General features: G+C 43.4%; 11 protein-coding genes, 3 long non-coding RNA genes and 2 pseudogenes across 46 annotated transcripts; 7 read left to right on the top strand and 9 right to left on the bottom strand.

Annotated features, from left to right (window-relative positions):
• Positions 1–28,244: 28,244 nt before the first annotated feature.
• Positions 28,245–84,854, bottom strand: BLM (BLM RecQ like helicase). Of its 3 annotated transcripts, none has more exons than XM_036231915.1 (22): positions 84,749–84,854; positions 75,740–75,841; positions 74,120–74,811; positions 72,803–72,965; positions 70,446–70,570; positions 67,072–67,204; positions 66,086–66,780; positions 64,112–64,303; positions 61,991–62,109; positions 61,090–61,203; positions 60,081–60,179; positions 59,719–59,867; positions 51,037–51,143; positions 49,558–49,718; positions 47,106–47,301; positions 44,727–44,917; positions 40,841–40,988; positions 37,110–37,309; positions 36,508–36,700; positions 33,835–33,957; positions 31,639–31,840; positions 28,245–28,602 (listed from the first exon to the last, which is right to left on the bottom strand). In XM_036231915.1, the coding sequence occupies exons 2-22, from the start codon at positions 75,835–75,837 to the stop codon at positions 28,425–28,427; spliced, it is 4,278 nt and encodes a 1,425-aa protein (XP_036087808.1). In that variant the 5' UTR covers positions 75,838–75,841; positions 84,749–84,854; the 3' UTR covers positions 28,245–28,424. The 3 variants fall into 3 exon arrangements, 2 of the variants coding, with proteins under 2 accessions (XP_036087808.1, XP_036087807.1); XM_036231914.1 differs by lacking the exon at positions 84,749–84,854 and adding an exon at positions 80,962–81,119; XR_004954331.1 differs by lacking the exons at positions 28,245–28,602; positions 84,749–84,854 and having other exon boundaries at positions 31,726–31,840; positions 31,947–33,957.
• A 153-nt stretch (positions 84,855–85,007) lies between these two features.
• Positions 85,008–107,939, top strand: LOC118611401. 2 transcript variants are annotated; one of them, XR_004954334.1, is made up of 4 exons: positions 85,008–85,269; positions 101,403–101,476; positions 106,023–106,198; positions 106,998–107,939. It is a non-coding gene; the product is annotated as an uncharacterized LOC118611401 (long non-coding RNA). The 2 variants fall into 2 exon arrangements; XR_004954333.1 differs by lacking the exon at positions 101,403–101,476.
• Positions 107,940–115,836: 7,897 nt separating this feature from the next.
• LOC118611400 lies at positions 115,837–124,260 on the top strand. The gene is made up of 3 exons (XR_004954332.1): positions 115,837–116,340; positions 116,847–121,996; positions 124,052–124,260. It is a non-coding gene; the product is annotated as an uncharacterized LOC118611400 (long non-coding RNA).
• An 11-nt stretch (positions 124,261–124,271) lies between these two features.
• Positions 124,272–204,330, bottom strand: CRTC3 (CREB regulated transcription coactivator 3). 3 transcript variants are annotated; one of them, XM_036231929.1, is made up of 16 exons: positions 204,014–204,141; positions 196,775–196,881; positions 195,952–196,050; positions 159,282–159,401; positions 153,166–153,227; positions 151,712–151,774; positions 149,249–149,349; positions 143,169–143,204; positions 140,165–140,250; positions 138,569–138,618; positions 135,544–135,761; positions 132,846–133,144; positions 129,817–130,017; positions 129,648–129,728; positions 128,255–128,357; positions 124,272–127,803 (listed from the first exon to the last, which is right to left on the bottom strand). In XM_036231929.1, the coding sequence occupies exons 2-16, from the start codon at positions 196,802–196,804 to the stop codon at positions 127,595–127,597; spliced, it is 1,758 nt and encodes a 585-aa protein (XP_036087822.1). In that variant the 5' UTR covers positions 196,805–196,881; positions 204,014–204,141; the 3' UTR covers positions 124,272–127,594. The 3 variants fall into 3 exon arrangements, with proteins under 3 accessions (XP_036087822.1, XP_016007024.1, XP_016007026.1); XM_016151538.2 differs by lacking the exon at positions 196,775–196,881 and having other exon boundaries at positions 204,014–204,330; XM_016151540.2 differs by lacking the exon at positions 196,775–196,881 and having other exon boundaries at positions 124,272–127,800; positions 204,014–204,330.
• Positions 204,331–215,333: 11,003 nt separating this feature from the next.
• On the bottom strand, positions 215,334–291,467 carry IQGAP1 (IQ motif containing GTPase activating protein 1). Its single transcript, XM_016151523.2, has 38 exons — positions 291,299–291,467; positions 289,441–289,540; positions 263,788–263,944; positions 262,276–262,353; positions 258,349–258,425; positions 253,911–253,978; positions 252,744–252,857; positions 252,024–252,202; positions 251,247–251,331; positions 248,919–249,082; positions 247,989–248,073; positions 247,071–247,234; positions 246,709–246,869; positions 245,389–245,513; positions 243,945–244,108; positions 239,899–239,989; positions 239,531–239,698; positions 238,656–238,798; positions 237,739–237,909; positions 236,980–237,063; positions 236,813–236,884; positions 236,650–236,719; positions 236,086–236,294; positions 235,230–235,385; positions 234,791–234,954; positions 234,087–234,311; positions 230,620–230,760; positions 230,444–230,528; positions 229,126–229,358; positions 228,416–228,548; positions 227,352–227,454; positions 226,739–226,874; positions 226,267–226,354; positions 223,547–223,759; positions 222,749–222,915; positions 220,660–220,782; positions 218,531–218,639; positions 215,334–216,585 (listed from the first exon to the last, which is right to left on the bottom strand). Exons 1-38 carry the CDS (start codon positions 291,351–291,353, stop codon positions 216,472–216,474), a joined length of 4,974 nt encoding a protein of 1,657 aa, XP_016007009.1. The 5' UTR covers positions 291,354–291,467; the 3' UTR covers positions 215,334–216,471.
• LOC118611600 lies at positions 267,498–267,616 on the top strand (annotated as a pseudogene).
• A 7,139-nt stretch (positions 291,468–298,606) lies between the features above and the next one.
• ZNF774 (zinc finger protein 774) lies at positions 298,607–311,733 on the bottom strand. 2 transcript variants are annotated; one of them, XM_016151514.2, is made up of 4 exons: positions 311,602–311,733; positions 309,945–310,067; positions 308,085–308,191; positions 298,607–307,646 (listed from the first exon to the last, which is right to left on the bottom strand). In XM_016151514.2, exons 2-4 carry the CDS (start codon positions 310,049–310,051, stop codon positions 306,406–306,408), a joined length of 1,455 nt encoding a protein of 484 aa, XP_016007000.2. In that variant the 5' UTR covers positions 310,052–310,067; positions 311,602–311,733; the 3' UTR covers positions 298,607–306,405. The 2 variants fall into 2 exon arrangements, with proteins under 2 accessions (XP_016007000.2, XP_036087796.1); XM_036231903.1 differs by lacking the exons at positions 309,945–310,067; positions 311,602–311,733 and having other exon boundaries at positions 308,078–308,158.
• Positions 311,734–319,593: 7,860 nt separating this feature from the next.
• On the top strand, positions 319,594–332,859 carry ZSCAN2 (zinc finger and SCAN domain containing 2). The gene is made up of 3 exons (XM_016151510.2): positions 319,594–319,962; positions 321,650–322,164; positions 330,063–332,859. The coding sequence occupies exons 2-3, from the start codon at positions 321,762–321,764 to the stop codon at positions 331,502–331,504; spliced, it is 1,845 nt and encodes a 614-aa protein (XP_016006996.1). The 5' UTR covers positions 319,594–319,962; positions 321,650–321,761; the 3' UTR covers positions 331,505–332,859.
• An 8,208-nt stretch (positions 332,860–341,067) lies between these two features.
• On the bottom strand, positions 341,068–358,164 carry WDR73 (WD repeat domain 73). 6 transcript variants are annotated; one of them, XM_036231908.1, is made up of 9 exons: positions 357,322–358,164; positions 356,709–356,776; positions 356,310–356,398; positions 354,861–354,949; positions 354,213–354,274; positions 350,217–350,381; positions 349,492–349,857; positions 341,762–348,480; positions 341,068–341,621 (listed from the first exon to the last, which is right to left on the bottom strand). In XM_036231908.1, exons 1-8 carry the CDS (start codon positions 357,360–357,362, stop codon positions 348,245–348,247), a joined length of 1,116 nt encoding a protein of 371 aa, XP_036087801.1. In that variant the 5' UTR covers positions 357,363–358,164; the 3' UTR covers positions 341,068–341,621; positions 341,762–348,244. The 6 variants fall into 6 exon arrangements, with proteins under 6 accessions (XP_036087801.1, XP_036087800.1, XP_036087798.1 ...); XM_036231907.1 differs by having other exon boundaries at positions 341,068–341,945; positions 342,058–348,480; XM_036231905.1 differs by having other exon boundaries at positions 341,068–342,214; positions 343,764–348,480.
• Positions 358,165–358,288: 124 nt separating this feature from the next.
• Positions 358,289–369,581, bottom strand: NMB (neuromedin B). Of its 3 annotated transcripts, none has more exons than XM_016151520.2 (3): positions 361,111–369,581; positions 360,307–360,479; positions 358,289–358,596 (listed from the first exon to the last, which is right to left on the bottom strand). In XM_016151520.2, exons 1-3 carry the CDS (start codon positions 361,265–361,267, stop codon positions 358,399–358,401), a joined length of 528 nt encoding a protein of 175 aa, XP_016007006.2. In that variant the 5' UTR covers positions 361,268–369,581; the 3' UTR covers positions 358,289–358,398. The 3 variants fall into 3 exon arrangements, with proteins under 3 accessions (XP_016007006.2, XP_016007007.2, XP_016007008.2); XM_016151521.2 differs by having other exon boundaries at positions 358,289–358,563; XM_016151522.2 differs by having other exon boundaries at positions 358,386–358,568.
• A 122-nt stretch (positions 369,582–369,703) lies between these two features.
• SEC11A (SEC11 homolog A, signal peptidase complex subunit) lies at positions 369,704–391,047 on the bottom strand. Of its 6 annotated transcripts, XM_036231913.1 has the most exons (8): positions 390,914–391,039; positions 388,833–388,883; positions 385,103–385,212; positions 380,547–380,696; positions 376,276–376,395; positions 375,725–375,762; positions 370,427–370,484; positions 369,704–370,228 (listed from the first exon to the last, which is right to left on the bottom strand). In XM_036231913.1, exons 1-7 carry the CDS (start codon positions 390,962–390,964, stop codon positions 370,459–370,461), a joined length of 546 nt encoding a protein of 181 aa, XP_036087806.1. In that variant the 5' UTR covers positions 390,965–391,039; the 3' UTR covers positions 369,704–370,228; positions 370,427–370,458. The 6 variants fall into 6 exon arrangements, with proteins under 6 accessions (XP_036087806.1, XP_016007005.1, XP_016007002.1 ...); XM_016151519.2 differs by lacking the exon at positions 388,833–388,883 and having other exon boundaries at positions 390,914–391,047; XM_016151516.2 differs by lacking the exon at positions 375,725–375,762.
• LOC118611512 lies at positions 374,165–374,283 on the bottom strand (annotated as a pseudogene).
• A 1,076-nt stretch (positions 391,048–392,123) lies between the features above and the next one.
• Positions 392,124–406,943, bottom strand: LOC118611399. Of its 5 annotated transcripts, none has more exons than XR_004954326.1 (6): positions 406,216–406,943; positions 405,052–406,112; positions 403,906–404,076; positions 401,697–401,822; positions 394,579–394,699; positions 392,124–394,037 (listed from the first exon to the last, which is right to left on the bottom strand). It is a non-coding gene; the product is annotated as an uncharacterized LOC118611399 (long non-coding RNA). The 5 variants fall into 5 exon arrangements; XR_004954327.1 differs by having other exon boundaries at positions 392,124–394,015; XR_004954328.1 differs by lacking the exon at positions 394,579–394,699 and having other exon boundaries at positions 406,216–406,942.
• A 224-nt stretch (positions 406,944–407,167) lies between these two features.
• Positions 407,168–449,609, top strand: ZNF592 (zinc finger protein 592). Of its 5 annotated transcripts, none has more exons than XM_036231899.1 (11): positions 407,168–407,256; positions 418,689–418,826; positions 422,834–422,917; positions 429,136–431,377; positions 436,788–436,966; positions 442,128–442,304; positions 442,575–442,734; positions 442,847–443,134; positions 443,360–443,472; positions 444,137–444,272; positions 445,628–449,609. In XM_036231899.1, the coding sequence occupies exons 4-11, from the start codon at positions 429,155–429,157 to the stop codon at positions 446,141–446,143; spliced, it is 3,792 nt and encodes a 1,263-aa protein (XP_036087792.1). In that variant the 5' UTR covers positions 407,168–407,256; positions 418,689–418,826; positions 422,834–422,917; positions 429,136–429,154; the 3' UTR covers positions 446,144–449,609. The 5 variants fall into 5 exon arrangements, with proteins under 5 accessions (XP_036087792.1, XP_036087793.1, XP_036087790.1 ...); XM_036231900.1 differs by having other exon boundaries at positions 418,689–418,830; XM_036231897.1 differs by having other exon boundaries at positions 418,689–422,917.
• A 3,145-nt stretch (positions 449,610–452,754) lies between these two features.
• ALPK3 (alpha kinase 3) lies at positions 452,755–494,792 on the top strand. 2 transcript variants are annotated; one of them, XM_016151679.2, is made up of 14 exons: positions 452,755–452,912; positions 457,932–457,970; positions 461,361–461,482; positions 471,620–471,737; positions 472,335–473,571; positions 482,433–484,554; positions 485,186–485,333; positions 485,727–485,854; positions 485,985–486,020; positions 488,282–488,562; positions 489,124–489,212; positions 489,991–490,214; positions 492,518–492,566; positions 493,152–494,792. In XM_016151679.2, exons 1-14 carry the CDS (start codon positions 452,770–452,772, stop codon positions 493,495–493,497), a joined length of 5,082 nt encoding a protein of 1,693 aa, XP_016007165.2. In that variant the 5' UTR covers positions 452,755–452,769; the 3' UTR covers positions 493,498–494,792. The 2 variants fall into 2 exon arrangements, with proteins under 2 accessions (XP_016007165.2, XP_036087789.1); XM_036231896.1 differs by lacking the exon at positions 452,755–452,912 and having other exon boundaries at positions 452,945–457,970; positions 493,132–493,376.
• Positions 494,793–494,906: 114 nt separating this feature from the next.
• Positions 494,907–540,513, top strand: SLC28A1 (solute carrier family 28 member 1). Of its 6 annotated transcripts, none has more exons than XR_001597688.2 (19): positions 494,907–506,554; positions 507,469–507,580; positions 508,450–508,538; positions 509,825–509,916; positions 511,269–511,452; positions 513,096–513,237; positions 513,852–513,965; positions 514,279–514,356; positions 519,667–519,747; positions 520,183–520,263; positions 521,270–521,395; positions 525,748–525,878; positions 526,873–527,041; positions 527,168–527,365; positions 530,329–530,410; positions 531,157–531,255; positions 531,357–531,468; positions 538,495–538,667; positions 540,402–540,513. XR_001597688.2 is itself a non-coding variant. In XM_036231901.1 (18 exons), exons 2-18 carry the CDS (start codon positions 507,485–507,487, stop codon positions 538,580–538,582), a joined length of 2,022 nt encoding a protein of 673 aa, XP_036087794.1. In that variant the 5' UTR covers positions 494,907–506,554; positions 507,469–507,484; the 3' UTR covers positions 538,583–539,665. The 6 variants fall into 6 exon arrangements, 3 of the variants coding, with proteins under 3 accessions (XP_036087794.1, XP_036087795.1, XP_016006995.2); XR_001597685.2 differs by having other exon boundaries at positions 538,435–538,667; XR_001597692.2 differs by lacking the exon at positions 508,450–508,538 and having other exon boundaries at positions 538,435–538,667.
• Positions 540,514–542,695: the final 2,182 nt, after the last annotated feature.

The following is a 542,695-nucleotide window of genomic DNA, read 5'->3' as shown; positions in this document are numbered from 1 at the left end:
ATACCTGTAAAAGGCTCAGCACAGAGCTTGGCCTGCGACGATGGCCTCTGTGATCAAGTTACTTCCTCTTTCCTTCGGAGATAGGAATGCTCTTCTGGCCAGCTGGCCGTGGAGCCTTTTCTAACTCTTCCACATTGGCCTAAATCCAGGCTTTCATGGATAAAAATCTCTACCCTCACTGCAGCAATTCCTTTGGTCCTTTTAGATTATTTTTTTTTCCTAGGGAGGATAGCTGCCGGCCTTCCCGCATTGCTGTCTGTGCTCAGAGCAGCCTTTGGTGTGGCCTGGTCCCTGGGTGGCCCACGAGGGGCCTCGTGCCCATTTCATAAGCTGTCTGTTCCTTTGACCTCTTGCCTCTGAAGTCAGAGGTCAGCCGACAGTCCTCTGCAGCAGTGTTTCCCAACTTGTTCACTTCATGACTTGCAGAATGTGTGGGTAGCTGGCTGGGGTGAATGGACCAGGCTGGTGGAGGCTAGCGGGTCACTGCTGGCAGCGGCCGCCCCACGCCCTGATGCCTGAGTGGGGGCTGGAGGCTCTAGAACCCATTTCAGGCATACTAGTGGGCAGTGCTTTCTAAGGGGCGCCTGGCGGTCTGGTCACAGGGAAACTCTGTTTCCCAATGCTAGCCAAATCATTGTGCTTACTAAGTTCTTTTCTCATAGAGTCCTGGCAGGGCTGATCTTCCTGACCTTCTTGTTTTTAGAAGGAAGAAATACTTTCCAGATAGTATTCTAGGAAGATGTTCTCCTGGGAGGCAACAGGGCTCTTTATCCCTGACAGTGGGTCTCTAACCTGAGCTTTGTTCATTTCCTTTGCATGAAAGAGACTCTCACAGCCTCCCCAATGCTGAGTGAAGTAAATTATTTCTGTTGTATTAGGTATACATTCTTCCTTATAGCTCTCATGCAAGCATCCATCCAAAATGATCCAGAGGTCAAAACTATACAGAAAAATACACATAAAGCAATCTGGCTCCTACCTCGGTCCCTTCTATGCAGTCCCTCTCCACACCTGAGTACCAATTTTTATTAGATCTGTGTTATCTTCTCAGTGTTTCTTTCTGCAAAAAAAAGTAAAAAAAAATAATAATAATAACACACACATATTTCTCTGTCCTTATAATACTTTCCTTTTTTTTATCAAAAAGTAGCATATTATAATTTTTTTTTTTTTACTTAGCAATACATTCTGGAGAAATTTACATAATAAATATAAACAAAACTACAAACCCAACACAATTCATTAAATAGCTCAATGGGAAGGATGATGTTGCTTGGCTGAAACCAAATTGCCGCTTGTGGTGACATGGGACTTACCAACGAGAGTAGGTCTCCCTTTGAGACTGACGTGCCCGTGAATGTCGCCATGTGCTGGAGGGTGACTCAGTTCTCCCACTACTTTTCTCTATTTCAATTACTGCAGTACTTCTGTTTGCACAGTGGGCTGTTACATCATTTGGCCGTCTCTTGGCTTCAACGCATCATTTAGGCATTAAATCCGCCTCTGTTCTTTTCTTGTTAGCCAGCAGCAATTAAAAAGGACTGTTTGGTGCCAACGGAATCATAAACACAAACGTACACTCGGGCAGTGAAATCCTGTGTCAACAGTAGATTGTAAGGTGGTCATGCTGACAGTAATGAAGACAAAAATAATCATAACGGCCAACATTTACTGAGAACTTGCCATGTGCCAGCAACATGCTAAGTGCTATACATGCAGGGTCTTCCGTAATACTCCAAAGTAAGTAACCCTATAAAGTAAGTATGCCCCATTTTACAGATGAGAACATTTAGTCTTAGTGGGATTAAATAACTTGCTCGAGATCACATGTCTAGGAAGTGGTACAATCAGAATTTGAACCTGTGTCAGGCCGACCCCAGTGACCACTCTAAGGGCTGGTGGCTGGGACAGGGACCTTAGTGTTCTCTGGCCATAATTGCTCACCGTGGTTGTGCCCTGCTGGGCCGGGCTGGGCAGGATATTTGGAGTCTGGGGCAGAAGGTGGAAGGAGACTATGGGGGTCACAGTCACTTGTTAGGGCCTGGACTCCCCCAGAGCCCTCTCCCCAAGTGCTGGGTGAAAGCACGCCAAGCCTGGCCATGTGATCCTGCCTCCTCTCTCCCAATATCGAAGTGAAGAAACACGCACGCGCCAAAAATACCATTTAGAAGATAATGATCTATGTCCGTGACTGTAACAATGGCACTCTGTCAGCTTCTAACGAAGGACCGAAAGTTCCAAATGTTCTTGGAAGGTCCCTGGCCAGCTGTCCTGGGCAGTGCTTACGATGAAAGCTCAGACTCTGTGGCCATCCACCTCCCTCTCCCCCTGCCCTGCCTCGTATCTTCTCCCACCTTTTCTCCTACCTATCAGTCCCTTGTTCCCTGTCGCAGCCTCAGCCTATAGGCCCAAATCCAGGAGAGACAGGGTAGTCAGGTGGGCCTGAAGCTGGAGCCCTCAGCCCAAGCTTAGCTACCAGGATATAGAGCACATCTGAGCACTTGGCTTCCTAGGCAGTGGCCATATTGATAATTCAGGAAAGAAGATGACGACATGTGGAGTCCTCTGGGAGCCAGCTGTCAGCCTCCTAAATGGCCCCCCAGGGTGGATGCTTCCTTCCCAGGCCAGGCTGCTGGGGCTGACTCACATGAAGGTCTTAACATAACAAATGCCTGGGCCCCTCAATGTCCAGGACGACTCCTGCTGCCAACAGCTCTCCTACCTCCTGGGAGGTCACCAGAGGCCCAAGGAAGCAGGGGAGGATAAAGGCCTAGCCCACTTACGTACCCTTCCTCAGATCTAGGCCTGAGAACACTAACACTCTCCCCTCACCCCTGATTAGGCCCCAGGAAGCCCGGCCCTTTCCTTCAAGCTTCTTACCCCACATAGTGATATGGCTTCCGTTTTTCTAGGTCAATATGATTGATTGTAAAAACAAGGTTACCCTGTCCCTTTGGCTCCAGGTGATGCTGTTAAAGCTCCACAAATGCTGGTCCCATCATGCAGCGTGACCTTCACCATGACCGGATTTGAGTATTCTTTTTGCCTGAGTTTGAGCTTGCACTAGACTCTAAGCCTTTCCGAGTTAAAAAACTTGGCTTCTTGCATTACAAAAGCCATACTTAGGTAAGCACCATCCTCTCATCTCCCGCAATCCCCACCTGGCTGATGTGGCTCCAGCGCACTGGCTTCCATGTTGTTTCTCTCTCTCCAACCACACTCCTACCTCAGGGCCTTTGCTCTGGCCATCAGCAGGACCTCTCTTCTATAGCACCCACAGGCCTTAGCCTGCTCTCCTCTTCCAAGATTTTGCTAGAATGTTGCTTTCACTGCCAATAGCAGGTTAAAATGCAAACGGCACTCCCCATCCCCCTTCCTTGCTTCATTTTTCCTCTTAACACTTTTCACCATGGATACTATATTCTTGTTGGTTGGTTTGTTGCCTTTCTTTCCCTACTAGCATGTTAGCTTTATGTGGGCAGGGGTTTTTGTCTGCTTCGCTCACTGTGGTATCCCTAGTGACTACAATAGTGCCTGGCACATAGTATATACTTGTAAATATTTGTTGAATAAATGATTCAACTATAGAAAACTTGAATCTACATAAAAACACAAAGAAGAAATAAGAGATGCCTAGAATTTCCAGCCCTTCCAAGCGAGCTCCCTGTCTCTGGAGGAACTTAAGTGGAAGCTGAGCATCCATTTGGTGAGGGGTGTGGAAAGGATGCAGGCACTAGGTAGAGGTGAGGTTTCTTTCTTCTCTCAGGAAAATTCTGGGATCCTGCAAAACACTCCCCACCACCCCAAGTCATTCTCTACGATTTAGAGACAATGACCAGCACAGGGCTTTTCCCTTGGGCCTCAGTACTAGTGGGAAGCACTGTGACCCAGAAGGCTTGGGAAGCAAGGTGGAGTGGAATCGCCTATCAGGTCCAAACAAGCCTGTCCCAGAAGGAAAGAGAGCAGACCTGCTCACAGCTCAGCAAATGGTGACAGGCAGGGTCAAGACGACCTGGACACTCACTGGCCTGGCTGATCTGAAGAAAGTCAAGGCCACCCCTGCATCCTCAGACGTGTCATCGACCTGCCACGATGTCTGGAATTCCATCATTAGAGAAACTTCACTTTATGCTTTTAGAATACACTCCTGGGAGGGCCAAGCAGCTGCTACCTCAGCTACATAAACCAGGTCTAAATTTGCATGTCGGCTGAGAATGGGTCATCAGGGGTATAAGGGGGTAATGGGGGTATTTAGAAGCAGGGGCCCTGCCAGGAAAGTAGGCAGCCTGACAGTGCTGCTCTCCATGGCAGGAATCCTCAGAACTGAAGGCCTCAAGGCAGCAGATGTGGCCTCACAGATAAACCCCAGAGTAGGCACTGGAGCCGGTTATCTGGGACAGGAAGTGGCTCTACAAAGCATGAACCAATGCAAAATCCCCTCTCAACAGCTGAGTAATGTCTCCATGGACTCAGTCGTCACAGAAATGGGGTTACTAGGGCACCTCACCTCTGGGGAACATTTGGGGAACTCCTTGAGGGTTCACTTGGAACAGCACGCTTGGGAGATCACAGTTACAGTAAATGTACAGCACACATACCCCACTTTCTGGTCCTGGCTCATGGCAGACATTGCTAATCCATCACCACACAGCTATGGAATCCTCCCTACTGTGTTCCCGACAGTCACTGCTAATGTATCAGAATTCACACAGGGGTGGAACATAATGGCTATTGCAGGTAGAAGAGCCAGTGCTGAGGGTGGGGCAAAAAAATGTGTCTCCACCATCCTTGCCCTTCTGGAATCGCAGGGTTAGGACTCCTCAGATGAGGAGACCAAGGCTCAGGGAGAGTGAGACCTGGTCAAGGTCACATGAGGCAGTAGTGGAAGGTGGGTCTGGAGCTCTGGTCTTTCTACTCCTGGCCTAGAAGCTGTAGCCTGTGACTGAATAGTTGGTCCAGGAGACAGAACGCACGTGTCCCCACGTTCACATGCCCAGCAGAAGAAGCTGTTCTAGCCCCACATGTCAACAAGTACAGAGTGTAAAGTCCCAGGGCTGACCTTAATAAAGTTTTGACTTTTTGGTCTCCGTGAGTCAGCAGGGCAGCAGTGGGCAGATGCTGGGGAGGCCCAGTGCCCAGAACACGGCTGCCGGCCCGACATGTCCATGTGAGCCTTAGTCCCTGGCCTGCGTCCAAAACAAACTCCCAGTACCCCCCGGCAAAGCAGCCAGGCCCAGCCCAGGGGGACAAGCCTTGCTTTGCGATAGTCTCCACTCTGGGCCAGTCCTCTCCTCTCTCTTGACCTCAGATGCCTGATCCATCAATGAGGAAGCTGACTTGTGGCTTAACTTTGCTGAGCCTCAGTTTCCTCCTCTATTAAATGTGGATAATGATACCTCCCCTGCTGAGATGCCATAAGCATGGGATGGACTAATCCTATAAAAACGCTTGGCACACAGCAGGTGCTCAGGGAGGGCAGCTAGAATCACCTGAGGACTTTTCCAGCTCTAAGAGCCCGGCCTGTAACCCACACCTTCCAGTGGGAAACTGTCCATCCCCCACTGGCTCCATAGTCATCAGAACTGAAATAGCTTGGCCAGGTTGGGAGGGTGAGAAAATTGATTTCTCGTGAATTTGGGGAAGGGCAAAAGGGATGTGGGTGTGCCCCCAATGAGGAGCAGCCCAGAAGTACCCTTGGGCCAGGAATCAGGTCCAGACCTCTCCCGTCCCCAAGTCCTGAAGGTGGCAGCGGCCCTGCCAGCCGCCTTGCTGGCCCACTGATGGTACTGTGGCTTTGGTCCACACCCACCAGGGGGCCGACTCCCTGCCTGCCGGGAACTGGGCCAGGCGGACGGACGTGGTGACAAGCAACAGTGACGTTTCTCCCACTTCCTTTCACCTACCCTGCTGCACCTGCTACTGAATCAGGGTCCCCTTGGGGACTGACGGAAGAGGCGGGGATGTGGCATAACACAGTGGGATGTGGCATGACACACAGGAATGTGTGTGCCAGGCAGGCTTCAAAGAGAGGAAAGAAGTTTCGAGGAAAATCAGAGCACAGACATTCTGTGCCCCACACACGTCCACCTCCTGGGCCTGTGGTCAGTTCTTTGCAGAGTCTCTTCTCAGGCCTTGGCCAAGGCCTGGCTGAGCCCCTGGGTGCTCTGATTACAGAGCACCTCATCTGTGGTCTCTTGACCTTTAGGGGACTCCAGAATTGGCTTGTGCACTGACCTGAGTACTGACCTAGTCTCCTCACAGCAGCCCGAGAGGTGGACATGGTAGCAGATGCCATGGGCTGGCTGACTTGACCCTTGTTCCCAGCCCTTCCTTCTTCATTGCCTCAGCTACAGAGAAAGGAAGGGCTTCACAGGATTTCAATGGGGGATGCTCTTGGCATTTCTGGGGGGACAGTTCTTCATGTAAGACTGCCCCATGCATGGTCACAGCCCCTTCCCACTAAATGCCCAATCACTGTGACGACCTGAACCATCCCCACACATCTGCAAACATGCCACAGAGCTGCAGTGCAGGCCTGGTTGAGAACCACTCAGCCAAGGCTCCATTCCTCATGCTCTGTCATGGGGGGCTGGTCACATGTCTCTACTCTGAACAATAAGATTAAGGAGGGAAGAGTCTTCAGGGCAAAGAAATTTTCAAAAAGAAGAGACAAAGATCCTCTGTCCAACCTCCCAAACCAACACCACATGTGGGCTTTTCCAGATGAGAGAAACAGCTACCATTTTGCTGTAGTCACTGAATGCTGGGGTCCTCTGATACCTGCAGCCAAGTGCATTCCTAATTGCTACAGGTGGGAAAACAGAGGCACAGAGAGGTCAATTCGATTGCCCAAGGTCTCTTCCCTGATAAGGAGTGGAGGCAGAATTCATGCCCAGACATTCGAGGTCCAGAAGCCCCATCCTTTCCCATGGAGCTTGACTGAGTCAGAGCGCTCTGAAGTTTTCAGCTCTGTTTCCCACGAACATGTCTCAGTGCATCTTTCCTCCCATGAGGAGAGAGGGTTCATTCCTTTCATCAGATTTTCGAAGGCTCCACAGTATGAATAAGAAACCTCCTCCATTCGATTTTTATCTCACTCCTTTTACAGGTGATAAAGGTAAGCTCCAAGAAGGAAAATGATTTACCACGCTGGTGACCACGCTGAGATAAGTAGGCATCGCCTGCAGTTCTGGGCCCTTTCTATTGCCCCTTCCCCCATCCCGTCCCCTCCTTCCTGCCCTATGGCCCCTCCTCACAAAGGCCTGGACTGGTGCAGTAGCCCTGTCGTTGGCCTTCCTGCCTCATGTTCTCTACTCTGCACATGCCCCGAGAGGCTCCTAGTCAAAGCCTGCTGTGATCCTGTCCTGACTCATTCCAGCTCCAAATATGACTATTTTCCCATATGTACTGTTGAAAAATAGCCACAGAAATATTTCTGGTCCCACATGGTCTTCTACAACCTTGCTGATCTCCCACAGGAGGTGGAGTTCATTTCCCCTCTCTGTGAAACTGAGCAGGCCTTTGTGGCTGCCCTGATAAACAAAATGTGTGGCCTCTACTGCTAGGTCATAAAAAGTGATAGGGCTTCCCTCTCTCTTTTTTTCTTTCTCTCTTTCCCTGTCCCTAGCCCTGCTCTGAACCCACCCCACCATGTTATGAGGAAGCCCAGGACACATGGCAGGGCTACATGTAGGAGTTCCAGCCAATACCCAACTAAGATCTCTACTGATCAATCATTCTCTGTGAGGGAAGAAGCCTTCAGGATTCCAGCCCGAGCTTTCAAGTCTTCCCGCTAAGGCCCCGGATGTCATGAGTAGACATAAATTGTTCTTTCTGGGGCCTGTCCAAATCCTTGGCCCACAGAACCTGTGAACCTAATAACATTTACTCCGTTGGATAGCAGACCATGATGAGTTTCAACTTAGTCAGGAGCTGCTGGATGTTTTTAAACAGGGGGGAGGTGTGACCATGGTACTAGGCTAAGAAAGTTCTCGGGCCATGTGCAAAGTGGAGAACAACAGGCAGAGTGGCTACTGCACCAGTTCAGACCTCAGCAAGGAGGGGCCATTGGGCAAGGAGGAGGGCAGTGGACAATGGAAAGGAAACAGAATTATACATAAGGCTCAGTTATCATCTCAGCTTGGGTGCCAACATGGCAAGTCATTTTCCTTCTTGGAGCTTACCATTATTACCTATAAAATGAGTGAGACAAAAACAAACAAACGAAAAAAACCAGACAAATGGTGATTGTTTCTCCCACTTCTTTGTGCACAAATTCTCTCTAGTGCCCAGCCTGTGTCTGTCTTCCCCAAAGTCAGCCCTTGAGGGAAAGGGTGGTCTCTATCTTCTCAAAGGCTCTAGTCTTGCTCTGCCTTTCATGTTCTGCCTTGTATACACGTCTTCTATATCTTATTGATAAGTCACTTATTGTGTTTAATATTCAGGAGATCGCCATGGCATGACTGTGATTGTATCATAATTTGATGATGTTTCCAGTTTCCCTCCAGGTACACTCATATAAAAACTTCTGTAGAGTGTGTACCTGGGGGAGGAAGAGATGGGTCATGGATATGTTCGCCTTCAACCTAGCAAGATGCTACCTCGTGCCCCTGCCAAGTGGCCTTACCAATCTACTCTTCCACCTGCCATGTTTAAGGCTAGGGTCTGCATATATTCATGTGGTAGCATCAACTTTTTTTTTTTTTTTTTTGGTCAGTCTGGAAGGTAAGACATAATATCTCGTTTTAATTTGCATTTCTCAGATATCAACAAAGTAGAGCCTCCTTTGTCATATAATTATTGGACTTCTGGGTTTCTTTTTCTACGATGTGTTTGTTCACAAATTATGCTGAGTTTTCTGTTGGGTTGGCTGTCTTTCTTCTTGATTTTGCAGAAGTTCTTTATATATTCTGGAAACTAATCTCCTGCTGGTTGTATGTTTTACAAATATCTCCTTCCAGGTTGTGGCACATTTTTTAATCATATTGACGGTATTTTTTGTCTGAGGATTTGAGTGTTAAAGTCAGTTTCAATCTTTTCAGTGAAAGTTTATGCTTTCTGCACCTAAGATACCCTTTCCCATCAAGAGGTATGAAGGGCTTTCCCAGATCCTGGTTGCACCCTACCTCTTGACATAGGTGCAGGGTACAGAGCCGGGTTCACTTTGTGAAATTTTATTGAGCTGTGCACTTACGACACGCACTTTTCGTTACGCATATTGTAATTAACAGAAAGTTGATTTAAAAAAGAAATCATTCCTTACCCTGAGGCCATAAAAAATATTCTCCTAGATTTTCTTCTAAATGTGTTAAAATTTTGTTATTCACACGTAAGCCTTGAATCCACCTGGAGTTGTGTGTGTGGAGGTAGGTGGAGATCTAATTTTACTTTTACCATATGGATTACCACTTGTTTCAATACCATTTATATGAGTCTGTCTTTTCCTCACTGGTTGGTGACGCCTCTTTGTCAATATAGCAAGTTCTCATTACGCATAGTTCTGCTTCTGTACCCTTCTTCTGTTCATCTCATCTCTTTATAGTTTGATGCTAAACCCAGTCTGCTTAATTTCTTTAAAAAGTTTTACTATTTGGTAGAACTCAATGGAGGATTTGAAGACAGGAAATGTATAGTCAGAATGGTGCTGTGACAAGGTCACGCTGATGAGTTGGAGATGGATTTAGATCCAGTTGATGTCTGCTGCAGTGTCCAGGCCAGAGGGGAGCAGCTTGGCCTTGGTGGTGGCTGAGAAGTAGGCTGACATTGGATGTGTAGTGATGATAAAACAGACCGGATCTGCTGATGCATTGGAAAAACTGGGATCAAAGATGACTCCTTGGTTTTGGGTCTAAGCAGCTAAGAAAATGGTGTTGCCATTTGCTGAGATGGGAAAGCCTGGGGCGAAGCTGACAGATGGGCCCTTAGAAAGTGCCGGATGACTGACTGAATGAAGAACAAGGAGCAGGTGGGGGTGAGTGGGTGATGCCGCCCTCCCTTCACCTCCTGCAGCTCTTACTTCTGAGTCCCTAGGGAAGATTAAGCACCACCCTCGTTTCACGCTATTAGCTGTTTCAGGGCATCTGTGTCATGGCCCCCAAGCATGACTGCCATTGCTGGAGGAGTGGGACATCTTCCTTACTTGTGTGGTGGTTCCTCCCCAGCCCCATTCCCCTAGCTCAGCACTGGGCTCCCAAAGTATGAGTGCCAGGATACTGTCTCATGGAAGGCCTGTAGTCCCACAGCAGGCCAGAGGCATCTGGGGAGGACAGAATCAGGTCCCTGGGGGACAGGTCTGGCTCTGTCATTTGCCTCCCTCCTCAGTAAAGGAAGTGGCCTGAGTGAGTCTCTGTGTCGCTCTGGAGGAGGTCTGTGCTATTTGCTGGGCTAAAGCAAGAAGCTGGCTTCACCGGGGTGTGAAGGAGGCCCCCTGCCTTGGGGAAGCTTCTAGCCTCAATGGCCCTGCCTCAGGCCCAGCATTTCGACTAGATCACTGCTCTGTTTACAGCCTGCTGCTGGATCATCATCCCCAGCTGTTATGAAAACACCTTTATTTACTTCATAAAACATGAAAAATGCATCTGAGCACTGGAGCTGAGTCATTTCTTTGAGCAGCATTTTTGGTTAGGGCTGGGTGGGGCTCTGTGTGGTTCTGTGTTTATCCTGTGGACATCCTCAGGTGGCCTGGCAGGCCCACTCAAGCCCCAGGGCACCAGCTTCCTTCATTTATTCACTGAATCAAGAACAATTTTCAGCTCCTTCTGTGTTTTGAGAGTGGAACCCTGTCACCAGGATGGCTGAAAAGGGAGAGACTGCTGGGTTCTCAAATCCCCAAATAACTGAGGGAGTATGCAGAGGGGCGAGGTGTGAGGAAGGTGAAGTAGAGAAGGGAAAGGAGGATCTTAGCTGAGGTGGAGAGTGAAGCCAGGCTCGGCCTGGGTCCTGCCCTGCCCGTGCACTTGGGAGCCCTTGGCCCGAAGCACTGTCCATCCCACCTTAACCGTGGTCAGAGGTGACCTTCAGACCAGGGCCCAGCATGACTCCTGGCTGGAAGGGAAGGAGGGAGGAGGGTGGAATAGAAGAAACCAGCTTTTATGAAGAATCTACTTCATGCCAAGCCCTCAGCTAGCTTGTTCTTGGGGCCTAGTGCTTGGTCCAAGAGCCTGGGCCTCCTGTTGGCTGCAAGGCCTTGGCCCAGTGACTTGACCTATGTGTCCCACCTTCCTCTTCCTCTTCTGGCCTCACGGATGTGCTGAAGGTCAAGCAAGATGATGCAAAGACAAGCAGTCCATAAACGGTATCTTGTGTTTTCATAAATAATAATGACACGGTTAACATTTATTTAGTACACACTGTACCAGGCTCTACACTAAGTGTTCTCCTCTCAGTCACTTTGAGGAGAATTCTCTTTCCAGTTCCATTTTATAGACGAAGAAATTGAGTTGCGGAGACATTAAGGAACTTGTCCAAGGCCACAGGAAGATTGATGCTGGAGCCAGAATTCTGACCCAGGCAATAATAATATATGTATTATTAAGTAAATCTGGCAGGTTGGATTATGTTAATATTTCTCAATGTGAATTCTCTAAAACCTTCATCTTTGCTCCATTTAAAAAAAATATGCGTCACCATCAGATAAGCATGGAAAACACTGAAACATTGCATTCTTCTTCTGAGAGATTCATAGGACACTTTGATGTACTAAAGGCTCTCATAATTGCTGTGGTTAAAAGGAAAAAAGCAAACAAGCTGTTTGTGTTTAACCAGCATTTCCAAGCTGGCTGGAGCCTTCTTTCTGAGGAGCCCTTATTAAGTTCAAGCTTGAAACCTACACATATTCATGAGGCACTACTGACCTTCGACCGCTGCCTCGCACATCTTTGATTGTCTCTGGGGTACCCCAGGGACCACCCTGTCTTGTTCGTTTGTTCTCTCATTCATCCATTCAACAAATATCTCTTGAGCTCAAACAGGCGAAATGAGAAGTAGAAAAGACACAACTGTTTTAAGTGATCAGAAGATGAAGGGACTGGGGGAGTCCAGTGCGTGGCACTACCCTAGTATAGAGCCAGGCAGGATTCCTGGAAGAGATGTGGGCTCAGGTAGCTAGAGGAAGGACTCTGGCGTTCAGGATTCTAGGAAAATATCTGTACATCTACAGAAAAGCTACGCATTACCTCGACTCTGAGGGGCACTCCTTACATTATCTGAGTACGTTCTATGAAGGTCATTTTACAAACTCTACAGATCGTGGGTAACTGATAGTGATTCAAAATCTTCTTGTCTATTGACTGCAGATTCTGAACTGTCCTGTAGAATACCAACTGACATCCCTCTCCCTGGTTTTGCCTCCATTTTCACATTCATTTCAATATTCTTGATCAATAAATGTGTCTGTTCTTCCTGTTGTCTTTGGAACTGGTAATAGTGCTTGCATGGTTCCCTCACTGATTTAGGAATATCATAAACTCTTTAATGTATTCATTTTTATATATGTGTGACAGTCATGATTTACCACTTTTTAAAGGATGACGGTGAGAGGCTCCCCAGGCAGAGGGACACGTGTGCAAAGGCCGGGAGGCCAGCTCTCAGCGTTGCCATTGAGCAGCGGGTGGCCTGACATGGATGCTTATCAGAACAGACAACCTGGAGCCATGGGAACAGGCTGGTTTTCAGCCCCCACTCTGAAGGGTGGGGACAGCGTAAGTAAAATGAAAGCATACTGGTCAAGTGCCAGGGATTGACGTGCATGTACAACCAGGGCTCACGTAACTTGGTGTTACCTTGGTTGCTGTTTGCAGGGGAGCTAAATACACTTCTGCGGTGGAATCCATTGAATCTCTGACACTGCCAGTGAAGTGGCCGTTCCTCGCTGCGTTTACTGAGCTCACTCTGTGTACAAATGCAGGCAAAACTCACCAAGAGCAGAGGTGACCGGGGCACGTGAAGCTTTGTGTCTGAAAGCAGAGATTCCACAAATGCTTGTTAGAGTAGTCAGTCCTAGGTATGAGGACCCTTAAATGAATTAGCTAAAAATTCCTGAAAAGGAGGCAAAAACCCCAGCCTCTCCATCTAGGAACGCTGTGTGACACACGCAGTATTCAAGGGAAACTGGCTGGTGTGCCTTCAGCCTTGTCCAGGGGTAGCCTCAAGCTCTGGAAAGGGGGGGGAGGGGCGGGAATCCCTTCATTCCTCTTTTTCCTCCCTGGCAGCTCCAGCTGGAGTACTAATGGTATAGCCCCCTTTCTAGTCAACCTCCGGGCCGAGCCTTGCTTGGGGGGCCCCTCAGCCAGGCAGGCACTGCTGAGTCCCCAGCTCACCACCAGTGCGGCGCTGCTGGGCATTCGGTGCACAGCACTGGGCATCTATGACATGCCAGACTGTGCTGGGTGCCAGGGAGGCAACAGTGACCTGGATTCACTCTGCTGTCATGGAGCTCACGGTTAAGGAAACACTACCATGTGGAAGTGTTGGGAAGGGTTGGGAAGGGCGCCCAAGGTGCTGTGGGCACAGAGGAGCTCCGCATCACTGGAGGGCACCGTGTAGGCAGCTAAGAGGCTGGTGAAGAAGTAAACCGCCATCCCATCTCAGTCCCTGTTCAGACTGGATTCTAAGCTCACACAGACTCTGGAGGACCTTCCCAGGATAACAGGGAGGGTGCAGAGGGGCTAGAGCAAAAGCTGGACACATTTCCCTGAGACTAGGTGGTCAGTGAGCCCTTCCTTCATGACCCCTCATGCAGGAAGTGGGGGGCCTTGTTGGTCAGCCTCTTCCCTGGCAGGAAGCCCAGTAGGAACCTTTCTGCTCCCCAAGCTCTGCTTCCTCTTTTGATTTGCATAACAATCTACAGATCTGGTGCACACCTTCCGTACCCAGGGCTGGAGCCCAGCACCGCCCTCTGGCCAAAGAAACCAAACCAACCACAGTTCTGGAAAGAAGAAAGCCTTTGAGTGGTTCCTCGAGGTCTTTCTGGGAATCCCCTCTTGGGGACCAGGTGAGAGGCCCTCCTGGTGTGAGGCCCACCACCCTGTCCTGTTTGTAGGGCCTGTTGGAGCCCAGGCCCAGGAGAATTTATCCTACACACACTCACAAGCAAAGGGATGTAGGACAAGGGTAGTCATCAGGCTGATTGTCTTAGCAAAAGACTAGAACTAATTTGCATGTCTGACAGTGGGTACAGGGTGGGGAAGAGGGGTGGTTCTGGGCTTTGAGTGTTCATGGGAAAGGGGGCAACTCCTGCACCTCCATGTGGGCACTTTGCCCATCCCATGCCCCCAGAGGCTGCTACGAACACCTTGGTAGGAGACTCTTGTCCCTCATACCCCTCACTCAGTGTCCCCTGCTTTGCATTGCTTCATTCTTTGCCTGGCACTGGCACTGGGGTTGGGGCAGAAGAGGGCCGAGTGGGTCTGCCGGTCTCAGCTGTATGGCCCTGAGTGACCGGTTCACTGCTCCTGGTCTGTTTCCTCATCTGTAAAATGAGGACAATTGACCTCCCTCATAGGTGAGATGAGAATCTGGTACACGGTATCCAATAAAAGTGACTGTGACTTAAGTTTTGCCCGGTGAGAAGGGCACGGGGTGCAGACCAGAGGCAGAGCCAGGCTGGGGAGGTGCCCCGGCAGGAGCAGTGGCTCAGTCACCTGCTCCACGTGTGTGCTGGGGGGCACTGCGCCGCAGCTCCCCAGGCCGCCCCCACAGCAGACGACGCACCTCTAAGGGGAAGAGTTCATGCCACCATTTTCTGGGGGAGGAGGAGGTACATTAGGAGAAAGCGCAGTGACAACCCCGGCCCCACCCCCGCCTGCCCTGAGGTTCACCCAGCTCTACTGGAGGTGGGGGTGACCTCAGGTCACCCACTTGTGCTGGGGACTTGCCCTAAGCTGTGTTTGCTCAGTGAGCTTGTTACGTAAATAGAGTATGATTTGGGGGTAACTTCTGGTGGACACTGTGTGGGACAATGTTTCCTGAGGCTCTATAGGGAGTGGGGGGCTGAGCTGAAGGAGATGAAACCAAGGGTCCTTGTGACTTTAATAAAGTTTAGCTTTAAATCCTAGCTCTAGAAATCCTCTTTCTCCCTCTCTTTTCCCCCGCCCCCAGAGACCCAGACTTTCTCCTGTTTGCAGAAGACAGTAGCCCAGACCTGGCGAATCGGTCTGGACCTCTGGCAGGCTAAAGATAACAAATGGACCTAAGTTTTGTTTCAGTTCCTGAGACCTAAGGTAGAATGACAGAGAGATGCTGGAAAAGGCCTCAGAACTGTCCTCAAGATCTGAAGAAATGATTCATTACCCTGACCTCACTTCTGACCAATCAGCTCCCAGCACGACCCTGATTCCCCTACCCCATGGTGTCCTGTGATTTTTGTCCTATACAATCTGTAACCTACATGCCACTGGGGAGTTCGGGCTTCTGAGCATTAGCTTCTTGTTCTCCTGGGTGTTGCCAGTCATAAAAAAAAAAAAACAACAAAAAAAACCCAGCCAGTCTTTCTCTACTGCAATTCTTGGTGTTTAGTGTTTGGCCCTGCCGGCACCAGGTGGACGAACTCTTTCTGTCTGAAAACAGAGTTGGAGGCTGAGAAGAGAGTTCCTGCTGGGGTCAGAGGCTGGGGCCCCAGCCCACACAGAATCCTCAATGGTGTCTGACACCGCCTGATTCCAGGGTAAGCCTCTATCCTCCCGGGAAAGTTAGACTTTTTTTCCAATTAAACTTTTTATCACTTTTCTTCACTGACTTGATGAGTTTCCCGTTCACCCCCCCATCCTTTAAGCTCATATCTCATTGTAATTCTTTTAACAAACCTTAAAATAAAAATACAGTTATCTTCTTTATTCCTTTTAAGGACCCATGAGGAAGACTTTACCATGTTCGTATTTTACAGAGGAAGAAAGTCAGCGAGGATAAGGAACCGGGGCTGAGGCTGCCCTGCTGGTAAGAGGCCAAGGCCCAGTCTCACCCACGTGCCTTCCTGCCTCCCAGATGATGGCCCATGGGGAGCTCTGTGGCAGGGGCCTGACCCATAGGGTTGGGAGGTATGTTAGGGAGGGCTTCCAGAGGAGGAGCCTGGGGACCTGAGGTCGTGGAAGGAGGGTAGGAAAGACATTCTGATGGAGGAAAAAGCATGTGCAAAGACCCAGTGGTGAGCGAAAGGGGAGTTCAAGCAGTGTGGCTACGGCGAAGGTACGAATGGAAACGGGGAGGAGTCGGGGCTCTGCTCAAAAGGTGGGAGTGAGAGATGAGGATAATGAACTAAGATGGGACTCAGGAATCTCTAAGGCTGCAGGGAGCAGAGCCTTGGCCAGGCATATCCCAGATACTCATCAAAGCGGGCTTGGGCCACCAGGTGCCTGGGTCCAGTGCCAGCTAGAATGGGCATCTATCTCACAGAACAGGAACCCCTGGCAAGAGGGGCTCAGGAGATAAGGTCAATGGATCTTTCAGCTGAGAGGGACTGAATTCCCCCTTCGGCTCTTCCCAAGATTCAGGTGCCCAGATGGGACCTGCAGAACCTTTGGATACTCACACTGTCTTCCAGAAAACTTTACTGAAGCTAAAATATCAATGACTCACACAGCTTAAAATGCAGTGGTTCTCAACTCTGACTGTTCAGAAGCTCAGAAGGATCACCTGAGGGGTGTGTCTATATGAAGATAATAACCACGGTTTTTATATCAATGATACATGCTCATTCTCAAACAACAAAATGAGCAATACAGAAAAGTACAGAGGAAAGAAAAAATCCCTCCTACCCCTACCATTAGAATGCCGCTTCCTGAGGGCAGGGTTTTTATTTGTCCTGTTCTCTACTCTCTTCCCCGTGCATAGACCTTCCTGGCAGGGTGGATACATAATACAGCCCACCATCCAGCATTAATTAGCATCTGGTGAATGTCATCTACACACAGAGAACTATGGAGAGAGAGATAGGGAGAGAAAATGGTAAGTAGGTCCAAAGAGTTTTAAAAGATGGGATTGTACCACATCTGCTATATTTTAAACTGAAAGTATTAAATTTTTCTTGAGTATAATGGAAAAAAAACCTGAAAAATTGCTGAATTTTAGATAAGTTTTTACTTTCCACAAGAGAGATTACTTCATAATGAATTCCTCTAATGTTAAGAAAAAAGATTATGAAACTCATTGAGATTGAAGTCTTGGGGAAGAAGAATTGCTTCATTTGGGGCAAGCTTGATCATTTCTTGGGATGAAAAAGGTGACCACTTCCTAACATATCTTCCTTCCCTAGCCGCCCCCCAGCTCCTGATTTTGATTCTATTATGTTCACTTCATCGAGGTTTATAACACTTCCATTCTGTTCTGCAACCATAATTCTCCTAGTAGTTTATCTTTGTCCTGTATTTAAATAGATTCCATTGCATTTTTAAAGCACATTTTGTCCCTGAGTTTTGTATTTAAAGTCATCTCTTGTTCACATCAGAAAAAATTAGAAAGACTTAAAAATGGACCCCTCCACCAAGACCATGGGGTGTCCTGTATTTAGGCACCCATGCTTTCCATGGTGGTTTTCAGTCTTTGAGCAAATCTAAGTTGTAGAAAAACTTAGAGCAAAGCAAATTATTCTCATTCATAGAAATGTGAGTGAATTTGTCCAGTGGCAACTGATGGTTGCTCTGCAGCTATTGATCAGCTTTGCATGTATGTGCTCATGCTAGCATTCCTCACCTGCCTATGTATGTGTGTGTTGCTCCAATCTGCCTTTGAACACTACTTGTTCTCTAATTATTTAACTAGTTAAATAAAAATTTTGACATGTATTCACTTTATAGCATATGAGTCATGACTATACCTCTAAAAAAACTTGAGTCTTTTTTAAAGGTTAGCTAATTTCACTGCTGAGTAATTCTTCTTCGTCTTCTTTTTTTTTTCCAAAAAGACTCATGGGTGTTATTTTCCCTGACCCTTTCCATGTTGTTTATACATTGGAACAACATCTCTGAGTGTAATAGTCTTGGTTTCCCCTTTTCTACACAACTTTGAACACTCAGCTCCCTTGTCTTCTCGTATTGACCGTTGCTGTGGAAAAGCCTGAGACCAAATTGGCTTTTCTCCTCTTGTTGGTGACTGGGTGTCTCCTCCCAGTGCGTGGAGAGTTGTTTTCTTTATCTTCAAGATGAGTAACTCAGCCTGATTCAGTCTGTTTCTGATGCTGATCATTCTTTTGTGCCCTCTCAACCCATACACTTGGTTCTTCCTTCGTTTCAGGGAGAATTTCTCTAAACATTCTTTTGCTTTAGCTGTTGGATAATCTACTTCAGGGACTCCAATCCCTCACATGTTGGAAGGTCTGGGTTCCATGATGATTGTATTCTAATTGTTTGAATGTATTTGTCTTTTCTGTCTGAATTTATTGTGATTATTTCAAGTTTCTATTAATTTGCTTTTCAGGTATGTGCACTACATTGTAACTCAGTTTTTAGATGTGTAATGGTCTTGTTTTGTCCTTAATGTGTGCCTTTCCTTCAGTAAGCTCTCTTTGCATTTCCTGTAGTTATTTTTTAATTGTCTCTTCCTTGTGCTCTTTTTTATATCCGATTCATATCCTCCTTAACTATTCTCTATCCTGAAGCCATTAGTTTCAAGGAAGCTGCCTTTGCTCCCTTTCAAGTTGTGCCCTCATGTGATTTCCTTCCCCTTCTGGGTGGCCTTGCACATTCTTTCCATCTTGCTCAGTTAATTTAGCAACTCCTGCAGACATCCTACTCATTCTAATACGGGAACCAGGCTGCCTTCCCCTCGCATACATGGGGAGGAGGGGATAAGAGAGTCACCCTATCAAGGCCACCCTTGCTGAGGGCTACAGGTCTTCTCTTTCCTGCTTTCTGTGAAATGCCCTGAACCCTAGGCCTCACTGCCCAGCCCAGAGTGTGTCCTAGTCCCACATCCAGTGCAGCCATGATCATGAGAACAGAGGGCCCTGGAGGCCACTGCTGTGGAAATCCTCTCTTGGTTTGTTGGCACACTCTCTTTATAAGCAATTTGTCATTGTGATTCATCATGTCAGGTATTGGGGTAGGGAGAATCTGTGTTCTCCTCTCACTCTGCCTTCTAAAGTCTAAGCTCCTCTCCTAGGTGATCTCCAGGTGCTGCCTGCCCAGAGGCCCACAGAGACTGATTGTATGGGTCTGGGTAGGACCTGTCCCTCCACGCCCGAAGTCGTGTAGGTGAACAGGCTTGGAATTGATGACTGCTGAGTCATCTAGCAGGGCCATTTATAGTTTTGTCAAATTAAAGGAATGCAATTCTGATTAGGTTTGACATGGCTTTGAACATTTCATAATTTTGGAATGTCTGAGTGGGTGGGCAAATGACCATTCATTCTATTGGTAAGGCCCAGAGAGGGGAAGTTACTTGCCCAAGATCACACAGCAAATTAGCAACAGACAGGCTGGAAGATTTAGAAATGCCTGCCTGAGAGCTGGGGCCTGGGGATCAGGGTAGCCTACCTCTGAGGGCAGGAAAGCCTCTGTCCATGGCATGAGGAGCCCCTCCCATCTCTAGGCTTTGCAGAGAAGAAATGGTTGTGGCCCTGAGGAACTTCGAGCTTCACTGAAGAGGGTGACCAAACAGAAGGCAACCAACAGTCTCAGCCGTCCCAGAAGGAGTGAGCCCACTTCCCCTCATGCTGTCCTACCCCATTCACCCACTGCTGGGTAGTAGCCCTGCTCTCAGAACGAGGGCCTGGCAATGACCTCAGACCAGGTGGCAGGTGTTGTCCTGGTAAAAAAAGTGGAATCATAAAATTGAGGGATCTGGGTTTAGCACTGAAGAGGGGGTGTGCCAGGTCTTTCTGAGAGGGTCCCCATTTCCCCAGGGAAGGGTCTGCCAGAGCACTTTGGGCCATGACTGGGCATTGCAGCCTGACCCTTTGGCAAGACAACTGGGCCAGATCCCTTAGGGCAGTTGGGTCAAGCTGCTGGGGTTGTCCAGGTATTGTCAGCTGTGTTCTCCTCCTGCCCCATCAGCCTGGTAGCAGACCTCAGGCAGCCTCTTATAGCTTCTTACTGAGTCCATCCCTTACTTATTTCAAAGCCTTCCACAACTCAGCTGCCTCAAGAAAATAACAAGATCCTCTTCACAGGTGTGGTGAGGACTATGGTATGCAGGAAGCACCAGCGCTGAGTAAGAGAGTCACTGAGCCCAAAATAGATCCATTCCATGAGGTAACAAGAAATAGTTCATTGGACATTTTTTTGTAAGGACATGGGAAAAAGAGCCTCACCACTGCCATAGAGCTGCAGTTTAATTTCTCTCTGCGACATTTCTTTCCCTGCTGAATTCCCTGTCTTCCTCTTCTCCCACCCTACCTATCCCCGGAGTCCCTTCTATTCAGGCCCAGCTCTCCCAAAAGAAGGGCTGACAGTGGCACCCAAGTGTGTCCTGGGAGCGTATAAATCATGGAGATGGCTACAGCTTGTCACGCTCTGGGAAATACTTAAAGTGTCCCATTAGACACAGGTGCACCCAGGGAGGAAATGCCAGCTTCAGATTCACACTCAGGCTGCCCGGGCCCAGCTGCTCTGAGGCAGACACTAAACATATCACCCACATTTACGGGCTTCTTGTTTTTCACAGCAGCCCTGGGAAGAAGATACCGTCCCACTACCGTCCCACAGAATCTCATTTCTCAGGTGAGGAAGCCAGGCTAAGAAAAGCTAAGGGCTCATGTGGTTGATAAGCCAAGGGTCTGGACTCACCCATTCTGTGGCTCCTTTGGCCATTTTTGCAGAAGCTGCACCATGGACTCCACCCGCCATTTGCTTGGTCTGTGATGAGACAGGTCTGCTCACTGTTCCGTGAGGCTTATCTCCCTGATGAGATTGCAGGCAGTTTGCTATTATGACTAATTATTATACTTTTGCCTGAGGCTTTACATTTCCTAATTCGCGCTCACCTTTTCATTGTGTTGAGTCCTCTCCTCACTCTGGAGAAGACCTGGCTCTCTTGGAAGGAGATGCAGAGTTGAGTCACTCCCATCTTTGTCCTGACATCTCATTTCAGAGTGACTTGGTGTGTCTGGGAGCAGTCACACTGCCTGGGGAGTCGCTGAGGCCATCTTTAGCCTCTCTGATGAAAGTCATGGCCACTGTCTCAGAAATCTGTAGACAAACATCAGATTTAGGACTTTAGACATACTCTCATGTCTACCCTTAGATCCTCCATCGGTTCCTAGAATCTGCATTCAGACCTGCTATGTTATGGGGTGCTGTCTGCCAGTCTCCAGAACCCCAGAATCTAGATGCTTATGATGGCTGGATAGCTGGGTGTGGCCATGCCTAAAAGAGGCTCTTTTTTTTTTTTTTTGAGAAATTTTATAAAAAGGATTGAGAATGGCTGAACCCACGGAGTGGGAACTATGTCCAGTCCAGTTTATTCATCAGTCACAAACAGAAGCAACAAACAACAAATATAGAGAGAGTGGGTCTATATTATAACAACAGGTCACATACAACTAGTGCCAGACACCGTGCTACATGCTGATCATGCACTATCTTGTTAAATCCTCATAACAATCAATTCCATAGGGTGATGCTATTATGATCTTTCTGAGGGGCAAAAAAGTTAAGTAACTTACTCAAGGTCATGTAGTAAATTGACCCAACTTGGCCTCTGACCTCAAGGACTCTGACTCCTAGCCATGGTCTTCCTGCCTATGAACTGGTAAAATTCATAGCTGGGGGAGGCTGGCCGCATTCTGTTCTGAGACTTTGTTCCCAACTCAGCAGCTGGGTCTGTTGAGTCCAGGTAGAGAGCAGGCTCTAAGTAAACATGGAAACAGCATTTTTCTGGAAAGCCACTGTAACACACGGGCGCTTCAGGCCCCCTGTCTAGGAGTCCCCAACAGACCGCATTATGAAGTGGCATTTGTCTGGTCTGGCAGGGAGATAGAACTCTGCTCTCAGGCAAATTGGGGGAGGGGGGGTAATGTGACCCCCATTTGACACTGCAGGCTGGCAAGGCCTGGGAAATGTCAGCTTACACTTGCTTCCACTGTTTTTAAGGAGGTTTCTTTGCCTGTAGTTCTCTCGGCTAAGTGCCTGCTGGGAATGATGGTTCTGCTCCTGTTTTGCTGTGGCCAAGATGTATTTTGGTGCTGGAAGCAGCTTTAGAGCCCTGGCTTCCTTGTGACACAAGACCCTTTTCTGCAAACGACTCCCGCTAAGCAAGGCTGTTCCACTCCCACATTCTTAAACACCCTTCGGACGGTTCCAACTCACCCGACTGCAGATTGAGGTAGCTTAGCCATCATGGAAAACCAAAGCTGAAAGAGAAAGGAGGGCACCTTACCTGAGGCCCAAAGCTAAAATTCCTAGATGAGGTGCACATTTACCCAGAAGGCTGAGACCTGGTGCCTCTCCTCCGCCAAGGCCAGTCGTTCTCAAAATGTGAGGCCAGGTAGTGGGCAGCAGCAGCATGACCAGAGAGCTTGTTAGAAATGCAGACCCTTGGGCTCCTCGCCCCAGACCTGTTGACTCCCAAGCTGTGTTTTACAAGCCCCTCTGTCAGCTGAAGCTGTTGAAAACCACTGTCTGGGGCCTCAGCCCTCTCAGCTGGGATCTGAACCTCTGTAGAGGCAGGAATGACTGAAGTTTGAATTCCAATCCCCCACATGCATCTTGGTCCTCCCCCAAAGCCTTCCTACACGGGAGTAGACTCCAAATGCACAAGGGACCAGGGAGCTAGAAACAGACACTGGTGATTGCACAAGTCTTAGCTCCTGGTAAACAGTGCAGCTGCAGATCAATAAATGGAAAAATCGACTAGTTTTCTGAGAATAAGACATTGATAACCAAAAACATCAACACACAGACACACACACACACACACGAAAGTCTAAGTAAATACTGAGGCAAGCGGAAGGCTGCTCACTTATCTTGGTGATGCCAGCAGAAGTCTTGAAAGGGCGAAGCCTTCAGTAACCGGCCTACCACCGTGCTCCACAGGCCTGGCACTGCCAAGTGTTGTGACAGTCTGAGGTGCAGAAGGCACCAGGCTCCATTCTCCCATGCGGATGGCAGTCTAGGCAGATGCCTTCACAGTGGTTCCCTTCATTCACCCATCCGCCCACCCACCAATCCAACAAATGTTGCCAGGCACCTGCTGTGTGCCAGGTCCTCTGGGCCAGAACCCAGGTCTGGGGCAAAGTGCAGACCTAAGCTAAAGATTGAAGGGCGTGGCAGGACTTGTGGAGTAGCGGTCCTCGTAGGCCAGCTGGGTCCCAATTCCCCTGTAAGATACCCTCTTCTTGAGCTGAAGTTCCTGCTATGCTCCCCATGGCCACTAGGCAGATGAGCAGTCCAGGGCCCTTGTCCCCTCAGAGTGAGGAGGGTGGCCAAGTGGGGAAGCATTGCTTTCTGTTCAGGAATGGGGTCCCCAAGGTGGTCAGTGGCTGTCCCTCTGCTTTATTCTCATTCTAAAAATGACACTCTCCCCACCCCGGAAAAAAAAAAAAAAAAAAAAAAAAAAAAAAGAAATAGAGCTTATAAAAAGCCAGGCCATTCAGAAGAGTAAACATCACCAATGTTAATATTTGGGTGAGCAACCTTTCTCTCTACACCACACACACCCCCATACGCTATAGATCCTGAGCCCAGGGGGCTGAAATGGGACCAGGAGCCCCCAAATTTACCCTTCAGGCAACAGTGTCCTCCTGCCTGGGAGGGGCAGGGACTGTTGGGATCACTGATGCAGGAATACGGTCTCTCTGGGACATCTTCAAAGCATGTTGACAGCCCTATCCCTACCCCATATACCCACGTGGGCCAGTGGGATCTGTCCACTCCTGTCATCTGCTACCCTGAAAGTTCTTACATCTCTCACTGGATCATCAAGAACCAGCTGCCTGTCTGCAGGCGTTCAGCCTCACCCCCTCCTATCCCTTTCCAGCCCTATGGTCACAGCAATTTCCTAACACTCAAATCAGATTATATCTCTCTCCTGCTTCAGTGCCTTCCCTGGGGACAAGTCCATGCTCCTCAGCCAGGACCACCTCAGCTAACTATTCTACCTCTGTCAGCCTGTCCTGAGCCCCGGGTGGTCCCCTCAGAGAGGCCGTGCTGTCCCACCTCCAGCCCTTTACCTTTGCGCTTCCCTTACACCTGGAGTCTCTTCTTGTTCTCATCTCTTCCTCATTCTTCAAGGCTCCGACTTCACTTCTTGTGACCCCCAGACTGGACTAGGTCCCACTGGGGGGTTTCACTTGGGGGGCTTGTCCTACACCCCAATGTGCTTCTGTTCTCCTCCCAGGTTGTCAGTGTCAGTTGCTTCCCTGACTGTGACCTCGCCGAGGGCCAGAGCCGTGCCTGGATCTCCATGTTCCGGTCACCAAATGTTTGTGGAGTATCTGTCCAAAAGGGTGTCCACAACCACCTCCAGAGGCAGGGACCTGGCATTACAATTCTTTGTGCTTTACATCCGGGCTCGGGGAAGCCCTGGAGTAGGCAAATGTCACTCAGCTGGTTCAGAAGGAGCAGGGTCACTGGGCTGGGTGCTGGGGACCGATGGGAACGAATGCAGCTTGGTCCGTTCCTGGTGCACGTGCAGTCGTGCAGGCAGTGAGTCGTCGTGGCGCGTGTGTGGGCGGCCTTCTCTCTGGCACTGTTAAACCACAGCTGCCGCAGACACTCACGCTTCTGTTTTGAGGTTAGCAGAGTTACTGCCTCCCAGGTCACAAGAGGTTCAGGGCCCCTGGCTAGGGAAGAGGCCCAAGGGTGCTGGGTGCGAGCAGGACTCCAGCCATAGGTCTCAGTTTTAGATGCGCTGCCTTCCAGGCTGGGACTTCAGAGTCTGAAAAAGGAGGCTCTTCGGATCCTTCCTGACTGCAGTGAAGGTCACCGCCAAGGTTCATGGCTCCGGTCTCTGTCCCACAAATGGTCTTCACGTTGGCGGGCAGGGACCTGAGAGCTGTACTCCAACCAAGAGCTAGACCTAAGGCCAGGGCCTGACCTTTGTGGGCCCTTGAGGCTCTTGGCAGATGTCACTGGGGCCAGGACAGGCTGAAGCCAGTGGCCTGCAAGACCCACAGGGGCAGGCAGAGTCCCTCTGGGGTGAACTGTATCCTGAGTAGACCTGAGCCTAGGAGCCATCTAAGTCACTGAACCCTCTGTGGGATGGTGGAATCATGCTGTGAGAACACCAAAATTCTACCTTCCACAGCTTCAGGCACAGGAACCCAGCCTTAGGCTCTTACCCCAGCCTGGGGTGGGGAGGTTGGGGACATTTCCCCTCCTCAGGTTCTAACTCCCCTCTTATTCTATCCTCTCTACAGTGAACAGAACAGGGCCCCAGCTGCCCACTACAACCACTGTGGGATTTTGTTCCCTCCCTCTTCCCTCTCCTGCCAACAGAGAATAGGGGTCTGGCTGAGGAAAGCCATTCTGGGGCTGGGAAGAACAGGAGAATGAACACTTGAGAAAACAGGGGCTTGTCCTAGCTTTGGTGGTACCCTACAAAGCTGTAGAAATTGAGTCCTTGCCTCACAGCAACCGAGGACTGAACCCATGGACTATAGCCCCCAGCAGGGCCTGTAGCTGCTGCACTGAGGGATGAGTGGCTGCAAGAGCCTCTTGGGGACTCCCTCCTGGCCTCCATAAAGGGCCTACAGGCCAGTCCTCCCTACCCAGAGGCCTCTGCCAGGGTGGGAGCCTAGGGCTCGGTGAACCCCATGTCTGCCACTCTGAGCTGGAGAGCCCGGCTGGGACTCTGGGAGCCTCCCACAGATAGAATGGGCTGGGGAGCTTAGAGTAGGTCCAAGCTGTAGGAGGAGAAGCAGCAGTTTCTTAAGAGCAAGGGGGCCTGGACCACAGCCTCAGCTTCCTCTTCTGGAGAAAAACCACAGCTCAGCTGTGCTAGCTAATTCTACAGCTTCTGTCCATGGAGCCGGCCCCAGGGCCTGAAGTTTTGAGCAGGAGGGCTCTGGAGCTCTGGATGGAAAAACTGGATCGGAAGAGGTTGAATTGTCCAGGGAAAGAGCACAGACCTGGATTCCTTGTAATTTATTGCCCAAACTGGAGCATTTTCGAGATTGAAAGGACACTGTTAACTATTATACCAGGGCAGCACACGTACTGGGACTCTTCAGGGCAAAACAAGATATATGTTGCCCTTACTACTGCTTCCTCGCTGTGTGGATCTGGGCAATTACATAACCTCTCTGAATTCTGGTTTCTGTATAAAAAAAGGCTAGTATCACAGGCCTGCCTTCCAGGGCTGGTAGAGGGGATTAAAGGAGTAAATTAAATTATATGAAAGTTCCTGGCCACAGAGTAGGCTCTCCGAGTTTCTTCTCTGTCCCTGTAGGTTAAGACCAAGGACCTGTCAGCTCTCTGGAGTGGGTTCTCATGGTGGGAGAGGGTGTGTACAGCTGAAGAGTCAAAGTCCAATCCTTCCAGTGCCCTCCAGAGGTGATGGCGAGGGTGGGCCAGTGAAGCATCCTAGGCTGGAATACCCTGGTGGACTTGTCCTCTCCCCTCTTCCCAGGTGATTTCTGTGCCCACAGACCCCCACCAGGGCCTAGCCTGGAGCAGTTTTGCTTTCACCTTCTCTCTGTGGCTGCCAGAGGCCCCAGTTTTGTTTCAGGGAAAATCTGTGTGCTTTTGTCGTCCTGAGACTGTCCTGTGTGGGGGGCATTCACCAGGGTTCTGCAAAGACTGGCAGCTGAACCAAAGGAGGCCGCTTGCATTTTCTGTGCCTGCTCCTGGAGCCTGAGGAATTGAGTGGTTCCAACCCAGAACTTTAAAAAGGAGCTGGGTGTGGGGCTTGGCTCTGCCACTTGACTCGGGGCTAGTCAAAGGTCTCCAGACCTCAGGTTCCTGCTGAGGAGGCTCTGAGTCAGCTGTCCTCATGGCTGCGGTGAAAGGCGCAGGTGACAGGGCTGTGGGTTGTGCTGGCTGCTCACAGTCTCTGCACTCCATCCTTGGGGCTCCCACTACACTGCTTTATCTGTCTTCTCCATTGCCCAGGGAGTCTCCGGAGGCACAGTGGGCGCTTCTAAGGGGACAGCTTTCTCCAGCGTCCAGGCAAATGAGGTCCTCAGTAACGGAATTAAGGAGGCTAGAGCCAGGGAGTGACCCGACATCCGTGGCATCAGCTAGCTCCATGTGTGGCCTGCCTCCTATGTCTCAAAGCCAGAGCTGCCGTGGGTGGAAGGGTATGACCTCCTGCCAGATACCCTTGTGCATCACCAACTCTGCAAGGTGACCTCACGCTGGGGACGTTATCCCAGCAGCCTCAACTACTGGCTACTTCGTCCTTCCTTTCCTCTCCTAGCTCTGAGAAGGTTCTCCTGGCCACTCGAGTCAGGACTCACTTGAAAGATAGTTTCATGAAAATGTCAGCTCTGGGAGGCATCTGCAGACTCCTGTCCAGCCAGCCTCCTCCATTAATGCAGAGCCCAAAGCCCCAAGTGGACGTGGACAGCAGGTGTGCAGTTGCAAGGGTGGCCCCTTGGGGTGGGTGCAAGGTCCACCTCAGTACTGAGTTTCCAGGCAGAAACCACAGGCTTCCAGCCAACTCTGTCCTCAACGTATCTGGCCTAGGCAGGGCCTCCTCAGGTCTATCCTTTTGAGTGAGGTAGAGAGAAGTGGGTCCCAAATAGGTCACCAAGATTACCTACAGCTAAGAGACAAGATGTCTCCAAAAATGAGGTACTGGAGCTCTGAAAACAGGTGCCAAAATTCTACTTTAAGACTTTCTGGCCAATGAGCCTATTAATAGAGGGTGTTGAAAAGACTACACTAACATCTAATATAGTCTCACCAACAGAGTAGCTGACCATGTTCTCGCTGATTGATCCCAGAGTTTGGGATGTTATTCAGTGTTGACAATTCGATGGGCAAAAAAATGGCATCTCATTGCTTTAGTTTATAACTAGGCAGACTGAGCATTTTCCCACGTTTGTGTGCCATCTTCATTTCTTCTGAGAAGAGCCTATTCACATCCTTTTTTCTACTGGGCTGTCCTTTTTTTTCCTAATGATTTATAGGTACTCTTTGTATATTATTGATATTAATCCTTTGTCATATTTTTCCTATTTTCTCTGTCATCTGTCTTCTAATTTTGTCTTCTGCAGAAAGTTTTACAGTTTCACAACATCCCATGCATGTCTTTTCTTTCGGCTTCTGTGTTTCATGCTGTGCTGAGAATTTCTCTCACTGAGATGATTCAGCTGCTGCTTCAGACATTTTCAGAAACAACAGCCACAAAGCTTGCAGTGGCAGCAAATCATGCTTATTGAAAAGAAAATGTTTATTTTAAAAATAAGAACTGTCACCCCAAGCATTTATTTAAATATTAATAGAGATGGGTAAAAATTACAAACAGTATAATGAAACTAACAGCTTTATATTCACAGATGGTCAGATGCTGACAAATAAGAAATAAAATTTCTGTACATTGAGGTTCAGTTGTTATGAAAATGCATATGAAGGTCTGAGGAATGGTCTATTTACAGGCTTTGGTGGGGCCATGAGCCCCAATTTTCTACTGGCTCCTGATGCTGCCTGAGAACCACGCACAGCTGAACTTGGTCCGAATACGCCAGAGGATTTAGTTTTAGGAGATGTCTTTCTGCATGTACTGGACCCCCTAAAATGTGACAAAGAAAATTGAAATGTTAAATATAAAGCAAAGTGAACAGTCTTCCCGTAACCTGATGGAGCTATATAACCCATGATTTTCCTTGGTCTTACACATCTGTCAATTTTCTGCCTCTAAACACCCCTGAGGGTAAGGTCAGTTTCCTTTACAATTCGAGGAGTAAAGGACTACTGCTCTTCAGACAAATGTGTCTCCCTAAATTGTTAAAAACTGTTTCTGAATTCTGTGGCTTGAGACCAAACCCCCTGTGCCTTCTCTCCGCCCACCCCTTTCACAGCCTCTCATCAGACCCCTCCCTCTGGACAACACAGCCCAGATCCACATTCCCAGATCTGTTCTGACCAAATAAAGAAAGTGAGAGTACCTTGTTTGAAGGCCCCCAGTGACCTGACAATCGATACTCTGGAATTACTGTGCTCGCCCAGTCCAGAGAAAGGGTGGGGTGAATGGAGGTGGGGCAGGGCAGAGCTGAGCCTCTTCCTGTCCATGCCCAGCCCCAGCTGGGGGAAGGCTGCAGACGTGGTTCCCTGGGGAGGCTGCCGAGTGGCTCAGGTCTGGCAAGTCTCTGTCACAGCCATGTTGCCAGCACCTCGCTGGCTTGCCTACACTCCCAGTTCTGAACGCTTGCACCTCCCACTCGGTGCCTTCAAAAACGGGAAGAAGCTCCGCCCAGGGCCTATTACAAAGTCCTTCCAGCACCTCACTTCCCTCACTGACCTGGAGATAACAGCTATGTTTTTCCGCCCCCCAAAATAAAATGGAAAAAAAAATTCATAGGGCTGGCATGTTCACAGAATACAGCAAGCTGTATTCTCTATAGAAGCCTTTTTCCTACACAACTATTTCCTGCCGCTTTGTAACTAGGCTGAATTCATGCCCAACACTAATTCCATAGCATCCGGGTAAGCAAGTGGCCTACCATCTCTGAATTCAGGGGCCACCACTCTGTGTTAATGACATTCTGGTGGGGCTAGGTGAAAAGCGGTTTCTCAACATTGTTAAACTCTTGCTTCAGGGCAGTGTTACTGCAGAACTGGCAGAGATCTGCTAAATCCACAGAGAAGCAGCCCTAAACTTTCCTACCCTGATTTCCTGCAGAGAAATTAAGCCCCGAGCAAAAACCTGCTGTTTATGTTGATTTACAGAATGAATCTGCCAACAGCAGCCTCCATCTCACCACGCCATCCATTTTACTCCCACTTAGAGAACAGGAACACAACTGGTTCATTGTGTGTTATTCTGAAGATGTAAAGCTCTGATGGCAGGGTGGAGAGTTAAGGACCCTGGCAAAAAGCCACAATTATTCTGTCCTTGTGCAGAGACTCTCAACCAGGTAAGCAGAGTGGAAACTGTGGGAAGCTTCAGTGGAAATAAGGAGAGTGAAGCACTGATACAAAGAGGCTGTTACAAGGGTAAAAAAAAGTTACAAAATTTACTGGTTTTAGTCAGTAGGGATTAGAGAAGAATTCCATCGCAGATACACAGGCTAATTAAAAACTAGTCCCACTTATTGGAACAGGTTCTAGGCCATAGGGCAAAGTGCTTCACTCTTAAAAACAAAAGTTGTGAAAACTGAATAAGGGAGCCAAAGGCAACGAATAGAACACTAAAATATGGTTTGCTTTGCTCTAACAAGTAAAAACGAGACAATCATCATCACTTTTAAGGAATCTCCATGGACAATGTGCAGAAATGTGCTCTGGGCAGGTGTGGGCGAGTCAGTGTCCAAGACTCCTTGTGAAATTGAGACCAGGTTGGGCACAGCCTGGCACAAGCCTTCCCCAGGCCAGACCTCAGCTTCCTCATCATCAACCCCAGGGGGCTGGACTCCTAACTCTGTGTGGGCTCCTAAGGAAATGAGTATTTCCCAAAACAGAGAACCAAATGAAGAAAATAACATGTCTCCACTAAAGAACATCTGCTGGTCACTTGCGTATTAAAAACCACAAAATTAAACTAACATTTACTAATGCCTGTAATTTCTGTACCCTGCAGAAGGATTAGCACATACAAGATGTTTGTTTATGGAATTAACAAGAAAATGACAATCTGGTAACATTTGCCTTCCCCTCTCTTCCTTCAATTTTTTCTTTTTATTACTCAGAAGGAAAAAGAGGTAGAAAAACTGCAAAAGAAAAACACAAGGGCTTGCAGGAGCTCATTGCGGACTTGTTTCTCTTTTTCTGTATGCATTTCTGTGACAACCTGCAGTTATTTGAGGGCCACATTCCCAGACTGATGGGATGGTCACGATCCTGCCAGACCTTACGTGTAAGGTAAGGACAGAGGATGTCCTTGCAGAATACAGCAAAAGGGGCTGTCAGAAACAGTGTGATATGAAGAACGCTGCCCAGATCGTCACTCAGGACCTGACAAAGCTATCTTTGTTCCTCCTTGGTGTGCAGACAGCACCCCACAGCAGATGTATCCCAGCCCAGGGGCCAGGCACGTGTAGAAAAGGGAAGATGAAAACCATTCACGCAGCCCCAGAGAGGCCTAGCTGACTCATCTTTTGGTTTTACTGCTTTGGCCTCCCCTGTGCTGCCCTGCGAAGGATGGGAGGTGGGCTCTCCCTAGTATTCGTGAAGGGCAGGGATTGGAGGCCCATAGATTCTGCAGCGATAAAAGTAGTGTAGCAAGTACTGATGAAATCATAAAAGCAGGGAGGAAACAAACCTCTTTGCTTATTCAGCTATAGTATATAGTATATAGTATTTTAGGTGGAAAAGTCTCTTAAGAAGAGCAATTATCAAAAAAAGTCTTTTTTCTAAGATAAGGTCAAATTTGGAGAAGTTTTTACAAACTAGAACACTTTAGTGATAATCAACTCAGGAATAAGTATTTTAAAAATCTGAAACAAATGTTTTTGCTTGAGATCAAACCTTAACAATCACTCTACTAATTGCAGAGGCAACAGTTAGTGATGGTGTGTTTTAATAAATGCTTCAAGGCAAACCGGAGCAGTTATATTTCTGTACTTTTCTCCCTTCTACACTACATTGCAGAATGGGTCTCAAAACTTACGCTTTTGTCTTGAAATCACCGAAACCAGTTTTTCTCCTTTTAGACCTGTGGGAGGCTGGCATCCTTTTCCTCTTTCTTTCTTTTTTGGCTTTATTTGCAAAGTAGTGAGAAGATATGGGTGTTTCCTCATAGAACTCCTCAGAGCCAATTCTTCCAGTTCCTCTGCTGCTAGATGGGCTCATTTGTGGGGAACTGCCCTCAGCTACAAATGGAAAATTCAGACATTTACTGGTAATACCCTGCTGGTCCCAGTGTTGTCAGTCTACATGGAGAGGCACAACAGAGGAGGCAGTTCGGCTGACACCTACCTGCTTTCCTGGCGTCTTCTTGCCACACAGCCTTGACAATTCTGCAAGAACTGATCATTTCCGTTTTTTATTTTGCAAAGCCCCAAAGTGCTCAGTGAATATTTATTTTTTAAAGCAAGAGGATCAGAATTTTTTAAAAAATCTGTGATACTCTTTAAGTTAACTAGAGATGTCAGGTTTAGCTCATACTGGTGGGTATGGCCTGCATCCCTGCTACTGCCTGGGCAGTTAATCCTGTTAAGTATTACGCCTTAAATAAAAGACAAGCTGAAAAAATAACTCAGTATAAGAGAAACATAACAAACTGTTCTGCACCTCACCTCTGAACAACAGTTACTTTGTAAATGAGTATCAGAAAATCCTAGACATTTTACTCTTCAAAGACAAAACATCTCTGCATAATAGTTGTGAACATTTCACGTACAAAGCAGGAAAGAGGTGTGTATGACAGCACACATTTCCACAAAAGATGGTCATTTTCACAAGCATTTGGATCCCAAGGCACACAAAGAACATGAAATCTCCCTATAGGTCAACAGTGGTCCCTCTTCATTTTCTGAAGGAAGGTATTTCCTGACTGGTCTGGTTCACCTGCAGGATATGATGCTTGGTAGGAAGAGCTCGAAGGACCCTGTCCCCCCAACACTGGTTCACAACACTGGTTCATGCAGGGAGGCACGAAAGCTGGGGCGGAGGGCACTGTCATACCAGCTGTGTGACTTTGGGGACGTGAAAAGGCCTCATTCATTTCCATCTGTGAAATGGGTGCTGCGAGGATTGAGTGATACAAAAGAGGCAAAGCTCTTGCACGGTGCCTGTCAGTAGTGGCAGCGATCATTACCACACCGGCTGTTTCCACAGAGCAGCCCTGTCTCATGTGGGAAAATCCCTTCCGAACAAGTTACTGTACTAGACAAGCAGGATGTTCCCACCGAGAGAGTGTCAGTGTAGCCAAAGCAAGGCTTTCAACAGAATAATAAACACACACAGGAATTTATAAAAATCCTACTTTTCAGCATTTTGTTAATGGATAAAAAATGGTTATGAACAAACAGGACTTGAAACGCATGCTCACTCATTTCTCAGCCTGTTTACCATTACCATTAGTCTTGAGAAAAAAAACCACGGTGGGGTTTTTTTGCCTTCCAAAAACAGGCAAAACACTGATCTTAGCCTGTTGAGTCTTATTGTGCAGCAGTGTGTTAAAGGAGGCGATGAGACTTTTGCACTTGTCCTATCTCCTACATCTTTCTTTGTTCTTGATTTTCCCTTAGTCAGTGCTTTCTGTAGCTCAGTGATGAGGTTTGTAATTAGAGGTCTTCGTGACAGGCCTAATGTAACCTCTGGGAACATAGGCTAATGATGCACTCACTCGGGCGGAGTCTTTCAATGGCTGATAAGATCATCTAGTGTTCCATATTCATTTTTCCAAAATATCTAAATTCCACACTTGAATTTTATCTTTAGACACGCTTGTCAGATAACATGTTCCTTCCTCAGATAAGGACACAGAAACACGAAGAGGGTGATTATTTATGGCCTGCTAAGGACCACAGAACAAGATGGTGGCAGACCTGGGATCTGCACCCAGCGCTCCTGACTTGTCGGGCATTTGCCTTAACAGAACCACCAACTCCTGGGCTAAAGGGGCCTCCTTTGGGTTCTATTAGGTTCAGTAGCTGGCATCACCCAGGGTCCTAAGCACCAGTGTCCTCTAAGAGGTGCCCGGTACACCAGTGAGGGCTGGCCAGAGCACTTGAGTGTCAGTGTGAGAAGGTGTAGGAAGCATGAATACAACCCGGTACCCATAGAATTCTAATCTGGTGAGATGCATCACTTAACATTAAAACAGGCTATTAAAAAATACTTATTTGGCTATATACTGAACCTGGCAATGTCCACTCAGAGTATTTCTGTAATACCGGAATCACTTCTGCACCATATTTTTCCAGTTTGTCCTCAGTAACACCATCAATTTCAAGCAAAACCTCAGGATCAGAAGATAAAGATTCTGTGCATGGACATAAAATTAGGAATTTAAATTACCACCCATAGAAAACCCACTGAATTCATGCTCATTCACCAATTCAGCACATGTCTGTTAAGTGCCACCTAACTGCAGAGCACTGGGCACATGGGCTAATTTTCTATAAGGCTGTTGGTGCCAACAGAGGCAGCAGACAGGCCCAGAGGGCAGGAGCCCATCAACCAATTCCAGCAGCAAAAGTGTATTAAGTCAGGGCAGAGAAGGGCGAGAGCACAGGACATGGAGGACACCAGAGAGGGGACCTGTGCACTGCATCAGAGTTTAACCAGACCTTACTCTGTCCTCACCACAAAGACAGTGGCAAACACGTTTGTATTTCCAGCTCCTCTTCCTCCCGTACACTCTAGATTCGTATATCCTCCTCGGAAAGGCTATAACAGAATATTTACATTCCCCTAACCCAATCCCGTTCTTTCCCCATCTTTCTGCTTATGGGGTAAAGTGGGTATTCTGACTTTAATGAGTAGGCCGTTGAGTCTTCTGCATACAGATTGCATTGGTCTTACAGCTGGAGAAGACTGACATTTTAAAGATCACTCTGGCTGCTGTATGGAAAATAGACTGTAAGGGAAAGAGTAGAAACTGGGAGGCCAGAGAAGCAAGCGAGGATGCAGTGAACTAGGATGTAGAAGTGGAGATGGAGAAAAGATGGATTCGGATGTGTTTTGGAGGCGAGTCTGTAGGAGTCACTGATGTGCTGGCTATGGAGAGTGAGGGAGTAGTAATTCCTATGTATTTGACTTGGGCAAAGGGTGGATTTCGAATCTGTGACTTTCACATCATTTCTATGTTTAGAGGAAAAGGAACAGACCTGTGGGATAGACCAGAAGGTTTAAGCAGAGGGCTAGTGGAAGATAAGTGAGAAAAGCAAGTAGAAATGCAGATCCTTGATAGACTTTGCACTTTATCTGGAGAGCTGCTGACGTTTTAGCAGAGTTTTTGAAAGATTAAAATGCATATCATGTTCATATCTGGAGTTAAGAAGAACAGTTAAGAAATCACACTAATAGCTGAGGAACAAAAGCCTACATTTCATCAATTCTAAGACACTTTTTCATGGTTTGGCTTTCCTGTGGTCAAGATATATCTTACAAGTGCTGATGGCTTAATGGTAGCTGTACTGCGGTTATTGCTGCCTGTGCATGTAAGAACTTAGTCACAACTACTAGTACTGTCAGCATGTCTACAGAGTGACTGCAGTGATGGTTCCTTATGTGCTGAGTTTAATTGCCACGTGAAATATCTACAAAGAGACTAGACTGTGATTAGCATTGAAAAAGTAACTATAAATGCAGAAAACCTCAAAAACAGAGTAATGGAGAATAAATTTGGCATTAATAAAACAAGTATTTGTTTTTGAGGAAATGACCACAATTCCATAGTTTCTTGCAAGCAACAACCAGTGCTCTACATGACCTAAAAAAAAAGATGTCTAAAGTGGATGAAGCAGTGTTACATCTGATGTGTGAACTTTCGTTGACACTTTGTGTCAAAAACACATCACCACCAAAACAGAATGGGCGACAGGGTTTTGATTAAAATATTTGGGAAAAGGGTGGAACACACTAAAAAGGTTGAATCACTAACATTCTCAACAATATGAGGAAACACAAAGACATGAACAACTGAATCAAAAAATTATTTGGAAGAGTCAGGCTTCGAACGTGAATTTTTACAAGTACCTAAATTAACTCACTTTGATTTTATGCGTTCTTCATGTGTGTGCAGCTATATATGATAAATATCTATATCTAAATAAGTCAAAACAATTGTTTCAATACAAGTACTGTTAAAGTTTAATCAGTAGAATTTTTTCTTTCTTAATAGTTCATAAAATAGATGGCATCTTAGAGTTGATGAAGTACCATAATGACCTGTGGTGGTAGGAGAATGGAAAAGACAGAAGGTAATGATTAGAGGATTTTACAAGGAAGAACATGGAAGGTAATGTACACTAGTCAGTCAACTATGGGACAGCTTCTTTTCCAGAGACTTTACTATTAGAATTCTGGTTGAGCTATCTGAAGTTATGGAAATAACTCAGGTCAGCAAGTATTTATTAACTAAACATAGAAGCGTGCCAGATCCAAATTCGAAGAAACATAAAACATAATCTCTTTTCATAAAGAGATTATGTTTTAGCTTTTCATTGTAAAGACATTTGTACATAGCATGGCTAAACATCATAAAGGCAGGCAAAACATAGACACAAAATCGTTAAGTGACATCTGGTGCTCAAGACTGCAATTATCCATATTCTAACATCTAGCATTAGAGGAAAATATAAAATTAAAAGTATAAAATTTGTCTGAATAACGAACTACTGTATATATCTTACAGAGTATGTTTTATGTCAAGAATAAGTTTAAATTGTTTCTGAGCTTTCAATTTAGAGGTTAAATGAAAATAATACAAAAAACCAATATATATTTATACACTTAAGAAGTTCTTCAGCAAGATTAATTTTTGGCCTATTAATTTATGCCACGTAACAGATGACTCACACACACCTACCTGCAAGCTTCTTGAGAGTAGCAGTGTTAAAGATATTAAAGTAATGAACACCAAAAACTTTTCCCAGAGTTTTGCAGACTTGTGTAAGTTCTTCAAGACATTTCTTAACCACCTCTTCCCTCTGAGACACCTTAGTCACTGAGGCTTTTTGTTTTCTTATACTGCTGGAATTTTCCGTTTCCATAAAGTCTACCTTTGTGAGAGAGAAAGAGATCATCAGAGTGGGTGTATGCATACTTGCATCCAAAGAGAGGCTTTACTTAATGCTTAACTGTGTATTTTTCTTTTGTTTTTATATTTCTGTTATGGCACTGTCCATCTTTATACCTTAAGGGTCTAGCAAAGACTAGTTTCTTGATAAATGTTTATTAAGCAAACAATTTCGTGATCTGATAACCCATTAAATACATTTTGACAGTTATTATATTACTTGAGTTCAATTTTAAGATCTGTTCCCAAATTAAGAGGAACAGATATGTTCATATAGGACAGTATAAATAAATTCAGTATCCAGCAGCTTTGGAAAAGACAGTTTAATATGCAGTAATATGTTTTTGTCCACTCATTATGAAATAATAAAATAAACATTTTAAATACCATACCTTTAAATGCCCATTTAGTACAGTTTGGGCTTTACTTCCAGTCATCATGTAGGCAATTGGTTGGTCGTTGGCATTGATATATAAGTCTTCATCCAAGATTTTGTCAAGTACCAGCTTTTTAAAAAGTCTTTCGGCATTGTGTCGTGAATATGTAGACCCCTTTCCAAATAACCCTGACTGAATTTTTGCACTCTTACTCCCTGAGGAGAAGGGACAAGAAGTTAGATTAGTAAATGTAGGTATATCATAACACTCTAATAGAAGAAGCTTAAAAAGTAATTTATGGGCAGGTCTGGATAAATGGAACAGAAAAATCTACTCCACAGGAAAACCCATGGCACAGACACTCATTTCCATAAAACAAGGATATCTATGAGTAAAATTCTAAAATTTCTATGGTTGTATGTACTTTTCCTCACCTTTTTATAACATGCATTGATCAAAAACAGCAGCAAATTGAAGTTTATCATTTCGGATGTTGCATTTATAGCTTATGAAATAATATCACAGCAAAGAAACCAAAGAAAGAGTTTATGTAAATTTTTAATAGCTTCATATCACTGTGCTCCATTAGGATAACCGTGTATTACTAATATAGTTACAAAAAAAATTTGACAATCAATTTTGTAAATACTACCTCTGGTTCTATACTGAAATCACCACTCGTTTATAATCAAAGTATTTAAGTCCAAACTCTTTGTCACCCTCACAAATGAAGCCTCCACAAATTTCAGACCAAAAGACACCACTCAAGACACCACACTGGGCTGGATCTTCGGTTTCACATGCAGCTCCTCTAATTACTAATGTCTGCACTGTAAGCACTATTTTATTACAATAATCTAGTCAGAAAGCCTTGTGACACTGACGATCAGAATTAAGTTACTTTGTAAAGCTTTAACTCTATTTTAAGAGGTCCAAATAACTACTTTATTATAAATTTCAGATGACTTCTGGTCATATATGTTGAATGATTTAAGTTGTTCTCTCAAGTGATTTCTACCCCTGAATGTCACATTACAGGATCAGGACTACTGCTCTGGTAATAGTGAGCTGGGCGATGTGGACCAAACCTGGAATAAGGATAAGTAAGAAAGCTGGATGAAACAGTTTTCTTAAAAACATAAAGAGCTAATGAGAAATGAAAAAAGTGTCATAAAAATGTTTGATTTAGTAATCTTTTTAGGAACCTAAATGAAAAGTAGAATCGGAGATATAGTTAAATGTATATTTAAAAGACTATTTAACACACCATTATTTACAATAGAAAAATATGCCCTAAAATAAGACCATTTAGATACGTTTCACCACTATGCTAAAATATAAATCATTAAAAACTACTTGAAAATAAAAAATTAAGAAAATGCTTATATCTTGTTATGTAAAAATGATATATGTACAATATGATAAATACATGATTGTGAGCAAACACCCATTAAAACATTAGCAGTTATTTCTGGAGTTATTTGGATTTTTTAGTTTTCTACATATTGCAATGTAGACTGATTGTGTATCACTCTCATGCAACCTTCCTCTGTCCCACTCTGCCCTCCCCAGCCTCACTTCACTTTCCCAAGGCAGCTTTTAATTTCACCTCTTGTGGTTACCTCCACACTGAGCCCTAACCCTTGCAGTCATTCCACTAGCCAGGCACCACCTGACATTTATCTATTGACCACGCCCCAGCTATGAAAAATGAGGCTTTATCTCATTCACACCACCCTTGTCATTTTACCCTGCCCTCAGTTTTGCTAGTTATATAATACTGGTTCATCTATTCAGTAATTTTGTAACTTTAGATGGAATCTCTGACCACTCTCCCTCTCCTCTATGTAGGTTATCAGCACTCCAGGCTTTCTGTGTACTCCTTTCCTTTACTTTTATTTATTGTATTTTAATTTTTATAGCATCAAGATTAGCACCTATATCCTCTCCTGTTCTCTAAGCATGTTTAAATGTATTTGTTGACTCCAGCTGTTGTAGCTAATCAACAGTGTTTACGACAAGTTTCCTTTCTCACTTGGAATGTCATCTTGTACAACCCTAAGAAGGATGTTTACTGTATCCAGACAAATGGATTATTTTTTTGGTAGATCTGATCAATTACTCAAAATTGTGATAATTTCCTTTGTTTTACATTGGACCTTGGCTCTCTTGTCTATTCTTTCCCCTGGAGTTTCTAAGTACCTTTCTCCTTTTTTTTTTCTTAAGAAGTAATATTTGCGTTCACAGTCATCAATAAAAAATTTCATTTCTTTCTTCTTATTCTTTAGCTCTATTTTGCTTGGGACCCATTTTTCTTGACTTTCTGTTACAATCTACACAGAATGTTTACTAAATCTGCCACATAGCCGTGTTTCTGGGACTTCTTCTCACTGGACCCATCGGTCACTTCCTTTGTTTATTTATGATGTACACTCACTTTCTTTGCCTTCTAGTCTCCAGGGTTGCTGATATTAATCTGATGCCAGTTTGGTTTTGGTTTCTGTTTCTGCATTCCAAAGCTTTTGAGATTAGTGATGAAGGGGTCTAGAATGCGCCATAGTGACATAAAAATGATCAAGAATTGCGTTCCTGAAATCTCTTACCTGCCAGATAGCACAGATCCCCTAAAAAACTCAATTGTCCTAAATCCCCTCCCTGGGAGCCACCAGGAAGACTGAATCTTATCATTGGAGATGAGAAGTCTTCACATCACATCTAAATAGACATTGCCACAAAAGCTATCATATCTCCCTGCCATCTATTCTCTTAAGGGCCCATTTATCTTTCCAAAAAATCATTTATTTTCTAAGTGTCCTTTCCCCTCTCTCCTTCTCCTATTAAGATGTTACACAAGCCCCAAAGTCTAACTGTCCCTCTGAGTTACATTTTTCTGTGAACTCCCTTACACATGTGATTAAATCTGTCTTTTGCCAGTTTAATTTGCAGGCCCCCAAATACTAAATATAACAGGGTAGAGGAAGTTTTTCAGCCCCAACGTCTCTTTAGTCTTGGTATTCTTAAATCTCATCTTATAAAGCATCTGATTTGACATTCAGTGGGCATTTTAATCTGAGAGCTTTTTTTCCTTTCACGCTGGGAAATTTTCTTATATCTTTGGTTTGATAATTCCATTTCAAAAATTTTATTCGTCAAATTTCGTATCTCTTAAGAACTGATCTATGTTTTTTTCTCTATTTTCCATATATTTTTTTTTGTTCAGGTCTTAGATTTCCTAGACTTTATCTTCCAATCTTTCCACTAAATTTACTGTCAACTATTTAAAACTTTTAATAGTTATTTCTCATTCGTTTTTCCTTTCCATAACGTTCTATTATTGTCTTTATGGAGAGACTAATTAGAAATTTCCTCTCCCTTCTTCCCAAAGCTATTGCCTATTTTCTAAGTTATCTCTATCCCCAGTGTCAAGCACTCTACTTATTCGGTCTTTCTCTTGATTGTCCATTTCTATATAACTGTTAGGGTCCAGGTTAAACTTTTTTTTTTGGTATGTGAGAACTCCTTATCCTAGTGATTTATAAATTCTATAACAATAATTGGCATAATTTGTAAAAACTGATTTTTTTTTGTTACTCAAAAAGGTTTTACTCTGAAATCCTTAAGTTCCATAAGAAAATACACAAGAGATTTTTTTTCTATGTACATATAATGAATTCTTTAGATGTTCAATTTCAACTGATACGTGAACAGACATTTTATATATATATATAACAAAACAGTTGACTTACCCAAGAAAATGTCGACAAGCATATTCATAGTAAATCTCCCACAAGGACCAATATGTTTTATATTTCTTGTTCCTTGTGATGAACTATGTTCTTGAACAAATCTTATAATGCTTTTAGTAATATCAGTCACATCTTGTGTCTTATAATCCTATAAATAAAAAGAGATTACCTTCCGCTATAATTAAGATAATAATACCAAGATAGCTAAGATTTAATACTAATTATAATATTAAACCATAATAAACTATTTTCAGACCAAAAACCAAGGAAGTTCCAGATATTTATTATTCTTTCCTAAGTTCTTATATTAACCTTGTGTCTAGAACAATTAGCACTCTATTATATCTATTTTACTGTTTTACAAACAAACATCTTGTCTTTCAATTATCTGATAGTAGTCTAAAGAATATTCTTTAAAAAAACAAAACAAGAACCTTCATACTTCCTTGAACCGTGCTCTGTCACTGAATAGTGACTTCCAGGATGAAAAGCAAGCAAATTTATGAGTTCTAATCTCTTTTGGGCATTTGGTGCTAGTCAATCCTTTTTATTATTTTCTGTCTGTTCCCTTTCTCATTCCCCTCAAGTGTCTCTGAACTCTGCCTATTTTCTAAAGCCCTCCCATTACTATATGATCTCCCTGCTTTAATCTTTTGTAGTTCTCTATGAACTAATATTAACCACCTACAGTTCTCAAAAGCTGTATCACGCTTTTGTCCTTCTAAATATGCAGCTAGTTCCCCCATCTTCTAATCCTTTTTTCATCTGCTATATCCCAATAACTTGAAGACTAATAGGTTTCTTGTCTTATACAAATAATTGGTACTAATTCTGAGGCTTTATCTATAATCATCACGAAAGAGTGCTCTGTCACTCTCTCCATCATTCCTGCTTTTCTTCTTGGTGACTTAGCACACAGAAATGATCCTTCTATATCTTGGCCTTCAGCATCTTGATCTCCTCTGCTGCAATGATCTTGTCTTCCACATACCTCGGCCACTCACTCCCATTGTCACACCCACTACCTTTGCCTAATTAATAATGGCAACCCTTCATTCTCTGACCACCACCTTCTACCTTTCCAATTCACATCATCTAGTAGTTTGACTCCAACAATCCACTGGGATTGCCAATCCACTGAACTTCATCCTTAGATGTTTTTAACTCAGTTTGAATTCCACAGCCAATCATTACACTACTGCCTTTTATATGCCTTCAGCTGCCATGTCCTTAGGTCACTTCATTACATTGCCCGACAAAACGCATTAGATGCAGTTCTCCACCATCCACGCCTGTACCTTTGTAGCTGAACATGGCTTGAGAAACACACACAACCACGTTGATGGTTTGCACTTTTAATACATGGCCATAAACCTCAAGCAGATCCTTAATGCTACCAGGTAACCATCATACATCCTTACTTTATCACTCCCCATGAGCTGTACATGTTTCATAAATCAAACTTTATTGGAACACAGCCATGGAAAATGTATGCACTTATGTTATGTCTGCTTTGGGGCTAAAAACAGCAGAGCTGAGTAGTAGTTATGACAGGGATTATGACTCTAAGGCCCAAAAACTTAAAATATTTACTCTTTGGCCCTTTAAGATAAAATCTGCTGATCCCTGTCCTAGAGACTGTGTCATACTTTCTTCTTTCTGTTTAATCCCTTCTCTTATCCTGACTATCAGCTGATGACCTTGCTTCCTACTTCACTTAGAAAACTGAAGCAATCAGAATGAGAGATTTCACAAACTTCCTTCACTACACCTACCACCAGCATCTGCCCCACATTTTCTCATCTTTCCTGTTATTAGAGATGAACTACCCAAGCAAGCCAATCTCTCTACTTACATAGTAGACCCCAAGCTCTTTGTCTACTCAAGGACATTGCTTCGGCAATTCTCCCCTCTCCATCCATACACATCAATTTTTCATCCCCTGAAGGAACATTCCTATCTGCATACAAATGTTTATGTCTTTTCTTGACCCCACTTTTCTGCCAGCTACTGTTTCATTTCTCTGTTCATCCTTGAAGCATTCACTGTCTCCAATTTTTCTCTACTCTACTGAAACTGGTCAAGTCAAAGTCACCACAATTTCTGCAATGCTAACTCCAGTGGTGAATTCTCAGTCCTTACTGTACTTGACTTAGCACTCCCTCTTTCCTGAAACTTAGTTTTCTTGGGTTTCCTTTGATCTCCTTTCTTAGTTCTTTCTCTTTTCCTCGATCTCTTAATGTCCTTGGGCTCAGTCTTTGGTTTTCTTTTCTTCTGTCTAAACTTACACCCCTGGAGATTTCATCTACTCTCAGGGGTTTTAATTACCATCTATAAGCTAACCACTCCCAAATGTATAACCACAAGCCTCTTTTCAGAACTCCTGGATCCAAGAGACACAGTAACTCAATATGAGCATCCCTGCCAGACAGCCTTCCCTAAACATTTCGGCTGAGGGTCACTCCGTTCTTCCAGTTACTTAGCCCTCCAGTTACTGCTCTGGACTGCCATTACCTTTTCAGTTATAGTCTCCTTTACTAGACCTCAAATACATAGGTACCCCCCCCCACCCATCCCTACCCCAGGGCCTTTGTTCTTGGCTTTAGCCAAGAATGCCCATATCCAGGGAGCTGCTCAGCTAACTCCTTTCTTCAAGATTTTGCTCAGGCATCGCCTTCACAATAAGACTTCCTTGGACTACCTTATCTAATACTGCATCTCACATTCCATCCATTAGTCCTGACTCCTTACACCGCTGTGCTTTTCATCACAGTTCTTACCTCTTAACATGTGCCTATTATGTATATTGTTTGTACTTACCCTCCCTCTGCTAGATGTAAGCTCTTTAAGGGCAGAGATCTTTATGTTTTGTTCAGTGATGTATCCCAAGCTCCTAGAAAAGTGCCTGTCATAAAGCAGTCACTCCACAAATACTAAATGAAAGACCTGATTAGCAATGCCTGCAGAGTGGGGTACAGTGAGTGGAGATGGCCATGAATCTGCAGATTCCATCCCAAGAGAGAGTAAGTGACCGTCACCTTTGCTCTAGCTAGTGCTATGTATCTTTGTAACTACACTGACCACATGGTATGATGATATTAATACATATATGTAACTCCCCTCCGGTCTATGAATTTGCCCACACCTTGTTCATTTGTGAATCCCCAGCACCCTACACAGACATTTCAAGTAATACATCAAGTGTGAAAATGCTTTGTAAACTGGAAAGTACAGCAGACATTTAAACATAGAATTATTGTAATAGGTACAATAAAGTGCCCAATATTAAATTTAACTACCTCTCAAGGTTTTTTTTAGAACATCTGATAGCAAACTCATCCAGAAGCTATTGCCATTATTCTTCAGTTTTTTAAAAACCAATTTATAGAGTAATCTAATTGATCTGAATCCAAACACACTGTACATCAGTTAGTTACTTTAATTCTTTTGAGAATGAGGTCTTTCAGTACAGATTGGAGTTGAACTAAAAATAGTCTATCTGCCCATGTTGGATTTTTTGAATATTTACAGATTAACGATATTTCTAAAATCCTATAACCATCAGTGCATATATACAACTTAAGTATTTTGGATAGATTCAGTACATTTTTTATGGACTTCTAATTCTAATGATATTCTGTGGAATTGATCTCAGAAGCTAAGCAGAGTCAGGCCTGGTTAGTACTTGGATGGGAGACCACCTAAGAAGACCATGTGCTGCAGGTGTTCAAAAAAAAAATTGAGCAATAAACTATTATAGGGAGGAAGCCTTCTTTCCCTTGTTTAATCCCTTGAGGGCTACTATGGTCATTTAACTTTTGTAAATTAAGAGAATAAAAAATCTTGGCAATTTCCTTATGAAGAAGTTAAAACTTTCTTATTTTACCTTTGTTTTGCAGCAATTATCACAAGAAACATCTGGGTATTTCTTACAAAAATCAGGATTAAATCCAATTTCCCCAAAGTAAGCCAAAAGCTGTATTCTCCTGCATTCTGTTATATTTTCACAGTAATGTACCATACTATACAAATTATTGAAGTGAGTCTCTCTCGTATGATGGTTTCCATCTTTTTCCACTAAAAGAGATGAAGAACATAGCAAAATATACTTATGAGGGCAGAAAAATAGAAGAGACTATCACAGAAAGATTTAGAATAGATTTATATAGCTTTAAATATCAAATGAAATAAATTTAATAGCATATGTATCAACATGACTTCATTCTGTATTATAATTAACTGAATATTTATGTTCATCCTTCAAGATTTTAGTTTTATAGGTATAAATGTACATTGTCAGGAGTACCTGAAAATTTTTTTTGTAAATCTTCATTATTCCCAATGATGATCTGCATTCTGTTTACTGTATTTATCAGACAAGCATGTGCTCAACAGCCAAAGAAACCAGAGCATGGAACTAATCAGTGAGCCATGCACCTCCCTGAGTATTTGGGGTCACAGTGATTAAGGCAGTGTGGTTCTCAAACTTGTGCCAAGGAGCCCAGGGTGCTACAGTGAACTCACAGGGTACTAGCAGGGTATTTCACATTTTCAAGAGACACAGCAATAGCTGACATCTGTTGAATGCCACACAATCTACTAATTTGAGCTAGTTCTTGGTGTGCTACATTCCTTCCAATGACGTCTTTGTGAAGCTGAATTTTTGACAATTCTACGAAAAAAACCAGTACCCCAGAAAATCAATGAGAAGCAGAGAATAAATGAGGATGGTGGTATCCAATCTGATTTCAAGTTTTGAGAATGACATGTACATACTTTCCATTTGTAAACAATTTTGGTTAGTTAAGAATAAAATTTAAAAAAATTTTCCCCTAGTTATATTTTCCAAATGGCTGTTAAGTGTTTAGGACTTTAATACTTATTAAAATGTTTGGACCTAACTCAATATAGGTTCTGTTTACAAACACAAATAGACACACTAGGTTTAAGTTTCGTTTTTTCACTGAGAATCATCTTGGTACAGTGCAGGGGACATGGAATCTGAAGAACCTGGGTTCCATCAGGCTCTGCCACTTACCAGCTCTGTATCTCATTTTCCTTCTCTGTAAAAGGAGTAATAGTAGCATCTTTTAGGGTTGTTGTGAAGATTAAACTATATGATATATGTAAAGTACTTAAGACAGTAGCACATGGTAAGTGCTAAAGAAACGCTATCTCTAAATAGCACTGCCATTCCACCAACCACTGCTGCTGTTGCCACCACACTGGTGCTCCCGGGGGCAAGTTATAAAAGCTTCCTGAAGCTCACTTTCTCATGGCACTACCTCTATCTCAAAAGCCAGTGGTTACGAGCAGATAAGGTGATACATTATTTGGCACAGGGCTTGGTAAATGCCATTTCCCAGGCTCAGTATCTCTACCAGAGTTCATTCAAAAGTGGTCTCAAAATAGGCACATATATTTAGGAAATGTACTTATTTAACTATCATGACCGAGTAGAAAAATGGAAAAGTACATAATAAAATTCTAAAATTTGTATTCACTTTGACCCAGCAAGTCTAACTTTAGAAATTTATGCTATATAATTGCACAAATGCCCCAAAAATATCTGTACAAGCATATTTAATACTGCGCTGTTTGTTGATAACAATGAAAAATAATAAACAATCTAAGTATCTATTAAAAGGGGTTTGATTAAATAAACATGAATAACCATACAGTGGAATTCTATGTAGTCAAGCTATGCTTATTAATTGGAATCATAATTATACTGGTGTTGACTGAAAAAAATCAGGTCACTATGTATATTAAAAAGCACATATAACATAATCCTATTTACATTGTCAAATACATACATTTGGGAAAGATAAACACCAAATACAAGATATTGTTTATCTCTAATCGGCAGGTAGGGAGATGAGATAGCAGAGGGAAATGTAGAAGCTTTTATTTCTTAACCTGGATGGTGGCCTGTGAGAGTTCATTATTTTTCCCATTTCACCTTTCTGCATGTTTGAAAAACTGTTATATGCAAGGATGTAGAAACTAGGTCTGGAAAGACAGAAAGGCAACAAATAACTGGAGTTATTTCTTAGGGCAGGCGTGTATTCAAGACATGCTTTGGAAATCTTGTCTGATACATGTCTATCATTTGAGTTTTATATAACAAGCATACAATACTTTTATCGTAAAAATGACTAAAATAAAACCTCTATTTTTCTATGACTATTTAAGGAAAAGTGGACCAAAAGCACCGCAACAGCAGGAATAGATTACTATTATCATGAGACTGAAGAGGGCTTACTCAGTATAAGTCTCTTCAGTCTGGTCACATCATAATAGGTATAGAAAAGCAGACAGTGAGATATTTCCCCATCTCGTCCAGCTCTGCCAGATTCTTGGTAGTAGCCCTCCACAGATTTAGGGAGAGATGCATGGATCACAAAACGCACATCGGGTTTGTCGATCCCCATTCCAAATGCAATTGTTGCACAGATAACCTGGTGTAAGAGCGAAAGCTTATTAGACTCATAATGCACTTAAAGAAACATTTTAATAACAGATGCTTCTAAAAGCTTTATCTTCTATTTTACTTTAAAATGTACTCTATACAACAATCTAGTAACTTAGCTTGATCTCATTATTTATCATGACTAATATGAGATTTTCATATTGACAATTTGTAGTTCTATTAAGACCCAAGAAGGTAAAGAGAAGCTTGGTATGGCAGGCAGGCACTTTCTTGTGTGACTTGGTATTATCACATAAGGGAGCTACAATCAATAGCAGTCACCTCTCCAGGTGTTGTCACTATTTGTTCTCTTATGGTTTTGACATAGAGGTGCAAGGGGCATCGATCACACAGCCAGGATATCCTGGCCAGTGATCAGGAACGTGCTGCTCGGGAGCTCAGGGCCTGAGCTTTCAGAGGTCACTGCTGCTAGCTTTTCCAGTGATTCAGGAACAATGGCATCCTCACATGTTCCAGTGTTTACCATCCGTTTTCCCAGTGGCAACAGCTGATCATATACCAGTTCCTTTTATTCATTAGCTTATTTCAAAGTCCAAATGTAAAATTTTTATTGGAACTCATGTAGGCGAGTCTGAGGGTTGCTTACTCTAAGAAAAAAAAGGCTGGAGATCATCGATCTTGGCCTATGCAAATTACTAAGTGCAAGCAAGGTGATAGCTAAATTTCAAGAGCTTGATAAATCAGTATTTAGCAAAAAAATAATTTTCAAGAATATCTATTTCAGTTGCAAATTCAGGACCTATTTAACACAGACAAAAACATTATATCTCTAGGCAAAATTACATTATATAAATAAAGCTGTAAGCCTTTTTTTAGTACTTAAATAAATGAATCGCTACTGCAAGAACAGTATTTCAAAAACAACTGAACTATCTGGCAGCCAGACTGAGGCTAATGACATGATTTCAGTGACTGTGAGTACCAGAGAAAGGAACTGCAAGCTATGAAGCATGTGGATGGCAAATGGGTACATTTATCAACACTGGAATGGCAGCAGCCTACATGCACTCTAGGTTAGTCATCCATCTAAATTTATGGCACTTTGATCAAAGACAATGCTCCCTGGAAAGAGGAAGTCTACAGAAGCCTCTAACAGTGGAGAGCAGGTGGGGAGGCTGTGAGGACAGATGTCCCGCCATGCCTGCACGGTGGGCACACAGGGTTCCAAGAAGCCCGGGTGCATCTCTCCAGGCTGGGTGAGCACATGGCTCAAGGCCACTGATGATGTCAACTCCCTTTGAAGCCCTGATTTCTTGTAAGGGGGAAAACTGGCTTTGTTCAGTTGTTACTTCCTTCTTTACTTCTGTGTTGCTTTCAAAACTTCAGGCTACAATCATTTCTTTGTGAAGAAAAACAACCAAGTTTCATTCTATTTCACAAATCTATCTAGGCTGTCCAGTTAGATTAGCTGGTCTAAGAGCAGAAACAATTAGTTGGAAAAAAAAAAAAAAACCTCATCAATTTTTAAAACCATATTTTTGATCACAATTTTTTATATAAAAAATGTATATATATACACATATATTGTAGACAATTTACACTATGTACAAAGACTTTAAAAACTTGAAAAAATTGGCTTTTTTACTTTCTTATTTTTCTATTCAATTCTTTTTTATGATTGGAATTACACACATTTAAATTCTATTTTTCATTACCTTTCTCCATCAGTAACAGTGAACATTTTCATATTAAAAAATTCTTCATAAACCATTCTTAATGCTACAACATTGATAAATCTTGAAAACATTATGATAACTAAAAGAAATCAGTCACAAAAGAACAGACGGTATGATTCCATTTATATGAAATGTTCGGAATAGGAAAACCTAGAGAGACAGATTAGTAGTGGCTAGTACCTTAGTGGTTGCCAGGAAATGGGGGATTAGAAACTGACTGCTAATGAGTATGGGGTTTCTTTTAAAGATGATGAAATATCCTAGAATTAGTGGTGATGGTTGCATAAATTTGTGACTATATGAAAAACCACTGACTTGCAAAGCTTGAAAAGGTGAATTTATGATATGTAAATTACATCTCAATAAAAGCTTTTTTTTTTTTAAATTTAAGAAAGAGTAACTTTAGAAGTCTTAAAAATCATGTTTTTCAATTTGTCTTATTTTGAGGTTTACTACAAAAAGTAAAAAAACAATTTTCATTTTACATGTGCAAGTTTGCTTATATACTATAAAATAATTATTTCTTTGTTCATCTTAAAAAATGTTACCTGGCAGCCATCCTGATTGATCCACTTGTGCTGCACTTCATCTCTGGCAGAATCACTGAGGCCAGCATGATAAGCAAGAGCAGCAAGACCATTCTTCTGTAAGGTGTCAGCCATTGTGTCACATTCTCGCCTGGAGAGGCAGTAAATTATCCCTGAATCATCTGCCAAGAAATGAGGACTTGTAACATAAATAGCAACACATTTACATTATGTTCTTAGAAATACATGAACCATAAACAGACCTCCACAGTTTTCTTGTAGTAGAGGAAAATCACATAGGTAGAGTAATTCAAGCAAGAAACTCATGTGCACTGGAAATGACAAGATTTGACCTTTAATCTTGTCCCTCTGAATGACTCCTGAGGTGGACTGGGACAAACCCTGACTAGGAAACAGGAAGGCACCTTTACATAAACTTTGTGGAAAGCATGTGGTAATATATGTCAGGAACCCTAGAAATGCTTCTGCCTTGATTCAGTTTCCTTCTACAAAAACCAGTGTAGAAAATAAAGTGGTATAAAGACTTGTGCAATAAAGTTTTTTGTAATTTTAAAAATTAGAAAAAATTTAATGGTCAACATTAGAGGAATAATTAAGATATGAAATTATGAAATGAAATACTGTATAACTATCAAGTGTTTTCTAAGTTTTAATAAGACATGGGAAAATGCTCAAGATATAAAAGAGGTTAAGGACAGAAACACAGTAGGTATAGTATGCTAATGGAGAAAGAAAACTTATTACAAGGAAGCAAGCCAAAATAACAACAGGGACTTGAGCTAAGATTTATCTTTTGCTCCTTTTTGATGCTTTCTAAATTTTCTTCAAAGAGTATTTATTATGTTCATTGTTTTTATGTATGTTATTTTTTAAATCAGAAAATAAAAGGTATTAAAGAAAAAGTCATCACTCTGTAGCAGTCAAAGGTATATATACACACACTAAGCTATTTTTATCGGCTGCCTGGAAGGGGTCCTGGAGAGGGGTATGACTGCCTTTCCCCTGGTCTACCTCTGCATTATCTGATTTATTCAAGCAAATGTGTATACTGATTTTTAAAAAATGAAATAAAGATGTTTAACAAAAAAAATTCTCCATGGAAAAGTGGAAAAAGAATTTTGCAATCTCATTTTAGCTAATATAACTTGAAGACAGATGTGCCTGGGAGAAGGCACTAAAACAAAGACCTGTATAATTTGTACACTGATAGAAGCCAGAACAAAGACACTGAAAACACAAATTATAATATAGGGATGTAAAAGAGAGTATGCTAATATGTTTTTTGTTAGGATTTATTATCAAACCAAATGAGATTTTACAATTTCCAGAATTAAGAGAGTTGTAATATTCTGCTCTATAAATAGTCAGTGCTATCATAATAAGGAATGTTTAATATACAATATTATATATTCTATTGTGGTACTAAAAAGACATTTATTTATTACTTCTAGACATAATTCATCACATGGCTATACTCACGTGGGTGATGCTTTCTGATCCATTCTAAACAATCAAATGCCACCTTTTTAGGCTTTTTAGGTAACACATAGTATTTCAGATTATGTCTGTTAAAGCTCATGGTAAACCTAAAAAGAAAGTCCCAAACATAAAATTTTATTAGGGAAAATGCAGTTTTAGCCACCTTCGAAAATTAAATACTGATTTTTTTTGCAGTGCAAACATATCAAATTGTGTTAAATTTAATATTGTCACTGGCAGTTTACATAATAGAACAATGAAATGGAAGTTAGGTTATGGGTTAATGAAAAGAATGGTGACAAGCAGAGAATGTCTACAGGACTAGATGACAAAGAACTAGAAGGCCTATAGAAGAGAACAACATGCAGAAAAGACAGGTAAGTCAGGAGTCCAGTTTCCAAGATAAGGTCAATTAAAACCAGAGATGGCTAAAACATTATTTAAAAGATTAAGAAAATCACAAGAAAAAAGTATACATTTTTAAGTCACCAATGTTCCCAAATTTTGACTATGTACATGAACAGCCATTTGCGGGGCAGCTGTATGAGCTAAAGCCCTACAGAGCATGGAGCTCTGTACCCCGAAGAGAACGTGGGTGATGCTGAGACAGGTATTCCTCTCCCTCTGGTCTTTGGCCCTTGGTATCCCACCTCCTCTCCCACTTCCTCAGGGAGCTTTTCCTCTCCATTATCTCCCCTCCTGTAAATTCTTCCCTTTCATCTCTGAATATGTGCTAAGACCACCAATCCTAACAACACAGGCTTCTCTTGACCCTATGCTCCACTGTAGCTGGCGTCCCACCTTTCTTTCCCTGCAATGGCAAGTTTCTCAGAAGACATTTATGCCCCCAACTGACTAACTATACATCCATTTCCATTCTCATCACTCCCATTCTGGATTTTCCCATCATCATTCGACCAATATTGTTTTGTGAAAGCTTTTAAAACTAAAGAAAGGTGAGGGAATTGTCCTTGGCCCTGCAGGGTAGAACAAGGCAGGGTTAGAGCATAAAGATCACTCAGTACCTGGGTGGACAGAAAGAAGCAGAGACCACAAACTACAACAGCCTGTGGTGAGGCAGCTAATGTTACAGGGGATGGGGCTCAGGAGGAAAGACAGGGAATAAAAACCACTGGCTTTCTGTCTTTGTGTCTAAATCCAAACTAGATGGGTTTGACTTTTGTTGTCTTAGTAGGAAAAACTTTAGTTTTAGAACTAAAGAATACCTCTGGAGGGCAGCACGGAAGCGCCTCTGTACAGGTGAGAGGGCCACGCAGGAGGCAGTGGTAACCTTCCACCCGTGCCTGGCCTTCACATTGGTCGTTTTTCAGACATCATCCTCGCTGACCTTTCGGTCACTCCACCCTGTTGGCTACCCTTACCGAAAACCTCTATTAGCTCTCACTATTTTACACCCCTTTACCTCTGATTTCTTCATCTTCTCTTCTTTCTTTGCTTACTCCGTAAGTGACAATGAGCCCCCAAATGGTAGGCCCTCCTCTTCTTCCCCTACATTATCTTCTTCAGGGACAACATTCTCTCTGCTTTAAATGGCACCCCAATACCATTCCCATGAGTCTCAACTTTTGTCTCCAGCTTAGACCCCTTTTTCTTAGACCTCAGATTTCAAAACCACAATCTAACTTCTTTTTCTATTAGTGGTCTAAAATTGAGGTATGCACACCCATAAGGGTTCACAAAGACTTTCTGAAGGCACGTGAGCAAGCATAATTTTAAAGGAATCGATTTCCAGATCCTGCATCTTCACATGTGCTTTTTCCGAAAAGACTGATCTGAGGATGCCCCTGCAGTCAAGACATCCTGCTGGTTACTCCTGCCCCTCTGTGGTCCTTTCACAACTGTCCTCTCACTTTCTAAAAATGAATAAACAAACTCTGCTTTTGACCCATTCTGAACTTTACTACTGTGCACTGTTCCGGATGTAAAAACATCCAGAACACCAAACAAAACAAACTGAATATAGTACGGTTGTAGGTGAAACTTTCTTTAATTAAAAGAACCAGAAACCCTTGGTGGAGCTTCATGTCTTTAAAATTTCTATTAAGAGTAAAGTGCAGTAACATCAGGAATGAAGTATTTCAGCCTTTATTGGGATGTTCTGATTTCAGATATACTCAGGTGCGGTCCTGATAAAATTATGGCATTAAAAAATTGTTCAAGAATACAAATGATGTAGATCAGCTGTCCCCAACCTTTTTGACACCAGGGACTGGTGCTCCTTTGAGAATCTAATGCCTGAAGATTTGAGGTGGAGCTGAGGCAGTGATGCTAGCTCTGGAGAGTGACTGCAAATACAGATGAAGCTTGACTCCCTTGCCCATCGCTCACCTCCTGTTGTGCGGTCCAGTTCCTAACAGTCCATGGCTCAGGGTTTGGGGACCCTTGATGTGGATAATCTCAAAAGTTACTTGAGTTGATTTGGACTTAAGTTGGGATGGGTGTATAAGTCTCCCTACCGACAGAAATGCTGAAATGAATGCACAAAAATGGCCTTATTGATTTTTCCTGCATTTTACACTTTAATTTCAGAATGTTTCATGCAGTTAAAAAAAATAAAATAAAAGCTCTGGGTCAAAAAAGAGAGACAATAGCAAGTGCTTGTGGAATGAGAACCCAACACACTGCTGGTGGAAATGTAAAATGGTGCAGTCACTTTGGAAAACAGCTTAGGAGTTCTTCAAAGGGTTAAGTATAGTTACCATATGACATAACAATTCTACCCCTGGGTATATGCCCAAGAGAACTGAAAACACAGGTCCACACAATAACTTGTATGTGAATGTTCATAGTAACATTACTCATAATAGCAAAAAAATGGAAATAACTCCAACATTCACCAATGGATAAATAAAATGTGGTATACCCATACAATGAAATATTATTCAGCAAAAAACTGAAAACATAATGCTAAAAGAAGCCAGCCACAAAAGACAGCATGGCAGATGATTCTATTTATATTAGATATCCAGAATAGGCAAATCTATAGACAGAAAGCAGATGAGCAGTTACCTAGGGCTGGTGGGTGGAGTGATGGGGAAAGGGGATTGACTGCTAATAGATGTTTTTTTGCAGGGTGATGAAAGCATTCTAAAATTGATTGTGGTGATGGCTGCACAATTCTGATTATACTAAAAACCACCGAAGTATGTACTTTAAATAGATGAATTGTACGGGATGTGAATTATATATCCATAAAGCTGATACATTAAAAACATCTGGCATATAATCTAAATATTTAAAATTTGTGACACAATTAAAAACTTAGAAGTGTTTACTAATCAATTTGAGTCAAATCGCTTTTACCAAAAATAATAAAATGACACAAGACTGGACATAAAAGTTGTAGATCTCAAATCCAATTATAACCAAAACGAATACCTCTTTTGCAAAAGGACTGCTAAGCTCCTAACTAAAAGCAGTATTCCCACAATTTATCATAATAAAAAAGGTAAGTCTCTCAGAGTTCATTACATAGAACAAATCTTCCTTGGCCTGTTGGAAAGTGGGATATTTGGAATTACCAAATATTCTAGTGGAATACCCTTACAGTGGAAGATTACTCAGCCATAAAAATGAATAAAGTACTGACACATGCTACAACATGGATGACCCTCAAAAACATTATTCTAAGTGAAAGAAGATGGGCACAAAGAAGAGGTGGAGGTTGAGGAGAGACTGCTAATGAGCACCAGGTTTCTTCTGGGGTGATGAAAATGTTCTAAACTTAGATTTAGGGGATGATTGTACAATTCTGAAAACATAAAATTCCTCACTAAATTCTAACTTTTAAATGGATAAATTTTATGGTGGGTCAATTATATCTCAATAATGATTTTATTTTTTTAAAAAAGTTTTGGATTCCATTATATCTTCACTAAGGGCATACTCATGTTGCCCTTAAAATGGAAAATATTATTAGGTCCAGGGTGTCAAACACATGTCATTTTAAGTGATGTGTCAGGAAATTGAATCAATTTGTGCTCTGCTCTTATTGCTTTTGGAACTCAAAAACTTTTGTCACAAGGATATATACTAGTTTATGTAAAGTAAAAAACAATCAATTTTATTTTATATATATAAGAAAATACGTCTAATTTGGCCAATTGGTTTGGCAATAAAAAATGGATTTGCCAATAGGTTACACGGCAATCATATCCAATTATTTGAAAGAGGTAATCAGCAGCTATGGCATTTTGAGAAAATTATTATTTAAAAGCATATTATATAATAATAATGTCAAAAATATATCAGGAATGGTGTACCGAAACTTATAGTATTTTGATTTCTCCAACACTTCCAAATATAATGGATACAAGGTTCATTTAAGTGAAAGAGTAACAAGAAAATTTAATGGTCATTGGATAGGTCTTGGTAAAACACATTTTAGGGTGTATTTCCCAGAAAAAGTAAAGTGAGTAACTAATGATCTGACTTATTTTGCCAGTCAGATGGTTTACTATTCTTTGCTGTCCACAGAATTTAGAGTTGTCAGCTGAAATATTAAAAATAATTTTTGATGACAGATCATTATGTAATTCTGGCATATACGTCATAAGGAATTCAAATAATTGAGTGTTATTACTACAAAAAAAAAATGTTTTCCATTCCCATCTGCCTGTTTATGTGAGTAATGTTTCTCAATGCTTACATCTATAAAAGTAAGAAATGTGAACTGATTGGATTCATCAGAGATATATGATCTAATTGAAAAAAAAAAGTCCTCTCTCATTACCAATCGAAACTTGTATCTGTTAAAGAGTTAAAAAATGTTAATATGTTTTTCAAGTGGGTGATAAGTACAGAATTGCTATTATATACTAATATTCTACTGAATACATTTTAAAAAGACTAGGTAACAATTTTGTTTGAAAATGTTACAACAGACCATGTTCTCTTTATTTAAACTCGTGTTGAAAATTTTTAGGTGTCAGACTTACCTGTACAATGGTACAGTTTTCCAAAATTCTTTGGCACATGTGACCAAAAAAAGTATGAAGGTTACGGTCTTGGCCATCTGCACTCAGCCCTTAAACATCTCAGACACCAAGACCTGCAATCAGATTCATTATCATCCCCTCCCCCACCCTTCTCCCATCCTGCATTTACACTTAATGCTACACTGGAAACCTGCACTAGAAACCAGTATAAACTTCGGCTATGTCCATCTTTCTCATCCCATCATTTGCCAGTCTTGTTGATTCAGCTCTGCTTTCTCTCCTGGCTGTCCCCTCCTTCCTCTTCTACTGTTGCCACCATCATCATCTCTCTCCTAAAGGGCTGCAATAGGTTTCCTAAAGAGCTGTCCTGCCTCTTATCTCTTGTTTTTCTACTTCATCTTCCACTGTCAGGGTTATCATTCTATCATACAGGTTAGATCAAGTCATTTCCCAGGTCAAAATACCTACAGAATAAATCTAAACACTTTACCATCAGATATGCCCTCTAGACCTGGCCTCAAGCCACCTTTCTACAGTCATCTCTTCTCGTTGTTTTTCCACTTAACTTACGGGTTATTCACCATTCCTTGGCCCTGACCTGCATTTTCATGCTAGAAGCTTCAGCCCTTAATTCACTCCTCACCTGCTAAGATGGCATTTATTTACCACTTCACATCCACTAGGATGAGTATAATCAAAAAGACATACAGTAACAAGTGTCAGTAGGGATTCAGAGGAATTGCAACCCTCCTACATTGCTGAAGAAAACGTGAAATGGCACAGCTGCTTTGGAAAATGATCTGGCAGTTCTTCCAAAGGTTAAGTGTAGTTATCTCATGACCCAACAATTCTACCCCTAGCTATATGTCCAAGAGAAATGAAAACGTGTGTCCAACATGATAACTTGTACACAAATGCTCATAGCAGCATAAATCATAATAGCCAAAAATGGAAACAACTCAAATATCCATCACATGATAAATAAAATGTAGAATATCTATACAATTGAATATTATTTGTCAATAAAAAAAGAATGAAGTACTGATATATACTACTACATGAATGAAGCTTGAAAACATGCTAAGTAAGTGAAAGAGGCGAGTCATGAAAGCCACATATTACATGATTCTATTTATATAAAATGTCCAGGGTGAGCAAAAATATAGAGACAGAAAGTAGATTAGAGGTTCCCTAGAGCTGGGAGGATGGAGGATAGTGGGAACTGACTGATAATGGATTTGAAGTTTCTTTTAAGAGAGATAAAAATGTTCTAAAATTAGATAGTGGTGGGATTACACAACCTTGTGAATAAACAAACAAAAAAATCATAGGATGGTATATTTTTTAGGTACAAATTGTATCTCAATACAGATGTTTAAAATTTAGAAAACACCACTCATCCTACAAAGCCCACTTCCTTTATAAAACCCTGTCTGACTCCTCCTCATTAACAGTTAGTTGTTACTTTGGGTTATAGCTACTCTTGCCTTGCTGAGTTCCTGCAGTCATAATTTATATCTCTAATCACCGACTTCATTCTGCAATTTGTTGTAGATTTTAAAGGGTTCTAAAATCAGACTGATTAGGTTTAAGCCCTCATTCCAACACCTGCTAGGTATATGACCTTATGGAAGTTATTTAACTTCTCCGTGCCTCAGTTTCCTCATCCATAAAATGAGAAAACAGAAGTATCTACCTTTGTAAGACTTTTGTGTGGATAAGTTAATACACACAAAATGTCAAGAATCATGTCCAGCATGTTGTAGAGGCTAAATATTTAAATGTTAGCTGTTATTATTTTTGTATTAAAGTATTATTATTAACTGTCTACATGTCTATGCCTTTTCTCTTTCTCAGTTCATATCTTAAGGCCCTAAGGAAAAGGAATAAAGTCTATTTTATTATCCATCCTTGTATTTCCCAAAGAGGAATAACAGCAGTAGCAAAGGAGCATGGGGACCACGGCTCCAACCATATGGATACCTGCCTTCACCAGGGCCATGACACAGTAGCAGTTGGGCAAATTTAATCCAAAAAGGGTTTACCGGCAGAAAAGATCAGGGAAAAATGTACCAGAAAGTGTTCATTAAAATCTTTTACTTCCACTCAGGGCTTTAAATCTTCCCAAATACAGAAGTACCAAATATATTAACGAATCAACAGACTTGCCTAAATTTTCATATTTTACTCACATTTACCAAAATTCCTCCATATGTTTCATTTATTCATTCTTACTGAAAGCCAATTATGCACAGGGCACCACATGCTAGACTCAGGAAATGTATAAGCTATTGCTTTTCCAGGCAGATCTCCTCACCCTACTAGGAAAAGATATTAAAGGTGTCTGCCTCTAAATATGTATGTGTAATGTTTACTCAAACATCAATGACAAATTCTATACCTACGAAAAGTTACTAAACAGGTGAATTGAATTTACATCAACTCCTTTAACTAAGGGCATTGGTAAATTAATATTACTGATCTAAAAGAACAGTAGATTGCCTCTGGCCTAAATTGATGGAAAAAAACCTAAAAATGTTGCCTATGAAAAAAGAAAGGCTTTCAGAGATCAATGTAGTATTTGTAGAAGTAAATTTCTAGCATGCAGGTTATTCACTGAAACCTAAACTATGACACCTTAAATATAATGTTTATCAATTACGAAGCAAAATATATTTTCCCCCTAAATTTTATACAAATATCACTCTGTAAGTGAGATTAAATTAAAATACTTTTTTTAATTTTGTGATCACATACACAAAATTTTGAGGGCTCTAAAATTCTTGCATTCGAGAACACCAGTTGTGTTGGAAAAGGTCTTTGTAGCTACTTTAATTTCATGACCCCCTCATATCCTTCATATGGCATTTCCAGTTCTCATAATCCTCAGAGAGATGCTGTTACTGTCTTTACTTATTACAATATTTATAGAGCCAGCTTACGATCTTTAATTGTAAATGAATTAAAGGGGTGCTTTAAAAATTCACCCCAATATTTTAGTCATTATTCCTTCAGACATTCCTCAAACTCAAAGCACCCACTAACAAATAAGAAGGAAAAAAATATTTTAACCTTGGTATAAAACAGCCGTTAAGTAAATATTCCCTGAGTGAATGAACCTATCAGAGAATGCACTTGCGTCTAACAAACTCATGTACAGGTACAAAATAATCTAGTACAACCTATATATATGTGGATATTTCTTCTATTTTAGTTTTTGTTATTGAATAATTGTTGCTTTGGTGGCAAGAACAAGCCCTTTGCTGTTACACATAATTTCTGGACTGTTTTCAACATCCTGGATGTAACTGGAATTTCAGGGGAAAATGACCAAAGAGGGCCATTGGTTCATTTTGTGATGTATATTCTAGGATATACAGGGGTCAAAATTAGATAAATAAAAGCTAATTTATTATTGGGACTATGCCAAATCTAACAGGGACAGCATGCATTTTTTTCCTCCTTACAAAGTAGGTACTGGGAGTGAGTTTTAATTCCAGTAAGTGAAAAAAGCCCCAGGGCCCCAGTTCCCAAATTTTGCTGCACACTGAAATCACGGGGATTTTTAAAAACATACTGGCTACCAGCCCCCAAATTCTGACCTAACTGACAACAGGTACAACCTGGGCATTGGAATTTTTAAAGCTCCATAAGTGATTATAATGTGTAGCAATCTGAGAACTGGTACCCCAAGGTTTTAAATTTATGACTTTCAACAACTTACACCTGAGGTCTGAGAATCTTCAACTGAGTGAGGATGTCCTTCTGCACCCTGAGATTAGCTGTGGCAGTAAGAGCCATCACTGGAACAGAGGGAAACTTCTGGCGAAGCATATTCATTCTTTTGTAATCTTGACGAAAATCATGTCCCCACTAGGTGGGGGGGAAAAAAAACATCACTTTTCAGACGATTTGAATCTTTCTTATATACAAAGTGAACACTGCTCACTGTATTAACAACCACCTTATTCTTCAGTGAAATAGCAGAATAATTCACCCAATGTTTTTTTCTTCAGTCCTGAAAATGTATATACAGTTGGTAGTATATATTTATTGACATTTCAAGATATATAAAACAGTATTTACCTGACTGACACAATGTGCTTCATCAATAACAAACCGTGCCAGGAGATTCCTCTCATACAGATTCTCCAGAGTAGAAATCAGTCTGTTACTTGCACAGACCTAGACCAGAAATGGATTAATTAGACATTTAAAAACATTTAAATACCACATAACTTTAAGGATTTAATTGTTTTTAAATTCCACTACAACTTAAGTTGCATTAAGACCTTCACAGAAAATTGGTTCTTATACCAATCTACAAAGAGAATTAGCAGAAGTAATAGAAAATAGCAGAGATATTTTAGAATGTTCACTCCCATTTAGCGAATGGTGGTTCTAAAATTTTTTTCCTAGCCCTCAATATATCTGAGGCCCACCACACGTTTACTTTGAAAATAGGATTATGGATATGTTACTTGTGTGCATGTTACTTGGGGAGGGGGGATACACACATATATATATACATATGTGTATATATACTTATATACATATATATGTCTATGTATATGTTTCATAGTTCTGTCCATGAACGAGCCTAGAAGCAATAACATCTCAGTATCAACAACCATATCTGGTACCCACATCTTGACAGAGACATGTCAAAATGACACAGAAGCCAGTTTGATGGACATCTCCCATTAGCCAAATCCAAGACAATTAGAACAACACAATACATAATGATAACTGATTATAGCCCACTGCATAAATTAAAAATCCACAATTTCATATTGCTATAAATATGTAGGTAAAGGGAAAAGCTCTTCCTTACAGTAGAATGCCTACTAAATTAAAAAATCATTTGGCATCCATTATAGTAATAACTGATAGGGAATCACCAATAGAACTGCTTGGTGTAAGGAAAAAACCTCCACACACTTGTTGACAAGAATGAAGTATTCTATGTGAATAGCAAAAGAGAGGAACACAGCAGGGAAAGACTGGGGTTTCCCCTATGTGACAGGGGGCAAATTGGATTTTTTTTCTAACATAGCTTTACTATCATATTTTAAAATAATGATAAAATACAAACCTTCTCTGGAGTAACATACAGAAGTTTTATAATTGGGTCTTTTTTTGATAATTGGAGGTAAATACTTGTAGCTTCGGAGTCAGTCTTATCACCTGTCAGATATGTAGCTGGAATCTAAGTATAAAAGTAGTAAACTATTTAAACTTTACATATTAATCTGACTTCAGCTTATATTTATTCCTAGCTTTTGTAAATATTTCACAAGTCATATATCAAACCTGTCAAAGATAATCTCAGTATAACTAACGAATAATCAGTACATATTTAAAAACCCTTAAAAACTATAACTCAAAATATTCTCCTCATTGTTTACATTTCTTTTTCTCTTTTCCTCACTTCCTTTGCTTATTTGTAAATAAGATAAATATGAATTCAGCATCCAAGAGATTCTAGTCCTAATGCACGACTATATTCTCCTCTAGGTAAACATATTTTCAGGGTTTTAATGTGTAATGATGATAAAAGGGCTGTAACATTATGAATGGTTGAACAACGGCTATCATCACTCCATGAAGATATTCTTTGGAAGAAAAATCAAACCAGTGGTTTTGTTAAGGGGTGGTGGTTCACAACCCTGAATATAGTTTTGTTTGATCACAGTATGCAGGATTTAGTAGAATGCATTCATATACTTTCTTAACCTAACCAGAAGGAAAAAGGACATACGTGTATAGGCACAAGCATTATTTTTTAATTAATTAGTTAGAACATCAGCAAGATGCAAGTTAAAAGTTCTTAGTAAAATACAGTCTTCTAGAATAAAATCAGATTGAATTATAGGTTATCTGTACCAGAATTTTCAATGACTTGTGCTTAAATGTACAAATTAATGTGATTATTGAGCTTTATTCTTATAATTCACAAACTGTTATATAATAGGTAGCGTTTGGTTTTAACTTACATCCAGTGAAGTCAGTTTTTGGACTTGATCTACTATAAGTGATCTCAAGGGAGAAATGACAATAGTGACCCCAGGAGAAACACAGGCAGGGAGCTGGTAACACAAACTTTTACCACCTCCTGAAAAAGAAATGACAAAAAATGTCAGTTCTTTCTTGAGAGCTTGAAAGCAAAAGTTACAAAGTAAACTACATATAATATTTAAAGTAATTAACTAATAGAATACCAAGGGATATTTCCCATGACCAACAATTTGCATATTCAATGAGCCAAAATACTTAGGCAATTTAAATGTGTAAACATTTATCTTTTAAGACATCTCATGTAGGTATATATGACAGCAAAAGCAAGAATCAGGACAGAAAACTTAAATGCAACAGAAGTGCTTTAAAAGTCTACTTGGGAAATCCAAACGCAGTACAGGGGCTACTCTGATTATATGATACCAATATTAAAATAATTATTTTATATAATATTTAATTTTTAAAGACTTAAAATGTGATAAAATATACAACACAAAACCCTATGATTTAATATTTCTTTAATGAACCAGAGGGCACTTTTAGGATGTTTTTTTAAACCACTAGTATGAATAGCGGAACTTTTATTCCTCATACTCTCATCAGTAAAGTAATAGACCCAATCTTCCTTTAACAAACAAAGCAAAACAAAACAGAACTACATTTGTGTGTACGAACAGAAGATGAAGAGAAGGAAATTTCAAAACCAAAGCGGTGGGAGTCTCTCTCCATGTAACTCTAATTCAAAAGGGAGAGACAACTGGGACACATTTAATGGTAACTAAAATGATTAATCCCTATTTTCAACTTCACCAACCCATTAATGGTAGAAACTTGTAACAGGCAGTATCTAGGACTTCAATTTTTTAAAAACTAAGCAGTACAGTCCATCTTTTCTGCATGTGTAGTAAGTAAATTTCACTTTGGTATATATGTGTAAATGTCAAAGCAAGAACAGGAAGCTGAGTTCTATTTTCTGCTCTACCACTTAATGGTTATATGACTTAGACATGCCATTTAACCTTCCCATGCCTCAATTTTATCACCTGCAAAATGTACTAGATCAGTGGCTCACAAAATTTGGTCTAAAAGAACCTTATTTGGAATCTTTATATACATAAATCAAGAGATTGAAATTAGGATGGAAGGACCCTTAAAAATGCCCCCTTGCAACTCCAAAAGACCGTGAAAAGCCTTGAAAACCACTAATATAGCAAGGGCACTTTCCTGCTTTAGTTCTGGGGTACCAACCTGGAGTTGAAACAGAAGACACAGAATGAACAAGTCAGTGAAATATGAAATGTTATTAAACCAACATTGTCTGATTTTTTAAAATTGGTTTGAAAAAATTCAGATGCCTAGCCAACACTATTTAACAATGACGGTAGTAATTAAGGTCACAATAAGGCAGGGGGAAGACTTCATGTGTATGTATTGAAACTCCAAATTTCCCATGCTCTTATTCTAACTGCTTATTTAATATTCTGACTTGGATGGCTATAAATCAGTGAACAGCTGTTATAAATGTTAATAGCACAATGAAAAGTCCTGGATCTCTTCAAAACAGGCCAAGAAAGAACTACAGAAAATGAACTTCATTTAATTCTCATGACACTCTGTGAAGCACATGAGGTTCAGGGAATGGGATGCCTTGCTCAAGGTCACATGGCTAATAAGTGGTAGAGCCTTTAAGGGCAGCTTAAAGGCCATCACTCCAGAGCTGATGATTTTAACTACCACACTAGACTGTACCAAGTAAACTGCCAGAAATGGTCATGTATCTATTCCAGTCCTATGTTTTTTGTTCACGCTGCAGATTAATTTAGACCATGAAAAATAAAAATTCCCAAATAGAAATTCTAGATCAGTTCAACACAATGAGCTTTGAGTAGAAAATCTTAAAAGGCTATAAATGTTATTATGTCAACAACTAGAACAGAGAGTGTGATGTAGTAAGTACACTTTCTTACTATAGCACGAGAGATTTAGAGGCCCCTAAATGATAAAAATACTGTATAGGTGGTTTTTTAAATTTCTATTATAGGGCTTTCATTTCACATCTGCCAATGGATTCCTGCCAATTTATATCTAAAAATACATACCAGTGGGCATTAAGATAAAACAGTCTTCACCAAGCAGTGCAGCATTGATCGCCTCTAGCTGATTAGTTCTAAAATTATGCAGGCCAAATTTTTTATGAAAAATCTTCATCATTTCTTTTGTATGAGGAAAACTAAGACTTTGGAAACGCTCATGTTTCAGATGTCTAGATGGTAAATTTTGTGCCGACTCACCTAAAAAACAGTCAATGTTAAGTAACATCAGTGCTTTAATGTCACAAGTCAGTTTTAGCATTTACCCTTTGCCCTGACAATCATTGGCATACATTTTCCAACAGCAAATTCTTTCTTTAACCCATTTACCAGATTTCCTCCTGCACAAGTGTCAAAGCCACCAGAGACTTCCTAAGGGCCAAATTCAGGTCTTTCCTTGATTTCTCTATAGCACCACTCTACTCTGTATTCTCTCCTTCCTCTTCTTTCTTGACCTTCAAGATAATTGTGGATCTTCTGCTTGCTTTAAATCCCTGTTCTTGGCTCCACTTACTCCACCAGTCCATTAAATGTAGGAGTCTTTCAGACAGGGCTAGGCTCTTTAGATGTTCTTTTTTGGAATTTTCCTAATCTTATGATCTTAAGCATCACCTACGTACACGGAACACCTAGATCTTTCTTAAGACCAGACTGATCCCCTCCTAAGTTCCAAGTCTTATATGAGTCTCCAGTTGTCTGAAAGACATTTCTGCCTGAATAATAATCAACGAGCACTGTAAGCTCAGCAAGTCGTAAAATAATCCTCCTCAGCTTTTCTCCAAATCTGCTTGTCTCCTGACTCCCCTATATGTTAATGGTGTCACAGTTTCCCAGTCACCAGGTCAGAAACCTCAGAGTCATCTCAGCTTCCTGATTCTCCTTCCATAATGTCTCTCACATCCGCCCCCTGTTCTCCATCCTTGCTGTCGCAACTCTGGTTCAGCACAGAGAACGAGAGGAGCTCACGCCAGCTTTAGCAGGTACTCCAACCCCAATGCTCAACTGCCTCAAAGATAATTGTGAACTTCAGGTATGACATATTCTAACGTGATACAAAAATAAATCCATTAACAGTTATTTTAAAGTTCAACAGTGTAACTGTAAGAATAACCTCTGTGGTATTAAGTCATCAATAGCAAAAATAGGGAGGGCTAACTTTATAGAACTTTGCATACGTGTTAAAAAAACACTTGTAATAACTTTATAACATTGATCACAATGGTTTTAAATTAATTTTGGTTTTTCTCTGCAGCCTCTAAAAACTTCTCACTAAACTGTGAACTCTAGGAGGGCAGGAAATATTCATTATTCATCTATTACCAGAACCTAGCACAGAACAGAGCACATAATAGGCACTCAATAAATATTTTGTTGACTGAATTAAAAGGATTCTAAGTCAAAAGAAAATTTGATTGATTTAAGAAATCTGACTGCATGTCTTTCTTAGATTGTCTGAAATTTTAATATTTTGCCAAAAGAAAATTTGATTGATTTAAAAATTTTGACTTCATATCTTTCTTAGATTGCCTGAAATTTTAATATTTTAAGACATAAAACACACTTCTCTGCTTTATAAACTGATCAGTTCTCATTAATCAGAATTCTAAATATACACACATTTTAACATAAATTCAGTTCTGCTTTTGCCCATCCCCCGAATCATTATAAACTTGGCCTTCATGAGCTTTATTGTTTTAGGGACTGAAAATGTTAATTTAAAGGCGAAGCACATTTGTAATGACTTTAGAGCTTTACTACAATAGGTTATAATTACACATTTTATAAAACTACAGCTGCTACAGAGACAAAAGAGCAACTTGCTTTTAAAATTGATTTGTAATTCATATTATCAGCAAAAATTTGCATAGAAACAATGTAGTTTTGAGGCAGTGATGACTCGCTATAGTTTTTCTTACACAATTACAATTTTAGACAGTTTTGTTTTTATGTCAAGTATAAGCATTCGATTTATTTTAAACTTACCAGTGTAATTCTGAATTGATTCTGAGAAGTTTTTATTTTGAGGCGTAGATGCCACTGGAAGACACTTTGTCTTGGATGGAGAAACTCTTTCTGATACTGACTTAACTGGTCGACCTTCCTTAATAGGTTGATAGACAGCTGTGGAAGATTTGCTAGCTGCTAAGTTATGCATTATATCTTCCCACTCATCATCATCATCAAAGCCATCTATGTCAAAATTATCAGTATCACAGGAAGCCTGGATTTCTCTTTCTAAGTCTATTGAAGAAATGTGTTCATTCTGATCTGTCATGGCAGTGCTTGTGAGAACATTTCCCCAGAAATGAGAGCTTTCATTTCTTTTTTCTGTCCTTGGTGTGTCAGCCCGGTTGCTACTCACAAAGCATTGCTGTACATGGGAACTGAATGATGGTCCTTCAGTGAGATTCTTCCTGGTGGCTGAGAATCCTGCCCTTCCTGGAGTAGTAGTCACTAAACATTCCCCAGTAGAAATGGAATTTGAGGGAACAAGTGAAAAATTTAACTCATCAGAATTCCCGGTAGGGCAGAAATCACCCTTTGGAAATACGTAAGGTGAGGAAACAGATGCCACATCCTCCATGGGGCTACCAAGCGCATCAGGCCTACACCTCCTCACTGCGCCAAGAACACCGATATCGCCTGGGTTAAAATCTGCTTCGGCTAGGAGCTTCCTTCTGAAGAGAGAACACAGAACACCATATTAAGTACAGTAGTCTATCATGGTAGACCACACAAGTATATCTTTAGTTTCATCCCAAATTATGGCAAAATATATATCCTCTTTTTTTCAATCTCAAATACTTGAATACAAATGCTAAAGGAACAGTTTGAACAAGTAAATAAATTTAAAACACAGTGACAATTTATGCTATTCAGAATGTCTGGAAATTTTGCCCTATAAATTTCTAACTTTGAGTGGTGGAAATGCAGTTCGATATGTTTCAGAAGGAGAAAAATCAAGATACCTTATGTTCCGCTGCTGAAGCAGGTTGTTCCCACAATCCAAAGATTTCAGCTCATCATCAGGAATAGTATCAACTAAATTACAGATGTGGTCCATCACACGAATAAGCTGCTGCTGTAAATTTATCTGTTTAGCTATAAAGTAATCATATTGTTAATATTTTTCCTTGAAAACAAAAAGACAAGATTTTTGAAGTCATGTGTGTAAAATCTGAAGTAGTTTAAAAATAAGATTATACACAACCATGTATTGTCCTAATTATTTGCCTGTGAACCAATTTGATATCAGATCGTCTCTATATCATGAGGGCTCATAACTATGCTATCATTTAACTTCATGTTAATTAATATTTCTCTTAGGGTAACCAGGGTTGTTGGAAGATAGAAAGTTTTATCAATTTATTATGATTTTTTACTAACTCAGGTGTAAATCTCACCACACCCACACAAAGTACATCATAAGGGCTGCACAGGCAAGACCCCGCCCCGCCACGCCACTGCTGTTGTCTGCCTGGCATCTAGGCTTTCTTTCGATGGTAACAGCGGACAACCCAGACTCTTGTTGGAGACCACCCTACCCCACTGGCTCAGTGGGCATCTGATGTAAGGCAGCTCGATGAGAGTCAAGTCTAGAAGTATTCTGGCTGGCCGGGACAGAAGGCTTATCTTTTCAACAAGCTGGAGAGGCTGCTGGTGGTCCTCTCTGCCACAGGGAAACACAGCTGGAAATAAGACTAGTACAAGGGAAAGCAGGAAACAGAGAGAAAATAATGAAAGGCTGAGATAAAGAGATGAGATGAAAGAGAGGAGAGAGAAGGCAGGTATGTAAGAGAGAAATCTCTGGTAACAATATTTGGGTATCTGAATCCGGTCAGCCTACTGCACATATTTTTGTTTAAGCCATATAACAACTAAAAAACAGAATGTCAAAGGAGGCAAGTTTTAGATGAAGGGAAGAAAAAAATGTATTGGAAGCAAGGAAAAAAAGATGCCTACTCTACTCCTAGGACCTAAGGTACAAACGAGAAATAAGAGATTTAAGTGGGCTGCGGAGAAAACAGCATTCACAAGAGACAATCACAGAAATAAGGGGAAGAAATATTTAGAGAAGAAGATGAGGCTGCTGGGAAACTGCTGACCGAGAAGTCAGTTAAGGCTCTAAAGGGCAGGAAGGAGAGAAAGAAAGAACAAATCAGAGGTGTACAAAGCAATGTGGGAACAAGCATCCATGTGAGAATGAACTGTTAAATGCGGACTTTTTCTAGTGACTGATGCAAATAGGAACGTGAGGTATAAGATGGTAAAAGTGGAATTGCTGAATTCCTCTTTTAATTCTGTTTTCTTTGCAAGGAGAATCGGCATAAAAAGAGGAGAATAAACAATGATCTGAAGGAAATGAAAGCCAAGACAGGCTCAGAAAGAGATACAGCCATTGGAAAGGAACTCAGGTTTCCTTGTCAGACAGATTACACCTCAGAACACAAAAGAAACCTGCAAATGAGATCTCAATGATACTTGAGGCATCTAGTGAATAGCAGAGTTGAGCACATGTGAGAGTGAAGACAAGCAAACACTGTTCTAATTTTCAAAAAAAATGTAATGTGATTGCCAAAGCTACAGGCTGGTGATCTTGATTTAATTCAAGGCAAAATTCTAGAACATGTTATCAAATGGCTGCTTTGTGAGCTCAAAGAAGGATTAGAAACAATTATAGAGTTAGCAAGAGTTCACAGAAATAAATCAGCCATTTTAATATCCTTCCTTCTTTGAAAGGATTACTAGACTGGCAGTTAACAATAGCTATCATTTGTTGAAGGCCAAAGTACACTAGGTACTTTACCTTGAATCTAGATGACTAACCAGCAAGGTAGATATTATTCAGAAGAAACTGAAGTCCAGAGAAGCTTAACTAATTTGCCATAGCCACACAGTCCAGTGAAGGAGAAGGAGGAGGAGGAGACATATTTGTATTTCAGGACTGCATCTCTCTAGAGCAAATGTCCCATCCAAACATTCCCTCTTGCTGTCTCAGACCTTGAACTTCTGGGAGTTATATGACCAAGACTTTTGCATCCCCAAGTACAAGGGTCAGAAACATGGGCTGAAAGTAGATTTGTAACTAACTGAACAAGAAGTGATGATGAATGGTCAGCTGAGAGGGAAGCCTATAGTGATATTCTTTATGACTCTGCCAGTCGTTTTATCAGTGAACCTTAATGATGCAGAAACATTATAGTGCAGAGGCAAACAGTGCAAACTTAAGATCCTCAAAGTTGCTGGGTTCGAATCCTAGCTCTGCTGTTGTCTAGTTCTATGACCATGTGTCATTACTTAACTCTCCTGTACCTCAGTTTCCTTGTTTGTAAAATGCAGATAACAGAAACTACCTTAAAGGGCCACTGTGTAGGATTAAATTAATTTACTTTGTAAGGCACTTAACAAAAAGAAATCTGAAGCAAGCAGAAACACAGAGACCACTACACATGCATGTGTGCACGTGTACACACACAGTAAGTACGGCATACGGCAAACATGAATAGAATGTGTTACAGAAATGTTTAAAGACAAAAAAGAGCACCTGGAAATTGATTTTAAAAACTCCATAGAAGAGTCAAAGATAAATTTGAGGAAATCTCCCAGAAAGCAGAGAGGCAAGACATGGAAAATAGAAAGATAATGGAAGTTTAATATCCAAATAACAGAGGTTCCAGGAAAAGTAAGAGAAAACAAAAAGAAGAAAATAAAAGGAGATACCAGAAAAATTTCCAAAACAGGACATAAATTTTTAGACTGAAAGAGGCTCTGGAAAATAGAAATTAGTAGTGGGAAAAAAGACTGCTGTTTTTCAGCCTTATAACACTACCAGATTATTTATACAGATAATTAATAGAAATTTTAAAATGAATTAAGAAACATCCAAAAGCAAAAACATATTAATCTTTAAGACCCAAACCCAGAGTCTATATGAGGAGTACTAGGAGGATGAAAGGTCTAGAAACCTATATCTACACAAGAGTTAAAAGACCTAATAATATGTAGCCTTAAAATAAAAAGAAACAAAAAACTTCTAAAATATTTAGACTTCTCTCACAAAGACTAAGTTATAGGAAGGTAAATTTTGGTTAAATATAAGATATAACTTTCTAACAAGTAGTGTTTTCAAAATAGAGAATGAATTACCTTTTGAAAACATGATTTTACAAGTTGTTCAAGCAAATGCTGGCTAACCAATGAACACGGATGACTATATTACAGCAAGAGGAATTATAAATTTGCCATTTTATATTATACAGTCACAGGTAAAAATATAACCTTAACTTTGTTTTCAAAAGTAAGTAGTTAAAATATGTGAAATGTATAAAACACTTTTTTGTACCATCACAATCTGTGCTGCTTTCTTCGTTAGACTGCTGAGTAGGCATTTTCTCAGGTTTTGTCAAGTCCTCTGATGTGCCAAAACTTTCCTTCTTTTGGTCACAGGTGTCAAGGTCCTTTAACATACTACAAATTAAAAAATATAAAACCAGTCCAACTGGTCAGATGATAATTAATAGAAAAGAGAAAAATGTTTTCATACCTTCTCTATTCTAAAGCCTCTTTAGCTGGCCCTCCAAGTCTTTCACCTTGTGGCCCAAGAGACCTTTTCAACTTTATCTCTATTTATGCCCTTTCAGTAATTCTAGGCTCCAATCACATCGCATCACTTACAGTCTTCACATGAGCCCTGCATTGTCTACTTCAGAATTTCTGCCTCTGTTCTCTCAGCTTGAAAAACCCACTATTCCAATCTCTTCTCACCCATATCATCTCTGTTCTTCTAGGCCCAATCCAAGTGTTATTTTTCTGATTTCTTCAGGAGACGGTTATTAACCTCTCTGTCTTTTGAGATTCCAAAGCATTTTATCCAGCCTTCTCTGATACAAACACATATATGTGTGTAGATCTGTACATATAATTAACTGATACAGATCATACAAAAATATATTAACACATGTAAACATGGTCAGTTTGACTGTATATAAAAATATTTTAACAGTAACAAAATAAATTAGTACTAATCATTAAAGAAAAGGTACTGTGGAAATCCAAAGAAAGATAACACTTTCTGGAACTTGAGAAAGCTTTGCCAAGACGGTAGGATTGGAAGAAACCTTGAAAGATGGTATGAGAAATGAGAGACTATGAAGATGAGCTAAAAAAGATAATTCTATCCATCTGATATCTAGGAATCAAACTTTACTTTTCTAAAGCAGGACAGATAACCATGTTTTATATAGTTTTATAAAATGATAATATAATTAAAGGAAGGGTTTTACTTTTTTAGCAATATTTTCCAACTGGTGATAAAGGTGAAAAGTAATTTGGGGCCTGAAGATGAAGGATTTTGAGTATCAGCTAAAGAGGTTTAAGAATACAAGGAGATACAAAAACATATTTCTCTTTTTTATATATTATCTGACCATTACACTTCTGAAATTAATTCAGAAGTCACAACCAGCATTTTAAAATGAAATGAAAACAACATTTAAGTGTGCTCTGCACATAAAGTATCATTTGTGAAAATTCTTTTTATAATATATACAAATATGTATACAAGGTTGCAATGGAAAATAGAATCTACCTTGGAAATAACTTTCCAAGTGCTGAAGATCTACGTGAAATTAATTATGGTATGGCAACTCAAATTATGTAGCCATTAAAAGAAATAAAAATATGAAAAATGTTTTAAAAATAATATTAAGAAAAAAATCAGAATAAAAAATGGCTAAAGAAAATGGTTGGTTTGTAGGAATATTGGAACTACAAGTAAGTGGTCACAGTGCTGTCTGTGCAATACACTTTTTCAAGAAATAAAAAAAAAAAAAGCCAGGAAACAGTACTGCACTGGATCTTAATCCATTTGCCATTAATTTTATTATCCTGAGCCATCACCTACTCCTCCTTGGGCCTAAGCTGTTTCCCCTCCCTAAATGAGGATGCTGACTTAGAATCTACTCTATATGAACTTCTGCTCAGTTCTTTACTTTATACAATTCTGTCTGAACTTCTATCGGAAGAAAGGAAGAGGAGGAGGGGGAGCAGTTATAGTATTTTAATTTTGTCATCAAATTGTAATAACACTTCAACCTTTCTTGCCTCTTCAAACATCCCAACACATCTGTTAAAAGACAAACTCGAAGAAACTCAATTATGCACACAAACTACTTCCTGCCTTCCTTTCCTAATTAAGGTGATATAACATAGGGATCTAGTTCTCATCAAAATATTGGTTAATATCATAGTATATACTCCACCACTCGACTGGACTGTGATTTAGATTGGGGTGAAGATGGAGGTAACAAGTTATTGATGAGCTGAATTTTTCCCATAACACTACCAATTAAACACAATTAAACACAAGCATGTCATTAATTTACTAAAACTCAGTGAATGACAAATACAATGGCAATTCTAATGTGTAGGGTTTAAAAAAAGGTTGGGGGGGGTGCATATCACTTACTAAATAATTTCCCAAATAAGAAGTTAGCTTTATGTCATTTCAGATCCAGGAATGTGGAAATATAATATTTTTAAGAATACATTCCTCGTGTCAAAATCAACTATACAATTGCTTAGAGGTAATAAAGTGTGAAGCATGAAATTAATTTATATAGAAACCATATAACTAAATTAAATTAGTTCAGATATCCGAGAAACAAATAATAATGTTTATTAATTAATTAGTTACTTTACCTAAAGCATTTTAAAGAGGAAGAAGAGGCAGAAGTCATTTCTTCTTCTGGAGAAGGTGGAACAAAATCTATATCATAATCATCTTCATCAAGCTCAACACATGGTGATTTCTCAATGGAATATAATTCAGTTTCTTCCAAGTTTTTCTTCTTTTCACTGTTATCTAAAGTAAATAGTTGGTAAACATAGGTTATTTTAATAATTGATGAAACAGAAAGAACGAGGTATGAGCACTGAAAAGTGAGTGCTTCAGGAGAGTCATAAACAATAACACCATTCTGTGACCACTCTCCTTTAATACATTAATCTTCATTTGTTTCTTCATAAATTATTATTGAGTTAACTGGACTAAGTCCAATGAATGCTGGATTGAGGCTGAAGATACTTAAGGGTTTTTACAGTTGTCTCCAGTTATACTATGAAACCATAGTTAGTATAATCACTCTTGTCTATTTTTTACTTATATTTAAATAAGGGTAAAGTGCAAAAAATATGTCTGATAATTGTATAAACACTGTTGTTTGTGCAGATAGACTACTTCTACTTTACCACGAAGGCTTCCGAGTGATTTAAATCTACCAGATTCAGTGTCTTTCTCCTGACTATGAGGAAAAACACAATGCCAAATTGTTGCTCTCTAATTTACCTTTTACCAAATTTTCTCTTCATAAACAGTAACACATTTGATTAAACTATCATTTTGCTTAATTGTCATCACTTTTTAGTCCTCTTTCACCCTAAAGTAACCTTAATGAGGTTCAGGTGTTTAGAAATTTTAGTCTCATGTTTACAACTATTTCATAAAGTAAATAGTTCCACAAATGGCTAATCTCAGTTATCAAGTTCTGGACATCCAATAACTACGAGACCTAAACAGAAAATAATTTGAATGCTATTTATAATACTTTAATAGCATGATTAGATCATATTATATATATCAATATTAGGTGGCAGCAAGCCATAAAGGAATTGTAATAGAGAGGCTTAGTTTAGTTTCACTTCCCAATTCTACCACTAACCAGCCAGTAGACCATTAATAAGTCATTTTAACTTCTATGGACCTTATTTTCTTCATATGTAAAATCACGGAGCTATCCTTGGTGTTAATATAAAAATTGTATTAGCAGAATAAAATCTTTCATTTCATTAGTATGTTCTGCCTCGAGAACGTAGCCAACAGATTGTTCAATAAGTACCTCTATAGATCCTAAGGATAAAAAGCTGTTATCATATTTGCTACTGTTCCCAAAGCTTAGCTCTGAATGAACAAATACAATCAACATATTGAAATGAAGATAAAATAAACATAATTTTTACCTCCTTCTTCTCTTAAATGAGTTTTTAAAGAGTGACTATCCTGAGAATCTTCATTTATAAGCTCTTTGGAATTGGGGCCATCATCAATGCAAATCACATCACTATTTAACCATTCAGAGTCAGCCTTCTGTTCCTTAGTGGAATATACTTGCTTGCTTTCAGAGGAGGAAGAAGTCAAATCAATCTTTACTGTATTTGCTTTATGAAGGTGTGCTTTTAAAAAGTTTCTCTTAGACTTTTTTGATTTCTGAGCAGTGCTTACTCTTACAAAGTGATTTCTTAGTGGTGTAACAAATGCTTTCGAATTTCCAGAAGTATCAAAGTCATCCATATCATCCCAACTGTTGATGGTAATTAAAGAATCTGATGAAGAACTAAATTCCAATTTCTTGAAAGTAGGATCACGGGATTCCCTTATAATTGGTGTGCTCTGGGTAGTATGTAAAACTTCCTGCACCAAATCGGGCCGTAATGGTTTTGAACCAGCTCTCTTGGTTTGCTGTCCTGCTGGAGCATTTTGAAAGTCATCGATCTTTGTCTGCTGACTTGCGGTGTAGGCTAAAGGTTCACTGAAGAAAGAGGCCTCAGTAACATTAATATCTTTATCACTTAACACAGGTGTTTTGGCTACTGACACACTAGTCACAGATACATCACTGGCTGAAGATATTTTCTTTTTAAAAGTGAAACCTCTGAAAAATAATTGAAAATTAGAATTAGATCAATTTTAACAAACCTAAAACGATTCAAAGCTCTGCATTGTTTACTAATTTATATAACTTACCTTCATTGTATCACAAATGAGCAAAGACTACCTCCCTCTTTGACTTTAACATGTATAAGGGAACTTACATTATACTTTGTGTGCTCTGATTCTTTATACTCAGGGGCTACTATTCAGTCTTGAGAGTGCCCAGGCCATTCCGACTACTTTATTTCTCAGGCTGGTAGTTCTTAACAGCAACTCCAGAGGGAGGGGATAGCATTAAATTAAAAAAAAAAAAATGTGGCTACTCATTGCTACTCTAATAGTCCTCTGGGAAAAAGGATTAAAAACTGCTACCTATGTTGAGATCTGGAGGACAAGTAAGAGAGTCCTGGACATCTCTGGATTTAGTGACATGAAGGTCAATGGTGACTTTAAGTTAAACATCCAGAAGAGTGTCTAGAACCTGGTAAGGGCACATAAAGAATGCAAACTACTATCAGGTATCATTAAAAGGAGTTTGGAGTATAGCCTGGAGGAAATAACAGAACTGGGGAACTATATAGTTTCCTTATAAACTCTTTTTGGAAAGGATATAAAATTATATTAAAATATTAAAAATACCTATTGGCCTCAATTTATAAGAAGATTCATTATTCATTCATTTATTCATTCAAAAACATTTACTGAGTAAGTATTATGTGCCAGGAACTGTGCAAAAGCACCGTGCAATTACCTGGTGCTGCTAACATATGGTCTACCATTAATTTGCAAACTGGGAAAATCATTGAACTCTCAAAGTCATCCTTCACTTCCTCGTCTATATAACGAAAGGGCTGAAAGGGCAGATATCTCATTTGTATGATACTGTGTGTTAAATGCATGTATGACAACAAACCAACCAAAATACTTACGAAGATTTTGGTTTTGAAAAACCTAATTTATTATTAAGTTTTCTGGCTGAATGACGCTCTAGTTGCTCCTGTAGATTATTTTGAGGAACAGCAGCCATGATCCTACAAAGTGAGGAAAAAAACTATTAGTGGAGCTATGTATTTTGCATTAATCACAATATTTTTTTTTTTTGCAGGGGGAGCACTGTCCTAACTGTGCCCAAAGTAAATGAAGCTTTTTTTTGGTCAATAAATTGTGTTGACATTTACAACTGGTGACATTTGAAATATATAATGTTTAACTAACTGAAGGCTCACTTGAATAGCAAAATGACCTGCTTTCCACCACTGCTAAAATAAGCACAAAAGACTTTAGGGAAGGGATTATTAGGAAAAGGCTTGCAGAAAAATGGGACCTGCCCTGGGCTTGAAGAATAGAAACTGGACAGGGAGTGAGGAGGGAGAAAATGATCAAAGCATACTGTAAACCCAAAGAGCAAATGAACAACTGAATTCTCTGCCCAAGGGAAAAATCTGGAAAAGAAGGAAGAGCACCACCAATGAGAGCAATGGTTCACCAGCCAGGATACCATGCTTCATAATCTAGTTTCAACCTGAAAGAATACTTTTGTCAGGCATACTTACCCCTTGTGCAACAATCTGTGATATTGCTGAACTATCGTCTGGGATAATTTACAGTTTAGGATAGCCAAAATCAATGGATAGTAAAAAATTCTCATTTTGGCTGATAGTTATAACCCCTTTCCCATTCTATATTTAACAGAGATGTACTTTTATTTTACAACATATATCTTAGGAGGAAGGGTTAACAACATTAGATGTTTGTGGAAATATGAAGTTTTACATAAATCACATTCCACTCACTAATTAAAATTACCTATGCTTATTAACTTCACTTTGGAAGAAAAACTTGGTAGAAACTTATATTCAGTTGAGAAATCTCCATGTGTTGAGCATAAGGACAATGATTATGATATAGATTTTATTTTGTTCCAACTTCTCCAGAAGAAGAAAAGATTTCTGCCTCTTTTTCCTCTTTAAAATGTCTAAGTAAAACAGCTAATTTATTAATAAACACTGAATAATTCACACTGACATTGAATTATATCTTAATCAAGTTCCTACCAAAATAAAACATTAAAAAGTAGACAGAAGGGTATAATGAACTCCTACATACCTACCACCCAGAGTCAATTATCAACCCATTCAATACTGTTTCATCTATAGACATCTTAAGGTCCTTACTTCATTATTTTGGAAGTTGACCTCTCAAAATGGTGATATTTTAATTTTTTCACTCCTTCTTCACTGATTAGCTGAAATATACCCAGTAGTCCAGTTCACATAGGAAGGACAGGAGAAATGTTGAATTCTTTCCCTTCATTTATGACTTCTCAAAATAATGAGTTCATTCTCTAACAACTTCCAATGGTGGTCAACTTTTTTTGGTATAGTTATAAACTCAGATTAAACATATGTTTCAATACAGTTATTGATTCTCAAATCGTTTCATGTTTGGCCAGTGGAAGCCTTTTCAGGTAGGTTCTTCAGTCCTTCTGACATTACCTTAGTAGTCTTTGAGAGTTTCCTTACTATCTGGAATGACAAAATAGTCCAGGTTTATCGTGTGTGTGTGTGTGTGTGTGTGTGTGTGTGTGTGTGTGTGTGTTTTTGGGGTTTTTTTGTTTGTTTGTTTGTTTGTTTTTTGTTTTGCCCATACTTAGAATCAGCCACTTCCCCCAAGGAGCCCTGATATTTTTTAATGGAGAATATTTTAAGACCACAATTCCTGCATGTCCAAAGACACCTCCCATTTCTGAGGTCTTAGGGGGTGGTTACTGAAACACACAGCCAAGCTCTGTGAACCCTACTAGGTTAGTGTTCGAAGCAGAGGAGCTACCCTCTCCAGGGCAAATGGTGAGCCTGAGATAAGATCCAATTATAACCTTAGGAACCTCAACTTGACCTCGGGAGGGCACTAAGGACAAGCAACTCCCTCTTCTCTAGTCAAATTAAACAATTTCTAGACAGACTTTTAACAGGGATTTCATAAACATTACATGTTCTATTCTTTTATCATATATTGTTTATCTTCTGGGAAGAGGCATATAGATCTCTGTGTGGCTTACCTAAGAAAAACAGAGTTGTCAAAATTTATAATCCTATTACTTCCTATAAGAAAAGGACATTTATTAATTACTAGGTATCGGATGGTCTCCAGGTCCATTCTTCCAAGGATCTTTTATATTACAGTTTTAATACCTAGGTTTTAATTATCTTTTTTTAAAAAAATGTATTTAAAGTAATTCTCTTTCGTTTAGACTTTTATTTATCTTTCAATTATATTTAATAGGTAAAATTAAACAAAACAAAGGATAAGAGATATAAAAAGGATCTACACATTATATCAAGAGTTCAAACCAATGGGAATAAATGTAGATGATAAAAAGCTCAAACTATATTTAATTTGCATGACTCAAACAACACAGCAAGAAAATGGAGAAAGCTAAAACTGTTAAAAATACAAGGAGAAATAATAGAAAGAGGCAGAATTTGTAAGGAGATCAGTATCACTTTACTACTAAAGAAAAGACCAGTAGAAATAAGAAATGTACTAAAAACCCAGATTCTTTGATCAATTTCTACCACAAATTTACCATTTGGCTTTGAAGAATTCAATGATTCTCTCTAGTGTTCTCATTTCTAAAATAAGAAAGTTGGGCTAGAGAATTTCTGTTTCCTTCTAAAATTAGTTTTCTATGATTCCAGAACTAATAGGTATTTGGGAGGGATAAAATGAGAAGATTAGAGAATATAATCTCTTTAAAAAATGTTGATGAGCAATCAAAAAACTGTCATAAAGAAAAATATAATACATAAAAAAGTAAAGATTTTATACCATTTCAAACTAGAGGCACAAGTTAATAAAAACAATAAGAAAAATATAAGCAAATTTTAGAAATGTCAAAATATGGTCTTAAAACAACTGGAACATAGAAAAAAATTCCAAATTATAAAATACTATTTTTAAAGAGTGATAATTAAAATACTACACATTGAACTGTTAGTGGCAGCAGTGGTTCTTAACATTTTGGGTTAGATTCTGGTAACAATCTGATTAAAGAGATAGACCCTCTGTCCAGGAAAATGAACAAATTTTGTAATCTGTTTCAGGGGGTTCTGAGTCCCACCAGGAGTCTATATCTTTGGTAAGAATATGCTTTATCTGGATATAGCCATAGGAAAGAAAAACAATGAATTAATTCTTTCTCTCTCTCTCTCTCCTTGGCACTCTCTCTTTATGTATGTCGAGGTCTTAGAAAAAGCACAGAATAACAATTCAAATAAAAACATTTTTTAATGGCAGGAAAGCCAATAAAGAAAAATTAGAAGAACTGATAATATCGAGAGGTCATTTTTGGAAAGAATAGTAAACGGACAAACAGTAAAACAAAATATTAAAGTAAAAAGTAAAATATAAAGAAAAGAAATAGAAGAGAAAAATACATAAAAACATTAAGTATAATAGTGGATTTGAAAATCTAAATTAAATAGATTTTTTGATGTAAATGTAAGTCATCAATATTAAGACAAGAAGAAGGAAATCAAAATGAACGGTCAAAACAGAAAGAATGTCAAACATGTTCTAAAAAGCACCAAAATTCATTCTACAAAACAAGCATGGTACTGATCTTAAAACATCATGAGAACAAAATAAGAAACAGAAGTTTATGCTCAACCTCAAATGGTCCCTGCAACACTGCCCTGAAAACTACATTTCTCTGGTCAACTTACTCTCTCACCTTATCTAATCACCTTCTCAAAACTTTTACTCCTCTCTCAGCCAATGACTTCCTTTCTATTTGTTTAGTTTTTAAACATGTGAGAATTTCTCCCTTTGGGGGAAAAAAAGACCCCAAACTCAACACTTATTTGACTCCTTATCCCCCCTATATATACTGTTCTCTCCAAGTCAGGGCAGGACCAAACTTGAAAGATTAATCTTCACACTCCAGTTTGCCTGCCACTCCTCACACAAATCTGGCTTCTAGCCTGATTACATGCAAAAATCGTTAAGTTACTAACGATCTCCAAGTTACTTAATCCAACAGCCTTTTTCAATCCTTCACTTTCCTGACCTCTTTAGCATATGACACAGTTGACTACATGCTCCTGATTGAAACCAAGCCTTCTTTTAGACCCTCTTGACACAGTTCGTTCCTACTCATCCTTCATGTCAATTTAACCATTAATTCCTTAAGGAAAACTCTATACTTAGGTAGTCACATAAGAATGATTAAGAGCATGGGGCTCCGCGCCAAAGTACATGGGTTTGCATCCTGACTGCAACTTATTTGCTAAGTGCTCTTGGACATAATGATACCTCAGATTCCTCATCTATATAATGCCTACTCACCTCATATGGTTGGTATTTGAATGAATTAATATTTGTGGAGTGCTCAGAATGGTATCTGTCAGATAGTAGGCAATATATATTTGATAAAGAAAAATACCTCTCAATCCCAGTTCCTACCATAGTTGCAATTCTACATCCACTTTTGTAATTATTTAATTGGTCTTTCTTCTACTAGGTTGTAAATACAATGCAAATATGGGCCATTAATGGTTTTATAACCCACAGCATCTCTAAGAACCTAGCACTTAATCAATATTTATTAAATGAAAGAAAAAACAATATTAAAGAATATAGAAAGCATGTCACAAAACAATTATGACTGTGATCAACTATGACTTATCTTAGAAATGTAAAGCTGGTTTAAAATCAAGTGAAACCACTAATATATCACCTTAACAGTTTAATAAAAATTAACATAAGATCAAAAAATTTAAAAAATGTATTTCTATTGGGGTAAAATATACAAGAAGTACACTAATCTTAAGTGTACGGCTCAATATAGTTTTTCTTATATATATTAACTGTGTAAACAACATCCAAATCAAGGTACAGAACATTTCTAGCACCTCAATATGCTTTTCTGTGTCTTTCGTAGTTAATACACCCCAGATACAACCAGTATCTGACTTTATTACTGTGAGTTTTGCCTATTCTTGAACTTCTTCATTTGTATATAGGGAATCATACAACATGTATCATCAATGCATTTTTTAAAAGGTATCTGATAAAATTCAAGCCATGTCTAATAGATACATTAAAACAGAATCAGAAGTATTTAAAGTCAAGACCTAATATAACATCTTACATTTTACGAAAGGCTGAATCCATTAAAAATACAGGTAAAACCAAGACTGTTCTCTCATTTTCACTCTCCTATTGGACATTCTTGCCAGTGCAAAATTATTCAAAAAGGAAAATACTAGAAAACAAGGAACATGAATATCATTATATGTAGATAATTTAATTATATAGGAACACAATCCAAAGAAAAAGTCCCAACAATAGAAAACTAAACTTTAGTAAAGTGGTTAAATCAAATGTAAATTTGCAAAAGTCAAATGCATCTTCATGTGGTAGTAATAACTAGAAAATACAATTTTTAAAAGGCATTCAATTAATGGCAGCAATGAAAATATTAAACTACCAATTTACCTAACAAAGACATACATCTTCATGATATGAAGAAAATGACCAAGTATTACTGGAAGAAATAAAAAAAGATATGAATAAGTAAAGAGATATTTCATATTCCTAAGTGAAAGGCTCAAATATCACAAAGACAACAGTTCTTCATAAATTAAATGAGTTTAACAAAATTCCAATTGGAACACCACAGAATATTTCACAAAACTCAACAAAAATACTTCTAAAATTCATGACCAAAGCACACGAATACTAAACAATACTGCAGTGGCAACTAGCATTAGAAATATTATAATCATATTAAAAGTAACAATAATTTAAACTGGCATGATACTCATCTTTAAAAATGAAAAACCTTAGTCTCTAAAATATGTTTAATGTGTAATGACAAAAACAACAAAATAGGGAAAAAAAATATTTCACAAATGTCATTGGGATAATCAATAAGCTATATATTCTACATCTAGATACTCTAGCGGCAAATTAACTGACTCATGGGCCAAATCTGGCCTGAGCCTGTTTTTGTAAATAAAGTTTTACTGAAGCACAGCCATGCCATTTGTTCACATCCTGCTTATGGCTGCTTTAGCACCATAGTTGGATAACTTAGCACCATAGTCAGGTAGTTATGACAGAGAATGCCTAGTCTTCAAAGCCTAAAATATTTACTATCTGGTCCTTTACAGAAAAGGTTTGTTGATGGTTGCTGGATAAATTACCTAGATTACTGCTGGATAAAATAAAAAAATATTAAGTATATTAAATCTTTGACAAGAAGCTTAAAAAATTATCAGGTCAAAATCCAAATCAAAGTAGAAACCCAGAAAGGTAAGGAGAGCACTGAAGTTGCTTTTCTTCTGAGGGCGCTCTCTAATTCTGAGAATCTGAACATCAGTTTTGATAAATTTGGAAGAAAAGATATTCTGAATCAAAGTGAGGGTCCACCCAAGATTGGAAGTATTCCCCTATAAACCAGCACTCCAAAGGACTATATCATTTGGGAAAAGGTAAAGCAAAATTAAACTTCACTTCCATCCCAGGATATCTATCTATAAGTAAAATTACCAGTAGCTGAGGGATTGAGTGGGATGACCCTGAAACCACAAGCCCAAGAATCTTTTCAGAAACAATTATCAACCTGCATAATTAAAAAAAAAATCTCAAGTCACAAATTTAGATTAAAGTGATCCTAACTCCAAGGCACCTGGCAGAAGCAAATGCAAAAACATCTCTGGAGAAATATACTTTTATCTTAAGCCTTAAATAATTCCCACAGATAAATTTCCAAAACAGTGGGAGAAAAAAAGAAGTAAATAGTACCAGGCATAAGTGTGATAAATTTCCAAACAGACAAAAATAGCAAAACACACAAAGAAACAAGAATGAGAACTAGTTGTAACAGAAGTAAACAGTACCAATATATACAATGGAATATTACTCAGCCATAAGAAGAGATGAAATACAGCCATTTGCGACAACATGGATGGATTTCGAGATAATCATGCTAAGTGAAATAAGCCAGAAAGAAAAAGTTGAAAATCACGTTGTATCACTTATATGTGGGATATAAACCTCAAAGGAGCAAATAAAAAGGACAAACAGAGACTCATGGACATGGACTATAGACTAGTGGTTACCAGAGGGAACAGGGTGGGGAAGGAGCAGGGAGGTAGATGGGGTAAAGAAAGTCAAATATAGGGGGTTGGGGGAGAGTGAAGTGGGTAAAGGGGATTGAATATGGTAGCTGAAGGAAACTTGGCTTTGGTTAGTAAACACACAATAGAATATACAGATGTTAAATTATAATGTATATCTAAAAATTATATAATTGTATTAACTAATGTTACCCCAATAAACTTAAACTCTTGGGGGAAAAAAGAAGTAAATAGTACCAGGCATAAAAAAATAAAGCAATTAAACTTATTATGTTTAGGTGCCAAATTATTTTGTAATTACTTTGTTCTACCCCTTTTTCCCTTTTAAGGGAAATATATTAAAAAATACATAGGTACTAAAATAAATACAAATCTAATTAATAGTAACATATTTAATATACACATTTATATTTACATTTCTTTTAATTTTAGATATTTCAAACAGAAAAGGACAATAACAGAATGATACCCATGTACCCACCAACCACATTTAAGAAGTTAACATGTCTTATTTCTCTTTTAAAGCATAAAACATTGCAAGTATAGTTAAATTCCCACTCACTCCCCTTATCTCCCTTTTATTCCTTCCCTTCTCATAGATCATATTGACTATACTAAAGTGGATGTTTAACCTCCCTGCATACTGTTCTTTTATGATACATCAATACTGGGGCCTTTGCCCAATTTTTTGACTCTGGGTTTCCTCATCAGTAAAATGAAAACAACAGCTACCTCTCTAGGAATTTCTCCTCCCTGTAGGCTGACTACAAGCTACTTTCTGACAGCAGCCCAGCTAACAAAATGTTGGTTCAATTTACCTCTACTTACTACTCCCCACATCTCCTCCTTTTCAGTGTCTGATTTCTCAGTCTCTCCCATGACTAGTCCTTACCCTTGAGGGACACAGGAGTGCCACCTACACTGGAGGGAAGCACCAGGGGCTGTCAGGCACCCGCAGATTCTCAGGACAATAGGTGGCCAAAGTTTTGAGTGACTTAAGGGCAGGTGAGGGGTATGGGAGAAAGAAAGCCTGATATTGCGGAAGATGCTTTGGAGTCAGCTCTAGCTCAAATCCTTTTTGTGCTTTGGACTTTCCCTGTCTAAAATAAGGACGATTTGAGCTACTTGAGTAACAATAGAGCCCTTACTATGAACCAAGTACTCTTTGACATTTATTGCATATACTAAGGCATTTAATCCTGAGGAAAAAAACCCCGAGATGCAGAAGCAATCATTTTTCCCACATGACGCAAGCAAGTAGAAGTGCTCAGTTGAAGTAACCACGGAATCACACAGCTGCTACGTGAAAGAGCGGGGCTTCTAACCCTGGCATGTGACGCAGTCTGGGTCCCTAACCACTTCCCTTTGCTGGCGGATTGTGAAGCTACAATTTTAAGACAGCGGGTGCCAAGCACGTGACACACAGCAGACACTCAAAACACACTAGCCCGCTTCACAACTGTGGAAGGCCGTAGAACAGTGCGGAGTTTTCAGGAAAACAGGGGCAGGGGCAGCGGCCTGGGTTGAGCCCAGCCGGTGACTGACTACACACTGGGCGCTAGGCCGGCTCGGCCCCAAAGTCCTGGGCGACCATGCCACAGCTCGCCACCGCCCCGGGCCCTTTTGCCTCAGGGAACCGTCTCTGCTCTCTCCCAGGCTGCCCGTCGGGCAACAGGGCTCGGCCAGCCGAACCGGGGAGCAAAGGAGGAGCCGGCGAGGCATTCCCGTATGGCTGGGCCGGAGAGACGAGCTGGGCCGGGGCGGGCCGGTCCTAAGTCCGCGAGCCGCACTCACCTCTCCCTGAGGCTCCGAGCCGGCAGAACCGGGGCCCAAACTCCCCGCGACACTTCCTCAGCCCGCGCGCAGCGCGCCCACTTCGCGCCAGAAGTCGGCAAATTCCGATTGGCTGCGCTCTGAGGAAGCTGACCAATACCGTCTGCCCGTGGCACCTGTCCCCGCCCCCGTGAGCGAGGTCACGAGTGCCTAAAGTCCAATCATAGCCCAGAATGGAGATCAGGTGACTACGGTTAACTCCCCGGGTTTCCGGTGCTACTTGGCGTCCCATTTCTGATGTATTTCCCAGTGGCCGTAAGGACTCTTTGTTAAAATCGCGCACGGGATCCCGGTCTGTGGTGGGAATGAAAACCTCATGGTTTGAGGGGAGCCTGAGATTTGCCAGTCCCCACAGTGCAGGGCTCTGCGCTCGCGGCTCTTTGGCTCTGACCTTCTGTCTGCGGGGCTTCGGTGATCTTTGCTCTCCGTCGCCTTTGTAACGCCGGCCTCTGCCCCACCGGCAATCCTGCACTCGAACAACTGTAAGTGCTCACTGACTGGAGAAGGGGTCGCAAACTCAGATGCCTTCAGGGACACGTGCAATACCTGAGTGAGAAGCCAGGCTGCGGTTCCAGCCGATTGTGGCCACGCGGGAATGTGGCCCTGTGATGCCAGATCTTACTTTTTTCTTTTTCTTTTTTCTCCTTTCATTCCTCCCTTCATTTCCCTTTTAAGAAAAGCTAAAAATCTATCTCTTTTTATGTGTGAAGTCTGACAATTATTAAATGTTGCAAAAAACTCATCGTTAAGTTACTCTGTAAAAAAAAAATGAGTAATTTAAGCAGATTTTTCATGGCAAAATAGTCAAATAGGAAGTAGGGTAGAGACAAAGTACGAGTTATAAGTAAATTATCAAAAGATTAAAGCCGCTAACTCAACATTAAGTAGGATCCGTTTCACAACCAAATGAGGGGTGACAACTGAAATTGCCTGCTCCACACACTGCCTAAATTCTTTTTTTCTTCACTATCCTTCAACTTTGTGCCCACCTCTAGTACCAGGCATTGTACTAGGCCCTGGAGAACTTCCTCATATAACGCAGTGTTAAACATCTGTGAAGGAGGCTGACACCTGTACACTGATAATGACAAACGTAAGACGCAAGAAAGTGGACATGTTATGGGCGCACTCAGGAGGGACACACAGGCAGATCTGCAGGGTTAGGTAAGGCTTTCAGAAGGTGTCCTCACACCTGAGAGATGAGTAAGAGATGTCAGGGAAGATTATGTTGCCACCAGACCCAAAAAAACTAAAAGATGTTTTATGTCCATAATGAATGTTAAGTGAATCTCCTTGGAGGAGGATGTCATCAGTGTGATGTCATACCTATGTTCCTGGAGAAAGGTGGATGCAGTGAAGCTCTCGTCTACAAAAATTGTTACATGATGGCAAAACTATTGCAGTACCCCATGCTTTTAGAAAAGTGATCTTGAGTCCCTTGAGAGGTGAAGGCAAATTGCAGCTGAAAGGCTATTGAGATAGGCACTCCATAGAACATCGCCAAATTTGTCAGAGCAAAATACTTACTGGTTGTTGCTCAGATAGAGTCAGTAATTTTAATACTAATGATTATTGGGTACGGGGCACCATTTGGTGGGACCAGAGCATTAATGTTCCAGTAATCCACCATGGGGCTCCTGTTATGGACTGAATGTTTGCGTCCTCCCAAAATTTATATGTTGAAGTCCCAACACCCAAGGTTACATGAGGTTATAAGGGTGGGGCCCTAATTCTATAGGACTTGTGGCATTTTGAGGGAAGGCCATGTGAGGACCTAGTGTTCAGAAGGCTGCTGTCCACAGTCCAGGAAGAGAGGCCTGACCAGAAACTGAATCAGCCAGCACCTGGATCTTGGACTTTCTAGGCTCCACAACTGTGAAAAAGTGTCTGTTGTTTAAGTCACACCCAATCTGTGGTATTTTGTTATGATAACCCAGGCTAACGAATAAAACACCCTTTGTTTTTTTTCCAGGTTTAAAAACAGGCAAAATTGGGCTGTCAGGTGGAGAAGCAGTGGGGCTTATCACCCCTTTATTAATTAGGTGTTATAAGTTTTGATCCTTGAAGGCCCTATTTTAACTTGCATTGGGCCTTCATTAACTATTTTAACTAAGGAGAGGGGTCCTTGGGGTCCCATTGTATCAAGCCAATTTGTAAGTGCCAAAGATTTTATTTTAATTTTTTTTCATTGTGTTAGAGTTTGTATGCCCAATAGGGGATATTTTTAGGGCTATGGGTATTATAACTGGGAAATTAGGCAAGGCTATAATATGAGGCATTCCTATTTTTTTTTCCTCTATATTAGTTACTTAACTAATATTATAGAGGCACAATGTTTACATTTAGTGGGACCCCCAGGTATAAATATAATTTGAGCCCCGGTACTGATTAAATCAATAAAGCTTTGTCAACTGGTGCACTTTAGCAAATGCTGGAATTAATTTAGAGCCTAAGTTGTAGACACACAAAAGCTAATGAGCACCCTTTTATCTTTTTGTTACATAAACTTTTACTATATCAATTTTTGTATATAAATTTCCAATTGGGTCAAACTAAGGGTCACATTTTATGTTAAATTATATACACATAATTTATTTAATTACCTTTTATTTTTACCCTTGTATTAGGGTTTTGTTTTTTTCTTTCCTTCCCTGTTTGTCTCCTGTTTTAGGCTTTTAGCCACATGAAGCTGTGGTTTCTACTTTCTTTCTCTGGCTGATAAGAGGAAAGAGATGGGGAAAGGCCCTGTGCTTCTTGGCAGCAGCCTCTCCCTGTCCTCAGCCCAATCTGTCCCCTTTTCACTCCCCCTGCCCCATCTCCCTTTTTCTCCCTATTAAAATCTTTTAGAACAACCAAGCAGGTGTATCGCCAGGTGGGTAAAGTTTTTCCCCTTTTTTATATGTCTCCTGTCTGTCCCTGACCTTTTTTTTTTTTTTTCTTTTCAGTGTTTACCCGATAAACTCCTAGTCTGAATAATTCTAGCAAGACTTGGGACATAGGCCCTGTCCCTAGATGTTTGTTACCTGGCCCTCGGTTAATTTAGGGCAGGGGAAATATTGGTGTGTTGTGTGGGGTTAGATAAAGGAGGTGGCTGTGGTTATGAACCTAGGATTTGTTGGAGGATTTGTAATATGACTTTCCATGTTTGCAAAAACAGCACCACAGGGTCGAGTAGACAACTCTGGTTATTAGTTTGACTGTAGTTAATACAGGCTAAATAGAAAAATACAGAACCAAAGAAAACACTATCACAGCAGCCCCTCTCCACCCTGGAGTATTTTGCAAACAGCCAACGCTAGGGACCCTAATGTGGCTTCAACCACACATGCAGCTTCCAGGCATGAAAGAGCCAAAAAAAAAAAAAAAAAAAAAAACCAAAGACAACAAAATAGCACCTTTTGCACTGGACATCTGTTTTCACCTGTGGAGGGTCATCTGCTCCCAGCACCTTGGTAACCCTTTAGAGAGCCACTCCTTCCCACCTCTGTCTATATGGAACTGACGGCTCTAGTCTAGGGCTTCCGAGGTAGTCATGTGACTTAGGCCTGGCCAATCAGCATGTCTTACCAAGCTTGGCCTCAGTGATTGGTTCAAGAATGGGCCTGTGGCTCCAGCTTGTCTAATGAGCACTCTCCTCAAGACTTTTGCTACAATTTACTGGGAACATGGGAGGCATGTCCTTTCCCGTGGGATTGCCAAACTATTAGGATATCATCCTGGAGCTGGGACTGGAAGGGGAGGACCTCACAGAAGGGGGCTGGGAACTAACCTGAGAATAAAGCCATCAACGAGGAAAGTACAGGCAAGAGAGGAAAGAAATGGCTCTGATATGATTGTCTGATGCCCAGGATCCTGTGGTGGTGTCAGCCATGCCATGGAGTTTTCAGTTACAGGAGCTGATAAAGTCTCTTTCATACTTAAAAAAAAAAAAAAAAATGCAAGGTAAAAATAGTAGATATCGTATACTACTGTTTGTGTAGAAAGCAATGTTTATATGTATCTGCTTGTATTTGTATATGCATTTACATTTTTCTGATAAGAAACTAAAAACCATGGATACGCATTGGGGGAGTGGGAACTGGGTAGATGGAGGAGTCATAGAAAGAATTCCTTGTATATCCTTTTATATCTTTTGACATTTGCACACTTGAGAATGTTACCTATTCATGGTATGACAGAATTTTAAAATTACTAAAAACCAGAGGTTACAATGGTTTTTTGTAAGCCTCAGGAAAAACAAATCCTATTCTATCAAATACATTTAATTTTCAAAGTACCATATGTGCTAGTAAGATAAGTATATTACACTCCTAACCACTCTGGAGCAAAGGAAACAAAGAACACAGTTAGGAGACTAGGTAGATCGGAAAGATCTTAATTAAATTTAAAATTATGCACACTCTGTCTTTTGTTATGTTTGCTAAGAAGATGCAGGAAGCTTTCTGAGATATCCAGTGGTAACTTTTTAGTTACCAGAATATTCAATGTTATACATAAGGAACTTCTGCTTCTGAGTAGGATGTATTAGGTATCAGTGGGTCATCATTCCTGCTGCAATAACTGAGGGGAAAAAAAGGATAAGTTACAAAAATATTTTAAAGACAGAGATCATTGGAAGCAGAGAAGAAAGAAACTAATAACCATGGATATGTGTTGGGGAGTGGGAACTGGGTAGATGGAGAAGGAGTCATAGAAAGGCTTCCCGGTGTATATATTTTGACATTTGCACATTTGAAAATGTTACCTATTAATGAAATGATAAAATTTTTAAAATGTTAAAAACTAGAGATTGCAATGGATTTTATAAGCCTTAGGATAAACAAATCCTATTCTATCAGATACATTCCAGGTAACCTGAGGTTGTTGGTCATTTTTTCTCCCTGGGTCATTTGTGAAGTCTAGGCATAGGCTAAAGATTGGGCTTGGTTTACCACCGAATTGTTGAGGTCACTCAGGGTATCATTACAGACTAAAATCTAGATATGAGGCTCTTTTTTTTCCCATGGGATATTTGCTGAGTGCTGGGGTGGACTTGGGGAGAGGAGAGGTGGGAAAGGGAGGGCCTGGCCTGGTGCCTGGGCTGGAAAGGCTGAGTGAGATCAGCAGTCTCTTGGTGTTTGGAAGATGGTGTCCCACTGGAGGGAAGGTCCTGCAACAAATGCAAGACAGGGCTCATTCTTAAGATAATTCAAAACAGAGGTGGACTGAGTCTAACTTAAGCTGCAGCTCACCACAAATCAGCTCAATTCCTGATTGGATTTAGGCATCATCCCTTTAAGCTACATTGTCCAACAGAGGATAGGTAAACCCTGGGGGAAAAATATGTTTAACTTATTCTTTTATGCACAATATTTGGTATAATAATAAAAAAAAATACAAATCATAGAAAAAACAAGTGTAGTAGACTGAATAATAGCCTCCCAGTGAGGTCTCTGTCCTATTCCTGGAACCTGTGAATGTACGGACGTTGCAGATGTGACTAAGGATTTTGAGATGGAGAGAGTATCCTGGCTTATGCAGGTGGGTCCTTATGAGAGGGAGGCAGTAGGGTCAGAGTCAGTAGCAGGCAATGTGAGGATGGAAGCGAGAGGTTGGGCCAGTATCCAAGAATGCAGGCATCTCTAGAAGCTGAAAAAGAGGAGGAAACGGATTCTCCCCTACGGCCTCCAAAGGGAACCAGCTCTGTGAATACCTTGGCTCTAGTTCACTGATTTTGGACTTCTGATCTCTGGAACCATAATTAATCAGTATTGTCTTAGACCACTAAATTTGTAGTAATTTATTATAGTAGCAATAGGAAACTAATACAGTAGGGCAATGTGCCTGCTTAGAGAAAAAACAGAATACCAGAAGCAGACTCACACCTGATCAAGATGTCGAGGACTTTAACTATTTAAATATGTTAAAGAGAACGGTAGGAACAATGTTCAAAGTGGTGACAAGGTGGGAAATTTCAACAGAGAAGTGGAATATATAAAAACCAATGGACATTCTAGAATTGAGTGATATAGTATTTGGAATAAAGAATTCAGATGGGCTGAACAACAGACAGGATACAACAGAGGCAAGAGATTAGTGAACTTTAAGACAGGACAATAGAAAATATCCAAACTAAAGTACAGAAAGATAAAAGAATAGAAAGAACAATGTTAACTAAAAAGTTCTTGTTTAATGTCTTCTTAGAATACAATATTTAGCCAAGAAGGTTATTCATTTAATCTTAGAATGTTCGTTTTAAAAAATAAAAAGAGTATTTTTGTATTTAAACTGTAAACAAACTCACTTTGTAAATCATATTGTATATGCTTCCACTAGACCCCTTAATCTAGTTTTCTCCTCACAGATTGCAAGTAACCAAGTAAAGCTTTTAGCAGGTTTGAATATAAAAACCACACTCATTTTACAACCCTCATTTCAGTTTCCACATTTGTAAAATGTACATGGTGGTAGTACATGTCTCATAAATTTAGCATGAGGATTATGTGACATAAGGCTGTTAGCATAATGCCTGGCACAGAGTAAATGTACATTTTTATTATTAATTTTTCCTCAGGCAGGTACATCTGCTGTGTCAGAAGACTCATCAGAGGGAGTATGAGATAATGGACTTCCATTAAATGAGATGGGCTTACATGAGACAGTGGATATAAAGCTTTCCATAAAGTCCTTATAAATGGTGGCCTTTACTATTATAAAATGAATCTCAGTTTACCAACTCATCTGTGCAATAAATAGTATTTTCTTTATTTTTATATAATAATTTATATTTTGAGCTCCCAATCTACTAGAGTGACAGCAAATTCATCTCAAGAATTGGGGATCTTCTTTCCTTTCTGCTGGATGGTGTCTAAGTTCTAGGGGCTTACCTTGTACCAAAGTGTGGGTGGGAAGGTGGTTGGTCCTTATTGTCTCGCTCATCAGTCACAAAGAAGTATCTTGTTTCTGTGCATATACCTTCCTCAGTGAACTCTCTCCTCAATTTCTGTTCCCATTTTGGGGACCTTTGGGATCGTTGTGCTACTTCGGTGCCAAATAAGGGCATGGAAACCCGGAGAGGCTGCCTGTGCCACTGCTTACCTAGACACCCTGGACAGTAGAGCCATCTCTGCTGTCATGTTCCTGGGGATGCTGCCTCGGAAGCAGGGCCCCAAGCCTCTCTTTCTTGAACCTACCTCATCACTGCTCTCACAAATCAATTCCTCATTTCTTTTTCTTCTTGCTTATGGGGCTTTTATCTGGTCTCCTTACAGAACTCTACCTTCTTAATAAGCTTAGGTTTTTGGACTCTTTATTTTCTGCTTTCATTACTACTTCTTCTCTTATCTGAGCCAATCAATAAACACAATTGGCTTCAATGGATGAAGAGGAGAGAAGGGTGGACACCAGAAGGAAATAAAAATATATCAGGTAAAGGTTCCAGCTGTGATGTAATCCCTGGTATCAGATTAGCCTTCCTACCACAAACCACCATAAAACTGGACAAAGGATATGAGTGCCCATTCTTAGGCACTGGACAACAGGCAGGGCTTGACAGTGATCGCTGGGAGAAGGGGAACTAATGAGATGTGTTCTCAGATCGCTTTGGCCCTCTGCTGGGGAACGGTTTTCCAAACACAGCACAACAAGCTGGAGTCCTAGCAGAGTAAGGATGCTCTACTTTGTTGAAGAGGCAGAGATCATGGTTCAGGGCTGCTGAAGTAGGTGCAATCTACAGGTCAGGGCCGGGATGCACATTTTAGGGAAAGACTACCTGAGGCTTCAGAGTTGAGTGTAAAACAGATACTAGAGGTCAAGCAGGTAACAGAATCTAGAACCTCTACAATGTATCATCCACAGTGTCTATTAAACAATCTACAATTCCTGCACATGCAAGAAAACAGGAAAATGTGACGCATAGTAAAAACAACAAAGAGTCAATAGAAACTGGCCTAAAAATGGTGCAGATAATTAAGGAAATTATTATAAACATGGTCTAAAATCTACAAGAAAGTATGCTCAAAGAATTGAAATATTGTCACAATGAAAGCACTAATGGGAAACCAAATCCGAAGGTATGCAGTGGGTAAGGGGATCTAGGGGTCTACTTGCTCGCAAATTACTTTTATCCAGTCTTCAGTATTTTAGACCCTCCTTCACTCCCAATTCCAGAGGTACCTGGAAGGTCTAAGAAGGCTTTGCTTTATTAGGATTCTGTGGTATAAACCAGCTTGGTTTTCACTTTTGCCCACTACTAGCCCAGGAATTGTCCCTTCTTGAGTCTGTGAGGAAAGTCACTATTTCTCTTCTTCTGTCTAAAATTCCAGATTTTTGTTACTGTTGTTTTCTCTGTTCTCATCCTTGTAGACTTACTATAGTTTAAAAAATAATAATTTACTATGGTTTCAGTAGGGTTTTTCAAGGGAATGAATCTAGATATACATGTTGAATCTGTAATTTCAGCCTGGAACTCCTGTACTAATTCTTAAAAACAATTTTAAAAGCATAACATTTCCTGGAAACTGTTCTGATCCAATATGTTAGCCTTCTGTTGGCATCCCCCTCACTAAAGGCCTCAAGTAAGATTTCTTAATTTCCTTTTCTTCTTGTGCCCTCAAGGGCCAAAAAGCCTCTAAAATAAATTAGTTGTGCCTGTCCCCAAGCCCATTACTTGGATATGACAAATCAGTGAAAAAGACACTCATTTTCTGTGAGAGAAGTAGCCATCCTCAAGGGACTTGCGCTCACCAAGTTTCACAAATGCATACTCTCTTGGGCATGTCTGTTTTTTGCTGACAGTAAATATTAAATTATAAACATAAACTTCAAATATAAACTTCAAATATAAAACCTCTATTGCATCTAACACATTAAGCTAACAACATTAAATTACTTAGGTATTACTTAAATCTAAAAAGGTTTTTTCTTCCCTTAAACAAGTCCTGTGAGACCCAGCATTAGGTATCCATGATTCTAGTACTTCCCTCTTTTTCTCCATTAAAAAAAAAATTACCTTTGTTGTACAAAGGCTAACAGAGACAACTCCCTATTGACTGTTATAATTCTGCTTGCAATTGGTAGCACCAGATGTGCCTCCAGCCTGTGTTCTATGGCTAGGACATCTATCTTTTTGGAGACTTCTAATTTTGTCTTGGCTGCTCTCTAAATGGGAATGGCGGGGGCGGGCGGGGGCTGTTTCACTTCCCTCTGTCATTAATTCCATCTCTTGTTGGTTCCCTAAACCCTGCTTTTGTAAATAATCCCTTCTTTAGACTCTCTTAAATGTCCCCTTTCAAGTGTGCAACCTCTTTTTTGTTAGGACCCCTGACTAATGCATTGTGTTTTGCAATTGATGCAGTTACTGTCCACATGACTGAACCTATATTGGCCTCAAAGATATCTAACTGTCATCTTTTACAGAGATGGATCTGTTCATTGGTTTCAGAGCATGAGGTAGGGTGGTGTTCCCCTTTGATGTATAACATCTGCACAGCTGATGAAATAACTGCTTTCATCAAAACACATACCTCTGCAATAAATCTGCCAATATTTTCATTGATTCCAGCTGATTTTTGAGTTCTTCATATTTATGGCCAACTGAGAAAAAAAGGAAGAGAAACTAGTCTCTAAATGTCTTTAATGACTTTTCACGCCTTACAACTACCTTCTAAAGAAGCCTTACGAGATGCTCCAGCAGAAATTGCTTTGGCTACTGCAACCATTTTCTCTCTTCTCAGGCCATGCTTTATTTTCCAGCGAGGTTCCTCAGACAACTTTCTTGGATGTTCTCTGCTCCCAGATCAGGCCCCAAATTCAGGAGAAATCTGTAGACCAATGGTCTCCACCCACATCATCTTAGGTATTCCCTAGGTGGCCACTTGATGGCGCTCAAGAATCTTCACCTTCATTTCACTCACATGAGCCATGGAATGTCTCACGTGAATAAAGGGGGCATGACAGAGGAAGTCTAATAAAAATTGTTGTTGTGTTCCAACATGTTCAACTGTGGATCATAGATAGTACTGTCACACCTACCTTTTTTTAAGCTATCAAGGAAAGAGCGTCCAGCCTAAGAAAAAGTCTTATGAGAGTTTATTTGAGCCACACTAATGACAATTACCAGGAAACAAAATCGAAATGGATTGAGAAAATGCTCCAGAGAATGGCAGTTTTGAAACTTATTTTATATATTAGAATCAGAGGAGGAGATGTTAGGAGGGTTACATGAAATTCATTGGTGGTAGATTAGGGAAGCAGGAGAAAGCAAAGCGGGGAAATCTCTGAGATTGACCAAAAGTAAAACAGACATACTTCTTTTACATTGGTGGGTACAGGATGGTTAACATTACAGCAAGGTAGAGCTGTTATGTGGGCAACAAGGTAACAATATGGTCAATGTGGCCTCATGCTCTGGTGCTGGCAGTTGTGTCTCCAAGGGGTCTAGAAAGGAAGATTACTCTGACATTTCACAGTATGTTATCTTAGATGCACGAAGATGATAGGCAGTTTCAAAGTTAAAGACTGACCTTTGTCAAAGAAGCTACAGGCCTAGGACGTGACTACCTACCATGATCTACTTTTGTTAGGAATTTAGTAACCCTGTGTGGTTACTTTAGTCTCTGGGTTGTGAGCCTCCCCTGAGCTTGTCGGGTTTAGTATGTGGCCCCTTTTTCGTCCACAAAGCATGTAGTGGAAAGGCCCAATCCACAACAGGATTATTCTGTTGACTTGCATCCAGATGAAGAAGTATAGATCACATAAAAAGAAATGTGTGTTCACAGAACACATAGAATACATACTGCCATATGCAAAATATAATGTACTGCTGTCATCAAAGAGCTATGAAAAGGTTTCACACTCAAATTTGAAATACCTCTGTCCTTAATAAAGTGGGACACACCTTATAAGTCTAATTAGAAAGGAAGTCAGTGAAGCCTCTCAGAAACAGCAAGAATTTCACTACTTACTTTCATGGTAGATTCAGCCAGGAGGATAAAAATGACAAAAAAGGATTTTGAAAACAAAATTGGCCACAATAGGTGCAGAAACCTGAATCAAACAGGCTAGCTCTTACTCTTAGTTCTTGCAAGTATAAGATGCAGAGCTTTCAAAGAGATAAGACTTTATTGCCTTAAAATATTAATGGGTTGGACCATGGAACTTCCCACTCTACTCCCAGGGAACCCTCTTAAAAGAAAACATATATTAAGTGACATTTTACTACAGTAGTGCAAAGCGTTTTAAAAAAAAAAAATGTCAAGACCTTCCATTCTTAAGTATCCCACCATAGCAAATACTGTTGGTGCTTCGCCTATAACTCCTTGGGTCCCTCCACCTCTGATTCCAATTCTAACATGGTTTTTTCCCCCTCACACCAAGCAATTCTCCCACACCAGCCAGGAGTCCTACAATTCAACTCAATTCTGATATCAACCTAGAGATAGCATCAGATCCCATATGTTAAGGCCTCAGTCCTATAAGACTGCCTTCCTACCTTCATACACCTATCACAAGTCCACGTTGTCACCTGTGCTTCTGACCTACTGGCTTTAGACCAGAGTTTTTCCATGACCCCCTGCATGGGTTCGACTAATCTGCTAGAGCAGCTCACTCAGAAATATTTTCCTTACTAGATTAGCATTTTATTATTAAAGGATATAACTCAGGAAGACCCAGATGGAAGAAATGCAGAGGGCGACGTATGGGAAGGGGTGTGGAGCGTCTGTGCTGAGTGTGCCACTCTCCCCACATCTCCGGGTGTTCAACCCAGAGGAAGGTCTCTGAACCCCATCCTTTTGTTTTTTTTTTTTTTTTTTTTTTAATGGAGGCCTCATTACATAGGCAGCATTGATTAACTCATTGGACATTGGTGATTGAACTCAATCTCCAGTCCCCTCTACTCCCTGGAGGTGGAAGGGTGGGACTCAAAGTCCTAAACCTCTAATCACAAGGTTGGTTCTTCTGGCAACTAGCCCATCCTTTGGTGACTTAGGGGCTTCCCAAGTTACCACGTTAACATAAGCTTTAAAGACACCTTTATCACTCTCATCACTTAGGAAATTCCAAGGATTTTAGGAGCGCTGTGCCAGGAACAGGAACAAAGACCAAATAATATTTCTTACTATAAATCACTATATCACCATCTTTTTCACCATTTCAGTTCTGTTACCCTCTAGCTTCTGTGCCCTTTGTTTTCGATGGCTTTTACCTATGACTTTGTTAGGAAAATCACCCTTGGGCTACGAGGGTGGCTTTGCACACCAGCAATAAAGGAACTGAATTGCCTGGGAATGTATATGCCTCTGTGTGGGTGGCTACTGACTGGTGCAGGAGCACAAAACAAAACAAAACAAAACTCCTTTGTTTGTGGAGGGACAAACTCCTAGGTATAACTCACCCCTCAGGACTCTCCACTGCATGAGGCTGAGGTCGAGGCATGGCCGACACCATCTCCCCTCTGTGTCTGTGTCTAGAACACGATGCCCAACATCTGCAGAATATACTTTTTTTTTTTCAAGGACACATGGAACATTCCCCAAGAAAGACCATATGCTGGACCATAAAGTAAATCGATAAATATTAAACGATTGATATCTTGCAGAGTATGTTCTCAGATAACAATGGAATTATTGGAAACAATAACAAAAAGAAATCTAGAAACGACCCAAATGTTTGGAAATCAATTAATTCAAGTCAAAGAAGAAATCACAAGGAAAAAATTTAAGTATCTTGAACTGAAAGATCATGATAACAACATATCAAAAGATGTAGGATGCAGGTAAAGCTATGTTTAGAGAGCAAATATGCAGCTTTAAATGTTTATATTACAGAAGTTTTGAATCAATGATCTAACTTTCCACCTTAAGTAGCTAGAAAAAGAACAAAAGAAAACCATTGTGGTTCTTTGAAAAAATAATACAATTGATAAACTCTGGCAAGACTTAACGAGGAAAAAAAAAAGAAAAGAAAATTGGGGCCAGGGTAAAGGATATATGGAGGATCTTTATACTGTTCTTACAGGTTTTCTGTATGTTTGAAATTATACCAAAATATCAAAAAAAAAAAACATATCAAAAAATTTTAAAATGGGTGAATATGTATACTGATAATACTGAATACTTCAAATATTGGTCAAGAGAAATTATCTTTTTCTGCTGAAATGAAGATAGGAATCGGAGAAGTGTGAGGAGGAATAAAAGCTCTGGTTGAAGAAATAGGAGGGCTGAGTCCTTAGTTACACGACAGTGATGCCGGTCACCGCTCAGGTCCCAGTGCACTGCCTTTCAAAGCTGGGTGCCCGCACATGCCGCACAGTGTCTTTGTCATATGGAGTTTTCTGAGCTGCATCAGGGTTCCATGCCAGTTTGCCATCTTTCCTTGATGTTTCTTGTACTCAACACTTAAAACTCCTCTTGCAGCTCTAATCTAAACACTTGTGAAGCCAAGTTTTTTTTCCTACAATGTTATGGGGGAAGAGGATTAAGTTTCACAGGAGAAGGCAGGCATTTAAATATAGACGAGGTGGATGAAAGTCTCATATTGCATCTGAATCAGAAACTAGGCAGAGTCACTTCTTTATTCTAAAAGCCAACAGCTGCTCAGAGACAAGCAGATTGAACCACTTCCTCCCTGCTCAGAAATTCTCAGAGTGCGCAAGCACACACACACATTTATATACACATATGGTTAGAAGAACAAAGAAAAGGAGCACAAAGAAAAATAACTCATTGATGATGTCATTTGCAATTTCAGAGCATAGTTATATGTTTCATGTCACATGATTTCCTGCAAAAATCACATTCATGAGCCCAGGCAATTCTCTCAAACCAGGAGGTAAAGGATTATATTGCACATAAGTACTAATTAACCAGTTAAGACAGACTTTTTTTAAAAAAATGAGAGATGTTATTTCCTTTTTAGAGTTTTATTATAAAAGATTTAAAACATACACAGAAGAATAGTGTGATAATCCCCTTATATACCCATCATCCAGCCTGAACAGTCCAACTACGTTGAGTTGGAAGAAATCATAAAAGAGGAAGCCTGCGGTTTGGGATATGAACCAGGGCATTAAATTTAGCTTCACTGGGAGCTTTCTCCAACTTCATTAATCAGCTAATCAAAGCTCTTTGTTAAATTTCAGTTTTCTCATCAGCATAAAGGGAGGCTATTCACCACTGACCATTTGCACCAAGTTTCTGTAAGTTCAGGTTGAATGAATGCTCATGCTCTGTTCAAGATTCTTTGTTTTAGTTGATCCCTTTTAAAGCAAAGTTGGGGAGAAAATCAAATAAAAACTTTATATAATTTTCTACATTCTTTTTTTCAACAAAAGTGAGACATTTTATAACTGTGGTCCACTGTGTTAGATTCTGACAGGATATTCGGTGGAGATGGTCATTGGGCAAATAGAGCTATAAATCTGGATGTCAGGAGAGAGCTCTGGGAATGGAAATCTGTTAGAAGTGACAGCCCGTGAAGCTGAGACACAACATCAAGAAAAAAAGAGTGCAGAGGAGAATACGGCCTAGGTAGAACTCTGTGGAGTTACTCAAGTTAGAGAAGGGACATGCAAGAGCTAGGTCATGAAGCACACAGCCCCGGGAGAAAATGGGAAATAAAGGGGTTAACCAGGGTTAACTGCATATAGGGAACCAAGGGTGCTAAAATCCTTCAGTGAGGCACGGACACAGCAGGGCACCAAGACTGTGGGGCAGAGGAAAAAAATCTAATTTCTCTCCATGCATCTCACCCCTTCCCAACTGCCCCCTGCTGGTCCCTGCCACTTGTGGAGCCCCTGGGCTAGGGGAAGGTGAGGGGATTGCCCTTCACTCCTCTCCCCCTATCTCTTTTCACTTTCTTCCTGCCCATTCCTCCTGGACGAGCTACTCATCAGTCAGATCTCAGCCTAAAAATCTCTTTTCTGACTTTCCAGTGAGGTCGGATCTCATTATACACTCTCTACTTTTCCTCTATGAAACGTCTCAGTTGACATTCTGAATTTTCACAACTCTTTGACTAATACCCACCTCTCCAAGGAGATGGTTAGCTCCATGAGAGTGCAGATCATGTCTGTATCATTCACAACGTGTATACCAAGCGTTGACCTGAGTGCCTGGCCCAAGCGATGCTCAGTAAAGATTAAATAAATGTATGAATGAATGAAGAATGAAGGCAAGTATGTGTGTTGGTGTTACCTAACCCTGGGTAATGCCAACTGTCACTGTCCCCTGCTGCTGCTCCCGTGGCTTGTGTCCTACTCTCTGGCCTCAGCTCAGCTCTACAGAAATCACTGTCCATCTTAGAGCTGTTTCTGGGGACTGATGAGGGTGGAAGGCAGACTGAAATGAGTGGGAGGTGAGGAAAGGGAGACAGTGGATGTAGAATGCTATATCACAAGTTTGGTTTTGAAGGAGGAGAGAATTAGGGTTGTACCTGCAAGAAGCCTTAGGGTCAAGTCAAAGCAGTTTGTGTGCATGCGCGTGTGGTGTGTGTGTGTGTGTTTTGAGAGAGATCTAACATGTTTATGCGCCAGAGGGAGGGTTCAGTTAGGAAAGGTTGAATAAATAGGAGCAAGAAGGAATCCTGAGAGGAGTGAAGATGCCTGTAATGGGCACTCGGATGTTAATACGAGCTCTTTCTGCCTCAGATTGGCTGCACCCCCCCATGAGAGGGGCAGCCACTCCCCCATTCCAGTGTCAGATGCTAGACCACCCAAGCAGGACCAAGAAGGAAGGTGTCCAAGAACTAGTTCTGAGTCATTGTATTGACCACCCCCTCCAGTGAATAAAAACGTTGGACAGATTGAGGGAGGAGCCAGAGATTACAAGGTAGATTCTGTAGGAGAGGTTTACACTGTGAAGCCCATGGGGAGGGGAGGCATGCTTTCTACTTTTCTCAAATCACCAGAGAAGGGCCACCTGGAGAATTTGAAAGGTGGTCCCTGGACCCAGGGAGACACAGGGATGTCACTTACACCTACAAACCTGCAGGGGGAGTTGTGGCTGTGGCTGCACATCAGTTGCTGGGCTTTTATGAAGGGCTCCAGTGGAGAGGTAAGTGAAGGCTGGTCAGATGTGTGTACTTCCTATGACTCGAACATGAGTCACAAATGCGAGAGTGGCCAGTGGTTGGTCTAGATCAATGGTTCTTACCTGGCAGTGTCTAGAGACAGTTCTGATCGTCTTGACTGGGGGTGCTCCTAGTGGGGGTCGTCCAGTGGCCAGAGCCCAGGGATGCTGCTAAATATCCTACAATGCATGACAGGGCAGCATAGAGCGGAGGAGGTGTAGGTTGTGTGTTGGGAAGTAGAAGGAATTCCCGTACAATTGTCTAAACTTTTCTGTGGAATAAGATATGAATCTCCTGCCCAGAGTGAGGGGGATGGAAGGATCATGGAGAGTTCAAAGAATGAAGAATTGAGATCGTCATTTAAGAAGTGGGAGAACTAGGTGACCCATAGTAGGGTTGCCAGACAACGTATCAGAGAATGGAGAGGTCCAGAAGTGGAGGTAGGACAGGTCCCTAGAGGCCGCCCAGGGGGAGGGGCCTTCATGGGACCCCCTCAGCAGAGCACTGTTGAAACCTGAGTTGCACTGAGGGTGTCTGTTAACAGTCCGACTTTCTCGTGTTGCCGTAGGTCTTAGCACTCCACTAGTCCACCTTTGGTGTCCCTCATCGATGAGACGCTGTGTCCTTATCAGTGATAACACAGTAAGTGGAGGGAGCTCTCAGCCCACTTGTTCCCATTTTGCCTTTACAAAGAAGAGACCTTCTAACTCGCACCTCATAAATCTCATCCAGCATGGCCGTAGCTCCTGCATGAGTCCATGAGACACAGATGTGGGAGGCGCGGCTCTCAGTGCCTTTACAGAAATGACTTGGTGCTGTGGTGGTGAGTGACAAAAACTGACCCTGACTACAGATGAAATTCACCGGAAGGATATGAGTCCCTCACAAAAGAAAGGAGAAAGCTGAAGCACTTAGTCTGAGAAGGACAGGAACCAGGGAGGCCTGGGAGACTCAGAAGCAGGAACCGACTGATAGTGTCATCCGGCCGCAGTGCAGGAACACGTCAGCCCCACCTCTCCTCTGCTTTTGCTTCCTCCATTCAAGGGTCAGAAGCCAGGAGAAGGGGCCGAGGAGGGCGCAGTGCCTCCGCCCTAGGGAGGGCAGGTCAGTTTCTGACTCCCAGGGGTAATCAGAGTGTTGCTCCCAAAATCTAGGAAGTACATGCAAGACTGAGAAAACCGGGCTCGTGGATCTCCTGGGCTCCATCGGGAAGAGATCTGGATGCCCTTTCCTGGAAGAGTGTCCACGGTTCCCTGGAGACCCTTCCCCCACCTCAGAGAGTCCAAGCTCTCGTCTCTCAAACATAGCTCGGATGGAAACGGGATTGCAGAGCAGTTTCCCGAGGTTGCCGCACCCCCACTGAGAGTCCCCAGTACAGAAGTCTCTGTCCCCTCTAGCTAGCATATGCCTGGCTCAGAGATAGGCCTCATACACTGTCTCTCTGGGGACCCACATTTTAATCATTTCACGCCCACTGACACATGGGTTACACAAGCAGGGCCCTAAGCCTTGTCTTAATCTCGTAAATTTTTTTTCTAAAAGGGTAAGACACTATTTTAGTCACTGTTTTCCAGGGAGAAAAAGTCCTGTTTGTCCTTATGATTCATATTGGTGGTTTTTGGACGGCGTTGTATTGATTCATGACGACTCACTCGGCAGCTGGTATGAATTAAGTGGGACTTTCTCTTGGTGACAGTAAAATCTTAAACAAGGCTAACATTAAAAACCGCCTGGTGGGAACACCGGAGTTTGAGCAATCTTCAAAACTTGAGTCAGTTCAGTCAGATGCTGCACCATCTCAGCAGTTAGCAAAACCCGACATGTGGCTTCAACGAGGTGCTGCCATGACGTAGCGTCTGCTCCTCACTTTCGTGTCAGTGACTCCTTGGAGGTCAAACTGCTCCCATGATGAGTTTTATCCTGTAGCCGTCAGCCCAGTTAGACACATGAGGAAACAGAGGCAGGAGACTGTCGTGGATGTTGCATCAGGGGCCAGGTTTTCTCTGGTTTGTTCCAAGAAGTTTTCCACAGAATCCCAGAAGGCCACCCTGTGGTTCTTAATGGGGGGATATTTTGCCACCCCAAGGGACATTTGGCTGTGTCTGGAGACATTTTTGGTTATCATGGCTGGAGGGGTGCTACTGGCATCTGGCATGCAGAGGCCAGGGATGCTGCTAAACATCTACCATGCTCCACAACAAAGAATTTTCTAGCCCGAAATTTTAATGGAGCCAAGGTTGAGAAACTCTGCTCTAATATAAACTGATCCCAAATCCCAAGTGACTTGGTGGTTTCAGGTCATTAACTGACTTAATGAAAAGGATGCAAGATACGGTAAAAACAGATCTTTTGAAAAATCATGTAATTGCTGTGTTTTAACAGTACATATGTCTTGCCTAGTCTCTAAATACCATTCTCCACTAAAAGGAATCAAGGCTCTTGAGAAACGGCCGATCCAAGGCTGAGACAGATTAGCAAAGAAGGCATCAGAAGCTGTGGGGTCAGAATTAAAGGATACAGAAGCTGACCTGAAGGGACTCTCTTCTGGCCAAATATGGGACAGTTTAGAGCATTACAAAGAAAAATGCAAATATATCAAAATCCACATCTGCAAGTTGAAAGAGATCCTTGAGGTCAAAAGATGAAAAGCTACCTCAGAATCATGTGGCTTCTAGAGGTTTCCTTTATTTAAAAAAAAATACTTCCATTGCCTCTTGAACCCAGGTGTTCTCATTTCCCTTTAGCGTTATCAACAATGGAGGAAAGGAAGCTGCTCCGGAAAAGGAGCCAGAATGAGGGTGCACAGTGATCACACCGTCATTGTCAAATGAACCACAACCGTAAATGTACTCTGTGACGGTTGCAGCTCATGGGGGAGTGGGGAGGGGGGTAGTGGGAGGAAGGGAGGCGGGGGCCGGGGTGGAGAGAGAGACGTGTGAACAGGTGATTACAGAATAGACAGATATATCCATGGCATGCTTCAGGCGGAATTGTTCTCTTAGAACCGAAAACCCAGCTTAGAAGAGTGTTGAATTAAATTTCTAGGCCCAAGATGGAGCTGCTCCTGCCCAGAATTCCACATCAACAAACCAAACTTGTTTTCCTGTACATGCTCCGTGTGACCAGAAACGCAGTATATCCATCCAGTCAGCCAATACCCAAATGCCAAGCCAACTCTGGGCTCTATACGTATCTCTTTGTTCCTCGATCTTTCTAAATAAGGTCAGATATGCAACCCCAGGCACCCAGGCCCCATTTCTCCATTGCTGCTTCTTCTGCCCTATAAAACTCGCTCTTGACACAATTCCCTGGAGAAGTGTGCTCCACCGCTTGTGAAGCACTGTACTTCCCCAGTCCGTGGACTGTTTTCTCTCACGTAAAGGACATCAAACTTGTTACTAAATTGTTTTAGTTTTGTCATTCAATGTGAGTTTAAACAATAAAAGGAAGTTATTGAAACATATAATCAAGAATGTCTAGACAGCACTATTACTAGCGTGGTCACGGACCAGTGTCCACAAGTTTGCTATTGGTCCACAATGAGACATAATGACTACATTGTTGAAACAATCATGTGCCCAACCATCTTTCTACAAACTTCCTTTCCTCCATTGTTGATAATGCTAAAGAATAATGAGAATACCTGGGTTTAAGAGGCAACGGGAAGTACCACTTTTTAAAGGGAGGCCATTAGAAGCCATATGGTTCAGTTGTATTGCATGTTACAAAAGTATCAGGCAGGAAGATAACAGCAACATTAAACCAGAAACAAAAAACAAAACTGCCTTTATCACAGACAGTTTGAGAAGCACTGGCCTAGGGTGGTAATTTACAATTCTGGCTGCTCATTAGAATACCTGATGGGTTTTGACACGAGTAATACTATGCCCAGAGATTTTCATTCAGTTGGCCTAGTGTGGGGCCCAGGTATGGGTAGTTTTAGAAGGTTAGCAGGTAGTTCTAATGTATAGCCAGAGTTGACAATTACACTGGCCTAGATGAGATTTGGTCAGGAACATTATCAAGGACTTGAGTTCCCATAGCACTAAACACTCATTTTAGAAAAGAAGAAAGATCTCACATCGATGACCTCAGCTTATACCTTAAGAAACTAGAGAAAGATGAGCAAATTAAATCCAAAATAAGCAAATGAAAAAAATAAGATCAAAGATTAAATCAATGAAAGAAAAATCAGAACAAGAGAGAAAAATCAATAAAACCAAAAGCTGGTTCTTTGAGAAAATCAATAAAATTGATAAATCTATAGCCAGACTGATTAGGAAAATAATTTACAAAAAACGCAAACTACCAAGATCAAGAATGAGATGGGGGTCGGGGGGGCGCGCCTGGATGAAAAAGGTGAAGGAATTAAAAAGTACAAATTGTTAGTTACAAAATAGTCACAGGGATGTAAAGTATAGCACAGGGAATGTAGTCGATAATACTGTGATAACTATGTATAGTGCCAGGTGGATACTAGAGTAATCGGAGAGATCACTTTGTAAATTATATAAATGTCTAACTGCTATGCTGTACACCTGAACTAATATAAAATAATACTGAATGTCAACTCTGGTTGAAAAATGAAAATTAAAAAAAGAGAAAAAAGAATAAGAGAAGGGACATCACTATAAATTACATAGAAATTAAAAAGATAATAAGGGAATATTATGAACATCTTTATGCAAATAAATTTAATAACTTAGATGAATTGACAAATTCCTTGAGAGACTCAAACTACCAAAGCTCACTTGAGAAGAAATAAATAATTTGGATTGCATTATATTTATTAAATAAATTAAATTGGTAGCTAAAAGCCTTCTCACAAAGAAAACTCCAGGCCCACATGGCTTTAGTGGTGAATTCCACTCAACATTTAAAGATGAAATAATGCCACTGCTACACAAACTCTTCCAGAAAATTAAAGAGAAGAAAATACTTCCCAATTCATTTTTTTAAAACCAGCATTACTCTAAATCCAAAACCAAAGATATTACAGGAAAATACATAGAAATCCTTAAAATCCCAACACCTACCAAAGTGGCACCTGTTCCTGAGATACTCATCACTGTTGTCTGGCCCTCTATGGCAATTTTAAAAAGAAGTTATCCTAACCCAGAACCTGGACCTTACATGGCCTTGAACTGTAGCACATGACCTTCTTCTTCCTGGTTCCATATATTTGCAGCCATTAAACGTATGTCTGGAAACTGTGCTGGAACCTAATCAGATGCCCTGCTCAGGAGGTGGAACTCAGAGACACAAAGGGAAGGAAGAACTGATGCTGGGAGCTGAGGATGGAGGTTCACAGTGACTACGCAGCTGTGTCCGCTGTTTTGGAAGCACGAGGAGAAAAGAGAGAAAGTGAGTCCAAAGTGGGGATTGGGGCAGATGCACAGGCAGAAATTATGTGAGACATAAAGAGAGACAGAGTGCTAAAAATGAGGGAGCACCCCAATTTTCTGTCTCTTGTGAAGCCTAGCTCTTCAGATGCATCTGGATTGATGGAAGACAGTGAATGAATTTATGTTTCTTATAGCCCAAACTGACCTGACTAACCACAGTGTTCAAAAAAAGTTCGGTTCCTGCCCTTCCTGCAGGTTAGGTCCTTGGTGTCACCTATTAGCCTAAGGACACCATGGGCCACATCTTCATTCCCAAAGACCTAAGAGATTTAATTGGATTCTCTTTTCTTGTGTGTGTGTGTGTGTGTGTGTGTGTGTGTGTGTATGTTTTTTAATTGTTTAAGGTATAACATACATATAGTAAAGTAAATCTTAAGTGTATGCCTAAATGAATTTTTACACACATACACATAAACATACACACACACACACACACGCCCGATGTAACTACCACCTAGATACAGAACATTTGCAATACTTACAGGTTTACTCTTCCTACTCTATGGAGTCTCAGTTCAGATTACGAGCAGTTGGTTTGGCTGTCCATGTGCTATGGATTGAAATGTATCACCTTATAATTCACATGTTGAAACCCTAACCCTCAGTGTGACTATATTTGCAGCTAGGGTCTTTAGGAGGTAATTAAGGTTAAAGAAGACATAAAGGTAGGGCCCTAGTCTGATAGAATTGGTATCTGTGTAAGAAGAAAAAGCAAAACCAGAGTTCTCTCCTTCTTTCTCTCCCCTACGCGCACAAAGAAGAGGTCATGTGAGCTCACGGCGAGATGGTGGCTATCTATAAGCCAGGAGAAGAGGCCTCAGAATGGAACCTACCTAGCCATCGCCTTGATAATGGACCTCCTAGCCTCCCAGAACTGTGAGAAATGAATTTCTGTTAAGGCACCTAATCTATGGAATTTATGACAGCAGCTCGAGCAGACTAATATACCATGTGATCCATATCGAGAACAAAAAATGGAGAGAGAAGTTTTGAACAAAAAACTACCCTTTAAGGGAGCGTGGGCAGCTGGCCCACAGTACAAGCAGGTGGCCTACGCCCAGCATGGGTGGGAGGAGGGTGCCAGCAGCACAGCCTGGAAAACAAGCAGCCTCTCCGGCCACGAAGTCCAGTCTACTTCCAGGCTGACTTGGACATTATTGCAAGGAGATGTTCGATAAATTTGGAACCACAGTTAAATGTCAACCAACAGCCTCTCACTCATCTGTCCCTTAGGATGTGCTCCAAGACGTCCCAGCAATCTAACAGAGATTTCATTTTATGTTCCTGATCTGAACGGGAGCCTGTGGGTACACCCCTCTGAGCACTGACTTGTTAGAAAAAACTAACCCCTTGCCACAGAATGGACTCGGTGCAATTTACCAGTTAGAATGTACTATACTACCTCTAAAAACAATGCACTGTACCGCCACAACTTTACTCTGGTATAAAATGGTAACCCCTCCTCACCTGGATAGTGGTGAAACCTTGGTCAGGAGTAGCTGCGAGGGGTCAGTCCTGGTCCAGGCCCCCTCACTTTGTCATTGTCCTATGGGCTGGTCTATTCACGGGATTATTCCTTATGCCTTTTTTGTGTATCATGTTTCACAAAAGCTTTGTAAAAAAAGTCATACAAAGAAAAGTCGGTATACACGGTATTACAGACACTGCAGAGCACAGTTTGCGCCGTGCTGTGCTGCAGAGATCACCATCTCCCCAGTGGGGTCCTGAGGCCAACGGAAGCACCTCCCAGACTGGGCCCATCGAGGGTGCTGGAACCTCTGTGGGTCCAGAGTCTTGGGAGAAGCCACCCTTGCTACAGAGAGCAAAGACTGGTATTTTGTGTGCACTGCTCAGGCTGCAGACACCATTGTCAGGGTGTTTTAGGGCTTCTCACTGATTTAAAAGGAGGTGCACGATAGATGTGGCCAGACAGCAAACCAACAGACCCCAAAACCCCAACCTTGTTTCTGGTCCTTGAGGGACTGATTGTTAAATACTGCCACACTACGGAAGAAAGGGAGAGTGGATGCTGAGGCCCACCGCCCTGCTCTCTCTCTTCCGGGTCAGTTCTTTAACCAGCTTCTCCAAAGTTTCTCTCAGTTCCCTACCCCATCTCCCTGCTGCTGCCCCGAGCACACTCCCTCTCTTCCTATTGCACAGAGCGAAGAACCCATTGGTTCTGTAACTTCAAATCAGTAAGCCTCTCTCACTGTCGTCAGCCTCTTTCCTCCCAATCCTGCGCTTTTTATCAGCATTTAAACAAGCCCAGGTCTTTCCCATTAAAAGTGGTCCCCTTGATTTCTTCTCCCCTCCTACTCCTTTCAATTGCTCTGCTCCCCTAAGTTCCCTTCTCTATGCTCACCCTGAATTTTAGTTGTTAAAATAAGAAATGAGGCAGAAATGCCTAGACACCGAGAAACCTGGACACTAGTCCAGTGGGTATATTCTATGTTCCCTTTCTTTCTGCAACAGCATCACACAGATCTGGTTATTGCCACACTGGTGTCAGTCTCCTGGGTTCTTTAAAAAAATATCCAAGGAGACTTGGATCCCCAAGCTTTTGGGGAGCTGACAGAGTGTTCATAACCAAACACCCTGTTTCAAATGGAGAGCATCTCCCGAATCTCTTTCTAGCCTGTTCTGGGAGCAGAGATAATTAGCAAACACCTTCCAATCCAAGCTCTATTTCCTCATCAAGGCAGGCCCCTCTCTGTTCAGTAACTGGCACAATTTTGGGACAAGCCTTTTCTTGGGAAGTTTTGAAAACATTCCATATTCAGTTTGTACCAAAAATGTAAACTGTGTCTTTGTGAGAAAGAGAAACACAGATTTCGATGGGACTTTGAATCGTAAACAGTCATAATTTGTTTTGTTTATCTTTGTTCCAGAAAGAGAAGAAAACAATATAGCTGCATGATGGTATTACACAGTTTTCAGGCCTTTGAATTTAACCACAGGGTCCCTGGACTATATATTCAGAGCCAAGTTTCTAGAAAGCACTCTCTATACTGTGTTTTACTTTCTCATCTCCTATTCATTCTTTTCCTTTCTGGAGTCCAACATCTGTGGTTTCCATCCACCCACCACAGCAGCTCTCCCCTCGGACCTCACCAACTTCCAGTTGCTCTGTCCAGTGGGCTCTATCAGTCCTCATCATTCTCGGCCTCCTACTGTCACTTGACATTTGCGGCCTCTTCCTGCGTGAAAGCCCCCCTTTCCCCAGCGTCTGCAGCACCGCATCCTGGGGCAGCTCTGACATGGGGTGTGGGTGTGCGAGTTTGTAGAGGAGAGGTGCCACATAAGACAGCTTCATCTCCATCTCTCATGGGAGGAGGTTGGAAATTAGGAGATGACAATTCAACCTTAAAAATCAATCAATAATCAGATGAACATATTATTGAGAATTATACGAATTAAAAGAACTTAAAAAGTTTAAACTCTGCAGGGCTAGATTATGAGACTGTTACTATTTAACCAATGCTTATTGTATAACTCACCAAATAAAGATTAAACTGGAAAAATTAATAACACAGATCAAATCAGAGCCACTCTGCTTGGGCTAAGAGGATGACCCCGGCTCCCACCCATCCCTAGGACTCTCACATCATAACTGGAAACTAGACAAACCATGGCTTCCAGAAATTCCCAGGAAACAGATAACTGCCAAACGCCTTCCTTGAGAAATAGCCTCTTAGACTACAATTAGCATCTCTGTGATTCATGATCAAAGAATTTTGCTGCATTTAGTTTCTGCAAAGCTAATGCAGACATCTCCCTTTTGTGGTTTCCTCAGTCAGCTTTCAGATCCTAGAGTCTCTCCCCCGGACTGTAGTGCCTGTAGTGCCTGAAACCTACAAATTGTCATGGCGCCCATGTTAGAGAAGCTATGTCTTTTTGAGGTGTTTTCTCCTGGCTGAAGACATGTCTTCCTGGTCCTGCTTCTTGGTCCTGCACTCTCACAGGAAGGCAAGGAGGAGGCCTTGACAAAGCTCACAGGAGAAAGCTCCGTTCCCAGAGCTGTCTCTGACAACATGTAGACTTTTTCACACACAATCTTGGCCAGTTTAAATCAAGGAAATTGCATATCTCAGTTAGATGCTTCCTGGGCCAATTTTTACATAGATTCCCAGCAATGTCAATGCATGGTATGTAATTATAGTATCTTTAAATGAGGAAGACGCTGCATGAAGGTGCTAATGCAACATGCTGCATTTAGAAAACTTTTCAGCTTGAATCATGTAGAACAGGGACATATTTTTGCTATCTTATTTCAGTCATATGTGAAATATGTCCTTTTTAAGCCTTGGGAATTCATATATTTATAAAAAGTGCAAAAGGGAGCGTTACATCAGGGGTCTGCCCTGAGGGTTTCCAGGAGCACCTCTTTTTGTGGGGTAATACAAAAGAATTTTTCGAGGCACACCCCCACGGTGTGTCCTTTATCTGAGAACTCTCACACTCACTGCCATTCCCAAGAGCAAGCCCTGCACCTTCTTCTGACACACAGGAGCACTCACAGAGAGCTATGGGACAAAAGGGGTGGCTGGCTTGGAGGAAGTGCTCCAGAGGCTGAGCCACTTGCTCTCTCCACCTGGGTCCCCGGCCGGGAGGGGGCTGGAATTGAGACTCCTAGAGACAGGGTCAGTTAGTACCGGCACCAGACTTGTTAGGGTCATCAGACGGCCAGCCATGTTTCAGCTGGAGTGGGAAGAGAGGGAGAGAGGAAAAAGTAGATATGCTGGGGAAGCAGAGATGAGAGATCTTGTCTTGAGAGAGACAGGTCATCAGGCCGAGACCAAGAGATGCCAGGAGACAGAGACCAAGTGACAGGAGGATGGAAGGACAAAGATAAAATAAGAAAAAAAAAAAGATGACAGACAGAAGTATAGACTGAAAGGAAGACAAAAGGACCAGGAGACCCGCCTTGGCTCCCCACACATCCCCTTAACCCCAGGCCAGGCTGCCCCTCTAACCAGATCCGGGAGCTGGCCCTGCCATTGCCGTCAGGTAAATCATCTTTTCTTAACCTGGTGGAAGACACTCTGTCTCTTTCAGCAAAATCCCTGGATGAGTCAGTGACCAGACAGTGCTTGGCATTGAAGGGAACTAGGGCGGCTGCATTGTGTCTGTTCTGGTAATTTATTTTTATCCTTTTTGGGGGACGGGGCATTCAGTGTGTTTTTTTTTCCCCAAAGGGATGGTTAGAATTAAGCATGTGAGTCAGTATAATAAAACTTGCTAAGTATGTCTCTTTGTTCAGACAATATATTTTTTTCCCTAATGCCAGTCATCAAGTCACTGCTACTGTAGGAGTGACACTTAAGTGATTGGGTTTTTATTTTTGTCCCCAAGGTACAAAAAGTACTGCTCACTTTCTTACTGTGCACAAGTTGGGCGCTGTGTCCAAGGGGATTATTCTGGAGCTTCAAGGAGCTGGGAATGAATGGTTGATCCATGGAGAGATAGGCCTCGGTCATCTCTGCACAGTCAAAACCTCACAACAGCAGGTGTTCTGACTGTTCTGCTAACCAGCCCCAGTAGCAGGAAGAGGAAGGAAAGCAGAGGGCCAAAGACCTGGGCTTCAGGGGTCTCCCCATTTCCAGGCCCCTGGGTGGCCCCTGTCCCACCATGTGGCTGTCTATTACACCCACCTGGATAGGGCTGGAGTGTGTCCTCAGCTCTGCCTTCCCTGGGACTTTGAGGCTCAGGAGGAAGGGGAGAAAGCAGGCTCCCTGCTGTTTTGGCTTTCATCAAAGGACACAAGGTGGCTCCAGGTTCAGAGGGTCAAACTCACAAGAGTGGGAGCCATGGGGGAGTCTGAGAGAGGGATCTGGGCTGCCCTTGTCACAATGAACACACTGAGCTGTGCTCCAATGATGTTGTCATCACTTTCAAGCCTCTTCACTGCTTCCAGCGTCCCTGCCCCACTTCTTTGGGGTGGGGTGGCATGGTAATGTGTGCCCAGCCTGAACTCATTCCAGCTGCACAGTGCTCACAGAACTGGAAGACTGTCCTGCAGGGCACCATCCACAGGCCAAGAAGCCTGCAACGTCACAGAGCTGCAGCTGCCATTGGCAAGCTGGCGGCAAACTCCCCAGCTGTCCTATGGGGAGGGTTGAGTTGACCCTGCAAGCCCCACCTCAGTGGGAGTGACCAGAGCTCTTCCTTTTCAGGTGTCCTTTAGTCTTCGCCTTTCACCAAAGGCCCTCGAGGCTATTTTCCTGAGGTCCAGGTCCAGGATTTCCTTCAGCTGTCTCCTGGGCATCAGGAGTCCAGGAAGGCACTCTTTCCTTAAGGATTCTGTAGTTTACAGTCTACCGTCTCAGGCAGCAACTGTTGCCTGAGAAGTTCGAAGCTGTCCTGATTATCAAAATTGTGAAAGTCATCTTTGTTTTTTTCTGCTTGAAATTTAAGAGAAGTATTTATTTTCCTATCACGTTTAGGAATTTTACTAGGATCTATCATAGGGTCAGGTTGGCTTCTCATTTTAATTGGTGTAAGATGAGCTATTTGGTCCATCATAGTCATTCGTTCTTTTATTTAGCAAATATTAAGCGCTTACTATGTGCTAGGCACTATTTTAAGTTCTGGGGAGACAGCAATAAAGAAAACAAAACTCTCTGCCTGTGTGTGTGTGTGTGTGTGTGTGTGTGTGTGTGTGTGTGTGAGAGAGAGAGAGAGAGAGAGAGAGAGAGAGAGGGAGGAATTTCTGATTATTGATTCTGTTCCACTTGATTCGTTCAGAAATGTCAGGGATTTCCCCCCCCCACATTGTTATCTTCCCACTCACTCCTAAAATCGGACATTTTCTCAGCTTTCCTTTCATCTTCCCATTAATCTCCCCCATTTGCCACCTAGGTTTCTCTTGTCTGTCTCCTGTTCAATAATCCAATCTCATGTAATCCTATTAATCACAGCGTCCAGTGATGAGCTAATAAGACAGGGCACCCGGTTTCCCTGCACTGTCCTTGTCTAATCGCCCTGAGAATATGTAATAGCTATTTCCTAAAATCTTTCATTTCATGTGAGGCCTTTTCAGAGAATAGGATTATCAGCACAATTTCACTGCTTTCTGCTTTTACTTCTGAGCTCAGGGCTTTCTTGCTGGGATCAGATTCATTTTCTTCCTCTTATATTCAGACTTCCCTGCAATTCATGTGTTGGTACAATAAGCACAACTGGATTTCCTTTTAAATCACTAAACCTTGTAGTATATATGTGTTCAAAACGAAGGAGAGGGAGGAAAACGGGAAGGAGAGGAGGGGACAATATAAATAGTGCCACAGAGGCTGTCTCCCTTTCTACTTAGTGCATGCCCCACAGTGAGCACAGGTGGAAGGTCCGTTGGGGACCTGTGGTTCTGTGTGGGTCTAGGGTCCCACGTGCCTCTTACACTGTGAGCATCTCATCACGAGGAGTGGGGCTTTAATGTCGAAAGATGTGTGTTTTTCATACAAGATCCATAAGGCAAACCAACTACTTCATCTGGGTGCTCAAGCAAAAAAGAAACAGCCATCTGTTCCCACTTGGAAAGAAAAATTGCCTGAACTGGAATTTTGATAGGTGTTACTGTACAGTAGAGAAATTTACGGGTAACTTAAGGGTTTTCATAAGCCTTACATGGAGATTTTAGAATCCAGTCCTCAGGTGAGATGTGCCCTCATTGCACAAGACATGTCAACTGCATGTCTGAGATGCCATAGTCCCTCTGTCTGACTAACTTGGGCAGACATCACTTCCTAGAGCCTCCAATTTATGGGCCCCTTGACAAGTTATGACAGGACGAGCCAATGAGATTCCTCCTCTCTGGTATCTGAAATTGGGAACAGCCAAAAAATGAGGCAGTTGGCAATGGGAGCTGAGGCTTCAGAATCACACACTGTCATTTTTGCAGCGTCCTACTGGTTACACAGGTCAACCCCATTCAGTGTTAGGGGGCCTTCATAGACACAATTCATTAACTTAACATTTACAGGCAAAGATGATGCACCAGGCGATGTGTTCTAAGTAATGAAGCTATAGAGATGAACAAGATTCCTGTCTTAGCACTTACCCAGAGGGATGCTCGTGCAAGCAATGAATAAAAACATGAGCAAGCTGGTCAGAGAATGGCAGAAAGCCCTTTGGAGTGAAGCCATAAACTCTTTTCACAAGTAACTATTTTCTCTTTGAGAAACAGCTCTCGGTTTGCTTTTGGGTTCCGTTGTTGTTCGTAAGTTAAAGTAGGGAGGAAGTGGGGTTGATGAGGTTTATGTAACTAAAGGAGTAGACTGTGGAGGATATATGTTATCAATTCAAACTTTGGCTTCCCCAAACCATGGAACAGTTGTCCTATGTTTGGAGAATCCCCACCTAATGAACTTGCATTTCCCCATCGTGGAAGACAGATAGTGTCCCAGTCTTGCTTGTAGACTGAACACAGCAAGTGACATAAGACACCACCAATCAGATGCACATGTATGAGGCTAAGTGGCACTGAGAAGCGAGTGCCAAGGAATCTTCACTGATAAAAATTAAAAGATCCTGCAGCAGCAGCAGCAGCAGCAGCAGCAGCAGCAGCAGCAGCAGGCATCCCAATGGTGGTGTCCATCTTCAAGTGACCACTGGGGGACAGCAATGTGTGTGCAGTGGGGCTCATATAAGGACTGATCGATGCAAATGGCCTCCGACCCTAGTTCTCTGCTTTCCTGGAGATTTTTTGAGGCACCTAATATCCTTTGATCTATTCTTCTTCAGCCAGAGACAGGAGCCCTTGTAAGCAAGGGCTCTTACTGGTACTTGAAGGGAGAAGGGCGCTCATCCAATAAGCAAGCTAATTTCAGATAGAGGTCAGTGCTGAGAAGCAGCTAACACACGGTGACGTGAACAGCATCCCTGAGGGAAGTGCAGCATGACATTGGTGCCGACAGCAGGTGGCAAACCATAAAATGTAATTACGTATCATCATTGATGTGGTGTCTACACATTTGTAACTGGGAGAAAAACCTACCAGGTGATGTGAGAACGACAGGAAGAGGTAGGGGACTATTTTTTGATGAGGTGGTCAGGAAAGGCTGTGTGATGACATCTGAGCTGAGACCTGAAAGATAAGAAGGAATCAGCCACGCAAAGATCTGGGTAAGGAGACGTCTAGGCAAAGGGAAGAAAAACTATAAAGGATGAGCGTGGATGTTGAGGGACAGGTGAAAAGTTGGTGTGTTTAGAGTTGAATGCAAGTGAGAAAGAGGGACATGATGAGAATGGAGAGTGGGTAGGGGCCAGGTCATGCCAGGCCTGCAGGCCCAGGCCAGGCATTTGTATTCCATTCTAAGGGTGGTGGGATGCCATTAGGAGGATGATATGGCACCTGTGGTAGCTGATGCCCCCACTGGTATTTACATCCTTGAGTAGTCCTTCCCACACACAATGTGGCTGATCTGTGTAACCACTATGATATTGTAGAAATAACAGAGTGTGACTTTCGAGGCTAGGTCATAAAAGACATCGTGACTCTGCCTTGCTCTCTTAGATTGCTCCCTCTGAGGAAGGCAGACGGCATGTCTTGAGGACACTCAAGCAGCCCTATGGAGAGCTGCCTGCCGGTGAGGCACGGTGGCCTCCTGCCAATGGCCTCGGCCTCATGGTGAGACATCTTGCAAGATCTTCCAACCCCGGCCAAGCCTTTAAATGATCCCAATTCTAACTGACATCTTGACTACAACTTCATGAGAGACCCTGAGCCAGAACCACCCAGCTAAGCAGCTCTAGATTCCTGTCCCATAAGTGTGTGAGATAGTGTTTGTTGTTATAGGCACTGAGTTTTGGGGTAATCTGCTACCTCTATCCATTGTTCACAGCCGGTGTCTGTTTTGCTTGGCAGGTGCCCATGCTTTAGTATTTTGACTGTCAGTGGGAGTAATGGCACGGAGTCATGAATGAGACCAAATGGTGGAGGCAGAGAGAGAAGCTGCACGCTGGGAGGGCTGAGTCACTCGAGCTATTTGGAGGAGGACAGAGCACAGATCTGCAGCCCAACTTGACTATGGTCATGGCTCTTCCTGAATCCGGGCTGTTCTCAGGTTTATGTGTTCTCATCGTAAACACCCACTTGGAGTGATATGGGTGAGTGGTTGACCTCATTCTGAACCTGATGTTGGAGGACTGGGCTGTTGCCTGGTTCTCTCCCCTGGACTGTGCAGAGTGCTCAGCCTGTATATGGCATAGGGCACGGGCTGGCTGTGGGAGCTGCCTCCACACTGCCCCTCCGTGCGGTTATGGCCAGATCCCCAACCCATATCAGCCTCTTCAGCCATGTGGGATGGGGCTGTGTGAAGGGAATCTACTTCTTCATCTCCTCCCAGCAGGAGGGGCTGGAGCACATGGATCCATCCACCTCCTTGTTCCTTCTTGTTATGCCTCAGAATTCATCTGGGTTGATTTCAGGGACATTTTAATGGGATTTAGCGATAGGAGGTGCTGGACTTTCCACTCACTCTACTAATTTCCTGAAAATCAGACATGTAGCCTTTTCCCCCTTCTTGGCATTAGATTCAAAAATATTAAAAAGTTCCAACAATTCAAAAATATCAAAAGTGAACTCCCCTTTCTCTTCTAACTCTCTTATTTAGATTACCACCAGTGTTTCTCCGAAACGAACAGTTCTATGATAATCGTACTGGTTCACATAACCAAGCGCAGCTGACCAGGTGTTTCCCAAGAACAGAGTCCCAGAAGTTCACCTGCACATTATCCACGTATGTGCTTCCAATGGCCTGTTAAGACTCTACCAGCATCCAGGAGCGTTCCTTTCCTCTCACCAATACTAGGTACGGACTTTTAAATTTGCATTTCTCTGATCACTAGTGAGCACAGGTGTCATTTCTCAACTAGGGACCATTTGAATTTCTTCTCCTGTGAATTCTCTATCTTTATCCTTTGACTATTTATATATTGGCATACAAAGCTTAATCCTTGAAAGGAAGGGGCTCTTCTTATTTTAGGGTTATTATGCATGTTGCACCTATTGTCTGTCATTGGTCTTTTATCTTTGATATGGTCTCTAAACCTACAGAAGTTTAAAATTTTCATGAGGTCAAATCTGCCTAGTTTTTCGATTTATGGTTTCTAGATTTTGTGTTTTGCTTGGTTAGGTTTTCCTGCTCCAAGAATATAAAAAATATTACATCACATTTTCTTCCAGTACTTAATAATTGTTTGATAGCAAATGTCAAATTGAAAGTTGTACAAACTTACATCCCATCAGCATGAGCCCTATTTCCCACGCATCCTCACGAGCCATGAGCATGGCAGCTCTTCCAAATCTTTACTTAAAGTGAACCATATGTATCTCATTTTGATGAGCATTTCTTTAATTATGAGTGAGATCCAGAATCTTCATATGGGTATCAGTTTTTTGTGTTTTTTCCCCTGTGAACCGCCTGATCCTATTTTGGCTCCAGCTTTTCTGTTGGCTGTTGGTCTTTATCTTATTGATAAAGGGCTCATTGTTTATGAAGGAAATGAGCCCTGTGTCCCACCCCTGTGTGGTAAATGGGTCCTCCCGGTTTGTCCTTATCTCTCCGCTGTCTGCTAGTCCATCTGCTGCCTGCTGCTGAGTGCAGTGGGATGGGGGAGGAGCAAGCCCTTGCCACACCTCACCAGTGGCCTTGTCAGCTATCCTGGACTCTCCTGCCCCCTGCGTCTGCCTCCCCTGCACTGGCCACACCCTGAGGGCCAGCCCCTCCCTTTACAGGGGTCCTCTTTGAGCATTTATGTTAGATTTTTATCTTCATTTCATTCCCCTCGATCTGCCTTTCACTTTCCTTTATTCCTTTGTAGTTGCTAGCCCTATGATAGATTTTTTTTTAAAACACGTTTTTTCAGCCATGTTTAGGGGGCTGGGTAGAACGGCTGGTTGGAGCCAGTGCTCAAGCTGCCATCTTGACTGATCCTCTTCACCATTAATTCTTACATAATCATATAACTGATTTATCTTATTGTTTCTTGTGGTTTAAAATTTGATTTTTTCCAAGCTTTGAGGCCTAGAATTATGTCATCTGCAAATAATGATCGTTTTGCCAAAGACATTTTAACGAGCTCACATTCGTGAGCCACACTCTCTTTTACACAAACTAGATGACCAGGCAGACATTTTTGAAATGGAAAAAAAAAAAAATCAACTTCTAGACCAGAGGCTGCTTGGTCAACATGGTTTGGGCTGGCATCTTGACTACATAATGGTTTCTAAAGGTGGTGGGAGACCACTAGGGGGAGCTTTTTACAAGCAACAGCCCCGTCTCCAGTTGGTATTAAAGTCTCGGGTGGCTTTTTCCACAGACACTTATTTATATCAATACTGGTACTCAACAGATGTCATAATAATATTCATGGCTCAGTCAGAGGCATCTCTCATTCTTCCCTGAGACTGGGCATACTGGGTCCTCCATGTTGGAAGTTCTGGGTGCCCTCTCATCCTGGGCTTGTGCTTTTTCTCGATTTTTGCTTCATCCTTTCCACTCTCTTTATTTGGGCCTTTCGAAGTTTCTAATTCTCTCCCACTTCTGGCCCTCATCCATCCCTACCTGTTTCCATGCCTTTCCCAGTGTGTTTCACAGAACATCAGCCTCACGAGATGGTCCCAACAAACAGAATTCAGGGTCAAACAAGCCTGAGAAACACTGCCTACCATGTCAACCTCTTGGAAGTGGGTTAGCACTTTAAAACCTCTGGGAAGTCCTTCGGTGTTTAAGCAGCCAGTACCCAGGCCTGCAGAAGCACGATCTGTGCATATCCCACATTAACATTCCACAGAGCTAGTATTTGCCAGGGCCCTGCCATAGGGCGTGCTGACTTTCAGGATGGGTGGGAAATGGTTAAAAAGTGCTGTTTACAGCAGCAAGAGGTATGTGATGGTGTAACACTGGAAGTTCCCCAGAGCTTAGCCAGGGAGATCTATTTTCAGAAAGAAATTAAAACAAGAAGTGACACGTTTCACCAGCTCCCACTGCCACCACCTGATCAGAAAGAGATAGAGAAGGCAGGCTGGAGCCCAGATGGCAGGCCAGCCCCCTAGACGGGGTCAGAGACAGAGCTGCTGGAGTTGCCAGGCTGCTCCCCGGGTAGTTCAGACTTTGCAAGCTACTTAGGCAACTCCTGGCTTCAGAGGACTTAAGAGGAAGTGAGTGGGCCACACTTGTACTTGGAGGAGTTGCTGAACAGCCAGGCTCCTGACGGCTGAAAAGTAGCCACTCAGGGGCCTTGGAGGGAGTCTTCTCTCCAGGGCACTACCACTAATGTGGCTCAATTTCAATGACCCCCCGACTCTGTGTCTCTCCCATTCGATCTTTGAATTTCTGGGAGAGAACATATGATTGGCCAAGTGGATCGAGCCAGCATCACATGGGATGGGGTCTGTGCCAGCCTGGCTTCTGGGAAGGGAGTGGCCAAGTAGCCTCCAGGTTACATGGTTTTGCCGTAACCAGTAAAACCAACCCCTGGCAGTGTACAGGCCTTGATGGAGGAAAAGGAAGCCCCTGCAGAAATCAGTTAAGGAAGATTCAGTACTTACAAGGCCAGGCTTTGAGCAGGTGAAGAATAAGCATCATTTGAGGTTCGCCTGAGGCTCCTGAACCAAGAACCTGGTGCGTGGAGAAACCCCGAGGATGGCTACTGATGCCTGGCCAGACTGGTGGGCCACTCCAGCTCCTTAGAGAGGAGGGTGAGGGTTCAGACTGGAGCCCTCTGTGTGTTGAGAAAACTATGTTCAGTGTTCTTTTCAGAGTACGGGCTTAGTCTTCTCAACAAATCTTTTTGTTGTGTTTCCAAGGTCTAGCAATATTAAATATTCATGCAATAAGGAGAGGAACATTGAGAATGCTAGCAGGAAGTGCTTATTAGGGGCAGGAAAAACCTAATGGGGTGGGTCTCATCACTCCATTTTATAGATAAAGAAACTGAGACATGAAGAGGTCATGGACTTGCCCTGGCTTCACAATCAGAAAGGGCAGAGGCCAGATTTGAACCTAGGTCTATGTAACTCCACAATCCACACACTTGGCCCCTAAGCAACACTGCCTCTAGGCCTTGTTGCTATTCACAGGCTGACCATACATCCTTATTTATGCCTGTTGTCCTGGAATGATTATTAAAAGGGCCTCCTTTTACTCTAAAAAGTATCCTGGTTGAATGATAAATTTTAAAGAAACTAGACCAGGCAGAACCTAGATTATCACAGCAAGAGGCTGTGGGGCAGAGATGAGAAAACCCACTCTGCAGCTTCCCCTCACTGTCCCAGAATTCTGGCTTCTGCTGCTCATTCTCCTAGGTGAGTCTCTCTTACGTGTGTGAGATAAGCCTCATCATCCCTGGACGTTTGGGCAATTTGCAAGGGAGCCCTATGAGGTTTCCATACTCCAAGGCTCTTTGTTTATATTTGGACCAAGAGCTCGCTTTTCTCCCTGCTCCCACCCCCACGTACTTACCGGGGTCTTCTCCCTGTTTTCATATATTAGCTTGGCTAGGAAAGCAGCCGCTGGGGTCCCTGGTGCTCCCAGGTAAGGGAACCTGTGTCCTGAGTGTTTTCCCTAGCGGTGGGGACTGAAGCTTAGGGCTTTTGAACCTTCTTGTCCAAACTTGCAGCTGAGTCCTGGAAGCAGAGGCCTTAGGCTCTCTACTCAGACGGGACTGTCCTGGAGAAGGGGCAGATGGAAAGGATGACATTGGGTACCATTTAGCTGGGCACAGGGGAGTCAGCATTGAATGAGACATAGTCTTTGCCTCAAATTGCTCATAGGTCAGGGGAAAGGCAGACTCTTTACAATAAAATTAGGCCTACAGTTAATAAAGCTGTTGGAACAAAATGCAATTCAAACACAAAAAAGGAAATGAACAGAGAAAGTTATCGGTCAATTATTGCCACAACAATGCTGAGTAACAAATCACCCCATAATTCATGGCTTACTGTTATAAGCATTTATCTCTGGTTCAGGTGTCTATAGACCGACTGGGGCAGCCTTGCCAACTGGGGCTTGGCCTGGCTACATTGGCTCCTGGGCGTGGGTTTGGTTGAAGTCTGCCCTGTCATTCCTTCTTCTAGAACCAGTGGGCCACACAGGGGGGAAGCTGTGCTCGTGGCACTGGAAGACGCCCAAGAGTACAAGTTCTCTCATCAAGCCCATGCCAAGGCTAAACTCCAGGTCTCATCTCCAAACATCTCACTGGCCAACACAAGTCACAGAGCAGAATCCAAGGGCAAAGGAGCCTAGAGGGATACTTTTTGTTTTGCCAAACAATAACCCAAACCTCAAAGGCTTCATGAGGAGGTGTCATTGGACCTAGACCTTGGCTTTTTCCAAGTGAAGATGAGATAAGGAACTGCTGTCAAAGGGATGAAATGTGGGGTAGGGGTTTTTAGGGTAGCAGTGGGGCGGGGCTGCTCATAGAGATCCCCTGAGCTAGATACTTGTATGTCCTTTCTTTGAATACAGCACTCTCTGGGCCCCTTACCCCAGTCAGTTTATTTTCAAATTCTAAAACTTCAACTGTGTGTCACTACATACAAGTTCAAGACAGTTTTCAGCAAGGAGTCATATTGGAAAGCGTAGTACTTGTCCCTGCACTAGGGCTTTGTTCGTTTCACTGGGCATAAATCAGCCAGTTTCATAGCCCATCCACCCTCATTTCAGGCTTCTGGTCTCCAAACTTGCAGCCCAGCGCGGCTGTGACCAATGCAGCCCTTCTTAAACAGACTCCTTGATGACAAAGTCAAGGCAGCCAAGAGGTGAGTCAAATAAAGAACTCAGGAATAGAAGACTGGGAAACCCATTCTAAAAGGACTGGCCGTGAGAAGGGCATCCATGCACACACAGAACTGGGGCCAAACAATGCTGGGAAGGATGGTTACAGGACAGGATGCAAACAGTACAAACCTTGACAATGTAAAAATAAGAACTCACAGCACTGGGAGTGGGGCTGGAGGTAGGAAGTGGGTGAGCTCATTTCCTCATCCTAAATCGCAGGCTGTCAAGAGATGCCATCTACAGTTGAAACAGGTTTAAAGAATGAATCCAGCCTCTTGATATTTTTCTTTCCTTTTAGAAAATAATTAAGAAGCACAATTATTTGCAGTTCGGCAATTTCTTAGGTACATTTAAGCTTCTTTGTTGTTCTGATAAACTTAAATACTTTTTCAAAAAAGAGCAGGAGTCCTTTTTTATAAGAATTTCCGTCTACCTGTGCCCTATTTTCTGAATCCACACATAGAGGGTGTCTCCACTGCTCTCTGGACCACTTGAACATTTTTTTTTGTACTCTTTGGTATTACAGTTTCTTATAATAAACATACACTACTGTTATAAAAGCAAAGCCTTTTCTTGAAAAAAAAAATTACATTTCTGGGAAAGAAAAAAATTCCTTGGCTCCTTGGCCCGCCCCTCTGCTTCAGGGAAGGGGATGCTGCATCCCATCGGTGGGCTTCCTGTGGGCAGAGATCTGGCAGGTAGGGAGGCACCGATCCTGAGTCTGGGCCATAAGGGTGCCGAGCCTGTGCCCCACGTTCAGCCTGGGCACTGAGCCTCTCTGGGTCTGCTTCCTCATCTGTAAAACCCAAGAAGGCACCCGCACCCTGCCTCACTCTCCGGCTGCGGTGAGGGATATGTGATGTGCAGTGCCTGGTCGTCCATGGTGGAGTGGTCACTGGAGAGACTTGTTTACATTCTGCCATCATACGACGCAAGCTACCAACACTGGTGCCAGCCCAGTCTAAAGGCAAAATGTGAGAGGGTGGGTGGATCTATCTGGTGCTTTGGAGTCCTAACAGCCACTCTTTTGGTCTCAGCCCCATCTAGTGTCCACATCAAGACACAGTCACATACAACTGCCTTAATGAAAAGCCCTAATTTCCATTCTTGCAAATGGTACGTCACTCATTAGGCAAATTGGACGTAAATAAGATCAATTTTAAACATCCCCATCTAAGGTTTGGTATTTCAAAGCAAGCATTTTATAAATTTAGTAATTCTAAAGATTTGTGCAAAAAAAATAAAGATTTGTGTATCCTGTCTTCGAAAAGACAACATATTCACATAACAGATGACACTTATAATAGTTGACACTGCCTCCTCCTGCCATGTCCTCGAATTTCTAGATGTGAGAGAGAAATGAGAGCCCTGCGGTGAGGTCTGGCGTGCCCCTCGGAGGCAGAAAGAGGACTGGGTTAGTGGACAGTGTGGGACTGATGTCTTTTCCCAGCAGGGCTCCTGATAGGGAAAGGCCAAGAGTCAGAGCAGGAGGGTGGCTGGTGAGGGTGTCATAGAGGCCACTGTCCCAGTGGACTAGGCCTGGGAAGGAGGGAAGCCAGGAAAGGAGAGGACGGGCAGGCGAGGGAAGAGAGAAGAAAGGACAAGGGATAGAATTCTCCGTGTGGTCAAAGAGCGTGTGTTGACCGGGACAGAAAAGACAGCTCAGGAAGTCAGGGTCAGAGATGGAATTTCTGAGTAAGGTTTCAGAGGTAGAGTCACATTTACGACAAGCCCTGGGTGTGCCAAAGAGGTGGGTCTCTGAGAGAAGTGTTAGGCTGTTGGCCTGCAAACCCTGCTGGGACATGGGGCAATGGGGCAGGGCAGGGGCAGAAACCCGAGCCAAAGTCCTTGGCAAGCTCGGGGAGAGGGCTAAGGCCAGTACAAGACAGCAGAGCACTGTGGGGAGGAGCATCTGTGGCCTGAACCTCCGAGGGGGTTTCAGATGGCGGTGGGAGTAGGGGTTTGGAAGGGGTGCTACAGAGGGAGGTGGAACACTGAGGCACCGGCAGGAAGCCCTCTGTCCTTGGTACTCACAGCTTCAAAGGAACCACATGCCCTACTTCTTTCTGAGTTTCTCTCGAATGGATGCAACAGCACGTGTCATAAAGACGCATGACAAGCAGGTCAGTACAGGACCCGCCAAGCCAAGGACCAGAAATCCCTAATTGCAGGCTGAGCTGCACAGGAGGCGGCGAGAGAGAAAGGCTTTCCCCCAATTCATCTCATCCGAGGCTGAAGAAAAACACCAAATACAGGTACAACCTTATTGTGCTTTTAATTACGAAAGATGTAAAATGATGCATTATAAAACTTGGAAGCTACTTTATACAAATTCAATCTTTAAATATTGTTTAACAGGGGACCTGGGAGTTAGGACACTGGCGGGAAGTCTGAGAGTTGCTGTGATGGTTCCATCACGAAGCAATGGAAACACCCTCAGAACCATCTGTGCATAAATCAGAAGGGCCAACGAGAATCAGAATTGGAAATGTCTTCAAATATGCAAATAGACTGGAGTACACAACAGTTCAACTCAGGTAATATACAGCAGACATAAGAGAAATGAAACTGGACAAAGGAGAGTTTACGTTCATCTTGATATGATCAAGAAAATTTTCTCCTAACACCTATCATAAAAACCACAACCGTACAGAAAGAAAAAATGGAAACACAGATAGGTTTTTAATCCTATGCTGTTTAACTGCTAGTAAATGAGAGTTGTACAGCCATCGATTCCTTGTAACAAAACTAAATACTGAAAACAGTTTATTCTAAAGTATGCAGCCACTTCAGAGGCTGAGGACTATGCCTGGTTTGTTGCAAAGGCAGCAGTGAGTGCAGACTTACCCGCCAAAGGTCAGAGCGACACCTGTCCGAGGTTGTCCTTGACACCATCTAAGCAAAGTAGGTTGTATAATGCCCAAAACCTTTTCACAGGAAAAGATCGGACTGATGGACCTAAGGACAAATTTAATTCAGTGCTAAACCTTACTGTCATCATTATATTCCCCCAAACAAGTCACTTTTCCTGGGAGCCTCCATGTCCATGAATGGCATGGACAAAGCCCTCCAGGCAGTGTATATCATCATGTGGTCTCGGGGTCTCCAGTTGTAAGGCGAGGATGCCTTTCAGGAAAAAGAGATGGGACCCAAACACTGATGATCCCCATGGGTAAGGCACTGAATGGATTATGCTGGGACCTCCACTTTTAATTAAGATCTCTTATATCGCCAGCACCACACCTAGACCAGATGTCAGGGGCCTTGGACATAGGAAAGGCAGCAAGGAGCTGGCTTCTTTCAGCACACTGGGTGCTGTGAACCATTATGAGGAAAGGCCCTTTACTTTAAGAGTCGCCCCAGCCCCCAACTGCTGAGATCTCAAGTATAAAGGGACCTGAATGTTCAACTGGGACTAAAGCTGAGAAGGGGAGGCCGACTGTCCCTTCCTGAGCCAATGCTCAGCAAGGACTCTGGTTTGATTTCCTAATTCAACAGTGGGGACTGGGAGCTGATCTGAAGTGGGAAAATTTGGGTTCCACAGAAGAAGATGGAGTGGTATACCATCAGGGCTGCTGAAAGGTCAAAGGGCAGGCAATCCTTCTGAAGATAGAAGAGGAATGGGATAAGGTCTGGAGAGGTTAACAGTGCAGGATCCTGTGACAGATTCCTCTTGCCAGAAGGCACAGACATGTCAGATTCAGACCCGCATAGTACGGCCATGCTTCTTTAGGCTGAGAATAGCCTACTGACCTTCAGGAACACTCCTGGTCTCTCCTGGAAGAGCAATGGCTGTCCAAGCAAAGGTTCCAGCATCTTTCACCTCTCCTCAGTGTTCCTATCCTCCCCGCCTCATCTCCCATGCCCGCATTTTGCCCAGACACCTCCCGAGAGGTACCTGGCAGGCCTTGTCTCGTCCACCCTCTTCAAACCACCTGTCAAGTTTCTGATCAGGGGCTGGCTGAGCCTAGTTAGAGGGGGCAGGCAGTGGTGGAAATACTATTTTATGTTAAGGTATTAATAACTAATGATGGCTTCATGAATTAGATGTTCATTTTATTACAGAAGTTCTTCTACCTCAAAGAATGAATCTCTATTTTAAAGCAATTTAGATCTCAGAGGAAAGATCTTTCTAGATGGGGCCTGCCAGGACCCCTGAGGCCCTAGCATTGGGAAAGCCTCAGCTTGCTCAGCCATTCTGGACACACCAGAAGACAGTCTGCACCTACCTGCACTGGACCATAACTTCGAGGAAAGGTGCCCGGTGTAATGGTGGATTTGGTCACCTAGTGTTAAAAGGCATATTAAAGTGCATGCTCAACCACAGGCACAAGTGTTAGAAAAGCTAATGCTCTGAAAAGATTTGGCAAGGAATGTAGATAGCTAAATATTAGACTGCCTTACAGCAGGCAGATTCATTCATTCATCCATCCATGCATTCATTCATGCATTCGACACGCAGTTACACAGCACCTGCTCAGTGCCAGGCACCTGTTGGTACTAGGGGTTCAATGATGAATAAGGCACAGTCCCTGCCCTCAAGGAGTTCATGGTCCAATGGAGTTATAGTCTCACTCCCATTCCACAGAAGAGCTTCGCTCTGCTGCTGCTCAGCTGCTGGCTGGGTCTGATTCAAGCTGCTCAGCTCTGGCCATTCCTTCCAGCCGATGTGCAGACAGCAGGGCCTGTACATGTCTGGAGTTTGTCCAAAGCTTGTCCAAAGGATGCCGTGTGTCTGAAGAGACCTACAGGCCCTCTTCTTTTTTCCCCGGCCACCAAGAAGAAGCGCTGTTCTTTCCTTTCAGGCTCGTCCATTACCAGGGAACTTTTTTCAGTAACTGAATAAAATAATCTTCTTTTTCCTTCTGTCCATAGGAAAAGTTGAACTGAAGCAGCAGAAGAGAGATTGCGAATGGAAAAGAAAACAAATTAGCATTTAGCTTGCTGAACTCAAGTCTGTTCTTGGACTTGTGGTGACAATTCTTCTTCATGTTAGAATGAAGCCATCTGGGAGAGCTGTGGCTCTCTACTTTGCCCCGAACATCCCTGCCACCAGTCGGCAGGTGCCCAGCTCTAACAACTGGATCAGAGAAGGCAGCTGGTGCTGTGGTACCGTTGTTCAATGCTGAGCCAAATTCCAAAGACCAGTGGCCCCTAACTGCCACCCACTGCGGCCAAGTCCTCTCTTCAGTGTTGATTGAGATCAGTGGTTTTGAGTGCTGCACAGTGCTCCTGGAGCCTCCATTCCAAGATGGTTTCTACTTTTACCCACTGACCAATTCGATGGCCAAGAAAAAGATGTGATGGTCACAGTGATGACCTGTCCACTGGAAGCTCTGAAGCAGCCTGCCCGCAGCAACGTAACCTGCACCACAGGCCCGAGAGGCAGCACACAGCTCTGTGGTGAGCGTAAGCCACAGTGTATGAGACGGGACCTCATCTGGAAGCCAGGAACCGAGGAATTGGTTCCTTCCATGCCCGAATCCCGAGATAACTAACACCCAGGGGTGCAGCTCCTTTCTATTCCATTCTATTTTAGCTGTTTCAGATACAAAGTCTCCTGTTCCATTCCATTCTGTTCACAGTCGGTCGGCTCGAAACGTCTCTTCAACAGAGGGGTCAAGCAGGCCCATACTGGAGTCACTTAACATGTTGAGTCCATCCAGGCTAAGGGGTTCGATTTGGAGCTCTTCTTCCAATGGAAACGGAGTGTCCATGTTCAGGCTGACCTCGGGCATGCCCGCCAGCGCACTGCTGAGGTCTTTAAACAGGCTGGAACTCGAGTCTTCTAGAAGAAGCAGTGAGAGGGAACAACAGGGCAGATTAGGAGGCATAAGGGCCTCAGGCTACAAAAAGGGCACATCTGATGACATCCCGCAAATGCTGTCCCTGTCATCTTCCCAACCAGGACAGTGATCACCATGTCCCAACCACTCCCAGGCCTACAGTTTTGCTGTGGAATTTCTGTTCTTTCCAGTTAGTTCCACAAATCTCAATTATTTGCAGGCTTTCTCCATTTGAAGAGTTGCCAATCACTTAAAACTAAATATTTCAAAAAAGACTCACTGCCTCATGGTCTCTAGAGCTGGACACCTACAACTCAGAAAGGTAAACCTGAGATGGGGGACTTTCATTTTTTCCTTTATCTAATGTTGTTGTTTAAAATATCTTACAATGGAATCTGTAAAAACCCAGCAAAACAAAAATAGTGAAGCAGCTGAGGGTTGGCCCACACTCACCTGTCAAAATGGTGCTTGGGAAATTCCCGCAGTTGGAATACAGGTTTGATCTCAAAGGAAATGAATCCTGTGGTTCTCGGGGCCCTTGCTGCACCAGGGGCACCTGGAAGCATCAGAGGTTACATTGTAAGGAACAATCTCTGCTTCCAAGGAGTGAATAATGCAATAGGCTCCCAGAGCAAAACCAGACATGAAAACTGTCTTCTAGTCCCTTCTCTCTAGAATCCCAGAGTGCTTTGCTGCCGTGATAGTATTCTTCACAGGCAGGCGGATGCAGGAATGGGGCAGGGTTCCTCCATGTTCACAGTGTAGGTGACTGGTCCCATTCACCTACTGCCCAACCCACTAAGCCATCCCGGGAGACAGCAATAGCCATGGCTTCCGTGCCCCTCTGGTTTCGGACCCCCTGCCTCCTCAGCCGCACTGAGGCCTGTGGAAACTGCCATCTGCAAACACCCTGTCAGGGCTCCCCAAGGATGACTAAGGAACTAATGCAGCCAATGGGCTCTTGTCCTCGTCTGTTCCCAAAAACACAAGAAAGTGGAATCCTTTCCTTCTTACACGCAGAGGGAGGAGCCTCGGGCAAGCCCCTCTCTATGAGAAAGCCTCTACAAAGACTGGTTAGAACTGGCGCCTATCTTAGGTGCTTTTCCAGAAATTAATTTTCTGGACTATTTTTAAAAATCTCTCAAAAGTAGAAGTTTCTATTATTTTTCAGGGAGACACTGACTCACTGAGACTAAAATGGCTCCTCTAGACAACAGAGAGGCAAGAACTATTGGTTCTCACCGTGAGGCTTTACCATAGCCTACTCAGGAGACATCTGTCTGTGTTTATTTTACTGTTATTAGTAAGGTATAAAAAGTACTCCTTCTGCCCTTAATCCATTCTAGAGCCCAATCCATACTTACTGAACATTATAAAATCTAGGGATATCAAAATGGTTAGTGTTAGTGAAAAATTAATAAGCAAAAGGAAATGGCTGTATGAAAATACCTTAGGGAATGAGCCCTGCCAACACCGGCTCTCCTGGGAGGCCACACACTGCTGGGCATAGCAACTGGGCCTGTAGGCTAAGCCCCTCCCTGTGTCTATGTTTCCTCGACATGACAGATTAGTGGACTGCCATGGCCCCTTCCGGTATGAATGATTCTACAATTCTATGACTAGAGTGTCATTGTAAATCCTCTATGACTTCTTCCTGTACTGAGGGATGACAGTAAATAAGGCAGCCAACACCAGTATTTTAGGGCTAGGGGAGATTTTAGGTTTACCTAGCTGTCAAGCACATCCGAGTTTAGAAAACTGAAGTATCTAGTCTGTTTGGTGAGGGTTCCATATACTGAACAACAGTTCTTGCTCTGAGAAGGGGCGGGTCCAGGCGATCACTCACCTGTTGAGTAAAGGCTGGCCCTGGCCTCATGGACTGCTGGTCGAAGCTCACTTCCGGGAAGAAGCTGGTTAAAGATGAGCCCTTCAGGGAATAAGAAGGGGACCATTCAGCCTGGAACTCAAGACAAAATAATCATTCCCTCCCAAGCAGCGTTCCTGCTAGGACGCACCTGGGCCGCGAGGAGCTGGAAGTCTGACTGTGGCAGTGATGAGGCTGCCTGCGGCTGCTGAACAGCAGACTCCTGGGTGCGAGGCTGCTGTAGAAGAGGCTGGGGAAGTTCCTGAGGTGTGGGGTAAGGGGGTGGTGGGGACATTTGAGCTTGAGCTTCTGCAGACAGGAAGGAAAGTGGGCTTCCATCTGACGACACCATCTGTAAAACAAACAAAGCCACTAATTAACTTAGCTTCTGAGTTTGTAGTAGTAAGTCCTTCACGATTAGGAAATGTCATGATGAGGAAAGAGCCTGAGATCTCCTTCACCACGGCATTCTAGGCTGCGCTCTGAGAAGCCTATTTCTGTTCCTTCAAAGTATTTCTCAAATCTCACTTCCCCTCAAAGCATTTCCCATTCAATGACAATTTCTATTGTCTTAAAAAACAAAGACAAAAAACCAAAAAAACCCAGCCAATTTCATCAGTTTCCTCTCTGTTTTTTCAGTAAAAACCATGTTTTTTTGTATTTTTTTTAAGCCGATGGAAGACTGAAAAAAAAAAAATTTAGCTGTCTCCCAAAACCCTACTAAAAACACCAAAACAACATTAAACAACAGTAAACATTCATAAACGACATTAAAACAATAACAATGATAAAATGATAATAAACAACACAAGGGCAAAGATAGTGGAAGAGAAGGAAATGGCAACAAAATCTGGAAAATGAAAAGCAAATGGGGAAGTAAGTAGTGACTGGCTTGGCATGGCTGAGAAGGCCAAATGCTAACCAGCAGCAGAGAAACCGAATGGGCAGTAGGGGGCGAAGATGCAGTTGAACCAGGAGGATGTTAAAGTACATAAGAAGCAGTTGGGCTTCAGAGCCCTGGCCTGCCCGCAGACCGGAGTGTTCTACTCTGTAGAGAAGACAACAAAAGGTCTCTGGACAGGGCATACCTGACCCTCGCGAGGCACTCTACTGAAAACACAGTATCGAACTTGAGCCCTCTACCTTTCTTTCCCAACTCAGTCAGCTCTCGGGGAAAGAAATCGCCAAAGAAATAATTAAAGAAAATTTCCCAGGATATGAGGTTCCAGATTGAAGAAATCTACCAAATATCCAGATTCCTGTAAAACCACATTTTCTTGAAGTTTCAGAAAACTGGGGACAATAAGAAACCTCCAGAGGGGAAAAAAAGGAGAGTTCATTCAAAGTATTAAGAGTTGGAATGAAGCTGGATTTCTCAATAGCAGCTCTAGAAACTGAAAGGCAAGGGATTAATAACTTCAATATCTCAAGAGAAAATTATTTCAAATTTAGTATTCTATATCCAACCAATTATTAATGACATGACGGGGAGAATGAAGACATCTTTAAATCATGCCACATACTCTTTCTTATAAAGCTACTGGAGGATTTGTTTTCAGCTCTATTGAGAGGAGATCTCAAGTCTGAGAATTTGGGCCGAATTAGTAAAACATATATAGAAGACCAGACTAAAAAAAATTAAGATATTTATTAACTCCCAGGAAGAAAAAAATGTTTATTTTGTTATTTCATAATCTATTATATTGTTAAATTCTGACATTATTATAACTATGAAAACAATGAACTCTGAGTACCACTCTAATCAAAATTATAACCAACTACACTGTGAAGAATGAGGAGGATGAGAAGGAAACGTGTGTGTGTGTGTGTGTGTGTGTGTGTGTGTGTGTGTGTGTGTGTATGGAAGGACTGGGAGAGCTGGAAGAGAACTAAACCCTAATCTTCCACGGTAGGATGTCATCAGACAATACCTAATGCTAAAAATCTAGAACAAAAAAAGCATGAAATAGCAAGGTTATACCAAAGAGACTAGCTAAAATGGTGGAAAGTAGCTATCTCTAGGGAGTGAGAAAGTTGGCTAGTGAGGGAGGGGAAAGAAACAACTGCAACTTCATAACAAGTCCTTTAGAACTATCTGACTTTTTAAACTCTGTGCATGAATAACATTCATTTTTTTAAATCTAATTATTAAGTAAACAAAAAAAGGAAAACACTTGAAAGAGGATGTGTTCTATCCATATGGTCTCCTTAAAATGTATCCAGGAAGGCAGAGCAATACTTTTTATATCCTATCAAATAATCTTGAAAAATAAAATTAAAGGCAAACCAATAACATAAACAGAACCATTAAAAAAACAATTACGAAATACCTTGCTATCCCCTCCCAAAACGGATTACTCATACAATCAAGATCCCGTAGCCAGTCATTCGTAAAGAATGACTAATAGCTGGATCTGCTAAAGCTTCTGTTGAGTTCTGTCCACTCCTTGCTAAATCATTACTCATTTATGGAGAAGTGGTGAGTAAATGACGTTATAATGTATCTAAGGAGTAACCAACAGGTTAAAAATATATTCATTGATGATTTTGGTCAGGAGAACCACCCTAAGTGCTTAGAATAAAAACAAAGTCTACAAGTCAAAATATGACACTCCAACCTCTAAATTTCTGTAACAGGCTTGAGACTTCAGCCTCTTTCTAAACAGACTTCTTTGGGTTCTTTCATAGTGATACGATCCTTATTACACCTAGTATTTCATGAACAGTAAAAGTCTTGTTTCCCAAATCTGTAGTTGTAGTTAGGGAAGAGGTCTAATATCAAAGCTTCAGGAAGGTATTCAATGTCTTCTGTAGCTATCCCCTGTGGTTTAAAGTACCTAGAGAGCCAACTAATTTTCCACACCAATTTTAAAATCCCAGCCGGGTTTGTGTCTTCTACACCTTACGCATTGCCCCAACCCCAATTTCAAGAGTTACAGTGACAGCAAACTTGAACGTTTGCTTAGTAATAATCAACACAACAAGTCTGCTCTTAGAAAATCATCAATGCATTCTGAATTATTCACATTTCTACTTTCTCTGATTTCACATTAAGAGTGGGAACTGACTGCATTTGAGACCTCATGGACAACACTTGGTGTAAGGGACTCAATCCAAAATCATGAAGAAGGAAAGCAATTCCTGCATTCTTCAGTTTGTTTCATCGTAGTTTGTTTTTACCTGTGAGGCAGGGTAGGGGTTCAGCGGGCTGGTCGAGGAGAGCTGTCTGCTGAAACCCTGGTGCGCTTCGGGACCAGGGGAAAGCGTGAGGGGGCTGACGGGAGGCTGCCTGCGCCGGGAGGGGCCGCTGAGGTGTGTGGTGGGAAGCGAGGGGTTGCTGAGGGAAAAGAGCCGGAGTGAAGGGTGAAGAGCGGAGGCGTTGGAGGCAGATGTCTGCGGGTAGCTGTTAAAGGAAGACGAAAGCGCTGTCTTGTTGAGTGTGGCCTGGATGGAGGGGTTACTCCGGGAACTCTGGAGACCTAGAAGACAACAAATTCACAAGTTACTTGCCATAATTTCAGATGAATCGCTTATTTTCCAAAGATTAAAGAAAACATAAATTCCTATGATCCATATTTGAAGAGGATCCTGTATGTGAAGGGGCTCTTGGGCAGCTCTTCTACTGAAATGTATCAGAGGTACCGACAGCAAGAAGATGCCAGTAAAAGAAGAATGATTTTTTTGAAGAGGTTGCGTAAGCCACTACTGGGAGAGCAGGGCCAGATAAGCCGCGGGTAGCAGAGGAGAACGTGTACGTGTGCTCAGCTCCAACCCAGGGCAAGGACCCAGGGCTGTACTACGAAGTCTGTTAAAAGCCCTGATGCCTCTGTGCCGGGTACACTGCTGACTTTGGAGAGCACCTTTTACTGAGAGGTAGGCTCTCAGGGAGCTGCCTCAGTGGACCCTTCAAATACCCTGAGCACACCAGAGAGTCATGAGAAGGAACACTCTCCAGATCTCCTGCTCCACAGTTCCTTCTGTTTTTCTGGCTCTTAAGAAATTGTTCATCACAGTCTATTCCAATTCAGGGAAAAGGAAGCTTTTACTGGTGCTTAGTTTTATTTTGGCGGGAGGGTAGTGAATTTTAGCATGAGCAAGAGTTTGGGAAAGGCATTTCCATGACACAGGTTGCTAGGGCACAAGTCCGAGGAGGCCAGGGACCCTGTCCTATGCCCTACTGGATCCTTGGCACCTGGCACAGGGCCTGGCACGAAGTGGCTTCACTCCATTGCTGCTGCTGCTGCTGTGTATCTCAGCTGGCAATACCCATGTTTCAAAGCTCAGCCCATCATTCTTGGACCTGCAGTTAGGATGAGCAGAACTATGTATTGTTTCATGTTGATTAAAAAAATCAAGTGTTAGGAGAAAATGAAAGAAATGAAGAAATGACAAAATGAGGTATTTCTAGCTGGCAAATGACTTTTAAAAGGTAGGAAGGACATCTCTGATAAAACCCCAAGTAGTTATTCCACCATTGAACTCTCTGAAAAGGTCAAAGATTTGGCTGGCTCCAATAAGAATTAGAATTAGAATTAGAGCTAAATATATGAATTTCAATAAAACAAACCTGACTTGTTCAGAAAAAAAGCACAAACATCTCTAAAGAACTATGTGCAACTTTGTGCACTCTGCATTTTAAGTTCCATGTCTAGGAACTATAAAAACCTGACACTGGTTCTGACATGTTATGGACAAAATAATGCTTGTTTGAGGAAAATAATAGCCAGTAATTAAAAACAGAATTTTCAGCTGAAGTGAAGTGTCAGAGGCTGTCCTGGAGAATGCCAGCTTCCCCAAGATCCAAGGAAGCCAAGTGCCGATGCAGCTTTACTTACATGACCTTGGATGTCTTTGTTCAGAGAACTGACGGCAGCCACATAAGTAAAGCAGCAGGATAATAAAATGACCAAAAGAACCAAAAACGAATGTGGCACTGAAATAACTTCTTTAAATCTAAAATTACGTTGCACAATGACAGCAATCCTTAGAGAAGCTTCCAAGTGATCACTCGGAAGGGGACCACTCTCATCTGAGTGGTGACTTCCGATTTATGTGGACAAGTCATGCTGAACCCAGAGTGGAAACCCTTTCCCCACTGACAAAAAGACAGACCATAACCCAAGATCCCTTCCAAAGGAAATATAATTCTTAGGACCGTTACTGCCAGGGGCTGTACTGCACCTCTGGGAGTCAGAGGAAGTGACACCTGACCTAGATACTGACAAGAGCATCTGTCAGAATTGAAGCAAATATAGTCATCTGAGGTCTGAGCTGTAGACACTCAAACTTGTACAGTAACACCCAAGTCATATTCTGAGTGGCATTTGAATATAGCTACATGCCACATATTTAGCACTTCTAAAAATCTGACCCAAAATTTTGAACTATGGTAACTTTCTGTTTAATACACATAACTGTTAAGTATAAATATTATCACCAGATCCACTGTAAATTTTCTAAAATTCAAAGTATTTTCTTTTGAAATCCAATGGGAAATTGAAGGGACGTAGAGCAGTATCTGTGTTAAATATCATCACGTGTTGGTAAGAGCCACTAACATTGTTTGGCCAACAGAAAATCGAATGGACACGTATCTCTTGACTCTCAAACTCTCCAAGTCCCTGAGAAACAAGCACTGGTGATGACGATAAAGGAGGAGGGTTAGCAGAGCTGCTCTGGAGCTCAGCACAGCCGAGAAGAAAGAGAGCCGCCCAAGCTAAACGTCACCACGGTCAAGAGCTACAAGAACAGCTGCATCATTGTCTCTAACTCACATGCAGTCACTCTGCCTGCAGGATCCACAAACAGGCCTTCTGGCGGGGACCACCTATGATTAAGCCGGCAGAGGACATAGGCGAGACCCTCACAGAGCACTTACCAGAGGAGCTTCTGATGCCCAGGTGTGTCACCGCAGCAGGAAGGTTGCCCATACTACTCCCCACACTCATACTGCCGAAGACGTGGTCACCAGGGTCCAGGGAGGCTGGCAGGGGTGCTGAGTAGTGGAGGTTGGTCAGATCTGGCAGTGAGCCCCCAGTGTTCAGGGCCCCCAGGAAGGGTGAGAGGCCTATGTTTTGACCGTTGTGCGGAAAAGTGCTGAAAAAGGAAAGGTAAGTATTACTTCCAAAATCATTAGGCTTTGGAGACTAGGACACGCATGGTACTTTTCCTTGTCAGATAAAAGCAGTGGGCATCGAAGAGCCCGTCCTCATGAAGGCTCTGCCTCTTTCACATCTCTGGCTTACCCTCTCTGAAGTGCCATTTCCTGACCTGTTAAGATGGACTGAGGATGTCACCTATCCCCACTTTACAGGAATATTTTCCAAGACCAGATTAACAATTGATACAAAAGTACTTTAAAAATTATAAAGCCTTATGTAACATGTGAGACACTGCTGTGTATTTATACGGTTCTGTTTGGTGAATTTCTAAATTACCTTTCCTGAAAAAAAAACAAAGTATCTCTGTATTAACCAGATATGTTCCGAGATATAGTTTTTCAATTATAGTTGTCTCATACTTTAACATGAGAAAGAGGTGCTACCATCCATTCATCAAAATCTTTTGTTTGGTCACTCTGTGCCAGGCACCAGGCTAAGTGTAGAGGTTTGATGATGAACAGGCAGTGTGTGTATTCGTGGTCAGGCCTACCCTAAACATGAACAGGCCTGCAGCCAGAGCACAAATGGAGACCCGCATACCGTCTGTTTACATTTTTTAAAGTTATAAATCAAAGGAGCAAATCCTTAAATGAACTATGTCCGATGTTTCTGTCTTGACAAATTACACGTTCAGAATAGCCTAGGCTAAAATTTAGAATTCAAATTGAGAATTCTGACTCCTTTAAGTTCTGTGCTAGAGCACACGGAGGCGGCCCCAGTCCTCAGTCCGCCCCAACTTCTTGTCCTACCCCAGCCCTGGTCTACACTGCAGGGCATGCGCATGGCTATCCCCACTTTTGGGCCAAACTCTGGCAATGCTCTGCATCCCCCTTGGCCATCCCTCACACCAGATGGTGTGTTCCCTTGTGGCTCTTGTGCTCCCTACCCCATGGGAGTGGGGCCCTCTGAAGTGTGAGGACAAGGAGGGGCCTCCTAGCCCAGGTCTGAGAAGCACTGCTCTTGAAGTTCACAGGCAGGCAGGAGAGACAGACTGGTAAGGTAAGAGGGTGGGACAGCCATTAGGAACAAGCACACTGGGAACACAAAAGCAGGAGTCATCAATGGCAAGATGGGCTGGGGAAGTACAGGCTTTACAAATGACATGACAGTGCGCTCACAGAACTGCAAGCAGCTTGGCGCAGCCGCGGTGTCCGATGTCTGGCAAAGCAGGGAAGCGGAGGCAGCAGGAGATGAGGTGGGAGACAGGTGAATGAGAAAACAAGGGCGAGGGTCTGGATCAGGGACTACAGGAAATAGGGAGCCCAGGTTTAAGCTGGAGAATGATATTTGAGAAATGCTACTATGCTTACAGCATAGAGGATGGCTTAAGGCAGCAGAAAGAGAGCAGGGAGAAACGGTTAGAAGCTACACTGTGGTCCAGGTCTGATTTAGGAAAAGAGCAGAGAGGTTGAAGAGGAGGAGAATGGCTGGAGGGAGGTGCCATTCACCACAAACAGGGGGAAGGGAATGAATGAATTCAACTGGGGACACTTCACTCAATACAGCATGTAGCAGTAGTGTACTTCCCAAGCGCCAGCCACTGGCATCAGGGCCTCTAAAGACTTGGACAAAGCATGGAGATAGTCAGAAAGAAAATAACTCGGAATGTAATCAAATTCAGTAATACAATGACAGAGCCTGGCAGTGTGAAGTGTGGAGGGAACCACCAGCAGCAGGCTGGAGGGGGCTTCATGGAGGCCATCTGCACTGAGTTTGAAGGCTATGAAGTTCAGATGATTTAGCAGAAATATCATTTCAAGCAGAGTTCACAGCACGGGCAAAGCAGGAAACGTGAGGCCACACAGTGTGTCCTAGGAACTCAGAGGAACATCCCATTTAGGAGGGGTGGGTGGCGATGGGAGTTGGGCCTAGAGAAGCAAGCAGAGAGCATGTGAGGCCTAGACTGCCGCTGACAGCAAGAAGCCAGCGGAAGACTGAAAGCAGAGGAAAGACATCCCCGGCCATTCTTAGGACAGTGTGGCTAATAGACTTGGGGGAGTGGAGACCACGGTGCAAGGAACAGAGCCTGTAGGCGGAAATGTGAGTTATGACTCTGCTGAAAAGTCAAATGAGACATAATGAAAGCATGGCGATGGAGAGACGGGATGGATTCTAGAGATATTTAAGGAAGTACTCAAGAATGACTCCTGCTTTTCTGGCATGAGGCTGGTGGAGCCACCTGTTAAGATAGGGACACTGAGGTATACGAGTGGATTAGGGATAAGGCTGGGTATGAATAATGTAATGAATTCTATTTTAGATACTAAGTTTCTATAGTATAGGAAGACACATCATAGGAATCTCTCTTGAGGACAGTTCCATTGGAACAGTAGGGGTGGAGGCCAGCCACAGAGGGTTGTGGCATGGACAGGCACTAAGGAAGACTCGAGACTAAATACTCCTACACTGCTAGGTGTGCTGGTCTTCTGCGAGAGGTGTGAGGCTGGCAGGCTCCTCTCGACACCTGCATGCGGCTGTTTTGAATTGTGTGTTTATCAAGCGTGAAGTGTGTTATTTTCAAATGTATTTATGGTAGTTTTATTATTACAGTTATATAATTATTTTAAATAAATGAAACATGAGCATCCAAAGAGCTGCTGCTTTTATGAAAAATCAGTTGACTTTCAATTTATATATAACAAGTGAAGTTTCTCAGAGCTCTATAACAAAGCAGCAGGACTTTCCTATCGGGAAAACCTTCACAACAGCCTCTGAGCCGTGAAGAGAAAGAAAACTACTTACTTGCCACCTGCAACATCGCATGATCGAGGGCGCCCCGACAGGGACTGAATCTGGGGAGAGACAGAAAGCTGGCCTTACTCACTGTAAAGTCAAATTCAAGTTTTTAAAAGTATCTTTGTAAGTATCTTGGGGCTCCAGTCAGTGCAAGCGAGAGTCGGCAGATGTAAATAGCACCCTCACAGAGCAGCCATTTAAGTTTTGCCTAGACTTTTCAGCATAAGGGAGGGATAATACTAATAAATTTCCTTAATTTGATGCTTCATTCATTTACGTTCTAGATGAATATTATTTCCTTCAAAAAGGCCAATGAGCTTTTAAATAAACATTCCTTTTCCAACTGGCCTGAAAGGAAAAGATGAAAACCAAAAACAAAACAGGATGAAGAAAGAAGAGATTTAATGTCAGAAGAAAATAAATATTTCAACTAGAAAATAAGCTCTGAGAGGGGTGGGAGGCAGGCATTTTTATCTTGTTTATTGCAGAATCCCTGAATGTAGAACGCCTGGCAAAGGTACTCAACAAATATAATGTATGTTGTAAAACATGAATGAACCTATTGACTCTCTTCTTCTCCCAGAAATGATTTATGGAGGACTGCAAATCCTGAAGAACTAAGGAAGATGAGCACCTACTCCCAGAGACAACAGACTCTGGAAGGGTGGGTGCCACTGCCGCCTTTGCTGGGGAAGATATAATTGTGCCTAAAACCACTTGTGCCTCCCACAGCCAAAAAGGCAAAGTGTAGCTCCTGCTTCTATGTTTAAGGATGTGAATTTGAAATCACATACACCCCTCACCAAAGATGAAGCATTGAATATATCTTGCTTTTACAAAAGATCTTTCAAGGTCACCATAATGCTAACAGTGACCTTGGTGGGCATGGCAGAAAAATGGAACTGGACCATAGGAAGCCGAAACCAGCGGGGTAATCAAGTATGGAGACAATACAAGCTGTTGCAACAGAGCTTCACCAAGGACTGGGACGATGAACTTTTTTTTTTTTTCAAAGGCAACACAACTTCCCTGTGGGAAGAAGGGCAGAGTCAAGCACCACGGGGCATCCCCCTCTTCCACAGTGAGAGTACGGTGGAGGTCAGCTAGCACAACTGTGGGTACAAACACTCAAAGGATCACAGAAATCATAAAACAGATGACTTGCTTATCGACTCCCTGAGGACTCAGGTCAAATGCCCTTGAAAAAAATGAGGATATCTGGTGAATCAGCAATTCTGGATAGAAGCTGGTGACTGGCAGAAGATCCCAGCTACAAAACAGAAGAGTCTGCCTATGACTTGTAACCAGGCTTCAGTGCTTTTAGTAATATGAATGAGATATGGGGGACTAACAGGTTTTCCTGAATGAGTCAATTCAACATGCAAATTAGGAAGCCAAATCACTGTACTAATTCATCAACACGATGTGATATTTTTTATTTGAACCATCATTCCCTGGTATATTCTTCCTATCTCCATCCCCAGACAAATCCTCTCTTCCTTTTTTCCCAATTCCTCATTTTCTCTTCTGAAGGATTTTACAATGACCCATGAAGTACAAATATTCAGTGACAATAAACGCAGCTGAGTTCTGTTCACCCACCTCCTTGGTCTCCCACAGTTGTTTTGGCAGTGGCTTGGGAACAGGTAACAGATTCTCTTCTTTCAATGGGCCAGGAAAAGAAACCACTAAAGGTGAGTAAAAAAGCACATTCATTGCATTAGATGGCAGCCATCTCTCCTTTGGCCAAACACATTTTATTAAAAAAAATAAGATTGATTTCACAAATATTTATTGACTGTTTACTAGGGAAGCCGTTTTGAGTACTACTGTGGCAGTTGCAGAGATGAGTAAGACATGGACTCAGCCTTTAGCGAATTAATAACCTAGTCAGGAGAAAAGGGCAATATGTGAATACCCATGACTGAAAGGAGAAACAAGTGGAGGCCAGTGAGAACTAAGGGTACAGTGCTGCTCAAGTGCAGAGAAGGATGAGGCCATGGCTGGCCTCTGGAGCTGGCCACCAAGGAAACCCTTTAAAGGTACAGGAAAAGGGCATTCCCAGAGGAGGAAAAATAAACTACAGATGAGAGAGGAATTAGTAGACTACTACTGAGTAAAGCTGCTCTTTTTAACTGGAGTGTAGCAGGGTAAGCCGAGGAAAGAGGTATGAAATAAAGTTTGGAAGGTCAAGGACAAATCAGGGAGGGCCTGCAAATGTGGCAAAAAGAGAATGAAAGGAGAGGGATGAAGAGAGACCCCCCATAATCTAGAAAAGGTGGAATGGGGACAGTAGCAAAGACAGAAGCAGAATATTGCACGTGAGAACGATGGCTGTGAAGCTATACGCTAATGCAGCGTGGGGGATAAAGAGGGATCACGAACCCAGAGGATTTGAGGCTGCGCAGCTGAAGTGACCCCTACTGCCTCTTCAATGCTGTAAATTAACTTAGCTCTATGCCAAAAGGACCACTCCAGGGCTTTCTGCTTTAACGTTTCCAGTCACGCTAGGTAAGACAGGAGTGCTGAGCCACAGACAAGGGAAAACTTGTTCTCAGAGAGGGACCAGAAGACAAGGCTCAACCCTCATAAATTAAGGGATCCGATGCCAGGAATGAGATTCAACATCAGAGATTCAACATCTGTTCCACTTCTCACTGGTGACTGCTCAGAACTACAAGCGTAGTTAGGCTTCGGTGACCACTAGGCCCTGGTTTGATGGTCACAACTTCCTGTTTTAGCCTCACACAGGACACCCAAGGCTAACAGACCCCAGAAAGAAGTCACTTAAAACAGGGATCAAAATAACAGTAAATTCTGAGAAAAAGGTTTGCAAATTGAAAGAAAAACTCTGTAATAAGTTTATCTTACATTTGATAAAATTTAGGATTTATGTGCATTGGTGAAATACATGAAGGACGGGTAGGGGTATAATTTCCCTGGCGGCACTGTAACAGAGTACAAGGCGACGTCCTTACAGTTAACCTCCTTGAACCATCACAACAGCTGTCGTCCCTACTCAAGCATTCCAGATCACTGTTCCCAGATCTCTCTCTCAATCATGATATTCAAATAACTCTTTTGAAGAACTTATTTTGCCAACATCCTTCATTTTCTTCAACTGTTATCTGGTATGACTGTTAATATAAACTGGTTCAGAAATGTGAACTCTATAAGGACAAGCAGGGCCTTTATTATATTCACCGCTGGGGAGTGCTGAGAACAGTGCCAGGTAGACACTGGCCCTACAGCCGACTCTCAAACTAGATGGTGGGAATAATAGGTGTGAGAGCCTGTATAAAGCAATATAATAAGACACTCAGGAATTTTAAAATTAATTTTTTTTTTACTGCTCTTTAAGGTACAGTTGGATGATAGAAAAAAAGTAGCTTCATGACTCAAGGACACTTCTTAGAAAACATTTATCACAGGAATATGGTGGGGGTGGATGCCAAGGCCCCAAAGAGGATTGCTTCTTTTCAGAAGTTCATTGTTTTTGGTCTCTTTTCATATCAAAGATTCATTGGGAATTCTTCAAAGAATTGATTGGGGGAATGCAAAGAACACTGAAGCCATTTTAAAATTTCTGTCCTAGTAGATGTTTATTGATGTTTCAACCTCTCATGATTTATTCATGGCCTAAAACAGCTTGCCCAGAAAGAGGATGGTGGAGAATTGTGCCTCTGGTACAAGATGCTCCTCACATATCATACTCCCCATGGGTCTTTATCTGTGTGATATATAAAACTAATGTAGTTGTTCACTTTCAGACTGTGAAAATTAAATTTCAGATTATAAAGATTTAAGGAAAAGAAAACGGTGCCTGGTACTGAATGAATAAATGAACTGTGTCAGACTCTTATTCGTCAATGGCTTCGAGTGTCATTTCAGTATATCTACAATATTAATTGGTTTCATAAAACTCAGTATCTTCTGCAAGATCGGCACTTTCATTTTACAATCAATTTGCATTTTCCTCACATTGCTTATTTACATCTGTCAATTACAACTTTCTAAGTGGGCACAGACAGCTGAAGAGGGAGGGATATTGGAATAACTAATGGTTTAAGTCAGTGTCCCCAACTTTTTTGGCACCAGGGAATAGTGCTCTCATGAGAATCTAGTGCCTGATGATCTGAGGTGGAGCTGAGGCGATGATGCTGGCTCTGGGGAGCAGCTACAGATATAGATGAAGCTCTGTTGGCTCGCCACTCACCTCCTGCTGTGTGGCCCAGTTCCTAAGAGGCCACGGACTGGTACCAGTTCCCCACCCTCCGATGTTGGAGACCCCTGGTTTAAGTGACCAATTTATTAATATTTTTGTGTGATTACAACATTTGCCTCCCTGCACAACCTTGTGACTATGGGACTGTGTGGGGACTTGATGAGGAGCCTTTGTAATCTAACCATACACTTCCTTTCTTGTGGCCTTGCTCATGGCTAGCCCTAATTTTACAGGGTATCTCAGAAAAGTAAACCAATTTGCAGATGTCAGCATTTTGAGAAGTCCTGAAAACATGAGCATTAATTAGTTTAGATGTTGAAACAAGGTTATATAAACTACCATCAGAGTCACACCCTATACAGTGGTGAAATTAACTCATACCTTCCCCATGTCCGTTGTTCTCACCATCACAGAAACCTGGTGGGAAAGAAAAAAAATGTTTTATGTGGTGCTTTCACTTTTATTTATTCATGAATTACTAACTTTTAGATTTGAAATAAAATTTTGAATATTCTAATAATTTTGGTACATTGATATTCATCTAAGGTACATTAGCATTTATGCTAAAATTAAGATAGACATGCTAATTTAAGTCTAAAGTTCAGTATTATCTACTTTTCTTCTCCTTTAAAATTATTTTGCTCTTAAAAATTTTTATTGCCTTTGTCCTGAAAGAAGAACAATTTACAAAGTCTGAGAACTACTATTCAGATCACAAAGTAAAGAAATATAGACCGAAACTCTGTTCCACTTCTCACAGGAGAAGAGCAGATAACTCCAAAAGTCTACTTCACTGCTGCATACGTCCTGTAAGTACCCAGAGGAAGAGAGTGGAAGTTCTGTGCTGTATGTTGTATATGTGTGTGTGTGTAATATATGTGTGTTATATGATGTATATATATAGTATGTATATTATATTTAATACATATAATTTCTTGCAAATAGTCATTATTTTTTAAAAGTAATTTATCTGAAGTCTCAGTCAATTTAAATATTACATGTGATAACTATTGTCAAAATTTTAGAAATTTGACTTTTGAATAAATTCTGGCTGAATAAGGTATTTTTAATCTATAAAATATATTGCAGATGATAAGTACAGTATATCCTACTACTCTATAGGCTAAAACCAAAGGCTCGTGCCAAGAATGCAATGTTACCATTCTCCTTGGAGCAACCAAATACACTAAATGAGTTTTCATTATAAAAGCAGGAAAATATTATTAAATTCTAAGCCTTTAAATATCACTTACTTTAAGTTTAGATAAGTTTCTGGGTAAGCTTAATATGTAAGTTAATCTGATCAGTCTATAAAACTTAAGCTAAGTATCGAATAATCATTCATTCAACATATATTGATTAAGTCCCTGCACAAAGTGCTAGGTGTGGCCAGGTGACAGAGTGTAGATGAGAAGACAGAACATGGAAGCAAATTTTATAACACAGGTGGAAGACACAAAACCATAGTGGAGCCTGGGAGCAGGGCAACATCGAGAGTCCCAGGAACAGGAAGAAGTGGATAAATTAAGCACACTCATCAACATGGAATTTCTCTCAGGCCCATTGAAACAATCTAAGTTGATGACTTAAAACTTTATTTTAGTGCACATAAAAACCAGAGGACTCTACTCAGATGGTTGTGGCCTTCTCTTTGAGGGACTTGGACTAGGCTATAGCTTAATCCTGAGTTTACACAGCTAAAGAAAGGCAATGTGAACAGAAGAACAGTAGAAAATGAGGTGCAGATAAAAGGACTGATTCTATAATCGGCATTGTCGAATGGAAAAGAGAGAAGCTTCTGACTTGCATTCTGGATTCCTTGGGACCCTCGTACTGTGAAAGGGCCAGGCACTTGACCATTCTGATCACTGAGAAGTGATTGCCCTGTTACAAATAAAGAACCCAGTTTTATATACCAATCTGGTATTGCTTCTCTTCCTCATCACAACATCAATCACTCTGGGTTTAATAAGCAAGGCTGACCTCTCCCTGTACCATGAGGACTCAACTGAGGACTACCCTATGAAACTGGGTGAGCAGACACTCCAAGGATAACTCCTTAGTGCCACCCCATCCATTGGACCTGAAAAGAAGGAAGCCTTCATGGAGGAGGTGACACCTGAGTTGAACAGAGTATAATGATGCATATTATAAGAGCCATGCCATCACTACTGTTCGTTCACGATGTGATAGGCACTTTACATAGATGATCTCACATCAACACAACAGAAACTCTATGAGGTAGGTGCTAAGCCCTGAGATCACACAGCTGCTAAGTTCCGGGATGAGAACTTTGGCCTGTGTGCCCTCAGAATGCCCAACTTGCTGTATCTGGAGGAATTTAGACTCTTGGGTGTGGAAATAAGTATTACAGAAAACACCCAGGTTTCGAGTTTAGGTGAACAGAAGATGGTGATGGCGACAACTGAAACGTTAGCACCAAGCTAACATATGACTAAAATATCCAAGGCCTGGATTTTTAATACTGGATAAAAAAGATCATAGGATACAACTATAAATAAAGGGTTAAAAATAAAAAGGAACACGCTGTGACTGGATTTCTGGAGAGGCCACTTACTTGCATCAGTCCCACCAGGGATATGACAGCAGGGACCAAGGCCACATCTGTATTCCAGAAAACCTCACGGCCTCAGAGCCACCAAGCTGACCTCTTCAGTGTAACCAAGACCATGTTCCCTCTCGCCTGTCCCACGCCTGACAAATCTAAAATAACTCCTAGCACAGTCCTGATTCACGGAGCAGAAGGGCAGCAAGAGATGCAGTCCTTAACCAGAGTGGGTCCTTTAAGAGTGGGTGCTTTGGCCCCTCCATTCTGGGCCCCTCTCCCATACGGGTGGCACCCTTTGCCCCTCTCGGTGATTTGGGATGCCTGCGTCCGCCCCTTCTCCCTCTTATCTGTGTCATGAACAGACTCACTTCTTTCAGGGTTATTAGCATTTTAAAACTTTTCCTTAGCTATGCAGCTCAAAGTGGAGAGCTTGTGGAAAGGTCACTGGCATCCTAGCCTACACCTGTTCCAGAGGAGGAACTCAGGGCTGTAGTCCCCACAGCTGGTCATATTCAGCTTCTAGAGCTCCAGGTGAGGAGAAGACAACTATCCCACACTCTCCAGCCCTTAGCCTGCTCCCAGAGGACAGGGACCACCCCAGTCTCCTCCTTCACAGGCTGGCGATGAGCCGAGGAGATTTAGGGACAATCCTAGGCTTTGGGACAGGGCAAGTGTCACAGAGAGCCCTTAAATGTCTGTATGTATCTATGTAAAATAATTAAACTGCATATGCTGTCAGAGAAAGGATCAACATTTTTTTTTAATGGATTCTGGATAATTAAACAAGAAGAGAGAGATTATAAAAATCTTGTTTGGTTGTATAAAAGTTTATTTCTGTCATTTATATCAACTGCTTATCATTCATGCCTAATTGTCATGCAACTCAATAACCACTATGAAAACTGCTAAATATGTAGCAGAATGATGGCTTTATTTTTGGGGGATATAAACCTCTACTCCTGAATGTATCAAAGTTTATTGCTCATGTAGTTAAGCTATAAGCAGATGCTCTTTTATCATCTGCTCACAACAACAACAACAAAAAATGATGGGAACATTCACTGAAACTACATCTTTATGCTCAGGAAAGATTCCCAGGGAAAAAGCAGTATTGTTTCTGCTGGGGAGCCATATTCTGGGCTCCAATTATATTTTTCCATCACTTTTTAATCTTTACTTTATTTGGTTGGTCCTATAATAAGAAATACCTTTTTGCAAAGCTAGTTGATATTTTTAGAATCCAAAAGGAAAAGAAAATGAAAAACTTTAATGAAGTACAGGGGGAAAATACATGAAACTATTTAAAATAGCTCCCACCAGCAAATATAATTCTCCAGAAATAATTCCTATCCTTGGAGACTTGAATAATATTTTAAACACACTGGCTTCCCATATAAACACATCCATATTTGGATGTTTCTGAGTTCTGCTACACTCGCAAGGCAACCATGCAACAGCAGCCACGCGATTCAGACATTCAGGCTGGAGGGCAGCCCACCTTCTATGGCTGTGCGACACTGTGGCCCAACAGCTCCTAACTGCTGATATGAAAAGGAGCACGCACCCGATTCTCACTCAACTCAACCTGGAATGCTACTCGAGAATTTCTTTCTATTCCTGCTTTTCCCATTGCTCTACCAGGATCGGCGTTTTCATTCTTTCGCTTACCTTATTCGTCCTCACTTACACCTTCTGACGTTTCTCACCTCTTCCCTCAGAAGCTAGATCACTCTGAGCATATATACTTCACTCGATTGCTTTCTTTACTTTCTTTTCTCTTTGTATGCAAGCCTCAAAAGCCCCTTAAATTACTTCTGATTTCTTTGTTCTCATTAGGCCTTTGTCTCTTTCTAGAAAATTAAGGAACACCAGTGGCAGAGATGTAGCTCTTTATTGGAGGTTTCAGGGTAAAAATATTTCCATCTGGTTCCCTCCCAGTCAGGGGAGACAAGGGTCTTGCTGTGCTTAGGGGGCCCCCGCTGGCCACAGTCTCTGCTTCTTTCAGGCGTTGCTTATATAGTCCCGTCTCTACCTATCTTGAAGCTAAACTACATCACCTAGGCATCCCACTTCTCAAACCCATATCTAATTCCAGAATAACTGCTACCTTTCTTCTCCTATTCCCATGTGTGGAAACATGGCTAGATGACCCTAACAGATTCTTAAAAACTTCATACTTTATAAGTAAACACTTGTTTAGGCGAATGTGGTCATCTCTGAATTGTATGAAAAGAACAAATAGAGCAACAATTATTATTAAAATCCTATCCCCACTCTATGCAAGGAAAGAAGACCAGGAATGTTCTCTCAGAAGGAACAGATTATTTAGGCTTCAAATTGTCTAAAAGTAAAGAAAACCAGAAAAGCTGGTGTTACATTGGCTAAAGACTTTCGCCTGTTTCAAGACCATACACATAGCCCTATTTGTTGGTGGACAACAGTCCCTCTGAAATATTGACTGGCATATGGAATGGATAATTCAAAACCATTGTCTCTACTCAATTACAAGCCCCAGAAAGTCAGGCTTGGTCTGTGTCTTACTAAACCAGCCTTGTTTCATGTACAGGTTAGATGCCACCATCTAGCGTGTTTTAGTGGGTGCTCTGTACACATAGCCACTGTGTATTTTCTCAGCACTTTCGCATCTCTGAGGGCTCCTCAGGCCAGGCATAGTGCTGGGGATAAGACCATTAAGATGCTGACACTGAGAAATCGACACCGGACTCAAGGAATGAGGAAGGCAGTCCTTCCTCGGCACTGACACAGGTGCCAAGATAGCCATCTGCATGTAGGAGCTCTGGGATGTTGGAAGAACATGGGGAGCTCTGGGGTGGCAAAGAGAGGAAGGTCAGGATGGCTCCACAGAAATGGCAACTGAGGGTGGTGACCAGGTAGGCCAGGAATGAGTTGAGAGAGGAAGAGACAGGTACAGGATGAAACATTAGTAGAACCCAAGGTGGTTCGCACAGCTGGCTTGGGAAGTAAAGCTGGTGAGTGAGCAGAGAAAGGAGGGAAGTAAGGGAGGCCTGAGTGCTGAGGCTCCTGTCATTCCAGAATAAAAAGATTCAGACTCTCTCCTGGAGGTGAGGGGGTGGCGCTGAGGACCTTAAGGAGGAGACTAATGTGATCAGATCTATGTTTACTCTGGAAGCAGGTGGCATGAATACACCCTTCCCCAGCTCCTCCTCACCCCTGGTCTCTCTGCTCCCCTTTACTTACTGTGGCCCAAGGGAGGTGAACAATGGAATGCTCAGCAAAATGGGGAACAACTAAGCAGGTGATGCCCAGCTCCAGTCCAGCCCCCTCCTCGTCAGGCCATACCTTCTCTGCTCGGCCCTGCCCTTCAGACTCTCCTCAGCACTCCTCCCATAGGGGTCAACCGAGACCAGTACTGCCAGCCACTGGGGCGACTGGCCTCAGTCTGGGGTTCAGTCACAACAGGCATGGACCCGCAGAGAGAGGCCACATCCTCTTGACAGTAATAAAGGTGATATTTGGTTCCATCTGTAACTTCTGGTTTCATTTCTCAGTTTGTTTAGATTTTGAATGGGAAGAGGATCTTCAGAGAACCCACATAAAACTGGACTATAGGAATATAAGACTGGAAATAAGGAGGCCAGTTAGAAAATTATGGTGTGTCCATGTGAAAACGAGGACTGTGGTGGGGAGGGAAAAGACCTTGAGGGCCGAGAGGTGCCAAGGAGGGGGACTCTGCCACAGAAGAGGCAGGAACAAAGCACGTGACCTCGTTTCATCATAAATTCACACGTGCTCCCCGCCAGGAGCGTTGCCTCTGAAGACTACCGAGCTGGGGAAGGGCGTGCACCATTTAAATGCCTATGACAGAGCAAGAAAGCACAGCTGCTGTTGGCGGGGGGCCTGTGTGTCTTACCCATGTATGGGGCCGGCCAGGCCGACTGGCCCCCTCCTCCATAGGGGTCCTGGGGCTTGGTGCTCAGAGCACTGGTGTGAAGAGCAGAATCAGAATTGGTCCTAAGGGGGCAAGAGACAGTCTGGTTGAAATCCATTTTTCCTTAGTGAAAATGCAATATTCTTTGTGGAAAATTACCAACAGAAGGTAAGGATAATCGATTTATTATAATCCATAAAATGAGGAGTTTGGATGGACCTGAAGTCGCTGATGTCAATAATAGCCCCTGAGGCTCACCCACACCCAAGTGGTTCTAATTTGTACCTGTATAACCTCATCCCTTGATGCTGATGGCACAATGATCCATTTTAACAAGGTGGGCCCCAGATTCATGGCTTCCTGTAAGACCTGCCCATTCTTCCTTGTGACCCAGAAGAGCACTGTTGACAAGTATATTCTCTGTGGCTGCACTCATTTTCTCCACTGATAACTCTTCCTCCCGTATGAAGGTCTACCTATGGCAGCGGTTCTCAAACCCTCTCAGCGAGAGTGTAAGTCAAGATGAGTTTCAAAATAATACTAAGATGTTCTTTGCCTTTTCACTCTCATTCTCCAGCAAGCACAGTGGAGTTTTCCCGTAGCTATGTAACATGTGATGTCACCACAAACAATGTATAAGCAGAGAACCCAGCTACCTTCAGGATATTTGTAAAAGGTATAACATTATGCTACTTGGTAAGTTTTTTGCTTTGAAAAATATAACTTCCCTTTCTTTTTTCGTATTTTTAAAATGTATTAGAGTGACTGGTAAAGAAAATTATATTAGTTTCAAGTGTACAATTCTATAATACATCACAAATCTTTCTTTAAAAATATCTTATTTAACATGTAATGGGTTTATTATTTTTATTTTGTTATCTAAAATTCACTAATAGGTAGACAGGTGAAAATTTAAATCATTTCTTCAACTAACTAACTAACTAAATAAATAAATAAAATTCACTAATAAATATCTTTTTTTTAAACCTCTCAATTTAATTTCTAATACCAATAGATAAATACCAGTAGACAAACCCATATTAAAAAAACTCTCAGCGCCTCAAGAGTGTTAAGGTTGTAATGGAGCCCTAAGGTAAAAAGCTTTGGAACCTCTGATCTGTGGCCTATTTCCAAAATCCCCTCCTCTCCCCGACCCCAAGAGCTCCAATTTATACACAGCCTCGACTCCAAGAGATGATTATTATTTCATCCAAGGATCAAACTGTCTGCCCTACGAGGAACCTGTGGACTTCAAGTCAGCTTAAAATGTTTCTTTGTGGTCTGTTCCAGGTGACAGCTTCATGTGGCCATTAAGCTGCATGGCCTGACAGTGCACACCATGGCTGTGCTGTGGTCAGATGAGGGGAGAAGCAGGTCAGAACTTGCGTGTTGCAACAGGAAGAGCATGGACTCTGGGATCAGAGAGCCCTGGGTTCAAATTCTGGCTCCTTTAAAGATTAAAGAGACCCAAGAGAGAATATCAAATGCAAGGAGACAACTGGGAATTTTGTTTGTTTGATTTTCTTTTGAAGATCTAAATGGTTTTACTAGGCAACTCGTGAATCAGACAGCATCCCATCTAGCAATAAGAAGGGCACTCCCTAGTGAAATATGAATATAGACTGGATATTAGCTAAAATTAAGGAGTTATTGTGAATTTTGTTAAATGTAATAACAGAATGTGGTCTTTTTTTTTCTTAAGTTCTTATCAAATCATAAGACTGTCAGAGATATCTAGCTGGTGGGGGATGGGGGTGGAAGGAGGGGCTAGAGAAGAAACAAGAGTGGCAGAATGGCAAAAAGGACTGAGGCTAAAAGATGGGCACAGGGACTTCTTATAACTCTTCTCCTTTTTGTGTATGTTTAAGATTTTGCACTATACGAAACATTTTTTTAATTCTAGTTCCATCACATATTAGCTAAATGGCTTTGACAAGTCATTTAACCTCTTAGAACAAAAAAAAAATCCCACTTCATTCTTACAGGATGTTACCAGACTTAAAAAAATGACCTGTGTAGAACATTTAGCCCTGGAGTCTGGCCCAAAGTGATCATAACAATAGCTAATGTGTATTGAATACTGACGCTTCCCGTGCATTATCTTATTGAAACTTCACAACCATCCCTTGACAAAGGTACTATTATCTCCCTTTTCCAAATGAGTAAACTGAGGCACAGAGAAGTCAAATAACTTGTTCAAAGACACATAGTAAGATGCAAACCATGAAGTCTCACCCCAGACCTCATGTTCTTACACTGTGCTATGCTGTCCCCTGTGGACATTCAATAAATGGTGCAAGGTTTGGTTTGTTTATTTTAATACTTCACATAAGCACAACTGACACAAACATATCTGGTTACCGGATCATATAAAAAGAACATCAGGAAAATCATATGGACTGGTCTTCTTTAGAAGTTATTTCTACTAGGAAACAACCCATGTACCTGTTAAGTGCCGATGTCAACCTGAACCCAGGATGCTTTTCTTCTTTCCAAGGAGAATGCTGCCTTTAAAAACCAGAACAACATAAAGAGAAAAGAAGTTCAATCCACAGGAAGCAAAGGAAAAACTCAGACCTGTGTTTGAGAATTGCCTCTTCAACTCACCTAGCTGTACGACCTGAGAAAGTCATTTCAAAATGCTCACTTCACTCATCACTGTTAAAATGAGGTCAGAGAAAATGATATCTCCAGGTTCTTTAATTTATGACTTCTATGATAAAAACAACTACAAATCCATGAGAATGGGATTAGCTAGCTGGGCATATAAGAAGTTGTTGTTTTTGTTTTGTTTTGTTTTGTTTTGTTTTGTTTTTAAAGAGGGCAAACAAGCACCTTTCAATGCCTGTGGAAATAGTTCAAGTCCATGATCGACTCCTCTCTAGGGATATCAGGTATTTCTCCAGATGTGTAACAAATGACCCCTCATCACACACCTTGAGTGTGTGTATAGGTAGTGCCGTGGCAATCCTGGATGTAAAAACTTTGCATTCTCATATAGATGGCCACGAAGAGGAATACAACTGTTACAGTTACCCGGTACATGGAAATATTCATGTAACTAATCCTAGTGCCTGGAAAGCATAAGACATTTTTTTTCTTGGCTACAAAATTTTAAAATATCAGTTAAGAGATATCTTTTTATGATTTAAAAGAAGGTATTATATTTACCCTACAACCTCAAGAGAGTACTTGAAACCTACTTAAGGTAGAGCCAACTATTGCCCACCTTCATGCCTACCTTTCCCAGGTCCTGCCTACATCATCCACAGTAAGTGCTTGGTTAGTATGTGCCCAGAGAATGGACAAAGAGTGGACCTCAACCCAGAGAGCCCAATGTTTTCCATATGCACATTTCAAATGCTTCCTAAATCTGACTTGTGGCCTGAAAATGATACCACACACAAAGTATGTAGCAGTCTTTTCAGTTAATTTTATATTCCATTCCCCTCTATACTAAAAAACGTTTTTTGTTTTTGAATGTATCCTCTATATACCAAAATACTCAGAGACCCTAAGTCAAATCCACTGTGCAAATTACCATTTGGGGAGTTTATTAAGGCTTATGTTCCTTTTAGCAGCTTACTAAACACCCTAAGGACAGGCATTTATTTTTCCATGTATCAGATATAAGAATGCCATATCAGAGTATTATATTGGTAAATGTATTCCAACTGTGTTTCTATTTGGTTTTAAAAATGAAGATCTAGATTTAAATAGCTTTCATTTTAGACTTTCATATAAGCCTATGATTACATGTGAAAAGACAAGTTTTCTAAGAGAAAACAAGATTCTATGCTTTATATTAGAAACGTCTAAAAAAGCATTCAAGGTCAATAAAGTGAAAGTATCCAAAAATAACACATGCCTATCATATCTTTAAAATGTGGCTTGCTTACCTTGGCCAACTCTCATCCAGGGGCTGTGAGGAGTAACTGGGTCCAAAAGCACTACCATCGAAGTAGAATTTTTAATAAAGGAAAAATAAACGTGATGAAAAGGTGAAGCAGAATTAAGACACTGAAATTGTAGAGAGTTAACAAACAAGTGAATTTTTGGCCTTTATCTTCATCTCTACACCCAATAGCTCTTCCTCCATGCTTTTTCTTATCAACTTCCTCTGGAAAGTCCATTCCCCTATCTTCTAACCAGTGCCATCTTTGCATGATTCATGTGGGTGTTTCTTATTTTTTATGCCTGCCTCACATCTTTTGTTTTTAAGAACTCCCTCTGCCTCCACTCCAAACCTGGTAAGGCTGTCATTCAGAGTAGGCCTCCCTGTCCCATGGGGGGTACCCAGGCCCTGTATTTCCAGTCATAGTACCCTATCCTCTAGAAATAGTGCTTGGTTCAAGGATGGGCTCATGATACGAACAGGATCAAAGAGAATGCTTTTGAGGGGAGGAAAAAAGTTCCCCCAATTTAGGAGATGAAAGCCTGTCTATGCATGACTCAACACAGTGGTGGCACCTTGCTGATACAGTCTCGGTGCTTTTGTATAACCCCTGGATCAAGCCCCTGGGTGACATAAGCAAATAAATTTCCTATTCAAAGTTAAAGAGAGTTCTTGTCACTTATAACCAAAAGATGGCTACAATAGATTGTGGAGAAATGCAAAGTTCCTTATGCTATCAAGGGCTCCATTTTATAAGTTCCGTGTTCTTTGGTGGGCCTAGCACGCCTCAAAAGATATTCCGGATGCATGAGCACAAATGCAATGGTGCACTACACATGCTGAGTGCAGAAGCCCAACATTTTGGTTAATTTAGTTAATTACAATCAAAGAATAGTCTTCTAAAACATTTTAAATCATATTATTCTCCTACTAAAAAGTCTTCAGTGATTCTCTATAAAAGAAGCCATCTGCTTGGGCTCAGGAGGAAGTGGACCCTATGCAGAGGCTGGGCTGGGCACCCCCGGTGCGCGCAGGCTCCGGCTATAGAAGTGTGAGCATCGAACGCTCCATGGGTCAGCGTGAAAGGTCTCCTCTGCCAGGAGAAGCACTATGATCACAAGTTTCACCTTCTGTGTATTAGTCTGTCACGTTTAGTTATCTCATTTCTTAATCTGAATCCGAGTCAATACAAAAAAAGATTTTTTGAAAGAGAGACATTTCAATATGAACTATCAGGCCTAATTATATGAAGTACAGATTAGAAGAGACTGCAGCAGGAGACAGAAGAGAAAAAGGTGATGAAGAAGAAGGCCCTCTGAGAGATGACACATATCAGTATTTTAGTCGTCAGCACCATTAGGCAGGAGGTGCTGAATCTCATAACCTGTGGTTATGTTTTCCTCTTTTTTCAGAGTTTGACGAATGTCAGAGAGCTTAATTTCCTAAAGCAGAGGTGAACCACTTGTCTCAGCACACTGTCATCCTTGAAGTCATTCTAATTTAGTAAAGCAAATTAGAATGCTGCAGTATAATAGGAAAATAATGATAAAACATCAATTGTTCCGATGTTGAGGTATAAGTTAGCATTTTAACCTTTCTGATGTCAATGTTACAGTCCGCCATATTTAATGGAGGATGCCACCCACCTGGGTGCTCCAGTTGGGAACCTCAGTCAACCCAGTCTGTTCTCTTTCTCCCCAGCTCTCAACAGTCCCACAGAAGAAAATCCCTCTCGTGTTCCTGCCTCAGTCCATCAACAAGGGGACTCGTACCCCTCTTCCCCACTTGGGGGAGTGTTAGAGGGAAAGTCCTTACTTGCTCTTCCCCAAAGAAAAGGGAATAGCTCTTCTGCTGGTAAGAGGACATCTGTCGCCCAAGGGTGGGGTCACTGAGCCACTGAAGCTCCAAACAAGTCCTGCCAGATCTCGATCTAGAGCCGCCTGCCTCAGTGGGGCTCTCCTTTAGGCTTCCTGTTCCCTTGTGGTGAGTGCGCCTGGGGCAAGGTGTAGCAACTGCCCTCTAGCCTGGGGGCCACCATCTTCTACCAGAGACAGAGTTTGTGTGGGCAGGCCTGTAACTGTCCATGCAGCTAATGGGATAAGAGAACTACAAACCTGTTCATTGAACCCACCCACCAAGATGAGTTCCAGGGTCAGATTTAATATGTAAAACTGGTAACAATTTGACTCCTTCCTAATTTCTTAACCAGGTCTCACCATCATTCTACTTCCTCTTGCCCTTTTTTACGTCCAACTATGTCCTGCTAAAATATATGTGAAAGTCAAATGTTAGGAGAGGTATACAAGTGGCACCTTTTGGGGTCTTTTTCCTTGTTCTCTGAGATGGAAATTTCTAATGGGTGTTAGGTAAATATTGGGTTTTGCGATCAAATAAATTTTGGAAACCCTGGGTTAAAGATAAGAAGTTTCTCAACTGCAGGGCTTCTCAGAGCCCTAATAACTGAGCAGAGCGCAGTGCTTCTCAAATGTAACAGGCCATGCATTTTGAAGAAAGTGTTCTATAGACCAATGTCCAAAATTTGTCTTATCCTATGAAAAAAATCAAACAAGGCCTATCTGGTCCCAAGAGGGAAGCCATTCCTAACTGCAGCAGGTCTCAAGGCCTCTCTTTAGTGTTCAGTCTGCTTTCCCAGGTTTAGTATACCGTCAAGTCTTCTTAGGGATATAAATCAGAAATGTTCTAAACGTGTTTTACTGTCTTTCTAAAAACACATCGCTTGTAGAAGGCGGCATTTACTATCATTTGTCAGTGTTTCCCTTTCTTTTTCAATGTGTTACCCACAGGTCTCTGAGATACTCTTACATTTGCTGTAAATTTATGCTAATAGATCAGAAATTCAACAAGACAGTGTTAGAGATACATGACTGCTGCCCATGAGGAATGAGAAGGGCTGCGAGAGACTGGAGCAGCTGCAGAAAGGCAGAAGAGATCTTTTTGTGAGTTTTCAAGCCCAGATCCCCTCTCCTCTACCCTGAGAGTGGCTCCAGGCCAGAGTCCCACTGAGCAAGCACCCTGGGCTTTGCTTGCAGTGGGCCACCATGCCAATAGCAAAGCCCACTGCACCAGCCTCCTCTGCAGTTAAGACCGCCCACCACAGGAGGAATCTCCCTGAGCCAGAGCGCTGCTTTTCATGGCTGCCTACTCTGGGAGGAAGCTGAAATATTTGTTAAACAATGTTCATTTCATTTGAGATCACTATATCATAGAGCTGACTCCTCATCTAGGCCAGTTTGCCTGTTCTAAAATAAGACCCCAGCCAAGAAACAGCTTAATGAGAGAATTCTAGATACATTTTTTCTTTTTGTTCTAACAAAGATTCAAATCAGTGTTAATACTTTCAAATGATAAAACTTCATTAAGGAGGTAACAGACAAGTGTGAAAGACAACCATTTTAAGCAAATTATTTCAAACTCATACGAATGCCGAGAATGGAGAGAAGGAACCGCAGCCCTCTTCTTCCAGGTTCTCCTGAGTACCTTCAACATCATCCCACGTTTCTATTTTACTGGGAGCTCATGATCCCTTGACTCCTCAAAAGAGACTCGCTGTTCATGCACAGGCAGGCCTATGGTAAAGAGTCTTTTTTTGAGTTAGCAGATGTCCAGGCCAGGACCCCAGTTCGGTGCTTAAGAAGAGAATACAGAGAGATGTCTCACGATCTGTGAATCAGACCTGTGCTATCTGCCGAATGACTTTCATTTCTGTGTACATTAACTGGGGTTTTGCTTCTTTTCCCCAACTGTGTTGGCCAACACAGGTGATCTGCCTGGCTGCTGCTCTCACAAGTTGACCTACACATAGGGTCAGGTTATCCCCTATAATAAAGAGTCCCATTCTGAAACTGCAAAGCTATTCCCTCTGCCTGGATCATTCCCTTCCCAGCTGCTTTCCTCTCTCTTTATCACTTACGACCATCTGAAATTATTTTCCTTAAACACTTTTTTTAACCTGTTTGCTGTCCGTCATTTTCCACAGGACTATAAACTCAAGAAGGCAGGGTCATGTCTGTCTTATTCAACACGGAGTCCCCAGTACTTAGAAAAGTGCCTTTTACATAGAAGAAGGTCTGGAAATATCTGTTGAATAAATGAACACATTATCCTCTTACTTCTTTCTTACCCTTCAAGCCTCAGATTTTCCTCCAGGATGCCTTCTCAGTCCCCCCAAGACTGGTTCGAGCTGCCCCTCCTATGAGCTCAACTACAACAACTACAGCTATGCCTCAACTACAGCTCAGTACACTGTGCTGTGATCACTTCTGTGCCTAGCTGCCTCTCCCACTGAGCTGTAAGCGACTTGAGGGCAGGGATCATATTATGTTTGCCATAATATCTATAGTGTCTACAAAGCTGATACTTAAATTGTTAAGTGAATGAACATTCCTCTGTTGCTTTTCTTCAACCCCACCTCTTCCAAGTTACTCCTTCGGTTCTAAAACTGTATATGTATATATTTACACTATATTTACTGCAAAAAGGATCTGAGATAGCGCCCCCCCCCACATACACACAATATTTACAGAGAATACCTACATAGAAAGAGGGAATTGAGAAATTAGAAAAAGATATATTGTAAAATCAAGCAATGAAGTCTTTGCTTTAAAATTCCAAGCAATTCGGACAATGGTTTGATGCACTATTCCACCCACACACATGTGAATTAGCTGAAGAATAGACTCAATTCTCCTTTCCCTTCTGCGTTCTATGTAAAAATTATTACACATTCCTCAAAATCAGTTGTCATCGTCACTTTCCCTGATAATAGCCACATACTATACAAAACTAAGAGTCAGGGTATCTCGACAGAGCAAATGTGTTGTGTCTCTGGGGACAGAAGAGAGAGGGAGAAATAAATGTTCCCCAGGGTCATCATCCTTGCCTCCAAATAGATGAAAAACTACAAGAAGCTTGAGGGCAAGAAAAGTGGCAGCTTCCTCTGTGTGTACCCATAACTCCTCCCATAGCCCTTTCTTGCAGGTGGTCGTAGGCACGACGGAGTGATTGGGGTGTAGAGAAGGGAGGCGCCCAGGCCGGGAGTCCGCTTGACCTGGCTGGATCTGGGCCCCTCCGACCTCAGCAGGGGAATCTTGGGCAACTAACTTCAACTTCTGTTTCCTCACTGAAAATGGGGGTTAAAAAAACAAACTACTCTGTGAGTTTTAAGTACTAAATGACATATAAACTGCCCAGCACAGTGCCTGGCATGGGTAGGTGCTCGGTAAACATGAATGCCCTTCCCCCCACTTCCTGGTTTCTAGGCTCCTGAAGCCAATTCTACCATCACTGCCAGGAATTTAGCTCAGTAGCTAGACTCGCCCCGCCTTTTTGCGCTTTCCTCCACCCGCGTGTGAGAAGTGAGAGCGCAAGCCCTCCTGGCACACTTATTCTGTGTCCTCTCCCACAAATACAGCTGCACGATATGCCCCCAAAGCCCTTGGCACAAGGCTGGCCGTCCAGAAGTGCACCCTGCTTCAGCCCAGTGAGAAGTACTGGTTAAATAACATTGTCAGATGAATTCATCATCTCCTTTTCTTTATTCCTAGCTAACAGCATGAGAGTGTACATCACTGTCTAAGAATTTTCCTAAATACCAGCTTTATGTTTTAGTTTTCATTTTATTGAGTTTGAAACTCCATAAATAGAAAATCATATAAAATTTCTTCTGTAAGTTTTAACAGCTGGTCAGCAGGTCAACAGAAATAAAAATAAGTCACATATCCGTGTTTGTGTTTAGCTAGATGGACTAAATCTCTCAAAGCTAATTCAAAGCCAGATCTAACTCTGAATTTGTTGATTTCTCAAGCAAAAGCTGAGAAAACCTTGCAATGGGGCTGAACTACATGTTGTTTATGTTCAGTTACTTCTGAACATACAAACTGAACTTTATCAATGTCTCCACAAAGTAAACACCTCCAATGATATTTCCAATTTTTGGCTGCAGAGATGTTTCTAGTTTCCAACTCACTTACTTTGATCACCTCCACTCATCAGATAAAATGAAGATATTGAGGCCAAAGAGGAATTGCACAGAAGATAAATCCTGAAAAACTTCCAAACATTTCAAAACGTATACTCTCCTCAGACAATGAAAAAGGATATTTGCCGTCCAGGCTTGTCCCCAGATCTTCGGTGAAGGGGGTGGAAACGGGTCCTGGATGGCCTCTCCACCAGCCCATGATGGCGGGTTCCCCGCACGCTATCGGCTTGATGAAATGAAGGCTGCAGAGAAAAGAGAAGAGTTGGCCTGTGACCATGAATTTGCCATTCATCCTCAAGAACAACAACTGATACAAAAAAACAAAGGAAAAGATTGATGTTATCATTTTACTACATGACTCTCTCTCTCTCTCTCTCTCTCTCTCTCTCTCTCTCTCTCTCTCTCTCTATATATATATATATATATATATATGACTGTGCCTGAGTCAAGGTAAATAAAATAAGGTAGCACACAGAACCGTTTCTATATAGTTACAGAATAATTAAAAATAGTCTTTAGTGTATTTAGATGAGAGCTGAAAGAATGATATATTAAAAGTTGTCACAGTTAGGAGGTGGAGAGTCAGGTGACTACAGATTCATATATCAAATTCCAGAAACTAGTAAGTACATTTGAAATGTAAAAGAGAAATATTTAAGAGAGAAATAAATTGGATATTTGCAGTATCCAGTGTCCAAAAATACAGACACAGTATCAGAAATAAAATGGGACATCTATAGACTGGGAACTATTTGCTCTACAGTGTCTTTTTAAATTTTTATTGAATTGACAATACTTAAAAATTACAGGAAAAAAAATTCACACTTAGGGGGTTTCTCATGAAAAACCAAAACAAATTGGCCACACTGCTCCCACATGGCAATAATAGGCTGACAGTGGCTGCTCTCTGTAAGTGGGACTCCCACTCTCACACTTGTAACGGTTATAGCAGACCACTTTATTGACTTATTGTGTTAGACATTTGAATTTGTACCCTGAATTAAGAAGAGGAAAAAAAATACGATCTAGATACAATTGGGAAACATGCAACTTGTTGTTCCCAAAATGACACAAAAAAAAAAGTTTAAAGAAATTCAAGATAAATCCATGATCGGTAGATTCAAATTCCTTTGTTAATGGGTGCTTGGGGTATATTCTTAACATTTTCGAGAATGGTATCATAAAGGACATTTTTGGTTGTCAGAGAACAAATCCTCGACTAAACACACAATGGGGCACATTGCATACAAAGAGATGTGTTTGTGAAATACATGAAAACGGATTTTATTTTAACTAAATTTAATCGTAGAAAATAGCTCACTGTGAAAGGAATCCTCTGATAGAACATGTTTTTATAGGTAGCTTCCTTTACCTAAGCATCGATCACTCATTATTCTTTGTTAAACATATGAATTTTTCTCATACTGAATTTGGGAATTACTCTTATTTCTCCCGAGTGGGCTGATAAAATGTCTGGACTAATTTAGCTTAACAGTTTCAATCTTTTTTTTTTTTTTACAATCTAAAGCTATTAACTCCTAAAATAAAGAGATCTGAGTAAGGAACAACTTCTGGGCCTGGAAGAAAAACACCCACTGTGGTAGGAAAGCTGGATGTGGGTCTCAGACAACAGAGCACTCTATTCTAGGGAGGGGCGCACTGAAATATCTCTGTTAATCGAGGGGATGCACAGCACGCGTTATTATCAGAACCTGTTTACAGAACAGAGATGATTTTAAGAGACAGATGACTTTGTTCCAGGAGAAAGAAGAAAAGAGAATTCGCTGGTACTAAAGTCATACATTCACTACAGTAAAGTTAAATGGACTTGAAAACAAAACGTCTTCATCAGGCGTCTTACAACTCCTGCCAGAGAGGCTCCTGGAGGCCGGCCCAGAGGGTGGGGCTGAGGCCTTCAGAAAGCTCTTCAAATGTCTTCTAGACCTCCTATTACACATAGATTTTCTATTTACGCTTGCCTCTTTTGCATTAGGCCCTGCAGACCTAAGTCCTGTACGGCTTGGACTAAGTTTTGCGGGAAGAGTCTTCGTTTACATTTGATATTTTCTTTTCTTCCTCACCGTGGCTCGATTTTAATTCTCGGCCCCTGTAGAAACTAATCATCTTCCAAACTCTATTTGGCTTTAGCCTTCTCAATTCACAGGGACCTGCCTCACTCATCGAATGAGTTAGAGCAATTGTTCAGTCACAGAAGCTGGGGGTTGAAAGAGTTTTCAGAGCAGAAAAGCCTGTCAAACACTATGGAATTTGGTACTTGGCCTAGGTTTCTGGGTCCCAAAAAAATTTGTGGCAAATGGTCATGTAATTCTCCTGTTTCCACTGACTTTCAACTTCTCTTGCTTTGCCAGTGCTAAAATTCTGTTATTTAAAAATGTATTTCTTAAGTCAACTTAGAACAAAAAAAAAAAAAAAGAAAAAAGAAAACCCTGCCACCCTGAAGACCAAGTACTTCATTTTTTCTGTTCCTCTTCAAGTTTTAGGAATGGTTTTTACCAGTAATTTTTACATAGTGGTATCCACAGAGAATATATATTTTTGTGAATTATTTTTGTACTTAACATTATTTTGTAAATAATTTTTCATATATTGCATGATCCTTACAGTTATTAATTCAGTAAGTGTGCAGTATTTCATTTTCTAGTGTTTATAAGGCCAAACTTCTGTGCTGCAGTTCAAAGAACATGCGATTTGGCATCAAAGGAACAGTTCTAGTCCAGGATCCTCCACTTACTAAGAAGGTACATCATCTTTCTTATCTATAAAGTGGAAATGATGATGCTGATAACTTCCTTGCAGTCTTGTTGAGAACACTAAAGTATATACTGTGAAAGCTGCCTTATCCCAGGGATACTGTATGCTACAGACTAATTGCATCCTCCCATATTCATAGGTTGAAGCTCTAACTCTCAAAGTGACTGCTTTTGGAGATGGGACCTTTAAGGAGGTAAATGAGGTTCAGTGAGGTCATAAGGGTACATTTTAATCCAACAGGACTAGTGCCCTTATAAGAAGAGGAAGAGACACTAGGGAAAATGCCATGGAAGGACACAGTAAGAAGACGCCTGTCTATAAGCTGGAAAGAGAGTCCTCACCAGAAACCAGCTCTGCCGACACCTTGATTTTGGACTTCAAACCTCCAGAACTGCCAAGAAAATAAAAGACCGCTGGTCTCAGGAATTCTGTTAGGGCGGTCTGAGCTAACTAACACACTCAGCATCAGAAGGAGGATGGATGTCCAGGTGGATGACACTGCGAGGCACCTGATTAAAGGTGAGGCCACCCCACAGAGTCCTTTTGTGGATAGTAGGAGTGGCATCATTGTTAGGGGCTTGCTCAGCATTCTAGGCCTCTCAAAGTCTCCTCCAAGAGACAGAGAGATCTCAGTTAGGCATCCATCTGCTGCCCACGCCATGTCATCTCTGAAAGCTGCAGTCTGTGATGAACGGCTGAAAAGAATGCCAGCAGGGCCCTGTGACTTTCTTTGGCCAGTGGCTCATAAGCAAACATGATGGACATGTTGTCCAAACAGAAACTCATGCTCTTTTCCTTCTGCCATGAGAATACCTTGTCACTAATGGGGGTGCTCCTTCAACCTTGGTTGTCATTCTCAATTCTTGTTTATATCTGAGTCCACATCTGCTTCTCCCCTCTCCAATAGAGCTTACATAGGATACGAAGCTGGATGGAAGGTTACCAGGTCAGAAAGGTACTAGATTGGATCAGTTAGAGCTTGGCCCTGAGGTCACACTCACACTTACTCTTTTGCCCTACAGAACGCCCGGCTTGCCAGTAATGATGTTTAGTTCTTCTTTAGTTTACTTTTTTAGTTCTTGGTTAATGCGTGAAAGACTAGCCCCGAGTACTGAATACATTTCTCTTGAGGAAGGTATAGGAAGAAAGGCAGGTCCCTAGAGCTTGCAGGGCTTTTTACTTCTATACAGGCTACGGTTACTGGAAGACCTTATAGGCCCCCTCTTTTGAAAAGGGCATGTCTAACAAAGGAAGAGAGCCCTGCGTTTCTTGGGAACCCAGATGGAGATAATTCCAGCAGCCACCACCTCCCGGGTTCTCAAGATGAGGGAGGGAGTCGTGAAGACCTGCCCACAACAAGAGGCTATTCATTCACTGCATTGGGTTAAATGGATCATTTAATTATACCTTATAAATTGAGCAGAATAAAAGGGATTTCATAGCTTAGAGACTCTATTATACTACCATCAAAAAACAAACAAACAAACAAACAAACAAACAAGAGACATTCAAAATACTTCACAAATCTCTGAGGTTAGAACTGCAAGCCTCCCACCAGCCCTCCCTGACTGCAGGTCCCCACTCTCTCTCTCTCTTTGCCCTCTGTGGTGTCAGACTGGGCAGCAGCTGGTGCTAATACATGCCAGAGGGCGTGGTCTTCAGTTCAAGGAACTCCTGTCAGGCTCTCAGCTTCTGGGAACAAGCAAGGCTTTTCTCCCAGCAGCCTGCCAGTATTACACTGTCTTTGGGCTCGTCTTATTCCGGTCCTGCAGGGTAATTTGAACCTCAGAGCCCTTGAACTACCTGGACAGGTAGTTTGTTTTTTGCTTGTTTTTTAAGAATGGAGACTATGCCTTTTTTTACCAATTGAATTTGGGATTCAAATTTCTCCAAAGGACCAAGTGAGTCCTGCTGTAAGGATGAAAAGAGGCTATGAAAAGCAGAGCAGACCAGAGAAGGTGCTGGCACCCAACCTTCAGACTTGAGACCTGGCCTGTCACCATGTCCCCTGTGTTGTCCCTTCCTAGTTTATTTTTAAATGAAAAGTAAAAGGGAAGTCAAGTTAATAAGATAAAAAAAGCTAAAATATTACTCAAACAATGAGACAAAATTTGTTCAAGGCAGTAAAGGTCCAAACAAAAAAATGAAAGCAAGCAAAATGATCTCAGAGGGCTAGGCTAAATAATCTGTTAAAATAAGAAATAACAACAAAGCATGAAACATGCTCAGACTGTGGGGTCTAAGATTCATGCTGGGGGCTCTTGTGCAGAAAGAGGCAGATGAGAAAGAAGTCATTGTCCCAGGTAGGACTCATGCATGCCTCTTACCGGGAGAGGTCAGCATGACATTCTATGGACCCAGCGGCTACAGCAGTGAGATCCAGCATCCTGCCCCAGCACGGTCCCCTCAGAACCTACAGTGTCTGTGACGGCAGGTTCCAATACACATGTGGTGAATTATTGTTATGTTTCTAAATCACTGGGCTACAGAGTGGGTGCCCCCCATGGGGTATACGGGATGTGAAAAGGGTGGAGAGAAAACATTAGATGCTCCGTTTCTACTTAATTTTCAATTTTTTTGTGTACATGATGTAACAGTAGAGTGGTATGTGTATATAATTTATAAACAAACAAACGTACCAGATAAAAAACTCTCCTACTACGACACATAATCAAAATGTTTAAACGACAAAATGCTGATAATTACTGAAACTGGTGATAGAAGCTATTATTCTATTCTTTCCACATCTGCGGATAGATAAAAATTTCCATATAAAATGAAGAATTTCAACTTCATATCTTCAAAGATGAACATGAGCATGGCAGAAGTTAATACAGACCCCAAGCTTCTAAAAGCATATTACTGTCTTTCCAGGAAATGCCACACAAGCCCACACAGAGGTAGAAGTTTTAAATTGCTCATCTCCACCCCCACCTTCCTGCCTGGTGAACATGCTCGGTGGAGAGAGAGGCCTTCTGCTGAGTGCAGTTCCCCTTTTAACTTTGTTAAGAAGATCACTGCTACAGAAACTAGTTGTGCGTAGATTGGGTCTGCCCGTTTATTTCCTCCAGAAGAAGCTAATTTGCTTCTTAGGGTGGTGACAGAATGATGGAAAGGAACTGCAGAAAGGAAGAACTGGTTTTTTTGAGCTAAGACTTCAGCATTGACAGGGCATGGCAGAAGGAGCCTGGCCTAGAGGCAAGTTAAACAGGTGTCCTCAGAGACCAGAAGGGTCAAGTAGGTAGTTTAGGTTAAGTAGGAAAGGAGCCAAATCGCCTGACTCAGCTTCGCCCCATCACCTGCCTCTTCCTGCCATAGGAAATGGAGAGGAGAAACAGCCACTTGCTAGCACTGACCATCCTCCCCCTTCTTTCAATCTTGCTGCACTCAGAGTCACACCAGATAGATACGTCACTGTGACTAAACCTGGTAAGACCCTTCACTGAGTTTAGAAGAGGTCTCTAAATAGGATTAAAAAAAAAAAAAAGTAAGGAGGATAGATGAAACAAAATCACAAAATGTTGAAAATTATTGGGGGAGGAGGAAATGGGTGAAGATGGTCAAAAGGTACAAACTTCTAGTTTTAAGATAAATAAGTTCTGGGAATGTAATGTACGGCGAGGTGACTAGTAACAACACTGTAACACATATTTGAAAGTGGCTAAACAGTAGATCTTAAAAATCTCATCTCTCTCTCTCTCTCTCTCTCACACACACACACACACACACACACACACAGAAACTTAACTATGTGAGGTGATGTTAACTAGACTTATTGTGGTAACCATTTCGCAATACACTTGAACAACAGGGGTTTGAACTGTGTGGCTCCACTTAGAGGCAAATTATTTTCAATAAAATACCTGTACTGTTTTTGATCCATAGCTGGGAGTCTGCGGATGCAGAGGGCCAAATGTATGCGCTGATACATGCCACTTTATATAGGCGACTGGAGCATCTGTGGGTTTTGGTATCTGAGGGGGGTCTTGAAACCATGGATACTGAGGAACTGCCAAAGCTTCTTGAAAGCAAAAGTTATACTCATATTTGACTGCATGCGGTAGGCACTCCATACCCCATGTTGCTCAAGGGTCAATTGTTTATACACACAGCAAATCATTACATTATACATCTTAAACTAATACGATGTTGTATGTCAATTACATCCCAATAAAACTGGAAAAAATAATTGAATCTGGTGATGAATATAAGGGAGTTCATTATTCCATTCTCTACTTTTGGGTATATTTTAAATTTCCAAATAAAAATTTTAATTTTTTAAAAATTAAAATTGTGACATTATAATAAATTGAGGGCGCCTTTTTTTAGCTTTAACTCAATAACTTCTATAGACATGAAAAAAATAGAGGTAAAGTCTAAGATTTCTACCACATAGCCAGCAAAAATTATTACTAAAATATTTTTGTCCGCATGAACTTAAAGAACAAATTAATACATAATTTCACAAAAGAACTAGAAAAGATTCATAAGAGAAAATGTTTCTGGAGGGAATGAAATAACCTGGAATATTTAGTTAGATATAATAGCACATGGCAATTCTAAATAAAGCATATTGAGTAAAAAAACATGCACATCCTGTTTTGGATTTAAAAGAGCCTAGGGTACTTTTTCATCTGGCTACTTGCTTATGAAGAGGCACACACAGTGTCCTGTTCTGTCTGGATTCATACAGTCACAAGAGTTAGGAATGCCCTTACAGGTCAGCCAATCAACTACGCAGCATCCTCGCCCATGGCCATCCAGCCTCCACAAGGCCCCGTAGGAGATGGGAACCACTACTTTCCCAGGCAGGCCACTCCTTTGTCAGACAGCCATGCTTCTGGTATGTTTTCCCTCAGGCTGATCTGCAAATGTCCTTGGGGGAATCTGCCCAGATGAGAGGTTTCTAAAAATTCATCGTTGTAAGATCATTCCTCTCCATGAGGAAGTAAGCTACCAAGGGTGGAAGAATAATAGGTCTGTGGGACCAGGTTCTCCTTTTGAGTTAAAACTGCAAATGACCCTGGTTGCTGGTTTGGAGACCCCAAGTTAAGTTGGTTTGGTGTTCCTTTCATCAACCAAATAGAACTGGCAGGACTCATAAGGAGGAAGCCCTTTCTTTTTATCAGCAAGTGCCCACCTCTGCCTATAGAGAAGGGGAGGGAAAACCAACCATTCAGAGTTGGTGAAAGCTGCTTTCCTGAGCCAGGCCCCTCCTTTGGATGGGTTATGATTTAATCAATTGTGCCTATGTAATGAAGCCTCCATAAAACCCCAAAAAGATGGAGTTCAGCACGCAGAGATTTGGGGAGACTGGCGCTCCTGGAGAGGGCATAGAAGCTTCTCATCCCTTCCCATATACATTGCCCCACACATTGCTTCATCTGGATGTTCATCTGTATCCTTTATCATATCTTTTTATAATGCATTGGGAAACATAAGTGTTTCCCTGAGTCCTGTGAGCTGTTTCTAGCAAATTAACTGAATCTAAGGGGAGGGGTCATGAGAACCTCTGATTTGCAGCCAATGTGGACAGAAGTTGTGGGTAACCTCAGGACTTAGACTTGGGACTGGCATCTAAAGTGTATGTAGGACTGAGCCCTTCACCAGTGGAATCTGATGCTATCTCCTGGTAGATAGTATCAGAACTGAGTTGAATTGTAGAACTGCTTGCTGGTGTGGGGAATCCGCCCCCCTCGCCCAAGGTGAAATAAGGTGCAGAAATCTTAATAGCCCACTTGGTCAAACTGTGGCTCACAGCCTAGGCCATTATCCTCCTCCCTGACCCAAGCTCCATGACTGTCCACTTCCCCAGGGCTGCTGGTCCCCAGTGGGGAAGACTGGTGCAAAGGCAAAGACTCACACCTCACAGGCATAAAGACAGGGTGTGCTTCTTAGTGGTTCTGATTTGGATGAACAGAGAAATCACAGACATTCAGAGCTATCAGTGACTAAGAAAATTCAGAGTCTGCCAGAACCATTAGCTTTAACTGTTAGGTCAAATTATTTGAAAAGGTAATATATTTTCATTCTTAAAAAATACGAAGATGGGCAGTGAAGAGGCAGCTTCCAACTCCTGTTTCCTGTCTATCCATCCAATTCCCACCTTCCAATGGGTAACCATATGATTAGTTTCTTGTGACTCCTTCCAAATACTGATTATGTATGCATAGCAACTATAAGTGTATTACTTCTATTCTACCTTTTTTACATAAACAGTAGCATACTAATACATTGCTCTGTACCTTGTTTTTTTAATTTAATCACCATTAAAGTTTTAAACCTCATTCCAATTTCTTAAGTTGTTCTTTCTCTGAATTCTCAAAATATGAACACAACCAAACAAAAATATTATGAAAGTCAACAAAATTAAAAGTTAGACCTGTCAAAGAACATATACCAGCACTTTAACTGGATTACTCTCTTCTAGGCACTTCATGTTGGCCAATTTCTCTAAGCCCTATATCAACTTCAGTGTTACCTGGTCCTCAAAGACTAGGCTCACAAACCATTTCCTTCCTCCATTTAACCAAAGCCAAACCTCTCACATGAGGAGAGGGGTTTGAAATACAACTTCATGCATCATTCTTCTCTTCCTAGCCCCTGTGTCTCATCTCTTCTCCACAGCCAAGCTTCACGATGGAGGAGCTGCCTCAACCACCTCCTCAACTCCTACTCTCCCCTCTGCCCTCTCACCTTCTGCTCCACTGAAATTTGTCTCCCAAGATAACTGTGGACTTTCTTTTTTTACTGAATCAAATTTGGGCTTTTCAGTTACTTGACCTCTCAGCTGCAACTGAACTTACTGACAAGTCATTCTCTTTTGAAAGTGGTCTTCTCTTGGCTTCTGTGACTGCATGCTCTCCTGGTTTTCCTCTTACCTCTCTGGATGTTTCTTTCCTGTCTTCTTTGCAGACTCCTAAACTTCCTGACCATCTTTTAAATGCTGAAGTTCTTCAGGGTTCATACAACTCTGTACCTCCAGCCCTGATCTCTCTCCAAAACTTCAGACTTGTATGGTCAACTGCCCACTTTGTCAACTCTTCTAGGACTGCCTGCGGGCATTTCAGACTCAACACGTTTAGAAGTGAATTTGTCGTCATATTCTCAAACCAACCCTATCTTATGTGTTTCAAATGTCTGGGAATAACACCATCCAACTGCCTAACCCAGGAAGTTTGGGGTCGTCCTTGAGTGCTTCCTCCCACACCTCTCCCCATTCCAGGTATCACCAAGTCTAGTCCCTGTGACCTTCTAAACACCTCTGAAACCCACTATTATTCTCAATTCCATGTCTATCCACTCTACCCATGATTACTGCAACGACCTTGTAACTGGCCTTTCTATCTCTAATCTTGTTTCCTTCAATCTGGCTTCCACACTGCAGTCAGAATAATCTTCCTAAAACACAAATTTAATCACACCACTCAGCTGCATAAAACTCATTAATGACAGGATTAAAAAAAAAAAAATCCTAAAAAGCTGATTTTAAAGTTCACCCAGAAAAATAAACATGTAGGAATAGCCTGGAAAAATCACTGAAAAGCATGAGAACAAATTAACCATACCAGAATTTTAAAATGTAATATAAAGCTATAATAATCAGTTAAAACAGTGTGATTTTCTTGTAAAATAGACATATAAGTCAATATAAAAGAACAGAAAGTCTCAAAACATAATCAAACATATGTGGGAATTTAGTATATAATAGAAGCAGCATTTTAAATTAGTGGAAAAAAGATGATTATTCAATAAACAGGTTTGATGGATGTGGTTCCACAGTGTAGCGGTTAGCATGCCTGCTTTACATGCAGAAGGTCCTAGGTTCGCTCCCCAGTGGAGCCATGGACCATGGTCTACGGCCATGACACCCTGAACAAGCCCAATGTCTGATCTCGGGAGCTAATAAGCAGGGTTGGACCTGGTTAGTACTTAGATGGGAGACCACCTAGGAATACCGAGTGCTGTAGACATAAATAATAATAATTTTAAAAAATTTAAAAATTAAAAATAAACAGGGTTGGGACAACTGGCTAGAAAACTGGAAGAAAAAAAAAGTTAAATCCACACTGCACATCTTACATTGGCATAAGCTCCTGATGGATGAAAGATGTTAAATCTAAAAATGAAGGCACAAAGTATTACAAGAAACAAAGAGAAGGGTTTTAGCATGACAGAAAATCCAGGAAACCATTGAAAAACAATAAATTTTGATACGTAAAAAAAATTAAAATGTCTGCATGGAAAAAAACTCATCCCAAAGAAAGTCAAAAGACAAATAGAAAATGTGGAAAATATTTACAACTCATATCACAGATAAATCTCCACCTTTTCTAATATATAAAGAACTAAGAAATAAAAAAAGATCAACTATTCGAAAGAATTAAGGACAAAAGATATCAACAAATTGTTTGCAGTGAAGATAATACAAATGATTCATAAACATGGGAAAATGTACCCCGCTCATAATAAGAGAAGAGTAATTTAAAACTACACGGAAACATAATTTTTCATCTATAAGATTGACAAAGATCAGTTTGATTGGAAAAAAAAAAAACTGAGCTGGGAAAGATGCGGGCAAAGAGGAACGTGGCAGGTGGGGATAAATTGGTACAACTTCTATGGAAGGAAAACTGACACTATCTATCAAAACTATAAATGCATATACTCTGGTGCCCTAGCAATTCCGCTTCTTCTTGTAGCTTTAACGTGCATGTATATGAAATTACATATGTATGAGGTTGGTTGCTGCAATGCCATTTGTATATATTCTTTAAGTCTGTAAATACATGTTCGTTAATAGGGAACTAGCTGAATAAATTATAATAAATACGTATAATAGGATACTGTGTACTCAAAATAAAAACAAGAATAAGCATGTTCTTTGTGAATTGATGTGGAAAAATCACCAAGATATACTAGGTGAAAAATGCAAGGTACAGAACTGTGTATGGTTACCTTCTGGATAAAGGGTGGGGTGATATCTACATAAAATATCCCAGAAAGAATAAATAAAAATGACAAACACTGGTTGCCTGTGGGGAGTGAACTGGGTGACTAAGACAGAGATGGAAGATCACTCTTTTGGTGATCTATAATCTTGAATCATATGAACAGATATACATATATATGTACTGAAAAAACAACTAAAATTAAAGTCAAAGAACATATTTTAAAGCTACAGCAAGTACACTGATATGGAAATGGAAAGAGAAATACACAGCCATATCAATGGAACAAAACAAAACAAAAACAGAAAGAACCATATAAAAAATAAATTATTTGACACTTGAGACAACAGGTCGGCCATAGAGGAAAAATGTGAGATCTGACTCAAATCTCATACCAAAATTAATCCCAAAGTAATAACAGTATTAGAATAAAGTACGGGTTAAAAAAGTGAGTGAATAACAGTATTAGAATAAAGTAATAACAGTATTAGAATAAAGTACAGGTTAAAAAAGTGAGTGAGTGTTTGAGAAATCTTGAAGTGATGAAGGCCACTCTAAACATACTATAAATTAAAACGTAGAGGCCATGAAAGGACCAACACATTTACCTAATAAAAATTAGAGCATAAAACTCCCAAACAAGTAAAAATTACTAAATAAAAGAAAATATTAGGCAAACTGTGGTGGACAGACTCTACAGTGTCTCCTACCAATCCCCACCTCCTGGTTTTCACGCCTTCGTGTAATTCCTGGCTGTTGAGTGTGGGCAGGACCTGTCACTTTCTTCTAACCAATAGACAAGGTACAGCGGTGGAGTGATAACGTTTGATACTTTAAGTCTCTGTCTTGTTAGCAGAGGTGCTGGAGAGACTCTTCTTCACTGACCTTGAAGAAAGAGCTGCCATGAAGTCAGTGGCCATGCTGGAGAAACCCACATGGCAAGGAAGTGCAGGTGGCCTGTAGGAGCTGAAAGGAGCCTCTGGCAAGAAACTGAAGCCTCGGTCCTGCAATCACAAGGAAACGAATTCTGCCAACAACATGGGGAGCCTGGAAGTCTTTTCCCGGTTCAGCCTGTAATCTCATCACAGGCTCATCTAATATCTGGATGGCAGCCTGGTAAGACCCTAAAGCAGAGAAGCCAGATAAGCTGTAGCCAGACTTCTGACCTATAGAAACTGTTAGGTAATAAAATGGGAGTTGTTTTAAGCCAAGAAGCTTACAGTAATTTGTTATACAGCAATAGAAAACTAATACACAAAAAGCCAATTTTTTCTAATGTAGTCAGGCACCATTTAAGGACATTTCGGTCAACAAGGGACCACGTACAGGACAGTAGGCCGATAAGATTAAAACGGTGCCAAAAAATTCCTAAGTCCTAGTGAAGTGGTGTTGCCATAAGGTCCCAGGAATGCATTATTCTTTCGTGCTCAATCTATTGATTGGAATGCTTGGGGGTGCTCACCTGGGCCTGGGGAGCTTCCACAGACCTCAGCCCTCTCCAAACCAATGTGACAACTGGGCCAATCCTTGTGGGTTTTTATTACAGTTGCAAGATACCCTTCAGCAATAACTGTTAAGAAATTTTGAAGAAAAAGTTTCTTACTTACAGGCCCAGGAGCATATAAGGCCGGCCAGGAGGTGCAGAGCAAGGTCGCACATAGAGAGCATGGGCACACACAGAAGCACTGGAGGACACAAGCAGGTCCACCCCCAACGCACACACAAGCAGGAGCAAGCACTGGGCCTGGGGCTCTGCATTCAACGGAGTCAAAGGTGGGGGCCTCTTAATTTGTGAACTTAAAACATAAGGGCTGGAATTTAAATCAGGAGAAGAGAAAAACCAAGGAGTTCAGTCAGTCAGTTATCAAATTAACCAAGAACTAAAACAAAGGAGGCCACCTAGCTCTTCATCTAGTCAGGAGGCCAGCAAGGTGTTTGTTTATCTGAGGTAGAAATGACTTTGTAGAAGCAGAGATGCCCAATCAAAGCTTGCCAGGCACTTGTATTTCAAAAGAAAACGCCACCGGCAGGGCTCTCAGGGCAAGCACCCAGGTGTCTGCGGTGCTGCCGGTAGAAACACACCTGCACTGCCAGCATATGAAGTATCGCACGTGCAATGACAGTAGTGGGCTGGACCATCGAGGTGTATGCACCCTGGGATGTTCGCATGACTGGGAAATCGCCTAACGACACAGTACTCAGAAGGTGTCCCCATCACTAAGAGGCACATGATTATGTATAATAATTTTTATAAACCAAAAAAAAAAAGATAAAGTACTCAATAGAAAAATAAGCAAAATACATAAAAAGATTAGTCTACAGATAGGAAATACAAATGACCGAAGAAACATAGAGATGTATATATCCAAAAAGAATTGAAAGCAGGATTTCGAAGAGATAGTTGCACACCCATGTTCATAGCAGCATCATTCATAATAGGCAAGAGGTGGAAGCAAGCCAAATGTTCTTTGATGAATGAATGGGTAAACAAAATGTGATATATACATTCGATGAAGCATTATTCAGCCTTTTGAAAAAAAGGATATCTTGAAACACGCTACAACATGGATGAACTGGAGGACATCATGCTAAGTAAAATAAGCCAGTCACAAAAAGACAAATACTGTGTGATTCCACTTACAGTGTCTGCTTGTATAAAGACAGAAAACTTCTGGGAGGGTATGGAAGAAACTCTTAGCAGTTGGTACCTCTGAAGAGTAGACTGGGAGAGAGTGCAAAGGAGAGAAGGGGAGACCTACATTTCGTTTTACATGTTTCCATGTTTTTTTGAGTTTTTGCAACAAACATTATAACTTTTATATAAAAATTAATTCAGAAGAATAAATAAGCGAGCAAGCAGGCAAGCAAATAAATATTTTTCCAATAGCTTTACATCACCTTCAGGAGAAAAATCTAAGTTCCTTAAAAAGAAAGTAAGGTCCTTCGTAATCTGGTTCCTGCTTCACCCTCCAGCTCATCTGTCACCACCCCCACCTCATACTCAATCTATGTTCCAGTCTCACCAGACTTCCAGTTCCTCAAACAGGACATGCTTTCTCTTGCCTCCCAGCTTTGCCAAACGCTGTTTTGGTTTGTTTGTTTGTTTGTTTGTTTGTTTGTTTTTGCTTGGAATGCTCCCCACTCCAATCTTCAGTTATATAGCTCTTAGGTCCCAGTTCAGACATCTCTTGCTCCAGAAAGCCATCCTGGTGTTTCCCAGGTCCCTAGCCTGGGTTAGGCGGCACTCGGATGTGTTCCAGCTGCTCTCTGAAGCCCTCTACCCTGGGTGCATCACAGTCTCACAATGACTTGTAAAATCGTCTGTCTCTCCCACTGGACTGACGTTCTACCAAGCTGTGACCGTGCCTTCCTGGGTCACTGTCCTACCTCCAGCATCAAGTACAATGTCTGGCACATAGATGCTGTTCAATAAATATTTAACAAATTGGACTTTTGTTACAAAAGAAATATAACCATATTATAGACAATTTTGGAACACAGAAGGGGGAGGTGGAATTATAATCCTATCATCTAAACCCAACCACTGTTTTCATCCAGTGTTTTTGTTCTCTGGGCATGTTTTTTCATAGCTATATTCCCAAGCTAGACTTTTTGACAAGATCCTTCTGACACAGTGATTTTGGTCACAGAACATTTCGCTGCACCCTGTCAAAACATGAGGCTTTTATAAGCCAAAGTAAACACTGCTGTTTTTATAATCAAGTAATGTGCACAACAGACCACAAGCACCACAGACCTTTCTCATCGCTAACCTACCTCTGATAACTGGGGACTTCTGTTTTATACTTTATTAATGACTAGATGGTTAAACTCTTATGAGAATGGATCACTATTATAATTTTTTTTAAAAATAATGATTTAGTTTATAGCCTACTGAGTTAGCTTCTAAAAATTACTATTCCTTCTCCCAAATAATCATTATAAGACATGTTTAAATATTAATATAAAATATGTATAACTAAAGGAATTGTTAGAAATTTCATTGAGGATGTCCCTAACAGTGGTGAGGTAAAGAGTAAGTGATCATGCTGATACCCACATACCATCCCTCCCTGCATCTCTACCAACCGCCTAAGAAGTTCAAGAATTAGAGAAGAAATCCACATAAGATTCAAGTGACTCCTCTGAGCATTTCTGAGCCTGGCCTCATTCCTCATTACCCTCCATTCCTTATCCCCATCCCAAGATTAACGGCTGGCAACAGGGGATGATTCGGGCATGGGATCAGGTTCAATGTTTTGCTCATTACTTGATCATTGTTTTTAGCCATTTTTTAAAAAGTAGTGTCAGAGGGGCAGCATCAAAGAAACTCTGGAAAGAAACCAGCTACGTTCTAGCAGCTGTGTGAAACTTCATATACTATACCTCATCGGTGCATATAATTCTGTACCCCCTTTTAAGTTTTTTGCTTAGCACAGTAATAGAAGTATTTTTCATGAAGTTATAAGTATTTATGTTCGTAATTTTAAAATATACTTAGCAGATGTATTTTACTCAAATCAATTATTTACTATGATAAATAATACTGAAACATTATCAGGCCTAAAGTTTTCTTATCATACCTTGAATTACTTTCTATTTTAGAGTCCCCGAAGTAGAACTGATCAAAGAAGATAAATTCAATATGTAACACTTCACACATATTCCTAAACTGCTTTCAAAAATATGTATACCCATTTACAATGTCTGTAATAATGTACACAAGAACAAATTTCATTACCCCCTCACCAACATGGAGTAGTAACTCAAAATCTTTTCCTAATTTCATGAGCAAAAAGGCTAAATTATTACTTTGATAATAATCAAACCTTGTTGACATTTACAATGTTCCAGATATAGAGCTAGATGCTTCACATACATCATCTCCATTAATCCTCACAACGGCCCTATGAAATAGTTCCATATCTCATTATTATTTTAATCCATGTCACTGCTTATAGTGACAACTAATATACTCCCAAAGATTTCTTTTCTGGGTGAATTTCCTATTTCCTGATTTTCCTATTCAAGGCTAATATAAGTGAGTCCAAAGGGTCAGAGGTGACTTGAAAATGGGTTTCAGAGTCAAGGTTTTGAAAACGAGCAAGACAGGGTTTCTAATAAAAGCAGATCGGAATCAAGAAAAGAATGTCTATAGTAACTGCAGGGACTAGTCTTGGGACCTTTGCTGCCTGCCCATACTCAATGGTTGGGATGGTTGAGTCCACAGGCTTCAAGGGCCAGATGGAGAGCAGAGAGAATCGGGGAGGAGGACTGGGCTTTTGGCCTTCCAAACAGCTTCAGAAGTTCCTAAAGAACTTTGTGTTTGTGTGTGAAGATGAGGGAGCTGCTAGTACCAGCCTTAATGATGTCACAGGGTTAACAAATGAAGAAATCAGGAAGTAGTTTCTTTTTTCTTCAAGAAATACTCTGGTTGAATTTCCTCAACAGATTTCAACTTCTGCATTCAGAAAAAAACAGTTTTGTTTCAGTAATCCAACAAAAGAACAACAACAAAAATCGCCATTAGGACAGCTATAGTTACAAACATGAACTCCAGAATCGAAGAGCCCAGACGTGAAATCTGGGTCTACCATCTACAACTGTGGTCTAGGAGAGTTGCTCAAACAATTAATATTCTTCTCTATGCTGCATTTTGAGTTACATTTTAACTTATCCATCACTCCAAAACTTTAAAGCAGTAGTTCTGAATTCATTCATCCTAGATTAATCCCCCCAAACTACTTAGAGACTGAACAGGCACAGACTCATAGAAAAAGCCTCTTGAGCAATTTCATAAATGACAAGATGGTGGATGAGAGATACTGAGAAAAGATAAAATGCCACCTCTAATCCCACAGGGTCCCTGAGCTCTTTAGGCTACAGGTGTCCTGGCAGACTCAGTTGTCCACAGCAATGAAGAGTTATGACTGCGTGGCCACCCCTGCTCTGGTTGACCCCATCCTCACTGGCTCTCTGATCTTTTGGAATCTGCTTGCCTTCCTGGTCTTCCCTGCTCTTTCCTTTGTTAACTGACCTCCCTCTTTTATCCTGGCTTTGGCTTCCCAGTTCTGGCTAAGTTCCAGTGTGAAACCCTCAGTTCAGGGGAGAGTTAACTCTCCCAAGGACATTTCCTAGATAGTCAAGGGAAGAACTGAAAGTAGGATCAAACTAGCAAAAAGACTTCGTAGGTGGCTGATGGAATGAACAAACAGAAGGTAATCTAAGAGAAAGAACCAAGTAAAAGTCACATTAAACTGGGCCTCAGATGGCCCCAGGGGACTAGAAAAAGGCATCTATTTAGACTGAGAAAAAGAAAGAATAAAACACTTTTTCGAACTGAAAATGAATTGATTTGTGTGTCTATACTTGTTAAATTTGTAAAATAAGAGCAAAAGCCTGGAACATGTAAGTCTGGGTTTGAGTCCTCAGTCTTGTCACTCACTCTTGTCACTTACCACTTGTGTGACCTTGGGCATATTACTGTTTAAGCATTGGTAACATGGGGATAATACTTTCTCTCAGAGCGCTGGGCACATAAAGCAGTCAAGTATTCAGTAACGGTACTTGTCTCCTCACAACTGTTAAACTATCTGATTAGTGTCTGTGGGGAAGTGCTTTCCCTTACAGTCAAGCAAACTAGCATCTAGGAAAGTAGTTACCATGGTGACTGCCTCTGAAGAGGGTACATGAGAAAATGGGGAAGGGAGAGCTATCTGAAGTCACATCCCCAAGAGGTTGGAGGAAAGGCGAAAAAGGGCTAAGACACTAATTAGTTAGTTTGTTAGCTAGCTGTGGCAGAGGCAGCCAATTTTCACACCCAGGGAGTTCCTTGAAGTGCACACCATTGCTTTTGAATGAGGAAACCACCTCAGTGTCTGGCATCAAGGCCTGTGCAGAATCTTCTACAGATGTTATCCTGACTCTTGGAAAACGTCCAAAGTAATCATAAACAACTAAAGCTGCATTTTAAGGTTTAAAGTATAAAAACAGGCTGTTTCATAACATAGGGACTGATTCCTGACTATTGTGAAATTTTGCAAGGAATTAGAACAAAACTTTGGCTGGTTGTATTGCCAAAAAAATGTGAGAACTTAAAAATTTAGTTAAGAGTCTATGCCTGTGCCACCCTGAACTCGCCTGATCCCGTCTCATCTCAGAAGCTAGGCAGGGTTGGGCCCAGTTAGTACCTGGATGGGAGGCCACCTAGGAAGACCAAGTGCTATAGGCACAAAATGAATGAATGAATGAATAAAAATTTTTAAAAATAAAAGTTTAGTTAGAGAAAATCACTGCTTTAAATGTAGTGCTTCTCTCTCTCTGCTATGACTCAGCAGTCAGAGGCTGTATTTAAGGAGAAAGTTAAGGGGATTGATCATTATTAATGAAGATCCTTAATTAATGAGGATCCTGAACTTAATATGGAATCAAAATGTGAGGGAACTGAAGACCTGTCTCTGTCCTGCTGCTGGCTCTTCCACCACCCAGGTCTGCCTGCCTCTCCCGAAAGCTGCACTGGGTCAGGGCATCGACGTACAGTCTGACCCCGGGACAGGCCGATGAAGACTTTCAGCAGCACTGTTTTCATCAGGTCAGCGAAGAATGAGTAGGCTGTCACGAGCCTGTCTGCAATTTTAGAAGCTTTATGTGAACAGCAAAAGCTTAGTTTTCTAACCCTAGATAGGGTATCTGCAGTAAAAGAGGGGACATTAGTACCAACAATTTATTGAAGTTGGATGAGAAGGCTGGTGTGCCCTGCTTCAAGAGAGTCTGTACCAGGAACTCCGCAACATTTACTGAGCCACAACCACCTGTCGGGCATTGTTCTAAGGATACACATGCATTAACTAATGTAATCCTCACAATAACTTTATATTAGGTAGCATTTGGCAGCTACGTCTCATGGAAGAGTGAGCTGAAACACAGAGTGGTTAAGAATCTTGTCTAGGGTTCCAATGCTAGTTAGTGGCGAAACTGGTCATCAGATCCCCAGTCTGACTCCAGGGACCACGCTCTTGGCTTCTGGCTGAGACACGGAGGCAGAGCGTGCAAGCTATTTGTTTCGATGCGCCGGATGGCAGGCTGGCAATGAGACTTATGGACAAGATCCACTGAAGCTGCTTTTTCAAAGGACTTGTGTAGTACTAAAGGTTTGAGAGATCCATTTTCTTGAACCCCAAATGGCTTATGAGACAGTTCTTGTATGAGACATCTCCACAAACTAAATCTGAGTCTGGAGGGTGAAACAGAAGCCCTGGTGACTCATTCAAGGGACTTTTATTATTCAGACTCAAACTGGAGCTGTCGTTCGGGCAAGCTGCAACACCCAGACCTTTGAGGATCTGCAGAGCTGGTGGCGTGATATTATGTCACACAATTTTCAGAAGAGTCTTCCAGGTTTTGACCAGATGAATTATGTGTCTAGTTTCTGAGGCTGCCTTTGGAGTTCACTGCACAGGGATGTCTGAAGTAGTCATCAGCTGCCCCATTCACGCCTTGGAGCTACAGGCGTGAGCTGTAGGAAGCCCACAGAGAAGACGACACAGGCCTGATCATTTGGAGCCATGCCCATAAATTCCAAAACTCTTTTGAAATTTCTGATTATGTGGCCAGAGTCTGGGAAATGTTTGAGTCTACTCAAGTCTGAGAAAACACACCCTCTTTCAAAAATCTGCTAAAACCAAAGCTGAGAGCCGCCATAAGTGACGCAAACTGAGAGTCAGGACTGAGTGCTGTCCTAACCAAATGGCCATCTCAGAGTCCTAGCACTCAGTAAATATCTGTTGAGTGAATAATCTGTATTGTCAATGACTTGATGGATCACTAACACTGGACCTCAACTACATGAATAAATGAATAAAAGAAGATTCCTAAAACATTATAAAAAGATAAATGATAGTGTGAGGAAAACTACTTGTAACACATAGGATAACATGTATCCCTACTATTCAAAGAACTGCAACTTGATAAGGAAAAAAAAAGAAAACTGAGCAAAGGTTATGAACAGGAAATTCCCAGGAGAACTCTGAATGGCCATAAATATATAAAAAAAATAGTCAACCTCATCAACAATCAGGAAAATACATATTAAAATAACCTAACTGTGATATCCCACAATGCTTCTACCTGAGAGAATCATTGTCCACATTTTATAACTGAGGAAACTGATGCTTGAGGAGATTTTAACTCAACCAATAATTGACAGCACTGATTGTTTAATAACAAAATCGATGTTCGTTCTAAGGTATCAGGCACAGGTATCAGTAGCTCAGATCCTCTTGGTCAAGTCGCTTAACCTCACATTGACACAGTAGGAATCACAGAGTCCTATCACATACCGTTACTGTGAGAACTGGATGAGATAACGCATATACAGAATGTTTGGAACAGTGCTGACACATGGCAGTTATTCAATGGTCTAATTCATTCAATTAACAAGTATGCAATTAATTCATATGCTGGCCAGGCGCTGTTCCAGACTTTGGAAATATAGCAATAAACCAAAGTGCCCTTGCCCTCCTGGAGCTTACATTTTAATAGAAGAGGCGGAATAGAAATCATATAAACAGGAATATATGGTATGTGGGGTAGTGAGGAGAAAAATTAAGCAGGGAAGACGGTAGAGAGGGTTGCGATTTTAGAGAGGGCAAGCCTCACTGATGGGAGATATTTGAATAAAGAGCTAAGAGAAGTGAGGAACCATTCGGCTACCTGGGGGAAGAGCACTCCTGGCAAAGAGATCCTAGGGAGGGTCCAAGGGGCAGGAAAAAAGGCAAGTGTCACTGAAGTAGAGTAAGCGAGGAAGGGTGAGGGACAGATGCCGCAGGTAAGAGCGGAGAGGTCGGCGGGGCCTTACAGGGCAGTGCATGTACTCTGTGCTCTGGCTTTACACTGAGTGACATAGGAAGCCATTGGAGAATTCTGAAAAGAGAAGTGATATCGTCCAGCTCTTATTTTAAAAGGTTCGCTCTGATGGCAGTGTTGAGAATAGCTAAAAGGGGAAAAGAACAAAAGCCAGGAGACCAGTCAGGAGGCTAGTGCAAGAATCCAGGGAGAGATGACAGAAGCTCGGCCCAGAGTTCTTAGACTGTAGATATATTTTAATGTAGAACCAAGAACTTGCTGAAGGCTCAGCTGCGGGACATGAGAGAACAGGAGGAGTTAAGGATGACTCCATGATTTTGGCCCGAGTAACTGGAAGAATGGAGTTGCCATTTGTTGAGATAAGTGTCCAGAACAGAGGCTTCCTGACTGCAGGCACTTAAGAACAATGAGGAATCTGGGGCACTCTGGAATCCAAAAGAAAGGCAAAATGGGTGGCTGCCATCAGGAAAGTGCATCGGTCACTGTGTTTCAGGGCAGGACTTCAGTCCCCCGGAGGCAGGCTGATAAAAACAAGGCACCGGGATACGAGGCAGGTTACCATGGGATTCTGGCACCCGGGAACCAGACAAGAGTCCAGTTATCAGAGCTGAGGCACAAGGCCAATGATGGTGATTTGAGGCCAAATTACAGAGTGAGCCGGCCTCGGTTCCTCTGCCTCAGCTTGGGCTGGGTCCTAGAGACAGGCAACAGGCTGGCAAGTCAGGGGCCAAGAGGACCCAGAGCCTGGGAAAGAAGATTACAGGAGAAGCCAGAAACCAGACAGCTCTGACTCCATCTGCACCCACAACCACATCATCGGGGTGCTGTTGGCATATTGTAGACTGACTCTAGGCCTTTAACATTCTGGGCAAGGCCACAGGCCAGATCACCATAGGAAAGGCCCAGGCATACAGAAATCTGAGTTCCTTCAAGGGGAGGCCCCATTTTGCATGTGTCTGAGATCTTTGTAGGGAAGAGGGTAAAGGTAGGTTCTGGGATGGGAAAAGTTGGAGTTGCTAGTTTGCCAGCAGACTGTGAAATAAAAGCAAGAAATGTTCCAGGGGCCAGATGGGAGGTAACTGTAGCCGCCACCTTTGTCACCAAAAGGAGAGAAACCAACCTAAAGGGGAATAATTCACACAAAGAGGGGAGGGTGAGGTGCTCTTAGACTGTGATGTTGGGGACTAGAGGGATGGGGGTTCCATTTAGAAGTACAACATTAAGCAGAGGTTAACTTGTGATTAGTTTAAGCAACGTCTCTTTTGCTAAGTTTGTTCTCAGGCTCCCAGACACTGATTAAATTGTTTTCCACAGTTTCTTTCCTAGCTAGAGTATAAAATATTCCCACCAAAATACAAAGAACTTCTTTTAAAATTAAAGCAAGTAAGTGGAAAATATCTTTAGCAGCTCATGGTCCAATGATTTCATTAATGTATTTTCATATTTTATTATAAAGATATGTATAAACATTTCACGATTCATTATGAAGAGGATAACTTCTTTAGCTGGCACTAAAAACGAAATACATACTAGCAAGCAATTAGAAAGTAGCAAATCTTCACTTTTGTTTATACAAAAATATCTGTACAACATCATGGTTTTTCTTGAGTCACATTTCTCTGACAGTCATAGATTTGCTATGCATATCTGTACACCATAAATTAATGTCCTTTTCAATTGTGACGAAAGTTTTCTATATTAAAAAAATTAAAAATTTAAAGCAAAATATGAGAGGTATTGCAGAGAACCATGAAGCCCCAATGAAACATGTGCTAGGCAGCCTTGGTCACTCACCAGCCTGGGGACTCAACTCTGCACACCACCCTCAAGGCCAACGTGACTAAACTGTGCTTCAGTAAACATGCAAACTACTTTATGTCATGAACTTTGGAGTCATTCTTGAATAGTCAACACTTAGAATGTTAGATCGACAAAGGCTAAGGATCTTCTGTAGTTAAGATAATAGATATTCAGATCAATCAGAGTCAAAAATTGTATTAGGTTAAATATCTTTGCCAAAAAGCAACAAAGCCATGTGTATTATTACCTTACAAATATTTCTACTCTTTGAATAATTCTACCTATGGAAATCTATAATCAGAAACACAGATGAATCATACATGAAGGTGTTGTTAAACATTATTTGGTTCTTAATAAAGAAAAATTAGAATCAACCAAAATATCCAACATATAGGGAATGGTTGAAATCGGATAAAATATTATTTAGCTATTAAAATTATACTGATACTTTAATAACATAAAAAAATAATGATTACATAAAGGCTAAAATGAAAGAGAATACAAGATATAAATATGGAGAATGATATCACCTGTATAAAAGTTGCAATGAAAATAAATTTAAAAACACAGTCTTGGTAATTTCTAGTTAATGAAATATGGATAATTTTGTCTGTTCCTTTTAATTTTTACATATTTTCCAAATTTTATACAATGAACATGTATTACTTTTATAATGAACGACAAAGAATTAAGGACCACGCTATAAACAAATTGAATACATTACTTGTCCTGAAAGTAAAAGTTTAAAAATGGAAGCTAAAAAGGTAAAAGAACACTAGAATCAATGTTTTTCTACTATAGTTCTTACATACAAAACCTGTCCATCAAACTTGATAATAAGTTTCTTAAATGGTCATTCTCTCAATTACCTCCATAAACCTAATAATATCCCACTCATAACAGGCACTCAATAAATATTTATTAATAAATAAAGTCAGGACAAGTTACGGTAGTTGTTCAATGTAACAGAAAAGTGACCTTAACACACAAAACAAGTATCTTCCTGGCATCTCCGCATGCTTGGACAGGATAAGACTGTCTAGCCTTTAGGGGATTGTGGCACTTGGTCTGGAAAGCCATAAGAACAGAGGTTTGCTACACGCAAGACTGTGAAGAGTACCCTCTGTGACTAATTGGGAGCACATGAAAGGCGGACAGAGTGGCAATATTCCAGTTCTCTTGTTCACGTCCTCATGGATGCAAATGTTCCTGATTCAGTGCATGGGGCCCGTGTCTCCTCGCCTCTTCTATCATTTCAAAGGCCTCATTTCCGACTACCAGCAATTCATGGATTTTCTACTCTTTCCCTTTCATTCTCTAAGGCTTCTATTTAACACATATGGCTGGATCCAAGGGAAGGGAAAAGTACTACTCAAATCTGCATTAAAAATACGACAACCACATTCTTGGTCACAGCTCCTCTTTTTGGGACAGATGCACATTCCAAAGCTATTAAGTCAGCCCCCAACTTTCTGTGCTTCTCACTATTTCCTTAGGCAGAAGAGAAGAACATGCTGCTAGAAGTCAAAAATCAAAGGCTAGCCAACGAGCAAATCAAACATAGAGATGGTTAAAAAACAAAACAAAACAAAAAAAACCACAGTTGCAAAGTGCACATGGTTTGGGAGAAATAGGCTCTTAAACAGAATTCAGGGACAAGGTCAGAAAAAATGTCATTCTCTGAAAAAGAAACTAAGACACAATATAAAATAGATATTAGTAATCGGTGAAAATCTTTCCTAGAAATAATGTATGTTAAAATAATTTGTACATATGGACTTCTAAATCTCATGCAGAATCCCAAGGTCACTTCCTTATCTCGTTATATCTAATAGTATGTGGATAAAAGGGTATTGTTTCAGGGCTGGCAGAGAGCACACTGTACCCAAGAGCAGGGCTGGCTAAGGTTTATGACCTTGAGAACAAAATTCCCTCTCACTTTTAAGTTTTGAGCAGATGACTATGCCACAAAAGCCACAAACTATAATGAATGGGCATGCACAAACAGAATTTAGTGGCCTGGGAAGGAATCGGTTATCTTTCCACCCTAGTTCTCTTAGCTTACTCCAGTTCCCAAATGCCTTGGTCAATGCCTCCAGGCCTCATATTATTCAGTTTATCCTATGGATAATTATTATTATCCCTACTTTATATGTGAAAAAATAGGCTTGGAGAGCTTGAAGAAATATCCAGAACCACAGATTGAAAGAGTGGTGGAGCGAGTACTCAAGTCCAGGCGACATTTCTCATACCACGGCCTCATCCCGGGTAGCATCCAGAGGAAGCAGAGGTTTAGGACAAGTTCACCTTGCGAGTTGCTGCCAAAGCTCCGGGAGACAAAAGAGCTAGATGTGGGGTAATTATGAAATATGAGGATCTGGGAGCTGAAGGTAGGGAGAGAATTTCTGAAGACCGATAGATGGCACAAGAGGCTATTTTGAGGTCTCTGTGGACTGTGGAGACTCTTCCATCTGTGACTCGAGACACAACCACTGTGGGATAGTCTCTAAGATTCCACAATCATTCATGGTTTAAGGGAGGAGCAGCGCTTCTTCAGTGAGGGGCAGTGGCCGGACGCAGGCTGCCCAGACCTCGGGGCATGAAGCTGATGGTGTTAAACAAGGACTAAGTGGGCCACCATCTTCTGTGGAGGAGCTGATTTATTCATTTCTATATTTTCCATGTCTCATATAGAAATACATTTCTACCACCACAGTAGGTGCTCAAGAAATATTTACTGAATTTATGTGTTTAATATTTATCTATCAATTGAAAAAAGAAGAGTAGTCGACTCCTCTCAGAGGAAGGAAGGAACGGGAGGACATAAAACCCCCCAGGGTCAGTTTGTTCACTGAGATGCCCAACTAATTCGGGAGGGAGGGAGGAAGGGAGAGAGGAGAAAGAGAAGAGAGAGGGGGAAAGAGAGAGAGAGAGAGAGTTTGTGCTTTAATTAAAGGACGAGCCCTTCTGCACAGTCTTTCAGATTAACTGCCACCTTTGTGTAAAATTATGCCAAATAACTAGAGATTTGATTTTTCAGGCACCCTCTTTTGAAATGCATATGCCTCAGAGTAGTTAAGTAGAGAATAAAATTTTTGATATTAAATCTGATCAGAATACTTTTCTTATAATCCAAACAAGCACACTAGCCAGACATAAAAATTGGATTGGTTGAAGAAAAGGGATGAGGGAGGGAAACATCATCTTAAAGCTTTGGGCTTTTAAGGGATGGTGAGAACTTAATTCAGTGTTAAAATTGGGTACTGAGTATAGCACGAGTAGACGAACCAGCTAGGACTGCACGGTATAGTACGGTATAGCCAATAGCCACATGTGGCTGGCTATTAAGCATTTTAAATGTGGCTTGTATGACTGAGAAATTGAATTTTTACTTTTATTTAATCTTAACATAAGTTTAAATGGTCACATATAGCTACTCACTATCATGTTGGACAGCACAGACCCTGGGGGGCAGGGGAAGTAAAAAGCACACACACAAAAAAAAAAAAAGAGGTAGAAAGTGATAAATACAAACTTCAAAATAATTCCTCAGCACTATTTGTGTTAATAACTGACGACCGCTTGCTACTTAAGTTTCCAAAGCTCTTCTGCATTTATTCTACAATTGTAGATCATTACAACCATCTGGCCAATTAATTGTCATCATCATTTACATATGAGATCCAGAGAATTCTGTGATTTGCCAAAGGAGATTCTGTGGGAGGGTGTCTGCAGCCCCTCAGGTGGGTTAACTCCACGGATGTCCAGATGGCATCAAGGAACCTCAACTATTCCTTTTCGAAAAATGAAGTGCAAGACAGACAGGTGCCTCATTCATCTCACCATCCTGCCCTACACGATGTGCAGATATTCAATGAGAATCCGTCTCTTGCCTCTCTATATGAGCTTCTCACCTACTTGGAATTTAGCTCTTTGAAGCTAGCAAGGTTTCCTGTGCAGTGCAGTGGGGGCACAGATCTCGACCCTTGGTCCAAACCAGTTTTTGCTGTCCTTTCCCCTCCCCAGGCCCTTCTAGGAGGACAAGAGCTTGGAGGAGCTCAGAGAGATGAGCTCTGACTGTAGCAAGTGAAGACGTGTTTTCGATTACTCATGGTGGAACCTATATTCTACCTATGATGTGACTTAGAAATTCAAAGAAGCAGCTTTCTCAACATCTGGCATGCAAATATGTGTCCACAAGTGGATTTTCTGTGAGAGGAGAGAAGAGATTTCAAAGGCTACTAAGAGGCTATTTGAGGGTTAAGGACCAATGGCAAGGCATAGATATGTCAAATAACTTTTTCTGCCTGCCTCACTTTGTACCAAGTTACTGAAACATTTTCCACAATTTCCTGTGGCTACATTCTAGACATTCAGAAAACCAAGCATAAGAAGATAAGGAAATTATGTTTATAATATTTAATTTATAATATTTAATTTTTAATATTTAATGTAAACATAAATAAATGTAAAATCGCTCTAGGCCAAGAGGTCTTGACATGGGATCAAAATACATGAAAAAATGAGTGTGATATGTTTGAAATTTTCCCTCATAAAGTTTTTTATTTCTAAATAAGTGAATGATTCAACAAAGAGATAGGAAACAAAAATGGAGATAGAACACATATAAAAGAACCAGTCAGAAATGAAAATGCAGTAACTGCAAAGGAGAAAACATTAGAGAGAACCAACAGTAGATTAGATGAACCAGAGGCTCAAATCAGCAATTTGGAAGATAAAGTAGCAGAAAAGATCCAATCAGAACAGCAAAAAGAAAAAAGAATCCAAAAGTTATGGTAGTTTAAGGGGCCTCTGGGACAACATCCAGTGTACCATCATCGGTCCCATCTTTGGGATACTAGAAGGTGATGAGAAAGAGCAAGGAATTAAAAACCTATTTGAAGAATTAATGATGGAAAATTTCCCTAACCTGCCGAAGGAAACAGACATACAACCCCAGGAATCTGAGAGAGCCCCACAGAAGATGAACCTAAAGGATCCCACACCTAGACACATCATAGTTAAAATGCCAAAGGTTCAGACAAAGAGAATCATAAAAGCAGCAAGAAGAAAGCAGTTAATTACCTAAAGGGAGCGCTCATAAAACTGTCAGCTGATTTTTCAACAAACTTTGCAGGCCAGAAGGGATTGGCATGAGTATTCAAAGTGATAAAAAGCAAGAACCTACAACCAAGATGTCTCTACCCAGCAAAGCTATCATTTAGAATAGAAGGACAGATAAAGAGCTTCTTAGACAAGAAAAAGCTAAAGAAGTTCATTCCCACCAAACGGGTATTACAAGAATAAGGAGACTCCTTTAAGAAGAAAAAAATAAATCGAAAATATAGATAATAAAACCCCAATAACTACACATCAATCAACAATTACTTTAAATGTAAATGGATTAAGTGCTCTAATCAAAAGACACAGGGTGGCTGAACAAACATGAAAACCCTTACATATGCCGCCTATAAGAGACTCACTTCAGATCAAAAGACAAACACAGACTGAAAATAAAGAGATGCAAAAATATATTTCATGAAACTGGAAATGAAAGAAAAAGCTATGGTAGCTATACTCATACCAGACAAAACAGACTTTAAAAGAAAGGTTATAACAAGACAAAGAAGGAGCCGGTAATGCCACTTCTGGGTATTTATCTGAAGAAACTCAAGACACCACTTCGAAGGGACATGTGTATCCATGTTAATTGCAGCATGATTTACAATAGCCAAGATATGAAAGAAACCTAAGTGTCCATCAAGAGATGAAAGGATAAAGAAAAGGAACCTATATACAATTACTCAGCCATGAAAAAAAATAAAATCTTGCTATCTGTGACAACATGGATGAACCTAAAGGATATTATGCTGAGTGAAATAAATCAGACAAAGACAAATACCATATGATTTCACTTATCTGTGTAATCTAAAAACCAAAATAAACGAGCAAGCAAAACTGAAACAAATTCACATATACAGGGAACATTTTGATGGCAGCCAGATAGGAGGAGGGTTGTGGGGATGGGTGAAGGAGGGGACGGGATTAAGAGGTACACACTGGTAGTTACAAAGCAGTCATGGAGATGTAAAGTACAGCACAAGGAACACTGTCAACAATACTGTAATAACTATGTCAGCTGTCAGATGAGTGATCATTTCATAACTTACATAAGTGTCTAAACACTATATTGTATACCTGAAACTAATATAATATTGTATATCAAATGCAATTGAAAAAAATTTTTAATTATTAAAAAAATATTTTAAAATAAAAATGTTAAAAAAAAAGACATGAAATGAGAGCATGTGTACGTGTGTGTGTGTGTGTGTGTGTGTGTGTATTGCTCAGGAGGGACCCATAGCTTTTATCAGATTTTCAAAATAAAGGCAAATCTTTAGGTTTTTTTTTTCATAGTTCTTACAATTTCTTAAATAAAACAAATATTTTATACATATAAATATATTTTAAGCTATTATAAATGTAATCTTTTTCCCCTTTATGCATTAGTTTAACTTACCACTGACAATATATCTAATTTTTTTAATTAAAAATGTTTTCAAGTCATTGTTTTTTAATTTGAATTTAATTATTAATTACAACTTTATCAATTATGTTCAGATTCATTTTCTCCTTTTTTAATTTACTAAGGATTTCTTTGGTCTAGTACATGATCAATTTATACATACAACATTCATACAGACTTACACCCAGAGATACACACATTCGATGAACAATTAGTGAAAACAACCCAAATGTTCAACGATAAGGAAGCAGTTAAAACTGTGGTACATCCATGTGATAGAATATTGTAAGTCGCTAAAAATAATGTTTTGAAGACCACTTAAATATACAGGAGAACATTCATGACAAAAAAATGATACAAAACTATACATACAGTATGATGCTGATTTTATTAAAAATGTTTATAATCACAGCAAAACTATTGAAAGAAAGAAGCTAAACTACGAACAGGGATGTTACCTGTTTTCTATAAGAAGACAATGTATTTTTATAATAAGAAAAAAATGTTGTTTTTAAAATTTGGGAATATCTAAAAAAGGTATCTTACCTTTTTGGAGAACAAATTATAGACAGTAAATTTTTGTGTATAGTAATTCTGATTTATTAATGATATCATTCTCCTTTATCTTTGTTATGAATATCGGCGCAATCATCGTAGTGAATTAAAAATCTAGAGATGTGATATATTGTCACATGCTCGTTTTACTAGTTTTGCTTTTCACAATTTGTTGCTATGTTACTTCATCACATAAGAATCCAATAATGCTATGAGAATTACTAAATAAATATACCAACCTCAAAGAGTTTTTGTGAAGATTAATAATCTATTAGAGAGCTTAATGCAGTGTCTGGCATACAACATGTACTTAATAAATGCTGGCTACTAGTTCTGGTAATATTTTAAGATTAATGTTGCTACTTAGGTTTTCCATTGGTTTAAATTTAATTGATATATCTTTTGCCAATCATTTAAAAAAAGACCTTAAAAACTTAAAAGGAAATGCAGCAATGAAAAGCCACAGAAACTGAATTAGAAGTCAAAGACTTAACTTTTAAGTTCTGGTTCTCTTACATACTTGCTCTGCAGACTCTAGGCCTCATGTTGATACCGATGGTGGGCCTCAAGAAAACACACTGTTCTGAATCTGACCCTCGAAGCCTGACACAGGGCTTTCTCCCTTTGGCCACCAGATTGTTTCCTAAATTAGTTAGAACTTATAAACCCCCGGATATAAACAACTGACATAATTTTGTTAAAATGTAGCAGTCAGAAATGTACAAGTATGATTCATTTTAGAGATACAATTTGAAAGGACGAGGTAGGTTACATGAAGCCTACAATAGGCTACTACTATACACAACAGGTAACCCTATACAGAGTGAAGTCCTCTGTCCTTCCCTCTACAACTGCATGACCATCAGACTACACAGCCAATATATGCCCTAGCTGTTCTGCAGGCTGGAACATGCTAGAGAACGATTATCCCTCCTCTAACCAGAAGAGACAGCCTTAGTTAGCCCTCAGAGGAGAAGATAATGCCCACTTCCTCCTCTCTGCCTTCAATGTCTATAGGTCAGGTCCTGCCTAGAGATATGAGGGCTATGACCCTAGCCACCCCTGACTGATGACCCACCCCTTGCCAAGGATTATCAGAAGGCAGCCTGAAAAGCTTGCTTTGGTTTACTCAGTCTGATAAGTCTGTGTTCTCTGATAAGGGCCCAGTGGGTCAGAAAAAAGAATGTGTTTTTAGATCCTCCATGAGGATAGGAAATTGGTCTTTAACCAATATCAAAATAGTACTATGCTTACCAACTAACGTTATAGTAAAGATGAAGTAAAATAACAGACATGAAAGCATTTCGTAAACTCCAAAGTGATCTTTAAACATAAAAGAGGATTGTATTTAAATAATTATAAGCAATTTAACTAGAATCAAAACCTGTACTTCTGTACCATGTTCATGGATTGGAAGACTCAGTACTATTAATATATCAGTCCTCCCCAACTTGATCTACAGATTCAATGCAATCTCATTTAAAATCTCAGCTGGCTTTTTCATAGAAATCAAGAAGTTGATTCTAAAATTTCATGGATAAGCACAGAAACTAAAATAAGCAAGACAACTTCAAAAAAGGACAAAGTTGGGAGGACTCCCACTACCTGATTCCCTGCCTTCCTATAAAGGTATAGCAACCAAAGTATTGTGGGTTTAGCAAAATAATAGACACAGAGACTAGCAGATAAGAAGACAGAGTCCAGAAACAGATTCATACCTATATGCTCAAATGCTTTTCTACAAAGGTGCCAAGGCAATTCAACAGCGAAAGGAAACTCTTCTCAATGAATGGTGCTGGAACAATTCAGTATCCATATACAAAAAAAAGTGGTCCTCAACCCATACTTTTTACCACACAAAAATAAATTAACTTGAAATTACCTAAGTATGAAACCTAAAAATGTAAAATTTCTAGAAAAAGACATAGGGAAAAATGTTTGTGACCCTAAGTTAAGCAAAGAATTCTTAGAAAAGACACAAAAGGCACAAAATTATAAAATAACAAAATGATAAACTAGACTTCATCAAAATTAAAAACATCTGCTCTTTAAGATTTTGTTAAGAAAATGAAAAGACAAGCCACAGACTGGTAGAAAATATTTGCAAAATACATATTGAATAAAGAAAAAGTATCCAAAATATATTTTAAAAACTCTCATAACCCAATAATTAGAAAATGAACAACTCAATTTAAAAATTGGGCAAAAGATCTGAATAGACACTTCACCAAAGAAGATACAAGAATGGAAAATAAGCACACAAAAAGATGTTCAACATTATTAATCATTAGGAAAATGCAAATTAAAATTACAATGAGAAGCCACCACACATGCGTTAGGAATGACCGAAATTTTTAAACCTGAAATACTACCACTTCACACCCATCAGGATGACTACTGTCAAAAAAATAAATAAATAAAATAAAATAAAAACTTTTTAAAAACCCAAAAAATAACAGGTGTTGGCAACAGTGTGGAGAAATCAGAACTCTTGCACACTTGATGGGAATGTAAAATGGTACAGTCATTGTGGGAAACAGTTTGAGAGTTGCTCAAAAAATTAAAAATAGAATTACCATATGATCCAGCAATTCAACTTCTGGGTATATAGCCAAATGAATGGAAAGCAGGATCTCAAAGAGATATTTACACACCCGTGTACACAGCAGCATTATTCACAATAGCTAAGAGGTGGAAGAGACCCAAATGTCCATCAAAGGATGAATGGATAAACAAAATGTGGTTTATACATACAATAGAGTATTATTCAGCCTGAAAAAGGAAGGAAATCCTGTCACATGCTACAACATGGATGAGCCTTGAGGACATTATGCCAAGTGAAATAAGCCAGTCACAAAAAGACAAATACTGTATGATCCCATGTATATGAGGTACCTAGAGTAGTCAAATTCACAGAGGCAGAAAGCAGAACGGTAACCGTCAGGGGCTAGTGAATGGGAATGGGGTGTTACTGTTTAATGGGTACACATTTTAAGCTTTATATGGTTTTGAAAAAGTTCAGGAGACTGGTTGTGCAACACTTAAAAATGGTTAAGATGGTTAATTCTCTGTTGTGTTCTTTACCACAATTAAAAAGAAATACTGAAATACCAAGGACTGGAGAGAGAAGGCAGTTGCTGGAGCTCTCATACGTTGCTGGTGGAAACGTGAAATAGTATAGCCACTTTATGAAACAATTTAGCAATTTCTTATAAAGTAAAATACACATCTGCCATATGATCCAGAAGTTCTACTACTAGGTTTATACAAAAACTATATGTCCATAATATCTTCATACTATGTCCATAATATCCTTAATTACAATTGCCAAAAGGTGGAAATAATCCAAATGCCCATCAATTGATGAAATTGTGGTACCTCCATGCAATGGAGCACTAGTCAGCAATAAAAAAAGGAATTAACTACTGACAGATGCAACATAGTGGATTGAATTATGTTCCCTAAAAAAGATATGTTCAATCCCTACCCCCGCATACCTGAGAATGTGGCCTTATTTGGGAAAAGAATCTTTGCAGATGCAACCAAGTTAAGACGAGGTCATAAGAGATTAGGGTGGTCCCTAAATCCAATGACTGATGTCTTCATAAGAGAAGGGAGAGAAAGGTTTGGACACAGAGACACAGACAAACAGAAAACAAGGTCATATGCAATGGAGACAGAAAGTGGACTGATGGAGCTAAAAGTCAAGGGACACCAAGGACTGGCGCCAACCAAAAGAAGCTAGAAGAAGCAAGAAGCAAGAAAGGATTCTCTCCTTAAGCCTTCAGAGAGCACAGCCTGCTGACACTTTGATTTTAGACTTCTAGCCTCAGAACTGTTTTAAGCCACCTAGCTTATGTTATTTTCTTACGGCTGCCTTAGGAAACTAATACATGCAATAACATGGATGAGTCTCAAATGAAGTACGTTGAGTCAAAGAAGAATTCAAAAGACTACATATTTTTTATTCCATTTACAAGACACACTGGAAAAGGCAAAAGGACAGGTCAGTGGTTCCAGAGGCTGGAGGTGGGGGATGGAAACAGATTACAGAGGGATGTAAGGGAACTTTGGGGAATGATGAAACTCTTCTGTTATCTTGGTTATGGTGCTGATTATTCAACGCAGAATCACTTTAATTGTACTGTATGTAAATGACACCTCAAAAATGTTTACTTAAAAAAAATATGTGCTTCTGGGATTCCCTTTTCTCCTCAGCTTGTCAAGAATCCTGGGAAGAGGACTCCTACTGCCCTAATCAGGGATAATGTGAAGAATGAAATAATAATAATAATAGTTATAGATTACGACCCATGGAATAAAATAAAAAACCACAATATCATATAGAAATCAATATATAAATTGAAAGTTTGATAAGGATCAGGATAAAGTATCTCCTCACAAAATATTTACTAATTACAAAGGAGAAACATAACTTTAAATTGGAGAAGTCTGACAGACACCACCTTAATTAAGTGATAAAAGTGAGCATCAGTTGTCCCAGGACAAATGAAAATTACCCATTTATTGGGATACAGTAACAGCATCAATTCTGTGCTATTCCTGCCAAAGATGCATAATCTGAATCTAATCATGAAGAAACATCAGACAAACCCCAGTTGAGGGATACTCTACAAAATAACTAGCCTGTAATCTTCAAAAGTGGCAAGGTCAAAAAAGTCAAAATAATTTTTTTCATGTCAAAAATAAAAGTTTGAAAACTCTACTAGACTGAAGGAGACTAAAGACAATAACTAAATACATGTGATTTTGAACTGGATCCTTTTGCTACAGAGGACAGTAGTGGGACATTTGATGAAACTTAAATGGGGTCTGAAGATCAGATGGCAATAATGTATCACTGCTAACTTTCTCATTTTGATGGCTCTATTTTGGTTATGTAGCATGAGGTCCTTGCTTGTTAGAAATACACAGCAAAATATTTGGGGTGATAATGGCATAAGGTCAGCAACTTATTCCGAAGGGAAAAAATGTTATTTGTATGGTACTTCCAACTTTTCTGTAAGTTTGCAATTGTTTCAAAGTACAAAAAAATATTCAAAGAATCTTGGCAAAGCCAGGAGCTGCCCAATGCAACAGGAGAGGGAAGTCACAGTAAATTCTGTATTCCTCCAAAGCTGACAATAAAATGCCACACTACTGGGCTCTCAAACACAGTAAACCTTGACAGCGCTCTATTTTCTGAAGCATGAAATCCAGCACAAGAGATTTACTTTATTTGTATAATGAATGATCCAAAAGGCCAATATATAGGAAGTTTGATCTACACAAGTAGACCTCTAACATTGAGTGTATTAAAATGAGATTCCAATGTATATTAAAGACGATATTCCAGTGTAATAGGTACAAATATGTTTAAATTGTACTTTTTACAATTACTATTATATTGAAGAGTTCCTATTAGTACTCTCAAATGAAGTCTCCGATTTAAATACTACTTTTGCTTAAGGAACATCTTCAAACAAGTGAACCCAGTTTTCACAAGAAAGAAAGAAGACAGTGATATCCAAATGAATCAAGTTTTGCTTCATCTTAAAGGTGATATCTCAACTTTAACACCAAATCTTAAATTGCGTAATAGAATGACAGGCTAATTTTTCAGAGAATAGGACATCTAAGTAAGTCTAACTCGGATCGTAAAAAAAGTATCATATACCATCATCTGAAACACCAATATCACATTGTTTTGAACAAGGCCCATCACTGATATGAATGATTAAAGCATCTATGACACTGCACTAAACTAAATGCAATATAGACCACTTACCAAGGTCTTAGATCTGTGTTGTCCAATGTGGTAGAAACTAGTCACAGGCAGGTAGTAAAATGTGGCTAGTTCAAATTGAGATGTGTTTTAAGTGTTAAAAAAAAAAAAAAAAAAAAAACAGACTTCAAAGACTTAGTACAAAAATAAAGAATGTGAAATGTTTCATTAATGTTTTTTGATACTGATTATATGTTGAAATGATATATTTTGGATATACTGAGTAAATATTTATTTAAATAACATTAAAATTAATCTCACCTGTTTCTTTTTTCTTTAATGTGGCTACTAAAAAGGCGTAAATTACATATGTGGCTCACATATTTATAATGGACAGCGCTGCCTCAGAAAATTTGTGAAATAACACTATCTTATGCTTCAGAAAGCAGGAAAGAGAATAATGATGGACTTCTAAGGAAAACGCTTAACTGTATCTAGGCCAGGTTTATCCCTCAAGATTAAATCTTTTTAAGGATAATAATCTCTGCCTATCCTTTTACAGTCCACTCAGCTTGAAGAAGTAAATATCTGGAGGTTACCTGGAACTCTGATACACTGCTACGCAGCTGGCTCACATTTGGTAAGGATCCTCCATGGTACTGGGTCAGGCGCAGTTGCTGAAGCTTCTGAAATTGAACCTGCGAACACAGTGATTTTAAGAGTGTTGAGAGATGACAGAAAAGAGCTGGAGAAGCATCGAAGTACGGTGTTTTGCAATTAAATGGTTCAAGAGTGAAAGTCTTGGTTTCGATTTCTTCTCAACTTAAAATCGTCAGGTTTCCGGTGCTTTGTGGTTTTTGATTAGTCTATTTTTGGAAAGAATTTACCCATGTTCCAAATGTCCCATGCACCATGATAGTAAAGCACTCTCTTGCAAGGACTTTGAGTGTGTGTGTGTGTGTGTGTGTAGGTGTATGGGCACAATCAGCAAAAGGGAATTTCTTGAAGAAAAACTAAGCCATTACCTACAACTTTATGACATTAACTGTTTTTCCTTCTCCATGCTCTTTTCCAGTCATTTACCTTTATGTGTAATAACTGCATAGTTGTGATCATAACATAGGTACAATATCGAGCATTTTCTATGAGATTATGTATTCATATTTTATGGCAACATAACATTTCTTCTGAATTATTTCCACAGGACACATTCCAAAAAGTGATTATTAAATCTCTGAGTGTGGTCCTCTTGATGGCTCTCAACGCATAATGCCAAACAATTTTCCAAAGGGTATATCGATGTATACATGAGAAAGCAGTTTCATCAAAATCCTCACTAACACTGGATATGATCATTAACTGGGGTTAAGGAAGGAGTCCAATTCAACAGATATAAAATGGTATCACACTGTTTTAACGTGCCTTTCTTCTGCAAGTTCTTTCTTGCTTCATTTTTCAAAAGGCAGTAAACCAGTTGCAGTTCTTGTAAACTCCAAAGTGGTCCAATTTGGTCTTTAAGAGTTCTCTTCCTAAATAAAAAATTACCTCTGTGGTTATATAGCTTTTAGCACGTATAATTCATGCAAAGAAGAAAGGGTAGATAGGAACCCTCAGGCAGATTTTCATCCTTTCATTACTTTTTGTCTTTGTCTAACAAAAAAAAAAAATTACCAGTCCTGAGTCTCTACTGCCCACTTCATCCTCAACCCTCTCCACAACCACCAAGTGAGCATCCTGCTTTTATAGACCTGGAGACTCAGACAGAGATGTTCAGAGACTTGTGCAAGGTCACAAAGCTATAGGAATCAAAGCTATGGGTCTAACTCAAAATCCACAGTCTTTCTTATTTCTGCTATGTTCTTTTTTTTTTTTTTCCATTTTTTCCTCAATGACTACAGTGTTTATAAACTTAGAAAAGTGAAGTTTGGCTGACAAAAGCATTGCTTGGCCTATGCAGCTGATTTTGTTTTGTTTTTGCATTCATTATGAAAACTTTCAAATATATACAACAGAGAGATAACTCCACCTATCTGTCTTCCAGCTTCAATGATTATCCCAACTTATGTCCAATCTTGATTCATTTTTACCTCCTCCACTAATCATGGCACCCCACTGAAAGAAATCTCAGGCATATTATTCCTTATTTCAACATATGGTTCCAAAAGATAAGAACCTGTATCTGCTTGGAAGTTTTAAAAGCATACAAAAACTTTTGGCAGCCTTAAATTCCTTAGACCCACAGAATGTGATTTCTTAAACATACCGTACTGTGAGAAGGTTATAATCTATTAATCAAAACCCAGATCTGAGAGTCAGATAATGGGAGGAGGACATTGTGAGCTTTCCCATCTATCGGCTGAGTTATAAGAGTAAAGTTTTAGCTTTTGATGTTAACATTCTCAGAGCATTTACCAGGACCATTTGACTCTCTGTCCCTGAAATTCTCTAGACAAAATTCTCATTCTCCACCCCTGCTTCATCTAAAGCCTTTGATTCCTTTTTTCCATCAATCCATTCATTTATTCACTTATATAAAACTTTTAACTGTGTGCCAGGTACTGTGCCAGGCACTGGCTCACTAAGATGAATACATGTCAAAGTTCCTGCCTTCTGAAAGTTTTCACAAAGGCTTCAACTCTTACCCAAAAGCCTTGACACTTCAACCAAGCTAGTAGGTTCTACATCTAGCTAGAAACTTGCCTTCCACTAATCTTAAGGCGCACTCATGGTCTCCCACATCTGTTCTACCTCTCAAAGTGCCTATTTCTATACCCTTCAGAGACTGTAGCACTACAGTAAAAAGAGCAATGGATCTGGAATTGCAAGACCTGACTTTATAACCTGGAGCTGCCACCAGGTTGGGCAAATTACTATGCTGTCTACTTCACAGTGGCAATGTATGGATTAAAAAAGAGAACAGACGCAACACTAGTATGTAAAGGTAGAGCTCTGGATAACTTCTCAAAATATCATCATTATTGTTGATATTCTCAACTACCTCCTAAAGCCATGAGAAATTTTGATATTTTCTTCTTTTGAGATGTAAATCATTGAGCTAGAAAGAACCTCAGAGACTGTCTGCGACATCATCATACTTACTGATGATAAAAATGAGGACCAAAGAATAATTAGCCTGAGGCACAGGTCACAGACTAGCCGCCCATGAGCCACATGTAGCCAAGAGAGTTCTGTTTGACCCACATGATAGTGACCCACTCAATGTTTTACATTTTAATCTTAAAATTGGAAAATTGTATAGAAATTTGGATTTCCAACTTCTCTGCATTGAGCGATCATACAACACTGAACCCATATTCTTGCATGGCAAAAATGCATGAAGCTGAGAAGTGGCTGCCTCCTTAGACAGGGCTTGGGTTCTCCTGTTTGCCCAAGTCTTCATTGAATCCTATTAGTCCTCTATGATAGCCAGCAATCAGCTACCATGTGTCATCATTCCTGATCCCCTCACTCATTTTCCTTATCTGCCTCACTCTGTAACTTGAGTTAGCAACCTTTATACTACAGTCACACACTTCAGTGGAATTTCCTTTAATGTCAGTATGAAATAAGATCCAATCCACACTACTTCATTTTTGAAAAAGTCTCTTAATAGTCAACGCAATCCCAAAATCCCAGCAGGCCTTTTTATAAAAATTGATGAGATAATTCTAGAATTTTTGAATATCCAAATAACCTACAACAGCCAAAACAATTTTCTATAAAGAGCAAGGTTGGAATACTTAACTTACCTCATTTTAAGACTTATAATAAACCTACAGAAATCCATGTGGTATACTACTGTTATAAGAGGGATGTATAGATCAACAGAACAGAAGACAGGGTCCAAAAAGAGACCCACACATATATGCTCAATTGATTTTTAAGGAAGTGTCATAGCAATTCAATGAAAAAAGGAGTGTTTTCAACAAATGCAGTTGAGTATACATTCAGTGTGACAGCCAGATTCAAACACTAGTTCTACCACTTACCAAACATGCAACTTTATCTCTCAAGCCTCAGCTTGCTCATCTGCAAAATGAGAAACATTCTAGAAACACACTCCATAGGGTCTCTGTGAGAACTACATGAGATAATGAATGTAAAGGGATCACTACAGTGCCTGGCAAAAAGACAACGCTCAATCCTTAGCCCAAACCTAATCCTTATGGTCTCTCTTACTCTCTTGGAGAAAGCCTCACTACTCTATAACATAGCTAATGCTTGTTTTAATCTAAAAATAATGCTTTCTCCAAATATTCAAGCGAAATTAACACTCCAGGTTGATGTGCTAAGTTTATCCTGTGGTTTCTCAACATTACAAATTGTCCTTCAAAGCTGAACTTCTTGAACAAGTTCCCAACCCTGTCTCTATTTCCTTCCATTCATTACTCAATGCCTCACAACCTCCCTTCCAGCCAGCACCCTCTCAATGCAGTGGCTCTCAGCAAGGTTACCAATGATCCCCATGTGACTAGACCAAAGGATATGTCCTTATCATGTCAGACCAAGTCAGCAGCACTAGGCTCAGCTGGTCGACTTTCCCTCTTAACAATAATTCTCCTGGCTGTTCTCCTGTCTGGTAGCTTTTCAGTCTCGTTTGCTGGAGCCACCTCTCCCATCCCTTTAAACAGTGGAGCTCTTTGGGCTTCTCCTAGGCCCTCGTTGCATCTCGCGCTATAGCAAGGGTCACAAACTCAAATGCCTATAGGCACCAAGTATGGAAGGTAACTAAATGAAGCAGGCTGGAATCACTGTGAAGAACACAGGGAATTGTGGGAACTGTGGCAAACCAAAGAACACATACATGCCTTACCTAATGATGAGAGCCACTACTCAGCTCCAGGTAATTGCTGCCATGCAGAAATGCAGAGTGAATATTGTTATATAACCTCATTTTTCAAAAGAAGCCAGAGTCCAAGTTTTAATATAAAACTGCAAAATTCATTGTTGGCCCTAATATTTTATAAACACACCTTTGGTCCTCCCAAATTAAAAACATGTCAGAGGGCCAAATTAGAATTTAGGCCACCAATTTGCAAGATATGTTCTAGAAATTCTTCCCAGGCATCTGAATCTACTCCTGCAGCTACACACTAAGGATTCTCACATTTATATCACTAGCCTAGACTCCACTCCTGAGCTAGGGCCACATAAACAAGTGCTTGCCAGACCATCTCTACTCACATGCCTCACAGGCACCTCAAATTCAGCTTCTCCTGACACTGCTCTCACTTTGCTCCTGCTAGTGCTCCCTCGCTTAATGCAGGATAGATACCCTGAAATGGCTCAAGTCTGAAAGTTGGTAATTATTCCCGGTGTCATCTCTCTCACTCACCTTCCTCAACCATTCGTTAAGTCTGGTCCTTTCTAACTCTTAAATATCAATCTGTTTACCTCTCTGCCTCCCTGTTGCTACAACCCTAGTCAATGCCATGTCACCCCTCCTAGAATAGTATTACAACAAAGGTATCTCCGCTCCTCCTCTGTACTATCCACCATCCCAGAGATAGAGGCATTCTTTTAAAATGTAAAGCTCCCCTGGTTCCACCCCTTCAAAGACTCTCCATTGTCCTTAGGATCAAGTCCCAAAGCCTGTCTCTACAATCTGATCCTCTAGAACACATCAACTCAAATCACCCTCCTTGTCCCCTTACTGAACCTGTTCCCTGTGCCTGAAACGCAGAAGCACATACCCTCAAACGTCTTCCCAGCTCCCACTAACCCTTGAGGTTACTAGAAGAGGTCAGGACTCCATACCATACACTCCAAGAGTTCCATCTGCTTCCCCTTTAGCAATATTCACCCACGTGTGTCCTTATTTGCCAAATAAAAGGTCTTCCCCATTAAATTCTAAAATCCATGAAGAGACTGTGTTTTGTTTACTCACTACTATACCCTCAGTGCTCATCCTAACCCCTGGCACACACTAGGGACTCAATAAGTGTTTCTTGAATAAATTAATAAAATCTTTGAAGCGAGACATCTTGTTTTCATCTTCCCCATGCACGCACCCCATTTACCACAGTGGGTACTCCAGTACTCTCGATTTAATGAACAAAAGAACAGCCTCTTTCCAGGCATACCTGCTTCTACTTTCTTCCCTCTCCTTATCATCCCAGGGACCACAACCTAGTGTTCTCCTCTTAAATTTTCCAAGTGCTTCCTAATAAGGCTGAATCCTAAAGCTAGAATGAAAAAAATCTCCATCATCTAGTCCATCCTAGCTACTAGGAAAAACAGTATTTAACTTTAACTCTTGAAGGATTAGCTGTGATTATGTAGAGGAGGACTCAAAGTCTGGCACAGGCTCAGAAAGGAAGGAGTACCTAGATTGATTAACAATGTCTGCCACAGGCTAGATTGAAAGTCAGTATATCTGCCATCCAGTTATCAATAAAGAACTAGATGGACTCTTCTTCATCTGGAATCTTTGGAACATTGGAGGTTCACAGATATAAGTTTGGGGATCTAAGAGTTCTCTAGAAGTGTGCAATTGTGTGATTCACTATAAAAATAACCCTTAAAGGTTTTAAATTAGCTAATCTTACTATGCAAATTCAGTGTTATCACTTGGCTTGTGTTTATGAACACAACTGAGCCTAGCAGTATTATTTTACTTGTAACTGATAGAGGAGAAAACACGAGCAAATTTAATATGTAAATGATGCTCTGTACCAGATAAAGGGCAAAGTAGCATCATAATTTTATAGTAATTAGAACACAGAGAAGTAGTAGTGACCAAACTGAGTTTTCACATGGGACACAGCTAACCAGCCTTGCTAAACTCAAGGAATCCATGGGATTAGCACCACGTTTACATTGAGAGCTTCAATTCAGTTCAGGAAAATACCATTTGTCACAAATTAATGTTAATCTGAATTTACTGCATTTTTAACTTTGAATTTATTTGTATACGCTTTAGTTTACAGTTGTACCACAACTATAAGCAAAGGACATCACATACAAGTTTATGTTTGAACATACTCGAGTAACATACTCAAACTCATTTAAGTGAACACTTGAGGATCTGTGAAAAAAACAAAACTGCATTTAAAGGAGTGTATATTACTCAGGGCTGTATCTTTCAGGGATGTTTTAAGGTGTTTTCATAAACTGGATGAGAGATTGGATCAACTGTAGGTAAACAGACATACAGAGTGCATGTTATCTGTACATACACAATTTATGAACCTAAACAACACATAACAACACAGGGCCCAGCATTAATCCTCAGCTTTCACCCAGTAATTCTCCTCAGTGTGCTCTGAGCTTGTCATACTCATCCCTGACTCTAACCAAGGTCACATCAGTAATGCCTGTGGACATCAGACAGGTAATAAATGAGTGAAACTAGTCAGGGCATGAAAAAACTTTTTATTGAAATCCTCAGGCTTTTTAATCTATATATACATTTTTCTCAGAGAAACAGAAATGTAAATATAAGAGAATCTGTTTCTTTTATACTTTACTTCACTAAAAGAAAACACCATCAAAAATATGATAAATGGCAAGTGACACCTAGCCTCAGCATGGGGGATCATGACAGGGTGTGGTGTGAACTGGGATCAACTAGAGAATTCACGCTCCATGGGCGGGCGGAGGGGGGGGGCGGGGGGCAACCACCACCCAGCTCTAGCCAATGGCTGGCACATGGGAATTCAAAATGAGTATCATTAGGTCTTCCAATTTATATATACATATACATAAAGAGAAATATTTATATAGAGAGAATAAATAAATATTGGTTGTATGTGAAAATCTCCCAATTAAAAAAAAATCTGGAAACAGAGTCAAGTTTTCCCAAACATTATGCTGACCGAAAAATAAATAAGGAGTCTGCAGCTCGGTGCTCGCAACCCTGCCGTCGGCCCTCCTTCAAGCCGCTCCGTTTCCCCTGCCCCGGCCCAGCATCTGCACATCCTCCCCATCCTCCCAATGGTCCTTCAAGGTCAGCATCAGGATCCTCCAGGCCTGCCCGACTCCAGCTGAGCCTCCTCAGCAGCCCCGCGCGGGCACTGCTGGCTCTCCACCCTCCCCGGCCTCACTCAACAGTCACCCCACCTCTCCGGGCGTGTTCCCCGCTCGCGTCTTACTCCTGGACCCTCCTCAGTCACCGGCAACGCTGTGCACCTTGCCAGTTCTCGCGAAATCCCCGGGCTGAACCCAGAAAGCCGGCCGATAAAGCAAGCACCTCGGAGGACTGGAAATAGGAAAGGCTCCCACTCGACTCGGGGCCCCATCACCGTCCCCAGAACCCAGAAGCCCGGCGCCGGCCCACAGCGCTCTCGAGGGGCGGGAGGACCCTCGGGCCCGCGGCCCTGGCGCCCGGCAGTCCCGAAGGGCTACCGGGTGGTGGACGTTCGGCGCAGAGAAGCCGCCCTGGCCGCCGCGGGGCTGTTTGTGACTCCCCCCCGGGCTCTCGGTCCCCCTCCTCCTCCCGGCCGCCCGCCTGGCCCGCTCGGCCGCGCGACCTCCCACCTCCACGGCGCGCGCGTGTCGGAAGGCAGGGAAGTGCGCGCCCAGCCCCCGCCGGCCCCGCTCCCGGACGCCGCCCGGGCCCGTCCCCGCCTCAGGCCCGCGACCTCTCACCCGCCGCCCGGGGCCCGCCCGCCCGCGGCCGTGGCCGTGGCCGCCCCCGCCCGCGCCGGCCCGGGCCCTCACCCGCGACAGGGTGAGGTCGGTCATGAGCTGCTCGAAGGCCCGCGTCTCCTCGGCCTGCCGCTGCGTGTGCAGAGCGATCTTCTCACTGAACTTCCGCGGGTTGGCGCTGCCCGAGCCCGGCGAGGCGGCCATAGCGCGGCCCGGCGCAGACCGAGGGGAGACGGCGGGTGCAGGGCCTGCAGTTCGGCCCACCGTCCGTCCGGCCGTCAGTCCTCAGGCCGTCCAAGCCGCTGCCTGAGGCCCTTCCTCCGCCGCCACCCGGCAGAGGAGCCGCCGCGGCCCCACAGCCAGCGAGCGGCCGGGAGCGCGCGAGACCCGCCCCCCACGCTGGCCCCGCCCTCTCCCCGCCCCCCGACGCCTGGCTCCACCCACCGCGCCGCCCGCGCGACCTCGCCCGCTGCCCCGCCCCCTCCCGGCTCCACTCACCCCACCTACACCGCGGGTGGACGCAGGGTTTACTCTGACTCCCCACACCGCGGAGCGCAGACCCGGAGGAAAACCCCGTCGGCAAAGCCAACGGATCTGATGTGTGGGAAAAGCTGAAACGCTCCAGTCTGGGACAACCTGGCCTTTGGATTTATGTTACAAAACAGTTTTAACACCTTTCTCCCACCAATTATGGCTTACTTAAGGGGGAGAAAACTGGGGGACTTCAGCTCGATGAGTTTTCTCTCTTATTCCCACGCTGCGGGCCTAACGTCGTCCGGCTCTCCGGCCCACAGCCCGCTCCCTCCCTCGGTTCGTTTCGCTGACTGTGCTCTGGCCAACCCGAAACAAAGTTACTATATCTGGATCTTTTTAAAAACATCTCCTCTGATTTGCACCAACTCGACACACCATCCCCGCCTTCTTCGCTCCTCAGCAGCGGCCCCTTTTCCATGTTCTTTCCAAGTCTAACTGTAGCTTCCGCAAACTCCAGTCCCGGCCAGGTGTCACTCTCACCTTTTAGAACCACTCCATCGGCCTGCACGGTCCTCCTTCCTTTGCAGAACAGAAGCCACTTCAGTATAAATGCTGACGTGCATACAGATGTCCTGGGCAGCTCTGGGAGTGCGTTTGTAAATCAGGAAATATTAGAGACATGCAGAAGAGTGTAGAAAATAATAGCAACCGACGCCTTCCACTATCAAGATGAAACATCAAAACATTTTGCTTCACTTACTTGGTGTTTACTAAAGAAATACAAAATTAGACATAACTAAGCCCACTCTGACTCTCTTTCCTCCCTAGTCATGGTGCTCAAGTTAGTGAATATCATTCTTGTTCATGTTTTTATACTTTTATTACATCTGATGTATGGATCTACCCACTGCATGTGAAATAGCAAATGTTTATAAATTTTACAAAAACGACGCCATGCTGAATAATCTTTTGCAACTTTTTTTCCTTTACCATTGTTTTTGAGATTCATTTGTGCTGACTCATTTAACTACTGTGCAGTATTTCATTGTTGTTCACGGGTCTCGTGTACAGCATCTAGTCGAATTTTTTAGAAAATTTAATATGAGAATGTATCTCTATTAGCTGCGTTAGCTTCTTTTATTAATTAAAATTGGATTTATTTCTTGTTTTATTTTGTGCTATCTACTGTGCTTTTTATGTTTTATTTTCTGATTTGCCATTATATTATCTGGGTTCGGTTTCTGAGAACAGAATTCATTCTATATACTTTAAGTACAAAGGATATTACAGGGTATAAAATGGCTTAAGGGCTTATTTGGAAGGCTAAAGAAACAGACTCCAAGTTGAATGTTCAGGAATGACTTTAAGAGTCAGGCCACCAAAGGAGTCACTGCCTCTTCTAAAATCTGAAAGCCATCTATTGAATTGGAAAGCTATCACTACACTTGCCAGGCCCTAAACCATATAGTTATTGTCGTAAGCCACTGAAAAAAACCAGACACCTCCACAATAGTCCTCACTAAATGAAACATCACACACACAAGCTTTGCCTCACTTCCACCTTAGAATCAAGTCAAGGAGAAAATTTGACTGGAAGAACCAAAATTGTAACCAGAATCCGAGCTGCAATAACATCTCATTGTAGTTGTAGCCTTCCAGCTTATCGCAGGATGCTGGAATGGGTACCAAGCTAAACCTACCATGTGCATTCACCAATTCACCAATATAGGTATCTATCCTATCTGCATTCTATTGCATTGAATGACTGTTATTATGGAAAAGGATACTTTGGCTATTTTGCAATCTCATCAAATATATGATTTTCTCTGCTCCTATTCTTTCAATATAGTTATATGATAATTTTGGGCATACTAAGTATTTTTCACAATGTACTATAGTTCCATTTTTGCACGATTTTGGGAGGAGTTAAAAATTGCCTCCGTTTTTTATTTCCTTAGATTTCCCTCAACCCATTATAAATCCTTTCCCAAACTCTCTGATTTATAATATCTGTATTTTCAGCCCTACTGTTCCCCTTGGTGCCTTCTTTCTGAAGTTCTCTGAAAGAACTATGGAAGACATAATCGAATCTGAACGATCAATTTTGGGAGCAACTTCTCTCCTAGAGCACCTTCCTTCTTGTCCCATCCCGGACTGGCTGCTCTGCAGGCCCACTGCATTGCTTGGGGCTGGCTCATCCCTCACCATCATCCTGAGGGATCTCTTTACCTCCTGTCTTCTGACCTCTGCTTCCCACATCTCACTTTGTTCTCTTGCCTCATGTACTCCTTCATTTTAGTGAAGTACAATCTTCGATAGTTTCCTGAGGAAAAAAAAAAGTATATAAAAAATAAAATCATTGAGACTGTGTGTGCAGAGATTTTTACTTTACTCTCAGACTTCACAGTTTGCCTGAGAATAGTCTTCTCCATCCTTTTCACTTAGATCTTTGACTGCACTGCTTCCCTGTGTTCTCTCCACTGTGGCGACTGGGAAGGCCGCTCACATTGTTTTCCTTTCCTTTGGAGGTGACCTGGTTGTTGGAGAGCTCTTGTTTTTTATTTGTTTTGTTTGTTTGTTTTCCCTGCCCTTTCTCTGAAAGTTTAGTGTTCTTGATATGTCATGATGATGTACCTTGGTGTGGAGTTTTTGTTGTTGTTCATGGTGCTGGGCAATGTGTCTGTGTGGAGACTGGACACTCATATCCTTCAGTTCTTATCTTTTTGATAATTTTCTTCTTTTTCGTTGTTAACAAGTCTTTTAGATTGCTCTTCTAATTATCTTTTCTCTCCTATTTCCTATCGCTTTGTCTTTTGTTGTTGTTCTATTTCCTGATAAATTCCAACCTTACCCTCCAACCGTTCTGTTAAACTTTTATTTGTATTATATTTTAAATTTCTAACTGTTCTTTCCTTATTTCTGAGTTTCTTTTTTAATAGCATTTTGTTTATACCCTATTAATTATAGGTTATTTCTGTTTTTACATCTACTCCATGCATTGTCTTTTTTGTCTGAGTTTATTTTTTTTGTTTGCTCATTTTGGTCTCTGTCTAGAAGCTTTCCTCACACCTCAGGTGTTTTTGATTCTCTGTTCATAATTAAGACAGAGACACCAGATATGTATATACTCCTTGTTTCTGGAAATAAAACGTTTTAAAATATATTTTAATATAGTTTGTAGCACAGGTTGCTAGTTGTGTCCCAATATTCATTCTGCCTGCCTTCCCAAAAGAAATGCTGAGCTCTAGCTGAGTGCATCAAGCTTGTTAACTTTGCCAGCACTAGATTTCACCACCTCAGGCTGGGATTTTACCCTATGTACAAGCTAGTAGATTAACCCCTTACTGTTGTATGGATGCTGGAAGGAGGCGTGAGGTTCCTGGGTCAGATGGACGCCTACACATCCAGTGGATTCTGTTTCTGGAGAGAAACAAACCTACTCTTTGTCTCAGAAGTATTATCTTATCCTTCAAAGATGCTCACCGCAAACACAACCCTGAGAAATGGCCCAGCAAAGAATGATCATAGCTTTGCATTTGTGCCATAACTAACCAAAATGTCCAAAAATGTACAGGGCCCATAGAGGATTTCCTCTCCCGACACACCTGAGGGTGAATCCTTTTGAAGGTCCTGGCTTGAGCTCCAGGCTTAACTTCCTGACTCATGTAAGATCTTTTACTAAGTGGGCAAAAACAAACTGTCATAGCCAAGAAGAGCCTGAGGTGACATAACTAAGTGTAATGTGGTATCTTGGAACAGAAAAAAGAATAGGTAAAAACTAGGGAAATCTGAATAAAGTATTAACTTTTGTTCTTAAATTACTGGATCAATGGGATAGATAACCATGTTTACTATTGATTTTTAGTCACATGAGAATTTTCTTTCCTTACAAGCTCAACTAGGCATTATAGTTTTTACATTTTAGACAGCATTTCTAGATGTTTTCCTAAGTTTTCCTTTCACCTTTGTCTACCACTTTGCTGAAAAACAGGTGCTTGTTGAAAATTTGTATTCCTGGAGCCCATCCCCCCAAATTATGATTTATGCAGACTGGGCTAAGGCCCAGGATTCTGCCTTTATAACAAATGATTCTGATACTGGCAGTCTATGGGTCAGACTTAAGAAATGCTGCCATTAAAAATGGAAACATTGAATGGGTCAAAGAATATGGTCTGTAGTTTTCAAATTAAAAATATTCAACTTCTTGGTATGGTAACTGCTCCCTCCAGGCTTATGCTGCAGATCAGAAAGGCTGATGCCACTTTCTTGGCCTCTCTTACAGATGGGGTTGGCAACATGACCAGTTTAGTTATTGACACATAAACGAAAGCCTATGGGAAAGCTTCTAGGAAAACTACCTTTGGTTTTCAGATACAAGGGACACAGCTTCAGCTAGCTTTTTTCTTCTTTGAATACAGATGTGATACCCAGAACTTTGGCACCATCATGCAACCATGAAAAGAGAGAGTGTAAAAACAAATTCGGTATTCAGAAAGACAGAAAACAACCCCGACATTGTTGAGTAGTTAAACCAACACTTTTAACTGTTTTTCCTCTAGACTTATGTGAAATAAATTTGTTTAAACCACTGGAATATAGTAATCACCCAGTATATTCAGTTGTCACACTTCTTTAGCATCCTTTAATTTAGAACAGTTCAAATCTTATGTCTTTCATAACTTAAAATTTGTGAAGTGACAGGCCAGTTATTTCATAGAATGTCCCTTACTAAGGGTTTGTCTTGTATGTTCTCTTGCTTAGTTTCAGATTATGCATTTTTGGCAGGAATGGTACAGGAGCAAGGATGTGTTCTCAGTCTATCAATCACAAGGCACATGACGTCAAGTAGTCCCATTGCTGGCATTAAGCTTGGATCATTTGGGTAAGGTGATGTCACCCTGTAAAGTTTCTACTTAAAGTTTCCCTACTGTGAAGTTTCTACTTTTTTCCCTTTATAATCAATAAGACTCTTGGAGATACTTTGAAACTATATAAATACCTTGTTACCCAAAAAATGTGCCCACTAGTTCCAGCACCCATCAGTGATTCTTCTTGCCCTTTCCCTACTTATTTGTTTATATCAGAACGAGATCATGAATTCTTATTTTATCCAATAGGTTATAATCCATTACTGTTATTTTTGTATTCAAATTATCCCAGATTTGACCTTCAAGCTGGCTTCTGTCCCTTCCATTAACATGTCCCCATCTTTTCTTTTTTCTTTTTTAGTATTTTATTTTCTTTCTGGACACAAGATGAGTTAGGCTCAGGCTCACCTTGTACTTTCCTGTCCAGCCCCAGAAAACAGCCAGCTCTCCTAGCAATCCTCGTTTCTTTGAATGGAAAGGGCTGTTTGAGCACTGGTTCTCTTTAGTTTTGGAAGCCAGTTCTTTCTGAGTTGGCTTTTTATGAGAGGAGTTATCCTTTCATTTCTATCCCATACTCCTTTCTATGTTTCTTTTCAAGCCCTTCCTCCACATTTTTTCTTCACCAGCCTAATCTCTGTGCCTCCGTACCTATAGAAATTGGGAATGTGTTTCCCCAGGGACAAAAGCTGGTGGTTATGAGCAAGTACAATGAGTTTATCAAGTATACATTACTACACAGTGACGTCAAAGGTATTTTCTAGATAAGTAGGAGCAAAATAGAGACCATCAGGATTTTTTTTTGCTTTTTTTTCATTTCCTAAGTAATATGTACTAGTTATTGAAAGCTTCAACTCAGGTTCTGCTCTAGTCTCTTTCGCCAGCATTTTGGAGTGTGTTCCATGGAATGAGTTTTATAGACGACTAACAGGAATTTCCTGTGACAAGTAGGAGGCATGGGCTTGCAATTAAACGTGTTTGCAGAAAGGTAGGTAACAAGGAGGTAAGCAGGTTTCTTGACTATGGGATTTCACAAAGTTTTTTTAAGATGCTCATGTGCATCACAACTTTCAAGTAGAATGATGGAATGAATACGGCACTTCCCAACTTTCTTGATCATAGAACCATTCCGAGGAGCACTGGCTGGCCCAGTGTTCCCCCAACACTCAGTAAATCAACTCTATTTCCTAATAAGTATCTCCAGTATTCACCCCCTCCCTTTCCACTCTCCAATTCGGGCCACCAACTCTCTCATTAATTGAGACCTTAATTGGTCCACTTGTTTATCAGGGTCCCAGCAGGAAACACATAGCACTAACTGGTAATTTGAGGAAAGGTTAATAAAGAGACAGGGCGGAGTTTGGAAATAATGCAGTACCTGTGGGGCTAGTTACAGAAGGGATCCTTAACGCTCTGCGCCTTGAGGGACTGCTTACTGCCATCGGGAAAGGTGGTTGTTGGGGGAGAGCTGGCCTTACATACAGAGGCAGCTAATTCACAGCAACCTGGAGGAATAAATCCTACCTCATCTGCTTCCAGAACTCCAGGCTCCCCGTGGTGCCTGCCTCTGACCGAACCCAACCAGAGGCGGCAGAGAGACGGAGGCAGTCCACATGGCCAGCTTTCTGAGACACAAAGGAAAGTGAAGGAGAGTGGATCTGGAGGGACAAATAAAAGACACCTCGCACAAGCTGTTTTGACTGTCGCCTCCTCATTCCATGCATCCTCCACATTTCTAAAGCCCAAATCTGATTTCTTGCTCTTCTCCTAAAAAGCCATCAATTGCTCCCTATTATTATTCTTGGAATAAAATCAGTAGTTTAGTGCTGGCTCATAAGAGCTGATTGCTAGAATCTCTCCCTCACTTTCCACTCAGTGACAAGTAACATCAAGCTTGAAATCAGCTATGGGGGAGTATTTATTTACACCATGGGATTGGTGAATGCTACTAATCAGGGCGTTTCTCCCCACCCCCCTTTCATAGAGCTGCATATATTAAGGTAAAAGCATTTTATTTAATAACTTGTTTCATTATAAACTCAGGAATTGTTCTCTTTTTTTAAAAAAAACTATTTCCATTGAAAAAGCTTAGAGGCAATGACCAACTAACAGTGATGAGCACCCACGGCACCCAGACCATTCTCTAAACACCATCCCACGAAAAGGAACCAGAGCTCCTTAGAGGAACAGTTGATTCCTGGTCTGGAGTGAGAAAAATAACAAAGTGAGGCTGAAACACATGCCAAAAAGCAAGGAAGCTGCCAAAGACAGCTGGGGTCATGTCAGAGGACGCAAAAGCCACTCTGAAGGTCTTCTACTGGCCAATGAGGGGACAATTTGAGCATAAAAAAAAAAATCTGCAGTGGATTGAAAGACATCAAATATATTAAAAACCCAGGAGTCAGTCATATGATTAAAAACCACCACCACCTCACTGGTCACCTTCAAGATGTTAGGGAACTTCATTCTGAAAAATGGTAAATAAAGGAAGCATGCATCATCTTTCCCTGTATGAATATTCTCCTTTGCTGTATAAATATTCTCAAAAGTAATCAAATAGATGACAGGAATTTAGAAGAATTCTGATAAAGTAATAATACTGCAAATATCATCATTTTGCAACCTATAATGAAATCAATGTAGGCAGTCATTATTAGTAGCTACTGAATTCTTGTGTGACATGTGATGAAAAACTGTCAAGTGGGCAACACTTGAACCCAATGACCAGTCTTTATTTACAGCATAAAAAGATAAGCCCCTGATGTGAAGAATAGGAATTCTGAAATAGTCTTGCTTTTAAAAGGTTGAAACTGAGTCTGATCCACATGGCTGTAGTAAAAACCTTAGTTAGAATGTAGAACGTAGTTATACAGGATCTATATCAAATAAAGTGCAAGATTTAAAAAAAAGAGGGAGAATTTATGGATTAAAGGCTTTAAGACACCTATCCACTAAATGCAACATGTGAACCTTGTTTGGCATCTGACTCAAACGTACAAACTGTTCAGGTAACTGCAAGATGATTGGGGAAATGTAAACACTGACTTCATGTTTGATATTTAAAAATTACTTTTTAGGTGTAATAATAATCGTTTGGGGATTAAAAGTGTGTATCTGTAAAGTGAGATTTCTCACCTGGTGTTATTGATATCTGTGGACTGGATAATTCTTTGCTGTGCCTGGTCAAGGTGCTTAGCAGCGTCCCTTTAGTTAGGACAAAAATATCTCCAAATATTGACAAGTGTCTCCTGGGAGAACAATTGCTCCCTCTATTGAGAAACACTGTGTTGGAGTATTAATGGTTGAAATCTATACCTGGGATCTGTCAAAATAACCCAAGGCAGGTGTGGGTAGAGGTAGAGATAAAAGTTGGACCATGTGTTGATAACTGTGGAGACTGTGTGGTGGACTCATGGGAGTTCATTATACTATTCCCTCTGTTTATGTGTTAGAAGTGTTTCATAATAAAAAAGTTTTAAACTTGTAATACCAAAGGAGTATTAAAATATTTCTATTTTCCCAAAGCATTTTTAGCAGAGTGGATTAAACAAGTTGTCTCTAAGTCAAAAGGTTATGAGCGTAATTCAGTCAAAAATGGGTGACGTTGCTATAACAAAACACTTTCCATTTCCATCTGTTTATTATGACAGCAAAACTTCTCAGCTTACATTTATGAAAGTGAAAAGCAGAAGAGAATTGGTTATTAGCATTATCTCATTCTACCATAAGTTTATCCATAAGTTTCTTAAACCTTCATTTACCTCATTTAGAAATGCATTTCAAATACCCTACTTTTAGAATTCTGTCAAGACAATATATAACATTGCTTTGATAAAATATGCACTAACAATAACGATGCACATGTATCTTTCTGGATTGAGTTAATGGCCTTAAGGTCACAGGAAATAAGACCAAATTACAGGTAATTGTGACAGGATGATCAAAAATAAGACTTATGCTTAAAATATTAAGTTAACATAAAATTCTGAAGGAAGTAGAATAGAAATATGAGTTTAAAGGAAAAAAAGACATAAAATTTCCAACTGACAAAGATCTTTGCTCACTATCTTTTAAAATAGATGAGGAGTTCCACTGGATTCCTTGAAAAATGAAGTCATTTTTTTTATCTTTGAGTTTGTAATATGTTGGCAATTATAAACTTTACAACTTAAACATTAAAATAAAAATTTAGATGTCAAAGTTAAAATGGTGGAGGGAGGCACTTCTCCCCAATTCTCTTCAGGTTTACAGGGGCCTGAAGGCGTGAGCGGCACAGCTGTGGCTGCCCTGCCAGGAGCAGGGGGCCAGCTCTAGGGTTCCAGCTCACCTTCCTCTATTTTCCCTTTGTCCTCGTTTCCTTATTTAACTTGGGGATACCTTAATAAGCACCTTTCTAAGTCTCTTGATTTCTCTGCAGGACAATGTAGAGCACAATTGTTAAAATATAGCTTATTTCAGGTTTCACTAACACATTATCCCCATTTCCAAAGGAGAAAAGTGAGACTCAAGAGGAGCAGCATCCACGAGGGCGCACTGCGGGAAGCCCAGGTGCTCATGTCACTCTCCCTCAGAGGTGTGTGGGGTCACGGCCAACCCTCGCGCGGACCATCACCTCCCAGTTTTCACTTACGTCTTCTTTACAATTATTCAGTTTCTCCCTTATTTTATATCGTCGCTTAATATTAAACATTGCCGCAATTTTAAACTTTCAGTCATTAGCCAACCAGAACTCAGAGATGTTTGCTCTCCCCACCCCCTATTCCTTTTTATGGTGAGGCTACTTTAAACATATTGCATTTAAAAAGGCTACTCACATGTTAAAAATCGCTTTGAGATAATTCAGTGATTTGATAGCTGATTTGTGTTTGCTCCTTCAAGATTAGAAAGGGTTGTTTTCAATTATTATATCTCACTCTAGTCAACACTCTGTTTAGCAGGAACTGCTAACAATGAAACTGAGAAAAAATAAACACAAACATGAACAAATGACCTTTTATTTCATACAGAGATACAAAGGCAATTGTGTGCTACGACAATCTTATGGGCAGTCCAAATTCTCGGGAGGAGGTAAATTCAAGACAAATGCCACGATGGCTGGTGGAAGAGAAGGTCAAAGAAGGAGAGAGACAAGGCAGAGAACGCTACAGCTAATAAATAAAAGTACTAAGAACTACACTGTTTCAATGCACTTGAGTTCATCTGGGCCTTCTCAATGTTATTAAAACTACAATTCAATATATAGTTACCATCAAAACTCTCGAAGTGCGTTTTGTGCTACTTTGCATTAAATGTTGTGTCAAGGGAACTATAATCCTTACAATAATTGAAACATCATGTTTTATTAAAGGAGTTGTAAACTCAGCTCACTGTCGGTCATGGGTGTGGTCTTTGGAATCTGACAAACATGCGTGATGGGTATCCATCCTCCTTCAAGGTAAAAGCTTTGACACTTTGGTTGGTCCCAGTTTCTGAGGTGATGCTACTTGTAATAGCATCTTCTTTTAATATGAGAAAAATGTTTACTAAAAAATTATCTTCCAAAATACAACAAAAAATGAGGTCAGGGTAGCGGAGACTCCTTCTGTCAGCGGCACGCCCCACCTCACCTGCCAGGGGCCTGCCTGCAGTGGGTACATTTGCACCCACGGATCTGACTGAGTAAACGGTGCATCATGAAAAACACTTACATTTGTAATAGAGATACATCACATAATTTGTTATTGACAAAACAGTTTATTGTATTTAAATATACATAGGTAATTTTTAAATGTTAGTTTATTTTGTTGTTTTATGTTTTGTGATAAAAGAATACTGAGCCAAAATATCAGAGAAAATTGAGGCTCAGCAGCATGATTTCACTGTTCTGGATAAAAAGACTTTTTAAAAAAGCATATGACTTTTTATCTAAGAACAAAAACTTCCTAAAAATTCAATGTTTAGAACTGAATTTTTTGACTAAAACCCAGAAAACTGGAGCTCATAAAATAAAAGCAGCGTGGGCAGCAGGAGGAGAGAGAAAAGAATGGGGAAACAGACTTGACATCATGTGCAACGCTGGTTGGCTGGTTCTGTTTATTTTTGTTTCCTTCTACTTAAGGCAGGATTATCTCTGAGACTCTGCAGACAAATCCTAGTGTTTTAGCTATAAGAAAGTTTTAAGAGTTCAGATATACAGATAAGCCCATTTTATAAAACCTTTTCTTACCATATTCTAAAGGCTTTGAAGCATTATATAAATCTTTAAAATTTCTATCACCCACATTTTAAGAAATAAATCTACACTTTAATAAGGCACTCTTAAGATATAAAACAGCTTTGAAAAAAATTATATCCCACGCTAAGCTAACCCATTCCTTTGCCACAGCGACGAAGTGGGCCGTCATCCTGAACCAGTCAATCTCTGCACCAATGCAGACAGACACCTCAAAGAGCAAGGACACCACAGACCATTATAAATCCACCTAAATGGCAGAATTTTATCAGTGGGATTCTCCCTTCCAATGACAAGAGAGTTATCCTAACAGAAGTGTCCAAATTTGATGGTAAGGTTTAAAACCGTTATCATCCCCTTTTCTAGAAATGCTTCCTCTGAACACAGTACAGTGGCTTCTATTAGCTCCTGCCTATAAAAAAAAAAAAAAAAAAAAAAAAAAGCAGAAGAGGAACGATAATACCCCACATACTTCCATTTTACTGACAGGATGAAAATGTGAAGGAACTTCATTTTTAAATGACAACCTAAGAACTACAGGTAATCTGACATTTTGATTGTGTCTTATATCTATGTATGTCATAGGTGCTAACAGCTTCCACTTCTAAATAACAAGAATTCAAATCCCACCATCCCTAATGCAGATTAAAACAAACACCAAAGCTTACAATATAGTAATGCGACCTCTAAGACCATTATAACAACACAGATAGGTTTTAGTCAAGTTCCCACTCCTTCCGAAGTGACAAAGAAAATGAAGGAGTAAGAAGGGTCAGACTAAGACTGAAATACAATCTCGCTATGAAAAAGGGGCTACAAATGTCCAGTCGGAGAGGGAAGAGTTAAAGATGTGCCATTGGGAGTGTATCGAGCACCGTGTGGGTTGGGTCTCTGCTTCCAGTGGGTAATAAAGGGCCCTAGGAAGGTAACCGTGAAGTACTTCTTTCCTTCATCCTTCTGTGCTGGCAACAAATGATCAGTTACTTCCCGTAGAACTTTTTGTTGAGAAGGAAGATCAGAAGGTTGACATTTACTTTAGCTCTATCAAATAATTTCATGACTGCAACTCCTTCATACTGTAGCTGCAGCAGGTCCTGTTCAGAAAAACATTTTGACAGTTAATCAAATCTGTGGAACAAGAATCGAAAGGACACAATGCAGGAAGGGACAGAGGAGGAATGAAGCCTGCCTCCTGTGCCAGGTGTGCAATGGGCTGAGAAAAGGGCTCCTGGCTATGGACCTGCCCACAGCACAGCCACCAGGAGCACTTGAGCAGAGGCACATGCTGGTCACTGAATCTGGAGCTAAGAAGTCATGTGGTTCATATCAAAATATACAAAACAGAGAGAAACAGCAGCATGGTCACTTATCAGACACAGCTATGCCCTTTAGTTCAGAAGTTACAATTATATGTCTCCAGTTTGTACAAGTGATAGGTCAACCTGAAGAAGGTGAAGGTACTTCATTGGATCCCTGATGAAAGACACTAATCACTGAAAACAAGATAAGGATGGTAATTTTGCCTCAACAATGTCTACTGGAGTCTTCATTTCTACTTCACATGAGAAAGCTTTTATGTTCTGAAGGCAAGGGACAAAAGAGAACTAAATGTTTATTAGTTGTCTACCATGTACTCAACATTATGTAAGCACATTATACAGTGTCTTTTTTAAGTCTGACAAAAATCCTATGAGGTGTGATATTATCCAGTTTAAAGATGAGACTAGGAGATGGTAAATGAAGTGCTGAATATGAATCAGACTGCAAAGTCTTTGCTTTTCCCCCTACTCTAACACTCCAGGACAAATTGAGGAAAAATCTGAGTGGCCTCACCCCTTACCTCCAGTGGTGATGAGAAAGCAAGAGTCTTAGAGCTTAAATGGACTCCAAAAGTTCAAGCAATTTATCTTTTGGAAAAATCCTAGCAACTCCAAGAGGACTAGGACCCTGGTGCATCACCTGTGCCTAACTTAATACCTCGCACCTGGCAGTCATTCCATATTTCATGAATTTGTGCACAAACGAACACATTACCTGAGGCAGACTGGTTGACCTATATGCATTTGGTGAAACTGAGGGAATAACAAGATCTTTTTGTGTAAGTACTTGAATTAGCTATGTGCATCACGAAATCATTTCACATCTGTTCAGCCAACATGTTTTGATGGTCTACGAGTCATTGAGAAGAAAGTAAAGCAATACTACCTGTTTGTAAAGAGTCTAGGGGGATGAGAGGAAAATGAGTGGGCACCTACAGTGACAGAGACTACTGCTACAGGCCGCGGAGCAAAGAGAAAACTGGCGGTGCTCAGAGGAGGCTTTCGCTTAGGAGCGGTTCTGCACGTGAAAGGACTCAGTAACGATGAAGGAATAAGGGTGGGAGAGCGACCTGTACAAAAACCCAAATGCATGTTCAGAGGAAGGTGCCTGCCCGGTGTGACAAATACAGCATGTGGAGCAGCACAAGGGATGAGGTGGGAACCGACTCGGAAGCACTACGTACGCAAAGCTAAAGGTGTCTGCATCGTACCTAGGAATCCTCCCAATGCCCTGGCATTTTTTAACGTATAAAAATTAGAGAGAACCATGTGATAAAATGATTCACTGCAGCGTTCTTTTTGAATTTAAAATTTACAAAGATGCAATTTCTGCACGCCTTGTCAGAAATACACTTTAAGCACCTATCGATCAAAATGAGAAAGAAAATGTCAAGCTATGGAGCAGGCTTACAATTTTGTACAGTCAAGATTTGTACTTAACATTTTGTTCTACTCCAAGGTATCAGCTTAACTTAGTGGCAATGCTAAGCGGGGGCTTCGGATAACCTTTTTCTGAAGATTTCCACTTCTACAGAAGCTCTCAGCAGGACCAGAGCAAATCAAACACAGAATCAGACACAGCTCCTTCCCCGCAGCCTGCTCACCGCTGAGCGTACATGGCTTCCCCCAGATGGCCCTCCTTTCTATCTACCCGTTGCCCTGGACAAGAACACGACTACCTCAGACACAGAGCTCTCGGTGACACCTGGTACACACCCACCTGGTAATGTAGCATAAACGTCTCCATCTGAACTCCCATGAATTTGGCTTTCACTTCAAAGTCTCCGACTTCTTCTGTTGGACTGATTTCAAAGATAACATTTTTAAACCTGTTGAAACATAACATCACAAGGGTGTGAAATTTTATGTTCTCATATAGAAATGCCCTGTGAGATACAGAAAGGAGATGAACGATGTCTTCAAAAGTGACAAGGGGCACAAAATAAAGGTCACAAAGGACTTCTGCAGTAGCAGCGTGGGACCTCTACTCTAAGTGCCATCTGCTTTGGGTTAGGAGAGAAGAATGGCGACCTCCCCTCCTGTAACACCTGCATTCTACTGAAAGTGGACCCACTGAGGAATGCCATCAGTGGCCTCTGAGGGGATGTCATCAGGAATTTTCTTGGCTTTCCGTGTGGCCACTGCTGAAACCTGGATAAAAGGAGAATCAAAAGCAAATTGGGCTGGAAAAAGAGGAAAGGGTATGTGTTTGAATGCATTCCTGCTTGAAGACTGGAAAAAGTGAGTAAATAATAAAGGGTCAGAATAAAAAGAATGCAAGAGAAGAAGTTTTTTTCTGGAAAGAGCAGGTGCTATAGCTATAAACACACTGAGGACCACCAAAGACAGATTGCTATTACTGACCATGTTTAAAGCATTACTTATTCTCAACATGTTACATGCCCATAAATTTTATGACACCAGAGGAAGGTGGGAATCAGCTGTTCTCCAAGTGATCAAATGTGACACCCCAAATTTCCAGAACTCAACAAAGGAGCAAACTTATCTATTATGAACAGAGCTGAGAACCATGAAGGATAAATAATTTTATTTTAACTGATTTAGTTCGTTATCTGCTTTCTAAGCCCATAGCAGCAATTAAAAAAGAAGAGAGGCAAATAATGGTAGGCACTTGAAAATGATGACAAAATAAGGGAAGAGATAATAAATATTATGAAACAGATTTGAAAAATGCATAAAGTGCTCAACAAAAAACCTCCAAAAGACCGAGATTCCAAATTGAAAAAAAAGTGACCAGAGAAAATACAAATAATAAACCATGTTTTAAGTACACACAACCAAACCAGAATTCAAAGAAATCCAAATTTTAAAATTAAAAACTTTGTTAATTACTGAAATCAAAACCACCAAAAATTATTATTCAATGACAAAGAAGTAATGAGATAAGTAAGCACTTTCATACACATTTCGGATATTACTGGAAAATACTTTGGCAGTATATACAAGTTAAAAACGTTTTTTCAACTGCTATGAAATTAAAAATAGAACTATCCTATGATCCAGTAACCCCACTTCTAGGTATACTGCACACCCAAAAGAACTGAAAGCAGGGTCATGACAATATATTTACACCTCCCTGTTCACTGTAGCACTATTCATAATAGGAAAAATAGGTGGAAGCAATCTGAATGCTCATCGATGGATGAATGGATGAACAAAATGTGGTTCATACATGCATTGGAATATATTCAGCCTTAAAAAGTTAGGAAATCTGTCACATGTTACAACATGGGTGACCTATGAGGACATCATGCTAAGTGAAATAAGCCAGTTACGATAAGACAGATACGTATGATTCCACTCATCTGAGGCACTTAGAACAGTCAAATTCATAGAGACAGGAAGTAGAATAGTGGCTGCCAGGGGCTGGGGAATGGGAATGAGTTGTTGTTTAATGGGTACAGAATTTCAGTTTTGTAAGATGTCTTGGTTTAGAAACGGAACAAACAGAAGAAAGGCTTCCCTTCCTTAAAAAGGAAAAATTAAGGTGGCGCCTACACCTTAATTCCAATGTATGTATAAACCACATTTTGTTCATCCATTCATCCACTGATGAACATTCAGGTGTGAACATGTTCCAAGACAAATATTCCACAAACAGGGAAAAGAAATACTTCCTTTCAATAATGGACAAATTAACTCTGATTGTTAGGTCTAATTCTATGTATATATAATACATGTTATATATAATACATATATAACATATACATACATATACAATATAACATTGACCATCCAGTTAAGAGAAAGGGAGTAAGATAAAGAAGTGATAAGTGCGGAGATTAAAAAACCAATGTATAAAAACAAAGTAAAAAAGTAAATACTCACTGATTCACTTGTAGGTCCTCAATTTCCAGAAGAACTCCTTTTTCATGTAGTCTTGCTGCTGTATATTTAAGAGAAATCTTTTTGCTTTTCTTTCCTTTCATTTCTCTAGGCTTCTTGGAGACCCTGTAAAATGTCGTCATGTTACTTTCTATAAATAACTATTTCAAATCTGTTGGCAATTCAAGGATATGAGGTCAGAAAACAAACTTCCCATACACAAGCATAAGTAACATACCGATTCTCAAATGGCAAATAAATGTTAAGATTGGCCTAGGTAATATCATTGCAAAACAGAGGAAATATTACTAAATTGTTTTAGCCTTCAATTTAAATTATATTTGAGAATCTACCATGAATTTGATAGTGCCTTAATCCTTCTATGTCCCCCTCAGAACCTAAGCACTTATGAGTAAGTGTGAGGGATCCTAATGCCAGGCAGGGGAACAGAATTCCAGGGGTGCCACCCTAAGCCCCTTAGCTATGCGAAGTGGAGGAACAGAAACACCTCAGATAAGCCATTTTTAAAAGAGTTTAAGCCAGTACAACAATTACAGAGGAATGAGGGTAAGGAAAAAGAAACAGATAGTAGGAGTTATTGGGGATATTTGAATCAAGAAGTGATAAGTAAGCAAAAGAAAAATAGAAACAAATGAGAACTAGGAATTTGGGACTCCCAAGGGGAGGGTCTGGAGAAATGGACAGAAATACTGGTAGGAGTATAAAAAGGAATAATCCCTACGAAGGCAACTGAATTATCTATCAAAATTACAACTACACAAAATTGTTGGCCTAGCAATTCCATCTTTAGAAATTTATCTTAAAAAATATGTGCACCTTTGCGAAATGACATATGTACAAGAGGTTATTTATTGCAGAATTTTTCATAATAAACAACTGGAAACAATGTAAATGCTTATTAGTGGAGAACTGATTAAATCGATAGTTATTTCTATCTGCCCAATGGAATAGTATGAAGCTGTCAAAAAAGAAGAGACATTAGCTCTGTCTGCTTAGAAGCAGTGATGACTCTGTGACAATGAGCATACCTAGTGCCTAGATCCTAGTTTCTAAACACCATTCTTCACTAAAGGAAGCAGGACTGTTTGGAGAAATAGCTAATTCTAGGCCCAGAGAGGGAAAAGTGCAAGTTGAAACCATAAATATCTTGTGCCTTAAAGTTAGGAAGTGCTCAAAGAATGATGGGGACATGTCAAAAGGACACAAGAGTCAGCTCTGCAAGTTGGATCTAATTCTTACCCCTTCCCATTAGCCCTGCCTCACTCCAGGAAGTCTTCTGGGGGGTGGGGGAAGGGAGGGAGGGAGGGAGGGAAGGAAGGAGGGAAGGAGGGAGGAAGGGAAGGAGGGAGGAAGAGCGTGAACGTGGGAGAGCAAGCAGGTAGAAGAGTAAGTGAGTCAGAGAGGTGAAGCTGATGTGACAAAATATGAAAAACAGGTGAATCTAGGTGGAGGGTTATGTGGGCGTTTATTGTTCTATTCATTCAACCTTTCTGAAATTTGAAAATTCTTAAAATGAAGTTATGAGCAAAAACAAACTAACCCACAGGCTGGTGCGGCCTGCAGTGATTGCCTCACTCTCTGGGTTTTCAGTTCCCCTCCCTATAAAATGGGTAGGTCGATGATTTTTGGCCCGCACCAGGAAGGATACATCAGACCTTCCTAAGCAGCCAGGAAAAAGTCAGGGGCTAAGACCCTGTCAGCAGGAGGTATGGAGAGATGCTTGGGAACAGAAATGGTTATAATATTCCTTAAGTGATTTTGAGGCACAGTCAGGTTTTGGGGACCACCAGATAATCTCTTTCCATGATTAATTTCTCAGGCCAGAAAGATATTTTGGAACAAAGAATGCTTAGAAATAAGCACTCGTGAAATCCATCGCATAGTACTTATTTACATCATACAATGACAAATGGAATTAGGAAACGATACAAACTATTAGAAGCAAAATAAAGAACAAAATCAATAAAAAGATCCAATGTGCTTTAAGTAAAAGTTTCCAATGTTACTTCAGTTCCCTCTACTTCTTTTCCCCTGACATGGATTCTTTTTAAAAAATTAAATAAATACTCACTTGCCCTTGCTGGCTAAGTTATCCAAGCAGGTTTTGATGTAGCTTTTATAGTAATCCACTTGCTCGCCATAAAAGGTAGCCTTAGAGTTCAGAGCAGCGTATGTTTGCTGCAGCTTCACCAGCTCAGCCTTTCTCCTCTGTCGGTATCTCCGCTGATTCCGAATATCCTGAGACACAATTATTCAAATGAAGAAAATAATGGTATCATGTGCTTCTTGAATCATTAACACTAGAACCCAGTAGTGCTGAACTCTGCCCTGCATGACCACACATTCTTAATAGGCAGCAATTCATGTTCAATAATTAACAAAGAAATTCAGATCTCATCTATTTTTTGTACCCAATTATATTTTCTAGAGGAAGGGAAATGTGTTACTTTTACAAACTTCCAGTTCTTAGAATCTATTTGCAAAACTTGCTTAAACCCCTTAAATATGTTGTCAGGAGATGGAGAAAAAGATAAGGTTTTGATGATCAATTCAACGTGAATTTATATTTCACAGAAATAATTAAAATCTGGATGAATTCCAAAGAGGCCGAGGACAAATTGAGACATGGGAAGTTCTCATTAGATTCCCAGTCTTCTCCCCATTAATTTAGGCTATGGAATAAGTTATTAAAAGGCAGGTAAGGTCCTCATGTGGGAAGAGTCAGAAATGGTTCTTCAGAGGAAAGGACACTGATTTGCCCGTGAACTGAATGGGTGTCGCCATCTAAACAGCCACTGTCTCCTTACAATCCTCTGTGAGAGAGAGCTTTAAACACAGCCAGGCCATCACTGTCCCCCAAATGCAATACCCTGGCAATGTCGTTGATTAGTTCCTGGTATTTGTTCTTTGGGTTCACGGTCCCAAGCTCCGTTAGCTTCTTCAGGCCCGACTGGATCTTTTCCTTCTTCTCCTGAAGAGTGAGGTTGCTGTCTTCCTTTACAAATTTTGACTTTTTCATCTTGTCAGGAGTTTTGGCGTCACGGATAGCACGCCTCTGCATGGCCCTCTGATGTTCTGCTTCCTATAGGTAAGAAAAAGTAGTTCCTGGTAAGTCCACTACACTAATACAAACCTGAATTTATGCAGATCACATGCGCACCCAAACCTACACGGCTCTCAAACGCCATTCTGGAAATAGAGGGAACAAACTCAGTCCCTGACAACTGACAGAGAAGCTGTATGAAGCAGAGGCCGGTCTTTTTTCATCTATGAAAATGCCTGGCTTCTGGGGGCTTCTCTCTTGGACTCTCAGGTATGGTGAGGAGATTGGGCTCTAATGGCTAAAAAAAAAAAAAACCTTCGTTTTTCCCCTATCACATCTTAGGACATGGAAGCCACTTAATTTTATTTGAAACACAGCTCGATGAATGTTGTAACCACACCAATGCAACACCAGTACTCAGTAAATTCTTGCCAATTCTTTTGCCCCCATGTCCAGGCTGAATCATGTTGAGGCCTTCCCTCTGCTTCCAAAAGCCAAAGAGAAAGATCTTCCTTTGATTCGTCTAACTTTCCTAGTTAGCATCCAACGTTTGCCCGATACGTTCCAGCCTGATATACAGTCCTCAGTCACTGTTGCATTTATCTGGCACTTTCTTCTTTCTTTAACTCCTTGCAAACTGGCTTCTGCATGGACTGTTCTCATTACCAATTACCATTCTGCCCACACAGAATCCAGTGCCTTTTCTTAGTAGTCACCTTGCTCATCTTCCCTGCATTTTCTTCTTGCCCTGAGAATGGATTTGGTAGCTCCAAGTGACCCAGGGTCATTTCACTCTCAATACTTCAATGATCTGCTCTGTGCTGATGCATCCTAAATCTGCCACAAAGGCTCCAGTGCTATATTTTCAGCTGTTTGTATCAGGATGTTCACATTTGGAATGACTGTAATGCCTCCCAAACTAGAGCAATTCCCTTTCCCATAATACCTTTCTTCCCTAATGTCAAGTCTACTCTGTATCATACAATGCAAAGAGCATAAACTTTGGTGTCAACAGAATGGAATCCAAATCTGGTTCTGCTATTACAAGCAGAAGATCTTGGGCAGGTTATTTCACCTCTAAGGGTCTTAGTTACATCACCTGTAAAATGAGGATGAAAAGGGACAGTGCAAAGGGTAAATGAAAGAACAGAGGTGAAGCAGCAAACTTGCAGGAGGGTCTCAGTGAAGATGGGCTTCTCCTCCCTTACTTCTAACTTCCTCCTGAGTTAAATGAGTTGTTGTTATCAGTTATGCCTCTCTGCCTCTCTTCTTGCCTCTCAAGCGCATCTCTTCGGTAATCAATCATAGCATCTAAAAGCTGAAAATTCATTTAAAAGCGTGCTTTGCACGCAGTCCACTGTGTAGCCTGAAGGGTTCCCGGACGGACTGCAGAGTCCTAGAGGGCTGGGTTTCCAGGGCCCCACTGCTGGCGCCAGCAGAGCAGCTCCAACTTCATCTGCTTTCTGTGTTGGTCTTCTTTCCAGGTTAAGTGTCCTTTAATGGAAAGGATTCCTATGCTCCGAATCTGAAAATTAATGACTTCGCCTACTTTTCTTATTTTATGAAGGTGAAACATGAGTCTTAAACATGAAGAGACCCAACTGTCCCTTCCCACTGCCATGCCGCCTCCCCAACCAATCGGGCCTGCCACTTTATCACATACCTAGATGACTCGACTACCATCTGTTCTGACAGCACTGCTAAGTCAATCAGTGTTAAATGGTCCCCAAGGTCACGACGGCTCTCTAGTTGTTACCTCTTCAGTGCCGAATTCCCGTCCAGGTTTTGGGTTCTACATAGTTTGTTCTCATGCTCTATGTCCCACTACTCGCCTTCACCCATGTCTTCATTCTAGAGACGCAGGCCTGGTCACATCATGTAGACTCCCCTGCCTGGCCTGGCCTGGCCTGGCCTGCCCCTCGTCTCACGTACTATCCATTCTAAGTGTGGCTCGAGTCCCACTTCTTCCTCATGTTTTGCTCCTCACTAGCCTCTTCCTGAACTCTAAGCATTTTTATAGCAAATATTAGCTAATTTTTAATGGTTTCCTGTTTCCGGTATACGGCTACCACATTTCCCCAACTAGAGTTCTTTGAGTTTATGAACCACATTTTATACTTTTCTTCTATCTAGCAAGACACTTGACAAAATTCTAACCATATAATATTCAATACATTACTGGGCAGACACACTGATTCTGCTTCACATTAAATTAAAAAATACGCATTTAATTATTTTTTAATAATTAAATTATTAAAAATAATTTAATTATTAAATTAAATTATTTTTAATAATTTAAAAATAATTTAATTTAATACACACACACACTCCATGAAGTGCCAGTGAGCTTTGTGCTCTAGAACATCTGCTTCTAGATTTAGGAACAAACAACTTTCTCAACGAGCCCTAAAGCACCACACGCTCCAGTCCACCCGTAGGTTTTACCACCCTGTCACTTATGTCCTACCTCCGCAATCCTGGCACGCACCTGCTGCAGAAGCACATAGGTACCTTAGTATGATATATGTTGAGCCCCTAAATTTTACCTGTTCACTGGTGGCTGGTGTTTCTAGGATTTCAGTCAAGGTCTCTCCTGGCTGGAACCGGATGACATCCACAATTAAACGTTTTGTGCTGAAAGGAAATGGAAGAAGCACTTATATGACCAGGTGTTCTACTTCCTCTTAAATGGACCAATGCAACGATGGCGCAAGCATCACCTCCCAGAGGTCTCACTGGGCGGCTGCTAACACCAGCCGCTCAAGGCCCCAGACCTCATTATGCAACTATAATTGGGCACCAAAGTTAGGATTTTTGAGATACAAATTTCACTTTAGCATCTTACTAGGAAATAAGGGAGATAAGTCCTGTGCCAACTATAATATATTAGGTGACCAGAATTAGGACAGACTTACAAGGCCAAGGTGATCATTTCAGTATGAACAAGCGGACTTGTTCACTGAGGCCAAGGGATCACTGCATTACATTTACTTCATTTTTCACACTTTCAGTACTTACTTAAGTAAGATGGTCCGAGCATCCATTTCTGCATTCTCATCCCCAGGCACATCAAACTTGTTGGTCAGTGTGAGAGACACTTCTGTCTTAGCCAGAGCCTCCTTATTTGGGTCATTCAAATTGCCAGCGCTTTCTCCTGAAGTTTTGGGAGGATAGAAAGAATCAGTATAATAAAGAAAGGAGATATTAACCCAAGTAAAAGATAATGCAAGTCTAAGGAGATACTTGAAAAATAAGCCAAGATGTACACCCTGGCCAGGACACCTCAACTGAGAAATAAAAGAAAATATATGCCAAGTGATAAAGGTTAAGGATCCATAATAAAATAAATGTTCGGCAAATCATTTCAACACTAATATCGCCATTCTTTCTCAAAATATTCTGTTCATTTCCTTTACAGGACTTATAAATTCAAATTACATGACTATGTGTATATAGACATTTAACATGCTCTCTTCCACTGGACTTCAGTTCCTCAGCCAGGGATCATATCGGTTTTCTTCCTCAAGGTATATTCAGAGCTTGAACAGTGCAGAAACAGAGGAAGTGACAATTACAACACTCCTCTGTCATGCCCCCCTCTCAGCACTGGGCAGCCAAGTCAGCACATTACCTATCAGGGACTCAATGGTGGGCACCTCGCCAAGGTCATCCAACAACTCGTGGATCGGATCATTGTGCTCTGGAGCAATGGCGTCCTGGTGATCTAACAGGAGCTGCGGGGAACACCTGGGGATCAATTCCACTCACACATCCAGCCAGTTAGCCCCAATCCCCACCCACGAAGCCAAACAGCACAAAGGGCATTAGACAACAAAGCCACGTTCAAAGCACTAACAAGCCAATCCTCAGCAAACCCACCCAATAAACAATATCTAAAGCATCACACTTGGCACCTGTTGAGTGACTTGTTATGATGCATAAAGAGAAAACACAGGTACTCGCTCAACTCCATGGATATGAGTGATTTAAACGTACCCTACATGACAAAGAATACTGAAGCCCAGCGGCTTCAGTATCCAAAGCCATCGATGTGCCCTCTGACCAATTCAAATAACTCGCTGCCATAGTTTTACTTACTCAATGTTCTTACAGTACCTTTCCATTTAGAGGAAAGTACACCTGATCAATGTTGTCATTTTCTCAAGGGCACTCCAGCAAAGCTTGAAGATGCCGTTATCCCAGAAATGACAATGCCTGAAATTTCATTTACATTTTATATAATTCCTCATTTCCTGTTCTATATGCCCCCAAAAAGGCAAGGAAAAGAATACAAAATTTGGGGGGGGGGGGAAAGAAGCACCCAAGGGAAAATCACTCACTCTAAGGCAACACAGAAGAAAAAATCAGTATTCTATTCATATTAGGAAAAGGACACAGAGTAAAAAGTAAAAGCCAGGGTAAAAAGGAGGAACAGTAAAAACAGTATTTTATCAAGTCCCTAGATCAATGCTCGCAATGGAGGTTCCGAAGCCCACCATAGAGATTCTGGTTCGGTGGGCCTGTGGGGCACTTTGAGAAACCTAAGAGTAGATGTTGTTAGGAATAATATAAACAAGGCAGATGTGATGTTAGTACGAGCAAAAGAAGATGAGCTATCTGGGAATGGTAAGCAGCAGCCGAAGAGACAATTAAGGACAGAGCAATGAAATTCAGTAAATAAAGAAAACCACATACCGTGTGGGTGTTGATGATTTCACCAATGGAAATGTAGATCACTGGTTTGGTGAGGGTCACTAGGTCAGAGTACTCATCCACATTGAATTTATCCTGAAGCTCTGGGACATCACAAGCAGTTTGGAAAAACCGTCTGGAAACAAATACAAGAGCCAGACCCCAACAAGTGACATACATGTGAGAAGTTAGGGAGAGGACATCTTACAAATCTCTGAGGCAACACGTTCAAATAGAAGCCAGTCCAGACAGTTAATTCCAGAGAGAGTGCTGTGTGTTTGCTGTGTTTGACAGCCTTAGCCCATTAGTTTTAGCAACTTCTCTCCCCATCTCATTTTAGCTCTACCCACAAGAACCACTCAACCAAATACCTGTGTCAATAGGAGACCCCAACTCTATCTCTAAGATAATGCCCTGAACTCACAACTGTATGTTTAAATGACAAAAATGAAAAGCACTCTCCAATTCTTCTCTGGTTACAAATCAACAGGTGCCTAATGGAGAACCACTATTTTTATTATTTCACGGGAATACATTTTAATAGCTCAAAAATCCTCTTCACTGCCTCCTGAGGCTCTATTCACATCAAACATGCATCCTAAAATATGGCAGCCCAGGGAAAGCTAGGTGTGGCTGTTACTCCTGTCTTGAACCTGAGATAGAGACACGCCCATGGAATCTTTCCAGTGCCTTGTGTCTCTCTTTCCCCTTACCTGAATTTCTGGTAGGACTGGGAAAGATACTCATTAATGATGCTTAAGTGAGCATTATCTCCCAGAAACATCTTATTGGAAGCTGCATGTTGGAGCATCTTTGCAATGGAGCCAAGATTTCGACGTTGGTCTGTGGTAAGCTGGCCTCCTGCCGACAGGTCAATGATGTCAAAGGCATCAGGAGCAACAATGGCCGGATTCATGTATCGATAGTAAAGCAAGTTACCGATGATCTGGGAATAAATGAAAAAGAAAGGTGTTAAAACCCACTCCACCAAGTAAGCTGCAAATGACTCTGCTAGCAAAGAAAACCAGAAAATGCAGTCCTGTGAGGAAAAAATAAATACTATATGTACAGACACGCATGCACGCATGCACACAAGCTTTCTCTGAAGGCCTGACTCTAAAATGACCAGACATCTCTTAGTTGGATGCAGAAAATAAAGAAAATGAGAACAGAACTGAAAATCACTACAAAGAACAGATTCAGAAGGTTAAAATGAGTAACTTAAAGTCTGTTACTGAGCATTTTAGGGCATCCTTTGTTCACATATCATGGCAGCAAATAAGGCTGCTGTCATCCATGTGCACTTTTCACTTTCATGTAGGTGGGTTTTCATTCTAAGAAACTAGTGAATGTAGTTAAAATATTTAAACATGACCTAATTAGCATGGTATAATCTGTCCAACCCCCATCGTTCTCATGCTGCAGGCTTCAAAGGTAGACAAGTTCATGCCTCTGAAATTAAAAGTCACTCAACACACATCTCTTCCACAGAAGAATTCAAGGACAGTCACAGCATTTCCCCTAGAGTGTCATTCAGAAAAAAATAAAATTAATTCACCTGAACAGAAAGTCTAGAATCGAAGCCTCACTGTAGGAAAGCAGAGAACTAGGAGAGAGAAGAAAAAAGCGTTCAGATTAAAAAAAAAAAAGAAGGAGGAGCACAGCTGAGTAAGAGAGTTACCAGCAACAAACAGCCTTATAGCAGAAACAATTGTGCTTGCTCCCAGTCACCTGGCCACCAGCAGAGGGAGCAATTCCCCAGCAAAAAGACAGGACTCAGAAATTTATCTCAAGACAGGAAAAATCGGCCTCTGGTTGTTTGATATCCGTATGCCATTCAAACGCTATAAGAACTAAGAGAGGTGTCATTTACTATTTACAATGACTTTCACAAGCTCATAGTCAAAGGTGAGCTACTGCCAGAATCTATGCTTAGGAACTTACTAAAAGTCCATGGTCAGGCCTAGTTTCCTTACTTTTTCTTCAAAGGGCTACTGGAAGGGCAAGAGTGTACCAGCTTCCAATTCTCACCTTCAGCAGCTCATCCTCACCAGCATCAGGGAACTTCTCGTGTAGCGAGTCCTTCAGCACTTTGGCAATGAAGCGCATCCCGTAGCTGTGAGACAGACAGAACTCGTGAGAAGGGTCATGGAGCAGAAGGACTCTAATGCTGGGCTCTTTTTGGGGTCACAACTGATAGCACTCACGGGATTTTGTCCACTGAGCTGATGATGGCTGAGAGGAACTTGTCTGTCACGGCCCGCATGTTCCTGATGGAGTTGTCCAGCCGTGTTTTGACCTCTTCATGAGCCAGAGCCTGCTCAGGAGTCACGTCATAGGGCAGTTTGCTGGAAAAGCAGAAATCACCCCCAACTCTGTTAGGCCAACAGCCAGGGACCGCCTGAGGCAGGACCACATCCTTCATAAACAGACCCAGAGAGATCGGACAACTTGCTCATGTTCAGGACGCTGGTTGAATTTGAAGTGGGATATATTTGAACTCCGGTTTTTAACTAGAAATTGCATGCCCTGAATTATGTGCCAGGCACTATAATAGGCACTTGGGATCAGAGTTATATGAGACATGACAGCTTCTCAAGTCTTCTACTGTCTGATGGGAGAGCCATACATTTAAACAGGTATTTATTTATAAGCATAGTGTGCTATAAATGACAAGTTGACAAGTGCTACAGGGCCACAGAGAAGGGTCTTCTACTTGGACTGGAGGAATCAAGAAAGGCTTCAAGAAGGAAGGGACATCTGAACTCAGGAAAAAGAGAGAAGTAGGGTCTTCTAGGAAGGAAGAGCAAATGCAAAGGAAGGGAAGAAGGAGAAATAAGGGTGAAAAAGTAAACAAGGGCTGGATCATGGAGGGCCTTGTAGGTAAGGCTATGAAGTCTGGACTTCCCTAGACGCCAGGGAAAGCCTTTAAAAGACAGATCTGAATTTTGAGGAAAATTGCTCTGACCCACCATGAGGAACAAATTAAAAATGGACAGTCACAGATGAAATAGAGCAGTGCCACAGCAAGATCAAGAAGTGATGAGGGCATGAACAAGCAGACAGATCTGACAGCTATTAAGAAGACTATCAATGGGACTCAGTGACCCTCTGGGTATTGGGGAGGTGATAGTTACATATAGGAATTAAAGCCAGATGAGCTGATAAAATCACTCAAAGAGAGGGCACTGAATCAGAAGAAAGTGGCAAGAGAATAATAGCAGACTGCTACAACACGGCCTACGTTCCATCAGGAAGCAAGAAGGGTAGGAGGGAGGGGAAAGTCAAAGGTGAAAGGCGGGGTCAGGTCCTGGTACTTTCAGTGAGGTCAAAAGGTAGTAAGGATTATCTTGGATTATCAATGCGGCCCAAATCCAATCACAGGTGTCCTAATAGGAGAGAAGCAGGGAGAGATCTGGTGTTCACAGAATAGGAGGCAGAGACTGGGGTGATAAGGCCACAGGTCACTGAATGTCACAGCCACCAGAAGCAGGAAGAAGCAAGGAACAATTTTCCACTGGAGCCTCTAAGAGGGAGTACTGCCAGGCTGACACTTTGGTTTTAGCCCACTGATTATGGATTTCTGGTCTCTAAAAACTGTAAGAGAATCGATTTCTGCTGTTTTAAGCCACTAAGTTGGTGGTAATTTGTCACAGAAGCAATAGAAAACTAATAAAAGCAGATACGGTACAACTCCATTTGTCACATTGTAGCTGAATTACAAACACAGATATACTACAAACACAAGAATTCAGCCAAAATCAATGAAAGCATTCTATGAGAAATACCTGGCTCTATGACATTTACAATAAAAAGTAATGTTTATTTTATTATTTTTAAGTTATGTGCTATATATTTTTTAGATTAGTCAAATTTGTAACTATGTGTATGTGACATTTTTTTTAAAGTAGCATATGAACAAAGGAAATGAAAGTGCTAACTAAACACAATGGCTGTGGTCAGAGAACGGAATATTACATTTCTAAGATTTAGAGGAAAACACCCCCAAGAAGTGATAAGGTCCAGTTGGCTATGTGTTTGGTGGCTGAAGTGCAGAGATCCGTGAGGCTTACAGGCAAGATGGATTCCCCTCATATTTCACACCTTCTAGTTATTTGGTATCGAAAAAGTGTTAACATTTATTTCCATTCTATGAAAAACATGATACTGGTTTCTGATAGACACCTAGAAGAAAAAAATTCCTGAAATGCCTGGTGGAATTTGATCTAAGGCTGACTGACTCATGGACCATCAGAGGAAATATGTTGGTACCCTGGAGCTAGTGTCCACAGGGCTGTCATCTAGGGACGCCTGGTCTGCAGGCAAAACTTCCCAGTCAGTCAAGTACTGCAGCTGGCCGACCACATTCCAGGATCTGGGTCTTACGTGTGCAGTTCAAGATAAAAATGGGTATTCCATCACAGCAGCAATGATCTGAGTCCTGGTGACAGACTTACATATCACTGAGAACCAAGTCAGAGACCAGAAAATTCCTGACAAGGGATAGGCCCTTTCTAGGAGGACAATGCAGACCAGAACACTCTGTTCTCTACCCGGGGCACACCTTCCCTTTGCCTGATGTCCAGCAGAATGATGCAGGATGGACAGCAGCGCCATCCAAAGTGTGGACCGGTGCCAGTCTACCAACCAGTCAGACACAGTATGAGGAGCTTGAGTGAAAATGTAATCAACACACTGCTTCCTTCACTGAGAAAGTCTTGTGAAAAAATGTCAGTTGAACTAAAAAGTGTGCTCAAGGGCTGTGGACGATTTTCAGTTATTGGTCCACAGACCAGCTGAGTAGTGGGTATGGGCAGCTACTCCGAGCTTCCCACACGATCTGACTCTACTCCAGAACAAAAAGAAGCGAACAACCATGGACTAAGCTGCTCGCACATCCCCCTCACCCACCTGTCCTCATGCAGGCCGGATAAAACCAGAAACATGCTGGCGCTCTGACCTGTATTTTCCCAGCATTACCTATATTGTATTAACACACTTTTGCTTTAGCTGTGTCAGTGCTGGTGGTTAGACGACGGCCTGGCACAGAAGCTCCTGCATAACTTTAATTTAGTGATTCCAACTGTCAGCATCCTCTCTTTCCTTAGCGAGACAATGGTCGCACTCAGATCTGTAAGTCTTCCCAGGCAACTGCATCCTTAGTTATGGCGACGTCCTGTCAGGTCCTAGACTCTCCCAAATTCAGCTCCACCTTCTACTTTAGGTCTGAGCTAAGTGACATTTTGCCTCCTCAGAGAGGCTCTCTGTCACCACTACCTAAGGCAGCTACCTCCTATATTCTCCATTACCATTCCCTACACAGAGCTTCCAAAAACTGTTCTCAATTTGTAACTATATTTTCATTTTTATGTACCTGTTTGTTGTCTCTCCCACCTAACAAACAGAGAGCAGGGAGCAGGTCTGTTTTACTCATCGTTGTATGTTTCATTCATGATTGTGTAACTGTATGTGTATCTAACACAGTGCCTGGCACATACTAAGGACTCAGTAAATATTTGCTAAGTAAGTGAACATATTACCACATTAACAATTTACAAGAGAGGTTTCTAAGGAAAAACTATTAGAACAATTATTAGTTTGTAAATCAAAGGTAAACTGCTTTTAAAAAAGAGAGGAGAACGTGACCAAAAAAAAGGTGTTGTGGTGACCATACCTTGCTTCTCCTGTCTGAGACTCCATCTGATTAACCCATGACTTGTAAATATCCACGGGGTCAGTTTTGATGTTGAGAGACTTGTCGTCCATAATCTCCTTCACGACTGGGGCCAGGATCTGTCTCAGGGCATTCTGGCCCCTGGCACCACGGTTGAAACTCACAACCATCTTAATAACTGTAGGATTTCCTGTCACAATCTCTTGAATTTGGTCTACTTTTGACCTATAAAACATCAGATACAAACTCAATTTAAATTAATCACAGAATCTCTGCACTTAAAGATCCTTCCTCTTTAATGATCCCATCTCCTAGAAACAGAAATAGTTGGAAGGAAAGGGGTCTCTGCTCTTTCTCCAGAAACACATCCCAACTCTCATCTGAACATGGTGCCTTTCTGCTGCCGCAGACTCAATCGTGGGAGCATGATCAGGTCCTTCATTAGATAAAAATGTGGAATCTTAATGCTTGGATCAGCTTCTTAAAAAATATATTTTAATACAGAAATGTTCCTAACATTAATTCTCATTCCATCACCTCCCCAGAAGCAGCAACACTTTAAATTTATTAGTCATTTAACAAGTGGATGCTTCTCTCGAGAATTTGACACAAATCACACTGTTAGCTGAGATCAAGAAAAGGTACAGGCAGCCTGACTTTCCAGCCCTGAGCCTCTGAGGCCTAGCCCTTGGAAGCCTTCGTACTTGATTTCCTCCTGGAGGGCGGTCTTAAAGAGCCGCAGGAGCAGGTACTCCTCTCGCTGGTTGGATGCATAGTTGTAGAGGGTGAAGATCACAGAGTCCATGAACTTGGTGGACTTGTTCTGGGGCATCTGGAAAATCAGCTTGGCCAGATAGGTGGGGTTGGTCTGAAATAAAACCAACGGGTAAGTAATTTCAAGATAATAAATATAAAGGCTGCCAAAAATATTCAAGGTTTAAAAAAAAAAAAAAAACTTGAAAGATTAGAATGTATGTAGTAAAGAAATACAGACAATGTAAAGAAAGAAAGAAAATTAAGACAGCCCCCTTTGCTCACCCCTCAGTGAAAATCAGAAATACTTCTACAGAGATCTATGGATAGGTTTTCTTATGGAAAGTAAATTAGCTAAGTTTTACAACACCAATTCCAGGAGCCACTCACCTGCAATAAATAAAACAAGTGTTGATAAGCTTCCAGTTTCTCTCTCTTCTCCTTGCTCAAAGCTTTGAGACCTCCTTTCTGTTTGTTTAGCATCATCATGTCGGACAACTGTTCCTTATTTTTTTTGGTAAGTTTTTTACTGTGGGAAACTACATCCTGTAAACAAAACCAACACATAAATCAAAAAGCTTTCAAAGATGAAACTCCAGGCACTATGGAAAGGTCTTTAAGCACCGAAAAACGAGCATGAAGGTTTATCGCACTGGCAGCCCCCACTAAATGTTAGAATCACTGCTCTGCATCCTGGTTTCGGTACAGCAAGCAAATGCATCCCTGCTCCCAGCTTCCTATAGAGAACCTGAACTGGATAAATGTCCACTGACTCAGGAAACAAACTCCTAGCAATCTATCTGAAAACCAAGTCTTAAAAACAATAAAAGCTCATATACTTTGACACATTAACTGCAATGTTATTTGTAATAATAAAAACTTGTCAAATAGTTTAGGGAGAAAAAAAGAGGTAAACCAAAGTGTGTCTTCTAATAAATTATAATGCTGCCATTAAAAATAATATTTATGACTGTATACCATATAAAAAGCATCTTAGCCTCTAATATTGAGTAAAAACAGCATGCAATATGATTGTGGGGTGGTGGAATTATGGGATGGTTTTTACCTTCTGTCCATTGAAAATGTTGCTATTATAGTATTTCATTTCTTATATAACTTTTTAAAAATTTACAACATTAACTGAGAAGAAAGCCAACCCGCACCGTCCCCCAGAGTCCACGAGGGCGAGGGAGGGAATGGAAGCAGGACGAAGTGCCCCGAGGCCCCAGCTGGCACTGCACCATACCTGCAGCGTGATTTTATTTTTCACTAGCAGTCCGATTTTGATATCCATGAGATTGAGGTCATTCTCCAGCTGTTGGTTGGAACGAATGAGGGTGATGACCTCTTCCCGCATCTTCATAAGATCCAACTCCTCCTGAAAATCTTGGTCACTTTGGTCGAGCAGGTGGACAAATTTCCGGACCACGACCATCGGCGGATCCTCAGCATTGACTGACAGAAGGAAAGCATGTGTCAGACAAGGAACGGAGCTACCGAGAAAAGTTCTGAGTCTCAGGAAATGTTAGCACTATCGTGAAGAAACAGCTCTATTCGCACAGATGTTTATTTTTGAGATGCACAAAGACAACCACCAGATGCAGTCTTCGTGGTCATGCTATTGCTATGCCGTGACAAAAGCTAACACAGAAGCAACAAGACAAATGGCCACAGGCTAGCAAAGGGGCTTAAACTGCAAGCAGCACTACCCTACCCCACAAGCCTTGCCTGCAGGAAAGAAAAGAGATCCGTGGAGAACACCCAGAACCCGATGGCCTCAACTCCTCTCTGCTGAGCCACAGTTACTCACTGAGAGTCTTGTAGTCATCACGAGCTTTGTTTGCCCGAATAAAAGCCTGGATTTTGATAATGTCATTTATCTAAGAAACAAAAAAGAAATTCCTTTGGTCATCTGTCCACCAAAAATACAGCAAAACCGATTCTCCTGGCCCGTGTCACGCAACGGCACTTACGTGGTCTAGGAAATACTGCAGGCGATCTCTATAGCGCTTTCTGGCTTGATGCATCCTCGCCAGGGACTGAATCTGTGGGAAAAGAACCCTGGAAATTACAAAAGTCCTTCATCTCAACACACGGCGTACTTCCACCCCCCACTGAGACCGTGCCCTGGCCACCATACCTTCACAACCTCGTCTTTATGGGAGCGCAGGTACGCTAAACGATTTTGATACGCCTTCTTCTGCTTGTATCCTCTCCACTGCGACTGAAACCATCAAATATTACAATCGACACATTGTTTCCCAAGGGTCAGAGGAAGTTAAAAAAATCTCCTCTTAGTATATTATCCAAGTGTAATTCAAGACAAAGCTTTAAAAAGGACCACGTCCACCAGGGACAGACGGGAGTATGGGCGGGGGCTGCACCGCCACCAGGAGAGCACAATAACTAACTTCCACCTCCCTGCCGCTGGCACGGCACGTCACACAGACTCTCTTACTGGCTCCTGACAAGTCAGGTGAGGAAGTAAAAATAAATATTAGCATCCCCATTTCCAGATAAAGGAACAAACTTAGACAAGTTCGGCACCAAATGGCATTGGTGGAGCCATAATTGGTAAGTTAGAATTCTTCCTGTGATATTGTGCTACCCTGTCACTGAAGCAAAATCACAGCTGTTTCCCTCAATATTCAAATCCGACACAGAGCATCAGTCATAGAAGTCAGTGAAGTGTCCAAGGGGAACTGCCACTAGGCTGACAACTCACCACTAAACAGTACATGAAGCCACTGATTACAGTGATAGTAAAAGGGAAGTACTGTCAAAAGGAGGACGAGACTACATGGTCAGAAAAAAGAAACACGCTCAGGCATTCGAGCAATCATGTGTTAGTCCTGCTCCAGATGCCCACCTGCAGTCTGTGTAATAGGCTCTGAAATACCTGAATGCAGGTGATGGCAGGGATTTGTTTCTTCAGGAAATTCATTCTGGACCGGAATTCCTGTCGGACTAAGTACCCACGGCAGCAAGCCTGCAACTTGGTGATCAAGCCTTCATTGGCCAGCCAAAGCTGTTCTCGGTTATATGCAGCAGTCACCCCGGAAATGGAACTCTAAAAAAGCACATGGTCACAGTGGAAGACATAGGTGAGAAGCGACACAAATTTTAACATGACATCATCCGCAACGCACAAACTAACTCACTGCTTTCTCAGTCTGTACTAGATCTTTACTGAGCAATGGGAATGACTTCAGTCCATTTTTCTGGGCCACGTTCTCACACCCCAAAAATGTTGTATACAAAAACTTGAGTTTCTTTTCCTGATAAGTACCCACTCAACCTACCCAAGACCGACTGTGCCAAGAACTGTGACCAGGTCATTAAGGCTTCAAAATGTGACAGGTGACAATGCAGGGCTGGGTACCAAAATCCCGAAGTCCCTATAATGCCACAATGGAGGAGACTGCAGGGGAATGGCCAGACTGCATTTGAAAGTGCAGGTTACATTCTAATACAAAACAGTTTGGAGTTTGTGAAACAGAAACACTGAAAAAGTAAACTGGGAGAGGTAAACAGTAGTCACATTTAATGAGGGATTAGAGCAACTTTCTACTTTTCTGGATCATCCAAATTTTCTTTTATAAGCACATAATTTATCTGACAATTCTATAATCTCGATGTGTTCCTAATTTAGGCCTTAATCACACCCCAACCACTAGAGAAAAAATTCCTCCAAAATAGTTCATTACATAGCCTTAATTTTAGTCTAAGGCTTCTGACCACATACCCTGATCTCTCTAACTAATATCAGCTCTAAAACACTTTCAGCCTCTTCTTGCATAAAGAAATGTGACTTACCTGGATTTCCTCCCGAGAAAGCTGCATAGAATTTTGCACAAAGCCTGGGGGTTCATCCCATCCTCCTTCCTGGGTCTCCAGATTGTGGTAATAATAATATCCACCTTTCACCCAGTGCTTTGCCCACTTGCTGTTATTATCTCCTGGAGGAAAATAAAGGAAAGAGAAAAGCGATCCAGAGCCACATCCTCTATATTTGTACGTCTGATGCTATAGGATGATGCCAGTCCGGTTTAACAATCTAGCTAAAGACATTCCCAAAGACTGTTCCTTGGACCTGTGAGAGGAAAGGGAGTCCTAAGTCCCTCCTAAATTATGGCTTTGTGATGTCTCATTTATTTCACACATCTACATTATAAAGAGGAAATATCTTTAAAGTCTGATTATAGCATGAAATTTGACTAGTTTTGTTCCTTCCAAAACCGACACCTAAGACCTTATGTGTCAGTAAACTGTTTTTAAATAAAAGATCTGTAAACCATTCAGCCTCTCCAGGTAATTTTAAAAAGGCCAAGAAAAGGGATGAAAAATCTTATCTTTATTTCCTTCTTTTTGCAGATAAACTACTTTCATCTATAAGTTTAGATACTACAGGAGCTACTGATAACGTACAAAAGATGAACAGTCACATATTTTTATCTTTCCCACATTCTCAAAACATTGACCTTTTTAAACATAGCTGCCAACAAGGCGAGGGGAAAAAAAGAATATTTTCAAAAACAGGGACTACCTCCTTGGTATTTAAAATAAGCTGAAATACTGCACTTCTCCATGAAGGCATCTTCCCCGACAGCCTGTCCCTTTTCCTCTCCGTGGATCCCTCTCATATTCAGGTTCCTAGCTGCAAGGCACATATTTATTTCTCCGTAACCTACCTGCTGCCAGTTTTTTCTTCTTAGCTTCGGCAAGGTCACTCTGGTAAGTTTCACCACACTCAGGGATGACTCCGTACAAGCCGACGTCAGGGGAACGCAAGGCACTCAGTGTTTTACCAACGTCACCACTGTCCACGGACTCATTAATGGCAAAAATTCCTAAGGCAACTATGGAGAAAGAGAATTATTACCGAAATAATTTAGCAAGTATCTAGATTCACGCACTAGCTTACTTAACTATACCTTCTAGTAAACTGTCCCCCCTACATCTCTCCATTTTGGCCAAGCTAAGAAATGAATATTGAGAAACAGAGCACCTCGCTACCCTTACCCTCCACCAAAATATAAATAGAAGAGCTAATACGTACACCTCTGTGCTTCTTGGGTGTCTTTGTTGGACTGCCAGACTGCACCCTGAATTTCATCCAACCATAACACAGCTGACTCATCTTGGGTTTCCTACACACCATGAAAAGAGAACCATGACATCAGGGCACATGTGATGAAGGGGGTTTCTGGGACGCAATGAGATATAAAGGAAGAAATTTCAAACATGAGACACACAGAACAGTCAACTGGAAGAAGCCGGGTATCTAAAAACTGGTGAAAAGTTGCAAGAGAAATGCTTCAGATGAAGTGGCAGATATATGATGATGAATTCAAGTGATTCAGGAGGTCAAGGGCAGCTCGAAGGGACAAAAGGATCAAACTGGGAAGGAGCCCAGGGAAATTTAAGAAACTCTCTATCTAATCATTAGCTGACCACCAGCTAACCAAGCACAGACTTTGTAGACATACATGGCAAAAATTACAGGCTTAACAGAAGTAAAAGTCACTAACAAACAATGAAAATAACAAACAGGGACAACCATCAACACTGAGGCGGAGTAGAATCTGATTTCCAGAGTTGCTCTGTTATTTTATTAAAATGTCCAATTTTCAATAAAAAATTACGACATGCTAAGAAACAAGAAAGCATAGTCCAAAAAGGAGGAAAAGCAGACAGTAGACATTGTCCAAACTGAACTCAGTAGACTCATATCAGTTATTTTAGGTATGTTCAAAGAACTAAAACAAACCACATCCAAAAAACTAAAGGAAAGTATAAGAACAATGTCTCACCAAATAGAAAATAACTGATAAAGAGACAGAAATTAACTTAAATAAAAAAAAGAATCAAATGAAATTTTGGAGTTGGAAAGTACAATAACTGAAAAGAAAAATTCCTAGAAGGACTCAGAAGATTTGAACAAACAGAAGAAAGAATCAGCTAATCTGAAGACAGGTCAACTGAGTTTATTCACTTGGAGAAGCAGTGTCCAGTCAGAGGAAGAGTAAGGAAAAAGAATGAAGAAAAATGAACAAAGCTTCAGAGACCTATGGACACTGTCAAAGATACCAAAAAAATGCATAATGGAATTTCTAGGAGACAAGGAAAAAGGAGAAAGAGGCAGGAAGAATATGTGAATAGACCTATAACAAACACAGAAATGGAATTAGTAATCAAAACACATCCTACAAAAAAATAAACCCCAAAACACAGGACAGTACGGCTTTCTTTACTAGTGAATTCTTTCAAATGTTTAAAGAATTAACATTGATCTTTCACAAATTCTTCTAAAACACAGAAGAGGAAGGCACATTTCTCAATTCTTTCCACGAGGTCAGTACTACCCTGATACCAAAACCAGACACAAAGGTATCACAAGAAAACTAGACAAAATTTAAATTAAGATCTTTGCTTGCTAAATTTAGAATTCTGATGATTATTTTTAAAAACACTGCCAAGAACGCTCAGAGGAACTTAGAAGCTAAGCTGAGGCCTAAAAAAAGACAGTTCCATCTAACACTGCAGCCACCCAGCTGGGCCTGGCAATGTTAAGCAAATTCCCCTCTAAATGCTCCCTTCCTCTGCCTTTGATGAACTCTGAAGTTATTCCACAGCAAAAGGAAATGCTTCAAACTCTAGCCACATCCTCTAAAAGTTTAACTCCCATGACCCAAGCAAAAGGAATAGCCAGGCTCAGAACACAAGTGAGAGCAGGTACAGGCTACAGCCTCAATGCACTTTCCTTTTTTGGACATGAAACCCGGCCTAGTTCATTTTCCCAAAGCCCACTCCTCTGTCTGTCAAATGTAAGGCTCCTCTGGACTTATATGGCAGCAAAAACAAAAACTGCCACCATGGGCCTACAGAGAATCATTGCGGCCAGACCCCCAGTTAGAGATTCTGAATCAGCAGAAACAGAATATAAAGCTTGGAAATCTGTATTTTTTAAGTGATTTTCCAAATGTTCTAATGATCAGCCAAGTTTGGGAAGCTCTGATCCAACAGCTTCAAAACTGATATCACAGACAGAAACAGACCTCCACTGACAGCTTCCCTACACGCAACTGGTTCTCATCTAAAGTGAAATCAGTTTATCCCCTTGTCTCAATTTCCTTGGCTACGAAATAGGAGTTGTGATTCAACCCTCACCACAGGGATCAACTGACATTCTGCAGAGTAATTAATGCGCCTCTTAAATGAAACCTGGTACTTGCTACATTTACATGATCAGGACATGGTAATATCACCTATCCTCATGACAGTGGAATCAAAAGAGATCTATCAACATTATAATATTATCTACAATCCCACCTCCCTTAACCCAAACTTATAGAGTCCACATGGGTGTCGGTATACAAAAGCTCCAACAACACAACAGCCTTGGTCTGCTTTGCTGCCTTTGGCTTCCCTGAAAGAATGTGACCCCCTGAATGAAGAACTTCTTTCAGCTCTTCTGCTGTAAGAACTTCACTGTACGGATCTAAGTCAGAAAAGAAAGCTGTGGTCCTCCCTATCTGTTTGTTGTTAGTTAGGAAGAACTTAAAAGGAGGTTAATCATGGGGTTAAAAAAAAGGTTCATCACAATTAGAAACACAGAGTAATTATATTTGAATCATGCAACTAGCAATGTGAGGGTCTACTATATACAAGGTAACTTCCTACTCAGCAACAGCACAGAAAGAGGTATAAATCTTGTCCATTTCCTCAACAAACTAGCTGAGAGCCAAAATAAACCTTTTAAAACATGGGTTTGTGTTACAATTACTTTGGAAAACTGTTGTGTTCATAGTAGCATTATTCTCAATAGCTATGAAGTAGAAACAACCCATGTGTCTACCAACTCATGAACAGAATAATATTCCACACAATGAAATATTATTAGACTATAAAAAGAAATGTACTAACACCTGCTGCAACTTGGATAAAACAAGCTAAGTGAAAGAAGCCAGTCACAAATGACCACATATTGCATGATTCCATGTACATGAAATGTCTGGAACAGGCAAATCCACACACTGAAAGCAGACTGATGGCTGCCTGGGGCTGCAGGGACTGAGGGGAACTGAGGAGTGACTACTAACAGGTACCGGTTTCTTTTGGGGCTGATGAAAATGTTCTAAAATTCACCATGGTAAAAATTAATTAATTAATTAAATAAAATTCACTGTGGTGATAGTTGCACAATTCTATGAATAGACTAAAAACCATTGAACTGTATACTTTCAAACTGTGAGCTGTACGATATGTGAATTATATCTCAATGAAACTGTTAGAAAAAATAGATTCCCAGCATTATCTACCAAAGCTTAATATATGTATTCCCTATAACCCACAAATTCCACTTCTAAATGCCTACCTACCAGAAATGCATACATACATTTACCAAAAGACATGTACTAGATATTTGCAGAAACACTATCTGCAATAACCAAAAAGTGGGAAATGACCAAAACTTCACCAATAACAGAACATATAACCAACCGCACAAGGGAATAGTACACAACAATGACAGTGAGAAACAGTTGCTGTATGCGGCCATGGACAGATTTCAACAACACTATTTTGGGCAGAAGACCAGACACAGAAGAGCACAACATGATGGACGATCTCATGTCAATACAGCTCAAAACAGGCAAAAGTCAACTGTGGTGTCAGAATCAGGATGGTGGTTACCACCAGATGGAGTGGGAGCAAGTGAGGACAGGAGGGTATCTGAGCGGGGTTCTCTTAGTACTTTTTACAATCTTGAGTACCAATTACACAGGTATGTTCAATTTTGAAAATTTATACAACTGCATACTTATGTAACTTATGCATTTTAAGGGATCTCATATTTCAATACAGAATTTAAAGAGATGTAAGAGATGTGTCAACAACGACAAAAAAACCACATGTGTAAAACAGCAAAGCTCCCAGAAGACGGAGTCTATGTCCTTCACACCTTGAGTTTCTCCAGAAATCTGAATGTAAGGGTGCCCGGGAAATAGTCACTGAGTAAATCAGGGGAGATATCCCTCCCCTGGCCTTGGTTCTAGGAAGAATGAAGTTCTCTAAACAGAAAGGAACCATTTCAATGCCACTTGCCTGGGCTTTTTCTCTCTTTGCCCGGATCAGAGTGTCCTGGTAATGCTGGGCCACTTCTGCTAGGACGCCCTCGAGCTTAGCTGCAGGAATCTGCAGGGCCTGCAGAGTCTTTTGGGCATCGCCTTCATCCAGGGCTTCGTTAATTAAACCGATGGCTAAAATCCCTAGATATGAAAATACCAATGGTTATTTTTTTTAATTAAGAAATCCTGTAAGCAAATCCATTTTTAGACATGCTAAGTAAATCCACCCAAGCACTGCCATGATTCGAACTGTAACTTGTCATCCATAGTATTAAGAAGCATTGTTTTTTTTTTTTTTAGTTTAGTGTTTTTTCACCTAAAAGCCCTTGTATTCACATTCCTACTGAAAGCAAGAGTCCTTCTGTCTTATTTGTAATTGCTCTAACTTAAAAGTATGAGAATTTTGATGAAACTGGCTTTATAGTATACTTTTCAGGTATTTCCAACGTGTAATCAAAATCATTCTTGAGTCACAAAAAGTAAGCGATTAAGGGATCTTAAAAAGTCGCCTCAGTCAATATTTCCAGACAAGAATAGTTGAGGCTTGAAGATCTCTTCTCCAAGATCAAACAGCAAACAAGTGGCAGACGGAGGATCCAAGCCCAGGGCCCCCCTGCTCCAAGGCAAGGCTCTTTCTACTAAATCAGTTGAATATTTCTCACAGAAATACAAATTAAACTAGAAACGTTCACTCTCAGGTATCCTGGCCAGCTGTGCTACTTTGTAAGAACTCTTTGTGTAACAAACATTGGGTGGCCATTGTCCCTGGTTGCTGGGAAGCAGCCTCTAAACATTTAGAACATCCCATGTGATAGGAAGATCTTTGTTATTCATGGTGGGCCCCTAGGTCCACACTGAGTTTATGCTAACCAAGTGACTCCTGGTAGGCCCCAACACTGCTTCAGGATGAAGGCTGGGCCTGCTGGAAAGACTAACCATGTGATAAGATGGGAGCTTTGCGCCCTGTGATACGGTGATCTCAGCCCAGCCTCCCATCTCCTGGAATTGGAAATTCAGTCCAATTATATGGCAATGATTCAATAAATATTTTGTATGCAATGAAGCCCCCACAAAATTCTGGATACCCAAAGCTCAGATGAGCTTCCCTGGTTGTGATACACATCCACGTGCTGGGAGGGACACATGCTGAGGATACCCTACCAGACGTCGCCCTACAGGTCTCTGTTATAATAGCATTTAAAAATAACAGATCATGGTCAACTCCCTGCCTGAAAATCTTAGTTCTTATGACCTACATACCTAATTATAGCAGTTGCCTGGTGTTTTGAAAAAAATATCCAACCTTAGTTTTTTGAGTTACATACATATTTCAGTTTTCAAAACTCCTTCCAGGAGTAGTGTTTCCAACCAGTTCGTGGAACCACACCATTTCTTGGGGGGACAAGAAGCAGATTACTCACTCTCGTGTTCCTCCTGCACCACCAGATTCACGTGGTCCACACAAGCTTGGATGTCATTCCAGGTGATAAATTCATTATTCTCTGCATGTGCTTGAGCTTTCAGCTTCATCAGCTCATCAAGATACCTGCCTCATTCCCCCCCAAAAAAGACAACAAAGTACAACATAAGAAAAGGGACCTTCAGGGCTATTGTGGATGACAGGAATGAGAAGACACAGAGCAAAGTACTGAAGAACAAAAACAGGTAAGACACTCCAAACGTTAGATACCCTCTAGAGGCCAGCTTTGGGATGAAGGAGTTACCTTAAACAAAATGAAAGGATGTCACTTATTCCTACCAGCCTGTTACATACTCTGAATTCCAGGTAAGACCAACCCTAGAATCAGACGTGGCAGCAGCTCAAGTGATTCCTCTAAGGACAAGAAAACGAGGACGAACACCAGCTAGTAAATGTAGGAGTGACAGATCAACAAATCATCGATCAGCAGCTCTTACTGAAAGTACTGATTTAGGCAAGGATTACCAACTGGGGTTAAACATATTAGGTAGATGGTTGAGAACTGGACATTTTGATGGTGTAAAAGGTGCAAAATGAGATTATGGTCTAGGGACAGAAAAACACAAATATCTGTTGCAGGGATAAGCAGTCTTCCTGATCCAAGGATCAATTAGTATCTCCAATGGCGAGACAAGCAGACTTCATAAGCCTCTTGATATGAGAAAATATGAAATACACATCACCAAAAATATTCAACTAAATCTTGACAAGCCTTTAGACCTAATTTCCAATTTACAGGAATAAAACAAGTATTAGGAAGCATCCTAACAAGAAGATAGGATGTTTATAGGACGATTGGTCTCATCTCTTTAACAAGTCAGTGTCATGAAGAAAGGGACAATTCCAGATTGAAAGATAACTAAGGGATACAACAACCAGATGTGACACGTGTCCTGGACTGGATCATGGTTGAACGAACCAGGACAATTTTGGAACAAGTGAGGAAGTATGAAAACAGACTAAGTTTAGAGGATATTAAAGAAGTAGTATTATTTTGTAAGGATATAATAAAGCATTAGTGCAGCTATATAACAATGCCCTTATTGTTCTGATAAGCATATTTACATATTTAAGAGAATATCAGATATCTATAGTTCACTCTAAACAATTAGCATAACAAAGAATAAAATGAATCAAAACAGGGGGAAAGAAAAGGTGATCACATGGAAGTCACAATGTCTGTGAAGAAAACAAGAGAGCTGACACAGCAAAGGCAGGTGACAGGCACCGGTGGCTTCGGTCCGCCATTCGAGGCACCCACCTCTGACAGTTTTCTTCTTCAATATTGGTAAGGCCTGTGGCTGAGCTGCTCAGCTGCTTCCACACGGTGTTCATGTCCCCGACCTCCAGCGCCCTGTTGATGAGGGCCACTGACGACAACATCTCCACTGCAACGGAGAGCTCGGGATGGGTGAGGCTATGCTGGACAGAGAGGGAGAGGGAAAAAGAGTGAGGAGAGGTATTCTGTGATACCCAGGGAGGCTCCAAGTTTAATCGAGCCAGGAGGAGTCTAATTTTCTGGTTAAAAAAAATAAGTTCCATCTAACTATACACCAAAAAGCGGGTGTTAAATTCTCTCCGACTGCTTTTTGCTCCCAGACAGGCCAGGCTCAGCTCGCTTACTTCCGGACTCTGTTGCTGCAGGGTAGCCAGCTCTTTCTGATACAGATCGGCAGCAAACGGATACACCTGGGGCAGCTGGGCTTCGGGGTTCATGAGTTCCAGAACAGTCTTCTCAGCCACACCCTTCTGGATGGCAGCGTTAATCGCTGCCACGGCTGCCAGCCCTGGGTAGGGGACAGGAGGTCAGAAATGAAGTTGGCTCAGAGAGTCCCGAAGGGAAGGCAATGCCAACTGTCATAGAAGGCAGCTGTATTCTGTGGATACACTGTTAGCCGTGCCATCTGAAGTGGCACTTTCATCTTTAAAAAGCTAAACTGTATGGTATGTGAACTACATCGCAACAAAGCTGTTTTAGAAAGCAGCCTCGTCTCCTCAATCATATTTTCTTTCCACTCTAATTATCCCGCGGCCGCCACCATCCTTCCACCTACATCAACAGCTCTTCCTTCCTTGTACCCCAATAAGTAAAGCGCCAGCTTCTTTGGCTGCCATGCAAAGCTTTCCATGATCTTTCTTTGCCTTATAAAACTCAACCCAAAACATCTACACAGACTTTATTCTAACCGCTGTTCCTTCAATACATCTTTCACCTCCTGTCCTCCTGCTCCTCCTTTTGCCCATATTGGGAATATTCTTCTTTTCCCCTTTCAACATCCAGATCTTACCAATGTCTATGCCTGGCCTCCTCCAAAAGTTTCCCTAAGCAACCATGGAGTACTCACTAGGCAAAGGGAGACCATGCTGACTGCAGGTCTACTGTGGACACCAGAGGGACCCTACTGCCGCCTGCTAGTGCACTATGGCTAGTAGGCCTGGGGTGGGCTGGGGAGCAACAAACTCTAACCTGAGATCCCCAGGGACATGAAGCCAGCCCCTCCCCTCCTCAGCATTTCAGGAGGCCCAGCAGGGGACCCTTACTTCTCTGGTACTGCTGGGCGGCGCTGTTGGCGGCTTCCACTCCGGCCTGCAGCTCCTCCCTCTGCAGGGGCTCGGCTTGGCCGCCCTGGGGAAAGCGAAGCACAGTTATGTCAAGGTTATGTCAAGCCGACTGACTCCTGCCTCTGCCTCCAGACCTCTCAGTTCTCCTACCTCAACAGCAGTTGCTAGGGACAGGGAGCCATGGGGACAGGCGACAGCTTTAGGCTACATGCAGCCAACGTGGCAGCCCTAGTGAGTGCCAAAAGCCTCAGCCAAATCTGGGGTATCCAAATGTTCTGGATACCAGTACATTAAAAAAAATATTTTGTGAGAAGCATCAAAATGTTTAAAGGATCATTAGCACATTAATGCTGTTTACTGTGGCCAGTATAGGCTGGGAATTTGCAAAATGTATACTTGCCCTGATTTAGACAAAAAAGAAAGCCCCCCATATATATTCTTAAAAAAAAAAAAAAAAGAACGCCAAGTACAGTCCCACGCAGTCTGTTCTTACTGCACATTAAGTATTTCCCCAGTGTTGGCCAGAGGAAATTAGTGAGGCATGGTTTTTTAAGTAGAAATTCCTGAAGAATGTAAAAAAAACTCAGGTTTTCTCCAACGGCTTTTGGTCTGGGGACTATGAGGAAGGCTCCAAGTGAAGGGGTGGTTAACTGGGAGAGTCGGTGCTGACTATTTAAAAAGAGGATTTATCAGAAAAAGAGGAGAAAAAAAGATGATTTATAACTCTAAAAGCAAAAGAAAGCTGAAGACAACGTGTACTTCACCTCAGGATATTTTAAAAACTTAATTTACACACAGGAGAAAAAGTTATACTAGAAAAAAAAAGGCCTCATAAGTATCTTTTAAACAACAGCAAGAATTCAAGTGCATGTACATAAGCCCTCGCAGGTGTGACCCGGGTCTTTTCACCTGTCTCTTCTGCTGTCTCTCACTCAGCAGCTGCTTGAGGTACCAGTCGCTGTTCTGCTGCTGCAGTCCTCGAAGGCCCAACGCCGGGGACTGCAGAATCCTGAACAAGGCCGGGGCGGCTCCCTGATCCAAAGCCAGGTCTATATTGGCTAATGCGGATAATGCTGAGGAGGAAAAAAGGCAAGTACTTAAGAAAACATTATGTTACGTGACAGTAACAGAAGCCTACTTAAAGGCTTTGGATATAGACAGCCTGACACCAACATGGGCACAATCTAAGAGGCGCCAATCCAGACCAACAACGCATGTGTAAATTCTCTCTAAAATGCCAAGTTATTGTCTAAACTACTAGACAGGAGAAAGTATCTCCCACAGAAATTTACTACGTCTCTGGACAATTTTGTTTCAAAAATACCGTCAGAGAAGATAAAGAGGGTAGAAGGGGTCAAATATATGGAGACAGAAGAATAGACTTTGGGTGGTGAGCAAAGCAAACAATGGGGTGTGCAGATGTTGCATTATAAAGTTGTACACCCTACATAATGTTATTAACCAATCATCATCCCAATAAATTTAATTGAAATATTTTTAAAATTTGTTAAACCTCCCACCGTAGAGTTGACACTTGAATACAACAATCCCCCTTTCCCTGTGACAGTCTACGTGCCCTCGACCATTTCCCACACGCATCCCAAACAACATAGCAGAAAAAAGTCCCTTACTAAAACAAAAAGGGTGTTTTGTGCCCTGAACACAGCAGAGCACATACTAGACTTTCTTCTCACAGACATAGCTAAGTATAAAAGAACATTCCAGTGTATACTGGTGACTTAAGTGTTCATACAGATAGATAGAGCACAAGTCACCCATTCTTGAATGGAACTATTACTCTGTGCAGAAAGCCATTATCCTAAATGAAGCAGAATGAAACAGACTACAAAGACTCTTGGTAGAAATTAGTACTCCTTATCATAGGGAGTAGGTAAAACTTTACATATTCTCTTTAGTTGTTCAGAGTATCAATTCAAGTGAGAAATTAGGACCTTCAAATAAACACAGAGGACACTAATTACTATTACTATTACTGTTGTTATTATTTTGAGCAAAACAAGATCAAGGTTGAAATCAAATAAGCTTGAGTTCCTGTGATGAGTCAAACCCTATGCTAGGAAGTATGAGGGTTTCAAAAGAAGCAGAACTCAAAAGTAACCTCTACTTTAAGGATTTTACAAAGATGTCAGAAACAAAGATCAAGAAATAAGACGACATATAATTATTAAACTGTGTGATTTAGTCTACAAATGCTATAGGATAATTGAAAGTCAATTATATTTTGAGCTGAAATATGTACTAAAGTGAGAATTGAGCTGGATTTTGAATAATGGATACAATTTGGATGAAATAAGAGACGAGCCATGAGGGCATTATAGTAGAGTGATTACATGATTTTTTTAAAAAAGAAATATTGCTAATGTTTATTGAGTGCTTACTAAATAGCAGGCAATTTACATACATTGCCTCATTAGCTGCATAACGGTTCTATGCCACAGGTGCCCAATGTCACACAACAATTAACAAGAGGGCAAGAGATCAAATCTCAGGTCTGTCCCACTCCAGAGCCACTCTTCATGAGTCATGAAATGAGCAGAGTGAACACAGGAGACAATTAGGCAAGTGAGTGTCTACAGAGAGGTGCAGGTATAAACTGCTGCGTAAAGACTTTCACTGGGCCAGGGATCTGCAAGCCATAAGGAACCAATGCAAGCTCTTGAGCGAAAGAGTGACAAAATAGAAATGATACTTTTAAGAAATTAATTTTCCAAAAGTCTGTAACATGTGTAAACAAAAATCAATATGAACAGAACAATCTCATTTTTGTTTAAATATATGTTATGAAAGGGATATGCATAAAAAACATCAATAGTGGTTCTTTTTAGATGATGGAAATCTGATTTTTTATGATTTACCTCTGGATGACCGATTATTCTTTAAAAAAAAAAAAAGCTGTTATATTACTTTAAAAACAGAAAAAACAAATTTCCTATTTAGATTTTTTTTTAAGTGTGTAACACAGGGTGAAAGAATGAAACTGGCCAAAAAGATCAGCCCAGAAGCTACAGGAGATGTGCGGATGGAGGGGTGACGCCCTGAGGACAGCGGTGGCTAAAGCAGACACCTATGAATGCAAAAGACAGTCATAAGCGATAGTTCCTAAATGAATCCACTAATGTCTAAAATAAATACACTACGTCATCGGTCCAAAAACGGACTGACACTCAAATTATTCTCTCATGTCCACTTAGCTGCCTGGTTCAGGGACATACTTACTATTGACTTTGTTTATATTGCCTTGAATTTCAGCTTGAGTGAGCAGCTCCTCATAAACGTCCCTCTCTCTTTCAGAGTTTTCAGTCTGAAAATGGGTAAAAGTATAGTTACATTAGCTCAGGTCTCTAGAAGACCACAGAAATACATTTGAGCTCCTCCCCCACCATTACAGAACCAAGAGCAAGTAAGGGTGTGGCTTAAAGCAAAAAGTAGAATGCTCCAGGTCTGTGACTGAAACATAAGAAGCAGGTCCTCCTGTCAAGGACAAGCCCTGCAAGGGAAGGAGGCATCAGTGAGCACTGCCCTGCTCACTCCCGCTCACTCTCGCTTACTCAGGAGCCTGCAGGCCTGCCTCAGACTAAGCAGAACAGTCATATCCAGGGACCAGATCTCAGAGCCTCTCTTCAGTTTGCACAAAACTCAAGGACAAAGTAGAAGTCAAAATAGAATCTAATACAAAAAGATTACATCTGTGTATAATTCCATTTCAGTTATATGAAATTCCAGAAAAGGTAAACTATAGTGAGAAAAAACAGACTAGTAGTTGACTGGGGTCAGGGGTGGCGGCGGGGAGGGCAGTAGAGATTGACCTGGGAACTTTTGGGGTGATGGTTATACAACTACATACATTGTCAAAACTTGTCAAACTGTACACTTAAAAAGGGTGAATTTTACTGTGTGTAAATTATACCTCAATAAAATGATTTTTTCAATGTAGTCCAATCAATCAATGAAAGAACATAAATCAATTAGAATGAACAGATGTTCCACTTTTACCCTGTTTTTAGCATTTGTCATTTTGTCCTGCTTGGCCTGGTAGAGTATATCCTGGTAGGTGGAAGCCAAGGGTTCTTCAAGATTTACAAGCATGGCATTGGGGTTTTTCAAAGCTGCAAACGTGTCAGCTGGAATTCTACGGTCGACAGCTTCATTAATAGCAATAACGGCAGCATGTACTAAAAAAGAATTATCAAAATACAGAACACTGAGGTTATACAAAATGAAGGATGTACATTACATATACGAAACAACACTGCGACCCACTAAGACAGAGAGAGGTTTGTTTTCATAGTGCAATAACTAACGACTGCTGTTGGAGACGTGGTTCCCTAGGTCCTCGTGAGCCCAGCTCCTTCCTTAGGATGCACAAAGCCACAGCTCTGATCCATATTTGGGATGTTGAATTTGAAATTTCACAGGGATTTGCTATGGAAATGTTCACCCTTAATCAGCATATAAATACCATAAAAAAAATTTAAAAACTCAAAGAAGTACTGAAATGTAGGACTCACTCACTAAGTGCTTGCATTATAATCAAAATCAATCACTTACTTCCAAATAACAATAGCATAAAAGAATGTAGCAGTGTTTAACACTAGATCTACTGACCTAAATTTACGAGCAAAATTCCTAATGTCCAAGAGCATCATTATTGTATTAATTATTGAAAGTGGTAGCTATGATTCCATTTGAACCCCCAAATTTCCCTCTTCTTACATGCAGCTTCATCCACGGAGAGTTCATTAGCCAGGATGCCCCCGATCTTGCTGAAGGCAGGCATCTGGATCCCATACTTCTCCAGTTCAATCTTCATGTTGTTGATTTCTTCCTCTACAGGAAAGAATTAAGACCAAGTCAAGCAAGTTAAATACCTTTTCATAACTCAGAAAAGGAAACAGATTCCTTGGCTACAAAATGGGATAAAATAGCATCTACCCTCAGATAGTATACAGAAAGCACTTAAGGCAGTACCTGGTACATAACATGCACTCAATAGACTTTAACTATTATTATTATTATCAAGAGCATCGAAAATAATCATAGCATGAGAATGGCCCTACAGAAAATAATTTTTCAAAACTGCTACTTACAGTTTTCCTACAACCAATTTATAAATGGAGCAGTTTCTAAAGAAGCTCAACAAGAAGTGAATTACAAGTTAGTCAGTTATCTCAGTCTTTATAATCCAAATCACTAGCTGCCATTAAACAATTTCCTTTCTAAGGCAGGAAGCCAAGTGATAAAGAAAAAAACACATAGGATCTGGCCCTTGCCCCAGGAGTGGTGAACAACTTCCCTGGAAGGAAAAATATTACTGATAAAAGTGTTTTTTACCAGTTTGAAAGTTGTGAATCTATCTCATCCTTAACCAATATTCTCCCCAAGCCTCCATCTCCTCAAGCATCTGACTACAGCAAATACACATAGAGTAAGCTAAATAAAATTTTAAATTACCAAGTAAGCTAAATTTTAAAAATTACTAAATTGCCATCTTTGTATCCTCTCACTCTCCACCACTGTTTTGCCCACAATAGGTGCTTGCTAGAGGGAAAGGCAAAGACTGTTATAAAGTTTATTTTTTCCACAATACATGTTCAGTGTTAGATGTTAATATACTTTTTTATATATTAATATTATTCTCAATTTAGATATAATAAAACCGAGAATCACTAATCATACCTGTGTCATAACAGAGAACAGAGCCTGAACTTCCAGGTTTAGCATTCTTTCCGCCACACCAGAGAAAGCAAGTTATTTATACTTCTTTTGTCTCTGTTGCCAAAGTCTTGTTAAAACCCTGTGTCTTTAAGATTGGTACTGTTGCCTGTGTAGGCTATTTCCACATAAACTGAGAATTTTCTGCCAAGTCTATTAACTCTTTACCTGTGAAGTCAACCTTTCCATACAGATCTTGAATCTGAGGAGCCAGGCCTAGTTTGAACAGGTACAAGCTAGAAGACAACAAATAAGTAAAAGAGTTCATTAGGCCCCCCAGTTATACCTAGCTGCAGCTTTTAGATTAAAATTGAAAATCAGCATAAAAAATAGAAACATTCTAAACACTGAGTAGCAGTATTCCACAATTCTCCTTTGCAGTTATAATACTTTCTACCCCATAGCAGCCTTTTTAAAAAATTTTACATAACAATATTATTCTAAAAAGTCACAAAATGTAATGTAAAAAACACAGGGCTGGGAATCAGTAAACACAAGTTCAAGTTTCAGGTCTAGTACAAAGCCAGTATGTGATTAGATGTTAATAAAATGTAATGTAATTAATGTAAGTGAAGAATCTTCACTTTTGTTTACCTTCCTATGATCAATGTTTAGAGTAACAAGATATTTTAGCAAAGTCTCATGAAAATGAATCGGATGGAAAATCTTATTTAAACTGAATTCATGTTACTGACAAAAAAAGTTTAATTCAGGTAGTTTAGGAGTTTTAAGTAGAGTACACAGTATACACTACTCTTTCTTTAGGTTTGGCAGTATTCGTTTATCTATCTATCTATCTATCTATCTATTTATTTCTTTATTTTACAGTTGGCATTCAATATTATTTTATATTAGTTTCAGGTATACAGCATAGTGGTTAGACATTTATGTAATTTATGAAGTGATCCCCCCAATTAGACTAGTACCCACCAGACACTTCACAGTTATTACAATATTATTGCCTATATTCCATATGCTATACTTTACAAACTGTGACTATTTTGTGTCTACCAATTTGTTCTTAATCCCTTCACTTTTTTCACCCACTTCCCCAAACCCCCCATACTTTACTCTTTCAATAAAGAAAAGACATCTACTAGACTCTAAGCTTCATGAAGGCAGGGACAATAAGTCTTGTTCACCAATGTCTACTCAGAGCCTAGCATATATTAATATTAATCAGTATTTCAAAGATTTGTTAGATAAATAAATAAATGTCTATAAGCCTGAGTTAGGTTAAATGGATTCTAAGGCCCTAGCAAATCAGAATCAATAAATTAGAAGAGATCGGAAGGCCAAGACATTGACAGCCTAGCAATAAGGGAGGAAATAAAAAAATTCTGAGAAATGAAGCACAGAAGCTCAATAAGGTGGTCTATGGTTCTTGCAAATAATCTATAAACCTAAGCATTATCGAAATACAACATGAATCACACATATTACATGCACGGACACGATCAGAACTTAAATTGTATATAATAAACCCAAATGTATAATCTGAAAAAAAAAAAATCAAGTGTTCTGAACACATATTCAAATTTACACACCAACAGTAGTAATCATTTTCTCAGATAAGTGCAAGTATAAATCATGTTACGATTAAGTGCTTTTCTTAAGAATAAAATGCTTAAGATGGAACTACATGAAGTTCCTCTCTCAGCAGATTTTGAATCTATTCAATAAACTACAAGAGTAATTTATCATGACTAAAGTACAGTGAATATCTCTGGAATAACGCCAGTCAAGACTTAAAGGCCGGGAGGTGGGGTGGGAAAGTGGGGGGAGAGCAGAAAGGAAGAAAAGAGAGAGATAATGCTTTTGATACAAAAGGGAAATGGTAACTCATCCACCACAGTGAAATAAGGAACCTGCCTTGAACAACACTATGTTTTATGGTAAAGAAGAGGCTCCAAACAGGTATAAACACTTTCTACATATTATCGAGTGTTGACAACCCTCCCTTCAGGAAAAACACTTATAAATGAGGAAAGAACTCATAAACCACCAATCAGAACACACTGCTCTGTACATACTTTCTAAGCACAGACTGCATATTGAAGAGAAATGGACAATAGCAGACTTCCTCACTTTCTCATTCTGACTCCATCATTAGAAAGGCACGGTTAATTCTTCATCTCCATTTCAGAGAATCTGAGGATCTGGGACCCAGGTTACACTGCAGAGAGCACAGTGGCAAGAGAGCTCACTGAAGGCAATTCTGCCAGCTCAGCATGTGCCTGCCAGTTCAGATGCCCACTGTAGGTACAGCCTTCACAGGGTTACCAATATAGACAGATCTCACATAACATGAATTTAATCAGAATTAATCTGATTTTGGATCAGATACATACATTTGAAATTGCTACTATCTGAAAATTCCCCTACATATCACCCATTCCTTAAGATTTTTAAAGACTTCTCATGTTACCATTGTTTGTCCAACATTATTCTATGTACCCTGGAGGGGGAAAAAATTGTAAGGCATGACCTCTGTCCCTAAAATGCTAATAATGTAACAGGGAGAAAAGATTAAACATATGGAAAAAACAATATGGAAGAAACAAACAAAAACCCACAGGAGTTTAGACAAAGGAATAAGCCAGCATCATTGGAGATCACAAAACTTCATCAAGACAGTGGGAATGATCTAAGACTGGACAAACATGAAGTCATCCAATAAAGAGAAAGTACTCTTTCCCTTTTACATTTATTTATAGGGCAGAAAATATCCCTGTGAGCTGGAGGAAAGGAAGGAAGATTTGTTATAATGTGTGATTTTGACCTGCTATATGCTAAGCATCTAAGTACTAGAGACACAAAGATAAAGAAAAAATAAAGAAAATAGTTCTTGCCCCCAAGGAGTCTACAAAAAGCAAGCTGTAAGAACAAATAACCAGAGTACAATGTAACAAGCACTATACCTGAAGTAAGAGTTGTGTACAAAATGCTAAGAGCACAAAGTCGGGAAGTAGCTTATTCTGCTTGAAAGGGAAAAAGTTAAAAAAAAAAAAAAAAAAAAGGAAAAAGGAAAAAGTATCAATGACACGGGTAGTAGAATTTGGAGGTGGCACTTGGAGAAGAGCACGGGTTAAACTAGAGAGAAAGGGCACCTGGGCAGAGGAAACAGCATGACCAGAGGCCGAAGGCTCCAGCCAGGCATGTGTGGTGAGAATGCTAGAGCACAGGCTCAGAGGAGGGAATGGCTGCAGGTGAGATCAGAAGGAAGCCATCAAAATATTTCATGAAGGGTCTGATATGATCAGGGCTGTTTGGGAAAGATAGCTCTGGTGACAGCACGCATCGGCAGATGGACCAAAAGGGAGAAAGCCTGGGAAGGGAAATTTCTAGAAAGGAAGTTAATGCATTGGTCCACATTAGAGATCCACTAGTCCTCAGCTATATTATTTCTTTTGTGGGTTTCACACTATTGTGTGATATCAAGGATCTGGCACATGTCTGATCAAACTAGAGACAATAGGCTTCTTATGGGTCAATATTATATATTCATATAGATATAAAACTAATATTTATTAAGCACATACACAGGATGCTATATAAAATGAGCAGCCCAAGCAAGAAATCTCATACATCCCACTCATTCCAACCACCTTCTCCTTCAGTCATATGGCCATCAAGTGGACCACTTAGAAATACCACACTATGAGCACTTAGTCCCATCCCAAGCCACCCCTTCCTCCACACATATCACCCCTTTCTTCCTCAAAGCCAGGAATCTGAAATTAAATCATCTCCCAAATTTTTTCACAATATGAAATTGTGAAAAAATTATACTTTGCTTCAGTTCCTATTTATCATATTTGTGTTGACATAAAAATTATTTAATGATAAATAGCTTGATGAAGACCTAGGTAACTAAATCAACCATTTGATAGTTGCTGATAGTATTTGAAGATGTTGACAAAACTTGATTGTACTACTCAAGAGAACAAAGACATAGTCTACTTTGTAATTCAGTTTATCAGCTTGAAACAAAATGGTAAATAATAAAAGTTTTCAAATGTACATACTTTTTATAACTTTTAAGAGATTCTAATTAAAAAGAAAGAGCTGTATCCCAAGTGAAATGCAATTCACAGAAACACTAGATCAATAAGGAAATATTATACTATGTTTTCAGAGCAGAATTATCTGCTATTATGGGAATAAACAAACCCTTTCTCCCTACTCCCTAGAAAAACACAGCTGTTTCTCACCATTTTGTTAGAATAACAGTACCCTATTCTATTTGAAAATTCTGAAGCAAAAACCTTGCCATTATACCACAGACAAAAAGCTACATACTCAGATGTTATTCCTAAACTGCTTTTTTAAATTGAGATATAATTGACATATAACATATTAGTTTCAGGGGTAGAACATGATTCCATATACATACATATATATTACATATATGTATATTACATACACATAATATACATATGAGAACTTACGAGAACTTTTAAGATTTTGTCTCTTAGCAACTTTCAAATATACAATATAGTATGATTAACTAGTCTCCATGCTGTACATTATATCCCCAGGACTTATCGCCCATCTGTTCTCTTATCTGTGTACAATGCTTATTTTACCAACAAAACCTGATTACCTGAGTGCATGGATACAGTAGATACATCTTGGCATGTTCTTTCGATCGTAGATATCTGTAGTTTCTGGATAAAAAATCTAAAGAGAAATAAAAGAAGCAGAGGTAAGGTATCAATCCACTGGGGTTCTTTTGATCATTCACCAATCATCGATAATACAGATAAAACACCGAACAATTAGAACACGTTGTTGGCATTCAGCAAATAACTTCATTAGAGCGAACAGAATTTCGTCCTAAGTAACACAAAGAATAACGTGCCACAATACAGAATGAAAAGCACTACTTGGAAAAGCCTTATTTGGCCAACCCACTAAATGTCACTTGGTACGTGAAAGCGATTCACTTACTGTGGACTCAGAACATGGACACATCAAACCAAAGTTCTAGCCCAGTTTAAAACACTGGCACATGTCTGAGGCTTTGGAGAACTGCACTCTTCCTGGTTACTATCTACCATGCGAAACTGAGTAATAGCTCAACAATGACCATTTACTAAGTGCTTTAGATTGTGCAAACCACTACATTTAGACATTGAAAGAACTAAAAATATTAAATTGTGTTATATTGCTTGTAGGGAGAAGAAAGATACACAGATGAAGTGGCTAGAATAGAGGATGAGCAGGGGTATGGGGAGATGGGCCATTTTCCTTGGTAGCACGTACCACAATTATAAACCACTTGTGATACCATCTGTCTGACTCCTCCAAGAGACAATAAGCCACATGAAGGCAGGAACCAGGTCTATGGTGTTCATTGATGTATCTTCAATGTCAAGCCCAGAACCATGTTCTATATGATGAATTAATGAATGAGGTTGAATAGGAACAGAGTGGATTTAGATTAGGAATAGTCTTGAATTTCAAAACATATTCTCATGGTAATGTGACACCATACAACACAATCTGTAATTTAGGGGGGAAAGAAATAAGAGTGGACTGGAAAAGTGACTGACTGAATTGCCAGGTAATCAGAAGAATTCTGATGAGCAATAAAGGCCTTAGCTAACAGCAGTTAGCACTGTAGCACTTTGTATCTGCTGCAGCACTTAACACACTGCATTCAATCATTTGTTTTTATACTCTTCCCGCAATACCTACTGCTCTTAGCTAGAAAGAACTGGCCCCCTCGAGGTGGAGATGTACCAGAATCGTCTTTTTTGGTAAATTTTCAAACTCTACATGCTCCCTGCCCCCCCACGATTAAGACATCCTCTCCTGAAAGGTGAAAATCAGTCCCAGTGAGCCACCCTTCCTGAAAACAATACAGAAAACATTTAAGAAAGCAAAAGAAAAATAAGGTTGGGTAGGTAGGATGGAATCAGTTACAAGAGGACTTTAAAAGTGTGAACTTGATATGCAGGCCACACAGAAGTCCTAGCTTTGGCGCCAAGGATAAAAACAGTCTTGGGAAGATATGACTGAGATAGGACACAGGACATAATGAGTAGTGGAGAGATGGAAGCTAAGAAGGCAAGCTGGCAGACTGTTTGAACAGGTGAAAGGGACACTTCAAATAAATCAGGAAGCGTGGGGAATAACTGCGTTTAGGAGGCCAAGGTAACTCCAAGGTTTCGAGACTGGTTGACTGGGGAAATGATGACAGGGTTCCATGTATTATGGGACGGGAGGGGGTGTTCACTTAGGGAAGAATGTAGGTTTAGTTTTAGATACGGGAAATTCTAGGAGATAGAAAGCTATCCAAGGAGAAATGTCCAGTGGCTGACTGTGTTTTTCTTGTAGCAAAGAGTCTGCAAAGTAACTGAAACCAGGACAATGAGAGTATGTAGATAAAATAAGAATTGCATCTTAAGGAATGTCCAACACTAGGATACGGAAGGTAGAGTAGCTGAACAGAGGACAGGTTGGGCAGATTAAAATCAATTTTTAAAAACTCAAACTCAAAATAAAATATTTCGCAAAGGAGGTAGGCAACAGTACCAATTATAATAGAGTCAAAAAGGATAAGAAGCAAAAAGTTATCACGATAAGTTTCTATAATTAATCTGTAGGTATTATATAAAAAAATTAGGGAAAACTATATGTGTATCGTCGATTATATATCATACATTACTTTATGGGCAATAATACGTTTTTAGGCTTAGTATCTTTAGTCTATATTACACAAAAGTCTTCTGGACCTAAATTTATGTAGGGTGAACATTTCAAAACTGATAACTACGATAACCCTGTCATCCCTGAAAGCCTTTGGGGAATTGTTTGTTGCAATTGTGGTCCAGGACAATGCACTACTGTTAATAAACGAAAAGGTAATAAAATTGAGTCACTGAAAACGCATTTTACAACAATACTACTAGCTATAGCAAATATTAACAAAGCTGTTTTCATATCATTCAGAAATGGTTAAATCGTCCCTGCCCATTGGGTATACTACATTAAAAAACAGGAACAGGAAGTTACAGGTGCACAGAAAGGCCACATGGCTATCGGAACCTGACGTAGTTCATTTCCTAACATTTACAGGACCTAGCATACCAGTGCAAGGAAGAGAACTTCAGCACTTTGCTCTGGGGGGGAGGGCGGGGGGAGAGGACAAAAGCTAGCCTTCTACAAAGACTCAGCTCTAGACTTAACTCAGTTCAACAGAGAGATACGTACAATGAGCTCAGCACTATGCTAGGCACCAAATGTTTACTTCCCAGTAGTTTTAGCCACTTTCTAGTACTCCGCATCTCACTTTTTTTACTTCATCTTTCTTTGGTTACAAAAATTTAGACTCTATAGGGAAGTATAAAGAAAAAAACCCAACCCCTTTATCCCACCACACAGATATGGAAACAATCTCCTTCCAAATTTTTCCAAGAATACTCACTTTTTATTGCACAAAAACAGTGATCTCAGATTAGCCAGAACACACTCTTATACCTTAGACTATTTTTTTTCCCCCACTTAACACATTGGAGACAAGTTCTTTGTCAGTACAGACTGATATCCTTTTTAATGCCTGCACTAGAACCTGACTGGCTGTAACACAATCAATACCCCCAGTGAAGGAACATGTGGCTTGCTATCAATTTTTGTTTTATCACAAGCAATGATGAAAAATCCTTACACATACAACTCTCTGTGCTTGTCTGATTTTTGAGGAGGGATAATTCCTAGAAGTAGAATTCTTAGATCAAAGGGTATGAGGAGAAAAAATGTCCATGCCTCTAAAAGTGACAATATAGTACGGTTTTTATGGGTTCAAAGTAGGACTGGGTAGCTAGAGATGGCAATTTCACTAAGGGCGGCAAAAAATAAACTCCAAAGCAAAACCCTGGATGATGCACACTCCCACATCAAAACTACAGCCCTCACTCCAAACTCGTCAAATTGCATACATTAAACGTGTTTTTTTGAATATATCAATTATATCTCAATAAAGCTATTAAAAAAATAAAAACAACTATAGCCATCACTAAAACTGGACATAAGAAGTAAATGTCATTATATAGTCTCTATAATTTAAAATATAAAGACTCTTGATACTCCCTACAGATTGGGTTATTCTAAAGCTAGAAGATGACATTTCTAAAGTATTTCTTTATATCTCCTAAAATCAAATTTTGATAGAACAACTCTATGTTTGTGGGGAAAGACCCTGAATGGTATATTTTTAAATGGTGAATTTCATGGTATGTGAATTTTAATGTAAATCTACAATCTGATGTAGTAAAAGTACATCAGATTGTAGATTTACATATCAGAGGGAATTTTTCTAAGGTGAGGTGAAAGCTGGGAGATGAATATAAAAGAAATAGAATAAAACTACTTCCTAAAAGAAACAGAAAAAAGAGATCTTAGGTATTTAAAAAATAATCACCAAAGATTCAATTGAAAACAAAGAATAATTTTATAGGTAGAATGAGAACTCTTATGCCAAAATAGCCAGATGTAAGCCAGAACTATGAATATCACAACAAATTACCTTAGGCAATCCAATCTCGTCCATGGCATTCAACCACTGAATCACATTATCAGTGTGTCTAAAGTGGAGGCCAGTTGCCTAGAACAAATAAAAGATCATGAGGCACTGCTGGCAATATTGAGGCAAACACAAAATAAAAACTCTTAGAAAAGTTTCCTTGTGAGGCTTTTACAAGGTCCCCTTATATTCAAGGTCTAACTATAGCATTACATTTCGATTCCAAAAGCCAAGTCCACATCTCTGCTCTTCTCACTAACAACTATCCAGAAAGTCTTCTTCTGAATAGTGCGCTTGACAGAACATGGTCTTCAGACTTCAGTTCTGGTGGATTCAGTTCCTTGCTTGGCCATCTACTGGTGACACTGAGCAGGTCGTTTCACCCTTTCAAACCGAAGTTTCCCCATCTATAACACCTACTTTCCATGTTTGTTGTAAAGATTAAATGAGAAAGTGTACTTAAAGCCCTCCGTGTGGTAGTCCACAGGGGGAGGATACAAAGTGACAGACAGTATTAAATATGTCAATCAGGGTTTTCATGTCACACATACAAATAGTCCCTATGTCTTATTTTTTAGGAAGATTTGCTCGAGAGGAGTAGAGGCGCTGGACTACTGTTTTCACTGTTGCTGCAGTCTCCACTCTTCCTTAATGCTTGCTATTCTGTCATGCATTTTGTAAACTGAACAGACCAGCTCCAGAGCTGTCTTCAGAATAATTGCTCGTTTAAAACTCAATATATAAGCCTTTGCTTTCTGATTAAGACAAATTTCTACTTGAGATTTTAATTTTGGCTTAGGATCTATACCTTTCTTGTTTTTCTTTGCATTTAAACATAAAACATAAAAGTCTCTTTTGATTGTGTCTTCATTCCTAGCTCATTCTAAGTTCTGGTCCAAGTCTTACAGTTGACCCCTCTCACATTTGCTCCTTGTTTTGCAATCTTTCATTATCTGTTATACTCATCCTTTTTATCAAATAAGATCTTACGGGAAAGTTCCCCACAGAAGCTCTGTAGACAACAGAATTTGATCCTTGTCAACATCCCAACTTAATTAAGCAGTCTTCTTTTTCAGGGCCTTTGGCCACAAGAATCAAACCTTTTCACTTATCTCAAATTCACCTTGCACTCTAATATCACAAACCAATCTTTTTTCCCCTACAGCTGCTATTGCTTCCACTTTGCCAGCAAGTGTCAGTGCTTCGTTGAAATTAGATTTAAAGCAGTAGTTCCCCTAGTTACTTCCTCTACCTTCTAAGAAATACAAAATTCATCAAGGATCATGCAAATTTCTAGATACCCACCATCATCAGAATTATACCAGAAAGACAGCTAAGTTCTTTTACTACTCTATCTTGACTTTGCATCATTATCTCCACTCTGCCAAGTATTTTATTTTGTTGCAACAAACACACTTAATACATATTTCTCAGTCAGTCTTACACAGGATAAAGAATGTTAACCTTCTCTGGCAAGTTTATAGAAATTTAAGCACCAAGCAAGGAAGGACTCACCTTGTATCTGGTCTGCTCTCGATCGTAGATTTTTTTCAGGGACACCACCTTGGGAGAGAAGAAGTTTCCTAGCTTGGCGAGGTAGACCCCATTCCTCAGCCCCTCCTCCAGTTCTGTGGTGGGAGGCAGATCTTCCCCGAGACATGCTTCCATCCACCTGCACAAAAAGAGAGGACATGAGCAAAGAAAGAGACAGTCTGAACCATTCCTTAGAGACTTTAAGCTTAATTTCCATTCTCCCTGAAGGATTTTAAGATGTACATAACCAACACTCTTTTAAGATCCAATTTCACAAACATGCTTGTCCTGGCCCAGTAAGACCTCAGAGGCAGGAAACTTAGGCAACTCCCAAGTACAAATGCCACCTTCTTCTCTATCCTACTTTCCTCTCCCGCAGCAATAGGGCCAGTTGGCTCCCGAGGCCCTGAAGCCCTTAAGTTACTCCTCAGGAACTTAAAAAAAAAAAAAAAAAAATCTGTAACTGAAGCCGCCATCTCAACTGTTCAAGAATTTAAGTTTATTTCTGAAGTTCTCTTCTAGTTTCAAACTTTGGAATCCAGAGTGATTTTCTGTGGTCATTTGGGGGTTGCCAAAATCATCAATTACCTCAGCTAAAATACTGAAGGTAATTCTAATGGAAGCAGTAAAATGAATTCTTGAGTGTTTTTCAGAGAGGGGGAGGAGGTTGTAAAGGGGAAAGGAAATCTATACTTTCCCTCTTGAACACCTCTCATGAGAGTCCAGGGAAGCCTGAGACAAGTTGATGTTTACCTGCACGTATTTTCTACCAACAGAAATATAGGTAACTAAAAACCATTTAGAGCAATGGCTTTAGGCCATTTTTTGAGTCCCACAATCCTCTGACCATCTAAGGGAAGCTACAGATCCTTCTCCAGAAAACTGTATATATATTTAAATTTAATAACTATTTCAGAGATTTCATTCACTCTAGATAGATTAAAAACCTCTAATTTAAAATTATTCTACTCAAATTTTACAAGGCTGATGTCATCCCCACATTCTTCATCATACTGAGAAGGAAGTCCTCAAATACTAGATATTGCCTAAACTGTTTCACTCATGGTAAATCTTTGAAAAGCCAAATTAAAAAACAAACAAACAAAAAAAAAACAAAGATATAGATAGCAGACTAAAGTAAAAACCAGATTTACCACCAAACAGGACAACATAAAAATGAAACATTTATAATGCTCATTGGTACACAGAAACTTAAAAGGCAAATAAAATTGGAACAAACATTTAAATATGCCATATTTTATAAAGACACACATATCCATGAAAATTTATATTAAAACACTAAGAAGAAAAACAAACCAAAAATATGCAAATGTATTTATGATTACATTCATGTATGTTTTATATAATTCTTTATATTAATAAAATTGCTTGAGAGATATACAAGAGAGCTTGAATTTCTCTTTCTTTTATGAATTGTTAGTTTTGTAATTCGGAAAAAAATTTCTTGTATTAATTCTATCTTTTCAAACTGAGATTAAAGTTCACAGTCTTTAAGAAATAATAAGGAAAAGCAACAATCTCCCTGTTCTTCTCAAGGTCTACAAAATAGTCATTCAACCTCATTCTCAAATCCATTTCACTCTTAAAGCAGCTAGCATACTGTCTGACGCATAAGAGATTCTTAATTACTGTCTGGTTATATGAATCAGCCAAATAATAAATAAATTTTCTCCTGACTTTTCTTTTAGTTAGTCGGATTTAAATTTCAGGAGGCTGGGGAGGAGGGTGATAAACAAATGAGATGTCCAGAAGAGAGAGCATAGTAAATAAATCAGATACCAATTTGAAACAGCTACAAAATCCAAACTACACTTTGAAAGGGTCTAAAGACCAGAGGGGCAATGTGGACAAGAGTGTAGGTCACTGGTATGAAAAACAACTGTAGTCCAAGGACACATGTTACATACCATCTACCCAATGTTTCACTGCTAAAAGAGCATGGCAAACGGCTCTGGTGACCCCAGCTCTCGGAGGACCTGCGATCTCAGAAACAGGGACAAACCTAGAACGACTCTAGTGTAAGCCAAAAACAGCCCCTGACCACATAACAGTATGAAGAAAAACTTACTTTTCTTCTCAAAATGAGGCGAACGCACAGGAAAAACAACAGATAAATAGCACAGTAGGTGCTTTTACCTTGAATCGGAGCCAGTTCCCAAAACTGTTTAGGTTCTGCTCTCTGAGATGACTAGGTTAAAGTCAAAGTGAAAGGAGGAGCCAGGACAATCTCTCCCACAACCCTCTACCTGTGCCTTCCCTACTGGGAAGTTTTCTATAGTGGAGTAGAATACCTCGCATATCACGCAAGTGTCAAACCAAAAGAAAAGCCAATTGTGATTTGGTAAAAGGGATAAGCAGAGTCAAGAGCTAAAATGAACAGACAGGCAAAACACAGAAGCATCTCTAGACAACTGCCCTAAACCTAAAGCCACCCTCCAAGTCACCACACACGTGGCTCCCCCTCTATAATAAGCTGTTTCACAACAGATATCGGCTGGCTTGTTTATAAGAATAAAATAAGACCAATCAGGACCAAACTGCCTTGAAAAAATAAAAGTGCATTTAGGTGGTATGCTACTATAATTTTTAATGTTAAAAGTTTAGATTCTACCATGATCCCAAGAAGATACAACACACTGTCCTTTCTGTCCTCGCCAGTGCCATCTGAGATTTTCTGCTCTGCCACTAAATCACAGAGTCACAAAATGTGAGAGCCAGGACCTTAATGCACTTCTAGGGGAAATCCCTTTGGTTATTTTCCTCGATATAATTTATAAATATTAAAGAAAATTTTTGGACATTTCTCAATATTTTATGAATATTTTCCATTATTATACTTTCCGAAAACTTGAAATTACATAAAAATTCTACCAAGTGCTTAATCAGTCACCTATGTTGGACATTTATGTCATTTATAAATGTTCCACCATTAAATGATAATGCAAGAAACATCTTTATGCACAATGTTCTTCTGTTTAGAATTCCTAAGAGGTCCTTAGAAGTATAACTCCAAAATTAAAAATTATAAACATTAAAAAAAATGTATTGCCCAAAATCATACCCAAAGGCTATACCTATTTGCATAATGTCTTCAATTTATGAATAAAGCTATCACAGTCACCTGCTAGCTAGTGGCAAAGGTGGAATAACAGGACCCGGATACCTAGTTAAGAATCCTTCTTACTATCCCACTGCTGCTCACACATCACCCCAAAAGCCTGACACGGCTGAGCTCCTTTGGACTGTCTTAACAGGGTACTTTCAGATGCCCCATGCACTTAAAAGGCTGGCATCTCCCACGTTCTATCAACTTAATAGGGTTTTAAGTATTCTGGTTCAACAGTTAGTCCACCAGCTCTCAACTCAGATACAAAGTTTTCTTACAAAACTTAAACATTTAATTTAGCTTTACAAACACATTTCAAAATAAATCTATATATAGACTCCTATCTTACATCATACACAAAAATCAACCCAAAATGAATGAAAGGTTTGCATATAAGACCTGAAACAACAAACTCCTAGAAGAAAACACTGGGGTAAGCTCCTTGACGTAAGTCTTGGCAATGGTTTTTTGGATTCGACACCAAAAGCAAAGGCATCGAAAGCAAAAATAAAGTGGAACTACAGCAAACTAAAAAGCTTCTGCACAGCAAAGAAAGCCATCAACAGTCTACAGCCATGCTACCCTGAACAAGCCCGATCCCATCTGATCTCTGAAGCTAAGCAGAGTCGGGCCTGGTTAGAACTTGGATGGGAGACCACCTAGGAAGACCAGGTGCTGTAGGCATAAAAAATAAAAAACATAAGGGATTGTAAACTGACAAGGTCCTTGCAATCTGTGAGGTAAACCAAGGATTGCCTCACCTAAAAATATATATATATATATATTAAAACAACAGAAAGCCATCAACAAAATGAAAAGGCAACCTATAAAATGGAAGAAAATATCTGCAAGTCATATATCCAATAAGGGGTTAATATCCAAAATATATAAAGAACTCATAGAACTCAATAGCAAAAAAACAAAAAGAACCATGCAATCCAATTTATAAACAGGCAGAGAAACTAAATAGACATTTTTTCTAAAGAAAAGATACATATGCCCAAAAAGTAAAAGAAAATGTGCCTGCTCATCACTCATCATCAGGGAAATGAATATCAAAACCAGAATGAGATACCATCTCACGCCTGTTCGAAAAGCTATCATAAAAAAGACAAGAGATAACAAGTGTTAGGGACAATGTGGAGAAAAGAATACCCTTGCACACTGCTGGTAGGAATGTAAATTGGTGCAGCCACTATGGAAAACAGTATGAGGGTTCCTCAAAAAATTCAAAATAGAACTGCCATATGATCCAGCCATCCCACTTCTAGGTATATAGCCAAGAAATGAAATGAAATGAAGATATCAAAGATAGATCTGCACCCCCATGTTCATTTCATCATTAATCACAATAGCCAAGATATGGAAACAAACTAACTGTCCATCAGTGGATGAATGGATAAAGATGTGGTGGGGGGGGGGCGGTGCGTGCACGCGCGTGTGTGTGTACTGTGTACTGGAATATTGTTCAGCCATGAGAAAGGAGATCCTACCATTTCTGACAACACAGATGGATCTGGAGGGCATTGTGCTAAGTCCTCACAGAAACACAGTGGAAAAGTGGCAGCCGAGGGTAGGGGAATAGGGAGCAGTCGGTAAAGGGCACGAACCTCAGCTATGTAAAACATGGTGACTATAGTTGATAACACTGTGTTGCGTAACTGAAATTTGCTAAGAAAATGGGACATAAATGTTCTCACACATAAAAAAGATAAACGTGTGAAGTGATGGATGTGGTAATTAACTAGATGGGGGAATTTTTTCATAATATATATGTGTAACAAATCATGACACTGTACACTTAAAATATCTCAGTTTTAAATATTGATTATACCTCAATAAAGCGGAAATAAAAAATAATATATGTGCAAAAGAAAGATCATTGGCCAACACAACTTTTACCAATTCTCATGTTTAACACAGTCTTAACAACATTCACAGAATCTCGCGGCTGAGAGCTCATTAAAGATATTCTAGTCTACATCGACTCCCCCACTCCCCTCTCACCTCCCACTCCCTCTCACTTTAATGTGTGAATGCTCCCAAACCATCTCAGTCAAACCATGACACATGCTGAGCCTGAGCAGGGCTGCTGACATGGAACCAAACATTCCATTTAACCCATTTCATTTGTGCCTTCTACTAGCCAGAAAGTTTTTATTAAGCAGGCACCAGTTCCCTATTGGTACTATATGCTGCCTTCTGGCAAGACGACATATAAAATTTAAAATATAATGTGACAGGCACTGGCCAGGGCCTTTAAAAGACCTGGATTTATTTTCTGCCTCTGTCATTTATCGAGACAGCAAGTCACTTAACCAGTATCTTCATTCGTTGAAAGGCAATTACAAAATTTTCCAGATAGGTCCGTTGTTGAGGATTAAATAGGACCACATGGGAAGTGGAGAGAGCACAGTGCTTAGCTGGGCATTAAAAAAAATTTGTGCTTTTCCTCCTCTCCCTTCATATGATGAATCACATGCTGACACTTCTGTAACTGAAATGATTCTAGTTCCTCCAAGTATTCTTCATAGAAAGAGAATAGCACCTCTCTATAGGGTGGCTGTGCAGATTAAAAGAGATAATACACATAAAGCAATCAGAACAGTGCCTGGAATAGAGTAAGCGCTCAAAACGTCAGCTGGTATCACTAGGACTGTGAGACATGACCCTGTCCCCACATCCTTCTCCTTCATCTCTGAACATTCCCCAACCGAACACTGTGTTCCAGGTGTGGTCTGATCGGCCTGAAAAGGAACAGGACTATCACCTTCTTCCTTCTGAATACTCCACCACCACAAATGAAGCCTCAGACTAAATTATTTTTTTACTCTTTTCCAATCAACAGAAAATCTATTTTTTTTTTCAAATATGCAGCTGCTAAACCCTATCTCCACAATTCCATTTTAGAACCATTACTGGCACTCATCTCTATTTCTTCATGTTTGATTCAGCCCACTGTCCCTAATGTCAGCATCTTTGGATCCTAATTCTGTTATCCGAAATACTGACTTCTCTTCCAGCTTCACATCATCCACAAATATCATTGGATTTTAAAGAATAAAGAGTTTACCAAATGGCCAAGGCAGAAAAGGCTTCCAAGCAGATGGAATGAACGCCGTGGACAAAAGCAGGTGGTGTGAGAAAACAGGCTGGGTGCCAGAGCGCTCTGCGCTGCCATTGCTGGGAGGTAAAATGCACAGGAAGCGATGGGAAAGTCAGCAGGCTGGATCAGGCAAGGCTTGTCCACCATGCTAACAACCTTCATTTCATCCTACTCATGGGAGACACTGAAGGATTTTAAGAGGGGGATGAACTGAGCAGATCTGTGTTTCAGAAAATCACTTCCGTAACAGAGTGGGGTTTTTACATTTTTTGTTTGAGTGCAAGTGCAAATGTTTTTACAAGTGCAAATGCTTTAAAAAATAAGTCACTTAAAAAAAAAAAGTTCTGAGAATATCATACCAAGTGGTGACATCAGCACACTCTACCTGTAATCAGGACTCTAAGCCATGGTCACGAATAGAACTCAGCAACAAAACTCTTGTATTTCTTAAAGTATTTCTCATAAGAGTTGAAAGAAAATGGAGAGAAGAGTTCTTATCCTTCCTCTCACAAGAAATACAAACTTCTGACATTTATCCTCAAATTTAAACCCAGAACTGCTTTAGCAAATTGAACAAATACAAGTTATTATTATTTCTTTAAAAATGACATCAGATATTAAACAAAACTAGTACAAAACTAGTGCTAAACAGGAAAACAGTAACATCTGAATGGTTCCTTTTCTAAATAACCTCTAAAAAATATAAACTCTCAAACACCAAGTAGCAGACATCAAGCTAAATACTTTGCATGCATTATCTCACTTGATCCTTGCAAAAACTTCCTTATTTTACAGATAAGGAAACCACAGGCTCCTAAGAGGAAAGTAGGCTGTCCAAGATTATCCAGAGGTCAAGTCAGAGCTGAGCTCACACCTGAACCCAAGTTGGTGAGATTCTAAAGCCCAAACTCCATGGCTAAGATGCCTTCCACCTACCGAGCACTCGCTAACAGAAACTCTAGCTCTACAGTGGGGCTTCCTGAAGCATCCCACATCGCAGTGCAGGACCCATTAATGATCCTATTCGATCATGCACCAAGAGATGGGTGTATTGAATATTAAACCTTGATGGACATTAGTGTGAAAAATGAGTACTTTGATAAATTTGTCTTTCAAATAACTACATAATTCTTATAAATAATTTATATATATCTTTACTATTTAGACTACTTTTATAAAGCTTTGTTTTATACATATTTTTAATCAAATTAACAAAATAAAAATGATCTACTCTGACAGCGACATATTTATTTAGGTCCATTTCTATCGGACCACTCTGTACAATACTTATCAGTAGCACAAATGTGCTGAACACCTGTCCCTACCTTTAAAGAGATCACCCTTTAGGAACAGAGATGCTTAACCAACTAGCTACAATAGACATTATCTGAACTGGGCATTCTAAGATAAATTGTATTTAAGGGAGGTGAAAAATGAGAAAAGAAGATATTTAAGATAAAGGAAACAACATAAATGAAGACAAATAGGCATGAAAACAAATGATCTATTTAGGGAATGACAAATCTTCGTGGTGGAGTAGGTGAAGATGTATCTGAAACATACAGTATTTTTATCTGCAAGCAATGGGAACAACAAAAATTTTCACATAAAAGAGTGGCTTGGCCAACTCTTAAATTTTTAGAAATTTTAATTAAATAATAAATTTAAAAAATTTTTTTGAAGAGTGGCTTAATCAGATCTGAAACTTAGACTGGTAACTAGGGAAACAGCATGGAAGATGGATTCGAGGGAGAAATATTAGGCAATTATTTCAGGAATCCAGGTGAGAGATAATAAGGTCTTTACCTAGGGCAATGGCGGAAAAGAGAGAAACATGATTTGTAGTTACAAAAAAAGAAATGAACCCCTCTGACAATCTATCTGCTAGACAGCTGGGAGTGGGGGTTAGAAGGGCGGTGAGGAACACGAAGGCTTTACAGACTCCTGGAAAAGGAAAAAAGCAAAGTTAGCTCCTAACTTCACATTTTGCTATTGATATTAAACATCAAATATAGAGATTTTCAAAATAAAAAAATAAAAGGACTAAATAAATATAAATGGCTATATAATCTTTAAGTGGGAAAGACCTTTACAAACAAGACCATGAAGGCAGAAATGATGAAAATCATAAAGGATGAGGGAGAATAAATGGCTGCATGAAAAGCAGTTAAACTTCTATAAGGCAATTCTTTAAAAAGTTGAAAGTTAAACGAAAAGATAAACTGAAGGGAAAATTTGTACCATATTACAAGAAACTAATAATCTCATCTTTACATGTATATTTTTAAATGCTTGAAACGAATAAAATGACAAACATTTCTCTAGAAAAAATGAGCTAGAAACACAAATAGGGAATTCACAAAAGAATATAAATGGCTAGTAATTACAGGAAAAATTCTTATTCCCACTACTAATCAAAGAAATGCAAATTAAAGTAACAATAACATCATTTTCAGCTATCAGACTGGCAAAGATTTAAAAAAAAAAAAAAAAAGCAACTTATTATTGTCCGGTATATGGGGAAACCCCACATTCTCACACTGTTCCCAAAGAAAATCTGGCAGCATGTACCATCTATAGTAAACTTGCAGAAACTTCTATAAAAGAAAAAAGACTGTTTTATTTTTAAACGATGATTTGGTGACTTGTGGCATGGATGACTAAATAAAAGATGATGCCATGAAACAAGGCTGGGGACATGAGGAAAACCAAGCCAGAATGATAAATTCAGCTCAAAATGTCAATGGGAAGTTCTGGTTGTGACATCCTGCAGTCAGCTGGAAGTACAAGTCTGAAAAAATCAAGAGAAATGAGGTTAGAGACCCAAGTTTGAAAAGTGGCGCCACAAAAGTGGATGAGCTCACAGGAGAAACAAACTGTACTGAAATAAAAAAGGTCAAGGACTGTGCCCCAGAGAACATGGAACATGGACACTGAAGAGGCGAATGTTACAAAGAAAGGACAATCACTACGGTAAAATGAGGACCATGACAGAATCACATGATGGCTGGCAATCAAGGAAGGAAAATTTTTCAGGAAGCTGAGAGAGGTCACCAACTTCGAATGCTGCACAGAGATGAGTGGCAGAGAGAAAAGGATATGGCAAATAAGGAGGAAGGTCATCTATGACCCCAATAAGGGCAGTCTCAGTGGAGTGGTAGGACAGGGGGAGTCAGATTACTACAGCTAGAAAAGTAACTAGAAGTGGAGAACTAAGGACAGCAAATGTAAACTTTTTCAAAAGGTTTAAGAGAAAAAGAAAAAGCTAGTATGACAGGTTGACATGTCCAGGGAGTGAGTGAGTGTTCGTCCATCTGTCTGTCTCTCTCTCACGACTGAAGATGAGACACTAATTTGCAGCCTGCAAGAAAAGAACAAGCAGAGGAGGGACTAAAGACATAAGAAATGCAAAACAAAAGAAAGCAAGGTTCTACAGCTAGCTATGGAAAGGAACATATCCGAATGTGGAGAAAAAAGGGAAGGAAATGAAAATGAGCAAGAACGACATATTATCTAACTGACCTCTCTGAGCTTCAGTTTTCTGTCTGTAAAACAGGATTTGGAATGGGACCAAATCTCATAAGACTGTTGTGAAGATTAACTGAGCTAATGTACACAAGCACTCAGCAGGCTCTAATTAATGGTAGCTATGTATTTGTGTATTTGTGTGTGTGTGTGTGTACTGAGTATGTGTGTGAGGAAAGCTAGGTCCCAGAAATAAACCTATATCTAGAGTCTGACTCTCAGTAAGTTGTGCAATACCTGTCCACCTTGCCCCACTGATAACATTTGTAGAAGGGAGTATATACTTGACTTGGCCCTACCCATTCCAGCACTCAGTAAGACAAAGAAATGACTATTTGGAGAACTCTCCTATGGTAAGCCTTAAAACAAGCCCGGACCAAGTGGATATAGAGAAAGGGATCAGAGCAGAATGTGAATTAGGGGTCTGCGAAGAGGAAACCAGTTGAACAAGTTCTGCAGAGCACATGACTTCAGTGGTTTCCCAGCTCTGCAATACAGAAGAGGAACCTACCAATGCCGGAACTGACTACCCCAAACCACTGACATTCAGTTCCTCCAGGAACAGCCGCTGTTACCACACCCAGCAAGCAGAGCAAAGCCAGGGTGACTGGCTGCTAAAAACCTCCCAAATCGGGCCATCTTTCCTCACAATTAGGATTCTACCAAGTCACTAATACATCTGAGCACCACCTAGGCACTGGGAACAGCCCAGTAATTTCAACACAATGTGGTAAGAACAAGTCTTGAGAGAAAAGAATGTAGAGTATTCAATAAAGCATTCCTCGCCACATGAAGAGGGAGGGGAATTAGGGCAGAGGGTTAAATATTTACTCCCAAGACCAAGCCTTCAGATGCAGAGTCCAGCAAAATATCTACTTATCTACTTATCCATCTCTATTCTAACAGATATCATGAAGTATGAAAGACCTTTTAACCTTGAATGAAAAAAAATCTTTAAACTGAGTTAAACCTCAAATGATAGCTAAGTCTCAGCAGCTACAGCCTATTCACTGCTGGTTGTGAGCAGCTCTCGAGAAAAGAAACGGGAGTCCTCTACAAGGCGGAAGACAGGTACATATTTCTTAGCAAAAGCAATTCTGAGTCATTGCCTACTGGCAGCTGCTAGAGCCCTGGGGGAACAAGGAGAGCCTGTAGAGCAAGTGTATGTCAAAAATTTAATTTTCAGATCTAGTACTCAGTGAGGAGTTAACTATGATACTCATTAAAGACATAGTCCTTGCCCTCTCAGGCTTACAGTATATTAGGAAAGAGAAAAGTATAAGATACTTATATTATGAAAGCTATTTAAAAAAAAAAAAAGATACACTGGGGGGTTGCTATAGAAACCCAAGAGAGGGGCATCTAACTCAGACCTGAGGTAAGGGTGGGGTCCAAGTAAGCTTCCTGGAGGACGTACTCCCTGAATTTATTGTCTTAGATAGGCAATATATTTTGCACACATCAAAATTCATGAAGTATAAAAAGTTACTCATTTAAAAAGATTTCAAGAAGTGAACAGGCAAGAGTGCTACATGCCGCATAGATTAAGAAAGTACAGAAAATTTTTCAATGGATATAGTAATTAGGTCACTGGTGATCTAAGCAAGAGAGATTTCAGTGAGGGAAAGGAGGGCGCACAAATCACACCCACAGGAGTTAAGATGAAGTGAGAATACAGGGAGTAAAGGCAAGTTTTCCTTAAAGGAAAAAAGAATAGACAATAATTGGAATAGGGTCTGGTATTAAGGAAGTGTATCTTGAATGGGTGAGCATGGTTATGTTCCAAGGAGAAAAATGCAAATTACAGTTAAGTAACTAATACTGGAATAAAGACCTTAGAAGACAAGAAGGGAGAGGATCCGGACCACAGGAAGAACATAGAATTTTAGGAAGCAAGATACTCTGCCCATTGCTACAGTGAGAAGGTCAAGGTGCCATGTCAAATGAGATGGGATAAATTTGTTAGAACCAGAAAATTTGAGCTTGTAGAGAAAATAGAGGTCACGAAGTCATAATATAGGAAGCTACAAATGGAGATGCCTACTAAGAATCGAGATTTGGTAAAAGTTATGATCAGCTTCACCCAACTCTTGACAATTCAAATGTTACTTTCAAAAGTCACCTCCCTCCTTAACTCTTCCATGATGTACTACTGGAAATAATCTCTTCTTCCTCCAAACTTTCTGTAACCTTCCCTATGGCACTTTGTATCTCTTTACCTCTTAAAATAGTTACTTTTAAAAACAAAAACAAAAAAAACAGTTACTTAAGTACATAAGAGTGGAAACATTTTCTGATTTACCTTTGAGGGATGGTGGTCAATAAATGGCTGCTGAATGGCACAAACTATTCTTTCTCTGATGCTGAAGGACCATAGTCCTGCTCTCCATTATAACCAAATTGTAAAAGATAAAGAAAGTACCCTAAGCTCTCATCACTACAATACTGAAACTCTCTTCATCACCACAACCCCCACATCCCATGTAGATTGCACCAATTCAACTGAACAGGATTCCTAAGCCTCTGCTTTGTGGAGAAGCACTGTGGCAGGAGGTGCTGTTACATACCAAGAAGTGCAAAAAGACAGTCTCAACTCTAAAGAAACTGAATAACAGTTCCCCTTCTCTCCCACACAATTGTGACTTATCTTATAAAACTCAGCCATAAAATCATCTTTCCTCATCTAAACTCTCGCACATCAGCTGCATTATTTCCTTGGCAATCATGTATTGCCTTATGACACCAGTAAGACCTTTCATCCTTTGATGTGGAGTAACTTTTTAAATGGCAATGCCCTGTCTGTCCAATCAATCTGTAAGCCCCCCAAGGGCAGGACTGAGTTACATTTCCACGTCTCCCCCAGCTCCACCATTCAGTCCTGAGCAATGGGGGAGCTCAAAACTATTTCCTACTCGTTTTATTTTACTGTGTTTTTCTCAACTTTTTAACCCATGTCAGGAAAAAAAAGAGAGTAATTGAATGTTATCAAGTCATTCAAAATAAAAATACCTTTTAATAACACAGGAAATTAAAATAAAAATCGTTTTAAGTAACTTGAGAAAATATATTCCCTCTAAATCGTGTTTCCATATTAAGTTATCTCAGTCCTTCAATTATTCCTCATACTTAGAATTGGCAGACCCTTTTTCCTCCTGGTCATGCTCATCCAACATGCTCTAGTCCTGGAGCAGTAACCAAGTCTCAACTAGGGGACCACGCCCACTGGTAGAAGTGGTTCCTCAACTATTATGTTGAAAAGGATGGATTCCAACCTATCGGCAGTGCCTGCTGTGGGTGTGAAAGAATCCCATCATACATCCGTCATCCCCGCTCTGGACTCTCAAGGTCCCTTTTAAAGTATGACTGTCAGAACTGAAAACCAACTCCTGGTGGCCTCTGATCAGCACAGAGGACAATGGAGCCATCTCTTCCTTTTCTTTATATACCACATTTCTATTAATGAGTTAATAAACCTCTCAAATTTGTTTTATTTTGTTTTATTTTCTCACTGATGCTACTTCTCTCTCTATCCTATACTGAGACACTCCATTTTTTGATCCACAGTGCAAGATGTCACATTTATCACTAATAAATTTCATCACTAGATTCAAGGTATTTTCAAAGCAAAGCTTGTCACGCAGTGTATTAACCATCCCTCAAACAACAAATCAAACTCAAGTTTGATCAATACATCGCTGACACATTCATAAGTCCCACTAAAAATGTTTTACATGGAACATGCCCTAAAGAGCTTTCTCTGCATTAAAAATCTAGCAGCTCCATTCTTTATTGAGATAGAATTCATTAAACATAAATTCACCATTTTTAACCATCTTAATATACAGAATTCAGTGGTTTTTAGTATAGTCACAATGTTGTACAACTACCATGGCTATCTAATTCCAGAAAAATTTTCACCACCTAAAGAGAAACTCCATACCTATATTAAGCAGCCACTCCCCACCTAGCAGCCCTTCTGAACATGGTTTATTCAGCTGGCGACAAATCTTAATTATGTTACAATCTGGTCCACATTATCCAACCCGTCTGCAAAAGTACCCCAAGACATACTTTCAAATGCCTTACTGAAATCTAGACATTACCGTGTTTCTCTAATTCACCAATCTGGCGACCTTGTCCAAAAGGAAATGATGCTAATGTGGCAGGGCTTTTTCCGGGAGTCCTGGTTGACCCCTGAGCATCACTTCCTTTCTCACTAAGTGCTCAGAAGTCATCCACTTAATAACATGCTATGGAATTCTGCCAGTCTAGTTCAGTAGAAGAGAATTGGTGATTATCTTCTTTTCTTCTTTAATAATTAGTACATTTGCCCTTCCCCATTTTTAAAAACCACATCCCTGTTCTTCAAAATGATTTTAAAATCCTGGCAATAGTTCAGCAATTATACCTATCCAATTAGGACAATAATGGCTTTAATTTAAGCTCTATAAGCCAAGAACTTGAAAACTTGATGGGGAATGGACAGAAACTAGATAAAACAAAACAGTTGAGAAGTGACCATGAACATGTCCCAAGTTCTTACTTAAAACTGTCCTTCAAATCCATCATTGACAGAGAATAGTGTTTCCCAAATCAGTATACTCCGGAACACCAGTCCGAAGAAGGATGATCTGCAAGAAGAGTCTGATAGGAAATGAAGTTTGAGGAATATAACTTACACTCTCCTCTCCCCCAAGACTTGGAACCTACAGCCCTTAATAAAGAATCTAAATAACCCACAAATTGAACAATCTGTTTAACTTGATTTAATCTAGTATTTCTGAAACATATTTGACCACTGAACGCTTCCTTAACGGCACAGCACTCATTAATATAATATACCTCAAAAACAAAAATGTAGAAAGTGAGCCACATGGTTTTCAAATCCCAAACTGTACTCTCCTTTAACATAAAGATTAAATTATGTTAGTTTGGCAAGTCTGTTCATCTCTTCACAGTACATATGTCATCAAAGCTGTTAATCCAAAACCAGTTTTCTCAATACCAGCTTCATTATACACTTATGAATCTTTTTAACGCCACAATACAGTTTGCTTGAAAGCACTCTAGAAAGTTCTAGCTAATGTCTCCAAAAGAATATTTAAGCCATGTTTCAAAAATCCCTATAGTTGAAGGTGACTTGTTCTGAAAAAAAAAAAAAGATCTCAATTCATAGAATAGAAAGTATGGCAAACTCCAGAGCACATTTCATAAGAGAGTCATTGCTGATGCTCAATATCTGAGGTATTTTCCAAACAGTGGGAACATTTGAGATCTTGCTCCCCAGAAGATATCATCAGTTTAGCTCATATAAACGCATATTATAAAAATTCTACAACAAAAAGAAGCTATTATCCAAATATCACGTAGAGAAAAAAATAAATAAAGCAGAATCTCAATCTCACTCCTTACACCAAAATACACCCCAAATGGATCAAAGAGTGGAATGTTAAAATCTCTTTACATACTAAAAGTACATGAAGGAAACACAGGGGAATGTTTTGTTATAATCTCAATATAGATAAGGACTCTCTAAAAATAACATAAAGCCTAAAAGCTAAAAATAAAAGATTAATAAAAGTCAAATGCTTTAAAATTCTAAACTATTTTAAACTTGGAAATCAAAAGCTAAAGGACAAACTGGAATAATTATTTACTACAAATATGGCATCCAGATGGCCAATCTCCTCACTATATAAAGACCTCTTACAAATCAAAAAGACTAATAACCAAACAGAAAAATAATCAAAAAATTCTGCCAAAACAGTTGACCAAAAAGGAAATATAGATGACTTTTAAACGTACACAAAGATGCTCAGCTTCAGTGAGAACTAGATAACCTAAAAATGAAACTACGATGAAATACTATTTTCACCTCCAAAATTCACAATTATTAAAAAATATTTTGATACTCCAGGTTGGCGAAATGAGGAGGAAAGTAGCCCGGTCATTTACTACTGATGGATATGTCAAGTAGTACAATGTCCACAGAGAGCAAATTGACAATGTTTGTCAAAATTAAATTAACATATTCCCTTTGACTAAGAAATTCCACTATTGGAAATTTTCCTGTAAGAGTATTCATAAGCACAAGATGGCATTCACACAAAGTTGCTACTCATTATTTATAATAGCAAAAGCTGGTTGGGGGGAGGGATATGTCAATTGATAGATTAAATCCATATACTGAAAAACTATGCAACTGTAAAGGAAAAAAATGAGGCACTCTGATGTATTCATTAGAAATGAATTACAAAATGCAAAGCAGAATGAATATTGTGCTATCAGTTCTAAATAAGGAAAGAAAAGTAATTTGTATTTATATGCATAAAATATCTCTGGAAAGATACACAATTATTACAGTGATTCCATGTGGGGAAAACTGGGTTGCTGATCAACAGGACTAAGGAGATAGACTTTTTTGACAGTATATCCTAACATAGTTTCTGACGTATCAAGTCCATTATCAATTTTTTTGAAAAAGAAAAAAATTTTAAATAAAAAAAATAAGATCAAATCTGCCTAAAAATATTTTGTTGTAATTCTTAAGTTTTTAAAGGAAAATCCCCGAAGTCAAGCCACTTGTCAAGGACTCCTTTTCAGGCTATTAATGATTAAGAAGCATCATCCAAACTAATGACATATAGCAAAATGTCTCCAAGGCAGAAAAATATTTTGTTATAATAATCATGCAAGTAGTAAGTAACTTTTTAGCTATTTTAAAGGTCATCTCAGATGTTATTTATAACAAAACGATGTGCTATACTATAAGACTTTTTATATTTAAATTTTATTTTTATATCATTTTTCTATCTTTAATGATCATTTTATTCTTCTTTTCAACTATTCCTTTTCTAATTTTGCCCCATCCCCTCTTTTCTTTCTCTTCAGTTTCTTCTGCTTCAGTTTTCAGAACAATAATCCTATTCAAGAAAATACTTTTAGTTTTTTACATTGCTGATTAATGATCCCTAGCAATATGCTGATACTTTCTACCTTTAAATACCTAGCACAACAATAGTAATTCCTTCTACTACAAAAGTCTCCCAAGTTTTATTAAAGCCAGAGTTCTCTCAGTCCCCAAACATCTGTCCTAACAGAAGCCAAGCCCTGGGCTAGCAGCCGCCTCTTCAGTGCTCCTTCTGCTTTTCGTTATGATTTCCAATGAGTCAACAGGAAGGTATTCTGACTCAAGAAGAAATAGAGGCCTTTAGACAGGCCTCTTGCACCCACAACACCAAGAAATACAGTTCTTGCCAAATGATCCAAGGCAATTTCCAATCCAATTTGCCACTCTTGTCTGCATGAGGTCATTATTTAAAAAAAGGGAGGGGGAGGGGGAGGAGGGGGAGGAGGAGGAGGAGGAGGAGGGAATTGGGAAGAAGTAATGCCCTTCTAAGTGAATCGAAGGGGAATACCAGGTTAAGAAGAGAACCAGCCTGGAACTCTCCAGCCCTCCAGTCACTGTGGATAACCATGTAACCTCTACTGTAGCCACTTCCACCTCCAGGGGAACCTTCCTGTGAGCAGGAGTTAGGTTAAAAAAGTTAAATATACACATTTATCACTGGCCAATTCTCATGTTTAGAGACACCTATAAAATCACTTAACTTAGAATTTAGGTTCGCTGTATTTCTTACAAGCATGTAGGCACAAATCATTCACCAAGCAACAAACACTGAACCGCTACTTAAGTGTGTCTATCACTGTTGGTCGCTCTGCAGTGAATAACAAAAAAGACGAGTCCAACAATCTGTTTAGATATAAAAGTACATGAGACAAATCGGAGAATTGCCCTCATACGGTCATGTGGCAGGCAAAAGAGACTGTCGGTACCTTCAGAGGTTGACAGCACTAGCACTGGTGTCACACAGACCTTGGCTTGAATTCCACATGACCTTGATAAAAGTGATACTAACCCATTTTTTCCTTTTTAAAATAAAAATTAAGCCTACCTCACAGTAACGCTGTATGTAAAGTACTACACCATCATTCTGCTTAATCACTGGCACTTCCTGCTGCTGTCATTATTTTTAGATGCAGTAACACTGGCAGACTGACCCACTGAGTAAGAGCAAGGATTGTGGAGTCCTCACCAAACCTGAAATCTGGATCTACCACTTCCTAGATGAGCGAGTCAACCTCTCTGAGCTTTGCTTTCTTTTCTTTTAAATGTAGATAAGAATAAGCATGCCAAGGACTTCAAGAAGAGCTAATTAGACAATGTATATAAAGTGCTTTGCACTGTGCCTGGCAAATGATAAGTGCTCCATAAATGGTACCAATGATGATGATGATGAAGAGGGGGTGATGGAGGAGGACGACGATCTTGGGGCAGACAGGAAATATTTTATATCATGATGTCCTTGCCAACTGCTGGGGTGTTTTCAGTGGTTTTTTTTTGTTTTGGCTTCCTTTTAGCTGTTGTAAAGGCACTTGAAGTATTGAGGTTTCTATCACAATGTCTCGTTGAAAAATAACTAATTTTTCCCAGCATACAATTATAAGTAAAATTAAAAAAAAAAAAAAAGACTTTCAAGCTTAAGCAATAAACTTTTTCTTTAAAATAAACCATTAACCAGATTTTTCACTCATATGTTTAAGATTTTTTAATTCACATACTGTCAAGCACAGGGATCAATCAGATTACCAGCAGCTCTTCCAGAAGAAAAACCGAGCAGCAGAGTACTGATTTGATCAGGTAGGCAATGGGAGCTCTGCATTCAAGTGGCACTTCACTTGGCTTGCTCAAAGATACGGTCTCTAGGCAACAAAGTCCCAAATTAAACAAACAGTCCTAGTCATATGAATCACTTCCGGATGGTCTCACTTTGCCTACCAGCACTTTTTTAAAACACAAATACTTCCTGTGAAGGGATTTATTCAGCAGCCCCAGTTGGAAACAACCACAAGTCCCATCAAATACCACATGGCTTAAAAATGTTCAGAATGGGTCTGGCTACCAACAGGTACCGCCAAATGGCTAAACTGTGAAGCAGAAGGAATTGTACCAAAACAAAGACAGCTCACCATGCAAAGCCAGAAATTAAATTCCCAGAACATGTCAATTTGGGCCCTTAAATATATTTTACTTTATTTTCATTAACACAATGTTGCTCTGACCTCTAAGACCAGAAGAAATATGTTCCAAATTAGGTCAAACTAATGGTCCACTTAGCCTAATCAGACTTTCTAAACCATGACAATTCACAACTCAAGCTGGCCAGTTAACACTGGATGTATCCTGTGGTCATACTCACTCTAAGGTTTACAGAAAATGAATTGATAAAGTATTTCACCCAATTCTCTTGGCTTCCAGCTCCCTTTTTCCACCTGAAAAGGATCCTATGAGTGTCACACTACTCTTCATAAACGAATCAGTGGCCATTTAAACTATTATCAAAAGCAGAGAGGGAAACGGGGTCAATAGCCCAAAATGAAAACTGTAACAGAACCAGAACCAAGAGGAAAAATCAAGATGGTAGAAAATCAAGTCAGTGAAACATAAGATATATGTGAGACATACCTAGAATGCTGATTTAACATAAACAAAACAAAGAACAGCCACAGAACAGACTGCACAGATCTGGACTAATGAATCGAAACCAATTACTAACGGTATAACAGACAATTTCCTAGAGCTAAAGTGAAAACACAAAAAAGATATTACAAATCAAGAAGAGTCTCCACATTACAGGAAAAATTACTAAGCTGACATCAACTCTAAAATGGAACTTGGGGAAACTTCAAGAAATAAGAATTCTACAAATTTCAAGTCATGAAAGTGTTTTTAAAAAGTTACTCGACACAGAGCTAAAATCAAGCTAGCTTCAAATATTATTTCTCATTAATAAGTATAAGAAAATAAAGTCACACACATTTTCTCAAGAAAAATTAAATATAGTTCATCATAACTGAATAAAGAGTCTAGAAGTGGAACCACATGTAATTTAACATTTGACGAAGCAGACATCAACTACTAATAGGTAGTAAAAAGGTTGTTTTTAAATGATATCAGAATAATTTAGAAACTTGAGACTTAAAGATTTAGTTTCATAAAAAAAAAATTAAATCACTAAATCATAGAAAATCTAACAGAATATAAAACTTCAAATTTTAGTAAAACTTTAGTGAAATTAAACTATCAAGGCTCTGACTTGATAGAAGAAATTATAAACAAAAAGATTAACATTTAAAAGCCATAAAATTTTAAACTATACAGTAAAAAAAAAGTGAAATGGAAAATCAAGGGAAAATATTTGTAGCAAATATGACAGAAGACTGACGTCTCCATTCTTTTATTTAAATTGAGGTAAAATTGACATAAAACATTATATTAGCTTCAGGTGTACAACATAATGATTCGATATTTATATATATTACAAAATGATCACCAAAGTCTAGTTAACTGGTATCCCCGTAAATAGTTACAAAGAAAAAAAAAATTTTGTGATGAGGACTTTTAAGATCTACTATCTCAGCAACTTTCAAATATGGAACACAGTGTTATTAACTATAGGACATCCAAATTATAGGAATGCTCACACAAGTTAACATCATGACCCCAGAAAACAGACAAACATCATCAATTTGTATACTAAAATAAAACTGGTAAGCAAAGATGTGGGCAAATGTTTAACCTTTCCAGCAATCAAAGCGTAACACTGGAATAAGTAATGAACATTAAGTACCCATTGAAAATAATTAAGATGACAATATAAGGATTTAAATCTGAATTTGTGGTTACAACTATATAAAAATCACGTACTTAGCTTTTCCTTTCTCTTAGTCCTTTTTTAAAATTAAATTTATTGGAGCGACATTGGTTAATAAAATTATACAGGTTTCAAGTATACAATTTAATAATACATCATCTGTATATTGCATTGTGTGTTCACCAACCCCTTTTTCTTTATTATAAAATTCAAGATCATTGTAAAAAGCAGTTCGAATATACAGAAAGGCATTAAATAAAAAGAACAGTCCTCTTACACCATCCACGCCAATTCCACTCCCTAGAGGTAGCCTATTTCTGATGCGTCCTTTTTAAGACAAAAACTAAAGTCCAAAGTGAAAAAGCTAGAGCTACAAATCTTTAGAACCTTGAAAGTGCCCAAAAAATTCCCCAGAAAAGTTTATTAACACCGCATTATCTTGATAGTGAATCGGCTTTTGCTCCATGGACCAGGATAAAGAATACATTTACTGAATGCCTACTGTAGTTCAGACACTATGCCAGGCACTTAACCCTCGCAACAACTGGAGATACACGGTATATTCATTCTGCAAAGTACAAATTTATGCTCACTCCCTAAGGTCAATCAACTTGCAAAACCAGACTCGGAACTCAACACCTGCCAAAACCGAAAGTCTTCCTTCTCACTTTGCATATCTCAACAGTCAAGATTTTCAAAGATGTTTTAATCAGACTTTTTCAAGTCCTGTTTTACTTAATTATTATGAGATTATAGTCATATGACTTTTCTTAGTAATAACAGTAGCTACAAACTAGTTGACTGCCTAAAATCTACCAGATTACTCTCCACATGTCATAATTGTAAACTTTGCTAAGTGTCTCAGCTAGGCATTGGGCAGAAAGCTTTTGCTGGCCACACTAGGAAATAACCTCCTTCCATATGTAACATTGCTACTATGTGAAAAGTACTCTTAATTTGAACCACTTTATACAAAAACACTTTTTTAAATGCTATCCACTTCTCACCAAGGAGTCTGTCCAAGTCAGTTGCACTAAGGTTAAGTTTCAGAAAGGAGAATACAGGTTTTCATCTACGTCACGATTACTTCCTCTCTTGATAATTAGGAATACATGAATGAACCCAGCTGGTTGTCCCAATGTGCCACTAAATAGCCATGTGCTATGTGGCCCCTTAATCACACTGGACCTCCTGAGGCAATTAAACTAGTCTTCTCGTCTGTGAAAGGAGAGCTTGAGTCAACCTTCTATAAATGATCCCCCTCAATCTTTAGTGCTATTCCTCCATTAGAGAATTTTAGAAGCTGGTGGGCGCAAGCGCTTCTTCACAGTCACCTCACCTATCAATTTTATTTCCTTGCCTCTTCTATGTCTTTAACTTCTGTTTTCAGGACCACAGTGTGCCAGCCTGGATCTATCCAGATGTTACTGGAATTCTGATCCCACTTGGAAGAGAAAAGGTCTGAAGAGCCTGTCCTGGAAAATACTCAATGCCAACAACAAAGACATATGCACAAAAGAAAATCTGTTCTCAAGACCTAATTTCTTTCCAAGATACTTTTTCAACTCCTCTAAATCACAGAAGGTAAAGTACCTCTGTTTAGTGCTAAGCTCTTGTTAATGCAGCGTAGTTTCTGACAGTTTCCAACCAGCCACAGCCCTTACTTTCCCTTCTGAAAGGGGGGTGTGCACTCTCCTGTGAGCTGGGGTACAGACACTGAGCAGGGGGAAGGTGGCGCATGTAGACTCAAAAGGGCACAATAGCAAGCCTCTGAAGGAGGGACTCTTAAATCAAACTGGAGGAGTACTGGAATTAACCAAAATTAACTTTCTTCTTCTGACCTTTAACCTAACTGAATTTTATCCTATTTCCAGTACTACTCACACATTCTCCTCACCTTTAGCCTGCCCTGTTCTGTCCTGCCTGATATGTTCTCTATATGTTCTCTTCTTTTTTTTTTTCACCTTAACCTCTGACCTATATTACTTCCTCCTATACAAGACGTGAACACCTAGCATACCTCACATATTTAAATCTCACCTCCTTCACTTGAGTGCAAATGCTATTTATCTCTACTATGCAACTGGTCCTTAACCAAAATAAATGTAAAGCCCGATCAAAACAGGTAAAAGGATAAAAATAAACCATGTTTAAGCATAAATATATAACTCAAGATGTCTCCCTTGATAAAATCCTTGATCTGCTCTGCAGCTCTTATCAAACAGCCCTCAGTCCTTAGGTGACATTTTATTAGAACAAGAGCCTAATTTCCCCATTGAAGCTACTCTCCATACAATACAGAAAAGCAGAAACTCTATGTTTTTTACTTCCCAACCACTCCCAGTGTACAGTTTTATGTAATCAGTCCTAAATTTTCCCACTTAACCCTTTGGGGAAACACAAACCCACACCCACAACACACTCTCATTTCACTATGCACACTCTTACACGCAGTCTCCACACATTCATATTCACCCTCTGCACACTCTCCTCTCTTCCCACTAAAGAGCTCTGTTACAGGTACAGGAGAAAACGGAGTGCCCTGGGACACACAATGGGCCACTGTACTACAAGGTGGAGCTTTCAGTGGGAGGAGTAGCAGTCTTATAAATAGAACTAAAGAGGGAAACCTTTCCCTTGGATCTCTCTGATCTTTCTTCCTGGACTTGGAGCCGGTGTAAACTCCAGACCTTGGGGCTCCTCCAACTTTGGGAGGGGTGGAGGTTATGAAGGAAACAGGATGCAGCCAATACAGAAAGGCAAAGTGGGCTTGTGTTAGAGGAGAAAGAGGGGTCCCAGCAGCACGGAAGGTACAGCCCAGCTCTCCAGGGTCAGAGACACAAGCAGAGCTGAAGCCTCAAGCTAATGAGGAAAAGCATGTAATCCGTCTTGAGGTGCACCTCGAACATTTTTTGGGGGGTGGCAGCAGCCACAGTACTGGCTGGTAGGGGTCTAGTCCTCTTTTCTCAGCATGACATTCCCAAGCTTCTTTTCCTAACCCTCTCGAAATAGGTCTTCCGAAGTTGATTTTGTAATCAAAGCTCTAAATAATAACAATGAATAAAATCACGGCATCCAGATTTTCTATGATTGCTTCCATAAAATAAAACAGGCACATTTTCCACAATGCTAGGCCAACAGACAGAGCACACTGGAGCAAATATGCCACTATTATATCCTCCCTTAGAACCGAAGCATAAAAAATAAAGACTATCATAAATGTCTCACTGCTGTAGTCATCTCCTAAGTATGCAAAAACATCCAACTAAAAAACACCCCAGGAGATCATGGCCTCCTGGATGGGTTTTAAAGGAAATGGGCTATTTTCCTACTGGAAAAAACACCTGACAGAAAAGAATATGCTCTGGATTAGGTGCAAATGAAATGCCTTGCTAGGGCAGCACCTGAGGATGGAAATGCAACATGAGCATCCTTCTATTCAGGCTATCATATCCCAGCATAAGGAAGAGTTCTAAAAATGTTTTAAATCTTGTTTCTCAACTAGGGAGACCATCAGAATGACTAGAAGCATTTAAAATATACAGCTTTCTGGACCTTCCAGCCCATATCTATTGAACCAGAATCTCTGTGATAAGGCCCATATATCTGTTTTGTTTTGTTTTGTTTTGGAAGTTTCCTAAGTGATTCTAATACTTGGTAAAGAACCACTCTATAAAATGATGGAACTTATTCTTCAATCAAAACTACAAGTAGGCTATGAAAACTCTGGCCTCAGTTTCTTCATTGAACTGGGATGGTTGAACGAGACTAGTGGTAGCAAGGGGGTGTTTAGGGACTCTTACTGCAGAAACCCAACACTAAAATAAAAACAGAACTGCTTTCGATGGGGGAAGGAAGATGAGGTAAGGCTCCTTTTCAGGTCACCTCAACAGATACTCAGGCTTCACAGAGCGCAAACTTCTCAGATCAGCTGTAGTTTTCAAATTCTTTGGCCTTCCAAAACTAGATGTAGTCTACAATTAGAGCAGCAGAGGACTTCATATTTTTGTTCACAGGGCCTTACAAATTTTGTATGAAAACCATTCCTTTTCTAATAACATATTCTTCTCCTACTGCCTAACTTTCCATTTAGAAAAACAAGATTTATTACAATTCTCCCCATTTAAATCATCACTAATCCCACTCCGCCCCTTCCCCAGTCTCCTGGAAGGGCTTCAAGATCAGAAAAGAAGCCTGGATTCAAGAGAACAAACCAAATGCCTGTTCGTAGTAGCCCCAGGGTCAGAAAGAGGGAGAATGGAACCAAGGAGGGACACGAAGGGGACTCCGACTGTGTCTTTTGAAAGGAAAGGGAAAGATATGAAGGGGTAACATCCTTTAGTTCTGGAAAACATGGATGTTTCTTATATTGTTCTCTAGACTTTCCTGGAGAGTTTTAATATTTTCAGATTTAAAAAAAAAGAAACAAAAAAATTCTCTTGTTTGTTAACATTTGAAACAGCCTTGATTTTCCTTAAACTATAATCACAAATACCTTTCATTATCCCTTGCTGGCCTTTTTCCACTAAAGCTCACTTATAGGATATATGATATGTAATTATATCAATTTACCTTGTGACATTGCAAAAGGAACACAGCAGCAGAACAAAAGAAATGAACCACTGATAGCAAATCGACACTCTAAGAATAAGCACAAAATCTGGGAGCTTCTTTAAAAAAAGTAAAACAGCTGTATATTCGCCTCATACAGAACAGAGGATGATACCTTCGGTAAGCAGTCTTGGAATGTTGAAAAATGGATGGACCTATACCCAGAGCACTATCAAAGGGAGAAGGAACCCAATTCATATAGAAATCAAAACCAGTGAAGAATCAGTGAAACATTAACCAAGAACTTCAAACCCTAAAAATATTATTTCTTCCTCACAGCTGGTAGTGCCCCAAACATATACCAAAGCATAAAACTGAACAACACAAATTATGACATTTTTCAGTATACAGAAATGTCCATCAGTGTTTCATGATAAACTGCCATCAAGGCTACATGCTCCCATGAATAAATAATACTCTACCTCTACTTATTCCTTCAAACTACCAGTCTCCCTCAGTCACATCTACAACACACTCGAAGAGCTCTTTATCTATATTCATGCCATAGCAGCTCCCTTCTCCCGATTTTCTCTCCAGCAAGCCACCTTTACCTCTTTGCTTCTTCCAAATGACAAAGGTATTCGTAGGCCACATTCTGACGTCTCCTTTCATCCATCTCCTCTGCAGTAAGTCTCTCATTATCCAGGACAGCTAAAACATGAAAGAAAGAATATAAACAGAAGAATCTGGAACCTTTCTAAACAATAAAAGAGTGCCACAGCATCAATTCCTGTGTCACTTATAGTCATGGTAACCTGTGGATGTGGCGAAAGCCAGGTATACTACAACTTTCCCAAAACGAGAACTGTGAGGTTTCAACTATCCTGATCTTATCCTTTTTTAAAAAGTACACTCATTATTTTAACATACTTAAAAAATAATGACTTGAGATTTTGGCCGGAATTGGTCCTAGTCAATCTGCCAGGCTGTTTCTAAATATAGCTGATCATGCCATTTCCCTCTTTTATTAATAACCAAAGCCGGCAGTCATTAAGAACTATGACAGTGATTGTGCTAAGCATTTTACATGCCTTCTCTCAATGAAGCCCCACAACAACCCTGCTATTATTGCTCCCATTTCACAGATGAGGAAATTGAAGCTGTGTGACCTTAGCCTCAGGCTAAGTGGTGGCGCCCAGATTCAAACCCAGGCAGTCTATCTCAAAAGTCCTGGAGTTTACCCTTGAAGCAATCTACCTCCTGCACAAGCAACCGAGGTATGGAATAAATTCCTAACTTCTGGGATGGCATTCAAGGCCTTTCCCAATTTAGACACAACTGCTTTTGGAAACACTGCCCCTTCTCCCTTCCCTTCTTCCAACCACTGTGCACTCCACGCCAGTCAGTCCCCAATACACAGTGCCTTTCTACTGTTCAATACTCTAGTTCATGCTCTCCTCTCTTCAGTCACGTCTCTCGCCCCACCCTGCCCTATCAAAACTGACACAGCATCCTTCAGGGCTCTGTTCAAATGTCTTTACCCCTGGGCTCCCTTTCTTCCCCAAGCCCGTCCTCCTCACCCACAATACTATTTATGCCGAGTTAGTCTGTGCATCTTTTATCTTTATTATACCTTATTACCATTGGGCTGGCTGTACACCTGTATGTCTCTGATTAAAACGTTCTTTGAAAGAAGGGCCTGTTCTTCCCTATAATTTCACAACGAGACACAATACGTCACATATAACTGCTGATGAGTAAAATTATCCTAAAAACTGAACGTTACTCCCAGAATATAAAATAAAATCGAAAACCTCAAGACTCCAAAGGACTCCCCTTTGGCCAGTGGTAACTATCCCGCCTGCAGTTCAATGACGTCCCAGGGACAGCTACAGAAAATGAGGAAGTCAGAGGGTTATTGCTTTTTGGGTTTTTTGTTTTTTGTTTTTTGAAATCCTGACGAGGGAACTGAGCCGGAGAAAGGTGAAGTGACTCGCCCAGGGCCGCACCTCTCGGCTTGCCCGAGGCCGGGCATGTCTGGACCCTGGGTCTCCCTTGTCGGCAGCACTTGGGGAGCAACTCCTCACCAAGCCCGAGCAGAGCCCCGTCTCCCGTCCCTGTTTCCCGGGACACGCCCTGCACCGTCCTCCTGCCACCTCACTCTAGGCCGTCCCCCCAAATCTCGGTCTAGCTGGGCGGCGGGCGGCGCTGGGTGGGGCCCTCCAGCTGCAGCGCCCCAGCTAAAGCGAGGAGGCCGCCTGCGTACCACCCCCGCCGCCTCGGAGACCCGGACGCGAGGGCTGGGGGCCTCGCCGCCCGCCACCCCTCCCTCCGCCACCCCGGCTCTTCCGGGTCCGCGCGGCCCACAGCCGCCCTGCCCCACCCGCCCCGCCGAGCCCCGGGAAAACGGCGCCCCAGAGACACAGAGCCCGACCCCGAAACCCCCGCGCCGCGGAGCCCACCACTCACAGCCATAGTGCGGCCGGGACACGCCCAGCCCGTCAACCTCCTCCGTGGCGGACATGGCGGCTGAGTCCAGGTCTCTGCTGAGGAAGCGGTGAGACCTTAAAGGCGCGGGCTGCGGCGGCGGTAGCTCCTGCAGTGTGCGCGGGCTGCCTGGGTCCCAAAGCCCCGCCCCGCCCCCCGCGGACCACGCCCACTTGGCCACGCCCACATGCCTCGCCCTGCCGCGCCGGCGGGAGCGGCGAGAAGAGGCGGAGCCCGAGCAGTCTTGTCCCGCCCCTTGCTCCGCCCCCACCCGCAACGCCCTAAGGAGGCGGAAGGAAGAAGGTGGAGCGGGTCCGCCTGTTGGGCTCATATATAAGCTCTTCTCCACACGGAAGGCGGGTCCCCGCCCTGAAATCTTAATGTCACCTGTCTTTGCCTCCTCCGCACCTCGAACCAAAAGGCTGCCATAGTCCGTGGCTTGAAATAAAAGACGTGGCCTCTCTCCTTTCCCCTGCCCGCCCAGCTAAACGCCTCTGCACCAAAGGGCTCAAAGACGGCGTCCCTTGAAGCGGCCCAGGGTGTTCCTCTGGGACACAAGCAGGACCCAAAGTGCCCTACAGGACCCCAGACTCTGGCAGTCTGGCCTCAGTTCTCTACTGGATACACCAGCAGTCGCCAGATTTGAATTGCTCAACACCCCTAGTATTTGAGAAGTGGATGCTAAAGCAAGAGAACTGTGTTTGTCCAAACTTCCTTCCCTTAGATACCCTGCCTCTGATCTTTGCAAATTCTTCTTTTTAGGGGACTCCTCCCCTTGCACCTTGTGCGCTGCCAGTAATAAATTTGGTGGAAAAATGTCCTCAACCCTCTAACGTTTTTTCTTTGTCCACTCTTTTTGAGTAACTTTCTCCACGCTCACCTTAAACTACTGAAGAGCGCTAAATCTATGTATCTCCAGACCAGGCCAGACCCTCCAGAAGCCCCAACTCAGTATTTTCGTCTGTGTAATAGACATTTTCACCTCTGAATCCCGCAGACACTTCAAGTTTACCGCGTTGGCCCCTATTCCTGCTGCATTCTCTATTAATAGAAGTGCTCAGTTAGGTCTAACATTTTACCAATCGGTTTTCAGAAACTTTTAATAATTTTTGATCCCATTCACAAGCTTAGTTAATCCAACATCTTCAAACATTTAAAATCGTGTCTATAAACAATAGATTTTCTTTGAAATTTCCTCAATTGTCTGACCTAAAACCTTTTCAAGGCTTAGTAATCCTTACAACTCAGATAAACTTAAAAATATAATGAATCTAAACTTCTCTTAGATGGCCCAGTTCTTTGTGTACACTAAGATTTCAACTCAAAATCTTGAGCCTAAAATTAACTCAAATATGCATTTAAAATAATAATTATAAGGCTGTCACTCTAAAAAACCTAGTTTTCTTAAATAATGCAAGTGCATAAAATGTGAAATATGCACATATTTGTTCTTAACCCCAACATATTAATCCCATAGTTCTGACCCCATTAAGCCTTCTGGTACTCAATTCTAAAGCTTCTCCAAGTTGAAAGACATAGAGATGCTAAGAAAGATGGTTTCCAGCCTAGTTAACTAAGATTGCTTTTGATCAGTGGTTTCTATCAGACATAAGTCCCAGAGCTGCAGACTTTCAGAGCCATTCTTCTCACTGTTCCAAGTGTCATTTTGAGCCCTTTTTATGTTATGTCACAGACTTCAAAACTCATTGTCGCAATCCATACTACTCTTAGAAATCTGCAAGTCCTATATATCCAGTTTATCTTTTGATTTTATTTTATATTTCTTGGCTTTTAAGATATGCACATATGTTTTTATTACAATTCTAAAAACTTTTGTAATGAGTGCATATCCAAATATGTAAATATATTTTCTCTCTCATGATAAAGGTTATGAACCTAATGGCCTTCTGCATTCTTACCTCTTCCTAGAACCATACACTTCTAACATGTATTAAATCAACATCCCATTGAGTTTCAGATATCTCAGCTTTACCCGTTGGTAACAAATTAAGTCATTCTTCATAACTATAGTAACAAATGTACTGAGGCTTTACTGGACTAAATGTTTTGTATTTACTTATCTGAGCCTCATAATCTACAAAGTAAGAACAATTATTATCTCCAATTTACAGATAAGAAAATGAAGAACCAATGAATTCAAATGAAGTCACACAGCACCGCAAGAGGCAGAGCTGGAACTCAAACCTGGGGCTGCCTGATGGCAAAGTTCACGTGTACTGTCGATAAAACGCAAACTTCAGAGAAATGCACATTAAGATCATAACTGGCCACTTACCAGTTCTTGCCTGTCAGAGTAACAACGTTTCTGTTCTTTTGTTTTGTTTTGTTTTGTTTTAATTGATATATTGGCAAAGGGCTGAAAAAGCAACAACTGTCATGCCCTGCCATTGGCTGTAAATTGACACAATCTTTCAGAAGCCCTTCCTGGTATTATGCAGCTCTCCTTCAAACAAGGGATTCCTCCCATTGGAATAGATCATAACAAATTTTTGTTGTTGTTGTTTAAAGCACAAAAATTAGTGATGAAGATGCTCCTTGGAAATGTCTTAAATGCCCATCACTGGGTTTTTAGATCAGTGACAGCACCTCCACACAATGGAGTGATATACAGCCGTAAGAGTGACACTATGTGGTTCCAGTCAGGTTTGACTGGCTACAAGGAATAGAGGCCCATTTGTTTACCTCTCAAGGAAAAAAGGCCAGAAAGAGGGCAGTTATAATAAAGATACATAGGGACTAGAACTGGGGTGACAAAAAACAGGACTAATAGAAGAGTGAAGGCATGGGATTTGTTTTTCCCTCTGTGCATTTCTGCTTCTCTGTAAGTCTGCTCTACCCTCCTCTCTTTGACAACCAGCTTCCTCCATTCTAATTTTTTCTGTTCCTCACTACTCTGGCTTCCATTTGGCTTGCCATGGCCTTAACTCAAGGCCATGACATCCTTAAACCATCAGCTCCGTTGAAGATAATCTCAGTTGCCCAGTTCCATAATCCAATGGCATATGATTAGCCCAGCTCGTCTTTTCAGCCCATGGGTATGTCTCTGACTTGGATTAGATACCATTCCTTTAGTTCAACTGGCTGTGGTCAGGAGAAATGGCCAGTTAAAACTGAGCTGGGCATTATTTGCTTCAGTGGTAGGCTGGGTAAGCAAACAATGATCAGTATTTCTAATATGATGGTTAAGTGAAAACAACATTTTTGCTCTAAAAGCATATAGATATATATGATGTACATATGAATACAAAAAAAGGCTTGAAGCATATATACCAATATATTAACAGCATTTTTTCCAGGTGATGGATTTACAGTGGATTTGTGTGGAATTTGTTTATTTACTTCTTCATATTTACCAAGTTTTCTAATATCAGCTACTCAAAATGCTTTTTTGTCAGTAACAGAGTTGGTAAATATAAAATGAATAAATAAAAATTAAAGGGCAAAATAATTTTGGGAGATAAAATTGGTTTATGACCTCAAGAATTGATAGACTCATGGGAATGGAGCAATATTAACAGGATAGCTTCAGATAAGCACTATAATAGAGCTTTTTCTGGGCCTGGAATACCATTTAGCCTCTTATCTGCCTGGGAAATTCCTATTCAACTTCCCAGACCCAATTCAAAGATCACCTCCTCCCCACGCTAAATTAATCACTTCCTCATTCATTTCCCAGTTGCACTTTAAAAACCATATGTCTTCAAAAATAAGTCCCTAGGTTTTTCGCATAGTAATACTTATGAAATCAGGTTAGGTCTTACAATCAGTGTTAAAAGAAACCAGTCAGATACCAGGTAGAGAGAAAATTTCATGGAAAAATAACAGCTGTCACTGCTTGCACATGTGTGAATTTAAATTCTGAGAAAAGGTCAAAGAACTTTCAGAGCTAGAATTGATGACAGAGCCCAAATTTTAGGAATGGCTGAGTAGATTCAAAAAGAATTAGACTCTTCGTAAAAAGCTAGACTCTAACATCGATTTTGTAATTCCAGTTGTAAATGTCTGCTATTGTTGATGAAGTCTTTTAAAACATACGCATTTTATAGGATATTCTTAATGTCCCAAAAAGCTGTTAGAATGTGATGGTGCATCCCACAATCAAAAGTGTCTTGAATTGCAGGAAGTGTGTGACCTTATATGGTTCTATCATAGCACTTAGCTCACTGAATAATAATTAGTTATTTGTCAATCTTCCCAGATAGATAATTAACTCCTCAAAGCCAGAAATTTGGATAAACTCAGTGTGAATAGTTAACAAATGTAGTATCCTTTTTGTTGGAATTTTAAAATCTGTTTTTTATATAGTTTATGTAAAAATTTCCCTAGGACAGATGGTAACACTTTTGACTGGCTCAGGCCCTTGTGTTGTATCAGAATACAGACAGTTTTGGATACCACCATCTTGTAAAAGAGGCTGGAAAATCTGAGGCTATTGTCTTCTCAACACTCACGAAGATCAGATGTTAAGGACCTCACGGATTAGCTTTTCAGGGGACTGTAGCTATGCTTTGACAGGCGCAATTCTGGGATGGCTGGCCAAGATTCCTAATCCTTGGCTGTTCAGTCAAATGCTAATCAGCTAACCTTAAGATAGGTCAAGTAATCACATGAGCCCTTTAAAAACAGAAAGTTTTCTCCAGCTCCTAGCAGAAGTCAAAGAGACTCAAAACACAGGAAGGATTCAATGGGCCATTGCTGGTTTTAAAGATGGAGGGGACCACCTGGAAAGAACCTGAGAGCAGCCCCGATGATCAGAGAGTGCCTGCCCTGGCTAATAGCCAACAAGGAAACAGGGACCTCCAATCTACAACAGAAAGGAATGTGATTCTGTCAAGGACCAACCCAAGTGAGCTTGCAAGTGGATTATTCCCAAATCCTCAAGATAAGAGCCCAACCCAGTGGACATTTTGACTTTCACTTTATAAGACTTAAGCAAAGAATCTAGCCAAGCTTTCCCAGACTTCAATATAAAACAAATCCATATGCCCAAGGATATTTGGGTGTATGGGAGGCGAATGAAGTGGCCCCCAGGAAGTGTTGCCAGAAACACCGATGATAAAATTTTGCATAAAAAGCACCATGACTTACAGGCACCTGGCTCCTCTCTGACAGAACTGACTCCACACATTCCGTGAGTCCTCTGAGCAGATATACAATAATAAAATAAGTACTCCATTTGATCTATGCAATCTCTGACCACATTTCTCTGTTCTCCTATAGACTGAACACCTTAAGTAAACTCAGGCTAGAGATAGAACAAAGGGGACAACATATAGCTAATTACAGAATGCCATCCAGTGGGTCTCTGTTAAGAACCAGTCTTCATCTTCAGTAAACTTTAAGTGTTACCTATCACTATTTAACTCTCCTTCACGTCTTCATTTGAAAAAAACCTATTTTGTCATGTACTTCAAGTGTTCGGATATTGTGGACCTTGTGTCTGAGGATAGCACCTGCCAGATATTATGACTTTAAATACATCTTGAACCTTGTGGGTTTTCAGAACAGAGTGAAAGTTTTTAACTACCTGTTTATAATTGGAGTCATTTATCAACTGCTCACCATGTTATAGAATGTGCTAAATGCTCTATATGAATTGTCTCATTTAATCCTCCCTCTAACTCTATGAGGAAGACAAAGTTATCCTCATATTATAAGAGAGGAAACAGGCAAAGAGAGATGAGAGAGTTTGCTCAAGGTCATAAGATTCGGAGTTAGGAATCAAGCCTACATCTTTCTGATTCTACAGTCTGGCATATCACTGTTCAACATCACAGTTTACAGACAGCCTGCCACTGGGAAGGTATTCATTCCCTTTCTGCACATGCCAGATTGCCTCTGGAAACCCTTCAACAAACATTTACGAACACCTGTGTCCTGATCCAGAGTCAACTGACAACAGAGACCCAAAGTTGGAGAGGAAGCCAGGAAGTCAGCCCAGAATGGAGTTGGGAAATTGGTTTCTGGGCTGGGGTTAGAACAGACCACAAGGCACTACACTACTGCAGACTCAAGACTAAGGACAAAGGACAAATAGAAGGACATCAAGGGGCATACTTAGGAATCATGAGCCAGATCAAAGTATGTAGAAAAGAGATACCAGATAGGGGAAAAGAACACCAAACTCCTTCACAGGACTGGATCCAGAGACAAGCATGCATGGGCAGGATTTCCTCATGGAGTGCATTTAAACATCTACAGATGACTCGGGGTTACTGGTAATGACAGCTAACCTATACTTACTATGCAAAACAGGCTCAGAGCAAAAGCCCTGCTCACTAATAAAAGCAAGCTCTGGCTTTAGGATTCTAAGAATGTCTCTTAAAGAATCTGATAGGCAGCTAAAACAGGTGGGATGGACCCGCCATCCTGGCTGTAGGGAGAAAAGCCAACCATTTACAGACTAGGACCTCATTGTGGACAAAGAATCTAGTATCAGAAGGCAGGGTCATACCAGGAGAAGAGAGAGGAAAGGAAAGTTGATGCCAGAGTCTTAAATTAAGGGTCTTAAATTCTACATTAAGGAGATTTGACTTTCTTTTGTAGACAATAGGTTTCCTATTTAAAAATTTACAAGCAAGGAAGGGCTATGATTTGATTCAAGACTTATGAAAAGTTTGCTTTGCACTAGGTACTACTAAGGGCATAAAGTTGAGTTAAACATAGTCCCTGCCCTTTAGACAAGTACACAAATGACTACAAGATGAAATAAAAAGTATAATTTAATATGTAGAAAGGGTTATAGAGATCCAAAGGAGATCCCATCTATTTGATGGAGGAGATCTGGAAATATTTCATGGAGAGGGAGTGTTTTAAAGAGGCCTTCAAGAATGAGAATTTTATAAACATAGAATTCCATGAAGAGTTGACATGAACTAACAATAAACTTGTAATAGTTGTTCAACTTCCCTGCTAATCAGAGAGATGCATATTAAAACCACAATGCAATGTCATTCGTACCAATCAGAAGTCTGACAAAACTAAGAGTCGACAAGGAAGACTAATGAGAGGGATATTTATACACTACTGATGAGGATGGAAATTAGCGCAACTACTTGGGAGAATAATCAGGCAATATCAGGTTAAAGATGCCCTTAATCTGTGGCCTCAGAATTCCATTCCTAGGTATATACACCCAGAGAAACCCCTATACATGACACAGGGAGACAAACCAAAGTGTTGATCACAGATATGCCTATGAGAGCAAAACCCAGAAATAATCTAAAAGGCCATTATCAGGAAAAAAAAAAAAAAACAGATAAACTGCAGTGTGATTATAGACTGAATATTAAAGCAAGAAAATGAATGAAGTACATCTACATGTACCAACACAGTTAACTCTCACAAACATAATATTAAAGGGGGAACATATAGAATACTTACATTGACACCCATTCATATACAGTTTAAATGAGTTTATGTAAATCAGTAGTATACATTGCTTTGGGAATCTATATCAATATCTCTCTATAAATATATATGTAGAGAGAAAGCATAAATAAATGTAAAGTCATAGGAGTGAGAAATACTAAATTCAGAAGAATGGAATATGAGTTGGGGAAAGGGCTGTAATTGGGGAAGAGTTCATAAGAATCAAGTATATCAGTAAAAATAATTTCTTTTAGTTGACAAAATTTTACTTCTTAAGCTGTGTGGTAGGTACATGATCATTTTTTTGCACTACCTTCTATTCCTTTTGCACATCTTGCACACTGAATTTTTTAAAAATACAGTGGCTACCCATTCGATAGGAAGTCATTCTAGAGAGAAGAAACTGTACCAGAGAGGGCAGCCTGTGTTCAGGGAACAGGCGTCAGCATTCTATTTAGCAGAGTAAAGGGCATTTTATGTCATAAGAACAGCAACTTGCATTTATATAATAACATCCTACACTTTATAAACCAATTTCATATATACCAACTTTTTTATCAACTTGAGAGACAAGTATTCTCATTTTTTTATAGATGAGGAAACAAGCTCAGGTTAAGTGATATATTTATATTTTTGTTACAGAAAATGTTTAAAAGGATATATAATAAACAGGGGGGTTATCTCTGGAAGGTGAGACAATAGGTGATTTTACTTTTTTTGTTTGCTTAACTGTACTTCCAGATATTTCTAAAATGAACATGAATTACTTATGAAGTAAAAAAAGTAAAAAAAGCAGTGAGGGAGAAATAAAGTAAGGAGCAGGAAATAAAGTGACTTCCTCAAAAGCCCGATAGTCGTTTTTTGATTCTGCACTTATACTCTCAAGTGCACAAACAACAGAAAAAATACAAGAAAAAATTAACATGTGAACAAATGTTCAACTTCATTGCTAATCAAAGAAATGTAAATGAAAACAATATGTAAGAAACCTATCTTTTAAACTAGCAAAGCTGTTTTTCAAGGATGAGGGTGTAGTGAGACTGGTAGTCATTTATTGCTAGTAGTACTGTACATTGCTATAATTCACTCAGAAAATGATTTGGCAGCAAGTAACAAGAGCTGTAAAAATGTTCACACCCTGTGGAAATAATCTAAATGGTGGAAACATTTTTTTTTTTTCAGGAAGGAAAAAAAAAAAAGGTGCTCATAAGAGCATTGTCTTGCATTCAGAGTAGAGGTCCAAGTCTGGCTGATTATAGAAGTGTGGGCCTAAAATCTTCTGGGCATTTACCCGTACTACATAAAGAGAGGTTTTTTCAGCTGAAGGAAAAAGGAGAAAGTGCAAGCGTGTGATTGAAAATGGAAGGGACTGGCCCGCAGTCTGTTCAGGCCCAGGTACTTGGACTGTTTTTTTTTGTTTTTCTTGGCACAACTCAACTTTTGGAGATTTAAGTGGAAAAGGCCAGTCTCTGGGAGAGTGGCATTCTGTTTCCCTATTTACTTTTTTTTTACTTATTTTTTTTTCTTGGGAAATAGCTTGTAAATAAAAAATATATAAATAATGCGTATTAAAGAATAATTTTTTAAAACCCTGTGTGCTCTACACCCAGATTAAGAAATAGAAAATTAGCATTCTTCTTTCCCATTTCAATTAACCTCTACCCTGAATTTGACAAATCCTTTGCTTTCATTATAGTTTATATATAGGTTCATATTGCTCAAGCAATATAGTGTTTAGGTTTGCCTATTTTTACCTTTATTGCATTTCGACCCTTACTATATGTATTTTTCTGCATCTTATTTTTGCATTCATATTAAGTTTTTTGAGGCTTATCATGCTAATGCATGTAACTGAAGTTTGTTAATTTTCCCTGAGGCATCTTTTGCCACATGTGAATTTACCAACTTGGTCAGAGGTGGGGCCAGTAAATCTACACTTTGAACAAGCATTTCAAATGCAGGTGTTCCTTGGCTCACACTTTGAGAAGTAATCGTAGAGGACAAAGTCCAAGTTCTTACCTCTCAGTCTCCCAACTCTTTACCTCAGTCTTTTACTTTCAGTTAAACTGCTTGTCTCTCCTTTTCCAAAAGTATTTTCCCATCTTTCTTCATGTAGATAACCCTATTCTTCAAAACTCTTCCAAGACCCAGATTATCATTATCATCGTTGTCATTGACATTTATGGAGCAGATACCACATAAATATATCAGGTACTGTACAAAGCTTGATATGTATCATCTCATTAATCCTCACTCAACCCCATGAAGAAGGTGCTGGGATTATTCTCATTTTACAGATAAAGAAATAAGAGTCAGAGAGAGTTAAGTAACTTGCCCAAAGCCCAACAGCTCTTGAATGTGGACATCTTTCATTGTCTTATTTGTCTTTCTACCTCTTGGGTCTAGTGTAGGATTTGGTGTGTAGGAGACATTCAATATGTAAACAAGAATGAAAAGGAAAGGTCAAGGAGAACAAATGGAAAACTATCCTCTTAGTTTAGAGGATGGCAGTGGGGGTGTGGGGGGCAGGGGAGGGGATGGAAGAGAGGAGCTAAGCCAGACTTGGCAAGCCCTGGGGTTTCAGAGCTAAATCTAGGGAGTGAGAGTGGAGTAGGGAATGAGGAAGAGATAGGCATTTCTGTTTTTCGCTTTGGGCACTTGTGGCTTTTTTTTTTTTTTTTTTTTTTTACAGAAAGCACATGTTGCTTTTACAACTTACAAAGAGAGAGAGAGAGACAGTGCAGAGTCAGAGGTTACATGACTGGGAATATAGGGAACAATGGAGAAAGAGAACTCTCAGGAAGTTTCTGGTAAGGGCATGTAGGAGATTGCTGGAGTCACTTGAAGAAAGAGAAACGTCAGGAGGGATGCTTTTGGGAGGAGATGCTGACTCTAATTTGGAGATTCAGGGTTTGCGAAGCAACAGGTCATCCTTAGGGAGGGTTCTCCAAAGCAGCTGGACTTGTAGGTATAAAATCCAAGAGAGGTTGAGCTAGACCCATGTTCTGAGAGATGATGGTTGAAGTCACAGGATTAGTGTGCAGAACAGGGAAGAAAAAAGAAAGGAAAAGGGTCAAGGGTCAGAATGTTGGAGGTGGGGCCAGGGAAGGTCCTTTACAAAGAGTAGCCAGGAATGTAGCAGAACCATCTTACTACATTCACTAAGAGAGAAGAGAATTGCAAAAAGAAGCACGTGTAAGTGGTATCAAGAAGAAAATGGTTGTCGAATGGGAAGAAGGCTCAGAAGAGGCTCTCAGATGTGGAAATTAAGAGACTTTTGTGAGTGAAGTTCTTGCTATTACAAGGGCCTAGACATGATAGGTCTGAGAATAACTACACAGTGGTGGAAGTTTGACAAAAAGAGAAAGGGAAGGAATGTGACAATAGGCTCTAGGAAGAATTATTTCGAGATAGAAAGGTTTAATGATCTTGCCTTATTGTTCTAGTACCTCCTAGTGCTGCCATGGGGCTTGGTGATAATGATCACTTATTGGAAACTGACTATGGGCCAGGCATTATGCTAAGCACTTTGTATCACAGATCGTCCCAATGCCTTCGGTTTTTCTCCCTGTGATATGACTTACACATAACTTGTTGCCAAATCAAACTTCCTCAAGTGCTGATCATGCCTCTCCTCTAATGGAAAACCATTAGCAACACCCACTTCCCCAGAGAATAATATCCAAACTCCTCAGTTTGGCAACTACGGGCCTTCTTGGCATGACCCTCATTCACCTGTCTGGCTTCATTCACACTGCTACTTTTCCAGCATGAGTTTCTTCTCTGTGAGCATGCACTCATTAATTCATCCAATGAGCTTTTCTGAGCACCTACTTACTAAGTGCCAGACACTATTTTAGGTACCAGGGAAAGCATGGTCAACAAGAGAAATGGCTCTCTCCTAATCACAGAGTTTACTAAAGTCAATACGTAAACAAGAAAATAGGAGACAGGCATAAGGACTTTGATGAAAATAAAAGAGGATAATGGGACAGTGACTATTCGGGGAGGAGGACTGACTGAAATGGGATAGTCAGGGGAAGTCTCTGTAAGGAGGTGAGTTTTAGGCTGAAACTTGGTTGAAAAATAGAAGCCTCGGCAAAAACCTGGATGAGGAACATTCTGGGCAGAGGGAACAATGAGCTCTAAGGTGTGCAACGCCCCAATGTGATCAAGGAACAGAAGGAACACAGGTGGGCTGAAGACAGGGAGTGAGAGAAAAGGTATTATCAACAGAGGCTGGGGTGCTGTGTGGGTAAAATTGAGAGGGGCCGTGTAGGCCTACTTAAAAAGATTTGGGTCATTATCCTAAAAGCAATGGGACTTGGTGGTTTTAAGCACATGGGTGGATTTTTAAAGATCACTCTGGCTTCTGTCAAAAGAAAATAGAGCAAAAATAAAACCTGGGCTATTGGCTGGGAGGTTACTGCAGGAATTCATGTAAGAGATGGAGGTCATTTGAGACTAGGGAGTGGCAGTGAGATGGAGAGACTGATAGGTCTCAGAGGAATCTGAGAGGTAAAATTGACAGGGCTTGGTGATGATGTGAATTTTGAAGTGAGGAAGACAGGAGTTGATGCGGAGCATGTGCAAGAAGCTAACGGCCCAGAAACAGGGTAGAAACAAAGAGAAAATATGGCGCTTCAGTTACCTTCACTCTCACCAATACCATCTAAGTGTTCCCGGCTCACAGCGGGGGGGTGGGAGGGAGGTAGCGAAGCCACAGAGCAAGTCACACATTGCCCCTCAAGAGCTCACATCTTACAGAATAGACATATCTGTAGGTATACAACATGAAAAACAAGGCAATAGAAAAAGATTCACTTCATGTTACAAGCCTATGACCTGTGTGTTAAATACTGTCAGGAAGTTTGGATGGGGAGTGCTAGGCCAGGGGAGGTCTTTGCTTTGGCGGTAACGTGCTGACTCTGCCGAAAGCTATTAGGTTTCACCTCTCCTCCAAGAACCTGGGGCAGGGCTGAGGAGTGGGAGACAGAGAGCCGGATGGAGAGAGCAGACTGCCTGCTTTTATCCTCCTGGAGCATGAAGGTGCACATGTGGAAGAGTCTGCTAACAACATGGGACGGTTCTGGGGTCTGTGGGAGCCCTAAATTTGTAAAGGTTTTGAAACAGAGCAATCCTTTTCTGATTTAACAGATCGACCAATGCCTAGAGTGATAAACTGACTCGTGAATAACTACACCAAAACTAGAAGCTGGGTCTTCCTACCCCTGGTTCCTTGCTGCTGCCACATCCTGCCTCCTAAATCTAGGGTCACTCGCAGACAAGGAACACATCACATTCCTAGTTGGGTTTATGGTTATGCCTGCTTGTGCTAATAATGTAGCTTTTGTGTCCCTCTATGTCCTCTAATTGGCTCCCTCTTGTGGGGCACTCTTTCCCGACATTTTACATTAATCCAGTGCAAAATTCTCAGAATGTCTCTTCTGAGAAATATCCTACTCAGCCCCATGCTATCTCATTCCATATCCCACCCTTGGCCAAAGCACTTCCACCTGGAGAGCCGTTACCCCTGGAGGTCACGTATATTACCTTACTCCTAGAGTTCCTGATTCAGTAAATCTGGGGTGTGGACTCGGAATTTGCATTTCTAACAAGCTTCCAGATGCTAATGCTACTAGTCTGGGCTCACATTTTGAGAATAACTGCACTGGATTAACCAGATTTTTTTTCCTGGTCAATTATCTAATTACCCTGTCTAAGAAAGAACTCAGGTTATATCAGCTGAGCTCTGTTCCCCATGAGTTAAAGCACTCAGCGGCATTCCGTATAATGGAAGAGAATGCACCAGTGTTCCAAGGCTGATGTAATAATTTAGTCTGCATTAACACAGGAAGGCTTGAAAGAAAAAACTTTCAGGCAAGCGCTTTTCTCCCTAGAGTATTAAACACCCAACGCCCTCCTTAACCCCTTGCATCTGCCCTTACCTGTTCACTCTTATTCCTTGAGGATCAAAGACCCTCAAGGATCCTGGAAAGCTCCCGGGAACTTAGGCCACATCCCTCCATCATGTCCATATTCAGAGCGGTTTGATGGGTATAAGATGGGTCCTCCAGTCCTTTAGTGTCTCAGAAATACTAACAAATCCCAGAGCTGGTCTGCTCCATGTTGCTGAAGAGGAGACCTGTGGCCAAATTGAGTCTCTGTGACCTATATGAACCGTTTGGTATTTTCAGGCCTTAGGTTTTCAACAGGTAAAAAAAGAAGTCCCTCATTAGGAGAGAAAATGGGCCATCTGAAGAAATATTACCCAGAGTTCCTTGGAAAAAAGACATTAGCAACAATACCATATAACTTTAAACTTTAGAGATATTATACTTCACATAGTTTAACAACAAAGTGCTTATGTGCGTGCGTGTGTGTGTGTGTGTGTGTGTGTGTGTGTGTTAGATCCTCACAACCTTGTCAGGTAGGTAGGGTAGGAACTGAAAGAAGGTGGAAGTCTGGCCAAAGTAAGCATCAGGGCCAGAACTCAAACACCTCATTTTCCCAATGTGGTCAGTGTTCTTTCTAACATCCTCCTTTGGTGTGTTTCAATTAAACATAGGAATGTACTAGTGCATAAAACGAATGACCCTAAAAGGATGAGAAGGTTGTATTACTTAAAACTAAAGAGCCAATGGCCCAGCAATTAGAAAACAAGGGTCGTTTCCTTTAACTGAATGCCAGGAAGTATCCCTGTAATATCACTTAACCTTCTCAGGAATTTTGATTCCACAATGTTACGGTCCTCTTCCAGGTCCCTCTGGCTTGTTTGTAACCGGATATTTCTTATGCCTCAGATGGCAACAACTTCCAATGGGAATACCTCAGACACTGCTATACAAAAGGCTTCTGAAATTCTTTCAGCCTCTAAGTCACAAGACCGGAAACATCCCCTACGATAATTCTGCCTTGTCATGGCAATGAGACATCTGGTGACTAATGCCTGCATAGCACTGGTTTGGGAGACTATTTTCTATTTATTAAATCTGTGTATTTACACCCAAATCTTCTAGTGCCAACCTAATTTCTTGCGAATCCTGGGCTTGCAGGTCTGCACTAATAAATTCCTTACTGAGTAATAAGCTGATATAAACAGCCAACCTGGTATTGTCTTTTAAGGGCTAGGCGCTATATTGAGAGATGTATATAAGATGTTAAATATTAATCATTATAGTGATAATGTGATCATTTAGTTACTGAGCACCTACTTTGTGCCAGGCACTGTATTAAGTGGCTTAATGAGATCTTTAGGTCACATTTATCTCACTTCTTTTTTAATAAGCATTAATTGATATTTCCCTAAGAGTCAGTCAAAAACACTGAAAGAATGCCTTTTGTGTTCAGAACATTATTTGGATCCTATAGGTTTATCCTCACTATTAAAATATGGAATCTACAGCCATGCCACCCCGAAACCCTGAATGTGCCTGATCTTGTCCGATCTTGGAAGCTAAGCAGGGTCGAACCTGGTTAGTATTTGGATGGGTAGACCACCTAGGAATACCAGGTGCTGTAGGTGTTGAAAAAATAAAAATAAAATACAGAAAAAAAGAAAGAGCGAGAACAGATTAGGGCCCAACCTGATCCACTGATGCCCAAGTTCAAGTTTTCTCTGTTTGGGACATTTTAAACATAGTAGCAATGGAAATTTGGAAGGGAGCAGTAGCAGCAGAACCACTAATGATTATTCCCTAAATCAAATGAGTGTTTTGATGGCATAGAAGATGTGCTTTCTGACGGAAGCTCTTGTCACATTTACTACAATGAAAAGGTTTTTCTCCTGTGTGTGTTCTCTGGTGTGTCAGGAAATGAGATCGCTGATTGAAGGTTTTGCCGCATTCAGGACACCGGTAGGGTCTGTCTCCCAAGTGGATTCGTTGATGGGTCATGAAGTGGGAACTCTGATTGAAGCTCTTCCCACACTCGCCACATTTATAAGGTCTTTCTCCCGTGTGGATCCGTTGATGCTTAATGAGGGCAGAGCTGTCGGCGAAGCCCTTTCCACAGGTGTCGCACTTAAAAGGCCTCTCACCTGTATGTGTTCTCTGGTGCGTGACCAGATGGGAGCTCTGACTGAAAGTTTTGTGGCAGTAAGGACAACTGAAAGGCCTTTCTCCTGAGTGAGTACTCATATGAGCTACGAAATGAGAACTGTCTCTAAAGCCCTTCCCACACTCCGGGCATTTAAAGGGCCGTTCTCCTGTGTGGGTTCGTTGGTGCTTAATCAAATCCGAGCTCTGGCTAAAACTGTCCCCACAGTCATTACACCTGTAAGGTTTCACTCCTGTGTGGGTCCTCTGGTGAGTGATGAAATTTGAGCTTCGACTAAAGCTTTTATTACACTCGAGGCACGTGTACGGCTTCTCTCCTGTGTGGGTTCTTTGGTGCATTATGAGGTGTGGCTTCCGCCCAAAAGTCTTCCCACACTCTGGGCACTCGTAGGGTCTCTCACCCGTGTGGGTCCTCTGGTGTTTGATGAGAGTTGAGCTGTCGCTGAATTTTTTCTCACATCCACTGCACTGGTAGGGCTTCTCTCCTGTGTGTGTTCTGCGATGGGTGACAAGGTCTGAACTCTGTTTGAAGCTTTTCCCACACTCAATGCATTTATAAGGCCGCTCGCCAGTATGGGTTCTTAGGTGTCTCATGAGATAGGAACTCTGGTTAAAGCTTTTTCCACATTCTGCACACACAGGTTTCTTTCCTACGTAACCATCCAGGAGCTCGCTTAAATCCTTGTCCTGTGAAAAAGGCTCCTGACTGCCCTCTGCTGGAAGGGTTCCATGTTGTCCTTCTAATTCAAGGCCCCTCTCCCAGCTTCCTCCCCAACTAGGAGTATGAGAAATATCGACAGCGGCCCTTTCTAAGGACATTCCACATTGCTCTGCTGTTTCAGAAATGTCCGGAATGGGTTTTTCCACTTGATTTTCAAATTCTGAAAAATTAAAAGAAGTAACAGAGAAAAAAGCTATCACTTAACAGTAATGAGCATCAGAAAGTAACAAAATTAGTGTTTTTGCAACAGACTATGCTTAATTTCACTACATTGGTTTTCGATTTCTGAAAAGTTTATTGAGATTCATTGAGATTATGGAAAACGTGAATTCCTAAACCCTTTGTACTTTAAGATGGCCAGATGAATCTTGAGGTGACCTTTAAATCCCTCAAGAGTATGCCACATCTTATCAAAATTGGACAACTCCTGTCAAAGATGTTATATTCAAAACAAAAATGAAATGCTTACTTAGAAAGAGAATTTAATTGGTCAATTACTGACTGATCCAGAAGTCAAATTTAAACTTCTAATAGTAAAAACAAAACTCTAGGGCAGCATTCCAAATTCTTCCCCCACCAGGTAACACTCACATCTCACCTGCATGACTTTCCCTTAGGATCTTCCTTGCCTCAAAATTTTGGAGTGGTAGGACCCATGGCTTTTCTTTCTGCTCCACCTGGGAGAGTACCTTTGGTTTAGTAATCCTACACAGGAAGATGAACATAGGATGTTAATCTGAGCTAATCACACAAGACCTGGCCAAAATCTAAGCCCTCCTCCTTCCCCAGGTAGAAGAGAACTCTAATGTGTGTTTGGTCTCATCAAAAGGGCAGCCATAGCAAAGTGATACAAGAGGGTGATCAGTCCAAGAGGCTGAGAAGAAAACTCTTTTCCTCTCATTAAAAAAAAAAAAAAATCAGGTGGGTCATAGAAACTCTACAATAAGCACAATAACTCATCTCGGAAGGCACAAACCTAAACCCATGTGGAGAGATTATTGTATCAAAAACAGAGCCTCCAGGACAAGGAAGTTGACTATAATATTGGGCTTTAAAATTTTCCCAGAAGAGCAGCAATTGATACAGCCATGAGAAAAAGATTAACACTTGTAAGAAGAAGAAGAAAAAAAAAAAGATAAAAGACAGGAACAGGCAATTCACAAAAGAAAAAAAAAAGCAGCCTATAAATATATAAAAAACCTTTAACCTTAATATTAATCAAAGAAATTCAAATAAATTAAAACTATTATATATTTAGGCAATATAGTGTAGGGGTAAAGAGTGCAAACTCATATAACCTGAGTTTGAATCTTAATCCAGCTTCTCGCTAGCTGTGTGATCTTAGGAAAGTTACTTAAACTCTCTGTGCCTCAGTGTCTTCATCTATAAAATAGGAAAACCTAAAATTGTAAGGATTAAGTGGTAAATCCTCAATAAATGTTACCCAGACTCTTAAATTATAATATCCACTACTATAGTATAGTAGAATATGAAGAAATGGACACTTTCATATAATGCTTGTGGGGAAAAAATACGTTGATCAATCTTTTTGAAAGGCATTTGGCAAAAATATCAAATGCCTTAGAAATGTACCAATTTTTTGACCCAGCAATTCTAATACTAGGAATTCTAAGAAAATGAAAAAAAGTATGTAAAAGACATATTTGCTAATTATTAACTAATTATACTTCAATAAACAAGACTTTAAAAAAAGAATTAGCTAAGAGGTATTCATTACAATACTGATGAAAATTTTAAAATGACTGAAATGTCCCACAACAAAGGAGTAATTATATTTGAGCCATATGAAACTGCCATTTTGTAAGTAAAAAATGGTGAAATATATGGTTCACTCTAATGTAAATTACTGTATTCATACAACAATATGCTAATTATTTTAAATGGTATACAGAAAGATATTTATTGTTGTCAAAACATATTCACAATGCAACGTATAAGTAGAATATATAACTGAATCTTCAGGATGATCCCAATTTTTCCTTTTATTTTCTAATTATATATGCTTGGTTTTTAATTTTATGTATGTGCTTATATATTATGCTTTTAATTATATATCAGTGGTGGGATGGATGACTTTCGTTTTCATTTTGCTTGTTTCTTTTTTATGTGAACATTTTACATATATATCTGAACATACACACACACACACACACACACACACGTGTATGTGTGTAAATGCCAGAGGTGAGAGTCCCACTTAGGGGGAATATATACATCAAAGGGTTATGGTAAGATACTAATAAGACAGTAAATATCAAAGACCTCTGCAAACCATAAAGTGCCATAAAAATCAAAGCCCTTCTTTTTCTGCCAGGGAGGCACTAGTTACTGTTACAGAGACATGGAGCTCTAAGAGACCAGCGTCCTCAGAGGCCACTCAAACCTGGGCCCTCTCAAAATATCTGTCTTAAATCTAAAGTTGAGTAAGCATCCTTACCCTTTGAGAGCCCATTCTTCTAATGGTGCTGGGTGGTATTCCTGAAGAGGATTCTTTAAGCAATGTTCAGGTAACCCACTCTTCCCTGAAGTCCCCAGCCACATCATTGGGTATCATCAGGTCCTAAAGCAAGAGACCACAGTACGTATCAATAGCTCTCTGGATATTCTCACCATGGTCTGAAAAACAACAAGCCACCAAGGCCACCAGTACATCCAAACAACCTCCCCCTGCCCTCCCAGAATAGCTCTGAGGTACATTTTGTCAACCACAGAAGGTTTGTTTTTCTTATGCTGTTTTTACATAAACTGTCCCTTGGCCAACTTACCCACCACTAAAAGAGTCCTCGGCCTCCCAAACATATCATAGAACCCTGTCTTTGAACACACTAACTTTTTGAGGAACAAATTGACCATGACAGACAAGATAAACAAAGGAGAGAGTATGCATGTATAACTGATTTCTGGAAAGCTTTAGAATTCTCTTCAATTACATTTTCCTAAGAGAGCTAGGAACTGTGGACTTAATTATGCTCATATTACTTATGAGGACAGCTGACTTTTCCTGGCTCGTAGATTTGATGTCAACCTCAAGTAACAGACCAAGCAGAACCCCAAAGGGAACGGCCCTGAGTATCATTCTATTTCAAGGCTTAATGGGGTCAGAAACTGAGACCTAAAAGTCAAAAAAAGACTGATAAACTGAATTAAGTGAAATTCAATCGGGATAAACACAAACAAAACCCTTGGAAGCCTAAAACAATCATTAACACATAAACAAAATTAGCAGTATTATGAAAAAATTATTTTGGGGAAGATGCTCAGATTACTATATGGATGAGTAATTTATTCAGTAATATGCTGTAAGGCATCGGGAGTCACAAAGAAATGTAAGTCATCGCAGTCCCCCTCACCCCCCTAAAGAGTTTCCAACAGAAACAAACACAAGTCAGCCCCTGAAACTGCTACGAATAATTCTGCATTTCAATGGACGATGGACCAGATTGGGGTGAGGGAGGTTTACTGTTTCACATCTCTGCCTCACCAATCAAAGCAAGTGGAACTACTAGAACACACATACTGACACCTTTCACGGAGACATGTAACCATTTGCAGACATTGCTAAATTGTTCTAAGTTTTGAGCGTAAATTTGATTTCTATATTCATTACAAAACACGAGGGAGTGAGGGGACAGTTGTCAGCCACAGTTACAGAAACCCTGCTTCCCACCCTGTCTCCTGCCCCCTGTGCAGGGCACCTCAAAGGCCCTGGAGCACTAGGTGGTGTGACTAAGTGCCATTGTGAGAAGCACCAGCTTGTCACCGGGTTTATTAATAGGAACATGACCGCACGGGTGGGACCGCCACCCATTCTCCCCCCTTCGCCGTGTCGCAGGCCCTAATAGGGGTGCGGCGGTCAGAGGGTCACGATGTTAAGCTGAGATTCGAGGACCACCACCGCGGAGCAAGAAAATGGATATGAGGCTGAGGTATCTCACGACGTCACAGAAAACCGCAGCTACTCCTCGGCAGAGACCCGCGGGCTCCGAAAGGCGAGCGCGGTACCCAAGTGGCAGCGTCGGGGCGGCGGGCGAGCCCTTCACGCCCCTCAGCGGCGCCGAAGCCGCGGCCGCTGTCTCCATCTGCGGATCACTCACCGCCCCAGAGCCCAGCCGGGGATGGACCAGAAGGGAGAGTCCTCCATCGCGGAGCCGCCCCTGGCCCGCCACGCCGAGGCAGTCCCTCCCAGAAACCCGACCAAGGATTCGTGACAGGACTGCAAGACACAGGTGGGACTCTGCGCTCGACAGCCAGCCCCCGGAAAATACCGCCCCTGTCCTCTTGCCATTGGCTTCTCACTTTCCGTGACGAGAAATCCTCCTCATCCATAGGATAATCGAGCTATCAATCACCGCGGCGCCTTCTGGGAAATGTAGTCCCGAGTAAGCCCTGCAAGGACTCAAGAGTCCGGGACGCCCAGTTCAGAGAGGTGACAAGTGCTAAACCCAATTTTCGAACTACCTGATTACAGATATCACCTTTCCGGAGCTGAGAGGGGGCTCAAGGGCTGAACCCCCTCCTTCCCCCACGAGAGGTATCTGCAGATGCGAACCTCCTGGCCTCACGCGACTACCGTGGAGCAGCCGGTGTCCGCCCTTCGCTAGGACCGTGTTGCGCATCCTCCTCTGCAAGGTCCTCCGCCCCATCCCGGGGCGGCCAGGGCCTGAATGGTGTCCGTCGCCGCCGGGTTCCGGACCAGCTCAGACTGCCTTAAGAAACCCGAAGCAGACACCATTAGTGGAAAAGAGATGTTCTACTTTTCTGCCATTAGCATCAGAATTCCCAGGTATATCCCCTTTCCATTGGTTAATACACCTGTTCTTAGCCGGAGGAGGCAGGCGAGGATGTCAACTATTCCAGAAATCGTGTTCTTGCCGGTGCCCTAGAATCCTGTTTTTCAGCAATCTAGTTTATTCAACGTGTCATTCCCCAAGCAGGGGATTCCCTGCCATCTACTTCTGCAATTCTCAGGCAGGTAAAAGTGGTCTCCACCTCTAGCCAGAGGGGCCTGTCTAGCCAGAACAGTTCCCGTCTCAGCTCCATCAGCCATTCTTTCTCTTCCCCCTTGTCCTGGGTTCTGCCACCTGACAGGCCTGGGGAGTGGGAAGGAGATGGGAAAGACCGAGGAGGGACATAAACATCTGGGCCTCAGTGCCCTGGGCTTCCCAGCCTGGAGGAGGTTCTTCTCTCTCCTGTTCTTCTTTGAGGCCTGCCCAATTTCCTTATATATGATCTTTTTTTTTTTTTTTTACATCGCTAGGGAAATTGCTTTATTTCACAAATATTTTGAGTCAACTGAGAACTTATTACTAGTTGTGGATGAAAATAGTGTTTGCCCTCCAGGAACTCCCCAACGCTTACTGGGCTCCTCAAGTTTTAAGGCCTTAAAGAGAAGCTGAGGTGGAAAAAAAGACAAAAACAGAAAGACCACAGTGTATGACCTCGACCTTGTTATATTGGAAATTTGGAAACATAAATGAATATATTTATTTATGTTTTCTAAGCACAAGAACTAACTCTAGCTTTTTTCTCTTTCTTTCTTTCTTTCTTTCTTTCTTTCTTTCTTTCTTTTTAAAAGAAAGGGCTTATTAGGCCTTTGCTAGCAAAAGTTATATATATATATATAACAATATATATATATAAATATATATATATCAATCTTGGGGCATGGAGTCTAAATCACCAGTGGCATGGTAGGTAGGAAAGGCATTTTCCTATTCAAGCTTTTCTTGATTATTCATAATTATGAACTGTCAGTCTTGTCCTAGCCCTTTTAAATAAGTTTAAACTTCAAAATAAACTGTTTCCAGAATGAATTCAGGGCATGACCTATTAACCCATGCCTTGAATATGGATGATGTTTAAATTCATTTTATTAAAAAAATTTTTTCCCATTTTAGAATGCTCTTAAATTCATTTTAAAGAGGACATAAGCATGACTCATGCAGAAATAAAATGAACACATGTCAAAGATTGTATTTAACTCACTAACTAATCAGGGAACCAATAAGATAATACAACTGGTTCACAAGAGAATTCAAAGATGCACACTGCACACACACGTATCTGTGGACAGATAAGGGATGCTAAAAAATTCTACATAGAGGTATCTGACCACAGAGCAATAATCAATTGTATTCCAACAGCCACAACTAATTTGCATTTCTATGTACAAGAATAATTTGCATTAATATAGGTTTTCTACAGTATTTTACCAATAAGTAAGAAACGTGCAGATTGGTAAAACAGATCAAAGAAAGAAAAGATAACATGGAAGGGTACTCTAGATAACATGCTGAGTAACTTTCTTGGAGGAGTCCATTTCAAAGTCTTTCACTTCTTCCTAACAGTGAACACTGGAGAAGACCAAGAAATTTGAATATATAAAAATTTAAAACATGCACACCCCAGTATATATATTTTTAAAACTCTTTGACATGTGCACTTAAGATCTGTGCATTTCATTGTGTATAATTTTACCTCAATTAAAAAAAGTAATCTTAAAAAATTACAAATTGAAAAAACTTAAACATTAAAATGTTATTAATAAAATTTTAAAATGAGCATTACACCGAAGAAACATTTGTAACAAATACAAAAAACAATAGATCATATCTTAAGTAAATAAAGGGCTCAGAAAAATCATTTTAAAAAATTAAGACCCCCAATAAATAAATGGGCAAAAGCTAATAATAGATAATTTATAGAAACAGAAAACATAAATTTAAAACTGTTTATTCATACCAGTAATTAATTGCAAATTAAAAAAATTCTTTTTCCCTTTTCTAATGATCATATTTAAAAAATTATTTTAATTACTTTTCATAAGGATGCAGTAAGCTAAGCATTCTATATATTGCTTGCTGCTGGTAATACACAATGATACTTGCTTTCTTGGAAGTCTTTTTTCAGCATGAATAAAAGGACTCAAAATTGTTTTTAACTCAGTAATTTCAATACTAAGTTTCTCATGAGGAAATAATCAGTAATACATACAAAGATGAATGTACAAAAATAGTCAATATAGCAAAAATATTGGAAATAATCAGAGCCTAAAAGGTTAATCATTACAAAAGTTAAAAAGAATTATGTGATGAAAAAATAATTCGACCATTAAAAATAATATTTATGAAGAATTTATAATGACATGGGACAGTGCTTAAGATATATTTCATGAAAAACAATATGACATATCTGTAATGTTTACAAACCATATCAAGATATATATGCAATATGTTCATATGTAGCATATACTCTGCTGAAGATGTAATATGTGGGTTGTTTTTTCACTGCTTTACTAAAAAAATGCCAGAAAGTCTTCTGGGGCGTTGACTCACAGGGGAGGTACCTTTCCTCCAAGGGAGGTAAATAGCATTTAGCTGTTTTGAATGTCTGCCCCCCTCCCAACCCCCCTGGAGGCAGTCAGGCCCTAGTCTCTGGGAAGGTGGGGACCAGTAACCAACCTTTTGTGTGAAAAGGCACACAGGGAGAAGGTATGAGATCCCTAGAAAACCTATGGGGAACTCTGGATTAATTGGTGCTGAGGGAGTGGAATTTTTCCTCCCTAGCACTTAATAGGACAACTTCTGAAGGACGGGCCTAGTGCCACACCTTGATTTGAACGCACAGAGGATGACACCTTGTGGTGGTAAGGAGCAATTGCAGAAGAGGCCACAGTCCGGAGTTTGGGACGCCTTGGGCTTTTCCCTCATAGGTGCGTGTGTCCACAGGGATGCCTTGTGTGTGGTACATAAACCCCAGAGTCCTAGGCACTCCTGGAGAAGGTGAAACTCCAAAAAAGAAGGTTATAGGCTAATTCAGTAGTTAGAGGTTAGAGCTAGATTTAGTTTCTCTTATTTTAAAGGTATCTTGATGTCGTAGTACAGTTCATATTGGCCACATTCATATGCATAGAAAAAAAATGAAAAGAAACTCACAGAAGTTATATCTGAGTATTGAAATTATACATAGATTTTTGTTATCTTTTTAAAAGTGTCTGTATTTTCCAAAATTTCTACAAGCAGCATATTTCATCTTGCCTTTTTGTTTTGTTTGGCTCTGATAGGAACAATTATTTTTCTCATATAAAAGATGTATAATGGTATGTTACTGTATTTTAAATTTTTTCATTATTTTTATTTTTAAGACTTTATTTTTTACAGCAGTCTTAGGTTCACAGCAAAATTAAAAGGAAGGTACAAAGAGTTCCTGTACACACCCCTAGCCCCTCGTATGGGTAGCCTCCCCTGTTAGCAACAACCCCCACCATAGTAGCACATTTGTTACAACTGATGAACCTACACTGACACCTCATAATCACCCAAAGTCCATAGTGTCCACTGAGCACAAAATAGTCAGGAAGCTTGGGTTAGAAATAAATGACAAAGATTTATTCGAGAGTCTTAGGACTTGCAAATCAGAGACACAACTCGATGATACCCAGGATGTTCTGAAGAAGACAGAAAAGCTGAGCATTCTTATAGTAAAAATTACATTCTTTAGAAGAATCAGTCCTGCATTCTTAGCTTCTGGATTGGTCTGTGATGGTAATTTTCCAGACGTTTGGTGGTCTGGATAATGATGTCAGGCAGTCAATGGCACCAAACCATTTCCAGGGGATGTCTGTACCTCTCAGGCCACGTGGCATGGTAAATCTCATCTTCCGTGGCTTCAGCATTTGTAAAGAAGTAGCTTATTGGCAGCATCTGGTTTGACAAGTCTGGGAACTGGTCTTGAAGTGTCTTGTGCATGCCAAGTGCACTGCAAGCTTTACTGAAGGTTACAAGATTTTTTTCTCTTTCACATAGTCAACTGACTATTCTAATGTTAATTTTCTTCCTATGAACTGAGCAGCCTAGAGATTGTGTATGTGTATGTGTGTGCATGAGCATGTATTTAAATATTTTCCTCTTTTTTCTTCCTATCTTTATAATTAGTCTTTACTTGTGATGGCTTGGGGGACATTGAAGATTACAGAGCTGACTCCTCTCTAAAACACATTCTGTCTTGAGCCATCCCTGTGCCACTGGTGCCTCTGTGTCTTGGCAAGCACCAACCCGCACTGGGGCTCCCTCCTGAGTCATTCTGTCCAGCGCGGAGCACCCTTGTGCCTTCTCCGAAATATCCTTGAATAGAGCAGTTCAGAATAGGGCATGGGAACTGGCCGGAGGCTGCAAATCCATTCTCCTCCTTCTTCTTGGCACAAAGAGGCTAGAAGCCCAGGCGAGCACAGGACGGCTGAGAAAGAGAAAAACCAGCCTCCCTTGAGGAGCAGCACAAGGTTCAAAGGGCCTCCCTCTGTCGCACTAAATAAAAACTATTCATAAAAAAACAGGAAAAGATGCTGACCTTGGAAAGTAAAAAACTTCCATTCCAAAAAAATCTTGCTCTAGCTTCTTTTTACATGGGAATGTACCAAGTGATGCTTAATCTCACAATTGTTCAGTGACACTTAATTGGACTGAAGTTTGCTCTTCCCTCTTGAAAATAAATGTTCCCCAGATCCCATTCTCTAGTTTCTCTTCTTTTTTGGGAATTCCTGCGATGAGCCCCCCCCCCTTAGTCTTTCTCTTCTCTTTTGGCCAGTCTTATGGCATCCTGCAACACTGTCCATTTAAATGATCTTTCCCAATCATATTTAGTGGCCCCGACTCTGCAGCATAACTAGAAAGAGTGAGACACATGCCTTTCATACAACCAGAGGACTCTCCCTTCTTACTGTGACATTGAGGAAGTAGGTTGGGTTAAGCAATGATGGGGGTCTTAGGTAGCAGGAGTTGCTTCCTGCATCCCAGGGCTCAAAGGCCCCTCTGCCTCAATGTCTCAGCCCCGTCTCCTCAAGAATATTGGCCCTGACTGTGACCAGGTGCTATGGAAAGCGTGTTTTTTCCATGCCCAGCCTTATCACCTCCATCAGAGCCTCAGAGCCTCAGAGGCCCTTGGCTGAGTATTCCTTGGGATGAGGTCCCTTCTTGCTGAACATCTAAAGACAGGTAGTGCCCGTCCAGTTTTTCCTATTAGGTCTCTAATCTCTTGAGTGGAGAACCTGCGGTTTGTGTGGAGTATTAGTAAGGAAAGCTAGGAGCCAAATCCAATTTTCTCTTACCCTCGTGGGTCCAGAGGGTGGGCAACCAAATGCTCTCTTTCTGGGTTGGAACCCTGAGAGGAGGCAGACAAACAGAGATGGCTGTAATATCACTAGGGCTTATGGGGTGGGCAGTCTGGACTGCCCGCTAAGAGATTGTTGCTGTGGTTCTTGATGCCCTGCTCTATTTCATGGTTCCCAAATGTTCTCAAGCCTGATCCTGCAGCTCCCATTTACTCTGTGGGTTCCCTGATATTCTTTCAGTAGGTCCCTTTTACTTAGGTTATCCAGAGTAGTTCTCTGAAGTTTTTAACTAAGAATGCCCACTGGTAGAACAGTGCCACTGTCACCCCTGTGGCTTAGAGAAAGGAATCACTTACAGGAGCAGTCCTATTCACCTAACAGGGCTGTGTCTCTAGGCTTGCTCGCTGTCCCAGGTTGGTCTTAGGGCACTGGCCTGGGGGTCAGGTTATATCAAAAATTGGTCTTAAATTTGATTTACTGTCTATCTAAACCTAGGACAGTTGATATTGGCTAGGATCAATGTCATAGGGCAGAGATGGCTGGCTCTAGGATTTTCCTTTGACAAAACAGTGCCAGTATCTTGTCGTTAAGCATTGGTTTGGGACAAGAGCAGAGATAAATGAACTCTTAGGCTGCTGGAGAATGTCAGCTGTATCTCCACTCCCTACCCCAACTAAATAAATTTTTTCCCTTTTGTGTAAATTCCCATCCCTAGTAAGGATGGAAAAGTGGAGAAACAAATCTTTGTTAATACATGACCATCCCCAAGAATTATCATCCCCAATCATTTTGGAGGCCTTGCACTCTAGGAATGCTGACCACTGGAGAGGTGGTGGCAGGGGATTCTGCATTCAGACACTTACTGCAGACTTCTAGCCTGGAGGTGGTGCTGTTTGCATGTGGTCACTTTGGGCTAATAAATTAAGATGCTACCATGGATGTAGTATTTAATAGCTCACTTTGGATCTTTATACCTGGATTAAAGTGGTTATAATTAGTGAAAAATGAGAGAAATTTAAATAATCTTTGGAGTGGTACAGAGCATTTTCTAAGAATAACACAAAATTCAGAAGCTATAAAAAGACATTGACAAATTTGATGTCATAAAAATGTCAAGTCAAAGTTCTATATTTTAAAGAGACAGCAAAACACAAACAGCAAATTGAGAAAATAGTAGCAACTTCTGTAACGAACAGAGGGACCATTTTTTTTTTTTTATACAAAGAGCTCTTACGGGTAAATTCGATTTTAAAAACAGGAAGATCTGAACAATCGGTTCGTAAAAATGAGATTAAAATGATCACTAATATAAAACATTTCTCAAATATTCATGAAATGAAATTTTTATGAAATGCAATTTATGAAAATTGAAATAACAAATGTAGTCATTTGTGTGTGCTTCCCATAGTTGCTCTATACCAACACACAATTGTTCTGTCACAGCCCGTTGGGATTGTTTTTCTCTCCACTCTTATATTTCCCCCTTGGATTTCAGGGCAGTGTCTTACCTGTTGTCGTACAGCATCGTCAGGACACCCATTTCTTCAAGAGTGCTAAGACCGGGAACACCACAATAGAGGCCAACCTCCCACACTCACCTGCCAAACAGGTGTGCTGGGGGCGGAGTATCCGTCTGGCGCAGGTACTCCACAGAAGAGGAGAAAGATAAAAGAATGGGAGTTCCTGGCAGAAGAAGCGGGACAGAGCTTTCCCCCAGACGCAGGAATACCACGGGCAAAAACAAAGGTGTGTGTGAGAGCCAGATGCGCGTATCTGCAAGTTGGGTTAGGGGCCCCGGGGGATTTTCCTGTGCTGATCCGTTTCTCGCTAGGAGACTGCTTTTGGCCATCAAGGGGCCTAACAATCGTCACACAGTTCACAGCTGAAAAAGACATTCAAGTCCATCCAACTTTCACTTTTTATAGACAACTATATGGAGGCTTTAAAGAAGCGAAATGACCTGTTTCAGGTCACAGCTTTGGCCAACACTGGGGTCCTGACGGCCAGTTCGCGGATTTTCTGCCTCTGGTTCTTCTGTACTTCCCAGGCTATTAACCCAAAACTCCTTTCCCAGGCCCGTAGCCCAGGGAGTCTGGGTGGACTACATCTCCCACAGTGCCTTCGGGCTTGCCTCCCCCCGAACTCCAGCTTGGGTGCTGTATCCACCAATCAGAAAACAGAGTTTCCAAGGGCAGTTCTCAGTAGCCAATGACTGCGGCGGGGGGCGGGCCCATCCCGTCCATTGTTCTCGGTGCCCCTCCGGCCGGATCCGTGGTGAATCCAGTGGGTCCGTGCCCGGGGCGCTTTGCACGCGGAGCCGCTGCCGGAGCAAGATCTCGTCTCCAGAGAGGTGAGCCCGGAAAAGCAGGTCTGGCGCCGCGCGGCCCAGGGAAGTAGCCTGAGGCGGGGAGTAACGGGCCTGGAGCCAGTGCTGGCAGCCTGCTGGGGGAGGGGCGCCGGGGGCGCTGTCCGCGGCCCGTCGCCCGGGGAGGGGGTCCTGGTTAACGCGCGGGTCCGCTCAGCTAACGCACCCGGGCTTTTCTCCCAGCGGAGAGCTCCTTGCACATCCAGCCGGGGACGCAGAGTTTGGACTGGAAGCACACTGGACGACATCCTGCGGAGCTCATTTTACAGATGGGGAAACTGAGCTCACAGAGGGCGTGTCATGCCCCAGGTCATAGCGAATTAGCTTTACTAGGAACAGTTTTCCCGAACTCCCAAGAATTCTGTTATTTCTGAGTTTCTTCTAGTCACTGTAAATACACACTGGGAGCTTCGGTTTTTCTACTAATATTTCTGTTTTGTTCTTTTAAAAAGTTTTTCCTTTTCTTCCCTTTTTTTTTGGGGGGGGTCGTTATCTGAGTATGATATGGTAATGATTTTTAAAAATATTTTTCATTTTTTTTATAGTCTTTAAATAATTGGTCACTTCACTGCTCTACACCTTGCAGAATCTCCATCCAGGTTCCCCCCCCCCCCATGTATATTGATCATTTTTAAAGGGAATTGGGTTCATATTGTTTTTATGGTTTTAATGCCTTGCTGGTTTTGCTTGTATCCATAATTATACTATTATGAGGATTACCTTAAATGATTAATGATTAATAATCTTTGTCAGCATAATTTAGAAAATGTTTTAAAATATAGCAGAGTGCACAGATCTTAAATTATTTCATATGTATACTATTGTGCAACCATTGTCAAATCAATATATAGAACATTTCCAGCACCCTAAAGGCTCCTCTGAGTACCTAGTCATTACCCCCCAAAGGTAGCTGTTATTACACCAATGTAGTTTTACTTTTTTACTGTATAGATGTGGCATAATTTATTAACCATTCCCCTGCTGCTGGATTTTTAATATGCCATTGTTGTTGTTGTTGTTGTTTGTGTTTTTTTGCAATTAGAATGCTATGGTTGTGTGTCCTTACAAATAAATTTCTCTTTGCAAAGATGGTTATTTTTAAAGATAAATTCCTGAGGGGGCAAAGGCTGGATTGAAGGGTATTAAGCATTTTAAAACTTCATACTTTAAAATATGGTGGTAATGCAGTTGAGATATTGCCTTTCCACTGAGGCACAAAGCCTCTTGACATCTGATCCATTGCTAATCTTTAAGATGTTCCCCCAAGATAAGAAGGATGGGTGTTATCCTGCTTATTAGGTGGTCAGTGAGGTTGGGTGACTGATGTGTAAGGTCAAGGTCACTCACTCTGCAGCAAGTGTGAATTGATTTAGGGCAAGATAACTCAGTCCTGGGTTCTTCTTGCAAGTTCTTTGAATTTCTTATGCTTTTGCTTTGGTCTTTTGGAAAGAAAAGTGCTGTATAACTTGCGTTTCTGATTCTTAACTTCTCTTGCCATAAAAAGAGACAGGTTTTCAGGAATAAGACATTTTTTCTTTGAGACAGGAAACTTGTGTTGATTTGCAGATAGATGTAAAAATTACTTGGTGGCCTGACCCAGGCTGCTGTGAGTTAGATCGTTTTAGGATAGTTTACTTACTGATTCTAGTTCTCTTTCTTTCTCATTTCTCAGCTGAGCTACTTGTTGAAATTTGAGTAGGGAGGTGTCTTCTCAGAGAGCCTGGCCAGAGAAGACTCAAGTTAAAGGCTAGAAGCCTGGGGTGACTGCTCCAAGAACGTGGGTGATGGCTGCGGAGGTGCCAAGAGTAACCACTCCTCTGAGCCCCTTAGTCCAGGTGCCTCAAGAAGAAGAAGAAAAAGAAGAGGAGGTCACCACCATGATCCTGGAAGACGACTCTTGGGTGCAGGAAGCTGTGCTGCAGGAGGATGGCCCTGAGTCTGAGCCCTTTCCCCAGAGTGCTGGCAAGGGCAGCCCTCACGAGGAGGCAGCAGGAGGGCCACAGGGGGCACTCGGCCGCCTTCGAGAGCTCTGTCGGCGCTGGCTGAGGCCAGAGGTGCACACCAAGGAGCAAATGCTGACCATGCTGCCAAGGGAAATTCAGGCTTGGCTGCAAGAGCATCGGCCCGAAAGCAGCGAGGAGGCTGTGGCCCTGGTGGAAGACTTGACCCAGACCCTTCGGGACAGTGGTGAGATGCTGAACTTCACAAGAGAGGGTGGGAGCACCCTTTGAGTTGGAGGAGGAGAAGGGGATATTCAGGACAGAGCTGGGGACAGCCCCATCCTTGTATGCTATCTGCAGGCAATCAGCACATTGTCATCTTTTTTAATGCCCTTGTGTGCAGTGACAGTTCCAGAATTTCAGTATGGGAGATGGCTTAGAGGAGTACTCTCAGAGCTGCATGTGCTTAGCAAGCATGGGTTTTACTTCTGTGGTTGGGAAGCTTAATGGAAGACTAGGGGAAGACCCTATAAAACCCCCCTTGGCACCTTCACTGGGTTGTGCAATAAACTCTTAAACATCCAGCAGTTAGAAAAAACAAATCTTTTTTTTTTTTTTTTTTGGTGATTATTTTTATGAAACCAAGATGAATGACAAATAAACTAGCTAATAACTAGGAACTTTTTGTGGTGTAAAGTCACACTGAGCTCTTAAAAGAGGAATTACAAACTTGAGTTCTTTGCAACAGTTAATGTATTTGTCCCCAGGCATGCCGTTTAACTGCCCTGCCTCCATCCTCCTCTCTACTTGTAAACTGGACTCCCTTGATCACCACATATTTAATTATGATCTACCTGTGTCCCGAGGACTGTTTCAGGACCATGGAAAATGCCTGCCTGTGTGCCGATGAGAAATGCAGAAGAGAGGTCAGGGAAGGCTTTTTATGGAGGTTGTGGTATTCGAGCAGATGTTGCAGGCTGGGGCGGAATTTGGAAAGGTACAGGGCAGGCAGAAGGGGTGGCATCTGAGAGGAGCTGTGCTAAGCAGAAGCTTGGAAAGGTGGCCCAGCGTGGCACAGTTCAGATGACAGTAAGAAAGGCTGGCTGATTAGAGTAGAAAGTGTGTTTTTAGGAAGTGGTAGGAAGCAGAATTTGGGGGGAGGGTGGGTAGAGGCTTGGACTGACTGTCATTGGCCTCAGCAGCTTCTTAAACTAGGGCCTGAGGGGCATGGGAGGAAGCTGAGTTTGGCAACAGGATGTAGGTTTGATTACAGTGAGGAGAAGCTAGAGGCAGGAGAGCAGCCAGGAAGCCACTTTGACAGCGGGTGTGCAGTGATAGGGATTGGGCCAAGGTGGGGACAGCAGAGGAAGGAGAGGAGATTGGACACGTGAGAAAGAATTCAGTAATGATGGCTAACATTTATGCATCCCTTTCTGTGCGCCAGGCAGTGTGATTAGCATCTAATATGCAAAATTCCCAGAAACTCTACACGTTGAGAGATAGTGAGAGCAGTTCAGTGACTCCCTTAAGATCGCGCAGCTAGTACGAGGCTGAACTGGGCCAAGAGTCGAACTCCTGGGTCTGAGGACGTCACCCATGTTCTCACGCATGTCATCGCATCTGTGATGGATGCAAAGTGATAGTTCCCAGTGGGCTGTTGGAAGGAAGGGATGCGGACGAGGACTGAGACAGAGGTGACTAAGTTGGAAGCATCAAGTCTGAAGGATTCAGAAGACTGGGAAGAGGATCAAGGAAAGGAAAGGACAGAGGTTGTGACGACCTGCAGGGACTTGGGAGATGTGAGTACGGCCGTCCTGTGGAGAAAAGGACTGCCACTGAGGGCCTCCCGTGAGCCCTGCCCTGCACCGGGCACCTTGCGTGTCCCTCTCACTCTCAGTCCTGTGAGGTGGGCAGGACTGTCGTTGTACAGCCGAGGACACGGAAGTGCAGCAAGATGAGCCCTTCCTCGAGGCCACAGTTGGTAAGAGGTGGAGCCAGGAGTCAGACTCTAGTCTGCTCTGCTCACTTCCACGTGTGTTTGGTAGATCCTAGGTTTTATCTGAAGCAAAGCACCTGATTTTCTTTGGCCTTGGAAAATAACTGTTAATTTTACTCTTCCTGTTTAAACAGATACAAAATCTCATTTAAACACTTAGTTTACCTGGCTCCTGATGGATGGGACAAGTGTAATGAACTTTAGGGTCTTCGGTTGGATGCTGCCAAGAGGCCAGACAGGCTGGGGGCTAAGGAGAGGCCATGGGGGTTGTTATTTGGTTGAGGAAATCACAAGGCAGAGGGTCAGAGCTCAGCAGGTGTCTCAGGTGATCACAGGTATCCACCGCAACAGCCCTCCCCACCTGGCTTGCTGCGGGGGCTTCGTGTCTTCATCTCTCTTGGGACATCCAGCATGGGTTCGTCAGTCTCCTGACTTCTGACTTGGAGGTCATCTTTGTTGGTCTTTAACAAATCCCCCTGCAGTTATTGTCATCCCTTCTCAAATATTACACAGCATGAGACCACCTGGCTGCTATTCTGTTTGACCAGCTTGTGACATTTGGACACTTTTACCCAGCACGGTGATTTAAAATTTGACTAGCAGGTACCTCTAGATACTCACAGTTAAAGTGTCTTATCATTCTGATTAAAATTGGACCTCTGTTAATAGGTTAAGTGTAAGCTCCTCTCTCTCACTGTGTTAACCAAGGACGTTTTAGTCCCCAGCCCTAATTCAGGCTCTTGGGGTTTTGCTTGAACTCTCGCAGCGGCCTCCAAAGGGGCCCTGCCTCCAGCGTCTTTCCCCTCCACTGTAGCGGCTCCACTCCTACCTGAGTGATCGGGCACTCTCCTGCTTAAAAGTCTCTGAGTTCCCCAGTGTCTCCAAATCAAGTGTGACCTCCTCCATCCTCTTGGAGCCCCTGGGCCTGTGCGACCTGGCTCAGATGGCCCTGAGCAGGCTTCTCTTGCTGGAGCCCCTGCCCCATTCAGACCTGGTCTTGCTGTTTCTTGAACATAACTGTGCTTTCTAGCATTCATCTGTGCTCCTGAATTTTGACTTGGAATGGCTTGGTCCTGTTCCTGTGTGATAACATCTGGGTCGTCCTTGGAGACCTACTCCATAAAGCTGTCCTTACTTCCAGTCCCTCTTCCCTGTGCCCAGCCCCACCCAGCTGGGAGCATCTCTCATCACCTGTGATAGGAGTCTTCACTCCAGAGCATTTGGATTCTTCTTCTCTTTTGGCTTTTTATCATAGTCCATCTAGTTACCTATTTCTGTGAATACTTGTTTTCTTTCTTCCAGGGACCTATAAAATCCCAGAAGGCAAAGAACCTTTGTTTTCTTTTCTTTTGTTCTTCATCTATAGTACAGAGAAATGGAGACTGTCAGCTTCAAGCCTACTCTTTTCCAACAGGTGAGCCCAAGAGTCACAGCTGACCCCTCCAGCCGTCTCCAGCATCATCTGGCTTTCTGTGGGCACAGGCAACAGCTTACCTATCTGGAGCCTGCTGTCCCAGCAGTATACTCCCTTAACAGCAAATGAACACATACAGTCATCTTTCTTAATGAGAAGGGGAGTGGAGGGTGCTGGACAGTTGTAAAGATGTATGTCCTTCTAAAGCTACAATTCTCAGCTTCAAAACAAAATCTCTTTGAATCTAGTTAAGTATTCGAAATGTATACCATGCAGAACTCTTAGAGAGAGGTAACGTTATAACTGTAAAGCGTTTGGCAGTCATTCATTTAAACTGATAACAGAACTCATTTCTGTTTTTATCAGCAGTTAGTCTCTCAAGCACCCGGAGTTCAGGTGGAACCTTGTTCCCCATCACTCAGTTCTGATCAGGTTCCCAGCCCGCTTTTCAGGGCAGGGTTTTGATGGGAGAGCCCGACTTGGACAGAAGCTGTGTGGAATCACTTCCATATTTTAGACCAATGCCTCTGACCATAGTGTTGAGACACAGCGGTTTGTCACAATCGGGTGGGAGGGGCTTTGTGAGAACCTTGAGCCTAACTCACACTAAAGTGCCGCAGTTAGTGACCAGTTTCATTGTTCTAAGCAAGTTATAGTCAATTCAGGTTTATCCCCATATTGACATTAGTTTTCCTCACGCTCATTCTGATATGCTTTCTAGCATGGGAGGGAAAGAGGAGCCCTCTGGCTAGGCGGGGGAACACACACAGCCCTGGGAATAGCCACAGGAATGTGCTATGCACACGAGTCAAGAGTGTGTGTCAAGGGTGGGAAAATACAAGAACCACTGGTTTAGACTGAGCTACGGTTGTGGCTTTTATCTTCTGACCCATACATAAGGGAAGAGGTCCTGTGGTAGGTAATTCAAGAACCGTTCAACCAGTGGCATTTGGACAGTGGTCTTAACCATTTTGAAAAAAACTAAAATTGGATCCCTACTTCATAAGTTACACAGAAAGAGATCCCTACTTCTCAAGTTACACAAAATAAATTTTACCTTACAAATTATTAGGGAAATACTCATTAAATCAAGAAACTATTCTTTTGCCCATTAGACCATCAGAAATTTAATAGTGCTTCTAAGAATCTTCTTGCCTTGGCTATTGTAAACAATGCTGCAGTGAACATGGGGGTGCAGATACCTATTTGAGATAGTGATTTTCTTTCCTTAGGAAACAGTATACACCCAGAAGAGGGACTACTGAGTCACATGGTAGTTCTATTTTTATTTTTTGAGGAACTTCTGTACTGTTTTCCATAGTTAAAGACATTTATACTTCAGTTACATGATTTGTTAATTGTAAACGATATCCTTCGAGGTCCCAGGTATTATAGATAAGGCAGTCAGTGAGTATATCCTATACCCCACCTTCTTCCCCTAACCCCAGTTTTCATTAGAGTGTCATTTCTACATCACCATATAACATTTACTACATTCTCTTATCACTCTAACCACCATAGATGTTTTAGACTTCATTCTAAAACAACAAATGTATTGTTTTCATCTCCAATCTCTGCTCTAGAGTTCCCTTTACCTCTTGGTTTACTGAAATTCCTCAAGAAGGGCTCATATAACAGTATTCCATGAAATTGTGCATATCCAAGGCTGTTTGTCTCTAAACTTTATACTTGAAGGATAGATTCTGTTTGTTTGTTTTTCCGTTCAGTCCCTTTAATCAGTGGAATCCTGAGATTTGTATTAAAAATCTACTGGAAGTTACAAGTTTTTCAATAGCCCTTTTTTTCAATTACATTGAATATGAGTTCGAAGGACAGCTTTGTTGAACATAAAATCCTTGGCGTACATTTTCTTTTCTTGCGCACCTTGTAGCTGTTGCTGCACTGTCTACGGGCACTGAGTGTTAACTGTCGAGAAATCTTAAGACCAGTTGGTCTCCTTCCCCCACATAAGTGATTTGATCTTTTTGTGTTGTTGTCCTGTCTCATGATGAACCACGCTCGGTTAGTTTTCCTAGGCATACAGTGTACTCTTCAAGGGTTCTTATGCCTTGAGGTATTGGCTCCTTTGGCTTACTTTTGCCACGTCCGCCCTCCTCCCTTCCGTGCTTTCCAAGGCACCTGTTTTCCTTCGTGTTTCTCTACATTCGTCTCCATTTCTCTGGATTTTCCTCCCTCCCCCCCCCCCTTTTCCTGAGTTCCGCCGGTTCACATTTCATCTCTTTCTGTTGTCTCACCCTTTCTTAACTTCTACTTTGTCATCTTCCTTCACACAGGTGGTGGCTTCCTTTACCTCTTTGGATGAAAGAATGGTGACTTTTCTCCCTAATAATAATTCTCATGCTTAATATGTGACAGTCAAAGGCGCTTTCCTCAGATGGCTCATCTGTGTGATTCTGGTTGTAGCCTCGTCCCCTTTGCTTCTCTGAACCGAGGAAGTCAGTCCTGCTCACCCTGGTCCTTAAGTGCACTGTTGAACTTGAGGGTGCATCCCTTACCTTCAGGAAGTGATGTTCTGCCTGAGCTTTTGGAGGTCTGCTTCCCCTGAGTACCATCCTCCTCCCACATGCTATTTTCCATGCTTGTTCACCCGCTTCCTCCTTCACTGGCTTCTGCCCAGCGTCTGCTGTGTTTGGAAGCCCTTACATGTATTGGTGTCTGCAAATTAATCCTCTTCCTAATCGCACTGAAATGAAGTTTGAGTTTGTTTCCCCTGTTGCATCTGAGCTCATCCCAGAACATACTAGTTCTGATCTTAAGGCAGTGACACCCTTATTAGCTAATGTCCCTATTCGGAAGAAAATGGTTACTAGAGTTATCAAAAAATATTTTTGGTCCTGTTAGCTTGCAAAAAATAAATTAGGTCCTCAGCCTACAGGATGTTATAGAAGAGCTATGATAGCAGAGCTCTGTGCTAGAAACTTGTAAAACATTGTTGCAGGAAGTTGAAGCACAGACCTACTAACCCTGGCTAAGTGGAAGCCTGCATTACGCCCCTCACACTGACATCCATCCCCTGGAGATCTGGGGGAGGGGGCCGGAGGGTGATTATATGAGCTCACAGAGTACCAGCAGCATATATGTTAGTGCGAGCATGAAATGCAATTGTATGCCTATCTGCAAGTTTAAATACACTCTTATATAGGCATAGGTGGAACCCAGGTTCTGCCTGAAAGATACATGTCAAGTTTTACCACGCACATAAATGGAAATTTACATTGTTATAGAAACTAATAATCACCAAATTGAGCATTTAACTGTAAATTGTTTATAAGCTTTAATAATGGAAATGTCAGCAGGACTTTGTGTAATTATTTTGCTAATTGCCTGTCCTGTTATGGATGGATCTGCTTTCTCAGGGGTTCTTATTTGAGGGCTTAGGAATAATTTTCTATCATTTTTATCAATATATCATTGACTTATTTCTGTATACTCTACAGAATTCCAAAAAAAGAACTGAAAATGCTTTATAGAAATGATGCACAAGGAAATGATAGTCGAAAAGAAAATGATGGGAGGGGAAGAATGAAATTAAAGAATACCAATAGTGCTGTGAAAGCATCCAGTATTCTTACTCTGAGCTTTTGGCTCCGAGCTTCCCAGCAGGCAAGGCAAAACAGAGCCACACTCAGAGGCGTGAGGCAGTCACAAATTGGTTGCTCAGAGGAGCAGCTTTTTGGTATTTTGATCAGAGCAAAATGTCCCCCTTAGGCTCGCCAAGCGGACATGGTGAGGTATAAACAATGCCATCAACAACTTCCTGGTAGTATTAATGTTCTTGACAGCCATTAATTTCTAATGACACTCATTAGAGTGTTTGTCACTGTCAGCCTGAGCCATTAAACCAACACACAGTTCAATGAACACAGTTTGCTGGGGTCAGAACAGTGAGGTCCAGGCTCACAGCTTTCTGCTGCTCTGGCCTAATCCCGGGATGGATTTATTAAAGTCTCTAGTCTGAGGAAGGGGTGTGTATTCTTCCAGCAGTCTTCTTCAGTGATGTCTCTTGCCCACGTGTTTGATAAGCATTGGGCAGCAGAGGGTTTGACAAGGTTCTGGAAATAAAGATTCTAGGAAGGTAGACATTTTGTATTACCAATGGGAGGGCTACCTGTAGGCTCTCAGTGCAGATAAAATTCAGGGCTTTTTTAACTGCCCACTTGCTAGTTTCCAGTCATCTGTATAGACACCTAGATCCTTGTCGCAGGGGTGCTGTCCTCTTGTCTGTGTCTTATTTACATGCCAGCGAATAAGATAAACACCAGATGTATTTTAATGCACAAGATTATATAAGCTCCTTTTGAAAGGAGAACTTTAGAGAAATTTCTGTGATAGCAACAAAAAGCACATTCATTTATCAAATTTAATTGAGCACCTACTAAGCATCATGGGTGAGCTTTGGGGGTTATCATATACCCTGTTGCTTTCCCTCGATTAGGATTTTCAAATTTTAACCTGCCCTCATTTCTAAGTGAAGAAACAGGTAGAGACATAGAACCCACAGCTTTAAGACTTAGAAATTCTGGGTGATTACCAGAAAGGTTGAGGCCTGGCAACTAGATAACCAGTTAGAAAGAAGTAAACCTGTTTTAAAAAAATTTTAAGGGTTCTTTAGCCTCTTTATTTTCACTAAATGTTGAATTTTCCCTTCTGGTTTCCTTTTCTCATCATTATAAGGACTTGAGTCTAAATTGTATGTCTTTCTTCATTATTTCAGATTTTGAGATCCAGAGTGAAAATGGGGAAAACTTTAATCAAGACATATTTGAGGAGGTGGAGTCACATGAGATCTTCTCAGAAATGCCTGAAGGGGAAGGCGTTCAGCAGTCTGATTGGGAAAGTGACTTTGAGAGGGACTGTGGCTCCAGGGATCCTCAGAGAAACGGTCCAGGTGAGGACCACGGGGAGGCGCCATCCCAGGGCAAGGAGGTTGGACAGCTCATAGGCCTTCAGGGCACCTACCTGGGTGAGAAGCCCTATGAATGTCCCCAGTGTGGGAAAACCTTCAGCCGGAAATCCCACCTAATCACGCACGAGCGGACCCACACGGGAGAGAAATACTACAAATGCGATGAATGTGGGAAGAGCTTTAGTGATGGTTCAAACTTTAGTAGACACCAAACGACTCACACCGGGGAGAAACCTTACAAATGCAGGGATTGTGGGAAAAGCTTTAGCCGGAGCGCAAACCTCATAACCCACCAGAGGATCCACACGGGCGAGAAACCCTTTCAGTGTGCCGAGTGTGGCAAGAGTTTCAGCAGGAGCCCCAATCTCATCGCTCACCAGCGCACCCACACGGGGGAAAAACCGTACTCGTGCCCTGAGTGTGGCAAGAGCTTCGGCAACCGGTCCAGCCTTAATACGCATCAGGGAATCCACACCGGAGAGAAGCCCTACGAATGTAAAGAATGTGGCGAAAGCTTTAGCTACAACTCCAACCTGATCCGACACCAGAGGATCCACACCGGGGAGAAACCGTACAAGTGTCCCGACTGTGGCCAGAGGTTCAGTCAGAGCTCCGCCCTCATCACCCACCGGAGGACTCACACAGGAGAGAAGCCCTACCAGTGCGGCGAGTGTGGGAAGAGCTTCAGCCGGAGCTCCAACCTGGCCACGCACCGCAGGACCCACCTGGTGGAGAAGCCCTACAAGTGCGGCGAGTGCGGGAAGGGCTTCAGCCAGAGCTCCAGCCTGATCGCGCACCAGGGGACGCACACCGGCGAGAAGCCCTACGAGTGCCTGACGTGCGGGGAGAGCTTCAGCTGGAGCTCCAACCTCATCAAGCACCAGCGGATCCACACGGGGGAGAAGCCCTACAAGTGCGGCGAGTGTGGGAAGGGCTTCAGCCAGCGCTCCCAGCTGGTGGTGCACCAGCGGACACACACGGGCGAGAAGCCCTACGAGTGCCTCATGTGCGGCAAGAGCTTCAGCCGGGGCTCCATCCTGGTCATGCACCAGAGGGCCCACTTGGGGGACAAGCCCTACCGGTGCCCAGAATGTGGGAAGGGCTTTAGCTGGAATTCAGTTCTCATTATACACCAGCGAATCCACACGGGGGAGAAGCCCTACAAGTGCCCCGAGTGTGGCAAAGGCTTCAGCAACAGCTCCAATTTCATTACGCATCAGAGAACCCACATGAAAGAGAAACTTTACTGACCTGGCAAAGAGGGAAAGTGAGGGGACTGGCCCAGGAGAGGGAGCTGTCACACTGCCCCCAAGTGGGGGTCTCATTAGAAGACCCATTCTTGGTCTTTGGGGATTTTTGCCAGAATCTCACCCCTGCTCATCCTCATTCCTAGGATCCCGTCATCTTTGTGGTCAGAGTCAAACCCAAAGAACAGAGTGTAGGAATGGAAGGTCGGAAAGTTGGGTCTTTTCATGTTCTATTTCATGGCTTGACTGGCTCCCTCTCCTGATCCTCTGTGCCTCAGTTTCTTCTTCGGTAGAATAGGGGGAGTGTTTTTTTCCGTGTGGAATGGAAGACAGCACGGCCCACAGCCCGGCTGAGTCCCTGGAGAAATATCAGAAATCGGATGGTGCCGTCTGGCTGTTGGGCCGCCATTTTGTTGGGCTAAGGTGCCTTCACCCTGAGCTGCTAGCAGTCCAGGGCCCCTGTTCTTGTCAGACTGGCTCTTCCTGGCTCAGTGTCCTGGGCTTTGATTTCAAATCAGGGCGGAGGGACTTCTTCAGTTCTCAGTCATCACAAGAAGATGAAGTCCTCTTCTCTCTAGGAAGTGTCAGGAACACCAAAACACAAGGGAGTGTGTCCTGGAACCAGTGTCTTCGTAGCCTTTCCATTGATAAGAGTTGAACAGGGCCTGCCAGGAAAGCTGTCAACTGGGGAGATTTACATGTTTGCTTTTGTCTCTGCTGTTGTCCTGTGGTAAGTCGGCTGCCAGGGGGAATACACTAGTTCTTATGGGGAATCATTGTTTGTTTTTTTTTTTGCCTTTTTGAGTGTGAAGGTGGAGACCCCCCCACCCAGCTGCCTACCCCTGGTGGGTGGTCATTTCTCTTTCATCAAAGGTGAAGCAGTCCTGCACTCTGCAGGATAGGCTTGTGTCTTTACTCCACAGACACACAGCCCCGTAATCATCACTCTATGCACTTGTTATTTCCTTGTTCTTCTGTTTATTTTATATGTGAAGAGCTAGAATTCAGCCCAATAGATTTTGTATACTGAGAATGCTATTTTTAAGAAAGTTGGTTTTGAGGACAGGTCATCTGTCCCCTAGAGAGATCTGGGCTTGAATCAGGAATTGGCCTACAGAGATTGCCCTTCATTTTAGGGTACTACCCGGGCTTTGTTCTTGGGTCCTTGAGCCTTCAATCAGCAAAGACGGGCATCATAGCAGGCAAAGGGGGGGGGGTTGTTATGAGAAGAGAGTAGAAGAGAGGTATTTCTGGGAAATGTGAAACCACCTCCTACACAAGGCTCAGAATGGGCCCTGGTTCTTATAGGATGGATGCTCAGTGTTGCCTAATAAAGTAGAGTCCCGTTCTTTTCCTGAGTCTGTCTTTTAATGTGTGTTAAAAACCTGAACTTGACTGTCAGTTTAATAAACTCACACCTTACTTCCTTACCCACCCATCTCCTGCCTCAGGCTGAAAGTGGTCAAGATCTTCAGGGAGTAAAAGTCAGTCACTTCAAAGAGCACACATTTGGGTGAACCTAGACCTGTGTGCTTGGCCCGTACACACTCCTTTCCACTCTCCTTTGCCAATTCTACATCTAGTCTGTCAACCAAGACTTGGAGCAGCAGTTTTAGCTTGGGAGCCAGATGGTGTCCTGAGGAGGCCATCGGGAGGCATCTCTATCCAGAATCAACTAAATTAGACACGAGGAGGTAGTTTCCACTTTTAGCAATGACAGTTGTTAAACCAAACCACATAGGCTGTGAAATCTCCATTCTTAATTCCATCACTGCTGGGTGCTAGGGGAAGATTGTGAACAGGAAGTCCCATGACCTGTCTTCATCAGGCTTTACTAGAAGAAAGATTCCCATCTGGGAAGATACAGAGCTTTCCTGCCTGTAAGAGAGAATGAATAGGATGGTTTCTTGGGTGGCATTAAGTTCTGAAATTTGGGTTATAGAAGATTTTGGATCTCTTAAGTCTCAAGCAGAGAAAAGAGTTGATATTAACCTTTTTGAAACTTTCTACTTCCCTTTCCTTTTTTTACTCCTCCCTACCTGACAGATTGTGGTTCTAGGCGAGTGAACAGTCCATCGCTGCCTGTCCTTCTTCCTCCTAGAGTGCGTCTGCAGAGGCAAGAAGGGGTCAGTGTACAGAGGCCTTCATGTGGTTCTGTGTTAGGTGGAAAGGCATGGCCTTCCCCTAAAAAACATCAAGAAGCTCCCATCCTTTTGGCAGATCTACTTCTGCCACATCTCTGCCTGCAACTCAATTACACCTAGTCTCTGTAACAAAGGTTTAGGGGCTGAGTTTTTGTCACTGATTCATTTCTAAGTTCATGGGAATGACCACGGGACAATTAAAAACATACAATAAATGATAAGCAAAAACAAACAAAAAAGCAACTGTTTCACCCTCAGTTTGGCCCATAGATATACCTCAGCAAGTCTTTTGTGTGACTTGGGTCACTTCCCTTTCCCAGTTCCCACAAAGGCTACCTCGTACCCTTTGACCATTCTCCTCAGACGCCTGCCAGCTCCCCTTGGCTCACCTACTGAGAATGTTGAACCTGTCAGGTGTGGCCTCCCTCAGTGTCCCACTCACAGACCAACAAATTTCTCTAATACCGCACCCTCTCCCTTCCTCACCCCTAGGCTCAGCCTAGAGAGGTGCCGTCGGTTTAACAGTAATCCATCTCTACCTGTAGCCAAGTCTGCACCTCTCCAGGATCAGGACCTTATTCCACCAGGTAGTTTCTCTCTTGATTTCTGGTCTGTCCCTCTCCACTGGCAGCTTCTTGCAACTTTATTTGCCTGCTGCAGTTGTTCAAATCCAGTCTGTCTAGAACTCAACTCCCTGCCTACCTCCTCATATTTCCTCTTAGTGAGAAGGACAGCCTCCTTCCTCCCCCATATCCCTGAGAGCCATCTGGAACCAAGCCCTACAAATTCTGCCTCCCTGCTTAACATCTCTCAGCCCCAAACCCTCTGTATAGTTCGAATCCTTGCCTGACTGCCACAATAGCCCCAACTGGTGCCACAAGCTCACTCCAGCCCTGTCTCCAGCTACTTCATCTTCCCTGTTGTAGCCTGTGTGAGCATTCGGCTACAATACAACTTGAACCTGTCCCTACCCAGCTTAAACCCTCTGGAGGTCCCCATCACCCACAGAAAGACCATGCAACTTGGAGGACAGATGAGGCCCTTCTGATGGGACCTCTGTGGAACCTCACCACACTCTATGCCCTGACCAGCCTTGCCTTCTAGCAACTCCCCCTGAAGGTACGTCACTCGGCCTTGCCTCATCCCTCATCTTACTCTGTACCCTTTTCTGGAATGCTGGTTTTCCCTATCTTCCTGGGGCACACCTGCACATCTTTTGAAGACTCAGCCTGGGTACCACCTCCTCCATGAGGCTTCCCCTGCACTTCTCTGGCAGGCCCAACCCTACCTACCACACCCTTACCCTCGCCAACTTCAGTTCCCGTGACTCTCGTTGCACAGACCTGTTATACATCTCTCTCCCTTGCATGATTCTGCCACCTCTCTCTTCTATATTTTATGTTCACATCCCAAATTCTCTGCAGCATCCAGCTCAAGGCCAGCTCAGGGTCAGAGGAGCTCAGTAATTTTTGCCAATTGAGTTCTCTTCATGGAGATGTATAAAAATGCAAGAGGCAGGTGGAGCCCAAAACTTTGACCTGGTAAATGGATTAGGTTTTCTACACTTGCCTTTGGTAAGATGGTATAAATGTTAGTTTTAACTTCAGTGCCTGCTCGCCTAAGTTACGATCTGTTGCTATTGGTGAATGGAGACAAAGATGAAGACATTTATAAAAACCAACCAACCGGTATCCTAATGAAACAACTTATATTTTTGAAATGTCACAGATCATCAAAAGCCAGTGAAAAACTATGTATCTTTTTTGTAGCCAAATCTGTATAGTAATTTATTTCTCTTCTTCCAAGACAAGCAGTGAAACTAGGGACACTTTACCTTACTCTTATCCTTTAATTCCCTTGTTTTAACCATTTGGTCGAGATATACCATAACAAAAGTCCAAAAAGTGTACTGCTCATTGAGTCTTTATAAATTGAGCACACTTGTGTCATTGGCATCAAGAACCAATTTAGCAACACCCCAGAAGTCCCCACTCAGGTCCCCTCCCAATCAGTATCTGGATCACCGAACCCCGTTGTAAAGTCTGTAGTATGGTAATGATGGAGTGTTGGATGCTGGACAGACCTGTTTGTAGACACGGCTCTGCTACTAATCACACACCCTCATTCTTACCAGAGGTTTTACCATTTGAGGCAGGTCATAATGAGACTTCCTTTTTTTCATGGAATTTTACTTCCCTTTGGGTTGCACTTATAGTTTACAATAAGCCACAATAGTTTACAGAAACACAACTTACAAAGCATTTACTCTGCACAAGCTCTTTACATGCATGTCTCACTTAATCTTGACAACAGCCCTATGATGGAGGTTAGTAAGTGACTTACCCAGCATCTGTAGCTTAACTACTCTAGTCCTGAAGTTGGTTCATTCCACTGCATTATGAGAAATACCTAAGGAACAAATTGAGAAAACAACAAAATATTTGAATGAAAGCAATATATTGGCCACTAGGTTGTCTTCTCCCTAGCTAGCATCAAGATGATCCACTACTGTAATTGGTCCTTCCTTGCATGTGACCACTCTTCACAGCCCTTTATCCCCCATGGGGTCCTGTCTCATAACCAGGGAGTTTGATAAGGGCCCAGCATGCTGGGTTTGCTGCACCCACAAGCTCTCACAGACAGCCCTGGAGTTTTTCAAGTGCAGGGGAGTGTTAACCTCTCTACTGCCTGAGAGCTATTTCAAATCTCTGGACAAATTATTAGTCTTTCCTTTTTTACACCCTCTTCACTTGACAAAATAGCCCAAGACCACAGAGACTGTGGAAGTAGAACTGCATGGATGATGGTCAGATTTTGAGATGGACAAGATTTCAGAGGCTAGTGGAGAGTTTCACTGTGGTTAATACCCTTTGGCTTTCTACCCAGTCATTGGTGCAACTGAGCTCATGCCTCTGGCTGTGGCTCCTGGGTCTACATGCCTTTGGCTCCCTCCTCCCAGTGTACCAACTAAGAAATTTCCATCTGTTCACATGCCCCAGGCAGCTGTACAACTGCTGCTGGGGGAGGGCGTGGCTCCCTCAAGGAAACTCTTTGCCTGGACTCCCCTGGTTCACAGGCTTGGCCAGATAAGGCATGGAGTCTCTGCTGTTTCTTTACACTGCTGGTGTCTGATGGAAGGGTGCCTGCTAGGAGGCCTAAGCGAGTGGCACATCTTGGCAAATTTGCTACAGCTGAGTTCTGGTTCTCAGCCTTTCGGGTGCAGAGACTGGATTTCCTCAGCACACCAGGGATGATCAGCCCTTGGGTGGTAGACTCTAGTTAACTTAATTTCCAAGAGTCCAAGGGAATCCAGAACCTTAATTATTATTGACTTACAGTGGTGGTCTCCTATACTAAGCCACCTTCAGAGCACCCCTTATTCCTGGTCTCGAGTGACAAATGGTGGTCTTATGACCAGATAATGGTTGATCAACATGGAATGAAAGAAAGGGGTCATGTGAGGGGCAGGTAGACACCAACCATGAACCCCCTCACAGGACAAATGCTGCACTTCAAAGTCCCACTTCTCTTTCCTGCCCCCCAAATGCTGTTTGCTTCATGCCCAAGATTGACTTGTTAACTATTCCAGGGTTCTCCGCTGAACTTGCCCCTGCTGCAGATGTTAGTATCACTGGTTAAACGAGTTACATGGATCCAGTGGGCCTACACAACAATAATCTCCACTCATTACGTGTGGCTGTAATCAGTTGAACTCTCAGAGGAGAAACTTAATTCCTTCATCTCAAAATTCTTTCTTCTTATGCACTATTTATAAACACCTCTGTGCAATGTTTTTCTAAATATATCAATAATCTAGAAACCAAACTCTTGCTGAAACTGACCTGCCGACATTTGCCTCTCTGTCCCAAATGGAGCTGCCCTGTCCTGAAATTTGTGGTGCAGTGGATGGAGTATTGAGAGCCCACGAAACTGGTTCTAGACACACTAATTAGTGCCACTAACCAGAAGTGTGACTGGGGCACATCAGTTCTGGGGGACTAATTTTCTTCATCTGCAAAACCGATGACAATACTAGCTCTTCCCATTCCAGAAGCTGCTGGGAAAAGGTAAGCTGCTCTGTATGGCAGTGAACATTGCTATGATGGAGCTGTTTTCAACAAAATGTTCCTGTCTAGGTTTCTGAGACCAACTGTCCTCTTAGGGACTGCAAGTGGGAAAAGCATCCCATGTTTGTAGACTGTTGGGGTCCTTTAGTCTCATTCTTTGAAAAGGGAAGTGTGTTCAGGGCTACTCTTTCCCTGCTTGACTTTGCTTCCAGTCAAAGTTCCATGTGCTCAGGAGCTTCCTGAGTTAAGGGACTGGAACATAGACTTGGATTGGTAATTTTCATTTATTTATTTATTTTTAAACAGAACCTCCTTCCAAGTGAAACCTTACAGTAACAGAAAATATGTGAAAGTACAGCCGCTCTGGTGACTAAATGGTGGAGACGCGAAGCCCTCTTCTGGGCAGGGTTTTACCCACCCAGCCGGTCCCTGAGGTAGCCCTGTGGGTCTTCTGGGCTGGTCCACGGAATGGTTTGAAAGCTAGATGTGTGCGCATGCTCAGAGTGCTGGCCTGTTTCTACAGTAGCACTCTAGAAACTTCTGTTCCTAAGACAAGAGGAGAAATCTCCACGGCTCAGACTCAAAACTGGACTGACTCTATGAAGAGCTATTTTGTCACCCTGTCTCTCATCTCACCACAGGAAGCTAGCTAATTATGTCCAGTGAATCGCTTTACCCACCTGCGATTGAATTTCGAACTTTTCATCTATTAAATAGGAAGCGAGACCTGCTAGGCGGTATTCGTTGTCAGATCCACACAATATAAAATATGCAAAGTAGATGTTCAAGAAAGTATAGTTTCCTGCCCCCTCTTCCCTGAGGCTGAACCTTTTCCCCTGCTGGACGCTTCCAGCGTCCCTCCAGTATTTCTTCCCAGTCGTTTACTTTGAATGCACCTCCATTTAGCACTTACCACAATGTGTTGCAGTTACTTGGGTTATTCACTGCAGCGTCTTAGTGCGTCCCTTGCTGGACTGCACTCCTTAAGACAGTGTTTTGCTGGGCCCAAGTAGACGCTCCACACCTGACGTTTGAATGAGCGTCTGTGGAATCTGTCCTCAGTCCCTCAGAACTAGGCGCACACACGAAAGAAAGACGAGCGTGTGTGCTGGGCGAGGGGGCGGATTCAGGTGGCGGAGCATTACCACAGTGGTCAACCACGCCAGAAAAGTACTTTCCTCTGTGGCTAAATAAGTGCAGTTTCCGTTTCACAGAGAGGCCTCGGGCCTAAGCCGCCTGGGTTTCTTTACCTGTGTAACACAGGTAAATAAATTTACCCGCTCCCAGCTCTAAGGGAAACGCTTTAGAAAGGACTGTCAGTATCGCGGAACCGCCGGGCGACAGGCTGCCAATTGCCCCAATTTCCGAGAGAGTCCGGGAAGCTAAGCAGGGCCACCTGTAGTTGTGGCTCGGGACCCCAAATCCAGCGTGTAGGAAAGTCCCACCCGTCACCAATGACTCGTCCGAAACAAATAGGCGCCTAAATCATCCTCACATTTTATTGGTTAACGGTGCTGTCAGTCTGCGGACACAGGCGGAGGCCTATGGGAAATGAAGTCCTGGAATGCCCAAGTCCTTCTGGTACTCGCGTTTCTGCTTCCGGTGTTTAGTGGCCGTACGAGTGAGTGCCCGGGCTCAGGGTCTGGACTGGGGTTCGAGCGCCGTGGGGTCAGGCCGCCCAGTTAGTTGCAGGGCCCCGGCTGGCGGGAGCTGCTCTCACCCGGGGCCTGGGCCCGCTCGTCGGGTGGCCGTGGCCGGGTCGAGATCTGGGGTCCAACCATCTCAGGTCGAGGTCCAGCGAGCAGACCGCGGAGCAGGATGCGCCCCTTATGCTGACGGTGCCTTCCTTCTCGCCTCCCATAGAGCCCAGCGGGGACGATCCTGGCTCCGTAGCCACCGAGGAGACACCGTCCCCAGGGCCCGCCTTTACCCCATACATCCAGAGAATGTCGCCTGCGGAGCAATTTAAATCACGCTCTGCGGGTCAGTTATCCAGTCCACGGCCAAAGGCCCAAGCCACTGTCCACTTCCTGCCATAAACCAGCAATGTGACCTTGGGCAAGTCCCTGGGAGGAGGAGTCTCTGAGCCGTGACTGCTTCAGCTTGGAGAGTTCCTGCAGGAGTATGTTAACTTTCCAACTCTTAACATCCTGTATGTCTGTTATCATCCTTGCTCTTAAAGCTTATAACATTAACCAGAGTAAACCTCCCTATTTAGGAGTGAGTTACGATGCCAGGACTGAGGAATCCTGAAATAGCCCAAAGCTGAGAATCCAGCCAGGGGGGAGGCAGTTGGTTAGAGTATTTGAATCTCCGAGGCCTGGAACCGCTTTCAACCCGGTGCCACGCTGCAGGGTGCTGCTCTCCAAGGTACTGCTACCTTGAGCGCCCTCTCGGACTTACCCTGCACATTCACTTTGTGACACTGAATAGTGCCTTGTGGGATGGGCTGTTTATTGTCCCTATTATATCCAGCAGCTCATACTCATTCTTCAGTATGGATACCTGGCATTTTCTCAGCCTTAAGTAAACTGCTATGCAAATAGAGCTTCGAGCTGTCCTAGTTTCCAACCAGATCACCAGTCCTTGACCCCTTCTATCAAACTTCTGGAGCTGTGTCCCCAGTGACAGAGGGCCAGACTCCACAGGCACCAGGACATGGGGAGGAGAGAACAGGAAGGCTCTTTCCTTCACCTAAATCCTGTGGGGCTAACACTTGTAGTTTTCACTACAGTTCACTCTGTCATGTTATGCCTCTAGTTCTAGAATTTCAAGTTCTATGTAGTGACCCCTATCTGAAGGTGGCTTCCCAGTGAGGTAAAGGAAGGGGTTTGAACTTCAGAGCACAGCTGAAAGGTTCTTCTCTGAGCTGAACAATGGCTGTAGCTGTGGACCAACATCCAGGCTCAAGTACGGGAGGGGCTTCGAAGAGTGAAACTGGCAGAAGGTTCTCACTGGGAAAATGAAATTTCCCCTCAAGGTGAGATACAGGAAATTAGTGCTGAGTAGTTAAAATAGAGGAACGTGAGAGACAGAGCCACCTGGGGTTAACAGCAGTGTGGGGGATGTGTAGCACTTTGCTGTTTGTGTCTGAGTGGAATCTGTTTATCCCCTGGGCCTGTTAGCTGCCACTTTCCTCCCAAGTTCAGACTGACTCCTCAGAGAATGCCCAATGCTGCCTACTCCGAGTGTTGATCCTTAAATGAGAATCACTTAAAGTGGCTGGAGCACCACTCAGGAGCACAGAAGAGCACATAAAAGCTGTTCTCTTTTTGAAGAACAGCTGGCATTCAGCAACAGCCAGCCTGAATCAAGGGGCTCCTCTGGTCTCTATTGACATTACCGAATCTTTGCGTCCTATTGCAAATTAGCTTTATTATTGATTGGATCTCTTGAGTTTTGCCTAAGAGTTGACAGGAACAGCCCCAGGAAAGCTGGTGAGCAGCCTGCAGTAGGCCTGCTTCCACCCTTTATCTCTCTCAAGTCTTCCACACATCCACACTCCTCCCTGCCCTTGCAGAGATTTGCGTAAAACTTATTTCCCCCTTTGCTTGTATCCTGCCTACAGAATTTTGACCACTCCAGTTCTTGAAGAGAGACAGGAGATACTCTCAGAGGAGAGGGAACCCTCAGGATCAGAACTGGGTTTCCTAAACATCCATTTGAGGTCAGCACAGACAGAACCCATGTGTCTGTTCCAGGCACTGGTGAAGCACTCACAGCCAGAACCAGAGAACAGCTGAACCACTGTCCCAAGGTAGAACTCCAGTCCTTCCACAAGAGAGGTAAGAAACAGTCCTTCTTTGTGTATCTGGATCTTGGTAGGCAGGATTGTGTAGTGCAGGTGGGGGAGCTTCGGAGTCAGAGAGCCCTGTGTTCAAATCCCAGCTCTGCCACATACTGTATAACCTAAACAAGTATGAAAGGTTTCCAGCACAGGGCATAGGTGTCCAGTAAGTGTTAGCTTATTTCTTCCCTTTCTTTCTCTTCCCCTGCTCCCTTCCTGTGCGCCCCTCCACCATTCCATTTAAAAGCCAAAGGAAACTCACTTGTTTGTTAGTTTCTTCTGAGTCTATTTTGTCCCCTGCACTCTGATTCAGGCAGTATAGAGGCAGTTCATCCAATGGTAGCGTGTTTTAAGTAGGGGTGTTGTTTTCTTAGGAGTTGGTGACATTTGGTGGTGTGGCTGTGTATGTCTCTCCCAGGAGGCACAGAGGTGATCAGAGGAACCACCTGGAAATAAGTTGGGAGAAATCTGCAAATGGAGCCTTGCTAGGTAATAATGCCTTTCTTTCTTTACAACTAAATTAGCTATGAGGTTTCTGTGGTATTCACCACTCCAGACCTTTTGAGTTGAGTTTTTCAAATCCATTTTGTCAATTCCACTTGGAGACATATAAATCTAATGCCATCATCAGTGCTGTGAACGGTGTTTCTGGAGTCCACAGAGGGTGTTGCATTGAAGCCCGACTTCGGAAGGTGGTAACACCTCTGGCAGGTGCCTGGATAGGTGGACATGGATATGTAGCTAGAGATTTGGGCCTGATTTTTTTTTAATTCTCTCACACTCCTTGACATTACTTGCACTGAGCCTTCCCAAGAATCTCTTAGACTTTTTTTTTTTTAAATTCCTCTCTCTCCTTCCTGGTATTTAGTTGTTAGGATTAGATTCACCAAACCATGACATCTTCTATTTGTCTCCCTGCAAACAGATTTTCCAACTCACAAGCCCAGTGTGAACTCTCATATGGAGGATATAGAGCCACAGAGCTCAGATCATCAACGTTCCAGAGGGAGGGAGCATGTGAGAGGCTCCCTAGCGGGTGGGTGGGGGGGTGGGGAGGGCAGGGAAGAGTCCAGCCTCGCCAGGTGCCTGTCCTAAGAAAAGCCAAGACATGGGATGAGCTGGAGTGGCAGGGCCTGGAGGATGAGAAGGTGGCAGGGGTGCACTGGGGCTATGAAGAAACCAAGATTTCTCTGGAAATTCTCAGTGAGTCCGAGATCCATGAAAAACTCGGCACCTGCCATCAGAAACGACAGGTGTACTGGCCTGTGGCTGAGCAGCTGCAGGAATGTGGTTTCCTATGGACTCTGGAGCCATGTCACCACTGGTTCAAAAACTTCCAGACCCACTACTGCAAAGCCAGGAGCACACACAGGCCAGGCACCTGCCCCTTCTATGACGAGATGGACACCTGATGAGTCCCTGGGCCCTTGCCAATACCATCAGTGCCTTAGGGGTGGCAGACCTTCTCTGCAATGGAGGGGACTCCAAAAACTAGAAGGCAGTCCTGGGAGCTATGACAGAGGATGGAATGGTAATAAAATGGCAGAGGAGCCCCAGGAGCCCAGAAGCCATGTTCCCCAGGCTTTGACAGGGAACCCCAGTGGTAAGCTCTTCCCACCACTGCCCCTCAGAATAGGGGGAGAGTCATGTGGGAAGCTCAGAGACTGTAAATCAGGAGACATGCTTATTGTCTGTCACTTTGCTATCACTACTCTGTTCCTGGAATGGCCCTATCAGAAGGAAAATTGGTGACTTTAGAGGAACACTATTTACTTCTCCTTAATGTTAAAATCAACCCCCCACTGAACCAACAGTCCTGGGGGACTCACAAAGGCCACACTGAGGGTTCAGCTCTGTTCTGTAGCAGAGGGATCTCTGTGCCTGCTTTCAGTATCAGTATCATAGAAAGAGGAGAAGAGGTTGAAGTTTCAGTTTGTTTCCATCTAAAGTACCCCACAGATGTGAACTCTGCATGTACTACATACCATAGCCTGCCACCTAAAGACTTGTGTTCTGGGCAAGCTGTTTTGAGTATCCTGAGCCTCCATTTTCTCATCTGTTAAATGGACAGTGACAGTATGTACCTCCGCAGGCTGTTAAGAGGGTACTGGCGCACTGTTAGCACCCCGCAAATGTTAGTTTTCATTATTGTTACTATAATTATTAAAATAGATGTATTCACTGTCACATACTCTCACTTAAAGGGGTACATTTCCTGAGTCATTGAACTTTTTCTTCTGAAGACCTCTTCTCATTTCACTTACCACTTCCAGGTAAGAGTAGAGAAAGGGAATTACAGATGAACTCTATGGCTCTTCTTGCTTTCCCGTGAGCGGAATTCCAGTTCCTCAGCCAGACAAAGTCGAAGTCTCAAGGTTGGACAGACATGAAGAACTTTCGTATGATGATTTCTGAGACTTCAAGGAAATTTGGAAAACTTCCTGTGCAGGTGGGACATGAGTGAAAGCTAGTAATTCCACCAACAGAGAAGATGGACTTGGAATTCTGAATATGGACGAGCCAGCACTGGGCAAGGGCTGGGAAAGGAACCCAGGCATCTGGCCTTCCTGGTTTACTGTTCTCAGTGGTCCTGAAACCATGGGAATTGAGAGAACTGAAAAGCCTGTTCCCCTAACTTTGAACCTCAGTTACCTTGAAAAGTAGATACAAACAAATAATTAGTGTTTATGGTTTCCTTCTTAAATTTCTACGTGAATTTTAACTATAACTATCATTAAACCAGGTAGGTAGAAATAAAGGAGCATGGATAACCCCAAATTAAAACTACAGCCAACTTCAGATTGGAGGGATGAATTTCTCATAGTTGAGTGAGACCCAGAAGTCTGCCGGTCTTATCCATGCTTCCACCACCTTACAGTTGACTGGTCCCTGGTTAATGGAGAGTTGACTATGTTCTGTCTGCTGACATCTATGACTTCTTTTTAAGTGTCTGGTAAAGACCTCTTTCACATTGTTTCCATTCTTCTGAATTCAGAAAATCGGTTACACTTGCAGTTTCACTTCATTCTTTCAGATCTTGAAACAAGGACAGAGAATGAGAATTCAAGCCAGGACATTTCACAGGAAGTAGAATTCCCTGGGGATTATTAGAAAGAGCTGAAGTGGACGTTTCCCAATCAATACCTTAACTGGAGGAAAAGCTAGGAAGGTGAATACGAGGCAGAAAAGCAGTGGGAAATATCCTTGAAGATGGACAAGAATCACCCTTTCCTCCAAAAAGAGACTTAGGGAAGCTGTGTAGGAGAAAAATCCAACATGTGTTGTGACTGTGGAAAAAATTTCCGCCAGAGCTCACATCCAGTTGTCCACAGATTAGCCCACATTGGCAAAAAGAAACCTTTTCCAATGTGGCCTTTGTGGGAAAAGCTCTGGCCGAAGCTCACATCTGGTTTTGCCACCAGACCATCTGCACTGGGGAGAAGTCCTACAAGTGCCCTGAATGTGGGAAGGGCTGTAGTGATCATTCTAACCTCCCAGCACACCAGAGTCCACACAGGAGAAAGGCCCCATAACTGGGGAGCACTGGAAAAGCTTCAACCAGAGCTCAAGGCTTTTTATGCACTGGAGAATCCACACAGGAGAGAAGCCCCATAAGTGTGGTGAGTGTGGAAAAAGGTTCACCAACAGCTTGCACTTCAGTGCATACTGGCGAACACACACTGGTGAAAAAACCCCACCAGTGCCCTGAGAGTGGGCAAACATTCAGTAAGAGCTCCACTCTCACGAGCCATCAGAGGATCCACACAGGAGAGAAACCTTACGAATGTCTTAAATGTGGGAAGAGTTTCAGCGACCACTCAAACCTCATCACCCACAGGCGAATTCAAGCAAAGAGACACCCTATAAATGTGGGGATGTGGGAAGAGCTTCAATCATAGCTTGAGTCCAATCACACACCAGAGAACCCACACAACAGAAATACTCTACGAGTGCAGTGAGGGTGGGAGGTGATTCAACAACAGTTCACATTTTAGTGCACATAGGAAGACCACGTGGGAGAGAGGCTCTACACAGAGGGCAATGTCTTTAAAGGTACTAAGGTATCTGTCCTCACGAGGGGTCTATACTGCCCCTTGCTCTATAACACGACAACCCAGAAGGATGGAGAGAGGGGATACAGATCCCAGCCCAATAGATCTTATTTTCTCTCTCTCACTGAATGCTCACTTGCCTTTTGAAATACTACTCAGGGCTTTCCTATCCAGCCTGTTGGCACGGAAGGTGATTTCCAGAGAATTTTGAGACTAGCTCTGAATGTGACAGCAGCACTATCTCAGTGTCTTCACTGTAATTCCGTGCCTTAGTTTTTGCAGGCTGGTAATATGAGGGTGAGATTCTTGTCCCTGGGATCCTCCCTCAAAGACGAGGGGAGGCTCTGCCTTCCTGTGCTAATGGCAGTGACAATAGCAGGGTCAGCTGTAGAGCCTGTAATGGCCGAGCTGTTCCTTCTCAGCACCGGGCTAAATACGGATTTATTAACTAAAACTATTTTTAAAGGTCTTCCATTGTTTTTTCCTATGGGAGGGTGGTTAGGGCCATGGATGTCTACATTTCCCCAATTCTTTTTCTTAGGATTTACATGGGTTACTTGAGAGAAAACACCTTATTATATTTGGGGGAGGGAGAAAAGATCACTAGAGGTTGACTTTCTAAATCGTAAGCTATTCTTTGTCTCAATATACTAGGTTGAACCATATGACACTGCTGTTTCTGATCTACAATATCAGCAACTTCATGATTCAACCTAAAAGAATTTTTGCATGGCGGAATTACTCCAATGCCTGAGGAGCTGCTGTAAAAGCCACAGAGCTCATATTTATCCTAAAAATGTGAGAATGGGTCTAAAGATCGTGAACGAGGATAATTAAGGGGATAAAGCCATCTCTGTCTGTAAATATGTCCAGAGCAGTAACTAAGAACCATGGCACTAAGAAGACTAGTCTTAGGTGGAGGGTTTACCTCTGTATCACCTGCCTCTGACAAGTGCACTAGGTCCAGTCTATACTCGGGGGTCCAGGTCCTCCAGGGGAGGCCGTCTGCAAGTCGACAGCTCCCCGAGACATGGTGTCTGAGAGCAGAGCCCCTGGAGGGACTCTGACGTGCAGAGCGAATGGTACTTGGAAATAAACAGAACAGTTTCTCCCTCTTAAATTGTTTCCTTGGTGTGTGTGATTTAAAAATATTTTCCCACTACTTTCCAGAAACCCAACAACTATAAAACAAAGCATGATCTGGATATAGTATGATTGTATCTAATTAGACTTATAGAATGATTATTAAGTCTTTTTTTAAGAACATAAAGAACTTACCCAAATAAGGATTTTCTGTCAAGAGCAGTCACTTTGATGGGCTGTGGCCTTTATATATTGTTGTCACTACTGAAGATGTTCTTTGAGTTTTCCTTTAAGAACCGCCTTCAAGCCACCTGAGAAAGCCTCATGTCCATGTACTTACAGCACACAGAGCAGTGTCTTGCACATGGGAAGGAAGGCTAAATAAATGCTGACAGTACCAAAAACTTGCTTATTATCTAGCCCGGTCCTCTTTCTTGTCCATGAGACGTGGCTCTGCCTAGTGTCTGCTTCTCCAAAATAGAATCTCTTCAAAGGACGTCAGTTTGCTGCTTTTGAGACTTTTCAAAGAGCCCTTTTGGGAATGGCTTTCAAAAACGTATCCCGGAAATCTGAGTTTAGAGTTTCGTATGGCCAGAAAATAAGTCTCACATGGATTATTTTAAATCACCTCATTCTTTTCAATGTAAAATACTTTACTTAGGTGGAAATTCGTATCAAGATCTATTAGGAATGTCTTAGACCACATGGACCTACAATTCCACGGTCTGGTGGGCATGACTCAGGCTTCCCCACTGATTCAGCTCAGGATGGGGCTCCCACTCACCCGCTTCGATAACTTGGTTCCAGCTCCAGAGACCATGACCTTCTTCCTTCACTTCTCTCTAGGACTAGAGCTTTACAGTCTCTTCAACACAGCTGTATCAGTCCTCCAGTCCAGAACACAGAGTGAAAATACTAAGTCGCATTTTCTGAGTATTATAGTGTGTCAGGCCTTGTGCTGAGCACTTCATTGCAGGGTCTCATTTAACCCTCTTGGCCGCTGTGAGCTGGTGCTAGGATTACGTCCATTTCACAGAGGGGAGAAACTGCACAGAGGCAGGACTTGGGCTCTCATCTGTCTGACTCCAACATGGGTGTCTCTATCACTGTATGTCAGTCTCCCAATTGTATAAACTGCTGGGAGGTATAGCGCACATGGGGGCTGGGCTGTAAGGTCAGTGCACAGGGGATGATCGTGTATGGTCTACAGCAAGCCTGAGAATCCCTCCCACAGTGCATTGGGAAGGGCGGCGTCTCTCTCAGGCCTCTGAGATGCCTATGTGCCGAAAGCCCATTAGACTGAAATGTGCTGGAGGCAGCAGGATCCTGTCGCACACGACTACTTTAAGAAACCACCAAATCTTTACTGTATCACACATCCTACCGGGTGTTTCTTCATATATTACCTCCGACTGCCCCAACAACCCTGTGAGGTAGTTGGTACTACTCTCATGTTACAAATAAAGAAACTGGGGCTAAGAGAGGCTCATTAACTTGCCCAAACCACTCAGCCGGTAACAGGGACCTGCAGTCACCTGAGTCCCAAATCGGTACCCTTGATGCATGGCAGCTCCTCCTCATCCTAAAGGCCTGGTAGGAAGATACTGGGGTCAGTGGGAGGGACGGAAGTCCACCCAGTCCCACACATGCAGGGAGGCATCGCTTGCTGCAGACAGCAGAGTTCTCGGTTTGCGGGGGTGCCAGGTGTGGGTGGTGACCAGTGGAGCTGTGTCTATCCCATTGCCGTCTAGGAAGATGTGACCTCTGTGAGTGAACAGAGGTTCTACTTGGCCCTTCATTCCATCCCAAGACGTAACATCATAGATCTGGACTGTCCCATCAAAGCCTGAGGAAGAACAAGAAAAGAGATTGCTGACACTGAATCTCTAAAATCATTTGTATAGTTTGCTCTATGGTGCAACAGGCTTTGATGAGGAATCAAATAGTAAAAAGACACTTAATGGCCACCTGAAAGGTATGGACATCTGCCCTCATGCCGGCAGCTGCTGACTCCATGGGACATGTGACAAGTACCTGTTGGATGTCTATTTCGTACCAGGACTGAAGCTAATCCTGAACATACATTCTTTTAATCCTCACAACTGTGTGAAGTTCTTAATATTTACCCCAGAAAACTGAGGCTTAAGAGACTTTTTCAAACCTTTCCACTTGCCCCAAATTCTAATCATTGTCCATCAGGGTCCCTCTCAGCAGATGGCCTGTCTCCTAGTGGGGAAAAAGAAGCCTTTACTGGAACAGTCCCACGTCCCCCCCACGACCTAGCTATCCCCACACTCAGTCCATCCTGCTGTCTTTTGTTAATGGAGAGCCAGTCTCTCTATCCACGCTTGCTTCTTCTGCCCTTCCTGGACCCTGCCATTACCAAGTATCACTTTTTGCTCTCTCGACTATTCTTTTAACCTCTTCCTCTCTCAATGGAACCTTCCCATTGGCCTTTAGCGACCTTCATTAAGTTCCCCCATTCAAATAGATGCTGCCAGGCCAGACCCAAGATATGGCTGCGAGGGGGCTTGCTACAGTTCAGAAAGCAAGTATCCTGAGGAGCACCCCTGAGGTCCTACCACCTTTTTCTGGTACAGTCATGGCTGTCCCACTGCCTTACTATCTGAAGGCCTCTCGACCAACCTCAGAACGGAATTCCTGGTAAGGGCAGGAAAGGCCAGAGTGGGGAAGGGCCCGCCTCTGAGGACCTGGAGAGTTAATGTGGGGCTTCTCTGTGAGCAACTTTAACTTCTGCGGCCAGATTTACTATGGGGCTTCAGGCTCCTTCCCGAGCACCATCCAGCCCACCAGAAGGGAAACCCACACAACAGACACAAAACCTGCTCAGAGGTACCTGAAATGGCCAAGCAGTTCTCCAGGCCTGGAGCCCAAGTCACTCGCAGCAGCTCTGGGTCAGGGCTAGGTGTGGACACTGGGCACTGGACTGAGCTCACAGGATGACAAAAATCACGGGGGTCAACGAGACAGAGCTGGCCATCTGAACAGAGACTGGCGAAGCTGGGCCCAGGGCCCTGGACCGTGCCCCCAACTTCTGCATACCACCTTGCTCCACCAGACCCAGGGCTGGGGCTGCCATTCTCTGATGGGGCCCACTTCTGGCGGGTGTCTATAAGCCCCAGCCGGCCTGAGGTGCAGCAGAAGGCAAAGGTGTCTGCGTCCAGGACCTGCAGGCTACTTAGCTCCTCGCTGTCACTGACACCTGGAAGCCAGAGGGTGAAAGACAAAGGCTGCTGGAGTCGGATGGGTCTGGCAATTTGGTAGAGCAGGCTGGTCAAAAGCCCCTTCCTCTGGGACACCTCCCCAGTCCCAAGAAGAATGAACCACATCTGCTCTCTCCTGTTCATCTTGCCACATTCCACTCAGCTGGGTGGATGCTGGTCCCCAGGACGGCCTCCCCCAGTCCCAGAACAGGAACCCCTTGAGGCCAGGGCTTGCTTCTCATTCATCTTGTGTCCCCAGTCTCTGGCATTCAGGGTTGAATTCAGTTCAAATGTGGTTGAGCAGGGCAGGGCAGCGGGTACTGCCTGGTGGAGCCGGAGAGGGCGATCCATGCTGTACCTGAGGTATACATGGTCTTCTGGGATTCCAGATCCACCACCTGCAGACTGCTGAGCCGCGCCCCGTGGAGGACTCTGGGTGCCACTGCTGGGAAGACGGCCACGCGAGGCCAGAGATGCCCCTCTTTCTCGTGCACAGCAATAGTGCTGACAGCTTCAATGATATCTGAAGGAATGTGGAAGAGGCAAAAATCCAGAATATTAATAGTTTAAAATAGTACATGGTGAAAGCTGGTCAGTAGTCTTCCTCTGTTTACAGAAGGTCAAGGAGGAAGGAGCTGATAGTTGGCAACAGAGGATATGGAGACATAAACACTCTCTTATGTTTACATTTTGAAACTGTCAGAAGCACTTCAATTTCTGTGTAATTCTTCTTATGAACTGTTTTGCAAATGGAAGATAACGAATCAGAGCCGCCACCTCAAAACCCCCCAAAGCGGTTCTGGCTTTTTACAGTTTTGTGGAGAACAAATATAGAGAAAAGGAAAGAACACACTGATGGTGTCACTTACACCTTAATTGAAAATAACAAGAACAGAGTTCTTGAGTATCATTTTTTAAAAAACATGTTCTATGACCTAAGTAATTTGCTGAAGCCTTATGGGTAAAGGTACAACACAAATGTCTTCAAATGTAAACTGAACATGAAAGCCCACGTCCTTTTTACACTGAATAGAAGAAACGCACCTGACCTCAAGTTGAATCAAATTTTAGTTTTGTTTGTGTCAGCCTGCTGGCTTAGCAGAGCAGGCTCTGGTCTCCGCATCTACATTTGAGGCTTTTCTTAACAGGAGCCATTTAGAACAAAGTTCAGAACAAATAGTTTGTGATACAAACTACTTAAAGAAAGACACATGTTTTCCATTTTATATTTTCTTGCTCTAAGTGGGGTTCACTACTGGGTTCCTACATACTTTGAAGAAAAGAGAGATCGGTGTATTTTTTGAATTCCAATACCTATAAGAGTCAGCAGGAAGAAGGGATGGATGAGAGGAGCACCGACACAGCTTATACAGCAAGTCCCCTCGAGAGAGCTCCAAGGGCACATACGGGCTGGGCTGCTTACTGCCCCCCAAGCCTGTGGGCTCTTGGTGGGCTGAACTCAGATTTGCTCAACTTACCTGCTCCTACCACAGGAACTGCAGAGGTCCTGAGCAGACATGGCAGCTGAGCCTCAGGACCAGAGTTTGCCCCTGGGGAGTGCCAATGAGGCTGTGGCTCATTGGCAGATCTTCCTGACCTCCAGGGCCACACTGAAGTGGCTCACTCTGCCCTTTCCCTCTGCCCTCGCTCTGAGGAGCCTCCAACAGATTCCCCAGAAACCGCTGCTTTGAGTCAGGGGATGGTTCTCAGATGTGATCTGTCTCCTGATAGCGGAAAGGAGGAGGCCAAAGGAAAGGCTTCAGAGATCTACTTCTAAGAAACAGTGGAAAACAAAGGCTTCGGAGCCCTACGAGAGCTGCTCTATAATTACAACAGGAAAGAAATACGAGTATCTTCCTCTTCTCTCTAGTCTCAGGTAAAATGCCCTCCTCTAGGAAATCCGTATCACATTTTCCAAACCAGTCCCAAACTGAAAAGAGAAACCACTACAAATCAAAGCAAGAGACACAAGGAGGTACCTCCAAGAACTTGGCAATTAGACAAAGAAGATTGTGCCTAAAGATTAAACCAGCACGGAATGGGGCGGAGCAGAGGCAGGCACGCCATTAAGGGGTCAGGATGGCACCCAGATCTGTACTACCGAGCAAATGCACTAACACCTGAGAGGGGCTGATCAGCCTAGGAGGCCAAGAAAGCGCTGGGGCCTGTCCAGGGCAGACGGAATAGTTAACATCAAAGTGGAAGTGACAACTCAACCCAGTGGCTTCCACAGCCCTAGGTGTGAGAAGAGGCCTCAGGCACCGGCAAGGGGCTGGGATACCAGGTGGGCCTAGCCAGTGATGCCTTCGCACACTGGACACTTTCTGCCTAAGACAGCTGATGAAAACACCACCTGGAAACCTCTGAAATGATTCCTCTTGTGATGGTTATGTTTCTCATGCAGGTTAAGTCTTCTACAGGCAAGGAATAAGGACCTGGAATATTTCACTTTTAGGGATACTTATTTTTTCATTATAAATGAAATTGTATTCTGGCTTATGCAGCAGACTTGTGAATCCGGTGAGTACATCTGCCCCTATGAACGGATGAGATGTGTTCTGGACGTGCAGACAAAATCAGGTTTCTGAGACATCAAAGCTGTAGGTCAAAAATGAACTTTGGAAAATTCACTAAGATAACACTATGCTTTTAGGTTTCTAGGAAAACAGCTGGCCAGCCTTGGCCAAGCTCTGAAATGTTCTGCACTGATATCTAGGGGCAGATAACTCTTTATCTGATTTGCTACTCCCATAGGAATGTCAGAGCAAGCCCTCTTGGGCCATTTGCTCCCCTAGGCCTGGGGCTACAAGTTCTAACCAGTGCCTCGTACCTGGGCACTGTCAGGACAACAGGCAATGTGAAGGCGCCTCCAAGTGGTTAGTTAAGATTTATCTCCCTCTCATCCTGAAACTACTACTGCCTGACTCAGCCTATTTTTAGGCGAGCTTCAAGTTACCGGCAGAAGGAGAGACCAAAAGATCAAAAGAACAGAACTGAGAGTCCATATCACCCAGCAATTTCACTCCTAAGTGTCTACCCAAGAGAAATGAAAACATATGACCACACAGAGACTTATACACGAATATTCATAGCAGCATTATTCGTAACAGCCAAAAATCAGACCCATCAACCAGTGAATGGATAGACAAATGTAGTATATCCAGACAACGGACCATTATTCAGCCATAAAAAGAAACAAACTACTGATACATGCTATGACATGGCATGTCACAGCAGACTTCAAAAGCATTATGTTAAGTGAAAAAAGCCAGATATGAGACCGCATGGTATATGATTCCATCGATATGAAATGCCCAGGAAAGGCAAACCTATTATAGGGACAGCAAGTTGATTACTAGTTGCCCAGGGCACAGTGTGGGCATGGCATTAATCGTAAATGACATGATGGATCTTCCTGGGGTATGAAAATGTTCTAAAACTGATTGATAGTGATGGTTATTTAATTTTAAAATCACTGAATTGTATACTTTTTTGAATGTGTGAATTTCAGTAAAATTATAGAAAAATAGTAACTATATGTGATATAAACATCTGGAAGCTCTAGCATAAAACAAAAAGAAGAAACAACAAAGGAAGGCCAAGAGGGTCAGCGACCTGAAAGCAAATGAGTATAGGAACTGCCTTTCTGAAGCAGTGACACAGGAAGAAGCCAATAGCTGCAGCCAGTTTCTGGGAAGCACCCATGTGACAGGTACAGGGACCCCTGGGAAGAGGATCATACAAGCAAAGGGCAGTGGCCCTCACCTTTCAGGCACACCTCCCTGCAGGCTGACAGTGCTCTGACTGAAGGAGAAATGGAAGGGCTGGGTCAGGGCTGCAGGCTCTGGCACCTGTCTCTGCCAAGGAAAGGGCAAACCCACTGCTGGAGGGAATGCTATTCCCCACCAGGGCAGGCTCCTCCACTCCCGGAGGGAACGAATCCACGCCTCCTGCCCCTTTCCCATTCCTACTGGGGAGAAGAGTGACTTCTCTGAGTGGGAGACTGGTCAGCCCAGCATCTTGCTCACTCGCTGCTTTCCTTCCTTGAGGCTAGCAAAGAGAAGTGACCTCCTCCAAGTGGCCCAAGCTCTGCCTTCGCCTCTGTCCCTGACTGAGGAAGAGGTAGTTCACTAGGAGCTCTGCCTATGACTGGATTGGGAAACTCAATTCCTGAAGCAAGTTACAGGAAGCTCCGTTTTGGGCTTGCGTGCCATGCCGTGGTTGCCAATTCACCTCTGCCTGCATTAGAGTAGACACTGCATTTTAATTTTGACCTGGCTCTGAGTCTACTTCCTAATTGGCTCAGATATGCGGGTGGAGGTATATGAGTGTCAGCCAAGTCACATTCACTCACCACTGTCCTCTGAGACCCGCCACACCTGCAAGGCCACTGGAAGGCCACTGGTCACCAGCAACCTATTCAGGATGGAAAGGAAATCTCAGTCCAGAGAGTGGGGAGCTCACCCATATCACTCCCAACCTTTCCCCTCTCCAGCCCACTTGGCTTGGGATCCTACATGCCCCACCCAAGGAAAGCTCACTACAGGAAACATCGTCCAGACCAGAGGAAGAGAGGGCTCACCCCACTTTAGGACAGGCCCACAGCTCGTGGAGAGTCAAGGCTTCCATGTAGTATAATGTGTCTTAGAGAGGACACCAGCATGGAGCCTGAAAACACAGCCCTGATAAGACTCTCAGCCTCTGCCAGCTGAGCTATTATCCCCAGTCACCTACTATCAGCTCTCTGAGAAACTAGTAGCATCCTTCTCCCTATTTCCTAGAGCAGCTCCAGAGATCTGTGAGTTATAGTAGTCAAAAGGTCTCTGAGGGACCAAGAAACCAGCAAGCAATAGATTCTTATTCCAGATGTGTGTGTGTGTGTGTGTGTGTGTGTGTGTGTGTGTGTGTGTGCGCCCATGTGCTGATAAAGAGGTACAATTCTCCTGACTTTTCCAGCCACTCCATCCTGAAAGGAAGGTCTGGATGACAGAGCTGACCATACCTGGTGTCTGGCACGTGCTTCAGATCAAAGACAGACCTGTGTGAAAATCCTCCATGGCATACCTTGAAATCTCTTTCTGGGAATAAGCCCTAAAATACAAAGAGGTGGCCAATCAGATAAGAGTGTGTTCCCCAAAGGAATGTTTCAGATGAGCTCTAGGTAAGGAGCCAGGTCCCAGCCTGGCAGGAAGCCACCAACGCCACTATGCTGGCAACAGATTTTTCTCCCTGCAGAGCCTCAGAACGCCACTAATTTGTCACTGCTGGTCTTAGCTGCCTACATAGACAGTTTCCTTTCTTTCCAAAACCCTTCTCCAAACCTTTCACCAGCCCTTCTCCCTCTAGCTTAAATGTCAGCCTCTAGGTCTTAGAGGAGTCACAGAGGCTTAGCAGCTTCAACAAAGAAAGCTGGAATGTATCAGCCAATGAACATATCCCCACTTCTCCACTACCTCCCACCTATTCTTCTAGCAATAAAAATATAACTCCCAATCATCCAGCATCTACTATATAAGACACTGTGTTTAGTGCTTTATCTACTTTATCATGTTGCATTTTTACAACCACCTTGTGATGCAGGTACTATGAATTACCCCTGTTCTAAAATGATAAAACTAAGGCACAGGGAGCTTTAGCAACTTTTCTAAGATCACACAGGAATTATGCTGAGAATGTGAACCCAAGTCTATCTACCAAGTCCATGTTCTTAGCTGCTAGATTCTAGTACCTCCATGAGAAGAACTATAGGCAGGGGAAAAGGAGGCCGCACAAGAAGAGGAAAAGCCAGTGGTGAGTAAGTCAGGTCTCTCACTAGGGCTCAGTCTGGGCAGGCTACTGGCTCAAACTTGAGTGGTGGGGATGGGGAAATCAAGAGCACTAACTAGGCAGGAAATTTCCCCCAGGGTAACAGGGCCCAGAGTGCCCTATCAGATGACTCAGAATGATTTTATAGCACATCAGACAGCTAGCAACTCTTTTCTTTTTGACACAGTCTCTTCTCTTGGTTTCTGAAACACTGACCATTTCTGAGATTCTTACTTCAGAGTAATCCTTGTGGGTTCATCTTTCTCTACCCATTCCTTAAATGTATTCCCTGAGGTTCTGTCTTTAGCCATCTTCTCGTATTCCTAATATAGTACACATTCACTCTAGGTGACCTTAACCATTCTAAGGGTTTCAACCACCCTCTATATCCTGACGGCTTCCTAAATCTATTTTTGATAAAGTAACATTGACCTCTTCCTCTAGTAGCCCTCTGCAAATCACAGGACATTCCTTAGCACTTATCTCTGTGCATATCTGCCTCCCTCTTTTAGCCTAAAAAGGCAAGTCCAAGTGCTTGTTTCTTTCTTTCTAGTACCCAGGACATTTAGACAATAAAGAGCTCCATAAAAGTTTAATAAATGAGTAAAAGTAGATATATATACTCAGCATTTATATTTCAAGTTACCTGATTTTCTTTTATAGAAAGTCTGAGTGGCAACATCAGATGAAGAATTTCATTTTTTTTCAGGCTTTCATAGCCAGCAACAAATATTCCTAGAATAAAAAACAAAACAAAACAAAACAAAAAAGAAGTAGCTATGACAAACTGCTACAAAGATTCTGGACCATAATTGGGTCCAGAAACTCCACCAAACCTTCCGAAGCAAAGACAAATTCCTTTGCCATTGGTATGCATGCAGCCTTGTACTGGGGGATGGAAAAGATGTAGATCTTAATAAGTGCTGATAGGGTACATAATTGGTACGGATGACTAAGAGGCCCTCAGGCTCCCGGAAAAGTGGACAGGATCCTTTTGGGCTGAGCTCCTGAGTCCTAGCCGGAGGAAGGGGATTCTATCTCTCACCTTTGTCACCAATCCATTCAAGTACCCGAGTGGCTCCTGAAAGGTCGAATGCATGAAAATCCTGGTACCTGCATGACAGGAAACACAGTGTTACAGAGTGCATGGCACTTTACAGCTCTTAAAGCACTGTGAGATAGCAGTATGGTTCAGTAGTTGGGGGCCTAGGCTCTGGAATCAGGCAGACCGGGGATCTAGTCTTGTTACACATTTTGACCCCTGTGTGACTGGGACTAGGCCAGTCACAAGTTCCCTGGGCCTTGGTCCTCATCTGTAAAATGGAACTCTCTGAGTACCCAGGCTTCCTAAGCTTGACGTGAGGAAGCAGATAATCTGTTCAGGGTTCGACTCAGAGGCCGGCGCAAAATAATTAACTACTTACCACCCTCGGCAAGTACTGCTCTTACTAGTACCTCACACAACTTGTGCACACAGGAATGTGCCATTTCCTAGAAGCGGGAGCTGAGGCCCAGGCGGGGTTCTTCGTAAGGTCCCGCCCCACAGCCAGCGCCGGCCCGGCCCACGCCAGGTTTCCCTACGTGGTCCGCCTCGTGCCCATCCCCCCGCCAGGTCAGCTGCAGTTCCGCATTCCCCATCCCAGGACCACACGATTTACAAGCGCAAGGATTCCACCAGCCAGTCCTCCGCGGGTTCCATGGCAACTGTCGCTTCCGGTACCCCACTTCCGTCTCGGAGGCTTCTAGGGCAGGAGCAGCCCTCTCGCGAGGAGTGGACGAGACTTGCTCGGGGCCGGGGGCGTGCCCTCACGTCAGGGGGCGGGGCCTAAGTTGCTCGAACCCCGTCAACCACATGCTGTGCTCTCGCCCAGCTACTTTTGGGGTTCTCCTGGCAAAAATCTCTGGAAAAATGATGTAAAATCCGGGATTCCCAGGATGTCAACTCTGGGCGAGGCCTGAGGGTCCAAATACCGTTCGTTTTACGTCCGGGTATTTGTAGATTAGAGGGCCATGGCCAGATGTGATACAGGACGCCCAGTTAAATTCGAATTTTAGATAAACAACGAATATTTTTTTCTTATTAATTTTCTTATTTTTTCTTATGTGTCCGTGCAACTTAGGAGATCTTATTTGTTAAAATGATATGTTCCCCTTCAGTACAGGAGGCCGCTGGTGTAAATTTAACTGGGTGGTCTGTATTTTTATTTGCTAATTCTGGCAATCCTATCCAAGGTCAGAGATAACAGTAAGAGGGCAGCGGGGTCTGGATCCCAGCTGGTCTCTCTCCCTTGATGCGCTGGGTGCTCCCCTCAAAGCTTGGCATGAGGATGAAATTAATAGGAAAGCAAAGACCCATCCTCCTGTAGTGTAGGTAGCTCTCTTTTACGGGTAAGGAAACACAAGAGACTTGCCTGTGCCAGTAAGAACCCCAAACCTGGTGCAGGACCTGGCATTCAGCAGTGTTGAGTACCTGCCTGCTGCATGAGTGAATGAGGAGGAGTCCTGAGTCAGTGCCAGGCTGGTTCCATGGAGTGTTCTGGGCTTTTTCCAGTCACTGAACACCCTGTCGTCCAGCCCCCTTTTCCTCCCATCCCCTCAGACATGCTGGAAGGAGAGGACCAGACGTTCTATGTAAAGAGCTGGGTTTTATTCACAACTTCAACAGGGAAGCAAGAAATACAGCAGGAACACAATTTGGTCTGCACTGGTGACATTCCCAGTAACCCAACCAGAAATCACAGAAACGGAGTAACAGAGATTTGAGCCCAGGATTTACATCCAGATGGGGCCGCTACCAGGGTCCCATTCAGCACCTTCCCTTGGTGGGCACAATCTAAGCCATGTTGTCGTGTCTTCCTCATTAATGGCATCACTTCTGCAGCATTTATACCAGCGGCCTCCTGTACTGAAGTGGAATATACAGAGGAATTGACCTGGGCAGAGGAGGCAAATGAGAGGGCACCCTACCATTCCTAAGTGCTAGACACCTACAGAAGGAGACAGGGGCAGGCTATCTGCTGAGGCAGCCCCCACCCTCACCCCCCCAACACCTTTCCTCCTTGAGACAAGTCTGAGAGGGGCTGGGGCAGTGGTTTTTTCAAAACAGCAGCCTCAGCCTCAGAGTGGCCATGACCGTCAACGGAGAGCACGGAAGTGAAGTCCACGCACGGCACCTTGCCCTCTGCCAGTGCCAGTGTGTTCACTTCCTCATCCCTCCAGCTCTGCCCCAGACCTCACTTCTGAAGCCCATCCCCAGGGCAAGCTCCTGCTTCCTCTTTAGTTGCTTTACATGTTTCAGGCCTTCAAAACCAACAGCCCCAGAGGTGACATCATCTCCCTTCAGGCTCAGCCAGCCCAAGCTCTTGGCCCTTATCTCTGAGGTCCCCAGGGGCTGGTGGTTCAGTACAACGGGGAGGGTCAGGAAAGTTGACTGCAGCCGGAACTTCTCAAAGACATGCCTCTCCCCACCCCACCCCACCCCCACCCCCCGCCTTCAAGATCTACGCACTATATACTAGGCTCAGGGAGGCCACAGAGGTGAGTCAGCAACAGGTACTGCTAGGGCGCTCCCAGACTGTAATAACCTCCATTTGCTAAGCACTTTCTATGCACTTGGCATCACGCTGAGCACGTGACATAAATGGTTTCATTAAATGGAAAATGGGCACTATTAACCCCATTTTATGGATGATAACAATGAGGCTTACAGAGGTTAAGTGACATTTCTAAGGTCGCACAGCTACTAAGTAGCTAGGTTTTGAGCCTAACACACTGTCACCAGAACCCACATTCTACCACATCACGCTGCCTTCTGCACACAGCAACAAAGTACACCAGAGAAGGTGATGTCGGATGTGGACAGCACCAGGAGCAGGGAATGGAGGACCTACCCTTCTACCAGGCTAGAGACTAAGGCTGGCTTGGCTCTAGCTTTGGGGCCTTGAACCCCATAGGTCGGTGGTCTACAAACAATGGTGATTTTAACTTGTTCCCTTGTCCCCTCACGAGAACACCTCAGGCAACATCTGTAGGCATTTTTAGCTGTCACAATTGGGGAAGTCGGGGGATGCTCTAGTGGATAGACACTAGGGATGCTGCTAAACCTCTTACAAGACTCACAATGAAGAATTACCCAGCCCAGATCATCAAGAGTGTAGAGGTTAGGAAACTCTGCCGCAGGTCACTGAGGAAGATGACAGACTGGGAAGAGCACTGGTTAAGGTGAATAAGGTCGGACTCCATCTCACTGCTAAATGACTCCTCCTCTCTCTGGGTCTCAGGGTGCCAACTCTAACCACAAGCATATACTGGGCACAGCGAGGGTGGACATCTGGGGTGGGGACAAATCTGTATGGACTGTGAAAGGAAGGTCCAGCTGCAAGAGGCTGGATAATCCTAATCTGTGACTCCGGACTGGGCATTCCTTCCCCTACTTTTTGCTTCATGGCATTTGCTAGGAAGGTCCACTTTTCTCTTCTCTGGCATCCTCTCCCTCTGCGCTCTGGATCCAGGAGAGCCTGGAATCCCTGGATTTCTGGGGCCCATCACACCCTGGCTGGACAGTCACACCCTAAGGACAATGCTGCACCCAGGGGCAGCCCTGGCTGAGCCTCTCCTGGGCCCAAGGTGGGGGTCTGGCTCACCTGGGTGTGGGATGCTGGGCCACTGAGGCTCATGCCTGGAGTTTTCTTCTGCAGGAGGATCCTGAGAAGATCGTGACTCAGCTGCACTTTCTGGTCCCTTAGGGAGATGTGGGGCGCTGTCTTCAATAGGGATGGGCTGGGGGGCTCCAGACTCTTCTTGCCCATGAAGTGACCTAGAAAGGAGGTGCCAAGGCACAAGGAGGTCACAGAGCGCAGATCCTATCCCAAGGGGAAAGGTCCCCATCTCTCCCACCTTTCAGTTCTCACAGTGGGCAGATTCACAACCTTCCTCCTCCCCGTCCTCCCCACCAAGAAGCCATAAAGACCCCCGAGTGGTGGCAAAGCCTGTACCTCAATTTTCCTGAACAGGCGAAGGGCATGGAGAGGATGGTACAGGTAAGAGGAGGGTGGGATGGGCCAGGGCCAAACCCTGCCAGCTGTGCTACCAGCTGTGCTACCAGCGGAGACAACGGATGGCAAAGGGCAGGTAAGGAAGTGGGGCATGAAGATGGCTCTGGAAGGTGAGGGTGCAAAGAGAAGGCAGAGCGGTCAGAAGAGTCTTGCTTAGGGAAGGGGTGCCAGCTGGCAGGCAGATGTAGGATCCAGCCCGTTTTCCTTGAAACTGCTTGAGTGATCTTGGCCAAGTCACTGACCTGATGCATCTCAAGTTCCCCACCTATTCAATTAGATGAGTTCCACGGTCCCCACCAACCGGGACGCTAATGTCTATGGCTGAGCGGCCGCTGGAGAAGAAAATGGGGTTGAGGGGATGGTGAGGGTCGCTTTCCGGGTCCGAAGACTTACCGGTGGCCCAGAGGTTGCCCCGCGGGTGCACTCGGATCTTGCTGGCCCGGCTGCGGGGCTCCGGGAGTTCCCAGCTGAGCGGGGCGGCGCTGGCAACGAGCAGAGCGAAGAGCAGGAGGCTGCCGAGCCGCCGCGCGGCCCCTGCCCGCAGGGCCATGGCTGTGCCCGGGCGGCGGCTCGCTCCCGAGCACCTGGCAGCGGCTGGAGTCGGCGGCGCCCGCCTTCCTGGCTTTTAAACCCGCGCTGGGGGCGGAGCCTGCCCGAGGCCGCCCCGCCCTCCTCGTGGGGGACCTGCCCCGCCCCACGAGTCCTTCCGCCCGGGTTCGGGTCAAGGGCTCCGCAACCTGCAGCCCGCACCCCTGCCCCTCGTGGGCACCGCCTCCGCGGGCGTTCTGACCCGAGCCCACCACCTTCGGGCTGAGGACCTGGCCCTTCCTCCCACTCTCACCGGCTTTCGGCCAACGAGGCGTTACTTAGCTTCTAGCCTCCCTTTGTAAGGGTAAAAGAGGGGGGAGGATGCCTCCTCCTGTGTCACACTGGTGTTAGTGCCCAGCAAAGTGCCAGGCACCTAAGAAGTTCCCTCCCTCTTGGGGACCCTAACCTGTGTTCTCCGCTCTCTGCCCTCTCACTGCCATCGCTCACCAGGTGACCTAGAAAGCACTGCAGGTGCTGAGGATGGGGAAGAAGAATGATGGATGGTGGGATAAGGTTCCCCTCAGCCCTCAGGAATGGGCGCCCTGCTGGGGAGAGCCTGGCCTCTCAGCTGGGTAGGAGGCAGACTTCTGAGTCAAGGGAGGGCGCCCTGGACCAGAAGTCCACATGAAAGCTGTGTGACATACTGAAACTTCACTTTCTTCAGCTGTAAGATGGGAATAACCACATGGCTCTATTTTTAATACTTTCACATTTTTTAGCACAGTTTTGTGGGGCAGGACTGTCCTCTCGCACTCAGCCCTGCCTTCACCCAGGGAGCTGTCCAGCCTGGTCTTGGAAGAAACTTTCGCGTCAGTGGCGTCACTACAGGAGTAGGGGAAGAAGCTGTGCTCCAGAATAAAACATTTACTTTAGCTGAGGTATTTACCAGTGTTGAGAGCACCACGCTAGGCACTGAAGGAGTGGTGATGGGGTACACAAAGGAGTGAATGTTGGAGGAGCCGGCTACAGACTTACCCCTGGACTCTCGACCCTTCCCTGAAGCCCTGAATGGTGTGGCGGTGACAGAACCTGCTCAATGACGGGACTGCTGTTAGGCTGCTAGCTCTATGGATCACCACCCCAACAAGGGAAGCGCATATGCAAAGCTGCTTGTCATGCCGAGGTCCCAGGGGAATGGCACACAGGACAGGGACACTCCATTTCCAGGCTTGGTTTTTCCCCCTATCTCGATGCTTATCATCCCCCACCCTGGCATTTACACCTCTCTGCATTCTTGTCACTGCTTAGCCAGGGTTTACTGATATAGCTCTTACCACCTTCCCATAATAGTCATTCCCTTTGTGACCCCCTCCCTTTCCTCTGCACCAGCCACACATCCATCCTATCTTGTCTGGCCCACCGATGTAGTAATTGGTGGCAACACACAGGAGCAGGCATTGAATGCTGCCTCTCTTAAATGTTTGAAGGAACCTTATTTGGTAGATTTATCTCTCATTTTACAGGTGGAAACAGGATCAGCGATTGAGTCACTTGCCCAGACATGACACTGGGATCAGACTTCCGGTCTGTTTGGACTACTCTATCAGGGACCTAAAGTCGTATTGGGCAGACCCTGCTTTCCTAAACCATACCCACTCTGTTTTACCATCCTGAGTTTAAACAAGCTGGTTTAGATTTCTCAAGGGGAGAGAGTGCAGGCATTGAATTTAGTTTACCTCTCTTCAGCAGGTGACCCTGGTTCTACTCTGACAGGTTTATTTATACTTACATCAAGCCTCCCCTGACACAGCCTAGGTTCACAGCTCCAACCACATCCTAGAATGACCCCAGATGCCCCTGGGATCATTTTATTGGTCAGCCTACCACAGGAAAAAAGTGGTTTTTGGGGTCCGCGGAGAAAGAAGCAGGGCAGCAGCTCCACAGCCAGATATGAGTCTCAGGAATGAGAGGCATTAAGCATAGCAGAGGAGGTGGCTTGTCTAAGACAGCACTTTGAGCAGGGTCTCCCGGGACTACTAAGCTCTGGGTTAGAACAAGGACCTCAAGTGCCAACTGCCTGCTCCCCACATTCACTGTGATGGCAAAAGATGTCCAAAGGCCTCCATTCCACTGGGACAACGGTCAGTAAATCACATGGAGGTGTGTGGAGAAGCTCTTCGGAGGTCACTCTTGTCCCTTCCCAGGTTTCTATAACACTCGAGTACATCCATGAAAAATATAAAGAAGATTCATAGGACAAAAGATTAAGGTAGGAAAGATGCATGGTTATTCCTGTTATAATGCCAACAAAACATTTAAACTGCACCATGGTTTTAAATCCAAGATTACTTGAAATAAAGGACATGTATATTATTGTTTGCTATATTTCCATTATATTGGAATCCATTAAAATAACATCTTTCACAACTGAACCTTTGTTTTCCAAAATCGCTTGCATGCTCCTTTGATCACCAACACTATTTTGATGTAGTAAAGACTAGTAATTATGCCCATTTTATAGACGAGTTAGAGCAAGTCAGTTGCAGAGAAAACCAGAGTGTGGCTTTCAAACACACAAAAGGTACAGAGGACAAGAGAGTGAAAGCAGAAATTTAAATTAGACATAATGAGTCTCATAAGAAGAAATGAGGACAAATGCAGAGCTGCTCAGAATAAGACAGTGTAAAATCACTCTCCTGGCAAACCTCCCGAGCACAGATCCCCACCTGTGCTGGCTGGGAGATGATGAGAAACATCCTGGCATCTCAGATCTGCTCTTTAGTGTCAGAATGGGGAAGGAGCTATAGAACCAGGAAAACAGAAGACTCTATAAGAGAGGTGGATGGGAGAATCAGGGATACCTGATATAATTTCCCAAAGTCAGAAGGAACACAAAGGGATTAGCTACAAAGTCACAACATCAGTCATTAATAAGGAAATAATTCAGAAACTGAAATTGCCAAAATACAAAATTTTTTAAAGGCAATATTCATAAAAAGAGAAAATACCTACATCTAAGGAGAAAGTGACAATTCCGAAGGAGGCTAAGAAAGCTAAGGTAGCTTCTGCTCAGCGAAATGGCACAGATACTCAGGGAAGTCACGAAAACCTAAGAAAGCGAGAAGCCCCAGGCCCAGCCTTCATAATGATTTAGCTATAACAGTCACATATAGCTGAACTTCAAAGAGGTTCGAATGCTTGGCAATCTGCTTGAGGATCTCACTACTTCTGGATTTACCAATCTGACGAAATCTGAAGAACCACCGAGGGCCCCTAAAGAATCCCAAGGGCCTTGCAATGGTAGTGTTTATTCTAAATGAGATTGTCATTGGATCGTACAAAGGTAGAAGGACTAGGTTATGTATGACACCTTGCACGGTGACATGATAAAAGCAACCGACTTCAAGGTCTGGCTCTGCATCCCTGGGCCAGAAGATGCAGGGCAAACCTAACTTCTGGTTTCTCTCTTTTGTAAAATGGAGTTTGTTTTGAGGACTAAATAAGAGAGAAAAAAAAATCTGTTATAAATTCAGAAGCGCTTAGCATGGCACATGCAATTTCTAAGTACTCAATATTATTAGCTGGATCCTGGGAAATGCACATCCTGCTTTAAATCTGAAGCCCATCACAGGGGAAAAGAGGCTCCCTGGACAGCGGCTGCGGCCCTGGTGTTGACACAACAGTCAACGCAATGCCTATCACATCGTGAGTTGCTTGATAAACTAAAATGCTAGACTACGTACCTGCCTGCACTTCTGACCATATCTAAGAAACAACTTCTATACAGGGTTCTCTCTTTTTTCACTTAAATAAGTTGTCAGGCTGACAGCTTTGATCACACTTCATGCTGCCTGATCTACTTACTTGCCTGACATAAGCCCTGAGTACAAATCCTTTTAACTAGACTCCTTGAATTATAGCTGGAATCCAGCTTACTCATCTAAATAAACTGGCCAATTAAAGTAAGGGTTCTAGACAAATGATTCTTAATCGAGAGTGGGTGGCATTCCAGAAACTCCTAAGATTGGTAGAAAAAAAATCTATAGTTTGAAAGTCATATTCAATATAACCGAATAGGAGAGAAGAGTTAAGTATTGTTTTTGTAACACAAACAAGAAAAAGCAAGATAAAGTATTCTTGGCTGGTGAGGATAAGAGGTTGGATAAACAGACTGAGGGGGATTTTATCATAATGGAGAAATAGTATAAAATTTTATGTTTCTTTAAAGAGGCCATATGTTTTAAAAGGTTAAGGAACACTGTCTTACAGGAAAGCTAGCTGAAGGCGTCTGGCTGATTAGGTGGTAGCGGGTCTTCTGTGAGGTGACTCTCTGAAGAAGTTGCCAAACTGTACCTACACTAAAGGAACGTGCTCTGAAACAGCTCTGTGAAGATCATCAGGGTGATTCACACGGGGATTACTACATAATGTCACACAGTGCCATTGCAGTCAGGTCCCAGAAGAGAAATTTCTTAGTCCTTGGTATCATGACAATTTTTTTTTTTTTTAAATTCTATCATGCCTATTCCATAAAGCACAGAAATGATTATTTCCTTCTTTGCAGTAACACTAAGAGCTGAGAACCAATGCTACAGACCACCTCCGGCAAATAAAAGAATCTATTGATGTATCTTATCACCTTTTTCTTCCTTTTTCTCTTCTATACTTATTTCAACCCCGAATTCTTTAAGTATTTCATATCTTATCACAGAGTACTACATGTATCTTTATGAGCCACTCTAAATCCCTTTTGGAACAAAGCAGGGTGTAAATAAATCTAAAATGTGCAAAGCTCTGTGATAAGGACTAGGGGATGTACGAAGATGAATCAAAGGCTGGCCTTGCCTTAATGCCTTCAAGGAGCTGGTCAGAGAGCGGGACACACATCACACTAACCACTCTGAGCACAATGTCACAGAAGAACGTGAACAAAGTCCGGGCAGCAATGCGCAGGAAGCACTATATTCACTCGAAAGCTTTGTGGAAAATTAAAAACACTCCTCTTTTGAACTCCCTATGCATCTCTTTATCGTTGCACTTAGGATCCTATGTGGGAAAATCTTTTTTTCATGTTGCCACTGTTAAGACACTGAGTTCCTGGCAGAGGAGGGACCTTGCCTTACTCATCTTTGTATCCCCAGGGCCTAGTCCCAAATCTGGCACAGGGTAGATACTCAATAAATGTGTGCTGTATGAGAAAGCTTTTAGCAGGTATAGCAGTGAGCTGGCACTCCGGGCAGAGCGACCAGCATTAGCAAAGACCAGATGTCTATACAGTGAGACCAATGTCAAGGGTATAAGAATGTAGGGTCTGCTGAGAGCTGAAGCTAGAAAAAATTCTGTGGGCCTAGAATGTTCCATGACACTTAGCACATTCACTATTTTTGGATAATCCTCTTGTAGTCTAGTCTCTCACACTTGTTGGTTAAACAGAACTCTTTCTATGTCCAGACTCACCATAGCTGTGTGTGAAGGGTCCTATTTGTTGTTTTATTTCTAAAAGCTGATCTGATATTCCTTACAGTTCTAGTAAGGGACAATAGAGACGAAGATGCACCCGCCAGGCTGTCCTGACTGAAGAAGCATCTGGCCGAGGGTGGCCAAGCCATTTAGCCACTACAATCAGCTGCATCATTTCTGAAGCTCAACAGAGATGTATGTCATAAGAAGGCTGCCCTCAGATGCTGAGCTAGCCCCACTACCATGTTCTGAGGGGTCACAGGACACACTTCTGCAAATGACCAACAAATGCACTCAAGGATAACAGAGCCTTTATTCCAAGCCTAGGCTCTCTGAGAAGCCAACGACTCCCTAATACTTCTCTCATCGAGAAAGAGAACACAGGAAGAGTCTAAGGACACATACACAAAAGAAGAAAATAAGATTAACATCAAAAATTCTAGAACGGGAACATGCTGTTTAAATGGAACCATGAAGAAAGTTTTCAAATTTGGCAAGACCAAGATGATGTGCTTAGTAAATAACAGGAAAGTACAAACCCTGTTAATGATTCATTCATATGCTCTGTCCCAGAATAACAGCTCAACAATAATGCCACCCGAACTTACTGCTTCTGGTTCCAACACAAGGTTATGCTGAACATTTAGTACCTGCTGTGAGATGCTACAGGGAAAACGGAGTGCAGCATCTCCCCAGGGCTCCTGCGCTGGAGGAGTTTAGAATCTGATGGGGGAACTCGAGGCCATATCCAAACACTTGCACAAATAGCATAAGGCTGCACATGCTGAGTGGCAGAGGAAGAACAATTACATGGTGAAGAAAGTGAGAGTCTGACAAGCAGAAACACAGTGGTCTGGCACAAGGATGCTTAATGTTAGCTGAATCCAAAGTCTGAACTTCACATGGAGGCAATATGTAGGGTAACCAAAATTTATGGTCCAAAAAGAGTCTCTTCTTAGAGGAAAGGGGATACTGAAATTAACAGGGGAAATGATCTAAAATAGGCACAGACTTTCACATAGCAGGGAAAGTGGGGCATATAGTCACCTAAGCAACAGGGAATCACTGAACATGCTTCTGGGTTCAGGTGATGACAATGAGCATGGAATGATGGGGGTAAATGCAGGGGTGATGAGTGACTAAATGTGGTGGGAAAATGAAACATCTAGGTGAATGTTCCTTCAAAGAAAAGGCGAGATTTGGAAGGGAAGTTTGCCGAAGTGCTATGAGTTTTAAGTTTACAGATGAGCCAGTCAAGTGGAAGTGTCCTGTGGGAATGGAGACATGGGACCAGAACTGAGGACAGGCATTAGAAAATAACATGTAGAGACCTCACAGTTGGAGTAATGAGCGTGGATGAGTGATAGCCAAGAGACAATCCCATTATCGAATTCCCATTTGAAGTTTTACCAATTCTTATTCTCTTCAGTTCCCTTCACTCACAATGGTTAAGTCCTCCCAGATCTCAGAGAGCTTACAATCCCTTTGAAACATCAAACTAAACATCTCTGGCATTTCTTACATTTTCAAAGAGCTTTTAAAATACATTAGTTTTACTAATACCACCTCCCAGTTTTAAGTCTTATGTTTAAGCTCTAAGCTAGACAATATAAAAACTAGTAGCGTAATACCTGCCTCCACAAATAATCTTTTTAGTTTGGGTTAACAGAGCAATTCAAGTATTTTTGCATGATTTCATTACTTTTCAGAGAAATTTAGCTGTTGCTTCTAACTAGAGCATCCAGCAAAGGAGGGAAAATGGTAAATTCAGAAAACTCGGTGTGAAAATATGCAAGCGAGGAAAACATGTTCCTCCCAATAAGTATATGTGGAGGAGCTGAGGATACAAGGACGAGGACGTTCGCACTCAGGCGAGCTGGGATCGCAAAGAACCCCAGTAAAGCTGGTGGGAAAGCAGAGCCAGGTCACTGATTCAGCCCAGCAGCTACCCCCATTCTCTGCAGTGATTAGGGAGGAAGAATGGAGTAAGTAGCAATCTTCTACCATTCCACTTGGGGCCGGGGGCTATTTCAGCACTCCCCTTGGCTCCTGAGAAGTGGAAGCACTATATCAGCCTCACAGACAGGTTCAAGGAAGTGCTTGTTAGCAGTGATTTGCCAAGTTTCATTCTCTGTTGGGATCATTAAGAGCTCGGGTCCAACACTTGAGGGCTAAAGCCTTGTTAATGGATTTAGGATAGCAGTGTTCTCCACAGGGGAGGCCTTCGGAAGATTAACTGTCCCTATTCTCATTCCATTATCATTACAGTGTGAGCTGATTTCCACCTCGGTTGAACAGACAGAAATCGTGCATTTAGCCCAACACATTAAGCTTGCTTGCTTTGAGATTTCACATTAATACTCGAAAAGAACAGAAAGAATTATAAGTATTTTTGTGCTTAAAACACATTGGCTTACCCTACTCTCCCTATTTCCCTACCTCAATAGTAAAATAAGAAAAACACACTGGGCTTTGCTGCTTGAAACCTGGCCTTCTGCAGTATGCACGAGCAAAGCCAGACGCTGAAGGGGACGGACAGGTCCAGGCAAACTAGAGTTTAAAGAAAGCGAGTAGCCTGCTTGCCCTCTGGTGCCCTCCTTGTGCCTCTTGCAGATGCTGAAACACTGCCTTAGTGTCCACAGGGCTGAGAACGTCTCAAGAGTAGAAAAGGTTATGAGTCTGTACAGCAAAGTGAGATTTTCTGAACGCCTCAGCAACATGGGCTGTATTTATACACATCTGAGTCACATCCTAGTGAAGAATCACTTTTATGACTAAGACATTTTCTATGAACATCAATGGCTACTTCTGCTTCACAGAAACAAAAGCACAACAAACAGACAGACAGACAGACACACCAGAAACGGTAGTATTGGGGAAACCTTCTAGCTGAAGGACCATTCACATGAGAGCCTTCGTCTCCCCTGGGGTGCTCAGAACCAGCGCAGGAAAGCAAAGGCAGCAGCTTTCCCAACAAACACAAGTCAGGGATAAGGGGTTCAGTATGCAAAGTCTTTTATTTAAAATTTTGAAAAGTTAAGACTTCCAACCACCTCAGTATACGCCATTCCCATTAGAACGGGGAATGACGGCTTCAAACTCGTGCAGAGCTGCATGTTCACTCGCAGGACTCTGTAGGCACTTTAGAAGTGAAGCTTGGCTTCAAAATACAAACACTGGGGGCTTTGGCTCAACCTTTTAATATAAAAAATTCACCAATGTACAAAAATGTGAAAGTGTGACAATGACAACATATGAAATCCTGTGACTGAAAGTCCCCTCCAGTGCACGCGGTGGTGCACACGTACCCGCCCACACAGACTCTGGCGTGGAAACACAAACTAAAGCAAACCAGTGCTACCAAGAAGTGCCACCATGTGCGCTCGCCACTCCGCCAATCACAGACCAATATCTACTCCAAACGTCAGTAACACAAAGCACGGCATCTTCCGGGAACAGTGAGGCAGACTTCTTACTCACGATGGACCAGCACAAACAAACCCAGCAAAAAGAGTACCGCATACTAGAAGAGAAACACAGAGCCACAGTCAGAGAAGCCTTCGAAGTCCCCGAGTCCCGAGTTAATAAACTGGCCTTTGTGACCATGACACATTACTCAACTATCCAACTAGTTCCATCTTTTAACTGAAATCCATATAAAAGTTTCTAAAATTTAGCAAAAGATCACGTTTCTAATGAAACATACTATACAGGATCTTACCTTAAATTTAGGATAGTCATTCATGAGGATCGTCACAATCCCAATATAAGGAACAAATCTAAACAAACAAACAAAAAACTGATCGTCATCAAACTTCCCAAGTAGCCGTTATCATTAGCTGAACGTTCTCAGTATCTTCCATAGAAAACTAATTTTCACAAAGCCCATTGTGTGCACACGGTCCTACTAGGTCCTTTCAATAGCCCAGTGACAGGGACGTTAGGGACATCGCCATTTTATAGATGAGGAAACATGCTCGGGCCCACCGCACGTTGCTTCTGTGCGGCAGAACCAGTACCAGACCCAGGCTCTCAGACCTCTGCTTGGCAACTCTAACACTGCATATTGCTTCAGGGATGGGGCTGGGCTGTTGTCATGACCTGAAGGGAGCTGTCCATCCAGTTGGGGAGACAAGCCAAACACGGCCAGAACATTACAAGGCACTCCACGCTAAGTGTCCAGAAATTGAGTGTAAGAGCACTAATGCCGTGCTTAAGATTTCCTCTCATTTTTTTTAACCACCTGCAACCTGGCTTTGGCTCTCTTAACCCTGAAACTCTGTATAACAGTTTAAATCGTCACATGCAGCAGCCTGGTCTCAGCTCCCGTCTTTGTTTACTCTGCAGCATTTGACTCTGATGACCACAAACTTGCCCTTGAAACCCCTTTCGCCTTGGTTCCTGTAATATACCACAAATCTATTTTAACCCCTACCTCTTGGCTGCTACACTTTTGTGTTTTTCACTAGCTGTTTCTTTCCTCTTACTCCTAACGTTTGTCCCCTCAAACTAGGTAAAACCACCTGTTCAATAATCTCATAGTGCTTGACATTTCCTTTGAAGTCTTCATCACGATTTTAATTACATAATTAGTTGTATAACTAGCTGTATAGCATCTATCTCCCTTAAGCTCTACAGGGCCAAAAACGATGCCAGTCTTGTTCCTCACTGTATCCTCAGGGCCAAACATATAACACCCCGCACACAGTAGGCATCCAGTAAATACTGCCTGATTGAATGTTTGAATGTACAGGTCTGTTCTTTCCTCTTTCCCTTGGGGATCTCATTTTCTCCCTGAATGCAAAGGACTCCTCAACCTCATAAGAATGCAGGAGAGGAAGAGAAAGTTAGCAGGGTGCCATCCAAGTGCGAGGAAACGGCACTGGACTCCAGGTGACTGGGTGATACTGTCCTAGAGCCTGTCCTAGAGGAGAGAGGTTAGGCTGAAGTGGACCTTGGTATACTTTAAATAGCCCAGATACTTTTATTCAGAATATCTACCGCCTCTCCACCACACCAAAGGTACACAAACAGAAATTACCTCCCACATAACTTACTTACACTGCCACCATCGAAGCCTTAGGCAAACTTGAAAAACAGAAGTTTTGTCTTTGGTACATTTCACTTCCTTTTAAGAACTCCTCTTATTTCCTGTCTCCTGTCCTCGCCCTGTCCTGACCCTTTCCCTTCTGGCAGCATTACTCAGACCCATCTCTCTTTCTCCCCACCCCACAACTCCCATTCCATAAACTAGTATTTCTTAAAACCTACACTTCCTTTGTCAGAATCACTTGGATATCTTGTTAAAAATGCAGCTGGCTGTATCTTCCCCAGATTTACTGAGCTGAAGCATCTCTGGGAGGTGGGGCCCAAATGATGTTTCTGCATACTTAAGTAAAGGAAGCACAGTTCTAGGGAGATGCATAGAACAGGCATGGGTGGCAAACATTAAGCCCTCCTAGGGGTTAATGTTTAGCTTCAACCCCTGGGACCTGTAAGAGCTGAAAATAACAATCACTGCAAGATGGCGCAGCCAAGCTCTAGGAAGGTGGGTGGAGACTGTATTTTTAACACACATATTTTTCTTCTAACTGTGATAACTCAGTTATCTCTTTTGTCCCATTTATAACACCTTCATAAAAGCAAAAGGTTAGGTAAATCATTTCCTAATTCTATGCGATGATCAATTGGCAGTCACCTTATGGGTAGAGACTTCTGCTGTTACCTCCATGCAATGACATCAAAACTCAAAGAACCACAACCTTCAGCTCCCAATGGTGACATAGTCTGTGAGTTTTCCATGGAAAGATTTTTTTCCTCCCTAAGGTTGGTTCTTCCTTGCCAACATGAGTGAAATGGAAGCACCTTGATCTTTAGGAGTAATACAAACAAAACATAAAGCTGTCAGAATACGACAGGTAGTCCAAAGTCAAACAAGACTTAATTATCTGTATCACTGTTTTCCTCCATGGACAGAGACAGCGAAGAATGCATAATGCTGCTGTCATCAGTTATCTTAATTCGAATCAATTGCACTTTTCTCCTACCCTGCTCAGATAAAGTCTGCTAAAGCAGGGTTGATGATAAGCAGAATAAGGTTTAAAATAAGTAAAACGAATGCCACCAACAAATCCAACTCCAACACCAGCCTGTGCCAAGTTAGCATCAAGAAGGCAGAGTGTGGATATATACACGCCCTGGGTGTTCTGGGATCAAAGTGCTGCTGAAAAAGTAGCCTCAGAAGGGAGAACTATCTAATGGGAGAAAATACTTTTGTCAGATGTTAAAAGGGGTTTATATCTACGAAGTTCAGACAGCAGTAGCTGACTTAAAAAGGATCATTGTTTCTATCCCAAAATAATCTGTTTCAAATTAAGTAAAAAGTACCTTTTAAAAGCTTCATCCATAAAACTGATTTCAGTCAGAAAAACTCAATAACTCTATTTCCTTATATATTTCTTCTTCTTCCCATTGTCAGTATTTCTATCCCAAGCTACCAGCTGTCATTCTTTTCTCCCATTGCTTTCTACTCTTCCTTGACTAAGAGGTCCCCTTGTGTTTTTCAACTCCCCAAATTTAGAAAGAATTACCCTGACTAAAGACTTAGTTGGTTCAGAATTAGTTTCATTTTCTAAAATCATTTTTATTATATATCTCGAGATGAACAAACCTTGAAAGCATTATGCTGCTTAAAAGAAGCCAGACATAAAAGACCATGTATGGTAAGATTTTGTCTATATATTATGTCCAGGACAGGCAATCACAGAGACAGAAAGTAGATGAGTGGTTGCCAGGGGTTGCAAGGAAAAGGGGATGGGGAATGACTGCAAATGAGTATAGAGTTTTCTTTTTGGGGCGTGGAAATGTTCTGGAAGGAGGCAGTGGTGATGGCTACACAACTCATTAATATAATAAAGCCCAAAGAATTGAACTTTAAAATGGTGAATTTTACATCCTAATATATATGAATTATATTTCAACAACAAAAAAAATTTAACTTTATTTTATTTAGGGTCTTAGGCCTCAGTGTAAAATTTTTTTAATGTGCAGCTGTTTAAAAATAAATTTTTTTTTTAAATGCATAAAGACATTTGTACCACAGTCACCAGAATGATCTGCAGAAAAGCTCTATTCTCATGGTCTGGGTACAGTCTGACTTTGAAATATCAATTTAGGGTTTTATAAACACAATTTCCACAAAAGGAGGTGATAGGCCCCATTATGTGTCAGGTAAGTGGTGGTATAATCGACGGAAAGTGAATTTGTACAGTTAAGATCCTGTGCTCCGGCTGTTCATGCCCAGATGTTTATACTTCATGGAAAGTTACTTAATTCAGAGAATACCAGGCTATTGTATTTTTAAATTAAAAGCCACAAGAAGGTCTATATCTTCAATATTGGATTTTAGAAATCACATTGTATATAATTTGGGATTTTTCAAAAATTGTCCCTTTTTTTACGCCTATAGCACCTGGTCTTCCTAGGTGGTCTCCCATCCAAGTACTAACCATACTCGACCCTGCTTAGCTTCCGAGATCAGACGAGATCGGGCATGTTCAGGGTGGCATGGCCATAGACAAAAATTCTTTAGAAAAATTTTTAGGTTACTTGAGTGAAAGCCTGGCTCCTCCACCCTTCTGTAGGACAATGCTGCACTGAACACCTAGGAATCATGGTCCAGATAAAGGGACACTCTGTTATACTGACAGAAGTATAAATAAAACAGTAGGGCAAAATTTGTCAAAAGCTCTAAAATATACATGTGTTTCATTTAGTGATTCCACTTCTTAGAATTTACTATGAAGAAGAGATGACTGGACAGAGCGCTGACATATATGTATGTAACAAGATGCTCATCATAACATCATTCATAATTTTAAAAAATGGAAATAATCAGAACACCCAACAAAAGGAAACTGTCTAAATAAAAATATAATCTTTCCATATAGTGGAATAGCACATGGCATTGAAAATGACAATACGGAGATAAAGTTTTTGGTTTGTAAAAATCCTAATAACTTTGGAGGATGAAAAAAACGTTATACGCAGTGTGTCTATTCCTTCCCAGTACACAAAATGTGCTTACGTATGTACACACGCATACATGTTAGCATCTGTGTCATTACACATATATATTATACTAAAAAACATACATCAACGATTTAAGTATTTATGGAGGGGGAGTGGAAGGAGAGGTGACTTGGCTTTTCGATGATTATTTCCTCATGTTTCTACATGAATCTGTACATTTACAATTAAAGGAAAAACAAAAAGACTCAAAAAGGCTGATGAGTCTGAATACCCATGATAGTAACATCTTGAGAACTGAGAGAGATGGGAACAATGACTTCTCAGAAGCACTTGACAATCTCATTTAGATTATAAAGGTATGTTTGGCTCTATCAAAGGAAATGAAGTTCCCTTGAACTGTAGGCATGCACAAAAGAAAACCCAGCTATGCAGAAGACAAAACACATGGGTGCTCGTTCTGATCCAATCTTTCTGATCCAAACAAGAGTCCCTCTCATGCTGCAACCGAGGCTGCTTTCACTTAAGAACTCGCACCTACTTCTCTATGGGAACCGACCTCCTCACTGTGGTGGCCTGTTCACTAATAAAATCGCTCTGAACCCACACTGCAGGTTCTAGTCAGGAAGAGGGAGCAGACGTTCTGACAGTGCTGAGTGCCGTGAGGCATCTGAACAGTGAGAGCCGGCAGCCACCAATGCAGAAGTGTTATGCGGGTGGTTTTGGTGTGACGTTAAGAAGGTGGGCTCCGAGTCAGCCAGCCACTTATCATCAGTGTGATCTTAGATAAGCAACCTAACTCGTCTGTGTTTCCTCATCTGTAGAATGGAAATATTAGGGTTGTTCTGAGGTTAAAATGAGGTAATAATTGTAAAGCACTTAGAATGAGTCTCTGGTACATAGTAAGCCCTAATAAATGTGAGTTATTGTTAATACTATTAATAGCATGAAGGTAGTTACAATCCCATACTTCCTCATACCAATAACTTACAATTCCTGTCCTCCACTGATCTGTTCTCCTGATAAAATCTGAAATAAACAGGCTTAATATAACTTTTTAATTTCATTTGACCTCGATCATTTCAAGACTAGAAATACAACAGTATGGAATAAATTAGCATGATAAAATTAAGTTAGATAAACACTTTAAATTGCTGTCTCAGTGAACACTTAAGAAATGTATGTTTCGTGAAGCAGGATTAATACCGTGCTAGGTCCTCAGAGCCCAGCTGTGTACAGACTGAGTGCAAGCAAGGTGCCCATCACATCTCTTGAATGAACTCAATAAACAAATGAAGTTTTTAATCTATCACTCCAATTTATCGTCTCATTGCTAATCTTCTACCATCACACCCCATTTCCTCCCCTCTGGAGCAGTGTACCTGAAGTTTTAGATGCATTTTAAGACGCGTATTTTTTCAAAGGATATAAGGCGATTTGGTAGAACCAGTACCAAACCACTGTATTCATGGTCTGTGGTCAGACAATACAAGTGAGAGGGCCACGTTTCAAAGCTCAGCAAATGCTCCCCTCGGTACTTACCCCCTCGCTCTCCCCACGACATCTTTTTTCTCTAGCCAGTGTTGTCCCTGTTTATAGAGGCCTCGATCATCAACCGCATTATTATCTCCTTTGGTCAAAAACTTGATATGTCCATTTTGCCTTAAAAAGGTAAGGGAAACCCGAGTCGTCAAATACCTTCATGTCATTTGAAAGCACAAAATTTTCTCATTAACCAAAATTCCCATGGGAATTTGGTTTATCATTATTTCAAATGTTGAAATTATTTAGCTAAAAGGATATTCATCAGCTGTGCAGTTTATAATAGGGAAAAACTGGAAAAAAGCTAATAGTCTAGCATTCAGGAGTTGAAATACCATGCAAGCATTAAGTACGATGTTACGGAAGAATATTTAATGACATTGGAAGAACACAGAAGTTGTATTAAGTGAAAATTATAAAATTACATGTACAGTGTAATCTCATTTTCATATTAAAATAAACACAAACCACTAATTTTCTGGAAATACAAAGAAAAAAGGAACACATTAAACTATCCCATAGGATATAATGAGCAAAACGAATATTTTGCGAAACCACAGAATGACCTAGTTTCTTCGAACAATAAGAAACAAAGAAAACTGAAAAAAGAATTTGCAGATTAAATAAAAGAAACTATAGAGCTATATCAATATACCAATTGCAACTGAGGAACTTATTTGAGTCCAGATTTAAGCAAAGTGAAAAAGAAGTTATAAGACAACTGGGAATTTGAATGAAGATTGGAAATTTAATAATACAAAGGAATGGTTGTTCATTTTTTTAAGATCTAGCCATACTAACTATATCGTGTTTTTAAAAAGCTCACTGATTATGTTTCATAGATATTTACTGAAATATTTACATATGACAGGACACGATATCCAGGCAGAAGAGGGGGAAGAGGTGGCAGTACGGGTGGGGCAGAATTGGCCAGGGAGTAATAATTATTGGGACTGGCTGATAGGTACATGTGAATTTACTGCATTGTTTTATCTACTTTTATGTGTATTAGAAATGCTTCATATTTAAAAAAAAAAAGCAATAACAGCATCTTACTTTATTAGAGAATTATTCGTTTAATCCTACTAAAGAACCATGAGGTTTCTAGTAATTTTAAATTTTAATTGAAAGCAAAGAACATTTTACAGTTGATAAAGCCTCTTAAAATTAATTCAAGTGAGTTTGGGTTAGAAAGAAGAAAATTAGCTTCAGATTTCGACTAATATCCACTTAGATTCTAAGCCGGAAACTGGCTCACTAGACACTAAATCTGCAGAAACAACTAAATTGGGAAGTGCTGCAAACACCAAAAACAGTTAGGTGCAAACAGTCACATTAAAAATGAGATTCCAATTAGAAAAAATGCAAATATATACAGAGAAAAATAATCTGCAGCTGACAACTCAGTAAGTAACAGGATGTCTGCAAAATGCTGGAAAGTAAAAGAGGACGGGTGCCAAGAGGGGCTAGCTGCAAGAGTGAAAGTCGGGAGTAGCAGGAAGGAAGAATCATTCAATCATGAAAACAACAGCAACCCCACAGCAGTAAAAAAGTAAAACCAAATATGAAGACAGACTGGGAATCGGGAAAGTCCCCAAGAAAGGAAAAGTATACTACGGGAGATGTGAGTTATTCCCAAAGACTTGATCTGCCTGCCAAACACACAAACAGTTTCCTTCATTTACCAGTGAAACGAACGGCCTGTGGTGCCAATCAATTCGGATTAGACCCGCTCTTAGACCTACCTGCTCCACAGCTTCACGACTCACAGGCCCAAAACACTGATGGACGGCACATTTATAGAGGACGTTTCCCTTGCTAGCACTGGGACCAAACATTTAATATTATCTACCCCCAAGGAGCTCCACATGCTTGCAATTTAATGCAACCCTCATAACACAGTGATGGTAGCAAGGAGGAAATAAGTGCTTTATAGATGGTAAAAAACTATGTAATATGTTTATAAAACAAAAAAGGAGTTACCCAAAATGTAACATTATCTCTTGGTTCAAGGATTATAAGTGATTTTGTTTTCTGTATTTTCCAATTTTATGCAGCATCATGTATAAGAATATACATGTAATAAGAATGTTCTCAAGATGGGAGATTTAATATATGAAAAAAAGAGATTTACATGGCATTTACAGATTTACAGGCACCTTACATAGAAGCAAGTGGAGAAGGAAAGGAGGAATGAGACAAAAGAGAGGTCAGTTAACAATTTCTACTTCTATTCTTCTTAAAGCTCTGGATTTCCTTTTTTAAATTTTTAAATTTTTATAAGAGTTTATTTGAGCCAAACATACGCCAGGGAGCAATATCTCAAATGCTTCCCAGGATTTTCTTTCTTACGAAAGAAATGAATAACAGTGCAAAAATCAGCCTGAAAACATTAAGAACAAATTGTCTACAAAACCTTAATCCATTTTGGCTGTCATTTGGTCCCACGTGTAAGAACAGTGTTAATATTACTAAATCATGATTATTGCAAGCAGGTATTTTAGTCTCCCCAAAAGAAAAGAGGAAATTGGAAACTTCGGAATATTAATAAGTGGTATATAAAAAAGCTTGAAAGTTAAAGGCATCTCAAAAGTCTAAAATAAATCATGAAAACCCCCAGATTACAAGTACCACACACCTTAAAACAGTCAGAATTGTTAAAAATCATTTTTACAATTTAATTAATCTGTAGTTGCTACAACATCTGTCAATGAATCTGCTCTGAACCAAGATGAACTGTTTTAAAATAAACAAACTCACTCGATTTCAAACCATCACACATAAAAATGGATAATTTCTGCTCTACCCAAAGCAGGGCCCGGGTTTAATTTGATTTTCTTGGATCAATTCAGGGGAAAGTTGGTTCTGTTATGTTCACAACAGGCAGTGCTCAGAATAAACAACACAAATCCACTTTCTTTAAGAATCTGGAAAACACTACCCATATTTAATAAACCTTCACAATTCCAAAATAATTTTTTTAAAAATTAAGTTATTCTTTCTTAGTTAAGCGAATGCTATTTTAAAATTATCATCTTTCAAAATATATACTCCATGAAGAAAACAAGCGGTCAGATCTTTATTTCATCAATGAAGAAAGAACTCTCCTAAATGAGGGTGTTTATAGGGATTTTCAAAAACAACAATTGGCAGTTGTCTCTTCTTCAGGTGAAGATAAACTACTTCAGAGGGCGGAAAGAGCGAGACGGCATTTATTTAGGCTTCCTTGTACTCAGGAACCTATCAACCCCACCGTTTCACTCCCCTCTGTGTCCTCTAGGACGTCTCCATTTCCCTTCATTTCTTTCTTTCCTTCCCTCTGAAAGTTTTCCTTAATTAGACATACTGTAGATTTGGAAGGGAGGGGCTGAGCACTATGCAGTAGGACAGGAAAGCACAGGCTCAGAACTCAGAGATCTCATTCATTTTCCTGAACCTCTTTATAGTACAGACGAAGAAACTGAGACCTAGAGAAATGAAATGTTTTGTTCATTGGTAGGACCCAACTCCACCCCCAGGCAATTCTAAAGGTTTTACATATGTCCTTCTAGTTCTAAAATGCAAGAGTCCGTATCTAAAAAGTTGATAAATGTATTATATGAAATGTCTGTTAGACTGTCTTAAAGATATTTAAGAAAAGATTAGAGCTACCTCACCCGTTGTATCAGAAGATTCCATTTGGGATCAACCTTTATGTTATTTTTGGAGGTGTGTTATATATATTACTGATAAAAATGTGCAATAACAATATATGGCTGTTGTAGACTTTGTCCACAGTGAGGTCAACTGATGTCATAAAAAGCAGCGGCTACGTTCCTCTATCCTCTCAGAGGCTCAAGGACCACAGCAGAAGAGGAGGGTGGGTGAGACTGCAAGGGCTGCTTGTGACCAATGCCGCCCTAAGCAGCAAGCTGCTCTCAGTGACCACCAGTTCACTCTGGGAAGGGTGGGCCCGAGTCACCTGAAAGGAACATTCTTACAAAGATAAGTAGGCCCACTGAGTTGTTTACTACTTTGGAATATTAAGGGTTACTGATTTGGTCGGGAAGTAGAAGGGAACCCCAAAAACCTTCAGGGAAATAAATGAATTAATAGGTATTGATTTAGTTTTCCAAATGCTCACTAAGCCTTCAGATATTCAAAAAAATGGACTGGAAGAATGACCTAGGAGTTTCTCACCCTTTCTCAGTCTTTAGGCTATCAAAATTAAACACTATAAACACCAAGACATAAACATATTTTAAAAGAGAGAAGATATAGTTTGCACATACTTTTCATGAATCTTCAAGACTCGGTGAACTATAGGAATCTCTCTTCCTTCTATCCTAAAAACAACAATTTCTCCCACTCGTATGGGATCTTCAACTCGATTTGTTAGAAAGAGAAGATCTCCTCTATGAAATGCAGGTTCCATGCTGCCACTGGGAAGGAAAGAAAAACAGTAAAAAAAAAAAAAAAAAATTTAAAATTAAAAAGCGGAGATTAAATTTACTTTCAAAATTATCAATACTGAAAAAACCAAAAGTATCACCTATGGAGTATACTCAATACCTTAACCACATATACAGACATTAAGTGTGTACTGTACTGAAAATATGGTTTCCTCAGACTAATGAGTTACACTAAAAATTTCTTCAGTTATTAACATTCATTAACTAGTTCCATTTCAGCCATTACTATTCAAAAGAGCTTAAATCTTAAAAAGGGCAATGTTACTAACTCCTTAACCTTTTAAAATTTCAAGTGACAAACAGAATATAAAAGAATGAACTTTATAATCACTGCCCTTATTCTTCTCACTTCCTCTGAAAACGCTAAACATATTCAAATATTCAAATGCGAACTGGATCATCTTCTGCCATTTATAAAGATACAGACCAAGATGACCTTATGACTTCAACGTATTAGGAAGAAAGAACAGCTCATCAAGTCAAAGAACAGTCGGCCACAGAGATAATGCTTGTTATCAATTTATTTTAAGAAGAGAAATGAGGAAGAAAACCAAGGTCAAGAATAGATTTTTGCCTAAGAATTTCAGAAACAAGGAAAAAATTCAATTCCACAGTAATTAGTTACGACAAACTTCTCAACTCTCACCTGTTCCATCCTATACCAAGTTCTTCAAAGGTCTGCAGATATTTGCACTAATGAATGAATCTTTTCTTTCTATGAAGCAGCAGCTCATCAGTATTATTTTCAGAAACTCAAGCTCCAGTTTTCAATAACAGTAGATTTAGTGAGAAGCAAATGGACAGGGAATAAAATTCAAGACAGGAATATGACAAAGTCTGAACACTTCTGTTTGAACACTCTGATCCCCCTACGTAAGGGGAATATGGCAGTTGTTCCCAAACTTTGCTGGATACGGGACTCACCTGGAGAACTTTTTAAAAAATCCCAATGCCCAGGTCATATCTCAAACAATTTAAATCAGACTGTCTGGGGAAGGGAGGCAGGTATCAGTATTTTGTAAAGATCAGTGGTGATTCCAATATAATAGCAAAATTTGAGAACCACTAGGAAGATAGATTTTCATTGCATTTTTATTCTTAAAACTTTTGTTAAGGTTTCTCATGGGGCATTAAGTTCCCTTTTACAGAAGGTACTGTAGACATGAATTTTTCAAGTTTTTTACTTTGATTTTTTAAAAATCAGTGCCATCTTTTGTTCACTTGCTTGAAGATTATCTATAAATAAAACAGATAGTTGTTCTGGCTGAATGACATCTTTATTGAGTACTTTCTGTATGCAAAGTGTTATTCTAAATTTTTTTAAACAATCTTCAGAACAAGTGTATAATATAGGTAATATTATTATCCTAACTTTATAGATAAAGAGACTGAGGCTTAGAAAGCCTGAAGTTATAAATCAAAAAAATTAGATAAAGGTGAGATTTGAACCAAGGGAGTCTGACAGAATCCACTCTCACTGTGCTCAATTGCTTCTGAGCCCTCTAGAATTTTAAGCAGAGAGTATCATAATCATATTTGCATTTAAGAAATATCACTTCAACAAAGAAAAACAAAAAAGTAAAAAAGTAAACAAAAAAAATAATTAAAAAAAAAAACAAAAAAGAATCACCATTTCAGAAGCTATAGAGTACATAAAAGAAATTCAAATAGTTATTAATGAGTAAACTGGAAAAAATGAGGAGGTAGATGGGAGACCAGTTGTCCAGGCTATTACTTATAACTGAACATATGGCAACTCTTAAATTGTTATTAAAAACAAAGACACAAGAGAATGGGGGAAAACTGAGAAAAGGATGCATATACAGAATTACTTTAATTACGTAAGAAATTATATACATGAAAAAAAAGATGAATATGTTGATAGTGATTATATCCTGGAACTATGAGTCACTTAGTTTCATCTAGATCTTTTTGTTTTCCGTATTTCAAATAATGAAAATACACTAACTTTTTTCCTGATTTAAAAAGCATTGTTTTTAAAGGTCACAACAGCAGCCCAGGCAGAAAATGATAAGGGCTTGAAATAGAACAGCAGCCGGAAGGAGAATGACAAAAGGGCAGAAAAGAGGGAGGGAAAAGAACAAACCCGACAGCCAACTGTATATTACAGAAGGCAGGACAGAGGATGACTCCTAGGTTTTTAACACTGCAACTGAGCAGATGGCAGTGACAGTCAGAGAACTAGGAGAAAGAACAGGTTTGTGGGAAAAGATGAATCATTCACTTTTATCATGGAGTTTGAAGTGCCTGGTTAACATCCAGATGTCCAGTGTATATGTCCAGTACAGGGTGAAAACAAAAGAGTCTAGACTTCAGGGAAGAAAGGTGGATGAGAAATGAAAAGATTTAAGAATTCAGATATAGGTTACAATTAAACACAGATAAAAGTGTGTAGTGAGAGGACCATTAAGAAATAAACCAGGCGAAACTTTTTAAACATTAAATCAATCATTAGTAAACTTCTTCCTATTATCTGATTAAAAAATACTTTTAAACATCAACCATGATAAGTTGTATAAGAAGTTACACGAAAATGAGTTGAATTTTTTAAACTGACTTCAGCTCTGTAAGGGGGGTGTGTGTGAATCAGTTTTGAATGTTCCCTGAGACTTCAGTTAACAAAATAAATAATAAATATTTGTCTTTATCCCCAACAGCTTCACAAAAGTATTAAAAGTGGATTCTCAGTTGGCCTGAGTCCTCTGAGGTAAATCTGGTTCAGGTAAAAGCGATATTCCTTGGAGTTAACATGAAACCTTGGTCAGATAAAACCTACCTGGCCACCCAAATCACATAAACTGCCTTGCTCTAATAATGACTGGTCCTTCTTCACCAGATACTCTCCTAATATGACCTGGTCTCTTTTAATTGCTTTTCTTTATACCACACTGACAATCAAAAAAGTTTAGTGTATAAATAACCTATCAAATAACTGATCCAAATAATACTTGTAAGTCCCAAATGATAATGTTGAACCACCAATGTGTTGAACAAGCCCTTAGTCTAATCCCCTATTCACTCCATCTCCAGTTTAACAATCATTAGATTGTTCTTAAAACATTTCCACTGAAAGGAACTCAATCTGATATAATCCCAGAAGAATCTCCACAAGAAGCCTCTGTGGGCCCTCTCTCTGTACCTTTTCCCCACAGTTTCAATTAGTGTGGCTCCTCCTGTTACTGTGTGAACACTTCATCAGTTAAAGCTCTCCACTGAATTCAAGGCTGTCTGGGAATGTAGGGCTACATAATTTTAGAACTGGAAAGCTCTTCTGACATCATTCAGGTCTAGCCTTCATTTTATAGATGAAACTATGGTTCAGTGAATAAATGAGACACACAAGTTATAGTCAGGCAATGAAAAAGCTAGAGGCCCAAGTCTCTACGTTCTCAGAGTAGTATATTAAATGCTTTCCCAGCTGATAAAATCTATACATTTCTTTGGATCTCTAAAACTACAGTTGCATTTGACTATTAATAAAGATGGAACTATGGTAAGAGTATGAGTAGGGTACAAGTAGGACACTGGAGACCCAGTGCCTCCAGCCACTGTGGCTGCAAGTGTATCCTAGCACGACAGCAAAGGAGTCAGACTCGTCTGGTTAAAAGCGATGCACTATTATCTTGCTAATACTAATGATTCGATTTATTTTTCGTTTATACTCCATTATCTCCAGAAAAGATTTCAGAGAGCTTATATAATTAAGCCTCAAATAACACAACTACAATGATTCAACTAAATAACCAAGTGGTCACTCTCCAAAAATGAGTTGGTGAGTTAGGTTTTTAAAGCACTAAGAACATGAAAACAAAGATAGAGAAGGAAGCACAGTGGAGGAAAAAAATTCAGTACTCTTTGTCGCTTAAGAGATGGCATTAATAGCTTCAAAATTCCTGAAGTCTACTTAGAAGTGATATTTAAAGGTCAGTAGAAAACATGGAAATAATTAGTGATGCTTCTGTACTGATGCTGAGAACATGCTGCAGAAAAACTCTTAATTTGGAGTTGATATATAATCTAGCAAACTAACAACTAAATATTGGCGCTGATGTGAAGAGTGTAAGAAGATAGAAGAACTTCAAGAAAATAAAGTACACTGAAACACTTTCTTAAGAGATGTACCAAAAATAAAGCTCACACAAGAAATGTTTTATAGCGAGGTCATGAGCCCTTTGAGTCTGAATAAAAAAAATGCCTAACAAGGTTGAGAACTTCTCACAATTGAGAAATAGTAACTAATTTTCTTCCAAGCCCTCTTCCGGGAAAGAACAATTTCCAGAAAAATGATACAAGAATTATTGTGTATCCCAATTTTTCTCCCAAGCAATGCCATGAAAAGAAACAGTAATTGTTACCTGAGCACCACTACAATCGGACTTTCACTTCCGGTTATGACCATTAACCCCTTCCAGATCATTAGTGCCGAGGAGACAATCATTCCAAAATTTAGGACTTGATAATAGAGCTGTAGGAACGAAAGAGAAAAGATCCAATCCATGATTACCCCCACTCAGGAAAGCAACTGAAAGTAGCATCAATTTAAAAGTGTCAAGTAGCATTATTAGGGCACCTGGAGTTCTGAGATACTATTTAAAATACCGTAAGAATTACATCATTGGCATCCCAGAACAGCCCTCCTTCTCTTACCCCAAGTGCCCTGCTCCATTCTGTTTGCTAAAATACATTACATTTATATGATAACATCATTTTCAGAAACTTTCACAGAAATTATTTCATTTGGGCTTCACAACCATTCAGCTTAAATTCAATCACATCCATGCTACCTACCAGTCGACAGTTATAAAGCTCTGCTTCTGACCTCCTCTAGTACCTACCTTTTCTATATTATTTCCCCCATGGCAATCATGGGCTGTTGAATGACATTTAACCCCATTCCTCATTTTACAATTCCGGAAACTGTCTCAGAGAGAGGAAGTGACTTCACCAAAATCATACAGCTTGTTGGTCACATAGCCAGCCTTCTTTCCTTCTTAATAAATTTCCACTACTTAACAAACTGTAAAATTCTATGACTTGAATAAGCAGATACAATACCAGAAAGGCACTTCAAGTGAGAGAAATACTGTGAGCTAATTGTGTTGGACTAAGACTGGATGATGGGTAAAAGCAGAGAGGATGATGACTGGACACCATGGCGGATTGTTTAAGAAATGAATAGATGGTATTGGGGAGTACTGGGAGAAATCTGAAAAGACAAGAGGCTTGAGGAAGGGACATGCAGACCTCCAGGCAGGAATACAGAATGTGAAGATATCCGTGTCCCGCATAAGTGCTCACCAAAAAATTACCTCAACAGAGAAGTACCTTAATAATCAGGTAGACAAAATGACCTGTTCTGTGTCAGTCAGCCTCTTCCCCAGCCATCCCTGGCTTGTGCAATGAACTCATGGTCAAAGTGGTTGCAGCAGCCAAGATGAAGGTTAGCAACATGGACTTTCATTCACCAAGACCAATTTGGTTCGACACAATGAGTGCCTAGTCAGCCAACTGCAAAGTCCAACAATGCCACCATTCTGGATGCTGAATTGCTTCCATCATGGAAGGGGCAGCAGTTTCTTACTAGAATAGGCTCTGGATATGGATCTGTCTTCCAAGGCTTCTGTATTTCTGTCAAAACCACCATCCATGAACTTACATGGCATTCCATACAACACTGCTTCTGACTTGGAAATTTATTTTGTGGGTAATTAAAGCAGTAGTCGCATGGTCAAGAAATTCACTGATCTTACTATGTCCCCCATCATCTTTGAGTAGCTGACCTAAAAGACCAGTAGGCCTTTCAATTTATTATCTTTCGGCTCCAAATCCATCTTCTTTGTGTCACTAGAGCTGAGCCCTACAAACAAATTCTTGTCTAACTGGCTCAGTGATGTTAGGTTTTATGAATAAAAGATGCTGAAGGTCATGGGGAGGAAGGAACTTCTCTTCTCGGTTCTGTGTTTATTTCACACAGTGGACGGTGGATCTGTGTGCAGGAGGGTGGCGGTGCTCACCTCAGTGACTATCACAGACTGCCTCCCACCCACACACGCTGACAAATTTCTCAGCCTCCTAGGAGTAGCAGGCCAGTTCTAGGGAGCAGCTCCTGCTCACTCACTACTCAGGCAAATGTCATTACCATGACAGGTTCCTAAGGCAGCCACACCCTTTCCAAAGAGGTCTAAATCTCGGACTTGGAAGGGAGCTGAGGAAAGGTTTGCTTAATTCTTTCCTTGTTCAAGCTCCCTCATCCTAGGGGGTAGTAGTTGCTTTCTGTATACTTTCTTAGTGAGTAAACATTTTTTGACCCCCTCCAACATTTATAATTAAGAGCAGAAATGTTTAAAGAAAATTATGAATAGTATTAATATTTTAATGTTAAGGATGGTGCATACTTGGTATTTTAAGTATTTGCAAAATTTAAGAAAATGTGACTATTAAAGTAATAGGTCAGATTTGTAATTCCAATTTAAAATGTATAATAAATTATAGGTTTATTATTTAATCAGTTTATTATTTATAGTGTTGAAACATCTGAGAACTTAAGCTCCTAATTTATAAAATTATATAAGTATGCACTTATATTGAATGACTGACGTTCTTAAAAAGGAAATCTATACATTAAATTTAATGTTCTAAAGATGTCTGTTTGTAAATTAGCCCAAATATTCAAAAGCCTCTAAAAGTGGTTGTTAAAATTTGCCAGACTCTAAATAAGAGATATGTAAACTGATTTTAAAAGCTTAAGAACTTAGTTTTTAAAATTTTAGCTTTCATGATTTTTTTTTTTTAATGAAAAATAACTCAATAGGTCTTTCTGCATACAAAGGCCATCTCGATTGCCATAAAAAAGCAACCAACAACCAGTGATGTGCTGGAGCCAACAGGCTTAAGGTTTTAGGAATTCTGCAAGCTGCTTGTTAAACATGATATTATTAAAAATTACAATTAAATTACATTAAAAACAAAAGTAATAAATATTCTAAATCCATCAGTTCCTAATGATTTTACTATATTTTACTATTGTGTTCTTGAAGCTAATTTATCTATTGGGTGGAAATTATTATTGCATGTCATCACATCTCTTCCTAATTCCACATTCAGTGATGCCACGTTAGTAGCTTGAAAATGGCCTTGTTGGGAGTATTTACACCACAGAAATAGGCAAAAATCTAAAAATCAGGGCTTCACAGATTAAGAAATGCCCCAGGAAAAACAACACAATTTGGAAGAGCTGCCCTGAGGAAGACACAATGTCAGACCTACAGGTCCCATGCATATGGTACATGTTTTGCTACTGGTTCTTCAGTAGCAATCAAAGAGAAACCTACCATGTCTAAGCACACAACTGCAGGTGGATTTCCACACTGGAACTGAAGAGAACACAGACATTACCCCATTTCCAAGTGTACTTTGGCCAATGTGTGGCGATGAACGGCCATGAGTGTAAAGGCTAGAAATGTGATGTGAGATCCCCCCAACATGCCCTTTGCGGACGGCCAACCATTTTACCTGCACATCCTGGCGCTTCAAAAATGAGTACCAGGTAATGAATGGTAAATGGCAACCACTGTTACAATTTTCAACTCAAGCCAGGATCTGAGCAGATGGTGCAGGTGTGGAGAGATGTCTCCCAGACCTCAGTACATGTCTGCTACAGTGGAATGTGACCAGACTCCTCATTGTCAAGATCCCTCCACCTAAATGACCACGTGATTCCCAGAGCTAATACAATGAGTTCTCATCTTTTTCCCACACTTGGTCATTAAAATTCCTGAAAACTTAAAAAAAGAAATGGCCTCAGAAAAAAACAGTGATCTGGACTCCAGTAAAGGAGCCACAATCCAAAGAGGAGAAGACAAATAATTTAGCTGTAACAGCTAAAAGGACTTTAAAGATCACCTAATATTTGAGGGCAGTTCACAAACAGACAGAAAGAAAAGAATGGGCTTTCTGAGGACAGTCCAATACATGAAGTTTGAGTAGAACAATGTTCACTGCGACACTGATATGAAATAGCAAGGGTAAACTAGGACAAGACTGAAATGGTAAAAAATAACAGACTGTAAAATGACTGGGACTTACCACATATGCCTTTCCAAGGGGTTTGGGCTTTAACCTACAAGGCAATGGGAGCTGTGGAAGGTTTGAGGCAGGAGAGAGATTAATCTGGCAATAATGTATAGGATGCAATGAAGGTAGTAAAACGCTTAATTTCTGAAAATTGTGAAGCAAATCAAAAAAATTACATTACATGTAACAAACAAGTCTTGAGTTAGGCATTAAAAAATCAATTAAAACCCAAAGCTCAAAAGAATACACACTGTGTGATTCCATTTATATAAAATGCGAGCCCATCTATGCTGACAAAAAGCAAACCCGTGGTTGCAAAGTGCTTAGAGAAGAGATGAAATACAAAGGGAAACAACAGACCTTGTGGGTTATAGAAATGTGTTGTGTCTTGACTGTTACGGGTTTATAACTGTAGAAGCTTATCAATTCATACACTAAATGGACAGAGTTTATTTTACTAAAGTATTCCTCTATGAATCTGATATGAAAAACATTTACAACTCAAATTAATCAGATATTTGATATGCATTTAGACTTAAAGGGAAAGTTCTGTAATGACAACAATTTTAGAGAAAACCAAACTTCTAGTATCCCTCTTTTCACATGATGAGATCTCAGTAGCTACAGCCACTGTCACTATAGCCACTTCTTTTTCTCAGCTGTTACATACAGGTAAAACCTCATTTGAGTACCACCCCTCACCCTATCCCCATGCTATCTATCTCCTCCTCACAACTTCTGGGAGACTACTCATTTTCTTTGTCTGTATAATGGGAATAATATTACCTACTGCACAGGTATGTAGAACACTTCACACATAGCAAGAGCTCAAAATAGTTGTTTTACCTTCACATTTTTCTACCCATTTATGCTCCTTAAAGGCAGAGTCTGTCTTATTTATCTTCGCATTGCTCATTGTATCTAGCACATGGTACAACAAATAGCAGGCTAGAAATAAGCATTTTTTCAGAGAAACGTCTGTGGCACCTAGAAATTCAGATATGGATGAAAAAGATAACAATATACAAGGGAAAATCTGAAGTGTTATCTTAAAGATACGAATGTTTTGTGCAATTTGATAAGAATGAGCAATTATGACTAAAGGAATTAAGAAACGTACCTAAGAGACAGTGACAGTGAGCTAGTAAAGTCTGAAGGGGAGGTTGTACATCTATTTCCTTAAATGGTAATTATAAATACTGCAAACTACAAGTCCAAGAGAAAAATCTTTAATAGTGCCATCAGGATAACTCTTAACAGCAAGATACTGTAAAAAGGTCCGAGGCAAGCCAAACTAGGCTCTACAGACACATTTGGTACAGAAGATGAAAAGGAACCACCTATTCTAAGGCCTAAATAATCACAACAACATTCCCAGTACCATATGGCACACGATCTAAAAGTTCTAGACAGAGTAAGATTTAAGGACAAAATCAGAAGACCTAAATTCCAAGAACCCTGTGTCACTAACATTGGTCCCTATACCTGAGGATTATGAGGGCTGCCACCTTAAAGCTAAATGGACTCAAGGACAAGTATAGTAACTGCTTCACCTCGAAGTCGGAGGTGGTCCAAGGAAAAGTCAGTGAGCCAGGTGGGGCCCAGCTGTACGAGAAGGGTTGCGACTGGCTAAAAGCAAGCAAAACGGCTTTTGTGGGGCCTACAACCGCCTTCACGAGCATCCCAGTAGCACTGAACTGCGAAACCCAGTCTCCGGAGTCCATCGGGAGTCGCTGCGATTATAGAAACCTTGAGTTTCCTGCCTTACCAAGTCTAAAGCAATATGCAACCCCAACTCCCACTTAAAAAGCGCCCTCCGGTTTCCATTTGGTCCTCTGCTTCACTGGGAGGAATGGAGCGAGCCCCGGCTTCCCGCTCCACTCCTAGCAGGCTCTGAATTAACCAGGAGCTAAAAATAGGGACAAAGCGACCTCTGGCCTCAGACTCGGCACAAAGAGACGGAATGACCAAGGTGTCATACCCTCAGACCCGCTCAGGCCCTTACACAGGGGCCCACAGGTCCGCAGGATCCCGCAGAGGCAGCGCCAAAGGGACGAGAGGAGCCCGGGGAAACAGTGGGTGGCCAACCTCACCTGCCGCTTGTTCATCCGCCGCACATCGTCCAGAAAATCTAGAGACAGCATGGTGGTGCTGGCGAAAGGAACACGGGCAGGAGACAGAACGCGACGTGACCGGCGAAGGGAACGGCAGGCGCCGGGACGCACCTCACACTAGACGGGACCTCGCCGCGCCCCCACTTCCGCTTCCGGGGCGGGAACCGACGCGCCCCGCCCCTCCGCTGCTGAGAGCAGACAAAGGGACTCGCGACCTTCCTGCTCCAGCTTCTCGGCCTAGCCTCGCTGTGGGAGGGCTCTGCCACTCCAGATCTAGCCCGCTGAGGACGACCGAAGCCCACTTCCGCGCTCAGCCCTGCGGTTCCTCACGGAGGCGTCGACCCAGGGGTTAGAGGGGAGGCCGCCCTGCAACCTCCGGGAGGCGGGCTCTCGTGCACGCTTGGCCAATAGGGAGCCGGGTTTCCGGCATCTGCGGGCAGAGCGGCCCCTGAGTGGCCTGTGCGGTTAAGCCCCGTCGGGTTTGGGTGGGGCAGTAGACGTGTCGCAAGGCCTTGCGGTCTCAGGTGGGCGGGTTTCCGCGCTCCGGGAAACTGACAGCTGTGTTTCAATAAGTGCTTTTCCTGTAAGGGTGGAGGATGCAAGAGAGACTTTAAAAGCACTGCCTGAATCTCTCAGGAGTTTAAGAAACTCTTGGAGGGAAAACAACTGGTACGATTAGAAAACAGCTAAACCATAGAACAGTGTGATGAGACCGCCAGTGGTGCGGGTAACCAGGAAGTCCCTTTCTCCCTGAACCCGATCTCGCCGACAGGATCCGACTGTCTCTTTGAACTTTACCTTCTGGTTTTGTTGCCTCCTGCACCTTGATGTGACCCTTTCCTCGCTGCCTTCTGTCTCTCTGTTATAAACAGCCTTTGCTTTGACTGCCTGAAGCTCCTAATGTGCACCTAGGAGGACAAGAAGATCGAGATCTGGTCTCTTGCTATTATTTCTCTTTTTCAAAATACTCTTTATTTCACATTGAGGGATAAAGGCCTTCTTACCTATATTTTTACTCCCAGCATCTCACATGAAAAAAACTCAAAAATGTTGAAGAATGAATGGAGGTTTTGGAGCCCAGGAGGCCCGGCCCTCTCAGACAGATGCATCAAGCAGGCGTCTAAGGATAGCATTATCTTCACTCAGATCGATGGGGATGGTGGCTCGCAGCGTGTGCTCAAGGCTGAAAGAGGATTTATCAACTTAAAAAACAGAAGATAAATCCTTAGTCCTCAAAGAGCTTTCAGTATCATTTGCAGCAGGGAAAAAAGATATCTTTATGAAAGGAGACAAGGTATACCTTTTAATCTATACATATTATGAAACTCAGAGAAGAGAAAGAATCTTCCAGGCATGGCTTTAGTCAAAGAAGACTTCTGAGGGAAGCTAGGCCACCTTGGACCAGCGTTGCATTATAAAAGAGGAAACAATGTCAAGCACAGATTAGAAATGGAATTAAGTGTGGGGAGATGGCTAACACTCAGGCTTCTTTTCTGGGAGCTTATACTCTTGAGGAAAAGACAGACTGAGCAGGAAATAATTGGAGTGAAAAGAATCCATGAGAAAGGGAAAGGACGCTGGGAGAGATTTATGTAAACTGGGTAAATCTGGAAAGGCTTAATGAGGGTTCCCTGCAGTGCTGGGGAGAAAACTGTGTCTTATGAAAATAATTCAGATATTTAAGACAGGCGATCCCAGACTAGATAAGACATAAAGCCGATGGAATTAAACTTTCCAAATGTGGGACTCTAACATACTATTTTTGTCTGCTCACTGGCCTGCCAGTCTTCTCAACACATAAGTCTTTTGGACCCCATCGACCATAATGGCATGTCTGGTATTTTCCTTCATATATAGCCTGCTGGCCTGCCTGAAGGGGGCACCTTATTATAGAGGTTAAGTCAGACCCACTTGGCTTTGCATCAGATCAACTGCTCACTAGCTGTGTGATCTTGGGCCAATCGGTTAACCATTTTTTATATCCTTAGTTTTCTGCTATGTGAAGTGGGAATAAAAATTAAATAATTTGAAGATTAAATAAGGTCATACATGTTAATAAAGCTATTAGCACAATGGATGATAAATGGTAAGTGCACAATGTCAGTAGTTATTAAAAACAAGATTGGGTTCAAACCGATGTCCAAATGCTCAAGGCTAAGAAAGTCTGTCATTATAGTTGAGCCCTACTTAATCACTTCTGTACAAATTAAGGGTGTCTACCAGCAGAAGCAAAGTCAACTCTATCTTTTAAAACGCTATTCAAAATAACCATCTCACTAGCCTCTCCCTGACCTTCCAAATGAAGGAAGTGGTGGAAGGAGGTCTTCCTATGACCCTGCTAGAAAAAGAAGTATCCCAGGTGTATCAGCGCAGGCTAGTGTACAGACCATACTACAGGCTTAGCTCTTCCCTGGTGCCACCTCCCAAAAGGATCTATTTCAGTTTGCTGGGAGGACCCATCCACCCACCCTCCCCAAAGTCAGGTCAGAAGCTAAATTGATGGGACGTTTTGCCTACCAAGCCAATAGCTATGGATATCAGAGACCATGGTTTTAAAAAATGCAGCAGCTCTGTATAACATGGGGTGTCAGGAAGAAATCTCATTCCCCCAAATCAAAGATGCCTTCTGTGCAGAGAAATTACTAGAGCCACGCAAAATATCCCTGGAAGCTTTTTGCAGAGCTCCCTTTTAAAAGTCCTGGACAGCTGCAGGGCCAGCTGGGAAAAGGAAGCACCAGCCTTTTAGGTTGGTATGTGTTTATATGTGGTGGGGAGTGGGGGCACCAATTTCCTGTTTGGCCATTCTGCTTTAGCTAAAAGAAGAAAGGGTCCTTACTGTTTGTTTTGCAAGTTCTTGGAGAGGAAAGAGCTGTGCTGTGAATGGAGGTCTTGTGGGCGAAGGGCCAAGAGTGGAGGCAACCTTAGCCTCTCCTCTGTAACTGGGGCTTATACCTCCTTGTCACTGGTGACTTGCCTTTTGAGTTTTTGGATCAGGTGACTGGTTCCTCTTGATAGTTTAAGGGATCCTATGGGAGTCTGTTGAGTCAGTGAATCACCGCTGGAAATGTGGCTTGTGTAAATCTGGATTTGAATTTAATGTTCTCTTAATGCAACCACATTAAAAAATATGATCATTAGCAGTCATTTATATATGCACTCAAGTAATAAAAAACATTTACCTAAAGGCTACTATGAGTCTATCTTCAAGGTGCTCTTGTTGAAACTCTATGATTTGGCCACTGCCTCCCTTATCTGTTCTCTTGACATTCCTAGCCAACCCCTTACCCTGCAATTCTGGGTATACACAGCCACAGGAGATGACAAAGGATTTAATGAAGTGAGCTCTGGAGCCAGACTGCTCTACTGCTTACAAACTTTGTGATACTAGACAAGGTACATTTCCTCACTGTACCTCAGCTTCTTTATCTGTAAACAGGGATTATGGTACCTAAGGATTTTTATGGAGATCAAGTAAACTAAGAATGTAAACCACTAGAATAAAGCCTGACACTTAGTAAATAATAATAATTATTGGAATGTCTACTTGGAGGCCTGACAAACTTCAACTTCTTTCAGAATCTTATGTTTAAGTAAATGTCTGCTGTGCAAAGCCCACCCAGACCTCTCCTGGGCAGCTAACACACCTTTGTTAGTCATTTCCAGTCTCACATTATTTATGTACTTTTATATGTCCTTTATGACATAGAACTTCAATCATGTTCAATTTTCAGAATCCAAAAATAAGGCTTCGAGGCTTGATGTAACCTGAAAAGAATATTATCACCATATGAGAGATTCTTGCTTTTATAAGGAATAGCTCGTTAACCCACTTGAGTCTGTAACTAGTGAATCTGAACTGAACTGGTGAGGGAATATTTTTCGGGTGGAGCACTTCCCGTGCTGGGCCTGCCTATTCCAGATTTGTCTACATCCTGCCTTCCAACTCCCACTGTTAACTAGGCTGCCACAGAATAATATGTGTTAGCCTTAACCTCTCACTCTGGAGGCCCCAACCACAGTGAACTTCTTTCAGTTCCACAAAAGGCTTCTGGGCCTTCCCTACAGCAGCTCTTTCTGCCTCAAGCATTTTCCAGTCCTCCCTCCTCCCTTTTCTTAGCCATTCTTTATTCAATCTTCATTCTCTCCTTCACCCCCCAAGCCTTCTCTTATCTCCCAAGATGGTGAAATTATTCTCCTAGATAGCCACTTAGGCCCTCATCCTGCCCCTATCACAAGGCATACTACATTTTATTGTAGTTATAGGTCTCCTTTTCTGTTCAATTGTAGGTTTCACAAACCAGGGCAGATGCCTGTAAAACTGGCCCTAGGTGCAGTCCATGACCCATAGCTGATGTTTAGTAACTGCTGTTCAGAGAACTGATGAAATGAGTAAACAGAAGAAATGAATGTTTGGTAGCAAGCGCCTGTATTACATTCCCCTGCATTTTTACCTTAAGGGATTCTATGCACCATGGGAGGTGGGGGGAAAAGGGGGTGAGGGGGTGAGGAGTGGGGGGGACTAGAGCCATCTCTCACACATAGAAAGAAAAGTGACTGGAAGAGCTAGACCTGAAACAAAATCCCAAACTAGAGACTCTCGCAATGTAAACTTTTTCCCCACTTCCTTCAAAATCTAGCCTTACACAATTCAACATGTTTTAAAGGAAAGAAAGAAAAAATACAGACAAAACACTTTAATGACAAAATGTTAAGTATGGTTTTCTCTAAGCCCGTTCTATCCAACACAAAAGCCACTAGCCACATGGGCCACTGATCTCTTGAAAAGGGGCTAGTCCAAACTGAGACGTGCTAAAAGCATAAAATACACCCTAGATCTGGAAGACTTAGTATGAAAAAAAGAATGTAAACTATTGGTCATATGGATTATAAGTTGAAATGACAGTACTTTTGATGTATTGATTTAAAAAAATATTAAATTTAATTTCACCTTTTTCTTTTCTCTGCTTCCACATGGTTACTAGATAATTTAAGATTGCGTTTGTGGGCATGGAGAGGTTAATTTGCAGGGTGGTTCAGGTGGCTATATCCTTTTTGCTCAGATCGGCTTTTTCAGTCTTTCCTGGTCAACTAGATGCCCTTCAACCCTAGCATTTTTTCCACTGCCTTTGGTTTGTTCTTTGGGTCTAGGACTTTGGTGTGACAACAGGGTCTGCCCACTGTGTCCTGACCTTGGGTCCTGTTTGCTCAGTTGCTCACCATAGCTCTCAGTTTCTGTCTCTGGCCCTAGCCAGCAACCTGACCATAACATGACTTAATTCCCTTTGGCCTATGGTTTGGGTCTGGTTTTCTCTGTGTTCACTGCATGTGGGAATGTGGCAAAAAGAAATGAGGTCTGTTCTTTAGGCAGATATTTTGAAATCACCTATGGGAAAATACTAATAGATGAGAAATAATTACGAAATGCCTCCAGCTGATAATTGTAACAACTTGTTAATTATGTACAACCTGTTTTCTCCTCCATTCCCTTGAATTAAGAGAAGACTCATTCTCTTCTTGTTTGGGTGGAAGGTTGGGTGAATCAGTTGGCCACAAAAACATGCAAAGTCTTCAGCTGTAACTTTCTCTGCTATGTCCAATTAATTCTCTCTCTTACAGAGAGGTCAGCTCAGTTCTCTGGCTGGAATTTTCATCTATATAAAGTGACACTTTCTCAACTATGCCAACTTTAAAAGTTCATATGCTTGTATATATAAGTGGGAAGGAGAATAATTGTAAATAAACGTAGATCTTAAGCACACACATCTCTTCTAACTCTTCCTTCCTTCCCTTGGTGCCAACAGAAGTATTCGCCCTCCTCCTCTTATTGTGCCAGCTTTTCTGCTTATCTGTGGTATATAACTGATCTATCTCAATCTCTATCTCTATCTCTTTCTGTGTCTACCTTCTGACTTTTAGAAATAAAAACATGCCTCATTTGACTCAGTTGCTCTCTGGTTAGTGTCTTACTTTCCTCTTTCATTTCACAGTGTTTGTGGATCACATGTGGTTTACTGCATCATCATTCTTTCTCTTTTCTTCTCTGCCATGTGTCATGTGCTCTGATACTGTAGTGACCCTCAAGACACGACTTCAGTAATAACTAGTTGTCAAATCCAGTGGTCCCTTTTCTGCCCCCTTTCTTCCTGATTTCAACACTGTGACATTCAACACTCACCACCCTTTCTTTTGATGCTTTTCTCTTTCTGTAGTTCCCACTACCACCAGCAGTTATCCAGCCAGGCAGATCGGTTTTCCTATAAATCGACTGGCCCTGAATATTCCCTGGCGATCTCATCTCCTTCCTCAGTCACTAACCATCTCCCTTTTAAAAGGGTATGTCACAAGTTTTCCTCTCTCCTCAAACCTCCCACCAACTACCACTCCTCTCCCCTCCCCCAGTGGTGACATTCCTTCTCGCTTGCCTGTGGTTGCTTCTGAGCCAGCACCTGCAGCCTCAATACATTCAACTCCTCCCCTCTAGCTCACAAGCGGAAGTGGCTTCCTAGCTAAAGCCAGGCCCTCCATCTTTGCTGTAAAGCCCTCCCCTCCTGCCATAGGGGCACCTTTAGGGGAAAGAACAGATCATCAGTGATGTGTCTTTGGCCTTTCCTGCTTTATTACATCCTCCCTGTCAGCATTTAGGATTTCTTCCAGCTTAAAAAAGAAACTTCCTTCCCCTCTCTTCCCCTCTCCTCACTGCCTTCTCTCTCCTCTTCCATTTTAGCTAAAGTTCTCAAAATCAAGTCCATGTTCCTGCTTCTTCCTCTTGGGTTCCACTCAGGTTTCTGCCATAAGGCCCTGCAGAAAGTTCCCTGCATGCCGTGAATTCTAAGTGCTTTATGGGCATGTAGGACTCCCTTAAATGCGAGGGTGGTGACAGTACTATCGCTGTGAAACACCTGAGGAGCACAGATAGATTTAGTAAGTTGGCCTGGCAGGGGTGTGAAACCAGACAACTGGGCTCAGAGCCTGCTCTAGATCACCATGCCGTCCTGTAGTCCATGCCTCAGACTGCATGGTGTCTGTCTCAGCACTTAGCACAGTGCCTTGCATATAGCTGGACATCAATAAATATGAACACATATTGTCACCTTGGTTCAGGTTCTTATTTCCTCACCAATCAACAAATTCTTAAAAAGTGCATGGGCTTGGGTTTATGTCTATTTTTCTAAGAATAAAAAAAGGCATTGTTTTCATGAGTTTTTCACAGGAGTCTGAGTCCAAAAAAAGTCAACTTCTTGATTCATTCATTTTTCTGTTTTCGGTTTCATCTTTGCCAACCTCCTCCTCTTTACATACTGTACATTGCCCTTAGATAACTAGATTGTCAATGTTTTGTTGTAATTCTGTCACTTGTAAAAACATAGGGAGAAATAACTTCCCTCCACCCAAAAAGTCCTGAATGCCTGCCTACTACTCAACTGGCTGTCTCAAAGATAAAAATCAAATATTTTGGCCCAACAGCCAACACTTTAGTAATCAAGCCCCAGCACATTTTACCAGTACTATCTCCCATTTTTCTCCTCTTTTCCAAACGGGTCTTCTTATAATTTCAAAACTTCCATTCTAACCCACCTTTCAGCACTTCATTTAATAATGTATATTTTACATTCTCGATCTAGGCCGGGCATTATGCCTGGGGCTGAGAACACAAAGATGAATACAACAGTCCTTACCCTTGAGAAACTATCAATCTGATTTGGGAGACAGATATGAAAATAAAATCCCCAAAATATGAGATGACAAACTATTCATGGAAGTTATTCCTGCTTGGAAGTGGAGTGAAGCTGACAGCAAAGGAAGCATTCTCTTTCTAAGTTAAACAGGTCTGTTTGTTCTATGTGTTTATTTTACAAGTATGCATTAGTTTTGTAACCAGGAAGAAAGTCACATCAGGTGACAATTATAATTAATACAATTCTGACCACTTGAATTCCAAGGGGGGCAAACCATAATTCTCAAAGAATTACTAAAATGAATGAGGAAAAAACAATCAACCAATAGAAAAGAGGGTAAAGGCTATGAGTAGACATTTCCCAGAAGATAAAACATTTATGGCTAATAAATATATGAAGACATGTTCGACCTCATCAATCATCAAGAGGCAAAAACAGGCTACAATGAGATTCCACTAGATAGATACCCAAATGGTGAAAATTAAGAAATCTGACAATACCAAGTGTTGACGAGAATGTGGATCAATGGGATCTCATATACAATGCTGTTAGGACTGAAAATTGGTGGGAAAAAAAAAAAAATTTTTTTTCTAAACAGTTTGGAATTATCTTGTAAAGTTGAAAGTTCCCTTAGGCTCCAACCCATCAATTCTGCTCCTATATAAACACATAAGAGGATTTTATAAGAACATTTTTAGTAGTACTTTGCAATAGCAAAAACCTGCAATGTTCATTTTAGGAAACTGGTTGTATTATATGAGGTTCCCCCAAAGCAGAGACTGAGACAAGGACCTGGGTGCTGGTTGTTTATTTGGAAAGTGATCTCAGACAGAGGGAGTGAAGGTGTGTGGGGGAGTGAGGCAGGGGAGGAGAAAAAGTCTGTGTAGGGGTGTCATTTCTCGGAGACCTGAGAGGTGTACAAAATGCCTTCCAGAACTGTCCATCTGAAGGACAGAAGTCTGGGGCATTCATCCCTTGGGGCACATCCCTCATTGGTCGAGGGTTAATTATCTTTATTTTCAGGCTGTGCCTGAGTGAGGGCTGAGAGAGCACTTGTGGCTTTTGAGAAGGCCCTGAAGCAGAAATGTGGAGAGGCCCATGGCCTAGCATTTGCAGTGGGAATGGTCAGTAACTGGGAGCACCCATGAAACCGGCCAAAATCAGAGGTGAGCCAGAGGGAAGAACACAGTGTACCAAGAGCTTTTGCTGCAAGGAATAAAGTAACATAAGCATATTCACACATTGGAAACGTCTACAGCAGCTGCAATAAATCAACTCAAATACCTACAACAAGCCTGAGAAAAATCAACACTGCAACATGAAAAGTGAAAAAGAAGCCGTAGGGTAGTATGTGGGGAATTATACTCTTTTAATAAAGAAAACAACTAAAATTAACAATCTATGTTTTGAAATGTGGATGCATGTTTATATACACACATATACTTATGTACGTAAATATATAAATTTTTGAATATTAAAAAAACCCCTTTCCTGTATATTCGAATTCCAAGAAAAAACTACTAAGGATTATTAAAAGAACATATAAAGAAATCCTTAGGATCAATGAGAAAAGGATAAACAATAGGAAAGTGGGAAAAAGATATGAACAGATATTTCACAAAAGATGATATATATATATATATATAGCTAATAAGTACATATAAGCACATTCAATCTCAACTTTTTAAAACAGTAAGGTGTTTTAAGTTTAGAATTTTTGTAGAGTTGGGCAATTTTTAAAATTAACTTTTTTATTTTTAATAGGATATTAGTTTTTTTAAAATAAACCATTTTTAAGAGCAAGAAAACCATAAATACAAGACTAAGCATTGAGTGGGGGTATATGTGTAAGTTGTCAATCCTAGTTTTTAGGGTGAATTATAACAAAAGATGGTCACACATGAACCAATTAATATAAGGTTCTGACCCATGGATTTTGGTTAATCCAATCCTGCACACCTGAGGTCTAAGAGAGAAAATAGTATGATACAATAAATACATTCAGGGGTACCTAGAAGATATACTGATGACACAAAGGAGGGAGCTGGAAGATGCTCCCTCATTCCTGGGAAGATCAGGGAAGCGTGACCAAAGAGGTGACCATTGATGGGCCGAGAAGGATAAGGAGAGGATTGCCAAACTGGGGAAGAGGTGCAGGGTGTGGCAGTGCACTCCAGTTGGAAAGAGCACTACAGCCAAAGGTACAGAAGTGAGAGACTGTGGCATCGACAACAGACTACAGACAATCAGTGCTGGCAGAAAAGGAGAATGAGGGAGAAGCGAATGATGGATGCGTGAGATAAGGTCCACAGTAGGAAAGTTAGATTTCATTCCCCATTGTAAGCAAACAGGAACATTGGAGGATGTTAAGCATGGTGTTGACATGATTAATTTCAGGAAGATTCTCATGGCAGGGTTGAGGACTGGTTGGAAGGTACTGGAGGCAGGAAGATCAATTAGGATATTAGGATCTTAGTCCATGTGAGAAATACCGAAGGCCTTATTTGCATAGGAACTCTGGTGTGTGTGTAAGCATGTGCGGTCTAAAACAAGAGGTTTTTAAGCAGACATAATTTTATTTCTCTGTTCTCCTGTGCTTTTTCTTTATAGCGTTTATCACCCTTTACATACTTATTTATCTATTGTCCATTTCTCCCCATCAGCATGTAAACTCCACTAGAGAAAGGATGTTAATTTTGTCCCCTCAATCCCCAGGGCACATGAGAGGTACTAAATAATTATTTGTCCAGGGCATGAAGCTTAGCGAGGAAAGAGAAATATAGGGTAATAGCCAATAGGGGAAGATTTTCTAATGCTCCGGTCTAAATTTAGCTCATATGTATCCCCTATAATCTTTTCCCAAGCTCAGACTCTAGTTCAGTATTTGATCAAATATTAAAATGTTCTCTCTTCTGGCCCTCGTGCTTGTCTCAGCCTGAGTTATCAGTCTTTCCTGCCCCTGTACTTATGTTACCTGTTCTCTGCTTACTTCTACTTTGTATCTCTAGAAACCCTAGTTTTCAGGTTCCCTCAAGGACCTTGGTTATATGCTTAGACAGTTCTCACATTGTCATAGGATCACATACCTGCTACATAATTCTGCCTTTGTTCCTCCAGATCCACTCACCACCCTTCTCCAGGGCTGATCTTGAAGGACAGCAACATCTGGGCTCACTGGCCCTCAGCCTTCCTCTTGGGTTCAGCTAGGAGATCTGAGGGTGAGAGAGAGATTGGTAGGGATGTGCTCCTCTAAGTTCCTATTGGCCCTCCCTCTCCTTCAGCTATTGCTCTCACTGAGCACTGGTTTCATCTCTTTGCCCCTTCAGGCCTATAGTTGATCATGGCTTTTCAGCAGATGACAATCTTCTTGGTGTCTCTCATCCCTGCCCACAACTTTGTAGGCTGTCCATCCATTAACTTGCTTCGATTACATGTTTTGATGCTGATCTTGGCCGATTCAAAAGCAAAAATGCAGACTGTATCTTTTTTTGTTGTTGTTACAGAATTCACTCTTTCAAAGTGTACAATTCAGCAGTTCTTAGTAAAGTTGCGCAAACTGTATCTTTTTCCTTAAATATGTAATTAAATGTTTTCCAAGTTACTCTTGTCTGAACACTCAATAGTAAGTTGCACAATGTTGCGCACCATAAGTCACTTAGTGTTCATGTTCGTATGTTTCAGACTTTCACTATCACAAATAAGCCTACAGTAAATGTTGTGCCTGTGGCCCTTCTCTTTTGGGGAGGATAGTTTCTCAAGGGAAAGTTTCTAGGAGTGGTATTGATGAGTCAAAATAGGGTCACATCTCCATTAGGGTGCTTCAGAAATGCCCTCGAATTGCTTTTAAAAAGATTATACCAATTCACATTGCCATAGCTTTCTCTGAATGTACCAATTGCATCATCTCATTAGCATTGGAAAGTACATAATATAGTAGGTGATATTACCATTTGAACTTATTTGATAGCTATGCCAATCCTAAGCCATTTCAAGCCATTTTTAGCTGAATGGGAATGGAAGGACAGCAGTTTTGAGGGGATTGGGTGGAGAGAAGGTAAAGGGATTTGCTTAATATTTCTCCTTCACCATCCAGCCTCTTTGTCTTGGTTATATATCAGTTTCTTCCTCTTTAATGTGCTATGTATCTTCAGGGCCTAGCATAGTATCTGCCACTGTCCCGAATTTCAGTAAACATTTATAAAATGGATTAATGATGGAAGAAAAATGTTAAAATATATGCGCACAGAATTGGTCAAACTAGTCTATGAGCATTAACAGTTCTCCTTTTTAATGGACTCTCTGAAATCAACACTTTCCGCTCCCTCCCAACAAACATATTGATGACCACCCATGGCCTCCCGATTGCTTTGGAGTAGTGGTTCATCTCTGGAATACCTACACACTTCTCCCTACCCATTGATTTAGATGCCTAACAAGAGTCTGTTGTGTTTGGTCCTAAACCTGTTTATGATAGCTGCATGCTAGAGTATAATTAATTTAATTAAATTGATATAAACATAAGGTGAAACATAAGTGTGAAAACAGCTGTTTCTATGAAATGCCAAGTGAAAGTTGGAACTATTAACTAAAGACCAGTTGAAAATTTCTGTCAAGCTAGATGTGGGTAAGACAATTACAAAGATTTTTTTTTTTTTTAAAGAAGGTACCTCTATTTATTCTGCTTTGCAAGATTTTTTAAGTCCTCAGTCAACTTTAAAGAAAGAAATTGGAAAGCATAGAAAATACATCATGGATATGATTTAGGTAAGAAAGACAGTTCAAGAATTCTAATCAGCACTCTTGCTTAAAGAAAAGGTTTAGCCTCACATGGAAAAATAGGCAGGTGGGTGTTACTAATAGTTTTTAAAGTGTATATATGTCATTTTTTATAATTCACTGCTTTAGTATACTTCCCCCAATGAACTGATATACCATCGGGCCTGATCTAATTAGTTTGGGTAAACATAAATCCTGGTTCCCTAACCTTTTTGTTTCCATAGATGGACAGGCAGGGGAGAATTTGTCCTGGTTCTTCCAGGAGTGACTTACCTAATTAGTGAATTTGAATCTGCCTGCCCTCAGAGAGGGTACTCTCTTCTGAGGGCAGGCAGTTAAAGTTGCTAGACCTCTGCAAGAGGAAGAATGGAGTTCTGGGAAACTAATTTTAATTCAGGGAATATTCGAAAGCCTATTAGTCATCATCCAAGCCACATTCTTCAGTTCAGTTTTATTGGTAAAGTTGATGTTTTCATATTTTCACTGGTTCCAAACTTAGAAGAAAGTGACGGTACTCACTGTCCCTGTAATACTCCAACAGTGGTGAATAAGATGGCTTCTATGTACCTTCACAGTCAAGACACATTATTTTCCCTTTTATTTCAGTTTGTGATTCTGCTCAAACGAAAAGTTATCTCTGGTTTGCAGGTGATAGTCTAGCCTTGTATGAAGTCCAATCTTTATCCCAGGCTAGACAAAAAAGAAAACATTATGGCTCTTGAGAAATACTGATATTGGGAGGTATTTACTGAGAAGGGAAGAGGAACCCAAACATGGCTCCTGCCAATCCTTCTATCCCTTCCCCCATTACATCCTGAGAATCTTACCTGTCCTGTTAATTTATGGGACAGGTAAACACGGCAAACTTAAGGTCACAACCTGTACCACTATTTAAATGAGAACTGCAAACATAGTCTAGTCTCTTTCCAATGCTAAGGGATGTTGTAACCTATAGGGGGTCATAAAATCCATGTAGTAGGTCCTAACCTCTATTTTAGAAGAAATAAAAATAATAAAATTAAAAATATCAACATGCAATGGGTGTGTATACATGTCAAAACAAATGTACATTTTAAGTATAAGTGATTATATGTCAACTATACCTCAATAAAGGTGATACAAGTGCCAAAGAAGTCCTTTTTAAAATAAAGTAGAAAAAAAAAAAAGAAGAAAATATTGGCATGCATTGTATAAAATAAGGGTAATATTTGAGGAAAGTTGTCTCAGAGGTGTGTGTATCTGTGTACATGTGTATGTATATTCTGGGTTGAGATATGGACTGTATGGAGAACGTTATGGAGGACCACAGTCAAAATGCATGCAGATAATATTATTAAGCCATAAAAAGGAAATCCTGCCATTTTCAACAATATGTACGAATCTTGAGGGCATTATGCTAAGTAAAATAAGTCAGAGAAAGACAAATACTGTATGACCTTACTCACATGCAGAATCTTTAAAAAGCCAAGCTCGTAGGAAGCCGTAAGAAAAGTCTGCAAAGCACTGGTTTAAGGTGCCCATTTTTTTCTTCCTTTTATTTTTGTTCTTTGCTAATTTGCTCTGAAACTGCTGCCTTGTAAATACAACTTGTAGTAATTAGCAACCAGAGAAAAGCAAGGGCCAATTCGCTATACACAGCTGGAATGAAAAAACTGTCGCTCCTACCTCATTTCTGGGTCAATCAAGTGGTCAAATATGGCGATGGAACGGCTGAGATCTAGAAGACCCCCATTACAAGGTAACAGGAAATTTATCTACACAGTTCAAGTTCCAGTGGTTCTTCTCAGCCTGCAAATCACAAAGGGTTCGGGTTGGCATTGAGGACCACAGCCCTAGCTCACCTTTCTAGACTGACTTGCCTACCTACTCTTCTCCCAAAGAAATCCTGTGCTCCAACCAAACTGACCTCTTGGTGTTCCCAGAATGCTCCATTCATTTCTCATTCTGTCCTGGATTGCACTGTTCCTTCTGCATGGGGCAGCCTCCTCAACTAGCCCATCTCTGCTCGCCAGGGTCCCATCCATCCTTCAAAGATCCATTTCCAATTCCCTTGCCTGAGTCCTAATGTTTTTCTTTTGAATTCCACAAATATCTTTCAAAAAATACCTTTCTTAAAAATACTTTATATACTTAAGAATACCATTTTTCCTGGCTTTAAGAGAAACATGAATGTACTGTAAAAGCAAAAAAAAAAAATCCCTTTTTAAATCTATGCATGATACATATGTGTATATTTATATATTACAAGCTGGTATTATAGCATCTTTTATCATCTTTTTTGTCACATTTTGGGGGAGTATATATGAGATAGCATCCAAAGTATAGAGACAAATTTCCTGTAAGAGCACAATAGAGTATTTTTTGGAAATAGGAAACCGGGGCCAGGGATAATTAAGAGAAACCTAAGTTCCTACATGAGATCTTGTAGATAGTTCAGGTACCCTGGTTTCCCACTTTAAGTGGAACTGGGGTTTGGGTCCACTGCACTTGTTTTAAAGGACAGTAGTAATCGCAGCAGGCCTACGATGACTTGAGGTCAGCCAGGCAGCTGATGATATGTGGAAACATGCAGGTCTCCTTTAACTCTCGTAGTAAGAGGTGTGCCTTTCCCCACGCTTATTTCTCCGTTTCCTTTTCTGAGATCTCACATCCTTGACTATCCTACCTCTTACCTCTTATTATCCCCTCTCAGCTCAGCTTCTTAATTTGGGACGTTCTTCCTCATACTGAAGCAAAACGAAACAAAACACCTTTACTCTCACTACCCATTGAGCTACAGGTCTCTCCCTCCCTCCCTCTCTAATTCTCCCCCCGCCCTCTTCCCCCTACCTGTGTCTCTCTTCTAGAAAGAACCGCCACCGGTTTATTGCTTTCATTGTTGCTTCACCATCACACACTCCTTACCCAAGTGCTCAACTCAGCTCAGTGACGGAAAATTCGTTCCACCTCTCTTGCAAAGGGGCACCTCTTTCCTGGTTAGAGGGTGCCCAGTGCCAGGCACCAGGGCCTCCTCTCTTTGCTCCTACACCCCGACCCAGCTGCCACCTCAGTGCCGCCCGTTTCCAGGTACGCTGGCTTCTTGGGACGCCCTGCCGGTCACTCCTCGCCCTGGCCCTGTGCCCACCTGTCACCTTGCACAGTCACAGCTTCCCCGGGAACCCGGAGAGCTCCCGCTCGCGGCTCGTCCCGGGCCACCCCCGAGGCGGCGCGTCAGAGCGCCCGGCACCCACGGGCCTGCGTGCGAGCCGTGTGTCCGGCCGCGGCGCTCCTCGGAGCCGCGCGCCCGCCACCCCGCTTCCTGTCACCACCGCTTTCGCTAGGCCCGCGACGCGCCAGCGCGAAGCGAGGAGGCCGGCGTCCCGGCTCCGGAGGCGCTCGCTGGGGCGCGACCGCCGCGCAGGCAGAGCGCGTCCCCCTAGCGGGCGGCCTCGGCCCCAGCGGAGGAGCGTCACGCGCCGAGAGGCCCAGGTCGCGCGGGGCGGCCGTGCGCGGGGCTCGCGGGGCTCGCAGGGCCGGCGGCCCGGGGGGCCGGGGTCCAGCGCCCCCGTCCCAGTCGCCGCCGCCGCCGTCGCCGTCCCCGCCGCCGCCGCGGGGTCCGGCCGAGGCCGCAGGCGGGAGGCCGGGCCGGGCCGCGGCGGCCCCTCAGCCGCGCCGCGCGGGGCCGGCGCCCAGGTCCGAGCCGCCTGCCGCTCGCCGCCCCCCTCCCCGCCCGCGGCCCCAGCCGGGCCGCGCCGCCAGGCCGGCCCCCGCCCCCGCTCCGCCCCCGGCGCCGCAGCCCCGCCCGCCACCGCCGTCGCCATGTTGTGGCTCCCGCAGCCGGCGCCGGGGACGCGCGCGGCCGAGCCCGGGGCCTGTCGCCGCCGCCGCCAGGTAAGCGCCCCCCGCGGGCCGGGCCGGGCGCGGCCGGGGCCGGAGCCGCGGCCGGGCCGGGCCGGGCCGGAGCAGGCGGGGGCTGAGCGCGGCCGGGGCGAGCCCGCACCCGCGCCGCGGCCCGGCCCTGCAGCCGGGCGGACCCTGCCCGCCGCCCCGGGCGGAGCCGCTGCCCCGACCGCCGCCTGGCGGGCCGCGGCCGCCACCCACCCCGCCTCCGCCGCCCGCCGCGCGCGCTGCTGCCCTCCCGGCGCGGGACACAGGCCGCCTTGGCCGCCGCCCGCGCCCCCCCGTCCGGGCACTGATAACGGGGCCACTGTCCCCCGCCGGGACGCCCTGTCACCCCGACCGTCCCCGCCGCGCGAGGAGCTGGCGCCGTCCTGAGGCAGACACTTCGCGGATCGACCCTTTCGGGCGCCCCTCAGTCGCTCCCCCGCCTCCGCCCAAGTTCTCACCGTGGGGGAGCTCTGCTCGCGAGCAGACAGGTACCCCTGCCCCAGAGTTAGGGGTCCCGTCCTCGGGGGGCGACGACCGGGCCTGTTGCTCAGGGTGGAAACCGTCTCTCTGCAGGGGCTCTTTCTGCCAACCTAGGGGGGAAGGCTCAATGTGACCCGAGGGAGGACAGAGGAGCGGAGTTTGCTGGACAGATGGCCTTCTGGCCTTGGATCAGCGTGTGTGAGGGGGAGGGTCTGTACGACCTTAGGTATGCCTGCTTCTGAGAACCCCAGGCTTATTGGAGCTGCTCAGGGATTTTTACTTTTTTTTTTTTTTTTTCTGAGTAGGCCAGAGGTGGCATTAAAAGTCCTGGATTGGAATAGACCCACAGGCCCATCCAGGGAAGCACGTCTGGCACCCAGGACCCGCCTAGACGAGGACTGGCAGTAGGAGAATGGGGACTTGGGTCTAGATGCTGTTTGGCCTAGGGTTAGCCCACTCGCCTTTGAGCGCTGTGCTGGTGTAGGGCCTCTACCGTGCGTGCATCTGTTGGTGTGTACGATGTGGCTGAGCATACAGGATGTGGACAGACAGACGCCTGGCCTGGCGGGTGCTTGCTGGGATTTCAGGGGTCTGTTTCCTCCAACTCACAGGTACATTACACAGCGAAAGAGAGGAGCAGCTGGAGTGCTTGCACACATGTTTTGACTGTTTTCCACTTTTCCACTTTGATTCATTAGGTTAATTTTTACTGAGCACTTCCTATGTGCCAGGTGCTGGCCTAGGTGTTGGCAATACAGAGAGGAACCAGAAAGACGTTTTCACTTGAGCTCATAGCCCAGTAAGAAGGCCCAGTAATGAATCAATAATCTTGAAATTTCATTCAGCAGCAAATATTTTCAATAAATATGTGCTAGGCATTGTTTTAAATACCGGTTTAGAAGCAAGCAAAAATAACTGCCCTGTGGAACTTTTGTTTTTGTGGGGGAAAGACAAAATAAAATGCATAATAAGAAAGAAATACAGTCTGTTAAAAAGTGTTAAATGCTAAAGAGAATGTGGGGTCGAATTTACATTCCAGTAGCGTGAGGTGTCTTTTGAATAAAACTTCTAAGGAAGGGGTAAACTATTTCAAATTGCGATGAATGCAAGGAAAGAAAGATGAAGAGCATGGTGAGAGAGTAATGGGCCTTTATTTGGGTTAGGGGCTCAGGGAAGGAAGTAACGTTTAGGCTGAGACTCGAAGTAGGGTTAAGAGTTAACCATGTGTGGAGCAGCACAAAACTTGGCGAGTCAGAGGAAGTGAAAGAGGCCTGTGTGGCTGGAGGGGGAAAAGGAGAGGGGAGATAAGCCTGTGGAGAGGTGGGTCAGATCACAGGGGACCTTGGCGACCGAATGCCTTCACTCCTTAGTTTGGACTGTATCCCCAGTGTTGTTAGGAACCTTTGAAGGGTTTTAAGTATGTGACATGATGACATTTGCATTTTAAAAGGTCTCTGGCCTCTGTGCGGTGAATGAACTTTGAGATAAGCGGGTAAGTGAGGCAAGGCTATCAGTGTTGAGTGGCCTAACTACTTGATCTGCTTGGAAAAGCCTCAGGCAGTCTGGGAGAGATCCTTTTCCTCGATGGATGTTTTGCCCAGCTTTTGGGAAGGGGAGGGAAAATTAATTAGCATTTGTGGAGCGCATGCTGGGTGGGACAGTCAATTTGAGAGACTTTTCTATATATTATCTATATTATCGTTAAATATAATCCTCTTGGCACCCTAAGAGAAAGGGGTTGTCCCCTTGACAGAAACAAGCCCAGAAGGGACAGAAAACAAGCCCAGAGGGGATACATGACTTATCTAAAGCCACCTTTGTAACATAATCTGTATTCAAACCCAGGTCTGCCTGATTCCAGAGTCTGTTAGCTCTGGAGCTAGACTACTGGAGTTTTCATCTTGCTTCTCCTGCTTGATAACTGAATGATCTTGAGTTATTGAATCTCTTTTGTGCCTCAGTTTCCTGTTTGGAAAAGCCTCAAGCTTTCCCCTATTACTGGCAGATAAAAAGGACCTATTTCATAAGATTGTTGGGTGGATTGAATTGACTAAAACCATGTAAATATTGTAACACTTAGCTCAAATATTAGTTGCTATTAGTATTTAAAATTTTTAAACATCAGTATAGTGTGATCATTTTGGATGAAATTAAATATGCAGATAATTCTTAAATTTTGTGAGCCACTCATTCCCTCTCTTTTTCTCTAAATAACTTCATGTCATGTTCTATGTGATCAATCATTCATCATCGATCTCCCATGTCATTTTTGACACTGTTAACAGTAATTAAAGATACAGAGTGACTTCCTTCCCTGAAAAAGCTCAGGGTATCCACAGGTGGTCAAATATTTGAAAGGATGAATTACAGTGTACTTAAGAAGTTCCCTAATGCACCCAAAGTTAGAGACCTTTTGGGAGCAGTGAGAACTAAATACCTGGGGAAGTAGGGAAGGCTTCAGAGAGGAGGTGACTTTTGAACTGGGTTTTGGAGAAACAATAGGAACTTTACAGACAAGATTGGACAAAGGACATTCACGGTAGAGAGAACCGAGTGTGAAAGTATGGAGTTCTCAGGAGGCTTGGTTTGTCTGGAGATGAGGCTGGAAAGTTGAATTGGAGCTGTGAAAAGCAGATCAAGAAGTTTGCAGTTTATCCTGTAAACCATGGGGAGCTATCAGGGGGTATTCAATACATCAAGTACATACAGTGATGGGAGTTGCACTTAGAGAGTAGAGACATATGTCATTCCAGCGGTGGCTTTACTTTGGCGGGATCACTGTGCTTTAGGATCTGGTTTTCAGTTTTATAGAACTAAAATTCACTTTTTGTACGGCACTCAGAGCTGATTGGGTCCAGGGAGACTGACTTACTAATCAAATTTGGAAGAGGTTGATGCATAAACTCAGGGTGTTAACTGGCCATGAGAAATGAAACTGCAGGATGACAGATGTTTCTGTCTTCTGGCCATTGCCACCCCACCCCCACCCCACTTCTGGCCAGGGCTGGGACATGCTAACAAACACTTGCTCCTCCATTCCTGTTTGTTTTTCTCAGGCTCCATGAAAACTAACCCTTTCTGTGAACGTAGTCTTTCTTCAAGTGCTATACAGTGTAGTCAACAGTGATTGTTAATGGATAAAATGAATGATACTGTATCGGTTGGGTGGGATATTGTGTTTGTGAAACTTAAGGAAGAGAAGGAATACCTTTTTTAAGAAATAAACTATTAGAAGAAGGAATTCACTCAAATTGGGTCCCTAGAGGAGGTTCGCAGATTCAAAGTGGCTCATCTGTTGTGGACAGATGCATTGGAAGTTGTTCTTGGAGGCCTGTGAACTTTTGGAGGAGGTGGGGGGATTTGAGTTGTGCTTGAAGGAAAGACTGATTTAACGTCTTTATCTTCCCTACACATTGGAGACAGAAAAGAAAGTAGTAATTCCCGCCCTCTATTCAGCCAGGTCATAGGGCGCTTTCCTGTTGGATTGTAATCTTTGTGAGCTTTGAGCTTCCTCTTGCATTCTTTCTGCTTCTGCCACACTGGGAAGAGTGGTGGACCCTCTAAGGTGTTGAATCTGTATGTTGCTACAGTGAAAAATGAAATCCAAATACATCCACCTAGATCGTGGATTAATTTCTTTTCTTTTAAAACTCTTAAATTCACTACTCAAGAATCTTCATACAGGACATGTAGGAATTACGGTAAGGTATGCAAAGGAAATAAAACTAATTGGTAAATCCTACAACCTGCAGCTACTGTTGGCATTTTAATATTTAGTGTTTGTATTAGACCTTTATCTTCAGCTCTATCTTCTTATGTAAGGTTTTTTTTTTTTTTTTTTTTTTTTAACTTACTTTTCCTACAAGAATAGGAACATCCTGAACAGGAAAGAGTTCTGAGTACTGACATCTGTGAGGTGGAACAGTTGCATACACCCCAAATCTGTGGGCATCTGGACCAGTGTTCTCCCCTTCATGCTCTAGGAGTGTAGGGTGTGATATCCATTAGCTAATTACTTTGGAGAAATGTCAGGGGATCAGAGTGTTGCTTCATCCAAATGTTCACTTTTATTTGACAGCAGGAAGCGTGTGTGTGTGTGTGTGTTGAGATGACATAGCTTATCTTTTCTGTGACTCAAGGAAAAGTTAATGAGCACCTTTCAAGTTTGGTGTCACCACAGAATCATTTCTCAGACCGGTTAGTACTATGGGCTGTCCTCGTTCCCTGTGTGACTTTCAGTAACTCCTTTACTTTCTCCATTTCAGATTCTGAACGTGTTTTATCAAGAGTTGTAAAGGATGATGAATTCTGTATATGTGATTGGTTGTGGAAAGACTGCCACAATGCTGAGTGAAAAAAAAAGTAGTGTCTGCCGCACAGATGAACTCCTAGACTCTAATGTATGCCGGGCAGGAGGGTGTCTGTATGACTGTCATTTCTGCTTGTGAGAGCTTCAGAATTATTGGAGCCCCCTGAAAATTTTTTGAATAGTCCAGAGGTGGCATTAAGGGTTTTAATGCAAAAATAAATCCACAGAGCTGTACCCCAGGTTTAACTCAGAATAGCTCACTTGCTCTGTAGAACAGAATGTACTGTGAAATTTCTTACATCTGGGTAGTGGGATTGGGTGGTTTTTACTATTTTCTTTATATTTTTCCTATCATGAATTTTCTACAGGCTTACAGAAAACATTTTTACAAAAACAAATAACCAGTATATCTATTTTCATTTTGGAGACAAAACATTGACTGCCCAGAAGCAAAAACTCAAGCTGCCAAGAACTATGTCCCTATGGAAGACTGTGCTGTTGGGAGCTGGCCACCCCTCCTCGGTCATATCTCAGAGAAGATGCCTTTGTTACATGTGTAGTAGACACAACTCTTGTGGACAGGTGCATTAGGCTGGGACTCTGACTGCAGTCGGCTCTGGAGCAAGACGTGGGGAGCCAATGAGTAGAGTCGAACTTGGCTTCTAGCTTTGTTTGTTCAGTGTTTTCTTTAAGAATGCTCTTAGAAAAGAGTGGTTAAAGTAGTCTCTCCTTTTGGGCATGGCCCTGGGCCTTCTCCTACAGACCACAGGGCTCAGTCTCCTGCACATCGGCATGGAAGATGCTAGAGGCCTTGGCATTAAAATATGGGGGTCATGGTCCTCTAAAGAGAGAGGGTTCTTGTGTATAAGCCCCATGTACATTCCTGGGATTTTCCCCCTTCAAGGGGCTCAGCCTGTCCTATGGGTAAGGTGGGGGGCCCCTCCTTCTCTATACCCACCCAGTCTTTGGGCATAGAAACATTTTATTCACATTGCCCCTGGCCAGCCGGAGCTGCACGTGGACTGTGGGCTGGCTCTGGCTCTGCTTTTTACTCCCCTAGTTTGCTGCTTTCGACAGCATTCCACTCTTGAATTTCTACCAATGCAGTTTCTGAAGTTGAGGCTATTCCTTTAGCAGATGGAAGAGCAGAGTGAGACAAGAGAGAGGCTTGAAGGTGATGTCCACTGTTACTGCAAGCCTCTTGGGGCTGTTCCAGGGCCCACAAACACATCCGACTGAGGCAGAGCTTTGGCATTTTCAGAGCAGAAGGGAGCCCAGGGATGGGTAGCAAGCAGCTGTTCAGCTTCTTCCGGGGCTTGGCGCAGCCAAGGCCCTGGTCCGTGTGGGTCCGGGCTGATCGCTGCCTTTTGCCTTGTTAGATGGACTCTCCAGACCTGACCTGAACTGGCTGAGGTTGTAGGAACTGCTTCACTGTCGGGTACTTCAGTAAGGCCACACATCTTCAGGCCCATTATTCTTAATTAGAATATTTACTTATATCGAAGATCTATATCAAAGCCTTTTTGCAACTTGGCCATCACTGATCAGTAATCTACAGTTCCTTATGAAAGGTCCACCCTGGGCCCTCTGCAGAGGTGGATGCGGGGCAGAAAACAATCATGTGAGACGAACTTTCCTCAAGGAGTTTCCCCACTGAAAGCAATTAGAGAACATTCTCTCCCAGACCAGAGGTGTCTGAAGGGGGAATTTCTTCCTGAGGGTGGTAGTTACTTTCACATGGGTCATGCCCCGAGGTGGCTGGGGTTACCTCTGGGGAACATGCTGTGACACTCAAAATGGATTGGATGGCCATTTGGGAGGAGGGAGGTGGTGGCGAGGATGTAATCTCATCTTCCATTACTTCACTTGTCTCCCCTTGATACTGCTGCTCTGAGCACCCGAACATTAGGGGAAGGTAGCCACCCTGTCCACAAAATATGAAGTTTAGTGCCTATCATGCCACCATTCCTCTTAGTCTAAGTCTTTTGCATTTCCACTTAGAGTCCACTTTTAAAATATTTACACCCCCCAGGAGAGGTCAGATTCTTAGTAGTTCATCACCAAACTGTAGCTTTAATTATCAGGAATTAATTAAGTCAACTGAGAGAAAGACTGGGACCCAGACAGGCACTTGGGGGCAAGAGTGTCCAAAGGGACACGCTTCTGCAGGGCAGGAGGGAAGTGAGGGCAGCAACAGAAAGTCCTATGCATGTCAGTTGCTGCAGGAGCATGCTGCTGAGCCCCGCTCATTGCCGACTTGGGGGTCATGCTGGTTGGGGCATAGGGGACATTATGGCTTGGCACTGGCACAGAGGGCTTTGAGGCAGAGGGGGAATTTAGGTTGAGTCTTAAACGGTTGGGACAATTGCTTTTCCTTCATTTAAGAATATATGCTTAGTTGAGAAAATTTTGGAACATTCAAGTAGAAAACAAATCCCTCATAAATTTGTGCCTAATGGTAGATGGCTATAATTTATAGGCAAAGGGGTATGGTTTAGGCCTAAACCAGGGGTCCCCAACCCCTGGGCTTTGGACCTCTTAGGTCCTTGCAGGTCTGTGGCCTCTTAAGAACTGGGAGGCACATTAGGAGGTGAGCGGCAGGCAAGCAGGCGAAGCTTCATCTGTGTTTGCAGCCACTCCCCAGTGCTAACATCACCACCTCAGCTCTATCTCAGATCATCAGGCATTGGATTCTCACAGGAGCACCGGTCCCTGATGCCCAAAAGGTTGGGGACTGCTGTCCTGGATTACGGAGGTTCTTAGAAGCCTGGCCTGAACCAAGGGTTGGAGCTGGTGTAGGCTGTAGGGGACTCTTTTAGGTTTGTGAGCAGAGTAAGAGACCTGATGCAAATTGTGTTTGGGGAAGATCGGTCTTAGTATGACCATGGGGAGAGACTGGAGGTGGCGAGGAAAGAGGTAACAAGGACATGGACGGCAGCATAAAGTAGGACAGATGACATCAGCGAGACTTGGTTGTGGCGGGATGCTCCCCAACTGTTGTGTGGCTGCCGTGACCAAGGTTTCCAGTCTCCCCTGGCTGAATAGAGGGTGGGAATTACTACTTTCTTTTCTGTCAGTGGCTTCCAGTAAGTTTTGGAAGCAGGTGGGGTGTAAGTGAGAGGAAGGGAGGAAAGGGTTCTCCTCAGGTTCGTGGGTCAGAGGGGTAAGTGTGCAGTCAGACCCCGCATTGGGCCTGCGTGTCGCAGACTGTGACCCGGACTGGGAACCCGTCTGTTCTTTCTGCTCTGTCGGAGAGTAGCTGTCGCTGCTCCTAGGCTTCCTTCTGAACCCCCACACACACCAGGAACCCACATCAGGATGATGTCTGAAATCCATGTGCTTGATCACCTTTCAACCTCATTTTTCTGTCCCCAAAGTTTTAACTGTTTCTCAGAACAAATTGTCTTTGACTCACAAACTCATTTGGATTGGATTAATTGACTGGGAATACTTATTTCTAAAAGATTTCTCTTTCATTAGGCTTTTAGCCTGTTTTTAAAAAGACTTGCCAAGATGAGATTAGTGGAGAAATTATTTTGGTATAATCAGTCTCTGTGATCTTTTGGTACAAGTTATGTTTTGAGATTGGTGTTCCCGATGTGTTTATTTCTAGAATAAATATCCGAATGCCTGCTATGTGCAGGGTACTATTCTAGGTGTTGGGAATACAACAGTGAACAAAGTAAACAAAATGTTACTTTCGTGGAGTACCTATTCCAGTGTGCGTTGGCATGTAGACAATAAACAAGTAAAATAAAAAGCATGAAAGATGGCAAAAAAAAAAAATAGTATGGAGAAGAAACAAAGCAGGGACGGAAGACAGGGAGGTTTGATGGGGAGAGAAGTCCGAGAAATCTCACTGATAAAAAGACATTTGACCAGAGATCTGAGAGAGGAGACGTCAAAGTGGAGAGAAAAGCAAGAGAAAAGGTCCTGCAGGCCAGGGAATGCTTGAGGAGTTAATTTAAGGAACAGCAAGGAAGTCAGTGTGGCTGGGGCGGGAGTGCGGAGGCGGAAGGTGGGCAGAGGAGGCCCCGGTGTCCCCACTGGGCTTGAAGTCCTGGTGGGTTCCTGAGTGACATGGGAGCCTGTGGAGCTGTGCAGAGCACAGTGGGATCCACTGCTTTTGGGACAGTTGCCTCATTCTGGGGACGGCAGCAGGGGCTTGTGCAGTGGTTTTTAGCTGTAGTGGGCATCAGAGTCTGAGTCATCTGAGAGCCTTTCCCAGGACAGCTGCTTGGGCCACCCAGGACTCCAGGGTCAGCTGGAGCACAGGTGTGACTTCTTGAACTCACTTAATGCGCTTGTTTGCTAGTGACTGGGTAACTGTCACAGCTTCAGATTCTTGGGGCCCACTCCACTCTTGAGTCAGTTTCCAAGAGGGCCCACAAGTCTGCATTGTTAAGCTTTTTGGGTGATTTTTGAGGCCAGTGGTCCCTGGTTTTCAACCCTGGACAGCATCAATGACTCGGCCATATAGATATATATTTTTAATGTCTGAACCCTGAAGATTCCTATTTAATTGGTCCGAGTTGGAGTTAGGCATCAGTATTGCTCCCCAGATGTTTTTGATGTGCATGTAGGGCTAGAAGCACTGGTCGGACAGTTCAGTAAGCCCCGTGCCTGGTATTCGATGGAGAGGTTTGAATGGGTGATTGTGAGTAGGAGACTTAGCCCCCCAGGAAGGCTGAGGCAGGGCCCATCCCCTTGCCAGGAATAGCAGGAGTCTTTCGCAGCAGTGAAAACTCTTTTCAGTTTATGTACTTTATCTCATTTGATTACTTCACCTCTCTGGGCCTCCACTTCCTGCTGTAGAGTCAGTGGCTGAAATTTAATGGTTTCCTAGGGTCTCTATGGGTCTGACAGTTCTTAATCTTTCTGGTGCCGAAAGAACCTCTAATCTAGAACAGTGTTCTAGGACACCGTTTTCCAGTCTTGTTCTCATAGCATCCTAAGGTGTGTCATAATTATGGTAAAGGCTGTACCCACTGTCTCAGTACCAAAATGAAGGAAGATGTGGGTTGCATACAGTAATGCCTTGGGAAGATGAGGGTTTTGGGAAATTGAAGATGTGAAATCTGACCTCCCGGTTCAGAATCCTGAGTGGAAGGGCTGCTTCAGCCTTGGAGGCAGGTGGGAGCCTGAGCGCCTCCGCCCGCTGGCAAGTTCATTGTGAAGTGGGGACAGTGTTTTGTAAACTGTAAAGCTCCTGCGATCTGAGTGGGCATATGTGGTAGAGTAACCTAGCAGAAGCGGTCAGCCTGGGTCGGGATCAGTGAAGCCTGGTGCTCAGATAAGCCAGCCCCTCTCTGTAGCCAAACTGTGTAACTAGGTAGGAGAGACGGTCTGAATAACCCAGCAGAATCCAGTGGCCGCAGGAACCGAGGTTCAGCTGGAATAAATCACTGGGCACACTCATTAGAGTGGCTCGGGACATCGGATCTGAGCTACCCTTCCTTGCCCCTACCTGGTCTCTGACTTTTGTCATTGTTTGGACAGCACAGTGTCTGCTTGTTAGTTTATATTTTGAAATGTGAAGGTCCAAATAAGAAAAGAATAAACTTCGGGGGTAAAAAACCTTTCTCTATTTCCGTTCTGTAGAATTGGGATTAATGAGTTTTCTTCATTCCCTTCTAGGTTTTTCCATTAATATTGTCTGTACCTCTTTTTAGAATTCAAACTAAATGCTAGTCTGTCAGTTAAGACAAAAATGAAGTTAAGTGAGGGGATACAGGGTTAGAGTGAGAGTGAGCAGAATTAGAAATGAGGCTTTTTATTCTGTCATTTGTGGGTTCATGTACTTGATGGACCATTAACCAGTTTCCCCACAATGGCCAATTAAATCGGAACCTCAGGGCTGGTGGCCAAGCTCTAGTAGTTTCTAAAGGGCCTGAGGAGATTCTGATGTTCAGCTACAGTTGAGGACCACCTGGTTTAAAAAATGGGTTCCTCTCGCTTTTCCTTGGTCTTGTTCTCCTTCCCTGCTCGGTGCTGTTTCTTCTCTGCCTCTCCCCACCTGTGACTTTTCCCTGCTTACTTGACCTCGTGTCCACTCCTTGACCTTGTACTTCCTCTGCTTCAGCAGGCCTCTGAGCACTGGAGGGTGAGCTGTGTGGAGGGGTCATAGACTCTTACTTAGTCCCTGTCCCCTGTGCATGCTTTGAATCAGCCTGATGCTTAGGGATTTAGCAGTTTGCAGGTGCACTCTGAAAATTTTTAGGTAAAGCTCGTTGGCCACTGAGGTTGGTGGCATAATACTTAACAAATGTGTTTGCTGTGTTTAAGACAATGTTGTAAGAGCTTTACAAATATTGACTCATTTAATCCCTGTAACATCCATTATACTTATGGAGACACAGAGGTGAAGAAACCTGCCTGAGGTTACATGGCTAGAAAGTAGTAGAACTGGGATTTGAACTGAGGGGTCAAGTCCGCACTCTGAAGCATCTCACTGTGATGGGGGGAGGAGGGAAGGTGTGGGGCTGGGACAGGCTTTGTCTTTGACCACGTTCGGGACCTGCGTTGAGTTTATATTGGAAGTTCTTTTTGGAGTCTGACTTATACTATTATTATTACTATTATTATTTTATCTTACTTTAACATTTACCTTCAGGCCTATTAAACATTTTTTTTTTTCTTTCCTTAGGTGGTATTTGGACACTAGATCATGTGCCTCGGTAGCAGTTACTCCTTTCTCCACAGCTCCGCACCCCTGGTATTGAGATCCTTGCCAAACGATGTCTAGGCTGGCCTGAGCTGGCCTTGAAGAGCCGAGAATTTGGACGCAAGTGATTTTTTTGTTTTGTTCTTGTTCCTTGGTAGTTATTATTATTTTGATTGTGGTAGCATATATAACAGAATTGACCTCTTTAACCACTTTTTGGTGTAGAGTTTGGTGGCATTAATACATTTGCATTATTGTGCCACCATCACCACCATCCACCTCTGTAACCTTTTCATCTTCCCAAACTGAAACTCTGTGCCCTTTAAACACTAACTCCCCGTTTCCCTCCACCTGACCCCTGGTTACCTTCATTCTATTTTCTGTTTCTATGAATTTGACCACTGTAGGTACCTCCTATAAGTGGAATCATGCAGGATCTTTTTTTATTATTTTTTGTATCTGGCTTATTTCACTGAGCATACTGTCCTCCAGGTTCATGCACATTGTAGCCTGTGTCAGAACTTTCTTCCTCTTTAAGGCTGAATAACATATTCCATCATAGTTCTAGCACACTATGTTTACCCATTCATTCGTCGATAGACACGGGTTGCTTCCACCTTTTGGCTGTTGTGAGTAATGCTGCTATGAACATGGTGTGTAAATACCTCCGAGATCCTGTTCTTTTAGGTCTATACCTAGAAGTGCAATTGCTAGATCATATGGTAATTTTATTTATTTATTTATTTATTTAATCACTTACTTATTTTTGAGGAACAACTGTACTGTTTTCCATAGTGTCTGTACCATTTAACATTCCCACCAGCAACGAATAGGGATTCTAGTTTTTCCTCATCCTCACTAACACTTGTTATTTTCTGTTTTTTGGTTTTTTTTTTAAATGGGCATGACCTTGCGATTATTGAGATGGACCCACAGTCTGCTAAACAAGGGTGTGGTGCCTGCTGTGCTGAAACGCACAGATGTAGAGAAAATAATATGATAAAGCTCCACGCTCCTGATCCAGATCAGCAGCTACCAATTCATGGCCAGTCCTGTTTCATTTACATACTCCCTCACTGCTCCCTTCCCCTTGCCCTGTATTATTTTGAGGCAAATCCCAGACATCATCTCATTTTATCTGTAAACATTTCACCATGTGTCTTAAAAACGTAAAGGCTTTTAATATTCATTTCGTCTGATGGTAGAATGGCAGATAGGGCTGTTCTTTGGGTGCATCATTCCCTATCATTCCCTTGGGTCACCAGGGACATAATAGTGGGCATACGTGTGGGCACCCAGATGTCACATCCATCGCCATTCTGGACTGTTGGCGAAAGGCTGCCTTGGCTGGGGCCCTGTTTCCTTGCGGAAGGCTGACTGCCCTTAGGTCTGAGCAGCCATCAGGAAAGAGCACACCCACATCACTGTCGAGAAGGGAGGGAGAGAAGAGGGAGGAAGAGAAGAATGAGGAAGAGCATGGAGAGAGGGAGGGAGGGAGGGGCATGGACTAAGGGATGGGGGTCACGGATGGATGGGAAGGAGAAGAACGTGTATGTGTGTCTGAGAAAGAGAAGTGAGAGACTACACCTGGGAGAGAAGCTCTTTGCCAGGCCCTTATCCACCAGCCCCTAAACTCCTGTAGTCGTCTAAGGGAACCACAGAGATACCGCAGGACTAACAGCGTGTTTCTTGTGTCCCTTCAAACCTTTTGGTCTTGGAATCTTAGGGAATGGAGTTTGCCTGTGCCACGTGAGGCTAATGGCACATTCTGGGCCACCAAACACGTGGGTGGTGAAATGGTCACTTACTTTTTTCTGGGGCCCTTTGGTTAGGGAGTGGAGGCTCAGCTACAGAAAGTCCAAGGCTACTGGCTTCCTGCTGAACTGTGTAGTCCCTAGCACCAAGAGTGACACTTTTTACCAAGTTCAGCGGGAGGGGCTCCTTGAAGATGGTGTGTGACCAAGAGGTGTTCTGTCCTCCGTTTTTCTGTCTCCGGATCCTGTTAATGCTGAGGTCTGTTTGCTGTGAGGAAAGGTACAGGCGGCACCAGTCGCAGAGCATCCATCGGTCCTTCTCTCAGGTCTCAGCCCTGAGTAAACTTCGTTGTGTGTACCCAGTCTCCACTCGTAGCGTCTCGGTCAGCCGTGCAGCCCTGCAGGACCCCAGCTCCCTCCAGTCTTGCCCCCTTTTCTTCCTTTTTATCTTTAAAAATGTGTAACAGCTGTATTGAGATATAATTCACACGACATACAATTCACTGTTTTAAAGTGCACAATTCAGTGCTTTTCAGTCTATTCACAGACTCGTGTTCCCTTTTCTTAACATTCAAGACAACTCTGTGCCTTCCTCTTCCTCAGAGCTAGCCTTCTTTCTCCACTGGCATCACACCGATCCCATCCTCAAGAAATGACTTTATGATGGGGACATTGGCCAGTAGGCACTTTCCACTGATAAAATATTTAACTTAATCAGCCTGTGGGAGCCCAGGATTCATAGACAAATGCTACTTCAGGTAGCCCCCTTTCCGCTGGCAAAGTCCCATCACCCCTCAAGGTCTCCCTATTTATAGCAAGTTTTTAAAAGCTAAACACAAATAACATTGCAAATTTGCCAACTCCTTGACTGGTAATAAACCTGCTTGGGAATCTGTGACTGTCCTTGAACAATCTTAGTCCTGCGCAGATGAGCCTGTCAGATCGCTCTCACTTTCTGCTGGTAGGTTCCCTTCCAGTCAGCGCACGGGAGCTTATAAGCAGACAATAAAGAAATGAGCAATTATGTAGTAGGTCAGGTGGTGGTCAGTGCTGTGAAGAAAAATAAAGCAGGCTAAAGGGACAGAGACTGACACTGAGGGTGGGGATTGGTATCTTACGTACAGTGTTCATGGAAGTCTCCTTGGAAAAATGATGTTTGAGTAGAGACTTGAAGGAGGTGAAGAGCAAGCCCGCAGAGGTCTGAGGGGAAGGACATTCCGAGCAGAGGGAATAGTGAATGCAAGGCTCTGAGCCCAAGCGTGCCCAACATGCCTGAGGAGCGGCAGGGGGGCCTGCGCTTGCCTGGAGCCGACCAGGTGACAGAGAGATGGGAGGAGACCAAGGGCAGTTAGATCGTGCCTGCCAAGTGGCCGTGGTAAAGACTGTTTCACTCTATGTGACATGGGACGGTGTTGCAGGGTTCGAGGACAGGAGGATTGTGACCTGCTGAGCGTCTAAGGACAGCACAGTGGCCGCTGTATGGGGAGTGGAGAGTAGAGGCGAGAGCAGGTGCGAGGAGGCCAGTCAGAGGGCTTTTGTGGGAGTCCGGGGGAGAGATGATGGTGGTGGAGGTGCTGAGGAATGCTCGCCTTGGATATAGTTTGAGGGCGGAGGTCACAGGGTTTGCATGTGGATCAGATGGAGGGTGTGCAGGAGAGAGAACTGGAGGAGAGAGAACTCATGGATGCCAGGGTTTTGGCCTGAGCCTCTGAAAGGGCGGAGCTGTCATTTCGTGACATGAGGAAGACTGCGAGGAAATCAAGGTTTAGGTTTTGGACATATTAGGTTTGGGATACCCATCGAGGTAGAGATCCATGTCTAGAAGTGAGAGGATACTAATTAATACTTTAGCGAGTGCCCGTTGAGGGCATATGGAATAGCAGAATAGAGAACATTTGACCGAAATAACAGCGAAGGGAGAAAATTATGCCACGAGCAGGAATAAGTGAGACGAGCACAAGACAAGGGAAAGTGGCTTCTGATGGAGGCAGGCGGAGGAAGCCCTCTCCGTCCCGTGCATGTAAGATGTCTGTGCTATGGTGAGCTGTCAGTGGTACCATGGACGTGCGGCTGCCAGGTGTTTCCCGTGGGCCATGTGTGTGGACTCCAGAGCAGGGTCTGGGCCTCACTTCTGTGTCCTCAGTGCCAGGCATCAGTCTTGGCATTTGGTAAAAGTTCGATGGTGACCCTCCCTTTCTGAGCCTCAGTTCTCCATGTATAAGATGCAGAGATCGGACGAGACCAGTGAACTGGGATCAAGTGGGAAGCTTTTAAAAAAGGCAGGAATCTATTCCAGAGAACCTGAATCAAGAATTTCCACAGTGGGAGCTGGGATTCTGTGCTTTAAAGTCACCCTGTGTTATTCTTTTGCAGTCAGCCCAGCAGCAGGCTACAGACAGGAATTCGGAAGCCACTGGACCAGACAACTGCTGAGGTCCACTTCAGTTCTACCGTCCTGTGAGTCTCATTCGAATGCGTGCAGTATCGCTCTGTTCTTGGGAAATGGGGTTGCTGGTTGGGATGGAAGGGCCTGGAGAGGGAAGTAAGAGGTTGTCTCTGGGTTGGGGGCACCTGGGGCAGGGCAGGTGCATCAGCCAGGGGTTGAAAGGTGTTGAGGAATGGTTCTGGGAGGGGTGGGGGCAGCGGCAGCCAAGTGTGTTAGGTCCTGGAAATAGAAGGAAAGAACATGACCCCAACTTCTGAGAGGCTCACGGACTGATGAGAAAACTCAGGGTCCCAGCTCACTGTGAGAAGTGCTGCCATGGAGGAGAGGAGGAGGGGAGGAGGGGAGGAGGGGAGGAGGGGAGGAGGGGAGGAGGGGAGGAAGGGAGGAGAAGGGCAGAGGACCGTGGCGCTTAGGGAAGCAGCACACGGGGCATAAGCTTGGGGATGCGGAGGAGTTCTCAGGGGGGTTTACTTTTGGGGCCAGTGAGGTGGGCTATCTGGTGCTCTCTAATCAGGGAAACAGCTCGGGCCCTCACACAGGAACATGAGAAAGTCTTAGAGAACCACCGGCGAATGAGAGAGGCCCTGGGAGGTGGCCGGACTGCTGGGTGAAGACCAGCTGGGAGTGGATCCTCTGCCAGGGAAGAGCTTGAGCTGCATCCTGAAGGCGGTGGGAATTTTGAACAGGGATGTCTCTGTGATGAGATACGTGTCCTACGGCAACTCTTCTGGGAAAGTGTGCGGGAGAGGGGCTAGGGCCAGGTGGCAGGAGAGACGAGTGAAAAGCCTGTTGTCTTGCGTGGGTCCGTGGGCACCTGCTTTCCCACACACTACTGAGAATCTCTTTGGGCTGTTTTTAGAATACGAAGTGCCTCATGAAATGTTGGCCACTGCCTGACTTAGAACATCAGTGACTTGGGGTCACTTAGACCTATAAGCAGGCCTCGGATGTGTGTCCAGGAGGGCAGTGATAAGGTTTAAAGTACAGAGTCTGCCTGTTTACTTTAGGAGTTAGTTTTACGTAGAAATCTCATAGTCCTAGATTCATTTGCCCGACTGTTGCAGCCCAGCTTGTTGAAGGACTCAGATCCTTCAAGTTAGTTTAATTTTACATGTTAAACCAAGACCTACCCAGAATCTTCACACAGGTAATTGGTGACAGCACAGGGGTGAAGGCCAGTTCTTGTGGGTCACAATTTCTTATTATTTTAGCTGTACCATTCCCGGGGGCTTCATGCTTGGGCCAGGAATGTGGGACTCTTCTTTCTGTTGCCCTTGATTCAGCTACAGTTTCTTCTCTGCTGCCTGTGGAAGCAATGTCTCTTTCTGGTCAGTGTTCTAGCCAGAGTCTAGGCCGAAGCTCTGGCAGGTCGTGGGAGCAGGGCTTGCTCTTATGCTTGCCTGCTCATTCTCTGTGCCCTTGCCAGCTTCCATTCCTGGTGCGGAAGAAGCTCCCCTGCCTGGCAGCCAGCTCAAGCGTTTTCTCCTGGTCCCATTTCTGCTAAGTAATCTCACTTTCTCTCTTTCCTGCTCTTTCTTTCTATGTCTCTGTCTCTCTCCATCTCCGTCTCTCTTATACACTTGAGTTATTTGCTCTGTTGTCCCTGCGATGCTGGAAAAGTGAGGGTAACTTTCATTTATGGATTTTTAAACTCTTAACCATCATACACAGATTATATCACTATGTAAACCATGTTCAGTCATGTGGGGGAGCAGGGTAAAGAGTTCACCCACAGATTGTAAAACATACATACACACATCCTTCCTTCTAGTCCTGCCTAAGCCAACAAACAATGGCAAATTCAAGGAAATTTACTTTTGTTGTTCACAGCTCAGTATTCCTTAGATCACGTGGCTTTCACTGTCATTGTATAAATCTGTGACCTGTTATTTGCTTCCTTGTCTCAAACACAATGTGCTGGAGAGAGATCACATTTTTCTTAATGCTTTTGGTGTTCCTATGCCCCTTGATTTCTGTTACCGAACTTTTGTTAGTCCACTGCTGCTAATCTTAATATTGTTAAGGAGAACAGCTGACCAAGTTTAATATTAATTGAAATTCAAAGGCTTCAATGCCAAGGGAGAGAAATCTCATCAGTTTAAGTGACAATTCCTCGTTTTTAGTTCCTTGGAGCTTTTTTTTTTTTTAATTTCTAAATTTGAACAGGTGTGGACATTCCTACATTTATGTATTTTACCTACAACACCTTCAGTATATTTTCTGACTAACGGATAATGTTATCTTTTATTTGTCTCAAACTTCAAAATGCCACCCTCTCCTCTGTAGTGTTTTGAGGTTTGATGAACAAACCTGTACTTCAGTTATGCTCCACTTTTTCCCCTAAATATCTTCTCTGTGGAATAAAATAGAATTCTGGTTTTTAGGTTTTCATCAGAGAGCTCTTCATCAACTTTATAAATGCAGTCATTTCTCAAAACCTCTTCCAGCTCTGGTGTGTCTTTCTTTAGGTGTGGGGACCCAAAACTACATGAGACACCTAGCTGTAGACACTGAGTGGTTCTGAACAAGGGCAGGATCCCAGGTTCGAGGTTGTTTCCAGTGGCCTTTCTGGTGATGCCCAGTTTTCTGGGCTTTTTGTGATGAAGCATGCAACATGGTGTCTTTATAGAACAGTTTAGGTTGATTATAAAATAATTTTTTTAAATTAAAAAAATAATAATTTTGTTAAAAACAATCCTGTGATGATTATCTTTGTTATATACATATCTATTTCCTTAGGATAAATTTCTCGAAGTGGAATTTTTGGACCTTATGTATACATTGCTAAATTTCTCTTTTCTTTTTAGTTTTATGAAACATTTTTTATTTTACTTAAAAATGAGGCCTCTCTGGGGCTGTCAATATGGATGTATGTGTCACACATAAATAAAACCTAAGTGAAGCCATGAAACTTGATTGATATAAAATTAGTGCCAGAAGAAGCTTTGCGACTGTTTTACGAAAAATAAATATTACATTTCTCTACTGAGGTTGAATCTTGGGAAATGAAAATCCCTTTGGGTCAGGAGAGCATCTGGAGCAGAATATGCAAGATGGACTTTTTTTACTAAATTGCTCTTAAGATAGGTCATATCAATTAATACTGTCTTCACAATGCTTACTTTGTCACATCTCTGCCAGCAAGAAGGATTATTAGTTTTTAAAAACTTTGGTCAGTTTCGTAAGCCAAAAATGGTTTCTCATTATTTTAATTTGTATTTCTCTGATTTCTTGGTTGACTTTTTGATTTTTACTGATAGATTTCTTTACAGTTACTTCCTCTGCTTTTATAACAGTACATTTTGATTAATTTCTATTTTCTACTTATAAGCAGCGTAATAATTTAGAGCAAGGTTTAAAGAAATAAAAACACTTGGGTGCACCATGAGTCCCTTAGTCACTGTTATCATTTGCTGGTGTTTTTGGTTTTCCTTACTGGGGCTAAAGAGAAAACAGGATTAAATCTTTGGCTTTTAGAAGACTCAACTTTGGGATTTAAATCCAAAGGTTATAGAGGTTTTTCCTGCTGCCCTACCATTTGCTATCTCTGATTTTTCTAACAAAAGATACCCTACTTTACCCCTAGCCATTCTGAGCCAACCCCTGAGATTTCTCTGGAGAACATTATTTGCTTCTGATGTGGTGTCTCTCTGCTTCAAGCCCCCGTGGCTTCAAGTCAGACAATAGTAGGCTCCCGGCTCTTCCCCCTGCACACACTGCCAGCTACTGCCCCTCCTCCCCCACAGGCTTCTCCAGCTCCTTATAAAGACCAACTATTCTGCCTTCGTCCCCCAATCTTTGTTTTTGTTTTCTTGGTGTTGGGATGCCAAGGGCTTTCACTGACATCCAGTACATTCCCCTTGTTTTTGTTTTTGTTTTTGTTTTCTTGGTGTTGGGATGCCAAAGGCTTTCACTGACATCCAGTACATTCCCCTTGGTTATGGGCTCCAACACTTCCCATCCCAGGAGCCAATCATTTGTTGTCCAGAAACTTTGGATCTCATCTCAGTGAGATAGTCTGCCAACCCACAGTTAGTATAGATAATTGGTATTTCACTTTATTAGTATCTACCATAATTAGCTATCTTCCCAATTGCAGGGAGGGTATTTTCCATTTTCTGTGAAAACTCTTAAGCAGGCAGATGTGTTTTGTTGGTTGGGGGTTGGGTGGGGGGGCAAGAAACCAAACCTGCAGATCTGTTGATCCCTTGGGGCGGTAACAGATATGCCTCCTCCATGCCACCTGCTCCCCTGTGGTTCTGAGTGTTTTTTCTCCTTTATTTTCTCTTTGTAAAATTATAACAGCAGTCTATTAGCATAAAAAGTTTTGAAAAAATAATCCACCACCTTGCTTATTTTTCTTTTAATCTTGCCTCAGGTGCATACTTAGTTTTACATTGTTATAATTACAGTCTGACAACATTTGTATGAGTTTTTTTTAACTTAACACAATAAGTAATTTTCCATGTTGCTAGATTATATAGAGTTTTTAAAAATTATAATTTATTGGAGTAACATTTGTTAATACATTATATAAATTTTAGGTGTACAACTTTATAATAGGACATCTCTGTACTCCAGTGTGTTCTCACCACCCGAAGTCTGATCTCCTTCTGTCACTGTGCATTTGACTCCCTTTGCTTTCTTTGTCCTCCCCCATCCCTCACCCCCTTCCCCTCTGTCAACCACCAGTCTGTTGTCTGTATCTATGAGTTTGTTTTGTTTTGTTCATTTGTTGTTTTTTGTTTTCTATCCCACATATGAATGAAATCACATAATTCTTTTTCTTTTCCATCTGACTTATTTCACTTTGTATGATACTCTCAAGAGCCTTCCATCTTGTCGAAATGGCAATGTTTTACCTTTTTTATGGCTTAGTAGTATTTTGTTGTATATCCAAACACATCTTTATCCAATCATCTTTGGAAGGACACTTAGCATAATTAGGATATTTAATGACTGCATAGTAATCTGTTCTTCGACATTTAGATTGTGTGTGTATCTGTGTCTTTTGCATAGTTTTAATAATGCTGTACACTTTTGCATATAGCTTTTGGGAATTTTTGTTCTTAGGATACATTTCTAGCAGTGGGGTTCCAGGACCCAATTTGCCAGTTATCTGGTTCCGTGCAGTTACTGCACTGCTTTCTAAAAGAGTTATATAAGCCTGCATCCAGAAAGGTTGTCAGTATAAACATGGTATAAAAAGTATGTAAATGAGTCAAGCTCTGGGATGCTGAAGTGGACATAGGCTGTATAGGCTGAACAAGGGAGATGGTAGGTCTTTCTTCCTCTTTCTGGCAGGTTTGAGCCAGCCGGCCTCATGTTTCACCAAGCGAGTGTTATAGTAATTTCCTAAGGGAAGGCATCTTCACTTGGGCCTTGAGACTACTCTGTTGCAGTAGTTCTGTAGCTCTGCTTCTGCAAATCATGAAGGAAACAGGTAGATTTTCTTTTCTTTGTGTTTTAAGTTAAAATAAAGTTTAAGCCTTCTCCAGAACTGTTCCCTGGTCAATTTGCTAACTACACGGTGCTTTGAGAGTCACCCTGCCCTTTGGGTTCAGTGGTCCATTCCCGACCAATTAGTTTTAGGGTGAAAATTAATGAATCAAGTAGGTGCTAAGGTAAAGAAAAACACACCTAGGGGATAATATAATTTTTCAGTGTATTTATGAGACAGCACAAATCCTGGCAGTAGCAAATCATTTAGAATTTGATTAAATTTCATGCAGTACAAAATATGTTATACAAAGTTAATATTACTAAGAGTAAGTTAGCAGAACTTAGCCAAGTCACATATATGAATCAGAAGTTTTCTAAAGAAAGGAGGTGCTGAGCCATGCATTTTTTTTTTAAGGGGCTGAGTGATTGATTTTTTGCTAATACACATGATCATGGAGTGATGATATTCCCTGATAAATCGAGGGAGTGTGGTTTGCATGTACCCTGTTTTTGGCTATGCAGCCAGCCAGGAATTTCTAGGTATTGAGGTTTAGGGTCTGACAGTCAGGCTTGTCACTACATATAAACTTTCCTTTCCACCCCTCCACCCATGTCCTCAGCGTTTTGGAAACCTGTTGGGAGAAAACACAGGTGCGTGACTTCCCATCGTACGGGGGCTTGTGCGTGAGTCTGTTGGATGCGTGCGTTAGCGTGCGGTGAAGATGATGCCAGGCAGAGTCTGGTAGGTTCCTGGGATCACTGACTCTGATCTCTATTTCTCTTATAGCTCTTGCCAGCATCCAGCCATGGGGGATATGAAAACTCCAGATTTTGATGACCTTCTGGCTGCCTTTGACATCCCAGACCCCACCAGCCTTGATGCCAAGGAGGCCATCCAGACCCCCAGTGAGGAGAATGAGAGTCCCCTCAAACCTCCAGGAACTTGTATGGATGAGAGTGTGTCCTTGTCTCACTCAGGGTCAGCCTCAGATGTGCCGGCTGTGAGTGTCATTGTCAAGAACACCAGCCGCCAGGAGTCGTTTGAAGCGGAGAAGGACCACATCGCTCCCAGCCTCCTGCACAACGGATTCCGGGGATCGGACCTGCCTCCAGATGCCCACAACCTGGGCCACAACTGTGGGAAGTTTGATTCCACTTTCATGAATGGAGACAGTGCCAGGGGTTTCCCGGGCAAGCTGGAGCCTTCCAAATCAGAGCCACTACCAACCTTTAACCAGTTCAGTCCCATCTCCAGCCCGGAACCTGAGGACGCCATCAAAGATAATGGGTGTGGACCGAAGCCCAAGCACTCTGACAGTTATTTCCCACCCCCTACTGGGTGTGGGCCTGTCCTGGAGGCTCTGGCTAAGTTTCCTGTCCCAGACCTGCATATGTTTGATCACTTCTGTAAGAATGAACCCAAGCCAGAACCCCTGTCCCTGGGGAGTCATGAGGAACACGAGCGGGGTGGGTCGAAGGCGTTGGAGCCTCGCAAGGAGCTGGATGCCACTCGCTTCTTTGGGGAAGCTTTGGAGTTCAACAGCCACCCCAGCAAGGGGCTCACTGCGGAGTTTGGGACCTGCTCATCAGTCCCCCCAAGGCAGCGTCTTAAGCCAGCCCATTCCAAGCTGTCCTCTTGTGTGGCAGCCTTGGTGGCCCTGCAGGCCAAAAGAGTCGCCAGTGTCACCAAGGAGGATCAGCCTGGCCACACAAAGGACCCCTCAGGGCCCATTAAAGAGGGCTCCAAAGGCAGCCCCAAAATGCCCAAGTCACCAAAGAGTCCCCGGAGCCCTCTGGAGGCCACTAGGAAGTGCATGAAGCCATCGGACAGCCCCAGGAGCATCTGCAGTGATGGCAGCAGCAAAGGCTCCCCGTCTGTGGCTGCCAGCTCCCCACCAGCAATTCCCAAAGTCAGGATCAAAACCATTAAGACATCGTCGGGGGAAATCAAACGGACTGTCACAAGGATCTTGCCAGACCCCGATGATCCCAATAAGTCCCCCGTTGGATCACCTCTGGAGAGTGCCACGGCCGAGGTCCCGAGCGAGGTGCCGGAGGACGAGGTCACTGCCCTACCTGCAGTGGAGCACTTTCCTGAGGGGAGCACTAGTTCAGGGAGCCCTCAGGGTGACAGGAAGGGGGCTGAGAGCACGGTGAAGAGCAGTGGCTCTTCGTCTCCCAGCTGCGGCCCTGGGTCCCGGGTCCTGAAGGGGGCTGCCCCGGGCTCACAGGTGGGCAAGAGGCCGCAGCAGAGCGCTGCGCCGCAGGCATCCACCCTGGCCCCTGCCACCCTCCTGCCCAAAGCCGTACACCTGGCCAACCTGAACCTGGTCCCCCACAGCGTCGCTGCCTCAGTGACGGCCAAGTCCTCAGCGCAGAGGCGGAGCCAGCCGCAGCTCACGCAGATGTCAGTGCCCCTGGTCCACCAGGTGAAAAAGGCCGCCCCACTGGTGGTGGAGGTCTTCAACAAGGTCCTCCACAGCTCCAACCCCGTGCCCCTGTATGCGCCAAATCTCAGCCCGCCTGCGGACAGCAGGATCCACGTGCCGGCCAGCGGGTACTGCTGCCTGGAATGTGGCGACGCCTTTGCCTTAGAGAAGAGCCTGAGCCAGCACTATGGCCGGCGGAGCGTCCACATCGAGGTGCTGTGCACGCTGTGCTCGCAGACGCTGGTTTTCTTCAACAAGTGCAGCCTGCTGCGGCACGCCCGCGACCACAAGAGCAAGGGGCTCGTCATGCAGTGCTCGCAGCTGCTCGTCAAGCCCATTTCTGCGGACCAAATGTTCGCGGCGGCCCCTGCAAACTCCCCGGCCCCCACAGCCCCCGCCCCCGCCGCCCCGCCTGCCTCCCCCAAGCACGGCCCCGCCGCGGGCGGTGCCAGCACCACCATTCCAGCTTTGCCGCTCTACCCAGACCCCGTGAGGCTCATCCGGCATGGAGTCAAGTGTCTCGAATGTCACAAGCAGATACGAGACCACACGGTCATGGCCGCACATTTCCAGAGGATATCAGAGGAAACCGAGGGGCTGGTAAGCAGGCCTCCCTGGGGCAGGTGGCAGGCTCTGGTTCACGCAGGCTCTGGTTCACATGGGCTCCGTGCTGGGCAGGGAGAGAAAAGCTCACCGAGGGGGGCAGTGGTGGCATCTTGTGTGTCGTAGCACAGAGTCTGGCTTGTTGGTAGCGACCTGCTTGAATATATAGTGTTTGGTATTTACTGGGCAGAACGTCCTGCTCACAATGGAGGGGAGACCCTGAGGTTTTGGTGAGTGTGTGTGTGGATGTGGCCTGTGGCCCACTTAGCTCCCAGTGGGCTGTCAGGTCCCAGTGTCAGGCCTGGGCTAGAGTCTTTATTGGATGGTGCCCTGGCCTTTGGCATGTGTCAGTGTGGTCCTCGCGGGTCCCCAGAGGATTCAGGGGTGGAGGGAGGTGTGACACTGCCCCGCGCCTTGATCTGTACTTCTGAGAACCATGTGTGCACTGCCCACAGTGGACACAGCTCTTTGTGCAGAATCCTTTGGGGAAAGCGCAGTGGGCCAGTGTCAGGGCCAATATGGAAGGAAGGAGGGCGGACTGACACGTGGGCCTCTTCTTTTCTGTGTTCTCACCTCTGGGAAGGCACTGCGCTTACTACTTGTTCTTGGTTATGCTTGATGAGACCTGCCTTTATTTTTAAAAGGCGTCTATGCTAAAAATTCCCTTTGGCACCGTCAGTATCAGTGATTGGGCGTGTTGGCAAGGTCATGTGAAGGAAGCAGATCTCCAGAAAAGTCTCCAGAATGCTCTTTTCTCCCTCCTCCGGGTGGAAGGAGTCTCCGCATGACCTGGCCACGCCTGCCCCCTCTCCGAGCCTCCTGCAGCCAGGGCCGCAGTGGCCTGGGATGAAAGCAAAATAGCCCCTTTCACTTCAGTTCAGCAGGGTCCTACACACCTGTTGGTGGCCGCTGAGCTTTGCACGTGTGTCCCCAGTGCCCACGGCTGTGCTGAGTCAGGGGCGCCAGCAGGAGGGAGCTGCCCTGTTCTGCCCGGAGCTCGCTGCGCAGCAAGGGCGGAGCTGTCCACCCGAACAGCTGCAGGGCGCAGACTGACAGTGGGGCTGAAGCAGGCTGGTCAGCACAGTTGCAGAGAGTGCCTCAGAGGGACTAATTCATTGTGGCGGCTGGCACACGTGACATTGGAGTTGGACCAGCAAGGGATGAGTTTGGAGGAGGGCGGGGGCGGGTGTTCAGGTAGAGGGACAAAAATATGTGAAAGCGCCTCCTGCATTTGAGGAATAGGGAGATGTCAAGGGTGAGGCCAGCCTTGGGAGTGTCAGAGTAGAGACAGGAGGTGGAATTTGGTGGGGCTGTGGGCTTCTGCAGCCCCAAAAGGGGCCAGCACAGTGCTGTAGGGACGCTGTTACCTCTCATGTTCACCTTCCCTGTTTGTTGCATTTTCCTTCTGATGAGTCAGGTGTACTATCGCCACCCAGCCCTTTTCTCAGTGACTTCAGGTCATTTTGCTGTACCAGAATGGTTGACTTGGTCCCAGATCGCTTCTTCTGAATCATATGATCAGAGCCATTGCCAGTGGAGGTCTGACGCCTGGGCCTATGTTTCCCCCCGCCCCCCACTCTGTTCCTCATTCATCTAGAATCTGAGCAGAAGTCTGGGTATTGGATCCCAAACTGGCACCCTCTCATCCTGTGTCATTCTCCTCTGGTGAGAGCTGGACATGGTGGTCCCTGACAGAAAGGGAGGGCTGTCAGGATTCTTTCAGCCTAGTTCTAATCTCTCAAAATCTCCTGCTGATAAAAGTAGCCTCTGTGTCTCAGAGAAAAAATAAGGCTCGAGCCCTGGGATCAAAACCTAGCCTTGATGGCTATTGGACTTGAGTTGCTCGAAACAGTACCCTGGTTTCAGGCCATGTCCAAGGCAGGGAGTGGAAGGGTAGGGTGGGGCACTACTCTAGGGTGGGAGTTGCAGGACAGCACGTTCTGGCCTTCTGTCTTCTTCCCAGGAGCCCGCCCTGAACTGGAGCTGCCTCCCCCTGCAGTGGCTGGATGGTCCCTTCACCTTGCATTCCAAGATGTCAGAACAGAGAGACGATTTCTTCTTGTTCTTAAGCTTTTCATTAACTGTAATGTCGTTATCACATCTAACAAAATTAATAACAATTCCTTAATATTTCCTAAAGTAAATCCATATTCAAAATTTCCCATTTTCGTCAAAAGTTGTCTTTTTAGTGTTGGGCTGTTTTGAGTTGGGATCCAAACAGGAACATACTTTACATTTGTTTGTAAAGTCTTTTAAACTTCTCATCTAGAACAGTACCTTGTCCCACTCTACCCCATCAGACCCGCCCCCCGCCTTTTTTTTATGTTATCCATTTGGGTCATGTGTCCTGAGGATTTTCCAGGACAATTCTGAGTTCAATTGATTGCTTCTGGAGAACTTTCCTGTATAATTTTGAATTTGACTGATTCCTTTTTCACGTAATTAACTTATTCTTCTATATCCCATATTTTATCTGTGCACTAGAAATTAGCAATAAAGGCTTGATCAGGTTCAGGGTTGAATAGGGGGAACACTGTGTCATTCCTATCTCGTGGTTTCAGGGAGGCCCAGAGTACTTGATTTTCTCAGTTTTAATGACACTAAACTTCTCAGGGAGTTTAGGTGGTAGAGTTCTTATCCCTTCATTGTAAAGTCCCTATCTTATCCTATCGGTTTTAGTATCCATTAGTAATCACTGCCTGTGTCAGTAATTTTATTAGGAGTTGGAAAAGGGTGTTTTTCTAATGTAATTATTTATTTTGTGTGTGTGTGTGTGTGTGTGTGTGTGTGTGTAAGATATATTCTCTTACTTACACGAAAGAGCATGTTCATTTACTATTTTGCACCTAAAGTAATATTTTTAAAAAAACTTCATTATGGAATGTCCCAAACATATATAAAAGCTGGGAATGTGTATAAATTATCTTTCTCTCTTCCATGAGGGCTGTTTGGTTACCCTGTTTTATAGCTTATGTTGGAATATGGGATAAATACATAATTAGTTAAAAGTTTTCATAGTAGTGAGTTGATGCCCTCATAATCTCAAATTGTGTTTTAGGAGTCCCTCTTCTATTATTATTTAAAATTGTGGTAACTACATATGTCATTTACCATCCTAATTAATTTTTTGTGTATAGTTCAGTAGCATTAAATACATTCACACTCTGTTGCATTCAATTTTCAAAACTCTTCATCTCACAAAATTGAAACTCTGCACCCATTCAACAACAGCTCCCACTCCCCCCTCCCCTCAGCCCCCGGCAGCCACCATTCTACTTCCTGTCTTTACGATTCAACTACCCTAGATACCTCCTGTAAGTAGGATCATGCAGTACTTGTCTTTTTGTGACTGGTTTATTTCACATGCTTTATGCATGTTGTAACATGTCAGAATTTCTGCCCTTTTTAAAGGCTGAATAATATTCCATCATATGTATAAACTACATTTTGTTTATTAATCCATTGATGGACATGTGGATTGCCTTCCACCTTTTGGGTGTCATGAATATATACACATAAATTTCAAACTGTCAAAATCAATACAATTTGTAATATTAGGACAACTGCATAAAGATGAAAGTGTTTTTTATAGCTCTTCTTGCCCTTATGTATCACATTAAGGATGTATAGGTTGAAATATTGTATTTGAAACAGTCACTTGGAGTAATTCTTTTCTCTTTATGATTAATATATAGTTACTTGACATATAGTTAGGTTACTTGTTTCTGTTTTGCAATTTTTAGGGAATGCTTTTGTTTATTTAGTTCAATTTCATGTTATTTAAAAATTATGTAAAACATTTCATTCCAAAGTTAAAACTGTAACAAGGTACATTTAGAGAAATTTTGCTTCCATCCTTGTCCTGTAGTCCTGTTCTCTCCTTCCCCATAGGTAACTGTTTTTATTCAGTTTTGGCTTATTGCTCCATTGTTCCTTTTGTTTTGCAAGGATAAGCAGGTGTGTGTGTGTGTGTGTGTGTGTGTGTAAGATATATTCTCTTACTTACACAAAAGAGCATGTTCATTTATTATTTTGCACCTAAAGTAATATTTTTAAAAAACTTCATTATGGAATGTCCCAAAAATATATAAAAGCGGAAAGAATAGTATAATGGACGCTTCTTTAACAATTAGCAACTCGTGGCCCATCTTGTTTCATGTATCTTCTTATCTGCCCCTCTCCTCCAACAGATTATATTTAAACAAATCTCAACATCAGCGCATCTGTAAATTTTCAATATGCATCTCTAAAAGATAAGGGTTCCCCTCTAAATATAGACATAATCATCATATCTCAGAATTAATCATTTTTCATTATCAAATCAATATCAAGTGTCAAAGGTCCCAATATTATCATTAAGTTAGTGTTTAATATCTCTGATTGTCTCATTCCTTTTTACGCTTGGCTTGCTAGAATCAGGATCCAAATCAGTGTTATGCATTGTAAATGTTGAAAATTTCTCTTAACTCTCTTTTAACCTATAAATTCCCTTTTTAATCCGCCCCCCCCCCCCCCCCCCGCTTGCAATTAGTTTCTGGAAAAAACTGAGTAGTTTGTCTTGGAGAGGCCCACATTCTGGATTTTGCTGATAAAAGCAGAGGTCCTTCCCTGTCCTCCCAATAACTTTGCCTCTGTGCAGCTTCTCTGACCCCATCAGGCCACTCAGTGAGCAGTACAGGTGTCCCCTCATTACTGAGAAGAGCTTTTGTGGATGCTGCGCCAGCTCAGTCGGTAGCTTTCCCCTCTGATAGTCTGGGCTCTGCCCATTAGAGCTTCAGTGAGTGTGGCCGTGGACTTGTCTTCCCTTGGTTCTGTCCTGGGGCTGGGAACAAAGGAGCTGCTGCCTATTCCGGCCTTTTCTGTGCATGTATGTGTTTAGCTGTGGCTCAGGGCACCTCCTGCCCACCTAGAGTGGGCAGACAAGGCTGAGGGAATGGAAACTGGCAAGACGACTCATTCAGTCTACAGCCAGTCAGGGTAGGCCTAAGTCTCCTGTAGAAGTCACTGAGCCATCTTACTGGAGGTGTGGCGTGGGAGCCACCTCTGCTGAGCGAGGGAGAGGCCCTGGTGGGTCTGGCAGTGAAGTGAGGTCTTAGGATTCAAGAAGTGCCTTAGGCATCTGGAAAGGAAAGCCTGGACCTCTGCTAAATCCGAGAGAAGAAACGCAGTTCTAGAGCAGGACTAACTTTTGGGGACACTTGTCAGGTGAGAGGTAAAGCTTGCTTGGGTGTAAGTATCAACACTTAATGAGGTCTGGGGTGTCCAAGTATCCTAAGAGAGTCGGAAGAGAGGATGGTTAGGGGAGGGGTTGTTCTGACCCATGTCTTAGGACAGTCAGATAGCTGTGATTGGAGAGCCTGGGGCCTGCAGCACCTGCATGAACTGCTTTCTTGGTGTTCTTTCCTAGACTTGCCAGGTGTGCCAGATGCTGCTGCCCAACCAGTGCAGTTTCTGTGCCCACCAGCGGATCCACACACACAAGTCCCCTTACTGCTGTCCAGAGTGTGGAGCACTCTGTCGCTCCGCCTACTTCCAGACCCACGTAAAGGAGAATTGCCTGCACTATGCCCGCAAGGTGGGCTACAGGTGGGTGCTGCCTGGCTCGCTGTCCTGTCCTGGGATTGCCCAGTGGCTGGTCCATCTCCTGGGCCAGAACTTGTTTCAGAATGAGCTTTAGTCTTCAGAACCCTGGCCTCCAGCTCAGGCAAGCATGTTGATTGGTATGTGGACAGACATTTTTATTTTCTAGAGAACAAGAAGAAAAAGGGAAGAAGAATAAGGAGTTAAAAAAAAAATTAAACAGAAAAAATAGCTTCGAAGGAGAAGCTTTGGGGCAGATGAGACTATATAGAACCTTCACTTTGTCAGCTTGGTTTTTGAAATGCATATAAACTTAATTTGCTCACAGACTTACCGTGTTTGGCATATTAAATTGCGAAAGTCCTATTTCAATAATAAATTTCCTAATCACAGCACTTTGAAATGTTCTCAATTTTCATTAACAAATGGAGCTGCACGACTCCGAAACTCAAAGGGCTCCAGTATCTTCGTGTTGATTAGTTTTTGTCAGTTTGTGAGAAGCAGGTAAAACCAGAGAATGGAAAAAAATGGTCAGCGTTAGAGTGAAATCAAGAAAACTCTTATTTTAGACTGAATCTCCTCCATTGTGTCAGACACATATACGCAAGAAGTCATTTTCTGGAAAGAGATCAAAATGGGGAGGTGGCCTCCTTCAAAGGCATTGATCTGTAACTTTCACATCAACCCAGTCAGGGCTCCTGTACTGACTTACCGCATTTGAGAGTTTCTGCATCTTCTCATGTTTTACTTTATCACTTTCACTTATTAAACTTATTTTGTCCAAATTTGGTAAGATTTTCTTGTCTTTGGTACTTAAAAGAAATGTACGAATTTAGTTCATTTAATAAACTTTTTTTGAGTACTTATTATTGTGTTTAGCGTTGTGCCAGACACTCAAGATACAAAGATGATTAAGACACAGCCCCTGTCCTCAACGGGGCTCCAGGCTGGTAGGTGACGTGTGTACAGTAATTGTAACTCAGAGCATCAGTCCCATAGTGGAGGGATAGTCAGTAAAATTCCACAGAGAATTTAGAAGGTTTTTAGGCAGAAGAAAGGGGAAGAAGATATCTGGCAAGGGAAATGGGTGGGGAGACTGGCACACCTGAAAGAGGTTACATGAAGATCAGCATCTCTGTAGAGGTGGGTCAGGACGATTGTGGGGACTGGTGAGAATTGAGTTGATAGAAGGCAGACCTACTTCTTGTCAGACATTTGGTCTTTAACCATGGACAGTGAGGAGCTACAGAAGGATTTGCAGCAGGGGAGTGATCCGGCTAGATCTGTTTCTGGAAAGCTGACACATGTATTAGGGAAGGGAGAGACTAGAGACTGGTTGAGAGGTAAGTGTGACAGCATAGATGAGATGCCGAGGACTTCAGGTCAGCCATGGCCATAGAGATGGAGAGAAGGTAGATTTGAGAGAGACACTAGAAGTAGAAGCATTAAGACTTGATAGCTTATAGATGGGGGTGAGGTTTGAGAGGGGTTAGTGATGACTCCCAGGTTTCTTTCTTGATACAGACATTTCCAAATGTAGACTAATTTTTTTGCATGTTAGGAGAACGGAGAATCCAAAATGCATGAGAAATGAAACAACCAGACACAGGCTTGTACAAAGCCCTTTTCACCATGTTTCAGAAGAGCAGAGGTTGGCAGCATCCCAGGTTACATTTTTAAACTGAAAACACCTGACGTGTGTTTTTACGATATTCTATAACATTTGAAAATTTCTTTTTAACTTTGACTTAAGTGTGTGCTGCTTATTCCAAGATCTAAACCAACCAACAGAAATGCAATCAACACAAGATTTTTATCTTTGAATCTTGAACCTAAGAACCACAGATGGATTAATAGCATTTTTTTTTTTTTTTGCCTTCTAATTTTATTTTACTTTCTTTTGTATGAGTAAAAAGAAACACTATCTCAAAAGCAATTCATTTTATCAAGCCTTCTTGTAAGGAATGTCAGCTAAAAATATTGTGATTCAGCTGTAGAGGGATTACTGAAGATAATTGACATTAAAATCGCCAATGATCTGTGGTTGAACTCTGGAGGCATACATTCTAGTACAATATTCATAACACTTAAGATTTAAACTATTAAAATCTTTGTAAGTAACAGCTTTATTCAGATATAAGTCATGTACTGTGGAATTCACCCATTTAAGGTGTGTAGTCCGGTGGTTTTTAGTACATTCAGAGTTGTGCAGTCATTCGCCACAATCAGTTTTAGAACATCTTCGTCACTCCCTGAAAAACTCTATGCTAACAGCCTTCCCATGCACCCAGTCCATAAATAACCACTGATTTGCCACATCATAGATTTGTCTCTTTTGAACATTTCATATAAATGGAATTATATAATATGTCCTCTTAGCATAGTATTTTCAAGATTTATCTTTGTGATGAGCGTTTCGTTCCTTTCATGGCTGAATGCGACCTGTTGTATGTATACACACCACACATTGTTTATCTGTCCATTGGTTGATGAGCATGTTTTGGATATTATGAGTCAGGCTGCTAATGAGCATTCATGTACAAGTTATTGTGCAGATGTATGTTTTCAGTTCTTGTAGATATGCACCTAAGGGTAGAATAGCTGGGGCATCTGGTGACTTGGACCTTTTGCAGAACTGCCAGACTGTTTTCCAGAGTGGTTGTACCGTGTTTACATCCCACCAGCAGCACATGAGGGTTCTGAGTTCTCTGCATCCTCACCGACAGTTGTTATGTCTGACTTTTGATTATAGCCATCCTTGTGGATGTAGTTGGTATCTCATTATGGGTTGGATCTGCTTTTCTCTGACGGCTTAAGGCGTTGCACATCTTTTCATGTGCTGTTTGTATATTTGTGTATCTTTCTTGGAGAAATGTCTGTTTAGATCCTTTGCCTATTTTAAAATTGAGTTATTTGTTATCTTCTTGAGTTGTAGGAGTTCTTTATATATTCTGGATACAAGTCCCTTATCAGATACATGGTTTGCAAATATTTTCTCCCATTCCGTAGGTATTAATAGTTTTTAATGAACTCTCAGAAGGCACCTAATGTTTCTGTTTATTGAGCTCTACTACAGTTTTACAGTGTTACTTCATTTTATATTATTTTTGCTTTTTCTTGAAAACAATGTAAAAAGCCTATATATGTTTGTATATTTATGTGTATGTATTTTATGTAAGATGTGTATATATGTTATATACATATATATTTAGAATTCTATAAATTATCCTACTTTTTGTTGATAATTTGGAGTGGCCAATGATGTCATAACTGAGTAAGTTTAGACTTTTTTTTTATTCATTATTTTCTTATTATTTGTGATTATTAGCAAAACTAACAATTTTACTGCTCTTCATCTTTTCTGAAATCACATATTGCACAGCATATGATTCTATAATTGTCTGTTTTTCTCTTTAAAAATTGGTAAAGAGTTGTCATAGGGTTGGATCTCTGCATACTCTTTCTCAGTTTGTAATCCCTGCTCAGTTCAGTCCCTCACCAAGGCCTCTTGGTATGTATTCTTTTACCCCTCCATGTTTTTATTTTCAGTGAGGTTTCTTTGAAGAGTGAGTAAATAGCATGGATTTTTAGTTACATTTTTGAAGAATGTATTTATATTGTTTCTGTAGGAGTTTGGGCAAACTGCACAAATAAGGCCACTTAAGAGATTCCTTCCACATATCAGTCATGCTTGCCCATTTTGGATGAATTTGGAAATATGTGGATTTTTTTCCCCTCTTTTTGATACCTTGTGGTATGGAAGTACTTCTATGTGCTTAAGTTGGTCACTATTTTGTTTAGCAGGAGAGAAAAGAAAATGTAAATCAGTAGTTTGTATAGAAACTCCAAAGCATTGGAATTCATTGCAAACAGCTTTCTGGTTCTGTGAGCTAGTAAGTTTGCAAAGGTGATTCTTTGCCCCTGCTCCCACCCCCACCGCCACCCAGCATACGCATGCACGCATACACATGGAATAAAGACGAAGGGTTGGTCAGGATTCTGTGATGATTTATGTGGACTGAAAATGGACTAATGTAGTGTGTTGAAGAGAAGTATTTGGGAGTCGAAGAATCTTTAAGTGAAGGCATGTCCTATCTTTTAGTAAAGCAGCAGCCTGTCTTCTAGAGTCTACTAGGTATCCAGGTGATGGGCGAGCAATATTGCAATAAATCAAAGGTGTTTTCTGGTGTAGAGGAGACCTGCGGGGAGAAAGGACTGAACACATGAGGGGTCTGAACACATACTGGAGAAAGGGAAGGCAGTGTTTATAGAGAGATTGTGAATTTAGAAGGAGAATCCAACATGGCCTCAGTTTTAGAAAAATGGTTTCAGACAGTTCGTACATTATGAGACAATATATGCACTAAGTGAAGCTCAGAAAATATGAATGGGTAGGGAGAAACAGATAAAAAGTTACCCGTGGGCCCAGCAAGGAGCCAGCACAGCACTCTGAGCTGCGTGGTCGGGAGTGGTGCCGGCCACATGTGGCCAGTGAGCACTTGAAGTGTGGCCAGTGTGACTGGCCATTTTATTTTATTAATTTAAATTTAAATAGCCACATGAACAGTACAGTATAGAACATTTCTGTCATCACAGCAAGTCCCCCTGGACAATGCTGCGCTAGAGTATTTCTTCATGAGCTTTGGGCTCTTTGTTTCATTGCGGTGGTTATGGGGAGTGCAGCATTTCCTGACTGTTTTTTATTCAGCGGCCATCCTTGCTTGTTCAGTACCAGCCTGTGGGAAGGCACAGGCTGTCTGCAGCCTCCTTCTGCAATTCCTCTTAGACCCCTGGAGCTGTATCACATTTTAATGGATATTGTTTATGTCATTTTTGGGCCACTCCCCTCCGTGTCCACTCCCACCAACTTCTCTTAGCTAGGCTCATGTTTTTGGTTTGCAGAATAGCATCCTCTGGTTGGGGAAAGGAGGGTTTCTCCTCCCTTCTCTACCAGGCGTGGCCTTGGGCTTGGGGGGGCGCCCTGGGTGACAACATCATGCCAGATGGCAACTGGCAGGCTCTCAGGATGTACAAGTAGAGGATGGAAGACCGAGTGCTCAAAGGAGGGGCTCTGAGACTCCTGTGTTCCTGCCCTCCATCCCTCCTTTCACAAAGCCATTTCTGGGTCTGACCCTCCCCACTCCACACATACACCTTTGTCATCCAGGTGCATCCACTGTGGGGTCGTCCACCTGACCTTGGCCTTGCTGAAAAGCCACATCCAGGAGCGACACTGCCAGGTTTTCCACAAATGTGCTTTCTGCCCCATGGCCTTCAAGACTGCCAGCAGCACCGCGGACCACAGCGCCACCCAGCACCCCACCCAGCCCCACAGACCCTCCCAGTGAGTGCAGCTCCAGGGCCAGCAGGCCTGTGGGCAGAGCCAAGTGACTTGGATGCTGTAAGGGGAGGTACTGGGACGTACTAGGAGCTGGGGCTAGTGGCAGAGGTTCCTGGAGTCCACCGAAGACATCTTGAGGCTGGGGAGTCTCTGCGTTGGCTCAGAGTAGCACTTTCCCAAATCTCACCCTTCTTCAGAGAGAGTGGAGATGGGGTGGGGGCCGTGTGGCTCTGCCCGCCTCCACCACCTCACGCCCTGGGGCTTGTCTCACAGGCTCATGTATAAGTGCTCCTGCGAAATGGTCTTCAACAAGAAGAGGCACATTCAGCAGCACTTTTACCAGAATGCCAGCAAGGCCCAGGTGGGCGTCTTCAAGTGCCCCGAGTGCCCGCTCTTGTTCCTGCAGAAGCCAGAGCTGATGCAGCACGTCAAGGTGGGACGCTCTGGGGGAGCAGGGTGGGAGGAGGTGGCACGCCTCAGGCCAGGGGTCTGACTCTATGCCTCTTTCCCCTTACCCAGTCAGTAATCGCTCTCCCCATCCCCAGAGCACCCACGGTGTTCCCCGAAACGTGGACGAGCTGTCAAGCCTCCAGTCTTCAGTGGACACGTCCTCAAGCCGCCCTGGCTCTCGCGTTCCCGCTGAGCCCCCTGCCTCTCATGTGGCTGCTCGGGGCAGCTCCCTGCCTGCCAGCCGCTGGGGCCGGTCTGAGGCCCATCGCAGGGCGGAGGCCAAGCCCCGGCTGAGAAGCACCGGCTGGACCTGCCAGGAATGCCAGGAGTGGGTTCCAGATCGGGAGAGCTACGTGTCCCACGTGAAGAAGAGCCACGGTCGGGTAAGCGCGGTCAGGGTCACGGCGCCTTGTCAGGTCCTCTCCGGTGGGACCAGGGCCCCCTTCTGCGTCTGATCCCTTAGGGTTCCTGCCGCTTTGGCAGGGTGGGTACCGTAGATTTTGAAGTCTTTGGGGGCATCCTCATTTCGGCTCATGTTATCTGAGAAGAAAGAGGCCCCCAGAACCATCTTGTAGTCCTGATGCTTTGCTTTCTGTGACCGCCTGTAGACGCTGAAGCGGTACCCATGTCGGCAGTGTGAACAATCCTTCCACACCCCCAGCAGCCTGCGCAAACACATCCGCAACAACCACGACACAGTCAAGAAAGTCTACACCTGCGGGTGAGTCTCCAGAGGTGGGAGCCAGAGGACCGGAGATCCAGGAAGACTTTCCAAGGCACCTCAGGGCTTTTTTCTGCTATGAGATCAGGGCTCAAAAGCAAGAGATAAGCAAGTTTCCAAATGGGAAAGTGCTGTAGCCAGGTCAGAACCCAGCTTCCAGACCTGGGAGCTCCTGAGTGCCCCCCCGCCCCCGCCACCCGCCCCAATCTCCCTAACCCTGGGTGGCACTGCCAGTCAGCAGGGAGGGACCCTGAGGTTTAAGAGCAGTGATGTGACTGTGTGCCTTTTTGGGCCAGGAGGCTTCAGTACCATCTGCTTGTGCTTTAAGACAAGCCCTGGCCACCTTCATGCTGACCACCGGCCCAGCGCTTGGGCCTTTGCTGTCAGGGACTGGAGAGTGAGATAGTGGCTGAGGGCCAGTACAAAGATTCTCATTTGCCATTGTCTGCCACTTTGGCTGGCTTGCTGGCTAGATTTTTCTGGGGAGTACCCAGCATTCCCCAAGTAGCCTGGGGACCACCCAGCCCGCTCTCTGTCTGCTCCTGACTCTTTCTCCCCTGGAGCCAGAGCAGCTTCCACTTCTGCCTGCCTGCCGGACCTGCCCGGCTCCGCTGGGCTCTGCAGGCTGTCGTCTCACACAGTTTCTTCGGCTGTCCTTTTGCAGGTATTGCACAGAGGACAGCCCCAGCTTTCCTCGGCCCTCCCTTCTGGAGAGTCACATCAGCCTTATGCACGGTATCAGAAACCCTGATTTGAGCCAGACGTCCAAAGTCAGACCTCCGGGTGGACATTCCCCTCAGGTGAGTGTGGGGTCCCTGCCCACCGCAGCAGCTTGCTTGGTGAGGCCTGGAGCTGGAGAGCCACGGGGAAGGCCATGGGGTGCTCACTTGTCATTATGGTTATGCCACAACAGCAGCTACAACTTCCCTCAATGGGGGTCACTGTTGAGCTCAATGTGACCCATCTGAGGCTGCATACAAGTAAAGGATAGGGACAAAGACCCATGAGGCAGCCCATTGGCCTCTTGTTTCTGCTGTTTCCCTGTCACAGTGATCCCTTCCATAGGAATGTGCCATGCTTTGTGACATGGGAGAGCGTTCACATGCACCAGCCTACTTCTTTCTGCCTTACTGCCTTACTGCATTCCTCAGAGTGGGTGGGTGGGACTGACTGTTGTTTGACAATGGCCATGCTTGGCTGCCCCCACCCACTACGTATGGGAGGGGCCAGGCCCCAACTCTTGCTCTCCTGGACCCTTGTGCTATGACCTCATCCTGTACCTGCCATGCCCATGCCCATTCCCGGTGAACTTCGGGAGCAGCCCGAGTTTCCTCCTCACTGTAGGCTCTTCCATGCCATGGTAGAGGTTGTTCTTCAGAGGGGCCCTGCCTGCCTGGGGAAGTCTGAGAGTTCCAGGACCTTCTTTCAGGGTGCTGGTCAGCAAAGGCCCTTTCACACAAGCAAGTGGGGTGTCAGTTGACGTTTTGGCAACATCTGTCTACGATTAAAATGCACACACTCCTGCCCCTCCAAATGCACACACCATTCAGTCCAGCGAGTCTGGCTCTCGGATTTATCTGTCAGATATCTTTGGCCTCGGGCACAAAGAAGTGTGTTCAAAGATGTTCACTGTGTGCTTGACAAAGATGGAACTCAGTTGGCTGCCAGTTGGCACTGTGTCCCCCGCCCCCAGTGGGTTTGTGTGCCACTGTTAGGATAACAGAGCTCTCATGGAGACACGCACCAGTCCACGTGAACTGAAGAGCAGGGCGAAGAACAATGTGCATGCAACGCTACCATTCTGTGAAAGAGCAGTCTTACTTGCGTATGTGTGTAGAGTATCTCTTGGAGGAGCAACAGAACTGGTGACACCGTGCTCTCTGGAGCTCAGGCCTGGGAGTGGGCAGGAGGATGTAATCTCCATGCCCTTCCCATATCTTTGGAATGTGGTACCACAAGCACATGCTACATTGTAAAAAGCAAATAACGCCCCCCCCCCCCCCAAACCAACCAAAGCTAAGCCAGCGTTCAGGGACGGGGGTACCCTGGCCTGGGTGGAAAGTCTGCGAGGCCTTGGGTTGCACTGGTCGTGTCTGGGGGATCCTGCCTCAGGCTGGGCTTGGCCTGGACTCGGCTCACGCTGTGTCCCCTTCAGGTGAACCATCTGAAGAGACGGGTCAGCGGGGCGGCGGACGCTCCCGGCACCAGCAACGGCGCGACCGTCTCCTCCACCAAGAGGCACAAGTCGCTTTTCCAGTGTGCAAAATGCAGCTTTGCCACAGACTCGGGGCTCGAGTTTCAGAGCCACATACCTCAGCACCGGGTGGACAGCTCCACCGCCCAGTGTCTCCTCTGCGGCTTGTGCTACACCTCTGCCGGCTCCCTCAGCCGCCACCTCTTCATCGTCCACAAGGTGAGAGACCAGGAGGAGGAGGAGGTGGCAGAGGCGGCGGTGGAGGTGGCGGAGCCAGAGGAGGGCTCCGGGGAGGAAGTGTCCACAGAGACCAGGGAGAACGGACTGGAGGAATGTGCCGGTGAGCCGTTGGCGGGAGACCCAGAAGCCAGGAGGTCACCGGGCCCGGCCCCCGAGGAGGACGGTGCCCAAGATTCTCAGAGTCAACCACAGGCCTTTCAGGACCAGGACGGCCACTCACTGTCCCCTCAGGTGTGACCCGAGGCTTGGCAGTGTGTGCGGTCGGGTGGTGCCGTGGCATCCTCCGCCCGCCATGTGGACAGTGTGAAACAAACGGCTCTGCCGGCGTGAACGTGGCGGGCTGTGCCCTGGAGCAGTGTCTGCCCCAAGCTGCGAGGTGCTGGGTGTGCCCCAGCCCCGGGAGATGTGGGGTTACCCAGGACCTCACAGATCTGAATTTACTTCTGTTATTTATGGCTTTGTGCTGCTTCTCAGTACCCCAACTCTTGTCTGTGTCCTTCAAACCCCAGGCTGCATCAGTGGCCCAACCCCAGTGCTGTCCATTCCACGTGAAACTTCTCCCGGAGGCTCCCACCTGCTGCTTTCAGCCAGGGGGCCCTTCCGGGCTCTGGGCCTGCAGGAGGTCTGAGAAGAGGGATGAGGGGGCCTGACGCAGAGTGTCTTGGGGAGCGCTGCTCGGCCTGGCCTGGCGAGAGCCTTGGTCAACTTGCTCTTCCCTCCCATCCGCTCTGATTTTTCCCCTCCAAAATGTTCCTGGAGAATGTATCACCCCGGCTCGTCCTGTCTGTGTGGGTGGGAGGAACTTCTACAGCGCGTCTCTGTTTGGAACCCTGTGGGAGAGAGGAAGTGCGGCCCAGGCAGGCAGGCGCTGGGAGGCAGACCCTTCAGAAGGAGTGTGTGTCCTTGTCCTGTGGCTGTCCCACCTTTCCGGACAAGTGGGGTTTGGGACACAGATGTTGGGGTATTTGTATTCTTGCTCCTGTGCCATTAGAGAGGCTGCTGCCCCAGGCAGGCCAGCCCCTCCTCCTCTTGGCTACACTCATGTTGCTCAGTCTATATTTCAAATAAAAAATTCTTCTTACCATGCAGGTGGGCTCTTGTATTCCTCTTCAAGTGAGCCTGGCCCCACCCTGCTCCACCCAGAGGGTCTTTCCCAGACACACCTCATTGTCCCATCTCTGAAGGAGGGCAGTGTTTCTGCTGTTCATGGAAGGCCCACTCTAGATTCTGGAGCTATGGTTAGGAAACCAGAAGCCTGGTTCCGCTTGATTCTCTAGGTACCTTCTGAAGTAGGGAGGGGAGCGTCTTAACACTGGTCAAGAATCACCTCCAAGGTCTCCTCTGGGCTGGTGGCATCAGCTATAGGACCTATTGAAATTTTCTGGGTACTTCCATCTCTCTTCCAAATGGATTTTCAACCTGAGAGAACCCTTTACTGGTGGGGCTGGTGGGGAGGGACAGAGGAAGGAATTTTGTAATTTTCTTAAAGTGTTCAAGGTCTTGGTATCACCACTGTCACAGGGGACCTGAGTGTGTGAGAATAAGAATTAGATATGTGAGGCTGGGCCGTTTTTTCCCTGATGGCAGAGTTAGGGCCTGACCCAGCACAAGGAGCAGGAGTTGTGTATGGGGTGTCCTCTGACCTGTGACCTGAGTGGCTGCTTCAGCTTTGCCTGGGTGGAATGTGGGATGTGGGACTGGGCCTCGCAGGGTCTAGTGTAGCAAAAAGAAGTGGGTGCTGGCAGAGTTCTTAGAGGTGATCTTTCAAGGGAAGCATTGCATATTAATGACAAATTATTAAGTCGGATAAATATGCCTGACCTTTTCACAATTAAAAATAAAACCATTTGCTTCCTCTATCAGATGCCCCATTTGTAGTGGAAGTGCTAATGCTGTTGGGAAAGGTTAGCACCTGCCTCCGTTTGGGAGAGTCTGCTGTTTAATGATTGCTATACCTGGCGAGGTCACCGTGTCCCTGCTTGCCAAGGGGGCAGTGAGGGCAAGACAGGTCTGATTCAGGCTGCCTGCAGAGCCAGAGCTACCCCAACTGCACTGTCATCCCTTTCCTATTCCAGTTGCAGGGTGCCCACCCTGCACCCCAGGTCCATACACAGGAGTTATGGGGGGGCTGACAGAAAGGTTTGAAATGGATGGCTGAATCTCTTCCTGCCCAGAAACAGTGGTGGCTGGAGGTAGAGAGAGGAGGTGGTCAAATCACAGGTTTTGGCCCCAGATCTCTCTCTCCTTCCTGGGAATGGCATGGAGTGGAAAGAATGCAGAGAAACCTGGGTAACAGCCTGGGGTCTGCCCTGAACCAGCTCTTAACAAAACCTCTGCCTTCACTGGCCCCTCCCCTGCAAAGCAGAGCGAGCCATTCCCATCCAACTTGCTTCTCTGGCTTTGTGAAATGGTGAGTGTGGAAGCACTTTCTAGTTTATGAAACTATATTAAAGTGAGGGATTCTCGATGTGACTTCAGGACACGGAGTGTGGGGCGTGCCTCTCCTGCCATTCAGACCTGGATGCTGATGGTTAGTTACAGTTGATCCAGGACACCTCCATTATTTAGTGATCATGATGACAAAAGAGTGTTAAGCCCTGCTCCTGTGCCCATCATCTTGCTAAATACTTTCTAGTGATTCTTATTTAGTCCTCACAATGATCTCATAGTTACTCTCCGTTTAACAGAGAAGAAAACCGAGGCTCAGAGAGGTTAAGTAACTTGCTGGGCCACCTATAAGTGTGATGGTGCCAAGTCAAGACTGTCTGGTTCTAAAGTCCATGACATCAACCGCTGTGCTATGGCCGGTTGCCAGTTTGTCAGCGGTTTACAGCCATCTAGACATCTGCTTTCCTACTTCCTCTGCAGTTGGCGTTCCAGGTTTTCTTTGGAGTCAGTTTGTACCTTGTCACCCCATTTGCTTGTGACAAAAGCACATGCAGTATCTCTATGACCTTTGATTCTCATTGGGATTTACCTTGCATTTGAAGACCATTTTAGGGGGCCATCCCAAAAAAGGTTGCCCACCCTCACAAGGAACGTGGTTCCCTCCGGGTCCAATATCTTTTGATCTTTTCTTTTTTAAGGTGTTTTTTAATGGTTGCGCTATCATTTGTTATCAGAAAAAGCTTGCTGTAACAGGCACTTATCTGCACATTAGCTGGAGTGCTCTCCTGATCAAGTTAAACAGATAAAATTCCCACCCTCCTAGAAACTATGCTGAGGCTTGACAAATGACTAGTATTTATTTTCCAACTGCTTTATCTCTGTAAAATGATATGCTGAGTTACTGTAAGCTAATTGAGTGTGTAGAAAGAACTGTTCCCTTATGTAAACAGCCTGGGTTTTGAAAACATAACACTTGTGGGCTCAGCAAGTTCAACACACTTTACCTTCCCCAAGACTGAGGACTCTCCCAACACCCGCTGCCCTGTTCGCCACTGCACATTCAGCACTGAGCACACCTTATTTTACTTGTTTAAAAAAATTTTTTTTTAATTAGTACATTATGTGATAATACATCCAAACAGTACAAGAGTATACAGTGAAAAGTAAGCTTCCTGATGGAGGTCAGCCTGTCCCCTCTCCAGAGTTAATTGCTGTTATCTATATCTTGTGTATCCTTTCTGAATAATTCTATGCATTTACACATTTATAAATATGTATACATATCTATTTTTAATACAAATGGTAGCATTCTATACATAGTGTTCTGAAGCTTGCTTTTTTTCACTTATATAATGGATGTTGTTCCAAGATCATCCAGCGGGCCAGTCTAATTCTTTAAAAGTTCTTAGCACAGTTGTTTGCATTCAACAGTGGTTCAAAGAGTGTTTGAATGAGTGAGTGAATGCATGAATGGAAGAATCTAATTCAACTGGTAGCTACAAAGTTCTCTCAGGGTCTGATCTGAGCAATTTAGTATATTCTAGATTCTAGAACATACCCCCCACCCCCACGTCTTTTCCAAGAGATTCAGGCCATCAGCCATCAACCTTCTCCACCAACTTGGCCACAGCCTGAGGACCTGGGAACTGGGAGCCTTGGGCCACTTTGGAAGAAAGAGCACACTAAGTCACCAGTCCCAAATATGGCATTTTTTGAGGTCCCTATTTAAAATTACCTTTTCTTACTAAAAAATGGTATAGCCTTATTGGAGCAAATAAAAAAAAATGTATATTTATAATCCTGTTTTACCTTTGCAGTTTTCATTTTTGCATATCATTTTCCAGTCGTTCAGTTCATAGCTGAATTTATGGTATAATTATGATGACAGTGGTTAACATTGAACGTTTCTATATGACAGACATTTTTCCAACATTCATTCTCTTATTTAGCCTCATAACAATCTTCTGAGATGGAGACTTCAGTTTTCTTTTGGAGATCCAGAGTGGTTGAGTAATTTCCCTAAAGTCACAGAGCAAATAAGGGGCAGAACTGGGATTCACTCAGGTGTGACTAGCATTGTGCTGCCTTGGATTTTGTACCCCACTTTTTGTAGTTAACATTATGTTTGGACACCTTCACATTTCTCCATAGTCTTTAAATCATCATTTCCAATAATTATACTCATTTTCAAATCAACATAATTTACTTACCCATTTCCTGTTTACATTTAAATGTGTCATTTCATCAGTGCAAGGAAGAGTGATGAGCATGTAGCTTTTTGCTTCTGCAGAGTTATTATTTATCTCTACTTTTCTTGACTAAATTCACTGGCAGTGTGATAGAATGACGAAATCAGAAACTAGGTTCCAGTCTGGGCTCTATAACTAAGTCATTTGATCCCGCTTGGTTCAGTTCTCAAATCTGTCAAGTCGGGTGGCGCGGGGAGTGGTTTAAGTCTCTGGGGATCTTGAGCCTGGCTAGATTTTATCTTCTAGTTCTTGGATATGTTTATGTCAAAATAGAGGATACCTTCCCAAAGGCAAGAACTCTTACTGAATTTCTTTTTTTGTTGGCCTTATTTATTTGTTTGTTTATTATTGACTTTTGGCCTAGATATATCCAAAAGTGGGAAAGATCCCTCTCATTCTGCCCTCTCCTCCCAAGGCAATGTCACTTTTATTTGCATTTATTTATATTTCAGTTTACATCAGATTCATGCTCTCTCAGATAGAGTTCTAGCTCTTTTATGGGCACCTATTTTTTTTGGCTTTTGTCAACCTTTCCAAGTTTGAACTGTTTACTCAATAATTCCCAAACATCTTCAAATCTTTCTGTTACCCAACTCTCTTTTCAGCAGGGACACCTAGGTCCAGATGAATTCTTAAGCTAGTTCAGTGTGTCAGGCATTGGACTTTTAAAATGTTCTATTTTAAAATAATAATAATAATAATTAATATTATTGAAATTGAGTTTTTAGTGTGTGAATACTAACAAGTCAACCAATGTGTAGTTGATGGTATGGAAAATGGGGCAAAAGGATATGATAAAGCCATTTAAGTCAATTCTAACTGGGAAAAGCCCCCATCCTAGTGAGTGCCCAAGTGACAGGGGATCAGTAGCACCACCTGGTTTCATGGGTGGGTATAGTATTATCTCTCTTTACATAGGATAGTCTGAAATCTGCTAGCTCTTCTCAGACTCAATTCCATAGCCTTTGCTTCTGTTTTCTGTGAAAATGGGGGATAGTTGACTATGCCTTGATGTTTGAAGAGAGGGATTAAGCTGTTCTTAGATCTGGCTTTCCTTAAACTAGGAAGCTCCTTTGTTTCTAGGCATCCCCTTTCAATTATAGCCCAGGGCCCACTGAATGCACTTCCCATTTCCCTTCGGAATTTTCTACTCCTTAGACCAAATTTCCTTGGAGTTTTGCCCTAAAACCCATTGTTTATGGACAGGGCTGAATAGTTTGGGTATTTAAGGAGGAGGGTGGATTCTGCTTTCTAAGAAGCTCATTGCCTAAGAAGAAGGAATCCCATTTGTACCCTAGACTGGTTCTGAGAAGGGCTTTGAATTATGATTACAAATTGGGGCAAAGGAGAAGACGGGAGGGGGTAGCGGGGAGTGCTGGTAAAGAAAGGGATAGAAAGTTGTGGAGGAGCAGCACTTAGAACCTTCCTCTCAGAAACTGGTTTTCTGGGCGGTAGGACTCAGCCCAGTTCCCCCTTCGGGTGCTGGGAAACGGAGGCTGAAGGGCTAAAGGAGGTTTGGCTATTCCAGAAGTGCTTATTGAGCCCCTAATCTATGCTAGGTAGTGGAGGGGGACAAGGACACATAGCCAGAGAATCTGTGGCCTCCTAGGGGACTGGGGTTGCTCACGGAGATGTGTGAGTTTATCCAAGTGCTGGACCGACAGCCACTGGCCAGGCGAGGGTAAGTCGGCGGCTGCCTGGACGCATGGCTGGCGCCACGGGACGCAGCCCACGCAGCCCACGCAGCCCGGGCGCCGCGCGCGTGCGGCCCCGCTCTGCTGCTCCCGGCCTCTGCGGCCTCTCAAACTTCGCCTCGCACTCTCCACGGCTCCTCGGCTCCTCGGGACTTGGGCACCTTCTGCTTCCCCAGGGCCCAGAGCCCGAACCGCTATGTCTGCGAAGCCGGCGGGGCGCCGGGCGGGAGCCGGGGTCTCGGGAGAGACGCGCCCTGGCGCCCCTCGGCCTCCCGGGCCCCTGCCCCGGCGCCGGGCGACCCCGCGCGTGGACAGCGCGCCGTGCGCACGTCGGGCCGTCGCTGAGGGAGTCACGGCGGACCGCGGTCAGCTCCCCGGAGGCCGCTGCGGCCCGGCCCTGGCCGGGGGAGGGACAGCAGCAGGTGACCGGCCGGCCCGGGGCTATAAATAGGGGCGCGCGTCAGCCGCGGGCGGGAGCTGCGGCCGGCGCGCGGGGCTGGCGGGCAGGGGCGGCGGCGGGCCGGGCGGCAGCATGGGCTCTCGGAGGGTCCCCAGCCGCAGCTGGGGCGCTGGCGGACGGGCCTGGGCCGGGGACGACGGCGAGGACGACGGGCCCGTGTGGACCCCCAGCCCCGCCAGCCGCAGCTACCTGCTCAGCGTGCGGCCCGAGACCAGGTGAGTCGCGCCCCGCGGGCCGACGGGCGTTGCGTCGGGAGGGCCGAGGGCCGAGGCCACAGCAAGGCCCTGGGTGGGCCCAAGCTTGGGGACATGGCCAGGCCGCAGTGGCGCTCAGGGTCTCTCACGGCCTCTCACGGCCCCTTATAGGCCTCAGGCAGGGTGAGGCTAACACAGAGGGGAGAAAGGGCCTCCTTGGGGGCACTTTCACAGGGGCCTGAAGGCTTCCTTATCTTCCCTCCCTCGCTCCCGCCCCATGGCTCACCCCGTACTGGCTACTCCCTGGCCTTGGATTCCACAGCGAGAGATAAGGAAGCCAGAGGGCCTGAAATTCCTCCTTGGCTGGAAGGGAGAGGAGGGCATTCACCGGGTCAGGAGTAAGGGGGGACTAGGGAGCCGCTGGGGGACTGCCCCGAGTGGAGGTTCTTAGCTGGGTGGAGAGGTCACCAGGAAGAAATAAACCTATGCCAACGAGGTTCTTCCTATCCCAGGACTTTTGTCTCCCCAGGATCTTTATGGGAGCTGATGAGGTGACTGGGGCGCTGGTTAGTCATGACTGAAGATTCAGAGCCTTTAGCTCTGTGGGAGTCAGTTTGCCCTGCCCAATTTGGGGGAGCAGGATGGATGCCAAGGGAGAGGCTGACCTGATGCGCCTTTTACTTCTCTTGCAAGAGTTACAGAGGTGTGCAAACTTTGTTTTAGGATCTAGGCCACCGCAGATATAGACACACACAGATAGACAGTAGAGAAGCAGACAGCCACCCAGAGGCACACAGATACACTCGTGCATTGCCATGGAGACGGATACTTCCTGCCCCCTTTGGGCAGCTCAGTTTCCCTCCAACACGGAAGGCTATGTTCCAAAGGGAATTGTGAAGATTGGCTATTGGTTGTGTCACAGTTCCAGAACTTGGCTTGTCGTAGTACAGAAAACGGCCACTATGAGAACTTGTTTGGATACCTCTTGTCCTCAGTTCCTAAAACAGCACAAAAATAGGCATCAAGGACATTCAGGAAAAGTCCCAGGCACTTCCTCGTGAATTGGCTGAGTTCTGTTGACCTTGAAGTTGGAAAAGTTCAAATGTAACTAGAACCTGTTTCTGCATAAAACTTGTCAAATGGTGTCACATGTCTGGGGCAGGGCCGAGGGCTTGTGTTAGTGACTAAGTCACACTGGACAAGGCCTCTGGCTGCCAGGAAAGAATGCCCCTTCCTCCTAACTGCTGGCTCTATGGAAACACTGGAATGAAATTTGGTCTTTTATTCCAATCTGTGGTGAAGCTGACTGCCTTATGCGAACCTCATACTTGTCTCACATTTGTCACAGTGACTTGTCTGGGCTTTGCCTCCCATGTCTGGCCTTTGTCAGTACCAGTGGAACAAGTAGAAGAGAGCGGCAGGGCCTTTCCTGGAGACAGCAGCAATGGAGGGAGGGTAGGAAACCAGGCCAAATGGGGAGGACAGGGGATCTGGGCTCTTAGGGGAAAGGCTGGCAAGTGGACATTGTGTTCACTCTCCCGCTGCCTGGCTGAGCAGTTGTATGGCAGGTAATTTTTAATTGCACACCTGATGAGCACAAAGCAGTGTGCCAGCTTGAGAGCTACAGGTCGGACAGAGGTGGCTGGCTTAAGTTCCCTTTGACCAAAGTGGGAGGAAACACTTTTCAGCACAGATTTGGAGGGGGCAGGGCTGAGGCAGTGGGAGGGAGGTTTTCTAGTCCAGGACTGTGGGCTGTGTTTTGCCCCTGCCAGCTGGCTACAGACCACCTCAGGTCCTGAGGGACAAGGAGAGCCAGATTCCTCTCACCTCTGGGAAAGCCTGTGGCCAAAGAGGGGAGACGGGATGTGAATGGGGTTGTGTCGGTGAGTAGAGGGGAGCAGTTCCCAGTTCTCTAGTGAGGCCTAACTCTTGTGTTGCACTCTTGTGCAACCGTACAGTTTCCTGTCCCTCAGAACAGCCTGACTGCCTGCGGGGATAGGAAGAGGGCCCAAGAGGTAAAGGAGTAAGAGGGTCCCTTAAGGACTTTGCCAGCTGTCCTTGGCTGTAGCGCAGATGAGCCCTGACTATCCCAGAGTCCTGACTGAGAGGCATTTTCTGTCCCCAATCATTCTTAGCTCGAACATCTTCTGGGTATACCTCTTTACAAATCATGGAGCTCTTGGGCATCATTCTCATGAGCTCTTGTGAAGATGAGCTGCCTCTGGGAGCTGACAGACAGCTGGGCTGGGGGCCAGGCCACCAGAAACCTTGGCCCAGGTCTAGAAACTGTCTTCCTACACACACCTCCCCTCCTGCCACTCCACAGCCCTGGAGGGGTTTTCAGTCCATAGTCAGCTGAAGAATATTTCCAGTGTCCAGTGGGATCAGAGGTCCCACCAAACTTTAGGCTCAGCATCCTAGGGTGTCCAGCTTCCAGGACCTCACCCCTATAAGGTGGGGCATGGACCACAGTTGCGTGGACGCAGTTATAACTAAGTAGTTCCTGAGAAACACTCAGAAGTTCCAAAAATCTCTGCCTCCTCATTTCTTGCAGGCCCTTGTTTAAGTGGGCTCAGAGGAGCAGCAGAACCTATGATTTTTGCTATGACAACTTTTTAACACCTGTTCTGTTCTGCTTAAGTCAGGTGGGTTGTCTAGGGCTTTCAGAGAAACAGGCATTTCAGGTCAGAACTTTCCAAGGACCTTTTATGGCTCAGAATGTGTGAAAGCCAGGAAGGATGGGAAACTGCCCCCAGCTTATATGGCTAGTCCCGGTTTTCACTCAGACCCACTTTATCTTTTATGAAGAGACCTTTCCTTTCTGGGTCGAATGCCAATTCTGTAAAATGAAGGCAGTGTTAGAGGTCTTTAAGGCCTTTCTGCTCCAACACTTGATACCTCTGATTTTGACGCCTCTGATTTTGACCCCTTCAGAATCAGTAAATGGGGAGTTCCTTGCCTAGGTGAGACTCCTGAGCCTAATTCTGGCCCATCTGCAGGGGACAGTCATATTTTCTGTTTTCTAAAGACACTGTGCCTTCATCACCCAGGATTCCTCCTGACCTGGCTGACAATGTAAGGGTGGGACCTAGAGAAAGCAGGACAATGGGGCCAGGGAGCAGAGCGTTCCAGCCAGCCCTGGAGAGAGGGCTGGGAAGGGGTCACTCTCCCAGGACAGTGCTTTGCCCACTTGCAGGTGGAACCTATCATTTTTCTCTCTGACTTGGCTGATTCTCTCCCTCTACTTCCCAGGGAAGAAATCCAGACCCAACAAAGGAGAAACCTCTCGATTCTGAGGAGAAAGGCAAAGGAAGTTCATGGTCAGGAAAGGATGGAGTTGGCCAGTGCCTTGGAACCATGGGAGGTTCCACCCACGCGGATTTTTAAAGCTCTGAGCAAAGGCAGCTGCATTCTTGCTTTCTGTTTTCCATCTTTTCTGGAGCAGCAGAAAAGGATCCTGGGGGGCAGGACCCTTCCTGTTTGAAAGATGCACTGCTCTTCCTTCCCTGCTTCCTGTTCCCTCTTTCTTCCTTACATGAAGGAGCCATCGAATATGCACTGTGTGCCTACCACTGTGCCGGGGCTCTAGAAGCTACAAAACAGAGCTAGATTTGAAGGCTGGGTGGGTATTAGGATTTAGTTGCGCAGAAGGAAAGAGGGAGGGCTTTCTAAGCAGGGAGGACAAAAGTGAGGATTCCGAGGCCAGGAATGGACGTGCCATGCCAGTTAGGGCCGGGTCTGATTACAGTGGAACCTGAATGTTGGGAAGTAGAGAACCATGGTCATAGTTGGGGTGCAAGTAGGTCAGGGAGGGCCTTAAGTGCCCAGTCAAGGCTTTGAGGCTCTGGAGGGACTGTAGCATCTTTTTCAGAGAAGTGTGATAAAGGGTGAGGGAGAAAGGGGTTGAAGTGGTCATCAGATAGAGAGCCTTGAGGGTCTAGATCACAATACAACAAAAGGAGTCAAGAGAAAGAGAGAAGGAAGGGCCAAGAAGTGTTGATTGTTTGGACCTGGGGTTGGAAGAGAGAGGAGTCTAAAATGGCAGATTTACAGCTTCGGAGTTAGGAAGAATGCTAGTGGTATCCACTCGCCCACTGGAGTGGAAGTTGTGTTTTGGGGTAGAGGACGAGGTTGGTCTTTTTATAAGGAGACAGGCCATCAGTGGGGTTTCTTGTGGTTAAAGGTGTAGAGCAAGAGAGAGTCAGCTACAAGGAGTGAGTGTGAGTGGGCTGGCCCCTGAAGTCTCCTAAAGAGCTGTGGGAGACAGGGTCCCTAGACTCCACTGGAGATATTTGCACTGGGAAAGATTTGATCTCCACTAAGGGGCAGTGGTGAGTGGGTCCTTACCCCACAGTGGCCTTCATAGCCCCTGGCCAGTGTCTGTTCTTAGGAGCCCCGATTCAGGAATGGACGAACGATCAGGGTTCTAGGCATAACGGACCTTGTGCTGGTCTGACCGAGCTGGGTGCCTCCTGGTTCCTCTTCAGTTAACTGCTTTGTTTTCCTCTTCTTTACTCTCCCAGCTGGTTTGCCTTGCGTGGCCTCTTTAACAGAACTTTAACACATTAATGGGTCTTCTCTCAGCCACCGGTGTCCTTCCCAGCCTGTTAGGGGATTTCCAGGAATGGGAGCTCTTCTCCCCCAATAGCCAAGGGTTGAAGCAGATGCAGCTCCTAGGCTGGTGTGCTGTGGGGTGGGGAAACATGCCAAGAAGCTCTAAGCCCTCCTCTTGAGGGCATTGACTCAAGTACCTGGGACACACCTTTCTCTGAGGGCAGCCCCAAGGGGCTTCCTTCCTGCCTAACCATTTCCCTAGACTCCGCTGCATTTAACGAGCTCTTGGTTTCAGATAGATGGGTGTCCGGAGGAGAGGCCGCTTGCTAACTGGAGCAGGCCAACTACGACAGCTGGTCCCTTTTAATAGAAAGGCCTCTGGGCCCCAGATGGTGACCGATTAATACTTTGCAGACTGTTGTTGATTTTGTCGCCTCCTCTCCTTGCTTTTTTGGCCTAATGATTCCATTTGCTGTTTTTGCTTAGCTTATCAAGCAGCCGGTTGTCTCACCCCAGCTCTGGAAGGTAAATGCACACTGCATTACATTTCTCTGACTGCTTTTTCTCTCGAGTCTGGTCACTGAGGGGCCTCGGAGTGACTGCTTGTGCACTAACCAGGCTGCATGGGGTGAGGGGAGGGCTGGAGGGTGGATGGTGGAGGGTGTGAGAGGTATTCACGTGAGCATGGGTCTCACAGGGGCCAGAGCTGATGCTTGCATGGACCGTTTGAAAGGAGTGCAGGGACCCAGAAATTGGCAAGAGTTCTGAGAAGCCTGCACTATATCTCTCCCCCTGGGAGAAGTACCCTGGGACCAGAATGGGGAGCTGCCGGTCATGTGACCCATTTCTTCCCATCCTAGGTTTCATAACCACACATCTAGGTTCAACACCTTACTGTCTGTCTGCTAACCATGGCTACTGCCCTAAAATTTTTTTTCTTCAGTCCCTTCAGTTCTGCTACCACCTCCTTCTCTGAATTTCCCTTTCCTTTGGTTCCTCTGTATTCCTGCAGACTGGAAACTCTGTGAGGTCAGGGGATACCTTATTACTGTATTCCTGCATAGCTTGTTCTCTGAATCTGCTGCAGAGCCAGCGCAGGGCCTTGAGCAAGCCACGGGTGGGGTTTCCCTGTCGAATGACTGCCGTTTTGCCTCCCGAGCTGGGGACAGCTTTCTACCCCTGGCTGAACTAACTTATGATCAAAGTTGGGAGTATTTCCTGGCTATTCACTCCACTGGTTCTCATCTCAGACTCTGGAAGATTTGGGGAGAGTTGGCTACAGTTTCTTTACACAGAGAAGAATTTCTGAGTAGCAAACTGGTTTGTGAATAGCTAGTAACATCTACAGATGTGATTAGCACCTATCATGTAGGTTTCTTCCGATGGGGAGAACACTGAGGAGCCTTCTTCTGTGAGGAAGACGGGGTATCACAACTAGTTCAAAATGGAGCATGATCAGTGCTGAAAGAGAGACCATCTTGGAAGTTTATTTACAACGAAGTAAATAACTAAACCTAAGGACAAGGGTGGGTTCCTTTGAACATCATGACAACCAGTGATTCTGGTGTTCTCCAGAGAACACGTGATTAGGCTGTGATATCCTTATGAAGTCACAGAGTTAGTTGGAAGGACTTGGAGGTGTCAGGGTGGGACCAGACCATTTCCAGATGTGTGGACTTCTTGGCTTTCTGGAGGACTAGAAGCAGCACACAGAGTCTATTCCATGTCCAAATGCTTTGGAGGATGGGTACAGAAAGCATGTGACATTCAGTGGAACATGACAGTGTATGCAGTGTCTCTCCCTGTCCCCAGAAATGCATGCCAGACCCACTTCCCTGGAGGGCTTTCATCCAGGCATGCCTTTCGGTAGTTATCACAATTTTCCAATGTAAATATTTTTTTAAAAATATAGCTTAGGACCTAGTGTGGAAAGTTTGAGAAGTTTGAAGTTTCCCATTCAAAAGTAATGAAATAAAATAACTAACTGTTGTTGAATATGTAGCATGAGCACTTGTCTCTGCAAATTTTCTTGAAGCTTGATTTCCATATTTTCTCACTCATCTAGTAGTCGAAATTATTTTTTTAGGCTTGCCTAAGCAGTTTCATCCCTAAGAGCCTAAGCTGAGTATTAGATCCAGGTTCATGTTCATAAGTAAGATAGGATTCAAACTAAGTAGGGAGGACATAATCAGGGATGTTTTGAATTAGTTGCAAAATCATAGAAGTCCAGTTGCTTTTGGCAAGACAGTTTCCTCTAAAAACTGTTGGTTGGGATTTGGTATTCCCTAAAGTCAGAAATTGCTGTTAGTATGAGAGCAGTGAGAAATGTTTTCAGATATGTTTCCTGAGTGTCAGGGATTTGATAGTCTAGGTCCTAAAGGACCCTCTGTTCTAAGTGGGTATGAAAAGGAAAGGAAAATACACTTTCTAGATGAGCTTTAGGTGCGAGTGTTGCAGGGAGTATCATGGACATCTGACTGCAGGACTCACTCAAATGTTTGGGCGTGTGAGAGGTTGGGTCCCCCTTTCTGGGTAGTCTTCGTAGGGGAGAACTTCTATCAACTCCTGGAAGGCCCGGGCCTCTGCAGTCAGCCCTGTGGAGAAGCCATGGCTGCACCCCTGTCAGACCAGAAGTCTTCCTTGATTCTAGACACTCTTATGGGATGCAGCCTTTCTCCTCAAACTCAAGTCCAGAATGAAATCCATGGAAATGACAAGTTGATTGTGGAAACATAGGGTTGTAGCTCTTGTTTGCTTTTCCCCACAGCCCTCAGTGGAGAGGTCGTGGGCAGACACATTGCCTGTGGGTGATCATGAAGAAAGGCAATTTTGAATGATTTGTCTTTCTCATCACAGTTCCTCCTGCTTCTTTTCACTTTATCTTCACAGTCCTTGATGCTCACAACAGAGTGTGTGAATTTGGAGGGGGAGGAGGGCTGGGCACGGCTTGTGCACCACACAACCTGGCTATGTGGTTAACGCTTCACGCCTAGGGACGCATTGTGTCTCTGCTGGCTCACGAGAAGGCTTGGTGTGCTGGTTTGCTTCCTGTCTTAGGAAGGAGAAGACTGGAAATGCTGAGTGTTGTTGGTGAGCCCACTCTGGACTTAGCCCACAGATGCACCGGAATTCTGTTGTATTGACTGTCACAGGGAACTACAAGTCTTGTTTGTAGTTTGGCAGTCCTGCTGGTTGGTCCTGGAGCTGCCAGCCATGTGTTCACTTGACCATATGGGCTTCAGGGATGGAGCAGGGGGATATGGCTGGCTTCTCACTGCAGGTCCATAGCCCTGTTTAGGGTCAGAGTTCATTTGAGTCTCTTTTTTGATACCCCTAGGAATTGGGGTCTAGACCCTTACCATTGGCAGGCTTATTCTTTGTCTGCTGTGGGTTTGTGTTCACAAATGCAGGGTTTTTTTCCTGAGCCCAAGCTTTAGAGAGTTCCCTGTATCCTAGGACTTGGGTATCCCTGAGGGCTGGCCAGCTTTTCCTCCTTTGACATGAGTGGAGCTCTGCTGTGCTGGGGTCTCCCCCTCTGAGGCTGAGCCTAGCCTTGTGTGTGTCTCCTCCATGCACGAGCTTCCCTGGAGTTCAAAGGTGGAGGGCAAAGCAAGGCCCCCAATAAGGATGGAATGGGGACACCAGGGCTGGGGGTCTGGCATACTCAAGAGCCTGGCCTGTGGTCAGAAGCTTGACTATTGTAATGAGTCAGGAAGCCACTCAGCCCTTTGGTACCATCCCTGCCCCCCACCTGGCCAAGAGGCCTAGGCTTCCTTGAAGAAAGTCTTGCCTAGGTGCTGGAACCATGGCCCCAGGATGACAGATGGACATGGTAAGATTTCAGCTGCCTTGCATAATGCCAGGCTGTGGTGTTTGCGGGGAAGGCTGATCTGAATAGTTCTTTGCCTTTCCTAGGAGCACCTTCTGCTCCATCATTGCTCAGCTAACAGAGGAGACCCAGCCACTATTCGAGACCACGCTCAAGTCCCGGGCTGTGTCCGAGGACAGCGACGTCAGGTTCACCTGCATCGTCACAGGTAATGAGGCCATCTCTATGATTCATCCACACGGCAGGGTCTTGGGGGGCTATGGAGATGGGCTTGGAGGGGGATTGGCCATGTGCACAAAACGGCAAGTCGACATTTGTTTTCTTAGTTTTCTCTTCAGTTTAGTCTCCCTGTGTGGGCTGGGTCCCTTTCTCCTCCCGTTCTGGAGCCACATATATACCTTGCTCTTCTTCAGAACCTGTGTCAGTAAAGGTTCCTCACCTTCAGATGTACACAACCGATGAATCTTAGTTCCAAGGAAAGAAGCTCTTTAATTGAAAGAGGTTTTTGAGATCATCTTCTGAAGTATCCCCATTTTATAGTTGGGTATTTTGATGCTGGGAAGCCTCAAGCCTGAGAGACAAGTCATATCCAGTGATTCAGAGTACAAACCCTAGAGACAGACTGCCTGGCTTGGAATGCTGGCTTGTCCCCTTTCCAGTTATGTGATACTGACTAGGTTACATAACCTTGCAGTGCCTCATCTGTAAAGTGGGGATGATAACAGCATGAACTTCATAGGGTTCTTGTGGGACTGAATGCAGTACTATAGGCAAAGCATTTGGAATAGTTCCTGGCATATAGCAAGTACCATCTGAGTGTTAGAAATTAAAAACATTGTTTGCGTTTCACTGAGCTCCATGCTAGAATTTGAAGCAACAAGTTGGCTGAATAGGAAACAGCATGATGCTCCTTGGAAGGGCAGGATGGAGGGATGAGAGTACTGGGAAGCTGGCCCTGGGTGTTGTCCCTCCTTCAGACCCCCACCTCCATGCCCCAGCACTCTTCCATTGCACCAGCCTGACCTGCTCAGAGCCTGCAGCACTCACTGATAAGTGCCTACGCCCCTCAGCTTTGCAGTCACCAGTTTAAGGGTTTCAGGTCAAGTTTCTAAGAGCCTATATTTTTAGTAAATCAAGAGTATTGGGGTTTCCGACTATAACATGCCCTGATTCTGAGGAACTTGTCTGCCCCAGCCAGCTAGACAGCTTCTCTAGGCAGTACTCACCCTTACCCAGAACCCTCTGAGCTCCAGGCTGAGAACACTGTCTGTTCCAGGGAACACAGAGATGCGCCTCCATCCCTTACCTTTGTATAGCGTAACATATTTTGTAACATTCATCTGTTTCCATTGTCATTGAATTCTTACAAAACTGTGTGAAGTAAGTGCTATTATTAGTCAAATTTTACACAGAAGGAAACTAGAATAAGTTAGGTGACTTTCCAGAGTCCACAAAGCTGGTGAGGAGGAGAAACAGCTTTGCTCTGCAGCCACTGATGCTGCCTGCTTATGTCTGCATCTCCTACCTTACTGTGGCGCTAATGGTTTTCTAGAAAAGTGCTGCTCTTTTGTAGCTCCATGCCTTTGCATTTGCTCTTTTTTTTCCCTATATAGAAAGTCCTTAATCCTTTTTAAAGAAAATAATATTTCAATTTTAAAGCAACTTAAAAATTATTTTTATCAAATTAATATGTGTACATTATTTTAAGACTTCAAATTATACCAAAAGACATATATCAAAATACAGCAGTTCACCCTTCCATCAGTATGTTTTCCTAGAAGCAACTGTGTTCTGCTTTTAGCTGTTTGTTCTGGTGTGTATGCATTTCCATAATGCTGAGTAACATATGAATACTGCTGACTTTTGAGTCTTCACGTTAAATGCTATCTAGTCTTCCATTTATGGGAAACAAGGAATTAGCTCTCTTTACCAGCATTTTCTTGGTTCCCCTCATTAATCGTCTCAATATAGTTAATATACTTTTGCTTAAATCAGTATTTATTGCTTACCTGGTTATGCTCATGCAGTGTTATTTGTAACCAAGCATCGTAGTATACTATGATTGTATTCTGGTTTTTTTTTTTTTTTTTAAGTTAGTATTTTTTTTTACTTTTTAGTATCTATTGCTAATTTTTCTTATACTTTCTATTAGCATCTTAATACAGTTTCCTGCAAGGTCATTGCCATCAGTATTCTGCCAGTTACTTTCTGTGGAGATGTCCCTCTTACAGATCTTTATTCTTCTGGTTGAACTTGGGGCCTCTTAGGCCTGGGCCTTCCCTTTGCTTTTCTCTTGGGTTTGATTTAGTTTACTGAATGTCATGTCGTCTTTTTTCTTGGTTTACTCTCTGGCTTTATTAAATGACACTCTCCAATAGTTTCGTCAAGTCCTAAAGGTGGTACAACAGCGGGAGGCATTGTGATGACCAGTTCTCAGCCTGTCTCTCCTCTGAATCATTCTGCTCCAGTATCATTCAGTCGCTCTCTGTGTCCAGCGCATGGTTGACATCCTAGGATCTCCCTTCACTGTCATTTGGTGGATTTCCTTTCCTCCTCTCCTGCGATGGATTTCCTGTGTTTCGTATTCCACATTTTTACCTTGATTTACATTTTTGTTTTGGTAGTTTCCTAGGAAGGGTACAAAAGAAGTAAATGTTATATAACTTGTGTCTGAAAATGTCTTTTCTTCTACTTTACCCTTGATGGAGAGTTTGGTCAGGTATAGAAGTCTAAGTTGAAAATAATTTTTCATCAGAATTTTGAAGTAATTTCTCCATTGCCTTCTTGCTTCTAATATTGCTCTTCAGAGCAGGAAGACAGTTTGATTCCTAATACTTTGCATGAGACCATCCCTTCACCCTCCCCTCACCCCCCCCTCATCTCTGGAAGCTTGTAAGAATGTTCTGCTATTTCATAATGATGTATCTTGATATGGGTTTCTTTTCATCCTGGGGCGTGCTTGGATGCTTTCTCTCTGGAAACTGAACGCCTTTAGTTCTGGGAAATTTGAGATTATTTTGATGTTGATTTCTTCCTCTTGTTTTCTCTGTTCTTTCTAGAATTCCTGTTATGTAGCCATCTGTTCTGAAGGACTCATTCTCTTATTATACTTTCTTTCCCTTTCATCTATTTGTCTTTTTGCTCTACTTTCTGGGAGATTTCTGCACTGTTATCTTTCAACTTTTCTATCGAATTTTTTTATTTCTAAGGGCTCTTTTAAAATCCTTTTCTGTAGCATCCTGTTGTTTTCATGACTATAATATATTTTAGCTCTTTGAGACCAGTAATAATAGTTTTCTAAAAGTTTCCTCTCCCTACATAGCTGTGTTTCTTCCAGTGAAACTTTTTTCATTTGTTTTGGTTCATAATCTTCCATTTATAGGCTCTCCTCTAATATGTATGTGTCTTTGACTGGCAGATAATGATTAAGAGTGGGAGACTAAAAAGCTGATTGGAAGTTCTAAGCAAGTAGGAGGGTCTGGAAAGCTGTGCCTTCCCTGAAGGGTGATCTGGGTGGCCACTGTCGAGAATTGCCAGTGTTTCTTTAGTCCTTTCCTCTTGGACCAGCAAGATTTCCTAGTGACTAGTCTTCCAGTATCTTGTCTGGAGGGTAAAGGTTTTATGGGAAATAAGCACATGAGAGTGTTAGGTGGGCTTTTAGTATAAAGCATTTATTTTATGTGTGTGGTTATTACATTTTTCTGTTTTCCATAGAGCAGTCATGCCTCCACTTGCTGGCTTGGCTGCCAGGTAAAATTTTCCAGTTAAAAACCTCACCATTGGCTGTGTTGGAGAAGAAGCCGTCACCCGGTGGTGTGGAGTGGGTGAGGGAATCCAGAGAGCTGATCGTTTTTCAAGCAACCTTTCACCGCTCCTCCTTTACCCCCAGTCCCAGAGACACCTGGTGGCCAGTTCTTATGCTGTTTGGGGGGTTTTCTGGTTTCAAAATGCGGGTCTCAGTTTTCCCCACTGCTGGTTTCCCCTCAGCTGTCTTGGGTCTGCTGAGTTGCCACTTGTCCATGTGCTTTCCAGCTTTCACAGTGCTGTCTCCTCTGTTGCTGGCCTTACCTATTCTCCCCTTCCTTGAGTTCTTATATCTTTAAGAAAAAAATCTTTTTAGTGAAGTCTTAGTGGGTTTTGGGGAAAGGATAAAAATAGATGGTCTGCTCCTTTGGCCTTTTTACCTAGAAGCCTACTTCTTTGCCTGGCACATTCCTTCTCATCTTTCAAAGTTCAGCGCAAACATCCTCCAGGAGGTCATCTCCAGCATTTCCGCGGGAAGCCCTTACTGTCTTCTGTGGCACAGTTTGTTTATACATCTGTCTCTCCAACAAGACCGTGAGGTCTGCGAGGTTAGAGTACACACCGGACACATTGTGCCTCTTGGGGGCAGGTACAAAGAAGGCGCCTGGTAAATGTTTGCCAAATACCCATGCTGTGAACAAAATTTATGGCTTTTCTACTTTCCACATTTCAGCTGTGGCTTCGGTGCCTTGGAAACAGCAGCTGCTGTGGAGACCTTGGACCACTTCAGAGTGGGGTCCCTTCTCTCCCTCTCCCCTTCTGTCCTTTGTAGCCATTGAGTCAGATCAACGTGGAGAACCTGACATGAGTCTGACTTACAGAATCTTGGGGTATTTTATTGAACACTCCCAGTGTCATAATGGGAGTAAGCTTTTCCCTGTTGCAGGTCCAACTCAAAGGAGCAAACGTTTTTCCCCTTAGTTGCCATGACACCCATGTCTCATGACAACCAACGAGAGCCAGGGTTTTCTGTGCTAGAACCCCTTCCATGCTGAGATCTCCAACACTACTAATGAAGCTGTAAATTGTCCAGGGCTCAAGCTATCTCTGACATCCGAATCCTTGTCCACTGTTGTACCTGACTCCACCTTCTCCCTCCTCACTCCACACATATAAAAAATCTCAAGTTATCTGAGTTTTATGTAGCAGATTATTGAAAGAGGTCTTCGTGACCACCATAGTATACTGAAATGAGCTGGTTCCAGTTAGCATGGAGGAAAGAGAAAATGCAGACTGTAGAAAAGGGGAAAAGGTGAAGCAGAAAGACAAGTGAGAACAAGAAACAGGGTTAGAAGTTGGGCTTCTTCAGTCCGGAAAGGTGGACATTGGATAGATGTATGGTGGACATTGGCGTCTGTGAGACTGGCGTGGTAATCTGGCTTGTCTCCATGGAGATAATAACCACACTTGCATCTCTTCCTCCTACCCTACTGGTGCATTTCATAAACTAGGCTGTGACGAATCAGCCCCACCAGCACCCTGCCAGGAGCAGGTGATGCTTTCCTGGCGGGTCAGAACCTAGTCCAGGTGACAGAGGTGTCCGTGCTGGTTCCCCACTGGCTGAGCTGTGAGGGATGCCCTTGGTGGCTCAGAGAAGGAGGGCACAGCCCTGAGGTTCTTCCCTGTCAGAGTGGGCCTTGACCGGACCTTCTGTCTCCTGTCTCCCCTAGGGGTTCCTCTGGCTAGAGTGCCTCTTGTCCTCCTTGAGACTGCCTATCTCTGTCCAGCATGGTGGTCGCCTTCCCCCACTCTCCTTAATACTATTGCAGATTCCGTGTGTATGTGTGTGTGTCTGTGAGCACACGCTTATGCATATATTGAGGTAGGAGGAGGGAGCACCAGCAACAGGTCAGCTTCTGTTTCTAAAGAAACTTTTTTTAGAGAAATAAGTCAGTATGATGACTGCTGGGGGTAAAAATGCATGTATCAGTCCCAGAATCCCCAGTGGAAAGAGCATTAGAGAAAGGAAAAGGAAACTAGGGGCTTTGTTATATGCTAGCTGTGTGGCCCTAGGTAACTTAGTTTCTCTGAACCTCATCTTTTGTGTAAAAGGGATTAAAACGCCTGCACTGTTTTATAGAAGACAGGGATTCAAAGTTTGCCTCTTCTGCTTACCAGCTAGATGACTTTGGGCAGGAGCCTTAATTTTATGGGTCTTGATTTCCTCTTCCTTAAATTGGGGATTCCTCATAGGATTTTGGTGAGGACTAGATGAGATAAAACGTGAAAAATGTTCAGCTCAATGTCTGGCACATAGTAAGTTTTCAATAAATGTTAGCATTTATGTTCACAGCATTGTTATTAAGGGCCAAGTGAAATTCTGTATTTGAAACTCTAGATTTACATTAACCATTATTCTCTTGAATCTGAGCTTCTCCAAAATGGAATGGTTGGGACGAGGCTGCAAGTCCCCGAGCTGGGTTCCAGACCCTGGCCTGGTGGCTGGGAAGCAGAGGTCGCAGGGTGTGATAGAGAAGAAGGCCACAGGCTCCAGTACTGCTGTGGACTCTTCTGGGTACAGCCGAATGTGTGTGTGTGTGTGCGTGTACACCTGCCTGTGGACATACACACGCGCATATTTGTGTACACAGGGAATAAAGGACCTCTATCGCTTTTATGTGTTTTAGAATATAGTTCCCAATATCCGGGGAAAAGACAATGTTTTCTCCCCAGATAAAGTTGTTTCCAAAACTCATTTTGCCATGGAGCCCTAAGCTGTCAGATTGGCCCCCACTTTGTGATGAGGCACCAGTGGATGGCATGGGGGCTGAGACCTCATAGTTTCAGTGTCCCCCGCCTGGCTCCCTCGCCCAGCCTGACTGGACTCAGATGCCCTGGTGGCTGTGGCCCTGACGGGCAGGCCATGGGGCGGGGGGGCTCTGTGCCGGGCCCTCACAGGGGTGAGATCATCCCACAGGATGGTGAGGACGCTTATGCTGGCCTCGGCCACACACACAGTGATGTAACCAGGGGCTTTAGCTCACAGTGGAAACATGGGGTTCGCTTTACAGTCAGGCTGCCCAGAGTTTGTTCCTGGCTGACCCTGCCGCAGCCTTGTCTCCCTTGCTCCTCAGGGTGCCCTTTGCTTTCCACCCTCTTGCTCTGCTGCTTCGTTCCTTTGTCAGGCATGCCCTTTCCATCTACCTCTGGTTTTTGTCACTCATTCCCTTACTTACTCATGTACTCACTCATCCAGCAGATTTTGTTAAGTAACCACTGTGTACCACACACCATCTTAGGTGGTTCGGAGGTAGCAGTAAAGAAGATGTGATTCTTGTGCACAGGGGACATACAGAGTCTAGGAGAGAAGGAGGACAAGGAAATAGTTACATAGAATATCTTGATTGGTGCTATGAAGGGGAAGTGCAAGCACTGAACCCACATTTTCTGAAATTCTGCCCACCATTCAAGGCCAATTCAAAAGCCACTCCTCCCAGAAAACCTCTCCTGATTCCGCAGCCAGGGGCGCTTTCTCCCTTCTGTGCACACGGAGCACTTAGTGCATTGCTTCATTCATTCATCTATAAATACTTAATGAGCATTGATTTCATACCAGGCACTATTCTAGGAACTGAGGACACAGCAGTGAATAACACAGACAAGTTATGCAGCTGATATTTCCACAGGCAGTTGGAAAGGATGGACAGTCATAGTGTATAATGTGTCAGGCAGCCATGCATTCTATGAAGAAAGATAAACATAGAGGGATGAGAAGTACAGGGCGTGAGAGTTGCTCTTTAATTCAGGGTGGTAAGGAAGGCCTCTATGAGGAGGTGATGTGAGAACAGAGACAAAGAATTTTGGTGTAGTGTTTGCACAGTGTGTGACAGGCGAGCCAGGAGGATCATGTGGCTGGGCTGCAGCAAACAAAGCAGAAAGTACTAGGTAAGGCGTAACAAGGCTCAGATCAGGGGGCCTTGATGAAGTGGAAGCTGTGGGTATTTTTCAGCAGACGAGTTCCATGGCCCGACTTTATTTTAAAGGGCTCCCTATGGGAGCCTTGCTGTTCTGAGAATGGGCTGAAGGGTGGCTAGGATGATAGTGAGATCTGCAAGGAGATTATTGCAGAAATCAATGTTTGAAATGTTGATGATGGACCAGATTGGTGATGGGAGTGGCAAGAAGTGATCAATTCTGGATATATTTTGAAGGGAGAGCACTTAGGATTGTCTGATGAAGTAGATGTGGGAAAAGAAAGGACTAAAGAATTACCTCCATGTTTTGGCCTGACCCAAAGTAGAAGGATGCAGTTGCCATTTACTGAGCTATGTGGGGACTGACTTGGAAAGAGGGGAATTAAGGAGCTTGGCTTAGGCGCCTTTAACTTCAATACCTATTAGACTTCCAAGTGGATGTCAGGTCCACAGTCAGAAACAAGAACCAGGAGTTCAGGGGAGAGGGGCTGCATATTCAAACTTGGGAGTCATAAGCATATAGATATTTAAAGGCTGTAGGCCAGGAATAGTACCCCTAGATCATCGGTCCCCAACCTTTTCAGCTCCAGGGACCAGTGCTCTTATGAGAATCTAGTGCCTGATGATCTGAGGTGGAGCTGAGGTGGTGATGTTAGTGCTGGGGAGCCACTGCAGATATGATGAAACTTGGCTCTCCTGCCACTCGCCTCCTGCTGTGCATCCTGGTTCCTAACAGGCCATGACTGGTACTGGTCTGCAGCACTGGGGCTGGCAACCCTTGCCCTTGGTTATATGGGGAGCGACTGGAAAGCGGTTCTGAGGCCTGAGCCCTGGCTTCTCACATTTACAGCCCTAGGTGGAGAGGATGGAAGAGGTTAGGAAAAGCAGCCAGTGAAGCAAGAAGGGCCCTCAGGAGTAGTGTCCAGAAGCAAATGAGGAAAAGGTTTCAGAAGGGGGATCAGTGCTGATAGGTTGGGTAGGTGAGGCTTAGAGTCAGCAGTGGATTTGGCAACATGCGAGTCATGGGTGAACTGGACAAGAGCAAATCCCAATGCACTGGCAGTGCTAAAGCCTGATTAGAGGACAGAGAGTGCACACAGCGAGTATTGACAAGTCTTTTAAATTTTTCTGTAAAGTAGAGAATGGAGAAATCGGGGTAGGAGCTAGAGAAGGACTGGGCCAAATGAAGTATTTTTAAAGAAAAGGAGACAATACAACAGGCTTGTAAGCTAATGGGAATGATACAATAGTGAGGAAAAGTTTGATGATGCAGCAGAGAGCAGGACAGTAGTTGGAGAGATGTCCCCGATGAGGCAAGAGGAGGTGGGATCAGTGAGGGTGGCTTTAACTAGGCGTGTGGGCAGTTCGTCCAGACAGTAGGGAAGGCAGAGCAGGTATGCACAGATGCAAGTGTGTCTCTACCTTGTGCGGGGACCTGTCTTGTCTTTTCTAGGTTCCCTGAGAACGGAGACCCTGTTCGTCAAGTTTTTATATCATAACCCTCACTTGGCAGTCAGCTCCTTCTTAATATATATGTATTTATGTTAGGAGTCTTAAATTTCTAATGAATATTGCAGATTAGTTGGAGTTAGCTTAAAAAATGAAGCAGAATTCATTGGTAAGACAAGACAGGCTTTTTAATGAATTGAGAAGGCATATAGCCATGGGCAGGCAAGGAATGGAGCCAGTATTTGGAAGGATGTCAGCACTCTATCTGGTTCCTAGCTCTTATTTTATCCTGAAAATAAACTTCATTCGTCCATTTCGCTGCAGATCAGCTTTGCCTTCTTCTTAGTCTATGTGGCAGAAGATGATCGTACCTCTTTAAAGTTATATTTCCAGACATAAGCATAGACTGTCTCTAGGTCCTAATTCCCAAATCCTAGTTCAAAGAACTGGATTAGATTAGTTGATTGGGTGTCCATTACTGGACCAATCAGCTGTGTGGCCATGGAAGCAGGGAACATCTGACTCTAGTAGTTGGAAGCTCTCCTTGTGGGTAGGGCTAGAAATCACTAGAGAGGAGGGCCTGGGAAGACACTTCAGTCAGTATCACATAGTGAGTGGGTAGGTAGGTAGGTAGGTTGATGTGGCAGTGGGGCGGAGGGGATGAGGATGGATGGATGGATGGATGGATGGATGGATGGATGGATGGATGGATGTTTTAGCTGTGTCATCAAATAATCCTAACAGTCCAGGGACCTTGGATGAAAGAAGGATGGCCCTCTGCAGTGGTCTTAATGTCGGAGTGCTGCGGGGAGACATTTGCGAATAGAGCTGTTACTACAGCTGAGGATGTAGAGCAGGCCACTGAAGAAAAGAAGCTTATTGCCAACCGCCAAGGCTTTCTAGAAACTTCTTTCTTTTTTTCTTATCAGGAAGCTAGGAATATTCTCCTGCATAGTTGATTTGCCTTCCAGTTGCTAAAGAGTAACAGTTTTCATCTTTGACTGGGCCTAGCTTCTAAAATTAAGCTGAGCCATATGATAGCCCTGTTCTTTTAGCAAGCCTGAGGCAGGTGGGCCAGTCCAGTCTCTGTGGGTAGTTTGAGGAAACCATGGTATGTCTTCTCTTCCCACTGTTTGGAACTGGTTTTCCTATAATCCAGTCTCCTGCTTTCTTCTTAGGATACCCAGAACCAGAGGTGACCTGGTACAAGGATGACGTGGAGCTAGACCGCTACTGTGGCTTGCCAAAATACAAGATCACTCATCAGGGCAACCGTCACACACTGCAGCTCTTTAGGTAAGGGAGAGGGGCCTTCTCTGTCCTCTGTGCCCTTCTGAGGGTCTAGTGGCCCAAGCCTGCCCTCAGGAGCAGAGATAGCTGGATGAAGATGCGCAGGTGAGATCTGGAGGTGGAGGGTAAGGTGCTGCTGCTCAGTTGAATCATTTGGTGAACTACGTATGCCTGCGGCGTCTGGGATCTCCTAAGGCCAGGGTGGGAGTGTTTCTGACAGCCAGAGAGCTGAGTGCAACCACAGGAGGTCCTGACCCACAGAAGCATTTTCCATGAGATCAGCTGCCAAAAAAAGGTCCAGTGTCATTCTTTACAAGGGGCTGTATGGGTCACCTGCTTCTGAAGGGAGCTTTCCTAGGCCCCAAGTCTAATCCCTCCTGGAAAAGCATGACCTTGGTCAGCTCCCGCCCTCCTGCTGGCTCAGTTTCCTTAACTGCAATGGAGAGTGTTGGACATGCTTTTGTCTGAGGTGGGCTTGACACTCGGGCAGGACTTGCAGGGGCTGGGGCAGCTCACTCGGTTCTGAGAGGCTCTGGCTGTGGGGAGTGGGGGCCTCTCATCTCCCAGGAGGGGGGAATTGGCATCTAATGCTCCTGCCTCCAGGTGTCAAGAAGACGATGCCGCCATCTACCAGGCCTCTGCCCAGAATTCCAAGGGCATAGTGTCCTGTTCGGGCGTCCTAGAGGTGGGCACCATGACCGAGTACAAGATCCATCAGCGCTGGTTCGCCAAGCTGAAGCACAAGGCCGCGGCAAAGATACGTGAGATTGAGCAGAGCTGGAAGCATGGGAAGGAGGCAGTGGGAGAGGCCGACACCCTGCGTAAGCTCAGCCCTGACCGCTTCCAGCGAAAACGGCGACTGAGTGGGGCTGAGGTGCCAGTCTCCTCGGCTCCGACCAGAGAGGCTGAGGACAGCACCCAGGCGGCTTGGCAAGAGGTGGGGACTGAGTCTAGTCAGCACCCCAGTTTGGGCCTGATGAATAGTTTTGCCTCCGGAGAGGTTACCACCAATGGGGATGCTGCCCCTGAGAATGGGGAGGCTGGGGAACATGGCCTATTGTCATACATCTGTGAGGCCATGGAGCTGGGGTCTCAGAGAGCCCCCAAAAAGGAGTCTGGGGCCAAGAAGAAAAAGAAAGATGAGGAACCTAAGCCAGGCCTGCGGAAGCCAGAGTTAGAGAAGGCAGCGCTAGGCCACCATTCGGAAAACTGTGGCCCCAGTGCAGACAAGCCTGACTCTTGTGGGACACAGGGGCCCATGGACACAGAGCAGGTTCACACCCAGCCCAGAGGCAGGGCTACACGGGGGCCTGGGTCTCCTGGAGTAGATAGCACCGTTAAGCCAGCCTCTGCCATGGGCTCTCAAGACCAGGCCCAGAATGCCCTGGCCGCAGCCCCTGTCCCAGGCCCAGACCAGGAAGCATATTTCTCCCTGAAGGACATGTATCTGGAGAGCACCCGGACAGTCAGGCCTCATGGGGAGGAGGGGTCCCGCACCCCAAGTGGCAGGACGCCTGGAGAAATGCCCTCTGGGAAGGTGCCCGGCGAGACCACAGGTGAGAGGGGGCCTACTGCTCCTGGCCAGCCCACACCCTCAGCCCCCCAGCCAAATAGGCCTTTCAACAGGAAGAGATTTGCCCCTCCGAAGCCCAAAGTGGAGCCAACTGCCAACAGCAAGCCTGATTCTTCCTTGAGTCAAGCTCCAGGACCTGGAGCCCAGAGATTAGGGAAGGCCCCACCTCAGGACTCTCCCCAAGTGCCTACACCCCCTGCCCGGCGGAGACACGGCACCCGGGACAGCACCCCGCAGGAACAAGCGGGCCACGGGACTCCAGGAGAGGTAAGTGTGGGTGCTGGGTGCCTGGAGGCTGCTCTGGGAAGCTGACCTCATGGAAACTCTTGCTGCAACAGCTCGGCAGCCAGTGAGCAGTGGGATATTTATAGAAGAGGTGGGGTGGGGATGGAGTGCCAGCCAGGAACAGGGGACCACAGGCCCGGCCAGGCATGTGGGCAACACAGCCTGACTGTGACTCTCTCATCTGACAGTGTGGGAGTTCACAGCCAAGGAGACTGTGCCCCAGAGGGAGGTGGGGGAAGACTACGTTCTTCGGGGAGGAAGGCAGTGGGAAGTTTCCTGTGAGCTCTCCTGAAACAACAGTTCACAGAATAGGATTGTGCTGTAGAAAATTTTAACTATCACATGTGTAGGGAATTCTGGTTTAATGTGAGTTTCTAAGATTTTGGAGTCAAGTATACCTACATGTGAATCTGGTTATCCTTTACATTGTGTGAACTTGGGCAAGTTGTAAAATCAGAATTATAATGAAACCTTCATAGGGCAGTTGCAAGAATCGAGTGCTTAGGACAGGCCTTGTGCATATTAAGAACTAAATAAGTGGCAGTAGGTATACAATACTCCTGTAGTGGAAGGCAGAGGTAGACTATCGTACATAAGAACAGAGTGTCATCATTTTCTGGGCATCAGATAGCCAACAGAGAAAAGATGATGTTGTGTGGAGACATGGTTAGGTGGTCTTTGTTCTTCAAAGAAAGTGGTGGGTGGGGGGGCGGATAGCACTAAGGCGTTTGAAGGGGAAGAGAGGCGGGGAGAGTGGGATTGAGAGGATGGACAGAGGGGGAACAGTTTGTCCTGGTTGGTCCCTGTTCCATGTCTCAGGGAGCAGAGGGCAGGCAGTATGTCACAGGAGTTCAGTGAGCCCCAGAGTGTTTTATAGTGGGGCGGAAAGAGGACAGTTTTCTTATGAGTGGCAGAAAGAAAAAGTGTTTCAGGAGTCAGGGTAAGGTGTATAAGATACATAGGATGTACTAAGAAATTATTGATGGTTTATCTGAATTCAGATTTAACCAGGCATCCTTTATTTCTTTTTGCTAAATCTGGCCACCCTAAGTGGAGACAGCATTTTGGCGGGAACTAAGATGACACTGTTTCTTGAGATGGAGGGAGCAGGAGTCTGTGTCCCAGGAAACAAGAGCAGCTGCAAGCAGTGCGTCACAGGAGTTGGGCAGAGGACAGATGGTTTCTTAGAACTGTAAGGGAAGTACATGAGGGACATGCTGCTATAGCACCTCATGGGGAGTGAAGAGAAAGGGATGCTTCGTGGACAGGGGGGACCTGCCCTTCCCATTGAGGGACAGAAGGGGAGACTGGTTTCAAGAGTGAACAGGGAAAATGGTTTTATTTCAGTGGGTGCTGAAGTCAGTCATTCAGAGGGCGATGGAGTGGGGCAGACCTCAAACCAGCCTCTGGAATCTGTTCATAGCCCTCAGGCCCTCAGACTCAGTCTCAGGAGATTTGGGCAGCTGGTGTGGTGAGTTCTGGTGGCCCAGAAAGGGCCGATCTGTGTGCCTGACAGCCCACAGGCTGAACAGCAGGGCCATGTTGTAGGATGGTCCTCATGGATCCCTAGGAAGCTCATCTGGGAAGTGACCAGGCTGACCACCAAGTCTGGGATTGAATCTGGCCTCCGTCCACAGCGGTGGAGGTGCCGTGGCCAGGGTTCTGAGAGGGCCCTCCATGCCTCCCAATGGCGGGATGAGCGGGGTTGGGTGGCGCAGGCACCGGAGAGGCCGACTGCAGTGGTGCTGCTGTTCTGCAAAAGGCATATGTGGCTTTTTATTTTTTAACATGCTTTAGAAAAATTATGAAATTTATACATATGAAAAATGCATTTAGCATCTGTGTATATTTTGATGCTTTTGTTTTTTAGTGGCTGAATTTAATATACTTTTCTTATTCTCATACTTCCAGAACATCTTAAAAACACCTTATTTTTCTAATTATGAAAGAAACACATAGCCATAGTAGAAAATAATTGAGGGAAGCCCTAAAAATTCAAAAGAGAAAGTAAAAATTCACTTATTCTACCATAAAGAGACATCTTGGTGTATCTAACAGCCTTTCCGCATATGTAGTTTTATCGGTTTTTAAATTTAATTTGTGCTGTTATTCTGATCAAATTTTACATCCTGCCTTCTTTCTTCTCATGATTTCATGAGCATTTTCTCATGGTTTCTAATAATTATCTGAAAAACTTCATTTTTAATGGGTGTATATGATGCCGTGGTATGCATATTTTAACCATTTCTTCCATAGTGTTTATGCTTCCCTAGTCTAAGGTTAGTTAAAAATGCATCTGTATTGTTTGAATTACTTCATTTTACTTTTAAATTAATCCAGAATTAATTTGGCTGTGTAAAAAGCATCAGTCTCTAGCTCAATTTTTGGTTAATAAATAGGTAATTTCCCTGATTATCATTTGTGCAGTATTCAAACTTTATTAGTTTGTAATAGTTTCTTAATATACTAATTTTTATACACACTAAAGTTTATTTTAGTTCCTATACATATGTTTATCATAATCCATTAATCTGTTTATTGACTTTTACAATAGAAGGATCTTGTTTTAATTATTATATCTTAATTTTTGGCAGAGCAACCCTCTTATACTTCTTTTAAAGCTTTTCTTAGCTATTCTCTCTTATTTATTTCTCTAGGAAAATTTTAGAACCATTGTTTGAAATTCTCCAAACTTCCAGATAACATTGTTTTCTACTTTGTATCTTTATAGTCACCATTTAAAAAAAATAAGTTTTAAAATGATGAATTATTTTTAACAAGATCAAAAGCCTGTTAAATCCTTTCATAGAAAAATTAAAGTCAGATTTGCACTTCAAATGTTCTTTTAGCAGCTTTATTGAGGTATAATTTATATACTGTAACATTCACTTATTTACATCGCACAGGTCCATGTGTACAATGCAGAGTCATGCAGTCGTTGTCACAGTCCAGTGTCCATCACTGTGAAAGGTCCCCATTCTGTTTTGCAGTTAATCCTTGTTCCCACTCCCAGATCCAGGTGATGACTGAGCTGCTCCATCTCTGTACCATTGGTATTTTGTTTGGGATTGCGTTAAGTATAAGAATTAATTTGGAAAAATCAGTATCAGTATTTATCTCTCTCATTTGGGAGCATGGTGTTTATTTCAATAATTCACATCTGTCTTATCTTTTTTAAGTATGATTGTGTACTTCATATAGGCTTAGCATGTCTCTTGCTAGGATACTTTAAGAGTTTCTGCTTCTGGAATATGATGCCTCTGCCCTCCTAGTCTGTCTTGATTTCCTTTCCTGGAAATAAGAGGGTCTCTGGTAGCTCAAGTGAGGCTTTCATCTTGGATATGGATGAAGAGCAGATGCTAGAACAGAGGCCTCTTGGGTTAAGGATGTCCAGAGACCCTCCCCTCAAACCCAGCCATACTGTTCAGACAGCTCTCTCCCTCTGGAGAAGCAGTCTTGCCTAAAGGTACTTAGTGAGTGGGAACTAGCCATCAGTACCCTCAAAGGCTGCTTTTTAGTGCTTCAACATGACATCTTTGTGGCTGCCTCAGATCTCTAGATCTTCTAGTATTCCCTGGGAGTGTGGCGACATCTGCCCAAATCTTCATAGGGGACAGCGGAGGTGTGGGAGAGCTCAGCTGAATGCCTTGAGACCTCAGAGTGTCTTTTTTTGAGAAACCCTCTAAGTCCTGAAGATAGCACTCCAATATATGGGCACTCCCCTTCCGTAATAAGTGCTGCTTGTTCTTGAGAGAAGGCATGAGTAAGTGTTTTCTGATAGCATTGAAGGGAGGGGGCTTGAGGAGAGACATGATCTTTGCCTAAAGGAGTTACCAGTGAATCAGGAGACTAGACTCACACCAGACCATAAGACCATAAGAGCAGAGGATTTGGGCGAAATGCATAGTCCAGCTATTTGATGACTTTGATAAGCAGACAGTAGCAGACAGATCGGGGAAGAAGACCAGGATTCAAAGTACCACTGCACTGGCAGTGTTTACCTTTTCCTTTTTTCTTTGGTCTTCTAGTATTCCCTGGCCTGCTCTCAGTGCAATTGGGAACTCAGAAGTAAACATCAGCATGGACAGAGAGAGCTTCAGGAAAAGCCAATATTAGATCAGGCTCTAATAGGAAGGGATCTCTGGCAGTGGCAGCAGAGGCCACAGATGTCTAAAGCTTTGAGGTGGGAAATCTTCCATTCGAAATAGTTGTGGTACCAAGAGGGTAGGATGAACCCCTGTTGCTTTTTTTCCCTCCTGGGTCTCTTCCTTGGCCCAGAGCACAGGATCATGTATGAAAGTATGTGACGGAGAAGGATAAATGAAGGCCCAGCTATCTGGCCAGAAAGACTGAAAACGTACAGGGGAAATCATGGAGAGGGAGAAATTTGAGAAAGTGACTTCATAAGCTGTTTATAAATTTCTGGGCTTATTCCCAAGCTGTTCATGCATGAATCTGGTTCTGAACAGCCTATCAAAAATGTTGAAAATGGAGCTAAGAGACTATTTCATCCAAGTCTCAGACTGGCCACTGGGTGGCACACACATAGGACACAGATGATAGCACTGCAAAGGCTTTGAAACAGAACGGACTTTTCAACTGTAGTCTCAGATGGCTGAATGGAACTCGAACAAAACCAAGTAGATTGTCTTCTAAGTAAGACAAAGTATCCACATTCTCCACAGAATTTATACAAGAAACAGAATCTCATTTAAAATGTTCAGGATACAGTAAAAATGGCTTAGCATATGAAAAATAGGAAAACATCAGTTTACATGGCAAAAGACAGTTAAAGAATACCAATGTCAAGATGGCAGAAATGTAGGGATTATCTGACTTTAAAGCAGGTACTGTAAAAATGTGAGTTTCAAAGGAAGAAGATTCCAGGTCCTTGAAATTGCCCTGCTCCATCCCTGTTAAGCTTCTGGTTTTATTCCCTCCCCGCTAAAGCAAGCACTCCAGGACCATGCCCCTTAGAGGGTTACACGCTTGTCATCAGTACTTGTCATTCGGTGGGTCATTCCTGTGAATCTCCTATGTGCTTGGGCCTGTGAAGGATGCAAAGGTGAATCAGACTAGGTCCTTAATTTCTGAGAATTTATGGGGACCATGGAAAGACAGGATGGCAAGTTAATATTCTTTGTAATGAAGATGCTTATAGAGAACCTACTAGGTTCACCCTAGCTACATAATTTTTACTTTTAGGAAATACATGACATTTCTCATATTTTCAGTTTCAGATGTTGACACACACACCCCATAGTGTTAGGTCAGTGGTTATACAGGAAGTATTCAGTCAGTTATGTATCATATAGTTATTGAACACCACCTCTAACCCTGAGCCTGTGCCCAGCAGTCCTCAGAGGAGAAGAGGTCACAGATTAGCAGGTGACATGTGCATGAAACAAGTAACTACCACACAGAATGAGGGTATAGAATTAGGTACATTTGCCATGGGTGCATGGGGTAGGAAGCCAGTAATGTTTTTTGGAGAGTAGAGGAGGGAACTCAGAAGTCGTCATAGAAGAGAAGAAACTTGAGTGAGGTCTTCGAGGAAGAGAAGGAGTCCTTCAGGTGGTCAAGGAGAAAGGTGAGAATATCCAGCAGAGAAAAAAGCAAAGTGGTTATAAAATAGCACAGCGGTCATTACAGTAAGTTAGTGTCATAGGGCGGAGGGACCCAAGAGATGAACCTGAAAAGAGAGACCTGGGACCCTTGCCAAAGGACAGGCCTCATTGATCACACAAGGGTTTATTTATTTATTTCCATTTTAAACTGAATTTCGTTGAGTGTGTGCCATGTGCATGTGGTGTAAAATTTAAAAAGTATAAAAGATGTATAGAGAATATTAAATCTTTTCCCCATGTCTCCACCCAACAACCCAGTTCCTCTTCCTGAAGTCAGCTGAGCATCTTACCAGGGCTGTTTTCTGTGCATTTACAAATACGTGTGTGTGTCCATATATTTTTCACATAAAAGTGGCATATGATACTTTCTACTACATACCTAGCTTTTTCGTATATTTAGAATGTCGTTGTACCATAATTCATTGGATCAGTCCTGTGTCATGGAATTTAGGTAATTTCTAGTCTTGCTGTTATAAACTACACTGCAGTAAACATCCTTGTAAGTCCACTTGCACATTAAAGTATATCTGCAGGATAAATTCTTTGGAATGGAATTGTTGGTCAAAGGATAGAATCGGGCCTCATGGCGACCACATCTGCGTCCCTGTGGGTTTCTCTCTCTCCTGCTCTTTCCTGTCAGTCTATCTACCCACTCTAACATTTTTAGTTTTACTATTTTTAAATAAAGCCCAGTTGCTGTGCACAAAGGCCATGTCGATGCCTGCTTCACCATCCCTAGGCCCACAGAGAGTGTTCTTAAACTTTTTGCTTTTTAGGCTAGGGCTTTAGCTCTTATTCTCTAAGTGATGATAAGCCACTAGGAGGTTTTTAAGCGGAGAAGTGTCACAATCAGATTTGTGTTTGAAAAGATCACTTGGGCTGCAGTGAGGACACAAGTTTAGCAGAGACAATGAGTAGAGTCACGGGTATCAATTAGGAGGCTTTGCAGTCGTCCAGGCAAGGCAGGATTGTTGGCCGCTTGGATTAGGTAGTTGGCAGTGGAGACAGAGGGGAGGGGATGGACACTGAGATGCGGAGGAAGTGGGTTCAGTCAGATTCAGCGACTGATCAGGCTGGGCGTGAGGGGAGTGAAGATAGCTTTGGCCAAAAGTTCCGTTTTTCTGAGCCTGTGTGCAAAGTCAGAATTTCCTTTGTAAATTTATACCTCTCCTGTCCATATCAGTATTTCTAATATATATCAGAAATCTAAAGAAGGTTCTAGTATATTACTAATCACTATTGTTGGCTCTAAGCATTTTTGTCTGTTAATGCCTTACTGGTTGTCAGAGAAGCTGGAGGAGCGTTTTTATTAAAATTCTTCAGTCAGTTGGACTTAACATTTGATGGCTCTTGATAGTCACCAAACTCTTCTGTTTTTCCCATGTTCATACCATTCATTCAAAATTTCATAGCAAAGTATAAAAGTATAAAGTCGTTAAATTACCTACTCAATTTAAATATATTTTAATTATATATTTTTAAAAGTCATTATATAATCTGTTTGCTTTGGTTTTTTGTGTGGTTCTTCTGATATTTAGATGTATTTGTGTATAGCAATTTATAATTTAAATTTTATATTAATACTATTATTCAGTCAGTATCTTTCAATTTTTTTTATGATGAGCAGTGATAGTTTCCACTTCCCCATTTTTTTTCCCCTTACATTTTCTATCTCTTGTTAGCACAAAGTTTTGTTTCTGAGTGATTCTCTTTATATAGTTACATACCCTGTATTTCTGTTACCCGGTGTTTTAGCTTCGAGTAATTAATGTCTTTGGTTCCGGGCTTGTATAAGTGACACAATCCCAGAGTTTACTCCACTTGTCACCTTCTTCCTCTCCCCCTTTTGTCCTAGTCTTATGTCTGCATTGTCAGGCATAAAACACTGATATTCTGATCTGCCACACTGAGCTCTTATGGTTTTAGTTTGGTTCTACAGGTAAGTATAGATTTCATACTCACCCTCAGTTCTTGGTTTCCCTAATCATCTTTTGGCTGACCAGTTTGTTCTCTAGTAGTTTCCTCAAGCAGGGCTCATGGGAATGATATTCCTCAACTCCTTGTATGTTCATAAACAATTTTCTTAGCAATTTCCGGGAGGTTTCTTCAGGAGTGTATTTTTGATGGTGTGTTTACAGATCTGCATCTAGGGGGCTGTCCCACTTTTCTTCCCCTGTCGCCTTGGACCCCTTCTTTGATGTCTTCTCTTGATTTCCACCCAGCCCTTCAGGATCCTATAGTTTTTGTTATAAGTGGGGTTTTGAGGCTTATCACCCTAGGATGAGTCCTGTATCAACAGTAACTGTTTTGCTGACACATTCTGAGATCTACTGAACAGTGTCACTATTCATCTGCTGAACTGTTTCACTATTTATTTCTCCCATACAGCTTTTGTCACAGCTCAGTCCCCAAGTTTTGCATCTATGTACTTGCTTTTGACAACTCTGACCTATTTTTTGAGACTGTGGGGTTTTTTTGTTTCCAGTTGTACTAACAGTGGAATTTGCTATTTTTTTTCTTATTTACTATATTGGTTTTGATTATATTCAGGAGGAAAAGAAGCAAATTACTATCTTCTAGCACAGGAAGTCCTTTAATTATGTTTAAATGGGTGACATTAGAGTATAATAGCAAAGAACATGGGATTTGGAGCGAGGCACACCTGGCTTCTAAACTAAACTCTGCCACTTACTAGCTGATAACAGACAAATCAGAGCACCAGTGCTGTTATCGCTAAAAGGAGATACTTCTCACAAATATTTCATATTGTGAAGAGTCAGGTTTTATATATAAGTAATCTCACTTCACCCATATTTCTATCCAGGCAATTTGGTACCACAAGAGAGGGACAGACCGATCGCTCGGAAGCTATGGGAAGAAGAGACTCTCCTTCAAATGGCAGGGGCGTGGGGTGGGATAACACATGAGCAGGGCCTTTCAGGAGATGCAGGATTTCTTCATGGAGACGTGGGAAGGGCCAGACTGGACATGGACGCTGGGTATTCCTGATTCCCTGGAATCAGGGGTTGGAGTCGGAGGGCTTGACACTTTGTTACATGTCCTTTTCCTCCCAACCCCACACGGGCCTGAGAAACCATGTGGCAGGATTCACATCAGGACAGTTCTGGATAAGGTCAGAGGAGGCTGGGATGGCAGACTGGAGAGAGATCCTGAGGCGCATGAGCTAAGCTCTTCCTTTCGTCCATATATTCTCAGGTCCTGGAGTCCCAGACGACCACGACTCTTACCACCTCAGCCAGCAGCAGTGCTGCTAGAGCCTCTGCTGGCGGCAGCACCCCCAGAAGTCAGGGTGTCATCGAGCCCATGGATGCAGAAACCCAGGAAAGTAGAGCATATGCTGACAGGAAACTTGGGGACGAGAAGAATACAGAGGCAGATGGGAAGATGCAGGTGGATGGCAAGCCTCAGGGAGATGGAATGCAAACAGCCCTGAGGATGCAGGCAGACAAGACACAGGTGAATGTTGTGACACAAGAAAGCAAGAGGCTAGTATCAGACAGGAGATCCCAGGAGAATGTGATGGCACAAGGAAGGACAGGGACAAAGTTAGGAAGGACACAGGCAAGTGAGAGGACACAGGAAGACAGGAAGACACAAGCACATGCAACGACACAGGAAGATGGAAGGAAACAGGAAGGCAAGGGGACACAGTCAGAGGGGAGCGTACCCATAGCCGTTAAAGATCAGTCAGAGAAGGAGTCGGTGACCCGCCTTGGCCCACAGCCCAGAGCCCCTGAACTCCCTCCTTCAGAGGGTCCCAGGTCTCCTCAAAGTATTGAATACTTTGAGCAGACCCCAGAAGGGTCCTATGTCCCAGAAAAACCTGGTTTCATGCTCAGATCTGAACAAGCATCAGTAACAGCTTCTGGGAACCAAGAGGAAACTGTGCTGGGTCCCCAGGCACGGGGCCTCATGCTCCCAGCACAGCTGCCTCCTGAGTGTAGCTTAATGGGAGGAGAGAGATATCAGGGCCAGGAGTGGTCAGGCCCAGTCAAGGACAAGCCAGAGGATGGCCTGTTCCAGTGCCCCAAGGAGGAGCAGCTGGGCGAGGTGCTGTCTGTGGATCTGGGCAGCTGTCCTCCCACTGGCTCAAGTGCAGAGGCGCCCATTCTGCCTTCTCTTCCTGGGATTGATCTAACTGACACCTCACAGCTGGGGTCGCCCAGAACCCCGGCTTCTCAGCACATGAGTACTACCTTCCTGCCCTCTGGGGACCAGGCCTTGATGAGTTCTGTTCCTGCACTGCACCTGGGGCTGGGGACCCCCACCCAGAGTCACCCACCAGAAGCCATGGAAGCCAGCAATGAGGGGGCCTGCACCAACATGCCCGTTGTGGAAGAGAAGCCCCCGGGCCCCCGGAGCTGTGACCCTGGCCTCATAGATTCCCTGAAGAACTACTTGCTTCTGCTGCTGAAGCTGTCCAGCCCAGAGACAAGTGGAGGGGGCACAGAGTCCCAGGGGGATGCTGCGCCCGGGGGCCCAGCGCCCTCGGCCAAGCTGGCCCCAACTGTGGAAGTGGCCGGTCTGAGTCCGCGCACATCTCGGCGCATCCTGGAGCGCGTGGAGAATGACCACCTGGTGCAGAGCGCACAGACCCTCCTGCTCAGCCCCTGCACCTCCCGCCGCCTCACCAGCCTCCTGGACCGCGAAGTGCAGGCTGGCCGCCAAGCTCTGGCTGCTGCCCGTGTCCCTGGCCCCAGTCCCCTCACCGTCCCAGCTATTGTGGTAGGCCAGGAGGAGGGCCCTGGGCTGGCTTCAGAAGCAGAAGCGTCGGGGGCGGGAGAAGCTCCCCTTGAAGGGCTTGGTCTCCTGAGCCCCTCCCAGGAGAGCAGTGCTGGTGAGCTGCTGGCTGAGGCAGGTGGGCAGACAGCCCCTGGTCAGGGGCCACTGTCAACAGAGAGCAGAACCCAGGAACCCTTTCGAGAAGTCCCAGGGGAGGTGCTGGTGGGTCTCCCTGCAGCTACCCCTGAGGAACTGGCTCTGGGGGCCCGGCGGAAGAGGTTTCTCCCTAAGGTCAGAGCAGCAGGAGACGGGGAGGCCACCAAGCCTGAAGAAAGGGAGAGCCCCACGGTCTCCCCCCGGGGTCCCAGGAAGGGCCTTTCGCCTGGATCTCCAGGGACTCCCGGGCGGGAGAAACGCTCCCCTACCCAGGGTCGAAAGGCAGGCCTGCTGGAGGTGCCACAGGCAGAGGAGGAGCCAGCCGCGGGAGACCTGGGCTCCAGCCCCAAGGCCAGTGAGCTGAGTGCGGAGCCAGCCCTGGATGAAGACAAGCAGGAAACTCCAGCCAAGCCAAAGAAAGCCAAGGACCTGCTGAAAGGTGAGTGGTGGTGAGCGGTGGAGACAGGTTCAGCATTGCGAAGAGGGCTGTCCATCAGAGGGCATTGGAGTGGCACATGCCTGCAAGGGGTTACAGAGAACCTTCTAAAGGTATTTTCACGTCACGATCCCACAGGCTTCAGGACCTGAAAGGCCTGCCTCTTGCCCTGTCTCTGCCACTCGGGTTTGGTACTAACACCAACTTCATAACATTGGGAGGGTTAGATGAGGTAGAGGAAATGAAGTGCTTAGCACAGGGCCTGGCTGCAACAGCATCCTCATCACTGTCGAGTGGTAGGGACGAGAGTCAAACACGGGTCCCTAGAGTTAGGGGCCTGGCACACAAATGGAAATTCCTCTCTTGTCTGCTGCCTACGCCCCCAGCTGGGGTGCTTTCCCTGGCCTGGGGAGGGAGTACAGTGGTGGGTTCTTTCCAGCTAGTGTATGTGCCTTGGGGGTCAGGGCAGACGCCTCAGAGATACAGGTGGGGAACAACTAGGGTATGTGAAGGAGTGGGTTTGTGTGGACACTTGAGTCCTCTTTTCTCTTAGCCTTTCCCGCCAGAGACACCTAGGGGTCTGGCCAAGATGGAGTGGAGGGCGCAATCCTCTTACCTGCACCTCTGCACCCAGCCCCACAGGTGATCCGCAAGATTCGGGTGGAGCAGTTTCCTGATGCCTCGGGCAGCCTGAAGCTGTGGTGCCAGTTTTTTAACATTCTCAGTGACTCAGTCTTGACATGGGCCAAGGATCAGCGCTCAGTGGGCGAGGTGGGCAGGAGGTAAGCCAGCTGGACGCCACCTCCCCTGACTTGGCTCCCCGATTACAGCAGTCACTGTGTTGGACATTGTCCTAACACTTTGGGTCTGTCACCTCACTTAATCCTCACAGTGACCCCCCCCCCAAGGGAGATTCTAGCATTCCCATAGTAGGGAAAAGGAAATTGAGGCTCACAAGTATTAAGTTACGTGCCCAAAGGCACAGCTAGTGAGTGTCAGGACTGCAAACCAGACCTGTGTGATCCAGGACCAGCTCTTGACCGCCGTACCTTGCCGCCTGCCCCAGAGCTCCCAGCAGCCTCTGGGAGTGGGGTCCGAGGAGCCTCAGGACTGCAGTCTGGCCCTGGCCGTGCCATGGTGATGGCCCTCACGGGAAGGGTCTCCACTCTCCGCAGCGCAGGGGACGAGGGGCCGGCGGCCCTGGCCATCGTGCAGGCGGCCCCTGTGGACTGTGGTGTGTACCGATGCACCATCCAAAACGAGCATGGCTCAGCCTCCACGGACTTCTGCCTCAGCCCTGAGGGTGAGTGTACCCCCGGGGTCGGCCCGGCCTGGTTCCTGAGGGAGGGCAACTGTCGCCTGTACAGAGATGGCGCCCTCTCTGGGCAGACCAGCCTGAGGGCAACTGCTTTCTCTCCTTTTTATCCACACAGTTTTGTCAGGATTCGTCTCCAGAGAAGAAGGTGAAGGTATGGAGCCCCTTGTGGGAGAAGCGGGTCACCTTCATTCCTGCCCTGCCATCTACAGGGGGACCTTCTCCGAGGACTGGGAATTTGTTCCAAAGGCTGCGTTCTCCTTCACCAACAGATACCCTTTGCCGCCTAGTTAAGGAGAGGCTTAGGGAGGAGGGTACAACAGGGCTATTTCAGAAGATGGCGGGGGAAGTTAATTTAGCGTGTACCCTTTGCTCATGACAGAGCCCTTGACCGAGGGCAGGTCAGGCTGCCAGGGCACATCTTAACCCTGCCAGCTCCCTCCCCGAGTTTCTCACAGTGGTGCGTGTGTTAGAGTCACGTGGGGAGCCTGCTAAAAATGCAGTGTCGTGGGCCCTACTGCAGCTCTTCCTAATCACCGTCTCTGGGGAAGGACCTAGGAGAATTGCATTTCCAGTAGGCTCCCTGATGACTGTGATGTACCCCAACATTTGATAGCATTTTAAAGGCTCAGACATTAGAGGAAGAGTCTGTTGCTCCTGCAAGAGATGCGCTAAGGATTAGGACTGCGGAGGCAGCTGGTGAGGGAAACATTCCGAGAGCGTCATTTGCCAACTAACACATTCAGTCCTTCATTTGATCACTCATTTAATCATTCATTCAACAAGTGCCTTTTGTTCAGTTATCAAATCAAATTTAATCAACATCAGATCAAACTTCACACTTAAAGCTCAGTACAGGCATACTTTGTTTTATTGTGTTTCAAAGAGATTGCATTTTTCACAAATTGAAGGCAACACCTTCTAACCAGCAAAAAGGTTACGACTCACTCTATTGCGACACTCGCTTTGTTGCAGTGGGCGGTGTGGAACCGAACCTGCAGTGCCTCTGAGGTCTGCCTGTAGTGATTTATTAGCATCATCAGACATCCATCCCCATTCTTCCAGTTGTCTCATAAGCAGTGGTTCATTTGAATTATAAACCAGTCGTTGCTTCGGACTGACACGTCTCTGGAGTTTCACTGTTACATAACAGTTCTCCCTCACTTGTTTTCCCTCTGTGTCGTTTATTTGTTGAAGTCACTTGATGTGTAGAATTTCTTACATTCAAATTTTGTTGATTATATCGCCATTTAACGCGTTCCTCCATCCATCCGTATGCTTTCTCTAAACTGGTAGTCATATCGAGAGATTCGGTCAGATTCCAGTATAATTTTTTTTAAGCAAGAACACTTCACATGTGTGCAGTGTACTTCCTTTTGCATCTTGTTTGCTGGAACATAACGCCTGATTGTTTTACTTTTAGTAACATTGAGATTGATCAGTGAGTTTATTCAGTTGTCTTCTGTCTGTCTGATCCATCCCTTTTAAAAAAAAAAATACCTGTTTGATACACCTTTATCAAGAGGTTATCTTGGGGTCAGCAGTCACCAGTTATTGCCTAAATCCATTATTTAGTTAGAGTTCGCAACATTTATTTTAATTCTGTCATTTCTTCATTCATTAGGTGAAATTTTTCTGTGTGGGAGAACTGGTTATTTGGTTACCCTGAGTTGGTGCCTTAGTATCCTCCAAAGGTCACCGGTGAGGTGGTTGTGTGTGTGTGTGTGTGTGTGTGTGTATTGGGAAGGGAAATTTTCTTCAGTTACAATTATGAACATACAGATTTTTGACATTTTTGATACATTGTAGAAATTATTAATTTTTGTTGGTAAGATTGTCTGATTTTGGCTAGTGGAAGCCCCTGCAGAAGGTTGGCTCCTGTGTCCTTTTGACAAGCCTCCAGCCGTTTTCAGTCACTTCTTTCCTTTCTGGTCTGATAAGATATTTCATGTCCTTCCTGTCCTAGGCCTCAAATCAGCCATTTCTTCAGGGAGCTCTGGTTCTTTTCAGTGGGAAATGGTAATGATCACAATTTGAGTTCTAGGGGTGCTCACTGCTGCTGGATTTGATCAAAACACCTAATTCAAAAACAGAGTAATTCTGCTATTTTGTATTGATTGCCACTTCCTCAGAAAACCCCTGCCTGCCGTAGACCTGGCTGCATCCTTACTAGGTGATGGGCACACTCGAGCATTGTTACATGCTGGGGATCTATCAGCTGCAGTTTCTGCCCTTGGAGGCTCACAGTGTGGTAGGGGACCCACAGTGTGTATATACCAAAGAATAGTGATAGATAGAGAGTGAGCACACCTGGGTGGCAGGTGGGAGACTGTTCCTGCCATTTCTATCCCTATAGACCCCACATCAATGAGGCAGGAACTTAGAGTTTTCCATGTTTTTCCTGTTCCCCTTCAGTTGGAGAAGAGATCGAGATGACCCCTATGGTGTTTGCCAAGGGTCTGGCTGACTCTGGCTGCTGGGGGGACAAGCTCTTTGGGCGCCTGGCAAGTGAGGAGCTACGAGGGAGTGGACACACGTATGGCCTTCGGAAAGCTTTCCAGGCCAAGGTCATCTATGGGCTGGAGCCCATCTTTGAGTCAGGCTGCACGTGCATCATCAAGGTGTCCAGCCTGCTGGTGTTTGGGCCCAGCTGTGAGACTTCTCTCCTGGGCAGAAACTATGATGTCACCATTCAGGTACTATGTCCCATCCCCATGCCCATCCTCCGCTTTCACCACCTCCCTTTTCTCAGGCTAGGCCGCGTTGGCAAGCCTGGTATGGGAGCAGAAACCATTTCAGCCTCACCCTTGTGAGGCTCCTGGGTGATCCCTGAGGAGAGCCTGCAGTGTGATCCAGGCTACATCTTTGGGGCCTTAGTTTTCAAACTAAATTTTTGTAGCAGAAACCTTTCCCACTGTGCTCGACGTATCTTGCACATGAGATAAAGGGAAATGGCTGTAGGTGGGGTGGCATGTACTTTGCTTGCTGTCCACAACGTGGTCCCTGCGGCACTGCCACCTGTCACCAGGGCACCAGGAAATGCTGTTAGGAAATCATTTTGAAAACAAGTCCAAAGCCTCTTGTTTTTTATGTGAGAAAAGTAAGGTGCAGAGCAAGGAGCAGGAAGAGCATGAACCCAAGTTTCCAGGGCTGGATCTCTCCCTATAGTCCTCTGGCAGTTGGCCCTCGTGCTTCAGTTAGGCCTGAGAGAACAGGGGAGCCACCTTGCTGACAAGATCGGGTTCTCTCATCCACAGGGGTGCAAGATCCAGAACATGAGTCGGGAGTACTGCAAAATCTTTGCGGCTGAAGCCCGGGCCGCACCTGGCTTTGGAGAGGTGCCTGAGTAAGTGCATGGGGAGCAGGGCATGCAGTGTCCAGACCTGCTGACTTGAGCTTCTGCAAAGAACAGCGATTTCACAGGGGTTTCCTGAGTTATGGCTTCATGCAAATGAGCCCAGAGCTAAACCCATGCTCAGCTCTATGGTCCCACAAAACGTAGGAATAAAAATCCCAAGATTCAGTGCCCACTTTAGGAAAGCCTCTGCCCTGGTCTCATTCTCCCCCCCACTACCCCAGTTCTCCATGTTGGACACATGTGGCAGAGTTTGGACACAGTGTATTCTGGGCCTCTCTGAAGGTGGTGGGCTAGGCCGAGTTCCCAGGCACACTGGTCAGGACTCCTCTGTGGTCACAGGCCAAGGGGCTGGGTTTGTAGGAGTCAGCTGTAAATAGACCTTGTTTCCACTTTGAGACCTGAACCTGGACTCCTACTCTTGGATATTGGGGTCTGGCTGGCATTGAACCACAGTCTGGTTGAATCCTCTCCAGAGGTGTTTCTTTTTGACACAGTCCGGTCTTCGTCCAGCCCCCAGGCACAGAGTCCTTCTGGGGCCATCGTATGGCTCAGTTCTCCTCTCGCTGACCTTAGAACGGACAAGACTTTGAAGCCAGTGACCTCCATTTCCTTTCCTGGACTCAGGGTGGGGCTCCCCTCCCTTGCTGTCTTTCAGTCTCTTTCTTGAAAGGGTACCCCTTTTAGATCCAAGAGTATAGAATTGAGATGCAGGGGGAGCCCTCGGGCACCATACTTCCGGCTCACTGCAGGGTGAAACTGTGTTTAGGATCATACCACTATATCTGATCTACCGGCCTGCAAACACTATCCCGTACGCTACCCTGGAGGAGGACCTGGGCAAACCCCTAGAGCCTTACTGCTCCCGGGAGTGGGGCTATGCCGCAGCGCCAGCAACATCTAGCAGCTCAGAAGCTATGCAGAAATGCCAGACCTTCCAGCACTGGCTCTATCTGTGGACAAATGGCAGCTTTCTGGTGACAGATCTGGCAGGTATGAGGGTGTGAGTGTGTACATGTATGTGTGTGTGCATGAGCATGTGGAGGGGCAGAGCACAGTGCTTGTGTACTATTCTGCTACACACTTTCACACTTATTCTCCTGTGCTTTTCACAGTAACTTCGTAAAGTAACTGAGACAGGCACCATTTTGTATGCGACCCTAATACATATGAGGGCCTCCTGTAGCCTAGTCTGTAACTGCAGTTGCATTTAAACGTATGCATTCCAGGCTCTACTTAAAATTAAAAAGGAATTTATTTCAAAGAACATTACAAAAGATCTAATCAAAGCCTATGACCACTTTTTCTAAATCTCCCTTCCTGCCTTCCTTGCAGCTTTGCTCTGGACTTTCTCCCTCTCCATACTTCCCAGACTCTCCCTTTCATCCCAGCACTTGTAGCTTTACTATCCCTTGCCTCCCCACTCCTTCCTTCCTTTCCTCTTCCTTCACCCTCCTCTTCTGCTTCTATCTTTGTTAGCTTTTTATTATGTAAACCAGTGTAGTCTTTCTGACTTCTTTTTAGTGTATTTCTGTTTCTCTCATTACTCAGATTCTCCCCAACAAAGGAAGGCCAGCAAGCATGAATCCTCCTTCCTTCTCTGACCACCTTCTCCATGCCTCCCCCCTTTAACCAGAACTGGGCAGGGGAGAGGAAAAGATAAAACTTTCTTTACAGCGGGAGGAGAGGAATGCTGATTCCGTCTGGTGCCTAATGTAAATAAGTGAGAAAACTAAAGGCCAGAGAGAAAACTGACTCACATGTGCTTTTCATTGGGGTTAAACTGTACAGTGTAAATATTGTATCTGTAACTCCATGTATTGAGTGGAGGGGCCTACTAACACATCAAGCCATTATCATTTATGCTTCATTAACTCATAAGTTCTCCCTTCCTTCCTTCAATCCCTCCAGCATTTACTCAATATTAGAAAGATAAAAAGGTGAATTAGGAATAATCATTGTCGTTAAGAAGCTATGATAAGTATACCAATTTCTATAATGAGATAAAATGGTATAGTAGAAAGACTTAGGAGTGCAAAGATTAGATTTAAGTCTGGGCCTCATTGTTTTCCAGCTGGCTCTCTGTTTTACAGAGAAGAAAACTGAAGCTCAGGTCATTTAATTCTGCCGAGCTGCAGTTTCCTTTCCCTCTCTTGGAATAATAATACCTTCTCTGCCTACCTCTTAGACTTGTTATAAGGATTAACTGAGGCCATATTTGTGAAAGCACTCTGCAGACTGTGAACTGAAAGTCTGTGCAGGTATAAGGGAGTATCATTATCATACTGCAAACTGGAACGTGATAAATGTTGAAAGACATGACAGAAATTAATATCTACTGTATAACTACTGTGTTTCGGACACTGAGTTAGAGTCCTCCACACACTGTGATCTCTGTGAGCTGGGCAGTATCATTCCCATTTTTACAGTGGCGGATTAGAGATAGTAAGTGATTTGCCAGGTTCACACAGCTCAGAATGACAGAGCCGAGATGTAAATCCAGGTTCATCTGACGGTTAAGCCCACATTTTTGCTACTCTGTCTCACAGTGGTACCCAGCCCCATTCGTGAAAGGCAGGTTTCTAGAAGAGTGAGACCAATTTGAAAAGAAGAAAGATCACAAATCTAATGCATGAGTGTGAAGATGCTGGGGCAGACTGGAAGGGTGGAGAAACTTCTCCCTCACCATCTTGCTTGGCTTGATTCTTTCAAGGCTGTCTTGACCTAGACCATCTTGGCTCTAGCAGTGCTTGCTTGCTGCCTTTTTGAGTATGCAGAAGCCGGTCTCATCCAGTGTTATATTTCTGCTGCCCCAATTTCCCTCACATTCCCACCTTCTCTCTCCTGTCCAGATCAGCTAACCTGTTAAGGGAAATGAGAAAGTTTTAGCTCAGAGCCAGCGGCCAGCCCAGTTTGTGACCTAATCTGATTCAGTAGAGGCAGGGTTACACAGATGGAAGTGTTTTGGACCTAGAAGTAAAAAATATTGAACTTTCACTGTGACTCACAGTAGTCAGTGCTCAGTGATTGAATGAATGAATAAATATGACTTAGCTTGAGTCACTTAACTGTGCCTAGCTCCTCACCTGTAAAAATGGGAATATTATTACTACTAATAATATAGAGATATCCATGCTGCCTGTAAGACAGGCCATTGGTGATGTCCCAGTGACAGGATGCCTGAAGATGTGCCCTGAAACCCACAAGTTCCCATCTAAAGGATATCCATCTTGAAGACACGTGGGTCCTAGAACCAGCCTAGGCTGCCATCAACTTCCATCTTTCTCTCTTTTCAGGGGTTGACTGGAAGATGACTGATGTGCAGATCGCCACCAAGCTGCGAGGGTGAGTACTTCTAAGGACAGAATGCCCTCTGAGAGTCTTCTCATGGTGTCACATATCAAAGTTATTCTGGTCTCCATCCCTGAGGTGCTTGCCTGTGGCCAAATGGTCCTGGTCACACCTTGACCATACAATAGCATCCCAGAGGCTGCTGATGCCCACTGTCTGTGCTGGACCAGCAGCTGTCGACGCCCACACATGGGGGTCACCTGCAGTCCTGGACTTTCACTGTACCTGCGTCTCTTTCTTCTCACTTGAGAAAGCTCATCACCGCACGGCTGGGCCAGGGCCCTGTGAACAGAGGGACGCCTTAGAGTCTTTTCTTATTTATGTTAAAAAGGCAGATTATCCTCACACCAATTAGTGTCCCACGTGATGAGTTCCATGAGCCAGGGCACGGTGAGACCTCAGTTTAGAATTGAGGTTTTGGATGCTGCCACCTGAAGTAGCACGGGACAGACTCCCCAGCACCCTCAGGTAGGGTCTACCTAGGGCATGACACACTGGCCACAGCCATCCCCGGATCAGCCCCGCAAAGACCCTCAGTCTGAGTATGACTCCCACTCAGCTCTTATTGTTTGGCTGCAGATACCAAGGCCTCAAGGAGAGCTGTTTCCCTGCCCTGCTGGACCAGTTTGCCTCCTCTCACCAGTGCAACACCTTCTGTGAGATGCTGGGGCTGAAATCCCTCAAGGGCCCCGAGGCTGCCCACCCCCAAGCCAAGGCCAAAGGCTCCAAGAGTCCATCTGCTGGCAGAAAGGGACCCCAGCTGAGTCCTCAGCCCCAGAAGAAAGGCATCCCCAGTCCCCAGGGCACCCGGAAGAATGCCCCAAGCTTCAAGGCCACTCCTCAGGCCTCAGGGGCAGTCGCCACACAGTTACTGGGACAGCCTCTCGTCCATGAGGAGGGCTCCAAGGCCCAGGGCACACGGTAGCCCCCACAGGAGGCTGGGGGCCTCCACCCAGCAGCTGACCAACAAGGAAGCAGCTCAAACCGGTGGAGACTTTTCCAGTACAGATGAACCAGAGAAGGTGCACTGAGAAGGCTCTGCTTAGGGGGCCTCTCCAAGCATCCTCTCCTCAGTCAGCTCCTCAGTCAGATGGTTTTGGTGCGTGGCACACAGCCCAGTGGCGTCTCCTGGTGCCATGTCACCCAGGGCTTCTAGGCCCCACCTCCAAGTGCCCTGGGGGCTGAGGCCCTCCTTGAAGTTTACACTGGCCACTGCTGCAGGCTCCCCGAGTCCTCTGCATGAATTCTGCACCCTGACCTCTCGCCCCAGGCAGATGGTGTCCTCTGGGACACGCAGGCCGGCACTTTCCCTCAGCCCTCTGTTTGGCACTGTTCTTTCTCTGTCCTCAGGGCTCCAGACTTCTGCTGTGTCTGGCCTGGTGACTCTCAGGGTGTCTTCTTCTGGCTTCTTGCTTCATTCATCCCAGCTTACCCTGAAACTAACTTGTCTCTGAGCCTAGTTGGGGCTCAGGGCCCTTGCAGAACCTGTCATGTCCTTGTGCGGTGGTCTTTGGTGACGTGTGTTCTTGCTCTTCCTTCCCTCATCACTCAGGCACTCACCTGCTTCCCATGCTTTCTTACGCCCCACCTCCCCATTCCTGGCTTTGAGCGCAGTTGCTGCCTATTGCCTGCTGTTTGCTTACTGCTTGTCCCCTTACCTGATGGCTCCCTAGCCTGCCCCAGAATCCTACCCACCAGCACCCAGGTGAGGGGTGGACTTTCTGGCCTCTAGTCCACCCCTGTCTACTCCTCCCCTACTTCTTCCAGGCTCTTTACCCATGGGTGAGAGCTGGCACAAGGGTTGCTTCAGCAGCTGTGGCCAGAGGGAAGGTGTGGACTTGGAGGGACCTTGTGCCCCATACTGAAAGGAGGTGGGTTCCTGTGAATTTCACATCCCTTCCTGACCAGGGATGGAGGGCTGGGACTCTTCTTCATAGGGAGGTAGTATGGAAATTCCAGGAAGGATGCAAGCCATCCATGCCTGGGTAGAGAGGTGCCTCTGTGTCTGGGACTTAGGACCCCTGTCCCCAACCATTACCTCTGATCCTGGAGCTCCAACTCTAGGCCCTCATATATGGCCTCCCAAGGAATTGCTGTGCTCCACACCCTGGGTCCTTCCTGAGAGTCCCTGCTGGGGGCCCTGGAAGGGGTGGGTCTGGAGCTAGCCTGCTCCCTTTGAAATGCAATAAAGGCAGCAACTGTGTTTCCTGCTCACCCTCATCTGGTGTGGTTGTAGGTGTATGGACTCAGGGTCCCATCCCCTCAGGCAGGTTCTCCCAGGGCGACCTACAGTCCTTGGGCCCACTGGAAAAATGAATCCATGTTTTGGCTCCTGAATTGATGTTCAGTCTCAGCCTTCTGTGGGCACAGCTCGATCGTCTGTGCTTTTTGTACATTTGTGCTGACGGCTTGTGCCCCTTAGCAGGATGTCTGGGGACTTGGGCCCATATTGGAATTGCTCCTTCATGTGGGAGAGGAACACAAAGGAACCCAGGAGGGACAAGTAAAGCTGGGGGCTCAGGGGAAACACCAGTGTCTGGCTACCTCTGCTGCAGCCAGCCCAACCCAGGGGACAGCCAGCGTTTGCCTCTCAGCCACTCACTGATTTTTCTCAATCCCAGCCTTCCTTGCCACACCCCCAGGGCCTTTTCTCTTGCCTGATGTTTATCCCCTCCCATCTTGAGATTTCTGACTTCTCTGCTTTTCATGCTCAGGTGACTTTTTCTTCTTGCCCCAATGTGCTTCCAGCTCTCAGCCTGCCTATACAGACTGCTTTGCTGAACCAGAGCTGGAATATTGTTTGTTTGTTTATTCATCCATTTAGCAGACATAGAGAGCACTTACTTTATGCCAGACCCTGAGCTGACAGCTCTTGGTGGGCAAAGATGTATGAAACAGTCTCAAAAGATACTCTTTCTGTTAGGTTTCTTGGGTTTTCAGCAACAGAAATGGACTCAGACCAATTTAAGGGGGAAAAAAAAAGGTTCATGGGAAGGGCGTTGTAGTAGCTCACAGAACCAGGGAATAGCTGAGCAATTGGCCTTGAGAAGTGGGGCCAGAGTAGCTCTAAGCCTGCCTCCCAGGAGCTGCTGCTGCTGGCAGGTCAATACCAACCAGCTGTCGGTTACAGTGGGCCCCTGTTCATTCAAGATCCAAGTTCCTGGCCTGGAGTTAAGGGCCTCCTGGAGTGAGAGAGAGGCAGTTCTCCAAAGGATGGAAATTCTTTCCAGAAGAATGGCAGAGAGCAGGAAGGTAGAAAGGGCTCGGTGGGCAACAACAAAAGATACCACCCCCCACCCCCACACACACACATATGCACGTTGTGCTTCTTGTCTGATGTATTAATGGCTCTTCCACATACAACCAAAACCAAATTCCTCTCTGCTAAGGGAGACCATTCAAGGTCACATCCAATGACTAAGTCCAAGGGTAATGACTGGGGCTACCATTCTCCACAGTCTGGTGTCATTAGTGGTACTCTGCCCTCTTTTATCACAATCCCATTTTGAAATTCTGCAACCTGTGGACTAAGTGGTAAAATTAACCATTTTTAACCAAAACTATATAATTGCAGGAAAGCACATGTGGGTAAAGGCTACAGTCTATCTGTAGCTGGTCATGAGAACTAGCCTTTATGACTAGTGAGTTTTGCCTCTTGGAGTACCCTAATCTTCACTTCCGAAGTCCAGCTCCTTGATGGCCCTGCCTGGGTGGCAGCATTTCCCACTGGGTGTGGCAGTACCAGGAACACTCTGGGAACCCCTCACATCTGCTTGTACCCCTGCCCCTTTTATATTATAGCAAGCATATTTTTTTTTGATAGAGTTAGTCATCCTAGCTGCTCCCATGACCTCTTGTCCTGTGTCACTCAAGAGATACAAGGAGCCTGAAATGGCCAGGCACCTCAGCTTCCGGTTCACTTGAGTGATTACTGTGACTTTGGGGAAATATTTCCTTGGCGGACTAAAACCTCTACACCAGCCTGATCCCAAACCTCAGGTATGAGAAAAGCATTGAGATGTAATAACACATCCCTCTCCACTCTGCTTCCTAGCCTGTAGAAGAAATAGCACCATGACTTGGTTGCCAGTTCAGAGCTTATATTACAGCCTGCGGGCCTGACCCAACCTTGCAAGGTATTGTTTCTCAGCTGATGCCATAGCTGAGTGTTCAACAAACCATTTCATTATACTATCAAGTTAACTGCTTCTGGACTGTGGGGATCCTGACAAGATGTGTGAGTGCCCTTGGCATCAACCCATTATTTTACTTTTGCTGTAAAATGGGTTATTTGGTTGAATGCAACCTGTGGGGATGCCACAGTGATGTTGACAGCCTTTGGTAATTCCATGGATATTGATGGTGGGAGAGGCATGATGGGTAAGGGAAGCAAAAAAAGTCCTACCTTCTTAAGCCATGCATCGGTATAGGTTGAGGGGAGCCCAGCAGCAGGGCAGGAGAAAGCATTGTGGTAGAATGAGGGGGCAGCCCCCAGACACGGCTGAGAGCCTTGTTCTGGAGGGCCTTCTGGTGGAGTGCTGCTGGCCATGCCTGACTATGGCTGGGTGGGTCAGAACTGACCTCATGAGGGGCAGCGTGGCCGTCTGGTATGCTTGCAGCTCAACATTTAGGTTCCCCACAAGCCCAGTGGTCAGCCAGAGGCCATGTCTCAAAAGATTAATTGTTACTTTTTGGCCCAAGCATCACTCTGTTCCAAATCATAGGTTCCTCTTCTGTACTTTTCTGACCAGGACTCGCCCTAAGTGTTATATAGCACTCTGCTCCGCCACAGTCTCCATGTCATTGCCCAACATTGCCTCAGGCACCATTGAATCTGCCGGGCCATGAGTCCTGGTGGTAGAGCTGTGTTATAAAGGCTTTCTCAGCAAAAGAGCCTTTGCTTGCTCTAGGCCCAACCAAAGGGGGTGGCCTACGTCAATCAGTGAGTGGGTTGGAGCAATCTGTCCCAGAGTGACAGTTTTGCCTGGAATTGGGTCTTAGTGGTAAGGGATTAAAAATGCAACAATTTGTTTTACATTATGGGGGAAAGATTCTGACCTCAGCAGACCCATTGACCTCCCCCCACCCCACCCCAGAACTTTATCAAGGGGGCAGGTCTTTGCATTTTAACGTGATTTATCTCTCATATCTGACTCATGTTATGTCTTAGCAAGGCATTTAGGGAAGTTGGTGATCTCCAGGCCCTGTTGCCACAATGCCATCAGTGTGATGCTACATTGTGGTGGTAAGGACACTGTCCCTGTGAGCCGGGCTGTGTCGTAGAGCTGGACAGTTAAGATAGTCTGTATGTTTAAGCCAGGGCAGCAGTGGACTACAGCTGTCCTACCAGGTGAAGAGAAATTGCTTCTGATGTTCTTTGTTCATCAGAATAGAGGAAAAAAAATGACTTCATTAGTTCAGAGGATTTATACCAAATGCCAGGAGCTGGATAAATTCGCTTTAGCAAGAAGATCATCCCTGGCACAACACCTGCAATTGGAGTCATCACTATGACTGTTTACAACAGCCCAGGTGTCTTGCACTGGCCGAGCTGAACTGCGGTAGGAACCACTGTGACTCACTCTCGAGTGCTTGGTGGTAATGCTACTGTCTACAGTTTTCCCGGGGTACGGTATTACTTTTGATTTACCATTTTGCTAGGGAGGGAGAATTCTAATGGCTTGTAACTCGTCCTGTCCTGCCACAGTCACTCTCACCCCCCAAATCAGAGAGCCATTGTGGGATTTAGGCCTATTTCAGAACTTACCCATTTCAGCTGTACCCTCAAAATAACCCCTGGTTGGCTTTGAAATTCCACTGGGTCCACTGTAGCATAGAACTTGGTCTATTAATCATCCCCATTAATTGGCAGATCTCATCTTTTCCATTGTTCCCAGAAATTAGACCTAGCTTGGAGCCGGTGTCCTACAGAACCCCTCTCCCCAAGTTTGGGTGTTTTTCCTTCCCTTCTGTAGTTCCCAGATATATGGATATGGATGCCTTTGGAGAAGGCTTCAAGGAAGGTTTGCAACATACATCTAAGTGTTGAAATGAGGTTTCCTTTCAAAGATATTTGGCTTTGTCTCCATCGAAGGTTTGGAAATTAAGTGGGAGATGTTGGTAGCTTGACCCAGACCTGTTTGCCCAACCAGAAGCCCTTAGTTGGGGTGGTAATGAGGCAACATCTTAAGGGTCTTCTGGTCTTTTACATTCCTGGGACCCAACAATTGGCCAGCCACAGCTAGAGGCCTGGTTTCCCTGCCTACGCTCATTGTGGTGACTCCCATACTGTGTCCTTCTCTCTACCTCTGCTGCTGAGCTCAGGGAGCTCATTTCCATGGCAGCTCTCCCAACCAGCATTCCAGGCCTGGAGAGGAGAGCCAGCAGAGCCTCGCCAGTTTATTTCTTATGGCAAGGAGTGAGACCATCCGGGTCCTGCCAGAGGACAGTGAGGGTGGATGGACTGGATGCATGCCGAGGACCCAATAAAGCATTCTTGCCTCCTGAAATCTGTGAGTTCCCGCCTTTCTCAGACTTTTGATATTTTGATATATTTTAGCATGATCAACATTTGTTCCAGATTTGTATTATTCAATGCCCTCTGCCTCCATGCTCCTGAAACGGTAAGGACTCTTATCTGGCTGTTTGAGATTCTACTTTACAGAATCTCTGGTGAGTGAACGTATCAAAAAATATAACCTGCACCAAAATTATGTGCTGCTCCCACGGTCAAACAGCCTTAGAAGAGTTTCTGTCAATTTTCCCTTTTTTTGACAGCGTATATTATCTTGTTCATACAGTTTATTCTGGGTGTAACTCTTCCTTTTCCTGATCCGAATCTGCCTGTCATCCCCTGGGCCGTGTTAAGTGTGGAATCTGGTTACTAGCAGATCGACTGCATAGTGTGGGTTAGGGTCCAGGTCTCAGTTTTGGAACATGATGTCCCCTGAGCTGATCAAACTCAGGGAAGCCCTCTCATTCACTAAACTTAGAAGAAAATGGAATTTATACACCAGAAACTCGACTTTCTAGTTTTTAATGAGAAATTGAGCCATCCAGGGACTGGACACTAGTGTTTACCTAACAAGTAAATTCTTCCCTCCTCCTTCTGAAAGGAAAAGCTTAAGGGTACCCATCATGAGAAACTTGTTTAGTGAGCTTGGAACAGGTCAGACAGATCCTTAGTTCAGATCCAGCTTTACTACCCATGTGAATTTGAGCTCGTTGCTCAATATTTCTGACCTGAGGTACTTTATCTTTTTAAAAATGTTTTCACTAATACTTATAGACCATCTATCATATGTGATAATTCTCTGTCCTGGGTACATAATAGTGAATGAAATAGGCATACACTCCTCTCTGAAGAAGTTCACAGTGTGGCAGGGGTAGCCAAACATTAAACAAACATACCAATAAGTATAAAATGGCAAATGTAGTACTAAGTGCTGTGAAGCAGAAGAACGAGAGAGAATCCCAGCAGAGGGTGGGGCCTAAATTAGACTAAGAAAGAGTCTTAGGAGCCAGTCTGAGGGTGTGATATTTGAGCTGAGAGCTGAAGGATGTCGGTGAGAGGAAGGGGAAGGCGGGGAAGCACGTACCAGGAGAGGAAACAGTCCATGCAAGGGTTCTGCATCAGGTTACAGGAAGGGCGGAATGGAAGGAAGCTCGTGTGATGCATGCAGTTCATCAAGAGGACTGTCATATCACAGTACGAGGCTCAGGGGCAGGGCCAAGCACAAGATGTCTGCAGTGGGTGCTAAGGGCAGCGGTGCCATCAGGTGGGATCAGTTACAACTGGAAATAATAGAGAAACCCTTGAGCAACAGTGGTGGCAAGCTAGAGAAAGCTGTTTCTTCCTTAGCAAGAAGTCTGTAGTAGTAGGAGATCTGGATGTGAGCCATCTAGGCCCGGCATGGCAGCTCTAGGATGTCGTCGGAACCGAGGCTTCTCTCTGCTCTATCCTCTCAACCCAACCAAGAGTAATAATTGATCCTAAGTGCAACGTCATAAATAGAACTTAAATAGTAATGCAGCTGTCAAACACTACACAGTTAAATCTTCTTATCTATAGAGGTCGACAGATAACATCTAAAGTGGAAAATAAAAAGTATATTTATATATCATCTGTCTGTCCATCTGTCCGTCTATCCATCCATCCATCCACCCATCCATCCTCCCATACCTCTATCTATCTACCTCGCTTATCACTCATTTATTTTATTTATAGAAGTTACTACCAGAAGTAAAAAGCAAGAACGCTTGTTTGTGGTTGTCTGGGGTGGGGTTGTGGGGAGTGGGGCTGGTCCCTGGTTATCCCAGTTCTGGTCTCCCTGAGATTAATGATGAACTTCCTTTAAATTTCTTTTGCTTGTTACTCACTTGGATTTTACTTGAAACAGAAGGGCCTAGAGAGGGACCCAGCTCCCTCTGCTTCAGGAAGTGCCTATCAGAAATCGAGATACAATTTGCCTATTAGATTGTATCCCATTCAACTAGGCAAATTTAATTGCAACGGCAAATATGAGATTGATGGAACTTGGAGAGACCAGAGCATGTCTTTAGTATGTCTTGTGTGGTTGGGGCTGCCTCTGGCTAACCCGAGAGACTGTCCTCTGACGTTGGAACTGATGTGGTTCAGAAATGGCTCTTTCCTGTTATTTCCAAAGGGCAGTGAGGGGCAGCATCTACCAGACACGCAGCCTCAGGGGACATAGCACACATGAGGACGAAGGCCCTCCACCCTCACACTTGCAGCATACACCTGGGCAGTGGAGCTACAACAGGACATGATTATGTGGATTCCTGGCTGAGATAACGGCCTAGTCAGCTCTGCTGGCCACTGGCTTTGTAACACATTGAGTAGTGCATCCAGGCCCAGTATGGGACATGCCCTTGGGGGTTCCAGCCAACTGACATTTCTGACAAAGTGAAACACCCTGGTTTCATACTAAACCTCTTCAGTTCCACCAGACCCCATGAGAATTCTCATTGGAACAAGGCTATAAACAAGTCCAGCATCCTCTCTGGGAGTCCCCTGAGACAGGCAGAGTACCTGTGGGGAAGAGACTCTGCTTTGGCCTGGCCTGCCCAGACCAAAGCAGCCTAGGAGTGAGGGATGCCAACAGAGCCAGTGAGTTCTCATCTGTAGTGGGCACTGCTGGTGCCCTGCCCAGGTCCTGTTTAGCATGGGCATCCATCTCCCCGGTGCTATGAGTGAGTTAGCTCACTTAGTTAGCTCACAGCTGCCCCTTGTCTGAAGAATTGTCCTGAGCTGAATGGAAGCCACTTACCTAGGAGGCAACACCCCCTCCCAATCCCTTCCCTAGTCCTTGGCCCATGACTGACTGGCCTGGTCTCAAGGTGGGACTAACCTGTGGGAGAGCTGGTGTTTCAAAGTTTCCTTGTGGGATCGCACTAAAGCCAGGCTCTTGCTAAGACCACACTCTCACTTGTCACCCCTACCCCATCCTGCCCCCCTTACTTCCCTTCTTCCAAGAGCCTCTTTCTGCACTTTGGAAATAATAGGAAAGGGCTATCTCTGAGCTACATCAGTTCTGAGGTTAGAGGACAGTGCCTTATGGGTTCTCGAGCAAATCACTTGAACAGGAATTCTTATCTCAAGCTAAGGAACCTGCCTAAGATGTACTGGGCACCCTGCTGTGTAGACTTGGTTATTGGGGGAGACATTTCATTGGGGCTCTCTTTATCTATCATGGCAAAATGCTTGTCCTCAGAGCAGTTGGAGTCTAATTAATTATTCAGGGTATGTGGTTGATTTCCCGATAAATCAGCTGCTGCAGAATTTGTGCTGGGTCTTCCTCAGGAAGTTGCTCAGGGGCATAGTATCCCCAATGTCATGGAGTCTGAATAGAGAACACAGTTCACAGCCATCGGATCTGGGTGTGGGCCCAGAATCCACTCTGCCTGCCAAGCAGCCCGTGAGTGGGAACATGGGGTGGACGCCTCAGGTGCCAGCTCAGATCTCCCAGGTGTGAGCATGGAGCACAGCGGCCCATGGCTCCACCTCAAGCTGTTCAACGTCTCAGTAGTTGCTCCATTTATGGTGCTGGCTCCCCCATCACACACCTCCATCAAGGACAGGCGGGAGAAACGGTGACCACTACCTACCTACCTGTGTTACTGGGAAGGGTAACTGAAATAGTGCAGGTAAAGCTCTTAGCACAGCCTGGCACATACCAAGCTCTAAGGCATCACTCAGCTGGTGCCGTTGTCATCATCAGGAACTACAGGATCCATCTCGGCCCACTCACACACACACTGTTCTCCAAGGTGGGAGACCCCTCCATCAAGATGGTACGACTAACGGATTTCTACCTCCACCCCTGGAAATTGTCCCTCCAGGTTTTATCTTGTGTGAAATAGCACCGCCTCCCGACCCACATGCTGGCCAATGTTGACCTTCTATGGTGGGTCAGACTTCCCACAAACCACCACTACATTGGAACAGAAAGGAACTGGACACAACCTTTGGAATAATGAAATTTGCCTCTACAGGCATAGTGAAACGGAAAGGAGAACTTCAGAATGAGTCATGGGGCGTAATTGGTAGGTCCACACAGAACAGTTGGCACTAGTCAGAGGAGACTCAGAGATGAGGCCGTGCCTTTCATTCCATAGCACATGTTATCGGTGGAATCACCCGTGTCGAGGGAGGCAAGATAGGCCTGGACAGTTCAGTGTCTAGATGTGACACTCAGAGGTGTCCATTCCGTTCTTCATAACAGTTGTATTTAATTTGTGGTGCCCCACATATGCACACTGCCAGTCTATGATAGGTTCACTTTCTTGGCTTCTCCCAGGAGGCCTGAGTCCTCTTCTGTGAAATCTGGCTTTGCATCAAAGTTCAGTAGGTGCCACATCAGACCACATCTCTGACAGCGGGAGGAGATGGAACAATCAAATTATTTTTGCCTTTATAATTAACCAGCTTATCACTTGTGACTCAGCATCAGTCTCGGCCAACAAGGCATTGGAGATGCAAACCAATAACCCCTATAGCCCTTGCCCTTGGCTGGAGGAAAGTGGTGTGCCTCCAAAGGAGGATACGGCTTTGGGGGGTGAAACTAACAAAAGTCAGGGATATCATCCTTGAACCCAATGGGATGAGGTAAATTAAGAGCTGCCTTGGTTTGTAGAACATCTTAACCTGGATCAAACTGAGAAGGAAGCATCTCAGTCTCTCATTATTTAAGAGCTAATATGAGGTATAGAAGCAAGAAGAATGGAAGGTAAAACAATAATGACAATAAGGAAATATTTTCCACAAAGTAGCACCAAGTTAAATATTTGGAAACAGTGATCTCTGAACTGCCTTGTCTCTTAAATTTCTCCCACCTGGTGATCTTGGGCACTCTTGGATGTGGGTCCAAGTATTCTTATTTGATCAGCCCTTTATTGTTAGCTGACAGAGATGATCCCCAGACCCATTCTTTTATTTGTTGGATAATGGCCATTCGTGCCCATCTGTTCTCGATGAATAGAGAGGGTCAAGGGGTGGACTGTATCAGGTAATCTTTGAATAGTCACGCCAAGCAGGCTGGCAGGGACAGTTTGGCCTTTTGGGTATTGGAGTGCTTGCTACAGAGTTGTGAGAAGAGCCCTGTGTTTGGAGTCTTGGGATGGTGCATCCCATGGAAAAGGACCGGTAGGAGATAAAAAATTCTGCGATGGAAAAGAGCTTCAGTTTTTGTAATTTGCTCTGTCAGCAGTTTTTTTTTTAGCTTAGAATATTTCTGCTATGACTATAGGAAGCTCACCATGTTTCAAAGCCCCAAATGAGAAAAGAAACGTATTGAATGTCCTTTCTGCTGACCAGCCCAGGTTTAAGAGAGAAGATAGCAGGTTCAACGGAGGACGGTGAGATCTTGTTCGCGGAACCTAACCAGGGGCCCTCTTTTTGTCCACTGCTTGTCCTCATCTGCAAAGAGCCAAGAAACGGGAGTGGACAAGATTGTGAGAAAAATAGATTGTTGAACACTCCTGATGATGATCTCTTCCTTTCACAGGCCTGAGTGTTTCACTCACCACTAATAAAAATACCTTCTTTATTTTATCAAAACCTGGCAAGGAGAAGGGATTCTCTCCCACTCTTTGGCCAAGAATCCCCAGAAATAGGAGGTGGCCCCAGAGAATTAAAACCAGAAACAGGTAAGTGGTTGCTGCTGAGGAATGGGACAGACATAGAAGAGGTGGAGCAGCTTCTTCATTACACATCCTTCTAAGTATTGCTCTGCTTTGATTGGAAGGGAAATTGTGTTTGCGTGTCTTTCTGTGTATGTGTGTATGTGTGCATGTGTTGTGTATGTGTATCCTGGTCCAAGCACCTCACTCTGGCTCAGTCCTAGGCCTCAGACATCATCTCCTCAGGAAACAGGCCACAGGGGGTCAAGTGACACGCTGAGGTCACACAGCTGGATGGGGTGGAGCCAGGACCCCCACGGCCCTCCAGCTCTTGGACTTCCCTTAAGGCCTCATCCCAATCTATCTAGCCTCCTGACTACCCAGCCTGTGGTCAGCCAAATGCCACCTGAAAAAAGTGTGTGGCTTCTAGAGGCCAGGATTATGATTGGCCACCCCTCCTTGAGCTGGGGAGCAGGGCAGACACACAGATCTCCTGGCTCGAAGGAAGAGAACTAGGATTGTTAAACAGAGTCTTCTGTTGGGCTCTGGGATAGAGAAAACACATGAGAGCTCCCCCTTCTGGCCTCCAGACTTTATTTTAAATGAGATTTCCGTTTATTAATATTTACACAATCAAGGCAACATATGGGCTCCCTCATGGAGCGAGTGGAGCAGGATGTAGATCTCTTCCCAAAACAAACTGCAAAAAAAGCTGGTATAGTATGGCCTCTTTTGTAAAATGAATAACATAAAACTGCATTCACTTAGGAAAAAATGTCTGAAGAAAAATGCCACAAACTCTGGTGATCATCTCCAGAGGTCTCAGATTAGAAGAATGGTTGACTTCCCGTGTTTTGTATTTTTACATGTTTTGTATATTTTTATAAAATTTAGATGTTTAACATTGCACATGTAATGTTTTGATGATCAGAATGACAGACAAAAAGTTTTTGAAAAGAGTGGTACCCCTGCCCACCATCCATCATTCTCCAACCTTCCAAAACAACCAGCATTTGCAGGTAACTCTGTATCATGTGTTACCAGGAAGCAATGATGTATATCATAAAGGATTTTGTCCTGAGTGTGTGATTAATTATTAAAGAGATGTCTTCAATCTGTTAGATAAGTTTAATGTTTAGTTAGAGGATTCAAACACTAAAGGGTTTGCCCCTTGACTTTGAACACAGTTGCTTAAGTGTCATTTAAAGAGAAAATAGAACAGAAGGGCAAAATGTGTGATTTTGTTTTGTTTGCAGTACTGTATGGATGCTTAGACTTGAAACAATTCTGTTTGTGACAGCTGCACTGCTTCCTTTATCTTCAAGTTCAGGAAAATAGGTTGTTATTATAATTACTGGTTCGGTGAGGAAGGGTGACTGGGTAAGAGGCCAAATAAAAAGTTAAATGCACAGTCTGAAAAATGGAGTAGCACCGATGGCAGAGGAAAAAGGAGACCACAGGAGGGGTTGTGGGGAGGGTGAGGATAACCCTCCTGAAAGAGGTGCGTGTGTTTGGGAGTAGGGGAGAGTGGAGAGGAGGGCATCTCTGATGAGGAGGGCAGATTAAGAGGGCAAGAGTTCAGTGGGCCAGGCCTAGAGTGGGACCCACTTGTCCTGTTTCCTCTTTTCCCTGAGAGAGGTTGGGGTCCCTCCGGGGCCATGGCCCTGGGCTTTGGACAGAGCTGGGTGGGAGGCCCAACCTACTCCAATTCCGAACTCTGCCCAGGAACTTCCACTGAAATGAGAAGAAAGGACAAAGTGCAAGTAGGTTGGATCCAGCTCATCTTCACAGAAATACGGTCTTCCGCCTGTACCCGAGAGTGGCTTCTTCACCACAAATACGTGAGTTGGAATCGCAGCCTGCCTCCCTCTGTGTAGCTGTGTGTGTGCGCGTGTGTGTGCATGGGTAACTTTCTTTCCCAGGTCCCACCTGGGTGTGCACTTCCACAAGTGTTCTTGCCTGCGTGTGCAGGCATACATGCATGCCTCTGGGTGTGCGAGCTTAACTAGGCTGGCATTAGGATAGTGTAGGGTGCTCCCCATCGAGGAGAAAAAGTGAGGGAACAGGAGTGAGGAGAGACGGGCCCTTAGCTAGGGCTCTTATTCACAGGTGAATTTAAGCCTCCTAACTGAGCTTCAGCAAAAAATAATAATAGTAATAGTAATAAATAAATAAATAAATAAATAAATAAGAAAAGAAAAAGACTCTTTTGGTTCTTACAATTGAAAAGTTCAAGGGTAGGGCTGGTTTCAGGTAGTTTGATCCAGGGACTGGAATGAAGTCTTTAGGATATTCTCTCTCCATCTTTCAGAGGAGAGAAAGTACAATACAATGAAGATGTCACTTAATTGCAGTGTTTTTAACCTGTTGTAGGGAGTGATGAAAGCTAGGGCCTCTCTTCAGAAAACTATATCAGGTACATGTTCATGCTACACATAGTTCCTTCCTTTCCCTGTGAAGTGGACAGAGTTTCCCTGTTTCTGCCTGTCCACGCAGATTTACAGGGCTGGCTTCTTGCAGGTACGGAAGCGATGCAGGAAGGGATGCCTTCCTCTGTCACTGGGGAGCCACGCCCCCCCCCCCCCCCCCCCCCCGCATGATGAGGGTGAAGCTCTGGGGTGGTATAAGCTGTGCCAGGCATCCGCTTCCCACTCCCAGCCCCCTCCCTGCCCATCCCGCTCCCTTCTCCAGTCTCCTCCCCGGGTCCTGCCTGGCCCTTCCCCTTTCAGTTTTGGGCCCTGACTTTGTCTTTCAGCTGGAAGATCCGGCACATGGAGAACGATGCACCGAGACCAAAAGAGTCCATCTCCTTCGCATCTGTGGCCTGTGGTCTGGAGAACTCGGGGGCTGAGCTCTTGGACAGTCTGGTCTGTCTCCTTCCTCATTCCCATTCTGGGCCCCTGGTGGGAGGGGACTTTGTTCACCATCTTCCTTCACCCCCTCTGCCTCCTCACAACTTTGCTTGGACAGTTAGGACTCCCCACCCCAAAGTTCTGGCTTCCTCAAGGCAAAGCAGTCTCATATTTCACTCATTAAATATTCATTGCGTACCTACTATGCGCTGTAGAGCCTGCCTTAGTCTGAAAGGTCAGGGAAGGTCTCAACAAGGAAGTGCCATTTGAGCTGTGATGTTGAGGGTGAGAAGGAGAAATCACATGGGGTGGGGGTGATGGTGAGTGAGGGGTCCCTGGGGAAGTCTCAGCCTTTGAGGAGCTGGCAGCTCCTCCTTGCTCTCAGGTGGCCAAGTCGGGGCCCACCACCCAGGACTCTGGAGCCTAACATGATACCTTCTTCCCTTCCCTTCCCTTCCCTTCCCTGACTAAGTCCCTTCCCCAAAGTCCCTTCCCCGTCACCACACTGCACAACCCAGGATGCGCCTTTCACACTGTAATCTGCACAGCAACCTTCTTACACAAGGAACACAGCTCCAGACTCTTGTGCCCTGGGGCCCTGCAACCAGATGGCCCTGTCTGGACTCCCCACCAGCCACAGCTGAGTGTTCCTCCTTCACGCAGACCATGATCTCCCCAAGGGCAGGACGTGTCTAGCACAGGGCCCAGCACACAGTAGGTGCTCAATGCATGCTTTGAAAAATTTAATTACATTGCCCTGTAATCACTTCCTGTGCAAATGCCCAGCCCCCACTCCAGCCCATGCCTGGGCTTCTCCCAACTCTGGGTCCCCAGCTCTAGTTCTCAACAGCAGGCATACTCTGGTCACTCTCTGGTGGCTTTAGGAGGAAGGCTGGACTCCTGGCAGTGACTTGAGACCCACGGAGAGAAGGAACAGTTGGAGCAAGTCCAGCCAGGAGCCCTTTTCAGGATGGTAGGTGGTCTCCAGGAGGAACGTGGGCTGGCCTGGCAAAGAGGGTACTGTTGGGAACAGGAATGGGGAGCATTGCCTCCAACAGATAGGGAGGTGGCTTCCCGAGCCTCTGTTGAAGACAGAAGAAAATGTGCTTTAGCCAGTGAATGGGCTCTGCTGGCCTCTGCCTCAGAGATGAGCCGAGTCAGAGGCTCCCGACCTGCTTTGAAGCAGCAAGAGTGAAATCCCATCGGAAACCCCAATATGTGCTATGGGGCTGCTTTGATTGAAGTTGGGTGGCACCCCAAAACCATCCTGGCCCCACTTTTTACCTCCCGCATCTGCCTGCTACTCCATTCAGTTTCTGAGTATCTTGGGGAACTGCAAGGTTCAGTTTGAGAAAGCCTGGACTCAGCCAGGCTCTGCGTTTCGCATGGGAAGGCAAAAGCCCAGAAAGGGGAATGGATGGGCCCAGGTAACACGGGCAGCAAACTGGAGCCTAGGACTTGGCCCCGCGATGCCCAGGCGCATGGGGGTCCTCACCGGCCGGTTCTGAGCTGAGGAGAGCAGGATGAGTGGTGATGGTGGTGCAGGGGGCCATTCCCTCGTCCGGCTTGGCTTGCGGGGGAGAAGACTGGGGAAGGTACACTTAGGAGGTGGGAAGTGAGACGTGGAGACAGAGAAATGGGAGAAAGGGCCCTTAAAACAGCAGCTGGTGCTGAATGAGCACTCAGTGTCTCCTGGGTACTCAGCCCGTGGGACCCCAGACGCTGTTCAGGCTCCAGCCTTTCCTGCAGGGATAAGCAAGTGACCAAATAACTAGGCAAGAATTGGTATTTGCACTGGGCCTGGGAGGCAGTGGGAGCCACAGCTGCTGGGTGTGGCATGGGCCGTTGCAGATCTTCCCACCGACTCATTAAGTGTCCTGGGTCCCAAGGAGCAAAAGCAAGCTGGGAGCCTTTCACCCTGCTCTAATGGGGCAGGGGAGGAGAGGCACCCACCTGCTCTACTTTGTGCAGATTGGCAGCTCTTCCTTTAGTCAGTTCATTTCCTCCCAGCCCTGCAGGCAGGGTCATCACAGGGCTGGTGGTGCTGCTCTGTGCACACGGAGGAGGGGAGGGTGCTTGGCCTGAGCTTTTGCTCAGTTTGCTCTGGGCTGGGGTTGTTCTTCAGCCCTGTGGGATGTCCAAGCCAGGTCCTCGCTTGCCTCATGTTGCCATGGCGTGGCTTCCACCTGGAGATGTTCAGGATCCCCGTGGGGGCGGGAGTCTGGGTGCCACTCATGGACCCTTTGGTCCTCTCTCCAGGCGGACCCTGCAGCCAGCCCTGAGAGTTAGACACTTCTGCGGGGAGCACACACAGCTATTTCGATGGATCTGCATAGGCCTGCTCTGTACAGGTGAGCCTGGGGCCTAACCTCACCTGGGACACTCCCACCCCTCCCCCATTTCAGCCACTTATGCTTCAGTCATCTGTCTCTCGGGGTAGGGTCGTTCACTTACCCAATAATTCAACAAAACTTTGTTGAGCACCAACTCAAGGTCAGCTCTTGTGCCAGAAGCCAGGCCATGAGCATTAAGCCAGGCCAGACCTTGTTCCCAAGGCACTCTCTGCTCAGTAAGGGAAAAGGCAGCAACTATTGCCACATAGTGCAGCAAGCCATCTGGGAGAGCCAAGGAGGGCTGGGGTGATCAGAGGACTTTCAGGAGGAGTCTCACACTTGAGCAGGAGTTAGCCAGGTAGAGGGAAGGGACAACCAGGAGTGAGAAGACCCTCCATGCCTTCTCCAGGAGCAAAGGCGAAAGGTGTGGGCAGGGCACTGATCAGGTCTAGTGTGGTTGGGAAAGCAATGTCTTAGATGAGTGCCAGAGGACAAGCCCGGATGAGTGGAAGGGGGCTGGTATTCTGTCAACATGAGAACGTTCAAACCTGTAGAGCATTTTTTAGTAATTTATTTGAGCCAGAGGATATGCTTGGAAACGAGATCTCAACAGATTGAGAAAAATACCTCTGAAAGTACCAGTCTGCAGTTTTTTTTTTTTTTTTATGCATTTGAGATTAAGGAGGGAACATAAGGAAGATTACACGAAGGTGGGAGAAAGCCATGCGGAGATCTTCCAACTCATGTTCTCCATCTAGTCTGATGGCAGAAGGGTAAGAAGGGCTTGCACTTAACTCACATGTTTCATCCTACATTTTTTATGTAGTGGAAAGGCTATAAGTCCTTTTCATTCCACAAGGGCCCTGGCTTTTGAAATTCATAAGCCAGGGAACTATATTTCCTCCCTGGCTTATTCCTTTCTTGAGGTAGAGCATAGACTGACTTAGTTGCTCAAAGGGGATGAGGGCGAAGACGGTCATTGATTAATATTTCAGAATGAGATCCGGCACACACGAGTACATCTTGGGAAACCGACTGGTCCATCTCTGTCTTCTGTGGAACCAGTTAGCTCTGGAACATAGCAGGCACTCCTTTGATGCGCAGAGATTCATGCTGTCTTGCCTCCTCACACATCTCCTCCCTCACATGTGGTCTTTACAGTTTGCAAAGCCCTTTCATGTACATTCTGTCAGTTAACTTCATAATAATCCCCCAGCAGAGTAGGGATGATCATTCTCATTTCCAGGTGTGGAAACCGAGGATCTGAGGGGTTGGCTGACATTGCTGCCCTCCAAGCTCTGGATGGCGGGTCTGCAGGGCCCTGTGTCGTCATCACTGCTCTTCTCTGTACCTTCCCCGCCTATTCCCAGCATTCGCTGCCTTCCTGCTGGTTGCCTGTCTTCTGGATTTCCAAAGGGCCTTGGCCCTATTTGTCCTCACCTATGTGGTCCTCGCCTTCCTGGCTCATAGCCTGCTGAAGAGGCTGCTGGGGCCAAAGCTGCTGAGGTGTGTCAGGCCTCTGGGGCATTCCTGCCTGAACCTCTGGTTTAAGAGGTGAGTGAGCTCATAGCCCCCAGGCCCAGTGGGGGTGAGGAAGGAGGACCTGTTGGCTGAGGGCCTCTGAGTCAGCTCCCAGGGCACAGCCAGGGCTGGGCGATGGTTGCTTCTTGCCTCAGTCAGCCCTACCAGATGGTTCCTGTGCCATGGGGGACATACCCCATGCTGCTTGCCTTCTGGGAATCCCAGGGCAGGCATTTGTGGGTGGCTTCAAAGGTGGCAACCATCTTTGTGGAGATTTGTCAGTTCTCATCTGGTTCTGTGCCCCAATTACAACAGGTGACTATGACAGCAGAGAACAGGACTCAACAATATCGTGAAGTGAGAGATCCCAGCCCTCACCAGCAGGGATGGCCCATATCAGTGCCTCCTATTAGATTACTTGGGGCATATGTGAGATGTACAGCTGAGGTGGGGGGACCACCCCTTGGAGTCTGTACTTTTAGGTAGACCCCGGGGGATTCCAAAGTAGCCACCCATGTCCCTGGACTTCAGTCTGGGATCCCTTGGTTTTTGAATCCATTTCTTTAGAGCTCTGGAAATCTTAGAGATACCATCGAGCAGGAGAGGGAGTTGAATAGGGGACCATCAGATGCCCCCTCCACCCCGGCTGTCTCATTTCATCCGTTCTACAAAAAAACGTTGGCAAAGAATATTCACTAGAAAATAAAGTTTCTATTGCTTAAAGAAAAGTCTAAAGAGCACCAGTCTATTTCTTTTTTGTTGAAGAAACTGGTGCCCAAAGACACCCGAGGACAAAGTCAGGAAGGCGCAGGGCACGGCAGAATTTCCCAAAGTAAGAGCCACACACCACAGCAAAACGATCGGAGTCAGCCGACAGATGACATGTTTCAAGTTTTATTCATAAATAGATTTACTTTTACATTTCTTTTTCTTTATTAAGTAGTTTTATAAAAAGATTTGTTTTTATAGTTGTCTTCTGTTTATGACAAATCATTGATACTGCTTTTCCATTTGAGGTATTGATATAAAGTTTTCTTTAAAAATATGTGCAGATTAATTAGACTATATATAAACTAAATACTTGTTGATTCAATGGACACACACAATGGGAGAAAATATTTGCAAACATGAATGTTTGAATGTCCATAGCGGCTTTATCTGAAATAGCCCCAAACTGGAAACAGCCTGAATGTCCATCATCAGGTGAGTGTGCAGGCCGGTTGTAGTCTATCCACACAATGGGACACCTCTCAGCCATAGAAAGGGATGAACCGCTGATGCGTGCAAAAACATGGATGAATCTCAGAATGATTAGAGTCAAAGAAGTTAGATGAAAAAGATGTGCTGTTTGGTTCCATTTATACAAAATTCTAGAGTGTACGAACTGATCTGGTGACAGAAAGCAGATCAGTTGTTGCTTGGAGACGAGGAGGAAGGGAAGGTGCTAAACTCAGTACACACGTCCTCTTGTTTGGTCCTCTCCCAGCTGTAAGGAATGGGGAGTCTTTGGCTTCATTGTCCCGGTAAGGAAACTGAACTCAGGTTTGGCGGCCTGCCTGAGGTCACACAGCTCTTTCCTCCCAGCATCCCTGAGTGCCCTTTCTCTGGAGCTCTGGGTGCTCATGTGTGGGTGTGGAGCAGATGCTGAGGGTCATGGCCCTCCACCTTTCCTGCAGGGGTCTGGCCTTCGCCGCTTTCCTGGGCCTGGTCCTGTGGCTGGTTCTGGACACCTCCCGGCAACCTGAGCAGCTGGTGTCCTTTGCAGGAACCTGCATGTGCATCAGCATCCTCTTTGCCTGCTCAAAGCACCGTCGTGCAGTGAGTACAGAGTTGTCAGGCCCAGAGCAGGCCGCAGACCTTCTGTCCCTCTGCCTCCTCATGCTGCCACCACCCAAATATCAGGACCCTCCCAGTTTCATAATGTGGCTAACACCTCCCCTCAGGCTCCAGCAAAGCCTCGCAGAGATCCCAATGCACACCTGAGTTGGGGCTCACTGTTGAGGAATTGCTAAATGCTAAGAGGAGTCCAGCTTCCCTCTGCCGGATTGGAAGCATTGAAGGAGTGGGGCTAGGACAGCTGGGGACCCTGTCTATAGAAGAGGGTTGGGGAGAGCCCAGGCAGATGGAGGTTACCCTGAGGCCAGACCCCGAGACCCAATTCTGCTTACCCAGTGATGACCTAGGACCAACTGCCACGGCATGCCCAAGGTTGGTCAAGTCTTATGTGGGTCATTGGCTAGACCTTGCCCACCCCTGCCCACTGCCCCAAGCCCATTTGCTGCCAAAAGCCTGGACTATTCCGAACCCCAGGGGGGATGTGACCACTGACAGCAGGCCCCTCAGAGCAGCCTTGTGCCCTCTGCTCTCACCCACCCTGTTCCCTCTGGGTCCCCCAGGAGCTGAGCTCACCAGGATATTTCTCTTGGTGGCAGGTGTCCTGGCGGGTCGTGTCCTGGGGCCTTGGGCTACAGTTTGTACTTGGATTCCTTGTCATCAGAACAGAACCTGGGTTTATTGCATTCCAGTGGCTGGGTGACCAGATCCAGGTATGTGAATGGTGTCCAGCTTCCCAGGCCATCTTGGGTTGCCAGGGAATGGAGAAGCCACTCTATTGGGGTAGGGTGGGCAGTGAGGCCACCCACGTAAAGGAATTGGGACCAGGATGGCGGGTGCGTACTGGGCCCTAGACGAGGTGGGAAGCCATGGCTGCGCTGTGCAGCTGCTATTTCCCTCAGGAGCCTGCAGCCTCCAAATCCTTCTCCCCCCGCTGGAGTGTGGGGAAGCCTCATGGAGGCCCCCCCAGCTCTTCCAGCCTCGTTCTGCCTCACTCCAGGCCTTCGTTTTGTTTTCTTCTTTCAGATCTTCTTGAGTTACACTGAGGCCGGCTCCAGCTTTGTGTTTGGGGACACGCTGGTCAAGGATGTCTTTGCCTTTCAGGTCAGCTGACAGTTGGCCCACAAGGCCTGTACAGCTGCTGGCCTAGGCCTCCGGCTCTGGGGAGCATGAGCAAACTGTGTGGTCGGCCTGCCTGGGGGTGCGGGCTCCTGCGAGCAGAGCCTGGGTGGTGGTTTCACGCATGCTGTTTAGCCGTTCGTCCTCCCGTCTTTCCTCCCTTCCTGGAGGAACATGCACACCCCTGCTACTCGCATCTCTCCCTCATCACCCTTCAGAACCATGGATTCATGGAGTGTCGGGTGGGAGGGCGCTCTGTGGTCTCAGGTCTCCCTTTATATTAGAGCCGATCAGACCAAGCCCAGAGAGGAGCAGCGGCCTGGCTGCAGTCGTGTTGTGAGTTAGGGCAGAGCCAGGGTTGGAGCTGGGGCATCGGACTACCAGTCAAGTAGTGTTTCTTCTCTAAGTAGAAGTCAGTGACAGCATGCCTCCCTTCCGAAGAGCATCCCTAACAACAGTAATGATACCTTTAAGTTACATCACTGGTTGCTAAAGGCTTTGAGATCAGATGTTCTTTCAAGAGAGAAAAAGTGAGGGAGGTTGGTTGATCATTAACCAGCCTCAGCATTGCCCTGTCAGACACTTTCCTGGCCCCTGGGAGGCACTGTCTTCTGGTCAAAATCCTGGTCAGTGAATTAGCCAGTGGCCTTTTTAGCAAAGATGGGCCAGGAGAGGGGAGACTTAAGACATATGTTCAGTGGCCACAGAATCCCCTTCCTCACAAGATTCACTAGTCACAAAATTTCATTCACAGCCCCCATCGCTGCATCTCTCTGTCTCTCTGTCTTTGTCTCTCTCTCTGTCTCTCTCTCTCTCACACACATACACACACACACACGCACACACACATGTGTATGCACACTTACCAGACTTGAGTTTGTCTTCAAGCTGGGGATGGCTTTGTTGGTGCCGAGTTGAATATAAGACTCAGAAGCTTTCTTTAGGTTCTTTCCACGAACCATGTGGACCTAGTCCAAGGCCTTTGGCCCACATCAGCCTGGGGAAGTCTTCTCTGAGCTTGCTCGGATTTTCAGAATCTAAGCTGCTTCCTGCTGGGCTGCAGTCCAGCTCGTCACTCACTCCTCCGGGAAGTTTAGCCCCCCGCCTCCCCTGGCCTGGAGTCCAGCACAGTTGACGTGGCAGCCACCTCCTGGCTGTATCATCCTGATTAGTCATTTCACCTTGGCTCCATCTCTCTTCTGGTAACTTTCCACCCAAATGATCATCTCCCATCCTTCCTGGGTCCAGCAGACCTGGGAGCGAATGTTCACTCTTTTCTTTATTAACACTGTAGCCTCTGGAACGAGCACGCACTTCCTAAGCTCGGCAGTGCTGCTTACACGGTGAAGGGTGAAGGAAAATGTTTTCATCTCCTAAGGGGTGATGAACAGCGTCAAATTTTGCACATAAATAAACAAAATAAGATGGGGACTGGGAAAAAAAAAGTAAGATAAGAACTGAAAGGTGCTATTGGATTTAGTAATTAAGGAGCCACTGGGTACCTCAGTGAGCACAATTCTCAGAGGAGGGAATGGGAAGTAAATGGAGACCATGGTGGGGTGTGAAAAGGAGGCAGATGGGACAGTTGAACCAGGAGAGCTCTTGTAAGAGCATGGCACCTGCAGAGGTCTCTGAAGAAGACTGACAGGCAGAGATGGGCACGAGGGGCTGAGTGGCGAGGTCATTCTGGGCAAAGGGATGGCATGAACAGGAAGTCAGGAGGCGTGTCCAGTTTATCTGCTTTTGCCTAATGTTGGCGACAGGGCGGACACTGCTGCAGTCACCTCTGCAGAATCTTCCAGCTTTGGGTTTTTGTGGTTCGTTGTCTGGTTGCGGCTTGGTCAGCAGTGCTTGGGCCTTGGGAGCTGGCGGTGTGGAGGTTTGCCCAGACAGCCTCAGGAAGTCGTCGGGAATCCTGGCTCAGCTCCCTTCAGGGAGAGGAAGCAGCAGAGCCACGTCCAAGTGGGTTTAATCCTGCCCTCAGAACCTGTTTCCTGGTGAGGACAAGATGTCTGCTCAGAGGGCGTGGTTCTCAGAGTGTGATGTCCAGACAGCAGCACCTGGAAAGGCCAAATTCTTAGGCCCACCCCAGACCAACTGAATCTGAAACTCTAGGTGTGGGGCTCCAATTTTTAATTTCTAACAAATTCTCAGGCAATGCTGCTAGTCCAGGGACCATACTTTGAAAACCACTGGCTGAGAGAGGTAGAAGTTCTTCTCCCTTGACTTACAGGTGAGCATTGCTGCCAGCAAGCCCAGACTGCTCTGAGTTTCTACAAAGCAGTGGTCAGGACTTACCGGAGTAGCTGCACCCCGACTCAGGGGACAAGTGCTGCCCCTGAAGACAGAGAAATGAGGCCTCAGGACTGGCCCAGGGCAGAGCTCCTTAGGGTCATGGCAGTGTCTTGGCAAACTGGGCTCGGAAGTACTCTGTCTCTTTGCAGGGTGTGACCTTGGGCAGGTACCCAAAGTCTCATACCCTTAGTGTCCCCATTTGTGAAGTGGAGTTATATCTACCTCAGTGGCTTTGAGGACTGATGAGTCAGTCACTGCATTGGGTACCCAGCACATAGCAAGACCAACCACCCAGTAGATACACGGTAGAATTTAGCGGCCCTCCCCTCCCCCTTCCCAAGCCAGGTCTGCTGCTACCTCACACACGACAGGCCCCAGGCATGTTTCCTAGCTGGGAGATCATATTGGCCTGAAGGATTTTATTGAGTACTAAATGTCTCACCACAGATAATCGGGGCCATCTCTCTTCTCTTCCATTCATCTTCCCTCCTTAGATAGTCACCAGTTAATCCCACGCACAGCTCCCCCCCACCAGAGACCAGCCCCCCCCCCACAGGTGGCATGTGTCCTGGTTGCTGGCGGGAGTGCATCTGCTCCTGCAGACCACTGCTCCAGGAACACTGCTTCCTGGCTCCGGCCGTGCGTGCGGCCCTGCCGGCCCTCCGAGCAGTTCCTCACAGGATGGATCTGACATGCCGTCTAGACAGTACGTGATCCTCTATGCGTTTCACTCCAAGGGACAGCAGAGTGATGTCACACCCCTCGTGTTGGGGGTGTATTCAGCACCAGGCAGCCAGGAGGAGTCACAGGACAGGGAAGGGTTCCTTCAGCTGATGCCTGTGCTCTCTGTCAGGTGATGTCCCCACTGCAGTGAAGAGGGTGACAAGATGTTGAGTGGAGCAGGTCCAGATAAACCCCCCAGGCTTCCTGTGAGAGGAAAAGCACCAGCCCCGCGGGGGGGCTTGTCTCACCTCCAGGGGAGGGCCTTGGCAGGCTCTTGTCGCCAGGTTCACCGTGTCAGCCATTCACTCTGAACTGGAGCCTAAATTTGATTGCTTAAGAGTCTCTCTTCTTACAAACAAAAACAGCCCTCCCCGCCAGGACCCCCCCCCTCCCCCCCGCTCTGGCCTTCTTCCCACACAGCCCTGCTTCTGCCCTCGCTGTCTCCACTTTCTCACGTCCCACTTCTCTTTGGTTCACTGACACCAAGCCTCTGTCCCCACCCCTCGTCCAACTCTCTTGTCTAGGACACCGGGGACCCCTGAATCTCTCTAAGTGCCAGGGGTCCATCTCAGTCCCTACCTTTCTAGAGTTCTCTGATGCATCTGGCACAGCTTTCCGACCACCCCTTCTGGAAAAGCTGTCCTTGTCTCCCGGATGTCCTCCAACCCTCTGTTTCTCCTCCATCTCCCCCATGTGCCTGTCCTTCCCCTCTCACCCCTTAATGGTGCTGACCAAGGTGCCCCGGTCTTTATCACTGCTCTTCGCACTTGGCAATTTCCTCTGAATCGCATTTCCCCCTCAGCCTCAGCCTGTGCTTCTGTGCACAGGAGCCCAAACTGAGGCCTGGCCCAGACCTCACCCCTGCTCCTGACCTCTTGTCCAGCTCCCTACTCAGCATTCCCTGTGGATGTCCCGCAGGCATCCCAAACCCAGCAAGTTCAAAGCCGAGCTGATGAGCTTGCCCCAAACCTCTCCCCTACCCATGCTCCCCACCCCTGAGAAGTGTCCATGTTATAGAAAATTAGAGGAGCAGGTGAGAAATTGGACATGGAGATAGAAGAAAACAAAATGCCCAGGCCCAGTATGCAGAAGCAACTTTGGTTGTTTGTGTGTCTTGTCTCTCGGCCCTCTTTCAACGGTTTTAACATTCCAGTTTTCCCAGTTACCGTTTTAGCATGAGAGTTGTCCTGTGTTGTTATTGACACTGTGTAGCTTATTTTAAAACTGTTTGGAACAAGTAACACATTACAACAGAGCAAAAGGGAATATGGTAAAAAACGAGCCTCCGTCCCACCCCGACCCCCAAGTCACCCAAGGCAACTGCCATCACCAGCCATTTGCAGATCCTTCCCGTGATAACTGTGCGCCCGCACAAGAGCACACTCAGTGCCGCCCCTGCCCTTTGCTATACACCTAACAGCACCCTGTTCTTCACCTCCCCTTTTGCATTTAACAGCAATCTTGGACATCGTCCCCAAAGCCCAGAGAGCACCCTCATACCTGCCTCCCTACTTTAGCATGCCCTTGACCATCCCGCAGGTCATTGACCTCGCCCTCCCTGGGGAGACATTTACCGTGTTGCCAGTCCTCCCTGTTGTAAATCAGCCTGCCATGCAGTAGCACGGGCTGCGGCCCTGGCTTGGAGACTAGCAATGGATGCAAGAGAAGTTTTGAAGGAAGTATTGGTGAGGCTTGGAGTGAGTGAAAAGAAGTGATAAGCCTGGGGCCAGGGAATGGGGTGACAGGAGGAAATGCTAGCTGCAGGTCCACGAATAGTCTCCTTCTGAGCTCGTCGGCAGTGAGTGGAAGTAGAATGCTAGAGAGATGAGGGACCCCTAATTCAGACCCAAAGCATAGGAGGGAGGTTAAGGCTAGAGTCAGGGACCAGGGAGTGCGCTCATGGCAGAGGTGAGACTGTGCAAGGAGCCAGGCCCTGAGCCAGCTCCTTAACCCTCGCAGCCCTGATGGGTAGGCATCCTGTCCTCATTCTACAGGTGATAGAAAGTGGGGGACTCAGGCCTGCCTCTCTACCACAGCACAGACTTCACCTTTGGTGAGGGAAGGGGGGAAGATGGCCGAGTGATGGTCAGTATATACAGGGGATGGGACTCCAAAGAGGACCCATGTGTGATTTCATGCACTGAGTTCAGAGAGACCCCATCCAGCCTCCGAGTGGCAAGGCCTCAGATGGAATGGGCTGTCCGGAGGCTCAGAGGCCCTGCCTAGTCTTCTGTTACCTGCCTGCCTCTGACCTGGGCCCCTGCTCTTTCCTGGCAGGTTCTGCCCATTATTGTTTTCTTCAGCTGCGTCATGTCAGTTCTCTACTATGTGGGCCTCATGCAGTGGGTAATCCTGAAGGTGAGTTCCCAGTGCCATGGCCTGTGCACTCCCAGTCACCCACTCACAGGGCTCATTCTCTCCCAGAGTGCCATAACAGGTTAATAAGTGCTACAAAGGTAAGGGGATCCCATGGCCAGATGATTTTGTGAAGCTAATGAATTTAAACGAGTTTCGTGCCTTTACTAAACAATATGTACTGGTTATCTCCAAGGTGTGTGTGTACAGTGCCTCTCAGATACATTTGACCAGGGAACCCATTTTTTGTGGATGGTAGGCCCCATCAACAGAGGTTTGGAAGGAGAAGATGAATGGACCTTTTGGGGAAATTATGTGGGGGGTTCTACCCGGGTTGGGATTTGGAAGGACGATTTATAAGGTAATTCTACCCCTGATTCTCTCTGCCTCTGGGGCTTGCTGATGCCAGCCCACAAAAAGCACCCTGCTTCCTTCTAGATTGCCTGGCTGATGCAGGTCACCATGGGCACCACAGCCACCGAAACCCTGAGCGTGGCTGGAAACATCTTTGTGAGCCAGGTGGGTCCTGTGGCCTCCCCAGGGAAGGCAGGGCTCTGGTTCACTGGAGCTCTGATTCAGTCATGTGCACCTTCTCCCAGGGTCATGAAAGGCGGCTGCCCCATGCACGAATGCATGTCTGGGGGTCCATTTTGCCTGGGTCATGCCAGGGAGGATGGTATCTGTCTGGCACCTCCTACTACTCTAAGTCTAGGTTGTCTTCATCAGCTTAGAGACTGACAAATTCTACAGATGGAGTCCCACGTTCTTCTTTTGTAAAGGAGGAAAGCGAGGCTCAGGAATCAGGATGACTTGCCAAGATCCCAGAGGATAAGCCAGAACTTAGAATCCAGGTTTCCTCTTTCTGACCAGAGTTCTTTGCACCTAATTTTGTCTTTTTCCTTCTCCCTCTTTTTGAAAAGGTATTTTCCAAAGTAAATATGACTCTGAAGGCACTGTCAATCCCAAATCTCTTTCAGAAGGCCTGACCCTTCTGAGGGTGAGCCTCTTCAGACTGTTTCAGGAACTTTGCCCATCTGCCCAACATTTGAGTCATCAAAAGACATATTTGCCTTTCCTTCTGGCAACCCCCAGGCTTCATTAAGAGCTCAGGCCTGGAGTTACATCTGCTTCTGGCCCTTTGCGTGAACAGAGGTTATTCTTCGAACATCTCTGATCCTGTTCACTCTCTTGGAAAATAGGGATGATCTCTTCTTTCTCAGAAGGTTTTGAGTAATGAATGTGAGGTGCTTAATGGGGTGCCTGGACATGGTAGGCACTTGACACGGAGGAGCGTTATTAGGCCAAGTGGAAGGGCCGGGGGTCCTTGCACAGAGCCCAGCCAATGCTGAGGTTCCGAGAGGCTCAGCCAAGCACAGGCCACAGTCCTTACCCCACCTGCTATCTCTTCCCCTGAGATCCCCAGCACTCACTGTGACCTGCCCTCCGCTGGGGGAGGAGACGCCCCCAGGTGCCTGTGCTGGCCTGGTGGCCAGTTCTGTTTGTCTGATGTCTTTCCCGTTTGCAGACAGAGGCTCCTCTACTGATCCGTCCCTACTTGGCAGACATGACCCTCTCCGAAATCCACGTTGTCATGACTGGAGGCTACGCCACCATTGCTGGCTCTCTGCTGGGCGCCTACATCTCCTTTGGGGTATGAACACACACTTGATGAGAGTGTAATTTGTCATTATGTTTTTGGAGAACATCTAGCAGTCAGTTTTACAATACTCCTTCCTTTTGACCCAGTTAGGAATATTGCGATACAGAAATATGTTCATGAGTGTTCAAAACAGGCAAAATTCCAACATTACTTGTGATACCAAAAAGGAACAAAAAAAAAAAGGACGTAAATGTCGAGCAGTAAGGGGATGAGTTGCGTAAGTTTCTCCATACAGTGCATTGCCGCTTAGTCCCTAGAGTGAGAGGGACCACGGTCTGCCTTTCACTGTTCCCGATGCTGTGTGTGCATGGGTGAGGGGATGACACCCACAGTCTCCTTCTATGGTCTCAACTTCCACCCGTCTTTGTTCTTGGGGGTGGCGGAGGGGTGAGCTTGAAACAAGCCAGCCTGCCCCTCGGCCCCTCCTTGTCTCAGGACATTCGGGCCACATTAGTAACCTTGTTGGCACATGCCCACAGAGCCGCCTAGGTGGAGAGGCGGCTGCGTCACTCTTTAAGAAGGCCCCTTATACTCTGGGGCTTTGTCTTCTGGCCTGGAACTCTCCCGTCTAGCATTTTAGAGGTCACCTGATTCGCACCGAGGCTTAGGAAAGGCCCATCAGAGCTAGCGCATCCCACCCACCCTTCTATCAGTTGATTTAGGAGGGAATTTGGCATTTCAAAAATGGAAACTCAAAACTGTTCCCGAAACATTTTATGGTGGCGTATTAGGGGAGAGGATGCCATAATATTTTGGAGACTTAGGACCTTTAACTGTCTTAACCTGTTTCTGGGTCTCACAGCTAGTTTAAAGAATGGTATTATTCCTACTGTGTGGATGTAGCTGCCATTACAGTTCAGCCTACTTTACTCCCCTTTCTTAGGCCTCCCCACTGACAGGGCCTGGGTACCCACTTCCCTGAATCTCTACAGATTGTGCAGAGGCCGCCAGATCAACCAGGTGGCCATGGGCCTCTATGTACAGCCCCTAGTGTTGCAGCCCCAGAGCTATCACCACTCGTGCCAGGTGAAGAGCATCTCAGAACTAATCTGGTATCAGAGAAGCTCTCTTCTGCCCCCACCTGGCTCTCAGCCGCCACTGCAGAAGCTTCGGGATCTCTGGCAGCCCTGCCTGTCTACCCTCTCCCTTCTTTCCTTTCACTCTCTCCTCCAGGCAGTTCCTCACTGTGTCTTTGGCTCTGCCCTCACCCCCAGAATTCCATTAAGATCCCTTATGATCTCTCCTTTCTCCTTGTTGCTTGGCTTCTGGCTCCCTTTGCTCTTCCCCTCTCCTATTGCTAATATCTGGATATTATAGACCTGTGCTGTCTCACCACATGTGGCTGTCGAGCACTTGAAATGTGACTAGTCTGAAATGAGATCTGCTATGAGATATCACATGGAAAAAACATATATATGTATATTTTATTAATAAGTTTTATATTGATACAGGGGTGGAAAAAACATTTTGAATATATTGGGTTAAATCAAATACATTGTTAAAATTGACTTGTTTCTTTTTATATTGGCTACTAGAAAATTTAAAATCATAAATGCAATTCCCGTTATATTTGTGTTGGACAGTGCTGGTCTAGACTTTCTTCCCTGGGCTAAAGTCCCGGGGGCCTCCTGACTGAATCCTTTCATGGGGGCCTCCACATATAGCTCCATTTTCACCGTATTTCCAAAAAGCTCTAAAGCAAGTACCAGCTCTCTCTACCCACCCCTCTGGTTCCAGGGCCACCATGAGAAGATGTTTAAATGTGTGTCTGGAGCTGTGGACCCAGGCTGGACAGGGTCACATTGAGGGGGTCGGCCACCGATGCTCCTCAGTTGCACAAGAGTGAGATCCCTTGGGACAGGGTCTGCGGGGTCCTGAGCAGGGCCAAGTGAGCATTTACTTATATGTCTGTCAATAGAATTACTGCCCACCTCATAGCAGTTTAAGAATTAAATGCAAAAACAGGCAGAAGGCGCTTCTAATGGTGTCGAAGCCTTGGTAGTTCTTCCCAGACATGTTAGGAAATCCATCCTTCTGACCTGGACCAACTTTATGCTTTGTAGTTGCCCAGATTTATTTCCTTTCCTAGTAAAGAGCTTTTTGAAAATTCAAACAGAGGGCTCAGATCCTCTGTCCTTCCCTAACCTGGGTCCTGGGATGCTTGGACGAAGGCATTCCTGACCATGTGCCTGGAGGCAGGCCGGGGGATGTTGTGGCCTTGGGAGCCCATAGGGAGGCCTTGTGCGCGCTGACCCCGTGGCCCAGGGAGCCCTGTCTGAGCAGGACTTGGCCCTTTCCAAGATGAGCAGGACATGGCTGGATGGGGCAATTTAAGCTGTGGCCATGACTGGCTTACAGTGTCCAAGAATGGGACAACTGTCAGGCATGTTTTCTGCTGGGACTCAAGTTAACAAAGCAGAGGTAACCTCCAAGCTGGAGGAAGCATCCTGGCTGGTGGAGGGAAGATCCTAGGATTCCAGGTATGGCACTGTCCCCACTGGAAATGGGCAGCTGAGGAGGAGGCCAGTGAAGTTCCAAAGCCCAGCCCTGAAGTCCAGAGAGGACACTTGCCCTGAGGCTGGCTTCTTCCCACAGGACCAGGGTCTGCACACCCAGCGCCTGTGACAGTGGCAGAGGAGGTCGTGCTGGTGCCAGTTCATGTCTAAAGGGGTTTTTGCTTACCATTGAACATAAACCAATAGGGTTTAAAAGAAGAAGGACATTACATGAGTTTCAGAGCCTTAGCGAGTCGCTCAGGCCTGTCTTCAGCGACAGTTCCAGGTGCTTCTGTAGCCCTGGGCCTGGGCTTTTATTGGCCCGAGTATGTAGCTTAAACTTACCCCCCTCCTTTTTATTTTTTTTATTTAAAATTGAAGAACTACAGTTGATTTATTACATGATTTAAGGAGAAGAATTCTATTTTATATCTCTTTATAAAAGCAAAATATATCTTTGAAATATACAAAAAAGCAGAAAGAAAAGAAAATCACCTTTGGCCTCATTAGTCAGGGATGGACAATCAGTTGACATTTGGGTGTATTTCTTTCTTATTATCTTTTTATGTATAATTTTGGAGTTTTTTTTTTTTCTCATTGTTGTGGTTATGTTTTATAAGCACTTTTGTCGGTATCTCCCTCCATTATTGTAAAGCCTTGGTGACCATCCTTTCCTATGGCAACTTCACGATGCTTAGCCATTTCCCCAGTGCTAGATGTTTGGGTTAGTTCTAATTTTTCCATTTAGTAGGTACCATAGTGGTAAAAAAAAGTGTCCCGTCTATCTCTGTGGAGGAGAACAGGGAAGCAGAAGTTTGGGACCATAGTCGGGATAGAAATCTAGGAAAGAATAATGTTGGGGTCAGGTGGCTCCATCTTGCTAGGAAGGCCTTCTAAGCATAGCTCCAGGACATGGCAGAACCCAAGGCCACAGGATGGCTGTTGTAGGGGGTAAATTTCCTGAGAAAGAACTCTCTGACCACAGGAGTGGGTGTGATGGGCTGCCTTGACACCATGCGTTCCCTGTTACAGTGAGTATTTGAGGAGAGATCCTGCAGAGAGAAGACATTCCTACACTGCGAGGTCAAATTGGGTCACCTCTTGGGTCTATCCCAACTCTCAGGTTCCATGAGCTTTGTCTGAAACCATCACAAACCCCTCAGCCAGTGGTGAACCAGCCCTCTGATTAGTGGTCAAAGGGAGACAAGGGAAGGAAGAACCTTGAACTTGGAGCCAAAAGACATAATGTGTTCTAATGCCTTGGGCAAGTCACATTTAATTGTCTGATGTCTCAGTCTCCTTGTCTGTAAAATGGGATAATACTACAGTTGACCCTTGAACAGGCTGAGTTTGAACTGCATGGGTCCACTTAGATGTAGATTTTTTCACTAATTTTCAAATATATTTTCTCTTATGATTTTCTTAATAACATTTTCTTTAGCTGACTTTATTAAAAGGATACAGTGTATAATACATATGCAAAATATGTGTTAATTGACTATGTTATCAGTAAGGCAACAATATGCTGTTAGTAGTTTGGGTTTTGGGGAGTCAAAAGTTAGACGCAATCTTTTGACTACACAAGGGTTGGTGCTCCAAACCCATGTTGTTTAAGTGTCAACTGTACTCATCCTGTCTCACTTACAGAAGTACTGGGGAAAATATGAGGTTCTGTACGTTGTAGCCTGCAGTCCTCTACACATCAAGCTATGATCATCAATAGCAATGGCAGCCGTGCTGATGATGACGACATACCAGTGGGGCCAATAAAATGGCCCCTGCTGCCCTGGGCTGCACTCCTGGGCCCTGGCACGTCCCATGACTGTCTCTCCATATTTGCTCTTGCAGATCGATGCTGTCTCTTTGATTGCTGCCTCTGCGATGGCCGCCCCTTGTGCTTTGGCCCTCTCCAAGCTGGTCTACCCAGAGGTGGAGGAGTCTAAGTTCAGGAGTGTGGAAGGAGTGAAACTGAGCTGTGGGTGAGCACATCAGGAGGGACTGCAGAGGGACGAGAGTGGTGGTGGTGGGCGGTGGTGACAGGAGCAGAGGCGGAAGCAGCAGTGGATCCCTTTTTGTCTGCCCTTCCACCAAGCCCAGGCCCACCTCTCCTCTTTCACTGCCCTTGTTATGGTTTCGTTTGCAGAAACACAGATTCCAGTGTTTACATCTTAATTTCCAGCCTTGGAACTAGCCAGAAACAATAGACTGCTCACAGCATGGGACAGTGGCCTGGTGCGTGTGTAGTGAGGACAGTCATGAAAAGGCTCCATGCCACCTTCTCTACATGCCTTGAGCTCTGACTATCAATGCATCAATCACATATTGACACATTGCGCGCCATCGTGGATTTCACTCACCTCCCAACATCTCTTCATCGTAGTCTTAACAACAGTCCTGTGACATTTAATCCTTTAACAATGTTGAAAAATGCACCACTTTTGACAAGTGTTCTTGGGGTAGTGAATGTGGTGGTGAGGTCAGGCCCATCTCCAACTTCCTGAAGGCCCAGAGTAGTGCCGCCCTGCGGAAATATGTGATACACATCTGTAATTTAAAAATTTCTGGTAGTCATTTTTAAAATAGTAAAAAGAAAGAGGTGATTTTGATAAAATATTTTATTTAACCAAATATATCCAAAACATTATATTGTCATGTAATCAATATAAAAATGATCAATGAGCTATTTTACATTTTTTGTACTAAACCAAAAAAATCTGGTGTGTATTTTATACTTAGAACATATCTCAATTCTGAGCAGTCTCCTTTCACGTGCTCAAAAGCCACATGTGGCTAATGGCCCCTGTCTTGGGCAGCTGCGTGCTAGAAGTCTGGGTCCTATCCTGGTGCTGGGACCAGCCCCTTTCTCTCAGGGAGAAAACAAGGACCCTCAGCTTCTTCTCTGACCCTGTAAAATGGAGGGCTCTGTTGTTTGTGGGGATAGGCCAATAAGATGTCTCTTCATCCCAACAACAGAGATGCTCAGAACCTCTTAGAAGCCGCCAGCAGTGGGGCTGCCATCTCTGTGAGGATCGTAGCCAACATTGCAGCCAACCTGATTGCCTTCCTGTCTGTGCTAGCCTTCATCAACGCTGCTCTTTCCTGGTTCGGGGGCATGGTGGACATTCAGGGACTCAGCTTCCAGGTATAGTTCTGGCCGCCCCATTTGCTCTGTGGAGAGGGCGGTCCCCGGACGGTGGGTGGTGGTTGGACACCCAACAGAGCCCAGGCCAGCCCAGGTCCCAGCAGCGCCTTTTGCCTTATGCCTCAGCTCATCTGCTCCTACGTCCTTCGGCCTCTGGCCTTCTTGATGGGTGTGGCCTGGGAGGACTGCCCCGTGGTGGCGGAGCTGCTGGGGATCAAGCTGTTTCTGAATGAGTTTGTGGCCTATCAGGAACTCTCCCAGTACAAGCAGCGCCGCCTTGCAGGGGCCGAGGAGTGGATCGACACCAAGAAGCAGTGGATCTCCGTGAGTATCCCAGTCCCCTCCCTGAGGCAGGGGCATGACACAAATGCTTTCTGGCTCTCTACCTTTGCTGAAACACACTGAAGTAGCCCTCAACCCCCAGCATCCTACTGCCCTAGGCAACAAGATGGCTTCAGGCTTCACTGCCATTACCTTGAGATCTCTTAGGAGGCTGATGAGTGGTGAAGGAGCCTTGTTGGAGATATCTGAGATCTAGCTGTAGGTGGGCCTCCATCCTGCGTGGCCTTGGGACAGCCGCTGCTCCTTGCCTCTCCTATTGAAAACCCCTATTGGATTTTTGGAAAAATTCCTATTGGAAAACTGGTGTAACATCTACCACGTCCATCCCTAAGGAATAGATATGAGTATCCAGTGAGCTGGAAGTAAATAAGGGCGACCTCACCACTACATCACTATCAGTATATTGCATTCAGTTCAGGGATTGGCTCTTTCTATTATCTTTTTTGAAAGAATGAAAGCGCTATGTAAAATCATTGAGAATGAAAAAATTACCCACCTCACCATCCCAAAATAACAGCTATTGTTGCCTTATACATTTTTCTATACTTTTTAAGAGAATTCACATAGTTGTCACTATAGCATTCATACTGTGCTGTTGTCAGCTTTTCCCCCACCTACTATTATGACGTAAGCATCATTTCGATATCTGTATCCTCACATGTTTAACCAATCCCCTACTGTCAGGCCATTCAGGTTAATTATAATATTTGGCAATTATAAATAATGTTTAAAGGAATAGCTTCACGGACAGAACTTTTTCCTTCTCACAGATCACTTTCTCAGGAGCTTTCTCAGATGTGGGATGACTGAATCACATGCCACGAGTCCCCATGTGATTGCTGCCAGTAACTTTCCTAAAGGGTTGTAGCAACCGAAATGGCCCTGAGCTATGCCTGTGAGCATTGATTTCACCATACACTGAACAGTATTGAGTGGCCTCTTTAAAAAAAAAAAAATGCTATTTGAACAGGCAAATAATACCTCATTGCTTTAATTTGCATTTCTTGGGTTACTAGGAACTTTTAACATGATATATTTTTTCTCGTCTTTTTTTTTTTTTTTTTGTAAAGGAATATACTCCTTAGTTTTTTGTTTTTTGTTTTTTTTAAAAAAAAAAGGTTTGTATGGAGTAAAAAACACAGGTTTTCCCTCACTCCTCATCCTCATCTCCAGTCTCACTCTCTCCTCTGGAGATAATGGATGGTACCTTCCTTCAGGACATTTTTTTTAAATGAACTTCATTCCTTCAGCAAGTATTTGTTGAGACTGCTAAGGTGCCAGGGATAAAAAGGGAAATTACACAGACATAGGCCTTGGGATCATGAAAATGAAAGACAGATACAAAACACAAGAAAACAAAAGAATAAAAAATAAAATTACCACAATTCGTGGTAAGTTCTCTGAAGGAAGCAAGGAGAAACAGAGAGGAGATTTTCCTTGACTGATCTGGTCAGAAAAGGCCTTCTTGCAGTGTGGCATTTAGGCTAAGTTTTGGAGGGAGGTAAAGGGGCCAGGAGAAGCTGGGAAGAGCATTCTAGGCAAAGAGGCACGCGCAAAGATCCTGAGGTTGAAAAGCACTTGTTTGGAGAAACTGAGGGACAAGACGTACAGTTAGAGAAGGTGATGACCAATCGTAAAAGAGAGTGGCACAGGCCAGGAGTCTTAGGAAGTTACTGAAGATTTGACGTGTCACATTCCTCGGGCTGCTGTATGGAGGGTGATTGTAGGTGAGCCAGCAAGATGCAGGTGCCTTAATATTTTTTCTGTCATTTTGCATAAGCTCTTTATGTTAAAAGCATTAATCCTTTTCTGTTATATTTCCTGCATATATTTTTCCTAATCTTTTTCCCCCCTTTATTTTGTATTTATTTTGTATTCAGGGATTTTTCTTGAAACGAATTTTATACCAATCTTTTCCTTTATGGATAACATAGAAAGTTATCTCCATTCCAGAAATCTAGTAAGTGTTAAATTCCTGAAATAATGTAGTGAAGTCTTTAAACGTACAAGTTTTATAGTCAGAGCTGAGTTCAGATGTGACAGAGCTGCCTTCTTGCTCTGTGAACTTTCTCAGTTACCTGACTTCTTTGAGCCTCACTTGGCTTCTCTCCAGAATGGGTTATAATACTACCTTATAGATATAATAATCATTATCCTATGTTTTCTATTATTTGTTTAAAATATTAATTTTTATCAGCATCTTTGATTTAGAATTACTTTTTTTTATGTGGTGTGAGGTATGGTTCTAAGCCAGTTTTTTTCTTATAAATTGTTCCATTTTGGCTCTTAACACTTTTTTTCTGACAAATTAAGCAATCATTCAGAGCAAAAGAGAAGGAGGGTTATTTTGCTTGAACACATACTGTACACCTGATACTTCCCATACATGGTACAAATCCTTAAGACAGCTCTTCCAGGCTAGAACTATCATCTCCACATTCCAGGTAGAGAAGCTGAAACGTAGAGGCTGTTGATTTGCTCAACTTGATTATAGGTGGGAACAAGCCTAAACCCAAGTTGCTTGGGCTCCAAGTCCCTCACTGTCTTTACTAGGCCACACTCCACCCTTAGCATGACAGGAGCCAGAGGGCTCTCAGCCTAAGAGGTTCACAGTAGACAGATGGCAAGACGGCAGAGTGCTGGGATAAGGCCACCTATGTGAGTGCCCCCTGGGTCCAGAGCTTGGTAAGACTGAGAAAGCCTGAATCATGCCCAGAAAGGCTGGAAATTAAGCTAAGCAGATTGAAGAGCTCTGTGTTTGAGGCAGTGCAGCTTGAACAGACTTAGAGGTGGGTGGCAAGGCCAGGGAGGGGGCAGCACTGAGCACTTCCAGGGTCAAAGACACAGAGTAAGTGGGTGACATTAAGGCCAGGGAGCTAGATGGTGTCAGGTGCTCCCGTCCCATCTGAGGGAACCCCCTCCTAACCTGTCTTCTGTATTTTCAGGTCAGAGCAGAGATCCTCACAACGTATGCCCTCTGTGGATTTGCCAACTTCAGCTCCATTGGAATCATGCTGGGAGGCCTGAGTGAGTCCTGTGGGGGCCTCCCCAGAGTGCTGGAGAATGAGCAACCTTGATTCCAGTCCCGGCTGTGAAACACCTGCCCAGGGAGCTATAGGTCTCAGTTCTCCCATTGGTCTCAGGTGGGGCCTGGGCAAGATGGCCATGGAGGCTTCTCCCAGCCCAGGAATTCCATAATTTCTTTGTTGTTTGGGCTGGGAGACAGGGCAGGCCAGGTCTGGCTCAGGATGTGGGGAGGCATGAGAGGTACGGTGCTTTCTTGTCCCCTGAGGCTCTGGCCTACAAGTTCCTGCACCCACTGTGGACAGGCATGGCAGGGGGTGAGGGGTCCCTAGGGAGGAAGGCTCTGCCCAGCTCTCAGCTCTTTACAAAACCATTTCCACTCCTCACACTCCCCCTGTCTAGGTGTAGTCATCCCATTTTACAGAGCAGGAAACCGAGTCTTGGAGAAATGAAGTGATGGCCCAAGTCACTCAGTTAGCAAGTGGCTGAGCCTGTATTTAATCCCAGGGCTACCTGACTCCAGACTCACATTCTTTTCATATGTTTGCCACTTATGGTATGTGGGGAGATGCGGAGTGCTACCTACGGGCCCAAGTCAAGCCAGGGAGGACTCAGTGGTCAAGAGGACAGCGTCCATCCCTCTGGCCACCCAGGAGTGGAAGGGACATCAGCAGAGACAGCCAGAGGTGCTGAACCTGGGCAGAGAGGCCCGTGGTGTCCTGCCCCTGAGCTCTTCTGTACCCTTGCAGCTTCCATGGCCCCGCAGCGGAGGAGCGACTTCTCCCAGCTTGTGCTCCGGGCACTCTGCACAGGTGCCTGTGTGTCCCTGCTGAATGCCTGTGTGGCAGGTGAGTCCCTGCTGAGCCCTGGCTTTGCAGCTGGCCCTAGGAAGTCCCAGGGATGGCTAGTAGGGAAAGGCGCCCTGCTCACCACTGCTTTCCCTGCGCAGGGATCCTCTATGTGCCCAGGGGCGCCGAGGTCAACTGCACAGCGCTCCTGAACACCACCCTCAGCACCAGCAGCTTTGAGGTGCACCGGTGCTGCCGAGAGGCCTTTCAGAGGTGAGGGCCTGGGCTGAGGACTATGGGGCACTGAGTGACGATGCAGAAGGCCCAGGTGCCTGGGGGATGCCTTGGGCACCAGGATGAGAGGTAGAAATGTCATAGGTGTGGCTGATGTGGCCGGTGGGTAGGAAGTGGGGTTTGAGAACCAAACTTGGGGAGAAAGGGTCGAACAGAGACATGGAGCAACTTCCCCAGAGTTGCACAGGCTTTAGAGGTGGGTGGAGCCCATCCTGGAGCCCAGACTGCATGCAGCTTTTCCTTTTTCTCAGCACTGGCCCAGAGTTCAGCCCGCAGGCCCTGGATAACTGCTGCCGACTTTACAACCACACGATCTGTGCATAGCGGGGACAGCATGCCTTTGTGCCTCTGGGGGCTGTTCTTTACTAAGAGGCAGCTGTCTCCACCTTTCCTTCTCCAGACCTCTTCTCTGGGAAGCCACAGGGCTTAGACCCACCACAGTCACACATTGGGAGGAGTGGCGGGGCAAGCGGGTGGAGACTGAGTGGCTGTGTAAGTGAAGGGTGCCCTGACTTCTCACCCACTTCTTGCTCCCCCATTTCCCGCCTCCCACATGTGAGTCCTCAGGGTTACTTCTGCCTCCTTCTCTCTCCCCGTCACATCCACTAGCAGCCTGGTCTTCTCTAGCCCCTGTCGTGGGTCTCTCCCATGCACCCTTGGCCCCTCCTTCCCTCCTCTCTGGGCATTTGAGTCTTGCTGGGGCTTACCCCTGCCCCTGCCCACAGTTTGTCATAGAGAGTCCCTCCTTTACTTTCAGAGATTACCCCACTGTCTTTCCCCACGGCACTTTTCAAACCGGTGTCCTATGGAACAGTGTCCCACAATGTGTCCAGAAGCTTCCATTTTCCACTAGGTTTGGGGAGCACTGGGCTAAATAAAGTTAGACAGGTTTGGGTCTTTCTTCCTCCCTCCTGCCCCCTCCGCCAGTTCCTATGGACTTGTCAGAGCTCGTTGTGGATATCATAGGAGACGTTTCCCAGATTTATTTGACAAGAAGAATTTTTTTGATGGAAGCATCTTTTAGTTGAAGAGTCGATGGAGCACAATTTGGGAAATATAGGTTAATGTTTAAACTACTTCACATAATTCTACTGCTCACAAATGTTTACATAGTACCATGTGCCAGGCACTGTTCTCAGTGCTTCATGCATAACTCAATCTTTACAACAACCCTATGAAGGCAGGTACTATTATTATTCCTAGCCAAGGCCCAGAGAGGTTAAGTAACTTGCCCAAAGTGACACACCTGGGGAGATGAAGAAGTGGGATTTGAACCCCGACCATCTAGTTCCATAAGCCGTGGTGTTTAATGTCTTTACTGGGCTGCTTCCAGTCAAGGAGCTCTGTCATGTGCTTGCCCTCAGCAACTTCCCTGCCTCTTCTCCCACCCCGACACCTCTGACGAGCAGGCCAGGCTTCTGATGTGTTCTCCCAGCCCCTGAGCCTTCATCTCTGGACTTCGGTCACCCAGCACACCCCCTCCTTCTCCCTCTGTCTCTGCTGCTCCTATCTCAATTCTTAGGTCCCCTGTAGCTTTGGTTACAATGACCTGCACTGTACCTGTCCATGTGGTCCCTGGGCCCCTGTACCCTCACCCCCTCTGTCAGGTCAGACTTCCCAGGTAGGAACCTGCACTGGCTGCAGCAGAGGAAATACGAGGCTCATCAGCACTGATCCTGCTCAGTTCCAGTCGGCCAGGTGCTGCTTCTGCTCCGTTGTGGACTTTGGTTCTACTGGCACTAGTCTTGCTCCTTGAAACCTCCACAGGCTGCTTTGGGGTTCTGAGCCCTTCCCCTTAGCTGTGCAGAGTGGAGTCTTGGCCTGATTCTCATACCCAATGGCCAGGCCCTTGCCTTGTTCTCTGCAGCTTCCCACTCAGCCCCTATCCCTGCCCCAGCTTCCCTTGGGCTTCGCAGGATGCCCTGCTGGTATGGATGGCTCAAGCGTCTCCCAGCATTGGACCCCAGGCCCCTCCCCAGCCTCTGCTGGGTCAGGAGCTGCCTAAGGGCCCCCTTACCGGCTTCCCTGGCCTCCCTGCTCACTCAGCACATGGCCAGTCTCGTTCCCTGAAGACCGTGAGCCCCAAGGAGACAAGGCTCACGGTGCTTCCATCTTCCTCTCAGCACTCAGCACAGTGTTGGGCCTGTGAAGTGTGCTGGAGGGAATGTGCGTGGAATTGAGTCGCACCTTCTCTCAGAGCCACCAGTGTGTACACCGCTGTAGGAGAGTAAATGTACTGTGGTGTTATAGTGGGGTGACTTTTGTCCCCCCAGAAGATATGCCTAAGTCTGAACACCTGATCCCTGTGACTGACCTCATCTGGAAATAGGGTCTTAGGGAAGTAGTTAAGTGTCTCAAGATGAGATTATCCTGAATGTAGTGTGAGCCCAGAATGCAGTGCTTTGTGAGAAAGGAGAGAGCAGTTTGAGGCACAAGGGCAGAGACACAGAATGAAGGCCATGAAAAGATGGAGACGCAGATAGGAGTCAACACTGCAAATAGGCCCCCTGTGGTGACAAGCCCAGGCCAGCTGGAGCTATCAGAAGCTGGAAGAGACATGGAAGGAGTCAGAGGGAGTGCCCTACAGATTGTGGACTTCTGGTCTCCAGAACTGTGAGAGAATAAATTTCTATTGTTTGAAGCTCCCATGTTTGCGGTAATTTGTTACGGCAGCTCTGAGAAATTAATACAGGTATCTTTAATGGGATCCTGGAACGGATAAATAACATTAAGGGAAAAATTAATGAAATCCCAATAAAGTACGGAGTTTTGTGGATAACACTGGTTCATTAGTTGTGAGATTGCACCATGGTAGTGATGTGAGGTGTGAACATTAGAGGAAGCGGTGCAGGATGCGTGGGAACTGTGCGTTATTCGTGCAGCCTATTTGAAAGTCTAAAACTATTCTAAAATTTAAAGGTTTATTTTGAAACTGCATGGAAGGAAACTATCTTGACACAGGTGCAGGGTTAACTTGTATTTTAGCCCTTGAGTGGCTTTGTCCTAGACAAGGCGTGTCTTAGTGGGCAACCCACCGAGGCCTGTGAGTTGCCCAGTGGGCTGTATCTACTCCCTTGCCGCAGCTTCTTCCTGTGGCCCTTCTGTCACCTCTGCCATCCCCAGACTTTAATTCAAGCCCACACCTTCAGCTGAACATGAATTAGTCCTGACTTCTTTACAACCACGCAAAGAACATCATCTACTTGGAATTATTTTTGAGCCAGAATTAGTGAGCCCTGAGTTTGGATAGGACCCTAACTATCATTTTGAGGGTATCTGCCCCTCTCAACTTTTTGAGAACTTTTATACCCACAGCATGGATGTCTCTGTTCCCATGCTCTTATGTTTGAATCATGGGGCTTTACCTACATGACCATCGGTGACTGAACCAGGACCGAACTCCTGGCTCAGGGAAACCCAAACCCAGTCTTGCCAATGGCCCTTCAGATTCTTAGGAAAGAATTTGAACCAAAAACAAACAAACAAACAAACAAAAAGAAAAAAAAACAAAACCAGAACCAGAGGTGGGAGCTGAGTTACCATAGTGGGGCTGGCCCAGACCTGGTCGCATTCTCACTCTGCCTGCAGCTGACTCGCTCAGCTTTTCCTTGGATTCATCGAGAGCTGAATTCTCTCCAGAAATCCCAGTAATCTGAGCTACTGTGCAAAGGTCCCCTTTACTTTGTAACCAAAAGGATCCTGCCTAAGATAGCCACATTGTTATGCCATTCAGAACAAGTCCCAGCTTGTATGTATATTTATTGTTCTTTTTTTATTTACCAAAGTAATGCTTGCTCGTTTTTTTTTTTAAAGTCGAGTCTTATCAAAACCTTATAGAAATGTTCTAATCCGTTTTCCACATTGACAGCCCTTCAGCTGAAGTCGGTGACCATGGAGGCTTCCCTTCTCTGAGCAGGAAACCCTTTGTTCTTCCCTTTGTCTCTCACATAGCACGTAATAGTTTCAAAATTTGTCCCAGACCTGATTCTTCGTTGTTCTGCATTCGTGTGCAGACAGTGCATGAGTCATGAGGAAGTCCAAGATCGAAGCCAGAGCACCAAGTGGTAAATGTGATCTCATGGGTGTAACCCAAATGATGCGATGGGACTAAAGATGGACATACCCCTTGGGAGGGCATTCAAAAGAGGCAGACCGATGAGGGGAGAAGAGCGTTAAGAAGCTACGTGCCTGCTTCGGAAATCCTCAAAGCCAAGGACTTCCACGTTGAGGGTGAGTCATGAGGAGGAGCGGCCACTGAGGGAGACAATAGGAGACAGTCCTGGCCCACGTCCCAGAGGAGATCAGAGATAGGCTATGACAAGAAAGGGGTAGGTGGAACTTTGTCTCTTGGGACTCCTCCTTACCCACCAACAAGAGTGAAAGTGCAGCAAGGTCCTTACTTGCCTGGGTGGCACTCTCCGTTCCCAGAAGTGGAGGGGGATTGCCGCTCCAACCAGGACCTGACCAAGATGTGGAACGGCGAAGTGGAGCGGTCACGCGACAGAGACTTCGTGGCTGGGAGCGAGGGCAGGCCAGCACAGCCAGGCCCGCACTCCACGCCTGAGGACAAAGGCATTCAGGAAAGAGCCTGAAAGGAGAGTTGGCTCTGGAGTGGAACTCTGGTTCTGCTGTGGCAAAATATCCCAATGAGGAAGTGAAGGCAGAGGCGACAAAAGAAATCAACATGTTATAAATGAATGTAGGAACCTGGTTTATAAGCTCAGAATTTTAAAATAACAGGCACCGAAATCTGACTGAAGGGTGCATGGCTTAGGGTAGGAAAGAACTGTCAGTCATTCCCCCTTTTTTCCTTTAGTAATAGCTAATATAGTCTAGTCAGCAAATGGCCTCCTAGCAAGGACTGTCTCCCAGCCTTCCTTGCAGCTGGGTGTCCCCATGTGACCAAGGTCCAGTCAGTCGAGTGTGAGCAGAAGTCAAACAGGCAGCTTTGGATCATGTCCTCGGAGGTCAGCAGACTTTTTCTTAAAGAGCTAGAAAGTAAATATTTTAGGTTTTTTGGGCCATATTATCTCTGTTGCAGCCACTCAGACAATACTAAAGCAAATGAGAGTGGCTATGTTACAACAAAACTGAGTACAAAAACAGGTGGCCAGCCCACAGGCTGCAGTTTACTGACTCTCGCCTTAGATGAAGGGGCTCATCCTCCATGTCCCCCAGTCCATCTCACAGTCCTGCTCCATGCCTGTTGGCATATAAATGAGAAGGCAAGCCCTCGTAACCATGGAGACAAAGGCAAGACCCTAGGGATGCAGCCACGACTTAGAAGGAGCCTGGGCCCTGATGTCTTTGTAGAGGAAGGGGGTCATGACACTCAGACCTCATGTGAGAGAGGAGTAATGTCTGTCTTGTTTATGTCATTCTTTGGAATTTCTGGTACACACACCCTGCTAGTGGACAAGAAGAGCAAGATAGGACATCTTTGCTTATTTCCTGGGGGGTTCCTGATGGACAAGTGGGAAATTAGGTAGTCTTAACCAGGTGCCTATCACGTGGTTCTCTGCATCCCTGGCTCTCTGGTTTATTCCACTGGAGACCTCCACAGGGCCACTCCCTCTGTCAAAGTCCACATCTGAACTATAGTGCCCATTGGCCACCAAGACCTAAGAGAGGAAAAGGAGTCCCAATACTCATGCGAGGAGGCATGGAGAGAGAGCCAGCCAGGTGGCCCAGCTGCAAAGTTTTCCAATTTAGCTTCATGACAGGAGGGCACCAGAAAGAGAAAGAAAGGAGGGGTCTCCTATGGGCTCCACATCTCAGGCTCCTGGAAGCAGGAAATGGAAAAGAGGTTGATCTGCTGCACCTAACCTGCCAACGTGGCCCAGCCTACGGTGTGGATGCTAACCATTTAGATCCATGTTCCCTCCTTGCAGTGAACAGCAAGATGGAACTGGGAGAACATCACTCCCCATTCCTCAGCCATCCCATCCATCCAATCCGCTAAGTGTTGCAAATTATGTTCAGAGCGAAAAAAAGAACAGGGAACAGATAATCCCACAAGGACTATTTGGAACAGATTTCAAATCCTAAAACAGGTTATGTTGCTCTCTAACTTCTCTCTGTACAACACCTTTCGTATCTTTTCAAGGTGGGACTCCTTAGTTCTTTTCTACAAGTAAGATAGGCCATAAGTGACAGGTTAAGGCTGTTCACAGGACTGGCACACAGAATGCTGCAAACCCTCCTAGATGTCGGTATAAACCTCGCGTCCGGTGACTCCATGTGCTTAAACCAAGACGAAAGAGTCTGCTGAGGCTCGAGGAGCTTCAGTGTGGCTGCTTCTGTCACCCATCTCCAACTGATAGAGGACACATTTTCCCCCAAGCAAAATGTTTTCTGTTTTTCTTTAAAAGGCCTTTAGGGGTGGGATGGCAAACTCACTTTATAAACTAACGATTGCTCTTATCTTCTGGAACTTACTTTCTCAACAAGATCCTTTTCTACTTATAGAGATATCACTTGCTTATATTCTAACTAAACTGTGATACCCACTCTTGACACCCTGACCTACAGTGTAAGAGGGCTTTCTGCCCCAAGGCTGTCATGTTGTGAGGAAGTCCAAGCCATGTGGAGGGGTAACAAACAGGCACTGAGTCAACCTTCCAAACTGAGCCCAGCCTTCAAATCATCCTGGCCAAAATGCAAGAGATAAGTAAAGAAGCCTCCAGATGGTTCCAGCTCCTCGCTGTTCTAGTCTTCTCAGCTGAGGCTTCAAACATCAAGGGACAGAGACAAGTCATGCCTATGGTATCCCATCCAATAGATGGTGGTTGTGTGATGTATCAAGGTTTGGGATGGTTTATTATAAGCAGCGGGAACAGCTCTGGAGCAGGCATCAGTGATGTCTGGTTGTGGAGCATTTGGGAGAAAGATGAAACTGAGAGTTGTCTTGTATCAATAAAATAGCAAAGTAATGTTTCTTCCCAGCAAGGGAACAGTTGCAAAAATGCCAACAGCTTCGGGCTGCAATCTCCCTTCCTCCACCAGGTGGGGTGGATGCACTGGCCACTGCCTCCCGGCCATTCCCCGCAGCGCAGTGAGAACGGGTCCCCTGGTGCCGCAGGACTGTGGATAGCCCCACCCCAGCTTGGCTCCCCGGCACCCAGGCTGCAGAGGGCAGAGCTCCCAAGAGATCAGAGGAGGTCAGAGTTTGAAGAAAGGTAGGTCCTGAAAACAAAATCCCCTGGCGGATCTGCCGCCCCACTGCAGGAACCCATGTCCTGGAAGGAGAAGGAAGAAAGGGTGGGTCTTTGAGGGTGGTAAAGAGGGAGAAGGACAGACTTTCACCCCAGAAGGGAAAGGACTAGAGTGTAATTAGGGCCGGAAAGTAGGGAGAGGTCCCATGCCCTGATGCTAGGCGGTGTCCAGGAGGTGACAGAGCCTTGGAGGGAATGGCTTCCAGCTACACTCAGGAAGGGTGGACCCTAGACACAGAGCTCACACCCCCACCCCATAATCTTCACATCCCAAGGGGCTCAAAATCAGCTAGGCTCCCTGAAACCAGAGGGGGCACAGGGCTGGGATGGTGAATAGTCTTGCAGTTACTGGTGTGACCAAAGGGGCCATTTTGAGGCCTCAGTACTGCCTGAGACTCTGGGATCTTGAAAAAACTTTGGGATTGGAGCAAGGCAGCTCAATGACATGCCTGAGATTGAACCTCTTGCCAGTTCAGTGGGATAGTGGCTTGGAATCAGATTTAGATTAAATTAGAAAAAAATAAAGAAATACGCCAAACCACTACAGCTTTGCGATCCCTCAGGCAGACCATAACCACACTGCTCACTCCCATCTACCAGCAAGCAAGTGACGACTGACACAGGAAGCTCCCTGTGATCTGGAGTCAGGGTTTTACATACACCCTCCTTACCGGGTTAGGTGCTCACCAGTTGTGTACAGGGGACTGTCAGGGAACTCCCAAATCCTCCATCCCAAGGCCCTGCTAGAAAGGGCTGTCAGAGTGATCTCCACCCAGAGGAGATGGGGAAGCGGGGCGCAGTTCTAGAAGGGGGGAGGGCAGTGCCCAATGGTGGGCATATGGCATGGGGTGGACCATCCTTTCACAAAGAAACCCATCACCCACAAGGCAGCAGTGGGCAAGACTGGCTCATCTTCAACTCCGGCGTGACCAGGCAGGGGTCTGGCTGCATTCCCAGCCTCTAGGAGCCAGGGCACACTCACAGGATTGACCTGTGACGGGAGCTGGGCGGTAGCCAAGCTATGCAAGGGCCCCTGGCTGGTTAAGAGGCAATTAGCCCAGTTGGTGCCTGCAGACAAAATATCAGCTGCTCATCATGCCTCACGAGTAGGGCGTGATCCAAGCCCTGATGACCTCCTCGTTACGTCTCTAGCCATTTCCCAGTGCTGTCCGACCCCATCCCAGCTCCAACCTCACTGAGCTGCTTCCAGTCCCGTGAAAGAGTCATGTTCTCTCCTGCCTCATGGCTCTTCTATGCACTGCTCCATAGACTAGAACACTCCCTTCTGTCACTTGGTCCGCCTTACTTATCCTTCAGGGCCCAACATGGTTGTCTTCTCTACGAAATCCCTTGAATGACTAACTCTGGATTGAGAGTCCACTCTAGGCCTCCCAGAGCATCCTGATTTCCTGTCTCAGTCCTTGACGCGCCTGTTATCCCGTGGGTTAGTGTGTAAGCTCTCGGACACAAACACTGTCCATTTTATCGTGGAATCTGCAATACCTCATGTCTGTTGAGGGAGGAGGGAGAGAAAAGGAAGAGAAGGTCATTGCCCCTCTTCGCCTTCCTCAAAGTCTTGCAACTTCCTTGCCTGGAAGCTCTTCCATAAGAAGCCCAGCACCCAGCCTAGCTGACACCTTGGTTGGGGTTAAGGAAGGTGCGTCTACAGAACCCACAGCATCTTCTGTCTGGCTTCAGGACAGGCTGTGGCGAGGACACCCGGGGTGGCTGGCAGCTGCATTGCCGAGAGGAAATTTCAACTGTAGCCACACAGAAAAATAGAGGTCACAACTGAGTGGAAAGACTGCATCTGTGTGAGGTGAGATGAAAGAACATATTGTAGGACGTCCAAAAAGTGTCCTTCGGGGAGGGTCCGTGCCCTTCTGGGGTGACCAACTCATCAGGTTTGCCTGAGACTCTCCCGGTTTTAAAACTCAAAGTCCCATGTCCTGGGAGATCCCTCAGTCCTAGGCACACCAGGAGAGCTGGTTGCTTCTCATTCTCTGTGTGACTATGAGAGAAGCCAGCTTGGAACCATGAGTTGGGTACCATGTGCTGGGGATGTCAAGGCTAAGCTTCTAGAATGGCACTGGCACAGTGACTTCAAGTGACTCAAGTTGCCCTGAGTCGGGATCCCCTGAGCTGGAATCTCTGATGATGCTCTTTAGGCTTTGTTTGCCAGACAGAAAAAGAAGCTTCTGCATTGTTTAAGCTTCTTTTTTTGGAGTTTTCTGCCATAGCAGTTCTACCTGATCCTAACAATACAGGACGAGCGCCTAGACGGGTGCTGGGGTGCTGGAGGCCAGCTCTGTTATGCTGCCGGTTGTGCATGTGGAGGGGTTAGTCCCGAAAATGTCCAGTACCTTCTGTAGAGGACCTCAGGGGCCACCACGGGAACGAGGGGCTCTCCTTATGGTGGAGTTTCTACCCCACCTCGCCAAAGGTGTCAGGGCTTCCTGCTCTCATTTCCTTTGACAAAATGGTTCCCTTCCCAAAAAGCTGTTTGAAAGCCCTCAGTTTTCAAAGCAATGGTGATGGCCTGACTTGCTGTCCCTCTCTGGCCCTCCCCCTCCAGGCCGTTTAGCCACGTCTCACCATACGTATGAACAGCACAGAATCCATTCAGACAGACGTAATAATGAATCAAAAAGAAAGAGGAGGTTGAATCCTAGAAAATGTTGCGTAAGCCTAAACCTCAGGAGAGACCTGGCACCAGGTGGTGAGGCTGACAGTGGCCTTGAGGGGACTTGCTGCTACAGGTACCTTTCCAGGGGTCACCTGGGGAAGGAAACCTCCTTCTGGGGGTGTTGCATCATGCCTCAGGTGGCCTTGTTTCTAACAAAGCACTGCTATTCTTGGAAATACTGGCCTCAGGTGCACCTGTGCAGCCCAGGAACTGTCTGGGTGTGTGGGTGAGACTGAGCAGGCTGTCGGGCCAGGGATGAGGACACACGCGGTTATGTACAGATGCACATTTCTTGAACCTGGGGGCCAGGAGTTCCCTTCTTGCCCCACTGTTGGGTGGTTTGGAGGTGCCAGCAGATCCCTATGCTGGAGGAATAATGGGGACCAAGATGCCCAGGGCAGATAGCACAGAACAGGGGGTTTCTAAAGGCACACAAGCAAGCAGAGCTGGGCCAGCTCTCCCAGCCCAACCCTTGAAGTGAGGGCCATGCTGTATCTCACTTCCTGGCCGTGCCTCAGTTTCCTCTTCTGCAACATGAGGAAACAGAAAAGCCTCCTTCATGAGCGCTATGAGGGTGAGGTACAAAACTCAGTCCCAGCCCTGGTTCTGTGTGGCTGGGCTGGTAGTCGTGGCCTGGCCCCTCTGACAGGGTCGCAGTCCGGCTGCAGTCAGGGCTGCAGGCCTTCAAAGACCTGATGGGGGCTGGCAGGTCCATTCCTGAGATGGCTCACTTGCGAGGCTGTTGATAGGAGGCCTCAGCTCCTCTCCACATGGGCCTCTCCCTAGAGCTGTGTGAGTATCTTTACCATACAGCAGCTGGCTTCCCTAATGATCCAAGGGAGAGAACCAGCTGGAAGCCACAGTGACTTATGACTAGCCTTGAAATTGCACACTATCATTTCTGCAGTTCCCTAGTGTTTATACAAGCCGGCCCTGTTCAATGCTGGAGGGACTATACCAGGGCATGAGTACTAGGACATGGGGATCATGGGGCTGTCTTCAAGGCTGGCACCACAGTGACCTGTCCTGGAACACCTTCTCTCTGACTTCTTGTTTTGTGATACTGTGTTACCATATGATATTGCATAGCTTGTAGTCCAAAGCATCCTGATCCCTTCCCAAAAGTTCCTTTTTGGCTTAAGGTGGCCAGAGTTGATTCATTGACTTTCAGCCGAAGCCCTTGACTGACAGCACAGAGTAAGCCTAGGCTGTCAGCCTTGTTTAGGGGAGAGGGACAGGGGCGGGCTGCTGGGCGCAGGCATTCCCTGTGACTCTCGCTTCGAGCCTCACAAGTCTGACTGGGCTT

The sequence above is a fragment of the Rousettus aegyptiacus genome, unplaced genomic scaffold (genome assembly GCF_014176215.1).
Source record: "Rousettus aegyptiacus isolate mRouAeg1 unplaced genomic scaffold, mRouAeg1.p scaffold_m13_p_14, whole genome shotgun sequence".
NCBI lineage: Eukaryota > Metazoa > Chordata > Mammalia > Chiroptera > Pteropodidae > Rousettus > Rousettus aegyptiacus.
This window is presented reverse-complemented; position numbering and strand designations above follow the sequence as displayed.

Excerpts from the sequence above, each read along its gene's own strand:
- BLM (XM_036231914.1), bottom strand. The coding sequence starts at position 80,984 with ATGGATTCAGCCTTTCGTAAAAT. Across the intron at positions 75,842-80,961 it reads GATTCAGCCTTTCGTAAAAT|GATCATGGCTGCTGTTCCTC; the intron begins GTAAGATGTTAT and ends CTCACTTTGTAG. Across the intron at positions 44,918-47,105 it reads ACTGAAGAGACTTATACTGA|TGGAAAAAGATGGAAACCAT; the intron begins GTAAGCCCTCTT and ends CATCTCTTTTAG.
- CRTC3 (XM_016151538.2), bottom strand. The coding sequence starts at position 204,145 with ATGGCCGCCTCGCCGGGCTCGGGCAGCGCCAACCCGCGGAAGTTCAGT. Across the intron at positions 133,145-135,543 it reads GGGCATCAGAAGCTCCTCTG|GTCTCCAGAGTTCCCGGAGT; the intron begins GTAAGTGCTCTG and ends GTTGTCTTCTAG. Across the intron at positions 128,358-129,647 it reads GGCCAGCCTTTACTCAACAG|GTGCCCCTGGTGCAGCAAGG; the intron begins GTGAGTGATCGC and ends TGATGCTTCCAG.
- IQGAP1 (XM_016151523.2), bottom strand. The coding sequence starts at position 291,353 with ATGTCCGCCACGGAGGAGGTTGACGGGCTGGGCGTGTCCCGGCCGCAC. Across the intron at positions 246,870-247,070 it reads TGCAGCAACAGAGTCCGGAA|CATAGCCTCACCCATCCCGA; the intron begins GTAAGCGAGCTG and ends CTCTCTGTCCAG. Across the intron at positions 220,783-222,748 it reads AACTTAGCCAGCAAGGGCAA|GGTCTCCAAGAAGCCTAGAG; the intron begins GTGAGTATTTAT and ends GACATTTTACAG.
- ZNF774 (XM_016151514.2), bottom strand. The coding sequence starts at position 310,051 with ATGATGTGGCTGGGGACTTCAGGGAAGAGTGGGTTACCTGAACATTGC. Across the intron at positions 308,192-309,944 it reads GAAGAATGGGCTCTCAAAGG|GATTACTAAACCAAAGGTAC; the intron begins GTAAGGATGCTT and ends CTTCCTGTGTAG. Across the intron at positions 307,647-308,084 it reads CCTAAGGGAAAGTCATGCAG|AATTTGAAAATCAAGTGGAA; the intron begins GTGAGATGTGAG and ends TTAATTTTTCAG.
- ZSCAN2 (XM_016151510.2), top strand. The coding sequence starts at position 321,762 with ATGGCTGCGGAGGTGCCAAGAGTAACCACTCCTCTGAGCCCCTTAGTC. Across the intron at positions 322,165-330,062 it reads CCAGACCCTTCGGGACAGTG|ATTTTGAGATCCAGAGTGAA; the intron begins GTGAGATGCTGA and ends TCATTATTTCAG.
- WDR73 (XM_036231908.1), bottom strand. The coding sequence starts at position 357,362 with ATGGAACCCGCGGAGGACTGGCTGGTGGAATCCTTGCGCTT. Across the intron at positions 354,950-356,309 it reads TTTCTATAAAAGAAAATCAG|GGCTTATTCCCAGAAAGAGA; the intron begins GTAACTTGAAAT and ends TTTGTATTTTAG. Across the intron at positions 349,858-350,216 it reads GAAGACCATGTATACCTCAG|GTGTCAGTGACAGCGAGGAG; the intron begins GTACAGCATGGA and ends TCTGGCTTCCAG.
- NMB (XM_016151520.2), bottom strand. The coding sequence starts at position 361,267 with ATGGCCCTGCGGGCAGGGGCCGCGCGGCGGCTCGGCAGCCTCCTGCTC. Across the intron at positions 360,480-361,110 it reads GGGCAACCTCTGGGCCACCG|GTCACTTCATGGGCAAGAAG; the intron begins GTAAGTCTTCGG and ends CCTCCTTTCTAG. Across the intron at positions 358,597-360,306 it reads GCCCAGCATCCCACACCCAG|GTCAATTCCTCTGTATATTC; the intron begins GTGAGCCAGACC and ends TCCTCTGCCCAG.
- SEC11A (XM_036231910.1), bottom strand. The coding sequence starts at position 390,964 with ATGCTGTCTCTAGATTTTCTGGACGATGTGCGGCGGATGAACAAGCGG. Across the intron at positions 388,884-390,913 it reads GGCGGATGAACAAGCGGCAG|CTCCCATTGCCTTGTAGGTT; the intron begins GTGAGGTTGGCC and ends AACCTTCCACAG. Across the intron at positions 385,213-388,832 it reads CCCTTGGAAAGGCATATGTG|CTCTATTATCAAGTCCTAAA; the intron begins GTAAGTCCCAGT and ends TCGTTCCTACAG.
- ZNF592 (XM_036231899.1), top strand. The coding sequence starts at position 429,155 with ATGGGGGATATGAAAACTCCAGATTTTGATGACCTTCTGGCTGCCTTT. Across the intron at positions 431,378-436,787 it reads CAGAGGAAACCGAGGGGCTG|ACTTGCCAGGTGTGCCAGAT; the intron begins GTAAGCAGGCCT and ends GTTCTTTCCTAG. Across the intron at positions 442,735-442,846 it reads AGCTGATGCAGCACGTCAAG|AGCACCCACGGTGTTCCCCG; the intron begins GTGGGACGCTCT and ends CCCCATCCCCAG.
- ALPK3 (XM_016151679.2), top strand. The coding sequence starts at position 452,770 with ATGGGCTCTCGGAGGGTCCCCAGCCGCAGCTGGGGCGCTGGCGGACGG. Across the intron at positions 471,738-472,334 it reads CACACACTGCAGCTCTTTAG|GTGTCAAGAAGACGATGCCG; the intron begins GTAAGGGAGAGG and ends TCCTGCCTCCAG. Across the intron at positions 473,572-482,432 it reads GCCACGGGACTCCAGGAGAG|GTCCTGGAGTCCCAGACGAC; the intron begins GTAAGTGTGGGT and ends ATATATTCTCAG.
- SLC28A1 (XM_036231901.1), top strand. The coding sequence starts at position 507,485 with ATGGAGAACGATGCACCGAGACCAAAAGAGTCCATCTCCTTCGCATCT. Across the intron at positions 514,357-519,666 it reads AGGATGTCTTTGCCTTTCAG|GTTCTGCCCATTATTGTTTT; the intron begins GTCAGCTGACAG and ends CTTTCCTGGCAG. Across the intron at positions 520,264-521,269 it reads GAAACATCTTTGTGAGCCAG|ACAGAGGCTCCTCTACTGAT; the intron begins GTGGGTCCTGTG and ends TCCCGTTTGCAG.